This window comes from Loxodonta africana, chromosome 3, assembly GCF_030014295.1.
Source record: "Loxodonta africana isolate mLoxAfr1 chromosome 3, mLoxAfr1.hap2, whole genome shotgun sequence".
Taxonomy (NCBI): domain Eukaryota; kingdom Metazoa; phylum Chordata; class Mammalia; order Proboscidea; family Elephantidae; genus Loxodonta; species Loxodonta africana.
This window is the reverse complement of record NC_087344.1, coordinates 174,829,744-175,406,459: the sequence shown is the minus strand read 5'-3', so window position 1 is coordinate 175,406,459 and position 576,716 is coordinate 174,829,744. Positions and strand designations below refer to the sequence as shown.

Genomic DNA, 576,716 nt, shown 5'->3' with positions numbered 1-576,716 from the left:
CCAAGTGATTTGTCTTCAAGTTCCGAGATTCTAGCTTCTACTTGCTCAATTCTGCTCCTCTGACTTTATATTGAGTTGTGTACTTATGTAATTTTATTGTTAACCTTCTGGATTTCTGATTGCTGTCTGTCTACGGATTTTTCCAGCTTATTAAACTTTTCATTATGTTCCTGAATAATCTTCCTAATTTCTTCAATTGGTTTATCTGTGTGTTCCTTGGCTTGTTCTGCGTATTGCCTCATTTCCTTCCTGATGTCTCGAAGGGCTCTGTATATTAAACTTTTGTATTCTGCATCTGGTAATTCCAGGAATGCACTTTCATCTAGAAAATCCCTGAATTCTTTGTTTTGAGAGCCTGTTGAGGTGATCATTTCTTTATGTGACTGGATATTGACTGTTGTCTTCAAGCCATCTATAAGTTATTGTATTAGTTTATGCTTGCTTACTGTGTCATAGCTTCTTGCTTTTTTTTTGTTTTGGGACACTCCTATGGGTTTCTTGAGTGAGCTAGTTTGATTATTCTCGCCTTTGGAACTCTGATGTCCTGTCCCCAGATGGCTAGAGCTGTTATCAGGTATATCAGTCTAGAAGTCCATTCAGTTTTCTTGTATGAATTCAGCTCAGGTTTCCAGGTAGCTGATTATCAAGTGTGTGGTACAGCTTCTGTCCTACAGTCTTAGAGGGGCAGGGGTGATTGGCGTATATACCGGTATCTGATTGTAGCAGGCGGTCATCCTCTGAACAAGGCAGGGCACTGAGAATCAGCCCCCAAGTGTCTCTGAGGAAAGCGTGTCCCTGTTCCGGAGAGTGCCAGTTGGTAGGTTCTGCAGATGGATGACGGGCACCCAAAATTTTTGGTTTTAAGGACTGGGAGGTACCAGTTATCTTTGGATCCCTGTCACGGGTGGCTGGGTGACCTGAGTGGAGCTACCAGTCCTTAAGTCCCTGATGTTGGTAGGTGGGGGCCTTGTTTAATAGGCAAAGCAATGTGAAACATCAAACACCAATCTCTCCTCCACACAGCTGAAATATTTGAAGCCTGCCAACAAGGGTCTATTCTCCCGAAATAGGTCCATGCAGAAGGGAAAGGTGCTGAAAGTCCATGAATGGTTTATGCCTGGACAGGAGTTGCTTCTGTCCTGAGCTCCCTGGTTAGTGGAGCTAGCAAATTATCTTTTCCCCCAAATGCAAATTTTTTCCTTCCCAAGGCTGGGAGGATGGCTCTAGGCGTTCAACAGTGCCCAGCTCAGGCCCAGGGAATTCAGCCCCTGAAGCCAGCTTGGGGGTGGGTGGGCAAGGTAAAATATACTCAAGTACTTAGCTGTTGCCGAGAGCACCGTTCTCCTCAGGTTCCCGAGGTGTGAGTGGGCTGTGTGGCTGGCTGCTTCTCCCTGAGGAAACTGCGGCCAAAAGCTAGTACCAGCCTGCTGCCGCCGCCTCCACCACCGCTCGGGAAATGGTGCCTGAGGGATCCCCACAATTCAGGTCTGGTAACTCCTCTCCACTTCTGAACGGTCTCTTCCTCCCTCTGCTCCTCAGTTCATATTCTAAGCTTGCCTTTGAAGCTCAGGGCTCCCAGCTTGTCACAAACATACTCGTTTCACTTGCTTTTTTTTTGGTCTTTGTTGTAAGGAGGGCTTGCCGGAAGCATCTGTCTCTTCCACCTCCTGTTTCTGATCTTTTAGTACATGTGTTTTTAGTGTTTTCATTTAAAATAACTTTTTACTTAAAGATTTTTATTGTAATATTGCCCCCCCCAAAAAATCACTTCTTCAATTTCAATACTTGTCTTTTTTCAGAAATATTTTTGTTGCCTGCGGAGAGTCACATATTTATTGTTACTATTTTACCTTTTTCCATACATTTCTTTGAAAATAATATTGAGCATTATATCGGTCAAACTTAACTGATGGAAGTTTCCAGGAGATCAAAGAACCTGGACATTTTCACAGCTCTTTTGCATAACAGTTAGAATCGACTTTATTATTTACCAATATTAATTATACACTTAAACCCAACCAAACTTGTTGTCTTCAAGTCGACTCCAACTCAAAATAGCAACCAATGACTGGTAAATTTAAAATATTTAAAAACTGCCATTTAGTCATTGTCATGGATTAAACTGTGTACCCCAAAATATGTGTCAACTTGGTTAGGCCATGATCCCAGTATTGTGTGATTGTCCTACATTTTTTGTTTGTAATTGTATGTTAAAGAGGATTAGGGTGGGATTGTAACACCCTTACCCAGGTAACATCCCTGATCCAATGTAAAGGGAGTTTTCCTGGGTTGTGCCCTGAACCATCTTTTATCTCTCAAGAGATAAAAAGGAAAGGGAAGCAAGCAGAGTGGGAGGACCTCATACCACCAAGAAAGCAGTACTAGGAGCAGAACATGCCCTTTTGACACAGGATCCCTGCATGGAGAAGCTCTTAGTCTGGGGGGAAGATTGATGAGAAGGCTGGCAGAGAGAGAAAATCTTCCCCTGGAGCTGACACCTTGAATTTGGACTTTTAGCCTACTTTACTGTGAAGAAATAATTTTTTCTGTTAAAGCCATCCACTTGTGGTACTTCTGTTATAGCAGCACTAGATGGCTAAGACAGAATTTGGTACTGAGAGAGTGAGGTGCCCCTCTAACAGATACCTGAAATATGGAAGCGGTTTTGAAACTGTCAATGGATAGGTGAGCAGCAGTGACAGAGGACTGGAAGCATCAGAGAACTGGAAGCTGCAGAGGACTGGCAGCAGCGGAGAACCAGCAGCAGCAGAGCCAGGGCACCAGCACCAGACAGCACTAGAGCCAAACCACGAAGTGAGAGAGCAGAGTGCCTTCTGGCCAAAGTTTACTGGCAGAGCGGGGGTGGAGCTGCTTGGCAACACTTGCCCCAGCAGGGCAGATGCAGGCATGAGACCCAAAGAGCTGAGACGCCAAGAAACCAGGAAGCGGAAGGTGAAGAGACAAGAAACACAAGAAGCTGAGCTGCCTCAGTTTCAAAAGGTATGGACCTGGCCTCCGGGGTTTCAAAGGGTGGAGCCATGGCCTCTGGTGTTTCTAAGGGTGGAGTCATCACTGAGATGAACTAGGACAATGGTGTACCTAAAGCTGAGGGAGCAGAATTGCTGTCCCAGTGGGTCCAGAAGGCAGAGCTGAAGCCCAAGGCTGAGGGGGCTTCACTCAGTATCTGGAGAGGTTCCTAGTCTGGAGGAAGATTGATGAGAAGGCTGACAGAGAAAGAACACCTTTCCCCAGAGCTGATGCCCTGAATTTGGACTTTTAGCCTACTTTGTGGTGAAGAAATAAATTTCTCTCTGTTAAAGCCATTCACTTGTGGTATTTCTGTTACAACAGCACTAGATGACTAAGACAGTCATGTTAATAAAATTTTTGTGTCACTTTAATTGAGAAGCCAAGGCAAGAGTAGATATTAACAATTCAAAGTTCTTTTTCTGATACTTTACTTCATAAAAGAGTAGTCTACTTGTTTATTCATTTGTTTCCTTCTTCAAAGCATTTTCACCCAGTTTAAGGGTAAATGAGTTTCTTATTTTTTGCCCTACTATTAATATTCTTGGAGCCCTGGTGACACAGTGGTTAAGAGCTCTGCTGCTAACCAAAATGTTGGCAGCTCAAATCCACCAGCCACTCCTTGCACACCCTATGGGGCAGTTCTACTCTTTCCTGTAGGCTTGCTATGAGTTGGAATTTACTTAATGGCAATGGATTTTTATTATTATTATTACTATTCTTAGGTATTTATCACATTTACACTCTTCTTAGCTTCTGAATATTTTTCAAAAAATATAAATACATAAATGAATCAGTGGGATGTGTAGTGTACATGATATTTAGCCTACTCCACTAATTTAGATACATTTACTGCACTAGGGTGACACAGAAAGACACTGATAAATTAATTTATTGTACATTTTAAAAGTACTTTTATCACATCCTGTTTTCTTTGCCACTTTACATTTGAACTTTTGCATTCTGGTATTGGTTGGTTCATACTTGTTGTCATTCATAAATATGACCAGTAGGAAATCTATATATACAAATAATATTTCTTTTACATTTCCAAAGTATATTTAGCTTTAGTCTGAGCTTTGTTGTTTGAGGTGATACCACTCTCCACCAAACAAAACCTACCTAAACACGTTTAAGAACAAATCATGAAAAGCATATTAATAGCAATTTGTTCCTATTTCAGGATTTCGTGATTTTAATTTTATTTATTTTATTTCTGACTACTTAATCTTCATGAGATGATTGATGAAATTTAATAAAGTGTTAATACATTTCAAGGGAAAGCAAATGGATATAATTTTGAAGAACTTTAATTTTGGAACAACAAAATAGAGTTTTACTAAGATAATCTGCCACTCAGATCAATATTTAAAAAGGAAAATTTAGATTTACAATATTATTGTGAAAGAATCTATGTAGAAAATAGTTTGAGTTTCATCTTTTTCAAGTTTTTATTCACCTATTAATTTTTTATATTAATTAAACTTTTGTTGAAATATACACTGAGAAGAGTACACAAATCATAAGTGTACAGCTTGATAAATTTCCATAATGTGGTTCTATCTGTGTAACCAGTTCAAACATCAAGAAACAAAACTTTGCCAGCGTTCCAGAAGGTCCCCTCATGCACCCTTCCAGTCACTTTTCTATCCTTTAAAAACAACCAACCACTTTGCCATCAAGTCCCCTCTGACTCAGAGTGACACCACATGTTCCAGAGTAGAACTGCTCCATAGGGTTTTTTTTTTATTAACTTTTATTAAGCTTCAAGTGAACGTTTACAAATCCAATCAGTCTGTCACATGTAAGTTTACATACATCTCACTCCCTACTCCCACTTGCTCTCCCCTTCTTGAGTCAGCCCTTTCAGTCTCTCCTTTCGTGACAATTTTGCCGGCTTCTCTCTCTCTCTATCCTCCCATCCCCCCTCCAGACAAGAGTTGCCAACACAATCTCAAGTGTCCACCTGATATAATTAGCTCACTCTTCATCAGCATCTCTCTCCCACCCGCTGACTAGTCCCTTTCATGTCTGATGAGTTGTCTTCGGGGATGGTTCCTGTCCTGTGCCAACAGAAGGTCTGGGGAGCATGGCCACCGGGATTCCTCTAGTCTCAGTCAGACCATTAAGTTTGGTCTTTTTATGAGAATTTGGGGTCTGTATCCCACTGATCTCCTGCTCCCTCAGGGGTCCTCTGCTGTGCTTCCTGTCAGGGCAGTCATTGATTGTGGCCGGGCACCAACTAGTTCTTCTGGTCTCAGGATGATGTAGGTCTCTGGTTCACGTGGCCCTTTCTGTCTCTTGGGCTCTTAGTTGTCGTGTGGCCTTGGTGTTCTTCATTTTCCTTTGCTCCAGGTGGGTTTAGACCAATTGCTGCATCTTAGATGGCCGCTTGTTAGCATTTAAGACCCCAGACGCCACATTTCAAAGTGGGATGCAGAATGATTTCATAATAGAATTATTTTGCCAATTGACTTAGAAGTCCCCGCAAACCATGTTCCCCAGACCCCCACCCTTGCTCCGCTGACGGTAGCATTCATTTTATCCCGGAAACTTCTTTGCTTTTGGTCCAGTCCAATTGAGCTGACCTTCCATGTATTGAGTGTTGTCTTTCCCTTCACCTAAAGCAGTTCTTATCTACTGATTAATCAATAAAAAACCCTTTCCCACCCTCCCTCCCTCCCCCCTGATAACCACAAAAGTATGTGTTCTTCTCAGGTTTACTATTTCTCAAGATCTTATAATAGTGGTCTTATACAATATTTGTCCTTTTGCCTCTGACTCATTTCGCTCAGCATAATGCCTTCCAGGTTCCTCCATGTTATGAAATGTTTCACAGATTCGTCACTGTTCTTTATCGATACGTAGTATTCCATTGTGTGAATATACCACAATTTATTTACCCATTCATCCGTTGATGGACACCTTGGTTGCTTCCAACTTTTTGCTATTGTAAACAGAGCTGCAATAAACATGGGTGTGCATATATCTGTTTGTATGAAGGCTCTTGTATCTCTAGGGTATATTCCGAGGAGTGGAATTTCTGGGTTGTATGGTAGTTCTATTTCTAACTGTTTAAGATAACGCCAGATAGATTTCCAAAGTGGTTGTACCATTTTACGTTCCCACCAGCAGTGTATAAGAGTTCCAATCTCTCCGCAGCCTCTCCAACATTTATTATTTTGTGTTTTTTGGATTAATGCCAGCCTTGCTGGTGTGAGATGGAATCTCATCGTAGTTTTAATTTGCATTTCTCTAATGGTTAATGATCGTGAGCATTTTCTCATGTATCTGTTGGCTGCCTGAATATCTTCTTTAGTGAAATGTGTGTTCATATCCTTTGCCCACTTCTTGATTGGGTTGTTTGTCTTTTTGTGGTTGAGTTTTGACAGAACCATGTAGATTTTAGAGATCAGGCGCTGGTCGGAGATGTCATAGCTGAAAATTCTTTCCCAATCTGTAGGTGGTCTTTTTACTCTTTTGGTGAAGTCTTTAGATGAGCATAGGTGTTTGATTTTTAGGAGCTCCCAGTTATTGGGTTTCTCTTCATCATTTTTGGTAATGTTTTGTATTCTGTTTATGCCCTGTATTAGGGCTCCTAGGGTTGTCCCAATTTTTTCTTCCATGATCTTTATCGTTTTAGTCTTTATGTTTAGGTCTTTGATCCACTTGGAGTTAGTTTTTGTGCATGGTGTAAGGTATGGGTCCTGTTTCATTTTTTTGCAAATGAATATCCAGTTATGCCAGCACCATTTGTTAAAAAGGCTTTCTTTTCCCCAATTAATTGACACTGGGCCTTTGTCAAATATCAGCTGCTCATACGTGGATGGATCTATGTCTGGGTTCTCAATTCTGTTCCATTGGTCTATGTGCCTGTTGTTGTACCAGTACCAGGCTGTTTTGACTACTGTGGCTGTATAATAGGTTCTGAAGTCAGGTAAAGTGAGGCCTCCCACTTTCTTCTTCTTTTTCAGTAGTGCTTTGCTTATCCGGGGCTTCTTTCCCTTCCATATGAAATTGGTGATTTGTTTCTCTATCCCCTTAAAATATGACATTGGAATTTGGATCAGAAGTGCGTTAAATCTATAGATGGCTTTTGGTAGAATAGACATTTTTACTATGTTAAGTCTTCCTATCCATGAGCAAGGTATGTTTTTCCACTTAAGTATGTCCTTTTGAATTTCTTGTAGTAGAGCTTTGTAGTTTTCTTTGTATAGGTCTTTTACATCCTTGGTAAGATTTATTCCTAAGTATCTTATCTTCTTGGGGGCTACTGTGAATGGTATTGATTTGGTTATTTCCTCTTCGGTGTTCTTTTTGTTGATGTAGAGGAATCCAAGTGATTTTTGTATGTTTATTTTATAACCTGAGACTCTGCCAAACTCTTATATTAGTTTCAGTAGTTTTCTGGAGGATTCCTTAGGGTTTTCTGTGTATATAATCATGTCATCTGCAAATAGTGATGACTCTACTTCTTCCTTGCCAATCCGGATACCTTTTATTTCTTTGTCTAGTCTAATTGCCCTGGCTAGGACTTCCAGCACAATGTTGAATAAGAGCGGTGATAAAGGGCATCCTTGTCTGGTTCCCGTTCTCAAGGGAAATGCTTTCAGGTTCTCTCCATTTAGAGTGATATTGGCTGTTGGCTTTGCATAGATGCCCTTTATTATGTTGAGGAATTTTCCTTCAATTCCTATTTTGGTAAGAGTTTTTATCATAAATGGGTGTTGGACTTTGTCAAATGCCTTTTCTGCATCAATTGATAAGATCATGTGGTTTTTATCTTTTGTTTTATTTATGTGATGGATTACATTAATGGTTTTTCTGATATTAAACCAGCCTTGCATACCTGGTATAAATCCCACTTGATCAGGGTGAATTATTTTTTTCATGTGTTGTTGGATTCTATTGGCTAGAATTTTGTTGAGGATTTTTGCATCAATGTTCATGAGGGATATAGGTCTAAAATTTTCTTTTTTTGTAATGTCTTTACCTGGTTTTGGTATCAGGGAGATGGTGGCTTCATAGAATGAGTTGGGTAGTATTCTGTCATTTTCTATGCTTTGGAATACCTTCAGAAGTAGTGGTGTTAACTCTTCTCTGAAAGTTTGGTAGAACTCTGCAGTGAAGCCGTCCGGGCCAGGGCTTTTTTTTGTTGGGAGTTTTTTGATTACCCTTTCAATCTCTTTTTTTGTTATGGGTCTATTTAGTTGTTCTACTTCTGAATGTGTTAGTGTAGGTAGGTAGTGTTTTTCCAGGAATTCATCCATTTCTTCTAGGTTTTCAAATTTGTTAGAGTACAATTTTTCCTAATAATCTGAAATGATTCTTTTAATTTCATTTGGTTCTGTTGTGATGTGGTCCTTCTCGTTTCTTATTCGGGTTATTTGTTTCCTTTCCTGTATTTCTTTAGTCAGTCTAGCCAATGGTTTATCAATTTTGTTAATTTTTTCAAAGAACCAGCTTTTGGCTTTGTTAATTCTTTCAATTGTTTTTCTGTTCTCTAATTCATTTAGTTCAGCTCTAATTTTTATTATTTGTTTTCTTCTGGTGCCTGATGGATTCTTTTGTTGCTCACTTTCTATTTGTTCAAGTTGTAGGGACAGTTCTCTGATTTTGGCTCTTTCTTCTTTTTGTATGTGTGCATTTATCGATATAAATTGGCCTCGGAGCACTGCTTTTGCTGTGTCTCAGAGGTTTTGATAGGAAGTATTTTCATTCTCTTTGCTTTCTAAGAATTTCCTTATTCCCTCCTTGATGTCTTCTATAACCCAGTCTTTTTTCAGGAGGGTATTGTTCATTTTCCAAGTATTTGATTTCTTTTCCCTAGTTTTTCTATTATTGATCTCTAGTTTTATTGCCTTGTGGTCTGAGAAGATGCTTTGTAATATTTCGATGTTTTGGACTCTGCAAAGGTTTGTTTTATGACCTAATATGTGGTCTATTCTAGAGAATGTTCCATGTGCGCTAAAAAAAAAAGTATATTTTGCAGCCGTTGTGTGGAGAGTTCTGTATAAGTCAATGAGGTCAAGTTGGTTGATTGTTGTAATTAGATCTTCCATGTCTCTATTGAGCTTCTTACTGGATGTCCTGTCCTTCTCTGAAAGTGGTGTGTTGAAGTCTCCTACCATAATTGTGGAGGTATCTATCTCACTTTTCAATTCTGTTAAAATTTGATTTATGTATCTTGCAGCCCTGTCATTGGGTGCATATATATTTAATATGGTTATGTCTTCCTGATCAATTGTCCCTTTTATCATTATATAGTGTCCTTCTTTATCCTTTGTGGTGGATTTAAGTCTAAAGTCTATTTTGTCAGAAATTAATATTCCTACTCCTCTTCTTTTTTGTTTATTGTTTGCTTGATATATTTTTTTCCATCCTTTGAGTTTTAGTTTGTTTGTGTCTCTAAGTCTAAGGTGTGTCTCTTGTAGGCAGCATATAGATGGATCGTATTTCTTTATCCAGTCTGTGACTCTCTGTCTCTTTATTGGAGCATTTAGTCCATTTACATTCAGCGTAATTATAGATAAATAAGTTTTTAGTGCTATCATTTTGATGCCTTTTTATGTGTGTTGTTGACAATTTCATTTTTCCACATACTTTTTTGTGCTGAGACGTTTTTCTTAGTAAATTGTGAGATCCTCATTTTCATAGTGTTTGACTTTATGTTAGTTGAGTCATTACGTTTTTCTTGGCTTTTATCTTGACTTATACCTTTTTGTGGTTACCTTATTATTTACCCCTATTTTTCTAAGTAAAAACCTAACTTGTATTGTTCTATATCACCTTGTATCACTCTCCATATGGCAGTTCAATGCCTCCTGTATTTAGTCCCTCTTTTTGATTATTGTGATCTTTTACCTATTGACTTCCATGATTCCCTGTTATGTGTATTTTTTTTTTAATTAATCTTAATTTGTTTGTTTTTGTGCTTTCCCTATTTGAGTTGATATCAGGACGTTCTGTTTTGTGACCTTGGGTTGTGCTGATATCTGATATTATTGGTTCTCTGACCAAACAATATCCTTTAGTATTTCTTGTAGATTTGGTTTGGTTTTTGCAAATTCTCTAAACTTGTGTTTATCTGTAAATATCTTAATTTCGCCTTCATATTTCAGAGAGAGTTTTGCTGGATATATGATCCTTGCCTGGCAGTTTTTCTCCTTCAGTGTTCTGTATATGTCGTCCCATTCTCTTCTTGCCTGCATGGTTTCTGCTGAGTAGTCTGAACTTATTCTTATTGATTCTCCCTTGAAGGAAACCTTTCTTTTCTCCCTGGCTGCTTTTAAAATTTTCTGTTTATCTTTGGTTTTGGAGAGTTTGATGATAATATGTCTTGGTGTTTTTCTTTTTGGATCAGTCTTAAATGGCGTTCGATGAGCATCTTGGATAGATATCCTTTCATCTTTCATGATGTCAGGGAAGTTTTCTGTCAGGAGTTCTTCAACTATTTTCTCTGTGTTTTCTGTCCCCCCTCCCTGTTCTGGGACTCCAATCACTCGCAGGTTATCCTTCTTGATAGAGTCCCACATGATTCTTAGGGTTTCTTCATTTTTTTTAATTCTTTTATCTGATTTTTTTTCAGCTATGTTGGTGTTGATTCCCTGGTCCTCCAGATGTCCCAGTCTGCATTCTAATTGCTCGAGTCTGCTCCTCTGACTTCCTATTGCATTGTCTAGTTCTGTAATTTTATTGTTAATCTTTTGGATTTCTACATGCTGTCTCTCTATGGATTCTTGCAACTTATTAATTTTTCCACTATGTTCTTGAATAATCTTTTTGAGTTCTTCAACAGTTTTATCAGTGTGTTCCTTGGCTTTTTCTGCAGTTTGCCTTATTTCATTTGTGATGTCTTGAAGCATTCTGTAAATTAGTTTTTTATATTCTGTATCTGATAATTCCAGGATTGTATCTTCATTTGGGAAAGATTTTGATTCTTTTGTTTGGGGGGTTGGAGAAGCTGTCACGGTCTGCTTCTTTAAGTGGTTTGATATGGATTGTTGTCTCTGAGCCATCACTGGGAAACTAGTTTTTCCAGAAAATCCACTGCGTCCAGTCCAAATCCCGGCAGGATGGTTCCCCGGCTGGGACGCTGCTCTCCCCGTTGTAAGACCAGTCACTGCCTCCCGGGGACTTCTCCTACCGGCTGCGTCCCACGTCACCCGCGGAACCGGCTGGTCCCCCTCCTGGGGTTAGTTCAGGGGGGTGGAGCAGCTCTCTGTGCTTGTGCCGTACCTGACTGGTACGCTGGCTCCAGGATCTGAAAACAATCGCTGCTTCCCCGTATTAGTTCGTTCTCCGTCTCTAAATCTGTGTTTGTTGTTCAGGGTTCGTAGATTGTTATGTATGTGATCGATTCACTTGTTTTTCCGTGTCTTTATTGTTAGAGGGATCTGAGGTAGCGTCTGTCTAGTCTGCCATCTTGGCTCTGCCCTCCTCCATAGGGTTTTTATTGGCTATAATGGTATGGTGGTGCGAAAGGTTAAACACTTGACTGCTAGCTAAAAGTTTGGCAGTTAAAACCAACCCAGAGGCACCTCAGAAGACAGACCTGGGTATCTTCTTCTGAAAGGTCACAGCCTTGAAAACCCTATGGAGCACAGTTCTACTCTGACACGCATGGGGTGGCCATGAGTCAGAACAGACTTGATGGCAACTAACAATAACAACGATCTTACAGAAGTAGATTTCCAAGCCTTTCTTTCACATCACTGCTGGGTAGATTCGAACCACCAACTTTTCAGTTAGTAGTAGAGGGGAAAAAAAGTTAACATTGAGTTGATTCTGGCTCGAGGTGAATCCATGTATGTTAGAGTAGAACTGTGTTCCATAGGATTTTCAATGGCTGATTTTTGGAAGTGATTGCCAGGTATTTCTTCAATGGCCCCTCTAGGTGGACTCAAACCTCCAGTCTTTCAGACAGCAGCTGAGCCCATCAACCATTTGTGTCACTCAGGGACTCCTTAACCCCAAACCAAAAAAAGGCAGCAGATATTCTGACTTGTAACACCATTGATTAGTTTTGCCTATTTTTGAATTTTATGTAAATGGAATTATGCAATATGTACTCTTTTGTATTTGACTCTTTTCCACTCAGCATACTGTCTATAAGATTTTTCCATTTTATTGCATATATTTACAGTTTATCTTCTTGCTGTGTTATAATGCATTCTGCATTCATTTTTAAGAAATACATTTTGTTATTTTCTGAATATAAGGTAATATATGTCACAAAAATCTTAGGAATTTTATAAAAGTATGAATAAGAAAATGAAAAACAACTCTAATTTTATTACCTGTTGTTGTTAGGTACCATGGAGTCAGTTCCAGTTCATAGTGACCCTGTGTAAAACAGAATGAACCGCTGCCCAGTCCTGCGCCATCTCCACAATCATTGCTAATTTTGAGCCCATTGTTGCAGCCACTGTATCAATCCACCTCATTGAAGGTCCCTTTCACTGACTCTCCACTTTACCAAGCATGAAGTCCTTCTCCAGGGACTGGTTTCCTCCCGATGACATGTCCAAAGTTTGTGAGATGAAGTCTATCCATCCTTGCTTCCAATGAGCATTCTGGCTGTACTTCTTCCAAGACAGATTTTTTTGTTCTTCTGGAAATACCTGGTATATTCAATATTATTCACCAACACCATAATTCAAAGGCATCAGTTCTTCGATCTTTCTTTTTCATTGTCCAGCTTTCGCATGAATATGACGCAATTGAAAATACCATAGCTTGGATCGGGGGTACCTTAGTCCTCAAAAGGACACCTTCGCAAAACTGTCCACAATGAGTGAGCTTGGTAGTATTTGAAATACTGGTGATATAGCTTCCAGCATCACAGCAACACACAAGCCACCACAGTAAGAGAAACTGACAGACAAGTGGTGGAATCTCATCACCTAACACCTATTAATTTTGATGTAATTCATGGCCCTATAGTTTTTTTTCTTTCTATAGTTGGCCCTCTTATCGTATTACACTATATATTCTCTCTGAGAGATCTTCTTAATCCACTTCCATTAATTGCATATATGTAAAAGCTATATATCTCTAGTCCCAAACTACCAACATAGAAATAAGTGTATCCAATGTCTAGTGTTCATTTTTTAAGTTCTGCGCGACCTTCAGTTTCTTATTTCCAATCACTCATTCTGTCAGCTCTTTCTTCTGGTCTTCAAACCATGAAATTTCCATTCATATGTATCCCAAATTCAAACTTCTAGGTTTTACTTGAACTCCTTCCATGCTTTATTCCCATATTAAATGGTCTTCTGGTCTTTTCTATTCTACTTTAGAAATAACATCCCCTTCTTGCTAGTTCCACTCTAATGACTTTATTTCTCTTAATTATATCTTGAGAATTGTTGTAGTGATTAAAAATGTTTTTATCAATTTCTATCATCTTCCATCTGAAATCTGTTTGTCAAATTTCTATCAAAACATTCTGATCATGGCACTCTCCCATTTAAATAACTTTATTAAACCTGTTTGCCTATGGGCTAATATAAAAAATGTTAATTTGGGGTGAAGAACATTACAATCTTCCCAGTTTACTAATGCAGACTCATGCCCCCATCATTCCTCCAACACCCCATGCACTTTCAGACCTCCGTGCCTTAGCACATAAACAGAGCTAAAAATATCATTTCACCTTCTTGCTTTATGCAATGAGGACATGCTTATTCATCTTCAGAGAACACGTCTTCTCCAAATTAAATACCATAGTTGAAAGTTGTTGTTAGCTGCTGGAGAGTTGACTCTGACTCACTGTGACCTTAGGTGCAACAGTACAAAATGTTGCCCAGTCCTGTGTCATCCTTGTGACCACAAGCATGTTCTAATAATCATCTCACTAGCAACCTGTGATATGTAGATGACACTATCTTGCTTGTTGAAAGCAAAGAGAACTTGAAGCACTTACTGATGAAGATCAAAGACTACAGCCTTCAGTATGGATTCCATCTCAACATAAAGAAAACACAAATCCTTGCTACTGGACCAATAAGCAACATCATGATAAATGGGGGAAAGATTGAAGTTGTCAAGGATTTCATTTTACTTGGATCTACAGTCAATACCCATGGAAGTATAAGTCAAGAAATCAAACAACATATTGTATTGAGTGAATCTGCAGCAAAAGACGTCTTTAAAATACTGAAAAACAAAGACATCACTTTGAGGACGAAGGTGTGCCTCACCCACGCCATAGTATTTTTAACTACCTCATATACGAAAGCTGGACAATGATTAAGGAAAACTGAAGAACTGATGCCTTTGAATTTTCTTGTTGGTGAAGAATATTGAATATACCATGGACTGCTAGAAGAATGAACAAATCTGTCTTGGAAGAGCACAGCCAGAATCCTCCTTAGAAGCAAGGACAGAAAGCCTTCTTTTCACATACTTTGGACATATTATCAGAAGGGACAAGTCCCTGGAGAAGTACATCATGCTCCGTAAAGTAGAGGGTCAGCATAAGAGAAGAAGACCCTCAATAAGATGGACTGACACTGTGGCTGTGATGATGGGCTCAAGAATAGGAATGATTGTGAGGATGGTGCAGTACCAGGCAGTGTTTTGTTCTGTAGTACATAGGGTCACTATGAGTTGGAACTGACTCGATGGCACCTAATAACAACAAGCCACCATTGTGGCTATTGTACCAATCCGTCTCACGGAGAGTCTCTCATGCCTTAGTTGGCCCTCTGCTTCACCAAACTTGATACCCTTCTCTAGCAATTGATCCCTTCCGATGATGTTTTTTTTGATGATGTGTCCAAAGCAAGCGAGACATACAATGTTCTGTTATGATTCTTATGCTTTGTATTGGCTAATTTTCAGAAACAGATCACCAGCCCTTTCTTTCTAGTCTGAGTTAGTCTGGAAGCTCCACTGAAACCTGTATATCATGGGTGACCCTGCTGGTACTTGAAATATTATTGGCATGACTTCTAGCATCATAACAACAAGTGTAATCTGACCCTATAAATGCCAGTAAATTTCCATTAATCCTTAAAATAGCCTGAGCCAGATTTGGCCCACCCCACACATGCAGAAGGGCCAGCTGTGACTGTTAATTGACCTCAACAGAGGAGGCAGGAACAGGTGGGATGAATCAGAAGGAAGATCATCATCTGGACCTTATTGCAAAGTGAGAAGTCCAACAAAAGCCATGTCACCTCCTGTTTCCTGGCCACCTTTCAGAATCCCCCCTCCCACACAAACACGGCATGCCTGCATGGCCACCATCTTGCTGCCCAATTCATATATAAGCCCTGCTTTTTTTTTCCCCCCAATAGCACAGGGAGTTGGATCTGAGGAATACCCTCTCATTGCTTGCTCTGCGCTTTGAAAAAAAAAATTACTTTCTCTTTCTGAAAAACTGGTGTCCAGATCATTGGCATGTCTGAGCATGGCAGACGGAACTCACCTTCCCGGGTTCAATAACACAAGCAAGCCACCACAGTAAGACAAACTGACAGGCGGTGATGATAGATGAATGTATGGGTGGGAAACTAAATATTGTGATTAGATCGTGTGTACACACACATACACCTGCACACACACACACTGAATATAAAATCATCAGTTCAACTGGAATATATATTTTTCCAGCCTTAGGAGAAAATTGGGAGGCCTTATGCAATAATTTTAGAACTTGGGATAGTGATGGGCTGGTAGTCTTGTTCCTGTCCTGAGTTGGGTGCTCTAGCTTCTCTTCTTGATCAGTTACACCACCACTGAGCCACTACATCAGGTAGACATTCTCTGTCACATATCCTCAAATTTAGTACAATATCTGCACTTACTTATGATATGAGGTCAGCATTTAACTGGTCATTGGATATTTAAAAGAAATTTTACAATGATGAGTTCTAAAGTGAATATTATTAAATGTTTGAAAATATTTAGATATTCAGGTAAAAAAAATTCAGGTAAAGTCAGCTAAATCATGATATCACTAATATCTTGTCATAGATTTCATCTAGTAGGAATTTGTATTGAAGATTATCTTGTTATATCTTGACTGATATTATATTTATTAGTTTGGAAATTTTGTTTTTTCTTTTTTTTGTATCTGTTTTCTGCCAAAAGTAAGAGTATATCTTGAGGTGATCCTGAACAGCCTTGGGAATAGATGTGTCTTAGGTAATACCTTCAAATTAAAGAAGGTGAGAAGAACATTGTAGGTAAAAACGATGGGAATGTGAAATGCTATAAATGAAATTCTGAAAATATACACTTTTCCTTCACTCTTCTTTCCAATTATAAGTAAGCTTACAGTTGTCTAATTAAAACAAAAGTAAGTGGAAAGTGCAAGGTATTCTCTGAAAACAGTTGAACATATTTAAAATAGGCAAATGTCAAGTTGGGGAAAGATATTGTATTGTAATCAAAATTGTATTAAATTTTGATTTCAAAGGATAGTAAATCTAAAAATATATACACTGCTAAACATAAATTTATGTAAAATATATATAAAATTTATAATTTGATCTGGACAAACCTTTCCAACCTTATTTACTTTGGGGGCAAAATGCAAACAGAAAGGAGTACTTTTTTTGTCAACATTACTCATTTTTCAACAAAAGTCAATATGCATAGTAATAATGTGGACGAAAACAATAAGCCTATGAAGAATAAATATTATTTGGATGTGTTCTGAGTGAAAACAATGAAAAAATACCTGATGTTAATTGCTCTTCCCATTTATCTCTCTCAGATTACCAATATCAAGATTTAGTATGTATATTTTTAGTATTTTATTTAGTGTGTATGCATTATTTTATCATAGTTTAAAAATTAAAAATGCCATATTTTTCCACAATGAAATTTCCATAATAAAATTCCTCCAATAATGATAACCTGTTACTTTTTTGAAATTTTACAAAATAAAAGTTTTTTTTTTTTTTTTTAATTCAATCATATAACGTAGAAATCTCATGACTTCGTTTGAGGTAGACAGCTTTTTTCCAGAATTAAAAAAAATTACGTGTGAAAAGGTCTTGGGAAATGGAGGGAAAAATTAGTTCATAATTTCACCATTTTAAGAGTCACGGTTTCCATTACATCAAATTATCCAGGCTAAATATTTGAATACAAACACACCCATACACACACACAGAAATCTATATAATGTACACATATAAGATATATATTTATATTTTATAATATGTATTTATATATTTTTTGTAGTTGTAATTATTTCCATTGTAAACTTGTTGCCTGACATTTCATATAACATAAGTATTTTTTTTTTTTACCATATATTCTGTTGTCCTTTTAAAATTTACCTAATTTAAAAAATGATAATCATTTAGGTCAATTTTATTTTAATCAAAATTATGTCATTTTATTACATAGCCAGTAAACCATGGCGGGGCAGAAGAGACCCACTTTTATTAAAGTTTCTAACCCCCTTGCTTTTGATAGAATAATGTAAAGCAGTTCTATCAAAACTGCATATTTGATTGAAAAACAGTTTATGAAGTCTTTAGCAATATTTAAGCACTTGGCTGCTAACTGGAAGGTCAGCAGCTCAATCTCACAAGTGGATCCACAGAAGAAACATTTGGCAGACTGCTACCACAAAGATTGCAGCCTTAGAAACCCTATGAGACAGTTCTGTGCTTAGGGTCATTATGCATCAGAATCAACTCAACAGCAATGGATTTAGCTTTTTGGTTTTCAATAGATTAGGACCTAATGTTATATTTAGCTCCTCTGAGCTACTGACCAAAAACAATCTCACAATCTTGTGACAGTCATCAATTCTTAAATGTCTGGGGCATGGGACATGAGCAAGGGCTAGACTCCACCAATCACTTCAGGTGAGCGGTGCAACTTGCACCTGCCTTTGAAAATAGCCTTCTTTGATCTATAAGAAAACCTGACAGAGCCATCTGGTCAACCTTGCCAGCCTTCTTCCAGTCCTTTGGTCACACATACCTGAGAGGGATAGGCAGATTCATGGAGGAAGTTTTCTTTGTTAATGTTGAAGCCCATTTTAGTCCCCATTTCCATGTCGCAGGTGAGGGAAGGAATAAGTTTAGGTATTCACGATATAAAATGAGCAAGAAGAGGTAATGGCTTTAAGAACCTGAGATGCATTTGGCAGCAATTTTCAGCCTCCATATTGATCCAGGCATTGATTTCATACCCCTGTCAGATTGTCCCCAAGGATGTTGGCTGGTAGGCAGTTATCACTGAGTGTTCCCTGTAGACTTAGAATGGTGACTGCTTGGACCTCAAGATCCAGTGCCTGTACTTAGTACCAGGTGTTATCCAGGGGCAATCAAGACAACTGTTCCCCAGTTCCAAGGATTCCAGGAGTGACCAGCGGTATGTATAGCTACCACTTACTTTATGTACCTCTGAGGTTTATTGGGAAGCAGCTGTCCCACTGAGAGTATGTCCTACTGGCAGGCAGGGCCCATATATAAGAGTTTGAAACAGTAAAAACAGATGTGTGCCACAAATTGCTGTTTTAACATAAAATTGTATGAGGTGGTACTGAACCTTTGAATTTTTGGTAGGAAAAACATGAATTTTGAAAATTTTATTTGATACACATATGTACTTCTGGCTCTGGGGGTAGAATTTCTGTTCACAAGGGGTATCCATTTGTGGAATGAGACATAAAACTAAAATCATATTTAAAAACACCAAAAATGTAGACATACTTAATTATTCAGTATGCCCTCTATTAATGAAAACACAAAAACCCATTGCTATTGTGTCTATTCCAAATCATAGCACCAACAAAAAATTAAAAGGAAAAATAATCGAGTCATGAACAGGTTAAAAAGCTAAGGAGGCTGAACTGCAATGGAGTCATTCAGATTCAAGTGAACTGAATGAGACTGTCACGCCTGTGTCCCTCCAGGTAGGAAAACTAATCACAATGGGGTTTTGCCTTTGTCCTATTTGTCCTTTATCCCCAGAACCTAAAATATTATCTGGCATGCCATAGGTACTCAATAAATACGTGAGTAAATGAATGAATGAATGATCCTAGCCCTGAGTTTTCCCCAGCCAATTCCTCGGCTCTAGCCTGCTTAATTATTTCTTTGTTTATAATTATCATTTAAAATTGTTGTTTGCTTAGTATTTATGTTTCCTCTTATGTAAATATTTAATGCTCTTTGTTCAAGAACCCTCATCTTTTAGGCTAGAACAACTTACTTTAAATTCTTCATCCGATTATAATTTAATATCCACCCTATTTTATTTTATGCCTTTTCAAATAATTCTGATAAAGGGATGCTGCTCTTCATCTCTTTTTCATGTACCACACCTGGGCTTGCCGTTGTCTCATTTCGTAAATGCATGGCTGATTACTTAGGGAGAGATTGAGTCACCTTCTGAAAATGTGACCAGGTACATTAACCAAGGTTTGCTTTTTAACCTTCCTTTCCCCTCTTGTTTGTAACTGTATTTCATTACTTAAAATTCCAAGAGTGTTTTCTTCAAAGCTGCTTTTCTCTAACAAAAAAACCCAGTGCCGTTGAGTCAATTCTGGGCTTCCCGCTAAGGACACCTAAAATTGTCTAGATGGAATATTTTAAGATTCTATTTCTAAAATATAATTAAAATACAGAAAATTGATTAATACTTTAGGAATCCTTCAGCTATGTGAATTATGTTTAGTGTTATATCAGGAACCTTGGTGGTGCAGCATTTAAGCACTCGGCTGGTAAGCAAAATGTCGGCACTTCAAACCCACCAGCCACTTGGTGGGAGAAAGAAGTAACAGTCTGCTTCCATAAAGATTTACAGCCTTAGAAATCTTTTGGGGCAGTTCTACTCTATCCTATAGGGTTGTTATAGTCAGAATTGACTCCATGGCAATGGGTTTGGTTTTGGTTTGGAAATCTTACCTCAAAAGCTTTTATTGTAGTAAAATAAGGAGAAAATTATGGAGCTGGTGCTCAATTTTACTTACTAAGGCAGGACACAGTGATTGCAATAATGAACTCAAGCATAATGACGATTGTGAAGGTTGGACAGGACCAGGCCATGTTTTGTTCTGTTGTACATAGGGTCAAAATAAGTTGAAACCAACTCGAGGGCACAAAACAACAACAATAAAGGCAGATTTTACACAGAACTTTACCCCCAAAAGTTTTTAAATGCCTAAAAAAATAACTTTGAAACTAACTTGATTTGGAGGGCTTGGTGTAATATAGGACATTAAAGCAAGTGAAATATATACATTTTTAAATAAATATGAGTCTCATGGGGTCACCATGAGTCAGAATTGACTCAATGACAACTAGTTAATTATTTTGTTTATATTTTTCCTAGATATAGGTCAATATAATTTATGGAAGTGGAAGGTAGTTTTTCACAATTTCATTGCCCCAAATTACATTATCTTATAATTTTGAAATGGAGCCCTGGTGGCTTAGTGGTTAAAGACCTCAACTGCTAACCAAAAGGTTGGTGGGTTCGAACTCACCAGCCATTCACTCTACCAGAGAAAGATGTGGCAGTCTGCTTCTGTAAAGATTGACAGTCTCAGAAACCTTAAGGGGCAGTTCTACTTTGTCCTATAGGATCTCTATGACTTGGAATTGACTCAAGGGCTGTGAAGTTTTGGTTTCAGAATTTTTTTGAAATTTTGTTTTTTCTTACCAGACTGAGATGCCACCAGCCTTGTCTTGCATGTAGTATCTCTCACCCAGCCCCTGCTGATTTTATCATCCTATTCTACTTTGTTCCTATCACACTAACACCACCTAACATTTAACATAGTTTACTTATTTAATTTTTTATTATCTACTCTTTCTTCTTGTTAGGTTCCTTGAAAGCAGTGATGTGTGTGTGTGTGTGTGTGCGTATACATGTGATTACTAATGTATCAGAGTAATTAGAGAACTCTCTCACACATAGTAGAAATTCAGTAAATATTTGTTAAACAAGAGGTTTTTCAACAGTGGCAATGTAAAACTGATCATCGTTTTCAGGATGAAATTTTCAATGCAATATTAAGGATCAGGATAAACTTGCCACCTACTCAGCATGGTTTAAGTTATGTGTCAAAAAGCCTTAGATTTTTGTTTGTTTTTCTTCCCATTTCAGTGATGATCTCAATTTAAAACGTATCTAAGTTTCTAATGCAATTCCAACTATCGGGCAATATTCTGAAATCCATATTCCGTGCCTGGATAGCATAGAACAATGGTTGTAGAGTAATCTAAAAAAATCAATACCATAGATTTTTAGTATCAGAAATGATCGTTGAAATCACACAGTCCAATCCCTACTTACTTGCCTATGGAAAAACAGCTGACATAGCAAGCTTAAAACCAAACTCATCGTCAATAGAGTGGATTCCAACTCATGGAGATCTCATGTGTATCAGGATTGAACTGTTTTCAGCAGCTGTAATCTTACTGAAGTAGACCACTAGGCCTTTCTTATACAGCACTGCAGGGTGGATTCAAACCACCAAACTTTTGGTTAGCAACCAAGGGCAAACGACCTTCACTAAACAAGCAAGGGACAGGTAAATAAGAATAAAACCTAGATATATTTTCTCTATGTATTAAAAAAATGTCATTTGGAATGTATTGTTTCACTATAAATACAGATTCCTGGAATATGTGTGACTTATGCGTAGCTTGTATCACACAAAAGAATTATGTTCAAAAATTTCTCAAGGACATTCTGAACTCTAAAACTGAAATTTGTGATTTCTTATAGGTTTTTTTCAGACCCGGAAACTTATCAACCATTTTTTGAAATTGAAGATTCATCTTATTAATGATTCCATATCAGAAATTAATAGAGAGCAAATCATTTATTCCTAGGTTAGTACTCAAAAATGACATTATCCTTTGGGTAAGATAATTATGAAAATGTTTTGGCATCGGTTCCCCCATCGATGTAAATCTATAGAAGAACATTAACTATAGAGTGGGTGGTTAACTTTCTTGCTAACAAATAAATAAATAGAAATCAACTTGCCCTGAGCTTTTCCACTCTTTTTGATGAGAAAGTGGTATAAATGTCTTACTACTAAGCATTCATTTTTCTTACAGATCCATAAGGAGAATCACAATAAGGAGAGCATGTGAGTCCTTATTGGGTGTCCTGGAAGTATTTATTGTTTTCATGACGGAGAGAGAGGATATGTAATTGAGAGGCATGAGTCTGGACTTGTGGCTGTTCTTGAATCATTTCTGACTGGACTTTCATCAGAGTTAGTTGCAGGGACCAAGTCAATAAGAAAAGGAAGGGCTCTAGTTCTAGAAATGAAGAACAAGTCAAAGAGAGGCAGAAAAAGAAGCAGAGAGAGTGGCAGAAACAAGAAATAATTGCTTGTAGTAGGAAATGGAAAATATGTCACTCAGAAGTACCAATGACATTAACTTATCCATCCTAGTATTGAATCTCCTTGTGGCTGATATTGTTCAGGCTAGCTTGCAGTTGACATTACTAAGGATTATGCAAGAAATGACTACTAAGTAACCTACCAGTCCCATTAAACATTTGTATTATATAGAAATTTTGACTAATTTTTATTTAATTTTATGAGCAAAAACAAAAACTTTAGTCACTGTATTTCTCTTGACATGAATAGTTGCCATACCATTCATAACCTTCAACTGTTGAAGCTTTTTTGTAGCTTTTACAGCAAACTAATATTTTTGGATTTCTTCTAGCTAGCATCACTTCTAGCTGAATTGCCATGTATTATTTTACCTGTAAACTATCTGCTAGAAAGTGCAGCATATTACATTGCAAAGCCTTTTAAGATTTTCAGATTATTTCCTTTCCCACATACTATACCTGGCAAAATTTAATGGTCTGACACAATTCAAAAAGTGATGTTGAACACCTTGCTAGAGAGAAAATTGAAACATATGATTAAACTCTAACACACCTAAAATAATGCAATTTCTCAATCAAGCAGTAGAATGCTAGTTGTCACTCAATAGCCATTCATTTTTTACCTTGGGAAAGTAGTCCATTTTGGGGGGGAATACACCCACAAAAAAGGTGAAACTTCTCAGATAGTCTTGCAATCAGGGATGAGCACATTACTAAGTTCTTGACAAAGACATGTAAGAGAAAGTGTATTGCCCTTCAGGAAAGCCACTTCATGGGAACTGAAGCTCTTGCACCCATCTTGAACTGTGAGTTAATCCTGATAATGGAATGTAGGCACGTGGTCACTGATAGATGGAAGGAGTCTGTACCAATCATGGTTCTCCAGAGAAATAGAACCAATAAGATATATATACATACATATGCTAAGAGTTTTCTTCTGTAATGAGAATGGACTGTAACCTGTGAAGGAAAATATCCAAAATGAAAGTAATAAACTAGACATACAAAATATCAAGAATGTCTTAGAATCACAGAATTCAGAGCTTATGGGGTAATTATTTTGTCTAGCATCATCTCAAGATTACAATCATAATGCAGGTTACCTTGTACGACGATGTTTCTTAAAAATACTAAGATGTTTCTTAGTTCATGTTTATTACTGTGATTTCACTTACCCATGGGAGAGAATAAGTGTTTCTTAACTGAAAATAGATAGATGATAGGTAGATGATAGATAGATAGATATTTAGATAGATAGATAGATAGAGATAGATAGATAGATAGATAGATAGATAGATAGATAGATAGATAGATAGATAGATGATAGATAGATAGATAGGTAGGTAGATAGATAGATGATAGATAGATGATGGATAGATGACAGATGATAGATAGACAGGCAGACGACAGACGGAAGGAAGGACAGACAGACAGATAGATGATATATAAGATCCTGTTTCTCTATTCCTATCTCTGTATCTCTGCATTTATCTATCTATCTACAGAGAGACAGAGAGAGAGCTTTATTATGAAAACTGAGCTGGAGCTAACATGGCAGTCTGGAGTCTAAAATTCTTAGAGAAGGCCAGCAGACTAAAAACTGAGGCAGAATTTTTCCCTGGGAAACTTTAGTTTTTACTTTAAGGCCTTCTTCTGATTGGATGAGTCCTATCCACGCTACCAAGGGTAATCTCCTTTACTTAAAATGAATTGACTACAGATGTTAACCAAATCCACAAAATAGCTTCACAGGAACACCTAGATTAGTGTTTGATTAAAAAAAATGGGTACTATAGCCTACCTTTAACCCCATACATCTGTCAGTTTGTTGTACCGTGATGGCTTGCGTGTTGCTATGGTGCTGGAAGCTGTGCCACCAGTGTTTCAAATAACAACAGCATCACCCATAATGAAATATGCAAAGACCTGGAGTTAGAAAATCAAAAGGTAAGAACACGCTCAGCATTTCTCAAGCTGAAAGAACCAAAGAAAAAATTCAAGCCTTGAGTAACAATATTGAAGGATTCTATGGGAAAAATATTAAACACCTCAGGAGGCAACAAAAGAACATGGTAGGAATACAAAGAGCCACTGTACCAAAATGAATTGGTCAACATTCAACCATTTCAGGAGGCAGCATAAGATCAAGAACCGATGATACTGAAGGAAGAGTCCAAGCCGCACTGAAAACATTGGCAAAAAACAAGGCTCCAGGAATTGGCAGAATACCAGTTGAGATGTTTCAACAAAGAGATGCAGTGCTGGAAGTGCTAAGTCTTCTATGCCAAGAAATTTACAAGACAGGTACCTGGCCACCCGACTGGAAGAGATCCGTATTTGTACCCACTCCAAAGAGAAGTGATTCCACAGAATGTGGAAATTAATTAACAATACCATTAATATCACACAAGCAAATTTTTCAGAAGATTATTCAAAAGAGGTTGTAGCAGTACATCAACAAAGAACTGCCAGAAATTGAAGCCTGATTCAGAAGAGGACGTGGAACAAGGGATATCATTGCTGATGTCAGATGGATCCTGGCTGAAAGCAGAGAATACAAGAAAAATGTTTACCTGTGTTTTATTGGCTATGCAAAGGCATTCGACTGTGGATTATAATAAATTATGGATAACATCGCAAAGAATGGGAATTCCAGAACAGTTAATTGTGCTTATGAGGAACCTGCCAAGAGGCAGTCATTCGAATAGAACGAGGGGCTACGGCGTGGTTTAAAATCAGGAAAGGTGTGCACCAGAGTTGTATCATTTCACCATACTTATTCAAGCTGTATGCTGAACAAATAATCCAAGAAGTTGGATTGTATGAAGAAGAACACAGCATCGGGGATGGAGGAAAACTCATTAACAACCTACCATATGCAGATGATACACCTTTTCTTGCTGAAAGGGAAGAGGACTTGAAGAACTAACTGATGAAGATGAAAGGCTAGAGCCTTCAGTATAGATTACACTTCAACATAAAAAAAAAGACAAAAATCCTCACAACTGGACCAATAAGCAACATCATGATACCAAAAAACCAAACCCAGTGCTATCAAGTAAATTCTGACTCATAGCGACCCTATAGGACAGAGCATCATGATAAACAGAGGAAATATTGAAGTTATCAAGGATTTCATTTTACTTGGATCCATAATAAATGCTCATGGAAGTAGCAATCAAGAAAGCAAATGATACCAAAGACACAAGGGAAAGATTAGTCTAAAGGACTAATTGATCACAACTACCACAACCTCCATCAGATTGAGTCCAGTACAACTAGGTGGTGTTTGGATACCACCATCAACTGCTCTGACAGGGATCACAATAGAGGGTCCTGGACAGAGCTGGAGAAAAATGTAGAACAAAATTCTCACTCACAAAAAAAGACCATTTAATGGCTCTTAGAGAGATAGGAGGAACCCCAGAGTATGGCCCCTGGACACCCTTTCAACTCAGCAATTCCTGAGGCCCACCCTTCAGTCAAAGATTAGACGGGCCTATAAAACAAATAGTAGCACATACAGGTCAACCATGTATATGAGACTAAGTGGGCACACCAGCCCAGGGGCAAGGGCAAGAAGGCAGGAAGGGACAGAAGAGCTGGTTGAATGGAAATGGAGAACCCAAGGTCAAGAAAAGAGAGTGTTGACAAGGAGCAGGGCTGGCAACCAATGTTACAAAACAGTATGTGTATTAATTGTTTAATGAGAAATAATACGCTCTGTAAACTTTCACCTAAAGCACAATAAAAAAGGAAAAGAAATCAACTGACTCATTGAATTGGGCAAAAGTGCTAAGAAGCAAAGAGATCGCTTTAAGGACTAAGGTGCACCTGACTCAAGCCATGGTGTTTTCAATCACCTCATATGCATGCTTAAGCTGGACAATAAATAAGGAAGCCCAAAGAAGAATTGTTGCCTTTGAATTATGGTGTTGGTAAAGAACATTGAATATACCATGGCCTGCCAGAATGAACAAACCTGTCTTGGAAGAAGTACAGCCAGAAGGGTCCTTGCAAGCAAGAATGGCAAGGCTTCAACTCACATACTTTGGACATGTTGTCAGGAGGGACCAATCCCTGGAGAAGGACATCATTCTTGGTAAAGGAGGGGGTCAGTGAAAAAGAGGAAGACACTCAGCAAGAATGATTGACACAGTGGCTGCAGCAATGAACTCAAGCATAACAATTGTGAGGATGGCTCAGGACCAGACAGTGTTTCATTCTGTTGTGCAAAGGGTCACTACAAGTCGGAACCAACTCCAAGGTGCTGTACCACTGTACCAAAATGAATTGATCAACATTCAACCATTTCAGGAGGCAGCATAAGATCAAGAACCGATGATACTGAAGGAAGAGTCCAAGCCGCACTGAATACACAAAAAACCAGGTGCCAGGAATTGGCAGAACACCAGTTGAGATGTTTCAACAAAGAGATGCAGTGCTGGAAGTGCTCAGTCTTCTATGTCAAGAAATTTGCAAGACAGGTACAATAGCCTAGCTAAGGTGACACATAAGATTAACCATCAGAGAGCCCTAGGTATCTGATGACGTCTTTGAGCAGCTATATCAACCATACGATGTTTACATTCAGGATTCTTTCAGGTAAGGTTTTATTCGAACTTTATTTGTATACCTGTTGCCGTACAGTCAATTCTGACTCATAGTGACCCTATGGGACAGAACAGAACTTCCTCGTAGCATTTCCAAAGAGCAGCTGCTGGATTCAAATTGCTGACCTTTTGGTTAGCAGCTGTAGCTCTTAACCATTATACTACCAGAGTATAAGCAACCACAGTTAGTTCTCTAACTGTTTATACAGTTGAGATTGCCACTCAGGGCAACTGAATTGAGCCTACAGACATACCTTACACATGAGGTGTTTATTACATGAAAATCAAAGTTTTTCTAGAACTCCTAGCCACAGTGTATACCTTATTTTATGTTCTGTTTATATATGCAAGAAAATGTAGTCAATTTATGGGTATAAGGAAGTCAACTGAAAATTTTAAAAGCCATGAAATGTAACTTGTGTAACTTTTGATTCAAAGATTTTTCAACCAAAGATAATGTTTAAAAATAATGTTTAAAAAAATAAATCTATCTTTATTAGACAACACATGAAACAAGACTAAAGACCTAAGACTCCTCTTTTTTACATCCAGTGCAAAATTTACTGGGAAACACCAATCTTAAGAATAAACAGTTTATACAAAGCATATGTTATCTGGTTTGAACCTTGTAATAGCCCTATATGGCAGTGCAGTGGCTATTAATTTAACTTCCTTCTACGTAAGATTAGAGTTAGATTTTCAAATGGATGCAAATAGATCTCTTATGTTAAATTTAATTTCCTTCAACATTAAAAATGTTACGAATACATTGAAGCATTCATGGTTAAGTGGATAGTTTCTCTCATAGTTTGGTCCAGATTTATATCCCAGCAATTAATTTTAGAATGCAGCTGAAGTAAGTATAAGGAAGAAAAATGATGAATTTAGTTTTAGACATTCTGAATTTGAGGTGCCTGCAGGGTATTGAAGGTGTTAAGGAGGCAACTGATCAAACAGGTTTAATGCCAGGACAAAGACTGCCGGGAAGATTTGAGAGCCATTAGCATATAGATGAGAGTGGATGTGGCTGTAATGTTAAAAGAACAGTGGGCCAAGAATGGCACCATGGAGATAGGAAGATGAGGCAATTCCCATGAAGAAAAGTTAGAATGGTCAGGAGAGACCAAAGAGGGTGGATCACCTATGACGAGAGGGCAGAACTTTCTAAAAGGGAGTACTTGGCAGTGCTAAACATGCCAGAGAAGTCTAGGAATATAGAAAAACTATATATATATACATTCCAGAAAAATCTACGGAACCGGAGAATAAGGAAACTATAGAAAAAACATACTGTGTTTGATGAAAACAAAAGATTGGAGTAGGCTGGAAATTGAATGAAGATGAGGGAGTGGAGTTATATGCTTTATCATGTCACTTAGGAGTAATGTCAATTTTTCTTAATTATTTTCAATTCTTATAGCTCATTATGTTATTTTACTGACATTGCCTTCAGGAGAATGTAGGTAAAAGTGGTCATATACAAAAACCTTAACTTGTTTTTCACTTTGAAAGAAAAATTTCTAAATTTTCATCATTTAACTTGACTTTTTGTTGTAGTTGTTGATTTTTGTGGTTTCGGTGTGTGCTCTGTGATCCTCTGTTTATATCAGCCATTGAGAGTGCTGCTGACAGACAGTCTTCAGTTGACAAACTTCTATCGAGATTGTCTTGGCTAAGGAGAACCACCAGACCCAAAGCAATGACATTCTGGTATATCCTGTGCCAAGTGACCAATCACTATGAGGTATAGAAGCCATAATTGCTCACCCCTTCTCAGGACATCTTGGAAGGGTCATCTCAGTATCAGAACTCACCATACATTCAGTTCTCAGTGCCGTCAAGTCGATTCCAACTCATAGCGACCCTGTAGGACAGAGTAGAACTGCCCCATAGAGTTTCCAAGGAGAACTTGGTGGATTCGAACTGCTGACCCTTTGGTTAGCAGCCGTAGCACTTAACCACTATGCCACCAGGGTTTCCATACATTCAGTTACCAAAAAAAAAGGCTTCCTTTAAGATTGCATTGTAGCTCAACTTTAATATCTGTCCTATCTATACAGCATATTCATAAGGTTTTTGGTAACTTAAGAGTTGATTACAGGAGTTCTCCCTAATAAATCAATTATATGCTAATCTCTGTCTCAGAGTCTGCTGCTTAAAGGACCCCAGATCAACAATATTCTTTATCAGATTAATCTATTTCTCTTTCACTAACAATAGTGAATAATCAAAAGGTTGGTGGTTCGAACCCAAACCCACAAGCAGCTCCTCAGGAGAAAAGACTTGGAAATCTACTCCCATAAAGATTACAGCCTAAGAAACCCTATTGGGCAGTTCTACTCTGTCCTATTGATTCCCTATGAATCGGAATTGACTTGACTGCACACAACGACAACAAATACATTGCAGAGTCTCTGAGCAGTGGAGACGGTTAAGTGCTAGACTAGCATTTAAAAGGTTGTCAATTCAAACCCACCCAGAGGCACCTCAGGAGACAGGCTTGGTGATCTGCTTCCAAAAAGTCCTGACCTTGAAAACTCTGTGGGGCACAGTTCTATTCTGGCACACATGGGGTCGCCATGAGTCAGAATCAACTGGACAGCAACTGACGATGACAAATACATTTATTTTGATTTCTCCTCACATTTTATAAACTCCTTGATGATTCTGGGGCTACACTGGTAGTATAAATTCAGACTCAGCTTTCTGCTATAATGAAGTCCTGGGGTTACAAGTTCTTAAATGAAATTAACGGAAATTGATAAAAGGGACCCCGTATTCTCTGCTGGGCCTTCATGAGCTTAAGTCATACACATTTCTGACATTTAGGAATTTCTTTTTCTTTAATTAAAGCTATATATTAATTTATTTTTGGTTATATTTTATCTCATACTTATTAGGGCAGGAGATGTTTCTGCATTATTTCACTCCACCATGTTTCTCAAACCAGAAGTCCCAAATATTAGTGCATTCCCTTCCACTCTTTTTTCTATGCAAGAATACACACACACACCCACAATGCAGTATGTATATAAAAAAATTTCCTGTATGATTGCAAATGTTTTATTAACATTATTTTGAATATCTACAGAAAAAAGTCCTGTCTTAAACCAGATTCCCCAGAAGCAGACTCTGAGAAAAGATACGTTTGTAAGTGATGTATTAAATAAGCGTCCCAAAGAAATAGGTTAAAAAAAAAAAAGTGGGGAAAACAGAAAAAAAAAAAAGAAGAAGAAGAAAGAGACAACATAGTGTGCAATTTCAGGCAAAATCCCAACTCCGGTCTGATTGTATGGAGAACTCCGGAGCATAAATTACACAATATCATTTGACTTGCTCAAAGCAAAAGAACTGGGGCTTCAGATAAACTCACAAGTCAGTCATTGGTTAAGGGTCACCAAGAGGACTATCAACTCCCAGTGTGCCAGATGTTTCCTGCTTTAAGTAGTACTAGAGCAGCCCTCTGGAGGAAGCTATAGACGCAAGCCTGGAAGGAAAACACACCGAAGCTGGGGGAAGGCTTATGGAAGCAATTAAGGGATATGAGTGGATGTAGATATACCAAACTGTACTGGAGACTACGTTCCAGCTAAAGAGACTTTTAAAGCTCTTTAACTGATAAAAGTAAAAATTGGGTGCCCTTGTCTATGTAATGCAAATTGTAAGACCGCCAGTGGTAAAATCTAACAAAGTTAGCATTCTCTGTAAATATGATCAGTTGTCTCTCTTAAAAGACGAAGTGAGATGAAATACAGAATATTGTGAGGGAGAGATTATAGCAGCAATACATATAACTTCAGGATCTTGTAAGTAGCATTTAAGGAGGAAAGGATGAGCCTGGTGGTTGCTTCGAATTCCCCAGGTTTCTAGTAAAATGAAGGTGGAGATACCAAAGGCACAGTAGTAGATCAATAAGCCTATGACTTGGAGTGCAAGAGTATGGGTGAGTAGTTAATTTGGTTTCCCTGTCCAAGTAGTAAACAAGTTAACTACTCACCAATACTTTGTGGTTAAGAGCTCAGGCTGATAACCAAAAAGTTGGCAGTTCAGATTTAGCACCTGCTCCTGGGAAACCCCAGGGGGCAGTTGTACTCTGTCCTATGGGGTTGCTATGAGTCTGAATTGGCTCGATGGCACACAGCAACAACAACCCAAGTAGCTGAAGGTCTCTGTATTTCTCCAGGTAATTAAAGTTAGGGAACTAGCTCCTGGAATTCAACAAAGAAATCAGCAGCAACTGAGAGTACCTTTGCTTCATGTGTGTAACTGTATTTGTACACTTGCTGAGTAAAAAATACTAAAATGTTAGACAATGAATGTTGTTCTCTAATACCTCCTATTTAGATTTAAAATGATATTATTACACACACACACAAACACATACACTTGATAATTGAATAAAATGTAAAATTAACAAATTATATTGACTAAATTCCCCCGGGAAGCTGTGGTTTCTACTTGTTTTAGGAAAATATTTTAAAGAATATTTTCCCTTATTGATTTTACTACTGAGAATGAAAACTACTTGGGTCTTTCATTCAGCGTCTTCTAATGTATAATAATGAGGCAAAAGACATAGAAATCTCTCTATAAAATCAAACATAACAATGCCATTTAAGTTAATAGTCGGAAATATCAAATGTTTCAGAAGAAAACAATTAACTTTAAGTTTCCACTTTCTTGTAACAGAAAATACATTTAGTGGGCTAGAACAGTGAGTTCTAAGCTTATTTGCAAATCCCCCAATATCATGAGAATCAGCTCTGTAACTGATAAGAAGGAAAAAACCAAGATTTTCGTCTCTATTTCCAAATAAAAAAAAAAATTTTTTTTTTTTTTTTAAATATGGTTTTCGATTTAAAGACAGCTGTCTTTAAATCGAAAACCATATTTTTTAAATAGGACAGCTGAGAAAAGCCTGGCTTGGTTTTTAACAATGAATTCCTAACAAGACCTTTCTTTCAAGGTCACTCAAAATTTTATCACAGGAAGTTAAAAGTCATATTTAAGCTCTTAAGAAATCTTGGAGCGGATTCCTGTCAAAGTCTCTGAGGTAATTTAACAAAGCTGCAGTGCCCCCTGGTTGCTATTTCAACCACCCTTTATTTTTTTTAAGGACAGCCTCTGTAGAAAGTTTTGTGTCTCTGTCTGCCACGACTGCGTAAAATATTCTTAATTCTGCAGATCAAGGAGGCTTCCTTAAACACAAACATGTTGCATTTGAATGACTCCTTTGAATTATAGCTATTTTAAAATTTGGCCATAGTCTAATTATTACAACTTTATAACTGGTTCATTGCATTCCTTTTGTCACTCATTTTTTATTTGTCATATTGGAGCTAGTTGGCTTCAAGTTTTTGATTTTATCAAAAGGGTAGTAGCTTCCCACTATTTAAAATTTCCCCATTATGAACATGGATCATTACAAACTTTCAGCATGATGAAGGCACTGATAGATTTTAAAATAATTCATTTCCTTTTTCCCTTTAAACACCTTTATACATTCCTAGAACACAGAAACAATAAACATGAGAAATAATGACTGATATGAGATTCCCCACTTATAAAAGCACTAAATAGCTGTACTTCTGAACATGAGTAATAAAATAATGCTACCGATAAAACAAGAAAAAACAAACTATCAACATGAATGAAATGTTAATTGATAAAATTTTGAATTAATGTGGGTAAGCATAAAGGTTATCTGAAAACGTGTTAATGAATTAATCATATCTTTCATTACAAGAGCATAAGAAATTATAGAATGGAGATGTATTGTTGTGTTTACTTTGACATTAAACAAAATATAATTTCATTTATTAATATCTCAAATAATATAAAGTATAGCAGAAATATAATTTTTTATACTAGGGGGAAAAAAAAAGTGTAATGAACCCAGGCAATTCTAAATTAAAACTATCCTCTCTACCATCACCAAAACAGGGTAAGTTTGAAACACAAAAATCAGTTCATGATAGGCAAAAATGGACTGTTGATCACTGTCTCATGGACACCGACTTAAAATTTGAAATGTTCTTTTCTAGAAATATATACCTTGTAAAATCACATTTATCTCTTCTGTGTTTTTTGATAAAAATCGTAGCAATGACTACGACAGTGTAGTAAAAGGAAGCATTAAACCATTTTTTTATTCAACACCATTGTTTTAGGATCTTAATATTAATGTCTACACCAAAATAAACAAAAATATTCTTTTTTAAAAAATCACCATGTTTTTGGTCAAACAAGCAAATCAATATCCTAACCAATAGACCATGTTCTAAGTTTAATAATTTATAGTACTGAAGTGCATAAACCTTTCATTGAAATACCTGTAATTAAATAAAATTCACTCCAAACACATCAATTAGAAATGCTAATGACAGCAGCAAACATACAAAAAATTCTAAATTAATCACTTCTGGGTTAGCAACTAACAGTAAAAGATTCTGAAATGAAATAATTAAATACAAATGAATTAATTCACTACAAATCTAGAAGCCCTGACTTCTGTGTATAACTTGAAGAAATCTGAAATGAATCTTATAAACAAATTTCACTAAGTAAATTTAGCATATTGAGAAAGAAAATTTCACACTTGAAGCATCAATTAATTAATATTCAAACCCTATTCTTGAAAGCTGTATTTTCCTCCAGGGTTTCCTTAGGATGAAAAGGCAATTGTTATACAAAAATGCTAACAAAGTATTATGATAAACCCATCTGTGAGAATTCCTCAGTTGCTAGTACAAGAACAACTAGAAGAGCTCATGTGAGCAGCTCTGCATCATTTTTTTTTTGGCTTCAACAAGCAGCAGTGCACACAACATTTCAACAATATCCTCAGAGGGAGTCATTTCTGGAGCTACTGGGAAATATTCACCAAAGATGAAAGTCTGGCAAAAAAGTACTCCAACTCAGAAACTTGCTGCTTTGGACTTAAAGGCATGGAACGTTTTCAAAACTTATTTGATACTGTAGCACCAATAAATATTAAAAAGTGGGGTGGGGAGCAGTGAGTAATGCCTTCGTGCCAATATGCCAATTATAGTCTCCAATTAATTTACTTTTTGTATTTAACTTATAAATTATTCATTTTATAATTCATACGGAGGATAACAGAAGAATGAATTGCCAATAAGTTGCTTTTGCTTTTCCTAAAAATCAAACTCAAATTGTAAGAAGTTTTCAGAAGCATAATTGTGGTTAGGAACAATGCGTGATAAAAAAGTGAAGAAATAAATAGAGCACTTTTTACAAATGAAATACAGTTATAGGATGACGTGGTTGAGATAAATGAATGCTTTTTCTTATGCTGAGTTAATTATTTATGCTGATTTTTAAACTACCAGTACAGTTGTCCTTCACCCCTCCCATCATTTGTCTAGGCTCTGGAATTTGGAATTTATTAGCATCAGGAAAATAGTAGCCACAATCATTAAGGTGAAAATAACCTCATTTCACAGTGTGCAGTAATATATTTTACAGAGGACCAAGTATAGGGTTTTGTATTATATCACGAAGAGAAAGAATTATACACTCATAGAATTTTAGATTGAAGGTCAGTGCTAGCACTGATAAGTAACACAGGAGGTGCTAAAATGAGCTCCAAGGTGAGAATACATAGCATGCTTGTCAAATTTTCCTATCTCAGTTTTTAAAAAGTATCTGGTAATAAAGCCAATCTCTCCTATGTTGTTGTTGTTAGGATCCTTCTAGTCAGTTCAGACTCAAAGTGTCCCTGTGTGCAATAGAACAAAACACTTCCTGGCCCTGTGCCATCTTCATGATGTTTGAGGAAGTTTATGCCCATTGTTACAGCCACTATGTTAATGCATCTTGTTGAGAGTCTTCCTCTTTATCACTGACCCTCTACTTTAGCAAGCCTGATGTCCTTCTCCAGGGACTGGTCCCTCCTGATAACATGTTCAAAGTACATGAGATGAAGCCTCTCTGTCCTTGCTTCCAGCATGAACTCTGGCTGTACTTCTTCCAAGACAGATTGCTCATTCTTCCGACAGTCCATGGTAAAGTCAATATTCTTTGCCAATACAATATTTCAAAGGCATCTATTCTTCGGTCTTCCTTATTCATTGTCCACCTTAAGCATGCATATAAGGAGACTGAGAATATCTTGGCTTGGGTCAGGCGAACCTTAGTCCTCAGAGTAACATCTTTGCCTTTTCACACTTGAAAGAGGCCTTCTGCCGCAGATTTCCCCAGTGCAATATGTCATTTGATTTCTTGGCTGCAGTTTCCACTGGCATTGATTGTGGTTCCAAGTAAAATGAAATTCTTAACATTTTCAATATTTTCTCCATTTATCATGGTGTTGTTTATTGGTCCAGTTGTGAGGATTTTAGTTTTCTTTACGTTAGAGAGCAATACGTACTGAAGGCTATAGTCTTTAATCTTCATCAGTAAATGCTTCAAGTCCTCTTCATTTTCAGCAAGCGAGGTTGTGTCACCTGCATATCTCAGGTTGTTAGTGAGTCTCTCACTAACCCAGATGTCGTGTTCTTCCTCATGCAGCCCAGTTTCTCGGATTATTTGCTCAACATACAGATTGAGTAAGTATGGTGAAAGGATACAACCCTGACACACACTTTTCCTGATTTAAACCATGTAGTATCCTCTTGTTTTGTTCAAACGACTGCCACTTGGTCTATGTACAGGTTTCTCATGAGCACAATTTAGTGTTCTGGAATTCCCATTCTTCACGTTATCCATAATTTGTTATGACCCACACAGTTGAATGTATCTGCATAGTCACTAAAACACAGGTAAACATCTCTCTGGAATTTATCCTATAATATTTTATAAACATCGAGCTCAATAGAAAATATCAATTCATGTGAGCACAACTATTTGGGCCAAGATATTTCTCAAATCTCTTTATATTTAATAACACATACTCTTAATCAAGAGCCAGTATTATAGATGAAGAAACAGCAAATTAAAAAAAAAAAAAAAATGATGGATCTTTCCTAAGTGATTCTTACATGGCTGACTTTCTGAAATATTCTATATGGAATAGTACCACGTGGGACAAAGAAGGTGATCTGGCCTTTGTCTCTGGTTTCTGAAAACAGCCTTTGGAATAGTCCAAGCAATTAAGGTGCTTTTTGGGAGCTCTGGTGGCATAGTGGTTAAGAGCTATGGCTGCTAACCAAAGGGTCAGCAGTTCAAATCCACCAGTTGCTCCTTGGAAAGTCTATGAGGCAGTTCCACTCTGTCCTATATGGTCGCAATGAATTGGAATTGACTTGACAGCAACGGGTTTGGTTTAGGTTTTTGGTTTGTTTTCCATAGGAGATACCTAGGCCCCACACCTAGTGTACTGAATTCAAGAAAGGAGGGGAGAATGATGTAGTCATGCATGTTCATTAATTTGACAGATCATAACCATGCATTAAGGCTCTAGTCATGCTTATTCAGGGAGATCCCAATAACTAAGGGAAAACCTGGACCTTGTAGCTTCCTCTTTAGGGGTTTCTGGATTGGTGAGAAAATCTATGAAAGGGTGAGGGCGGTATGTCTTTGGAAACAATGGACACCCCATGCTGGGAACTCTCCCAGATCCTTCCTGATGTGTCCCTTTGCTTGTATTCTTTCTGGTTATAATAAATGGGTAACTGTACATATAGGTAATAGCCTCTGTGAATTTTGTCAGCTGTTATAGAGAATTAACAAACCCACAAGGGACAAAGGGATTTTGACTTAATTGGAGTGGCTAATTCAGAGGAAGGCTGCAGAGGCAGTAGTAAGGGCAAAGTCCTAATTCTTGAGGAAGCAACTTTGGGTGGCTGGTGGACAGAAGAGGGCTATGCAGGCAGTCAATTTGTGAAGACCCAGCTCTGGGTAACTGGGTGACAGAGAAAGGCTATACAGACAATGAGGACAGAATCCTTTTAGTTTGTGACCTAACTCCAGGTGACTAGAGAGAGAAGGGTGGGCTGGCTGGCCTGAAGTACAAGGAGTTGTCCAGACTCCTAAGCATATGGCTGGTACCTGATGACCTGGCCCTGGGTGGTCTCTGGGTGGTTACAGTGAGAAGAAATGTCTGGAAAGCGGCTGGTGGTGAGGATCTTTGGGATATGAGAAGGTGAAGCTTGGATCCATTTCCAGGTGGGAACTGTATTCATGCTGATCTTTGCTACATGGTTAGTGATAAAGATGGGGTTTGCCCTATCTGCTGCCCCTTTAGTAGTGCAGTTTGTGACAGAATAACAAGTACATTTATATTTTAACATGAAAGTTTATTTAGATCGACTTTTATCTTTTATTTGGATTTTTTTTATTTCCATAACGATTTCTTCTATCTTTATGTATTGTCTCTCCTTGGCCTCTGTACCTGTTTTCTCTGTTGAGTTTTGACATTGGATTAAGAGAGCCAACATTCTTGTTAACAGCAATAAGTGCTAAAGGGACTTGAGTGGAACTTTAAATGAAGATAGATCACCTGCGGGAAATGCGCTGTCTATGTACTCTGCAAAGCAAATGATTGTCCTAATGGTTCAAATTGAAACGAGGAAGCGTAGATTATTTCTCTGCACTCCAGGCTAGGTAGGACTGACTGACTCCTATTAGAGTTTGCTTAAGGTATCATATTATTATTCGTTCAGTAAGGATGACATTCTTAAAGGTTCATTGCATCCAATATCTCTACATGGCACTCATGTTTGTTAAACTTAATTTTACTTCTAGATGTTAACTTAGTTTATTTTCAGTAGCATATGTTCAGTAAAGGAAATTCGTGTATTACGTATTGACTTCATAGGTACTTTTGAATCAAATCAAATCTCTCAAAACTACCATGAATGTGTACCATCCAGATAGTGAATAGCTCACACAGTTATTTTCATTATCATCTAATATTTAGGCATCTTCCTTAAAGCAAAATGGAATTTTAGTGTTTTTTTTTTGTATAGTTATCAATCTTATTACTTAAAACAATAGGGATTCACTTGAATAAAGAGCACAAAAGCAAAAGAAAAAATATATGGCTTTGATTTATATTAGGTATTTTTTCAGAAGTTCATTCTGGAGTCCTACTGAAAAAAAGCAAGGGCTAGAGTAATGGCCATGTCAATCTGCAGGGTAGAAAGTTAATAACGGAACACATGGTTACTACTTAGCTGGCAATCAGAGGACAGGAGTAGGAAGATTTTTCTGTAGAGTTTACTATCTTAACAAAGACCTAAAATGCAACACAGCACTGAACAGAAAGAAACATTCTAGTAGTAAAAATATTGATTTATCGTTTTCTTTGGTAGTAACCATTTGTATAATTAAAACCGCCAACTCAAAAAGTGAAATAATTGAGTAATATAGATAAGTATTTAGGAAATATGCAATATTACCCATTATTATAGTGGTATATGGTAATAATTTTTTTTTTAAGTATGTTGCTGAAGAGATGTCACTGTATTCTGTGAAGACTTGGAGAATCAATTTTGCAGACTTTTTTCAAACTTTATTTTGAAAATGATTTTGTTGCAGATAGGTATTATTGTATATCTCATGTGTTGAATAGGATAGTTCTTCAAACCATGAAGGAACTGGTCAACAGGCTGTCACTGTTATTAGGTGCCGCAGAGTCGGTTCTGCCTCATAGCACGCCTGTGCACAACAGAACAAAACACTGCCCAGTCCTGTGCCATCCTCACAATCATTATTATGCTTGAGCTCATTGTTGCAGCCACTGTGTCAATCCATCTCATTGAGGGTCTTCTTCTTTTCTGCTGACCCTATACTTTGCCAAGTATGTTGTCCTTCTCCAGGGATGGATCTCTCCTGACAACATGTCCAAAGTATGTAAGATGCAGTCTCGCCATTCTTGCTTCTAAGTAGCATTCTGTTTGCACTTCTTCCAAGACAGATTTGTTCATTCTTTTGACAGTCCATGGTGTATTCAATATTCTTTGTCAACACCACAATTCAAAGGCATCAATTCTTCTTTGGTCTTCCTTATTCATTGTCCAGCTTTCACATGCATATGATGCCATTGAAAATACCGTGGCTTGGGTCAGGCGCACCTTAGTCTTCAAGGTGACATATTTGCTTTTTAACATTCTAAAGAAGTCATTTGCAGCAGATTTACCAAGGCAATATGTCTTTTGATTTCTTGTCTACTGCCTCCATGGCTGTTGATTGTGGATCCAATTGAAATGAAATCCTTGACAACTTCAATCTTTTCTCCATTTATTATGATGTTGCTTATTGATCCAGTTGTGAGGATTTTTGTTTTCTCTACGTTGAGGTGCAATCCATACTAAAGGTTGTGGTCTTTGATCTTCATTGGTAAGTGCTTCAAGTCCTCTTCACTTTCAGCAAGCCAAGTTGTGTCATCTGTACAACACAGGTTGTTAATGAGTCTTCCTCTAATCCTGATGCCCTGTTCTTCATACAATCCAGCTTCTCAGATTCTTTGCTCAGCATAGAGATAGAATAGGTATGGTGAAAGGATGCAACCCTGATGCACACATTTCATGACTATAAAACACTCAGTATCCCTTTGTTCTGTCTGAACAACTGCCTCTTGATCTATGCAAAGGTTCCTAATGAGCACAATTAAGTGTTCTGGAATCCCCATTCTTTGCAATGCTACCCATAATTTGTTATGATCCACACAGTTGAGTGCCTTTACACAGTCAGCAGTTTAGGAGATTAACCACATTGCTTAGATATAGAAAAACAAAGTTCAGTCACCTAAGGCACCAAGGTATGTGTTAAAAATTTTGATGGAAATTCAGAAGGTAGATGATCATTATTTAGAAATTCTTAGGTAAGAGAAACTTGTTGACTAGGACGTGTGGAACTAAACTTTACACAATCTCTGGAAATCATTCTAAATGTTAATTAACTAGATCTAAACTTCACTATGTACAGCTTTGCTGGAAATGAGCTAAACATTCTTAAATTACTTTATGTATATTCTACAATTAAGAAAAATAAACAAATATTCTGTGAATATTACCAGCCATGATTCTTGATGTCGAAGAGCAGAGTTACAAAGGTGGAAAGGACAAGGCTAGAATAAATCTGGCCAGTTGCATATGTATCAGTATGAATTTATAGCTTTCCTTTCCAACAAAAGGAACTAGGAGAAAAGGCTGATTCCAAGCCTGGGAGAAAAAAGCTATAAGATGACATTGGATCATCTTGTAGTGTCAGAAAGTAAGGAGTGCTCAAAATAAATAAATAAAAGGGGAACATGTCACTAGGACGCACAAGCCATCTTGAAGAAGATCCTATTGGTCAAATCTGAGGAATTTGAGCAACAAAAATAAATAATTATAGTGATGTAATTCACAGAATAAAATCAGTATGCGTGATATAAAAAATAAATGAGGATAAGGAAAGATTTTCATAGAAAGGATGATAAAACCACTAAGGCAATAATTGTTTCAGACAAAAGTCATCAATGGATGCTAAAAAATAGCAGGAAAAAATATGATGAGTAACAGGATATTTGCATAATTTCAATCCATCTCCTCACAAGATACTTATATATTTACTTATAAAGGGGAAAATGGAAATTTTGCAGTGGAGACAGATGGCAGACACCATCTTTACCAAGTGATCAAATTTTGCATTACCAGTAATGGGTCAAATTAAGAGAGTGTGCTTCTTGACATGATGAACTGGAAATGACACTGTATCACTTTTGTAGTATTCCTATCAAATACACATAACCTGCAGGTAACTGGAAACCCTGGTGGGGTAGTGGTTAAGTGCTATGGCTGCTAACCCAAAGGCCAGCTGTTCGAATCCACCAGGAGCTAAGGAAACATCAGACAAACCCAAGTTGAAGGGCATTCTACAAAATAATTAACCTGAATTCTTTAAGTGTATAAAGTCATGAAATGCAAAGAAATGTAGATGAATGGTTTCAGAGTTAAGACTAAAGACACAAAACAACTAATGCCATGTGTGACCCTGGATCGAGTCCTGAAATAATTGGTAACATCTGAATAAGACTCATAGATTAGATACTAGTAATGTATTACTGTTATTTGTTTGGTTTTAATAAATTTGTGTGTTATATCAGACAATGTCCTTTTTTAAAAACTTTGTTTAGGAAATCTACACAGAAGTATATAGAAGTAAACATGTTTGCAACTTACTCTGAAATGTTTCAGGAAAAAAAAGGCAACATCTACACTCAGAGATAGAGAATGAATGATATAGTAACTTCGGAGTCTTTGGCAAGTCTGGGTGAAGAGTCTCTGTGACTTCTTTGTGTTATTTGTATAAGCTGAAATTAGTTCAAACTTTAAAACATTTTATAAAATAAATTATAATCCTGGGAGAGTGGAACTGTTATACCATGGGCCATTTTCCCCTGGCAGAGTTAGGATGTGGTTGAAGGACGACAACTGGATTGACAGTCTACCTGATGCCATATGGAATGAGGGAGGAATAGTCCCTGATGGAACATATAGGGGCTACTATTAATGAAAGGAGCCAGCAGTAACCCTCAGGCCAAACAGCGGTCCTATCTCTCACTGAGAGCTTCTTTATTTCAGTTATTAGATAATTCTCAGAATAAACTTGTAAACAAGATAAAGAAATATACTTACGGACCACAAATATATCCACAGTGCTTTGAAAATACAGTAGCAAAGAGTGTTGATTCTTAGAGCCGTTTTTATCTAAATTTAGGGAAAGGTCTTTATAGTGTCACAGAGACCTCCAAGTTTGACACAAAGCATTTCAAACATTTTTACCACGATGTTGAGGTGTGACTGTAACAGTTGCTGCTGACAAAAGTTTAGTTCGGATATCTAATATCTTTGATAACATAACAAGTTTAAAAGGATCAGAAGAGATTGAAATACTGGACCAAAATATAAAGGGCTATGATAATGGAAATATAATTGTGTTCTCAAAATAAGAATTAAGTACAGAAATAAGGATACTCACAAGGCCCTGCTACAAAGATGACTTCAGGTTGGGGCAAGAGGTTTTCAAGAGATTAAATAACCACAAAGCTTACTTTATCGTACCTGTCTAAGTTATAATCCAGTCTGTTCTGACTCATGGCAATCACATGTGTGTCAGAGTATAACTGTGCCCCACAGTGTTTTCAATGGCTGGTATTTTAGAAATAAAGTGCCAGGCTTTTTTTTCCCTAGAACCTCCAGCCTTTCGATTAGCAGTCAAGCACTTTAACCATTTGCACTACCAAGGGACTTCCGAAAATAGGATACATTTTTCTTTATTTCTCCTACGCATTTCCATGGACTTCCTGAGTTCCTGAAATAGCTCAAAGGAATAAAAATCCAGTTTAGTTTGTAGATCTGAAAATAATTTTTTTAATCTTAGCATTTCTACTGACTTCACGGAAGCAAACTGTTTCATAATGGCTCTTTGTATGTTAGATCCTCCTCAGCTTTCATGAGATTGCTCATTTAAGGAGTCCTCCTATACAAGCCATAACTTCAATTTCCTGAGACCAGAAGAACTAGATGGTGCCCAGCTACAACCACTGACCAATCTGACAGGGGGCAAAATAGACGACCCTTGTTAAAATGGGAGAAAAATGCAGAAGAAGACTCAAATTCTGAACAAGGGCCAGAGTAACTGGACCACCTGAGACCAGAGGATGCCCTGAGACCATCATCCTGGGAAGCTCTTTAAACTTTGAATCAAAATTATTCCCTGAAACCACCTTCTAAAAGAAAAGCAAAATGACACGTAAAATAAAGTATATCACCTGTTAGATCAGTGCTCTACTGAAAAAACAGCAGTATGAGTCCAGAAACTCAGTATTTAATCCAAAGCAAAGATGAGAAGATAAGGGGGCAGGGAAACTAGAGCACTGGAAATGAAACAACTAGAACACAATGAATGAGAATGATGATATGTGAAAAATATAACTAATGTTGTTAATTTGTGTGGAAATCATCAAAGAGGAACCTAAATTGCTGTGTAAACTGTCAACAAAAACACAATAAAATACTATTTAAAAAAATAGTTCTGTCACTCTGGCTGTCAAAGCACAGGGCCATGTATTTGAATGCAACAAACAAAATAGGAAACAGGTTATATAATTTTTCCTCCTCCTGCCTCATTTCTTGGCCTTGGTCCAGTATCCCTAAGGCTCATCAATATTTCTGAAGCAACAAAAGTGGATGTGAGGTAAACGTCAGGTAAGTACCCACCAGATATTTGTTTGAAGGAATCATTGATCTGTAGACTCATCTTTTTCATCAGAACCACTAAGATGATCAGGAAAAATCCCATGAAATGGGGCTGGGTATCTGGTTTGGCATGGGGAGCTTTATGGTCTGGAGGCTTATTTCCTGATCTCAGAAGTTGAGAAGTGGGGGCACGATCCAAGATAAGCTAGGTTTGTAAATTCTCTCAACTTAAATGCCTTTGTTCGTCTTCAGATTTTTGTGAGAAATGCTGCACAATATATTTAACAAATTAAGGATACCCAGGCATTTAATATGGTTTTCCAGATTAAAATTTTCAAACATAGTGTTGCTCTCTAGGGCAGTTCAACACATTTGTACACTATGATCCATTACCATTATACTATATATTTCCAATGAGTGCTCATTTCTAAAATATTTGTTAATTTAAGTTAATAAAAGACACCAGTATAGATTCCAAATAATAGGAAAACAAAGAGTCTGAGTTGGGGAAGAAAAATAGTTTCATGATGATTTTTATATTTGTCTTAGGCTGGGTTCTCTAGATAAGCAAAACCAGTGAAACGTATAAATATATATAAAGAGAGATTTATATCAAGGAAATGGCTCATGTGGTTTTAGAGGCTGGAACGTCCCAAATCTGAGGGTCAGGATAGAGGCTTCTCCTATTCACGCAGCTGCAGGGGCTGGCGAACCCAAGCAGCAGGTCAAGAGCAGCACTCTTCCTTACAGGCTGCAAAGATCGGCGAATCCCAAGATCAGCAGACAAGACCGCAGGTAAGCAGCTAGCTCAAGTCACAAGAGTTGGAGGTCAGATGAGCTGGAGCCAGCTGTAGGATCCAGAGCGAGTGAAAGCCCATGAGCCTTTCCAGAATGTCCACTTATCTTTGATACAGGCCACGTGCCCAAGGAAATTCCCTTTCAAATGATTGAATACTCATAGTAGATCCCATCGTGGAGGTGACCACATTAGATCAAATCTCATCATGAAAGTGATCGCAACATCATACAACTGCCAAGCCACTGAGAATCATGGCCCAGGCAAGCTGACACCCAGCCTTAACCATCACAACACTGATTATAGGGAATATAATGTTGATACTGATTTGAAAATAATTTTTTTTTTTTACAGAAGCATTCCCCGTAATACCCAATACCCATTCAGTTCAGCCCCTTCTCTTACCACAAATCAAAATGAGCAGAAGGGATACTCTCAGGAGACTCAGAAAGAGTAAGCCTGCCAATGTAACCTTCAAATTCAACTCAGTAATAACGGTAGTTGGGAAACTCATCTGTAATCTTGCCATCCTCTATTGGTTCCAAGGCTCTACTCCTTACCACCAAAACAGTACCCGAGCAGATCTCCCTACATATCGTTTAGATGCATGGTGCCTGTCCTAATAACCATCAAATGCCCTAGCTGCTCAAAATTACATAATTCTAACACCAGTGACTGGATTACATATTTATCATCTAGGACACATAATAGCCTCTTGAAGGGAGAGTTCAAATTGGACATGCCTCCACACAGTACTGATAAGATAACTCAGAGGTCAGGCCTTTCCCTCAAAAAATATAACTTACTACAGTCACAGAAAGAGAATATACAAATTTCTTCAGATAAATGGAACTCAGCATTTTATTGGAAAATTATCACAAAGTTTCTAAAAAGAGAAGACGAGGTAAACATGGGAAGATGTCACTTGAAAATAGGCAATGGCTCTGGAACTTTTGACCTGAAGCTGGATATTAAATATGGTTCAATCTATCTGGGTCTAAATATTTCTCTAAGCCTTCATATATGCACCCAATCATGCATACACATACACACTGCATACCACACCACACACACACCTCACACACACATTACACACCGTCAGCATCACACACACACACACACTGGTAGCAGCTAAAACAACTTCAGAGAACTATGTAAAGGGACAATTTTGCTCTATCACCTGGAGACCAAACATCTCACCTGTCGTACCAAACCTCTTTAAAGGCAGAAAATCTGCTCAAGAGTATGGCTACTAGAAATAGCTCCAAGGCTCCCACAATTACCAGTTTTTAACAGCAAGTCTCTGTCAGCATAACTTAACCATTCCAGAAATAAATATGTTAGTAATATTATGTTAGTTATGACATCTTTTGTTGTTGGTAGGTGCTGTCCAGTAGGTTCCTACCCATAGCAACCTTATATACAACAAAACAAAACTCCACCTGGTCCAGTTCCATCTTCAAAATCATTGCTATGTGTGAGCCTCCCCCCCCCTTTTTTTTTTGGTTCTGTAATGCCAATTCTAGCATCCAAGCCTTATATTAAATATACATACATACACATATATATGTATGTATACATATATATATGCATACGTATGTATTCCCATCAGGCAATGGTATTTACCAACCTAGTATTTAGTTGACATTGAAATTAGATGGAGTGAAGAAAAATGTCTCCAATTCCCTTTGATCATACAGGGCCAGGTTACTTTTATTTTGTAGAAATGGAGATCTGCTAGAGCCTGTAGTGCTTAAATATTACTGGCAAATATTCACCAACACCAAGTCTGCAGACATCCTGTTCTATGTGTACCAACTGCCATTTTCATTTCCTCTCTGCCAAATCCTAGGTCATATTGTTTTGTATCTCTTAAAAATTGATGCTTTTCCTCTACTTATCTTAGTTCTTTTATTTCCACCTTCAGTCAGAACCACTGATTCTAACAACCTCTTTTTCACACTTTAGTTATTAAAGTATGAAAAGTGGAAAAGTATTACTCATTAAGAGTAAACATGTAAGACCTCGGTAAAGCAATGTTCTTTTTCGATGGTTTGTTGATTTCCCACCCCCGCAAAGGCATGCTTCACCTGTGTGAATCAGAGGTGTGAGAGCATTGTGGCACTCCTGTGAAAATCAGTAACAGTACAACACATTTAGAGACCTTCTACATGACTCCAACTCAACAGAGAAATTTGTCTGCTTGTGATAGTGGGAAAATGGGACAAAAGACAATTAATGCCACCGCGATCTTTCTACTTCTGAAAGCCTGTCAGATTCCAGAGATGTCACTAATTATCTGAATATCCCCAGAAAGGAAGACAGGTCGCTGATTCAATTTCAAGATAAAAGGTATTTGATACTTCGGATTGCCATCCAGTAAATGAAATGAAAAGCCTATCACCTGATCAGTTATAGACATTAACACTATGCGGAAATTGAAGAAATAAATGTCAGGTAAAGCTCTGAAAAAGGGCTTACCGTTGGAGACATAATTTATGGGAATGTACACATCTCAGGTTGTGAAACCTATTTTTGTACCTAACTAACTAACGAGTTGCTGTGGAGTCGGTTGCAACTCATAGTGATCTAATGTGTGTCAGAGTAGAGCCATGCTCCAAAGGGTTATTAATGGACGATATTGGGAAGTAGATCACCGTCTTTCTTCAGAGGAGACTCCAGTGAACCCAAAGTGTCTTTTACCCAAACCAAAACAAACAAACTCATTGCCGTGGAGCCAGTTCCAATTCGCAGCAACCCTGAAGGACAGCGTAGAACTAACTGCCCCATTGGGTTTCCAAGGAGCGGCTGGTGGATTTGAACTGCCAAACTTTTGGCTACCAGCCTGAGCTCGTAACCACTGTGCCACCAGGGCTCCTTTTGCCTAGGAGCTAATTAATGAAAATAAGAGGAATAAGTGCAAGAAAAAGTACACTATTTTAACATAAAAAATACAGGAAGCCGCTCAACTCCGTTAGAATTTTTTTTCCACCCAGAGAAAATACATCCAGACAATGACATAAGTAAAATAATTATGAGGAATAGTTATTTCTGGAATTATATAACAATATACTCTTATTTCGCTTGCAAATAGAAGGTAGCATTGCACAGTTGATGCTTGTTTAAGCTTTGCAAAGAAATATGCATGCTGCCAACTGGATTCAATTTATCCTGTCTTAATTTGAATTAACTTGACGGGTCTTTTGACACATGCTGAACAGACTAATTGCTCCTTATTTGGGTGCACGGAATCAGTGAACATGGCAATCAGAATCCAAGCAGATGTTCATAGTTTCTTTGATTGCCCAGAGGCTAAGGTTGGAAAAAGAAGAGGGAGAATCATTTTACTGATTTACTTTTGTTAGTATCTGTCAAGGCACCAGCTGCATTACAAATACAACCAGTAAAATAAGCAGATTCTTTGCTAAATAGTTGTGAAGAACAGGTATGGATACTAACTATAACTTTACCTTTTGACACATTTGAGCTTGTATAGTTCTCACAGTTAGGAAATACTGGTGGCGTAGTGGTTAAGTGTTATGGCTGCTAACCAAAAGGACTGAAGTTCGAATCCACCACATGCTCCTTGGAAACTCTTTGGAGCTGCTCTACTCTGTCCTATATGGTCACTATGGGTCGGAAGCCACTCAACAGCAACAAGTAGTAATAGTAAGTATAGTTCCTATAATCAGGATTTGACAATAACAACATTGCAGTAGCACATTTATCTTTTTTTTTCCAGTATTTTCATTTATTTTAATGTTTCTGTTAATTTATTATGATTGGTTTCAAGAATATAGAAACTGCAGTTTTTAGCTCCGGTTTTTCTTTTCGTAGAACTAATACATTTCCCATAACCAGTTAGTCATTTTATCTCTGAGTATTGTCTCTATCCCTTCTATTTTATCTTCCTCTCCAAAGACTTCTCCTAGACATCCATAAGATCTTTTCATTATTTTTCTCTATATCTATTCATTTCTATCTCACTTTTTCTCAACATTTTACTTCTGTGTTCTTTATTCTTTCTGTGTACTATTATTATACCTGCTTTCTGGTTCATCAGTTTTTTATTCAGCTCTTTCTATATAAATATATCTGCAATTTTATATACAATGATATAAAATTATATATTTAATTACAGTAACTATGTATAGGTGGAGCCCTGGCGGCACGGTGGTTAAGTGTTTGGCAGCTAACCAAAAGGTTCACAGTTCAAAACCACCAGCAGCTCCTTTGAAACCCTATGGGGCTGTTCTACTCTGTCCTATAGGGTTCCTATGAGTCAGAACAGACTCGATGACAGCAGATTTGATTTTATATATACTTATTAAAAGTTATATACCCATACATATATATATATCCTATATATTTATATTTCTAGAAGTTCCATTAAGTTTTTTTCAAATCTTCTTAAATATACCGTGTTCTTTCATTTTTTTTACTTTATAGATTATTATACTTTTAAAAATATTTTAATCAATCATCAATATTTTAACCAATCATCTTTAGTTCTTGAGTAGCTAACGTTAATGTTTAAAGTCTTCATTTATTAAGAACTTCATTTATTTCAGGAAGCATTTCTGCCTTTGGGCAGACATCACTTCCAGCAGGCTTTGCCTGTTGGAATCATGTTTTCTTTTCTTTTTTTTAATATACTCATTTTTACTTATTTTTTTATTGTGCTTTAAGTGAAAGTTAGTTTCTCGTACAAAAATTTATACACCCATTATTATGTGACCCTAGTTGTTCTCCTTATCACGTGACAGCACACTCCTCCTGTTTACCCCAGATTTCCCGTGTCCACTCAACCAGCTCCTGTCTTTTTTGCCTTCTCATCTCCCCTCTGGACAGGAGCTGCCCATTTAGTCTCATCTACTTAAGGTAAGAAGCACTCTTTTCACGAGTATCATTTTATGTCTTAGAATCCAGTCTACTCTTTATCTAAAGAGCTGGCTTCTGGAATGGTTTCAGTTCTGGGCTAACAGAGAATCCGAGGGCCATGTCTTCCACAGTCGCTCCAGACTCATTCAGACCATTAAGTCTGGTCTGTTTACTAGAATTTGAGTTCTGCACCCCACTTTTTCCCTGTTCCATCAGGTACTGTTCTGTTGTATTCCCTGTCAGGACAGTCATTTATGGTAGCCTGATACCGTCCAGTTCTTCCAGACTCAGGCTATTGGAGTGTCTGGTTTATGTGGCCCTTACTGTCTCTTGGGCTAATGTTTTCCTTGTATCTTTGATGGTCTGCATTCTCCTTTGCTCCAGGTGGATTGGGACCAATTGATCCATCTTAAATGGCCACTCACCAGCTTTTAAGACCCCACTCACCGAAGTGGGATGCAGAACATTTTCTTAGTAAACATTTTTATGCCAATTGATCTAGAAGTCCCCTGAAACCATGGTCCCCAGACCACCACCCTGCTACTTTCTCACTCTAAGTGTTTGGTTGTATTCAGGAAATTTCTTAGCTTTTGGTTTAGTCTCGCTGTGCTGATTTCCCTGTATTACGTGTTGTCCTTCCCTTCACCTAAGATAATTCTTGTCTACTACCTAGTTAGTGAATACCCCTCTCCCTCCCTCTCGACCCTCGTAGGCATCAAAGAATGTTTCTTCTGTGTTTAAACCTTTTCTTGAGGCTTTATAATAGTTGTTCTTATGCAATATTTGTCCTGTTGTGACTAATTATACTCAGCATAATGCCTTCCAGATTCATCCATGTTATGAGATGTTTGGTGGATTCATCTTTGTTCTTTATAGTTGCATAATATTTTATTGTGTGAATATACCATAATTTGTTTATCCATTCGTTCATTGATGGGTACCTAGGTTGTTTCCATCTTTTTGCAACTGTGAACAGTGATGCAATGAACATGGGTGTGCATTATCTATTCGTGTGACGGCTCTTATTTCTCTAAGATATATTCCAAGGAGTGGGATTGCTGGATCATATGGGAGTTCTATTTCTAGCTCTTTAAGGGAGAACCAAATCAATTTTCAAAGTGGTTGTACCATTTTACATTCCAACCAGCCGTGTGTAAGAGTTTCAGCCTCTCTACAACCTCTCCAACATTTATTATTTTGTGTTTTTTGGATTAATGCCAGCATTGTTGGGGTGATATGGTATCTCATTTAGTTTTGATTTGCATTTCTCTAATGGCTAATGATCGTGAGCATTTCTTCATGTATCTGTTCCAAAAAAACCCAAAACCAAACCCAGTGCTGTCAAGTCGATTCCAACTCATTGCTACCCTATAGGACAGAGTAGACCTGACCAATAGAGTTTCCAAGAAGTGCGTGGCGGATTCGAACTGCCAACCCTTTGGTTAGCAGCCGTAGCACTTAACCACTACGCCACCAGGGTTTCCATGTATCTGTTAGCCACCTCAATTTCTTCTTTGGTGAAGTGCCTGTTCATATACTTTGCCCATTTTTTAATTGGGTTGTTTGTCTTTTGGTTGTTGAAGCTTTGCAGTATCTTATAGATTTCAGAGATTAGGCCCTGATCAGATACGTCATAGCCCAAAATTTTTTTCCGATCTGTAGGTTGTCTTTTTATTCTTTTGATGAATCTTGGGATGAGCATAAGTGTTTGATATTTAGGATCCCCCAGTTGCCTAGTTTCTCTTCTGGTGTTTGTGCATTTTTAGTAATGTTTCATATTCTGTTTATGCCATTTATTAGGCTCCTAGTGCTGTCCCTATTTTTTCTTCCATGGTCTTTATCATTTTAGATTTTATATTTAGGTCTTTGATCCATTTTGAGTTAGTTTTTGTGCATGCTGTTCAGTATGGGTCTTGTTTCATTTTTTTTGCAGGTGGACATCCAGTTATGCCAGCACCATTTGTTAAAAAGACTGTCTTTTCCCCATTTAACTGACTTTGGGCCTTTGTCAAATATCAGCTGCTCACAGGTGAATGAGTTTACATCTTGATTCTCAATTTGGCTCCAATGGTCTATGTATCTGTTGCCGTACCAGTAACAGGCTGTTTTGACTACCAGGGTGGTATAATACGATCTCAAATCAGGTAGTGTGAGGCCTCCCACTTTGTTCTTCTTCTTCATTAATGCTTTACTTATCTGGGGCCTTTTCCCTTTTCATGTGAATTTGGTGATTTCTTTCTCCATCTGATTAAAAAAGTGTATTTGGAATTCATATCAGGATTATATTGTATCTGTAGACTGCTTTAGGTAGAATTGACATTCTTACAATTTTGAGTCTTCCTATCCATGAGCAAGGTATGTTTATGTGCTTATGTAAGTCTCTTTTGGTTTCTTGCAGTAGTGTCCTGTAGTTTTTTTTTTTTTTTGTATAGGTCTTTTACTTCTCTAGTTAGATTTATTCCTAAGCATTTTATCTTCTTGGGGGCTATCATAAATGGTATTGATTTGGTGATTTCCTCTTTGAAGTTCTCTTTGTTGGTATAGAGGAATCCAGCTGATTTTTGTACATTTATCTTGTGTCCTGATACTTTGTTGAACTCTCCTATTAGTTGCAGTAGTTTTCTTGTGGATTCTTTCGGGTTTTCTGTGTATAAGATCATATCATCTGCAAGTAGAGATACGTTTACTTCTTCCTTACCAATTTGGATACCCTTTATTTCTTTTTCTAGTCTAATTGCCTATGCAGGACCTCCAGCACAATCTTAAATGAGAATGCTGATAAATGGCATCCTTGTCTGGTTCCCGTTCTCAAGAGAAATGCTTTCAGACTCTCTCCATTTAGGATGATGTTCGGTGTTGGCTTTGTATAAATGTCCTTTATTATGTTGAGGAATTTCCTTTTTTTTTTTTTTTCCTATTTTGCTGAGAGTATTTATCATGAATGGGGTGTTTAACTTTGTTAGATGTTTTGTGCATCAGTTGATAAGATCATGTGATTCTTGTCTTTTATCTTTTATTTATGTGATGGATTGATTGATTGTTTTTCTAATGTTGAAGCATCCCTGCATATCTGGTATGAATCCTGCTTGGTCATGGTGAATTTTTTTTTCTTTTTTGATATGTTGTTGAATTCTACTGGCTAGAATTTTGTTGAGGATTTTTGCATCTAAGTTCATGAGGGATATTGGTCTGCAATTTTCGTTTTCTTTCTTTCTTTTTTTTTTGTGATGTCTTTACCTGGTTTTGGTATCAGGGTTTTGCTGGCTTCATAGAATGAGTTTGGAAGTATTCCATCCTTTTCTATGCTCTGAAATACCTTTAGTAGTAGTGATGTTAACTCTTCTCTGAAAGTTTGGTAGAATTCTCCAGTGAAGCCATCATGGCACGGGCTTTTTTTGTTGGGAGTTTTTTAAAAACCTTTTCAATCTCTCCTTTTGTTATAGGTTTATGTAGTTGTTCTACCTCTGTTTGCGTTAGTTTAGGTAAGTAGTGAGTTTCTAGAAATTTGTCCATTTCCTCTAGTTTTTCAAATTTGTTAGAGTACAATTTTTCATAGTGTTGCTTTATGTTTCTTTTAATCTCATTTGGGTCTGTTGTGATATCGCATATCTCAGTTCTTATTCTGGTTATATGCTTCCTCTCCTGCTTTTCTTTTGCCAGTTGGCCAATGGTTGATCTTTTCAAAGAGCCAGCTTTTGGTCTTGTTACTCTTTCAATTGTTTTTCTGTTCTCTATTTCATTTAATTCTGCTCTGATTTTTATTATCCGCTTTCTTCTGGTGCCCGAGGGCTCCTTTTGCTGCTCTCTTTCTACTCGTTTGAGTTGTAGGGTTAATGTTTTGATTTTGGTCCTTTCTTCTTTTGGGATGCATGCATTTATTGCTATATATTGATCTCTGAGCACTGCTTTTGCTATGTTCCAAAGGTTCTGGTAGGATATGTTTTCATTCTCCTTTGATTCTGTGAATTTCTTTATTTCATCCTTAATTTCTTCTATAACCCAGTAGTTTGCAAGAAAGGTGTTGTTCAGGTTTCATATGTTTGATTTTTTTTCCTTGGTTTTTCTGTTATTGATTTCTACTTTTATGGCTTTATCCTCAGAAAAGGTGCTTTCTAATATTTCGATGCTTTAGATTCTGTTAAAGTTTGTTTTGTGGGCTAATACGTGGTCTATTCTGGAGAATGTTCCATGTGCATTGGGAAAGAAAGTGTACTTGGCTGCCATTGGGTGAGGTTTTCTGTATATGTCTATGAGATCAAGTTGGTTGACGTTGTGGCATTTAGATCTTCTGTGTCTTTATTGCGCTTATTTCTGGATGTTCTGTCATTCACTGAAAGTGATGTGTTGAATTCTCCTACTGTTATTGTGGGCCTGTTGCCTCTCTTTTCAATGCCGTTAGAGTTTATGTATTTTGAAGCCCTGTCGTTCGGTGTGTAAATATTTGTTATGGGTGTGTCCTCCTGATTTATTGACCCTTTAAACATTACATAGTGTCCTTCCTTAGCCTTTGTGGTGGATTTTACTTTAAAGTTTATTTTGTCAGAACTTAATATTGTTATTCCTACTCTTTTTTGATTGATGTTTGCTTGATTTTTTTTTTTTTTTTAATACTTAGGTCATTTATTTTATTTTTTTTTAATAATTTTTATTGAGCTTTAAATGAACGTTTACAAATCAAGTCAGTCTGTCACATACAAGCTTATATACACCTTACTCCATACTCCCACTTACTCTCCCCCTAATGAGTCAGCCCTTCCAGTCTCTCCTTTCGTGACAATTTTGCCAGTTTCTAACCCTCTCTACCCTCCTATCTCCCCTCCAGACAGGAGATGCCAACAGAGTCTCAAGTGTCCACCTGATACAAGTAGCTCACTCCTCATCAGCATCTCTCTCCAACCCATTGTCCAGTCCCTTCCATGTCTGATGAGTTGTCTTCAGGAATGGTTCCTGTCCTGGGCCAACAGAAGGTTTGGGGAGCATGACCACCAGGATTCCTCTAGTCTCAGTCAGACCATTAAGTCTGGTCTTTTTATGAGAATTTGGGGTCTGCATCCCACTATTCTCCTGCTCCCTCAGGGGTTCTCTGTTGTGCTCCCTGTCAGGGCAGTCACTGGTTGTGGCCGGGCACCAACTAGTTCTTCTGGTCTCAGGATGATGTAAGACTCTGGTTCATGTGGCCCTTTCTGTCTCTTGGGCTCATAGTTGTCATGTGACCTTGGTGTTCTTGTTCTTCATTCTCCTTTGATCCAGGTGGGTTGAGACCCATTGATGCATCTAGATGGCTGCTTGTTAGCCTTTAAGACCCCAGACACCACATTTCAAAGTGAGATGCAGAATGTTTTCATAATAGTATTATTTTGCCAATTTACTTAGAAGTTCCCTTAAGCCATAGTCCCCAAACCCCCGCCCTTGCTCCGCTGACCTTTGAAGCATTCAGTTTATCCGGGAAACTTCTTTGCTTTTGGTCCAGTCCATTTGAGCTGACCTTCTGTGTATTGAGTATTGTCCTTCCCTTCACCTAAAATAGTTCTTATCTACTAACTAATCAGTAAATAACCCTCTCCCACCCTTCCCCCCCCCCCGTAACCACAAAAGTATGTGTTCTTCTCAGTTTATACTATTTCTCAAGATCTTATAATAGTGGTCTTATACAGTATTTGTTCTTTTGCCTCTGACTAATTTCACTCAGCATAATGCCTTCCAGGTTCCTCCATGTTATGAAATGTTTCACAGATTCGTCACTGTTCTTTATCGATGCATAGTATTCCATTGTGTGAATATACCACAATTTATTCAACCATTCATCCATTGATGGACACCTTGGTTGCTTCCAGCTTTTTGCTATTGTAAACAGAGCTGCAATAAGCATGGGTGTGCATATATCTGTGCGAAGACTCTTATTTCTCTAGGGTATATTCCAAGGAGTGGGATTTCTGGGTTGTATGGTAGTTCTATTTCTAACTTTTTAAGAAAATGCTAGATAGATTTCCAAAGTGGTTGTACCATTTTACATTCCCACCAGCAGTGTATAAGAGTTCCAATCTCTCCGCAGCCTCTCCAACATTTATTATTTTGTGTTTCTTGGATTAATGCCAGCCTTGTTGGAGTGAGATGGAATCTCATTGTAGTTTTAATTTGCATTTCTCTAATGGCTAATGATCGAGAGCATTTTCTCGTGTTTGATATATATTTTCCATTCTTTGAGTTTTAGTTTGTGTCTTTAAGTCTAAGGTGTGTTTCTCTTGCAGGCAGCATATAGATGGATCCTATTTTTTTATCCATTTTGCCCCTTTGTCTCTTTATTGGTACATTTAGTCCGTTTATATTCAGCATAATTATTGACAGTATCCGTTTAGTACTGTCATTTTGATGTATTGTGTGTGTGTGTGTGTATGTGTTGACATTTTCTTTCTTCCACTTAAGTTTCTTTGCTAAGTCATTTTTCTTTATGTATTTTCTTTTCCTCTTTTTCAGTGGTGCTGATTTTTTATTTGCTGAGTCTTTTATGTTTTTCTTTTTTTTTATTTTTCTATGTAGGGTAGTTAGTTTCTTTTGTCATTACCTTAATATTTACCCTTATTTTTCTACATTTAAACCAATCTTGTATTTCTTTATATCATCTTGACTTCCTCTCCATATGATCTATGACTACCTTTTTCAGTCCTCTTTTGTTTTAATGTTGTCATCTTTTATGTATCGACATCTCTGTTTCCCTATTTTCAGCATTTTAGCTTTGATTTATTTTTGTGGCTCTCCTATCTGAGTTTATACCTGGTTGCTCTGTTCTGTATTCTAGTCTTGGGTTATTATCTGATGTTATTGATTTTCTAACTGGAGTACTCTCTTTAGTATTTCTTGTATTTTTAGTTTGGCTTTTGCAAATTCCCTAAACTTCTGCTTATCTGGAAATGTCCCAATTTTGCCAACATATTTGAGAGACAATTTTGCTGGATATATAATTCTCGCCTGGCAATTTTTTTTTTCCTCCAAGGCTTTGTATATGTCATACCATTACCTTCTTTCCTGCAAGGTTTCTGCTGAGTAGTCTGAGCTTAGTCTTATTGACTGTCCTTTGTAGAAGGTGTTTTGATTATCCCTAGTTGCTCTTAAAATTCTCTATCTTTGGTTTTGGCAAGTTCGATTATAATATGTTTTGGTGACTTTCTTTTGGGATCTACCTTGTGTGGGGTTCGATGAGTATCTTGGAAAAATATCTTCTCATCTTTCACAATATTAGGGAAGTTTTCTGTCGACTAATCTGGTACTCCCCATTCTGGTACTCCCAAATCACTTGTAGATTATTCCTTTTGATACAGTCCTACATTATTCTTGGTGTTTCTTCATTTTTTTTTTTAATTCTTTTATCTGATTTTTCTCAAATAGGTGGTGTCAAGTGCTTTATGTTCAATCTCACTAATTCTGTCTTCCATTGACTCAGTTCAGTTCTTATGACTTACTATTGAGTTGTCTAATTTTGAAATTTTATTTTGAATCTTCTATTTTTTTTTTTATCACTCTATGGTTGCTGTCTCTCTATGGATTCTTGCAGCCTGTTAAATTTGTCTTTATGGCCTTTTATAATCTTACATTCTTCTATTGCTTTGTCTGTGTGTTTCTTGGCTTGTTCTGCTTTTTGCTCTATCTTCTTTCTGATATCTTGAAGAGTTCTGTGTATTAACCTTTTGTATACTACCTCTGGTAATTCCAGGAAGTTATCTTCTCTGGAAGATTCTTTGTTTTGGGAGCTTGCTGAAGCCATCATGTTCTGCCTCTTTATGTGATTTGATATTGACTGTTGTCTCTGAGCCATCAATAAGTTATTACATGTATTTATTTTATGTTCACTTACTATGTCCTAACTTCTCGTTTCGTTTTGATATGCCCAAAGATGATGATTGTGTGAGCTCGTTTGATTATTAGTGTTTCCAAGCTCTAATGTCCTGCCACCAGGTGGTTAATTTGTTACTAGGTATGTGAGCTCAGGAATTTGTCTACTTTTCTTCTATGGATTCAACTCAGGTGTCCAGGTAGTTGGTCACTAAGTGTGTGGTGCAGGCTTTCACCTACAGTCCTAGATGGGCAGGGGTGATTGGAGTAGGCACAGGTATCTGGCTTCAGTAGGGAGTCACACACTGAGCAATGCAGGGGGCTGATGTCTTCCCCTTAGTGTCTGGAAGGAAAGCGTGTCCCTGTTCCACAGAGTGGATAGGTGGGTGGGTTTTGCAGCTGTACTATGGACACCCAATTCTGTTGGCTGTAAGGACTGAGAGGTACCACTTATTCTTGGCCACCTGTTGCAGGTGGTTAGATGATTTGTGTGGAGCCACCAGTCCTCAGGCCCCTGATGTGGGTATGTGAGGACCCTGCTTAATGTGCAGAGTGGTGTTGAATGTCACGAACCTACCACTCCACCATATAGCTGATACAGTAAAGTTAGGATTCAGGTATATACCCTGTTGTACTGTGCTAATGAAGGGCTACACTGTTGAAATGGGCCCACACAGTTTTATGCAGGGTGAAAGGCATTCAAATTTCACGAACCCCTTTTGCTGTGCCTGTGCAATGGAGCTGTAATTGCCCCGATTTCCTGGCTTAGCGGGAGCTGAGCTGGCAGATTATTTTTTCCAGTTTGTTAATTTGTTCCATCTCCCAGGCCAGGAGAATGACTCAGGGTGTATGATGGTCCCTACTTCTGCCCCAGGGGAAGCAGCAGTCCATAATCACTGAAGCCAGCCCAGGACCTGGTGCACAGAGGGGAGGGAGTAGGCAGGGAGGTTTTTCCCATATGGGGTGTTTTTTGATCCACGGTAGGTTAGATGCATGTACTTATCTTTTGCCAATTGAGGGCCACTTGTCACTGGTTCTGGAGGGCTGAGCAGATTCTTCACTGCTTGGTCTCTCCCAGTGTGGAAAACGACTTCCAAATAACACTGTTTGCCTCACCAGACTTGTCAGCCTATCTGGCCTGTAGGTTGCCGGTTCCTGCTGGGTTGGGTCTAGCACGTTTCTGTAGCATGTCTCCCTCCCCTTGCCACTTGGTCTGATTCCTCAACCTTGCCTTTGATGTTCATGGCTCCTAGATTGTCATATATAATCAATTCACTTGTTTTTTTTTTGGGTCTTTGTTGTAGAGGAGACCACAGGAGGCATCTGACTACTCTAGCATCTTGGCCCTGCCTCCCTCAAATCATGTTTGTTTTGAGCTGAGAATGTGCCCTACCAGTCAACTATTGTATTTGTTTTTGCTTTTCCTTCTGCTAGGAAGGGTGAATCAATGGCCTGGAACAACTGGATATTTATTAAGTTGTACTAGGGAAGGCCCATGATTTAAAAGCTTCATGGAAGCATTTTTTTTTTTTTTGGTCCAGCAGAATCTCTAGCCAAGACAGACAAGCTTTTGTGTGGCTTGTTTTTGCCAGTGGGACTTTTTTTTAATAGTCTACTTTTCACAGAAAATGTAGCATTTCAAGGGCCCCTGATTTACGTGGGGGGGGTCCTCAATTCTAAATCCCCAGTTCACGTAGGCCTAAGACCTCATCTCCTGATCCTAAGTGCCCCCTAAGATAGTATTACTATTTTAAAAGAAAAATATATCAGACTTGTTACTGACACATAGAAACGCCATGAAAAGAATAATGTTGTTGTTTAATCTTAATCCAGCTTCTCTGGAAATAGGTAGCAGGATATAATTATGATGCCTTTTTATTTTAGTAATTGTTCATGGGAAGTTAAATTAAGAATTATGAAATAATAAGGACTAAATACTCTGAAATTGACACCCTTTTCTCCTCCAGCATACATCTTCACAACCTTCAAAGTACCATAACCATTTTCAAAACTAATATACTTTTTGTTGTAGACAATTGTGAAACATATTGTCAGCTTTCTTAATAATACTTATTAAAATAACAAGGTTTTATTGTAAAGATTTTTGAAAGTCTCATGGAAGCATTTTTTTTTTTTTTTTTTTTTTTTTGGTACTCTCGGATCTCTAGCCAAGACAGACAAGCTTTTGTCATTCATAGGTATTCCCCTTAATTAATTTTTACAATGTGAAAACACGCAAACCAGCAGCCAGTTTTTTTGAAAAAAGAGAACAATACTAGCATCCAGAAAGCTCCCATATGCTTATTCTCAGTCATTAACACCCACACTCCCACCACATAATCACTAATCACTATTCTTAGTTCTATTACAGTTTTGAAATTTATATTAATGGAATCAAATGGTGTAAATGCTTTTTTGGTTGGCATCTAAAGATGAGTGAGATCCATACATATTTTTGCATATCATAGCTGATTGTTTTTTAAATAGTCTGTTGATGGATGTACAAAATGTGTTTATCAATTCTACAATGTATGTTTATTCCCTCCTAGTTTAGGGACATTCTTGTACGTATGCTCTTTAGAAGTCAAGAGGCAAGACTTCAGCTTGCATATTTTGGACAAGTTATCAGGAAAGATCAATCACTAGAAAAGAACATCTTGGTTGGTAAAGTGCAGGGTCGGAGAAGAGGAAGGTCTTCGATGAGATGGAATGACACGGTGGCCAAAACAGTGGATGTAAACATACCAAAGACCATGAAGATGGGGCAGCAACTAGCAATGTTTTGTTGAATTGTACATAAAGTTGTCCTGAGTTAAAGCACACTGGACAGCAACTAATGATAACATCCTTTGGTTTAAATATGTATGCATCTCAGATTCGTATATACACCCAGGACTGGAATTGCTCAGTCTTAAAAAAACAAACAAATGAGTGGTTTTAAGAAACAGAAATTTATTCTATCAGAGTTTAGTAGATTTGAAGTCCAAACTCAGGGTATCAGCTCTAAGGGAAGTCTTTCTCTCTCTGTTGGCTCTGGGAAGGGTTCTTTTTCCTTGGTCCCTTGGTGATCTTCATGTGGCACAGCATCTATCTTCCCCCATTTCACTTGCTTCTCTATGCTTAATCTGCTCTATCTATATCTCAAAAATTATTGGCTTAAATTATAGCCTACACTGACATGACCTCTTAACATAACAAAGAAAACCTATTCCCAAGTGGGATTATAACCACAGGTATGTGGTTAGTATTTACAACACATATTGTGGGGAGACACAATTTAATCCTTAAGAAGGGTTATTTGTAGCCCCGCAAGTCAGAAATGAGGGCGTCAGGGGGATGCTCCAAGCTTGTGGCTGGTGTCTGAAGTCTTGGGAAGACTCGGCAGTCTATAGGACTGTAAACTTTAATGTGAGGTCTGACCTAGCTCTGGTGGGTAGAGTCAGATGGAGAAGTACTGCCTGTGCAGTTGGAAATTAAATTGAACAGATTTTAATTGGAATTGAACTCCTTCAATTTAGTTGGTATCAGAGAAGTGGAATAGATAAGATTGCATTGATTTCCTTACACCCCTCATCACCTTAAAGAACTTGTCTGCTATTGTTTTCTAAGATTTTTTTATCATTAATAAATTTTGAATATTTCAAATAATTGTTGCTATTTGTTATGATGCTAATATGATTTTCTCCTTAATTCTGTTACTGTGAGGAAATATATTCAATGATTTAAAAACATTAAAAAAAGCTTTGCAATATGGCTTTTATTTATATGCTATTGAACTCAATTTGCTAATATTAGTTTAGGATTTTTTTTTCTTCTATATTTATCACAGAGATTCACCAACAGTTTTAATTTTTTGAATGATTTTGCTAACAGGGCTATGCTGACATTGTGAATCTGTTGTGAAGTGTTTCCTCTTTGTTGTTTAACATGAATATTATCTCTACCTTAGAAGTTTGGAAGAATACACTTTTAAGATAATGAGGGCTGGAGTTGTCTTTGTGGGGAGATACTAAATGATGGCTTCTGTTTCTTGTAATGGCCAATTTCGAAGCCATGATAGTAACACGGTACAGTAACATAGGGCCTCATATTCAGAAGGGACCCTTATTGGAGTTTAATACTCTATGGTAGCCATGTTGAAAGTGTTAACAATTTTGACTTTGAATTTGTCCTTTACAAGTGATGTCTGATGGAACAATGGAGCATGTACCCAGGGCTTTGAACCTCAGCTCATGTGCAGTCCCAGCTCTTGTCCCTCTTCTTCCTGGGAAAGCTTCTCAGGGGTGCCTGCTGCCTGACCCCTGGAGTCCCAGCGGTTTCCACTCCCCGCTCCCACTTTGCAACTGCTGACACCTCCCGCCTGACTCATGCAGTGAAGGAAGGCCTGCATGTTGCTGTCTCCCTCTGCACTAGGAGTGTGAAGGAGAAATGTGTGCTTTATAGAGTCTGGTTCTGGGCACAGTGGGAGTGATCCTTGCCCCACACTGACAACACCATAGCATGTTCTACTGGTGGCGCTTCACGGACAAGGCTCTTGCAAATCCTCAATCCACGTACTGTGTACCTCCAGCTCCAAGTGTGCAATATGTTGGGCCTCACCTATCCTCTCTGAGTAGGGGTAATGAGACCATGTTGTTGTTGTTTAGGTGCCCTCCAGTCAGTTCTGACTCACAGCGACCCTATGTATAACAGAAAGAAACGCTGCCTGGTCTTGCACCATTCTCACAGTTCTTGCTTTGTCGCTATGCTTCGGCCCACTGTTGCAGCCACTGTGTCAATCCATGTTGTTGAGGGTCTTCTTCTTTTTTGATGGCCTTCTACTTTACCAAGCATGATGTCCGTGAACCAGGGCAAATTTGCTCCTTTTATAGGGAATGGCATACATATGCATGAACAGTGACAGGGGGATCTTCAGTCTTATGATTCCCTCTCAGTCCACATAATTTTAGTGAATGGGTTTTTGTGCAGGGCTCTAAAAATACTGTGCACCGCCCTAAAAAAATGGCGAGGGCTTGCTACTGCCACCCCAGGAAGGCCATAAGTAGGTAAATTAGGAGTCAGTGCACCTGTACCTTGGCCTCCTGCCAGGAGAAGAGAAGAAACTGGGGATTCAACCAATAATGGTGAGGTACTGTAAAAGTTGTTACAAAAATGTAGCAAGGGTAGACTTTTCTGAAAAACAACTATTATGGGATGGTTAACAACCCTTTCATGACTGCCTGCTTCACTTCTCCAGGGACTGATCCCTTCTGACAACATGTCCAAAGTATGTAAGGCGTAGTCTTGCCATCCTTGCTTCTAAGGACTATTGGAGAGATTTCCTTCTCCCCTGTAAAAAATGCATGCCCTTCCTAATAGCATCAGCTTTGCTCTTCCCCAAAGCATGCTGGGGATGAACTTGGGATAGACTCGGGATAAGGCACAAGGCCAGGAGTGGCATCACTGGGCCAGCAGCCAAGGTTGAGGAATGCCTTAGCAACAAGAAAGAAAACATCTGGGCCTAAACTTGAAGTCCCTGGGAACACTGACTGCCCAAGGATGTGGGAGAAAACAATGAGCCTTGGTCCCAGCTGGAATGGTATATAAGCTTGGGTCCCTTACTAGGTGGTTGCAGAAAATACTCCAGCTGGCCACCACTGGAGAGCAGCTGCTTGCCGGTGAAAGTAAGTTTCCCTGAACTCATGAATCTAGAAAGGGCTACGTGTCAGTTCTTCAGATTATCTGCCAAAATGCACAGTAAGGGTCTTTCCTTGCTTGGACTGTTCCCCTACGAGTGGCATAGTCTCAGGATTCTGCAGAGCACACCAGGCCTTTCCAGATGGGTGGCGAAAAGTCAGCTGGGGGAAATCCCAGGGTGGCCAGGGACTCATGCCCTGGGACCACTAGCCCAGGCTGTTGATGGCTGGGGACTTGTGTGTGAGTACAGGGATGCCCTGAAAACACCACAGGGATTGTTGTAGTTACTAGAGTCTTTGCATGCTGAGAAGGAAAAGAAGGATGTTCGTGTTTTGGTTGCGGGAGTTGCGTGGCCGCTGTTGTAGGCATGGCAATATTCATCGGAGGCCCCAAAGTGAAAGCCAGATTGCTGTGCTGAGGTGGCTTGTGTTGGGTGGCTTCTACCGGCAGCGTTGAGAGGGGTGTCCCATGCAGAGCCAGCCGCTAGAGCCTTAATTAAAAAAAAAAAAAAAAAAACCATTAATTAGGCAGCTAAAAACAGCTACAACTGGAAGGTTTGCGTACAACATATTCCTCTCCACTGAAACATCGGTCCCCCATTTACAGAAACAAGAGACATCTTCGGGGAAAATCCCGGGGTGGCCAGTGACCTCTATGTGGGGAGGTCTGGCCTGTATGCTTTTCTGTGGGAGAAATCCTGGGGTGGCCAGTGAAACCCAGCTAGCTCAATCAGCAGAGCATGAGACTGGAGCTAGTTAGAGGGGCTAAACAGGTGCCTAGCACTGAGAACACCCTGTAACAACCAGTACAAAGCAAGAGTTAAAACAGCAGGGAAAAAAAAAAATAAATAAAAAGCCCTTCAAAATGGCTTGTGTTGAGCAACCTTGAAGAGGCCTCAGAATTCTCTGATAGCTGCCCCATCCAAGATAACTGAACAGCAACCTAGCTGCAGCTGCAATGGTAAGGGGAAAACTAAAAGACGGAGGCCCACCTCCAGGTTACCAGGCAACTGGGCTGGAACCATGCTTGCACTCGGTTTGGTGGAGGCATGGCCCCACAAATAAGTGAGGGCTCTACCAACTTTTCCCAGATCTTCTTTCAGAAATAATTAAGACTGAGGATTAAGGCTAATTTCTCTGTCACCAGCAAGAAACAAAGGCCTTGTGTTACAATTAAAGTCCAATGAGGTATACTTTGGGTGTGAGGTCACTATCATTGAGACACTTGCCCCAGCGTAACTATAGATAAGTCCCTTGGGGCTCCTACAAATTCTTATTGTATGTACTGTTGATGTTGATGTGTTAACACACACCTTTGTAAACTTTTGCCTTCAAGTCCTGTTGGGAATTACTGCAGTTAGGGCCATTTTTAGAGGGACACAAGGAATCTGTGGTGTCGGCTATAGCTAACAGCCTGGCCATTCAGTCTGGCCACTGATAATCCTCAGACTGACATAACGCAAGACCTTATAAAAATGAGACATCTGGACAAAAAAATAACAAAATCAATTCTGTTTCTGAGAAGCTTTGGTTACTTATATGGATAGTCATCAGAAAAGCCCCTATGCTGAGAGTAGAAAACAGCCAACGAACAGACCAGTCTTACCAGCTGACTGCAGAGGCTGAAGCATTGTCTGCTCCAAAGCAAAGAAGTATACAATCGACCACCTTATGGATTTGAGAGAGGACCGTCCATGGAGATTCACACACCATCCTAGACTGGGCCTACGTGCATGGACTGCCACTGTCATCAGAAAATGCTGGATAGCACAGGAAAGCTGACCCACCTACCAGACCCTGGCCAAGGCTAAAACTTGTGCAGGAACAGATTCCCAAGCGAACAGGCCAGGGTGTTCTCGGCAGGTGAATCATAATGAGGCTTTTTATCTTATATGGAGGCTTCCACTGGATCTTGAATGAATTCTTTACACACTTATTGCTCCTAGACATAGGGGCAATTGAACATTTCAATAAAAAAAATAGACATGTTTAAATGGCTGATGGGAGGGGACAAGACAACCCCAGCCTGGACCATGCATCTCAGAAAAGCAGTCTGGGGTCTCAATACAGCAGTTTCCTGCAAGGGCATTTCTTATTTGTGCCGTATGTTTGATCAAACTGTCTATTCTATAAAATGTGTTTCTTTGGTGTAGAATTGTTCCTAACAAAAGATCTGGCTTCCACAAAAACACTGATCAGAGCCCACGAGAGGAGGCCAAGCCTAAGGCTCCCCCCAGCAAGGAGTGGGAGTCTCCCTCACCCCTTGACTAGAGATGTGGCCAAGGTGCACCGCAGGTGCAGGAAGCCCTCCCCTGGGTGACGGGACCAGAGGCAACACATTGAAACGATCATACTCTAGACCCCAACTAACAGCTATTGATGGGTACAGGGCTAGGGCTGTCAGGGGGCGCCAAATCAAACTAGTGCTGCAGGTTAGAAGGCTACACCCAAAGGCCTACCAAGTACATAGCCCCGATACCGGAATACATTCTGGACAGAGATATCTCGTTGGGACTAAAGCTGCAGACCTCTGGAGAGTTCCACCTGCAGGTGAGAGCTGTAAAAACTGTAGTACAACGTAAAACTAAATGGTCCCCCGTACAGTTAAATTCTCCAGCTCGGGTCGTGGCCCTTAAGCAGTACCGTCTCCCTGGCGGGCACCAAGAAATCACTGAGGCTGTACAAAAGCTACACCCAGGGAGGATTCTGAGACCAGCCAAGAGCCCCTTCGATAGTCCTGTCTGGCCAATGCTCGAGCCAGACGGCTCCTGGAGAATGACAGTAGACTACTGGGAATTGAATAAGGTGACTCCCCCCTTGTTTACAGCTGTACCTAACATTGTGCAGATGATGGGGCAAATGGTGGAGGCATTGGGCACTTACCACTTTGTGCTCGACTGGGCTAATGCTTTTTTTAGCATCCCTCTTCACTGAGACAGCCAAGACCAGTTTTCCTTCAGTTGAGAGGTGAGACAGTGGACTTTCACCGTGCTCCCACAAGGGTACCTATACAGCCCCACCATATGCTGTGGCATGGTTGCCGCTGTCCTCAAGCGGTGGATTCCTCCTGCTGAGGTGGCCATATTCCACTATGTTGATGATATCATGCTGACCTCTGACGCTTTTATGTCTTTGCAGACTGCAGCTGGTGAGGTAGTCACGCACCGCCACTCGCAGGGAAGGGCAGTGAACAAGAGAAACATGCAGGGGCCTGGTTTATTGGTCAAGAATTTGGATGTTATCTGGTTGGGTAAGATGCAAGTGATGCCTGAAGTGGTGATGGTTAAGGTCCAAGCCTACCCCCTCCCAGAAAGTATAAAACAAATACAGGCTTTAAAAGTGTTAATACAGGGTCAGCTACACAAACTAGACATAACCTGTTACCCTAAGGGGTATGAGTGGGTCCTGTGACAATGACAAAACAACAAGCGACTGCCACTGAGATTTTGGTCCCAGTTGTGGTAAGGAACAAAAGAGAGGTACAGCATATTAAAGAAACAGTCGCGTGCAGTGTATAATGCCCTACTGCAAGTGGAAGCAAGTCCTTATAGAAAGCCAAGTTCCCCTTCTCTGAGAGTGTCAGAATGGGACTAATAACCTCTCATTCCCTCAGGGTGATGAGTTAGACCCCTGACAACAGTGTGCTAGAACCCTGCCAGTTGTTGCCAGTAGTTGGTTAGGGAAGCAAAAACAAAGCCTATGGGGAGGGGCATACCCATTGCCCAAGGGGTGGCTTTGGACATGTGGCTTACATGGATTGCCATAACTGACCTGCAACTGGGTGAGGAGCTGCACCTCGGGGTGGCTGTACATAGCTGCTAACATTCAGACCACCCTCCCCAGTGTTCCCAATAACTGGCAAACTGTAACAGCCCAACACAGATACCAGCCCATATCATGGTGGTTTTGCCTCTTGTCCCTGTTCTTGCCCCAGGCCACCACTTAGAGTGGTGATGTAGAGTGACAGGTAGAGGTGGTAGCCAGACACACCACAGCTGCACTTAACAACACCAGGTGGGCTAACACCCTTCTGAATGCAGAGACTCAACAAATACAGAAGGTTGTCCTTCAGAGTAGGGTGGCCCTTGACCTCCTGACAGCCACCCAGGGTGGCACCTGTGCCATAATAAAAACTGAATGTTACATGTATAGCCCTGATGCCTCTAAAAATGTGCCTTTTGCTCTGCAGGACTTGAAATAACACATCACTGCTGGCAAACATGGACACTGCTGACCCTGTCTCCAGCTGGCTACAATCCCTCCCATCCGCCTGGTGGACAGGCTTCTGGGTGATATTAGGACTCTTATTACTGTCTTTCCCTGGGTTGCTGGTTATACTGAGTACGTGATCTGGTTTTGCAATGCTCCTCTGCATACAAAGTCCGAGGGCTATCGCGGAAGAGGGGATGGTAAGATTGTAAAGATGTAAGAAGGGTATGCAGGGGTGGACTCTACGGTAATGCTATTCAGCTGTATGCATTCCCTCCCTAGTGGAATCAGCTTTGCTCTTCCCCGAAGCATACTGGGGATGAATTTGGGATAGACTTATGCTAAGGCATAAGGCCGGGAGTGGCATGACTGGGCCAGCAGCCAAAGCTGAGGAATGCCTTAGCAATGAGAAAGAAAACATCTGGGCCCAGACTTGAAGTCCCTGGGAACACTGACTGCCCAAGGACGTGGGAGAAAACAATGAGCCTTGGTCTCAGCTGGCATGGTTAATAAGCTTGGCTCCCTTACTAGGTGGTTGCAGAAAATACTCCAGCCAGCCGCCACTGGAGAGCAGCTGCTTGCCCATGTAAGTTTCCCTGAACTCATGAATCTAGAAAGGGCTACGTGTCAGTTCTTCAGATTATCTGCCAAGACGCACAGTGAGGGCCTTTCCTTGCTGGGGCTGTCCCCGGACATTCTCTCTGGCTGAGGCACAACAGTTTGGGAATTGGTGTGCAGGAGGGGGAATCTGGCAGTCAGTGGGTCTTGTGTGCATGCTCGAAGTTGCAGATGGGCCTGTGTGGGTACCCTTGAGAGGCTCTGCTCACTATATGAGTCTCCCCATGCTCATGGGAGTACAGCATTATATAGTAAGTAAAGCTATCATGACAGGTGGAAGAAGCTGCATATTTTAGTACCCGTAACAGAACTTTTTCTTGCATTTTGAGCATGTACTCCTGCGTTCTCATTTTGTATTGGGCCCCACACACCATGTACCCTGCTTTGCTCTTAATAGAAACACTATTCAGATTTTCTAATTCTGTTTATGTCAGGCTTGTGGAATTAGATTTTGGCCATTCTAAGAGTTTATATCTATCGGCATATCATTCGCAATATTTTCTTGTTATACGTTTAATATATTTAACATCTATAGTGATGTTCCCGTTTTCAGTTTTTTTTTTTACTTGATCAGTCTTACTAGTTTTAAAAATTAATTTTATTTTTCATTTCAAAGTATATTATTTTCAAAGTACAACTGTGATTTCAAATTATTGAGAATTTTATCAATATTATAGTTGTTTATTTATTTGTTTATTATACCATGGTACTGGGTTACATTTATAAACACCAATCATTACATATGTTTCAAGGTGGGGGGGCTGAATTTAGTACCATTCTTTTATACGCTTAAACTATTCCTCCAGATTTTCATTAAATGATATTAATGATTTGATGGTGGTGTCGTTTTGAGTAGGACTTGACTGATCTTTGAGTTACAAGTTTGCATGTCTATCAACATCTTCTTTCCAATTTTTTTTGATGTTAGTGAACCCCAACAACCTACCACTCTGTATCTCTCTGCTTCTCTCATTCCAATCTCCTTATTCTTTTACACTGACATTGAAAATTCTGTGAGTAATGATCTTCCCAGCTTTGCGGAAAAAAAAAAAAAAAAAAGGCTAATCTGTACGTGCTCAGACTCCCTTTGCTTTAGTGCTTCTAGGCTGCCCGTAACCTTTGGATTGGCTGGCCTCGAGTCAAAGTCCATCTCTCATCCAATCAGTTGTGGCTGCAAGAGGATAGGGTCATGTATAATATATGAAATCAGCTGCCTGAAGAGATAAAGCATACTCTAGAAAATATATTACATGTAAATGACTCTATGGAGATTTGAGTGCTACGCAAATCTAACCAACTTGGAGAGGGGGTGCGTTCCTTTTTTTTGAACACTTTATTGTGGTTTGGGTGAAAGTTTACAGAGTAAATTAGTTTCGCATTCAACAATTTCTACACATTTTGTTTCATGACATTAGGTGCAGTCGCCTCAATGTGACAACAGTCTACCCACTTCTTCTCTGGGTTCCCCATTTCCATTTGCCCATTTTTTCTGCCCCTTCCTGTCTTCTGAACTTGGTTTTTGGGCAAAGGTTGCCCCTTTGGTCTCATATGGTTGATTGTTCTGAGAAGCACGTTCATCACGGGTGTTATTGTTCACTTTATAGGCCTGTCTATTTTTTGGTTGAAAGGAGATTTTCAGGAGTGGGTTCAGTTCCAGGTTTGAAGGGTGTCTAAGGACCATATCCTTGGTGTTCCACCAGTCTCTATCAGACCAGTAAGTCTAGTCGTTTTCATGAATTTGAATTTTTTTCTACGTTTTTCTCCCACCCTGTCTAGGACCTTCTATTGTGATCCCGATCAGAGGGGCCTATAGAGGGTTTATTCTTAATCATGGGTATAAGCAATGGCCACGTGTATAAGGACAGAATACACCAAGAGAAAGACTGTTTTATGCATAAACCTGTTGCCCTCAAGTTAATTCTGACTCATAGAGGCCCTATAGGAGAGAGTAGAACTGCCCCATAGGGTTTCCAAGGAGCAGCTGGTGGATTTGAACTTCTGACCTTTTGTTTAGCAGCTGAGCTCTTAACTGCTGCACCACCAGGGCTCCATGCTATGTGTAGACTCTAGGAAATTAATCAGTGTTTAACATCAATATTTAAAAAATAAAAATGATGCTACAACTGCAAGGCATGAGTATGGCTGTCAATAGCCCTTAGGTTTTACAGTGATTTTTTTTATTCCATAAGCAAGCCTATCCAATATTTTTTCTTTCCATTCTCAGGAATCAACATCTTGACTACAGTTCACTTCCCATCCATCTGATACTCAGAAGATACTATTCCGGATAGCAGTCACAAGTTATCTAGTCCTTGAAAATGTGTACTCACCAACCCAGCTACATTAATTTATTGTTGAGATACATCTTAAGCCCAGAAAACAAGAATATTGAGCCTTATAAAACTGATTACCTGGCTAACTACAATTCAAGACAAGAAATACATATTGCCAAAATCTCAGAAACCTCTAATCCTTCTTCTCCCTTAAAAGGAGCTACTTTCCTGATTTTTTTATTTTGCCTCTGTCATTTTTTTTTAAAAAATTGACTGTTTTTAGAGAAGTTTTAAGTTTACAGAAAAATAATGCAGAAAGTACAGAGAATTCCCATATATCCCCTGTGCAGTTTTTCCTATCATTAACATATGGCATTCTTCCTGTGGTAGGTTTGTTACAATTGATAAACCAATACTGATACATAATTATCAACTAAGGCCCATAGTTCATAGTTGTGTTTTTCTTAGGTGCTGTGGAGATGGTTCCGGCCCATAGCGACCCTATAGGACAGAGTAGAACTACCCCATAGAGTTTCCAAGGAGTGCCTGGTGACTTCAAACTGCTAACCTTTTGATTAGTATCTGAGTTCTTAAACACTGCACCGATTTATAATAAGACTCACTATTTGTGTTATACAGTCCTATGGGATTTGAAAAATACATGACGTGTGCACCATTCCCATGCAGATTAGTGTCACTGCCCTAATAATGCCGTGTGTTTCACCTAGTCATCGTTCTCCCGCCCTGGCAACTACTGATCTTTTAACTGTTTTTATACTTTGACCTTTTGGAGATGTGATATAGTTGGAATCTACAGTATGTAGGTTTTTCACATTGGTTTCTTTCACTTAGCAATATTCCTCTCCTGAATTTTGAATAGTCATTTACTTTTCTTTATAGTTTTACCACTCAGCTGTACCTTTAAATGGTATTATTTATATCTGTTTGTGACACACACACATTTATATTTAGTTCTTTATGTCTTGCTTGTTTGTATTAAAATATCATGTTTATAAAATGAGTCCAAGATGTTTTAGAAGGCAGTGTTTATTTTTTTATTTATATTGCTTCATGGCGTGAGTACACCACATCTTATTTATTTACTTTAATGTGATGGTCATTTGGGTTTTTTTGAGATTGAAGATAGTATGAAGAGTGTTAGTATAATTTTTCTACCAAGTGTATCCTAGTTTTGACAGGCTAGGGTTTCTTTACTCTTTGTGTATAGGACTGACATTGGTGGCTGTAGGCTATACATATGCTGGACTTTATTGTTGCTGTTGTTAGGTTCTGTAAAGTAGGTTCCAACTCATAACAACCCTAGTACAATAGAGCAAAACACTGCCTGGGCCTGCGCAGTCATCACAATCATTGCTATGTTTGACCTTATTGTTGCAGCCACTGTGTCGATCCGTCTCATTGAGGGTCTTCCTGCTTTCTGATGACCGTCTCCTTGATATACTTCTCTGGGACTGATACTTCCTGATAACATGTCCAAAGTACATGAGACAAAGTCTCCCAATCCTAGTTTCTAAGAAGCACTCTGTTTGTACTTCATCCAAGACAGATTTGTTTGTTCTTCTGGCAGTCTGTGGTGTATTCAAATTCTTCACCAACATCGAAATTGAAGACCATCAATTCTTCTTCTGTCTTCCTTATTTATTGTCCAGCTTGCACAGGAAACCCTGGCGGCATAGTGGTTAAGTGCTATGGCTGCTAACCAAAGGGTTGGCAGTTCGAATCCTCCAGGCAGTCCTTGGAAACTCTATGGGGCAGTTCTACTCTGTCCTATAGGGTTGCTAGGAGTTGGAATCGACTCGACAGCACTGGGTTTAGTTGCTTTTTTTTTTGCACTTGAATATGAGACAATTGAAAATACATTACTCTGGTCAGGTGCAATTTAATCCTCACAGTGACATCCTTCTACCACTTTAAAGAAGTATTTTGCAGTAGATTTGACCAATGCCATACATCCTTCGATTTCTTGATTGCTGCTTCCATGGACATTGATTGTGGATCCAAGTAAAATAAAATCCTTGCCAATGTCAATGTTTTATCTATTTATCATGATATTGCTTATTGGTTCAGTTGTAAGGATTTTTGTTTCCTTTATGTTGAAGTGTAATCTATAGTGAAAGCTGTGGTTTTGATCTTCCTCAGTAAGCATCCTCTCCACTTTCACCAAGCAAGGTTGTGACATCTGCATATTGCAGGTTGTTAATGAGTTTTCCCCCAGTCTTGATGCTGGTTCTTCATCACATAGTCCAGCTTCTGGATTATTTGCTCAGCATACAGTTTGAATTAGTATGGTGAAAGGATACAACCCTGACATACAACTTTTCTGATTTTAAACCACGCAGTATCCCCTTGTTCTGTTCAAATGACTGCTTCTTAGTCTATGTACAGGTTCTTCATGAGTACAATTAAACGTTCTGGCATTCAAATTTTTCCCTATGTTATCCATAATTTGTTACGATCCACACAGTTGAATGACTTTACATAGTCAAAAAAAAACACAGTTGAAAATCTTTCTGGTATTCTCTGCTGTCAGCCAAGATCCACCTAACATCAGCAATGATATCCCTGGTTCCATGTCCTCTTCTGAATCCAGCTTGAATTTCTGACAGTTCCTTGTCCATGTACTGTTGCAATGGCTTTTGAATGATCTTCAGCAAAACTTTACTTGTGTGTGATATTAATGATATTGTTCAATAATTTCTGCATCCTGTTGGACCATCTTTCTTTGGAATGGGCACAAACATGGATCTCTTCCAGTCAGTTGGTCAGGTAGCTGTCTTCTGTATTTCTTGGCATCGACAAGTGAGCATTTTCAGTGCTGCATCCATTTGCTGAAACACCTCATTGGTACTCTATCCATTCCTGGATCCTTGTTTTTCTCCAGTGCCTCCTGTGCAGGTTGGACTTCTTTGTCAGTACCATTGGTTCTTGATCATATGCTACCTCCTGAAATGGTTGAATGTCGACAACTCTTTTTTCTACAGTGACTGTATTTCTTCCATCTTTAATTTCTTGATTGCTGCTTCCATGCATCGTTTAATATTTTCTCCTCAGAATCCTTCAGTATTGCAACTCCAGGCTAGAATTTTCTCTTCAGTTCTTTCAGCTTGAGAAATGCTGAGCATGTTCTTCCCTTTTGGTTTTCTAACTCTAGGTCTTTGCACAATTCATAATAATATTTTACTGTGTCTTCTTGAGCTGCCTTTGAAATCTTCTGTTCAGCTTTTACTCCACAATTTCTTCCTTTCACTTTATCTACTTTACCTTCAAGAGCAACTTTCAGAGTCTCTTCTGACATTCATTTTGGTCTTTTTTTTCTTTCCTGTCTTTTTGATGACCTTTTACTTTCTTCATGTGTGATGTCCTCGATGTCATTCCACAACTTGTCTGGTCTTTGGTTGTTAGTGTGCAACGTGTCAAATCTATTCTTGAGATGGCCTCTAAATTCAGGTGGAATATACTCAAGCTCATGTTTTGGCTCTCGTGGACTTGTTCTAATTCTCTACAGCTTCAACTTGAACTTGCATATGAGCAATTGATGGTCTGTTCCACAGTCGGTCACTGGCCTTGTTCTGGCTGATGATATTGAGCTTTTCCATCGTGTGTTTCCACAGATGTAGTCAACTCAATTCTTGTGTATTCTACCTGGTGAGGTCCACATAATCACTGTTTATGTTGTTGAAAAAAGGTATTTGCAATGAAAAAGTCATTGGCCTTGCAAAATTCTATCATGTGGTCTCCAGTGCCATTTCTATCACCAAGGCCATGTTTTCCAACTACTAATACTTATTCTTTATTTACATCTTTAGAATTCCAATCTCTAGTAATTATCAATGCATCTTGACTGCATGTTTGATCAATTTCAGACTGCAGAAGTTGGTAAAAAAAACTTCAATTTATTCATCTTTGGCCATACTGGTTGGTGCATAAATTTGAATAATAGTCATATTAACTGGTCTTCCTTTTAGGTGTATGGAATTATTCTATCACTGACAGCCTTGTACGTCAGGATAGATCTTGAAATATGCTTTTTGACAGTGAATGCAACAAAATTCCTCTTCAAGTTGTCATTCCCATCATAGTATACCATATGATTGTCCAAATCAGAATGGACAATACCAGTCCATTTCAGATCACTAATGCCTAGGCTATCAATGTTTATGCATTCCATTTCATTTTTTATGATTCCTACTTTTTCTATATTCATACTTCTTACATTCCCCATTCCAATTTTTAATGGATGTTTGCAGCTGTTTCTTCTTACTTTGAGTCTGCCACCTCAGCAAATATAGGTGCCAAAGCTTGACTCCATCCATGTCACTAAGGTTGACTCTACTTTGAGGAGGCAGCACTTCCCCAGTCGTATTTTGAGTGCCTTCCAACCTGAGGGGCTCATCTGGCACTATATTAGAAAATGTTCTGCTGTTATTCATAATGTTTTCACTGGCTAATTATTTCAGAAGTAGACAGCCAGTTCCCTCTTCCTAGTCTGTCTTAGTCTGGAAGCTCAGCTAAACCTGTCCACCATGGGTCACCCTGCTGGTATTTGAAATACCATTGATATAGCTTCCAGCATCACAGCAACACAATAAGCAAGCTGGCATAGAATGACAAACTGACAGAGGCGTGGGGATTTTGCCCATAGAATCCTTCAGCATCGCAACTCAAGGCTTGAATTGTTTTCTTTGGTTCTTTCAACTTGAGAAATGTGGACCATGTTCTTCCCTTTTGGCTTTCTACCTCCAGATCTTTGCACATTTCCTTGTAATACTTTATTTTGTCTTATTGAGCTTCCCTTTGAAATCTTCTGTTCAGCTCTTTCACTTCATCACTTCTTCCTTTTGTTTTAACTACTCTGTGTTCAAATTAGATCAACTACATCTGTGGAAAGACACAATAGAAAACCTCATCAGTCAGAACAAGGCCAGAGGCTGACTGAGGAACACACCATTAGTTGTTCATATGCAAGTTCAAGTTGAAGCTGAAGAATATTAAAACAAGCCCACAAGAGCCAAAGTATGACCTTGAGTATATCCCACCAGAATTTAGAGACCATCTCAAGAATGGATTTGATGCATTAATCACTAATGATGAAAGACCAAACAAGTTGTAGGATGACATCAAGAACATCATACTTGAAGAAAGCAAAAGGTCATGAAAAAGACAGGAAATAAGAAAAACACCAAAATGGATGTCAGAATAGTCTCTGAAACTTGCTCTTGAATGTAGAGTATATAAAGCAAATGGATTTTATGAGGTATTCCAAATTAATTTTGAAAATAACTGTACCAATTCACACTACCACTGACAGAATGTAAGCATTCACATTCATGACAGTACTCAGTATTATCTGATAGTGAATTTTTTTAATTATTGAAAATCAAGTTAGTGTATATTCATATCATATTATAGCATTAACTTGAATTTTCTAATTATGAATTAATTGAGCACCTTTATACATGTTAATTGATACTGTGAGTTTCACATTTTTGGATAAATAAATTTGGCCAATTGCTCTTTTTTCATTTTATTTTTCTTTTTTTTTTTGGAGTTTTGAAAGTAATTTTTATATATTCTGGATCTCAATACTTTTGTGTGTGTGTGTATATATCTTCTCCCATTTTCTGGCATACATTATTTGTTTCCTCATGATGTCTTTTGACAAAGAAAATTCTTAATTTTGACTTGAGTTATGAAAAAATTACAAATATTTTTCTTTATGGTTGGTATTTCATGTCTTCTTTAAGAAATTCTTCTCTATCTTCAAGGTAGGAATACATTCCCCTGTTTTGACTTCTAAAAGATTAATATTTTGCCTTTTACTTATAGATCTTTAATCCATCTCATTTGGATGTTTGCATGTGCCTGATTAAATAGTTCATTAAGAGGATGTGGAGCCAAGATGGCAGAATAGACAGACCCTTCTGCCAAGCCCTCTTTACAACAAAGACCCCAAAAAAGAAGTGAAATGAGTGCATATATGACAAGCTAGGAGCCCTGAACATCAAAAGCAAGCTTAGAAAATGAACTGAAGGGCAGGGGGAGGAAGAGACCATTCAGAAATGAAGAGGACTTACTGGACCCGAATCGTAGGGAGCCCTCAGGCACCATTCCCAGAGCAGCATTGGCAGGCTGGTACTAGCATTCAGTCGCAGTTTCCTCAGGGTGAAGCAGCCAGCTACACAGCCTACTCACACCTCTGGAACCAGAGAAGAATGGTGCTCTCGGCAAAAGCTAAGTACTTGTGTATATTTTATCACACCACCCACCACTCCCAAGCTGGCTTCAGTGGCTGAATTCCCTTGGTCTGAGATAGGCCCTGTTCAGCACCTAGAGCCATCCTCCTGGCCTTGGAGAAGGAATAAGTTTGCAATTGGGGGAAAGATAATTTGCCAGCTCCACTAACCAGGGGAGCTCAGGACAGAAGCTCCTCCTGTCCAGACATAAACAGTCCATGGACTTTGAGTACATTTCCCCTCTGCATGGACTGGTGTGGGCCTATTTCAGGAGAATAGGCCCTTGTTGGCAGAGTCTTCCTTTTCCGCTGTGCGGCAGAGAGGTGGGTGTTTGATGTTTGACATTGTTTTGTCTATTAAACAGGGTCCTCGCGTACCCACATCAGGAGCCTAAGGACTGCTGGCTCCACTCAAGTCATCCAGCTACCCATGACAAGGGTCCAAGGATGACAGGCACCTGCCAGTCCTTACAAAAAAAAAAAACATTGGGTGCCCATGGTCCATCTGCAGAACCCACCTACCTGTACACTCTAGGGAACAGTGACACGCTTTCCTCAGAGACAGGTGGGGGACAATTCTCAGCCCCCTGCCTTGTTCAGAGTGTAACCCCCTGCGGCAACCAGACACCAGTACCTGCACTAATCACCCCTGCCCCTCTAAGACTGTAGGACAGAGCCAGTTCCGCACACTTGGTGATCAGCACCGGGACACCTGAGCTGAATTCATACTAGAAAAGTGAATGGACTCCTAGACTGATACACCTGATAACAGCTCTAGCCATCTGGGGACAGGACGTCAGGGTTCCAAAGGTGAAAATAATCAAGTTATCTCATTCAAATAACCCATTTGGGCATACCAAAGCAAAATAAAGCAAGAAGCTATGACACAGTAAGCAAACATAAAATAAACTAATACAATAACTTATAGATGGCTTGGAGACAACCGTCAATATCAAGTCACATAAAGTAACAGACCATGATCGCCTCAGCAAGCTCTCAAAACAAAGAATCAAGGGATCTTCCTGTAATTACTAAAGGCAGAATACAAAAGATTAATATACAGAACCCTTCAAGACATCAGGAAGAAAATCAGGGAATATGCAGAACAAGCCAAGGAACACACACACGGATAAAACAATTGAAGAAATTAAGAAGATTATTCAGGAACATAATGAAAAATTTAATAAGCTGGAAAAATCCATACACAGACAGCAATCAAAAATTCAGAAGATTATCAATAAAATTATAGAAGTAGACAACTCAACAGAAAGTCAGAGAAGCAGATTTGAGCAAGTGGAAGGCAAAATTTCTGAACTTGAAGATAAAGCATTGGCACTAATATATTTGAAGAAAAATCAGATAAAAGAATTAAAAAAAATGAAGAAACCTTAAGAATCATGTGAGACTCTATCAAGAGAAATAACCTATGAGTGATTGGAGTACCAGAGCAGAGAGGGATAACAGAAAATACAGAGAGAATTGTTGAAGATTTGTTGGCAGAAAACTTCCCTGATATCATGAAAGATGAAAAGATATCTATCCAAGATGCTTGTTGAAATCCACATAAGGTAGATGTTAAAAGAAAATCACCAAGGCATATTATAATCAAACTTGCCAAAACCAAAGATAAAGAGAATTTTTAGAGCAGCAAGAGATAAACGAAAAGTCACTGACAAAGGAGAGCCAATAAGAATAAGCTCAGACTACTCAGCAGAAACCATGCAGTCAAGAAAGCAATGGGATGACTTATATAAAAAATTAAAGAAAAAAAAAAAGCCAGCCAAGAATCATACATCTAGCAAAACAGTCTGTCAAATGTGAAGGTGAAATTGGGACACTTCTAGATAAACAGAGGTTTAGGGAATTTTTAAAAACCAAACCAAAACTACAAGAAATCCTAAAGGGAGTTGTTTGCTTAGAAAATCAATAATATCAGGTATCAACCCAAGAGTAGAACACCTGGCAGAGCGATTAGAAGTTAATTCAGACAGGGAAATCAAAAAAATAAATGAAGATTTAAAAAAAAAAAAAAAATGCTCAAAAGAAGATGACACTAGAATAATAAAGAGGGACTAAGAAATGTAGTCATAGATCTTTCATATGGAGAGGAAGATAAGGCGATACAAAGAAATAAAATTTAGGTTTACATTTAGAAAAATAGAGGTAAATAAGGTAGCCACAAAGTAGACAAACTATCCTACACATCAAAATAAAATACAAGGAAAAAATAGGGACTCAGCAGAAACAAAATTAACAACAACGAACATGAGGAAAGGACAACATATAATCTACTTAGCACATAAAATTAAATGGGAAAAAGAAACTGTCAATAACACACACAAAAAAAAGACATCCAAATAATAGCACTAAATTCATATCTATCCATAATTGTGCTGAATGTAAATAGACTAAATGCACCAATAAAGAGACAGAGACTGGCAGAATGGATTAAAAAATTCGATACATCTCTATGCCGTCTAAAAGAGACATACCTTAGACTTAGGGATACCAAAAAACTAAAACTGAAAGGATGGAGAAAAAAAATATCAAGCAAAAAACAATCAGAAAAGAGCAGGAGTGGCAATATTAACTTCTGATAAAATAGACTTTAAATCCATCATAAAGGATAAGGAAGGACACTGTATAATGACTTAAGGGACAATATACCAAGAAGATATAACCATATTAAATATTTATGCACCCAGTTGCAGGCTTGCGAGATATATAAAACAAACTCTATCAGCATTGAAAAGTGAGATAGACAGCTCCACAATAATAGTAGGAGACTTCAACACACCACTTTAGGTGAAGGACAGGATATCCAGAAAGAAGCTCAATAAAGACAGGGAAGATCTAAATGCCACAATAAATCAATTTGACCTTATAGACATATACAGAACACTCCACTCAAGAGCAGCCAAGTGTACTTTCTTTTCTAGTGGACATGGAACATTCTCTAGAATAGACCACATATTAGGTCATAAAGCAAGTTTTAGCAGAATCCAAAACAATGAAATATTACAAAGTATCTTCTCTGACCATAAGGCAATAAAAGTGGAAATCAATAACAGAAAAAGTAGAGAAAAGAAATTGAACACTCGAAAACTGAACAATATCCTGCTCAAAAAAGACTGAATTATAGAAGACAGTAAGGTAGGAACAAAGAAATTCATAGAATCCAATAAGAATGAAAAAACTTCCTGTCGGAACCTTTGGGACACAACAAAAGCAGTGCTCAGAGGTGAATTTATACCAATAAATGCACAAATCCAAATAGAAGAAAGGACCAAAATTAAAGAATTATCCCTACAACTTGAACAAATAGAAAGAGAGCAACAAAATAAACCCTCAGGCACCAGAAGAAAAGAAAAAATAAAAATTAGAGCAGAACTAAATGAAATGGAAAACAGAAAAACAATTGAAAGAGTTAAGACCAAAAGTCAGTTCTTCGAAAAAATCAACAAAATTGATAAACCATTAGCCAAACTGACAGAAGAAGAAAAACAGGAGAGGAAGCAAATAACCTGAATAGGAAATGAAACGGGCCATAATACAACAGACCAAATTGAAATTAAAAGAATCATATCAGATTACTATGAAAAATTGTACTCTAACAGATTTAAAAACCTAGAAGAAATGGATGAATTCCTAGAAACACACTACCTAGCTAAACTAACACAGAGGTAGAACAACTAAATAGACCCATAACAAAAAAGGGATTGAAAAGGTAATCAAAAAAAACTCCCTCCCCCCACCAAAAAAAAAAGCCCTGGTCCGGATGGCTTCACTACAGAGTTCTACCAAACTTTCAGAGAAGAGTTAACATCACTACTACTAAAGGTATTTCAGAACATAGAAAAGGGTGGAACACTCCCAAACTCATTCTATAAAACCAGCATATCCCTGATACTAAAACCAGGTAAAGACACCACAAAAAAAAGAAAATTACAGACCTATATCCCTCAGGAGCATAGATGCAAAAATCCTCAACAAAATTCTAGCCAGTAGAATTCAACAACATATCAAAAAAATAATGCACCATGACCAAGTGGGATTCATACCAGGTATGCAGGGATGGTTCAACATTAGAAAAACAATTAATGTAATCCATCATATAAACAAAAGTCAAGAATCACATGATTTTATCAATTGATGCAGAAAAGGCATTTGACAAAGTTCAACACCCATTCATGATAAAAACTCTCAGCAAAATAGGGATAGAAGGAAAATTCCTCAACATAATAAAGGGCATTTATACAAAGCCAATAGGCAACATCATCCTAAATGGAGAAAGCCTGAAAGCTTTTCCCTTGAGATGAGTAACCAGGCAAAGATGCCCTTTATTACCACTCTTATTCGACATTGTGCTGGAGAACCTAGCCATAGCTATTAGGCTAGTAAAGAAATAAAGGTCATCCAGATTTGCAAGGAAGAAGTAAAAATATCTCTCTTTGCAGATGTACATGATCTTTACACAGAAAACCCTAAAGAAACCTCAAAAAAACTACTGAAACTAATAAGAGTTCAGCAGAGAATCGGGATACAAGATAAACATACAAAAATCATTTGGATTCCTCTATACCAACAAAAAAAACATCGAAGTGGAAATCATCAAATCAATACCATTTTACAATAGCCCCCAAGAAGATAAAATACTTAGGACTAAATCTTACCAGAGATGTAAAAGACTTACACAAAGGAAACTACAAAACACTTCTGCAAGAAAACAAAGAGACCTACGTAAGTGGAAAAACATACCTTGCTCATGAATAGGAAGACTTAACATTATAAAAATGTCTATTCTACCAAAACTGATCTATAGATTTAATGCATTTCTGATCCAAATTCCAAAGACATTTTTTAATGAGATGGAGAAACAAATCACCAACTTCGTATGGAAGGGAAAGAGGCCCTGGATGAGTAAAGCATTACTGAAAAAGAAGAACAAAGTGCGAGGCCTTACTCTACCCGATTTTAGAACCTATTTTACAGCCACAGTAGTGAAAACAGCCTGGTACTGGTACAACAACAGACACATAGACCAATGGAACAGAATTGAGAATTCAGACACAAATCCATCCACATATGAGCAGCTGATATTTGACAAGGGCCCTAAAACAGTTAAGTGGGGAAAAGACAGTCTTTTTAACAAATGGTGCTGGCATAACTGGATATCCATCAGCAAAAAAATGAAACAAGACTCATACCTTACTCCATGTACAAATACAAGCTTAAAATGGAGCAAAGACCTAAATATAAAATTTAAAATTATAAAGATCGTGGAAGAAAAAATAGGTATAACATTAGAAGCCCTAATACATGGCATGAACAGTATACAAAACACCACTAACAATGCAGAAGAAAAACTAGATAACTGGGAGCTCCTAAAAATCAAACACCTATGCTCATCCAAAGACTTCACCAAAAGAGTAAAAAGATACCTACAGACTGGGAAAAAGTTTTTAGCTATGACATTTCCAATCAGTGACTGATCTCTAAAATCTACATGATACTGCAAAAACTCAACTACAAAAGGACAACCCAATTAAAAAATGGGCAAAGGATATGAACAGGCACTTCACTAAAGAAGACATTTGGGTAGCTAACAGATACACGAGGAAATGCTCACGATCATTAGCCACTAGAGAAATGCAAATCAAAACTACAACGAGATTTCATCTTACTCCAACAAGGCTGGCATTAGTCCAAAAAACACATAATAAATGCTGGAGAGGCTGTGGAGAGATTGGAACACTTCTACACTGCTGGTGGGAATGTCAAATGATACAACCACTTTGGAAATGGATTTGGTGCTTCCTTAAAAAGCTAGAAATAGAACTACCATACGATCCAGCAATCTCACTCTTTGGAATATATCCTAGAGAAAGAAGAGCCTTTACACGAACAAATATATGCACATCTATGTTCGTTGCAACACTTTACGATAGCAAAAAGATGGAAGCAACCAAGGAGTCCAACAAGGGATGAATGGATAAATAAATTATGGTATATTCACCCAACGGAATACTATGCATCGATAAAGAACAGTGAGGAATCTGTGATACATTTCATAACATAGAGGAATCTGGAAAGCATTATGGTGAGTGAAATGAGTCAGTTGCAAAAGGACAAATATTGTACAAGACCACTATTATAAGAACTCGAGAAATAGTTCAAACAGAGAAGAAAACGTTCTTTGATGGTTACGAGAGGGGGGCACGAGGGAGGGTGGGAGAGGGGTATTCACCAATTAAATAGTAGATAAGAACTACTTTAGGTGACAGGGAAGACAACACACAATACAGGCGAGGTCAGCACAACTGGACTAAACCAAAAGCAAAGAAGTCTCCTGAATAAACTGAATGCTTTGAAGGTCATCGTAGCAGGGGTCGGGGTTTGGGGACCATGGTTTCGGGGGACATCTAAGTCAATTGGCATAATAAAATCTATTAAGAAAACACTCTGCATCCCACTTCTGGAGAGTGGCATCTGTGGTCTTAAAGCTAGCAAGCAGCCATCTAAGATGCATCAATTGGTCTCAACTCACCTGGATCAAAGGAGAATGAAGAACACCAAGGACACAAGATAATTTCGAGCCCAAGAGACAGAAAGAACCCCATAAACCAGAGACTACATCATCCTGAGACCGGAAGAACTATGTGGTACCTGGCTACAACCGATGACTGCCCTGACAGAGAACACAACAGAGAACTCCTGAGGGAGGAGGAGAACAGTGGGATGCAGAAAAATTCTCGTAAAAAGAACAGACTTGATAGTCTGACTGAGACTAGAAGGACCCCAGTGGTCATGACGTTCAGACCTTCTCTTGGCCCAGGACAGGAACCATTCCCAAAGCCAACTCTTCAGACAAGGGATTGAACTGGACAATGGGTTGGAGAGGGATCCTGGTGAGGAGTGAGCTGCTTGGATCAGGTGGACACTTGAGACTATGTTGGCATCTCCTGCCTGGAGGGGAGATGAGAGGGTGAAGGGGTTAGAACCTGGCAAAATCAGCACGAAAAGAGAGAGTGGAGAGGGGGGAGCGAACTGCCTCATTAGGGGGAGGGCAATTAGGAGTATGTACTAAGGTGCATATAAGTTTTTGAGTGAGAGACTGACGATTTGTAAACTTTCGTGTAAAGCACAATAAAAATTTGTTTTAAAAAAGAAACAGTTTATTATAAGTTTTCTTCATATTGATACTTATTTTAATTATGCTAATTTTTTTTTTTTTTTTTACCAGTTATGAAATACCAAACAAAATTACATGATGGTTGAAACATAATACAAATACCTTAACTCACTTAACAGTATAAGGTGGATATCGCTGATCAGTAATTAGCTTTCTTCTAGAAATGACTCTGGGACTTGGTCGCCTTCCATTTTGGCTCTCCTATCCCTCAATGATTGGAAACCCTGGTGGTGCAGTGGTTAAGTACACAGCTGCTAACCAGAATGTCGGCAGTTAGAGTCCACCAAGTGCTCCTTGGAAACTCTATGGGGCAGTTGTGTTCTGCCCTATAGGGTCACGATGCATCGGAATCAATGGGACAGCGATGGGTTTGGTTTTTCAGTTAAGAAGAAGGCACGATCCAGCCTCTATTGTATTAACCTGTTTTAATGGTGGCATAGTGGAAACCTTGGTGGCGTAGTGGTTAAGTGCTATGGCTGCTAACCAAAGGGTCGGCAGTTTGAATCCGCCAGGCGCTCCTTGGAAACTATGCGGCGGTTCTACTCTGTCCTGTAGGGTCGCTATGAGTCAGAATCGACTCCATGGCAGTGGAAAAAAGAAAAAAAAATTGCCTCAATGTCTCAGCAAGATGTATATCTAATCACTTGAAAGAAATCAGCTTTAGTGGAGGAGGTAGAACTGTTTCCTAAAAACTTCGGCCAGGATGTGGCACACATCCCTGCTGTTTAGTTTTCACTGGTGAGATGTTGTCCCATCTCCTCACTTACCTTCCAGGAATGTTGGAAAGTAACACCTTACTTGTGTGTCAAAGGAAGAAGAAAAGGTGAGTTGTAGCTGACAGATAGGCCTCACTATAGACCAAACTATTCTTTAAAAAATATCTCTCCATGAGAAGGCCAAAAGGGACAGGAGCTGGTTGAATGGATACAGGAAATCTGGGATGGAAGGGAGGAGTGTGCTGTCACATTAAACGGAGAGCAACTAGGGTCACATAACAATGTGTGTATAAGTTTTTGTATGAGAAACTAACTTGAACCATAAACTTTTACTTAAAGCACAAAAAATAAATAAATCTCTCCACACACCCTTCTTTCCCTGTTTAAAACACAGAGAGAGAGAGAGTTTGTTTATTTTCTTGTTTCTTTGCCTGCTCTTTTTAAGTGGAAATGTAACAGCTCTAATTTGATTTTTACCACCTGACTGAGTTCTGTTGTTTAGCTAAAAGTCTTAATGCCCTTGGCTTTCATTATCTTTAAAATTCAATTTCCTACTATTTGAGATCTAGAAGCAACTTGTGTTTCCAATCCAACAAGGCACCAAATTTCAGAACTCTAGTTTATTTCATTGCTGCTAGCAAACCAGTCACTTCTTTCCTGTGATATTATCTTTTTTTTTTTTTTTTTTTAACTCCTTGTTATAAGCAGTGAGGTGTAATTAATTTATAGTTTGGGTCGCTATGGGTCAGTTTTTGGTTTATTATTTCAGCTTCTCCTGTTTCTCTGAGAGTTATGGGCTTAGGAGGCACTGGGCTGACTTTTGAAGTGATTTCAGTCCACATTTTATCAGATGAGTGGCCACGGTATAATACAGACCTCCAGCTTTCCTGTTAGATTGTGTGTCTCATCATGCACTACTCAACCATTTTGCCAAACATATTGTTAGTGTTTGTTGCTCAGTAATCCATTTTGTTAACAGTTTTGGAGCTATTTATGGCAGGGATCACTGCTGATACAGACCTTCAACAGCACAGTAAGTCAAACACAATAACAGTCTTTCCCGTATTATCATTCATAAGCAAGCTGGTAAGACTATTTTTTTTCCATTTGATGACCCAGAGATGGAGGCTCCTCTTGTGTTGTGGCTAAATTAACTGCTAGTGCCTGCAAAAGAAAAAAGAGAGAGAGAGAGAAAAGAAATTGTTGAGGAGGTATAATGCTTCTTAAATTGAAGTTCGTAATTGACACAAATCAATTTTGCTCATATTCTATCGGTAAGAATTAATCACAGAGCCACTTCTAAAAGCAGGGAAGACTGTAAAATACAATGTGTGCCCAAAAAGGAGAGGAAATGGATTGTGTGATGAGATAGACGTTTCTACCACAACTATCTCAAAAGAATTCATTGTAAATGGTCTTTCATTACTGGCTTGCAATGCCTTGCCTGACTTATATAAAATATTCGCACATGCGTAAGTCTGTTGCAGGGCTCTTCTGTTTATGTATTTCCCTAAACCTGAGCCCAAATCACATTATTCTATTTCTTCTTCTTTTTCTTATGTCTTGATATCTAGATGTGCAAATTCTTCTACCTTCTACTGTATTCAATTTTGGATATTTATAAATACTTGCTAGGCAAATTTTAAAACATTATTTTCAATTTCTATATGCAAAAAGTTGGAATTTTAATTGATGTTGAATTGAACTTACAGTTTGTAGAATATTGAGAGATTTTAAAACACTGAAACTTCCATCAATAAACATGTTATACCGTTCAGTTTTTTTAGGCTTAATTTAATATAACTCAAATTATTTCCTACAGATAATTATACCTCTGTTGTTACATTTGTGTCTAGGTATTTCTAAACAGAACAATTTTTATTTTATTTTTTAATTCTTGCTAATATGTAAAATAAAATGTTTTTGTGTATTATTTTCTCTTTAGTCATCTATTAAAATATTAATAGTTAATTCATTTAATTTTTCTAAGTACAAACCCATATCACCTATGTAATGAATTTTGTATTTACATCTTGTTTGTTCCTTCATTTTATTCAGTCGTTCGTTCATTTTTTCAGTTATTCACTTCAGTTGTATCTACTGCTATGCATAGGACCTCCAGTGCAAAACAAAATTTATTGTATACACCCTGTGGCAGGTTAAGTAACACCCATTCTATTCTTTGTAGACGTTTTGTGCCATCAATTTGATTTTGACTCATAGTGACCCAACAGGACAGAGCAGAACTGCACCATATGATTTCCTACTCTGTAATCTTTATAAGAGCAGATCACCATGTCTTTTCTCCAACAGAGCCATTGGTAGATTCAAAGCACCATCCATTCAGTTACCAGCTGAGCCCTTAACTACTGTATCACCAGGGCTCCTAAGTTATACTTAGTTTTCAATAAAAAAAATTATTATAAATGGATTTTGAATTTGCATTAAGCTATTTTTTCCTTATTTGTTGAGGAAACTTTTTTTTTAATTCCCTTTAATTTTTTATTGTAGTAAATACATAATGTAACAAAACATTCAACATTTCAACAATTGTCACATGTACAGTGACTTGTACAGTGACAGTAATTACATATTCTGTAGAAAAATTTGGATTTATTTTTTCTTTTTTTCATTGTACTTCGGAAGAAGTTTTACGGAACAAACTAGCTTCTCGTCAGACAGTTAGTACACTATTGTTTTATGACATTGTTTAACAACCCCACGACATGTCAACACTCTCCCTTCTCCACCTTGGTTTCCCAGTTACCAGCTTTCCTGCCCCCTCTGGGCCTTCTAGTCCTTGCCTCTGGGCTGTTGTGCCCCCTTAGTCTCATTTTGTTTTAAGGGCTTGTCTAATCTTTGGCTAAAGTGCGAACCTCAGGAGTGACTTCATTACTGAGCTAAGAGGGTTTCCTGGGGCCATACTCTCAGGATTTCTCCAGTCTCTCTCAGGCCATTAATCAGGTCTTTTTTTGTGAGTTAGAATTTTGTCCTACATTTTTCTCCAGCTCTGTCTGGGACTGTCTATTGTAATTCCTGTCAGAGCAGTCAGTGGGGGTAGCTGGGAACCATCTAGTTGCACTGGACTCAGTCTGGTGGAGGCCGTGGTAGTTTTGGTCCATTAGACTTTTGGACTAATCTTTCTCTTTTGTCTTTAGTTTTCTTCATCCTCCCTTGCTCCTGAAGGGGTGAAACCAGTGAAATATCTTAGATGGCTGTTCACAGGCTTTTAAGACCCCGGATGCTATGCACCGAAGTAAAATTTAGAACATTTTCTTTATAAACTGTGTTATGCCAGTTGAGCTAGATGTTTCCCACAGCTGTCAGCCCAGTTATGTGGCCCCTCAGGGAGTTTGGATGTGTCTATGGAGTTTCCATGACTTTGCCTCGTACAAGTTGTGCTGCATTCCCCAGTATAGTGTACCGTCTTACTCTTCACCAAAGTTACCACTTATCTATTGTCTATGTAGTGTTTTTCCATCCCCACCCCTCCCACCCCTCGTAACCATCAAAGACTATTTCTTTTTGTGTGTAAACCTTTTCAAACTCCTTTTATAGTAGTTATTTATTTCACTCAGCATAATGCCCTCCAAATTCATCCATGTTGTGAGATGCTTCACAGATTCATTGTTGCTCTTTTTTGTTATGTAGTACTCTGTTGTGTATGTACCATAGTTTATCTATTCATCTGTTGCTCTTTATTGCTGCGTAGTACTCCATTATGTGTGTATACCATAGTTTATCTATTCATCTGTTGATGGGCATCTAGATTATTTCCATCTTTTTGCTATTGTGAACAATGCTGCAATGCACATGAGTGTGCATATATCTATTCGTGTGATAACTCTTACTCCTCTAGGATATATTCCTAGGAGTGAGATTGTTGGATCTTATGGTATTTCTATTTCTAGCTTTCTAAGGAAGAGCCATATTGTTTTCCAAAATGTTTGTACCATTTCGCATTCCCACAAGCAGTACGTAAGAATTCCAAACTCCCCACAGCCTCTCCCACATTTGTTATTTTTGTGCCAGTAATACTGGGGTGAGATGGTATCTCATTGTGGTTTTGATTTGCATTTCTCTAGTGGCTAGTGATCTTGAGCATTTTCTCATGAGTGTGTTAGCCACTTGAATATCTTCTTTGGTGAAGTGTTTGTTCATTTCCTTTGCCCATTTTTTAATTGGGTTATTTGTCTTTTTGATGTAGAGATGTTGGATTTTCCTATAGATTTTAGACATAAGACCTTTATTGGATTTGTCATAGCCAAAATTTTTTTCTCAGTGTGTAGATTCTTTTTCTTTTTACTCTTTTGGTGAAGTTTTTTGATGAACATAAATGTTTAATTTTTAGAAGATTCCAGTTATCTAGCTTATCTTCTGAAGTTTGAGTGTTGTTAGTTATGATCTGTATCTTGTTAATGTCATGTATTAGAATCTCTAGCCTTGATCTTAATTTTTCTTCTATGATCTTTATAATTTTTGGTTTTATATTTAGGTCTTTGATCCAATTTGAATTAAATTTTGTGTATGGTGTGAGGTGTGGGTCCTGTTTCATTTTTTTGCAGATGGACATCCAGTTTTACCAGCACCATTTGTTAAAAAGACTGCCTTTTTCCCATTTGATGGACTGTGGGCCCTTGTTGAAGATCAGGTGACCGTAGGTATATGGATTTACAGCTGGGTTCTCAATTCTGTTCCATTCGTCAATGTATCTGTCATTGTGTCAGTACCAGGCTGTTCTGACTACCATATCTGTATAGTAGATTCTGAGGTCAGGTAGTGCAAGTCCTCCTACTTTATTCATCTTCTTCAATAGTGCTTTACTTATCTGAGCGCTTTCCTCTTTCCATATAAAGTTAATGATTGGTTTTTCTATCACTTTAAAGAATGTTGTTGGTATTTGGCTCGAGATTGCATTATGTTTGTATGTTGCTTTGGGTAAAATTATCATGTTCACAATGTTGAATCTACCTACTCATAAGCATGGCATATTTTCCCATTTATGTACATCTCTTCTGGTTTCTTGCAGTAGTGTTTTGTATTTTTCTCTATATAGGTCTTTTACATTCCTGGCTAGATTCACTCCTAAGTATTTTATTTTTTTATGGGCTTTGGGTTTTTATAAATGGCATTGTTTTCCTGATTTCCCTCTCTTCATTCTTTTAATTGGTGTGTAGGAATCCAACTGATTTTTGTATGTTTATCTTGTATCCTGCCATTCTGCTGAATCTTCCTATTAGTTCCAGTAGTTTTCTGGTAGTCTTTGGGTTTTCTATGTATAGTATCGTATCATCCATTCTTCATTACTATCATGGATTTAAATATGTCCCCAAAAAATGCATGTATCAATTTGGTTGGGCCATGATTCCCAGTATTCTGTGATTTTCCTATATGTTGTAAATCCTGCCTCTGTGATATTAATGGAGGGGGATGGATGGCATGCAGTTGTATTAGTGAGGCAAGACTCAATCTACAAGATTGGATTGTATCTTGAGGCAATTTCTTTTTGAAATATAAAAGAGAGAAGCTAGCAGAGAGACATAGCAGAGGGACCTCATACCGCCAAGAAAGCAGCACCGGCAGTAGAACGCGTCCTTTGGATCCAGGATCCCTGCCCAGTGAAGCTACTAGTCTGCGGGCAGATTGATGAGAAGGCTGACAGAAAGAAAAAGACTTCCCCTGGAGCTGACGCCCTGAATTTGGACTTTTAGCCTACTTTATTCTGAGGAAATAAACTTTTCTTTGTTAAAGCCATCCACCTGTGGTATTTCCGTTATAGCAACACTAAGAAAATTACCAATTTGGATGCCCTTTATTTCTTTTTCTTACCTTATTGCTCTAGCTAAGACTTCCAGCATAATGTTAAATAGGAGTGGTGATAAAGGGCATCCTTGTCTTGTTCCTGATCTCCAGGGAATGGTTTCAGCCTCTCTATGTTAAGAATGATGTTGGCTGTTAGTTTTGTATAAAAAAACCCAAAAACCAAACCCACTGCCATTGCGTCAATTCCGACTCATAGTGACCCTATAGGATAGATAAGAACTGCCCCATAGAGTTTCCAAGGAGCGCCTGGCAGATTTGAACTGCTGACCTCTTGGTTAGCAGCCGTAGCACTTAACCACTATGCCACCAGGGTATAGATGCCCTTTATTATGTTGAGGAATATTCCTTCTATATCTATTTTTGTCCTTCTTCAGGGACTGGTCCCTCCTGATAAAATGTCCAAAGTACATAAGCCAATTTGTCTGTCTTAGTCTGGTGAAACCTGTCCACCATGGGTGATCCTGCTGGTATGTGAAATATCAGTGGCATAACTTCCAGCATCACAGCAATATGCAAACCATCATAGTAAGACAAACTGACAGATGGGTGGTAACTTCCTCCCACGTTCCCTGGTATTTCCTTAGTCTAAGAATCTATTTTGTTCTACCTGAACTACTGTAGTAGCTCCCAATTGGTCTACTTAAATTCTCTTCAGTTAGTTTTCCACAGTGCATCTAGGGGAGACATTTCAAAACAGAAGTCTAAAAATTGCTCATAACAGTTCAAGTAATTCCTACCACTTATAGAATTGGAACCAAGCAAGGTCCTGACATGATGTGCCCTGCCCTAGTTCTCCGGTCTCATCCAGTCCCTCCTTTATCTTCATTACCTTTGCCCAGCCACACTGCTCCCAGGACTCCTTTTTCCTTTCCTTGAAAAGGTCATGCTTCCCCATACCACTACCATGATGTTTCATCTTCTGTCATGTCCCCTTTCACTTAGTTTACTTTTATTTGTCTTTCAAACATCAACTTAAAAATTATGGCTTTGGACTTTTGATTTCTTCTTGAAATATAGACAGCTAGAAAGAGAGCCAATCTCACCCTTACAAGAACAATAAAAGCCAGACAACTTGGAAGTTCTTGACTTTCTTGAACCAGAGAACTGAGGTTGTGGCAAAGTCAACTAAGGCCAAATCAAAGCAGAACCTGTAGGGAAAGGTAGGATGTGAGCACTTCCTTACCTGGGATGATACATCAGGACACTGGGAAGAAGAATGCAGCCGGAGCTGCTAACAAATTGGTATAGGACGACTGTGTTAGTGAGAGAGTTTGGGGACCTCAGGGGCTGCAGATATAGGAGGAATTCACTCTGACCTGCAGGCTTTTCTATATGGACCTCCCAAGATACAAAAAGTAGTGAAAGTCCTGAGAAAGTGTCCCTCATCGTGTAAGCCTGAAGGGGGTCAATATCACTAGCTGCAGGAGGGGCATGAGGCCCCAGTCAGGTACTTCTTTCTACCCCTCCAACAGAATTTACTTTGGGAGAAGGGTAAATAACATTTTCAAACTTAGGGCATTAGTAAAAACAGTTAAAGGAAACCCCTGCAGGATGGGTAGGAGTACATGCTGGGCAAGAACTACAGCTGATGTAAACACTAAGAAGGTTAAACTAATGAGACCCAAGAACACAGTGTCTGCCTATGACTTACCCATTGCCATCGAGCTGATTCCAACTCATAGCAACCCTACAGGACGGAGCAGTACTGTCCCATAGGATTTCCAAGGACTGGTTGGTGGGTTCAAACTGCTGACCTTTCAGTTAGCAGCCGAGCTCTTAACCACTGCACCACCAGGACTCTGCCTATGACTGAGTCTTAATAATGTCAACAGAAAAGGCCCCTCTACACTCTACCAACATACTAAAAATTAATGAGTATCTCTAAAGCACACTGCAAACATAAAATCTAAACTTGAGGGTGGAGCAGAAATAATAAAATCTTGTAGGAAAGAGACAGAAGCTGAGATAATTTATTGCCAGTAGAGTTGCACTACGAGTAGTTTAAAGGGAAGTTCTTTGGAAAGGAAAAAAAATATAACAGCAGATAGAAACTTGGATATACATCAAAGAAGAAAGAGTGCTGGGTATGGAATAAATAAAGGTAAACAAAAAATTTTGTATTTTCTCACTTTTAAATTCTCCAGTAGATATCTATCTGTCTAAAGTAAAAATACTAGTGGTGCACTATATGTTTTAAACATATGTTAAAGTAAAATGTGTGCAAACAATAACACAAAAGATGGGAGAGAAGAATCGATATATACATTCAGTTGCAAGCAGCTTACTCTATACATCAAGTGGTATAAACTTATTTGTAAATTGACACTGATGTATTAGAGATATATATTTTAAACCCTAGGCCAATCACTAAAAATGTTTAGAAAGTTATAAATATTAAGTCAAAGGCAGAGATAAATCATAATAAAAAGTGCTCAATTAACTCAGAAGGCATTAATTCTGTTATATTAGGCTAACTTTCCTTTATATCACTTCTCCCAGTTTATAGAAACATGTTTTTGGAGTGGTTTATTTGCTGACCATCTTTATAAATTGTAAGCTGTCTGTAAATTGCAAGGCCTCCCTTCTCCCTATCCTCATAGGGTTCCTCATGGGCTTGACAAAAATCTCACTGTAACTATAATAAACCAAACTGTTGCCGTGGAGTTGATTCCAACTCATAGCAACTCTACAAGACAGAGTAGAACAGTCCCATAGGGTTTCGAAGGAGCTTCTGGTGGATAATGGCTGCATCAATTTCATTCCCACTGCCAGAAAGGCCTGGACAAAGATGACTCAATAATGGACTACTAAATTTGTGCTCCTCTTTTTTTTCAGTCTGTTCTAATTATCTCAATAGTTGGGCCATAAATTTAGATAGGCCCTGCCTAAAGATTCTTTCATTCAGGCACCCAGCTCTGGCCTTTAAACAAAATCTTGAAGAATGATCCTGATTTGTGAGCTATTTCTTTTTTTCCTAGAGATATTTTCTGCACTTCTAATTAAGATATTTGGGAAACCCTGGTGGCGTAGTGGTTAAGTGCTATGGCTGCTAACCAAAGGGTCGGCAGTTTGAATCCGCCAGGCACTCCTTGGAAACTCCATGGGGCAGTTCTACTCTGTCTTATAGGGTCGCTATGAGTCGGAATCAACTCGACGGCACTGGGTGTTTGGGTTTTAATTAAAATATTTACCTTAAAATTTTTTCGAGCAATAGAGCAATATCTCACTCAAATGGTAGTGAGCTTATAGTAAGTCAAATGTATACAGAACTTTTGAAAGAGAGTGAGGGTAAGAGAGAGACAGGGAGAGACTGAGCAATAGCTACCAGGAGAAGAAGAGCTCTGGAATTACGGGAGTAAATTGGATTGCAAAATATATATGATAAATTTATGTGAAGTTTTACAATTCTAAAAGAAATATTACACGTTTGTGTGGGGCCAGTGGTGGAGGGGGAATGGCTGCAAAGAAGCCAAAATAATTTGGGGGGATATTAGGTATGTTTCATATTTTGACTGATGTGGTGGATACACCTTTCATATCTTGATTGTGGTGTTGGTCAAAGCTCATCAGACTTTACACTTACAATAAGTGTATCTTATTGTATGTATACCATTCCTCACCAAACTTTTTTAAACAAATAATATTATATACAGTTTTCAGATACTTCTATTTGTAAACAATGGTATTAGAAATGTTATTAAATTAGGGAGAGAAAGGGAGAAGAGGGCATGCATTTTCCTGTATCTGCAAATATTTATTTCTGTAATGTATGAAGTGCTATAAACCAAACCCACTGCCATCGAGTCAATTCTAACTCATAGCGACCTCATAGGACAGAGTAGAACTGCCCCATTGGGTTTCCAAGGAGCACCTGGTAGATCTGAACTGCTAATCTTTTGGTTAGGAGCCGTAGCACTTAACCACTATGACCACCAGGGTTTCCGCTATTAGTGTGTGTTAAAGCTGGGTGTTGGATACATAAATATCTTATTTTCTGTATTATTGTTTTTATGAAATATTTCAAAATTTACTTTTTAACTTTTTATTTGGAGGTAATTTTCACATGCAGTAGTGAGAAATAATACAGAGAGACCCTGTATACTGATTATCCAGTTTCCCCAAATTGGTAACATCTTTAAAAACTATAGTACAATGTCACAGCCAGGATACTGACATCAAAATAGTCCAGATAGCAAATGTTTCCATCACCCACAAGGATCTCTCATGTTCTTTTATAGCCGTATCCACTTCTCTCCTGCTCCAACCCCCTCCTTAAACCCTGGCAATCACTTATCTATTCTCTATTTGTATAATTTTGTTATTTCAAGAATGTTCTATAAATGGAATCATGTAGTATGTGACCTTTTGGTAAAGATTTTATTCACTCAACCTGATTCTCTGAAGATTCATCCAGGTTTTGTGTGTATCAATAATTTGTTTCTTTATATCATTGAACAGTACTGATTACATAATAGTACTGATTTTGGAAGTAGATTGCAGGCCTTTCTTCTGAGGTGTCCCTAGTCGGACTCGACCCTCCAACCTTTAGGTTAGCAGCCCAGTGCATTAACCATTTGACCACCCAGGGACTCCATGGATTACTACAGTTTGTTTAAACATTCACCCACCGAAGTTATCCAAGTTGTTTCCAGTTTTTGCCTACTATGAATAAAGTTGCTATAAAAGTTTGCATACAGGATTTTTTGTGAACACGTCTTCATTTCTCTGGGTTACATGCTTAAGAATGCGATTGAGGGGTTCTATGTTAGTTCCTCCCCCACCTCCCCCAGAAAATGGTAAACTGTATTTCAGAGAGCTGTAAAATTTTACATTCCCGCCAGGAATGTATAAGTCATCCAATTACTCCAAATCTTTGCCTGCATTTGGTTTCATCACTATTTTTTATTTTAGGCATTCTGATAAGTGCATAGTGATACCTCACTGTGGTTTCAATTTGCATTTCACCGATGGCTAATGACGTTAAATATATTTTCAAGGGTTTACTTGCTTCTATCATCTTCAGTGAAATCTCTCTTCATGTCTTTTGCCCATTTTCTAACTGAGATGTTTTTTAATTGAGTTTGAGAATACTTTATACATTACAGATAACAGTCCTTGGTTGGATATTTGGTTTGTAATTTTCTTCTCCTACTCTGTGATTTGTCCTTTCATCCTTTTTAATAGGGTCTTTCACAGATCAAATATATTAATTTTTATGAAGTCCAATTTTTCCATTTTTTCAGTTCTCATGGATCATGCTGCTATTGATGTCAAGCCTAAGAATTTATTGCTTAGCCCTGGATTTCCAGGATTTCCTCTTATGTTGTATTTTCTAAGAGCTTTGTAGTTTAACATATGTTTGTGATCCATTTTTAGTTAATTTTTATATAAAGGATGAGACTTAGGATGAAGTTATTGATTGATTGATTGATTGATTGCCTACTAATGTCCAGTTCCTTCAGCATCATTTATTGAAAAGGTTTCATTGAATTACTTTTGCACATTTGCCAAAAATCATTTGGGCATAGTTATGTCTGTTTCTGGGTTCTCTATTCTTTTCTATTAATCTATGTGTTATTCTTCTGACACGTACTCTTGATTACTGTACCTATATAGTAAGTCTTGAAATCTGGTGGACTGATTCTCCCACTTAATTTTCCTTTTTCAAAATTCTTTTAGCTATTCTAGTTGCTTGACTTTTCCGTATACACTTTGGAATAATCTTGTGTACATTGTGTAGTTTTCAGCTTACAAAGCTTGAACATGTTTTGTTAGATTTACAACTAAATATTTCACTTTGTAATGATTTATCAGGTATTGTATTTTTAATTTCAGGGCCCATGTGTTCATTGCTAGTATACAGCAATATAATTAATTTTCATACATTAATCTTGAATCATTCAACTTTGCTGAAGTCACATCCCTTACAGGAATTTTTTTTTTTTGTAGATTCCTATGGAATTTATACATAGACAACCATCTTATCTGCAAATAGGGACAGTTTTATTTTTTTCCTTTCCAATCCGTGTGCTTTTTTATTTTCTTCCTTTGTCTTATTGCACTGTCTAGAACTTTCAACACTAGATTGAATAAGTATGGTGAGAGCGGACATCCTTGCCTTGCGCCAAGACTTAGGGGAAAAAATAGATGTTTTCTAGATGCTGCTTATCAAGTTAGGAAATTTCTCTCTATTCCTATTTTTCAGAAAGTTTTTATCATGACTAAGTGTTGAATTTCATTACTTATAGCTGCATCAATTGACATGATCATGGGATTTTTTTTCTCCCTTAGACTGTAAACATGGTATTCTATCTTGATTGATTTTTTAATATTGAGCCAATCTTGCATCCTTAGAATACATTTCACTTAAACACAGTGTGTAATTCTTTTTATATAATATTGAATTCTATTTGAGAATTATTTTGTTAAGGGTTTTTGCTTCCACATTCATTTTTTGTAATGCCTTTGTCTGAGAATTATTGCATCCTTTTCCTATTTTCAGGAAGAGGTTGTGTAGAATTGGTGTTAATTTTTCTTCAAATACTGGTAAAATTGTCCAGTGAAACAATCAGGACTAAGAAATTTATTCTGGGGGAGTTTAAAATGAAAAATTAAGTGTTCTTAATAATTATAGATTTACTCAAATGATCCATTTTCAAACTAAGTGAGTTGTGGAGTTTATGTGTTTCGAGGAGTTGGTCCGTTTTGCCTAAGCTGTCAAATTTTTTGCTGTAGAGTTGTTGCTAGTATTTCATTCACAAGTGTCTGCTATGTCTTTAGAGATATTTCTGTTTCATTGTTGACATGATAATTTGTCTTTTCTTTTTCTTTTTAGTTTTGCTAAACTGTTATCAATGTCATTGCTCTTTTCAAAGAACCAGTTCTTTTATTTATTACTTGTATGGTTTTTGTTATTGTCATTGTCATTGGTTTCTGCTGTTGTATTCACTACTTCTTTTCCTCTCCTTGATTTGAGTTTATTTTGTCCTTCTTTTTCTAGATTCCTGTGGAGGAAGCTTAGATTATCGACTTGAGTTTTTTCCTCTTTTCTAATGTTTGCATGTTGTGCTATAAATTTCCTCTCAATACTGCTTTATCTGTGTCCCATAAACATCATTTTCATTCCATTTAATGCATTTTATAATTTTTCTTGGGACTTCTCTTTGATTTATGGATTATTTACAAGCGTTCTGTTCAGTTTCCAAGTGTTTGGAGATTTTTTTTTTCTTTCTGTTAAACCTATTGCCGTAGAGTTGATTCTGACTCATAGGGATCCTGCTATAGGACAGAGTAGAACTGCCCCATACAGTTTCCAATGAGTGGCTGATGGATTCAACTGTCAACCGTAGTTCTTAGCCACTGCACTGCCAGGCTCCTTTTTTCTGTTAGCTTTGTTTCATTGATTTCTACTTTGTTTCTGTTATGGTCAGAATACACACTCTATATGACTACTATTATTTTATACTTGTCGAGTTACGTTTTGTGGCCCAGGATGTGGTTTAGGTAGATATATGTTCCTTGGGTACTTGGAAAAAAAAACAAACATGTATTCTGCTTTATTGGTTATACATTCATGTGCAAACGTGATGTTTCATTATTAATTTATCTAAATACATTTATTTACACTGATTTTACTGGAGTATGAAGGGATAACAACCATTCAGCAGGACCAAAAGCCTTCTCAAGTGCTCAAGTTACATCTTTATATGTAGTCATATTTTTCCTTTCATGATGCTACTTTTTGTTGTAAATTCTTACCAAGTTCTTCCTCAGATATTCAATATGAAGCTAATTAAAACAAAGATGGTCTAACTTCAAATACTGATCATTTGTTCACTATGTTTTCGTTATAAGAAACCATTATGGCATCATTACCATATGGGTTCAAGCTAGGGAGGAAATTGTAGTTACAGTATAGCTATGATGGAGACTTTTCCATTGACAAGATTACTCTGCGTTCTTGCCTGCCTTCCTTATTGTGGTTAAAGAATGCAAACCATCTCACGATATAGCGGATTTCATTTTCTTGTTTTGTCTCTGAATTCTCATGAGATCTGACTACCTTTCCTCAATATCTGACTGAACTGCACAGTTTCTTCTGAATTTATTAATATAATTCTTATAGGCCTTTGCCTTTTTCTGGGTGATAAATTCCCTCTCCGATCAATATTTCCTAATCTTCCTCCTCATTTGCCTCTTTTTTGTCAGGATATCAGTCCTGTGTTTAGGCTCAAATGCCTAGATGTGTCAAACAACGTGAAGTAAAACAGACACAAGTAAAACAACAGGGGGTGCTGGAGGGCACAGCAAATTAGAGATCTGAAAGACGGAGAGGGTACTCATTTGTATTTGGTCAGATTCTCCAAATTTTCAAGAGAAGCCAGAAATTTGGATTTTTAAAAGGTTAGCAACTAATAAAAAAGAAAAAAAAAAAAGGATATTGTGTGAGCCAACAGTGTTCAGGCCAAACAACATAGGTCTGAGGGCCAGATTTGGCTTTTTGGTCTTCAATTTATAACTTCTACTATAATCTCTTTAATGATTTCTCCCTGGGGTGCTAAGGCTCATTATGCAAATAGTCCTCCTGGTGGTTCACATTAATATCCTTTAGGTGGTTATGGAGATCAGACTAATTTAAAGTCTACTTATGGTGGAATCATGTCTCAGGTCTTTTTTCAGCTCCATTTGGCAAACAGCTCCCCCTGGCTCATAGAGTCACTGCCCAGCTGATTGCTGGCAGTAAGACAGAGCTCCCCAAAAGCATACGACCTGGGACAACTGCCCAAATCACTCCGTCCTGGGGATGAGTCTGTCTGTACTGGAAAGTTTATTATACCACAAGCTGCTATAGCTTTGTTGCCACCCCTGCAGTGGCAGCTGAGTCCATCTGTCAGGCCGAGTCTGCAGACATCAATACTATTGTTGTCTTAGGTACTGTGATTTTATTTTCCTTTATTTACTTCATTGAACAATATTGAATTTTTTTCTGCCTGAGTTGGGTTGTGAGACTACATCATCAGCAGGTGCTTTAAATTGCTCTCCTGATGATTGCTTGTTTCTATTTCTGGTGCTGCTTTATCTCTGAAGTGCTGCTTTGGATTTTCAGTTTTGGTGGTCAGACCTGTTCCTCTTCACTGCAGAAGTATAAGCAAGTCTCTGAGGCATGTCTTACTGTTTTATTCTTTGTGTCTGCTGTGTCAGGCCAGGTTGGGCAGCAGCCTCGGGGAGCTTCAGTCATTTCAAAGAAAGTTTCAGAACTGCACCAGAGAACTTAGTGGTGTGGTAAGAGAAGGCTGAAGCAAAAGCCAAACAACAAAAGAAACAACAACAACAAAACAGACTTTTAGCCATACTACAAGAGAAAGGGAATTCTCTCAGATTTTTTTTTTCCCTTCCAAATTTTTTGTTTGTTTGTTTTTTGGAGGGGTGTTCCCAGATTCATAATATAAACATTATGTGTTTCCTTTATTTAGCACACTTTTCCTCACTCAGTGTCACTGAGCTGGAAAATCTCTACATATTCATTGAGTCTCAGATTAAAGGTCATTTACTCACAGATACTTTTCTGGGTCCTTGATCAAGGTGAGCGGCTCCATTGTAGATTACCTCATCTTTACCTACATTGTCTATTGTAACATTCATTACTTACCACTATTAATTTTTTATTTTGTAAAGTCTGGAAGGTGAAGGATTATGTCTATCTACCATTCAGCACTGTATTCCCAAAAGAAGAAATAATGTTATTTTCAGCTGAACCTACTATAGTTTCATAAATCCATATTCCTATTCAATTTTTAATTTTGTATTCCTTATTAACATTTATCCCTGTGGTTCCCAACCACTACTTTAAGGCTGTGAAGAGCAAAATAGCCCACTTTACTTTTCAAATACAGTATTTACTAGTAGCCTTTCCTCTTTCTTTTTGAATGTGTTTCTCCTCCTCATACCTAAAATATAAAGCAGTGACTTTAGTTAGTTTACTGGTCAGTAGCTTAATTTCAGACAGTAAACACTGGAAATAAATGTCCTTGTTTTATATATTGGGAAAGTGAGACCCTGAAATCTGAAATTCTTTGCAATTCAGTCAAACTCACTCTTGTCTAAGAACATAGGATTTTTGGTTAATACAATTCTTGTAACTATTTAGTTAATCAAACAATTTTAACACCTATCATATGATTAGAACTAATCTTCAGAGCCTAGAAAACACACATTATATACCCTTGCTGGGTAGACCTAACTAACACTCATGAAACGGAGGCATATAATTCAAATAAATATGCAATTAAGGGTTGGAATTGTGTAAAACTCATGTTTATATTGTAGCAGTTCAAAAACAAAAATAACAATGTGCACTGGAGTAATCAGAAACATCTGAAGCATGAACTGGACTTAAAAAAAATGTAGAATTTGGATAAGTGTAAAGGATGGATAAAAAGCATTTAGGGAGGGACTGGATGAGAACACAAAAAATATAAATGATTAAAAGTGAAAGGCATATGTATGTCAGAGTAGCTAGGTAACTGACTCAGATACAGGAAGTATGCTGAGGAAAATAAGAAAAAGCTAAGTTAAGCGAAAATTGAAGTTTAGATTAGGTGGAACCAAATTTTGGATTTGAAATCTTGGTAGCAGAGCTTAAACTTGACCACAACGTAACATAGGTATTCATTGAAAGTTTTTGAGCAGGAGATTGACAGCAATTGTGATAGAACGCAAGACTCAAAACAATTCCATTAGGAAGCAGAAACTTTTCCATACTTGATGAATCTGCTGGTCCTTGAGTTGTTCTGGCCAATAGACTGCGGCCTAATGAACAGTATAGCAGTTGAGATCTTTGACCTCAGCTGACTGTGTTCGCATTTTCTATCTCTCTTTCTCTCTGTCTGTCTGTCTCTCTCTCTTTCTCCCCTCTGTGATCACCAATTGGAAAATGCTGATCTAGACTGCTGAAGGAGAATGACAAACCATGTGGAGAAAATTCTTCTCAGGGAAGGCCATTCTAGACTTCTCGCCTCCAGCTGACCCTCCAATTGCCTGCAAACATAGGAGGGAGCCCAGGCAAGATCAACCTAGCTTGACTCAGACCAGATCGGCCTGCCACCTAACCATAGACTCGTGAACAATAATAAATGCTCATTATTTAAATTACTAAATTTTGTGAATTTTTTGTTTAGGCGGTATTATCATGGTGGAAGATAAAGTGTGACATTTAAGTAATTAAAGGAAGATAAACCAGCAGTAATAGTAGTATGGATTAGCATGTCTGCCTGTGCGTGTAGGAAGGGTGGGGGCGGGGGCAAATACAATAAGGAGGGATCCTTAGGACAATGATTTAAGAAGGAGCGCAGATTAGTATACTAGTAATTTTGTTATAAATTAAGGATGTCATGAAAAACATTTTGAAGAGAAGACTGGCAATCCTTGTGAATAAAAAAATTATGAGGAGGGATTAAGGGTTTATTTAATTTTTGCCAAATATAATAGATACTGCTGCCTTCCAATCACTAGTAAGTATCAGTGCAGCTTGAGTGCATGTTTGATCAATTTCAGGTTGCAGAAGTTGGTAAAAATCTTCAATTTTTTCATCTTTGGCATTCATTAGAAGTTAGTGCATAAATTTAAATAATAGTCATATTAACTGGCCTTCCTTGTAGGCATATGGATATTATCCTCTCACTGACAGCTTTGTACTTCAGGACAGATCTTGAATGTTCTTTTCTTTTTTTGTCATTCTTAGCATGGTAGACCATATGATTGTCCAATTCAAAACGGACAATAACAGTCCATTTCAGCTCACGACTGCCTAGGATGTCGATCTTCAAGATTCCATTTTATTTTTGACAACTTCCAATTTTCCTAGATCCATACTATGTACAGTCCATATTCCGGTTATTAATGGACGCTTGCAGCTTTTTCTTCTCATTTTGAATGATGCCTACATCAGCAGATGAAGGTCCTGAAAGTTTTACGCCATCCACATTGTTAAAGTCGACTCTACTTTAAGGAGATAGCTCTTTCCCAGTTGTATTTCGAGTGCCTTCCTACCTGAGGGGCTCATCTTTCGGCACTATAACAGTGTTCTACTGCTATTCATAAGGTTTTCACTGGCCAGTTTTTTTAGAAGTAGATCACGAAGAAAGGGAATTCCACAACACTTAATTGTACTCATGTGGAACCTGTACCTAGACCAAAAGGCAGTTGTTCAAACAGAACAAAGGGATACTGCATGGTTTAAAATCAAGAAAGGTGCGTGTCAAGGTTGTCTCGTTTCACCATACTTATTTAATCTGAATGTGGCATCAGGATTGGTGGAAGACTCATTAACAATCTGTGATATGCAGATGACACATCCTTGCTTACCAAAAGCAAAGAGGACTTGAAAAACTTACTGATGAAGATCAAAGACTATAGCCTTCAGTATGGATTACAGTTCAACATAAAGAAAACAAAAATCCTCTCAACTGTACCAATACGCAGTGTTTCATACTCTTGAACATAGGGTCACTAAGAGTCAGAACTGACTCGATGGCACCTAACAACATTATAGATAACCCTTTACCATTGTCTTTAAACATATTTCTAAAGTCACTTTTTATGACTCAAATGAGAACTTCCGTTAAGACATTTCTTTTATCAGTTATTCAAAATATACCTAGTCATTTGGGGGTTCAAATACTGGGGAAATTAAACACATTTCTATAAAAGATAGACACACTATCAACACATTTGACAGAAAGTTATTGACTTGGGATGACTGGTTTAAAATATAAAACACTGTCATGGGTTGAATTATGTCCCAGCATACTTTACTGTGAGGAAATAAATTCCTCTTTGTTAAAGCCATCCACTTGTGGTATTTCCATTATAGCAGCACTATATAACTAAGACAGAATTTGGTACTGGGAGTGAGGTGCTGCTCTAACAGATACCTAAAATGTGGAAGCAGTTTTGAAACTGTGAATGGATAGAGGAGCAACAGGGGAAGAGAACTGGCAGCAACAGAGAACCAGCAACAACAGAACCAGGAGACCAGTATCAGACAGTGCTGTAGCTGACCCACAGAGCAAGGGAGCTGTGTGCCTGTGTGCAGGAGGCTTCGTGGTGGAGTGGGGTGCCGCCGGGCACTTATCAGTGGAGCTACAGAGCTCTGGAACATTGCCCCAACAGGGCAGATGTGGGCATGAGGCCCAAGGGCCAAGAGGCCACAGGAAGCAGAGGCTGAAGAGATAAGGAACACAAGAAGCTGAGTTGCCTCAGTCTAAAAAGGTATGGCCAGGATCCCTGGGATTTCAAAGGGTGGATCCATGGCCTCTGGTGTTTCTAAGGGTGGAGTCATCCCTCAGATGTACTAGGAGAATGGCATCTAAAGCCAAGGGAGCAGAGTTGCTAGCCCAGTGGACCTGGAAGGTGAAGCTGAAGCCCAGGGCCAAGGAGCCTCCACTCAGAATCCGGAGAGTGCAGCCAATACCTAGAGTCTGGAGGGCAGGGCCATTATGTAAATTGTCTCAGAGAACAAAGGATTATTTTCAAAGCCTTGAGGGCTAATGCAATGTGTTCTGCTGACTTGCGCGGTGCCTATTATCCCTTCTTTTCCTCTCCTTTCATTTGTAAGGGAAAAGTCTAGCTTGTGCCTGTTCTGCCATGATACCTTTGGAGGCAGATAACTTTTAGATTTCACAAATGTAGAGGAATTTTTGGAGTTAAGACTTTTGCTATCATATGATGGGGTACATATGTTTTGCCTATTGCAAGGATGTGATTTTGGGGGGCCAAAGGATGGAATATCATGGATTGAATTATGTCCCCCCCAAAATGTGTGCATCAATTTGGCTGGGCGATGATTCCTGGTATTGTGTGATTTTCCTACAAGTTGTAAATTCTGCCACTATGATGTTAATGAGGAAGGATGGGCAGCAGTTTTGTCAGTGAGGTAGGACTCAATCTACAAGATTGGACTGTGTTTTGAGGCAATCTCTTGAGATATAAAAGAGGTAAGGGGTCCTCATACCACCAAGAAAGAAATACCAGGAACAGAGCATGTCATCTGGACCCAAGGTTCCTGCTCACAGAAGCTCCTAGTCCAGGGAAAGATTGACAAGAAAGACCTTCCTCCAGAGCCGACAGAGAGAAAGCCTTCCCTGGAGCTGATGCCTTGAATTTGGACTTTTAGCATACTTTATTGTGAGGAGATAAGTTTCTCTTTGTTAAAGCCATCCACTTGTGTATTTCTGTTATAGCAGCACGAGATAACTAAGACAAACACCAAAAGCACCCTGCTGCCAAAGAGAGCCCCTTAGCTTTTTGGTGTGGTGAGAGCTTGCCTAAGAAAACTTTGACCTTAGAGCTCAGCTACTACTAACAGTTTCAGTTAGTAAGATTTCAACACGCTCCAGTTTTATAGCATGTCAGGCATAAAGTCAGATTAAATATTTTGTTGCCCAGATTCTTGGCTTTCAGCTAAACTCATTATGTTTTTCTTTTGCCTGTTCTCTAATCTAAACTAAATCCTTCCTACAATTGTTCTAAAGTATTTGCCATCCTAGGAGGGAGAGATAAAACAAACATAAGAAGGACATCCACATGTATAACAATGATAGAATCAAGGATAAATACCACAAGGATATAGATATATTTTTTACTTTAATTATTATGGATAACAATAAACGAAGAGAAAATTTTGAGTATTTGATTAGTTTAATGATCATGGATATGTGTTTGCTATGAATAGGAGAATTACATTCTTAGGTCATTTAAAATCGCCTCTTATTCAATAATCAGGTAATTTAATTTTATTTAGGTCTATATGAATGTGTATTATCTAACTTTCATCAAATTTCCTTAGAAAATAATGTTTTATTCTTATAAAGAGCTTCTCTCAGACAAAGGTTTCTTTAAAGCAGAAGACATGAATTTTAGGTAGAAATTTGTGATTGAAGAGGAACATAAAAAGTAGAAATGGCATCTTTTTTCTCTCCTTTTGGTTGTTTCTTTCTGTGATTCTCCAAAGATCTGTACATCAGCTTTCCTTTTGTTTAACAGATGAGTTAAGACTTCAGGAATCCTAAAGCTTCAGATGACAAAGAATATGATTACGATACAGATTTGCATTACTGTGAAGAATTCTTGCTGAGAATCCTTTCAAAGTAACTGACATCAGTGTACAATACTACCCTACCATTGAGCTTGCCTGCAGCTGCTTTATTTGAATGAAGTCACTAGAGTTGGCTTGAAGATCTTCTGTTTTCATACATTTTTGATGTTTATCTTATGGTTCATCTCTTTCTTTTTGTTACAGATGAGACTTTTATACGGAAGTAGCTAATTGCAGGCCTTTTGCTGATGACAGGACTGGAATATTTCTATAGCCTGTTCAGAGATATGAGAAGATTAAATGTTGAAAAAAAAAAAGCTGAAGTGACATTTATATTCAATATATGTAAAATCACCTGAAAGTCTTTATGTTTTCTCGACCTTTGAACTTTTTTTCACTTACCAATACATTATGAACAGATTTCATGTCATTAAATCTTCTAAAATAGATTTTAACAGCTTTAACGTTCATTTTAAGGCTGTACCATACTTTTCATCATCATCATCATAGGGTCGCTATGAGTCGGAATCGAATCGACAGCAACGGGTTTGGTTTCGGTTTACCATACTTTTGTTTAATTCAATCCTACCTGTAAATATTTAAGTTAATATATATATGTGTGTGTGTGTGTATATATATATATACACTTTTTACTTATTGACGTGGTTAAGTTTCAAGATAAGGTCATTCTGCAAAAATCAACTTTATATGAAAATGGAGGATGATCACATAAGATCATAAAATGGAAGATGACTGCATTATTACACAACTGCCGAATTACATCATTACATAACTGGCAAAATACTGGAATCATAGCCCAACCAAGTTGACACATAATCTTAACCATCACAACTAGCATCACTCTCACCTTGCACTTCAGCATTTACCACCACTAGATATACGGCTTCAATGTACAAAATAGTCAGATACTAAGTTTTTTACTATAGTAGTAAATGCAAAGAGTAAATTATACGAGACAGTCAATAAGTGAGAAGTAGGTATATATATAACACATATGTATAAAAGAGTATTACAATGAACACGCTTTCAGGTAAAATCTTTGTACATGTAATAGGGCCATAAAATTGAAGTCATATTGCAATATCAAGTCACAGCGTACTTCAATATGTGAGGACAGAGTGAGTCAGCTATGGTGTATGAACAGCTTGGGGGTGGTGTCTGACCTCCTCTATCTTCACAAGGGGGAAGAAGAACCAAATAAACAGCGCAAGGCTGACTCCCACAAGGTGGAGTCCAGACAAGCCTCTTTTCTCTGCCATGTGTACTAATTTTGACAAAAACCGTCCCTCACACAGCACTCTCTACTCTCTGCTGGGTTCGATAATTCCCTGTAATGGCCACACAGAACTCATAGACCATACTCACGATTATGAGGTTTATTAGGGAAGTAACAGGTTATAATTTAGGCTCAGGAACACTCAAGATACAGTTCTTCCACCAGGACAGCCTCTTTCCAGCCGTGCTTACCAGCATACCTCTCCCTGGCCCTAGGCCTCTCCCCAAAGACACTTAGCTTTTTCGCTTTGTGGGGCCGGAATCCCACCCCACCTTCTCCTGCTGCTGGGTCTTTGCTGCTGGGTCTTTCTTGCCACCACTTCTCACCACCTTCAAGGTTACAGCCTTCTCTCTCTTTTTCTTGTCTCTCTCTCTCTCTCTCTCCTGCTTCTAGGAGCTTCTCAGTACAGGGATCCCAGGTCCAAAGGATGTGCTTTCCGCTCCTGGCTGTTCTTCCTTGGTGGTAGGGTTCTCTTCTCTGCTCTGGAATTGGCTTTCTTTTACAGCAGAACTGACCAATCCACTTGATAGGCCAAAATTACCCTATCACAGAGTCTCACCCAATCACCTGAATGGGAGTTACAAGACCATGGCTAGAAAGTCCACACACAAAATTGATTATAATCTCACCGCATATGGACAGAGCTCAGTTATCTTGATGTCTCTGTGCTTAGGTATGATAGAATTTTGCTCTTTACTATGAACGTAACCAAGAATGAGTATAGGAAAATAGGAAAGCATCTCAAAGGGCTTTGCTCAATATTTTAAGAAGTGGCCAGTCTTTTCAAGGTAAGTAATTTATCAGTCTCATGGATACAATTAATACTTTCTAAGATACAAAAATTTTTTTTTTTTTTTTTTAAGATACAATATCATACAATGGAACATAAAATATCAGGGTGCATCACAATCAATATCAGTTTGCAAAATATTACTTCAGTTTTCTGTGTGGTGTCTGTTGATGAGAGAGAAAGAGAAAGAGGTAGTGAAATGTATTCTTATGTGTGGTAATAACAAAAACTGAATGTCAGAAGACACTAAAAATTTTTTTGTATCATAGTAACCTGAGGGTGCCTACATTTCTTATAGAGAAGACTTTTCTTAGTATGGAAGTTAAATTTGGAAAGAAAGTACCAGGAGGTAAAAAAAATTACACAGGAATCTGTTAAAATTGTGTGGTGAAAAACTCATTACCACCCAAACTAGGGCAGCGGTAGTGAAGATGAAGGGGAAGGAACAGGTGAGAAAGATATATGAGAAGGAAAATTGACAGATACGGATTTGAAAGAAGAGTAAGAAATTGATAATGACTTCAAATATATTTGGTGTAGCTGACAGTTTGGCTAGTGGTGCCGTTAACTGAGATAAGGAGCACAAGAAGGAGACCAGGCTTTGACATAATGAGTTTTTTGTGTGACATGCTTAAGGAGACAACACAGTTACATGTTTAATTAATAGGGGCTTGTAGGACTCTCGGGCTCAGTGCACTGTTGCTTTCGATTGGGTATAAAACAGCATAAGTCATTTGCAGGTAAGTGGAGATTGTAATGATGCTGTGTGATTTGGCTAAGGACCACGTGTTAGCTGAGAAGAGAAAATCTTGAGAAACTAACCCCACGTAGATAGGGTGGTAAGGAAAAAGAACCAGCAAAAAGATATTTGAAGGTGTCCTCAGAGACATAAAAAGAGGAGCCGGACAGAATGAAAATAATAACTTAGAAGCAGGAAAATGCTTCAAGAAGGAAGGAGCAGTTAAATGCTAAAAGAAAAAAAAACTTAAGTGAACCAAGAAAATGCACTTTGGATTTGGTGAACATTCTGTTATTTGTGATATTGCAAAGTTTCAATATAGTGCAGAGGATGAGACCAATTGAACTGGAATGAACAGTAAATGATGGAAAATTGGAGGCAGTGTTTACAGTCCACTTTGAAAAAATTTGCCTTTGAAGGGCAAGCAGTAGAGGACATATAGATAAAAAAGTCATTTATTTGTTCATTTATATATTTAAATATTGACTGAGTGCTCACTATGACCTGGTCTTTTCCTAACCAGATAGTATTTTTCACATCAATTATACATAATTACTTCCAAAATGTCCCATCTATTTAATTATACCTTATGTGTCAATTTTTATTTATGAAAATTTCAATGTCAGCAACACTATATAATAATTCATTTTAGCTGTTATGGCTCTATAAATGTATGTCTTCTGTGGTTGGTAATATTCAAGAGCTTTTATTTGTGTAGGAGACAGGCGTTTTATCCATATGTAACACTGTGAGCAGTCATTCTTTGAGTACCCACAAGTTATTTTCATAAGTAATCTCTGCAGTAGAATATGAGAAGGTGCTAAGCCAATGGAGGTGACAGATTTTATTTCACTGGGACTTGGTGGCTCTTCCAATTTTAATGATGTTGAGATTTCTTTTCTCTTTTGTTATAACATATATATTCTTAATGGCTAGGCAACTCTAACATATCTGTATCCAGTGTGTGACTCTGAAATATTTTAAAATGGTACAATACAGTCATTTCTTCTTTCACATTGTTTTACACTTTTCTCTTCCTCTTAAGTGATCTAGTTTGTATTACCTTAGTCCAAATATGTATTATCTATCATGCAAGTTTCTGCAACAGCCCCTTGGCACTGGGCCTCTATTATCTGACTCATCTCATCGATTCATCCGGCACAGAGTGCCTAAATGTAGGTTCTGAAAAATCTGCCAAAATAGTCATTGTACACATCACTTTCATTGTGACTTTGCCTTACTCAAGAACCAACATTTATTCTTTATTATCTGTTGCATCTTATCCAGGCTGCTTTGCTTGATTTTCAAGCCATTATAACTCAGCCTAAGTATGGGCCTTGGCAGTACAGCCATTCTATGCTCTTCACTAAGGGTGTTTTATCAGGCTCCTTGTCCTCCTCACACACCACACTCACATATGCCTGTAGACTTTTCTCATGGCTTTGTAAAGTGGTCCTCCTTCTCTCCTCCACATGTATCTATTTGAATCTTAGAGATACCTGAGGACCTATCAAGTTTCATCTTCTCTATGACGCACACTTGTGAACAAGCTTTTATTGCTCTTTTGGATCTCTGAACCTCTAAATAGTGAGAATTATGATATAAATTTTTTAAAGATGAAATGGTTTTATCCTCTCTTTTTTATTATAGTGTAGGGAGCCCTAGTGGCACAGTGGTTAAAAGCTATGGTTGCTAATCAAAAGGTTGGCAGTTTAAATCTGCCAGCCACTCCTTGGAAACCCTATGTGGCAATTCTACCCTGTCCTGTAGGGTTGCCGTGAGTCGGAAACCATCGTTGGCAACGGGTTTACTATGGCAACGGGTTATTAAACTGTAGAGAAGGGTACAGTACACTGATACCATATAACATGATTATTTTGCAAAGTTGACACTCTTTTGGTAGAAATCTTTTCTCATCATGGTGCTAAATCATAACTTGATCATTGATTCATTGATGAGTAAATGACCATCATGTTTTTTGCCATTCATGTTCCGGGACTCAGTAATTCAAAACACCTGACTGAAATTTTAAATAGTTGAGATCAGACTCTCAACTATTTAACCAAAAAATTTTAAATAAATAATGTATGTAGTCATACCAATTTCCCAAATTTAGTTTTAAAATTAATAACTTAAGGGTGTTTTTGTTTTTATTATTATTTTTTTCCATTCTTACGTTTTATGTCTTTTAATAGTGGTGTAAAAATCTCTAAAATTATGTAGAGTTAACTAGGTAATAATATTATTTAACAAATGAACTTAGTTTCTTCCTACATAATTAAGAAAATTTAAGCTAAAAATTTAAGCAAAAAATATGCTTGTCTTTTTACATACATTTCACATTATAGAATGGTAGCTATAATAGAAATTTTTATTCAGTAATTTTATTTTCCTGAGGTAGATAAAATGCAAAAATCTTTGCTATTAGGTAATTGGTGATAGTGGCCTCTGTATTGTGTTGACCTGAGGAATTTGCAAATACATTATTGTTTATTTCTTCATTTTTTCCATAGTAGACTTCTTTGTTCCATTTAATTTAAATTCTGGTCATTCCAAACAGGATTTGACACAGAATTGAATATCATTTCAAGTGAATTTTCCTTTCTACCCACAAAATACTCATTTCTTTCTGTGAGACCAAAAAAAAAAAATGAGCAAATCATTTTATTTACCTAGTTGTTGTTAGGTGCCATCAAGTTGCTTACAACTCATAGCAACCCTATGTACAACAGAAGGAAAAACAGTACAGAGTCCTGTGTGATCCTCACAGTTGTTGCTATCTTTGAGCTCATTGTTGCAGCCACTGTGTCAGCCCATCTTGTTGAGGGTTTTCCTTTTTATCTTTGATCCTCGAACTTCCAAACAAAATGTCCTTCTCCAGAGACGAAGTCTAGCTATCCTCACTTCTAAGTGGCACTCTGGCTGTACTTCTACCAAGATAGACTTGTTTTTTCTTCTGGTAGCCTACGGTATATTCATTATTCTTCACCAATACCATAATTCAAAGGCATCAATTCTTCTTCCGTCTTCCTTATTCATTGTTCAGCTTTCACATGCATACGAGGCAACTGAAAATATCATGGCTTGCGTTAGGTACACCTTAATCCTCAAAATGACATCTCTGCTTTTCAGCACTTGAAAGAGGTCTTTTGCAGCAGATTTGTCCAATGCAACATGTCATTTGATCTCTCGACTGGTGCTTCCATGGGTATTGATTGTGGTTCCAAGTAAAAGGAAATCCTTGACAACTACAATATTTTCTGTTTATCATGATGTTGATTACTGGTCCAGTTGTGAGGATTTTTGCTTTTATATATTGAGGTATGAGGTGTGATGGATTGCTTTTGTGTGGCCTTTCTCACCATGGTCTTTTAACCCTCACCATGTAGTTGGTTGGGACTGCAAATAAGGTAATTGTGGCCCATCAAAGGAATTGGTCAGTTTTGCTATCCTGCTAGGCTTAAAATGAGCCATCCCAGAGGTGGGAAAGAGAATCTCACCACCAAGGAATAAAAGCCAAGAGTGGAGTGCATCCTTTGGACCCAGAATTCCTGCTCTGAGAAGTTCCTGGAATCAGGAGACAGACAGAGAAAGAGAGAGAGAGCTATAACACTGAAGAGGTCAAGAAGTGGTGGCAGAGAAACAGTGGCAGGGCAGGCCCATAGGAGGTGGTCTGTTGGGTTTCCCAGCCCGTAGAGCTAGAAAGCCGAGTGTCTTCAGGCAGGAGGCTTGCTGGTGGTGTAGGGTGCCTGTCTTGGTTATCTATTGCTGTTATAACAGAAACACCAAAAGAGGTTGGCTTCCACAAAAAGAAATTTATTCTTTTACACTCTAGGAGGCTAGAAGTCCAAATTCAGGGTGCCAACTCCAGGAGAAGTCTCTCTCTCTCCGTGGGCTCCAGAGAAAGGTCCTTGTCCTCAATCTTCCACTGATCTAAGAGCTTCTCAGGGCAGAGATCTAGGGTCTAAAGGATGCACTATGCTCCCAGTGCTTCTTTCTTTGTAGCATGAGGTCCCCCCATCTCTCTGATTGCTTCTTTCTTTTATAACCCAAAGGAGGTTGGCTAAAGACACAATTCAATCTTTTAGATAGCATAACTGCCTCTAATCCCATCTCATCAACATTATGGAGATAGGATTTACAACAAATGGGAAGATCACATCAGATGACAAAATGGTGGAAAATCACACTACTGGAAATCATAGCCTGGCCAAAATGATACACATATTTTCAGGAGACACAATTCAATCCATGACAGTGCCTCTGGGCACTTGGTGGTGCTAAGTTTGCTGACCCATAGAGCTACAACTGAGCGCATTTGGGCTGAGAATTACTGGGGGTAAGGTGCCTTGGGGCAATTATCAGCAGAACTAAAAGAGCTTTGTAACACTTGCCTAAGCAGGGCAGTGTCTGAGGGGCCAGAGAGAGATGTGCCTGTGGTTGTGGCTAAGAAGAGGCATCCTGATGAAAGAAGTATATCCTGAGTGTTCCTGAACCTAAACTGTTATCTGTTACTTCCCTAATAAGCCCCATAATCATGAGTATTGTCTGTGAGTTCTGTGTGGCCATTGGAATGAATTATCGAATCCAGCAGAGGAGGCATGTCTGACCCCTGCCTCATAGGAATCAGCCTTGTACTGTTGATCTTGATTTTCCTTCCCCCTTGTTAAGTTACAGGAGGTCAGACACTGCCCCAATGTCATTTTTACAGTTGGCAACAGGAGCAGGATTCGTTGCAATGGCTCAAAACTCATGGAAGCATGGGACTTTGTAAGAGAAAGAACTAAGCGTTTTGGGAAGTGAAACTTTTCTTACATGGTCACTTTGGTTGTTGTTGCCTGTAATGGCTGAAAGGAAAGCTATGCTGCAACTGAAGGGAGAAAAGCAGCATTTGCAGTAAGGCTGGGGCAAAAGCCAGGCCAGATAAACAAGATGATTGATAAGGGCCAGGGTCTTCTGATTTCACCTAGCCAGAGTCCCAAGGCCATATATGCATATGAATGGGAAGAGAGTTAAGGGGTGGAGAAGATAAAACTGGAATGTTTTAAACAGGATTATGTGTTGAGGATTATACCTTTATTTTAATGTACTATTAAAAAAAAAAAAAAACTATGGATACTGAATATTTCTCCTACCTAGAGTTGTAAAACAGATATAAATGTATGATAGAAATTAATATGGCATATTACTTATTTCTTTATTACAGAGTACAGAGAACATGTAACTCTGCCTTCAGCCAATATTTGATTGGATATGCTAAAAGGGGAACTAGAATTTGCCTGAGAGAAACACAGGTTGTTGCTTTGAATGTGGGAAATACAGGCTGTTTGTTTGAATGTGGTAGCCCTGTGTAGGGGGCTTAGGTGGAAAGCCTGTGATCAGCCTTAACCCTTCAGTGTCAGGAAATTTGTGTTTGAAAAGACATACAGAACAATCCAGAACCGCTGAGAGAACAGAAGATTTGCATTTTAAGTAAGGACCTGCAGGAAAAAAAAAGGTGACTTGTTTTGCTTTTTGGATTTCAATCAAGTTGTTATTTTGCCTTTGGGTACATTGAAGAAGGAAAAGTAGGTGCCCATTAGAAGGAACCCCCTTCCAGGACTAGAAGTTAAAGAGAGTCAGCTAATAGAAGGCCTCATCTGCTCACTTCTGGTGACCACCTGGGTCCATTCATGAGTGGAAATGGAGGAAGTGCAGAAAAGAAGAGATGGACTGAGTTTGGACATGTTTCATCAGCACCTCTTGACCTAGCCCATCGGGGCTAGGGATGAGAGAGAGCGAGAGAGAGGGTCTGGCTGATCTAAAGTGCCAGGAGGTATGTGTGAGCTCTCGAGCCTAGGGGTGGTACCCATTTTGACCTAGCGTGGATGACTAGGGATGGGCTGACCAGAACCTGACCAAATGAAGAAAAAGATGTTTGAAATTGTGAGCTGGTGTAGATTGCTGTATTTGATGGCTTTCTCTAGACAGGATTTTGCTTATGGATGCAGAGGCTCAAAGTTCCAACTGGAATGGAAGGTTCTTCAAGACCAAGAAGCTAGAGCTGAGCACCTTGGGCCGAGGCTTACTGGTGAAGTGAGGTGCCTTAGGACACTTATTGGCAGAGCTAAAACAGTTTTGTAACACTTACCACAGCAGGGAAGAGGCCGAGAAATCTGAGAGAGGCATGACTGTGGGCTCAGCTGAGAAGAGGCTGTCCTGATAGAAGAATTGTATTCTAAGCATTTTTAGGCCTGAATTGTAACCTGTTACTTCCCTAATAAACCCCATAATCATGAATATTTTCTGAATCCTGCGTGGCTAATGCAATGAATTATCATACCTAGTAGAGAGGTAGTGCCATGGGAGGGACAGTTGGTATCAAAAGTAGTAATGATGGTGGAGAGAGGAGGCTGATCTGACCTCTGCCTCATAGGAATCAGCTTTGGGCTATTGATCTCGATTCTCCTTCGCACTTGTGAAGTTAGAGGAGATCAGATGCTGCCACCACACCGTTCTTACAGGATGTAATCCATTCCAAAGGCTGTAGTCTTTGATCTTCATCAGTAAATGATTCAAGTCCTCTTCACTTTCAGCAAGCCAGGTTGTGTCATCTGCCTATAGCAGATTGTTAATGAGTCTTCCTCCACACTGATGACCCATTCTTCTTCATATAGTCCATCTTCTCAGATTATTTGCTCCACATACAGATTGAATAACTATGGTGAAAGAATACAACCCTGATACACACCATTCCTGATATCAAAATATGCAATATCCCTTTATTCTATTGCAATGACTACCTCTTGGCCTATGTACAGGTTCTGCCTGAGCATAAAAAAAAGAAAAATGTTCAGTAATTCTTAGTTTTTGCAATGTAATCCATAATTTCTTATCATCCACAAAGTGGAATGCATTTGCATAGTCAATAAAACACAGGTAAACATCCTTCTGGTATTCTCTGCTTTTAACCAAGATCCATCTGACATCAGCAATGATATCCCTTATTCCACGTCCTCTTCTGAATCCAGCTAGAATTTCTGGCAGTTGCCTGTTGATATACTATTGCAACCATTTTTGTATTATCTTCAGCAAAATTTTACTTGTATGTGATATTAATGACATTGTTTGATAATTTTTGCATTCTGTTGAATCACCTTTCTTTGGAATGGACACAAATATGGTTGGCTGGGTAGTTGTCTTCCAAATTTCTTGGCATAGACAAGAGAGCATTTCCAGTGCTGCGTCCCTTCATTGAAACATCCCAACTGGTATTCTGTCAATTCCTGGAGCCTTGTTTTTTGCCGGTGCCTTCCGTGCAGCTTAGATCTTCCTGCGATATCATCATTCCTTGATCATATGACACCTCCTGAAATGGCTGAATGTCAACCAAATATTTTTGGTATAGTGACTCTGTGTATTCCGTCCATTTTCTTTTGATGCTTTCTGCATCACGTTCAATATTTTGTCCATAGAATCCTTCAATATTGCAACTCGAGGTTTCAATTTTTTCTTCAGTTCTTTCTTTTTGAGAAATGCCAAGTGCATTTTCTCTTTTGGTTTCCTGACTCCAAGTATTTGCACATTTAATTATAATACTTTGTCTTCTTGACCTGCTCTTTGAAATCTTCTGCTCAGCTCTTTTACTTCATCATTTCTTCCACTTGCTTCCTCTCTACGTTCAAGAGCAAGTTTCAGAGTCTCTTCTGACATCAGTTTTGGTCTTTTCTTTCTTTCCTTTTTAATGACTTTTTGCTTTCTTCATGTATGATGTCCTTGGTGTCACCCCACAACTTGTTTGGCCTTTGGTCATTGATATTCAATGTGTCAAATCTATTGTTGAGATGGTCTCTAAATTCAGGTCAGATATACTCAAGATCATATTTTGGCTTCGGTGGACTTGTTAATTTTCTTCAACTTACACTTGCATATTACCATGCATCTATCAGTTTGTCATACTGTGGTGGCTTGTGTGTTGCTGTGATGCTAGAAGCTTTGCTACTGGTATTTTAAATACCAGCATGGTAACCAATGGTTATTTACCTGGAGACCCTAATATGATGGTGAGTTAGTCTAGAAGACTCTTTAGCTTATATTGTGTCCTAGTTGTCACTGAAATAAGACCTTCTGCTGGGACTTACGATTAGCTCTTGAGTTTTGGCAACCAGCAAGTCTTTCCATTCTTGAATGAGGCTAGTTTTTTATTTTCTTATAGAAAGTACAAATACAAATCAGCTTTTTTTTTTTTTTACTTTCATGTAACTATATTAGAGGCAGAAATGCCACTACAAGGTTGTTATAAGTGAGTCCCAGCTACCATACCACAAAAAATTATTTCAGTTAATACTTGTGGAAGGAGAGAGTTAACAGTGCATTTGTAACTCTTTTTTCTCTTTGTTTTGACCCTGAACAATCTCCTTATAAATACTGGCTGATAAATTTACTAGACAGAACGTAAATAAGGATCCTGCAGGGCTTGATATGTAGTTATTACTGAACTTAAAATGCTTTTAACGGGATATTTTTCTGGAAGAATTTATTATTTTAAATAATCCTGAAATCTATTAATTTATGGGGTGACTATGCACCGAAGAATGGAAGTTAGTTGTATAGGCATTACAGTTGTGAGACTAGCAAGCTATAAACAGAAAGATTCCAAATCCTAATAAACTCATACTTGTGAAAGTAAAAAACGCCCTGGTACAGGAAAGGGGATTGAGAAGCTGTATCTGATGAATTCTGGGTTTCAAGGATATTTATATGGCTTATGCCACGTCTATTTTTGTGCCTTTGCAAATCATTCATAAAGCTTGCGTTTCATTTGAGTCTGATGATTTGGTCCGTTTTGATCATGCAGTTTGTATAGTGCTTTACCTTTTTAAACTTATTTATAACAGTTCTGTGAGGTAGGTAGTGCATGTATAATTGTCTACATTTTATAAAGGAAGGAACTTATACTACACTGATGATAGCGGTAGGAATCTAGTGCTGTAGTAACTATTGATTTAGTGTGGTGCAAATGCTTAAGCATTTGGCTGCTAACTGAAAGGCTACTAACTGAAGAAACTTGGAAGAAAAGCCTGGTGATCGACTTTCAAAAAAATATAGAAAACCCTATAGAGCACAGTTCTTTGACACTTGTGGGGTTGCCATCTTGGCATCAACTCTAAGGCAACTGGTTTGGTTCTTTTTTTTTTTTGTATATGCCCGACAGTGCACTAGGCCCTTAATTAAATTTTGAAATTATTCTGCACATACAGGTCAATTTACTGTGAAAAAAATAAAGCTTAAGATTCAAGATTCTACTCTTGCATACATCCTAAGACCCTGAGTGGAATCCTAGGGATAAGTTCACATGGCCATATGATTTGCAAAATTTGCCCAAGTAAGACACTTTGAGCGTGATTAAAAACACTGATCAAGTTCCAATTTCCCCCTTTTGGAATCTTACTTTGTGCGGGATATGTTGAAAGACTATTCAGTTGGGGATACATTTATCTTGAGTTTGTGGACTATATGTTTACATGGCAGGTATAATTACACGACTTGCAGTCGCTTTTGTGTACAATTATCGCAAGCATTCCTAGTGTACGAATGGCTTTTGGAACATTCTTACCACCCACTATGTTATGGTGACAAAAAGATCAAAGTAAATATTTATTGTGCCCACACCTGAAATCTACTGGCAGAGGAGGAAAAACAAGGTTTGAAATGTACAGAATAGAAGCTAGTCTGTGGAAAATTCTCACAAATTTCCAGCACATGTATGAAAGAAATGTAGTAGAACTTTTCCTAAATTTTATAATACTTACCAGTAACAATATGTGAAACTGAAAGAAACACCTCTAATAATACTTTTTTCATCTACCATGGCAGATAAACTTATTCTTTATAGAAAAAGATGAAATAATAAAATTCTCAAATGGAGAGGCACTCAGAGAATATAGCCAAAAAATATAGGATAAAAGCATCACAGAAGAGTTTCAGAAAGTTTAATAGAATCATTGTTATTTTTCTGGAGATTGTGATATTTTATGTATTGGTCCATTTTTTAAAATAATTTGTTGTAATGTTTTTATTCTTATTAGTCATAACTCTACTTATTTTGTACTTTTAATTTTGTGTTATTTTAAATTTTGCAAGCTTCAGGCCCAGGATCCACCCCTGCCCATAAGTTCAATAGTACTCTCTGTATTTTAACACACGAATAGCTTGTATATGCTTGAGTCAGGATGACAAAGTCTCCTAGTGTGCTTTTTTCCATTCCACTGGGCTGTCTTCTGTCCAAATTAAATCAATTATAAGGGAGAGGAAAAATATCAGATGTTTTGCAGAAGACCATATCCACAACATTACATAAAAAGAATACAAAAGGACAGGCCAATTATTTGTTCATTCTTTCAATTGAGAATCCCATTTGACGTAATTTTGTTTAAATGCCCAAATAACGTGGCTTCCTTGATGCTGGACTAGAGCTTTACACAAAATATTTTCCTTTATTGTTATGCATTCATAAATTGTCCGGCTTATAGAATCTCTCTAGGTAAACAAATATTATGTATGATTCAGAGAATGTAATTCAAAAGAAAAGTTCTAGGAATACCTTTAACGCTGAAATTACGGAACATATGTTTGAGACATTGTAGAACTTTTTATCTCGAAAAATATCCCCTTGAACTTTTAAATATAATCTATATTTTGTAAAGGTAGTATTACCGTGGAGTATTTATTATTTTACACACATGGAGAATTTAAACAATTTATCTCTGAAGGCTAGCACGCTTATTCAAAAATGCAAAACTATTCTAAATCTGGACGGTCAAGAAACAGAACAGAAAGCCTTTTCTGAAACAGAAAATCTGGAACCTATTTAAGAAAGAGAATGACCAATCCAGGTAGACAAGGCTCGAGTTTATTGATAAGATTCATATCTCCCTTCTTGAAAGGACATTTACAAACTTGGTTTAAAAAATAAAAGAAATTCTGAATGACAAATGTTCACTTTTTAATGTCAATATTACAGGAATTGTCTTTCATGATAAATTATCAGTTGAAAATGTTCCAGTGGAATCTGGCATCAATTAATTTAACACTTTATATAAGAAATAATAAAACACATTTATTTTCAAGTCTTACATATATTACTTAAAACAGATACAAAGTTCAGTTTGTAATTTTTAAAAAGTTATACTCCTATTTCATGCTACCTGCAGAAAATACCTCAGTGGGAAAAAAAAAAAAAAGTGTTCTGATAGTCTTGAATAAGTATGACTTAAAATAAGCACTGTTAGTCCACCCACATGTTATTTAGCCATTAGGTGTGTCAAATGATGTATGAAATTATTTTGGAAGGAAAGAAATATTTGTTGGGCAGGTGAAATAATATTGAGACTGTTATTCTATGCAACTTAGAATAAAATTCAAGAAGTTGATTGCTTAAACATCTAACATTGCACAAATTTATAAATAATTGTTTCGTATCCATCTTTAATATTAATTTGCATCACAGAAGCACACCGAACACACTGAGCTGTGATAAGGTAGAGAAAAAATTGTACATCTGATTGTTTGCTGCGTGGACGCATCACTTTGTTAAAAGAGCTTCTCGTACACATTTTCCTGTCCAAAAGTAGAAACTTGTTTATTTTCCATATATACAATTATTCTGTGAAATCCTGGATTCTGAGGAACAAAAATGTTTGAGGTATAGCATTGAAGAAAGCATCAAAATGCATATTTTTGTCTGCAATTAGCAAAGGTTACTGTCAGCAGAGAAGAGTTGATCTCAGTGTGCTTCCGAAAGTCTTCCAGGTTTTTGCCCTCTGAGATTTTTGTTGGCGACTTCAAATAACTGAACTCTTCAACATCAATATATACAAAGGCATTTTATTATTAATCAAAGAAAGGGAATTAGAGTCACCAGAAACGACAGCTTTATTTTTTCATAATACATATATTTATTGCCATCATAGTTCTGCAATTGTCATAAAATTAGAGTCAGATGAAATTCTGAGACACGTGCAAGTTTTGGAAATGGACACATAGATAACAGTTTAGAACTGTACATAAAATAATTACAGTTTATTAAACACAGTTTTTTTTTAGCACATCCTTGATGGATGAGAATGAGCACCATATCTTTTATGAATATATATTTTTATCTTTTTTTTTTTGTTTTGTTTTCTACAGCACCAAAGGAATTCAAATAGGAAAAGGACAGACGAGAATTAGTGAATCAAGAAGGAGCCTTGTTTTCCATCTCAGCCACACTATCTTATACCTTATGAGTTTTCATAGTTTTGTCATGTGGTTCTGCCCTCACCAGGGCATTAATATTTCCTAAATGGTACATATATATGTAGCAAGTTGTTTTCTATATCATCCTTATTCAAAACTTGCATGTGGCATCAAATGGGCTGGTGACACCAAAGTAAATTTCTGTTGGTTTTATATGTTCTTTGTCTTAACATCAGCCAAGAAAACAAACAGGACCAACTTCAAATCCAAATTTCTGATTCTGATCACCAAAGTCATTGATCATTACATCAACGATAGGTACTTGATTAATTTTTGGTGTATTGATTTCAATGACAGTCTTTTCATAGCCTTTTCTGGACTGTAAAAATAAGCAGAAATAAAAAGTTACACACGCAGTCATTTCACATTTTTTAAGTACATGTGATTTTTTTTCTCAAACTTCTGAATGGAGATCCAGGGTGAGGCAGAAGAGAATAAAACAACAAATTTGCCATTATCTATCTAGTATTTAACACTTCTTGTTATCACTATGGTCACACATATTCTTAAATTTTGAATGTCAGCAATGACATTTGAAATTTAGCTGTAATTCTCTAGCTATTATACTTCGATGTTATGTTTATTTGAAAAGAATCCATTGAGTTGACAAATACAGTTTAGTAGGAAAAATAACTGGTTTTAGATTATACTCTTAAATATATAGCACATCGTTACCATTAGATTTACGATATAATGCAGACAAATTCTTTTATGCCAAAATTTGAACACAGTAGAGCGATTATAATGCAGTAGGTCAAAAGTCAAAACATTTTTCTATATATTAATTTTATGCATATTTATGAATACATTACTATTGGGAAATCTTCCCAAAACTCTTGCCCCTTTAATGCTTTTTTATTTTGTTTTTTCTACTTGTACTTCCTTCATTTTGATTAGAGCCGGGTCTGTTTATTTGTAATTGTGACTGTTCTTCAGCCATAAATAATTGGCTAAAACAGTGAGCTTCGTAGGGTACTCTATGGATCATTTTGTAATCCCTGGGGTGCAAAGAGTTAAGCGCTCACCTAATAGCTGAAAGGTTGGCACCTACCAAGAAGCACCCTGGGAGACAGGTCTGACAATCTCCTTCCAAAGGTCACAGCCTTGGAAACACTATGGAGCTGTCTACTCTGCACAAATAGGGTCACTATGAGTGAAAATCGACTCGACGACAACCGACAACAATAATAGATCATTTCATTACATGGAATTCCCTTATATGTGAAAAAATAGTTTCAGAGAATAAAAAATAACAAAAATGATAGTACCCCTAAAAATGGTACATAATGGTACTAATTAACAAGCTCCAAACATAGGAGGAGGATTATCTATGGCATAACAGTGATTCCTTTAGCTATGAATTTTGACTCATGGATCGAGAAGGAAAAGGGAGTAGAGTTTTATTTTTGTTGTTGTTGTTTGTTTTGCTTGATTTATTTGTTCATTTTTAATTTTTTTGTATTTCAAAAATTACTACCTGCAGTAACACTCAAATGTCAGGTATAATTCCATAAAAATAATACAGAATCCTAGATTACCTTCTGTTATGGCTTTAAATGTGCCTATTGTATGTTTCAGAGTTTGCTACTGTGTGTGTGAACATTGTTGGTTTCTAACATCCTGGATTTTAATATGACAGTGTTAAACAGCAAATCTTAATAACAAAGACTTTCATATCATGGAAGATATGTGGTTTCCTACTAAGCTGAGGGAGTTCCCCATTGCTTTGTTCCTGTGTGAAAAGAGAAGGCAAGCAGAGATTATACTCACTGCGCAGCCATCATGCAGTGCTTTGATGTAAGGGTTATTGTCATAGGACATCTCCTCATCATTTGATCCCAGGAACCGAAGTGCTCTGTCATAACTTCCAGATGACATGTCATACCAGGCTGCTGACTGATGACAGTGGTAGGTGAAATTTTGTCGAGCAGTGGCAGTCAGCAGTTTCAGGAATGTCATTTGCACCATATTAATGGAATTGCCTTCAATATCTAAATAGGAAAACTGAGGGTAAAAGAACAAAAAGACACGTAAAGACTGTTTTCCTCTTTTATCCTATAAAGTAAGAAAATCACTGATGACAGAAGCATGTAGATCAATCAACAGACCCATTTTTACTTTAACGAAAGAACAAGTGCATTGACAGTCCTTGGACTCAAGGACACGGTTTTAGGAAATCAGGATTGTATTCCCATCTGAGTTACTTAAGTATTATTTAACTTTGAAAATGTCACTTTGTCTCTGTGCCTTAGTTCCTTAATTAGTAAAAAATAAAATTTTGGGGGTGTGGGGAATAAAGCTTTTGTTTCTAAAGAACGATTCATTATATTTGAGCATTTTTTTAAAAATTCAGGGCTCCATGAAAACTGAAGAATCTCAGCACAATGCAAAGGCTGTTTGGTTGTTGCTGTTAGCTTTGTGTCTGCTCCTTCCCAAAATTGCAAACTTATCCACCTGACACAAATGTTTAAACACGTTCCTGCACTTTTCATTTTGGGGTTTAGTGGGTTGAATGGTGGTCCTCCAAAAGATATGTCTATACCCTAATCTCTGGGATCTGTGAATGTTACCCTATTTAGAAAAAGGACCTTTGCAGGTATAATTAAGTGTACAGATAAGAGGAAATCAGAGGGAAAATTGAAGAATAGATTTGATGCATTGAACACTAGTGACCGGAGACCAGACGAGTTGTGGAATGACATCAAGGACATCATCCATGAAGAAAGTAAGGGGTCATTGAAAACACAGGAAAGAAAGAAAAGACCAAGATGGATGTCAGAGGAGACTCTGAAACTTGCTCATGAACATCGAGCAGCTAAAGTAAAAGGAAGAATTGATGAAGTAAAATAACTGAACAGAAGATTTCAAAGGGGGGCTCGAGAAGACAAAGTAAAGTATTACAATGACATATACAAAGAGCTGGAGATGGAAAACCAAAAGGGAAGAACACGCTTGGCGTTTCTCAAGCTGAAAGAACTGAAGAAAAAATTCAAGCCTCGAGCTGTAAAAGTGAAGGATCCCATGGGGAAAATATTAAACGACGCAGGAAGCATCAAAAGAAGATGGAAGGAATACACAGAGTCATTATATCAAAAGGAGTTAGTCGATGTTCAACCATTTCAAGCGGTAGCATATGATCAGGAACCGATGGTACTGAAGAAAGAAGTCCAAGCTGCTCTGAAGGCACTGGAAGAAAAGAAGGCTCCAGGAACTGATGGAATATCAATTGAAATGTTTCAACAAACAGATGCAGCACTGGAGGTGCTCACTCATCTATGCCAAGAAATATGGAAGACAGCTTCCTGGCCAACTGACTGGAAGAGATCCATATTTATGCCTATTTCCAAGAAAGGTGATCCAACTGAATGTGAAAATTATAGAACAATATCATTAATATCACACGCAAGCAAAATTTTGCTGAAGATTATTCAAAAACAGCTGCAGCAGTATGTTGACAGGGAACTGCCAGAAATTCAGGTCAGTTTCAGAAGAGGATGTGGAACCAGGGATATCATTGCTGATGTCAGATGGATCCTAGCTGAAAGCAGAGAATACCAGAAGGATGTTTACCTGTGTTTCATTGACTATGCAAAGGCATTCGACTGTGTGGATCATAACAAATTATGGATAACATTGCAAAGAACGGGAATTCCAGAAACCTTAATTGTGCTCATGAGGAACCTTTACATAGATCAAGAGGCAGTTGTTCAGACAGAACAAGGGGATACTGATTGGTGTAAAGTCGGGAAAGGTGTGCATCAGGGTTGTATTCTTTCACCATACCTATTCAATCTGTAGGCTGAGCAAATAATACGAGACGCTGGACTATGTGAAGAAGAATGGGGCATCAGGATTGGAGGAAGACTCATTAACAACCTGCATTATGCAGATGACACAACCTTGCTTGCTGAAAGTGAAGAGGAGTTGAAGCACTTACTAATGAAGATCAGAGACCACAGCCTTCAGTATGGATTGCACCTCAACATACAAAAAAAAAAACAAAAATCCTCACAACTGGACCAATGAGCAACATCATGACAAATGGAGAAAAAATTGAAGTTGTTAAGGATTTCATTTTACTTGGATCCACAATCAACAACCATGGAAGCAGTAGTCAAGAAATCAAAAGATGCATTGCATTGGGTAAATCTGCTGAAAAGGACCTCTTTAAAGTGCTGAAGAGCAAAGATACCACCTTGAAGACTAAGGTGTGCCTGACCCAAGCCATGGTATTTTCAATCACATCATATGCATGTGAAAGCTGGAGAATGAATAAAGAATACCGAAGAAGAACTGATGCCTTTGAATTGTGGTGATGGCAAAGAATATTGAATTGCCAAAAGAACGAACAAATCTGTCTTGGAAGAAGTACAACCAGAATGCTCCTTAGAAGCTGGATGGCGACACTGCGTCTTACATACTTTGGACATGTTGTGAGGAGGGATCAGTCCCTGGAGAAGGACATCATGCTTGGCAGAGTACAGGGTCAGCGGAAAAAAGGAAGACCCTCAACGAGGTGGATTGACACAGTGGCTGCAACAATGAGCTCAAGTATAACAACGCTTGTAAAGATGGCTCAGGACCAGGCAATGTTTCATTCTGTTGTGCATAGAGTCGCTATGAGTCGGAACTGACTTGACAGCACCTAACAACAACAACAACATACCCTAATCTCTGGGATCTGTGAATGTTACCTTATTTAGAAAAAAGATCTTTGCAAATGTAATCAAGTGTCCAGATAAGAGAAAATGAGAGGGAAAATTGATACGGACAATAGAAAAAACATGTACACACAGAGGAAAAGGTGATGTGAAGATGGAGGTAAAGACTGGAGTGATGCAACTAAAAGCCAAGGAAAGCCAACAACCAACAGAAGTTGGAAGAGGCAAAGAACAGATTCTGCACTACAGTCTCCAGAGCAGTGTGTGCCGGCCAACACCTTGATTTTATTTGAGAGAAACTGATATTGGACTTCTGACCTCCAGAACTGTGAGAGAATAATTTCTGTTGTTTGAACCCACCAAGTTTGTGGTAATTTGTTACAGTGGCCACAGAAAACTATTTACAGGGGCCAAAAATCTCTAAGGCTTTTTTTGTTCTTCTAATTTTCTGCACAAGGAGCCCTGGTGGAGCAACGGTTAAGCTCTCAGCTGCTGCCCTAAATGTTGGTAGTTTGAACACACTAGTGGCTCCATGGGAGAATGACCTGGCAATCTGCTCCCATAAAGATTACAGCCTAGAAAATCCTATGGGGCAGTTCTGCTCTGTCACATGGGGTTGATATGAGTTGAAAATCAACTTGGCTGCAAACAACAAGAGTTTTTTAGAACAGACATTGTTTATCTGCCCTCCTCTTACACAATGTGTTTATTCGTCATTGTTTCTTTAGCACCAAGCATAATTTCTGAGACAATGCAGGTGAATATTTATCGACTCAATAAATAATTAATAATAAATAATAAGAAAATAGTCTTAATTGTAAATTATTAAATATTGTCTCATGCATCATCTTCATAAATTATTTTAATGGCTATGATTAAAACAGCTGGGGTCAGCTGAAATATATGAACCTAGAGCAAAGACAAAAAAGAAAAAAAAAAAAAAATCACCCAGCTTAGAGAATCAGTCAGTGTAAGGGCAGTTATCTGTGTCTTCTTCCTTATCCTTATTTCTTAGTGATTAACAGCTTAGATGAGGGGCCTTGTGAAGTTGGAGAAAAAAGAATCTATTTGGGAAAGGTACCCTAAGGAAAGCAAATGAAAGCAAAAAACACAAAATAAAACCATGTATGCAATTCTTTTGGGTATGTATTTTTACCTCATACACAGATAAGAGTGAAATATGGATGTGTAATATGTAACTTAAGGGTGAACTAAAGAATTATAAGGCAGGCGGACAACTTCACTAAAAGTTTTTAATTACTATGGGCAGAGTCCTATGGAAATAATAACTGCATAAATAGAGTTGTCAACTGAAATAAAAATGATTTTTTAAGTAACATTGAACATTAAATCAACTGGATAAATGGGAAACACTTCAATCAGAATACATTCTAACTAAAATATTTTAAACACATGGATCTTTTTAAGTAGCTTTTAAATATGAATTTAGTTTTGTCATTTGATCTTAAAATCTCTCTGTAAAATTAACGGTGAACAACTAAGTAAACTTGTGCTATATACAAATACAGGGCCAGACGAGTCACTAGATTTCCAAATGTAGCAATCAATAGAACCACAACACTTTCTAAACATCCTTACTGGAGAACAAAAATGAATTAAGTTTCAAACAGAGAGAAAATGAAATAGTTGGAGTCAGAGTTCTAAATTGTATTTTTTCTCTACAGCAGATATTTCTAACATAATTCTTTTTTTTAATGATGTCTATCTCAGGTACTCAATGAAATACTTAACTTGGTGATTCTTTTCAGGCATTCTTGTATATTTCTATTCACATGACAAAAATTTTAGACGACTCTAAAATACCACAGTGATTCAATAAAAATGGAACAAACTACAGAACAGGTGGAATCTTGATTAGTATAATTTAGACTTTCATGGTCAGAGACTAGAAATTTATAATTTGAGCTTCACTTACGAAGCTCAAGATAAACCATTTCATTTTGTGGTAACAACATACCAGTTTTCCTCTCTTGAATTCACTAAACCAGCTTCCTGGCTTCTCCTTTGGCCATGATGAAATTCTTACCTGTTGCAAAGGGACAGGAAAATTAGAAATCAGGTAAAAAAAAATTTGAATAATGTTGTATACATAGCAATATTATAGCAAAACTTGCTCTTGTAGTAAGTGTACTCCCCTCTGAATTATATCCTAAGAAGGCCTACTTTATATATTTAAATGCAGTCTGCTATTAATCCTATATATGTATTTTTTCAGTAAGAGCTTTTTGTAAGCTTTTAAATCGTTTTAAAATGACATCTACCCTGGGTTACACAAAATGATAAAGAGTAAATTTCGAGATAGATCCTGTGAATTCTACTTAATTAAGATTGAATCATTTCCTTCATGTTCTCTTAGCTGGTTTGAAAAGAGGAGAAGAATAAAACCAGCCTGGTAAAGGCATACTAAGGGTGGTGGAGGCACTGGTGGAACTCTTAGGTAGCCACTTGCAAAGGAAACCCTCAAAATGCCAGCCATCGCCAGGCAAGAAGGGTACCCTCAGTATTCCATGGCCAAGAGAGCCCTTCTGAAAGGACCTGGCCAGTAACTAGGGGCCAGTGACTATGCAAAAATCGTGGGCAGGATGCAAGCTTAATCATGCCTGCTGGGAAGACAATTAAGCAGCTTTTATAGATCTGCATTTATTGTATTGCCTTGCAAAGATCAGCAAAATGTAAGAGTATATAAGTCTTCATTTTAGGAAATTTTAGTAATTAGTGTAAGGGAAGTATTTTCTATCATCCCATATTCCTTTGGGGATTAGGGAAGCTTCACTATGCTTCACTACATGCCACATGGGGTTGGGAAATGAAAGTCACTTTACCTCCTGCCCCTATTACCCCCCTTTTTCTCACAAACTTAACTTTTCTCTTATGAAGTTCTAGCCATACATCTACTTGCTTTGCCTTAAGGCATTTCTGTGTCTGTGTGCCCACACCATTTACTAAGAATGAGATTTATTGTAAGAGCACAAATGAGGACAAAATCCCTAAAACATTGAGTGTTTGGAGAATATAATTATGCTAGTGAAAAATATTTCCTTATATCAATGACTTGCATTTAGCTTTAAAAGCATAAGTCAAGTATTTGACACTGCTAGGAGGAAATCAAGGAATCTGTGGTGCAGTGTTACGTGCTCAGTTGCTAACAGAAAGGTCAGTGTTTCCAATCCACCAGCCACTCCACAGGGGAAAGATGTGGCAGTCTGCTTCTGAAAAGATTAAAGCCTTGGAAATCCTATGGGGCAGATCTACACTGTCCTACAGCTCACTGTGAGTCAGAACTGACTCGATGGCAAGAGGTTTAAAACACCTTTTATTACCATTGGTATAAACAGTATGCCAGCCACTTTTTATACCTCTGGACCTCAGAAAACCCATTCCATTGAGTCGATTCTGACTCATAGTGACACCATAAGACAGAGCAGAACTGCCCCAGAGAGTTTCCAAGGTCTGCCTGGTGGATTCAAACTGCTGACTTTTTGGTTAGCAATGGCAGTGCTTATCTACCACGCCACTGCAGAGGTAAGGGGTTATTCTGTTTCTAATGAAATTAACTTCAAGGTGGGACCCTTTTGAAATTCCTGAAGCTCAGAAAACCAGAGTTAGAGCCTCACTGTTGTGTAGGTTGATCATTCTATTAGGTGATGCTTCCTGGATGAGTTAGTTTTGTAAACTTCTGCTTTTTTTCTCTTTATTTCTGTGAGATAAGGCTTGCAAGCATAACTATGGCTTTCCTGTGTGATACTTAGGGAGCCCTGATGGATTTGTTTTAGCTTTTCTTGTCATATTTGGAAACCCAGAGTTTCCCCATGTAACCAAATGGAAAAGTGCCAGCAATAAATTATCTACCCTAGCTCTCAGTGGCATACTGGCACGCCACAGATCGATGGTGTTAGAGTGCCACTCACTTCATTAGCAGATTGTATTGCCAGATCATATTTCTGAAAATCCACATTACCAACCAAAAACTTAAACCTACTCAATTAATAAGCATGCATTCCAATACTGAAAACACATGCAATCAAAAAAAAAAAAAAAATTAAGGTGAAAAAAGGTAGTAACGAAAGGGTTAAACATTAAAAAAAAAGAATGTGTGCATAATACTCATATAAAAGATTAATTCTTTATAAAATCATGTATTTTGAGTATAATATGCAGCTGTGAGTTCTATCATGTGGCAATTGGACTGAAAAATACTGTAGATGCACTAAAATTTGAGATTCAGCTTGTTGTGTCACGAAAAGCAATAGAATTTTAGACTGCAAGCAGGTGCATTAAGAATACGTCTGGGTAAAATATAAAGGAGAGGGGTATTTGTTAACGCTCTGCATCACTTCAGTGTCACATTCATATTTATGCAAATGAAATACTCTAATTACCCTGTAAGAAAAGCAGATAAATGAAAATATGACAGTATAATTTTCCTGTTTAGTTCAATATTGCAAAAACATGGCAGGAACTCTCAACAGTCGCCACCAAAACAGACTGGTACTTACTCCCTCAGATTTTTTGTCTGGATAAATACAAGTCTCCCCACCAGATGTGAAATTACAGTAAACTTTGAAGGAATCTCCTGAGCAACCTTGGTTCGGATCAACCCAATATTCACCTAGAAGGTAAGAAAACATACGTCATATACAAATTAGTTTATGTCAGAAGTCAAATGCAGTAGACGATAAATTTTATTAGAAAGAGAAAAGGAAAATGCAAATTCATGGATTTTTTTTTCCCACATGAATTCTATTAATGTCTTTGGGAATACTGGAGTATATGTTTCAACAGCTGAAGAGTGAGTCCTTGTCTTGTCTGCTCCAATCCTTTGCCCCTTACCCTCTGCCTAGGCACTCTTCTTATTCCTAACAGGATGATATATTTTAGGTTTCAATTTAAATGACACTTCCTCAAATAGTAACATTCTATTTATCTATTTGTAATAAGTTCCATGCACACTGGAAACAGATACACTTGATTTTTTTTTTTACTATTTAAGAAATCTGAGCATAATAGCCAATATATTTTATTCCTGATTTATTTATCTGTAACAATGGAAGTGATAGAGTACTGTTGCATTACTTCAGAGCAAAACTTGTTCTTGTAGTAAATCTACTCCCCTCTGAATTGGGTCCCAAGAAGAAGGTCTATTTTATATACTTAAATGCAGCCTACTGTTAATAGCATTATTGAAATTCTACAGATGAGGTCTACTTTGTGTATTTAAATGAAATCTGCTATTAATGTCACTATTGAAATATTGTAGAACAAACTTTATCATGTGAATAATCATGATCATTAATTTGGTATCAGATGCGCAAAGGTGGAAAGTAGTGGGAGTAACATAAACAAAGTTATTCTTTAAATGATTGACAGTATTGTTCATTAACAAGATTTATTGGGAGACATAATTGATGTACATATGAAGATTGCTTCTCTCCTATCATTTTTCATGCTGCCACTTCATTTCAAACATAAATGTGAATTCTGCCAATCCACTGGTTATGAACTTTTAACATTTTAGAACTCAAATTGGTTAGCTTAGTACTGGAACTCTCAAAAATCCAATGTCGATCAATGTGCTTTAGCTTCTATTACTACTGTATATAAAATAAAAAAGGACTCTAATAGTCAAGAAGGTCCTACCATTTTTCAGGTAACTTCAGATATATTATTTAACCCTAGTTTATGTTTTGTTTAACCAAAACATCTACAGTCTTTTTGTCATATCATTAATACATTCCAATCTGCTGCAAATTGGAATCCTCCGGGAAAAAAAAAAAAAAAAGTACCAGTAAATAAATATCATCCAAGATTTTCCCAAAGAGATAACCACTCTTAAGCTTTGAAGTTTTTTTTTTTTTTTTTAAGGAGCCCTGGTGGCACAGTGGCTAAGTGCTCATCTGCTAACCAAAAGGCCGGTGGTTCAAGCGCACCATCTGCTCTGCAGGAGAACGATGTGGCAGTCTGCTTCCAAAATGATTACAGCCTGGGAAACCCTATGGCGCAGTTCTACTCTGTCCTATAGGGTCACTATGAGTTGGAATCGACTTGACAGCAATAGGGTTTTTTATGGGTATGGCTTTTAGGAATACGTAGCTTTTAATCATACGTTATCATTTTTAACTTGCTTTGCTCAGTTATCACTACCATTAAATATTCTGTCAAATTCCATATTAATAGCTTAAGATATCATTGTTGGTGATTCAGCATCCTATGGATAGTATACTTAATGTATCTCTAAGTTATTCATTTCCCATTTCTACTTCCACATCCCTAATTCACTCTATCATCACCCACCTAGATCAGTCCAACAGCTTCTTGACCAGCTTTCCGATTCCATTTTGCTTCCTCCCAAATCACTTCAAGTTATTCTCTAGTTTGTTTGCTATTATTCAACTACAGTGATCTTTCAGTTCTTGAAAACTGCATGAGCTTGCCTTCTTCAAAGCTTTGAAAATGCCCTATAACCTCTGCCTACCATATGCTTTTGATTCTTAGCGTAGCTGGCCATCTCTCTAAGATTTCAGTGTAAATGTCAGCTCCTCAAATATTAACCCTCTATATTCTTATCCAAAGTAGAATTATTCCTTAACTTAAATCCATATTTTCTTCCATAGTATCTGTCATAATATGCCATTAGTAACATCTTTGGTTAATTCCATTTTTTCCTGTCTCCACCATTAGATCATAAGCAGCTTGAGGGCATCATTCCTTCCACTCATTTGTAATCGCGGCATGAAGAACAGTGCCTGGCACTATCCAGTAAATAATTATTAGCAATCATTAATGAATTAACTGACATATTAGAGAATTAACGAAACTAGTTACTGTATTAGAAGCCACTGAGAACTATAGGCCACAGTGAACTTACCATTACCAAAATTCATAATCTTTTTTTTTTTTTTTTTTACTCTTTGTATTCCAATTAAACATTTGCTGCTTTGTAACTCAGAAACCCTGGTGGCATAGTGGTTAAGTACTACGGCTGCTAACCAAAATGGTCAGCAGTTCAAATCTGCCAGGTGCTCCTTGGAAACTCTACAGGGCAGTTCTAGTCTGTCCTATAGGTTTGCTATGAGTCGGAATCGACTCGACGGCAGTGGGTTTGTTTTTTGGTTTTGGTTTTATAACTCAGCACATGCTGCCATCTTTTATGTTAGGCTTTCAATTCCTTTTTCATCTAGGTCAGATGTCTTGGACTCATATAATCATATTTTCTGTATTCTCTTCTGAATTCCACAAAAACTCAATAAGGATTTTCTGATTGATCCAGTATATTCAAGTTCGCTATTAAAAGCAGAAATTTTCTGGTACAGACACAAACTCAAGTCATCTAGCTCCTGTGCATGCATAACACCAATTAAAAGTAAGGTTCTCCTTATAAATCACTGAATTAATACAAAACTAAACATGTTTCCTTCAAATAAACATATGATAAATTTAAAGACCTGAATACTAATTTGTACAAGGGTCTTAATAATTCCATTACGATAAGAAGATTTTATGATATTCTTTCTTCACAGTGGCTGTTTCTAAAACGGATTAAACTTTTCTCTCCGCACTGACTTATTTATATCTCAACTATGACATTCATTACATGATTGATAGTGAAAGAGAATATTTTCTTGGGTGTCAAATGGGAGACAGTGTTTTGCCTCACAACGGGGAGATTTAAAATTAGATAAAGATCTGTCCTTTGATAGTTCACTAACTGAGTTCAGTCAACTCACATCACACCTGCAACTGTTTCGTCCTCTGAACAATAAGTATGTAAAAGGTGTCATCAAATAGTAACTATTCTAGTAAATCACTTTGATTATTACTAAGTACACTCTTCACAGTTGTACCAGTTATTTGTTGATCAATGAAAGATATATTTTTGCCCCAACTTATTCCGACTTTTAAATATTCTGTTCACCAAATTATTGCTAAACTGAGTGACCAAATAGGGTTTAGTTATGCTATTTAGCAAGTTTATTTTTAACAACTTAAAATAAGTTGTCATTGTTAGGTGCCATTGAGCCAGTTCCAACACATAGAGACCCTACGTACAACAGAATGAAACACTGCCTGGTCCTGCGCCATCCTTACAATCATTGCTGTGCTTAAGCCCATTGTTGCAGCTACTGTGTCAATCCATCTCGTTGAGGGTCTTCTTCATTTTCCCTGACACTCCACTAAGCATATCAGGAGGGACTGGTAGCAGACTTGTTTGTTCTTCTGGCAGCCCATGGTATGTTCAATATTCTTTGCTGACACCATGATCCAAAGGCATCAATTTCTTGGTCTTCCTTGTTCACTGTACAGCTTTTGCATGCACACGAGGCGACTGAAAATACCCTGGCTTAGGTCTGGCACACCTTAGTTCTCAAAGTGACATCTTTGCTTCTTAAAATAAGTTAGGATATAAATAATAGCTGTATAGTAATAATCACATATGTTCACATGAAATACCCATTCAACGATAGCTATTACAAGGGCAAAATACATCTGTGTTAGCTACAATCAACCAAAAATAATCTTGCATAATTTAATGAAATCTTATTTAACAGACAAGGATTTTACAAAGCAGATCTTGAACTGCACACAGCATAAATGACCTTTTTTAGTCTACGAGTCTGGAATTAATAATTTGTTATGGCTTTATTTAGAGACTCTATTAAACATTTAACTAGAATTAATGAGCTGACAATGCACCTTAGTAACTCAGTGCATTTGCTTTGTCATGTATTATTAACATACCATCTGGGAAGTCAGGATGGCTGAGTTGCAGATCTTTGCAAGTTCGGGCTGGGTTGGTTTGTGTACCCATTGGAAACTTCATATGCTCGATGTCTTGTTTCAGAGAATTGAGGGAACCAAATATTTCCTCCATTCCATCTGAATAATCAAGAATATTATCACCTGCATCTGCCTGCATGCCTTCAGTATGCCTTCTCGTTTTTTTGGGTGCCAAGATCGGTAAAGGCTGAATGACTTCACCAGGTGGCCCCTGTAAAAGAGATAATCTATGTGAACTTGTTTCATTAAGTAAAAACTTCTGCAGATATTAGTTGTTACGGGTTATGTCATTGTCATAAAAAGAAAACATAGTTGGTTTAGCTTTTCAGTATTTTCCTTAATAGCTACCAAATAAATGTGTAAGATTATATGAGTATGTATAAAAACCAAACCTGTTCCTCCTGAGTCGATTCTAACTTATAGTGACCTTATAGGACTGAGGAGAAGTGTCACATAGGGTTTCCAAGATTGGTGGCATAATGGTTAAGAGCTATGGCTACTAACCAAGAGGTCGGCAGTTCAAATCCACCAGGCATTCCTTGCAAACTCTATGGGGCAATTCTACTCTGTCCTATAGGGTTGCTATGAGTTGGAATTGCCTCGACGGTAACGGGTTTGGTTTTTATTTTTTTGTTTTAATCTTTACAGAAGCAGACTGCCACATCTTTTTTCTGTGGAGCAGTTGGTGGGTTTGAACCATCGACCTTTTGGATAGCGGCCAAGTGCATTAATCAGTGTGCCACAAGGACTCCTTCACGTATACACATTTATATACATGTGTGTATATACATATAATTTTTTTTTTCCTTTGTTAGTTCCTTACAAGGAACATATGGGGAGTTTTGAGGTAGCCACAGTAATCAGGCGATTTCTGGCCCTAGGGTCGCTATTAGTCGGAATCGACTCAACAGCCGTGGGTTTGGTTTTTTTGGTTTTATCTATATAAACTCTATTAGCTGGAACTGACTCAAGGGCAACAGGTTTTTTTTTTTTTTTTTTTTTAATCTATACAAATAGAGTACTCTGGGTAGTGTAAACGGTTAACATGCTCAGCTGCTAACCAAAGTCTAGAAGTTCAAGTCCACCCAAAAACCCTCAGAAGAAGGGCCTGGCAATCTACTTCCAAAAAATCAGTAATTGAAAACCATAGGGAGTATGGTTCTACTTTGACACACATGGGGTCACCGTGAGTTGGAATGGATTCAATGGCAACTGCTTACTGTCTATCTATACAAGTAATGTAGCACAGATTTGTGCAGACATATGTTATTTATTAATTAGCCCTCATTTACATGCCCTATCTCCAACTAGATTTTAAAGTCTCTGAGGAGTAGAAGAGCATTTAAGGACTCTTGTCTAATGAGTTATCTACTATGCCTGGTAATAATTCATATTATGAAACATAAAACTTTACAAATACATACACACTAGTTTGTTTCAAATATTTGTTACTTAAATCTTTACACTTTAACAAACTTAAACAAAACGGAAACTTCAATGTACAATTGTGCAAGATAGAACTCATCCAAATAGTTAACTCACAGAATTAGAAGTGTTTTAGCACAAGGAAGTAGACTAAAATTTCTTTGCACATGGGTTTATATTTTTATTCTATAATTCAGCAGTTTTTTAGTCAATGAAGCCTGGAAAATAATAAATAGTAGCTATTATTGCTTTTATTACTATCACTATATGCAATAGGATAAAGATGTCCAGCATCTGAACTTTTGCCTTTATTCGTAGTATCAGATGTAAGTGTATCTTTGTGCTCTACGATCCGTTGATTTCATTAAAGTATGACTTAAAAAAAGTAAATGATTCTCTTAAAAAATTAATAAATACTACATTATCATATAATTAAGACATCTTTGTATTTAAAGGAGTAAGATCAATTAAAAGACAAGCCTTGGCATGTAGACCTGATGACTTCATTGATGTAGTTGCCACTTCCTACAAAAATAGCACCCTTGACAGTGCTTCTCTGTTCCATCCTATAAACTCAGATAAATCATTGGCAGGCTCACAATATTAACATGCACTTACTGGAGGTCCCGGAGGCCCTGGAAGACCACTGTCGCCCTTCTGGCCAGCAGGTCCCTGTTAGAAACAGAAAGGGATGAGGCATAAATCATGAATAAGGTATTTGAATAAGTATTGGAAAATTAAAATGCCAAAGGCAAAAGTACTTACAGTAGAGCCTTTGTTACCCTTCGGACCTTGAGGACCCTAGAAAATGCATAGGCAAAAGTATGGATAAAATCTGAGGAATTTGTGTCTTTTTGGTATATTTATAAATTAATTCAACCTTACAAGATTTCGTTTTGTACTTACTGGTAAACCTGGAGGTCCAGGTGGGCCTAAGGGACCAGCAGGACCAGGAATTCCCTAAAGAGAAAATAATCCAATTTAAAAGTTTTCCTCATCTACCCTGTCTTCATGTATTGCATAGGCTAATAACACACACTGCAAAATTTACAGAATTAAAAAATACTTAAGAATAGCCTAAAGATATTTCATTGTGAATCTTAGAGATAAGATTTGCAAAATAATCTGAAATCTTTGTTTCCTTTGCTTCAAGGTCCATAAGCTTTTCGTTTTATAGACCTTTATATCTCTATAGCCCTCAGAATAATAATTTGTATGTGGTGAAGATTCAATACGTGCCTGCAGAATTAATTAAAAAATTACTGAACTAGAATTTTTTGATTTCTAACTTATCTCTTATTTTTAATTTATTTACTCAAGGTTAAAAATCTATTTTTGAAAACGTGTATAAGCAGATTAGAATCAATATGCTATAAATTGTTTTGTCCTGTTTAAAGGGATATGTGGTGTGCCTGTGTGTTGTGTGTGAGAGAGAGAGAGAGAGGAGAGAGACAGTGAGAGGTAAGGAAAGGAGTAGGAAAATCATTGATATTTTTACTCACTCCATCTCCTTTTACTCCTGGAGATCCTTGAGTTCCAGGGAGCCCTCTGTCACCCTTTTCACCTTGTTCTCCTGGAGGGCCAATCAGGCCAATTAAACCAGGATGTCCCTATGGAAGATAGGGAAAAGAAAGTTTAATGATGTATAAAATTACAGCTATGTAATTAAATTACAATCATAAGATATTTGTACATCAAATGCTTGAAGTATAAAAATAAAAAAATGTAGATTAAAGAAGTTTAAAATAACCCATTCTGAATGGAAGGCATGTTTAAGGACTTCCTCTCATGTAACGAGATCATTCACTACTTATATTAGGAGAGGACTTTATTAAGGTGGGAAGTATTATGGAAGGAAATGTTTTCTAAAAATATCATCTTCTATGTTTCGGTTACTTAAAGGGAATTTCCTCAGCTAATAGACCAATAAGGACCACATGTAATTTTGGCAAAATAAAAAACCAAAAATTCATTTCTTTAATTAAAAATCCCAGTATGGGCAAGCATCTCATTTTACATGAAATGATTTCTATTCTTCAGAGATTTTGCAATTGTTAAATGCTCTCTTACTTAAACATAATTAAAAAAAATTAATTCTGGTCTGGAAAAGGCTTATTTTCTTTAATTGTTTTGTGGATTTCAGCATACATTCTGGGAAACAACTATTCATCTTTCTTGCTAATTTTTTTTTCATGTTTAAAAACATAAAACAGTCATTTTGTTATGCCATCTGTTTATTTTCTGAAAAGTTATTTTAGTATAACCATGTGCTTTCTCCATATGGTTCTTATAAGGGAATATTGAGAAGATATAACATTGAATTCTGGTGCATTTTTCACTATTACTTTGCATATTTTCTCTTCTCTAAATACATCTGGGAACCTGAAGATGACAGATTTTTCCATGGATAAGATGTCAAAGATATTCTTTGAAATTTTCTTTTCAGTGACTTTAATATGCAAAAGTCCTTCCCTCTGCTACCAGAATACCAAAATTTTAATAATACATTGTTTTTTTGTTTTTCTCACCTTCTCACCCTTGGAGCCAGGGTCACCTTTGAGACCAGGTAAACCAGGAGGTCCCTAAATTATGAGGGAAGAATAAATATATAATAGAGTAGAGGTCTGAATTAGAGAATCACATTACTCTTCACAGAGATAATCTGTTTTTGGAAATATGATAGAGTTCAAAAACAGCTAATAAAGATCACTGTTACTTTATTTTTCAGGATTCTAAATAAATTTGTATGTTTAAAATATACGGTTTAATCTGTAACCATAACATTAATATATTTGATTAAATAAACATTAAGGTAAAAATAGGACGTTTTACATGGCTATTCAGTTAAGAAGAAAGGGTGAATTTTTAACTACACTAATTTTAGAAGAAAAAATTCCAAACTGTACTTGTCAATCAAATATTTCTGTGCTAAACTCAAATTAAAAGGCTAGAATCTGTTCAATAAAGACTAAAAAAGAAAAACCAAAAAACAAAAATCTTGATAAACTTTTGACACAACTGACCTTTGAAAATCACAGGAAATTTTTAGACAAAGATTTTAATAAACTATTTTTTCACATTTAAATAAGTGCTATATTTTATATGACTCTGGATTAGTGCTTAGTAACTGTGGAATGATAAGATACTTTCTGTATATACTAATTTAAAACCAGGATTCTGTAATTCTGTTTGGCTATGTCTATTTGAATTTTGACTTCAATTCTTATTTCTTTGCTTGCTTGAAAATTGACATCTTTCACTATGATCCTGGAAAGAGAGATGTACTAAACCCAAACACATAATAATCACATTAACATCTTACATGTATAGGGTGCCTCAGAGGTTGCAAAATTATTTTAATAATACATCTTCAATATTCACAACAATCCAGATGAAGTAGCTATTTGTTAACATTTTACTTGTGAGAAACTGAACTTCCGAGTGGTAAATCTGGGATTCAAAGTGAGGTCTCTGGCTTCAAGTCCAAAATTATTTTACCATACGATCACTAGACTCCTTAGAGTGATAGAAAAAATCAAGGAGAAGATAGTGCTACTTAGGTAACACAAAGGACACTCCAAAAGAGCAGTAAGGCAATTGGGCAAAGTACTGAAGAAAAAAAAAAAAAAAGTCTTGAATGAAATGGCTGATTTAGACTCTAAAATATTTAAGGAGGAAAGGATTCTACATAGTAAACAGTAAGTCGCACTTGCATGATGTGACATAGCTCAGGTCGGGGGGCGGATTTGGGAACAAAAGAAAATGCCAAAACTGCTTTAATCTTTAATTGAATGAAGATCCCTACTTAAAAGCCGGAAATGACTTTAGTAACTCATACTACAGGAGGCATTTGATTGCCATTACATATCTATTCTAAAATATATGTATTTATTGATTTTTTTCTTTCTCTTAATAATTTACTCCCATTAGAATACTTGAAAATCAAGGCTACCAGAAAGGTCGAGAGAATGTAATAATTAGGTATCTAGGTAACAGAGCCAAGAAAATCAGATGAGTTATTCCTGCTCTAGATTTTAATAGACTTTTAGGAATTGATGGGGTTTAAGAATGATCAAATGTGACACTAGTTCCTTCATTGTTAGTGGAACAGAAGTTCATAAACTTTCTGGAAAGTTCTGAAATTGGAACTTCCTGTTCTGAAATTGGAAGCTTAGTTTATGTTGACTTCCAAGTTGGAGTACACCAATTTGTAGATGAAAAGGTTTATTTAAAAGTCATTAATAGAATATTTTTATAGGTAGTGGGGCAGGACTAAGAATTAGTTGCTAAATTCTTTTAGAATAAAATATAATTTAAAGTGAAAGGATAAATGTCTTCGCATTAGACTATAAAGTAAGAATTAAACTATTGAAGTGGAGGCTGCTCACATGAAAAAGGCTAATTGTCTTATTATTAAATTTACAAATAATTTAGATAAGAAATCCAATTCAGGAGCTATAGACAAAAATAAGATTACTGTTCTGAAATTAGTGGAGCCCTGGTGGTATGGTGGTTAAGAGCTCGGCTGCTAACCAAAAGGTCGGCAGTTCGAATCCACCAGCCACTTTTTGGAAGGCCTATGGGACAATTCTACTATGTCCTATAGTGTAGCTATGAGTCAGAATTGACTCGATGGCAACAGGTTTTTTTTTTTTTTTTTCCTTTTTAGGTTCTGAAATTACTACAAATAAAGCTACACATCAACAGATGCTGTGGCAGGAAGAATAACTGACACTAATAGATGATTTGTAAGTATGTGGCTCATGAAATTAGGACAATGGTAATCCTACAAAATGTAGGTCACAACTGCCCACAGCAAGTAAAGCACTGAGCAACAAAGACAAAATATTCATTTGGTTTCTCTGTGAGTTTGAATAATTTTGATTGAGTTGAATTATTTGAATTAAACCTTCAACAATGATCTTTAACATGGAACTAAGAAAGCAATCTGTTTTAACTGGTATCTTCCATAAGGCTGTTGTTATCGTGTGCGTCCAGTTGGTTCTGACTTGTAGCAACCCTGTGTGACAGAGGAGAACTGCCCCCATAGGGTTTTCTTGGCTATAGTCTTTATAGTAGGAGATTGCCAGGTCTTTTTCCCACCAAGCCACTGGGTGAGTTCAAAATGCCAACCTTTTCATTAGATTCTACACCGTGATTTTTGTGAATCAAAAGTATTAAGAGCCATGTATCTGACCCAAGCAGTGTATTACAGTATGAAACATATGAGTTCAGAATAGTATAGACCTGGGATAGAGCCAGGCTCTTTCTCTGATTAGCATTGTAAATTAGCTAACCAGAGCTTCAGTTTTCTCATCTGCAAACTAAGGATTATAACACACCTATTTTACAAAGCTGTTGCGAGACTGAGTAGACAGGTCTTTTCCATTCCTGTGTTTTTTTAGGCTACTTCTCACACTAATATCCTGAATACAAGGTGAAAGTAAGAGCAGTATTAGTATAAATCAGTCTTTGTGTAACAATAGTATCTGTCTTGGACTGAATTGTGGCCCCCCAAAATATGGGTCAACTTGGCTTGGCCATGATTCCCAGCATTATATGGCTGTCCTCTATATTTTGTGATCTGATAATCCATCCTACATTTTGTGCTGTGTTGTATATCCCAGCCTCTATGGTTGTGGTTATGGTCTCATTTGGGAGTGAGCTGTCTGTTAGGTTAATGGTGCAGGATTAGGTCAAATTAAAGAGATTAGGTTATATTTGTTATGTTAATGAGACAGCATTAGGGTGGAATCCAAAAAAACCAAACCAAACCCAGTGCCATCAAGTCCATTCCAACTCAAAGCACGGCTATGGGTAGGGTGGGATACAACACTTTTACTCGGGTGGCTTTCATCAGCTTTCATCTTACAAGAGATAAAAGGAAAGAGAAGGGAGCAGAGAGGGACCTCACTGTCACCAAGAGGAAGAGACAAGAGTCCATCCTGTCCTTTGGACCTGGGATCCCTGCTTTGAGACTCTCCTAGATCCAGGAGACAGAGAGAGAAAGCCTTCCCCTGGAGCTGGCACCCTGAATTTAGACTTCTAGGCTCCTAAACGGTGAGAGAATAAATTTGTGTTTGTTAAAGCCATCCACTTGTGGTAATCTGTTATAGCAGCACTAGGTAATTTAAGACAGTATTTGAGCTATAATTAGATATATTTGTATTTCTTTAATTCATGAATCAATTTATTATCAACAAATTTGAAAGTCTGAAAGCAACTGATATAAAAGTGGGCAATTTCCATGCATCGCTTATCAGAAACAGATAAAAATTATTTTCATCGGAAGCACGTGCAATTTTAAATGTGAATGCGTGTAATGACTCTCTTCTAATAAGGTTTCTTATTAGAAGTCAATTCTTAGACTTAATTTATGTCCAGCTTAGATTTTCTTTTATATAAAAATAAATAACCATACCGCTTTGCTTAACTTAAGCAGGCAAAAAACACTAGAAGGGAATTACCAAGTTCATTTTCAAATATATGTGTAGGTAGTGGTTCTGAAAATGTGGTCCTCACATCAGCAGCATCAGCATCACCTGCAGACCTGTTAAAGCATCAGTTTCTCAGGCCTCATGCAGAACGATCCAATCAGAAATCCAGGGCTTTCTCCAGCAATCTGTTCACAGGTCTGATGCCCGTTAAGATTTGAGAACCACTGCTCTGTAGCATGTAGTCCAAATCTAGTTAAACCAGCAGGCAAATCAGAACAGCAGAAAGGATCTTATTTGTGTTAAAATTAAAATACTACCGATTTTGTCCTATTAGTTTAAAACTTTCATAAATAAAAGGATTTATTTTGTTTTTTTTTTTTTTTGTCTCATCAGAAATGCCTGGTGAATCATCAATTAGGCAAAAAATGTTGCCCACTAGCAGTGGCATCACTAGGGAGGTGTAGGGGTGCAGAGTGCACCCCCTGACACTGTCAGAGGAGGTGACTCCAAAATGACCCCAGGGTTCGCGGCAGCAGCGGAGGCAGAGACAGGGCACAGCCACTGCTGGGGGGGTGGGGGGGCGTGCCAAAGCAGTGGCATCACTAGAATTGATGTCACCAGTCACTTGGTGCGATAACCCATCACCACCCCCCACCTCCACTATACCCCCCATCGTGCAACAGTCAGGCTGCAGAAGGCTGGGTGCTCCGCCCAGCGCAGGGGTGGGGCGAGACCGGTGGCCGGGGTGGGCTCTGCCCCTGGGCCGGTGGGGGAGGGATTTACACCGTAAGTTATCACACTGGGTGACACTAACTCTAGAGGCGCCACTGCCCGGTGGCATCTATGTAATAAAGTAATGTAAATGTGTAATAGAAACAAATAATTTTTTAAGGTCATCTCACTAACAGAGTAGGTGCCAAAGACACTATATTAGAGCAGTGTGGTTAAAAAAAAAAAAAAAAAGGAAAAATAGTTTTAACAAAAATGTAATTGTACTGAAGGACCATATGCTTGTATGAATAGCACAGACCATTTAAGAATGCTGGATAAAATTGATGTATGTCTATTAAAAATAAATATATTCTATAGATTAAAAATATGAAACTATTTAAAGAAACCAGTCTGCTTTCTTTCTTTTATGTTCCACCTCTCTCAGGCAGGTGGTACGCTTTACAGGATTTTTGTTGTACGTGACAGAGCTGACAGGGATGTTGCTTAGAGAACATCAATATTTCAATCACTGTTTCACTCACAGGCTCAAGTCTACCACACGTTACTTAGGTGAAACTGGATCAATAAGTTATTATGTCTGAGCTTTAGCTATAAAAGTATTCTAATAATGTCATAGTATTGTGAGAAAGAAAGAAACCAGACAAAGCACTGTATAAACAGTGAAGCATAATACAAATGGTAATTAGGATTATCATCAGGTTTAGATATGCTACAGACAGATATCTATTAACTTTCTTATCCCAGTGTAATAGTCCAAGCTAAAACGGCAAAACAAATAAAAAGAGAAAGAAAGACTAGGAATTCTAATTGTTCAGTCTTAATGAAAAATAGCCTAGATACGACTTGTGTTTGTAACAAATTCTAAAATTGTCTCTACAAGTGTTATTCATGAAGGAGTTAGAGAAAATTCACATTAATTCCTCTCAGTTAATAATATCTTATGAAATTATGAGCTATATTTATGAAGGAATTTGCCTTGCTGACTCAGTTTCTTATCAATTTCATCAGCTGGAAAGATAAATTGGAAACGTTACGATATTGATGGCAGTTATAAATAACCCTTTGAGCCTGAAACAGATCAAAAGCATCAACTCTGCATATAAATATGTTATTCCAAGTATACATATTTTCTATTTCCTCTTTAGGATATTGTAAATTGAAAAACGCTGGGGAAATACATAATTCATAAGCAATAAAGTGAAAAGGAAAACAGGGATGATACAGTCTTAAGTGTCTAGAATACCCGATCGAACATTTTCCCCTGCACTCTTATGCTTTAGAGACTACTTGCTTTGACATGCAACTTGAAACTCTAGTGTATTCAAGTTTAAAGAAACTGCAGATCCTACACTTTATTTAGAATGTAAAATTGTGAAGTAATGTTTAATTTGGTGAAAGGCAAATGCTTTGTTGTTGAAACCTGTTTACTTATTATGGAATGCTAGGCATCTAAGTTCTGTTCACAGATAGTCTAAGCGTAGCATTAAAAAAAAAGTTAAACTTCAATTCGGTAATCTATCCTCCTCTTTATTCGGGCTTTTATGGTTTGAAAATAATGCTACCAGATATTTTATTAATCAACCTTTGTAAAGAAGTAAATTCCTCTAAAGACAAATATGGAATAATTTTTCAACTACATCGTAGCAAAAAGCTTTTTAAAATAAAAAAAATGTGGGGCAAAACAAAATAAAACCTTTAAAATAAAACATTAAATAAAATATGAAACAATATTTATTTTTAAAATTATTAAATCATGTTAGTTTTGACTTTGCATCAGAGGGCAGCATTTAGCCACAGTTACTCTTCTATAATACTTGAAAACATTCTCCTATCCCCATTTAATATTTGCTCACTATCTAGTCAAGAAAACACTATTGGAATTCTCTATACAGTCTGAATACTGTATTTAGCTTTCCTTTAGTTCCCACATGAACTATTTATCTATACTGACTTCCATATGGTGATTCCAAAACCAAAAAAAGCCAAAACCCTCTGCCATTGAGTCGATTCTGATTCCATATATATAAAAATATATACATTGAATGAATGCATATATAAGGTTATGCTAATTTTAATCATGAGAAATATTTAATTTTTAAAAATAAAAAAAAATACTGTATCATATCGAAACCCTAATAGAGCTCATAACACAGGGTAGACGGACAACAAGCAGAAATCATTTTATAAGTTAAAAAATCTTTCACTCTACCCCAAAGAATTCCCTCTTCATAGGTTCCTATCAAATTGTTAAACTGTTACCTATGTGAGTAATGGATGCTCTGTTAGAGCTCGATCGTTCTTTTTGTCCTGTTTCAATTCCTAGTTGCCAACCTGGAATGATGAGGGCAGGGTAGTCGTATTTACTGAACAGCTAAATCACACTTAAAAGTTGGAGAAAAGGGAAATGCCTCTGTGGCTTTGGCTGATGAGTGGAACTCTAGCAGAAAGTTATGGGTTATGGGCAGCTTCTAGAAGTGGTAAAGGGACTTGGCAGGTAGGAGCAAAATTCTAGGGATAAGCAAGCTGAGGCCTGTGCAGACTTGGATGTGAGTGTAAATACATTTATAATATAATGAGGGAAAATGCATTATGGAGAAAATATTATTCAGATAAGTTTCAGAGACTAATGAAAATTCTTACTAGTTTTCACACGTCTTTTAGTCTTGCCTCCCACTTTTTATCCTCACTTAAGCCCCTCTTTCACTTCTTCGATAATCTTAACAGTCTCTCCAGAGGAGTTGACCTTGAAATGGTCATTGTACGAGTGTACCTAGCTCCCTCTGCTTGACTCTATTAGACTATTTATCACGTTAATTGTGCTTGTCACTCTCTGCCATTAACATTACCTTGTAAACATGTTTGTTGATGGTACACATGCTGAATGAAGACTAATTTAGTTACCTTTCCCCAAGAACATGAAACAGTTTTTTTTTTTCAAAAATCTTTCTCATCATTTAACACATTCATTTAATAAGTCTTTATATGGTGCCTACAGTGTGTCAAGCAATGGTCTAAGTGTTTATGTTAATATCCCCATTTAGCATATTTAAACTTTATAAAGTTCTAAGTGATAGATGTTATTTATAGACCCATTTTATAGATGAAAAACTTGTAGTTAAAGAAATTGAGTCACTTTTCTAAAGTCATCCAGTAAATAAGTGGTGGGGCTTATTATTGAATCCAGGGAATTTGGCTCGAGAGTTGAAGACCTTAACAACCATGATATGCTGCTTCTCATTCTGGTAAAAATTACGTACTAAAATAAATGCTTCTTAGGTGACTTGAAAAGCTCATTAAATTGCCATAAAAGGCATTCTGGAGATGATTTCTCTGCTCATCCTCAGCTCATGAGGACTAAGTAGCATTTTCATTAAGATAGGTATCACGGTCAAGAATAATTGAAACTATGGAAAAGCTATATTGTATTCACATTATAAGTGATCCCCAATAAAACAATCTGCCCAGTGAATAGAATGGGATCCACGTTGCTCAATTCTGATTCTTTTTACTTTGCCTAAAAAGGTTTGAGTTGTTCAGCCTCCTTGCTACATAGCCACATTTACCCAAGAGTCAGAAATACTAACTTTTGCAAGCTGGCATCAGGCAATATGTCTGGTATCTTATTTTTTTTAAATTAGCTGAAGGAAATCTTTTGTATGGTACTTTTTATATCATCCAGAGAAAGCTCAGAATACTTCCTGGAAAATCTGAAATAACAAGAAGAAATCTCTGGAAAATTTCAGGGTGACACTAAGGAAAAGTTTTTTTTTTTTTTTTTTCCTGTTGGGCTCAGTGCAGCTAGGAGTTTACTGTATATAAGGAGATTATCCCTAAACTGAGTGTACTGGCCAGGCAGAGAGGTGATCCTGCTTTAACCAAACTCTTGTCCTGATGGGGTCATGTGTAGATTTGTTAATCTTCTGCCTGAAGTCATTCAAAATTTGATAATTTTTCCACTTATTAAAATAAATAAGGAATCCCTGGACAGCGCAATGGTTAAACACTGGGCTACTAAAAGAAAAGTTGGTGCTTCCATCCCACCCAGACGCACCTGAAAAGTAAGGCTTGGCAATCTGCGTCCAAAGGCATTCTCATACAAAACTTGTGGAGGGCAGTTCTACTCTGCCACACATGGGGTCAGCATGAGTTGGAATTGACTGGTTTTAAAATACATGATTCTTAACTTCTTCAGTGAAAGTTCCAAAATCATCTTTCACACTTATGAAATATTTAGTAGGTATATTACAGAAGGAAACCCTGGTGGCATAGTGGTTAAGTGCTATCGTTGCTAACCAAAGGATCGGCAGTTCAAATCCTCCAGGCGCTCCTTGGAAACTCTATGGGGCGGTTCTACTCTGTCCTATAGGGTCGCTATGAGTCGGAATCGACTCAATGGCACTGGGGCTGGTATTACAGAAAGTTATTGTGTCATTTTTAGTAAGAGGAATGGCTAAAATTCCTCCTGTATAATTAGGAATGTAAATCCCAGTTTTGATGGCTTTCTGAGTATGTATATATCTTTCAGGGAATTAGTGTATTAATGTTAAGAGCATTTTTGTAAAGTTTAAATTTCAGTATGGAGGGATTTGGTTTTTTTAAACCAACATGCACTATACTTGCATTGTGTCATATAAAGGTGTCCTTTGTTTGCTCTTTTAATTAATCCCTTTTCACCTACTATTTTTGAATAATGATGTTCAGATACCTTTACCATGAAAAGGGTTCTGTTTATAAAGCCAATAAGTCATCAGGTAAGTAATTGATTTTAAAGGGCAAAACTTTTGTTTTTACTTTCTGCCCCATTTTTGTAGTGAGGAGAGCCTTGTATTCTATAATAAGCTCCATATATAGACATTATGCTGGTCAAATAGAATGCTTTTACTGCATGTCTCAAACACGTTGTTTGAATATCGATTTATGATAGTGACTAAGGCCTTGGTGTTGTAATAATCATAATTTTCTTTGCTAATGGGGTTCAGTGTTTTATCTTTCAGTCTGCATGACGCACGAAGAGAACAATTCATTTGGTCAAAGAATCATCGTATGCCTGGGCCAACATTACTCTTTTAAATGAAGTGCCAGGAAACCAAGGATAATTGCATGCATTTTGGGGAACGTCCATACTAGCAAAAGAACTGGCTGGTCCATTAGCAGTTTTATTCAGAATGAAAATATTTTTCCATCCAAAGGACGTAAGAGACAACAGATCTTCTGATCAAGTGACATATTTTCCAAATAACCTATCAGGATTATATTCCTCTTATTAGGTCTGAGTAATATATTTCCTTGAACATAGTTCAAAGAATAAACCAATTTATAGGCTACACTTTTTAGAAATTTCTGCTTACAAACAGTTTCCTTTCAGGAATCCTCCCTTTTAAAACAATGGAAAAGATGATACTCACCATAGGCCCAGGTGGTCCATCTTGGCCTGCAGCTCCAGGGAGACCTTGCTCCCCCTACAGAAAATAAACATGATTGATTTTTTTTTAATTAACAAAAAAGTACATAGTTTCATTCTTTTTTTTTTTAATTTTGGAAATATAAAGAAAAAAAGTAAACATCACCTATGAATTGCACCAGCTGGGGAACAGCTATAAATACTGTAAACATTTTCGAGCCTTTTCACTATGTGAACACATGGACATATTTCTGCACAGATCTTTACACAAACATTATACATCTTTGAGTCTTATAGTTTTCTATTCTGCATTTATAACCTAGAATTTCACCATGGGAGTATTCAATAAATGACATGCTTAAATACTTTAGGATTATCTGACTTTATTATGTACTAACTGAATTCCATTAAAAAAAAAAAAAACTCCGAACTGTAATTTAGTAAATAATGCTGACATAAATATTTTCACTCATGATTTTTTAGAACCAAAATGTTATTTCAGAAATAGAACCTTTTAGCACACATACTCACCACAGGGCCAGGAATACCCCGAAGACCTTCTGGACCAGGCTTCCCAGAAGGTCCCTGAGGACCAACTGGGCCAGTTTTTCCAGGAGGACCTTCAGCACCTGCTTCTCCCTGTTAGAAAATAAGGTACATGAACACATTAATAACGAAAAAACACATTTTATTATTTTCTCAAAAATACTGAAATAGAGGTTGTTCAACTTATGTATGAGTTTTTAAAAACGCAATATCTAAAAATTTTACCTTAGCACCCTTTTCACCTTGTCTTCCCTCTGACCCTGTAGCTCCAGGAGGGCCCTATAAAAAAATTGTGTTTAAAATATGTGTTAGATATAAAAGTACAGTTGAAGACTTATTTACAAATGCTCCACATTAATTTTTTAATGGATTCTAATAAATGGTGGCATTCCATAGTTATTTGGTTTAAAACACGATGAGGAAATCAAAACCATTTTTAAGTACAGACTTCCAGTTAGAATATTAAAAATAAGTGAAGCAAAGTTTGAGTAGAAGACAAATAATCACATCACATCAATGTAAAGCATCATTAAAGAAACAAAGTAGATTTTGATAAAAGTTTTAAAGAAATGCTGATGACCTGAAATAGTCAATATTCTTAAAACATTAATATGTTGTTATTAGGTATTAATTGAATGTATCGGATTTCACCTTCTCCTTTAAATAGAGAATAGGACTGACTCCTTTCCTAACCTTAGAACACCCACATATTTATGTGTTCTTATAGGCTCATGAACAAACCAAAGAAGCACAAAATTTTAAATCTTGGCAGTCAATAGGTTTGTAGTCTTTTCATTTTCTGAAACTATGTAATTCACAAATAAGTGGCGTTAAGGACAGTATCACTTTTTGAAACAAAATATTAGTGTTAGGTAAAACATAGTATTAGATTTAAAAACAAGCAAAAGACTCTTCCCAATCCAACAGTCATCTAAAAGCATAAGAGGATATTCTGGTGTTTACACAACTTTTCTATAACTGCATGGTTTGATAAGGAATGCAAATTATTACATAAACTTAAAGATATTAATAATGCTGCTCCCTAAACATATCTAATCTCATATCTTTCTAAGTATATGTTGACCTAGTTCCTAACTTTTAGTTGTTTTGTTTACTAGTCGTATGGCTTTGAACAAATGATTTAATATTTCTGAACTCTAGCTTCTTTCATTCATAAAATATTATCGGTAAGAATTCTCTTGCTGTAGAATTATGTTAAAATGAGAAAATAGATGGAAAAATGTTTTTTGAACTTTCCAGTGTAGCAGTATCAGAAAGTGATATGGAATGTAGTACTTAAGAGCACAGAGCTCAGAATCAGTCGGCCTGGATTCAAATGCTGTTTCTTCCACTAACTAGCTGTGGGGTCTTGGGCAAATTACCCATGTGTAACTACCTCAGATTCCTTCTATGTAAAATGGGAATAATGCTGTCATGAGAATTCAATGAGTTGCAAATGTATTTGGAAAAGTGCCTGGGACATAGAAAACACTGTATAAGTATTAGCTATTGTTATTATCATTACTAAAATTATTAGCTATTACTCTTCTACATTAACATATTTTACCTGATTTCTCAAAATTTCAGAAACCTGTCCTCTTAAAAACAAAATAATCCTCCAAAGTCCATTAGTAGACATCATGTCAACAAATTACTTTTTCCATATATGCTGCTTATAATGCCTTAAAAATACAAATCCCATGTTTGAAACCACCTCTTATAACTGGAAAATTTTTAATTTGGCTAAAAAAATGCTATGATAGGATCTTGTCATCTATAATCGCATGTTGAAATTTGATGTTCCGATTTCATTTTACATCTAAAGAGCCATCTGTGAAATATAAAACTTGGCAACTCTAAACCTGAAATGTTGAAAAAAATGATCTGTATTACATATGACATTTGAAGTACCTTAAAGAAATCATCATAATTTTTCAGGCTAGAAATAAGATACTACAACCTAAATTATATCTAACTATTTTTTCCTTTAATTACATTGAGTCCTTGTTATTTCCACTTACGGCATTTCATAGAAACCTATCAAAGCAAAAAAGGCAGGCCTCTTGACTTGACAGCCTCTGACAATAAGCTGCTCTCAGCCTACAGAGCTACAACATATATATCCATGATCAATTTATTCTAGGATTTATAAAAATTTATAATTTTATCATAAAATATATATTTCCTTTTCCGTTAATTACTGACTTTTTATTATTAGTTAACAAGCATTAAGATTCAATCCGATAATAAGCTTTTTTGGCCCATGGTCAGATACAAGTAGAGAAAGATTAAAAAAAAACAAGTATTGATTTCTAAAAAATAGCCCCCCCATTTTTTTTTTTTCTTCTCAGACCCTCTGGCTTTCCATCTGTTTACTTCTATTTTCTCAATGAACTGTGCTCAAAGTCATCAACTGATTAGATTTTGGGAGGCGGGGAGGGTAGTTGAGGTGTTGTTGAAGGGTGAGAATAACGTAGGTGAGGCAGGATTTCTCTATTTCAGATACCTTATTACTATTCTGGTAGTGAATTTTCCTGGCCTTTCATGTGGTTTTATAAATCCACATGTAACAATTTATCAAATACTCATCAAATTCAGGGAGTTCTTTGAGCTCATTTAATTCTGAGAGAGTCAATGAAGACATCATTAATAATTATTTTCTCAATATTATCACTGTAACCTCATCTGTTATTAGACATTCACTGTCCATCAACCCAAAGATTAAAAAAATCTAAATGTATAAATTCTATAAGCAAGTCTCTTGATATGCTGATAATAATTATGCATTAAAACTTCAAAGTGCATCTTTTTAATTTCATACTATTTATGCAAGAGGATTTCTGTGTTAAAGTATAAACTTCAAATTTTCCTCCTTTTATAATGCTGAACATAAATTATTTTGGTGTGCTGCTTAAAATATTGATTTATGAAAATTAGATAGTCTATTTGAAGCAACTATAATGACTATTATTTTGGAGATATAAACTGTGAAAGCCAAGTGAATAACAGGCTTTCCTATCAAGGTGTTTTTCTTAAACTGGCAACATAAAAGTAGGAGGTGTTAATTTCAAAAGATTGAGTTTGTGTACAGGAACTTTACAGAAGATTTATAGATATTTGGCCTGAAAAACAAAACAAGTGGTCCACTGTCTAAAAACACAGCAAAAATACTACCTTTCCTACAAGGGAGATAAGAAAATATTAGTTTGAAGAGACTAGAGAATTTTACCATGACTAAACTATAATGCAGTCACAAAATTGAGAGTAAATAAAGTGTTTCTCTGCCTCAAAGGATTTCTTCTTTCTGTGTATAAATGCCTGATGTCTGTCATGGTGAAAATGCTTACTAAATGGCTTTGTTCTGTTTTTTCTCATTGTTCCCCTTATTTTGTTCTTTATTTTTTTCCCAGATGGCATGGTAATTTTTTAAAAAAATATAAACTAGGGTAAAAACAGAAAATACACTTTTTCTAAGAAACTTGGAAGTTTCCTTTTAACAAACCTCATAACACCTATGGTCAGATTCTAGGTTTAGTCATTTATTTCTCATACGTTTGAACAAACAGAGGGGCAAGGACTTAATCTAGTGAGCTACTCCTCATATTTAAATAAGGTCATGAGTGTTTTGATTGCGAAATGCCTCACTAAAACATCACAACACAACAAAGCAGGTCCCAATTAATTCTCCACCAGCTGACGCTTATATGATCCTCTCACCACTGTTCACATTGTTCAGAATGATTCTGTAATTTATCACTTCTTGCACTCATTTCACGAACACTTATTAAGTACCCGTTATGAGTTGGAATTGACTTGATGGCAAAGGGTTTGTGTTTTTGTTTTTATGCTCCAGAAATGTGCCACGCACAGTGTCATGGATTAAATTGTGTCCCCTAAAAATATGTGTCTCAATTTGGCTAGGCCATGATTCCCGGTATTGTGTGGTTGTTCTCCTTTTTGTGATTGATGTAATTTTCCTATGTGTTGTAAATCCTAATCTCTGCCTGTGGTTAATGAGGCAGGATTGGGTTCTGCTGAAGAGGATTAGGGTGGGATGTAACACCCTTTCTCAGATCACATCCCTGATCCAACGTAAAGGGAGTTTCCCTGGGGCGTGGCCTACATCACTTTTTATCTTATAAGAGATAAAAGGAGAGAGAAGCGAGCAGGGAGTTGGGGATCTCAAACCACGAAGAAAGCAATCCCAGAAACAGATTGCATCCTTTGGAACCAAGGTTCCTGTGCTGAGAAGCTCCTAGACCAGGGGAAGATCGAGGACTAGGACCTCCCGCCAGAGCCAACAGAGAGGCAAAGCCTTCCCCTGGATCTGATGCACTGAATTCGGACTTCTAGCCTAACTAGACTGTGAGAGAATAAATTTCTGCTTGTTGAAGCCGTCCACTTGTAGTATTTCTGTTATAGCAGAACAAGGTAACTAAGACACATGGAGAATACAAAGAGAAAATAATGTTGAAGCCCTAAGGAGTTCACATAATTAAGCTGCAAAGACAGACATAAAAATTAACATGTACAATACACTGTGAAATACACTAAGATGAGGCAGGTGTAGAAAATAGGGACATCAAACCAGTCTGGCAATAGTGAAACCAGTTTGGCAATAGTGAAGGCTTTCCGAACAACCTAAACTCTGATCTGAATCTTACAGTATGGCAGATGCAGGGGGCATGTTTCTTTTCAATAATTCACTTTCTGACTATTCACATGCATGCATAAAGGCATAAGGATGCAAAGAACAGGAATTCAATCTGGCTGTTGCTAAGAGCCTGTGAGTATGTACTCGGGCAGCATATTGAGGGACTTGATTACGTGGTGGGTGGAGAGCTGAGGAAGAAAAAAGAAAATTATGGTTGAAAAGATACAGAAAGGGCAGGGACTTTAATAGTAGCAAAATTAACTATGCTAAATTTAGTATGTAACTAAATATTTGGGCAAACATTTTCAAACATATTAAGTAAATAAATGTTCTAATTTTCTAAATTAAAAAAAAGAACAGTATTTTCCCCCAAGTATTAAAAGTAACTAATATTTAGAACAGTTTTTAAATAATGTTAAAACACATTTCTTTAATTTGAGGTTTTTCAGAAACCCTTAATAATATCCTTGAAACACGAATCTCCAAAATGTGTATATTATCTGCAGTGACTCTCAACTTAAAAGCAGGTCTTACTTTTCATAAGCTAACATGAGTTACAATTTGAAGACACTAGTATTTTATCAAACAGAAATTTTAAGTGGATTTATAATCTATTTTATCATTATAATGTATCTCTACCTATACATTTATGTAGGAGGATTTTTCAAGGGTCTTAAAGAAGCGATGTCTCACTTTGAAATTTGAATTAAATATACATATATACATGATATATGGAAATTATATGGTATTCAAAGTATCTATGGTACATACATGTATATAGAAAGTACTTAATAATATCACTTACTGTTTTATTTTTATTTGTTATGACCATTTCCTTGGCAATATGTATTGGACATGTTACAATTCTGCTTAAGTGTGTACATTTTCAGACTATAATGTTTAAATAATTCTAGTAAGTTCCAGATTTTTTTTTTTTTTTTTTTTCTATAAAAGGGCATGGAACTAGCTCTTGGCTTCAAACAGCTGTGACCATAACCTGAGTACTAAAATTTCTTGGCTTATTTGAAACAGGCTGTACAATCTTCTAAAGCCTTCAGGAAATGTACATTTATTCACAAGTATTGCAAATGCATGACAGTATATACATGGACTACTAATAACAACTTCATTTTCCTGCTTGTTCAATAACTGTTAGAATGCTCTTTTTCAGTTTCACTGCCACTCACAACATGCTGATCAATATTCTATTAGCAAAGTTTCATTATTATTCACTTGTAGAATTCACTCAAGAAAAAAAAAGGCAATATTACTTTTGAACACATTCTGGTCATTGCTACTTCTGCTATGAGATGTTATAGCAAAATTATTATTGGCCAACTTCTGTTGCCTCCAAAAGAGAAAAGACTAAGGATGGAGAAAATGTTAATTTCCACCAAACATTTACAAAGCTTAATACAGGTATTAAATCTACAAGTGATAGATGGACTAAAGGGAAACAGATGGTGAGGCGATTCTGTATTCCCATCAAATCATCAGCCCACAGATCAAACAAACATATTACAGTTATTGTGTGGGGGTATGTTCTTGCTGTTTTCACAAAGATAGCATCAAAGGTTTCTGCAGCAAAGGTCGTATTACCTCTGGCTGAACCCAGAGATTTGTGGAGAGAGAATCCTCCCTAGTTTCAACTCATGGAATTCACTCTGATGTTTTTGTTATTAATTGCCATCGAGTAGATTCCAACTCATAGTGATCCTATGTGTGTCAGAGTAGAACTGTGCCCCACAGGGTTTTCAAGGCTGTAAATTTTTAGAAGCAGATCACCAGACCTGCCTTCTGAGGTACCTCTAGGTGGGCTCGAATTAACAACATATTGGTTAGTAATTGACTGCTTGACTATTTGGGCCACCCAGCGACTCCACAAGCTCAGGTGTTTTGTGTGCAACCAGTGCGTAAACAGTCAGCTCACACGTGTACAGTACGTTTAGGTTCAAAGCATTTGTTTTCAAGTACCTCATTTTAATCACATTATTATTTCTCAGTTTGGTCCTAAATTCTGTTGTTTGGTAAATCCATTTTATTAAAAAATACATAGTTATAATGAATTTAGATGTATCTTTTTTTTTCATAGTTCTCATAAGAAACTCCTTTACAATATATGTTACATGAATTATACCAAGGAAAAAACAATACAAATGAGCATCAGTTTCAAGAGAGTCACACATATACTGCATGTTGAAGATGTAGTTATATACATATATAAATGTAGCTCCGTTCTGTCCTAGTTTGCGCTGATACTACGTTTATGGCGTGTGTTATTTTACAGGTTGCAAAAGACTAGAGAAATTAATTTTAGTTTCTTGTTTTCTCAGATAAACCAATTTGCTTAGGTTAAGGTATAGCTCTCGACTAAATGAAACTAGTTTGGTTGCAATTTAGAAGGGTGCAAGCATTAATTTCTACTGTTAAATCAGAGCAAATTATAGTTTTAGCAATAAGACTGTTGACATTAATCTTTCACACCATCATAAATATCTTTTATCCTGGTGAAGAAAACAGATTATTGTGTAAAGTAGTTAGAACAAATAAAGCATGCCAGTTTACCCAAACCTACCACAGGAAAAATTTAGCACATTGTGTTAAATATAGCTTTCGGGTTAGATTTAATGATGCCACATTTTAAAATAGGGAAAACTGAGTACAACTGCTCTGTTAGGCTGACCTAAGGTGATTTCTCTACCGGTGACCTCTCTAAAGGCTGTATCAAAACGCATGAGAATAGCTTCGTAAGTAATGCTTAGTCATCACAATTCTCCTCTCATTAATAAGTCATGGATACAAAGTCTTCTGTGTTTATGAAGTGACGAGAATGAATTAAAAATAATTCACCATATTTGTTTTATTTTAAATGAGATGATTATTTCTAAATAATTCATCAAAACTCAAAATGGAGGACTCTACAAAAATATTTTCTACTACTACTGAAAGGGAAATATGAGACAGGAAGTGACTTTGTTAAGTATTTTAATATCTTAGGCTCTCAATCTATAAACATATAAACATATTACATACACAGGTGCAAATACTAATAAGAGAACCATGCATTCACAGTGCACGTGAAGCAATTTGATTTATTAGTAACTCAGCAACTTCTTATGAGCTACTTCCCTGTTGCAACCCTTTCTCTCACAGATATAATTACTAGTCCGTTTTTTTTGCTCATCATTGCCTTACCATTCTTTATCAGTTTTACCACTTACGTATGACTGATAAACATGTTTTTAAAGTTTTCTTGTTTTTAAAAATTCTATAAATGAAACTCAACAATATATTTTCAGCTCAACATTATATATATCTTCCACTTAATATTAGGTTTTAAGATTCATCTATGTTGATGAAATCATCCATAATACATTCATTTACATTGCTATATGGTATTTTAGTTTATGAATAAAATTCAATGAATTTAACTATTCTACAGCTAGGGAAATTTGTTTATTATTATTATTATGAACTTGGAAGATGTGAAGGTTCTTTTTTTTTAATTTTTATTGTGCTTTAAGTGAAACTTTAAAAATCAAGACAGTCTCTCATATGAAACCTTATATTCACCTTGCTATATACTCCTAGTTGCTCTGCCCCTAATGAGACAGCACACTCCTGTCTACCCTGTATTTCCGTGTCCATTCAGCCAGCTCTGTCCCCCTTGGCCTTCACATCTTTCCTCCAGACAGGAGCTGCCCACATAATCTCATGTGTCTACTTGAGCCAAGAAACTCACTCCTCACCAGTATCATTTTCTGTCTTATAGTCCAGTCCAATCCCTGTCTGAAGAGTTGACTTTGGGAGTGGTTCCTGTCTTTGGCTAACAGAAGGTCTGGGGACCATGACCTCCAGGGTCCTTCTAGTCTCAGTCAGGCCATTAAGTCTGGTCTTTTTATCAGAATGAGGTCTGCATCCCACTGCTCTCCTGCTCCTTCAGGGATTCTCTGTTGTGTTCCCTGTCAGGGCAGTCATCGGTTGTAGCTGGGCACCATCTAGTTCTTCTGGTCTCAGGCTGATGCAGTCTTTGATTTATGTGGCCCATTCTGATTCTTGGGCTCATACTTAGCTTGTGTCTTTGGTGTTCTTCATTCTCCTTTGCTCCATGTGGGTTGAGACCAATTGATGCATCTCAGACAGCTGCTTGCTAGCATTTAAGACCCCAGACGCCACTCTCCAAAATGGGATGCGGAATGTCTTCTTAACAGATTTTATTATGCCAATTGACCTAAATGTCCCTTGAAACCATTGTCCCCAAACCCCCGTCCCTTCTACGCTGGCCTTCGAAGCATTCGGTTTTTTCAGGAGACTTCTTTGCTTTTGGTTTAGTCCAGTTGTGCTGACCTCTCCCGTACTGTGTGTTTTCCTCCTTTTCACTTAAATTTGCTCTTGTCTACTATCTAATTAGTGAATCCCCTTCTCCCTCCCTCCCTCCCAACCGCCCTCTCATAACCATCTAAGAATATTTTCTTCTCCGTTTAAACTACTTCTTGAGTTCTTATAATAGCGGTCTCATACAATATTTGTCCTTTTGCAACTGACTAATTTCATTCAGCATAATGCCTTCCAGGTTCCTCCATGTTATGAATTGTTTCACAGAGTCATCGTTGTTCTTTATCAATGCGTAGTATTCTAATGTGTGAATATACCATAATTTATTTATCTATTCATCTGTTGATTGGCACCTTGGCTGCTTCCATCTTTTTGCTATTGTAAACAGTGCTGCAATGAACATGGGTGTGCATATATCTGTGACGGCTCTTACTTCTCTAGGATATATTCCAAGAAGTAGGATTGCTGGATTGTATAGTAGTTCTATTTCTAGCTTTTTAAGGAAGCATCAAATTGATTTCTAAAGTGGTTGTCCCATTTTACATTCCCACCAGCAGTGTATAAGTGTCCCAGTCTCTCCACAATGTCCGCATTTATTATTTTGTGTTTTTTGGATTAATGCCAGCCTTGTTGGAGTGAGATGGAATCTCACTGTTGTTTTGATTTGCATTTCTCTAACGGTGAATGATCGTGAGCATTTCCTCATGTATCTGTTAGCTACCTGAATGTCTTCGTTAGTGAAGTGCCTGTTCATATCCTTTGCCTATTTTTTAATTGGGTTATGATGTGAACATTCTTATATGTCTCCTAGTGAACACATGTAACAGATCATTCAGGGTATGCACCTGCTAACGCAATTACCTAATGGTAGGAAAAGTTCATGCCAAGATCTGCCAGATAAGATAGAGCTATATTCTTATGTGGTTGTACCAATTAACACCCAAGATCTGTGTATAATAATCCCTGTTGTATCTTGAAAACATCCTTTTTAACATTTGGTTCTAGACTTTGAAATTTTCAACAATTAGTGATGGGTATAAATAATATGTCATTGTGTTGTTTGTGGTGGTGTTGTTTTTACATACATTTCCCTTATTTCTACACATATCTTTTGATAAATTTGTGGGATTATTTTTGTCAAATGTCTGTTCATGTCTTTTGCTGATTTCTCTATTGAGTTTTTGAGAGTTTTTTCTTTTCCCCCTTAATCTGTAAGAAGTGTTTAGATTATCTAAAAAACTATTCATTGTCATTTTTACCTTTGTTGGAAAAATTTCCTCCTAATTAATTCCTTACTGTTCAATGTGTTTTTCAGGATATTTGGACAATGGACATTCTTAACTTTAATATATTTGATATATCTATCTTTTCCTTTCTGGCCACACATACATAACCAGAATTCATGTCTAACCCAATATATCTAGAAGTTGTAAATTTATTCTTCAATATATTCTACTTAAATATTCAGAAGCTTTCATGTTTAAGATTGTAATCTGACTAAAACTTATTTTTGTAAATAGAGAAAGGTAAAGTCCAATTTAATTTTTTCCATATAATCAACTATTCCAGGATAATTTATTCAATAGTTCATCATTTATCCATTGATCTGAGACACTAACTTTGTTATAATGAAGTTTCCATATATTCTTAGGACTTTTCTGGGCTCTTTCTTCAATTAATTCATCTACATATCTAATTCTGTACAATTATAAACTTCTTAACAAGTTATCTTTATTTCTTTATTTCTTGCCCATCACATTGATGCATTTAAACCTATTTTTATCTTATTAAGATATTTAATTTTAGTTCTTTTCATCAGCAGAGATAATTATGTTGCCACTTAGAAATACTGGCAGAAAAGACAAACAAGATTATTCTATTCTCTTCTTTTATCTGCTATTTAAATTTAAGGAAAAAAAATATCAATTGCTTGCACCTTACCAATATTACTTAGTCTTAGATTTTAGATAGGACAAAAAAAATTGCTTATGCCTCAAATTCTTACAGCAACAAGTATCTAACATTTTCTGAGTGCTCATTATGTTTTTGTTAACATACCAAATATTTTCAATTATCTGTTCACTCTGAAAAAATACATCATTATTTTTGTTATAAAGAGACAGAAATTAAGAATCAGTGATTAATTAGTTTTCTTTAAATATAAGAAATTTAAGTAGCAGATGCAAAATTCAAACTCAGGTGGAATGAATAAGGCTTTCCACTACATGATACTGCCTTGCTGTAGAACAGGCATAAGCTAAATCTCTGCATATGTTCCACATTTTCTTCAACATTTTCTCAATGCTAAAATTTTATGGAGACCTTTCTAGAAACCTGTTTCAGTTCCCCATTTAAATTATAATTTTTAATAATCACCCATTCCAAAGTAATCAGTACAAATTTATTATTAAAGTCCTCTGTTATAATAAAGATGGAGCCCTGGTGGCTCAGTGGTTAAGAGCTTGGCTGATAGCCAAAAGGTCAGAAGTTTGAATCCACCAGCTGCTCCTTGAAACCCTATGGAGCAGTCTACTCTGTCCTATAGAGTTGCTATGAGTCGAAATTAACTCGATGGGAATGTGTTTGGTTTTTTTGGTTCTATAATAGACAAAAAAAAAAAAATGTTACATTATATTATCAAATTAGTAAATATGAATGAGAATGTTTTGAAAGTTTACAGTAGTGTCAATGTGCCAACATTAAATATTTGTCTGGATATACTGATTTTCATATAGTAGCACAATTGTTTTAAGGTATGATATTTTCTGTATAAAATAGTTATAAATATTTATGTAAATTTTGGGTCATATTGTCAATACAAAAGTTTCATGTCATATGCTTGTTTTCCCCTATGTGTTCTCTTTCTTTCCTTTGAACATTTCCATTGATACTCTGTAAAAAATTGTTTTTGTTCATTTAATTAAAAAAAAAAAAACACAATCATTTAGTGGTTTTCCAAATAATTCGTATGACAGACCACTGTATGGCTAAAAAAATTAATTCATTGCCTTTTCAAAACTCTGTCACTGCCTGAAGAAATTTCATCTCAAATACCAAATGGTAATTAGTAGAATTTATCAAAGATTGTAAATAAGCAATTTATTTAAAATATTATTTTAAACAAAACCAAACTAGGTTACACTTGCTGAGAGTGTATCTTGAGTAATGGAATGAGCTGAGAAACTGCAAATAAAGATATAGATAGTTAGATATAAATATTAAAATCTTTAGGGTTATTTTTGCAAGTAGATTTTGATATAGCCTATTCTTCTTTAGTAGCTACTAGATTTTGAAGGCAGGTTTTATTTCATCTGTATCAAAAGCATCATAAATTAAATCAATATGATGATTATCCTTGTGCTCATAAATATTTAATAACTACTTTAGGACTAACAGCTAATACATTACTATTTATTATAAGAAACATAATTATTTTTGTATTACATGAGTTTTCTTATGTTTAGCACTACCCTAGAAATTAAGCTCTCTCTGAGAAACAGAAAGGGTAAGTAACTTGCCCAAAGTAACACAGTTAACAAATGATAGGGCTGTGTTAAAAGCCAGTAGTTTGATTTCATTGCCCTGTTAACCAATACGTTATATAAAAACCTAAAAACTAAACCCACTGCCATCAAGTTGATTCCGACTCATAGCAGCCTCATAGGGCTTCGAAGGCTGTATATCTTTACAAAAAGCACAACTCCACATATTTCTCCTGTGGACGCCACTGGTGGTTTTGAACAGCCAGTCTTTTGGTTAGCACCACCAGGGCTCCTGAATACATTATATAAAACCAAAAACAACCAAACCCACTGCCGTCGAGTCGATTCCGACTCATAGCGACCCTATGGGACAGAGTAGAACTGCCCCCATAGAGTTTCCAAGGAGCTCCTGGGAGATTTGAACTGCTGACCTCTTGGTTAGCAGTCGTAGCACTTAACCACTACGCCACCAGGGTTTCCAATACATTATATAGCATCTCATTATTTAAGGTTTGGAAAAAGAAAGAAAAAAAATTATTTCATGTTTTCTTTGGAGGGATTTCAAACCATTCTCAAAGATACTTTATATGGCACTCTGTCTGTACCACCAAATAAGAGAATATAATCATTTTTGCAAAAGTTCTGAAATAATAAAACAGATATCAATTCATCCGGAAAGTTTTAAGGCACTCAGACTGCAGGCAAGAAAAGGCAACAGATCTAAAAAATAATATTACATTTTGTGATTACATTCTAAGAATAACTGTTCGTTGGTTATTTTGGGATAACTTGTTTTTCTAATAAGACCACACTTTGGGGCTGCAAACAAAAAGAAAACATTTAATAAGACCCCAAAACAAACCAAACCCAGTGCTGTCGATTACTAAGAGAAAAGGTAAAAAAGAATTTGGTCAATGAAAGAAAAATTGTATTCAAGGAAAATATATACTATAAATAAAATTTATTTCTGGTGGGAAGAAATATTTGTGTGTAAACAGTGACTCAAATTTAATATTGCTGAGAGACAAAATTAAATTCCATCGGTATCCTATGTTGAACATGAGGATATTCAGTGTAAAAAAAAAATCCCCCTAAAATAAAGCTACCAAATTGCTTTGTTCCTGTGGATTACTGAAGGAAGATCAGCCTAAGAAAACCATTGTGATGCTTACCACACATTTGGTTCGTGGATAGGTTGGAAAATAGGCTATAAAAAATACAGGTGAAAATTGTAAATTGATACAAGTGCTTGAAGAGGCAGGACAGCAGAGATTTTTTTTTTTTTTAATGAAAATAGGACAACAGTGCAATAGTGTAAGAATAAAGGAAATCTAAGGTCTATTGCAGTCTATATTTGGAACAAGACCTATCTATTCAGTTTGTTATAACTCTCACAACTGTGCCATTGTTTCTAAGTCAGAGAAGCTTGACAATGTGAATCAATCTAAAATTATGTACTTATTCCTGAGCTCATTCTATCAATACTACATTTAGTTTTTTTAAATGCTGTAATGTAGCATTGGACTTTTGACATCTCCAGTAAAAACCAAAAACAAACAAAAAAACAGTCGATGTCAAGTGGATTCTAACCATGGCAACCACATGTGTGTCAGAGCTGTACTCCATAGGGTACTCAATGGCTATGATCTTTGGGAAGTGGGTCACCAGGCCCTTCTTCAGAGTCATCACTGGGTAGATTCATACCACCAACCTTCTGGTTAGAAGCCAAGCACTTAACTGTTAGTACTACCCAAGGAGTACCCTGTGACACATCATGAGTTTACGTTTAGGGTACTATTGGATTCTACCAGCATTTACACAGAGAGGAGACCTAAGTACAAAGAAGTGGGAAAGTCCATAGATAGGAATTGTTTTTCTCATTTTCATTGTGATAGCGAAGTGGTATCTTGTTGCTTTTTATTCTCAGGGACTTATGATATTTTTCAGCAACTCCTATAACATATTGTCTACATCTTAGATATATTCTATAAATTTATACATATAATGGAAAATGAATTTCAAATAAAGAAAGGAAAAAACTTACTCTTTTTCCAGGAGGACCTGGTGGGCCAGCCTCACCAGATGGACCAGGAGGACCCTAAAAATATGAAATATACCTTTTCAGGAATTGAGTACTATTTTATGGCTCACAGAATTTTTCAAAATATGGAGAGTAGCCAAACTTCTTTCTTCATTGCTCAAAGTCTATCTTTCCTGGAAAATTGTCAGCTCAACTTTAGATACCTAAATTTCTTCTAGAAATCTATAGTGAGAGCTAGGTAAATTCATACGTAAAACATCTTCACAACTAGAAGAAAATGAAGGAAATTTGCTCTAGGTCATAAAACTGTGTTCCTTTTAAAAGTGCAATGCCCAAGAAATATACTAATCAATGGAATCATATGGCTAATAATTTTACACACATGACATAAATTTGTGAAACCATGTGACTACTATTTCTAAACTTTTTGTTGTGCAACCTTAACATTTTTATGCCAAGTGTACACAATATCTAACAGAATAAGTCTGTATCTATTTGACTATATCTATCCAGCAAAGGTGGCTCCAGAGACAAAGTTGTTATAGGTGAAGTTTGTATTTGGTTCCTACGTAAGTAGCTGGTGCTTTCCTCCATTCCTCCCTAAATAACCACATGTAGCCAAAGTGCTCTACTGTGCCATCTCCTTCCCCCCCGCCAAAAAAAGTTGTACATTATGTTGAACTTGTTTAGGTGAGTAATTGGAGTATTTCATACTAATATGCGATAGGCTAAAAACTTGGCCTACTCCCTTTCAGTTATATTTGTGTTATAAAAATAATTTTCATTTAACACAAATGGATAGATAACTGAGATTGATATAGCATGAGAAAATCATTAGTATACTAAGACTACATTTTTCTATTATGAAGGCTTTGTTTATACTTCTTAAATCACGTCAAGTAGGAAACACTCAATGGAAGACTGATTCTCAACTGGAAGTGAAATATTGCTGATAATTCTTTAAGAAAAATGAACACACACATAGCTGTGTTTTTGAAAGGCTGACTGTTTACAATTAATTCTTCAAGATGCCTTGAAGCTATATATACAATAAATAAAAATAATGAGCATGTTTACTTACCGGTTGACCAGGGTCTCCATCTTCACCCTTGTCACCACCAACACCATCTTGACCCTATAAAGGGAAAAAGAAAATGAACCCAGATTTTTTTCACTACTAAGTAACATTGGTGAGGATAAAAATGAAGATAATTTACCTTTGTGTTTCTTTAAATAAATTATTACCAGATAACCACATAAAAGTATTCAAAAAAATTTTTTTTCTACTTTTTTTTTTTTAGGATGGTGATACCTCTTATTCTCTCCATACAGTTTGCCAAATTACTACAGTAACATATTTTAAATTACATTATGCTCTTGATTTAAAAAAAAAAACAGAGTATGTAATGAGGATGGAAGGCCAGCGCAGCCTTCCACCATAGAGATGTTACAATTTGAAATAGGATTTGCCTTGTAGAAGAGACTGAGGGAACAACAAAGAGCTTGTAACTGTGAAATAACAGTGATCCTGCTAATCAGTTAATTTGTGTTTGTACAACCCCACAAAGTCTGGAAAATGAACAAAAACGAAGAAAATAATGACCCGATGTAGGTTTAATAGTCTCCTACTATACTGAATTTTGTTATTGTTGTGATTATTATTTTTTTCATTCTATTTTTGAGATTCTACTTACAGTAATTAAGGATTTTCTGAAATTATTAATGAAGGTAGTAGGAACATGTCCTCCAAAATAATGTCTTTATTTTTCCATCATACATACCGCAGGGCCAGGCTCCCCAGGAGGACCAGGATCTCCAGGAAAACCTACCGGACCCTAGAATGATTTTTTTTTTTAAGGAAAAGAAATAAAAAATGAATATTATACAGTTATTATATTCTGGAGTTTAAGAGGTAAAAGTCATGACAAAGCCATATGAGGATATTTCTCTTCCCATGCCAGAATATTTAAAAAATGAAATAAATTGAGAACGCTTATGAATATCAGCTTCACCAGCTTTGGGCCAGACTCCCATGATATCTAAACCTTCTATGAGAAGTTCCAAAATGAGTTCAGTATAGATGCCACCTTAAGGGGGACCAAGCTCACTTACCGGGTTGCCCTTAGGGCCATCATCACCTGGGGGCCCCTTGGCACCTGGCGGTCCAGCAGCACCAGGTGGACCAGCTTCTCCTTTCTCCCCCCTTTCTCCTTTGGGACCCTACACAATGCAAGAAAGAGAATGATTATCTTACAAACTTTAAATCAGAGTTTTCCAACCTTGGCACTATTGACATTTGGGCCAGATAGCTTTTTGCTATGGGGTGGCTACCCTGTGCATTATAAGATGCTTAGCAGCATCCCCGGCTTCTACCAACTAGATGCCAGCAGAGCCGCTCTCTCCACGCCCTTCCCCTCCAGTGTGAGAAACAAAATGTCTTCAGGCCAATGTTCTTTGGGGGTAAATAAAAAACCCTGGTTTAAACCCGCCAAGGTTAGAGTGATACAATTGTTTACTTGATGCAGCAGGGTTTTGTTGGTTGGTTTCCTTGTTTGTTTCTTTTATGGTCAGCCTACTAAAAAGAATGTATACAATAAACAGCTTGTAGTTTTAATGCTCTCACTTGTGTAAAGATGAGTTATTTTCAGCTTGTATGGGAATCAAAATATGTGGTGGGCATGCAAAGTTATTAAGCAATGCCATGTTTGTGATGATCCTTAACGGGTTAGAAAGGCAAAGGAAATAACTGAAATGCAGCTGGAGTTACATGCTTAAAAAGCTCTAAAAGAAATTCCAGAACCAATTGCATTTTATATTAACAACATGACTCACTCCAGAGCCTGCTTCACCAGGAGGCCCTGGGTTTCCTGCTTCTCCAGGTTCACCCTATAAAGAAAAGTTCAAATCAGTATCAGAACACAGAAATGATGTTTTACATTTATAAAATTGCCTTCAGTTATGACCATGACATTTTAGACTAGTCCTCAAGTTACTGTATTGTTTAAAGGGCACTAGAAACTTTAAGAACAGAGATGAACCTCGTGTATTACTGAGCTTGATACCTTAATTTCTCAGATGAGTGCACAGAACTGAAGAGACTGGCTAGTTAATAGCCAAGTGCATTAACCCAGGTTACTCTTAGGCTGGCCTTCTTTCAACAATCCATACAAAACAGACACATTTCCCAACAAATTACAAATTTGTACTGTACCAATACTCATATTACAATTATGTTTATTAACTAAATAATTTCAAATTGTTCTTTATTAAAATATAAATTCATTTTTCTTTACTATAAAAATAATAAACAAATAATTTGGTAGTACTATGATAATTGTATAGACTATGTTTAGTAGAGCTCTAAAGAACAAAGACTAAAACTATAAGATATGTAAAGTAACTTAGATACTAATTAAAATTGCTTTGAGGATGTACATGTTATAATTTTGATAGCCTCTGTCATCTCCCTGTTTAGTTATGAATGATTATTTTCTAGTTAAAAAACAAACAAACTCATGGCCATCGAGTTGATTCCGACTCATAGCCACCCTATAGGACACAGTAGAACTGCCCTATACAGTCTCCAAAGAGCGGCTGGTGGATTCAAACTGCAGTCTTGTGGTTAGCAGCTGTAGCTCACCGTGTAGCTCTTTACCACTGCACCACCAGGGCCGCAGTTTCTAGTTCAGTGAATCAATACTAGTAGTTTCTTGATATGAAAGTCTGTTGCTAGTCCTTCACACTTAGAAATGAATAAAAGTATAATGTCCTATCCAAGTCATCATTCCATCGAAATATGCAGTAATTCATGTAGCATAGTTCCACTGAAAATAAATGGTACTCAAAAAAACCCAAAAACCAAACTCGTTCACTTCGGATCAATTCTGACTCATAGCAACCCTACGGGACAGAGTAGAACTGCCCCATACAGTTTCCAAGGAACACCTGGTGGATTCAAAGTGCCGACCTTTTGGTTAGCAGCCATAGCACTTAACCACTACACCACCAGGGTTTCCAAATGGTACTATTAATTCTGAAATATGTGGTTCTACATATTTTGAAATGGAAATTGTACTTCTAGACTGAAAAAAAAAATGTGTGGCCTCAATTTCTTTTCATTTTTAACTCTGCTTTTTCCAAAAGATGGTGTATTCCTGGCACAAACCATCTTTCCCTCCTAAATTGGTCTGAGATGTATTATGCTAAATATAACCAAAATTCAGTGGCATATTTTGGGCACATAATTTCTTACTCTTTGAGAATACTGACATATCTTAACTTCCTGAATTACTTGAATAGTGGCTGAAGCCAACAAGCACTTTCTACAAATTTATTACTAGTTAGTATTATTATTTGTAAATTATTTTCTCTCTTAAGATGAATAGCAAACATTTCCAATTATTCTGGATAAACCTTTCAAGTAAAATATTATATTTACATTATTTACAAAGTGATAGATTGTTCAGAATCTGAGTATGAATGAAAGGATACATAAGTAATATTATTGTAAATTGTTATTTGTATCTTTAAATAAAACTTTAATCATTCAAATAAACTGTAAAATGTCCAATTTAAATGCTTAATATATAAAATGGAAACCCCGGTTGTGCAGTGGTTAAGAGCTACGGCTGCTAACCAAAAAGTCGGCAGTTCAAATCCACCAGGTGCTCCTTGGAAACCATATGGGGCAATTCTACTCTGTCCTATAGGGTCGCTATGAGTCGGAATCCACTCAACGGCAATGTTTTTTTTTTTTTTTAATCTATAAAATACATATAATAATTGCTTAAAGTTACAGGAAACCTATTAAGCAAGTGCAAGATATCGTCTTATAAACCTCTTCAACCCATGGCGATGTCTCAGAAAGTCAGAATTAAGACAGAAATAATTACTTTTTTTAATCAACCTCTATAATTTTTTTTTCTCCCCCATTCATCCCTATCACCTATACATTTAAACTTGAGATTCTGAAAAGATTATTTATATTTTTAATGAGGTATAAAATGAATAGGTTTAAGTAACTGTCAAAATTTAAACGCTTTTTACTACTAAGTCGCTTAATTTAAAGAACAATACACTAAAAAAAAAAAACTCGTCCAAAATACATATGGAAGTACTTTTTTAGAAGACATGTGCCAGGTGTGCCCAATGTAAACAGTAATTTTAAGATAAAATTAATATTATCAAAAATGTTTTATTTTAAATCTCTTGGAATGGAGCAAAATTAAAAAAGTGCAGTGAAACTGTATTATATAAATTAACTCCATATATCTAGTATATTAAGACTACCCTACATACATTCTCCATAGTAACAATTGATATAAAATATGTGATAGAGCACTGGCACATGAAGAAGGTGCTAGATTATAAAGTTACCATTATTTATCATGTTACCATTTTACCCCATTCTAGGTTAAAGCTCCTTTCCGAAGGGCTAAATTATTCTACATGCGCCAAAATACAAAAGTGATCTATAGCAAATATACGTTAGATGGGAAACAGGCTAAATATATTTAAGCCAAGTGGAACACATCTAAGGGATATCAGCTTTTTGTTTGTTTGTATTTACCGAATTAGTGACTAGAAAAAAGTTTTCTAAAATATAGAATGGGGATATCTAAAACCTTGACAGCAAATTATAATATCACCTCATGTTCTAAAGAAAAAGTTAATAAGAGTTAATGTTAATACTTTCTTTTTTATCTAGCTCTCTGTCACACAGTAAATGCCCAAACAAAATGAAGCAAATTAAAACTCCACTTGTTTTTCAGTGTATACATTTAGAATCAGGTGCATTTTAAATGTAAGAGAGTCACAAGTCATTAACCCTGCTTGACTAAACCATTCACAGAAGACTTAAACCTGGTAAAATGTGACTAAATAAGCTTTACACTAAATGAAAACTGTGTGGAAAGGGAATTTTCCCAAAATTCAAACATCTGGTATCTGTGTTTACTTCAAGAGGAACACAGAAGGCACAAGTTTAAATGAAGCAACTTAAGTGTTTAAAACGATTCCCTGTGCACCCAAAAAAGCTTTAGGAAACAAATAAGATGAACTCAAAAAGCCATTAAATGACTTCAGAATTTCCTATGTGGACAAAACAAAAATGAGAGAAAAATTCTCAGGACTCTCAAGTCAGCATTCGATTCAAACGGATATAAACGCAAGGGGAAGAGGACAATGTGAAGGCTGCTCGGAAGCCAAACCCACTGCCATCGAGTCCATTAGCACCTGTCAAGTACAGCGATCCCATCAGGGACAGAGGTCCCTTAGGCTAATCATTGTATGTCAGTTGAACTCAATGAAAAATGTTCTTTCCATCCCATTCCAACCCCTCTATACCATTTCAACATATAACTTCAAGTTTAAGAATATGAAAATATATATATATACAATAGAGGAAATAAAACTGTTTATGGAGTAAGAAATAGATAATAACTTTAAACCTTTTTCTAAATTAGCAAGGCATAAATATTTTGAATAGTTAATCATATACTATACATTATAATTAAAATACTGGAATGGGGTGCCAAACAGAAGTAAACATCAAAATAACATATTCTAGAAGATACTTCTTTTTCTGAGGGTCAAATCCTTTAATTACATAAGTATAAAAACCCAGTGTATAAGATTTAATATATCAAAAAGACTTAAGAGAAACCCATAGAATCATTTTCAAGGTTAGGGTAAACCTACCCTCTGATGACCACTACACAAAAGTTTGGCTGTTCAATCCCACCCAGAGGTGCCTTGGAAGAAAGGCCAGGTGATCTGCTTCTGAGAGGTCACAGCCTTGAAAACCCTATGGAGCACTTTTACTCTGCTGACATAGTGTCACCATGAATAGGAGCTGACTCGATGGCAAATTTGCAAAAACCATCTGATATAATTTAATAACCAGAAAATTTGGGATATTTTTACAAATTTTTCATTGCATTATATTTACGATATGAAATTTAATTCTTCCTTCAGAACTGCTAAATTATGCTTTTAAAGAGATCAAATATAAATGATGATTTCCTCGAAAATTCTATTAAGAAATGAGCATGAAGGCATAAATACCAGAGAACCACTATGACATTTTCATAAAAGGAACAGCTGATTTATGAAATGAAATCATGTTCATGAGAAAAGGAAGCTATCTTGAGACCAGATGTTACAGCACATGCCAACTACATTGAAATGTGCCACAGACAGGTCATATTATTCATACTGAAAATATAACTCGAAATATGACAAAACAAATGCTTAATTATTCTGTGGTTTGAGAGTCTTCTTTTTCCCTTTTAAATCAGTTACATCAACCAATCTCTTCTATTTTCAGGAATGAATATTTGTCGAGACACCACAGTCAAGTGGGATATACACGGATTGCAGTGAGTCCTGACTTAGTCACATGCTTGATGAGAAGACCCTGATGAAACTAACTGCAGATTCCCTGCTTAAAAACGTGCACAGTAATAATACCGTCATCACGAGTACTTGTGATGATCAAAAGAAATAATTCATATTTCATCATGATTTCATCATTCAGCGTTTACTTTACCTAGCAATCAAAAACATAATACCTCAAAGTCATTTTAACTTTTATTTAACTACTAGAGCAGACAAGCATATAACTGATGTTAACTGTGTATAAACACATAACTGTGAAAAATGTTTAGAAAGACCGTGGTATGAGAAGCACTTAAAATATTAACAAATATTATCAAACTATCACTAAGTTCCTCACCTTTTCTCCAACACCACCAACTGAACCAATGGATCCTGGGGGCCCTTGTGGTCCCTATGGTATAGAAAAAGGAATAATAGTTATACTTGTAACGAAATGACACTTCAAAAATATCTATGTTTTTCTCAAAGAGAGGGAAATATATGCAAAAACATCTTAAATAATTTGAAAGATGGGACAAGATGATGTTTTAAAATGAGTTGTCAAATTTACTGGATAGCAAATGATTTAATACATTCCACTGATTATAGAATTAAAAAAAATAAAATAAAACAGGAGACTTTCCAGCTCTGGATTTGCCAGTTGACACCCAGGACATAATTTCAACCTCTCCGTCCATGGAATTGTCAAGTGTGTTTTAGAGGATGATTTTGTAGATATTGTAGTACATCAAAAATATGACTCTGGCTAAGAATTATATAATCTGTGCAAAAAACAATATAAACCATATCTCAGTCTTTAAATTCCTGAAGGGGGGCTGAAACCTAGTAGTTCCTTTTAGTTCATCATTTACCCAGTTCTGGTCTGCTGGAGTCACTGGAAATCATAACAGAAAGCAACAAGCAAGAGCCAGAAGAATGAGGAGAGTTTAGGCTTCTTCAGGGTGAAAAGGTGAAGCCACACATAACCATTAAGGGCAACAGGAAGATAAATATGACATTGCATTTTTTATTTCCATAATGTTAGAACTGTAAGTCCATTTTTAAGCTTGAGAGAAATAACCTCCTCACAACTGAAAGAAAACATTCAGCATTGTAAGAGGTGTGCTTATCATACACATAATGTTCTAACATTTTATAGATTTAAATCATAGAAGGTGTAGCTTTATGGTGAAAGCCACTGGTGACAGATCTATTCATAAAGGATATTTGAAGTACGGGTCTAGGTTAATACAGTCAAAGTCAATTACAAACTCTTTTCTCATGCCCTTGTCAGAAATACAGGTTAAATTTGAAACAATTCAGTAACTATTTACCAAACAATTAGAGGCAAAGCCCAATTTAAGCATGCTGATCTGAACCACATGGTTCACTATAATGTAGCTTTACTTCTCACTCATCAGAAAACATATATTGAATATGAACTGTGTATATATTTTATATTTGTGTTAACTTGTTCCATATAAAGCCTGTTTCTTTCCTAGTAAGAAGTAGGGTCAACTGCCATGTTCTATGTGCTTAAAAAAGCATAACTACTTAGTAATCCTCCTAAAATCTATGAAATTTACTGATAATCTCCATTGGATTTCAGGCATTTCTTGACATTAAACAATACTGAGGCCTATATAACTTCCAAATAATAGAAATAATTTTCACAGTTCTTACATCAGCTCCATTGGGACCTTGGGGGCCTCTTGGGCCTGGAGGGCCAGGTGGACCCTGTAAAAGACAAATATTAAGGTTCCTAAAGGCCAAACTTCAATGCATTTGTAACATTTTCATTTTGTGATTAGGAATACTAAAAGAACTTTAAACTAGCAAAATCATAGTCAGTGTAGCATATCAGCATTATAAGTCATTCCTGTTTTAAAGGTCACCTATATTCAAGATGATGGGTGAGACTTGAATGGTGGCTGGGTGGAAGGTGGGGGTGTGTATCACGGAAGTGTCACAGCCATTGGGGCTACTTTGTTCATATTAATAAACCTTAAGAAAGATATAAATGACATGGGAATACACACTGTCCATCAAATATTAACATAACGACTTCATGTTAGCAAATGATCCTTTACACATAGCTACAGGGAACTGAGGGACTTTTGCTTTGAACAGAGGCCAAGACTGCCTGGAACAATGTACTCATAACACAGAGAAATATTTTATAGACTGTAAAGGGAACACGAAATTGGAACAAGGAATGGTACTTGAGTCAATTTAGAATTCATTATTTCAATCAAAGTGCTTTGTTTTTTCATTTGTTTTTTTTCTTTTTGGGTCTGTTGTGTTTTATGGAAACCCTGGTGGCGAGGTGGTTAAGTGCTACAGCTGCTAACCAAAAGGTTGGCAGTTCGAATCCACCAGGCACTCCTTGGAAACTCTATAGGGCAGTTCTACTCTGTCCTATAGGGTCACTAGGAGTAGGAATCGACTTGACGGCAACGGGTCGGGTCATGTTCTATGTGCTAGGTATTGAAATAAGAATAACTTTAGTAATCCTCCTAAAACAAAGGTTATCTCTCCTGATTGTGCATTAAAATTACTTGGGGGCATTTTTTTATAAAATACAGATGGCCAGAACTCCTACCTTGAGGTTTGATTACATCAGTGTTCAGGGACTACCAGAGTGTCACAGTTTATTCTAATTTTACGCCATCGTCGGAAAGCTTCTCTGCTACTAGCTATTATTGTTAAGTCCAGGAAGAGTGTATCAGTGATTCAGGGAACCATAGCGGTCATATATAGAAAGGAGCTTGGTATATATCTATTGATGTTTGGAAATATGAATCAATTATTTCAATCAGCAAGGTTTATTAAGATTTCCTTGTATTTAAGTATTACTGTGATTATAAGAATTATTTCAAAGAATTTAATAGACTTGGATGTGGTCCTTGAAGAGAATAAAATCTAAAAAGGAAGTGTAAAAAATACGTAAATATGTATTTTAAAGGGAGTAAAAATTGGGGACAATGATTATTAAAAAAAGACTAAATTAGGAAATTTATTCATACATTTCATTATAGATTTAAATTACCTTGGCTAATTATTTCCTTATCTAAAGTAGTGCTTAATAAATAAATATATGTATTTCAATTTTCAGCTGAGGTATTAGTCTTACCATTACAGCAGAAATCCAAATCAAAAAATAAAAATAATTATGAGTCATAGATGTCATAGCATTCTAATTAAGAGAGAATTCCTCATTAAATTAAGAATGTGTTTCAAAATACAATTAATTTTTAATAACATCTTACTACATTTGCTAATTATCCAAATACTAGGTGAATAATATCTATTTCTTTCCTGCTTCACATCGAACTCTGGAGCTAAAGACTATGAAATAACTAATGTGTGAGACGATTATAACATATACATATAGATATACATACATGTACACATAGAAATGAGCATGTAATAGCAGACAAACCAATGGATACTGTACACATGCTTAAGTCCAGAGTGAGAAAGAGAAAAGATGTTTTGTGTTATAATATAATGTCAGACAGATTGGGTTATGCTCAAATTTTACCTGGGTCTCTATGGGGAAATTATTTCATTTCCTATTTATTTGATCTCCCCAACTAATCGCCCTATACAGAATTGTTTATATTTCATCATTCATGTCACACAATACATATATTCAGGGTGACTGGAGAGGCTTCAACAGTTGCAGATGGTAGCTGGGTGGAAATCAGGAAAGTGTCAGAGCCATTTGGGCTACTTTGTTCATATTAATAAACCTTAAGAAAGATACGAGTAATCCGGAAATGCACACTATCCATCAAACTCTAGAAAATAAACACTTACCATGGGACCAACATCCCCATTTTCACCTTTTTCACCAGGTGGGCCTGGCAGACCCTAAGGAAATACAATAGAAAAAACAATAAAATCATTTACGTATTTAAAACATACATTTTTTTTTACTCAATTTTTAATATGATACAAAAAAATTAGATATAAGCTTAAATAAGAATGTGGGGTAAATATACAGAAAAAATTTAAAAATACTTATGATACACATTCTGCCTACAAATGATAAAATCTTATACATTAATTTACAAATAAAAGAAAGCTATGCTTTGCATAGTATTATATTGATTGATTTTGGCTGCAATAAATATATACATAATTTGATTTGGGAATTTATGAACAACTAATAATTTGCCACATATTCTATAAGCAGCATATCGGACAGTCATGGCAAAGATTTTCTGAAAAATCTTGTCTGGTTATTTTAAGCATCCTATCACAGTGAATTTTTTTTTTTTTTCATCCCAGTGAATTTTTTTTTTTTTTTAAATATGTATACAATTATGCGCCAGTTTGGAAAATCTCTTTTGAAAATAAATATCCTGATTAATTTCCAGAGTCATAAGTGTCTTCTAAATTTTTGACCTGGTAATTTCTCTTCTGAATCTTAAAAATTTGTAAGGTGGGAACTTGTCAATTATGCTTCCTTTATTCTTTCAAACCCATTTCCATTCTATCCTGCCGCACTCTAATAGCTTTCAGAGAGGTTCTGTCTTACAATATAAAGTCAGACAGCTAAGGTTATACTCAACTTTTACCTGTGTCTTTATGGGGAAATTGGAGCCCTGGAGACACAGTAGTTAAGAGCTACCTTTGGCTGCTAGCCAAAAGGTTGGCAGTTCAAATCCACCTATGGGGCAGTTCTACTCTGCCCTATAGGGTCACTATGAGTTGGAATCAACTTCATAGCAAAGGGTTTTGTTTTGTTTATTTATTTTTTAAAGGGGAAATTATCTTATGTTAACTATGTATTAGTTACTATTGATCCCATATCCTATTGATCATTTATTTGATCTCTCTATTCCCCCCCATGCAGAATTACTCATATTTCCTCCTTCATGCCACACACACAATACATTGCACCTATTTGACCTATATGCTTAATAAACACCACTGCGTCACTTGTTCGTATGTTTATAGTCATCAGCTACTTTGGGACAGTGGCCCTTTAGGTGTCAATTTTGTGTCTCTAGCAAAGGGCATATGGCAAAGCAAAAACCAGGAACTCAAGAAAACATTTGTTGCATGAATGATGAATGAATCAAGCCTAAGAATATAAATCAACAGGAAAAGCTACATGTGAAAAAATGAGGTTTATTGTAATAATAATTATAATAGTAAAAATTCTCATTTATCCCAAATATTTAATCATAGAAAACATAGTTAAATAAATTTTGGTTAAATAACTTAATGGCATATTAAGAAACTATTAATGTGATATTTACTAATACTCTAAATATGCATGGTGTTTATGGTAAGAAATAAAATCCAAATGCAAATAGATATGTGTGGAATAAATTTAACTGCAAATATGTATATAAAATATGTGTAATAATTGTTGGACAGAAATAGTAAAAGTAGAAATAGTTTTTAATATGGTAGGATTATTGGTTCTTTTATTTTTAATAGTTTTTAGTATTATAATCATTTGGATACATCTTATATACCCTATACGTATTTTATCTTTAATGTTTGTACAATAGTAATTCAGATGTAATCTACTTAGGAAAAAATACAAATAATACAAAAGCTCTAAACTTCTGTTGGTTCTTTACTAAAATTACTGATTTATTGGCACAGCATCTCAGTGGCTGCAAATTATTTGGTCATGATAAACAGTAATAAATACATTTTACTGATTACTCTCTAAGTATATACAGGTAAAGTAGCTGAAACATGAGCTTCACAAAGTAATATTCGCCCTTATTGCATAGATGATGCCTTTTGATATCTTCAATCTATTTTGCCTTATCTTAATTTACTTCATTTATTTAATATTGATAATAACACAGTAAATTATTTCATGACCAATTAATTAGACAAACTCTCAAGTTGAGAAAACAGTGCTGTACTGAGTGTATTTGTAAACTCTTTTTTTTTTTTTTGGATAGGACATATATTCACTTTTATGATGGATTCCTAATTACTGATTTATAATGGACAATATATTCCAAGAGTTCCTATTTTTAGCTCAAACACAATTTAGGTGTCTAGGAAAAGAGCCTTCTATGTAGGCACTTTCCAAACTGTTACCATCATCTGATGGTAGGTTCTGGAATCACAAGTGCAATTCCAGGGAAATAACAAGGCAACGTTTCTTAGATTTTAGTCTACCTAAAAATTACCAAGGGAAATTGTTAACATTTTATATTCCCAAGCCCCTCAACTTCAGAATCGAATTCACTGATGAAGCAAAGACTTTAAATTCTGAAGTATCCAAATAGATTTTAACACAGATGAAATAAAGATTTCACTTTAAGACCATTTCCCTAAGGAGTATGCATTGCAATTAAAACATAATTAACATTATAGATATCATATAAATTAACAGTCCCATTCCTTATCTTCTGTCCAGGTTTCCATGTCCTTTTAGTATAGAGTGCCTCTGATTTAGAATTCCCAAACTGAATGGAATATCAATATTAGATCCCAGTTTTCTTTTATTTCTATTAAAAGCCCAGTTCTGCATTGCTGTCTTTTCCTTTTTACGCATATGATTATTCTTAATAATAGTTCAGTAGGAGCATCCCAACAGAAAAAAAAAAATGAAACATTTATTTCTTTTTGATGAAGTTTGATTATATCTTGAGTTGATTAAGATAGAACGTTCTCATTATTAAAATTAATAGAGACATAATGAGTCAAATTCTCTTGTTGCAGTGAACTAAATGTGCTAAATGGCACTCTAGTGCTCATCAGTTTTCATACAGCCTAACTTTCTCCTAGGGAGTAATTTATGTGTGGAGAGATCTGTTTAAGGTCTGTCAACTTAAAATTATTTGCCACCTAAGTGATGCATCAGAAAAAAAAAAAAAGGAATTTAGGCCAAGCTCTCTCTTTACATTATCACTCTTCATATTCAAATAATAAATACTAAGTTAAAAAATCAAGTAATTTAATCTGAATATTAGATTATTATTATTATTTATATCTATTATAATTGCTAACATCTATTCTGCCATGAAGGCTCAATTAAAGGATGCAAATGCAATTGCGAACATGTTAATTACATTAGCATCTTTTCAGATTCCTGATTTAAAGAGGTAGCTGTGGGAAAATGTAATCAATTCTCTTTTTAATGAACTGATTTCTTGAGTTACCCTCATCAAAGAGCACATTTCTCACTTTGTGGAAATGAAGATAATTTCTTATTGAATATTTTATAAATATAAGCTATAAGGCACCTTCTTTAATCATAAGAACTAAGTTCCTAAATTACTACAAGCTTATAGAGTTCAGAGCAATCAATTAAACGAAAAAGCAGAAAAGGAATGGTAACATATCCACTGGCAATCTATTTTTTAATGCTTTATTGTTTTCAAATATGTGTACTTCCCACACATACTGATACGTAGTGTTCATGGTTGCTTATTTATGATTGTCTAACAGATATAGACTTAAGCATAACGAATATGAAAGTGAACCTTTTACACTTTCCAAGTTTATTTTGACATTAAAAGCAAAATTTTAGAACATCATGTTCACTGGTTGATATCCACTGGCTATTTTAACAATAATAATCATATAAACACAATGGAACATACTGTGTTTACAATATAATTTTTATAATTATGTTTATAATAAATTATTTCATACCAAAAATCAAAACTTTTTTATTTGTGCAAATAAGGACAACTGTTAAATGTATATAAATGTAGCTTAAATTTACTTTTTTACAACTTCACAACTTTTTAGGTAAGTGAACCAGATGATTTAAGCATTTCTTAAATTTCTAATGTGATATAAGTAATAAATCCATATGGTATTCAAATATCATTCAAAATTAAATTTTGCATTCTTTTAAAGGATCACCAGATAGGTAAAAAATTAGTAAGCAGAAGAAGAAAACCAGATATTTCCAAAGTATGTAGGAACCAATGAAAATCAAATGAAAAGGTGGAAAAAACTCTCAGAATAGGTGACCTCTGCAATGGAATGTTTCACTTTAGTTGCAAGATATATTTGAATAAAAATTTCTTAGCCTGCAGTCTTTTCCAGTGTGCTACTTCCTTTCACAAATGTTCATAATAAAATACAAACTGGTTATTAAATAGAAAGTAAATGATGTCAAATAAAAATAATTTTTATTTTTTAGGAAACACACTTTTCAGGAAATAGGTGACTTAATTTAGGTATAATCCACTATACATATATTTAACAAATAAAAAAGAACCAAGTATATTTTCAAAATTACTTTATCAAAAATAAGTCACCTTTATTTTTGGTATGTTTCAACTTTAAGTATTCCAACAAAAATATTTAAATCATTTTATTTAAGATTTTGCTAAAAATAAAAAGATGCTATGCCTGAAAATATCCATCCTAAGCAATTAACTTGTACTTTATAAAATTTTCATGCAGAATTATTTACTATTTCCCAAAATCATTTTTCATTTTTGTCATTTATACGTAATCACATATGTCTGACTGAACAAAACTGGCACACTAAATCAAATACTATTTGCAATTAATAAATTGACTGAATAATTTCTATAATAATGTTGAAATCAAGTTAAATTCTGAGTTCCTTTGTAATTAATCAGGAGAAAATAAGAAGTATTATCATTTTATTTGAATGAATAAGGAGTATAAAACACCATATTTTATAGTGTCAGTGTTAGTCTTGGGCTAAGTGATGAAATACAGTTTGGAGTGGGGATGGGCAAAGGAGGAAATTTGAATTTTTTAAAATCACATAACTTTAAAACAATAGGCTATTTAAAATTTTTCACTTACTATTAATTTTTATTTTATTAATTTATTGCTTATTTGACCTGTTACTGTTTGATATTTGCTGTTGGCATTTACAGTTGGCAGTTGCAGTTGACAGTTTGCTATTTCTTTATTTTAATTTATTTTATCCATCCAAAGTACTCATTTCCTGTTATTAGACCTATGAAAAAATGTATTCTATCTTCTTACTTTTAAGTTTCAAACTTAAGTACGGTTGTATTTCATTTATCAAAATGGGAAGGAACACAAAAGGAGGTAAAATACCTGAGTTGGGCTAGCTATACTACAGAAGTGGGAACCAGGTTTGATATGTATTCAGAAAAATAACAATTTCTAAATTCACTGCCATCGAGTCAATTCTAACACACAGTGACCCTATATGACAGACTAGAACTGCCCCACAGGGTTTCCAAGGAGCAGCTGGTGGATTTGAACTGCTGACCTTCTGGTTAGCAACCGAGCTCTTAACTGCTGCGCCACCAGGGCTCCATAATTGCTAAAAATCCATTGATGTTCAGGTTTACATTTAAATAAAAGTAGGCTGAAGTTCAATTTTATATTTAAGTAAAATAACCATCATGTTAAACATTATACCCAAATTCCTACATAGAAAAGAGAAAGATGCTTTGATTTACATCCACCAGAAAACCAGTTTAAGACGACAGAATAAACAATGAAGAGATCATCTTACCTGAAGACCTATGGGACCAGGAGGTCCAGGGAAACCTCTTGCACCTTCATCACCTTTTTGTCCAAACATCCCTTGCTGTCCTCTAGGACCTGGCTCACCATCACCTCCCTAAAGAAGAGCAATAAAAATTATCACAAACCAGAACAATCATTTATGATACAATCATTATAAAAATCTACCCATTTCTAATAGAATGAAAGCTGGACTCTTTGAGAAAAAGAAAGAAGTAAAGCAAATTCCATTATTTACTCCCTATGGACCATTGTTTGCTATGCTTTCACTCTTTACTTTTGAAGTAAGACTATTTTGATTTTTGCATATATACCAAGTGAAGTGAAAACTGTCTAACAAGGAAATAATGTTCAGAATTTATTACATATTAAGGTAGTTCTCAACTTGTTATTATCTATTTTCAAACAAAGTCACAATGTTTTTGTTTCTAAGGATCAGTTCGGTTATATTAGACAATTTAAATTTGATTCAATGTTAAGCATGCAAAGAAAGCAATTCAGTACACAAAAATCATCTGGTTATGCAACAGTTCATAAATTCAATCAAGGAGCTCTAAGGATTTAGATTAGCTGAACAAAGTAGAATACTTACAGCAATTCCAGGGGCACCAACAGGTCCTTGAAGACCTGGGGGACCAGGTGGGCCCTGTGGAGTGATAAAAATCATAATTTTAAAAGTGAAGCCAGAAGAGAATCAGCTATATTAGACAGAATATTTGTCTGATAAAGGCCTACTAAATGCCTCTACATGCTTTTGGAAGAAAAGAAGATTACTCAGTATTATTTTGCATTTAGAGTAGTTAACTATTATTTATTTTGCTCCTTGAGACTCATACTTGTAAATTTTCAATCAGTTTTAAATTGATATTTATTGAAAGCACTTTCATTGTAATGTTGTGGATATTTAAAAATGAATTTCTATGCTACCATAAGTCAAGCTGAAGGCTCACATTTGAAAAATTTTTAAATATCAGATTTCTTTAATGAGTGGGAAAGAGCACATGAAAAATTAGTTTAAACATTAGCTTCTACCTAAATGAACATAAGGACGCTGAAGACCCTATACTAATAGAATATGGTCAGGTACGAAAATGTAGAATTTTCTTCATATGTAAACACAAGTAAACTCAGTGTTGTATATTAAGTCCACCAGACCTTTATTTTAAGCAATAAATTTTCAAAAGGCATATGATCCTTACATGCATAATTTTTCCTTCTTAATTGTCTTAAGTTTTCACTTCAGTAGCTGATTAGGCACTATAGAAGATTGAGGCTCTAAGGAAAATTGAGTCAATGGACTGTATCATTCCTTATCATAACTACAACATGATACAAAGTGTTTGAAGCAAAGGTTCTGAAGTTGTGGTCCATGGGCCCTCAGGGGTACCTGAGACCTTTTCAAGGTTTCCTCTAGGCCAAAATTCCTTTTCATAACAATACTAAGTCATTTTTCTTTTCCCTACCATATGGGCATTGGCATTGATGATACAAAAGCAATGGTGGGTAAATCGCTGGCACCTTAGCACTGATCATGGCGGTAGCAACAGACTGTAATATTATTGATTGTATTCTTCACTATCATGTAATATTGATTTGTGTGAAAATGACTGTTTCACTTAGGAGCTTCCTTAATGAAACACGTCTTTTTATCCATGTGACAAAATGAGAAGTACATATAAAGTGCTTCAGGTGCATATCTAAGTATAATGGTTGTCTTCAAAAAAAAAAAAAAGCTCTTAGACAATAGTTTGTGTTGCGAGCTGAACTAGCCACTTTTTTATGGGACACCATTCTGACTTGAAAGAGCAACTGACAAGACAAAGTCTGATTATTTAGACTTGGCTATTTGGCGGGTGTTTTATTGAAAATAAATGAAGTAAGCCCAAGACTTCAAGAGAAGAACGGGCAGTATTTATTGCCAATTATAAAACTTAAACTTTCAAGCAAAAATAAGAATTTTGGAAAGCTTGCATTGCCATTATAAGTTTCACAGTTTCCCAAACTTACAGAACATTCTTACAATATTGATGTTGTATAAGTAAATGTGCCAATAATTTGAAGACCCTAGTCAGTGAGCCAATCATTTTCAAATGACCAACGCAAGATGCTACAAAATTAAATATGAGGAGGAGATATATTCAAAGCACAAGACAGACCAATGATATTTAAATAGCACAAAAAGTTCATTGATTTGATTCCAGACTCCATATTGCAATTTCCTTTTAAGAAAAAGTATCACTTATCAAATTTTGATCTAGAAAAGAAAATCTACAATTATCTGAAAAGGTTATCAAAATACTATTCCTTTTCCAACTACATGTCTGGATGAGCCTGGATTTTCTTCATTTCAACCAAAACAAGATGTCACAACAGACTGACTTGAGAAGTAGATATGGGAATCCAGCTTCTGTTGATTACATAAGGTATTCCAATTAGATCAATAACATGTACTTATCTTCAAAAAAATTGCGGAACTCAATCTGAGTAGTAAATGACTACAACAGAATTTACAGATTTATCCTCAATCCCAGCTGTACCAATAATTTTACAGCATGGATCTAGAGCATCAGTGTTGTCACTAGTTGCCAACTATCTGCTCTCCCGGATTCAGAAAAAAAGAAGGAAATCAGGAGCCTATCCCTGGTTAAATACTGCAATAATCGTCATGCAATCTGTTTTGATTCCTGATTTTTCTTTTTAATTACACATTTTAAGCTCACAGGACTTCAGTAACTATTCATATTGGTACTCAGTCAATTCTAATAAAACCTCTCTCCCAGGATATGCTAAGATCTGCAATAATTTTACTCCTAAAAGCCTCAGAAAGATAGCTGGATCCTAGGACAGAACTAACAGAACTAGAGTAATCTATTAGAATCAAATTGCCAGGGATGATGAATAAAGTTTTGTGCTAGGTGAAAAAAGAAAGACAGAGATGGAGGACATTTCTCTACACTTTCCAGTTTTTATTCCTATTGGAAAGCAAATATATACACGCTGAAAGAAAGGAACACTGAAAATGAAAACCCAAATGTCTGTAGATGTTGTACAAAGAGTATAAATGAGTAAAAAACTGCTGAGGTGAAGTCCTTGGGAGTATAGGTATCTAGGGTTTTGAATCTAAGAAGAAAAGTTGTTAAATATATATATGTGTGTATATATATATATATATATATATATATATATATAGCAAAGTATGTAAACTGGTAGAAAATGAAGAAAAAAGTCATACAGGGAAGAGTAAGCACGTCATTTGAATGAGAAACAAATTATTATAATGGTTTCATGATTCAATAAGATAATAAGATAAACATTTAAAGTAAGAATTTATAATGTGAGAGATTTATCAATTCATATAGAGTAGAATTTAGCAATGGGTTATATATATAGATATTCTTTCTCATATTCATATGGAAAAGGAGCCTATTTCTGTATATTACTCTTACATTTGTTGTTAAAAAAAAAAACCCAATGCCGGTGAGTCGATTACGACTCATAGCAAGCAAATAGGGCAGGGTAGAACTGCCCCATAAGGTTTCCAAGGCTGTAATCTTTACGAAAGCAGACTACCTCATCTTTCTCATGCAAAGTGGCTGGTGGATTTGAACCACTGACCTTTCAATTATTAGCTCAGGGTTTAACAACTGTCCATTTGTCACAAAAGGCTTAAAATAAAGGAGTTACAAATAATGACATACGAACATCATACTAGTCTCTTCAACTTTACTCAATCTCCCCCCCCCCCAAAAAGAACACACAGAACTATGTGGAATTATATAGCCACAGAAATTATATACTATTGATATTATAGTCTTTGGAAAGGTAAGTAAGTAGTACTATGGAAAAATACCCACGGAAAATAGTAAAAAAAACCTGTTGTGTCAAGTTGATTCAACTCATAGCTACACTATAGGACAGAGTAGAACTGCCCCATACGGTTTCCAAGGAGTGCCTGATGGATTTGAACTGCCAACCTGACATTTTGGTTAGCAGCCGTAGCTCTTAACCACTGCACCACCAGGGCTTCCATGGTAAGTAGAAAGAGGTATTAAATGAATAATGCTTCTTCAGAAAAAAGTAGGAAACTTACATTTTCTCCTTTGTCACCCTTGCTGCCTTTTTGCCCTGGTTCACCAATTTCACCCTATAATTGAAATATTTGAGTTAAGGTTTATCTCTAATATGTCACACTTGTCATTGCATTTTCATCATTATCATTAAGGTATTTAATTATACTTCTAATGTAATTATGTGTTAGTGTTTAATGTCACTGTTTAAAAATATCATTGTTTAAAAATGCAAGGTCGCTTTGCTTCCAGCTTTCAAGTATTGACAAATATACAGACAAACACAGGTAAATGTAACCTTGAAGAACACCGAAATTGGATTTTTAATAAAGAAAACCAATTTGGGCTTAAATATCACCACTATAAACTGATCATAATGAAAGTACATTGATTTATTCAGAAATTGAATTACATATTAATCAACAATTGTTTTAGTTTTCTTCCTAGTTTTTTTTTTTAAAACAGTGCACATTAGCAGAGTGACAGTCCACAAAATTGTGTACAGTATTTTACAGTAATATTCAGAAATATATTGAATTCAAACACTTAACAACAGAGCCATATATTCACAATAAAATCCCTGAAGTCATATGCTGGTAAAAGATAGAGAAGAACATGGTTATGACATATGTAGCTCACTCTTAAATCTTACTGTGCAATTTCCAAGATATAAAGACTAAATACATGTAAGTGATAGATCTCTTTCATTGTATTTCAGGAACAATATATTTAAAAAAATTAGTAATCAAACTGACATTTTCTTTTATTGTTCCTTTATTCCTTTTTCCTGTTTATGTATCACACACTACTTCATGGAATATGTACTAATTTTCTAACTTTAATACAAAACTGGTGAACAAATGGAAGGTGTATGAAATATTGAAAAAGGTATACTTCGATCTGCATCTAATAAAAAAAATGATCAAATTCAGAATTCTTGGAGAAAAAAAGAAAAGCTTTTTCTGAATGTACTAACATGAGTAAAAACACTAACCTTATCTCCATCCTCTCCAGGAGAGCCAGCAGGACCAGCCGGACCAGGCAGACCCACAGGACCTTGTACTCCATCTCTCCCTGCGGGGCCTTGGGGACCTTTTTCTCCCTGTATTGAAAACCCAGCAGATCATTAATTTCTTGTTAGAAACCCCAAAATTAGCCATATGTTATAACTTTTTAGTGCTGCAACAACATTTATATATTCATACACTGGCTTCCATATTCATCAAGGAAATTTTAGTGTTCCTAAGGAAAGAAAAAAAAAAATTTGACCATTCAAAAAATCTGTGTATACTTTATAGAATATAGTCAAGATTTCATAACTTTGTACAAGACAGTATTCCTGATTGCACCCAGTGGTTCTTTTATTCTCTCATGCAATCTGGGAACCTACAAATCATTAGGTCCTGCATTTCACCACCTCAACCCCTTTTCAGTGACTAAATTTTGTTTCATCTCTGAATTATCTCTCAAATATGTTCATTTAATTTTATCTCCATCACTAACCCCTTATTCCAAAATACTAGTATCCTTTGTCTGAACTGCTAAAATAATCACTTGCCTTTTCCACATCTATTCTTACCTCCTTCCAATTTATTCTCCCACACTGAAAACAGAGGGTTAATGAGATCATATTACCACCATTCTTAGGTCAATGTGCCTGTTTACCATTACTCCTAAAATAAAGATAAGTTGTTAATGTGGCCAATCATGATCCAGCTCCTATCACCTGCCCAGCGATATCTAGGCTCCCCTCACTTTGTTCTCTGTATTCCAAACCCTCTAGACTTTTTTTTTTTTCAGTCCCATAAACCGAATGCCATGCCCCTTCTGGTCACACGACCTGATAACTTGCTTATGCTGTCCCTTTAGAATGGAATGCTTCTATGAGGACCCTTCATCTAGTTAATTCCTCTAGTTATTCTTTATATCTCAGCATCAACCTCCTTTCCATGAATCTATTGTCAACCCCCATTCTTGCTCAGGTTCCTCTCTTATAAACTAACATGTAACACTACATTTTCTTCACAACACTAACCAGTGTTTGTATTTGTACATGTATTTTTTGATTCTTTGATTATTATCTAATTGCCTCACCAGGCAGTAAATTCTGTGAGGGCAGGAACTGTGTCTGTTTTTGTATTCTATGGCTTTCTAAAGGCCTTTGGCTCAGAGTAGCCACATAAGAAACACTTGTTGTGTTATTTAAATAATTAATGATAACAAAATATCTATAAAACAAAGTCAACTTGTTGACTCTGATTTATTACTTGTTGGTTTCCATATGCTCTTGTTTTTCACAAGTGTGCCATAATTATCATGTAAACACACCCCTGATGTCACTGTGGAGGTCTTCCAGATTCATTACATTAAACATCATGGTATTTCAAATCTATCCGTATTCATAAGATCTGCTGTGCTATTTATAGTGAACTGCACAGCTCTGAACACAAAAGGTGATTCAGCTATTTCTCTTTCAGTTAATAAATTTTCTTGCTAGTCTGAACTCCAGAGTTGACTCTTGTATAAGAGTATTTGTAAACAAGACAAATTAATCTCATCTGCCTTCATTATAGCACACATAATCTCGAGCCAGGAATCACTTGCTATTTATTTCTTTGCAATACATTCTGTGAGGAGGCAGGAAAAGTCTTTCCATTTCTTTGCATCAGTCTAAATTTAGATTCTTCATTTATAACTCTTCAAGATGACATAACTCTTCCTCCATTATGTATCTTCTGGCCCACAACATAATATGACTACTGGAAATACCCACCTCTCCATAAGCAGTCGGTCTTTATGTCACCACTTCTACCTACCCACTTATACACATAACTAAATCTTACCTTTGAAAAAGTTGATAGAATTGGCTACACATTCCCACTTGACTTGGCATGGTCTTGTATTTAGACCACACCTACATACTCAATTATTACTACAATTCAGAGAATCTATCTATCCCTCTACATTTGAAAGCTATTTATTTTCTGGTTATTAATTCATTCTTCTTTATGAAAGCTCTGGTTCATACCCTGATAATAATAATAACACCTATTATTCATTAAACACTTTATTAACACCATTCTGCAAACTGTTTTAGAAATATAACTTCATTTAAATCTCACAAAATACTGTGGCTATCTTTTTTTAAAGATGAGAACACAGATCCTCATCTGCTTTATTGAGATGTGAAATAACTTAGTCAAAATCATCAACTAAATAAATGATAGGAGTGAGCTCCTAATTCATTTAGACTGGCTTCAAGTCAGCAGCTCTGAATCTCTTAGCTTCCTATTATTTGTAATTTATTTGTAAAATAGGTCAATAAACACATAATACAATAATCAATAATAATTAATAAGAAGTAATGTAGTCTATCCTATTAGTGCTTTCACCTGCTGCCCCACACGTGTGTCTCCATGGCTAATATTTGAGGTGATCCTTATCTACCAACTCCACTCCCTTCTCATCTCTTTCTCTTTGAGCTCCACTGTAATTATTTGAAAGTCACAAATGCCCAGCTGACCAAGTAACAATCTCTTTTTTTTCACCTCTTAGTATCCTTTGTCTTTTGCCACCTTCAACGAAGGAGACTCTTTTCTCTCTTGGCCTATGTGACAATGTGCCCCTAGATATTTTTCTATCACTCGTGGCTCTCTCTCTCTCCCTCTCTCTCATTGGATCCTTTCAGACCTCCCACCCATTATTCTCTCTAAACATAGATCAAGACCTTGGTTGTCTTCCTTCACCATTACACCACAAAGGAATTTAATAACATGGTGTCAAACACCACTTTTATTTTAAATGAATCCAAGATTTAAAATCCCAGTACAGTTCATTCTGTCTGGATTATATACACACATGCTTGAAATTATAAAGTATTATTTGGAGTCTATGCTTTCTTATACCCCCACTCCAATTGCTGAATGCTATTTATGGTTGGAACCTGATTTTCTCTATGTATTGAATCTAATACTTTCTTTCCATTTCTGCAACTGCCTGTAACACAGATGCATTATTAACATAGCTTCCTATCTGTAATCCCTGCCTTAAGTACCTCAACACAGTTAATGGTTTTCTTTCAAAATCATTCTCCCCAACAAAATATTTCTGTTAATACGGTGAGTGGAGGAGCTCCCTTCTCTTTACCTGCTTTACAGCCCTCATTCCCCAAACAATCTGATCGATCTAAACATGGAGATGCTGATTGGGCCACCGTTATTGCCATAGATAGGTCATATGGATATTTATTGGACAGTGGTGGTTCAGTGGTAGAATTCTTGTTTTGTATAGGGGGGATTCAGGTTCAATTCCTAACCAATGCACCTCAAGGGCAGCCACCAACCATCTGTCAGTGGAGGCTTTCATACTGGTATAATGCTGAACAGATTTCAGCACAGCTTCCTAAGATGAACTAGGAATAAAGGTGTAGTGATCTACTCCCCAAAATCAGCCAAAGAAAATCCTGTGAATCACAACAATCCAATCCACAACTGACCATGGGGATGGTGCAGAACCAGGCACAGTTTAGTTCTGTTGTGCTTGGGGTCATCATGAGCTGGGTGCTGACACCAAGGCGACAACAACTTATGGTTCTTGTGTTTCGCTTTCTCTCTTTCAAGCAGCTAGTGAGTGGCTAAGAGGGCCAAGGACTTGCCTTCCACGGGCTCTATCTCTTGTTTCTCTTCCTTCATGCAAGCCTAAACTTGCTAATAATCGCATAGCATTTTTGTAACACACAGATGCTCATAGCTTTTAAGACCCAAACTTTAGATTGGGGTTCAGGGACAGGTAAAAGTCCACTTAACATTTAGCAGGTGTTTCAATTAGTTTTTTAGGCCTCTGAATAGAAGCTTATGGGTAATATGATGGTTAATTTCATGTGCCAGTAGTTAACCCAAACACTAGTCTAATCGTTGTTCCATGAGTTAACGTAATGTAATGTAATGACCACCCATAATGTAATCAAAGGTAATGTAATCAATCCATAAGTTAAAAGGGAGTTTCCTTAGGGTGTGTTTTGCCTCCAGACTATAAATAGATATTTTGGCAGAACTCTCTTTTTACTCTGTAGGTTGCCTGACCTATGGATCTTGGGATGCAGGCCTGCAGCAGTCACCAGGCTAACCTAAGGACTTTGGATTTGCCAAGCCCCAAATCGTGTGAGCTAATTCCTTCAAGTATGACAATTTCTCTCCTCTCTCCCTCTCTCTCTGTCTCTCTAACTTGTTCCGTTTCTCTAGAGAGCCCTAAGACACGCACATTCACTCAACACTTTTATTTCCATTTTATGATATTGTACCTGAGTAGACACTTCCCTAAAAAAAAAAAAAAACCTGCCTAATACAGTGTCAGCTTTATTTTCAATAACTATTTGTTGAATGAAATAACAATTGAATGAACATGCTTGGGGGAGGGAGTAATGAAGGAGAAGGAGTGAGCAGGGCATTTCCTTTTCCTTTCCATAGCCATAATGGATCACCAACAAAACCCAGGCCCAAATCCTAGCACTTATAAGATCTTCCATTAATAATTTCTCATGCAAATTCTTTTCTTATAATCATTTTAAATGCTTTTCCATACTCTCCATTTTCAGTATTTTACTTCTTCATAAAGTCAAGGTATTTATCCACTTTTTAAAACTCATCATTCAATATATTATCTTCACATAACTCTTAACTTCTGTAATTGTTATATTCTCAGTTTGTATAAAAAGCAATGTATATCCCTTCTTTCCATATTCACCTTTGATTGTGTGGTGCCAAGATACAGGCACCCTGGATTTTTTAATAAACTTGTTTGAAATGGCCCTACCTTTTTTTTTTTCCTAACCCTTCCTGGTGCCTAGTATACGACAAAGTTGTTTGGGTAAACCTTTAGTTTCTGAGTTTGGTTGGAAATTGTAAAAATTGCAAAAGGAAATAAAGATGAATCTTTTCCCAGTTGTTTATCATTAATGTCTCAGAAAATAATATCTAAAATGAAGTGCTATTAAATTTTCAACAAATTTACTTAGTAGGAAATAAATATTGCTTTAAAAATTCTCAGCATATTAAAGGTGCTTTTTATGACACCCAAAAATTCTATCCACTGTGAAATGGCCCCATTCAAACATTCTAACTGATTTCTGACAGGTAATGGATTATAGAAAATAATTTTTAAAAATTTGGAAACACTTGAGTAATAGCATAGACAAAATGATGAGAGAAAATACCTGGACAATGAGAGCAATCCACTTGCTGAAAGAGAAATCTTAGAGATAAAGAAGTATTTGAAAATCATAGGCTTAAACTGAATTCTATATGTCAAGACTTATGTGTATATAAAATTATTCAACTTAAACATTTTGGTGTATTATGGCCAGCAATTCTTACCTACACTTGCTAAATGATGTTGTGTTATAATCTTGGAGAAAGGAGAGATTTTTTTTTTCTTTTTTTAATTAATATGATTAAATTAAATGCTGGAGGAAAGATCCTGAGAATGAAACCTAAACCCAATGAATAGAATAGTCTGTAATCCCTTAAATATAAATTTTAAAAATTCAATAAAGATAAGATGAAATAATTGGTCAGATGTTTTCCATTCCACTCACTGTAAATCAAAGCCCAAATTACAGGAGATGGGCAGCCACTATCTACGGGTTTCATTTACAGTCTATGGAAATGAAGTTATACTGCAACAGGAATGAAGAGTTCACACTTTTCTAATATAAAGCAGCATGGTATAGTTTTAATCAAAACTCCAATTTTATATTTTAAAAGAAGCAAAATCAGAACCCTTTTTTACATTAATAATATCCAACTCCCTCACAGGTTTTAGGGTTTCATAAAGTGTGGAAAAATGTCATCTCCTTTAATTGAATTTGAAATTTTCTCTACTATAAATATAAAAAGAAGTATGTTTATATGCCGGGCACATCTGCAACAGGAATGCAGTGGGGTATGGAGACCTAATATTCTTGAATGAAAAGTAATAACTTTTACAGGGTAGCAGTATAATATATTTTCTCCTTGAAATTACTTACAGGAGCACCTTTCTCTCCAGCTGGGCCAGGAGGACCCTGGGGTCCTGGACGCCCTGGCAAACCAATTGGGCCAGCTGTACCTGCTGATCCACGTTCTCCTGGTGAACCCTGGTACATGAGAAAAGAAATACTTTACTATTAGTGATGGAAAGAGAGATACTGTTTAACAATCACTTAACAGTGGAAACTTCCAGTCTAGCAAATAATGCCAAAGTAACTTTTAGACAATTGTAAGCTCTCAAAGAGGAACAGCTGTATTAACTATTTGACAAATAAATTTTTAGCCTTAATATTAAGCAGAAATTAAGGTTAGGAAATATTGATGGGAGGAAAAAATATTTCAAATTTGTATAAATTTAACATTTTCAAAAGTTATCTTTTTTCATTTAACTGTTCACAATTTTTCACAATGCTTTATAAAACATATATTTAATAAATACCTCCTATACAATTTTGATATTTCTCTCATCAATCAATCCTAACCTCAGTAACTGCTTAGTATAGTGGCTAAAAATTTCATTAGTCAAACAGTGGGAAGAGCTGTTCCTCTTAGATTCTATACCCTGTGCTTTCTCCAAAAGCGAGGATGTCAATGACTCCCAGTGGCTCTCAACTTAGAATTTCTTTAAATTCACTACTTATGCAATTGTATTGAAATAGTCATTCAATAAAAAAGATTGCAAGTAAAATTCACTACTTAATTCCCTGACTCATTTTTTTCTGATTAAACCACAAGCTATATAGACTGACTACTTTTTTAGTTGGTCAGCTACCTGAACGTTGAAGCAACTAAAATAAATGGAGGAAATATAAAGTTGAGACTATAGAGGATAATATAAAAGTAATATAAGAAAAAGTGATTTGGTTTCTCATTTTCTTTTTTAGGACTAACTGAACCACTGTTTTAGTCTTTCCTTAATTATTGAATATCTGAAACTTGTGTGTTCTTGATTCGATTGGGACTCATAGCACTCTGTAGGACAGAGTAGAAGTGCCCCATAGGGTTTCCAAGATGCTGATGATGGATTCGGACTGCCAACCTTTTGGTTAGCAGCCTGAACTCTTAATCACTTCACCACCAGAGCTCCATCTTAAACTTAGGAGACAGAAATAAGTGGTTAAGAGCTATGGCTGCTAACCAAAAGGTCCGCAGTTCAAATCCATCAGCCGCTCCTTGGAAACCCTCTGGGACAGTTCAACTCCAACCTATAGGTTGTTATGAGCCGGAATTGACTCAAAGGCAATAGTTTTTTTTTGAGGGGGGGGGTTACCAAATTATGGGTAAAAGGAATTGTGAAATTTAAACTTCATATAGACAAAAAGTGGCATGTTGGGGCTATAAGCAGATGTTTAAAAAACAAACCCATGAAATGTTCTTCATATTGCATAATAATGATTTAAAGAAGGGATGGGTGAGTAGTAAACTTTTAAAAACCAACCAAATATTCCAAATTCTAAAGAGGAAGCTACTGTTACACAAGAAAACTGCAGTTCATGTCTTTTAGATAATAAATACCTACACTTCTGTCAACATATCTTCTTTATAATTTAATAATATTAAAATATTTATATGAAAAAGGGCCAACCACAAGCGGTATAGCTGTTAGTCCAGGTGGCAGATGTCTGTTGATAAGAGACCAGTACAAAAAAAAAGAAAAAAAAAAATAGAGTTGTCTAAATGTTTTATGCTTAAGAAGTACAGCGCTAAAAAACTGAAAAGAATATGACAATGCTCAACGAAAGTCAACATAAAATGTAACCAGAGTTATTCCGTTTCATTCAGGTTAACATTAATATCCCTAAATAGAAATCATCATTTGTTTGAGATGCAAATTTATCAAGGATTAATGGGCATCCAAGGTAAATATATTACATTTTTGTTTTAACATTTCACTTGCAAAACCTCAGAAGAGGATCACTGCTGATTAGTGCTACCGAATCAGAAATGTTTCTCTCTAGTGTCGAACTATTTTATTTGCAATTAGCTATACAAGAAGAGATGCAGCTTTGATCTCTCAGGCCATGATATCTTTCTAATTTCTCTTTTAAATCTAAACTCCCAACTGTTTGAACATGACCTGAAGAAGGTATCACAGTAGGCTATGTTGTGGTTAACAGCTATGAGACTGGAAGAAAAAGTGAAGAATCACAAGAAGGTGGTGGGGGAGGGAAGGGCTAATATTTAGAGAACTTACAATTTTGCAAGTAATGAGCCTACTACTTAATCATTACTGTGCTAAGTACTTTGGATATATTATGCACTTTAGTTCTTGTATGATTTGCATATTTTTTCAGGTAAAGACCTTAAAGCTCAGGGTCTAGCTGATGTGACCTGATACACTACATAATTGTTTTTTTTTTTTTTTTTCTACAGTACTGACTACTTCATAAATAGAATTTTTTTTTTTCTGTCAGATGGCTTCTACCCATATAATTCATACATATTGTGTGGTTAATAGATAGAAGAAATGTGGGCAATTAAGGCCACTTCTATCAGAACAAGCTTACCATTGGTTGAACACTCTCTAAAATGAGAAAGCTTAAAACACTTTACAGGGGCCTTTATCTCCTTTGTCCAAAGAGTCATTTTCCACCATTTATTTACTTCATACAAACTTTGCCATAAAAGTTATTACAATTTTTGTTGTGTCCTTTTGGTTTACAAATTTATTGTTTCTCAACAATAACAACACATAATTATTTTCAGTTTTGAAAACTAATCCATAGATCACACCACTGAGACACTAATGGATTTTCAACCTGTTATACCTCTGACGTGAAAGGTTTCCTTCTTATTTAGGCAGAATTCTGAAATAGTTTTGGTTCATGCATCTTTTTGAGAATATACTTTTGTTTGGTCTTCTCAGAAAAATAAGTGCATGCACATACTCACAGTTTTTGGCTTGCTTTACATTTTAGCGTTCTAATGTGAAAATTATTTTCTCATAAAATATATTTCTCACTCTTCCTCTAACAAAATGTGCCTAACCTGACTTTTCACCTTAACCTTAATGCAGTCTTTGCCTCTGAATATTTAATCACACTTATCTCCTCATTTTGAAAGTTTTTGGTCCTCTCATGTACTATTCAAATTCCAGCCATTCTTCAGGCTCAAGTTATCTACCATCCTACCAAAAAACTGTAATACTCTGAGAATTTGAAACATGATAACCCAGTGCCATCGAGTCACATCCTTCTAAATAGTCCTCACATAGTCTACTATAATGCTGTCGGTGTTCAATCAGTATGTTCTAGATAAATTAAAATAACATTTGCCATTCTGAATTTTGTCTCACAGATATATCCCTGATCTTATCATTAATATTTCCAAAAGCAGAAAATATTTACTGCATGCATTTAAATAAATATAATATAAATAATAGTAATAATATATTTAGGGACATAAAAAATTAGAATTCTGTATTTTTTAAAATAAATTATATGAGTATGATGAAAGTTAACAATTTAGGAGGAAAAAAGGTATGCATGTGCAGTCAACTAAGAAGTCTCTAAATTTGCTGGAGAGCATCAATTGAATGTGTACTTTCCTTACAAGCTATAGTATCAAAATTAAAAGAGACATATGTTACCTTAAGATGAAAAGAAAATGCATAAAGAAAAATGACTCAGCAAGAAAACTAAGTGGAACAAAGAAACTGTCAACAACATACACACAAAAAAATGCATCAAAATGGCAGCACTAAACTCTTAACTATCAGTAACTATGATGAGTGTAAATGGACTAAATGCACCAATAAAGAGACAGAGAGTGGCAGAAAGGATAAAAAAACACAACCCATCTATATGCTGCCTACAAGAGACACACCTTAGACTTAAAGACACAAACTAAAACTCAAAGGATGGAAAAAATATATACATCAGGCAAACGACAATAAGAGGAGGAGTGGCAATACTAATCTCTGACAAAATAGATTTTAAATTTAAATCTACTATAAAGGATATGGAAGGAAACTATATAATCATTAAAAGGCCAATAAAACAGGGGGACACAACCATAATAAATATTTACACACCCAATGACAGAGCTCCAAAATATATAAAACAAACTCTAACAGCACTGAAAAGAAAAATAGACAGCTCCAAAATAGTAGGAGGCTTCAACACACCACTTTCGGTGAAAGATAGAACATCCAGAAAGAAGCTCAATAAAGACATCGAAGGTCTAAATGCAACAATCAACCAACTTGACCTCATAGACATATGCAGAACACTCCACCCAACAGCAGTGAAGTACACTTTCTTTTCCAATGCACATGGAACATTCTCCAGAATAAACCATTTATTAGGCCATAAAGGAAGCCTTAACAGAACCCAAAGCATCAAAATATTACAAAGCATCTCTTCTGACCATAAAGCCATAAAAGAAGAAATCAATAACAGAAAAAGAAAGAAAAAAAATCAAACACATGGGAACTGAACAACGCCTTGCTCGCAAACTACTGGGTTGTAGAAAAAATTAAGGAGGGAATAAAAACATTCACAGACTCAAGTGAGAGTGAAAATACATCCCACCAGAGTGTTTGGGACACAGAGATCAACTTATAGCAATAAATGTACACATCCAAAAAGAAGAAAGGGCCAATATCAAAACGTTAACGCTACAACTCGAACAAATAGAAAGAGAAGAGCAAAAAGCCCTTGGCCACCAAAAGAAAGGAAATAATAAAAATAAGAACAGAATTAAATGAAATACAAGATAGGAAAACAATTGAAAAGGTTAACAAGACCAAAACTGGTTCTTTGAAAAGATCAACAAAATTGATAAACCACTGGCCAAAGTGACAAAAGAAAAGTAGGAGATGAAGCAAATAACCTGAATAAGAAATAAGATGGGCGATATTACAACACACCCAACTGAAATGAAAAAAGTCATAACAGAATACTATGAAAAATTGTGCTCTAACAAATTTGAAAACCTAGAGGAAATGGACAAATTTCTAGAAACACACCACCTACCTAAACTAACACAAACAGAGGTAAAAAACAAAAAAAAAACTAACACAAACAGAGGTAGAACAACTAAATAAACCTATAACAAAAGAAAAGATTGAAGAGGTAATTAAAAAACTCCCAATAGAAAAAAAGCCCTGGCCCTGATGGCTTCATGAAGAATTCTGCCAAACTTTCAGAGAAGAGTTAACACCACTACAACTAAAGGTATTTTGGAGCATGGAAAAACATGGAATATTTCCAAACTCATTCTTATGAAGCCAGCATAACCCTGATACTAAAACCAGGTAAACACACCACAAAAAAAGAAAATTACAAACCAGTATACATCATAAACATGGATGCAAAAATCCTCAACAAAACTCTAGCCAGTAGAATTCAACAACATATCAAAAAAATAATTCACCATGACCAAGTGGGATTCATACCAGGTATGCAGGGATGGTTCAACATTAGAAAAACAATCAATGTAATCTATCACATAAATAAAACAAAAGACAAAAACCACATGATCTTATCGATTGATGCAGAAAAGGCATTTGACAAAGTCCAACACATATTCATGATAAAAACTCTCTGCTAAATAGAAATAGAAGGGAAATTCCTCAATATAATAAAAGACATTCAAACAAAGCTAACAGCCAACATCATCCTAAATGGAGAGAGTCTGAAAGCATTTCCCTTCAGAACAAGAACGAGTCAAGGATGTCCTTTATCACCACTCTTATTCTACACTGTGTTGGAGGTCCTAGCCAGAGCAATTAGACTAGAAGAAGAAATAAAAGGCATCCAAATTGGTAAGGAAGAAGTAAAATTATCCCTATTTGCTGATAATATGATCTTATACACAGAAAACCCTAAAGAACCCACAAAAAAAACTACTGGAACTAATAGAAGATTTCAGCAGAGTATTGGGATACAAGCTAAACATACAAAAATCAGTTGGATTCCTCTACACCAAAAAAGAGAACCTCAAAGAGGAAATCACCAAATTAATAGCATTTACAGTAGCCCCCAAGAAGATAAAATACTTAGGAATAAATCTTACCAGAGACATAAAAGATCTATGCAAAGAAAAAACAAGACACTACTACAAGAAACCAAAAGAGACCTACGTAAGTGGAAAAACATACATTTCTCATGGATAGTAAGACTCAACATTGTGAAAACGTCTATTCTACCCAAAGCAATCTACAGATACTATGGAATCCCGATCCAATTTCCAATGGTATTTTTTAATGAGATAGAGAAACAAATCACCAACTTCATATGGAAAGGTCAGAGGCTCCGGAGAAATAAAGCATTAATGAAGAACAAAGTGGAGGCCTCACACTATCTGATTTTAGAACCTATTATACTGCCACAGTAGTCAAAACAGCCTGGTAGTAGTACAACAGATACATAGACCAATGGAACAGAATTGAGAATCCAGATGTAAATTCATTCACTATGAGCAGCTGTTATTTGACAAAGGCCAAAGTCCATTAATTGGGGAAAAGACACTCTCTTTAACAAATGGTGCTGGCATAACTGGATATCCATCTCCAAAAATATGAAACAAGACCCATAACTCACACCAGGCACAAAAATTACTCAAAATGGATCAAAGACCTAAACATAAAATCTAAAATGATAAAGATCATGGAAGAAAAAATAGGGACAACACTAGGAGCCCTAACACATGACATAGACAGAATACAAAACATTACTAACAATGCACACACACCAGAAGAGAAACTAGACAACTGGGAGCTCCTAAAAATTAAACACTTATGCTCATCAAAAGACTTCACCAAAAGAGTAAAAAGACAACCTACAGACTGAGAAATATTTTTGGCTACGACATATCCGATCAGGATCTAAGCTCTAAAATATATAAGATACAACAAAGCCTCAACAACAAAAGGACAGGTAACCCGATTTAAAAAATGAGCTATGGATATGAACAGGCACTTCACCAAAGACATTCAGACAGCTAACGGATAAATGAGGAATTGTTCACTATCATTAGCCATTAGAGACATGCAAATCAAAACTACAATGAGATAGCACCTCACCCCAACAAGACTAGCATTAATCCAAAAACACAAAATAATAAATGTTGGAGAGGTTGTGGAGAGATTGGAACACTTAAACACTGCTGGTGGGAATGTAAAATGGGACAACCACTTTGGAAATCAATTTGGTGTTTCCTTAAAAAGCTAGAAATAGAACTACCATACGATCCAGCAATCCCACTCCTTGGAATATATCCTAGAGAAATAAGAACCGTCACAAGAATAGATATATGTGTACCCATGTTCACTGCAGCACCATTCACAACAGTAAAATGATGGAAACAACCGAGGTGCCCATCAACAGATAAATGGATAAACAAATATTAGTATGTTCATACAATGGAATATTACGAAATGATAAAGAACAAGGATGAATCCGCAAAACATCACATAACACGGGTGAATCAGGAAGGCATTATGCTGAGTGAAATTAGTCAGTCATAAAAGGACAAACATTATATGAGACCACTATTATAAGAACTCAAGAAAATGCTTAAATACAGAAGAAAACATTCTTTGATGGTTACGAGGATGGGAAGGGAGGGAGAGGGGTATGCACTAACTTGGTAGGTGATAAGAATAAGCTTAGGTGAATGGAAGGACTACACACAATACGGGGGAAGTCAACACAACTGAACTAAACCAAAAGCTAAGTTTCCTGAATATAACTAAACACTTCAAGAAACTGAATAGCAGGGGTGGGGGTCTCGGGACCATGGTTTCTGGGGACATCTAGGCCAATTGGCATGACAAAGTTTATTAAGAAAATGTTCTGCATCCCACTTTGGTGACTGGTGTCTGGGGTCTTAAAAGCTAGCCTGCAGTTAGGTAAGATGCATCAATTGGTCCCAACTTAAACCAAAAAAAGAAAAGAAAACCAAGCCCACCTGGTGTAAATGAGAATGAAAAACACTAAAAACATAAGGAAAATATTATCCCAAGACACAGAAAGGGCCACATAAACCAGAGACTACATCAGCCTCAGACCAGAGGAACTAGATGGTGCCTGGCTACCACCAATGACCACCCTGACCTCAGAGTTCCTGAGAGAGCAGGAGAAAAGTGGGGTGCAAAACTCAAATTCTAGTAAAAAGACCAGACTTAATGGTCTGACTGAGACTGGAGGAACCCCGGAAGACATGGCCCCTGAACTCTCTGTTAGCCCAGAACTAAAACCATTCCTGAAGCCAACTCTTCAAAGATTAGACTGGATTATGAAACACAAAAAGTTACCTGCGAAGAGTGTGCTTCTTAGTTCAAATATATACATGAGACTAAATGGCCAGCTCCTATCCGGAGCCAAGATGAGAATGCAGAAAGGGGCAGGAGCTGTTTGAATGGACATGGGAAATTCAGGGTAGAAAGGAGGAGTGTGCTGTCACATTGTAGAGAGAGGAGCTGGGGTCACATAACAACGTGCATGTGAATTTTTGTATGAGAAATTGACTTGAGCTGTAAACTTTTGCTTAAAGCACAGTAAAAAAAAAAGACATGTATTACCTTAAAAGGGTGCACTATGACTGACATGTTACATGAAAATAACATGACTTTTACTGTGTTTCATATTTAAAATTAAGCAAGATAATTTAAGTAATTATTTTAATGTATCTCCAGTAGGGAAAGAGTGCTGATTTGAATCTATGACAATGTGTATAGTTTACAGATTTTATGTTTTTTACAAAAAATCTTAAATATTTTAATTTCCCTTGGAGCATTCATAAGATTCAGTTTCAGATTGCAATCTTACTTGTGGTGTCTGCATTAAAATTAATAATAAAATCCTATTCCTTCCCTGTAGTTAAAATACTGCTCGTGTCATCTTGTCACAGCTCATAAAGTTTGATACAATGGATGAAAACAAAGAAGAGACTTTTCAATGTATATTTGTGCCCTAAAGTACAGCTATAATTTCCTTTTCCATTAGTTATTTCAAACATTCTGTAAACCTCCATATTTTTAACAACAGCATGCTTTGCAGTAATTTTATTTTTTACATCTTGAAATAAAAAGAGAAAATCTCTGATACTATCAACTGATTAAGTAAATGATGGAGCAAACTTGCAAATATTATTTAAATGTTTCCAGGCCAACTTTTAACAGAATAAGCCAAATGAATCCTAATCCCACCTGAACCGCTGGAGATGTCCCAAAAAACAAACAAAGAAAGAGAAAATTTAACCTCTATTAAAAGAAGGATCCATTTAAACATTCAACAAAATTACAGTGAGAATCTATTATCTTGTGATGCTGGCAAGGAATACAAAATGTATATGGTGTTTACCAGCCCTGGAGAAACTCACATTTCAGATGCGTTTTTTCTTTTTTTTCATAAAGGGTCGGCATTCATAGTGATCGAAATTATGGCATTGCTGGGTAGTTTACTATAGTAAAGAACAAAGGGCTTTACAATTATCACATAAACGTAAAAATTATATCTAAAATGAATTGGTGGGTTTAAATACATGTTAAACAGATAATGAACACCTCCAGAAGGGCAGGGGGTTTTGCTTGTTGTTTTCTTTTTTTAAATGACCCCCAGAACTCCACGAAGTGAGCGGCACATGTTGTTGTTAGTTGCTGTCAAGTCAATCTCAACTCATTGCGACCCCAAGTATGCAGAGCAGAACTGCACTCCCATAGGGTTTTTAAGGCTGTAACCTTTCAGAATCAGGTCACCAGGCCTTATTCTGAGGCACCTCTGGGTGCGTTTGAATCACCAACCAAACAACATTTGTTTGAAAGTATGAATTCAATAAATGCCAGAGAACTGTACATGAGCAGTTATATATTTCATATATATATCAGTTTCAGATGGAAAGTTATACAGAAAACAAAGATCTAGGGGATTATTTGGCATACCTAAAATCACATAGGTTAAAAAAATATATAGGTTTTTTTTAATATAACATGTTAATCTTTGAAGCTGTCTGAGTCCACATCTCTCTTCAGAAATACTTACCCACCAAAAGTGCTTAACTGGAAAGAACTCACAGAAGAGGCTAAAATCTACAGAAATATCATTTTCTTAATTTGTGATTCAAGTATCAGTGAACATGTGGCAAGTTAAAAATTTTCCAAAGGCAATAAAAACCAAAAAAACCCACTGCCATTGAGTCGATTTCGACTCATAGCGACTCCATAGGGTTTCCATGGCTGTAAATCTCCACGGAAGCAGACTGTCACATCTTTCTCCTGTAGAGCCACTTGGTGGTTTCCGGCTGCTGGCCTTTCGGTTAGCAGTCAATCGCTTTAACCACTGTGCCCCCAGGGCTGCTTACATAAATTATAATGATGATATCCTAAGTATTCTTTTATTTCAATGCGAAACATTAATCACTACAGGAAAAATGTGAATTTTTCTCTTTTTTTAAACTGAAAAGTGGGCATTTACAATTTATATTTCTCCATTTAGTGAACTTTTTTTTTATGTTAACTTTATCCTCTTCTCCAGGTACTTCCTCTAAACCTTACAATGGTAAGGAAATGGGAAGCAATAACAACAGTTTATGTTTATGAGCGTTGTGAATATTTCTCTACCCCTGCATACTGAACACCAAAATAAATATTTTCTCAGTTTCTTTCACCATGACTTCTATATTCTGAAGAAATTTGTAAAGTGAATGGAAGTGGTGAACTGAGAAATCATCGCATCAACATTCAGTTAAAATGCAGCCGACTGGTGAGGAAAATAGAAGCATAAAAACAAAAAGTTCTTGTGTAACAGACCTATACAAGTAGAAAGTTAGAAAAAAGAAATACATATATATATATATATATATACATCCCTTTATTTTTTAAGGACAAGTTGATCTCTTTTGGCAAACCTAGCATGAAGTAATTCCCACTTTCCAGATGACATCAATTTTAAATCATACAAGCTAAAAACTGATAAAATATCAAGCATCACCCAAATGTAAAGCATAAACTGAATGACATCAAACTTCTACAATATCTCAGACATCAGCCATCATGTCCCACCACTATCTCTATACTTAACTCATCCCTGGTTGGAAATAATAATAGCCCACTGGAATTTATCTGGGTCTCAATAGAGAAAAAGTGCTTTATCTTAAAAAATATATATAGTATGTGATCCAGTAAATGAGTAAGCATCATCCTTCTGAAAACTTCTTTTTGCTTATTTGATGAATAAGTAGAAGCCAGTGAGAAATGGTGTCTCTGGACTAGAACGAAGGGAAAAAAAAAAATCACAGTTGCCATCAATCTGATTCCAACTCATGGAAACCTCACAAGCTTCAAAATAGAACTTTTTGCTCCATGGGGTTTTCAATGATCGGCGCTTCTTTTTTCCAAGGCATCTCTGGATGGATTCAAACTCCCAAATTTTACCTCTAGTAGACAAGCACGTAACCATTTGCACCACTCAGAAACTCTGATTACGGTGCCAAAGGACTTTGACTAAGCACACTATAATATTTGTTTCAATCTCCTTCTAATTCTGAGAAATAACTGCCACCAATAAGGTAGTTTCTTATCAGAAAAAAAAAAAAATGTGGAAGAGAGATTATTCAGGAAAAACATTTTTCTTAATTTTTTTCATGACAGTTTGGTGGTAGATGAAAGCTGAGAATCTGCTTGGACGGTATAGTTGTATATATGGTGTGTTTACATAAATATAAAATGTTTACCAAATGTATGTGCAACATGTGAGAAAGACGCTACACTGCCTTCCTCTCTTGCTGTTCAGCCCCTTATTGCTTTCAACCTTCTGTGCGTGTGCATCAAGACATCCACTTAGTGAGCAAATCCCCTGAGACCAGAAAACATGCTTGTGCTTTGAATGGCATCTATTACCAGTTCTTGGGTACAGCGTCATGCGTACAGTGAGCTCTTGGTTTTTGCGAGAGCTTTACCTCTTGGGATCATTTTGTTTATCTTAAGTAGGAACACTGCAAAATGTTCCTCAATATACATTCACTCCCCTAGTAACAAAATCTTTAGAGAATTATAACCTTGAAATACTACTACTTTACAAAAATGACTAAAATAGTAATGAACACTTAGAGACTTGTTAAATGCTAAATTAATAGTTCCAACCCACAGCAATACTGCCTGGTCCTGTGCCATCCTCACAATCATAGCTGTTTGAGCCTGTTGTTGGAGCCACTGTGTCAGTCCAAAAAGGCCTTCCTCTTTTTTGCTGACACTTTACCAAGCACAATGTTCTTGTCCAGGGACTGGTCCCTTCTGATAACATGTCCAAAGTATGTGAGAAGTCTCGAGATCCTAGCTTCTAAGGAACATGCTGGCTGTACTTCTTCCAAAACAGATTTGTTCATTCTTCTGGAGGCCATGGTATATTCAGTATTCTTCACCAACATCATAATACAAAGGCATCCATTTTTCTTCCGTCCTCCTAACTCATTGTCCAGCTTTCACGCGCATAGAAGGCAATAGAAAATACCATGGATTGGGTCAGGTGCACCTTAGTCCTCAAAGTAACATCTTTGCTTTTTAACATTTTAAAGAGATTTGTGCAATGCAATACTGCATTTGATTTCTTGACTCCTGCTTCCATGGGTGTTGATTGTGAACTGAAGTAATATAAAATCCTTGACAATTTCAATATTTTCTCCATTTATCATGATGTTAAATATTTTCTCCATCTATCATGATGCTGCGTATTAGCCCATTTGTTAGGATTTTTGTTTTTGTTTTCTTTATATTAAGGTGTAACTTCAAAACTAACTTAAGGGAAAAAATAGTGTACTATTTCAAAAATATACTAAAAATATCTATAGACTCTTAGGATCTTATCAATACAGTAATGTCTGCAGTTTTCATACATATAATTGATTTTTATAGTTTCACCACCAACATAATTCTTTTAGGCAAAAATCATTATTTTCACCATTGTGTTACTTGTTCTATCTCTTGATATATCACTTACTATAAACTACGTCATTTTATCTATTTCATATTTGTCTTAATCAGTAAGCCATAAACTCTTTACAGGAAAAGCCCCCTTTTTTTTTTTAATCTATATTATTTTAGCTTAGCAAAGTGTCTGGTTATTCATATATTTCTTTATTTATGGTCTTCGCACAAGGAAAGACTTATGGCAGTTTACACAGAATACATAAAAGATAAGAAAATATAAATGAGCAATACGTGGGCAAGAAAAATAAAGTCATAGCTTCATATTTGCAGAAAATGGAGCAAATATTAGTAATCTAAAAATTCATACTACAGACCAATGTTTTTGAACTCCAGGTTGATAACCCACTGATTGTGTTATGAAATCAATTAAATGGGTCTTATCCAGATATGCAGATGGCAACAACCCTGTCTGCTGAAAGTGAAGAGGACTGGAGGCACTTAGTGTTGAAGATCCAAAACTACAGCCTTCAGTATGGATTATACCTCAACATAAAGAAAACAAAAGATCTTCACAAATGGACCAATAAGCAACATCATGATACGTGGAAAAAATACTGAAGTTGTCAAAAATTTCATTTTATTTGGATCCACAATCAACACCCACGGAAGCAGCATTCAGAAAATCCAACAATGTATTGCATTGGGAAAATCTGCTGCAAAAGGCCTCTTTAGAAGTATTAAAAAGCAAAAATGTCGATTTGATGACTAAGGTACACCTGACCCAAGCCATGATATTTTTGATTGCCTTATATGCATGAGAAAGCTGGACAATGAATAAGGAAGACCAAAGAAGAGTTGATAACTTTGAATTACGGTGTTGGCGAAGATTATGGACTATACCATGGATTGCCAGAAGAAATAACAGGTCCGTCTTGGCAGCAATAGGGCCAGAGTTATCCTTGGAAGCCAGGATGTTGAGACTTCACCTCATATACTTTGGGCATGTTATCAAGAAGGACCAATCCATAGAGAAGAACATCATGCTTGGTAAAGGAGAGGGTTGGCAAAAAAGAGGAAGACCCTTGATGAGATGGATTTACACAGTGGCTACAACAATGGGCTCAAACATAACGATTGTGAGGATGGCACAGGACCAGGCAGTGCTTTATTCTGTTGTACATAGGGTTCCTATGAGTGGGAAACAACTTGACAGCACTTAACAACAAAAACAACATCCAGAATTTAAAAAAAATTAACCAGAATAACATATAATAGTTTTTATCAGAGTACATTACATGTAATAAATATATGTATCATTTATAGTGGTTATGGTCAAAAGTTAGAAAAAAAGAAGACATTCCCTATTGTGTCATAATTGTGACTCCATGCTTTCTGTCAGCCAAAACAAAAAAGGAAATCTAAGTTTCATAATTCATAATGATTAATAGTAAAAATAAACCAGTTAACTGATCAACAAAATTATAAATATTTCTAAAACTATGATGAGTAAAAGATTTCTCCTGAGGATATTCATAAAGAAGACCCTGCATAAAGCAATTTCTCATGTCTTCAAACAAATCTTTCTCTTTGATACAACTCTACATATAATAAGTTTTTTTTTTTTTTTTTTTAAACATAAGCCAATGACATCTCACCTAGATCTAGAAGAGTTTAGTAAACCCACTATTATAGGAGGTCAAAACAACAGGAAACAAATGGCCTGGACTATGTTTCTGACTGAATGAATGATGGATAAAAAGAATGGAAGCCAAATATACTTATAAATGGATACATGGATACAAGAATGGATGATGGGTGTTGAGTGTATTTTGCTTTGTATGTGTCAAAACATGAAGAAAGGAAATAGTGCCTAAGGTGCACAAGGCTGATATATATAAAGTTTAAATATGTTACTGTTAGCAAGAAATGTCAGCTGAATAAAAACCTGCTATGGCTTTTCCAAAAAAAAACAAACCTGTTACCGTTGAGTCGATGTGGACTCATAACGATCACCGTTTGATCAACACTGCAAAACAGAACTTATCTTTCTTGCAAAGCAGCCACCGCTACTGACTTCTCATTCTTTGTTATCAATAACAATCCCATAGCAAGTCTTAAATCTCAAAAAAAATAAGAACCAGAATGAGCTAATTGTCTGGATATGTTACAGTTTACATCTGTAAAGTCAACAGTTTTCTGCTTTAATCTTAGTCATTTGAATAAAAACCTCTTATAATCAAACTTCACACACATGAAATTGCTGTAAATGGAGTCAATCTTTAGCATTTATTATAGACTAGCAGTCATCATCATGAATGTCTTTACTGTATTTTACAGCAATTACATCAATAGATTTAGGAATGAATAAATGAAGATGGCGTTTTTGCTTTTAGTGGTTCCTACTCCAGCAACTTTTAAGAGTAATTTTATTGGTTGGTTGATGCCTTTAAATATGGATATGTGAATTTATGTAAGAAAAAAAAAAATGTAAGAGCAGGTGTTAAATTGAAATAAATAAACTCACAGTGAGCATCTGCGGATCATTTCTGTTAGCAAAGCAGAAAAGCCTTTTAAGATCTTTTGTAACTGATAATGATGTTGTGTTTTGTTATTTATTTATTTATTTATTTATTTATTTATGTTTGCTTGGTTGGTTAGTTGGTTTTTACTTTTGTTGTTGTTCCTGAGCAAGTAAAATTGTCCCAGGCATGGAAGGTATCATAAAACTGTCATTCCCACAAAGACACAAGTTTGAGCTCATCATTCAAGTTTCATTTCACACTGCCCATTTCCAATAGGTTAATAAACTCTACTCTCCTGCCTTCCCAGTGTTTGTTGCATGTGCCCTGTTCTTCAACTCCCCAATGCCTCCGACAATGACTTACTCTTGTATTTTGACATTGGTCACTGAAATTTTATGCGCATCTAGTCTCTTCCTTCTCTGTTATATATTATATGCTAATGATTACATATAACACATTAATATTTATTTTATTCACTTGCTAAAAAGACTTCAAATCTTCAATCTACTTCAGTTTGCCATTTGAGAGTTTCAGTAATCATGTCCCGTATTATATTTCCTGACTTAACTTTACGTTGTGTAAAAACATAGCCAACTGCCTAGCTCCTATCAAAAAGTCAACAAACCGTAGTCCTCCTCCCAAAGTTTGCTCCTTTTCAGTTGGACCAAATAGTCCCTAAATACCATCATTTCCTTTTCTCACATGATTTGCTTGTTCTGAGAAGATTTTTGTCATCCTGTGTACTCCATGAAGCCAAGTTCCAGGACCACATCCTGCATGACCCTTCCCCTGATTTTTCTTCTTTCCCTTCACAGAATTGACGTTTAGTGTTTAGATGTTATTAGACGTTTATTCACCTACTGTATTGCAGGGCTATTTTCTCTTTTATGTTTCTTTTCAAAATACTTAATCCTATTTTAAGTGTCTTAAAGGGATATCTTCCATGGTTCCTAATAGTCACGGGGAAATAAGTAGCAACTGTCAAATAAATGGTTGTTGAAACCAACCAAATAAATAACTTATTAGATTTTTAATATCATATTACTGTGCATAAAACACTATATAAAATGAAATACCATAAGCAAATATATAGAAACCAAAGTAATTTGGGGTTAGCAGGGGTAGGAGGGAGGTGGGGAGTGGGGACTGAATGCAGTGAATATACATTAATAGTGCAGCATAATTTGGAAAAAGACGGCAAGAATGGCTGCACATCTTGGAGAATATAATCAATGTCACTGAAGTAAACATGTAGAAATCAAATGTTGGATGTTTCATTGTCTGTATATCGCTACAATAAAAAAATTAATTATGTTATTCTAAATGGTGCTGGATAATTATAAGTCCCTGTTAAACCATATTTCTTGAAAATGTTATGTATCTTACACATACATTGGTTTGAGCTGTGCTAGAACTGCTTCATGGAGCCCTAAAAATAATCTGAAGGAATTCAATCTTTGCAGTCACAAGTGCAGTGACTGCTGATTTGTAAGAAAATAAACTATACATTATTCTAAAATAATATCCCTTTGGAAACAACATGAAGATTTGGTTAAATGAACTGCGTTGTACTTACTTTTGGAGATCCTATGCCCAAATAAGAACTTTTGTCTTATTCAACTATTGTTCCTGCCACCACTAACAAAAGAGAGCTTAAAAAAATTTTCTACATAACTTTATGAGTGCCATGGAAAGTCAAATACAGTTACTGAAACACTTTACCATTATTTTATAAAAAAAATCTTTACCAGATGTCCATAACTACCTTCAGAATTGTGATATGACATTTGAGTGATCTACAGATTAAGCATAACTGTAATCAATTTGGCAAATATTAAGCTTGTTGTTTTTATGTTACTAGCCACATATTCAAGTTGTCTCAGTATTAATTATACTATACAAAGTCTAACTTAATATCAGTTAATATTATTACGATAACATAGTAGTTAAAGTAATTTAAATTCAAATAGTAAGTACAGAATGATTACTGTGTGCCAGGCAATGTGTTGTGAATATAATCAAAATAATTACAAGGAACTGAAACTCTAATGACAGGGACGATGAATTATATTCCAATGTAATTTCTAAAACAAAGTCTTAACAAAGAACACTGAGGTGTGAGCAAATTCACTAATAAGTGAAATGGAGGCAAACTATCCAAAGATGATTTTATAGAGATTTGACACTTAACCTGGAACAACTGTATGGATAAGTAGGTTTTTTGTCAGAGAAAGGCAAAAGGGGTTTGCCAGAAGAAGCAGCAAAGTATAAGGTAAACTCTGTAAGTATAAAAGATCATGTTGGTATGAGAAGCAAGAAGTTCAATGAATTTGATTGGGTAGAATTAGAGGGAGATCATTATGGAAAATAAGATAGACAAAGATGATGAGATATATAAAAGCAGAGGAATGGCATAATTAAGGATGTGTTTGTTCTAAAAGCAGTTAAGTCTAGAGTCAGTGGACAAAGCTGACTCAGGAGGGTAAAAAGACAAAGTCAAACACATGAGTTAAGACAAATGTTAGTCAAGGAGAGAAAGGCAAGTGTCTGAACAAGGGTGGTAGTAGAAATGAAGAAAAGAGGTTAAATTAAAAAAAAAAAACACTTTGGAAGCAGAACTAATATGACTTAACCATGTTATAGAAGGAAGTTGAGAGGGAATTTAAGGAAACTTTTAGCTTTTAAAGGATAGCAAATAAGAAAAGGCAACTAAATATGGCAGTTTTGTTGTTATTGGTAACCTGTGAGCAAAAGTGAATTTGTGGGAAAAAATGAAGGCTGTAATAGATTGCTTTTTGAGGAATTGATATGTATTACAAGATTGGAAAAAATGAGGCAAAAACCTGATATTTACTCATTTGACTATTATTTCATAGGGTTAAATTGATTAAATAAAGTCATCTGGATAATCTATAAAATGGATATATGTCTGCCATGCTTATATCAGAAATTAGATATTATTTTATGATTAACTTTAAAATGAGAGGAAAGAAGTGAATGTAGTCAGCATTAAAATTACAGCCTCTCCAGGCCTCCCATGACCACGAGTTTCTATTACTCATAATTATGATTTATTTCCTTGGGTACTGTAAGAGGCAAGGAGCCCCTTTTACTTACAAACAGCAGTGTTGAAGCAAATATTTCCATTTGTCTGAACCCTTCTGTTTCTGTACTCATTAGTGCATGCAATTAGTAGAAACCAGGCATTGGCTGATTTGATTGACATGTGTTTATTTTCTCTTCCACACATTGTGGGAACACAGCATGTGAGTAATGAAAGAGGAGATGTAATTTGCTACTATGGATAGCATGGCTATTTATTATCATCATACTTACAACTGGACCGGGTGGGCCTTGGGGGCCTTCCCCTCCTTTCAGACCAGCTGCGCCCTGAGGAAAGTGAGGGGGAAAAAAAAAAAAACAGAATCCATATGAAATGAATATAAATGAGAGGAAGTGTATGATTGATAAAATGAAGCTGTCAGGAAGTATTCTTAAACACAAATACATATTGCTATATATATATTATGATAATCAGATGCATATGCACACACGTTTGTCTTTAATTACGAATTTTTATTTAGTTAAGATCTGAGAAAAATGCTTCTAATAAGCAATTTTATTCTCATATTTTATGTATACATTGACTGTACCTGAGCTCCAGGAAGACCTCTTTCACCTGGGAAACCCCGTAGTCCTGCTGGTCCATCTTTCCCTGAGACACCTTGAGGACCTGGATCACCCTAAAGAATATGCATCTGTCAACAGACAGTAATTTCTACACGTTTCTACAAATAAAATTGTGGTGAGCTCTAACCTACTTGAAGTAATGCCCAAGTATCAGTTAATGATGAGAATATTGTGAGGAATGTCACATGTATGAAAATGAACTAACTGCTATCTATCTTTACAGTTGCATACAAATATATGGTTTTATGGCCAATGGAGTTAACTGGTGTTATGTTATTGTTCAGTAATGCCTTGCAGTACAATAAAACTCACACCGAATGTTTTTCTTACATATCTTTCTTATACTTATTTAACTACCATTTCAAAACTGAAGAGAATCCATGGGCAAGTGGTGAGAAGCTACAGCGAAAAGTGAATGGATGTTTTCTGCCCAGGAAATTCCTTGAGCATGTTTACCTTTGCACCTTCTTTTCCTGCTGCACCAGGAAGGCCTTGCTCACCAGGAGGACCAGGAGGGCCAGGATGTCCACGTTCACCTATCGGACCAGTCTCACCAGTAGGACCCTAAATTAGTTAAAGGAAATCTTATTGCATTGCTTTTTTATCCTTAGCAAAGATAACACAAACTCAGAATAAGTATCGCTCCCTTTCACAAAAGTATATCATTCTCATTGATTCTTATAATGTCCTACAAAACACTACATAAACATTGAAAGTAGTATATCTGGTAGGAGTATGAAGAGATTATGTGAACACTGGGTAGTATTTGAGTGTACAGGAGAAATACCTGGAAAACGTCCAAAGGGTTTTTTTTTTTTTAATATCAGTGTCGATTAGTTACATCCCCATTCCGTATTTTTATATAAGGTATCAAATCAGCTTAGGAGTAAAAAGGTGTTTTTACTACACTGGTAGCTACTCAACAAATTTCTGCTTGATGAGAAGCCTAGGTCCCCAGAAGCCCAAATGACCAAAGTGGTTCTCCTTGGGATTTCCATGGACTGCGGACCTCCCTTCTGTTCATCTATATTCATTTGCCAAAGCCCAGGAAAGGTGCCAGAGGGACCCTGAAGGCAGTGTGTTCGCTGGCGGTTCCTTCAGGCTGAAGCCTATAACAAATAGCCAGCTGCCTTAAATTGCTGAAAATGCCAAAGTAAAAAATGGCAGGTCATTTATGTGTCCCCTGAGTGGTCCTGTTTTGTGGTGCTAGAGGTAATAAGCTTTCAAGTGTAAATAGAGAATAGTGAGCAGCTGCTCTCTATCTCCACTTAGAATAAAGCAAGATGAAAGATTTAAGTTAAAGATGTATAAAGGGAAACTTACCAGATGCTAAGCCTGTTAACAGTGGGATGTGTTACTGAAGTGGCTCCTCGAATATCATTCTCTGACATTCGTCTAACAACACAATGGATTCTTACCTCTTGGTGATGGATAAAGAACACATCTGCCCATATTCGGGTAGACATTTCTAGTTCTAAAGCCCATTTAATATGTAATTGCTGAAAATCCCCAGATTATCATTAACATGCACATATTTCACCCCAAAGGATTTTTTCTTAATGCCTGAACACCAGAGTTTCAACACTAAAGGATATAAAATTAACCCTAATTCAATGGTTATCACCATTGAGACAAAAAAAAAAAAACAGATTTACATGACTCTACAAAGAAAATGATGATGAATATCAAATATTGCCATCAAGTATTCTCATTAAACCACTTCCTTTGTCCTAACATGAAAGTATGGTGACATTTGAAGCAGGCAGTTGGATTCATTTAAAGAAACAATAAAGAATAATAATTCAATGGGAATGCATACTAAATAAAATGCCTGCTATAGGAGAAGAAAAGAGAACACAGGTCTTGGAAGTTTTAGATGCCTGCATTAGATGGAGATGAATTTTATAAGGGTGTGAGGTCTCAAAATATCCTGAGTTAGTCTCCACAATGTTTACATTCTAGCTGGATTCTTTTTCCATTTCTGTTTAGAGATTAAATGTAAAAGGAAATGTACTTTCTGTGAAATTTTTTCTTGGAAAATAATTGCAAAGTCGTTTGAAAATTTTTTTAGAACGGTACTTTTTGTAGGACAATTCTAATTATTGTGGGATTTTTTTTTTTTAATTAAGGCTTTTAAACAATAAACAGGATGCATTCAGCACAGAAATGTTTGCATACTGTGTTTCCTTTATAAAGGGGCAGAAAGTTAACATTTCCCCTGGTTCAGGATTCAATTCTGAAATAAAATGACGAACCAATCCCAGAGTCTTCATTTTTGCTTCTGTTACACATATTCCTAGAAAGAAGGCACAGTTTTTGATCCTCTGGGTGTGTATTTGGATGTGTGTGCTTGTGTGTGTGTGTGAGAGAGAGAGAATCATACAAGAGTTAAGAAGTAATTATGGCCTGAGAAAAGACTAAAACAATTACATAATTAAAACATTTACTCAACTACTCATGTGCTTTCGCTACAATGTGTTATTAGCGGGGATAAAATTCCAGCTGAGTAAACTAAATGGGTCCCTGCCCATTCAGTACGTTTTGCTAGAGAATAAAAATAATACTTTCATTTCCCTTGAAATATTCTTTATAATTGATTAACACTATAGTTCAGAGTACTGAACCAATTTTTGAAGCTCTTTCTGCCGCCTCGATTGAAAAATCTGTCTCTGCCATTATTTCACATATACTCAAAAAATACAAATATTTTATTCCTGCTGTAAATCATTTTTATGATGATAGAATTCTTTAGAAACATGTAATATATTACAAATATTAAAATTTTAGAATGTTGCGGTATTTTAAGCTTTATTTTATACTCTTTAATGTATTATACTTCCAAGTCTAATTTATAATTAGATAACTGAAGTCTTTTTATAATTTCAAATTCTGAGAAGAGATGATGGTCAATGTATTTAATATATATATTTTTTTTATTTTGTTTTAACAGATCTTGCCACAGTCAGGCTTTAGTGTTAGATTCATTGTGAAACTGATCTACTTTTATTATTCATTTTACTCTGTTTTTATTCACATAGAAAATTGAGAAATTGCTTTAGCTAAGTATAATTTGCTGAATTTCATTTGATGTAAACAAGATGCATATATAAATGCTATCTGAAATACAAAAAATAAATCATGTGACGTCATAATAAAGTAGAAAGGTGAAAAATAAAGATAAATCTTTTAGGGAAACAAAGTAAAGGAACATACCTGTGGCCCAACAACACCCCCTGGTCCAGGAGGGCCAGTCTTGCCTTGAAATCCCTAAGGAACCAAAACATAATTTGTAACAGCTATATATTATGCATGACTTAAAGCATTAATAAATATCCTATGAGATAATTAAATAAGTCATGCTAAAAGAAAATCACCATTCAGCTCACTTATTTGCTTTAAAAAAAAAAAATAATATGAGTAATTCTATTCCAGTTCTCTTTAAAATCCCAAATTTGCCATCTTTTCCATTTCACTTTGTATTTCAATGATTATATTCAAGAATTTTGAAAAAAAAAATAGGGTGAAGCTGGAGCAAATATGTGTTCTTAGCCCTGTTCCATTGGGCAAACAACATATAGAACGTTAACCTAGAAATGTTTATGAATGAAATAAATTATGATTTTGGCAGTCTCTGAGAGTCCAGTAATTCTGTATCCAGAGAAAACCGTATAGCTGGATATCAATGCATTCATCTTTGTTGCGTCCCAACAATCTCATAAAATAAAACAAGATGTAAAAAGAAATGTATAAGAAGAATGTTTCGCATGATGAGTAATCATCTCAGCATTTTATCAGAATGTTTTTCCTTAAAACCCAAAAGAATATATTTACAAATGCACCTTGCAAATAATGCAGTCATTAAAATAAAATCTAGTAGATGTGAGAGGTGAGTACATGCTACACAAAGCCTTTGGACATAGCTTCTGCTACCTGCATTACTCTAGGCTCTAGAGTTATTCATTCTGCATCATTGTATTATGATTGGTAAATTTCTTTCTCATGTGAGTTAAGTTGCATTTAACAGTTTAAGAAATAGGTACAAAATACTGAGGAGGGGAACTTCTAAAGAAATGAATTACAGAAAATAGCTTTTGTAAAAGCTTTCACTGTACCATCTAATCAGACTGAAGTAACAAGGTCAGAAAGTAAAGGGCAGAAGCTAGTAGCCCCACTTTTGTCTCTCATCCATCCAGATAACTATGACTGAACTGTTTTTCCACTAAAAAATTTTGTAGCCATTCCACAAAAAATAAAAAAATACAGATTTGTAATTATTGTAATTGATATTATGGGGAAATAAAACCAATTGCTTTTATCATTTAAACCCAGTAATTCTTAAGACCATCAGGGTTCTACTTGAGCTGTTATTACCTGTAGTAAACAACCAACTGATTATGAGTGAAATATCATAAAATGTATTTAGCATTTAAAAACAAAATCGTAGCATGACAGCTTAATTTTAACTTGTTAGTTTGGAAATTGATAAATTGTTTCTATCTACACATGCATATACACATAGGCACATATGCCTATGTGTATAGAGTAGATATATCTATCTATCCCTCTCTCTATATACACATATATAAAATATATATACTATATATTATATAATATATTTAATCTGAGGGCTAACAGTTCACAGAGTTTAGTTCCACACCCTACTCCCGGGATTATATTATCAATTCCTGTAACCACAATTGCCATGTGTATGCTGATGACCCCTCAACCATTTCTCAACCTCTGATCTGTGCTGAGCACTACAACTCTCAATAAGTGCCTACTGGAGATTTTCAATTGTGTATCATGCTCTTTTCTCAAACTTAACATTCTCAAAATTGAGCTTACTGAATGAAGCCATTCTTTTGATTTTCCTCCCTTAGTGCAGTACCTTCTGATTCCAGGGTTTTCCTCAGTCCTCAGACTCAAAATCAGCCATTTACTCATAAAATGGCACCTTAGAAACTCTCATAAATACATCTTTTTCTCTCTTATCCCACTGGACCTCTCTTAATTCACACTGTAACCATCTCTTTCCTAGACCACTGCAGTGTTTTTCTAAATCAGGTTCACTTGCTCATCCACATAGCCAAAATCACCATCTCACAAAAGAGAATCCAATCAAGTGATTGCTGTATCTGTAACAAAATTCTACACAATCTTCTCCAGTTTGTTTCTCCAATTTTATGTTTTCACTCAAAAATGTGTCCTAAAATTTACCCATGCTGATTTCACCTTTGTCCAAACAAGCACTGCTGTTACTCATACCACATATGCTCCTGTTCCCTCTGCCTTTCCCTCAGTTTTTGATAACCAAGTTCGATACAAAGATATAAATGCAATTCAGGACTTTTTTTTTTTTTAGTTATAAGTTTTTTTTTTTTTCTTTCTTAGTAACAGCAAGAATAAGCATACCATACACAGAAACTATTGTAATGAAAATTAGTGATTTAAAAATCAAATGCCTCATTGAGGGAAGTCTGTGGAAAATTTGCAACCCAGGGTTGCATTCATGCATCCTGAGGGGAAAGAAAGAAACTTGGCTGCTAGTACATCTCTGTCAGTGATGGATTTGGGAGGAGATGGAAGTCAACATTTCCCATATGTCTGCTCAGGCAAGACATTCAGAATCTTTGCAAGTATCTAATAAATTTGGCCCAAGAAATCTTGTAAATGAACTACGTAGAGAAAACCTTTTAAACTTCAGCATAGAGTATGTGTGTTCAACATTGCTATGTAATAAAAATAAATGCTATTTAACTGTACAATAAATTAGGTGAAATTATTTTTTTAAGTCCCTGAAAACAGAAATTAGTAGAACTGCCCCATAGGGTTTCTAAGGACCATCTGGTGGATTTGAACTGCCTACTTTTAGATTAGCAGCCAAGCTCTTAACCACTGTGCTACCAGGGCTCTTTTTTATATACTCACAGGTAATAAGAATGCAAATTCCAAAGCACTTAATTATGCTTTTGTGGAGCCCGTACATAGACCAAGAGGCAGTTGTCGAAAAGAACAAGAGGATACTGGGTATTTTAAGATAAAAAAGGTGTGCCCCAGGGTTGTATCCTTTCATCATACTTATTCAATCTGTATCCTGAGTAAATAATCTGAGAAGCTGGGCTATATGAAAAACTTGCCATCAGAATTGGCGGAAGACTCACTAACAACCTGAAATATGCAGGTGACACAACCTTGCTTGCCGAAAGTGAAACTGAAGAACACTAGACACACTAATTGATGACGTTCAAAGACTACAGTCTTTAGTATGGATTACGACTCATAAAAAAAAAAAAAAAAAAAATCCTCACAACTGGATCAGTAAGCAATATACTTATAAATGGAGAAAATATTGAAGATGCCAGTCCACAATCAACACCCATAGAAGCAAGTCAAGAAATCAAATGACGCATTACACAGGGCAAATCTGCTGCAAAAGACCTCTTTAAAATGTTAAAAAGCAAAAACGTCACTTTGATGACTAAGGTGTGCCTGACTCAAGCCGTGCTATTTTTAATCACCTCACATGCATGAAAAAGCTGGACAATGAAAAAGGAAGACCAAAGAATGGATGCATTTGACTTATGGTATGGGCGAAGAATACAGAATATACCACGGACTACCAGAAGAAATCCTTGACAATTTCAATCTTTACCCATTTACCATGATGTTGCTCACTGGTCCAGTTGTGAGGATTTTTGTTTTCTTTATGTTGAGGTGCAATCTATACTGAAGGTTGTGGTCTTTGATCTTCATAAGTAAGTGCTTTAAGTCGTTTTCACTTTCAGCAAGCAAGGTTGTGTCATCTGCATAACATAGGTTGTTAATGAATCTTCCTCCAATCCTGATGCTCCATTCTTCTTCATATAGTCCAGCTTCTCGTGTTATTTGCTCAGCATACAGATTGAATAGGTATGGGGAAAAAATACAACCCTGACGCACACGTTTCTTGACTTTAAACCAATCTGTACCCCTTGTTCTGTCCCAACAACTGCCTCTTGATCTATGTAAAGGTTCTTCATGAGCACAATTAAGTATTCTGGAATTTCCACTCTTCGCAATGTTATCCATAGTTTGTTATGATCCACAGAGTCGAATGCCTTTGGATAGTCAATAAAACACAGGTAAACATCCTTCTGGCATTCTCTGCTTTCAGCCAGGATCCATCTGACATCAGCAATGATATCACAGGTTCCACGTCCTCTTCTGAAACCAGCCTGAATTTCTGGCAGTTCCTTGTGGATATACTGCTGCAGCTGTTTTTGAATGATCTTCAGCAAAATTTTGATTGCGTGTGATATTAATGATATTGTTCTATAATGTCCACATTTGGTTGGATCACCTTTCTTGGGAATAGGCATAAATATGGATCTCTTCCAGTCAGTTGGCCAGGAAGCTATCTTCCATGTTTCTTGACATAGACGGGTGAGCACTTCCAGCGGTGCATCTATTTGTTGAAACATCTCAGTTGATATTCCATCAATTCCTGGAGCCTTGTTTTTCGCCAATGCCTTCAGAGCAGCTTGGACTTCTTCCTTCTGTACCATTGGTTCCTGATCATATGCTACCTCTTGAAATGGTTGAACATCAACTAATTCTTCTTGGTATAATGACTCTGTGTATTCCTTCCATCTTCTTTTGATGCTTCCTGTGTCATTTAATATTTTCCCCATGGGATCCTTCACTATTGCAACTCAAGGCTTGAATTTTTTCTTCAGTTCTTTCAGCTTGAGAAATGCCGAGCATGTTCTTCCCTTTTGGTTTTTTACTTTACTTGGATCTACGATCAACAGCCATGGAAGCAGCAGTCAAGAAATCAAAAGATGCGTTGCATTGGGTAAATCTGCTGCAAAGGACCTCTTCAAAGTGTTGAAGAGCAAAGATGTCACCCTAAAGACTGAGGTGCGCCTGACCCAAGCCATGGTATTTTCAATCGCATCATATGCATGTGAAAGCTGGACAATGAATAAGGAAGACCAAAGAAGAATTGATGCCTTTGAATTGTTATGTTGGCGAAGAATGTTGAATATACCATGGACTGCCAAAAGAATGAACAAATCTGTCTTAGAAGAAGTACAGACAGAATGCTCCTTAGAGGCAAGGATGGCGAGTCTGTGTCTTACATACTTTGGACATGTTGTCAGGAGGGCTCAGTCCCTGGCAAAGGACATCATGCTTGCCAGACTTCTGGGTCAGTGGAAAAGAGGAAGACACTCAGGGAGGTGGATTGACACAGTGACTGCAACAATAAGCTCAAGCATAACAATGACTGTAAGGATGGCTCAGGAACAGGCAGGGTATCGTTCTGTTGTGCATAGGGTCGCTATGAGTTGGAACCGACTCGACGGCACCTAACAACAACAACCAGAAGAAAAAAAAAAATCTGTCTTGGAAGATGTACCGTCAGAATACTGTTTAAAAGCAAGGATGGCAATATTTCACCTTGCTTAACTTTGGACATGTTATCAGGATGGGCCAATCTCTAGAGAACAGAATCATGCTTGGTAAAAGTAAAAGGCCAGTGGAAAAGAGGAAGACCCTCAACAGGATGGATCGACACACTGGCTACCCCCATTGGTTCAAATATACCTACTATTGTGAGGATGGCACAAGACCTGGCAACTTTTCTTTCTGTTATATGTATGGTTTCTATGAGCTGGAAGGAGTCTTGGTGGCACAGTGGTTAAAGAGGTAGGCTGCTAACCAAAGGGGTGGCAATTTGAATCCACCAGCCGGTTCTTGGAAACCCTATAGGCCAGTTCTACTCTGTCCTCTAGGGGTTGCTATGAGTCAGAATTGACTTTATGGCAATGGGTTTTTGGTATGAATCAGAACCGACTCAATGGCACCTAACAAGATCTGTTGTAGGACCCAAAAAAAGTGTAATTCCTATTCTGATAATCTCTAAGGGACTAAATTACTTTCAGCATCAATTCAAGGATTTCTGGATTGGCACAAACCTCAAATATAATAAAAGAATTTTTTCTTTGAAATAAGGTAACACACACATAGTAAAGCATAGTCCCTCTAGATTCTGACTCTTGTACACGGTAATCTTTTGAATGCCAGTCAGTACACAAATTGCAAAAGGAAGGTTCCTTGCTGTAGGGTTAGTCACCTTTGTTCTTAAGAATAGATGAGAAATCAAGAATACAACTTTCCAGAAATAATTCAGATCTTCCTCAATGAAAAAAAATACTAGATGGAAACATCCATTCTAGAATCATAGAATCATAGTTAATAGCATATTAACTAATATGTTATTTTTTGTTTAAATTTAAATGTTACATAAAATATGTTCATATATATATAAAATAAGCAGAAGCTTTTTTTTTTTTTTCTTAAATTGAAGACTCAAGGGATTTTCTAATAGCAAATCTCTAGGTACTCCTTCCTCAAAAAAAAAAAAAAAATTTTTTTTTTTTTTTTGGAAATATTGTATAATTATCCCTAAGAAGTAACACAAGGACTTAGTTAAAATGATTCACCACACGATTTGAATGAGAATGCATTTGCAGATTTCAGTGTGAATTCTTTCTACAAAATAATATTTTATTGAGATTATGGTGAAAGTTTACAAAGCAAATTAGGTTCCCATTTGACAATTTCCACACAAAGTTTTCAGTGGTATTTGTTTACATTTATCACAATGTGTCATCATTCTCTTTAATTGCGTTCTGTTTGTTCTGTTTCCAGTACTCTGGTTTCCCTGCCCCCTTATCTTCTCATCTTTGCTTCTGAGTAATTGGTGACCATATGGTCTCATACAGATGGTTTTTAAGTAGAGCACCAATCTAATAGGTAATATATTTTGTGTGCTGCTCTGTTATTTTGCTAAGAGGTGATCTCAGGGGGTAAGCTAGGTTCTAGGTTTAAACACTGTCTCAGGACAATAGTTTTAGGGAGTCCTCTGTTCTCTAATGCTCCAGTTTGTCTATTTTTTTTTTTTTTTTTAAGAATTTGAGTTCTGCTGCACATTTTCCTCCCATTTTATCTGGGACCATCTATTGCGGCCCTGGTGAGAATGATCAGTGGCAGTGGCTGGGCACCATCTAGTTCTGGTCTCAGGGTAGATGAGGTCATGGCTCATGTAGACTTGTTCCTTCTCTGAGCTTTTGGTTACCTTCTTACTGTTTTGCTACTGGCGAGTGCAGACCAGTATTCGTATCTTACACGGTCACTTGGAAGCTTTTAAGACCCCAGACACTATTTACTTCACTAGGATGTAGATCATGATTTTGGGGAACTGTGTTATATCAGTTGACTGAGTTGTCCCATGAGACTATGGTCCTAAGCTTTCAAATCCAGAAAACCAATATTGGAAGGTGTTTGGTTATGTTTGAGGAGTATCGGTATTTATGTCTTCAATGAACACATGTGCCTGCACTCACATATTTGTATTTAGGCATACCTATTTTTTTTTTTTTTTATAGAGAGTTCTATCTGTTCTCTTCTATATATACACCTATACCTACTCATATACCAATATGCCTATAACCATTCATATGTGCTCGAACACTCGGTTTTACTTTGGTTATGCTGTGTTCACTACATCCACATTTGGTGTTACTTTTCCCATCACCAAAACTAATGAGTCTGTATGATCTAAAGCATACTTTCCTCTCCCCTCTTCTCTTCCTGGTAACCACCAATGAACATTGGTCTCTCTATATGTATCTATTCTTTTCTCTTATAAAAGAGGGATCTTACAATATTTGTCCTTATACGCTTGACGTATTTCACTTAGCATTATGCCTTCCTCCATCCGTGTTATATGTTTTGAGGACTCATCACTGTTCTTTATGGTTGTGTAGTATTCCATTGTATGTATGTATTACAATTTGCTTATCCAGTCATCCATTGATGGGCACTTTGGTTATTTCCATTTATTTGTTATTGTGAATAAAGCAGCAATGAACATAGGTGTGCATATGTCTGTTCATGTCATTATTTTTAGGTCTCTTGGGTATATACCTAGACGCGGGATTGCTGGATCATAGGGTATTTCTATTTCCAGATTTTTGAGAACATGCCATGCCATTTTCCATAGTTGTTGTACCATTTTACAGTCCCACCAGCAGTGGATAAGGGTTCCAGTATCTCCACATCCTCACCAACATTTGTTGTTTTTTTTTTTTCTTATCAGTGCCATTTTAGCTGGGGTAAGATAGTATCTCATTGTAGCATTGATTTACATCTCTCTGTGAACATCTTTTCATATGTTAGCTGTTTGTATGCTCTTTGGTAAAGGTTCTGTCATGTCCTCTGCCCATTTTGTGCCGGGGCTCTTTGTCTCTTTGTTGTTGAGTTGTTGCCATTTTCTATAGATTTTAGAGATTAGACCCTTATTGGATAAGCTGTTTCTGAAGAATTTTTTTCCCAGTCTGTAGGTTGTCCATTTACTCTTTCAATAATCTTTTCATGAGCATAAGTTTTTAATTTTTATGAGGTCCCATTTATCTATTTTGTCTTTTTCTATTGTGCATTTATTGTAATGTTTGTTATCCTATTTTTACAAAAGATTAGTTCCCATAATTTTCTCCCTATGTTGTCTTTCAGAAAATTATGGATTTAGGTTTAACATTTAGTTTTTGATCCATTTTGAGTTAGTTTTTGTGTATGTTGTGAGGTATGGGTTCTGTTTCATTTTTCTGCAAGTAGATATCCATCTTTGCCAGCACAATTTATTAAAGAGATTGTTTCTGCCCCCAGTGAACGGTCTTTGACCCCTTGTCAAAAATCAGTTAGTTTTTCATAGATGCGTGGGTTTAATTTTGAGTTCTCAATTCCATTCCATTGGTCTATGTGCCTATCACTGAACCAATATCAGGCTGTTTTGATTACAGTGGCCGTATAGTATGTTTTTTATTGGGGAGTGTGAGGACTCCTATTTTGTTCTTTTTCTTCAATACTGCTTTGGCTATTCAGGGTTTCTTTTCCTTCCAAAAAAGTTGGTCATTAGTTTTTCCATTTCAGTAAAGAATGTAGTTGGGATTTGTATTGCTATTGCATTTGTATTTACAGATTGCTATATTATATTTTCACTATATTAAGTCTTCCTATCCATAAGCACAGGATGTCTTTCCATTTTTGTAGTTCTCTTTGAGTCTCTTGTAGTAGAGTGTTATTTTTCTTGTTGTCATGGTACTCTGGAAGTCCATAAATCTAATGTTAAGGTTTCTTAATTGAATTCCATCTTTCCATTTGGGTTTGTTCACTTATATTTGTTCTTTTCTCTTATTTCTCTTGAGACTTGGTAAATTCACTTATTTTGTCATCTAGCTCATTTATTCTATTCCTCTCTTTTTTACTCTGCTTTTGAGTGTTTCTCTTGCTTTTTCTAATTCAGTTGCTTTATTCTTCAGTTCCAGTAATTCTCTTTGGTTTTTTTGATGTCTTCAATTTCCTTGTTGAGTCTCTCATTTTGTTTTTCCATTTGTTTCCTGATCTCTGCTAGTTTGTTTTCTGTGTGATTTTTGATTTCTTTAAACACATTTAGCACCACAGTCTGAAATTTTTCAATTTGTTTCATTACTCTGGCCACCATAGGAGAAATTTCCTCTTCTTCATGTTCTGCTCTTGATTGGTCCTTCTAATTTTGCGATTTTGTGTGTTTTACTATTTTTTGTTGAAGTTGGGTTATTTTATTATCCTTTTTTGTCCTTTAAACTTTGTACACTGGTTTTTGTGGGAAATTTTTCTGATTGGGCTCCCTGGTGGTGCAGTGGCCAAGCACCTGGCTGCCAACCAAAAGGCTGGGGCTCACATCCACCAGCTGTTCCATGAGAGAAAGTAGCAGCAGCCCACCTCCATGAAGACTCACAGCCCTGGAAACCCCATGAGGAAGCTCCACTCTATGAGTTAGAATTGACCCAGTGGCAGTAGGCCTGGTATCTTCTCCTGAGAACCGCTAGAGGGCACTCTTATCCTTAGGTTTTTTTCAGTGCTGATTCAGGAATTCTGGATGCTTGATCTCTGGAATACAATACATGTGTGTGGAAAACGGGAGTTTCAGCTGGACACAGAAGCTTATGTAACCAGTGGAACTCAACTTTCTTGTGGCAAAGTCGGTGGCTCTCTGTATCTTTCCTGCATGGGTGCCCCTTCACAGGCTCTCCTATGGTGGCCCGCTGTGAGCAGCAAGCCAGCAATTTCCTTCTGTGTTGCTTGTTCATGCAAAGTATTCCATTTACCCTGATGCCCTTACAGTTCCTTTGGTCTTAGTGCCCATCCATCTTGGCCTTAGCTAGATTCAAAAGCACTCTCTCGCAGTACCATGGTCTCCCTTAGACCTTTTTCAATTGTGTGGCTGCGAACTCCCACAGCCAAACTGCACCACTTAAAAAAATCAGGCTACAGCTTCCTCTATTAGCTCCCTTTCCGTGTTCCCTATTTGGGGTGTTGCTCAACCTTGTCCTAAAATGGCTTCAAAGAGCAAGTGCTTCAGATGTTAGTGGGTAGTTCCTCCCAGCTTCTGTGTCATCCCTACTCCTCCTCTTCCCTGGTTCTGAACTCACCCCAACTCCCCAGCATCTCAGCTGCTGTCTGGAGTTCTGAGATCTCAGTCTGTGCTTGTTTTTATTCATTGTTCAGTGGATTAGTTGGTTGAGGAATAAATGGGAGCAGCCACTCAGTTTGTCACTTTGCCCACCTTCTGTATTCTTCTTTAGAGAGTTTACTTTATGCCCTTCCTGGAGATTCCACGCCCAGGAGGAAAGCTAAACCATTTAATTCTTAGTTCTCATTAAATCATTTTTGATTCTGCTTTTAAGGCTTCTAATCTGACTAAAACTAAGAAGTTGTTAAACTAAGAATTATTACTTGGTAACTTTTTTTTTTTAACCAAAACAGGAAATGGGTTGGTGCTAACAGATTTTTTCCCCCCACAGCAGAAAATTCATCATGTTTTTAGTTGTCACCATGTATTGCAATGCAACCCCAGATATGTCTTCATGCTGGCAGAATGCCCTAAAATGGTTTTAAACTACTTGGTCAATGGTTGTGTGGTGGTTTCCTAAGAAATTTGGATCAAATTAATCAATAGTGAAAACAGAGTTGATTCCAAGGAAACATGCCAACCTGTGATGATTCCTGATTAGACTAACAACCCCCTGAGAGAGACAGACACATGGTTTTGTCACAGTGGCAGAATAAATAAAGCAACAAACAAACCCACTACAATTCTTAAACAACATTTGTGCTGCCAGGTAGGAGAGTTTCTCACTCGCCCAAATTGTTGTTCACACATGATAAGTTGTTCAACCTATTTAATAACTTGACATTTGCTTAATATTTTAAAACTTCAAGGAATACTACTTTAAGATTCCTTGAGGTTTTAAAATAAAATTCGATTACATTTTTCCATTTCCATTTTCCTATTTGAGGTGAGAGGATCCATTTATATTACTCCAGACCAGTATAGCCTTATGGTTCCAATCTCAGCAAATATTCCACCCCTTAGTTCTGGATAGAAGTATTTTATATTATCTGCATGGCTTATTATAAGGTGTTTCCTTTGGAGAGTATAGGTGGGATGAAGTGGGTGGAATGTAACTGTAAACAAAAACCTCAATAAAGCAGTTTCAAAGGGGTCAAGATGACAACTTTGGGAAGGTTCCCAAAAAATAGGTCTTCTCCCTCAGCTCATCCCTAAAGTACTGCTAATGACTAAAAGAACATTTATATCATTTGACATCCGAATTCCTCAAGTATACTAATTTAAGAAAAAACAGGAGTCCTTTTGTGTCTTTATTTATTTACATATTTTAATAAAGTGTTTAATGGAATAAATTCCTCCATTGACCTTAACCATGAAACTGAGCTGTTAAAAATCAAGTAGTGTCTGTGAACTGTTGAAGTATTAAAGACAGAAAATTTCTATCAAGAAGAATGGGGTCACTTACAGTCTCCCCACGTTGTCCAGGGTGACCTGGCAGTCCATCCTTTCCAGGTGGTCCCTGAAATCACAAATATTAAACATCACACTTCACAAATATTTCCTGAATCATTTTATAGCATAAATGTAATATGTTGGACAATGGTGCCATTAAATATAGTGTTTTGATATTCAGTTGCTTTTATATATGGTAATATGCACGTGTCTCCTAAATCTCACTGTACACCTATAACTGAGACCAAGAGAAAATTGTAGAACTCCATGTAAACATCTGACATTTAAAATGATGTGTTTTGTTTGCATCTATCTCTTAGAAAAGTATATCTATAAAGCTTTGTATTTTCATTTTTGCAAAAAATATTACTTCTTTGGTGTTTGACAAATAAACATTCTCCCTTCTTTTTGTTCGTCTGTTTCTAATTAAATTGCCTAAGCACTCTGACTTGGATAACAGAGAAAGATAGTGTCCTCTAGTGGTAAACTGAGCATCTAACAGACAAGAATGTGAAAGAAATACAAACTTTTATAAACACAGTGGCACTTTACCCCTCAACTGCTCCAAGTAAAGGAAACAGTATGCTATGCTCAAAACTAGAATAATCAGGACCAATTTTTTCCCAGTAGGTTTTCTTAAATATACACTAGGAAGCATACACTTACTAATTACTAGAAAGCTAATCTATTATGCTATTGCTTTCTGTAAATTCTGCTGTATTTGTCATATCTGAAGCAATAAATAAAGCAATTAACTAAGTATTTTAAATAAACAACTCTGTGAAGTCCCTATGTTTTAAAAAGATTGTAGAAATAGTTTTTTTTTTTCAGACTGCCTTATGGATTATTCGTCCTTTTTCAGAAACTGTTAAGTATCAAGTTCAAATACAAAAATATGTTACTCACCCTATTGGACAAATGGGGACAGTTCATCATTTTTAATAACACATTTAGTACAACAGATATAAAAATATATATATATACCTCTCACTAATTACTTCATACATCTATATTGAAATAAAAATTATTTTTATATATAACTGTGAATTGACTGCAAACAAAACTGAGTTCACAGATAGATTTTTTCCACCTGAGTAAGTCTTTTTCTAGGTTGACTGGCATACTTCAAGCGAAAGGCTTCCTGACAGGGCCCAGCACTATCTGTCCTGTTGATCTCATCTGTACACATACACTAGTTGCCATGGGAAATACCAACTCTAGTTTAAAACTACTGTGATATTTCGCAAGATCAATGCTTGCTCAGACACTTGGCCATATATTCTAGGACCACCTCAGGGATCTGGTGCTATCTTCCCAAAAGACCAAAACTAGATTTTTTTAAACTAAGGGCACAAAAATTCTTGAGCATAGCTTAATAATAACACATATACATACACATGGGTTAGATATTAGGTTCCAGAAACATAAGGTGTAGCTCTGCGCTCACTTTTGCGGTGAAACACAGAAGTGCACAGTTAATTGCTAGTAGATTTCATCTGAAACGAGCACTGGTGGTGCAGCATTAAAGCGCTTGGCTGCTAACCAAAAGCTTGGTTTGAGTTTGCCAGTCACTCTGCAGGAGAAGGATGTGGCAGTTTGCTTCTGTAAAGATTAAAAAAAACAGCCTCGGAAACCTACAGGACAGTTCTACTGTGTCCTGTAGGGTCACTATGAGTCAGAATTAACTCAATGGCAGTGGGCTGGGTTTTTTGGGCAATGTTTAGACTTCATCTAGGTTCAATATTCCAAAAGAGTAAATAACCAATTTCTGTGCTTTAACACTATCTTGACACAGATAGGAATAAATGTGCTATCATTTGGGGGCAGCAATAAAAGGTTTACCTAAAAACATACAGGATGACAGTTAAAGGGTAATAAAAACGAATCTGGCTTTCTTTCCGCATACTAAAATTCCTCTCAGATGGTACGTTTTGCTATCAGCACATTATAGTTGCTGATGTTAGAAGTATAGGCTACATTTTGTTGTAAAATGTTATAATCCTTTAAAAGACTGGTCTCAGGCCTAAATGATGTCATCCTGGGATTAATACAACATGATTTTAATGGTTTTCCTAGACAGTCTGAGGGAGCAGTGTTAAAAGACTACAAAAATATTAATGCCATCATCATTTTTCTTGACTTAAGGATGTATTTTGAAAATTAAGCAATTGACTTCAAATCATTTTAATGGCTCTAAACTACTAACCAATAAAATAAAGCAGACTAATTACCAAAGGATTGTATGGCATTTACCTAAAAATAATTTTATTGCTCAATAGAGACTGTCCCTGTGACCTAATTGGTACAGAGCAGTAGAAACAAAATCATCTAAATGAGGGTATGTATATGGCGAGGCAACCTGTGCAAAGACATTTATGAATAAATGTTAGGGATGCTTTTTCACTTCCCATTGGCACTGAGTTTTGACTTTTCCTCTTCTATAAATAGAATGCATCCCACAATAGTCATGCTATAAATCTTAATCACCTTAAGCTAAAATTTTATCTTAAATGGCATGACTATATATCATATTTTTATGCAAATAACATGCACCTTCTATGTTTGCCAACTGTGCCCTCCTTCTGTGAAGTATTTTCATAAGCACCCCATGCTAAATTTTTTATGTTTTTTACAGCAACACGTAAAAAAAAATTGGCACAGCAGTGCTTAAGAAAATAAGTCAGGGTGGAGGGTGTGGTTGGCAAGCAAACTTAGAAGTAGTGTGTTATTTGCATAAAGACATGGTACTTCAAAAATATGCTAACATTGGCATGAGGATAACAGAATCAACACGGGAACATTTCAAGTACTTAATCCATATGCGTGTACCTTTTATGTATGCATATATATAAATATATATAACGGTTTCACTGGAGTTGATTCCGACTCCTGGTGACCTCATGTGTGTCAGAGTAGAACTGTGCTCCACAGGGTTTTCAATGGCTGATTTTTTGGAAGCAGGTCGCCAGGCCCTTCTTCTGAGGTGCTTCTGGGTGGGCTCGAACTGATAATCTCTCAATTGGCAGCCAAGCACATTAATCATTTGACCATCTAGGGACCCCATTATACACACACACACACACACATTTTTATTCCCCTTTTCCTGGTTACAATGAAGATGAACTAACTAGTTTGAAGGAAGAGCTTGGTTTATCCCTTCTCCCCCATTTCTTCTTTATCTATCAAAGAGTTGAAAGCATTTCTTTCATAAACGTTCAGAAAACTGCATGCCAGGGACATGACAGGTACTTTTAGTTTATGCTGTACTGTTTCACTTGTCAGAGAAGCAGAGTCTAAGAACCATTTTATTTAGCAGTGAAAGCAATAGTCCTTAACAGTGTCATGTCTACATACTTCTCAAGTGTAAGCATTTATCATACTGCTAATACCTCTTACAGATATAACACATTCATAATCAATGCTTCAAAACCTATTGAAAACTACAGGAAAGAATGGACTGAAAAAGTCTGTGAAAAAATGGGTCAAATTGCTTTCTTTGACAATAAAATTATACTGCATGATGGAAATTATACTGTGTGATAGAAATTATACTGCATGATAGAAGCAATTCTTGAAAATATTTAGAAATATAAATGGAATAATAATGTTAAGATGGTACAAATCATTGGGTTTTATGCTGCTACACAATGATAATATGCACATGGTACAAATAGTTTCAAAATACTTATGAAAACGCTTATGAAAAAATTCTCAGGTGTATAATGATTATTGGAGCTGTGTTTTCACTTCTCTGTCTGGAAAACTTTGCAGAGAGAGATTTAGTATGGCATTTAGAGTACAACTGAGCTAATGGGTGAGCAACATTATACACAGATAGTATCAATACTATATACTAGCTATTTGCATTGATCCTTTTAACACTGTAATATAAATAATGATATTTTCTTGATATTTTTACAATAATACAAAGTTGTTTAACATTAAAATAATACTCTGTGCACCTTGTCTAAGGAAATCACCACATCAATAAAGTCAGTATTTCAGCTACACAATGAAATCCAATTTATTCACAATAAATCATTTTTTAAAGATGTAAACTAAAGCTACATTTGAAACTTATCAGTGAAACAGGGGGCTATTCAAAATCAATAAAAACTAGCGAACATACTTACTCGTAAATTATTTTCAAGAGTTTTAAAAATATTATGTAACCAGAAATAACACTTAATAAAACTTTGACATATTGAGATTTTTCTGAACTGTTCCTTTGTGAAACAGTTTATTGGATCAGACTTGGTTAATTATAATTACTCAAAATTGGAAATTTAGGCTATAAAACTTTTGAAAGAGTGGCATATGTTAAAAGACTAAAATCGTATACTCATTCAAGGTATGTGTTGTGGTTTTGTCAAAAATTCAGTTCAAAATCAGTCGAAAAGATTCAGCTTCAAAATGTATTATCAATGTGCTTCTAAATAAAAATATACAGGATGTGAATAAAAATACTAATAATGATTTACTGGAATTTATTTTTATTCCTGTGATGGAAAAACATTACATTCATATAATCATTAACTGAATATCGTAACTACATTCCGATTCCTGAAGAATAGAACATTTTCAAATTATGTTGGTTTTATTTTCCGCCAAAATAATCTAGAACTTTGCTACTGAAAGAATGATCCATGGGCCAGCGGCATTGCATCACCTGGGTATCCGATAGTAACATCAAATCTCAGGAACTACTCAGGCTACTGAATCAAAATCTACATTTTTAACAAGATATCAGGGTGATTTATATGCACTTTAAGTATGGGTAGCATTGTCTAGTCTAGATTAGATCAGTGGTGCAGAATACCTGGAAGTTTATTAAAACATTGATAAGAATCTGATTACGTGTGTGTGTGTCGGGGGGATGTTAGGGGAGTAGTGCATTTCTAACACTATTCCAATTGCCGCTGATGCTGTTGGTCCAGGGACCACACCTTGAGAATCAATGTTCTAAATAGGATGATTCTAACTCTTGGAAAAGGAATAGGCTGCAAACAAATGAAAACAATTGTGCATACCCTAACTATGTCTCCTAAGTAAGTAAAAAAATAAAGATTTACAATTAACTTTGTAAAGATATTTGATGGCAATACCGGCAGTCTCCAGTTATGAACAAGATCTGTTCCTCACTGTGTCTTTAAGTTAAATTTGTAGGTAAGTCTAAACAGGTGCATATGGTTCCTAATTAGCCCTAACCCTGGTGGTGCAGTGGTTAAGAGCTACAGCTGCTAACCAAAAGGTGGGCAGTTCTAATCCACCAGGCTCCTTGGAATCCCTATGGGGCAGTTTTACTCTGTCCTTCTGGGTCGCTAGGATTCAGATTCCACTCCATGGCAATGAGTGACTGTGATGAAGAATTTGTTGTGAGTAGGGGTTGGTTCAATTGTTTCAGAGGGAGGGAAAATTTATATAACGTTAAAGGGCAAGTATGGTGTCCAAGGAAACCCTGGTGGCAGTGGTTAAGTGCTACCGCTTCTAATCAAAAGTCGGCAGTTTGAACCTACCAGGCCCTCCTTGTAAACTCTATGGGGAATTTCTACTCTCTCTTATAGGGTAGCTATGAGTCGGAATCTACTCAACGGCAACATGTTTTTTTTTTTTTTTTTTTCACGTTGTCCATAAATCAGATGTTTGTAACCCGGGGACTGCCTGTATTCAAAAGAGTATTACTTCAAATAAAATTTATAAAAAGGAGATGATTCCAAAAGGTTATAAGTACATGTTCAAAGAATAATGCAACACAGAAGCAAAAAAGAGTAAAAAGAAAAAAAAAAATTTAATGTGATATCAGAACAGCAGAGGGTTTTTAGTTTTGTTTTTATCAGTTTGTGTTGAGTCAATTCTGACTCATAGTAACCCCAAGTATGTCAGAGTAGAACTGTGCTCCACAGGGTTTTCAACGGCTGATTTTTCAGAAGCACATCGATCCCAGGTTTTTCTTCCAAGGTGCCTCTGGAGGGACTCAAACCTCCAACATTTTGGTTGACACCATGCTTATTAACTACACTACCCAGGGACTCCAGAGGGGGTTTAGTTAGGAAGCAGTACTTGGAGAAGGATACAATTGAGAATGGAAGATAGAGGGGAAATTCTGAGACACCACGGCTTTAAGGTTTAGTAACAAGTATTAATGCTGTAAATACTATTCATTATAATAGTGCAGTGACAGGGTTGTTCTAGTTTAACATACTTGGAATGAATACTTAATAAGACATGATTAAATTACATTTAGAGATAATTGATGAACTTCATAAACTGAAAATATCTATACTATTTGACATTAAGTTCAATTTTCTGTTTTTTTTAGTGATGATATCAGTATTTTTATCTAAACATTATTTAAAATGAAGGGTATGACTCAAAAATTTTAAAAGACTGAAAAATGAAGAAAGAAAAATAGAAACTATGCCACTTACAGGAGGGCCTTTTGGTCCAGGGAATCCAACTGGGCCCTGTGGTCCTTGAGGACCCTGGAAATAAAGAACAGTGGGAGAAGTTTAAGAATATGCCTTACCAGGTACACATCCATACACTGCAGTTTATTTCTATTGATAAAATACAATGCAGCATACATCTTCTGCACCATAGTGACAGAACCGTGGCAGCAGACGAGATTACTGGTGCTAATTCAAAGCAAAATGGATATTTTTCACACTGTTCATTAGTCAATACTCTTATTGAATAATGCCAATATTCTTAACTCAAGAACACTATAAATATTTAGAATGCTAAAAGTGAACAGAACATATCTTTATCAAGAAGTTCAGCAGTTTTCCTAACATTGGCTAGTAATATTTAAAGAATATTTCAACTCCAAAATTCCAAAAAAGAAAAAGTATTTTTTAATTAATTTTATAAACGTTCTGGCGTTAGTCATACAGAAATAAAGGGAAAGATATAAAAATATGAAACTACCTCAAAAAGACCATCATTTTTAACTCATCACTGTATTTTAAAATAAATTTATTTTTTGCGGATGTCAATATCTAATTTTTCTCACATACAAATTTCTTTTGTAGACAAGATGAAAAGAGTCTTATTGCACAGTTATCCTCATTAACATTCAGTCCAAATATATATTTATAATATTATTCTTGGCTTGATGCTTAATTAACTATATTATTCAACTTCCATATTTACATATCTTTAAAATGCATAATATGCCTTTTTTCAATATCAGTGTTGCTGACAGAACAAATGATTAGTGAAAGATTGTCCTTTATAAACCAAGAATATATTTTAAGAGGAAGAAATGCAAAGTAGAAGATAATATAAATAAAATCTCTTAATATGATTTGGTTAGTATTTATTTCATTTTGCTTTAAATGAAGGTTTACAGTGCAGATTAGTTTCTCATTAAACAAACGAGAGGTCTGAGAGGAGCTGAGAGAGCTGTCCTGCACTGAAGAAGGGAGACGTTGTCCACACACTTCCTGCTCCTGATACTAAGTTGTAGCCTAGTGGTCCTGATCCCAAGTTGTAACCTGTTACTTCCCTAATAAACTCCATAATTGTCAGTACGATCTTGAGTTCTGTGTGGCCATTGCAATGAATTATTGAACCCAGGAGAGAAGTAGAGAGTGCCATGGGAGGGACAGCTGGTGTCAAAATTGGTAAACAGGTTGGAGGGTGAAGGTATTGGAGGGTAGAGGTATGTTTGACCTCCAGCTCATAGGAATCGTCAGCCTTGGGTCGATGATTTTTATTCTTTCTCCTCCCCCTTGTGAAGTTAGAGGAGGTCATATGCCTCCACACCATTGTTTTATAGTAATGTTCATTAAATATGGGTCAAAGCCTTAAAACAACACTAATTAAATGTTTATTCCTGTGTCCTATCTCCCTACCTACCAACATTTGTGTCACAAATAGAAATAGACACAAGTTTTAGTCATTCCTCCTTACTCAAAAGAGAAAAAAAAAAAATTATATATATATATACACACATACACACTCTTCCTCAGATTTAAGTTCTACATCAGTGTTTTTCTCTTTTTCTAAAAGATCTAAGATAAAATTTGAAAAATAATAAACAAATATATCTTAACATAAAACTGCATATTACTGAAAAGTTATTATAAAATATTAAGAAGTGAGGCTAATTTGTTTCACATTAATAAAGATTTTAATATTTAAAACTCTGACAAGAGGATAGCTTTAAAAAAATCTGGCTGCAAAAAATGCTGTTTTGCTAAATAAGCCAAAAAAAGGGCATGCTTGCTCATCTGTATTTAGCTTTATTTTGTATCAATTGAAAATCAATTTACTAACTAGTTTTTCTTTTTACTGGAATAAATGTTTTATCTTGATTTGAATGTATATCGATTGTGATTTAATGGCTACTGATAGCTGGCATTTTACCAGCATAATGCTTCTCTGCCTTGGACAAAATTGATATCAATACAGAAAGCGAGAGGGATGGATGAGAGAGCAAGGGTGTTTTACGCATATTTTTAAAAGATGCTTTGACTTGAGTTTAACAGTTATATTTATACCAATTATATACACTGTTTCTCTCATTTCTAGAATAAAATTAATAATACACAACCAATTAAGCATTTTCTTCAGAGGAGTAAATTAAAGAATATGGAATTTTTTAAAATTTTGACAAGGACTTTGTGGATGACTGTATACATGTATTTGCAGAGAGATGTACTTTTTCCCATAAATGTAAACACTTGCAAAATATGAATTTTTGTTTTACATTGCATGGCTGTATAATACGTACTCTTTCACCTGGAGGGCCAGGGGGGCCATCACCGCCTGAGGTACCCTAGCAACAGCAAAGGAAAAAGAAAAATTAGATTTGATTCATTCTCACAGAAACCTTTATCTGGGAGAAGGAACTTACAGCAAAGCTCAGAATGGAATAAGTGACAACAATACCTTTGGACCAGGTTTACCAGTGGGGCCTCTTGCACCTCTTGAACCTCGAGGACCCTGTATATGAGGACAAAAGATGAAACTGATTTAGTGCCAAGCAACTCCAAGGCACAGAATCCATTTTTATATTTGAAAAAAATATATATCTTGAATTACTAAATCCAAAATAAAAAACGCTAACCATCATTTTAAATCAAGGCACCCACCGTTGGACCACGCTGACCCCGAGGCCCTGGTTTGCCGGCTACACCCTGCCAAAGAAGTTCAAACAGTTTCAGTATGCAGCCTGTTACGGTAAATTATGGGTCTAATCCTGAGAGATAAGCATTCATGCAAGAACATTTGTATTAGATAGTCCAGGACAATATACTTATATATCATACCCTTGCACCTTTCTCTCCATTAGCACCCGGGAACCCAGGAAATCCAGTGGAACCCTACAATAATGATAATAACAATAAATATAAGGTAATTAACAGTTTCAGTGGCAAGCTATAATTCTTTTGAAACAGTGATTCTGACACAATTGGTAACATTTAAATCAAAAATATAATTTTTCAGCTATCATGCAACCTTGATTCATGTATTTGAAAACATACTTACCATGATATCTGAAATCCTGAAAGCATTGAAAGTATGAATTGATAAAACATATTTTAGTTGTCAACTTTAAAAATAAAATAATTAATCAAGTACTATAATTATCATATTGGAAATTAGTAATTAAAGGGTATTTTGTGTAAAAATATACTTTTAACTTATAATTCTATCTATTTGCTTCAACTCTAAAGAAAATCCTATTTTTCACAAACATGAAAAATAAAACATTAAAATAGAAATTTTATGAAAAGCTTTTCTGGAATTAACAGTATTGTATTTTTATATTTATCTCCTTTTCAGAAGACATCTGGATATTCAAGTGTGATTAGTTATTATGAAATTTCATGTACTTATTAAAATATTTTACCTGTGTCTTTTCCAAAACCAACATGTATGATTATTTAAATTTTTATCATTCACAAAACATCACAATTTGAATTATAATAAAAATTAAGCAGAATTTTACCTACTTTATTAAAAAAACAACTTTTAGTTAAATATTTTTACACCTTTAAAACTGGATCAATTCATTTAGACGAACACCTTCCCCCACCTTCTCTGTTTGGTGTCTGAACATGGTTAGATTTAGCTAAGTGTCTAAGTCAGGCAGTCCAGCATTAAACTCCTGATTTTGTAATTCTAAAGACGTAAGTTCAATTTATGCTTGTGGTCTATCACATACGCAAGTTGAATGCGTTACTTATTCTCTTTGTAGTTTTTTTCTTCCACAAAATGAGGACAATAATATACATTTTATAGGTTCTTTGAATTTGTGGGTTTTGGAATAAAGGAATGCAGGATATAATAATGATAATGATAAAACCAAAAAACCAAACCCAGTGCCATCGAGTCGATTCTGACTCATAGCGACCCTATAGGACAGAGTAGGACTGCCCCATAGAGTTTCCAAGGAGGGACTGGAAGATTTGAACTGCCGACCCTTTGGTTAGCAGCCATAGCACTTAGCTACTACGCCACCAGGGTTTCGAATGATCATGATAGACAACAATACATAATGATTGTTTAGCAATGTGATAAGCACATCACAAGCATTATTTCATTTGGCCCACAAATGGTCACATTTTACACATGGAATATATTATAATCTCTAAGAACCAAATTTCCCCATTCCACCTTGTGCCTGATATTCATCTGCCCAGAGAGTCCTTTGATCATGACTGTAATTGGTTTGCTTTATCATTGTGTCATGAAATAGAGCAAATTAGGGTTCAAATCTTTGCTCTTCAACTTACTATGAGACCCTGGCAAAAAAAGTAAGTAAACTTCTTTTTCACTTTTTCAATTTATGTCACTATATGGACTAAATGAAATAATGTGCAAAATATCTAGTAAAGAGTAACAGACAATTCAACTTTTATACACTTCCCCATACATTAAGGGAGATGTAACAAAGTCTTCTTTGATTTGGTACATTCCTTGCTTTTTCATCCAGTCACCTGCATTGAACTGCCCCTGAAGTAATGCTTCTGCAAGTGATAAATGTCTCCTCTATGTCAGGATCATCTAGGGTGACGGCTGAAAATATGGATTGTCAGCTTCCACTCCAGTCCTACTGGAACAGACTCTCTGGTGGTGGAGTCCAGGCAGCTGCGTGTTTAACGACCTCCCCAGGTGACACACACTGTGAAGCTTGAGAAGCCCTAAAAATTGTATTCTTATGAATTTACAGTTAGAATAGACTGTTGAAGACTATTACGGACATGCAGAAGGTAACTATTTGGCCTCATTCCCAATTTGAGGGGAGTCAACATTACATATCTTGCAGCTGGCTGGATGCTACTAATTTATATTTCCTCCACCAGTGCTACTACAGCAGGTCAGAAAAAGTATGTGTAAAACCTTATGGAAGCACTACTAAGCTTCTTTTTTATGACCTATTTCCTAATATATTCTGATTAAGGGCTTTACAGCTCGCATATAATCCACATGGGAACAATTGTTAAGATACAAAATAGCCATGTACTGGGGAAAAAAAGACTCCAAAAATTATGTTTTTGTAGAACTTCAAAGTTTCTTCCCTTTCTCTATGGAGACTCAGACTTACATCTGATGGAGTGATTATCCTAAGAATTTGATAGGTGAGGATAATACAATATGGAAATCATTTACTTTTATTAGATTTTATTTGGGAACAAGTCTTCATCTCTGTCCTGAGAAATATAGATAACCAATCAAATTTATAGACTCCATTTAAACAAAAATTGATCTTATTCATCAATTTTATTTATAACAAACTTATTTTCTTACATAGTTTCTGCTCGAAGACATTGATGGGAAACAGACAAAAGTGCTTAATCCATTAATTAAAAACTTTCTAATATATAGGATATTATTTATCTTTTTCCACATAAACAATTGTCAACAAAATATACAATTCTCATGTAAAGTTATCAGCTGTTTTTATATTTAAAAAAAAAGTCCAAAAAGCAAAAGGTGGATGGTGAAATTGGCTTAGTCAATAAATATGAATTGTTCAAAATTATTTTTAATACTATCTTAAATATAAACAAATCTTACCTTAAAATAGATTTTACTTTTTGAAACATCTATTATTTTATACAATACATTGGTAGTGTTTCTTTTGAATACCCATTATGGCTTATATTTCCACTAAGACAGTAGTAAACAAAATATAGTATCTAATTATACTCCTTAAACTGCTTCAAAGAGATTAGCTGCCAGATTTCACTTTCAGTACAATAAATATTTAAATATATTCAAAATTCATTGGCATCCACATAGGAAAAAATGTAGCACTATCTTTGATCTTTGGTGTGTCCATCATTTTTTTGTTTTAGAACTGAGAAACCTAAAAGTTTCTTGATAATGAAAAAAAGTAAAATAATAAAGACAAAAATTTCAGACATTAAGGTTAAAGAGTAAAGAAAATGGTTGATTCCTCTAGGAGGGAACATTTCTCTTTAGTCATTCTGTTTCATTTTGTTAATAAAGATAACTCAAAGATTACGGATCAGAGCACTTAGGAAACATAGAAAAAGACCAGAATATAAAACAAACTCATAAATGAAAACCGTGCTCTTTCAAGTAATATTATGACAGTTTTCTATGTTTTTAAGTCAAACAAAACAACACTAAAATTGCAATTCAGATTAGTAAGTAGATCAAGAATTCATAAAATAATTTAAGGGTAGCGTAAGGTCTTGGGTCTAGCAGTGACTGGCTTCTTTTACTTAAAATATTTGTGAAAATGCTTGAGGTTTAAAAGGAAAGTAACTGGGAGAGAGTGCAGTATATTAGGGACAATATTTAATAGGTAAACTTGTCTAATTAGTGTTCTAAATGTGGCCAGAAAAAATTAAATAATGCCTACATTATTTTTAATGCATAAATGACATGAATCTTATTTTGTAAGTGCTCAAAACATATTTACCTTCTACTACACAAGGGACATTACCAGAAAATCAATTTAAAAATTATAAGACAAAATTAAATAAGACTGTTATAGTATCACCAAATAATGATGAGTAAATTTAAGAGCAGTGCATTTCACATTTGTCAGAAGGTAGGACATTTTTTATAGTGAAAAGTATTAATACGTATATGTTTGGTGATATATGAACTAAGAGTGGACTCCATCTACTATGCCTATCATGCCTGAATGTGTCAAACTGAGATAGATAGTTCCATAGATAATCTCATGCACATGTAATTAAAAGAATGGTATAAACTATCCTAATATGAATAACTGGCATTTATACGTTAATTCACTTACCTACGTTAAGGTAACTAGTCAATGCATAAGTGCAGTCTTCACACGTTTTATGATTAGCTTAAGGAAAATTCATGCACTGAGATAAACATGCTTGTTTAAAACCATCTCATTCTAATCAAATCAACAATAAATGTCCATGAAAGTGGCACTCAAGAAATCAAATGACGTATGGCACTGGGTAAATCTACTGCAAAAGACCTGTCTAAGGTTTTAAAAAGCAAAGATGTAACTACGATGTCTAAGCTGCACCTCATCCAAGTCATTGTCTTTTCAACTGCCTCATATCCATTTGAAAGCTGGACAGTGAAAACGGAAGTCAGGTAAAGAAATAATGCGTTTGAATTGTGGTGTTCGTAAAGAATTCTGAATATACTGTGGGCAGCCAAAAGAACAAACAAATCAGTCTTAGAAGAAATACAACCAGAATGCTCCTTAAAAGAGAGGATGGCAAGAATTTGACTCGCTTACTTTGGACTCATCACCTGGAAAAACCAATCAATAGGAAAAAAAAAACATCATGTTTAGTAAAGTAGAAAAAAAAAAAAAAAGTAGAAGGTAACTGGAAATGAAGGAAACCCTCAATGAGATGGACTCAATAGCCACATCAATGGACTCAAACATACACATGGTCATGAAGATTGCACAGGACCAAGCAATGTTTCATTCTGTTACAGCTGGGGGGATGGTCTGCCTATATGTTTTCCACCCAGGCTTCCTAAACAGAGGCCTTGAGCCCAGATCAGCTTCTGATAAGGAGGCTGGAAATAGGGTCTCTCTCTCTGTCCGGTCCCTTCTCCTTGTTAGAGAAGCCTTCCTCCCTTTTTTGGACACATGATGACTTTCTTGGTACTCTTGCTTATGTGAGGGTACCAAATGACATTTGGCGAACCCCTCTTCTTTATCTGTTCCCAGTGAGAAGTGAACAGGGTCTCTCCTTTGACATGGCATGAGAGGGGTATGTGTGGAATATCTGCCCTGCACTTGCCATGAGGGGGCACTCATTGACTATGGAAGACCAGTGCCCATATTTGAAGCTGATTTTGCTCTGTCTTCTTACATGAGTAAAGTGTTATCCCATGCACTAGAGTGTGTAGTCTGTGTGTTCTGTGATGATCTTGGACCTTGGCACACCAGTTATACATGGAGTTGCCATGAGTCAGAGCCATGAGTTGACAACAAATAACAACGAATACATCCTTATGCTTAAAATATATATATATTGAAAATAGTCATCAGAAATAGGATCTGGATGGGGTAGCGTGTTGAATTAAAAACAAAAAACAAAAAACCCATTGCCCTCTAGTGGATTCCAACTCATAGTGACCCTACAGGACAGAGTAGACGGCCCCATACGGTTTCCAAGGAGCACCCGGTGGATTTGAACTGCTGACTTTTTAGTTAGCAGCTGTAGCTTTTAACCACTATGCCACCACGCTTTCCAGTGGGTTGAACAGTGATGCCCAAAAAAGATATGCCCATGTCCAAATCCCTGGAATCGTGAATGTTATCTTATTCTCTAAAAGAGTCTTTTTGCAGGGGTAAAAAAAAAAAAAAAAAAATTTTTTTTTTTTTTTAAATTAAATTAAGGGTCTTGAGGTCATCCAGGATTATCTGAGTAGGTCCTAGACCCAGTGACAAGTGTCCTTATAAGAAATATATGAGGAAGAGACGCAGACCCACAAAGAGGAAGGTCACTTAAAGATAGAGACAGAGGTTGGAATTATGCAGCCACAGCCAAGGAATGCCTGAAGCTGAAGAAGCTATAAGAGATAAGGAAGGGTCCTCCCCTACAGCCTTCAGAGGGAGCGCAGCTCTGTCAACACCTTGATTTCAGACTTCGGGCCTCCAGAACTTTGATAAAATAAATTTCTAAACTGTTTCCAGCCATCACATTTTAGTAATTTGTTATGGCAGCCATAGGAAACTAATAACGGTAGGAAAAAGGGGCAATAAACAAGGTGGAAGATGTTTATAATTATTTTCTAAAAATTTATCAAGTGGTAATTCAAACCTTTGGGTACTTGAAATGAAATCAGGTATTATCTAATACCCGTCATCTACTTCAAACTTCTAGATAGACGTGGGTTCATCTATGAAATACTCCTTATTTCATCTGAGTATAGCAACTGACTTGATGCCCTCCTTTTATGACCCTGTCTCCTAAAATACTCCAATCCTTTACCACCTAGGCTCTCTGACTTTTTTCCACTTCAGGCAGCCATATTCCCAATGATTGTTTGTGAAATTATATTTTCAGGACTCATCATCTATAACTGTAAGGGAACCACTGGTGGTTAATTTTGAGAGTTCACCCAAAATGTTGATAAATAAGTTATAGAAATCAAGATAATTGTTTTACCTTTGGACCTTGTCTTCCTGGATATCCTGGTAGTCCTGGAACACCAAGTTTCCCCTAAAGTTAAAAAAATAATAATAGTAAAATAAGTACTCTAAGTTGAATTAAGTTTAAATAGAAATTATTTTAGTCATTTTTCTAGATGTTAGAACTATAGAGTCTCACATTCAAAAGGAAGATTTACAAGTTTTAACCATACTTTACTTTCATTGTATTTCTTCATTTAAATAGGAAAAGAATGGTGAATATGGACATATTTCTAATACTATAATGTTGGCTAACTTATCCTCTGTTGTATGTTATATTGCTTTCTTTGGGGATATAGAGCCCCCTTTGTGGACTCTAAAACAGGACTAAATAAAACACCTAAGCTTTTTCAAAGTTAAACTACAACTTACTTTATGTAGTTGAAACTACATTTAGATATTGTTATTCCAACTAAAGCAATTTTTTGATAAAGTCATGTTATTACTTACAACATAAATATATAGCAAGTGATCCTGAGTTACTTAACTTTTCTCATAGAATAAGTAAAGTTTAAATAACTATATTAAAAAATTCTGAATGAAATTTTGAGCAAAATTTCTTCTTTTATACAAATATCTGTATAAATGTAGGTTAATAAATATACTAAATGTTGAGAGCTATAGCTAAATAGCCATGGATTTGTGGTGTGTTAATTTCTGCAGATGACTATTGATTATGTGACTATTTTGTTCCAGTACAATAGTTACTCCTCATTCTGAAAGTACTAAAAACACATGGTAAATTATAATGGATTGCAGCAAGGTATACCAAATATCAAGAGGTTTAAAATTCTCTACTAACAAAATTAGTTCTCTGAAATTTCACAACAAAGCATGAATGCAAACATGCAGTAAAATAAATAAATGAATAAAATGTGTATGAAATTTTACTGTGCCTCATTCTCCTTAAGATGTTTATAAAACACATACCATACATAAAATGGTATTCACTAAAATCTTAAACATTAGCAGGCACATAGTATCTTATTCCCAAAAGATATTTAAATAAAATAGAATAAAACAAAAAAATCCAAGTTACTGTATACAGCCTTAAAAACTGAGCAGTATTTTATGAGCAAAAAGAATTATTTCACTGGATAAAGTAAAGCAAGAAATTAAGAACATACTTAATTTATGACCTTGTTTTTGTAGTTTGAACCAAAGAGTTATATGATTCAAGATCAACACTGCATAGGTAAGCAGTCTTCAGATGGAAAACATGCAAAAAAGCCCTAAGAAACATGTGCATAATGACGTCCCCTTGGATACATTATGTTATCATAGCTTGTTTTATGCCATTGATTTCAAGGTTAATGAAATCCCCTAATTATGATCACAATGTTATTTTTGTTCTATGTTAATTACTACATTAGAATGTATAGTTTTTTTTGTTGTTGTTGTTCCATTTTCAGAGTCATTTTAAAATAAATCCAGACAGAATTTGTTTGCATTTTCAACATGGTGGAATGCAACATCAATATTTCAATAAAAAAATACTCATGAAATGTAAAAGATGAAGAATCAAGGGTAGTTTTAAACTTCAGAAGGCTCAGAAAGTATGTGGGATCATTTATACAGAAGAGAGAGGAGATTAGAAGAAAGGAAGCCCTAGAGGAGCAGTAAACTGCTAGCAACTGAGTATTTTAAATGGAAATGTTTAACGGTCATGAAAGCCCCTGTTTTCCCCAGACCTTTTCTTTCCATCACCTAAACACCATGACATTCATCATTGTGGGTTAAAAGTTACTTTACCTCAAGCAGTTTGGCCTTTGTCCCTGGCCTCTGGGAAAAAAAAACCCTTAGTTGGGCTACACTGGCTTCACCTGAGGATATGTATTGATGAATAGGAACTGGTCTGGAGTCCACCAGGTGTGTGGACTGATTGATAAACACCAGAAACATATAAGCCTTTGAAGCAGCTTTCTGAGGGAAGGAGAGCTATCTGAGGACAGACATGTCCTTTGTTTCAGAGGCCTTTCCAAACCTCATTCAATTATCTCTTATTGTTGCTCCTAAGTTACTCCTGCATCGTATCCTGTTATTCCTGCCTGTTTGTGTCCTGCTCATAAGTTGTATCCTTTACCCTAGTAAACCACATAACTGTAAGTATAGTCTGTAAGTTCTGTGCGGCGATGCAGTGATACTGAGCTCAGGAGAGAAATCGAGCATCTTGGGGAAGGGAGCAGCTGGTGTCAGAGACAATGGAGAAGTGGAAAAGCTGAGATATATTTGACCGTAGCCTCTTGGAACCAGCTTTGTGCTGATTCTCTTTCATTTAGTCATCAATTCACAAACAGAAATTGGGAGTGTAAAACTACGGAAGAACTGCTACATCAGATGACTCACAATGACATGAGAAATTATTGATTTATTTTCGTCTAGTGAAAATCTATGTATTTTCCTTTTGGGACAGAATGGTCAGGAGACAGATGATTACAGTTTTCTTAAATAGTATGGTATTTCTTTCTTTTATAAAATAATGGCATGCTCATCATAGAAATTTTAGTTAAAAGAGATATATATGTACATATATATATGAAAGGAAAACATTAGAATTATACTACCAAGAGATATCTATTATTTATATTTTGCTACTTTATTGTACAGAATGGGATAGCACTTGTCACAGAAATTTCTAGGTTATTTATTTATTTATTTTTAATTGAGCCTTACAGTATACTGTAAAAAGTTTACCATGTCACTGAGAGTCCACTAAGGCATAATTTCAAGTTACCTATATTGCATTTAAATTTACTGTAATGGGTGCATAATATTTTTTGTCACTGTAATGCGATGGATCACTTTCATGTGGCCTTTCTAGCCATGGTCTTGTAACTCCCACCCAAGTGATTAGGCGGGACTGTGTGATAGGGTAACTGTGGCCCACCAAAGGGATCGGTCAGTTTTGCCATCCCATTGGGCTTGAAATGAGCCACCCCACAGGTGGAAAAGAGAAGATCCCACCACCACCAAGGAAGAACAGCCAGGAGCCAGCACGTCCTTTGGATCTGGGATCCCTGCTCTGAGAAACATCTGGAACCAGGAGACAGAGAGAAAGCTCAAAAAGTGGCAGCAGAGACCCGGCAGTACAGGCCCAGCAGCAGGAGATAGTGTGGTGGGCTTCCTGGCCCATGGCGAGAGAAAGCGGAGTGCCTTTGGGCAGAAGCCGAGGGCCAGGAAGAGGTCTACCTATAAGAACAGCTTGGAAGAGGCTATCCTGATGGAAGAACTGTATCCCGAGTGTTCCTGAACCTGAATTATAACCTGTTACTTCCCTAATAAACCCCATAATCATGAGTATGGTCTGTGAGTTCTGTGTGGCCACTGCAGTGAATTCTTGAACCAACAGAGAAGTAGAGAGTGCCTGGGGGAGGACGGATGGTGTCAGAACTGGTAAAGATGGCAGAGAGAGGAGGCATGTGTGACCTCTGCCTCACAGGAATCAGCCTTGGGCTATTGATCTTGATTCTCCTTCTCTTGGTGAAGTTACAGAAGGTCAGACACTGCCCTCATGCCTTTTTTTTTTTTTTTTTTTTTGTGCCTCATGCCATTTTTACAGACACAATGCATGTAACCCAGTGGCTCTCAATCTAACCAACATTAGAATTATTGGGAGATGTTTTTAAACTTACTGATGCCTGGTTCAACTCCAAACCAAAAAAAAAAAAAACTCCTGAAGCTAAACACCATTCTTTTTTTTAAAAAAAAAAAAAAAAAAATTTTTTTTTTTCTGTGGAAATACATGTTTATGTGGGAAAAGCAGAAAATGTACATGATGGTTTGAGGGGCAAAGTATGATTGTGTTGACTGTGTTTGTTACAAATGAATAAACAGACCATTTTTTATTGATTCTTTCATTTGTCTGTAATCACACTCAAATTCTCAACATCTAACATGGGAAAAGTCCATGGGTAGTGCAAACAGTTAAAACATTCAGCTGCTAATCGAAAGGCTGGAAGTTCAAGTCTACCCAGAGGTGCCTAGGAAGAAGGCCTGGAGATCTACTTCTAAAAAATTAGCAGTTGAAAATCCTAGAGTGCACGGTTCTGCTCTGACACACGTGGGATTGCCATGAGTCTGGATCAGCTAGGTGGGAACTGATCAGTGGTTTAATGTGGAAGAGCTTTAAGAGTGGCTGATCCTGTGTGGTCAAGGAGAGCAAAAGGGGCTAGAAACTAAGAAAACTACATGGAAATGCTTCAAATTTGACAGAATTCTCTAGATTTCTGACAAGGGTGATTAACATATTGTAAAATGACAACAAAGCATCATCTTCAAGAGGACCTGTAAATTTACAGTTGTTTACTAACCTTCTCTCCTGCTTGACCAGAAGGACCAGGGTCCCCAGTTGGACCTGCTCGACCTTTGGGGCCTTCAGGCCCATCTTCTCCCCTTGGGCCGACTTGACCAACTTCTCCCTGAAACACAGAGTAACAACATTCTGTAGTCTATAACGTATTTGGATACTGAATGGCAGAGATTCGAGTTTTTCAAAAAGTCGTATTCTTCAACTCCTATTTGTTTACTCATTTTTTTTTTTATGACAGGGACTTAAAAGTGTTTGATTTCTTCAATCATTTCATTTCTGACTAAACAAATGAATACAGTCTGACATTTTCAAAATCTACAGAAGCCAGATGCTGCTGTGTATCTAATTGTTTTTAATATGTCTGTGTTGCAGAGAGATAGATAAAAATAAGAATCAAAATTAGATAGCACCTTTGGAAATCAGTGTTTGGAAGACAAGAAAAAATCTCTATTTTAGACTTTAAGGTATTGTTGTCGTTATTGTTGTTAGGTGTCATTCCAACTCATAGCAACCTTATGTACAAAAGAACAAAACACTGCCCGGTCCTGCATCATCCTCACAATTGTTGCTATGTTTGAGCCCATTGTTGCAGCCACTGTGTCAATCCATCTCGTTGAGGGTCTTCCTCTTTTTTGCTGAACTTCTACAGAGACTGGTCCCTCCTGATAACATGTCCAAAATATGTGAGATGAAGTCTCACTATCCTCACTTCTAAGGAGCATTCTGGCTGTAATTCTTCCAAGACAGACTTGTCCATTCTTCTAGCAGTCTATGGTACATTCAGCATTCTTTGCCAACACCATAATTCAAACGCATCAATTCTTCTTCGGTCTTCCTTACTCATTGCCCAACTTTCGCATGCATATGAGGCAATTGAAAAATACCATGGCTTTGGTTAGGCATACCTTAGTCCTCAAAGTGACATCTTTGCTTTCTGACACTTTAATGAGCTTATTTGCAGCAGATTTGTCCAAAGCAATATGTTGTCTGATTTCTTGACTGCTGCTTCCGTGGCATTGTTTGTGGATATAAGTAAAATGAAATCCTCGAAAACATCAATATATAATGTCCTTATAGCTTATTGGTCCAGTTGCTCAGATACCAGAATATGTAAATTATTGTTCTGATCTTATACAGACTTAATGTGCATTTTAGGGAAACAAAGATATCCCAAAGAATTGTCCTTTTTTCTTAGACTTATTAGTACTAGTATGTTATTTATAAAATAATTATTCCTGATAAAATGTTTAATTTGTTTTAGGTGACTCATATTTTTCTTAGTTTTCTAGACGCCCTTCACCAGAAAAGAAGTATGCTATTATTACATTTAAAAATTCAAGACCACCATAAAATGAAAATCCATGACAGTTGCAGACATATGGCTTCCAGTCAGTATAGTTAATTATGTATAGCTCATTATACATGACAAAATTTAAAACACACTTATCAAATTACTTCTTTAATTGCATCATTTTCTACAATTGTGTCAGTAAACACTATACATCTGTATCTATCTATCTATCTACCTATCTATATATCTATCTAAAAGGGGCATTGGAAATGTAATATAAAATCTGAAAGACAGACAATATAAAATCTAAAAGACAACTGACAATATATAATCTCCACAAAAATAAATTCCTAATATTCATATAAAAACTCAGGTGAGCAAAGTGTCTGGCAGTATAAATATTTCACTTATCCTTTGCTATATTTAAAGAGAAGAGAATATATATATATATTTCCATCAATTAGTACAAATTTTCTTTTTACTTACTCTGTCACCTTTAAGACCCATGTCACCTTTGAATCCGGGAAAACCATCTTCGCCCTAAAAAATATAGTCATAGAGTAAATACACAGTTTAAATATGGCTCTATAAAATATGAGCAATGATAATGCGGGAAAATTGTTATGAGAAATGTGAATCTTAGTTGTGAAAACTCTTAACCCTTCCTCCAACCTTCCTTTCATACCCTCGTCACAGGATCCTCCTATTCTTTTCACAGTTATTGGCTATAAGTTATTCTAGGAAATTTTTCATAAATGGGGTCATGACATCTTCTCTATCTTATGGTAGAAATAGCCACGCTTTTATAACAACATGTATGTTCTTTATTTGAATAAAGAAAAAGTAAATACATACATAATTGTCATTGTAACTTTACACACACTTTGGGTTACCACTAATATTTTTACCCTTAATTTACTAATTTATATCTAAAAATTTTTGTATCATGGATTTTACATAAATGTTATTAGCTCAACTACTCTATATTGCAATCTCTTTTCATATGAATAATAAGCAAATCAAATATTACCCTTTACAAGTAAATAGACATTTTTCATCATGACATCATACATATAGAATAGAGATGTTGGAAACAAGGCACCATTTAGCAAGAACCTTACTCCTAGTTTCAAGAATCATTCATGTATAGAATAGCATTAACTGAGCAATTAGTCTGTTCTAAGTACTTTGAAGTGTTTTGAGATTTTTGTTTTAACAATTAGAACTGAAGGTAGAGCATTTGCAGTAATTAAGTGGAATGGGTGTTCAGAAAGAGATGATGATGATGATGATTTTGTCTGAAGCCTGTGAGGCAAGAAGTGAATGAGAAAAGGTGTGATGGGAGAGATGGTATTTCAGTTGGTAGTTGGTGAATGAATATATGACTTGTAAAGAGTTTGAGAAAAGACATGTCAGGCTGAGTATGAGAATAAACCTAGGAATGATGGGCCCATTACTTCCATACCCTGCTGCCAGGCAGGATGACCACTCTAAAATATGAAACTGATCACATATTAGCTTTTACTTTAAAGTATTTCAGTAGTTCCAAATTGCTAATGATGGATATAAGGATCCCCATGGTCTAGCCCTTGTTAACCTGAGCAGTCTTATCTTTTGTCATAAAGTTTGACTCTAACTTCCCATCTAAGACCTTGGGATTGAGTTCCAGCAAACTGAATTACTTGCACTTACATTGGTGTTTCTTGTGTTGTTTACTCCACCCACTCGCCCACAACCAGCAAACCCTTTCCATCTTTGTTCACCTGGTGAGACTTGACTCTTCTTTTATGATTAGGCTCATAATTCTGTTATAAAGTTTTCCCTGTCTTTAGACTTCTCCTCCTAAAATTAACTTCTCCATTCTATGTGGTCCCACTAAACTTTTATTATTGAAACAAGGTGCCCTCCTGCACTTAGTAGGTCATTAACCCATGGCCATTGAGTCAATTCCAACTCATAGCGACCCTATAGGTCAGAGTATAGTTCCCCCATAGGGTTTCCAAGGAGCGGCTGGTGGAGTCAAACTGTCAGCCTTTCAGTTAGCAGCGGAGCTCTTAACCACTGCACCACCAGGGATTGTAGTAGATCATAGTTCTTTTTTTCTACTAAATGTAGAAGGAAAGAATCATGCCTAATTAACTTCTGTATCTTCAAACCATTGCCATCAAGTTGATTCTGACTCATAGCAACCCTATAGGGCAGAGTATAACTGTCCCACAGGGTTTCTCCAAGGCTATAAATCTTTTATGGAAGCCGACTGCCACATCATTCTCCTGCGAGCAGCTGGTAGGTTGGAACTGCCAACCTTTCCGTTAGCAGCCGAGCACTTCAACCACTGCAGCACCAGGCCTCCCCTCTGTATCTCCAGTGTCTAGTACATTTTTGACCCTCAGTAACCATGTTATTCAATAAACTTTTACAAAACAAACATTTGGAAATAATTCCTCAGTGTGAGTTTGTTGTAAGTCCAGAAAATACCTGTAATTATGGAAATGTGAGGCCTGAACCTGAAAAAGGGATCCAAACTAATATCTTGTCTACCTTTAGTAAGTCTGACAAGCCTAGAAGTTTTCCTCAAGACAAAAAAGCATGATATTTCCAACAGTCTGTGGGTAACAAGGCCTTGAAGGTAGTAGAATTCTCTCTGTACTCGGTAACTGAGCAATGGCAAAGGCTTAACGGCTGAAAAAAACCACTTAACTTCCTATCGACTATTGTCTTCATTACCTTCTCCCTTGTGAGAATGGTAATTACACAGTTGCCAACTTTAGTTTAAAAAATACTACACTCTATATCTAAAAATCAGTAAAAGTTTTTAGAATTGTTTCAGGCAGAGATTTTCTTTTTTAGGAGACAGAACTCAGTGAACTGGATATTATTTCTGTCAAGCTATTGTTTTCAATACATTCACAATTAAAGAAAAAATTAGGCAACTCTTAAATTTATTAGGTATATCTTCTCAATAAATGGCATTATTTTTTTAACAAGCAACACTATCAAGTTACTGAGCTTTCAGTCCTATATTATCAGATTTCAATTTGTCCCTAAAAAAAAAAAAAGACAGCAGTTTTAGAAGATACATAACTAAAAGAAGAATTCACCTACACCATTGAGTTTATTGGGTGGTGTTGCCTCAAGTCTAAGGAACAAATCTGAGTCTTCAAAAACAGAAAATAGTAATCCCAGCCAATGTATGAACTTGCTATTTTACCTTTGGTTAACAATGTAACGTCATTATATATAAAGGAAAAAAAAAGTTTCAATTTCCTTCTGTACCTCTCATGAGATAAATATGGTCAATTATAATGCATACCCAGAAAAATAAAGTAAATAATGTGCACTAAAAATTCATTAGGGCTTAATGATGCTTCACAGAGTTTGAAAATCGGGAAAATATTTATCATTAAAAAAAAAGCTTCCATTAACATTTATATAGAATTTTTCTAAATCCGTATAAGTACTATACTATTTGATTGGTATACTGGGTGGAAAAAAGTTACTGATATTTTTGGACAATCTCCTTATTTTGCAGACTTAAAATGAGGCTCAGGGAAAGTGAACCATTCTCCTCAGCCTGCATGTCTGGTTAGTATGAGAACTAGAATCTAAAACTTTTGATTCCCATTTTTTTTCCCCCATATCTATTTATTTCTCCTGAGACTATACACAATTCAAAACAACAAATAAACTCAAGTTTTCCTATACATAAGCAATATATATATATATATATATATATATATTTTTTTTTTCCCCCTGTATGGGTTTCTCCTCACATATTTCTCCTTAACCACTGCCTGATGGGCCATGGAAAACATATGCCAGTGTTATATTTTCCATCCCTGGAGGTTTACTCGCAAGCATTTGAGCCACTTTAGTGTGTTCTGGTGTCATGGTGGATACTGGTGCAACTGCTTAAAAAACAAGGAAGTTGGTCTGTGCCACGTTTGAGTGTTGAGAGCTATCTGTATGAGGGGATGCTTCCAGGAGGAGTGTTTGTGTGCAACTTTTGTGTCTTTTGGCTTCTGTACAGCTAGACAAGGCTTACAAGTATGTTTACTATTTCCTTTGTGTTATTGGAAAGGTATGATCACTGGCATTCAAAAATATTCAAGTAAATGAGTTATTTTTGGGGTGAAAACAGTTTGCGATACTCTTCCTGGGCCCTGGGACCGGTGTGTCCCACCTGTGTGGTGTGCTTCATGGAACATGGTACCAATAGGGCCCACTCTAAATCAAACTGATAACAATTACGTGCGGCAAGTGCAATGTTTATTTAGTGTTTTGGGTGTATTTTTGGAAAGCTGAGTAAGTTATTTTATGGCTTAAGCATTACCAGGATGTGGGGTATGCCATGGGACTTATGCATCCCTGTGTAATGTGTATGAAGTGCTTTGTGGAATGGGTCTCATATGTCCTGCTGGCAATTAAAAAAAAGCACCCCATTTTTTCAAATAATAATAATAATAAAAAACAAAAACTACCAACAAATAATGATTCAGCATCCACTCCCTTAGGCAAAAAACAGTATCATCAAAAAGTCCAAAATGACGATAATAATAATGTGTCCATGAAAGAGTTAACTGTAATTTTATCTACTACTGTCACTTGGCAACTACCCCTCCTTCCAGCAGGTCACAACATGCCCACTCCAATTATACTCCTTTTTGAAAACTCATCCCCCTCAAAAAAAAAAAAAATCCTTGATGGGCTTTAATTCCAGAGCAAATAAATTTAATTGATACTTAAACATCTTAACAAGAAAAAATCCAAAAAAAAACAATACTTCTTTTAGCACAGGCAACCTACAAATGATTCCAAGTTCAATACATCTGAACCATCATTGAGGTCAGCTGTCAATTCAGCAAGCCACTATCTACCCTGAAGTTCATCTGTGATGATCAGAAAGAACTAGGATTATCACCAAAGTAGCTAAATTAATTCAAAATGCACCACTGATGTTTCATAAGGTAAAACTGAAAATATAGCTGCATACTTTTATGGTGTCACAGTAGTTTATATGTGTTTCTCCAGAAAAAAAAAAAAAATTCTAATGGATATAATAAATCCATCCCGTCTTGCTATTCATTCCTTATTTATACCAAATCCACTCAAGATACTTTTGATTACATTATGACTATAGAACCAAACAGTTATACTTGACATCAATAGTTAATATTCCATATATAGCTCACTGAATCTGCAAATATTTTATAACTCTTATGTGTTGTTTTTTATTTTTTAATAAAATTTCATGGTAAGAATTAATCTAATACTGAGTAATGCCAATCTCTTTGCATTTCAACATAATCTGTGAAGGATTTGGGGGCCTATGCTCACATTAAACATTTTTATGAAGACATCTGAATTTCACATTCTTCATTCAATGCCAATTAAACTATAAGCTGCCCTATAAAATATGCTATATTTATGCATAATATCAGATGCATTCTTTTATACCTCTGCCTGGTTTTAATCCTTATTTCCTTCTTATTAATTCTTTTCCTTTACATGCAATATCACATCAGAAGACTTCTTCATCCCCCAACTGATTTAGGGTTGTTCAAACTTTCATGCTTTGCACTGCATTTCAAGTTATGAATTTGGGGGATTTCAGTAGAGAAAAAAGAGAATAAATATTCCCCTGATAGGTATACATCTAAATATTGTTCAACCCCTCTATCAGATCATTCATGAGGCCAAAACTTTGACTTACAGAAACTAAACACATGTAAGGAAAAAATGGATGCGAGACTAAATCTGTTTAGGACATACTATCACTTTTGTTCTGTAACTCAGCCCTCACCACAGGATACAGGATATTATTTAAAAATAAATAAATAAATAAAAAGATGTTTCCAGGAGGTGCGACATTAAGTTAGACTGGCATTGCCTGGTATGTAGTAATCACTTAGTGTATGTTTGATAAATATCTGTTGAATAAATTTAAATTTTAGTTGTAATAGGTGCATAGAAAATTAAAATCACTTAAATGTTTATATTTACCTTTTCACCTTTTGAGCCTTTGAGACCTCTCACACCATCTGCTCCCTAAGGAATAAAATAGAAGGATTAAATGACTATAACATTTCACACTGACATTAAATAATATGGAAAAAATTAACATTTACCTTTACTCCTCGAGGACCAGGATAACCAATAGGACCCTGTGGACCAGGAGGACCCTGAAAAATACCCATTGCAGTTTAAATGTATAATACACTGAAAATGTTACTCATTCACATAGTATAAGTTTGCTAAATAACCTATAAAAATATGGTATATTTCAACTATCAATGTTGGGTAAAGATTTCTTAGGTAGTTTATCATTTATTTCTAGATATGGTAAACAAAATCTCTGACCAGTACTACCTGCTTGAAACTTATTATGTATCGTGTTAAAATACCTTAAATGGGCAATAAGGTGAATGTTACAACTATATAATACGATGTAAACCCTCAGATAACTAATACATAATCTTTTAAAACCAAAAACATACAATGTGTTCAATGTCTACGATACGTAATTATAGCTTAAACATCAGGTTCAATAATTTTTCATAAAAACTTGTATAAATTCGTAGCATTCACATCATTAAGAATATGGTCAAAATTATGTATTTTCTACACCTGGCTTCATTTCCCTAGTCTATTTAAAGATATAAATATACAGAATATAATTTCTCATTTCTATGGTAATGCTAAGAATGTTAGTGCTATTTTAATAAGTATGTAAAACTAGCAACTCTAAACGAAAATGATCTTACCCTGTTATTTCAGTTGAAAACAGTATTAATATTGAATAAGCATTTATTTTGATATTTTATTTAGATATATTGATAATCATGGCTCTTAAAGGTATGTTCCTCTTAGTTAAAGATTACCAGAAAGTAATTAATGAAGATAAAATTGGGGTAACATTCATAATTTAATTGACACTCAATAATTCTTGTTCTATTTTATTGTCATCATTTATGGTCACTCATTTCACACACAGTACATTTGAGGATGTGGATCTAGCCCTGACCATCAGAATATTTTTTAAAAAAACAGGGAAGGCAGTCAAATGTATAAAACTCCTAATACAAAATTAAAAGTTATCTATCTAAGATATAACTGTTTCTTATACACTAAACAAAAAACTATATGGACACTATATTTAAATGTTAGTTAGCAAAAATTCTTTAGAAAGTAAACAAATATTTACAAGTAAAGATGGACTATTTCCTGGTACTTATTTTCTAATACTCATGCCCCTATATAAACAGATAAGAATATACCAAAAACAAAAAAAAACCAAACGCATTGCCATTGAGTCGATTACAACTCATAGCGACCCTATAGGACAGAGTAGAACTGCCCCATAGAGTTTCCAAGGAGCTCCTGGTAGATTCAAACTGCCAACCTTTTGGTTAGCAGCCATAGTAGTTAACCACTATACCACCAGGGTTTCCAGAGAAAAATGTAGAGATGACCAAATGAAGGCATTTTCTCTTGGCAATAAAGTAGTAGGACATGTAAATAGATACGCTATAACATACCAGAGCACCCTTTTCTCCAGACTGGCCTTCCTTTCCAGGGTGGCCCTATGTTTAGAAAAAATATATACTGGTTAGGTGCAATATCAATGGTAGCATTTATAAAGCACGATGAAAAATTATTTTTTCAAATCTATTTAGATCTTACCCTTCATGTTTTAAAAAAGGTTGAACCTTTTTGCATCAATGTATATGGCTATAAATAGCACTGGAAGTTATGGCCCTTGGAAGGAAATATAATGATCTTATAGTTAATGAATGTAAATTCATTAAATCTGACAGAACTTGGGAAAAGCAAATAAATCGATATGCATTATTGTTCATTAAAAATGCAACCCCAGCCTCAAAGAGGGTCTTACATGAGTGTATTTAAATTGACTTCTATTTTGCATACTGATCTAATGATCATAAATGCCTCTTCAAAAGGCACCTGTGTGAATGAGACATCTGAAAATATAGCAAGATCATAAATACTAATAATGTTAATAATCAAGTTATTGGGATTCAGTAAGTAGAAATACACAGCTGCTGTATCAAAATTATACTTAATAAGAACGAGTAGAGGCAGAAAGAGAATTCCTGTGTTATGGACCTCAAAAATCTGATAAAGTGGTTTGAAGCAAAAAAGATAAAATAAAAATTTTAAAAACAACTGGGTATTTCATAATTATATTATTTATGACTACATGAAGAATACCTTAAATAATGAGTTCTATATTTCCAAAGAAGGAGGAAGTCCCTGAAGGCTGAGGAATCATCATGGAAGATGTCTGAGGAGATTTATAAATGGTGAGAAGCTTTACGTGGACTACTAAAAAATGTAGTTCAAAAAAGAGGAGAAAATGGTGAAACGCGTTCTCTGAAATAAAGGACATAGGAGAAGCATAGAGATGGAAAAGCTTAGGGCATGCCGAGAGAAAAGTAAGGAGATCTGTTTGCTGATGGTACATGAGGAAATAGGAAAATATGCGGTTCTGGGGAGGTCTGGCCTAGAGTGCCAAAATGAGTTTATCCAAAGGCCACTGCAAGCTCACTAAAGGTTTTACAATACTCAAGTGACATGATGAAATGGAGTTTTAAAGAGATCAATGTTTTATTACTGGCTAAATTTGCTTTTATTAATGACTGTGTATAATTATTGCTAAAACACATGTAAAGTCAATATTTGAAGATAATAGACTGACATTTTCATGACCAAGTAATTGTTACTTACAGGAGGCCCATCAGCACCAGCAAGTCCAGCAAGTCCAGGTTTTCCTTGTGGTCCCTAATCAAATATAAAAAGAGAATATTTTATTTAAAAAATGAAAATATGAAAAACTCTGACCTTGTATAAAAAGAAAGAGTCAAATAATAAAATTCTTAGTCACTGAATTTTACTACAAATAAAAAGCATTTAAAGAACTTTCCAACAGATTAACTGCAAAAAATAACATACAAACAAAACCAAATTTACCAGATGTCAAAACATGCTGGGTTTCATCCAACTGAACAGTCATAAATGTGTCTTTTTTTAAGTTAATAGATTAGTTTTTGAACGCCACAATAAGGTGGAACTTAGATGATAAAAAGAGAAACAATATAGGTTTTGAATAAATTGATTTGTATAATTAAAGAAGTAAATATTGGATATTTTCCTCAATAATATCAACAGGTGACAATTCAAGAACTTACTAAGTAACATGGATAAAATGCTAAAAAAATTATCAAAATATTTTAAGAAATATAAGTTATAATGTGGCATAGGAAATGAAAAATTAATCTAATATTTGGTTATAAAAAAAGCACAACCTAATATATGAAAGTGGACCCCTAGTGGTGCAGTGGTTAAGAGCTCAGCTGCTAACCAAAATGTTGGCAGTTCAAATCCACCAGCCACTCCTTGGAAAGAAACCCTATGGGGCAGTTCTACTCTGAACCTGGAATCAACTCGATGATAATGGTTTTGGTTTTGACTTTTTTTGTAACATGAAACTATCAAATAACGACAAAATACCTAGTCATTCCACATATTACTGTAATCCAGGCATAATCGTAGAAGGTCTAAAATCTTATTTAATTTATTACCATTGCTAAGTTTAGAACATGGTAAAAGTCACTATTGCAAGGAGTGGACCCTTTTGGGGGAAGAAAAAATCGTTCTCCTGAAAATAATTAATGTTGTATCTTCAGAGAATAAACCATTATTGTTTACTTGTCAAGTAATTACCTAGAATTTAGAAACAATTGAAAGAGCAAAGATACATTAGCAACCCTAGATGATGGACATGGTTTGTAGGGTTTTCTATTCCGAAACCCTGGTGGCATAGTGGTTAAGTGCTACTGCTGCTAACCAAAAGGTCAGCAGTTCAAATCCGCCAGGTGCTCCATGGAAACTCTATGGGGCAGTTCTACCCTGTCCTATAGGGTCACTATGAGTCAGAATCGGCTCAACGGCACTGGGTTTGGTTTTTTGGTTTTGGATTCTCAGAAAGTATTTACGATAAGCATTGTATTCTTATACAAATATGACAGATTTGTATAAGAAAACCTCATTTAAATCATGGTGCTTCTTTATATTGAACCATTTACACTTTATAACGGAGATTACTTGTATCTAATTTAAAGGATTTAAAAGTTTCAATCCCCTTCAGCACTCTGAAAAGATATTTAGTCAAGAAATTTAACATTATGTAATAACTATTATAAAACACTAAAAGTTTTCGTGGCAATATTTGTCACTTAAATTATCTCTTGCTCTCAAAACAGTGGTCTTATTTCTTCAAAACAAAATACATAGCATGAACACGGAGCTACTCTATTCATTATTATTATCAGCAGCTGTATTATTTTTATGGCAATGACTTTGTAGAGAATACTAGACTATTTTTGTTGCTATATATCTTAGGGTAAAAGAGAAATATTAAAGCCAAATGATTTTTCAAATCAGGTTATAATAAATCCTTCTCTTAGAATGAAAGATCCATGAGTCTGTCTGTTTCCTTAACTTCTAGGGGAGAAATAAATTTGAACGAATGAGCTTCATGTTTTTCAGATTATAGTAAACCAAAAACCAAACCAGCTGCAGTTAAGTCACTTGCAACTCAGGATGACCCCATGTGTGTCACAGTAGAACCGTGCTCCATAGGGTTTTCAAGGCTGTGACCTTTTGGGAGCCAATCGCCAGGCCTTTCTTCTCAGGCACCTCCGGGTGAGTTCAAACCACCAACCTTTTGTTAGTAGTCAAATGCTTAACTGTTTGCTCTCCAGGGACTTCTTCAGATTTTATTAAAGTAGTTAAAATGTATCGATTGTTCCTATGCTAGTGATTATATATGTTATCCACTTTAAGTTTCAATTCTTGAAATATCATCATCACAGTATTTGGGGAAATTATCCAACAGCAATTTGAACTCGGGTTCTTATCCATGTCTCCAAAGCCCCTCTCTTTAACTAGTGTTGAATTTGTGTCTTGCTATTTTACACTGAGCTCATAGAGGAACACAATACCATTTGTTTTCTTTAAAGTGACTTATACGTCCGTGACATAAATTCTAAGCTCATGAATAAATATTAGGAAATATTCTGTATATTGTCATCAAAATATCAGAGAAAATAATACAGTTAAACTTTATAAAGTATTTTTATAGCAAATATAACACAAACTTAGGCTATACAAACTTTAGACAAAAATATCAAAGTTTTTAGAAATTTATGGCATTAGTTAATTCATTAAGTGTTAGATAACAATATGACTTGACTGAAAATTCATTATTCACTAAGGTTTTTGTAGATAAGCCTAAAAAAAAAACTGAGCCCAAATAAACAGATCACAGTATCCCTAAAAAAGAAAAAAAGGTAATATTGATGGAATATCCAATATACAATACCGCTGATACAATAAAAGATATACAATACTAAGATGCAATATAAATAAAATGTCTTCCTCATGCCTTGAGTTCCTTCTAATTTTGGTTGAAAGAGATTGTCTTTGTACCTTTGACTGCATATGTAAAAAGTTCAGAGGCGAGGCAGAATCAGCATATACTTAAGACAACTCTGTGCTTAGCACAAGAAGTAAAGTGAACCAGATCCTGCGTTTTACCTTTGTCTCAACAAAGGGGACTCAGCTATGCCAGTTTCCTTTAAGAGCACATTCCTCCTCCTAGGACCTCAGTGCATAAATGATAAAATCATACCAGAAATTTTAGAGTGACATCCCTCCAGTTCAATTTATAGTAAATACAGTATGTTTGGAAACCCTGGTGGCACAGTGGTTAAGTGCTACAGCTGTTAACCAAAAGGTCAGTAGTTTGAATCCACCAGCCGCTCCTTGGAAACCATATGGGGCAGTTCTACTCTGTTCTATAGGGTAACTATGAGTCAGAATCGACTCGATGGCAACAGGTTTTTTTCTTTTTTTAACAGTATGCTTATGACAGGCTAAACCAAAATATGCTAAGAGTGGCCCAGATTAGAATCTCTGACCCAAAGTGAAGTTTGAAAATGACGTTTGGGGTCTAACAGCCCAAATACGTGGGCCATTTTCCAGTAGTACTCCCATATAGGCAACCATATAGAAGGTATACACGGAAAAATCTACTTTAAAGACCATTTAAATTTGATATGTTCAACTCTTAGTCCTCAATAGTAAAAAGATAAAAAACCCAATTAAAAAATAGTCAACAGATATGAGTAGATATTTGACCAAATAAGATACAGGACTGGCCAACAAGCACTTGAGAAGATGGTGAACATCATCAGTTATTAAGGACTTGAAAATTAAAATCACAATGAGTTGCCACTTCACACACATAAGAAAGACCATAATTAAAAAGACAGGCAATAACAAGTAGTGGTGAAGAGGTGGGGAAACTGAAACCTCATACATTGATGAAGGAAGAATGGAGCCACCACTTTTTTTTTTTATAATTTTTATTGTGCTTTAAGTGAACGTTTACAAATCAAGTCAGTCTGTCACATATAAGCTTATATACACCTTATTCCATACTCCCACTTGCTCTCTCCCTAATGAGTCAGCCTGCTCCCTCCTTCCAGTCTCTCCTTTCGCGACAATTTTGCCAGTTTCTAACCCTCTCTACCCTCCTATCTCCCCTCCAGGCAGGAGATGCCAACACAATCTCAAGTGTCCACCTGATACAAGTAGCTCACTCTTCATCAGCATCTCTCTCCAACCCATTGTCCAGTCCCTTCCATGTCTGATGAGTTGTCTTTGGGAATGGTTCCTGTCCTGGGTCAACAGAAGGTTTGGGGACCATGACCACCGGGATTCTTCCAGTCTCAGTCAGACCATTAAGTCTGGTCTTTTTATGAGAATTTGGGGTCCGCATCCCACTGTTCTCCTGCTCCCTCAGGGGTTCTCTGTTGTGCTCCCTGTCAGGGCAGTCATCGGTTGTGGCCAGGCACCATCTAGTTCTTCTGGTCCCAGGATGATGTAAGTCTCTGGTTCATGTGGCCCTTTCTGTCTCTTGGGCTCATACTTATCGTGTGACCTTGGTGTTCTTCATTCTCCTTTGATCCAGGTGGGTTGAGACCAATTGATGCATCTTAGATGGCCGCTTGTTAGCATTTAAGACCCCAGAAGCCACATTTCAAAGCGGGTTGCAGAATGTTTTCTTAATAGAATTATTTTGCCAGTTGACTTAGAAGTCCCCTTAAGCCATAGTCCCCAAACCCCCACCTAGCTCCGCTGACCTTTGAAGCATTCAGTTTATCCCGGAAACTTCTTTGCTTTTGGTCCAGTCCAGTTGAGCTGACCTTCCCAGTATTGAGTATTGTCCTTCCCTTCAGCTAAAGTTGTTCTTATCTACTAACTAATCAGTAAATAACCCTCTTCCACCCTCCCTCCCTCCCCACCTTGTAACCACAAAAGAATGTGTTCTTCTCAGTTTATACTAATTCTCAAGATCTTATAATAGTGGTTTTATACAATATTTGTCCTTTTGCCTCTGACTAATTTCACTCAGCATAATGCCTTCCAGGTTCCTCCATGTTATGAAATGTTTCACAGATTCGTCACTGTTCTTTATCCATGTGTAGTATTCCATTGTGTGAATATACCACAATTTACTTAACCATTCATCCGTTGATGGACACCTTGGTTGCTTCCAGCTTTTTGCTATTATAAACAGAGCTGCAGTAAACATGGGTGTGCATATATCTGTTCGTGTAAAGGCTCTTATTTCTCTAGGGTATATTCCGAGGAGTGGGATTTCTGGGTTGTATGGTAGTTCTATTTCTAACTTTTTAAGAAAACGCCAGATAGATTTCCAAAGTGGTTGTACCATTTTACATTCCCACCGGCAGTGTATAAGAGTTCCAATCTCTCCGCAGCCTCTCCAACATTTATTATTTTGTGTTTTTTGGATTAATGCCAGCCTTGTTGGAGTGAGATGGAATCTCATCGTAGTTTTAATTTGCATTTCTCTAATGGCTAATGATCGAGAGCATTTTCTCATGTATCTATTAGCTGCCTGAATATCTTCTTTAGTGAAGTGCATGTTCATATCATTTGTCCACTTCTTGATTGGGTTGTTTGTCTTTTTGTGGTTGAGTTTTAGCAGAATCATTAGATTTTAGAGATCAGGCGCTGGTCTGAGATGTCATAGCTGAAAACTCTTTCCCAATCTGTAGGTGGTCTTTTTACTCTTTTGGTGAAGACTTTAGAGGAGCATAGGTGTTTGATTTTTAGGAGCTCCCAGTTATCGGGTTTCTCTTCGTCATTTTTGGTAATGTTTTGTATTCTGTTTATGCTCTGTATTAGGGCTCCTAGGGTTGTCCCTATTTTTTCTTCCATGATCTTTATCGTTTTAGTCTTTATGTGTAGGTCTTTGATCCACTTGGAGTTAGTTTTTGTGCATCGTGTAAGGTATGGGTTCTCTTTCATTTTTTTTGCAAATGGATATCCAGTTATGCCAGCACCATTTGTTAAAAAGACTATCTTTTCCCCAATTGACTTACACTGGTCCTTTGTCAAATATCAGCTGCTCGTATGTGGATGGATTTATATCTGGGTTCTCAATTCTGTTCCACTGGTCCATGTGCCTGTTGTTGTACCAGTACCAGGCTGTTTTGACTACTGTGGAGCCACCTCTTTTGAAAACTATTTGGGAGCTTCTCAAAATGTTAAACATAAATTTATCATATAACCCAGAAATTCCACTTCTATATTTTTTGATATCTATCAAAAAATACGTCTATCCTAAGACTTGTATGCAAATATTCATGTCAGCACTATTCATAATAGGCAAAGTGTGAAAACAACACACATATCCTTCAACTGGAGAAAAGAAAAAAATGTAGTATATCTAATCAATGGAAAACTATTCAGCAATAAAAAGGAAGAAAGTACTAATACATGTTAGAACACAAATAAACCTAAAAACATTATGCAAAATGTAAGAAGCCAGACACAACAGCCGCATATTCTATGATTTCATTCTTATGAAATGTTCATAAAAGGCAAACCTATAACAAAGGAAAACGGATCTGTGGTTGTCTGGGTGTGGAGGTAGAAAATGGGAGTGACTGTAATCGGACGTGATGTTTCTTTCTGGGGTGCTGTAAATCTAAAATTAGATTACGGTGAAAGTTTTACGACATTATAAATGTACTAAAAATTATTGAGTTGTACACATCAAGTGAATTTTTATGAGAGGCAATTATACCTCACTGGTGCTATTAATTTTAAAATAATCATATGTTCATAAAAATTAGCAAGAATAAGAAATTAAAAAACATGTTAGAAAGAATCACCTAGCAATTGCACTGCAACTACAGGGACAGGAAACATTACTTGGGGAACCCGGCAGAGGAGATCAGGGAAAAAGACATCTCTTTATTAAAGACTTATTCTTGTTTTGATCCAGATACTGAGTTATTAACGAGAACATCACTTAAACGGTGGTAATGACAACTTCACAATTTTCCCTTCATCAGATCTTGCTAAAAACCCTGTCACAAGCAAACCCAATTATATTTTTTTAAATAAGGAGAATGAAAAGGAGAACTCAAATAAAGAGAAAACATTCACTCATACCAATATGTTTCTGAAATTAATATAGATGAGAATGTCACACTTGGAAGCTGTTCAAATAGAAGTTCTGCAACCTCTTATCATTCACAATTCAGGGACGAATGAATGAATTCTCCTCACATGGTACACTCATGGTTTAACGCCAGATTAATTCCGTACATGCTGAGCCATCTAGACATCTTATCAAAACAGAAGGCAGGCCTTACACTTGCCTACGGTTATGAACCCGAATTTGTTCACCAGACTTTACATGAACAACAGAGTAACTTACTTTTTCACCAGGAGGACCGATCGGACCTTGTGGACCAGGAAGACCCTGTTTTGAAAGAATTTATTTCACAGGTCAGGAATCACATCACAAGAATATGCTTTCAAATAGTAAAGTATTAGACTTCCGTTTCTCATTAAATGAATTATGAGGAGATATATATATCGATGGCACTGGGTTTTTTAATATATACATATATATATATGTATATATATATATATATACATATATACATGTTTTCCCCTACCCCCCAAAAGTTTTGGAACACCGTGACACCGTGAGAAGTTTTGCACAAGCTACTCTTTTGGCAATGGGACTGAAATGTGATCCTATTCAGAGCTCTCCTGCAGGTGTGGCTGCTCCTGCTGGCATTCCATGAACACTGACTGAATGACTCATTTTTCTCTTGGAAGAAAGGGGCCTCTGCAAGTTTGCTTAAATAAAAAAAGAAAAGAAAAACAATCTTCCTACAATCACAATTTAAAGATTTTTAGGCCTATATAGAAAATGCTGAGGCTGTCAATTTTCTGGTAAAAAGATACCATCTTACCCTGTTATCTCAAAGGAGCTGCAGTGGCTTAGACTTACTTGAGGTCCAGGATTTCCTTGCTGACCTGGCGGTCCAGGCTCGCCTTGGGGACCCTGTCATAGGAAAACATAAAGAGCCTTTAATGGGGCTGTTTTACATAAAAGTTTTTTTTTTTTTTTTACTTCTGAACTGAAAAATAGCCTTCAAATCAATTTTCCCTCTAGAGAATCTGGAAAAATCTTACCAATTATTAATGTTAGCAGAAACTACTCAGCAAAATATAAGAAATGCTTATTTTAGATTAGCAAGAAAAATGGTTTGTTAAAGCTCAGATTGCAGAGATGAGTTATTTTATGGATGTTTTCTACATACCATGTTCCCTTTTGGACCTGGGGGACCGTCTACACCTGCAATACCCTTCAAAAAGAAAAAAAAAGTATGGATAAGTTTAGATGCTACAGCAAAAAATGAAAAAAACCTAACCTAACAGCATGACAGGCACTAGTCTAGGATGACTTAAAATCATTTTAGGATTGAATGGGAGAGAGATAAAAGACAGGGCCTATGCTATCCTGATCCATTTTGGCAGCATTTTCCATTGAATGCTGGGAATTCGGCATGAAGAAAAATAAACCAAAAGAGAGGTAAAAAGAAAGAAGGGTGGGGTAAGGAAAGATCACGGAAACCAGTGGGCAGCATTGTGAACATTAGATCTTAGAATATAACAAGGCTGTAAACACCTGGCTGTCCACTGAAGTTTTCATGACCTCCAGGGCTTATATAGTCTGTTAACATATTTTCAATAGAAAATTCTCAATGTTTCCAGCAATACATACAGGGTGCCCTGTGGGTCCTGGAGTTCCCCTTGGTCCCAGCAAACCTCTTGGACCCTAGAAAGGGGGGGGGGGGAAGAAAAAGCATATCTCATTTAAAAAAAAAGGGTTCTGGGGCTTTGGGAAGCACAATGTGATCTTTTGAGTAAAAACACTTGTACATCTCTTAACATCCAGAAGATGGTGTTTAAATTATCATTTTTATCTAACATTAATTTCAAGTGTTTATGCCAATCCAAAAGCCAGAATGGATAACCATGAGTTTTTAGTACGAAACTGTGTATCTCTGATTCTATAAATTTACATACAAATCACTTGGGAATTTTTTTTTTTTTTGCAAGGATGTTCATCACAGTACTATTTATTATATTTTTATGTGTGTGTGTTTTTAAAATAATTTTTATTGTGCTTTAAGTGAAAGTTTACAAATCAAGTCAGTCTGTCACATATAAGCTTATATACACCTTACTCCATACTCCCCACTTACTCTCCCCCTAATCAGTCAGCCTGCTCCCTCCTTCCAGTCTCTCCTTTCGTGACAATTTTGCCAGTTTCTAACCCTTTCTACCCTCCCATCTCCCCTCCAGACAGGAGATGCCAATACAGTCTCAAGTGTCCACCTGATACAAGTAGCTCACTCTTCATCAGCATCTCTCTCCAACCCATTGTCCAGTCCCTTCCATGTCTGATGAGTTGTCTTCGGGCACGGTTCCTGTCCTGGGCCAACAGAAGGTTTGGGGACCATGACCGCCGGGATTCCTCTAGTCTCAGTCAGACCTTTAAGTATGGTCTTTTTATGAGAATTTGGGGTCTGTATCCCACTGTTCTCCTGCTCCCTCAGGGGTTCTCTGTTGTGCTGCCTGTCAGGGCGGGCAGTCATCGGTTGTGGCCGGGCACCATCTAGTTCTTCTGGTCTCAGAATGATGTAAGTCTCTGGTTCATGTGGCCCTTTCTGTCTCTTGGGCTCATAGTTATCGTGTGACCTTGGTGTTCTTCATTCTCCTTTGCTCCAGGTGGGTTGAGACCAGTTGATGCATCTTAGATGGCCGCTTGTTAGCATTTAAGACCCCAGACGCCACATTTCAAAGTGGGATGCAGAATGTTTTCATAATAGAATTATTTTGCCAATTGACTTAGAAGTCCCCTTAAGCCATAGTCCCCAAACCCCCGCCCTTGCTCCACTGACCTTCAAAGCATTCAGTTTATTCCAGAAACTTCTTTGCGTTTGGTCCAGTCCAGTTGAGCTGACCTTCCCTGTATTGAGCATTGTCCTTCCCTTCAGCTAAAGTAGTTCTTATCTACTAACTAATCAGTACATAACCCTCTCCCACCCTCCCTCCCTCCCCCTCTCATAACCACAAAAGTATGTGTTCTTCTCAGTTTATACTATTTCTCAAGATCTTATAATAGTGGTCTTATACAATATTTATCCTTTTTCATCTGACTAATTTCACTCAGCATAATGCCTTCCAGGTTCCTCCATGTTATGAAATGTTTCACAGATTCGTCACTGTTCTTTATTGATGCGAAGTATTCTGTTGTGTGAATATACCATAATTTATTTAACTATTCATCCGTCGATGGACACCTTGGTTGCTTCCAGCTTTTTGCTATTGTAAACAGAGCTGCAATAAACATGGGTGTGCATATATCTGTTCATATAAAGGCTCTTATTTCTCTAGGGTACATTCTGAGGAGTGGGATTTCTGGGTTGTATGGTAGTTCTATTTGGGAAATTTTTAAAATAGCAAATAGTTTAATACTTTTTATAAGTCACTTTTATATCTTTTTTTCTAATTTCAGTGGCAACACTGACCTTATTATTCAATCAGACTATACAAATATAAGAGCCCTGATTCTCATTTATTTTACACTTAGGTAAATTTCATTTTGAAAAAGCGTATTCACTGAAGCAAAGAAACAAACAGCTGAATAACTAAATACGTATCTTATGGAAATCATTTCTTTGAGGTAAGTTTTACTATTTTTATTTTTTTTTTTTTTAACTGAATCTATTTCTCTTTCTCCTCTTCTTCCCCTCCTCCATCTGCTACTCCTTTTTTCTTCTGCAGAAAAATCAGTACCACAATTTACTGTCTCTCCTTTTTGCTTGAACTATGACATTTGACTGGACAAGCTTTTTAATGGGGCAAAATAGGACTGAAATTAGGAGGGCCCCTTCTAGACTAGTTTGTTTTAAAACTAGCATTTATGAAATGTGGTGAAGAAAAATGGTATAATCTAATAGACTGTATACTTACATTTTTATATAGCAATTGTCTCATTCTTTTTTATTGTTATTATTCTGGCAATAAGATTCATTTATTCTAAACACAGAAATAGATTCTGGAGCTATTGATAAAAAAAAAAAAAAACACTAGGAAATTTTTGTAGCTGGCAAAATGCTATATTCTACATTTTGTTCTCTTAATTGTCTAAGATTTTCTTTTTTTTTTTTCTAGTTGTGCTGACTTCCCTGTATTGTGTGTTGTCCTTCCCTTCACTGAAGTTGACCCTTTAAGATTTTCTATATAACGACAGCAACAAAAACTCTAAATATTCTTTGCTTTTTTCACATGAAAATTACTTGGTTAGCGTAGATAAGACCATAATATTAACCTGAGTTTATTACTGACTTTATTTATACGTATAACACCAGGCACTATTGCTCAAAAACAGACCATTATAAAAAGAAAAATAAAGTTACTTACAGCTTCACCTGGGAGACCCCTTGGTCCTATTTCTCCATCTTCTCCCTGTCATCGACGCAATGAATGTGAGGGTAATATAGTTAGACAGTGGATTTCAACATGACTTGGTTCCCTTATGTTTTAATTTTATATATTTACTATACCCTCATTCCATCTTCTCCAGGAGCACCAGGAGGACCTTGAGGACCTCGTTCACCCTGTCAAAAAAATACAACTATGATTAGAATATGACATCAAACAGAATATTTACAAATCTGAGACAGCCATCCTAACCAGACATAACAGGGCATTTGCAGGGAAAATATATGCTTTATTTGCCTTCCTCAGATCACTTCCTAGAGTAATCGCAACTTGACAGTGTTAACTGGCTTTCCATGTAAGTAGGCTAGGAAAAAAAGTTCCCAAAATTTTAAGCACAGAAAGAGTTTAAGTAAAATACCTAAAATGATTTTTTGGAACCATTAAAAGCTAAACCATTTAAGAAATCATTAGGCTAAACATTTTTTTTAAACATGGATACACTGTGCTGATTTTAATGTAATTTCATTTTGTTCTGCTTCTAGAATAATCTATATTAATATAGCACAACTTTAGAGGACTAAAGCGATGTTGAGTTTTTTTAAATATAAAATTATATATTTAACTTTGTATATGCTAGGCACACACTAAATTTTGCTAGACATTCATAGGGTTCTCTTTTTTTTTTTTTTTTTTTTCCTACTTCAATTTACCCTAAGGTTATCCTATCTTCAGTCCTAAATGCAACCATTCAAAGCTGGTTATTTTTTGGAGAGAGTACCTCTTTGCTTAGTTTCCCACTAAACATATCTAGTGGATTGCTATTCAGCATGGTGGTTTACATAGTTTTGGAAAGTTATAAACTCTTGCATTGGATTGAAAGTTCATATTATCACAAGGTGATAGTTTGTGGCATCTATAGCTACCTGAGCCATCTAATTTAGTATAATAAAACATAGTGTCTAGAGTACTATCATATTAATGGCAGACTGCCTACAGATGTCTTCTTTGAGGATGTTTTGACACAGAAAATGTAAGAGGAAAATATAGGCAATTATTAAAAAAAAAAAAGAAAAAAATTAGAGACATTTAATGTCCAATATTTGTTCTTCTATTAATGTGAATTTTTTAAGATATGTATATGTAAAAGTTCCATTGCAATTTATGTTTGCATATAAGAAATACTTTAATGTCTAAAAACAATTAGAGAACTTACACTGATGTCACATGCAAAAATTTTACCTATCCTTCTTCAAAAATCTACTGGATGCAATAATTTATTAAATGGGTTCACAAATATTTCGTATTAGCTTTCTTCTTCTGATTTCCTAAAGTATATCAATTCTAAAATATTTCATAAAATTCCTATTATTCCTTTATAAAAAGTAACAGAATGATATATCTTACCCTGTGACCTTTGTCACCTGGCAGACCTGGAAGTCCATCAAATCCTCGATCTCCCTATAAAATCATCAATATCATCAGCACCGTCATCATGATTATCATCTGAATTTCCACACTAGATCTGTACTAAAATTTGAATGTGAGATACTCTTCCCTATCAAGAAATTATATTTTAAAAGAAAAATTCCAGGGGTAAACTGACATACAAGATCTGAATGCACAAATGCAGAAATGCCTGACCTTTGCCCCAGGTTCTCCTGGCATCCCTCTTGATCCATCAGCACCCGGACGACCCTGATAACGCCAAGAACAAGATTTAAGCAATAGAGATTCCTACTAGCACAGAGTAAGAGAAAACAAGAAACTGAACCATTAAGATGCTCTTAAAATCTACAATGAAAATCAGCCATACCCTTTTTCCAGGTTTTCCCGTTGGACCAGGGGGGCCTTGGACACCTCGAGGGCCCTATATCGAGGCATCATAATTAATTCACTGTATAAGATTCTTGATCAATGAGTTCAATCACATCGATAAAGATAGTTTCAGAAATTGAGATCCTCTTAGCTTTACCTTTGCTTTCAGGCACATATAACTCTCCATTTAAACACAGGGAAATTATGTTTTATGTAAAATTCAGACAAAGCAGAAGATAAGAAAATCAATTTTTCTAAATAGCTTCTTGCCAAAAAAAAAAAAAGTCATATTACTTTCTTAAATTTATATGTAGACACATGATTACATTTAAACAAAGGAAATAAAATGTGACTTTTTAAACTTAAAAAAAAATCCTCAATTACTCATTTTATTATTAAAACCACATGGTTTTACATTTCTTTTAGCTGAAAACTCTTGGTCATCCATTTTCTTCCTCTCCTCTTTCTAACACCTTTTCCTTCATCTTTTGGATGGCCTTTCCTAGCTACATCTTCTTTCCTTGCACTTACACATTGGCTGGAAAGTGCTTTTTCTCATGAATTCCCCATTAGATTGTTAACTGCTGAGGTCTTAGACTAACTCTGTCTACTTTACCATATATTCCTACAACTCAGCACAGTGCCTAGTATATGTTTCTTTGATCATCTACAGAGCACATTGACATATATATATATGTATATATACATATATTTAAGTTAGTCACATCACTAATTAGTCATGGACACTAAGGATTTTCCAATGAAAACAGGTGACATGAGCTTAAAGGTGATATAAGTAATTACTTAGCAAACAAATGGCAGGTATCTCAAATACTCTATTAAATAACAGAAAGTAAAAAAAAAGTGAATTAAACAAATTATTTTTCTTTACCTGAGGACCTGGGTCACCACTCTCACCTTTGGCCCCAGATAAACCAGGCCCCCCCTGCAGAGAAAAAGCAAGTATATAATTCTTTCTATTTAGCAATTCCTTACTCTTTCTTATCCTACCATTTCTTCTTGAAATAACTAAACATTATTCAAAATATATTTCACCCAAAAAGCATGATTTTATTAGATAATACAATAGAATATTCAAGTCTTTTGATTGATATACATCTATTTCTTAGCATATTGATTGAATTCCAGTGTGTGAACTATATTTAAATGTCTGTATTTGATACGACTATACAAAAGCAATGGAAGGATGGGAAAGAAAGAGAGGGAAGGAAGGAAGGAGGGAGGGAGAGAGGGGAGAAGAAAGGAAGGGAGGGAAGTAGGGAGAGAATAAGGGAGGGAGGGAGGGAGGGGAGGGAGGGAGGGAGGGAGAGGAGGAAGGAAGGAAGGAAGGAAGGAAGGAAGGAAGGAAGGAAGGAAGGAAGTTCAAAATTTTCTATTTGTTGTAGAAATATTTTTTAATGAAGCCAACCTCATAAAGTCACAGTGAAATTTTCCTTAATATGTGCACCATCAGAGCACTTGCAGTGTTATACAGGGCATTAAAGCACGACACAGTATTAGAGGCAACATGTGTTCTACTGAATCCAGTATACACTGAATCCACTTACACGGCAAGGACTTGGCAAAATGTTACTGCTTTTACCTAAGAAATTTCTAAGACACTGAATTCTAGAGCAATGAAATGCCGAGAACAGATGATACTACTATCATTATAAACATCCAAAAGTAATGTCCAAGTACATTTTTCCAGATTGATTTGTCTCTTTTCCTTGAGAACAAGCACTTATGACAAACACTTCTTATACATTTTTACATTATTCAAAAAGTACGACAAAAACCTAGTACATTAACGGGAAAAAACCAAAATAAAACAAAAACATAAGATCACTTTATACAGGTGAAATTAGTTTAAAAAAAATAAATACAAGGCCATTTATCCCCTGCAGAAAGCTTTAGAATATTAAATCGAACATGGTAATTATAGTTATTTCATATTGTAGTACATTTAGTGCATTTAAGAATTTTCTGCTTTATTTAAATCAATACATATTCAAATACATAATACATTGAATCAAAGATTAAGAATTGTGCTAAATCTGAAAATGTTAGATATCTAGAGCCTCCTGGTGGCTCCAAAGTAAAATAACTATTCATATGACTCCCAAGAACTATAGCAAGCCAAGTAACATGAATGTTTTAATGTTGAAAATGACAGGAATGACAATTTCCAATCTTCTAATCAAGAATTCTTGCAGGGAAATTTCTCCAGGAGAAAAACAGGTTCTGCATTATTCAGATTATTAATCACTAAATTGAATGCTGCTATAGAACAGCCTATTTATTTTTAATTTACTGTATTACATCCTCTGAATATAAGTCCTTACTACTCAAGAGATTATAATTACTTTGCCCAAACACTTATTCTAAAAATTGTCACACGATATTTGACAATAACAGAATAGGAAAATACATTTCTACGTTTCCTGCATATTATGTAATACAGACCTTCATTCATCTACAAGAATTTTTCATTGGAAGAATATATATATTTATGGCCTTAGAATGTTGATGTAGACTTTGTTACTTTTCTAAATCTTAATGTAAAGAAATGCCTTTTTTAACTTTAGAATTAATAGATACTCAGAAGTCTATAATCATTTGATGTTGTGGTGCAAGGGATAATAAAATGAAAATTATGAAAAGGGACAGTATCTTTTTTTCTCTTCTCAATGCCAATCTTTAATATTTAGGAGGCAAAAACTTTATATAACATAGAGGAAAGTAAATAAATGAATTAATCTTGGATATGCCACTGAGGACGCATACATGATTGCCAGTGGTTTCTCTTTGCCAACATGACCTGAAAGAATGATTGACCCTTAGTAACTGGTGAAACCAGGAATTCCTAATGTAACATGTTCTCATCGGTTCTGCTGCTCACTGTCGCCCTCACCTTGCACAGATCCACCAGGCTTGTGTTTCTCAAAATCATAAGCAGCAAAATTTCTTTGAATAACACCATTTCAATGATTCTACACTGATATTTAAACTTAAATAATCCTAGCAGTGTTTCCCAAACATGTTTGCCGTAAGAATCAGCCTTGTACACTCACTTAAAATACAGTTTGCAGGTCATCAGCCTGGACTTACATCTCCAGAGTTTCAAGTTCAGGGTTCCAGGAACTTTTAATTAAATAACTAGTAATTCTTCTGCCCCAAAGCTTCTGAAACACTAGCATAATGATCAATTTCCTCAGCAATGTAAACTTGATCTATCACTGACAATCCATTAAATACAAAGTCTACTTCCTCCTTTATAAACTGATCTAGCCTATGCTGTTGTGTGCATCTGAGTTGATTTTAACTCATTGTGAAGCCATGTGAAGTGGGTAGAACTGCCCAAAAGAGTTTTCTTGGCTGTAATCTTTGGGAAGCAAATCACCAGGTCTTTATCCTGTGTAGCCACTAAGTAGGTTTGAACTGCCAACCTTTTGGTTAGCAGCTAAGCACTTAACTGTTAGGCTACTAGGGTTCTTTCTTATTGTTTTGAAAGGCAGAAGAGCGAAATTACATGATAAACACTTGATAATGTGTTTGGAAACATGTATAATATCAATTCTGTGGAACTTATTACCAGAATATATGTTCACATGAGTGCATATGATTCAATGGACAGCCCTTCAAAATACATAAAGTTTTGGGAATTTCAAGTTTGAATAAGAGAAATATAACTTCGTGCAAAACTACATAATGAACTATTGAATAAAATTCGTGAAGAAAACAATCAGTAATCCAAATCTGATCAGTGTAACAGATTAAATAATTAGAATACTAATCATTTGATTTAAAATTAAATAAAAATTGTTTTGCTATAAGTGTCTACAAAGAACACCAAAGATAAGATTTTAACTTTCAGAGTAACATATTCTACATATAGCTTAATTTCAAGAAAGCATATCAAAAGCATATAAGAAAGTTTTATATATTGAAAAACAAATTTTTGAAATAGAAATTAAAATGTTTATTCTATTAATTCTGGAATAACTGAGAATTTTGGATTGAATCCTGCCATTTTCTGTTAAAAGAGAAAATTGAAACTGGGAAATTCATAATATTTTTCAAGTGCTACACTGCTTAACATTTGGTAAATTTCAAAAAATATACATAAACAAATTTTAGAAGAACAATTTGGATCACCTTAGCATGTATTTTACAAACACTGTTATTTTCCAAAAGTGTCTAAGAGAGAAAAGAATTTCTCTGACACCTGAAGCACCTCGTGGAATACTGCAGGCAATGTATAGTTTTTAAATCAAGTAACCTTCTTGGCAGTAAGATTGTTTAATAATTTTCACTGGACTGCAATACTTTTTTCTTTGTTTAATGTCAAATTCTGTTTAATATAAAATTAAATCTTATTAAGTCTGAATATTAAGCAAATCATTGGTCACATTTATAGCATGAAAAAATAGTAGTTGGGTATATGACTCTTAATTATATGGTTCATTTTACTTATTTGATTTAAAAATTTTTCACTGAAAACCTTTTCATGGAAATTTAGAGAAGAATGAATTGAAACAGACTTTTAAATGGACTCAAAATAAGACATAAGTAGGTATGTGTATCCTACTTTCACCAGCCAGAGATATGAACCATGGCTGGCAGATGTTGCCCAGGAAATTGGTACCGTGGGAATTTTAATATATGTTATCTTTTTGAGTAACCTACCACAGGACCTGGTCTTCCAGTTAGACCCATTGGGCCAGGTGGACCTCTCAGAGCAATCTAGAAAATAAAATACATCAAGTTCAGGGATGCACTCCTGGAAGAACACATTAAAACACAATATTCATTCACACAAACTACCCCACAGTAATGCATGATCGACACGGGTATAACAGCTACATGCTAGAAAGAGTGCCAGGTTGCCAAAAAATTGCAAGTTTCTAAAATGACAAAAGTCCTACATAAATATCAGAAATTTTTTAAGCAGTTGTAACTCATATACGATCTGTGCCATATATTATAATGACTTAGTTATAAAAATTAGGTTTCAAAATAAGACCCGTAATACATGATAATTTTACTGTTTTGAAGTGTACTTCAGAGTAACGCATATGCTTCTGGTCTTAAATACAGAGGTACAATTCTCACCGAAAATACTTTTAGTGGTGATCAATTTAACATGCTTTAAATAAAATCTTTCCGGCAACATTTTAGGAAAAACTATGATAATTAAAGCCATACAGCAAAAAGCAAAACTGATCAGGGGGTGTGATAATAATATATTTCTTTTAACAAACTCAAAGTTGGGAAATTTAATGTTCTATAGAAAAATACATTTATTTTGCATAATCATAGGTATAATGGAATGATTACATGCACTATGGTTACAATAAATATTAGAAATGTGAAATTAGCATACTTGAAAAGCTGGATCGCTTAGAGTACAAAGTAAAAATTTGATAGATGGTAAATTAGTATGGTGTGCTATTTTTGAATATTAGTATGTCTGGCAGATGAATATTTAGATTTATCATAACAGTCACCAAAACTAATGCTGCAATAGAAATAATATGCATAATTATATTAGAAAAGTGCACGAGATGAAAATAGTAGAATCCCCAAAGTTGCACTACTGACTCACCATGAGATTTTGACAATACACTTCTTAATTCTTGAGATTAAATATCTGAAAAATTGGAATTATAATGCTTGCTACCTATTTTTCAAGTAGAGTAGGACTAATAAACTGAGGAATTCAGTGCGCTCATAAAATATTTAAGCTCAAATAAATACTTAAATTGGTTAAAAGTAAAGTAGTAAGATAAACTGTAGAAATAATTAATTATTTAAAAAATAATTTAGATTTGTATTATCCTAGGTCTAATAAATATTTACATTTTTTACTATCTTTATACACGATGTAACCAAATAATGACATCTTTTCAGATTAAGAGACTTAAGAAATATGTAAACAAATACAGAGAATGGATTACAACTTTCAGGTTTCTAATATACATGTAAATTTGTGATTATTAATAAAATGTTATTACAGGCTAAATTATATCAGGAAGTGAGTACATATACATGTCAACCATAAGCCTTTATTTCCTTCTTCTTTAAAAGAAAATCAATTACTAGGAATAAACATATTGTATAATTTCCAACTCTTTTCCGATACATTCTTCCAATTTTCTTATATCTATCTTAAATGCAATGCGTCTAAATAAAAAAAATGTAGTTACATGTTTTATAAGCCTACAGATAATGGTAATTCTCATTTTACGAAGGATTATAAAATGAAGATGGGTTACTATTTAACAGCTTTTGTAAAAATAGCATAAATTATAAAATTACACCGTGAATACATTATTTCATGATTTATTTCTTTCATATACAAGGATGCCTAAGAAACTTAATTTTGTGGGTTATTTGAGCTACCCTAAATAACCCAGAAAATTAAGGGGGAAAAAGGTTATTTCAAACTTTACTTTCTGAATTCTATCCATGGATCACTGACTTACACTTTATAGGAAAAAAATAATTGGATGTAAATAACATGGGGTGCTAAGTGCTAATCCATCAATACTCTTTGAATAAATTTTTTTAAAAAAATGTGTTATAGTGGTAGGCAGCCAGAATTATTATAGATGGCAATATTGTAGGGGTCAGTTTATTAAATTGTGATGTGTAAATAAAGAAAATGTCACTACTAGAAAAAATAGAGTTTTGTTATTCTTTCTATCTAAACTCAATATATTATTCAGAAGTAAGTATTCTGTTGGCACATCCCATGAGCAGGCTCACACGCACACACGCGCACACATGCACACACACACACACAGCACAGGCTTGACATGGAATTAGGTTATGGGAATACACGTTTGTCCTTTCTTACCCGAGCCTGCTGAAGAATCGCCTGAGCTTGAGCTTCCTGAGCTGAGACAGTTGGTCCTTTGGAACCATCCCCACCGTAACGAAACTAAGAAGATGAGGCGACAAAGCTCAGAATTAGTCCCTGTCAAGTATGTTGGATTAAATGTCATGATCACTAGATGAAAGCCATTTACTTAAAATATTGGGATTTTGCAAAAGTCCAAGGAAACCATACTGAGTCATGAGATCTGGACTTTTTTTTTTTTTAAATTCTCCTTCTGCCCCTTTCCAGGCCACAATTCATCACTTGTAGAGGGTACGTATTAGAGACTCCTTTACAATTCTAAATTCTATAATCTTTGAAAACTCAGAAATAAACCATCAAGCATTTTTTTTTACAAGTATAAGAAAATACTCCTTCTATTCATTCATTTGTGGAAACTTCAAATGTACTAGGTTTCGTGGTGGTCATAGATGAGTCATTATTTGGTTGAGAAAAACTTCTAGACTCACCATGAATATAGAGAAAATTATCCTTGATATATATTCATTTTGTTTACCTGTTCTCAGGTAATTCTACAAGAAAAGTGATCGACTCCAACACTCTTCCAATAATTTCTAAAACTCTGTTTTAATTTCAACTCAAATCAAAGTATTCATTTCTTGAAACTTCGTTTATTATATTTAATTTGATAAATCAAATACTTTTTTTAGATCACTTGGTTAAATAACCTTAAAAAGGAATCTTTTGCAAAAGCAAATAACTGTTGAAAAATGGATAATGACATCTCTCTAGACAGTTTCAATTGTAGTGTATACGGTGATAAATATTATATTAATATTACTTTAAGTAACATTTGAAATGTATGTTAATGATAAGAATCAGGATAAACCACACAATTGGAAATAGTTTTTAAAAACCTCTAAGCTCTGTTACCAGAAGTCAAATCAAATAACGTAACCTTGGTTCTAATGCAAATATTGATGTTTATCAGAATTATATTGTTTAGGAAAAATTTCCCTTAATTTCCTAGTCAGATTGCTTTCCAGTATCTCTACCTCATAGAATGGCTTTTAGATGATTATTCTGTAATATGGTTCAACAATATTTTCAGGAACAAGGTGGCAAAATGTCAAATCATCTTCATAATAATAAAAGGACCTACCGGTAACATTAACATGGTACCAGGAGGACCAGGTAGACCATCAGCCCCTGGCAAACCAGGACGTCCTGGTAGGCCCTAGGAAAGTAAATGACATAATTGTATAAATAATAAAATTTTCAAAATTTAATACAAGTAGAATAACTTTTAGTAACATAATTCTACACATTTTAGTTTACATTTGCTCGCTCCTCCTTGGTTAATCTTCTTGAAGAAAATAGACCTAGAAAGGGTTGTATTTTATAACACTAGTGTTAGGTGATTTTAATAAGCCCTGATTATTAATGTATAACCCAATTAAGATAAGAATTTTGCTCTGAGTTTATTCAGAGCCTCAAACTGCATAAGACACAAAGTTCATATGTATTTTGGGGAGAATCAGTGTTAGAAAATCAAGTGAGTGACTCAAGTTTGGATCTTGTAGTCAGATAAGACAGAATCCAAAGCAAATGATAAAAGATTTATTTAAAGTTAAATTGATAGTTTTAATGTATATTTAAGTATTTTTTATAATATAATTATTAATTTATTTTGAATGCTTAATGACGAGATGTTACACATGTAGTTTATATACTACTACGGTGTCTGTTTAGAAATACAAAACATGACTATAATTACAGAGAATATGAAAAACATACACATCTGTACATGAGTAGGTACTCATGGTTACAAAATATATGTTCATAACCTTTCGATATACGTAGGCTTATTTTCTGACAGTCAAGTCCTACTTGGAGGTACCAAAACCAACCCAGTGCTGTCGAGTCGATTCTGACTCAGGGCAACTCTACTTAATAAATAGATGGAAAAGATACAACTCAAACCACGTACTCAGTATAAAAGCTCTGTAGCAACACTGTTCAAATGTTAATTCCTTATAAAAGTTAACACATCTTGACTATAGCATTGACTCTAGACTGACAAAGCTGTACGTCATTTATCATATAAATTCAATAGGTTCTCTATAAGCCTTAAAAACTTTCAAAGTAAGGTCAAACACCTACTTCTGTAAGAAAATCCTTATTTCAAGTTTTAACAAATCTAAGTTGATAAGTATAAATTCTCCTTGGTAACACATTTCCTAAATATTTTAGCTCATTTATATGCCCACACTTTTAAGGAACTGTGTAAAAGGATGGATTTTTAACCTGGAATAGGGTTTTAAAGTCAGTATAGGTTACAGACTCTCCAAAAATTTCCTAAGAAAATATTATGGAATTTACAAATGAGAAAATATTAATTAAAGTGACTGATTACAAATAAATGTCTGCATCAAACTGGGCATTCCAAATTAAGTAAGCAGATCATGCAAGCAGTCACATCTGCATAGTACATTCCTTGTGCCCTCTGACCTTAAACAGCTACCACCCAGGTCAGATATTCTGAAATACCGTAAAATCTTTCATTCATTGAGATTAAATTAAAAAGAAGGTTTGTCTTTTAAATTGCAAATGTATAAAAATATCAGTCGTTTACATGTCTGACCCTTTCTTAGCACTATTTTTAAAAAGGGAAAAAGCAAAAACAAACAAAAATTCACAAATTTATTGGCTGTTCAAGGATGGGGAAAAAGAGAGAAGACAAAAAGCAGGGCACAACAGAAACGGGAAAAGGCTTTAAGGCTTTCACAAGAAGAGACTGCAGAGACTTAACAAAAACTTGACCTATTTCACCACGTGACCTACAAACTGACCTTCAAATCAGAATTTTTGGCTTATTACTTCATTCTATCAGTATCCAATTAAACACCTGTGAGAGTTTCAGGAAAACATGTGAGATTCAAATTTGAAGGATTGAATCCAGTGTAATGGATCCTTATCAATACAAAAAATCAGTAGAATAAAAGTTTGCTTATTAATTATGTAATCAAAACCCACTGCCGTTGAGTCGATTCCAACTCATAGCGACCCTACAGGACAAAGTAGAAACTGCCCCATAGAGTTTCCAAGGATCGCCTGGTGAATTTGAACTGCCGACCTCTTGGTTAGCAGCTGTAGTGCTTAACGACTAGGCCACCAGGGTTTCCTTACTAATTATAGCATAGATATATGCACATTCTTTAATCTTTCTATTAAAATTACAGTTAGAAAAACAACTAAAAAGTTATACAACAGGGAATTAATAGACATTTCGCCCCGCCCAGAAGGATAACAATTGTTAAACTTCTAGGGTACTTTTTAATTCTTTAAATCTGTATTACATGTTTTTGTAATGAGGTATTCCTTCACTTACCCTGTCGCCAGGGTCACCAGGGGGTCCAGTGGGGCCTTGTAGACCTGGAGGACCCATAATACCCTGTGGAGAGATAAGCCATGATCTGAGTCAGTTCCTAATCTCATTAATATTCAGGAAAAGTTGCCCCATTAAAATCAAAGATGAGCTCATTTGTGCTTCATAAATACACACTTGTCTTCCAAACAATTACCCTATTTACCTTTCTATGAAAAGACAACATATAGGAACCACTTTATGGTTAGCTTCATTGTTTCTCTATGAAGCTGTTCTCAGGGAGGAAGCAGACATTCCGGGGAAAAATAGGAGAGGAAGGTGTGCCAATATAAAGTTCCCAAGGTAGAAGTTGGTTCCAAGTTCTTGCTGAAGAAATGGTTTACTCATAAAACTAGACTTCAAAAATGTGATAGCAAAGTCGGAAAAATGGAAATCATTTAGCTTGAAGGCATTTTTACGTTTTCTTTTATGGATAGCAAAGATTTAAAGGTATCAATATATATTATTTCAGACAACAAGAATTTAATTCCACAAAAGACAGAGGAATTTTTTAATAAGGTCAGATCAGTACAACTACTTTGAATAAAGATATATTGAGTGACATTAGCCTTACCAGGAAACAACGATGGAAAATAAATTAGTATAGATAATCATTAGTACAGATAACTCAGCTACAGCCAACCTGTTGTTGTTGTTGCTGTGTTCCTTCAAGTCGATTCTGACTCATAGTGACCCTACAGGACAGAGTAGAATTGCCCCATACAGTTTCCTAGGCTGTAGTGTTTACAGGACCAGTTCACGAGGTTTTTTCTCCCTCGAAGCCGCTAGTGGGTTCGAATCACTGAACTTTTGCTAGCAGCCAAATGCTTAACCATTTTGCCACCAAGGCTCCCTTATAATCAACCCAGAACTTTCAATTCCATTCTTACATAGAGATATTTCTATACCTCGTTTATAAAAATAAGGATGTCTTTTCTTTACTTTCATAATTTTCGGTAGAAAGTTAAAAGATATTAGAAGATGCAGAGATATTTAGGCCACAAAAAATATTTAAATTAAAATTTAACTCTGGATCACTCAAAAGAATACCAGCTTGACAGCCAAATACGAAAAAGGCAGATCAAGCCTACCAGCTTCCATGAAGAGATGCTTGCCTCTATGATCCACTATTCTAACTAGTCTAAAATATATAAATTCAATAATGTAATGGAGCTCTTATATAACTATAAAAAAAAAAGTTGAAGCTGAAAATAATTTTAAAACATTTACATACCGCAGGTCCTGCTGGCCCTGGTGGCCCTTCAACAAGCATACCCTATAATAAAAAATGACAGAGAGTCAGTATCAGGGAAATAAAGCCCCCAACTTCTTAACTAAAAAAGCACTACATCACTGTGAACTCTCCTAGGATATAAAAGGAAAGGAGGAAATTCAAAGTAATAGAAGTCTCTGCCCTCAAAGAATCTGCAAACCGGTTAGAGAGAAAATAAATAGAAATACAGTCATGTGTCACTTAACGTCCACGATACAATCTGTGAGAAAGGATCTTATGTGATTTGGACATTGTGTGAATACCATATTGTATACTTAGCAAAGCTATATGGGATACTGCTGCTATCAACTAGCACTGGTTTTGCTGCTTTTGGGAGCCATAATGCACTTTACAGTAATATTTCCAAAAGAAAATTAAACAAAGAGAAAATGCTACAACACTCAAGGGACACAAGGCGTATCAGATGGGATGCTGCTGCTTACGAGTCAAAGCGTACACTGTTATACAATAAACTTCTAATTTGTAAGTAGGGAAACAAACCAAAAACCAAGCCCACTGTCGTCGAGTACATATACAACTTACATGTACTGTGCCATTATATGTCTGGCAGCGCAATCGCTTTGTATACAAGAGACGTGAGATACATGTGTTACATGCGGGATGCTGTTGCGTTCCCTATGTCTGCTTATGTCTGCTATGCCCTGTTCTCCAATCTGAATTTCTGAACCCTGTTATCACCATATGGGACCACGGATGCATGTGTGATGGAACATTGCCCAAACAGACATCATGTAGCACATGACTGTATTAAGATAAATTACATCAGAAAAGAGAATATGCTAAGTGTTCCCATGAAAGGCACAGAAAACATACTTGGTGAAGATTTCCCTAGCACCCAGGATAATGCCTGGCACAAATCATGAACTTAATAAACATATGCTATGTGAATGAATGTATGGAAATAAGTTGCGCCACCCACCTTTGTTCAGGGAAGGGGGAGAAAAGTCCAGACAAAAATAATGGATGTAAATATGCAATAAGTTCTTAAATAAACAGAAGAATAGAGTAGCATTTTAGGATATGAACACATTTCTAAAAAGTTTATGATTCTATTGCTATTTTAGACTACTGAAAATTGCCATGTCATTTAAAAGGCTCGCTGCACATTTTAAAACAAAGTCAAATTAATTCTGAAAAAAAATACTTTTAAAGCATTTGGTGAGCATATGGCATGATTTGAGGATTTTAGAGTTATGGAGTAGATGACCAACAATGTCCTTAAAGCTGTATCTTGTTAAAGATATATATATATATATAAAATACATACAAACACACATATATATATTACTTTTAATATCATTGAAATTTCTGAAATAATTTTCATGATGCTGAGGCAAACAGTTAAACATATTACCTTCAGTTCTAATTGATTTTCCTAAAGTGCAGAGTCAAGGGAACAAGAGTAAAATTGCTTCCGAGTCAAAATTTGTTTCTCACCAATATCATAAGTGTTAGTAACATTAATATATATAGAAAATCACCTTTTATCCATGGAAGTAAAGGAAGTGAAATTTAAAAATATATTTTTATATTATTACCTGATAAAATCTGGATATGAAACAAAGTTATTTGTAAGAAATAATATATTTCTAATAATGTCAAATCATAGAAATCAGATGGAAAAAAAATCACTGGATTGAAAACTAGAAGAACTGAGGTCCTGCTATAGCTCAACCACCAAACATTTGAAACCTGCAGAAAGTTACTTAAACCCTTTAGAACTCATATTCTTTTGTTGTAAAATGAGAAAGGTAGACTAGACAAATCTCAGTTACCTTTCAATTCCACTTCATTTCCACAAACTGTCCCTACTAATATATTTATTCGTGTCAAATTAGAAATATTTTGGACAGCAAGATTTTTAATGATAATACATGAACATACATATTAATTTGATTAAAAAGATAAAAACACAACTGCCGCTGAGTAGATTCCGACTCATAGCAACCCTATAGGACAGAGTAGAACTGCGCCATAGGGTTTCCAAGGAGTGGATGGTGGATACGAACTACCAACCTTTTAGTTAGCAGATGAGGTCTTAATCACTATGCTACTAGGGCTCCAAAATGATGGTAGCCAATAATAAAAATTCAATAACTGTCCCTAACTTTAAAATGTGTTCATGTGAATACTTACAGGTTCAACTACTGCTGGTTCTCCTTTCTGCCCTTTTTCTCCATAGGCTCCATGGCCATTTATCTGTTGAATAACAATTCAAAACAGCCTAAATGTCTTTAGATACATAAGGCTATTTTAAAATTTAAAAAAAGGGGGATGGGGGAGATGGAATTTAACCATCAAAATATATTTAAGATGATCTATTAAAAAATACATGTTTTCTTAATAAGAATGCTATTAAAGGTTTAAAATGTTCAGAAGTAAAAAGGAATGCTTATTAAACAATACTGAATCTTGAAATGGGATTGATTGCTTCTTGAAAATAGCAAGATAAAAATTTTTATAGACCCCAATTCATTACTTCAAGGTATTAAGAAGTGTTATCAGACTAAATTTAATAAAATAGCATAAAGATTGGAAATTAGACATACTACTCAGAATAATGATTATGTTGCAATCTTATAAATGACAAGAAACAGGGGTTTCAACTCTATTCAAGATTTATGCTTTAAAATGAAGACTCCAGTGGTGAGGCTTAGAGATACAACCCCTGAAAATCCCCAAAAGAAAGCAAGGTGTTCTAGTAGTAATAACTATTCATAATTTATAATAAAACAGAACCTGTATTTTAAACCTGAAAAAATATCAAGATGAACATGAAAATACAATAAAAACAAGAGGTACAATGACATAGAGCCTAATACCGACTTACGCTTGTTTCTGTGATATCAGTTTCTGCTGGTACACCTGGACCAAATTCTTCAATAGTGGGGATTGTTGGTTTATCTTCATATTCTTTATATTCGTAAAAATCATATTCGCCTAAATCTCCATCTACCAGAAGATCAGAGTCCCTGCCGTCTATTCCTTTGTTTTCATATAGTGTATCCTCGGAATTTTTCCTCTGGGAATCATAATCCTCTCCAGTTAGATATTCTTCAGTAAATACATCTTCAACTGGATTTGGCTATTAATTTAAGTTGTAAGGAATTGGAGAACATGAAGTTTACTGTTAGTAAAGCAAGGTAAGCAATTGCAATGGCAGTTTGATGGTATATCAGTTTGATTAGAGTACTACGCAAGCAAGTCATATAGTGAACCCGAAGGCCTGGAAAGCTAGCCTTTCAGGAAAACTGAAAGGAATATATCTGTACATTGGTATGTACAAAGAAATATTGCTTTCAAGGTATTTTTCCCAATATACTGCAAATATTCACATGGAGTCAATACGTGCATTTGCTGGCTCCATTATTTAAAAAAAAAAAAAAAAGTATTAGTCAATTTGTTTTTTACTTTACAGTGGAAGATTTGAAGAACTAAAATACGCATATAGTTCAATCTTTGCTTACTTTTCAAATCTCACATAATACAATTGTTCCCTGGATAAACTATACAGGTTTAACTCATAACAATAAATAAAATGTTAATAACAATATAAATTGATATTTATTATTGCAGTGATTAAACAGATGATTTAGTATGTAGGGGTGGGTATTCTTTCAGTAGGGTACTTTAAAACAAATAAAACAAATTATACTGTGCAAATTTAAGGCAATGAAATCGAATACATCACTGTGCAAGCCTATCAAGAGTAGAGAATATTCATTTAAAAGTAAAGATTACATTAACATTTCCTCAGAAATATAGAAAAGTAAATCTCATATAATTTTCTTTTTCTCATAAGCAATTCCTTATTAATATCACAAATCTAAATCATACATAGTATCCTAATTATTTGGCCTTATGATTATGATAATATACAAATTAAAGGCTTTGTCCTGCTATTCTTTGAATTTAATTTTTAAATAACTTGTTTTCTATGATACAGTGAACCGAGATGACCCAGTTTTATTGAAGAATTATGTGGTATTACACAACAAACATGTGAATGAAAATATGTGTACAAACAGTTAATTTAGCAAATGTTCAATGACCATAATATTTGGACTTATAGATAAGGATAATATACCATCTACAGAAGGTCAGAATATTACTATATTCATAGCTTTGAAATAAAGCGTTGGATGAGTTTAGGTAAGTAAATAAATATTTTCAATCAAGATGTCCATTTTTGGAAAATTCTTAATTTGGATTAGATAAACATTAAAATTCATTCTCACCCTAAAATTCTAAATTACGCTTTTGCATGTAAAGCACCACTTAGTTTATTTGTCTCATTGGGACACATGTTACATGAATTTTCTAATAACTAAATGACTTAGAAGTACAGGGTCAGCAAAAAAAGAGGAAGACCCTCAATGAGATGGACTGACACAGTGGCTGCAACAATCGGCTCAAGAATAACAATGATTGCAGGCATAGAGCAGGACTGGGCAGTGTTTTGTTCTGAAGTACATAGGGCCACTATGAGTCTGAACTGACTCGATGGCACCAAGCAGCAACAACAAACAAATGACTCAGGTAATCCTCATATCCGTTTTCTGAAAAAATTATACAGGATTATATGTCAGATATATTAACAAATGTAAACTGAATTGTATACTCATTTTTTCAGGATTAGAATGTATGTTTAGTGTGTCATTCAGAAGAATATTCAGTTTGTACCTCTACGTACTAAAACATTTTCACAGGAAATAATGGAAAAAGTTAAGAGATATTATCTTAACCCTAAACAACATCACATCCTTAACATGTTTGGAAATGTAAAGAGCTATTAAAATAAGCTAAGAGAACTGAATTGAACAGAAGATTTCAAAGGGCATCTCGAGAAGACAAGGTAAAGTATGATAATGACATGTGCAAAGAGCTGGAGATGGAAAACCAAAAGGGAAGAACATGCTTGGCCTTTCTCAAGCTGAAAGAACTGAAGAAAAAATTCAAGCCTCGAGTTGCAATAGTGAAGGAATCCATGGGGAAAATATTAAACGACGCAGGAAGCATCAACACAAGATGGAAGGAATACACAGTCATTATACCAAAAAGAATTAGTTGATATTCAACCGTTTCAAGAGGTGGCATATGATCAGGAACCGATGGTACTGAAGAAAGAAGTCCAAGCTGCTCTGAAGGCATAGCCAAAAAACAAGGCTCCAGGAATTGATGGAATGTCACTTGAGATGTTTCAACAAACAGATGCAGCACTGGAGGTGCTCACTCGTCTATGCCAAGAAATATGGAACACAACTTCCTGGCCAACTGACTGGAAGATCCATATTTATGCCTATTCCCAAGAAAGGTGATCTAACCAAATGTGGAAAATTTTGCTGAAGATCATTTAAAAACGGCTGCAACAGTATATTGACAGGGAACTGCCAGAAATTCAGGCTGGTTTCAGAAGAGGATGTGGAACCAGGGATATCTTTTCTGATGTCAGATGGATCCTGGTTGAAAGCAGATAATACTAGAAAGGTGTTTACAAAGGCATTCAACTGTGTGGATCATAACAAACTATGGATAACACTGAGAAAAATTGGAATTCCAGAACACTTAATTGTGCTCATGAGGAACCTTTACATAGATCAAGAGGCAGTTGTTCAGACAGAACAAGGGGATACTAATTGGTTTAAATTCAGGAAAGGTGTGCATCAGGGTTGTATTCTTTCACCGTACCTATTTAACCTGTATTCTGAGCAAATAATACGAGAAGCTGGACTATATGAAGAAAAACGGGGCATCAGGATTGGAGGAAGACTCATTAACAACCTGCGTTATGCAGATGACACAACCTTCCTTGTTGAAAGTGAAGAGGACTTGAAGCACTTACTAATGAAGATCAAAGACCACAGCCTTCAGTATAGATTACACCTCCACATAAAGAAAACAAAAATCCTCACAACTGGACCAATGAGCAACATCATGATAAATGGAGGAAAGGCTGAAGTTGTCAAGGATTTCATTTTACTTGGATCCACAATCAACAGCCATGGAAGCAGCAGTCAAGAAATCCAAAGATGCATTGCACTGGGCAAATCTGCTGCAAAGGACCTCTTCAAAGTGTTGAAGAGCAAAGATGTCACCCTGAAGACTAAGGTGCACCTGACGCAAGCCATGGTATTTTCAATCACATCACATGCATGTGAAAGCTGGACAGTGAATAAGGAAGACCGAAGAAGAGTTGACGCCTTTGAGTTGTGGTGTTGGGGAAGAATATTGAATATACCATGCACTGCCAAAAGAATGAACAAATTTGTCTTGGAAGAAGTACAGTCAGAATGCTCCTTAGAGGCAAGGATGGCAAGACTGTGTCTTAGATACTTTGGACATGTTGTCAGGAGGGATCAGTCCCTGGAGAAGGACATCATGCTTGGCAGAATACAGGGTCAGTGAAAAAGAGGAAGGCCCTCAACGAGGTGGATTGACACAGTGGCTGCAACGATGAGCTCAAGCCTAACGATTTTAAGGATGGTGCAGAACTGGGCAGTGTTTCGTTTTGTTGTGCATGGGGTCGCTACAAGTCGGAACCAACTCGACAGCACCTAAGAACAACAAAAGACATTATTTTTTAAAACACTGGTTATCATAAAAATGCACAATTATTGGTCATATGGAATAAACTCTAATTGTATCATCTGATGATACAATTTTCACTCTAGAGGATTTTCTTCCTCAAACTCAGATCATGTTGTGAATATCCATTGTCACAACATGTTGAGAAGCTTGCTTACTCCCAGGAGCAAGCAAGAAAATGAAAGCAGCCAATTCAGTTCCATCAATTTGGCAATTGCATGAAGCAAAGTATCATGCAAAATCTGAACTGGAATTGTTTTGAAATGAACTGCTTTCAGTAATAGCAAACCAATGCTATTGTTTCTCTCACCTCAGTAAAAGAATGAAAATATTGAGCTGTTCAGAGATTATAGATTCATCCAGAGTGAGAAATATCAAAGTTTACTACCCATTTTGAAAAGTAGAATGGTGATTTAATCCTGTGTATGTGTATTACCTCATTTGTACCAGATACACGCCTAGGAGCTTCTGTCTGGTAACTTTCCATTGTTCCATAGTTGTATTCTTGAAAATCGTCAATGATATTTGCCTAATGATAGATTCAAAAGGAAAACAATTAGTAAACATGCAAAGCAACCCCAAATATATGGAAATCATGATTTAATTGTGTTATGGTATTAGCCAAATAAGTATTCATCTAGTTGGGTTAGGACTATGATGTATCATCAGAGATCTTCCAACTTATCTAGGATAGATCTTGATTGTTTTTTCTTTGCTACCTTCACCCCTAGTCTGGCTTTTGCTGTTGCTTGATAACTTTTCTTCTTCTTGGATGCAAATTTTTCAGATTTGGGGGGTGTAAACTTTTTGGACTTTTCCTTTGACTTAGTGGCCACTGTCCTCGTCTTCTTTTTGAAATTTGATTTCTTTTTCTGTAAAATGTGGTGAAAGATGGAATGGAAAACATAAATAAAATGAAAAGGGAAATAAAGAGCATGAATGAGAGGAAGGATAAGCAAAATGAACATCATTCCTTCAGGACGGCTGCTGGAAAAAAGAAATCAGTTATTGGTTTGTAGAAATAGGCTGAATGAAAAGCTGATGATAAGTCTGAGGAACAGAGGACATGAGGAACCACAGGACAACGAAGAGCAGACACCACATACATGGGAGCTACTTTGTTTTTACCTCCGTTTGTGCTATTGTCTCCTCAGTTACAGTGGGTCTCTCTGTTACACTTTCAGCCTCTTTATAGTCTGCTTCCCCATACTCATAGTCATATTCCATTATATCCTCAGGTGCATACTACATTGCAAAGGAAAAATATCAGGCAATTGTGTTAGTTGCAAGTAATATACTAACAAAGTAGGAATCATCTTAACTTTTACTTAGAGTAAATGTTAAGACACAAGGTAATACAGTCATTCTTTAAAAGGTGTCATGTATATTAGAAGTATTATACTTTCTTACACAGAGTATAATAACATAGGAATAAAAAAGCAAATTTCTTAAGAGCAGAATAGTGGTTAGGATCGTGAGGAAACTAAAGTTGTTGAATACTAATATTAGCAACATTGGACATAGTTGTTAACTATTTATGTTAAGTTTGATTCATAAAATTGCTATGCACTCTTCCTCCATACGAATTTCACTGGGATTTGAAAAAGTGCATATAATTTTTTTTTTCATTAAACTACACATCTAAAAATAAAAACATGGAGAGTAATTTTCCAGAGTATGGAAGAATTTTCAGGTCTATGGTGAGAAGGAAAAGGGGAACGGAGGGAAGAAGAACATACAAAACCTGAAATGAGTCTATAATCTAACAGGAATCAATGGAAAAAGAAATAAAAAATTTATTCAGACATCTCTAATTTCCTGTAGAGTCACTTGATATCAAAATAAGCACAGAATGCTTGTGAAATATTAAATGACTCAAAGTTAGATCTGCTTATAATTAATATATTATTTCAATCTGTAAAATTACTGCTCAATTCTTGGTAGAAACAAGAGCATACAACTTAGATATCTATTCAAACTGAATTCACATTGGAAACAGGTTTTATAGAGATTCTTCTAAATTAAAATAGTTTAATTGGAGAAGGACATTTTTCTAACAGGAACATGCAAGACACATATATATTGAATAATGAGGAAAATAATGTCTTCACCTCAAAGGCAAAATTTCTCTATGAAAAAAACTTAATTTTCAATCAAGAATATGGATACCTAGAAACATATATTAAGCACAGTTTTTAATAAAAATAGATTCAAATAGACTAAGGTCATATACATATAAAACCCATTGCCATTGAGTCGATTCTGACTTATAGTGACCCCTATAGGACAGAGCAGAACTGCCCCATAGGGTTTCCAAGGAGAGCCCAGTGGATTCGAACTGCCCATCTTTTCATTAGCAGCTGTAGCTCTTAACCACTATGCCACCAGTGTTTCCGAGGTCATATATATACTAAAAAAAAACTTTTTTTTTTTTTTTTAGATAGCATGGAAAATTCAGCACAAACACAACTAGAATTCTAATATACATATTTTTAATACTAAAGGCAACTTATTTTGAACTCTCTTCTTATTTTATTGGATAAAACTCCAATTATATCCCAAATGGACATCTCTTGGCATTTCAACTAAACACTGTTTAATTTAGTTAATTGCCAGCAAAGTAACTATTGACCACCAGCCTATTAGAGAATCCAGTGAACTCTATTAACAATAGCAATTTAAATGACAAAGTTCACAGAGACATATATTGTGGCATGTCTAAAACCCACCCCACAGCAACATTAATTACATCATTAAGGAAATAAAAATTAAATCCTAAATTTAATTACATATTAAATAGACACTAGTGGAGATTGAATATGATCTACCGAGTAATTTTTCTCAAGTTATGGTCAACCATTTTGAAATAAAAATATTGGATTTCTATAATTACTTGCTGCCATCTGGAAGTAAAACAAATGAGGTGTGCTGATTGATTTTAAACTTTACAATTTTAAAATTTAACAGGATTTGTAGAATTATGTGTATCTTTAATGGATTGTAAAGGCAAAAAGCAATATATAAAGGCAGAAAGGTCTGCTTTTAAAAATGGATAACCTAACAGCATCTTAAATAAGATCTGGAATTCAGGGCTTTATATAAACCTGTACCAAAGTAGCCAAAACACTTTCAATCACGTCTTTCTCTTGTAGGCAGAAGTCTCTTCTAACCCCCCATAATTATCTCTTTTTGAATTCTTTCCAAATGGAGACCAGCCAGATTAGTTGTGGAATAATGGTGGAAATACAATGCTCACCTCCTCAGGCACTAAACTATGTCTTTTTCTTAGAACTTATTCAGGAACCAATAAAAACCTATCTTTATATCTTTGAAGAGATGATTCTCCCTTCTCACTATGGAATTTTAAAGGTGCCTTGAAGACAGGTAAAGAAGAAAGAACTAGTTGGAATCATTCAGAGGACTGTACGCATAACAACATAGCAGTGATGGAATGATTTCAATTTTGACCTGTGACTAGGCTATACTGTTTGAGAAGAAAGGGTCTTCTGGAAATGCTATAAAGTCTGTTCTTACTTAGACTGTTAGAAGTTTAGTGGCATCGTAAAAACTTGTGCTAGAAATGTAGAATATATGATAACCATTAAGTGAAAAAACAGCCCTGGTAGGTCAGATGATTAAGCACTCAGCTGCTAACAGGAAGATTCTAGGTTTGAACCCACTCCGCTGCTTTGTAGGTGAAAGAAATGGTATCTACTGCCATAAAGATTACAGCCAAGAAAACCTTATATGGCAGTTCTACTCTGTGACTTGGGGTCTCTGTTCGAAAGCAACTGCAGGGAACTAACAAGTGAAACAAAGATTAAAGTAACAAGTATTGGGGAGTCAGTTTTTTTTTTTAATTCTTTTATAGAAGATTATCTTTCCTTTATTTAATTCTCCTTTTCATCCTTTGTAAAAAATAATTTTAATTGTTATTACAAAAGCCAGTTGCCATCGAGTCGATTCTAACTCATAGCGACCCTATAGGACAGAGTAGAACTGTCCCATAGAGTTTCCAAAGAGCACCTGGTGGATTCAAACCGCTGACCTTTTGGTTAGCAGCCGTAGCACTTAACCACTACACCACTAGGGTTTCCAAACTGTTACTACAGATAAAGCATTACATATGTCTAAACATCTAACTATTTACAAGTTAGGAAGATAATGTTACTTGATGAAAAATCAAACCCATCATAATTCTAATATTGGTTACTCTTTTATTTAAATTTTATTGCATAGCTTCAGATAGAATAAACTTTTGATGATGGTATTACTAAATTTTAATGTCTACGTTATACATCTCTCACTTCTTCAATATATGAAGGTAATGCAATGCTTAGCCAAGCATGTAACCAGCTGAATTTTTAAAATGTATTAGAATATGTTATTCAGAGAATACAAACTAGTAAAAGTTACAGGTTGGAAAAAATCACACTCAAATTTATAAAAGAATTGTCATATTCATTAGTCTAAATTAGAATAATAAATTTTCCAATATCATAAATTATTAATGGAAAATGAAGTAGCATAAAGTACCACACATACGTTTGATAGTCTACATTGTACTTTATGCTCTGTATTTACTGGCAAATAATACTGCATTCCTATCTCATAGAGACAGAACATTGATAGATCAATTATTGTAATCCATATTTGTAATAAAATGACATAACGTATACAGTTCAAAATTAATATGAGGGTTGCTTGCTAATTTAATTAACTAGTTATTTATATGTATATACATATATACGGCTAGTTAAGTTATACATATATATATATACGTACATATGTACATACATACACTGCCAGAGAATGGAATCTCACTATTGAAGTATTACTGTAATTCGAAGTTAGGGAAAAAATAGAGACCTGACAGTTATTAAAAAAAAAAAAAAAAAAAAATTTTCATTGTGAAATGTTCAATATAGAAACCTGTAAGAAATGATTTCTATTACTGAATTGTCCAAGCAGATTTCCATGGAGCATCGATTATAGAAGTGTGCTGTGTTTCCCAACAAAAGCTTCTAGAAAAAGCAAGTTTGGCTTCCAACAGCATATTAGATATATGCATCAACAACTAAAATAAAAAAGGTAAGTCCATTTCTAACTGTATTTAAGATTAGAAAATGGATTATTTGCTTTAAAATAACTCAGCTTGTTTCATGTGATAGCATTAAAACATGGGATTAAAACATCTCAGTATGATGTGTTAAGAATGCATACCTTCATTCTTCCAAAAATCAGACCCACATCTGTTATTCAAAAGAATAAGCCTTATCTTTTTTAAAATGGAAAAATATAAACCTCATCAATCATGCATAACCCGCCCCAAAAAAACCCAGTGCACATGTACACCGAAATGCTACACATTTTAATATTAAAATACTACATAACCTCTCAGATGTAAAAACACTGAACCTGTTAGTCATTTTAGCTATATTCTTGGAATTAAAAAAAAAAAATGATCATAAGGAAATAAAAAGAATGAAGCACTTGAGAACTGTGAAACATGCAAACACAAATATCCAGATAATTTCCCTTGCCTTTCTCTTATTTTCCTTCCTCTTGGCTTCATGATATTTTACCCTACTTTAAAAAGCAATAATATTACTTCATGGAAAAGATCAGTGCCAACAGAATTCACATCATATCTGAAAAAATTGATGTCAAAAATTTTATTTCAAGTATTTGGACTATGAAATCCAAATTGGATTCGTATGCATGAATAACAATAAATTATGACACAAGATCTTATCCTATTGTAGAAAGTAAAACTCAAAAGGTGGCACCTTATAGTATATTTAGAAGAGAACAAAAATGCTATTTGAGCTGCTTTCAAAACATAAGGATAGTTCTGACATTTCCAAACATTGATCCTTTTAAAATTTAATATTCTCCATCTTGAAAAAAATGAAATCTAGAAGTATAGTTTTGTTTCCAACCAAAGCCTAAATCTCTGCCAGTCTAGCTGCATTTTAATTTCCAGCAAATTCCACAACAAAGGCATTTACCTAGAATTCTGGACAAAGGCTACACTGCACTATATTTCTTATTTATTGAGATAATGAAGTCTGACATAGATATATGTATTTTTAGTCTGAGGGAGAATGCAGTATAATTTCATTACGGTGATTTTTCTTATTAAAAAAAAATACCCTAGAAGAATGGGTTCACACTTGAATTTCAAATAAAGTGCAAATAATGTCACTTTTTAACCTTCATGAATTGTCAAAAGCCTAGAGAAATGGCAAGTACACTGCAAGATACGTAGCCATTGTCTTGAAGCAGTTTTAATTATTTAAAGGCTGAGGGCAGAAATACAACTTCTAGAAATTTTTTTTTTTGCACCCCCTAAAAATGTTTAACTACTTTATTTGAAGTTACTAAAAACAGAGATAACTCAGTTATATATTGTGTATATAAGCATACGCCATTTTAAAAAAAAAAAAATTAAAAATGGCGTATGCTTATATACACAATATATAACTGAGTTATCTCTGTTTTTAGTAACTTCAAATAAAGTAGTTAAACATTAATAACTTCAAATAACAAACTATTTAAAAAAGAGGAAAAGAACAAAAATCTTCAAATCATTCTTATTAGAGCTATTAAATAAAAAGTACAGTTTAATTAAAACTGAATAAATAGGCATATATATTTTTAAAGGCAAGGCTAGTCCATAACTCTGGAATCAGAAAAGTTGCCCCACATCGCGCTTCTCACCTCATCTATCTGAGGCTCCTGAGCCTGCGCAGCCTTGGGCGCTGAAGAGTCGCAGTCTGGACTGTAATGCTCACAGTAGTCATACGCTGCTTTGGGGTCACCTGTGATCAACAACTGCTGGATGTCCCCCTGCCAAGAAACAAACATGGATGTGGTCAGCATATCCAAACACACGTGCGCCTAGAGCAAACTTTGGCAATGTGTAGTTTATGTTTAAACACCTAGAGGAAAAAAAAAAATTAATTATAGTTCAATGTTATGAACAGTCTTAGAAGATTAAGAGAGAAACTCACACATATTTAGAAAATTACCTGTTAATATTAAGCTGTTATTCTATGCTCTTTTGTGGTTTGAAAAGTCTACACTATAGACACACATTTGTTAAAACTCAGTTCTAGGAGGCGGGGCCAAGACGGCGGACTAGGTGGACGCTACCGTGGATCCCTCTTGCAACAAAGACTCGGAAAAACAAGTGAATCGATCACATACATAACAATCTACGAAATCTGAACAACAAACACAGACTTAGAGACGGAGAACGAACAAATACGGGCAGACAGAGACCGTTTTCAGAACTAGGAGCCAGCATACCAGGCAGGTGACCTTCGGAGCCTGATCTGGGGCAGAGCCCAGGGGGGCAGACGGCACAGACAAGGGGCCCAGCCCTACCCCCCCGAACCCATCCTGGGAGGGAGTCTAGCTGGTTGGCGCGGGCGGCGTAGCGGCGCAGCCGGTGGGAGAAGCACCTGGGAGGTAGTGACAGATCTTGGAGCGGGGAGAGCAGCGTCCCGGCCGGGGAGCCGTCCCGCCGGGAGTTTGGCGGGAAGCGGGCGTGGTGCGAACAGGGGGATCAACTATATTTCCCTAAAGCGACCCCGGGGCAGGGCCCACACGTTCGTGTGGGGGACGCCCATCCAGTGCGCAGGTGCAGCACGGCGCACCAGAGGGAGAAGTCCCCGGAAGTGACTGGTCTTAGAGTAGGGAGAGCAGCGTCCCAGCTGGGGAGCCGTCCCGCTGGGATTCTGGCACGCTCTGGCGGGGCGTGAGTGCGGGGTCCAGTTATATTCCTCTGAATAGACCCCGCGGGCAGGCCCACCTGGTCGTGCGGGTGACGCCCACCCAGTTCTCGCGAGCGATGCGGCTCACCGGAGGGAGAAGTCCCCGGGAGGAAGTGACAGGTCTCGGAGCGGGGAAAGCAGCGTCCCAGCCGGGGAGCCGTCCCGCTGGGATTCTGGCGGACGGGGGCGGAGCGTGAACGTGGGGATCAGCTCTATATTCTGTGGTACTACACTCCTAGCTCTCTGATGCCTCCCCCACCCTCCCCAGGCGGCTCCATTAACATCCGAATAGCCTGAGCCAGAGAGAGAATTCAGATAGGAATCTGCATTTTTTTATAGCTGATTACCTGGAAAATCTAGTTTCCCAGTGATGGCTCGGAGACAGCAGTCCATATCAAACCACATAAAGAAACAGACCATGACAGCTTCTCCAACCCCCCAAACAAAAGAATCAAAATCTTTCCCAAATGAAGATACAATCCTGGAATTATCAGATACAGAATATAAAAAACTAATTTACAGAATGCTTAAAGATATCACAAATGAAATTAGGATAACTGCAGAAAAAGCCAAGGAACACACTGATAAAACTGTTGAAGAACTCAAAAAGATTATTCAAGAACATAGTGGAAAAATTAATAAGTTGCAAGAATCCATAGAGAGACAGCATGTAGAAATCCAAAAGATTAACAATAAAATTACAGAATTAGACAATGCAATAGGAAGTCAGAGGAGCAGACTCGAGCAATTAGAATGCAGACTGGGACATCTGGAGGACCAGGGAATCAACACCAACCAAGCCGAAAAAAATCAGATAAAAGAATTTAAAAAAATGAAGAAACGCTAAGAATCATGTGGGACTCTATCAAGAAGGATAACTTGCGAGTGATTGGAGTCCCAGAACAGGGAGGGGGGACACAAAACACAGAGAAAATAGTTGAAGAACTCCTGACACAAAACTTCCCTGACATCATGAAAGACGAAAGGATATCTATCCAAGATACTCATCGAACCCCATTTAAGATTGATCCAAAAAGAAAAATACCAAGACATATTATCATCAAACTGGCCAAAACCAAAGACAAACAGAAAATTTTAAAAGCAGCCAGGGAGAAAAGAAAGGTTTCCTTCAAGGGAGAATCAATAAGTTCAGACTACTCAGCAGAAACCATGCAGGCGAGAAGGGAATGGGACGACGTATACAGAGCACTGAAGGAGAAAAACTGCCAACCAAGGATCATATATCCAGCAAAACTCTCTCTGAAATATGAAGGAGAAATTAAGATATTTACAGATAAACACAAGTTTAGAGAATTTGCAAAAACTAAATGAAGACTGCAAGAAATGCAAAAGGAGATTGTTTGGCCTGATGAGCAATAATATCAAGTACCAGCACAATACAAGGTCACAAAACAGAACGTCCTGATATCAACGCAACTCAAATAGGGAAAGCACAAAAACAAACAAATTAAGATTAATTCTAAAAAATAAATAAATAAACAAAATAATACACATAACAGGAAATCATGGAAATCAATAGATAAACGATCACAATAATCAAAAAGAGGGACTAAATATAGGAGGCATTGAACTGCCAGATGGAGAGTGATACAAGTCGATATAGAACGATACAAGTTAGGTTTTTACTTAGAAAAATAGGGGTAAATAATAAGGTAACCACAAAAAGGAATATCAATTCCATAACTCAACAAAAAAGCCAAGAAAAACGTAACGACTCAGCAAACATAAAGTTAAACATTATGAAAATGAGGATCTCACAAGCTACTAAGAAAAACATCGCAGCACAAAAAAGCATGTGGAAAAATGAAATGACCAACAACACACATGAAAAGGCATCAAAATGACAGCACTAAAAACTTATCTATAATTACGCTGAATGTAAATGGACTAAATGCACCAATAAAGAGACAGAGAGTCACGGACTGGATAAAGAAACACGAGCCATCTATATGCTGCCTACAAGAGACACACCTTAGACTTAGAGACACAAACAAACTAAAACTCAAAGGATGGAAAAAAAATATATCAAGCAAATAATAAGCAAAAAGGAAGAGGAGTAGCAATATTAATTTCTGACAAAATAGACTTTAGACTTAAATCCGCCACAAAGGCTAAAGAAGGACACTATATAATGATAAAAGGGACAATTGATCAGGAAGACATAACCATATTAAATATTTACGCACCCAATGACAGGGCTCCAAGATACATAAATCAAATTTTAACAGAATTGAAAAGTGAGATAGACACCTCCACATTTATAGTAGGAGACTTCAACACACCACTTTCAGAGAAGGACAGGACATCCAGTAAGAAGCTCAATAGAGACACGGAAGGCCTACTTACAACAATCAACCAACTTGACCTCATTGACTTATACAGAACTCTCCACCCAACTGCTGCAAAATATACTTTCTTTTCTAGTGCACATGGAACATTCTCTAGAATAGACCACATATTAGGTCATAAAACAAATCTTTGCAGAATCAAAACATCGAAATATTACAAAGCATCTTCTCAGACCACAAGGCAATGAAGCTAGAAATCAATAACAGAAAAACTAGGGAAAAGAAATCAAATACTTGGAAAATGAACAATACCCTCCTGAAAAAAGACTGGGTTATAGAAGACATCAAGGAGGGAATAAGGAAATTCTTAGAAAGCAACAAGAATGAAAATACTTCCTATCAAAACCTCTGGGACACAGCAAAAGCGGTTCTCAGAGGCCAATTTATATCGATAAATGCACACATACAAAAAGAAGAAAGAGCCAAAATCAGAGAACTGTCCCGACAACTTGAACAAATAGAAAGTGAGCAACAAAAGAACCCATCAGGCACCAGAAGAAAACAAATCATAAAAATTAGAGCTGAACTAAATGAATTAGAGAACAGAAAAACAATTGAAAGAACTAACAAAGCCAAAAGCTGGTTCTTTGAAAAAATTAACAAAATTGATAAACCATTGGCTAGACTGACTAAAGAAAAACAGGAAAGGAAACAAATAACCCGAATAAGAAACGAGAAGGACCACATCACAACAGAGCCAAATGAAATTAAAAGAATCATTTCAGATTACTACGTAAAATTGTACTCTAACAAATTTGAAAACCTAGAAGAAATGGATAAATTCTTGGAAAAATGCTACCTACCCAAACTAACACATTCAGAAGTAGATCAACTAAATAGATCCATTACAAAAAAAGAGATTGAAACGGTAATCAAAAAACTTCCAACAAAAAAAAGCCCTGGCCCAGACGGCTTCACTGCAGAGTTCTACCAAACCTTCAGAGAAGACTTAACACCATTACTACTGAAGGTATTTCAAAGCATAGAAAAAGATGGAATACTACCCAACTCATTCTATGAAGCTACCATCTCCCTGATACCAAAACCAGGTAAAGACATTACAAAAAAAGAAAATTTTAGACCTATATCCCTCATGAACATAGATGCAAAAATCCTCAACAAAATTCTAGCCAATAGAATCCAACGATATATCAAAAAAATAATTCACCCTGATCAAGTGGGATTTATACCAGGTATGCAAGGCTGGTTTAATATCAGAAAAACCATTAATGTAATCCATCACATAAATAAAACAAAAGACAAAAACCACATGATCTTATCAATTGATGCAGAAAAGGCATTTGACAAAGTTCAACACCCATTTATGATAAGAACTCTTACCAAAATAGGAATTGAAGGAAAATTCCTCAACATAATAAAGGGCATCTATGCAAAGCCAACAGCCAATATCACTCTAAATGGAGAGAACCTGAAAGCATTTCCCTTGAGAACGGGAACCAGACAAGGATGCCCTTTATCACCGCTCTTATTCAACATCGTACTTGAAGTTCTAGCCAGGGCAATTAGGCTAGACAAAGAAATAAAGGGTATCCAGATTGGCAAGGAGGAACTAAAGCTATCACTATTTGCAGATGACATGATCGTATACATGGAAAACCCTAAGGAGTCCTCCAGAAAACTACTGAAACTAATAGAAGAGTTTGGAAGAGTCTCAGGTTATAAAATAAACATACAAAAATCACTTGGATTCCTCTACATCAACAAAAAGAACACCGAAGAGGAAATAACCAAATCAATACCATTCACAGTAGCCCCCAAGAAGATAAAATACTTAGGAATAAATCTTACCAAGGATGTAAAAGACCTATACAAAGAAAACTATAAAACTCTGCTACAAGAAATTCAAAAGGACATACTTAAGTGGAAAAACATACCCTGCTCATGGATAGGAAGACTTAACATAGTAAAAATGTCTATTCTACCAAAAGCCATCTATACATATAACGCACTTCCAATCCAAATACCAATGTCATATTTTAAGGGCATAGAGAAACAAATCACTAATTTCATATGGAAGGGAAAGAACCCCCGGATAAGCAAAGCATTACTGAAAAAGAAGAAGAAAGTGGGAGGCCTCACTCTACCTGATTTCAGAACCTATTATACAGCTACAGTAGTCAAAACAGCCTGGTACTGGTACAACAACAGCCACATAGACCAATAGAACAGAATTGAGAACCCAGATATAAATCCATCCACGTATGAGCAGCTGATATTTGACAAAGGACCAGTGTCAGTCAATTGGGGAAATGATAGTCTTTTTAACAAATAGTGCTGGCATAACTGGATATCCATTTGCAAAAGAATGAAACAGGACCCATACCTCACACCATGCACAAAAACTAACTCCAAGTGGATCAAAGACCTAAACATAAAGACTAAAACGATAAAGATCATGGAAGAAAAAATTGGGACAACCCTAGGAGCCCTAATACAGGGCATAAACAGAACACAAAACATTACCAAAAATGTTGAAGAGAAACCAGATAACTGGGAGCTCCTAAAAATCAAACACCTATGCTTATCTAAAGACTTCACCAAAAGAGTAAAAAGACCACCTACAGATTGGGAAAAAATTTTCAGCTATGACATCTCAGACCAGCGCCTGATCTCTAAAATCTACATGATTCTGTCAAAACTCAACCACAAAAAGACAAACAACCCAATCAAGAAGTGGGCAAAGGATATGAACACACATTTATCTAAAGAAGATATTCAGGCAGCCAACAGATACATGAGAAAATGCTCCCGATCATTAGCCATTAGAGAAATGCAAATTAAAACTACGATGAGATTCCATCTCACACCAACTAGACTGGCATTAATCCAAAAAACACAAAATAATAAATGTTGGAGAGGCTGCGGAGAGATTGGAACTCTCATACACTGCTGGTGGGATTGTAAAATGGTACAACCACTTTGGAAATCTATCTGGCGTTATCTTAAACAGTTAGAAATAGAACTACCATACAACCCAGAAATCCCACTCCTCGGAATATACCCTAAAGATACAAAAGCCTTCACACAAACAGATATATGCACACCCATGTTTATTGCAGCTCTGTTTACAATAGCAAAAAGCTGGAAGCAACCAAGGTGTCCATCAGCGGATGAATGGGTAAATAAATTGTGGTATATTCACACAATGGAATACTACGCATCGATAAAGAACAGTGACGAATCTCTGAAACATTTCATAACATGGAGGAATCTGGAAGGCATTATGCTGAGGAAAATGAGTCAGAGGCAAAAGGACAAATATTGTATAAGACCACTATTATAGGATCTTGAGAAATAGAAAAAACGGAGAAGAACACATACTTTTGTGGTTACAAAGGGGGGAGGGAGGGAGGGAGGGAGAGGGCTTTTTATTGATCAATCAGTAGATAAGAACTGCTTTGGGTGAAGGGAAAGACAACACTCAATACAAGGAAGGTCAGCCTAATTGGACTGGATTAAAAGCAAAGAGGTTTCTGGGATAAAATGAAAGCTTCAAAGGTCAGCGGAGCAGGGGCTGGGGTTGGGGGAACTTGGTTTGAGGGGACTTCTATGTCAATGGGCAAAATAATTCTATTATGAAAACATTCTGCATCCCACTTTGAATTGTGGCGCCTGGGGTCCTAAATGCCAACAAGCGGCCATCTAAGATACATCAATTGGTCTCAACCCACCTGGAGCAAAGGCAAAGGAAGAACACCAAGGTCACACGACAACTAAGAACCCAAGAGACAGAAAGGGCCACATGAACCAGAGACCTACATTATCCTGAGACCAGAAGAACTAGTTGGTGCCTGGCCACAATCGATGTCTGCCCTGTCAGGGAGCACAACAGACAACTCCTGAGGGAGCAGGAGAGCAATGGGATACAGACCCCAAATTCTCATAAAAAGACCATACCTAATGGTATGACTGCGACTAGAGGAATCCCAGAGACAATGCTCCCCAGAACTTCTGATGCCACAGGACAGGAACCATCCCCGAAGACAACTCATCAGGCATGAAAAGGACTGGTCAGTGGTGGGGAGAGAGATGCTGATGAAGAGTGAGCTAATTAAATCAAGTGGACACTGGAGACTGTGTTGACAACTCTTGACCCGGAGTGGGGATGGGAAGATAGAGACAGAGGGAAGATGGCAAAATTGGCACGAAACGAGAGACTGAAAGGGCTGACTCAATAGGGGGAGAGCAAGTGGGAGAAGGGAGTAAGATGCATGTAAACCTACATGTGACAGACTGATTGGAATGGTAAATGTTCACTTGAAGCTTAATAAAAATTAATAAAAAAAAAAAAAACTCAGTTCTATGCATTCGCAGCTTGCTGGGGATAGTAGAGGACAAATAAAATTTAAGAAATTGGTTTAGAAAATAAGTAAATGAATTTTAAAAGTGTAAATATATAAAGACTGTCATGTTATTCCAATATTAGGTAACTAAAGAGGCACAATTAACTTAAATTGAATCATTATTATTAGGCAAATTCACGTGAAGATTTTTTTAGAAAAAATATAGATTCATTTATTATAGTCTGTTAGAGGAATCGGTATCCAAAGTGAAAACTCCTCCTTACAAAGATGAATGATAAATGCAGAGACCCAGAGAAAAGAAAATTATAAGTAAAAAAGTAAGGGTTTTGTGCATTTTTATTAAGAAAAAAATGGAGCATCTAACCATGTATCAAAACTCACTTATTTAGAAATCTGTATAATTTTAATACAAAGACAAAGATTAGAAGTATTTAATAATAGTATTTTCTTAAGAGTTTTACTTCCAACAGCTTCTGGAAACTGTGTAAACAAGGAGACAATTCTCATGTTCTGCTCTTGAGGCAATACGACTGTTTCCACATGGGAAACATATGTTCAACATGAAACTAGTTTGATAAAAGTCTGGTGGTGATCTTATTAATTGAGAATTACACCCAGGCCCTGAGAAATGGCTGCACTGACACTTGTTTGACTTAGAGATTCAGGTCCCCCTAAGTTTGAGCACATGTCTGATTCACAAAAGATCTGACTTCATTCTGAATAATTTCTAAGTTTTTCCAGCTTTCTATAAACCCTATCAACAGGAATTGTTCAGGGCCTACATGAAGATATAGGAATAAATTATAAAGTCTCTAATATTGAGTACTAAGAAAGGATCCATAAGACATTTCTACCACAGCATTTATTTATTCATCAACAAATTTTATTGAGAAATTATTATACACAAAGCATTGAACATAGTACCTGCAGAGGTAAAAACATAAATTTGATATAATCCCTGTCGTTTGGAGAGTGCAATTCAGTGGTTAAGAATATTTAAGCTTTAATAAAAGGCAAAATAAAATATGTAACTTGAAAAAGATACAAGCAAAGTGCTATGAGAAGTGGAGCAAAAGGGGTATAAATAATTTAATTCTAGCATCAATCCTTTATTATATACTTGTGAGCTGGGTGATTATTTTTATTTGCATATTCTTTCTTTTTTCTAAAAGTCACTTCTCATTCTCATTGTTAGAGTTAGCATTTATTCATATGGATCATAAACCACTATTTTCATTCCTATGTTTCATTTCTTAAAAAAATAAAATAAAGCAGCTTTATTGATTTACATATCATAAAATCTACTCCTCATGTTGGCTTTTGGTACATTCACAGAGTTGTTTAACTATCACCACTATCTAATTTCAGAAAATTTTCATCACCATAAAAAGAAACCCCATAACTATTGGCAGTCATTTTCCATTTTACTCTTTCCCAGCCTCTGCAGCCACCAATCTATGTTTGGTTTCTATGGATTTGCCTATTCTGGACATTTAAAATCAATAGTACCATATGGTACCATACAATGTGTAGCCTTTTTTGACTAGCTTCTTTCACTTGTTGTTAGTTGCCACTGAGTTGGTCTCCTACTCTTGGTGACCCCCACACATGATGGAAAGAAACGGGGTCCAGACCTGCACCATCTCCTTGTCTGATTGCAGATTGGACTGTTGTGAACTATAGGGTTTTCACTGGCTGATTTTCGGCAGTAGGTTATCAGGCCTTTCTTCCTAGTTCATCCTAGACTGAAAGCTCCACCCAAACCTGTCCAGCATCATAGCCATACACAATCTACCACTGAGAGACAGGTGGTGGCTGCATAGGAGGCACACTGGCTGGGAATCAAACCCAAGCCTCCACTTAGCAGAATGTTTTTATAGTCATCCATGTGGAAGCATGTATTAGTACTTCATTCCTTTTATTGCCAACAAATATTCCATTGTGTGGATATACCACATTTTGTTTATTTATCCATGCGTTGCTGGAGATTTGGGTTATTTCTACTTACTAGTTATTGTGCTGTTGGTTTTATATATGTCTTATATCTTTTTAATTACTATATTTCTCAAATACTGACTTCTTTTGTGCCAAACTGATATTTTTTTAGTGTACCATTTTTATCCTCTTGCAGTTTTTTTTACTGTATTTTTTAGAGTTATTTTCTTAGTAGTTGCCCAACATTTTTCAGATCAATACCAATTTTCAATGTTAGGCAGAATTTCAATATTATGTAAAACTTTGCTCCTGTATACTTCTGTACCTTCCCCTCTCCTTTGCTATTCCTGTTATACAAATTACGTAAGTTCATCAACACAGTTTAATAATTGTTGCTTTATGCAATTGTATTTTAAACCAGATGAGAGAAAAGTGCCACAAACAAAAAAAAATTCTATTGTCCTTATATTTACCTCTGTAATTGCATTTACTAGTCCCCTTTACATCTTTGTATGGGTTTTACTTACTGTTCAGTAGTAGCCTTTCATTTCAGTCTGAAGAACTTCTGTATTTCTTGTAGGGCAGATTTAATAGTGACAATTCTGTTTTCGTTTATCTGGGAATGCCTTAACTTCTCCATTTTTTGATGGATAGTTTTGCTTGATATAGAATTTTTGGTTGGCAATATTCCCCACCCCCCCCCACCACCCCCAGTACTTTGAATATGTCACCCCTCTGTGTTCTGGTCTCCATGGTATCTGATGAGAAATAAGCTTTTGATCTTAATTAGGACCACTTGTACGGGATGAGTCACTTATCTCTTGGTACTTTGATGATTCTCTCATTGTCTTTGTCTTTTGATTGGTTGATTCATCATTTGTCAAGGTGTGCATCTCTAAGTTTATCCTACTTGGAGTTTTTTTTTTTTTTTTTAATCTTCGGTCTGTAAATTAATACGCTTCATCAAATTTGAGAAGTTTCTGGCAATTATTTCTTTGAATATTCTTTCTGCCCCTTTATCTCCTCTCCTTCGAGTACCCTGATTATGTTTGATGGTGTACTTGATGGTATCCCACAGTTCTCTGAAGCTCTGTAAATTTTTCTCCATTGTCTTCTCTTTCTGTTATTCATACTGGATAATGTCAATTGAACCATCTCAAAGTTTACTGATTCCTTCTTCTCTCAGCTCAAATCTGCTATTAAGTTTCTTTAGCAAATTTTTCATTTCAGTTATTATACTTTTCAGTTCCATAATTTCTATTTGGTTCCTTGTTATAATTTTTCCTTTATTGATTTTCTGTGTTAGATGAGAAATCATTCTTGTACTTTCCTATAGTTTATCAGTCATGGAGTTTCCTTTAGTACTCTGAACATGTTCATAATTGCTGATTTAAAAGTCTTTGCCTAGTAAGTTCAACATGTAGGTTTCACAGGAACAGTTTCTAGAGATTTCTACCCCCTTCCTTTTCTTTTTTTGTACAGGTCATACTTTCCTGTTTCTTTGTCTGTCTGAAATTTTTGTTGACAGTTGAATATTTTCAATAAAATAATGTGATAACTCTGTGAATCAGATTTCCCACCCAATGTTTGTTGTTGTTTCTGTTTTTGTTGTTGTTGTGTTGCTGCTCTTTATTTGTTTAGGGACTTTCCTGAAGTAATTCTCTAAATTTCTATGCTTTATTGCCTTTGGCCACTGAGGTCTATGCTTAGTTAACTTTGTGATCAGCAAATGATTGGACAGAGATTCCTTAAATACTTTGAGCCAAGAGGCTTTGTGTGTGTGTTGGAGCATTACTTTGACACTCCAGCAGTTTACGACTCTGCCTTAGCCTTCATTTCTTGAGGTGCAGAGTCTCCAAGTCAGTCAGGCATAAGAGATTAGGACCTTCTCAGGTCTTTCCTGGACATGTACAGAGAGGCCTTTAGGGTCCCAGAAACATGTTGGAGCTTTTCAGAGCCCTCAATGGACATCTCATTTCCAAGCTTTTCCCTTTCTATATTTTTGTACACCTCTTGTTTGTCCCATATCCATACTTTTAAATGAATATTGTCAACCAAATGCTAAAGATGTTCATCTGCAATGTCTCAGTATCACCAGAAAAAATGATTAAAATTAGAATGTTAAAAATACACATCCACCAATAAAAATTTCACCAATGTGCAATATTGCAGTACTTAGTCATTGCTGTGATTGATATTGTTAAATTCAAATTTCTCCACTGATCTCTCAGATTCTGTTACATTTCTTCAAGTTATTTAGTTATTTCATTCATTCATTCATTGAAAAAGTGCTTAAAAAGCACAGCTCACATGGTAATACGTTCAGAAACACCAAAGGAAAAAAGGAAAGACCTACTCCATTTTCTGGTTAAACAAGAAATAAAGCAGAAGCAGCAAGATATCCATCCAGAGAATTATGTCCCTTATAATGGCCATACTATTTTTAGTATTATATATATATATGTTTATTTATTTTAACATGTCATGAGATAATATACACAGTTTATCATACAAATTAAAATTTTCTGAAGATCTTTTTCAGTAAATAAATAAACATCTCTACTCTTTGTCTTATGGCTACTGATTTTAAGCATGCTCAGAGAAAATTAATATAAGTTCTCAAAATTTGTTGGTGACCCTTCTCAAACACCAACTGATCAACTGAGAGCAGCAAGTAGCTGCAATTGAATTATTAGAAATGAATAATATCAAATAACAAAGAGAAGTTATAATGCTCAATTCTTCATTCTGTTGTTTCAAAATGAAAATCTTGAGATATCATTTAATATTTGGAAAGTGTTTACTTAATACCATGACTGAATTTTTCTAGTTTTTGCCATTAACTACTTGGAAACGTGCAAGTCGCTTCACCTAATTTATCATTGGTAAAATGAATGCATTGAGAGATCATCTCTAAGGTCCTTTCTAGGACTAAAAATTCTGGAATTCCATACTAAATTTTATAGAAAATATAATGAACCAACCGAAGGTGTTGCTGAAACACACAAAAAAGTTGCCTATCATATGCAAATAGTATTTTTTTAAACTAATTTTGAGAAAAATACGAAGACGTTTCCTAAGTACTTACTATTCTACTAAAGGACTTGGCCACATTAAGTAAAATCCTGCCAGGTTTTCCACTATAAATTCTTATTCCAAGTGTTTAATATTCAGCCATAAAATATAATACTGGCAAGAACCTGAAAAATTCAGTGAAAACCCCAATGTACTATTTTCTCAGAAGGCAATTTTATAGTCTTTTATGTTAATCATATGACATATGTAGTGAGACAGCCTGTAGATAAACAAAAGCATCCTGACAGGTTGAAGGAACTTTAAATATTTAGATTCAATAATGTCATAAAAATGCTCAAAGCTGGAAAAAGGTGAAGTTGCCAAGTGAAGTTGGCATTCGTAGCACACCAGGCATGAAAAAGGCATTTTCCTCCTCTAGAGATCTACAAAGCCAAGATTAAAGTGGACTTGATGCAATTACCTTGCCATAAAAGCCTTGTCAGCTGGCTCTATACTATAGCATTTGCCTACAGCACAATGAGCCTAGAGGAGGAAAGCAAAGTTAATGCAAGAAAAGAATATAGAAACTATACAGATTAGGTTCTTCTGAACGTCACATGCATTGCAAAAGAATCTTATCACATTTTCAAGTAGTAGCATACTCTCCCTTCTAAACTAAAAAATAATGCACATGTGGTAAAAAATTTTTTATTTTTTAGAATACACACACGCATGCATGCGTTTATTTACACATATGTACATGTATGTAGTTATATGCTTATACATGCATATATACATATTTATGTGTATATGTGCATATATATATACATATACCCATACCACACCCATTGCCATTGAGTCAATTCCAACTAATAGTGACCCTCCAGGACAGAGTAGAATTGCCTCATAGTTTCCAAGGAGCGGTGATTGGATCTGAACTGCTGACCTTTTGGTTAGCATCCAAGCTCTTAATTACTGTGCCACCAGGGCTTCATATATACATATATATTTAAACATATTTATATGTAAATATATGCATTTATATGTATAAATATATTATATATATTTAAAACTTCTGTAAGTCCTAGATATTTCTATTTTCTGTGCTGTGAATGTAATTACGTATGCTCTATGAAATATACAAGTTAAATTATCTTTTGGTGTGTGTATAAGGCATCACATTTATTGAAGATGTGGTACATGAAATTAGTCTAATATCTTAAAGCCACATGTCAATGGTAAGTGCCTGAATTTTCAGATACAACTCCTTCTCCTTTGTGAAGTCAAATCAGTATATGGTTGAAGTCAGTTCCCAGCCTGGGTTGGGCTGTACAGAACAGCAGCTGACTCTAAAGTTTGAGCAACAGAAACCAGGCTCCGATTAGCTGTCCTGTGCTGCTCCATCTGATCAAATCATTTGACCTGTTAACGGATACTGTGCTAGGGACGTAGAGCACAAGGCAGGCAGCAGACATTCAAATAAAACAAAACATACAATGCAGTTGTTGGACCAATTGCTCAACTGCAACTGAAAAACAAGGGTCTCTCTTGAATGTTGGTGAAGGAACAAGGAACAGTACAATTTCATAAAGTTTTCAATTCTGCTCTGAATATTGGGAGATCTAAACTTTGAATATTAAAACTTAGACATTTCTTATATTCGAAGAGAATAATTTACTTGTGTTAAGATCTGAACAGAAGACTCCAAATATCTACTGACTATCTCATTAACCCTGGTGGTGTAGTGGTTAAGAACTGTAGCTGCTAACCAGAAGGTCAGCAGTTCAAATCCACAGAAGGCAGTGGGTTTCTTTTGGTTTGGGATGTATCTCATCCAATCTCAAGACATTTCTAAAATTACAATTTTCGTCTCCTCTAATCTTGAACTAAATCACACAGTTACTGTTTTGTCCTATAAAATAATCTAGCCTACAAGGTTTCTCTAGAACACTCCTGTCTCCATTTATTTGCAAGATATGCATATAGTAATGGGAACATTATGAGAAAATAGGAGTTAGGTAGATGAAGAAAACGTAAAGGAAAATCATATTAAAAACAGAATAAGGATCTTAGACAAAACTTTTGAGCAGTGAAACAATATAGCAAATTCAGAGAAGTATACTTAGTGCTACATTGTTTGAAGGAAGGCTTTTATGATGATGGTAGGGAGTGAGGGTAAAGAGTGGAAAGAGATAAAGACAGGAAAAAAAAAAGCAAGGAATCAATTATCAAAGGTCTTGTGTTGAGCTGAATCCTAAAAGTTGCAGAGTACCATTCAAGGACTTAGAGCAACAGAGCAAGTTGATCAGTGTTGCATTTTAACAAAATCCTGCTGACACTATAGGTGGGCCAGATGACTTGGAAGCAGGCAGTCTGGGAGCAGAGGAAACTGTTAGGGTTCTACTGAAATGAAAGGCTGCGATACTAAATCAAGTCAGCAGTAGAAGAAAATAGAATAAAGGAGGCATAGAGTAGAAATGGAGGCCCTGCATGATCCAAATGATTAATGCACTCAGCTGCTAACCAAAAGGTTGGAAGCTCAAATCCACTCAGAGGTCCCTCAGACGGAAGGCATGGTGATCTACATCTGAAAAATCACCCATTGAAAACTCTGTGGAGCACAGTCCCACTCTGACACACGTGGGGTCCACAGGAGTTCGAATTGACCTGACAGCAACTGGTTGTTGAGTAGAGATATTCGGGGGAAAAAATGGCAAAATTTGGAAACTTGACTGGATGTTGGTTATAGAGTGGGATGGGTGGCAAGAAAAGGTAGAGGAAAGTGCCTCAGAGATGAAGCATAGAGGGATTCTGTAGCTCCTGGCATGAGCAATGGTAGGATGGCAAAACCATTTACTCAAATCAGAAAAACAGAAACAGATGATTTGGGGATCAACCTCTTAAGTTTAAAAAAGTGAATAATAATGCTAGTCTCTGGAGTAAGTTCTTTTATTATTATTAAGACAATAGGCTTCATTGACTTTTGAATTGTGTCCCTCTGCCTACCGTCAATTTGTGTCACTGACGTTAAGTTCAGTTACAAGAATCAAGAAGAAAGAGCAGAAAAATTTCTTTTTAATCTCACAGTCCATGCTTCTTTCACTGCAGCAACCTCACAACAGTTTATCATTGAAAACCAAGGACAAAGTAACCTTATATTTTATCTGGCCTGAGACGCCCTGGTGGGTCAGTGGTTAAGAGCTCAGGCCGCTAACCAAAAGGCCAGCAGTTCAAATCCACCAGCTGCTCAGTGGGGCAGTTCTATTCTGTCCTATTGGGTCGCTATGAGTCAGAACTGACTCGACAGCAATGGGTTTGGTCTTTGGTTTGTTTGCGTTAATGCTAGTCTCTTTTTATTTATACTTAATTGTTGCCTTTGTGACAGAATAGAAAACATTGATGAAAGAAGTATTTTTGTCTATAACAGAGAGAATAACTATATCTAGCTGCTAGAATTAAGTAGATACTGGCTGATTTAATTTGGAAATGTCTAAAACTCATAGTAATCAGAGGTTATAATACACCTAAAAGCATTCACCATATTTAAATTTCTCTCATTCAGTTTCAAAGGGACCAAATTTAAGTACCTTTACTGAAGGTTTAAAAAAGTTTATCAAGTTAAATTATGCTAGAGTTGATACTGAGTTTAGATAACATTTATATAACTTTTTAAAATGTATTTTCACTATGCTAGTAAAAAAGTTAAAACAATTCTTCGTTCTTCCATTAAGTCCATATGAAAAAAGTTATATTTTAATTCAAGGTAGAATATGTATTTTGATTAAATAATTGTGAATTTGTATCCTTTAGACATGCACACACATCACATTCCTATATATATATCATAATGATATTTTACATCCTTTGATTTTATCTGTTCATATTAATTTAAACCAAGAGTAAAACAACACACATAGTTCTTTAAAAAAATTCACATGTAAACATTTAAATTAAAAATGTGAAAAACTACGAAGAGATGATTCTGAAATTACAAAGGATTCTTCATTTGGCACAAGAATTACTCAGGTTTCTTTAAATAAGTAACATTTAAAATTATGTGCCACCACAATTTGATACCCCTCCAAAACTAAAATATATCTGCTACCTTTTACAAGCACCTATTGCCCAAAATAACGTTAACTGAAAAATCATGTTTGGAAAACTAAAAGTGTTTTTGCAAACAAAATGGGGATCATTTGGAGACCCTATTTTAAAAAAATAACTTAAAAAATATTATTTACATGAAACGAAATATCAGGTATCATCTGAAATTTTTAACTGGTGTTTTAACACCTAGACTGAGAGGACTTCTTTTAACTAATGTTACTGTAAAGGTCAAAATATGACCTTGGCATGTAGGTATGACTTCTACTGCCTGTCGCACAAAGTTAACAGCAGAGTTTGACATTTCCTTTATATTCTATGCCTTTTGCCTTGGCAGGAGATTTTGTACTTAATTTTTTAAAGTATAGCCTTTGGAATATTAAAAAAGAAACAATATATGATTTTCATCATTTCATAAAGAGTTTAACAATTACTCCATAACCCAAGTAAGTAAACTAGATATTTGGGGCTCATTTATACATATCAATGTAGAATCACCTGTTTTTGCTGCCTATTTTTAAGTCGTCAGAAAATGGAAATAAGCAATTGGTAGGGATATTGCTACACGTTCATTATTCTTGTTTTTGTTTTCAGTCAGTTCTGACTCATGGTGACCCCATGTGTTACAGAGTAGAGCTGCTCCGATAGAATTTTCTTGGCAGTGATCTTAATGGAAGCCAATTGCCAGCCCTTTTTCTCCATGGCACCACTTGGTGGGTTCAAGCTCTACTCAAAATGATACTGTCCCAGAAATAACAGAGTTTCTGTTGTTTTTCCAAATGTTTGAAAAACAAATATTCCAAAATATTCCCTTATTTTTATTCTACTACACTTCCTTACTATATAACAATGAAATATTTAATGAATTGTAGTTTTAGTAAATAAAAACTGGGCATTTTGTGAAATAAATAAAGCCTAAGAGGATTTTTTAAAATAGGCATATACACTATAAAGTACTCGATACAGCCTTTACTTTTTAGTTTTGAAGAATAAAATATTTTCGTAGTGTCAATATGAAAAAACTTTTCTCAGTTCAGGATACAGTCGGTTTGTGATGCATCTGTTGAACAGTGAAAGATGGAGGACATGTTCAAAGTTGAAAGATTAGAATTCCCTATTGAATTGGGAGCATTTGGAAGGAGCAGTATTTCTCTTGAAGGCAAAGCCAAACCTGATATACAACATTCCTCATTTCAGGAGGGATCTGTGCTCTACTGTTATAGAACAAGCTACGTTTTTCCGCAACATGTGTTTCCTTTTTTATATATTAGCACTAATGATATTTTTTGTTCATAGGCACAGGTACACTGTAAGTCAGAAAATAATAAATTTCTTCTAAAAATACAATTTTAGCAAAGCATTATGCTAACATTATGGATAGGGCGGACAGGAATAAAGTAAAGCAGACCTAAAACCTACCCTGAAATGGTTTATAGCCTGGTAAGGCAGGAAAATTAGTTATATATAACTGCATAATATATCCCACTGCCGTCGAGTCGATTCCGGCTCATAGCGACCATATGGGACAGAGTAAGTGCCTGGTGGATTTGAACCACCAGCCTCTTGGTTAGCAGCCATAGCACTTAACCACTATGCCACCAGGGCTTCCACATAATATATAAGAAACATATTCTTTTACTGCATGATAATTATGAAAAAGAAAGACCTTTGGAAGGGATAAGGAGACAACTTTCCTCTGGGAAAACCAGCGGAATTATCCAGAAGGAGCCTAGAATATATGAAATAATTATAAAAAAAAAAAAAGTGTCCAGCTTGTTTTAAAACAGGAATATTTGGTATTCTCTTTTGGCTCCCTGAAACCTATTATTCACACTTCCCTCTCCTACTCTGTGAACAAAATATTTGAACCCTATAGCCTGCATCACCAGACTGCCTTGCAGACCAGCGTCCAGGATAGACAATGGAAGTTACCCAGTAAGCAGGTACAATGGGACGGATTAACCAGTAAGCAAGGTTATGCACAGGCTTACAACAAACATGGGTTTACCACATCTTTGATGTGGTGAGAAACAGGTGAAATTGTACGCTACAGATTAATAAGTAAGCACAAGTAGGCCTGTGCATACCTTGCTTACTGGGTAATTGTAAGAAACTGGGTGATTGTGAGAAAACTGGAGAAAGACCATATATTTGAGGCCCCTGAAATAGCAATTGGCATGTCCCTTTTATACATACTAACTTTAAGCATTCTGATGATCAGTAAAGTGCAGTGTCTGGGATCCTTTATTTAACAAGTCAATCGATCGTATTTGATTAAATTCACTAGAACACAAACTTCACAAGGCAGGGAGTTGATCTGTTTTGTTCACTGACGTACCCACAGTTCCTAGAACAGGTCTACACATCTTGTTAGGTTCCAACAAGTCGATTTTGACATATAGCGAACCCTTGTGACAGAGCAGAATTGCTCCATTTAATCTTTATGGAAACAGATTGCCAAGTCTTTTCTCCCATGGAGTGTACATGTAGATTCCAACCACCGACTTTTGGTTAGCAGCCAGGCACTTAACCTTTGCGCCACCAAGGCTCCACATAGTAGGTACTCAGTAATTGTTCATTCAATGAATGAATCATGAAGGCAATTAATTTGTTCATGGCTCAAACCAAAAAAAACCAAACTCATTGCCATCGAGTTAAATCTGAATCATAGATCACTGCCCTGACAGGGAAAACAGCAGAGAATTCCTGATGGAGCAGGAGAATAGTGGGATGCAGATCCCAAATTCTCAGAAAAACACCAGCTTAATACTCTGAATGAGACTGGAGGGACCCTGGAGGTCATGGCCCCTGGACCTGTTATTAGCCCAAGATTAGAACCATTCCTGAAGTCAACTCTCCAGACACGGATTGGACTAGACTATAAGATAGGTAATGATACTAGTGAGGGGTGAACTTCTTGGGTGAAGTAGACACATGAGACTATGTGGGCAACTCCTGTCTGGAGGTAAGATGAGAAGGCAGAGGGAACAGAAGCTGGCTGAATAGACACGGGGAATACAGCGTGGACAGGAGGAATGTGCTGTCTCATTAGGGGGAGAGCAGCTGGGAGTACATAGATAGCACAGTGTGTATAACTTTTTGTATGAGAGGCTGACTTGATTTATAAACTGTCACTGAAAGCACAATAAATTAATTAATTAAAAAATTTTTTTGAATCATAGAAACCCTATAGGACATGACTGTAACCTTTTTGGAAGCAGGCTGCCACATCTTTCTCCCACAGAGAGGCTGATAGATTGGAACCCCTAACCTTTCGGTTAGCAGCCGAGCACTTAACCACCACACCACCAGGGCTCCTTGTTCACAGTTACAAGGCTCTATTTCAACATTTTCAAATTACCTGTCTTATGTTCTTCAAAGAGATACGCAAAAAAATAAATACAAATGTAAGCAGTTTTAAAATGGTAAAGCATACACAAATAAGGTATTCTATTATGTTACATATAATATTTGAGGATGATTAAAGGAGAACACAGCTTTGAATGGCAGACTTCTAGACAATGTGTATTTCAACACTGTAAAATATAAGACATGTTGCTGTGGAATTCATTTGTATGTTGTTCCAAAAATAAACTCCAAAAAAAGTTCAGTTTCAGGAGTCTGAAAGTCATTATTCTATAAGTCAGCTCCATCAGGAAATAACGTAATAGGAATAAAAAAAAAAAGACATGTAGCTAAGCAGTTTTTAGTATGTGCCCCTATAAAAGTAATAGCTTAGCAAAATTCTATACTATTTCCATAAACTATCCCCTGAGCACTAAAACTTCTGTTCACATTTGATATTAGAGCTTTATTGAAAAGCACGGTGGGTCTTGGTGGAGATTTTTAATTGCATATCCAGGACCACAGTTGACATTATACTGTAAACATGGCATAAATTTCTCAAGAAATAACTGCCATTATCAGAAGATTAATTCAAAACCTCTATTTCCTGTCTACTCAGGCTTCTGAATTTAACAAGCCATACACTCTCATCAGTTTTTTTTTTCTTTTCCTAACATTCCATACAGTCAATGACTCTTCTCAACTATTTTGTGTGGTAAAGGAAAGCTGCCAAAATGCTTAGAATTCTAGTTTAATTGAAAAATGCATCAGAGATTGGATCTGAACCACAATTTCAAGGAAAGAATGAGAGTAACCACATAATCACAGACAGGACTGCTGCTCACACTGCCCTTATATAGTGCGGCATCCCCCAAACCAGCTTAAGAAGCCAATTTTAAAAACATCAACAGTGGTCCCACATAACTTGCTTGTATTACGAATTCAGCAAATATTTACCAAGTGGCAGACAAAATGCCTGAGGCTGTATAAAACACTCCCCAAAAAGTACACATTTATCTTTTACCTTCTAAATTACCAATGTTAAACAAGGCTTCTTACTGAAGGTTAACTACATATAAGCTCTGTTCTTCAAAAATAATAATAATACAATAAAAGGATCGAAAAAGGCTAACAGACTTTGCTGCTTTTTCTTTTTTTTTGTTATCCAAAAACCCAAAACCAAACCCACTGTCATCCAGTTGATTCTGACTCATAGTGACCCTACAAGACAGAGAAGAACTGTCCCAGAAGGTTTCCGAGACTGTAAACCTTTAGGGAAGTTCACTGTCACCTCTTTCTCCCATGGGGCGGCTAGAAAGTATACTTATTCATTTATTAAAAAACTTTATGTGTCAGGCACTATTCTAGACACTGTAGATATAGTAGTGAACAAACACACAGCTCCTACCCTCTTGGAGCTTAAACCAAAAACCATTTGCCATTGAGTCAGCTCTTATTCATGGTGACCCCATTTGTGTCGGAGTAGAACAGTACTTCAGAGGGCTTTCAATGGCTGGTTTTTTTTGAAAGTAGGTCTCCAGAACTTTCTTCTGAGATGCCACTGGGTGAATTTGAACTGCCAGCCAACCTTGTGGTTAATAGCCGTTTGTGCCACCTAGGAACTCCTCCTAGAGTTCACATTACAGGAATAAGAAACATCTAATATGTCAGAAGGCTAAAAGTGATTTTAAAAAAATACAAAGCAAGATAATGGAGACGTGTCAGAAGGTGGAGTGCCATGTTATAAAGTGCGACGAGGGGAAGATTTCACTGAGAGGGACACTGAGATACCTGAGAGAAGTGACGGAGTAAGAAATAAAGGTATCTGGAGAGAGCCTTCCAGTCAATGAGGCCAGCAGATGCCCAATCCTCATGGTGTGTGCATGCTTGATATGTTCAAGGAAGAGCAGAGGGGCCCTGTGGCTGAGCAGAGAAAGCAAGGGCAAGAGAAGCCATTAATAAGGTCAGAGAAACAGGGCAGAGGGTGTTTGTAGATCACATACAACCCCGAAGACCTTTGAAAGAACTTTAAGCTTGTACTATAAATGAGTTGAAAAGCCACTGAAAGTTTAAAAGCAAAGAAGTGACAGTCTTCATTCACTCGGCCAGGTATTATTTGACAGGAATGCTTCTAGGCCTGCCAGTTAAAGAACAGGCTAACAGATGGGAAGGACAGAAGCATAGAGATCAATTAAAATGCTGTTGAAATTATCCAAGGAAGAGATAGTATATTAGTTAACACTTATGTGCCAGTGGCACAATGGTTAAACACTCAGCTGTTAAACAAAAGGTCAGAGGTTTGAACCTACCAGCCCCTCTGCAGGAGAAAGTCGTGAAAATCTGCATGCATAAAAATTACAACCTTGGAAACCCAATGGGGCAGCTCTACTCTGTCTTGTAGGTCGCTATGGGTCAGAATCGACTCGACCACACACAACATATACCTGCCACTCTACTCAGAACTTCATATATTCATATTGTAAATAGAAATGAAATACACCATGCCTTAAAAACATCTGGTTCCTAAAAAAATTTACTTCAACAGCAATTTAAATAACCAAACACATTCTTATAATATTCTTTCGGGCTAATAATAATTTCACATAAGCCGTGTGATCACTATGAAATTCAGGAAACATGGAAAAGATGGTGAAATAAAGTAATTTTATCCAGGATAATCCTATGACTTTTTAGCCAATCTAAAGTCTTGTTAAAAACATATAGTTCATAAATGATATTAAAAAAAAAATGTAGAACTAAACCTCTTTTAACTTAGCTAACATTTCAACAAGTTCCTGTTTGCAAGAAGTAAACACCACCTTTTTAAGTACATACATATCCGCATTAGGAGCCTGGAGTCATTAAGTTCCTCTTTCCTTTAACCCCACATATCCAATCAGTCCCCCAAACCAAACCAAACTCACTGCAGTCAAGTAGGTTCCAAATCATAGAGACCCTTGTAGGGCAGAGTCGAACTGCCCCAAAGGGTCTCCAAGGCAGTAAATCTTTATGGGAGCAGATTGTCACATCTTTCTCCCATGGAGCCGCTGGTGGGTTCAAACCACCAACTTTCAGTTAGCAGCTGAGTCCTTAACCACTACTCCAGAAGGGCTCCTAATCAGTGCCCAAGATCTGCCAATTCTAACCCACATTAGCATTCTGAAGCAAGACACTTTTCTCCATTTCTTCTCTCATGGCCTCATCACTACTCTAAGTGCTTTTTATTTGAACCAATGCTTCAACACTCTGTTTTCTTCTTTTCTACCAAGTGTTCCCAATTCTAAACTAACTCTTCACTGCCAAACATTAAAAAAAAAAAAAAATCACTGAATGTTTAATTCCTCTATAAGGAAACGTCTAATGGCCTACAGGTTAAAGTTCAATCCCCTCCAAACCGAAAATCAAACCCGTTGTTGTCTAGTCGATTCTTACTCATAGCACCCCTATAGGACAGGGTAGAACTGCCTCATAGAGTTTCCAAGGAGCTCCTGATGGATTCGAGTTGCAGACTTCTTGGTTAGCAGCCACAGCACTTACCCACTATGCCACCAGGGTTTCCCCAATCCCCTCAGGATGGTATAAAATGTTGTTCACAAACATACTCAGACAGGCCCAACACACCCAATCAAGTCATTCTCCCAAACCACATTACATTTCTCAGACCTCCGGTGCTCATTCCAAACTTACACCTTGCAATCGTCTTTATTTTTAAAGGTCCTCTTATATTTCCTTACGCTGCCCTTTCTCCTGTCTGACTTCTCTAACAAAGCCTTAACCACTTCCAGGTAAAGTATTCATACATTTGCTAATCATCGCTGACTACAAACACCGTGCCAAGCTTTGTGCTAGATGCTGCTGGAATACCTAAATTAACATAATATAAATCCTGCTGTCCAGGAATTCATAGTCTAGCAAGAAAGGTATACACATTAATAGGCAATTATAAAACATGATAATGGAGATAGGAAAACGAGAATGAAAATATGAAATAGTGATGTTTACTTTGTTGAAAAGTTAGTAAAATGCTACATATAATGAGTCACAAATGGAAAAAAAAATTAAGAGATCAAGTATCACTAGGAAGATCAACACAGAGACCATACTTATAAAATGGGCAAAATAAAATGTATGACACTTTACTGTGCACTGTTGGTTGCACATAGTTCAGTGATGCACAAATCAACAAAGAGGTAGAGAAATGAACTGAAAAGATCAGTGTTGCCTTTTAGAGGGCAAACAATATTCTGTATACAGTGGTACTTTGAGTCTTCTTTAGAGTTATGAGTCCTGTATCAACCTCAAATGCTACACTGAGTTTCCTGAAACAGTTCCAACCATAAATCCTACTAGATGTGAAATGATACTAAAAGATCATAGACAACAAAGTCCCCAAATAAAGCCTATTTATTGGCCTATCACAATACAATAGCCCAGAGCTGATTCCGCCTCATCTGAAGAGCAACAGGATACCACAGGGCTACTGAATAAAGTACGGAGACATCTAGGAAGGGTGGCTGAAGAAAGAAGCTATAGTGTCACTGAAGCTTGGTCATCAAAATGTGGCAAATGTTGTCACAGTTGTCAGACCAACTCAATGTGCAGTGATAAGAAATATAATTGTAATTCAAACAGCCAAAAACTGATGCTCCTTTGAGACATAGCTAAAGATAACCCTCAGAAAAGGATTAAGCCAACATTGTGGCTGAACCTACTCCTGTAGGCACTAAATCACTTCTCCACAATTTCGATATTAACAGTAAAAAAACAAAAAAACAAAACCCACTGCTATTGAGTCAATTCTGACTCATAGTGACCCTACAGAACAGACTAGAACTGCCCCATAGGGCTTCCAAGGCTATAAATCTTTAGGGAAGCAGCCTGCCACATTTTTCTCCCACTGAGCGGCTGGTGGGTTTAAACAGTTGAGCTTTTGGTTAGCAGCTGAGTGCTTTAACTGCTGCACCAACAGTGTTCCTCTTGATATAGTGAGTAGTAGAACTTAAATATCTAAAAACAGGAAAATCAAAAGGGAATTCCAGAAAGATATTTACCTGTGTTTTATTAACTATGCAAAGATGTTGGACTGTGTGGATCATAACGAATTATGGATAACATTGTGAGGAATGGGAATTCCAGAACATTTAATTGTACTCATAAAGAACCTGTACGTAGATCAAGAGGCAATCGTTCAAACAGAACAAGGGGATACTGTGTGATTTAAAGCCAGAAAAGTTTTTTGTCAGGGTTGTATCCTTTCACCATAGTTATTCAATCTGTATGCTGAGCCTTAATGGCTAGTGCTTAGGAGCTCAGCTGCTAACCAAAAGGTCGGCAGTTTCAATCTAGCAGCTACTCCTTTGGAAACCCTATGGGGCAGTTCTACTCTGTCCTGTAGGGTTACTATGAGTCAGAATTGACTCAATGGCAATGGGATGCTGAGCAAATAATCCGAAAAACTGGACTATATGAAGAAGAACGGGGCATCAGGATTGGAGGAAAACTCATTAACAACCTGTGTTATGCAAATGACACAACATTGCTTACTGAAAGTAAAGAAGACTTGAAGCACTTACTGATGAAGATCAAAGACTACAGCATTCACTATGGATTACATCTCAACATAAAGGAAGCAAAAATCCTCACAACTGGACCAATGAGCAACATCATGATAAACGGAGAAAAGACTGAAGTTGTCAAGGATTTCATTTTACTTGGAATCACAATCAACACCACAGAAGTGGCACTTGAGAAATGAAAAGATCCATTGCATTGGCAAATCTGTTACAAAAGACCTCTTTTAAGTGTTAAAAAGCAAAAATGTCACTCTAAGGACCAAGAGGAACCTGACCCAAGCCATGATGTTTTCAATTTCCTCATAAGCATGCAAAAGCTGGGCAATTAATAAGGAAGACCAAAGAAGAACTAATACCTTTGAATTATGGTATTGGTGAAGAATACTAAATATACCATGGACTGCCAAAAGAATGAACGAATCTGTCTTGGAAGAAGTACAGCCAGAATGTTCTTTGAAGCAAGGATGGCAGGACTTCGTCTCATGTACTTTGGACATGTTATAGGAGAGACCAGTCCCTGGAGAAGGACATCATGCTTGGTAAAACAGAGGGTCATCAAAAAAAAGGAAGGACCTCGACAAGATGGACTGACACAGTGGCTGCAACAATGGGCTCAAGCATGACAACGATATAAGGATGGTGCAGGACTGGGCAGTGTTTCGTTCTGTTGTAAATTGGAGTAGCTATGAGTCAGAACCAACTCGATGGCACCTAACAACAACAAAACAGAACTTAAATATATAAAAACAGAAAAATGTATATTTGGTACCACAATTTTGTAAATAATTGATTTTTAATTACCTGACTTAAATAAGGAGCCCTGGTGGTGAAGTGATTAAGCATTTGGCAGCTAATTAAAAGTTCAGCAGTTCAAATCCACCAGCCACTCTTTGGAAATCCTATGGGGGCTATTCTACTCCATCTTACAGGGTTGCTATTAACTCAACGGCTATGGTTTTGTTTGTTTGTTTGTTTTTTAACCTAAATAAAATCTGAAAATTACTAAGTTTGTTACAGTATGGTGAAAAAAAAAAGTATGGTTTATATGACCCATTGCTTTGGGACTGATTCCAACTCCTGGGGACCCCGTATGTGTCAGAGTAGAACTTTGCCCCATAGCCTTTTCAATGGCTGATTTTTGGAAGTATATTTCCAAATCTTTCTTGCAAGACACCTTTGGGTGGACTCAAACCGACAGTCTTTCAGCTAGCAGCTGAGAGTTCTGATCCTTTGCACCACCCAGGGACTCCATGGTTTAAATAACTACTACTGAAAAATACTATGTAGATAAACTTGACTATTTCTGCACAGAAAGCCATAAAATTCCCTTTTTAATATAACTGCACATATGTACTATTGTTCTATATTAGAACAATTCAACATGTTCATAAATCTAATGAGTGTTATTAAAAACCCATTCTGAACCTAATATTACATTGGTACGTTGTGTCTCCTGGGATTTTAACACTAAGTTGTATTGAACTAGTGTTTATTACACTCAATTTAGACTTGGGCTATATGTGACCATCAACTCTATCAAATTTTTACTTCATGTTTGTAGCCACAATTTGTTATTTCTCTTGAAATTGTACAGTTTCCTAATATTTAGAAATAAATAATCTTGGTGTCTGAATACATTACAGAAAATATGAACCACAAAACTGATTCCCGACATACACTTTCAACAATTAAAAAATAAAAAGCTACTGTCATATTTACAAATGTAGATGTTAAAAAATTTATAGAACAAAAAACAAAACACCCGTAAGCAAATGCAAAGTTTCCTTTGTTTTCTGTTTTGCCCACCCTCTACTACTTTGCCGGAGTAAATAATGAAGTCCCATTTCAGAATGACATTTTACTTTTGCTCCCAGGTATTGAAGGTTTCTTTAAAATAATAATCCATAAATTTAAGGATTTTTGTACAGAGCCAAATTTAATTGCTATGTTGGCCATATCTACTTTTATTTTTTTTAACCTAATTTCAGAAATAATCATGGAATAAACAGTTTATTTTTTAACACACATATCACTCAGTATTACAAGATAGAGATATGAATATTTTATAAATATTAATTCATTTAATCCTCATATGACTCTATGAGGTAAACAGTAGTTATCCCATTTTACAGATGGAGAAAAAGATAATGAATAATGGATAACTTATTCATGATCTCAAAGCTAGTAAGTCCCAAAGCCGGAAATCAAATCTAGGCTGTTTGACTCCAAAGTCAATACTGTTAACTACCATGCATGTGGTTAGAAAAGGCAAAAAATATAATTATGATCATAACCATAATATTTTTCATTCAACCATTTCTTCCCTTGTTAAGATTACGAATGATACTTTTACCCTCATTTTTCATTTGCCAAGTGAAACAGTGGAAATTACTCTGTGAATTTTAACCACCTGTTTCTACCTCTCTGTTTCTAAAGTTTACATTTTATTGACAATCTTCTAAATATAAAGTAAATATAAAATCTAAAAAACTATTACTGAATACATCTTTGTTTTAAAACATAGATTAAAAGCATATGATAAAAACTATCATTAAAAATATATATCATATAATGATATATTTTTTTAATAGTGTAGATTGTTTTATTCTTATTAAAAAAAAAAGTTCCACAGACAAGCCTGGGCAAGAAACTTTTGAAGTAAAAATCTGAAATAACATCATCCATATTTGGAAGATCACACTGATTAAGTAGCATGCTTAAGTCTCTACACTGGTATAAATTTTTCATGGTAAGGAATTAACATTTTTTAAATTTTTATACCTTGGAAGTTCCAGTTTTCCTATGCTAATGTAATCTCCCTACAATCCAACCCTTCAGCTGATCACATTAAACTGAACAAAATAAAATAAAAAACTACCTAAGACTCTAAAGAAAAAAAAAAGTGAACAAAAACAGACAAATTGTGCAGTGGAGTCAGCATTTGGAGAAGCAAAACGACATTTTGATAAGTTTCCTGGGGATTTCCCTCCTCCCCTCAAGACTTAGCTCCAAGGGTGGAACACAATAGCTGAACAATACAACAGTATGGTGGCTCGAACTTTGAGATAACCTTTTTTTTTTTTTTTTCCTAGACAGATGGACCAAATAATAATAATAATACAGGTCAGAGAATATGGAGGGAACCATAGGGAAGACAAAATTGAGGAAGGAGATACCCTAATTTTTTGTATGAACCACACAAATCTCAGACTATCTCAAGAATTAAGCATGTCTAACAAATCCAAACCAATTTAGCAAAAGCTTAGAGAATTGACATGAGATTAAAATTACACATACAAGTCTCAGAGTAACTCTCAGATTTTGTTTTTATTGAACTGAACAAAACCAGCAAAGACATGCTTAGAAAACTGAGCTGAGATATAAAACTACAGAAGGTAAGAGAGAACTTATGGCCTAAACCTACCTAGGATGAATGACTTTAAATCTAAAACATCAACAATTTCCAAGAATTATAAAAAGAACAAGACTCTGAACACTGTAATATTCAAAATGACCAGAATACAATAAAAATTACTTAAAGGAGAAAGATCCAAGAAAACATGACTAATTATCAAGTTAAAAGATAACAAACAGATGCTAATCTCTAAATGATCCAGACACTGAAACGCTCAGAGACTTTTTAAAAGCTAATATAACTATGTGCTACAAGACAGTAAAACACATACTTGAAAAGAATAAAAAGACAGAAACACTGAACACAGAAATGGAAACTACTAAAAATAAAGAAAATTCTAGTGTTGAAAACTGTATTTTAAATTAACAAAGCACACTGGATGAACTCAGGAACAGAACAGACATGACGGAAGAGTCAGTGGACTCGAAGATGAATCAATAGAAATTATCTGATTTGAAAACAAAACAAAAAATGAATGAAAGGGGGCAGGGCTAAGATGGTGGAGTAGTCAGACACTTCCTGTGGTTCTTCATACAACAAGAACCCCAAAAAACAAGTGAATCAATTATATATTACAATCTAGGAGTCTTGATCACCAAAGAAAAAGTTGAAGAATCAGACTGAGTAGCAGCAGAAGGGAGAGATGGTTCAGAAACAGCAAGGAGTTGCCAGAACTGACCTGGCCAGAACCAGCACCCTCCAGGCTGGATTGGCTAGTGTGTACCCAGTGAGGCAAACAGTGGCCATACTGCAAGAGACCAAGAGGCACAGAGTCTGCTCAAGCCTCCAGAACCAGCTAGAAGCAGCGCTTAATGGGCAAAAGATAAATACAAGTGTCAAATCTACCACACAGGCCAAAAACAACCCCCACTTTGGGAAGTACCTCTCTCCTATACCTGTCCCCTCCCTGCTGTGCTCCGGGTCCTGGTCTGGCTTCAGTGATTGATGCACTCCTTGGGTCGGGAGTAGGACCCATTGTATATCCTGAGCCATTCTCCCAGCTTTGGAGAGGGAACAAATTAAAAAACAGGAAAAAATCTGCCAGCACCCCTAAGCTGGGAACTCAGGACAGGCACAGCTCCTTTGCCTAGGTAGAGGCATAAGGGGTCCAAGGACTTTGAATGCCTTTCATCCCTGCATAGAACTGTGCAGGCCCATTTCAACAGTATAGACCCTCATTAACACAGTGCAACAGGCTATATACCTGATGCCTATTTTTAACTGCATCAGCTATATGAGGAAGTGGCAGATTCATGACATTTGACACCATCCTGTGCACTAAGCAGAGTCCTCACCTACCCCACATCAGCAGCCTGAGGACTTGTAGCACAACACCCTTAACCTAGCCACCCATGACAGTGGTCCAAGAATAAGTGATGCCTCCCAGTCCTTACAGTCAATAGCACTGGGTGTCCATAATCCAGCTGCAAAACCCATTTACCTACACACTGTAGGGAACAGGGACATGTCTTCCACCCAGAAACTCAGAGGCAGCAGTCAGCCCCTTGCCTTGCTCAGAACATGACCCCCACTGTGGCCAGATACATGTCCCTACTCCAATCGCCCCCATCAATCTAGGACTGTACGTGACAGCCTGAATAACACATTCAGTGACTTACAACCTAGACACCTATGCAAAATTCACACAAGAAAAGTAAAAGGACTACGGGGCTCACTCACATACTAGTAGTAACTCTAGCCACCTGGAGACAGGATATGAGAGCTTCAAAGATTCCAATAATCAAACTAGCTCACACAACAGACTATATAAGCATATGAAAGTAAAACAAAACAAGAAGCCAGGACACAGTAAGCAAACAAAAAATAAATAAATATAACAACTTATTGACAGCTTGGAAACAACAGTCAGTATCAAAACACACAAAGAAGCAGACCATGATGGCTTCTGCAAGCCACCAAAACAAAAGCTCAAGAAACATTCCAGAGGAAGACAACTTCTTGGAATTACCGGAGGTAGAATTCAAAAGATTAATACACAGAATTCTTCAAGAGATCAGGAAGGAGATAAGGCAAAATGCAGAACATGCCAAGGAACACACATACAAAGCAATAGAGAAACTTAAGAAGGTTATACAAGAGCATAATGATAAATTTAACAGGCTGCAAGAGTCCATAGAGAGGCAGCAAATAAAAATCCAAAAGATTAACAATAAAATTTCAGAATTAGACAACTCAGTAGAAAGTCTTAGGAGCAGAATTGAGGCAATGGAAGTCAGGATTAGTAACACTGAAAATAAAGCACTTGCCAACAACTTATTTGAGAAAAATCAGATAAAATAAATTAAAAAAAAATGAAGAAACCATAAGAATTATGTGGGACTCTATCAAGAGGAATAGCCTACAAGTGATTAGAGTACCAGAACAAGGAGAAAACAGAGAATACAGAGAGAATTGTTGAAGACTAGATGGCAGAAAAATTCCTTGATATCACAAAAGATAAGAAGATATCTATCCAAGAAGCTCATCAAACCCCACACAATGTAGATCCCAAAAGAAACTCACCAAGGCATAATCAAATTTGCCAAAACCAATGTTAAAGAGAGAATTTAAGAGCGGCTAGGGATAAACAAAAAGTCATCTACAAAGGAGAGTCAATAAGACTAAGCAGAAACCATGCAGGCAAGAAGAAGACAACGGAACGACATATATAAAGCCTTGAAGGAAAAAAATTGCCAGCCAAGAATTATATATCCAGCAAAACTGTCTCTCACATATGATGGTGAAATTAGGACATTTCCAAATAAACAAAATTTAGGGGATTTGTAAAAACCAGACCAAAATCACAAGAAATACTAAAAGGAGTCCTCTGGTTAGAAAATCAATAACATCAGACAAAAACTTAAGACTAGAACACAGGACAGAACAACCAGATATCAACCCAGATAGGGAAGTCACAAAAATTAATCAATGCTGAAAATAGGGAAACACAGACATAGATATGTGAAAGATGACAACACTAAAAGAAAAAAGAGTGACTATATTCAGTAGTCACAGATCTTTCATATAGACAGGAAGTCAGGGCAATATAAAGAACGAAAAGATTGGTGTAAATGTAGAAAAATAGAGGTAAGTATTAAAGTAACCACATAGAAAACTAACAATCCACATCAAAATAAAAAACAAACAAAAAAGACTCAGCAAATACAAAATCAACAACAATGAAAATACATAAAGAAAAATGACACAGCACAGAAAATTAAGAGGAACAAAGAAACTGTCAACAACAAAATATACCTCAAAATAACACTAAACTCATACCTGTCAATAATTACACTGAATGTAAATGAACTAAAATGCACCAACAAAAAGACAGAGAGTAGCATCCCACTTACTAAAAATAATGGATAAAAAAACATGATGTGCCTATATGCTGCCTACAAGAGACACAGCTTAGACTTAAAGACACAAACAAAAACTCAAAGAATGGAAAAAAAATAAATCAAGCAAACAAAAATCAAAAAAGAACAGAAGTAGCAATACAAATCTTTCACAAAACAGACTTTAATACAAAATCCACCACAAAGGATAAGGAAGGACACGTAACCATAAATGATTAAAGGGTCAATACACCAGAAAGACATAACCATATTATTTACGTACCCAACAACAGGGCTCCAAACTACTTAAAACAAACTCTAACAGCACTGAAAAGTGAGATAGACAGCTCCACAATAATATTAGAAGATTTCAACACACCAGTTTCAGCGAAGGACAGAACATCCAAAAAGAAGCTCAGTAAAAACATGGAAGATCTAAATGCCACAATCAACCAACTTGATCTCATAAACAAGTAGAGAACACTCCACCCAACAGTAGCCAGGTATACTTACTTTTCCAGCACACATGGAACATTCTCCAGAATAACCAAAAACCAAACCAAACCCAGTGCCGTCGAGTCAATTCCGACTCGTAGCGACCCTATAGAATAGATCACGTATTAGGCCACAAAGAAAGCCTTAACAGAATCCAAAAAATTGAAATATTGCAAAGCATCTTTTATGACCATAAAGTCACAAAAGTAGAAATCAATAACAAAAAAAGCAGAGAATAAAAATCAAATACATGGAAACTGAACAACACCTTCCTCAAAAACTACTAGAAGAAATTAAAAATGGAATAAAGATATTCACAGAATCAAACGAGAATGAGAACACATCCTGCCAGAACCTTTGGGACCTAGCAAAAGCAGTGCTCACAGGTCAATTGACAGCAATAAATGCACTCATCCAAAAAAGAAGGACCAAAATCAAAATATTAACCCTACAACTCAAACAAATAGAAAAAGACCAGAAAAAGAAGCCCTTGGGCACCGGAGGAAAGCAAATAATAAAAATTACAACAGAATTAAATGAAATAGAGAATAGAAAAAACAATCAAAAGAGTTAACAAGACCAAAACCTGGTTCTTTGAGAAAAGATCAAAAAATTGATAAACCACTAGCCAAAGTGACAAAAGAAAAGCAGGAGAGGAACCATATAACCTGAAAAAGAAATAAGATGGGCAATAATCACAACAGACCCAACTGAAATCAAAAGAATCATAATGGAATACTATGAAAAATTGTACTCCAACAAATTTGAAAACCTAGAGGAGATGGACAAATTTCTAGAAACACACTACCTACCTAAACTAACACAAAGAGAGGTAGAACAACTAAATAAATCTATAACAAAAGAAGAGATTGAAAAGGTAATTTAAAACCTTCCAAAAAAAAAACCCCCGGACCTGACGGCTTCACTGGAGAATTCTACCAAACTTTCACAGAAGGTTAACACCACTACTACTAAAGGTATTTCTGAGCATAGAAAAAGAGGGAATACTTCCAAACTCATTCTATGAAGCCAGCATAACCCTGGTACCAAAACCAGGTAAAGACACCACAAAAAAAATTACAGACCAATATCCCTCATGAACATAGACACAAAAATCTGCAACAAAATTCTAGCCAATAGAATTCAACAACATATCAAAAAAATAATTCACTGTGACCAAGCGAAATCCATAGCACGTATGCAAGAATGGTTCAACACTAGAAAAAAAAAAAAATCAATGTAATCCATCACATAAATAAAACAAAAGACAAGAACCACATGATTCTATCAATTGATGCAGAAAAGGCATTTGAAAAAGTCCAACACCATTTCATGAAAAGAACTCTCAGCAAAATAGGAATAGAAGGGAAATTCCTCAACATAATAAAGAGTATTTATACAAAGCCAACAGTCAGCATCATCCTAAGTGGAGAGAGTCTGACAGACAACAGGAACCAGACAAGGATGCCCTTTATCACCACTCTTATTCAACACTGTGCTGGAGGTCCTTGCCAGAGCAATTAGGGTAGAAAAAGAAATAAAGGGTATACAAATTGTAAGGAAGAAGTAAAAGTATTCCTGTATTTTTTATAATCTTATACACAGAAAACCACAAAGTATCCATGGGAAAACTACTAGAACTAATAGAAGATTTCAGCAAATTATCAGGATACAAGTTAAACATACAAAAAACAGCTGGATTCCTCTACGCCAACAGAGAGAACTTCAAAGAGGAAATTACCAAATCAATACCATTTACAATAGGCCCCAAGAAGATAAAATACTTAGGAATAAATCTAACCAGAGATGTAAAAGATATACACAAAGAAAACTACAAGACACTACTGGAAGAAACAAAAAGAGACCTATATAAGTGGAAAAACATACCTTGCTCATGTATAGGAAGACCCAACATTGTGAAAATGCCAATTATACCCAAAGTGACCAAGAGATACAATGCAATCCCAATCCAAATTCCAACAACATTTTTTAATGAGATGGAGAAAAAAATCACCAACATCATATGGAAAGGGAAGAGGCCCTGGACAAGTAAAGCATTACTGAAGAAAAGAACAAAGTGGGAAGCCACACATTACCTGATTTTAGAACCTATTATACCGCCATGGTAGTCAAAACAGCCTGGTACTGGCACAACAATAAATACATAGACCAATGGAAGAGAATTGAGAATCCAGACATAAATTCATCCACCTACAAGCAGCTGATATTTGTCAAAGGCTCAAAGTCTGTTAAATGGTGGAAAAGACTTTAACAAAGAGACTGTCATAACTGGCATAGCTGGATGCCCATCTGCAAAAACATGAAACAAGATCCATACAACACACCATGCACAAAAACTAACTCAAAATGGATCAAAGACCTAAATATAAAATTGAAAATGATAAAGATAATAAAAGAAAAAATAGGGAGAACTCCAAGAGCCCTAGTACACGGCATAAACAGAATACAAAACATTACTAACAAGGCACAAACACCAGAAAAGAAACTAAATAACTGGGAGCTCCTAAAAATCAAACACTTACACTCATCAAAAGACTTCACCAAAAGGGTAAAAAGACAACCTATAGACTGGGAAAAATTTTTGGCTATGACATGTTCCATCAGGGTCTAATCTCTAAAGTCTATAAGGTACTGCAAAACAACAACAAAAAGACAAATAGCCCAATTAAAAAATGGGCAAAGGATATGAACTTGCACTTCACCAAAGAAGACATTCAGGCAGCTAACAGATAAATGAGGAAATGCTCACAATCATTAGCCATTAAATCTAAAAAAAAAAGCAAACCCATTGCTATCTAGTCAATTCCAACTCATAGCGGCCCTATAAGATAGAGTAGAACTGCCCCACACGGTTTCCAAGAAGCCCCTGGTGGATTCAAACTGCCGACCTTTTGGTTAGCACCCAAACTCTTAACCACTAAGCCAGCAGGGTTTTCTTCATTAGCCATTAACCCAGTGCCGTTGAGTCGATTAGAGAAATGCAAATCAAAACTACAATGAGATACCATCTCACCCCAATAAGGCTAGCACTAACCCAAAAAACACAAAATAATAAATGTTGGAGAGGTTGTAGAGAGATTGGAACACACATACACTGCTGGTGAGACTGTAAAATGGTACAACCACTTTGGAAATCGATTTGGTGCTTCCTTAAAAAGCTAGAAAGAGAACTACCATATAAACCAGTAATTTCACTCCTTGGAATATATTCTAGAGAAATAACAGCCCTCACACGGATAGATATATGCACACCTATGTTCACTGGTGTGGGTTATGTTCACTGGGTTCACTGGTGTGGGTTATGTTCACTGCAGCACTGTTCATAGTAGCAAAAAGATGAAAACAATCTACGTGCCCATCGACCGACGAATGGATAAACAAATTATGGTATATTCACACAGTGGAATTCTACGCAACGATAAAGAACTACAATGAATCTCGAAACATCCCATAATATGGAGGAATCTGGAAGGCATCATGCTGCGTGAAATTAGTCAGTCACAAAAGGACAAATGTTGTATGAGACCACTAGTTTAAGAACTCAAGAAAAGGTTTAAACACAGAAGAAAACATTCTTCAATGGTTGCAAGGGTAGAAAGGGAGATAGAGGGGAATTCACTAACTAGATAGTAGACAAGAATTATCTTAAGTGAAGGGAAGGACAATACACAATACAGGAGATGTCAGGACAACCGGACTAAACCAAAAGCTAAGAAGTTTCCTGAACACAAACAAACACTTCGAGAGACAGTATAGCGGGGGGAGGGGGGGAGGGAGGAGGAGGTTTGGGGACTGTGGTTTCAGGGGACATCTTGGTTAATTGGTATAACAAAGTTTATTAAGAAAATGTTTTGCATCCCATTTTGGTGAGTGGCATCTAAGGTCTTAAAAGCTAGCGAGCAGCCATCTAAGATACATCAATTTGTCCCAACCCACCTGGAGCAAAGGAGAATGAAGAACACCAAAGACACAAGGAAAATATTAGCCCAAGAGACAAAAAGGGCCACAGAAACCAAAGACTCCATCAGCCTGAGACAAGAAGAACTGGACAGTGCCTGGCTACCGCCAATGACCACCCTGACAGGGAACACACCAGAGTCCCTGATGGAGCAAGAGAAAAGTGGGGTGCAGAGCTGAAATTCTAGTAAAAAGACCAGACTTGATGGTCTGACTGAGACCAGAGGAACCCCAGAAGACACAGCTCCTGGACTCTCTGTTAACCCATAACTAAACCCATTCCCAAAGCCAACTCTTCAGACAAAGATTGGACTGAACTGTAAGACATAAAATGATACTTGCAAAGTGTGTGCTTCTTAGTTCAAGTAGATACACAAGACTAAATGGGCAGCTCCTACTGGGAGGCAAGATGAGAAGGCAGAAAGGGACCAGAGCTGGCTGAACGGACACGGAAAATCTGGGGTAGAAAGGAGGAGTGTACTGACACATTATAGGGAGAGCAACTAGGGTCACATAACAATGTGTGTATTAATTTTTGTATGCGCCGTAAACTTTTACCCAAAGCACAATTAAAAAAACAAATGAATATAATGACATCTGAGAAAAAGTCCAAAGGATCTAGAATATGTGTAATTGGTGTTCCAGAAGGACACAAGGAAGAGATTAGGGCAGAAATGTATTTAAAAAAATAATGGCTGAACCATACACAATTTGTTGGAAAACATTTATTTAGAGATTTGGGAAGCTCCAAAATACCCCCAACAAAATAAATTCAAACAAAACATGCCTGAGTGCTTCAACCAAACTGTGGAAAACCAAACATAAAGAATAAAACTTGATAGCACCTAAAGAAAAATGGCATATTAACCATAAGGGAACAACAATTTGAACGTAGATTTAGTATCAGAAAGTATGGTGGTCAGGGCCAGTAGAACAATATTTTTAAATTGCTAAAGGGGAAAAAAAAAAAAAAAAAACTTCTCAATCCAGAATTCTAAATCTATTGAAAATATCCTTCTATAATGATGACAAAAGAATGACATTGTCAGATATGAGAAAACTAAGACAACCCCTCACTAGTAGATATGATTTACAAGAAATGCTAAACAATGTTTCTCAGGCTAAAGAGAAATTATACCACATGGAAATTGAGTTCTTCAGAAATAAAATATTAATAAGATAATAAATATTTGGTTAAATATAAAAAACAGATTTCTCTTCTTAGGAGCTTCAAAATACTTAAAACCATTTATATAAAAATTGTAACATTTTTGGTAGTATTTCAATGCATATAGATTCAATAAATACGATAACTCTATTATAAAGATTAGCGTGAGAAGGCAGTTGCAAGATTTTTACATTTCACAGGACATGGTATGTTAACACTTATCACGAAAGTCATGTACATATTTTGTATTTCCTAAATGTCATGGTTAATGCTATGTGTGAATTTGGCTAGGTGTTGTTTTGTTTATGATTCCCAGTGGTTTGGCAGACACAATGTAATCATCTCCCATTTTGTGATCTGATGTGAGCACTCAATCAGTTGATATCACCCACCTTGTGGGTGGCCCACCTGCAGTATATAAATGGATGTTCTGGCAAAGCTTACACTCTTTTCTCCATTGTGTACTCTTTTGGTCACCTGACCTCTGATTCTTGGGACATAAGCCTGCAGAAGTCTCTAGTCTGCCACCTGACCTGCAGATTTTGGATTCACCAACTTCCATAAACCTGTAGACCGGCAGAAGCCTCTAGCCCACTGCCTAACCTGCAGATTTTGAGTTATTCAGCCACTGCAATCACTTGAGCCAACAAAAGTCTTCAGCCTGCTGCCTAACCCACAGATTTGGTACTTGCCAGCCTCCACAACTGCATGAGTCGTTTCGTTGAAGTAAATTACCTATATGTAAATTATCTATACGTGTGTCACTCATTTTGCTTCTCTGGAGAACCCAGACTAAGAAACTAAAGTAATTCCTAAAATATAAATGAAAAGATATAGCAAGAAAGCCAATAGACAAATTAAAATGAAATAGTAAAAGTTACTCAATAATGCCACCCCTCCCCCCGCAAAAAAAAAAAAAAATAGGAAAAAAGGGTAGGGAAAGGAGAGCAAAGGATCAGAAAACAGAAGGTGCAATAAAAATATAAACAATAAAGTATCTGACTACACTGAACCATATAAAGAATTACACTAAATATTAGTAGTCTAAACAAACACCCAAATAAAAAGACTGAAGTTGGCAGAAGGGATAAAAGAGCAAAACACCCTCCGATTAGCTGTCTTTACATAAAAAGACAATGATAGGTCAAAAATAAATGAATGGAAAAATATATGTCATGTAAACAGTAAAGATAATGAGGTCATAATGGCTATTCTAGTATCACATAGTAGACAAAAAATATTATCTGAGATAAAGAGGGATGCTTCATAATGAAAAAATAACAATCAGAAAGCCATAACAATTATAAATGTACATTCACCTAGCAATATAATAAACAGAAATTGACAAAAATAAATAATACATAACTCCACAATCATGGTAGAGCATTTTAACACTTCTTTTCAGCAATTGGTAGAACAAGTAGACAAAGATCAACAACAACAAAAAATCAAAAAGGAAACAGAGGATCTAAATGACATTTATAAAGCATTACATCCAACAATTTTATAATGTACTTCCTCTTCAAGAACATATGCTATATTCACCACAATAAACCATACATTGGGCCAAAAACAAATCTCAATAAATTAAAATGAATTGAAATCATACCAAATATATTCTCCAACCACAATGGAATTATATTAGTCATCAATAAAAATAAGCTAAGCAAAATACAAGTATTTAGACATTAAGCAAAACATTTCTACATAATTCATTGGATAAGAATGAAATAAAAAAAGAAATTGGGAAATATTTTAACTGAGTGATAATTGAAAAGTTACAAGTCAAATAGTGACTAGAGAGAAATGCACAGCTTTAATTCTTATGGGGGGGGAGGGGAGTTAATGACCTAAGTTTCCCTTTGAGCAGCTAGAAAAGGAAGAGTGAATTAATTCAGATTAAGGATAAAAAGAACGTAATAACAAAATAGAAAAGAGTCAATAAAAAGATAATTAACAAAAGCTGATTTGTTGAAAATAACAAAATTTACCAACCCTTAAGTCGATTGATTGACCAAGGGGGAAAAAAAAAGAATGAGAGAGAAAGAGAATACAACTCATTAATATCACAAATGAAAAAGAGTTATCACCAGAAATCCTATAGACATTTAAACAAAAATAAGAAAATACAACTCTACGCCAACAAATTCAACTTTTCTAGTTGACCTAGAAAATTTTCTTGAAAAGTACAACTAGCCAAAAATCTAAAAAAAAAAAAGCCAAAAATCTAAGAGAAATAGAAACTCTGAATTGATTTCTATCTATTAAAGAAACTGAATTTGTTATTTAAAAAAAAAAAGTCTTTCTACAAAGAAAACTTAGACCCCTGATGTTTTCACTGCTGAATTCTAACCCACATCCAAGAAAGAAATAACATAATCTTTTCCCCAAGATGGTGACATGAGCAGAGATGCCCCAATTCCTCCATAACAACTATAGGAAAATAGCAGTAAACTAGTAGTGAGACAGAAATGTGAGTGTTCAACTCTGAAGCAAACCAAAACTTAAAGCAACTGTCCATGAACTGAAGTGAGAATGTGCACCCTGCAAGGTAAAAGCTATTTTCTTTTCTTCTCTCTGTTGCCCAGGAAACCTGCCCGCCTAAATCCCACCACAGTGGAGCCAATGCTGTCAGAATTGAAGGCAGCCTCAAGGGGTGGACAGATTAACTGCAAAATACAATTAGTGGCCTGAGCTTCCTAAGAGCAACAATACAGTTAGTTTTCACCGATGATCTGCTGGGTCGAAGACTTTGTATCAGTGGGAAGGCAGCCAACCACAACCCCCATTGAAGACAGGCCTGTGTCTTCTAAACAGGAGGCAGCCCCAAGAAGGGGTAAATGGGGAATGACAAGGTACAATTGCTGGGCTGCACTCCCTAGGAGCAGGAGTGCAGCAGTGGAGGTTGGCTTTCATTGACAACCCGCTGAATAGAAGACCTCATATAAGTGAGAAGAAAGAGAAATAGAGAAATCTTGGGACTAAAAAGGAAAAGCCACTTTCGCTTCACTCCCACTCTAGGCAAGTCAGAGAAAAAAAAGGGGGAGAGGGATAGCCCTCATTGATTCCAACCAACAATAAACAAAAGAGAGCCATTAAACTGAATAGCACACACCATCAATAAAGAAAATACTGACAGAACTGAAAGGAACAATAGACAACTCTACAATAATAGTAGGAGATTTCAACAGACGATTGTCAACAATGGACAGAAGTTCTAGAAAGAAGATCAGTAATGAAAGAGAAGGCATGAACAATACCATAAACAAATTAGATCTAATAAACACATATAATTCTCCACCCAAGATAAATATAATACATATTTTTCTCTAGCACATGTGGAACATTTTCCAGCATAGACCATATGCTGTCACAAACACAAAGCCTGAAATAGTACAAAATATCTTCTCTGACCACAAAGGAATAACTCTAGAAATTACGAGGAAAAATAAAACACACATAAATATGTGGAAACTAAATAACACATTATTTAAACAACCAATGGGTCAAGGAAGAAATCAAGAGTGGACTAAAATAATACTTGGAATTAAACAAAATGAAAACACAAGATACCAAAACCTACAGGATACAGTGAAGTCAGTCATCTGAGGGGAATTCATAGCAAATAAACACACCGAAAAATAAGAAAGATCTCATATCAACAAACTCTGCACGTTGAGGAACTAGAAAAAGAACACACTAAGCCCAGACCTATGAGAAGAAAGAAAATAACAAAGTTCAAAGAAAAAAATAAATGATGTAGAGAACAGAAAATCAACAAAACCAAAAGTTGGTTCTTTGAAAAGATCAATAAAATGGAGAAACCATTAGCTAGGCTGGTGAACAAACAAAATAGAGAGGATGCAAATTACCAAAATAAGGAATTAAACTGGAGATATTACAACAGATGCAACAGAAATAAAAAGGATTATAACAGAACACTACGAAAAGTTGTTCTCCAAAAAATTCAAAAACAGAAACAAATTAGACAAATTGCTAGAAACACACAACCTACTTAAACTAACACAAAGAGGTGGAGTGTTTCAACAGAGCCATAACAAAAGAAGAAACTGAATCAGTAATCAAAAACCTCCCTAAAACAAACAAATTAACAAACAAAAGGCCCTGGACCAGAGGCTCACTGGGGAATTTTACCAAACATTCAGGAAAAAAAAATGACATGAGCCTTGCACAATTTATTCCAAAATATAGAACAGGAAGGAAGAATGTTCCCTAACTCATTCTACGAAGCCAGAATTACCCTGATACCAAAGCCAAACAAAGACACCACAAGAAAATAAAACTACAGAACTATATCCCCCATGAATATAGATGCAAAAATTCTCAATAAAAGACTACCAAACAATTCAACAACATGATAAAATAATTATACACCATAACAAAGTGAGGTTTATTCCAGGAATACAAGGATGGTTATACATTAGAAAATCTATCAATGTAATACACCACATTAATAGATTAAAACAAACAAAAAACACCCAATCATTTCAATAGATGCAGAAAAGTCATTTGATAAACCCTGATAAAGGCTCTCAACAAGATACAAATAGGAGGGAAGTTCCTCAACATGATAAAGGGTAACTTATTTTTAAAAAATTAGTAGCCAACATTATAATCAAAGGAAAAGACTTTCCCGTCCCTTTGAGAATGGGAATGAGACAAGCCTGCCTGCTATCACCAATTCTACTCAAAATCTTAGTGAAAGTCCTAGCCAGAGCAATAAGTCAAGAAAAAGAAACAAAATATCTCTACTTGCAGATGACAGGATTATATATATATATAATCCCAAAGAATTCACAAAAAAATTTCTAAAACTAATAGAATTCAATAAAGTTGAGGGTACAAGATTAACACTCAAAATGTCAGTCTGATATCTAAATTCCAAAAATAAAAAGGAAATCAAGAAAAAATTCCGTTTACAACAGCACCTAAAATAATAAAATATCTAGAATAAACCTAACCAGGGATGTAAAAGACATATGATGAAACTATAAAACACTGCTTCAAGAGATTACAACAGACCTAAATAAGTAGAAATACATCCTGTGCTCATGGACTAAAAGATTTAATATAGTGAAAATCTCAATACTACTCAAGGCAATCTATAGATTCAACATACTCCTCATCAAAGTTACAAAAGCATTTCTTACAGAAATAGAAAAACTAATCCTCAACTTTATATGGAAGGGCAAAGCAATTTTGGAGAAGAATAGCAAAGTAGGAGACCTCATGGTTCCTAATTTCAAAACATACTACACTCACTCCACACTTGGTTAGGTTCAAATGACCAATTAGGTTCCAAAAACCAGGTCATTGTGTGAAAATTGGCATTATGTGAAAATGGAAGGTGACCACATCAGATCACAAAATGGAAGATAACTACATTATTACATAACTGCCAAATTACATCATTGCATAACTGCAAAACCACTGAGAATCATAGCCCAGCCAAGTTGACACATAACCTTAACCATCACAGCCAGCATTACTCTTGCCTCACATCTTGGTGTTCATTAATGCCAGACTTACATCATTAATGCACAAAATAGTAAGATAGTAGAGTTTTTACTGTTGTTGTAAATGTGAAATGTCAGATAACAGGATAGTCGATAAGTAAGGAGCTATAGTAAGCAAAACAGCCTGGTACTGGTTTAATAATAGACACTTAAACCAATGAAATAAAACTGAGAGCCCATAAATAAATCCATACATCTATGGTGAACTGATTTTCGATAAGGGTGGTGTGTGCACCCAAGAGGGAAGGAACAGTTTTTTCAACAAATGGTTCTGGGAAAACTAGAATTTCCATATGCAGGAAAACGAAGCAAGATCCATATCTCACACTATACACATAAACTAAAGCAAAATGAATCAAGGACCCAAATGTTAAACCTAAATCCATGAAGTTTTTGGAAGAAAATAAAGGAGCAAAAGAATAGGATATTATATATATATCTTTATATATACATATAATATATATTTTAATGATAGACTATCAAATACAACAACAAATATATGAGCAGATGAGAACAAAATATATAATTGAGACCTCATAAAAAATACTTAAGCTCATCAAAGGACTACATCAAAAGAGTAAAAATACAACCTACAGGCTGTGAAAAAATCTTCAGAAAATGTATCTCCTGTGAGGGTCTAATATCCAAAACAGACATAAAAATTCTACAACTTAACAACAAAGAGACAAAAAAAAATCAAAAATGGTTATTCAGGAAGTCAACGGCGCATGAAAAGTTGCTCATTGTCATGAGTCATTACATAATGAAAATAAAAACTACAATAAGATACCATTTGGCCCTTACCAGAATGGCAATGAATTAAAAAAACAGAAAATAACAAATATTGGTGGGGGTGTGGGGAGATCAGAACCCTTATGCATTGCTGGTGGGAATGTAAAGTGGTACAACTGTTGTGGCAAATAGTAAAGCAATTCCTCATATGTTCCATCAATTCCACTGCTAGGTATGTACCCTAGGGACTTAAAACTAGTGACACAAACAGACACATGCACACTTACGTTCACTGCAACACTATTCATAATAGCAAAAAGTTAGAAACAACTAAGTGCCCATCGACAGATGAATGGGTAAACAAAATGTGGTATATACATACAATGGAATTCTACTCTCCCTTAAAGAGAAATAAAGTCCTGATACATGCTACAACATGGATAGACCTCAAAGATGTTATGCTGAATGAGATAAACTAATCACAAAAGGACAAATACTGTATGACCTCACTTAAATGAGAAGACAAGAAAACTAAATACATAGAACCAATGGCTATTAGTGATTGCCTGAGACATGAGGTAGGAGGAAAAGAGGGAATCATTTTCTGGGAAGTAGAGGACTTATGAGTACAGTGAGGGAAAAATTGGCATTAATTATGGGTAGTGGTTGCACAACTTTACGTGCATAACTGATATCACTAAGTTGTACACCACAAAGAAGGGGAAATGGCAAATATTGTGTTATATATAAATTTACAACAACTGCAACCAAAAATAAATAAACAAAGTTACTGATAATACTTAGGTATATTCAAAAAACATCTCATGGGATTAGTTCTTTTAGTTCAAAGGTTCAGGGTCATGGCTTTGAAGGACTGTCTAGCCATTTGGCCTAACCTTGTTTTTAGAATTACTGTTCCACTACCTAGTTCAGTGAGTAGTGCCTGGAGTCTTAAAAGCTTGCAAGTGGCCATCCAAGACACAACAATTGATTTCTGTTCATTTGGAGCAGCAGAGGAAAAAGGAAACCCAAGAATCAGAGAAGGAACTGGACTGTAGGTCTAACTGCCTCCATGAACAACTGCCTCCTTTGTCATGAGACCAGAAGAACTGGATGGTGCCCGGCTACCATTATTGAATAGGTTGATCAAGGAATCCATAGATGAATTCTGACCAAAAGTGGTAAAACATGGATCGGAATTTTAAATTTTTACAGAATTCAGACTTACTGGACCTATTGAGACTGGAGGAACCCCCTGAAATCTATTGCTCTGAGAAAATGTTCAAACCAGGGACAAAAATTACCCCCCGAAGTCATCTTTAAACTAAACAAAAGTTTAGCTAAATTGGTAAAAGAATATTCACAATGAGCATCGCACTCTTTTAAAGACATACCTGTATGAGATCAAACTGGCAACAGTAATTCTAAAGCACAGATGAGAAGTTTAGGGGGTAGTGGGCCTAAGTCAATGGTGATGAAACGATATAGGTAGAGAGTGAGAATGGTGACACACATGAAGAATGTATCCAATGTTATTGATTTTTACATGTAGAAATTGTTGAATGGATGTATGTTTCGTGTGTATATTTTCACCAAAATTAAAACGACAAAAAGAAATAACATCAATCACACGGGGACATTTTCAGGAAAGAGAGGTGGGATCACTGTCCAGTTCACTTTATGAGGTCAAGACAGCCCTAATACCAAAATCTGACAGACATTGCAAAAATATTCTAGAGAATCACAGACTAATATCACTCATTAACATAGAGTCAAAATCCTGAAAAATTGTTAGCAAACTGAATCCAACAATATATACACAGAAATATACGTCATTTCCAAGTGGGGTCTAAATAATGAATGAAAGTAGAATGGGCCCATAGTTTCCAAGGAGAGGCTGGTAGATTCGAACTGCCGACCTTTAGGTTAGCAGCCAAATGCTTAACCACTGTACCATCAGGGCTCCATATTCACTAAAGATATCATTAAAGAGTCCTTTAAAAACTTTTTATCTCAATCATTTGTTTCTCCAAATCAACAGCTAGAGTTACTGTAGGATTTAAAAAAAGAATGTGATATGTAGTATTTGAAAGTTAGAATTCATTTTTTTTTTTTTTTTTATCTTTGACTCCAGAACCCCTGTCTTTTATAATTTACTGGAAGCCTTTGGCCAATAGTACTTTGGTTAGTACTAGTTGAAAACATGTGGAAATCTTTTGGAGAAATCATTTTGTATATTCTAAAGCTGATATTACCAGCCTACGAAATAAACACAGAGGCTTTTACTACATATCTTTCAATGTGTAGCATCAGGTTCAAACAACAGCTTGGAAAAGAACACAGTGTGACAGTCTGAACTACATTTCAAAAGCTCTCATCTGGACCCCCGTGTGCATGAGTGTGGCGTACTGGAGGCTGGAGGAAAGGAGAATAGTGTGTGCCTGTGTGTGTGTGTGTGTGTAGGGAGGAGAAGGCATCAAACGAAACTTCATACAGGAGTAAAAATAAAATAAATGGGATTACAAATTTTAAATTCAGATAAAAACAGAATAAACAAGGGTGTGAAACTATATGAAAGATAAATCCAACTGACATGTAATTCACGTATTCATATCAAATATTACCTTTTACCTATTGCGTCGAGTTGATCCCGACTCATAGTGACTCTATAGGACAGAGCAGAACTGCCCCATAGGGTTTCCAAGGAGCAGCTGGTGAATTCAAACTCCCAACCTTTTGGTTAGCAGCCATGGCTCTTATCAGACTTGAAATTAGTTAATTGGATTTAGATTATTTTTCTCTTTTTCCTCTTGACATATTCTAATTGTATATGAGGAACAAAATCTATTCTTCTGTTTTTAATCTTCCACAGACTTAGTAAATGTAAGTTACAATTGATAAAAGTAATGTATAAAATATAAAAACCTATTAGTAATATTATTCCATGTAACTCAGGAGTCCCTGGGTGTCAAACTCTGGTGGCGTAGTGATTAAGTACTAGGGCTGCTAACCAAAATGTTGGCAGTTCGAATCCATAAGGTGCTTCTTGGAAACTCTATGGGGCAGTTCTACTCTGTCCTATAGGGTCGCTATGAGTTGGAATCAACTCAACAGCAATGGGTTTGTTTGTTTGTTTTGGGGGGGGTGTCAAAAATGGTTAATCACGCGACAACTAGCCAAAAGGTTGGTGGTTAAAAACCACTCACAGGCATTTCAAGAGACAGCCTTAGAGATCTGCTTCCAAAAGGTACTGCCTTGAAAACCCAATAGGGCACAGCTCTACTCCGCACACATGGAGTTTCTATGAGTTTTAATTGGCTCAATGGCAAATAACAACTACAACATTACTGTATTTTTATACAAATAACACAAAAGTTATGTTTTGTTTGCCAACTGTACCTTCCCTCCCCCTGAGGTATTTTTACAAGCACACTATGCTAATGTTTTTACAGAAATATGTGAAAAAATTAGTATAGTGTGCTTATGAAAATACTCATGGGGGAGGGTGTGGTTGGCCAAAAAAGTACAACACATGCTTTATTTGCATAAAAATACAGTACTCATTTATGTTCCTGGTAAATATGATTGTGAGCATTACAAAACAAAACTTATCCTGTGAAACTGATATTTACAAATAGTTTTATGTTAAAATAGGACTTTGCAAAACTAGAGATTATATTAATGTGTTTACTTATATTCATTCCTCTAAAAATACATATGTTCATTTCTTTATTTATTTTTCTTTCATTTGTAGAGTGTCTTTTTGTGGGCAATCAATGCCAAACATTAGAAGATTTGAGAGCACATTATCATTATCTATTACCTGAATCAGTCTACCATTTCGTTTAATACAATAGATCGAAATATTTTATTTACAAAGATATATGTACACACTAGTGGAGGAATCAGAAACTAACAGTATCACAAACAGTCTAGCTGATGCTCTGAATTTACAGTGTTCTTTATATGAAAATATACACTAGCTCTCTGTGTGTATATGTATACATATGTACACTCATGTACCTGCATCTATGTGTGTACGTATATATATTTTCACCTACCAGCAAAATACAACAAATATTCCATGTGAAACACGTCAATTAATGTACAACAGATTGCACTTTGAAAAATAAACTATTCAGAAATTGTATAAGGACAATCACCATGGTAATGAATAGTGTGTCAGGATTGCATCCCTGGAGTCTGTTTGCTCTGTTAATAGTTAAATGAAAATTAAAGCTTGAGTGATCAGATCCAGTGATTACGAGAATTAAAGAAAGAATGTGATTATTATAATTGATGAAATATAATTGGAAAGAAGCTTTTACCAGGGAGCTATGGAACCTTCACTTTTTTTTTTTTTTTTAAAGTGATTTTAAAAACTTAAAGTTCATCTTCTGCAATATGATCTCAGCTTTAACCTGGAAACATTGACAATGAACAAAGAAAGGCAGAATATGACTTTTACATTTCTCTAAATTCATCTCCCAGAGAAGGAAGTGAAGAAAATGTTCTTTTCTCCAACGAAAATAATACAAAGTACTAAGAGTAAAGCTATTTGTCCTTCCCAGGAGAATAGCACTCCTGTGTTCAAATCAACCAATCTCTGTAAACGTTTCCCAGGCATCACAGTCGCATTGTCCAGTCATTCTCTACCAAACAATAGAAAATATCACCACTGCACCCACAGAGGAAGAAAGTAGGTCACGCTTTAGAGTTTTTTAACTTAACTTAATAACACATATTGATTGTCACTGGTATTAATGCAGTTCATCTCATTCAGTAACATTCTGCTTAAATTAAAGTTTGGTTTATTTTTACCTCAAAAACTTCTTCATCCAGTATCCTTGTCCCAAAAACCGTGATTCCATTGGTGTCAACAATAGCTCTCTCACTTCGATCAAGTGGTTTTGTGGTTTTCTTCTTACAATCAACAATCATTGTCACAGTTTTCTTCTCCACGCTGATTGCTACCCGATGCCACCTAAAAAAGCCAAGCAATTCTTTTGTAAGCTTCAAAGACATTGGCTGCCAAGCCATTATTCATATTGAAATACTGGGGTATTTTAAATTGTAAAAATGAGCTCAGATTGTATAAAAATATAGGCTCATTGATTAATCAATCGTTAACAGGTGATCACTTACTGTTACTCAGCACAGTGCTAGGTACTCAAAGAGACACAAGACGCATAGAAGGATTAACTGTCTATGTTGATAAGAAAGTGCCCATCCTCTGCTTCACTTTGTGTTGTAGCAACAAAGGCTTAATCTCACCATGTCCTGATGAGGGTATTTGACAGAGATTAGGGTGGGATATGGAGTAAGTAATAGTTTCCAGGTACGTAAATGCTGGGCCTAATGCTGCCGCCCCCAGTGGAATTCCACTTTAAAAAAATTCTGCTCTCGTGATCCCCTGAGATTGACTGTAAAAGGGTATGTCTACTAATTGAATGACTGCCCCATCTGCAGCAACGAAATGTTCTAATTGTAAAACACAATGTGCTTCTCTGTTTTTATCCACATTTATTTTGAGTGCTTTCATTTTGTTTTTCCACTTTAATTTCAAGACAGTCAGAGATCACTACTGTGGGCAGGATCCAAGACCCAGACACAATATCTCGCCTTCTTTCCAGGATTGGCAAGAAGTAGGAACACTGAAAGAAAGCATAGTCAATGCATGTGTGGGGTGACAGTCTCAATCCACTCTGCAGCTACTGCTCCAGTTAATCTAGGACAGGGCTTCAAACTGGTTTGCTCTGGTTTGAACACACGCTGAGAATTTGCATTTCTAACAAGTTTCCTGCTGAAAATCTGCATTTCCACCCAAGTCGATTCCGACTCATATGGACCCTGTAGGACAGAGCTGAACTGCCCTATACGGTTTCCAAAGAGTGCCTGGTGGATTAGAACTGCTGTCCTTTTGGCTAGCAGCTGTAGCTCTTAACCACCATGCTACCAGGGTTTCCATTTCCATCCCCAGATATACTGAATCAGAATCCCAGATATACTGAATCAGAATCTCCAATTTAACAATATCCCCAGGTGATTCTTCCTGAGAACTTGTTAGAAACAAACTGGGTTGGAAGCCCTGATTCAGCGCAGTGATGACAGGCATAGGAGGAGACAGGGCTAGCCCTTTTGAAAAATGTATATCCTAACCATATTGTAAAACACTGGGTTTTATTAACAGCACCTGGTGCTAACAAAAACCACTAAGTGAAGCTTTGGATTTTGCAAGCCAATCTGGCTACGTTTTATTTTTTTTTCCCCCAAATTAAAAGTGTTAAATTAATATTCCAGAAGTGTCTAGGACTAGATCCATAAAATAAAGTACCCAAAAATTGTGGGAACCTTCCTAAAATTTCTGTTTCACATGACTTGGCAAAACTACTGGTGAGGACTAAGTGTTTTTCCATACATGCTTCATCTGTGGTCTTTCCACTAGCACACAACTAGCATGGGCATCTGCTTGGTTTGAAATGAGCAAAGATTTACACAAAGAGCTACCTAATACAGTAAGAGTAAAATTTACACACATTTTTCTTAATGAGTCTATGCCTTAAACCATGCCCAGTATTTCAGGTATGTGGTCTTCTTCAGCAAAAAATAAAAATAATCCCAAATGTGAAAAGGTGATTAGTACTCTAAAATCTATATTTTTTGTAGAATTAATGCACACTTGGATATTAATGATAGGTCATGATTGTGGTATCATATAAAAAGTATTTATTCAGAATCATAACTTAACATTTAATTTCAGGGTCATTTTTATTTATTCTCTCTCGGACCACACGTTCACATCTTTAGAAAATCCCATCAGTTCTCATGTTCAAAGTATATACAGACTTCAGTGTCTCTCAACTTAATTCAAGTCTCCATCCTTCTCACCTACACTCCTAACTAGTCTCTTTACTTTCACTTTTATACCCTTAAAATCTACAAGTCTGTTCTCTCCAGAATAACCAGAGAGACTATTTTAAAATATGTTAGATCGAATCTCTAGCCTGACAAAAACCATGCAATACTCAAAGTGGAAGACAACATCCTTACCCTGCCTCAGAGGATGGTCTCCTGCCCTTCTTTAACCTCATGTCCAACTTCTAGGCCTTGTTGTTCCACGTACACATTATTCCCGCCGTCAGGAGTGTTCTTACTCCATATCTCATATGGCTCATTCCCTCACTTCTTGAGGTTGTATTCCTAATGTAACCTCATCAAAGAGGACCACCTTGTCTAATATAGAAGGTGCAACGGTTAAGTACTAACCTGTTAACCAGAAAGTTGGTGGTTCGAAGCCACTGTGGGAGAAAGACCTGGAGATCTACTCCCGTAAAGATTACAGCGTAGCAAATCCTATGGGGAAGTTCTACTCTGTCACTTGGGGTCACTATGAGTTCAAATCAACTTGAAGACACCTAAGAACAACAACACCATCCCTTACTCTGCTGTATTTTCATTCATAGAATTACCGGCACTTGGCATTAAATACTTATGTTTGTCTATCGTGTAACGCTTCTACTAGAACTTCAGTTCCAGAAGTGGAGAGACTTCCTCAGCACCCTGAAGACTACCACTGCCTGCGACATGCTGGGGAGTCGAGCAATATTAATGGAACGAATGAATTGATGATTGTTCTTAACAATTGAAAGTGTGCTTCAATAACAGTAAATTTTGTATTCAAAATGTTATGCCAGTTGATTTCTACAAATATGTCACATCTTAATAGCCCCCTGTGCATAGTATAGTGTCTGGCACATAGTGAGCATTTAATTAAGTTGTTATTGAAAGAATAAATAAATAACAAATCAATATTATTACCTATTAATTTTATTCAATATATTGTCAAAGTAATATCTTACCACTATGAGATATGTAAATATGGTGTGATCTCTAGTTCTGCTTGATAATCTATCAAAAATATTTATTGACCATTCACCTGGACTAAAATTTTAGCTTGGTATTTGCTAATTGTCAAAGAGAGAAATGCAATCAGCTATAACATTTTATTTATCCACAGGATAATAATGTGAATTATTCATAAAAGCTTGAAATTTTCTGGCACTGAGACTTGAAGATTTCTCATTAATCCTGAAAACGTTACACTCAGTGGGCATTTTTTCCCATCTGCACTGCTCTTTGCTTCTTACATCTATAACCAAAAGTCATATTTGTAATAAAACTGTCTATTTTTAGAGATTTAGATTTAGCAATAAAATATCAAGTAAATTTAACAAACCTTTATGTGTTTATTTTTTTGCTAAATTAAAGGCAATGTTCACAAAAAAATTTTTTTATAAGTTGACATTTTAATTCTGATTTCAGACATACTTCTTGTGTGTTTAAACATTTTACATTATTTTGTTTTTATTAACACATTAGATTACTGAGATAATCTTAAATCTAATACAATGTATATAATTCCTCCATTTTAAGAAAAAAGATTCATGGGCATATGTATCTATGAATTTTCTAAAATTAAATTTGACATTAAAAATGCAACTCCTTTAGGTATGTATTCAATTCATATATGATCACTAGCACCTTGGTTCAAGCCATCATCATCCCTCATCAAGATTATTGCAGGAGGATCCTAACGGTTCTCCCTTCTTTCGCTCTTGCCTTCCTGTGCTCTAGTCTCAACACAGAATTCTGAATGATTTTCAAAAGTATATAGTGGTTACTGGTGAGCCAGCCTACCTGACTTCAAATTCTCTTTGTTACTCTCTAAATAAATGACCTCAGGTAAGTTACTTAAATTTTCTGTGCCTCAGTTCCCTTACCTCAAAAATGGGTTTATTAGTATCACTTATTTCAAAAAGTTGTGAAAAATTAATAGAGTTAAATATGTATAAAGTGCTTAGAACAATACATTGCACATATCAAGTATTATATAAGTTTTCCTAAGATCCTCATCATTAATATTATTACTAAAAGATAAGTTAGATCAGATCACTCTTCTACCAAAAAACCACACCCATTGCCGTTGAGTCAATTCTGACTCATAGCAACCATTTAGGACAGAGAAGAACTGCCCCATTGGGTTTCCTACGCTGTAACCTTTACCAAAGCTGAGCGCCACATTTTTCTCCTTTGGAGCAACTGGTGTGTTAAACCACTGACCTTTTGGTTAGCAGCATAGTACTTAACCATTGAGCTACTAGTGCTTCTTTAACCATTGAGCTACTAGTGCTTCTTCATAAACCCTACAGTGACTTCCCATTTCTCTCAAAGTAGAACCCAACATGCTTATAACCACTTACCATGTGTTGCACCATCTGACCTTCCACTGCTTCTCCATCCTCATGGCCCCTCTCTGCTCCTGCCATGACTGCTTCCTTGATGTTGCTTAGAAAAATCAGCCACATCCTGGCCTCAGAGACTTTGTATTTCCTTCTCCCTCCTAGAATGCTATTCTTCCAAATATCAGCGTAGCATGGCTCCTACCTCCTTCAGGTTTTTCATCTCAGGTCATCTTCTTAGTGAGATTTTTCCTGGTTTCAGTACTTAAAATCTCACCTCTCATCCTGCTGTTGCCTGTCCTCTCCCCCACCCTATTTTTCTCTCTCACTTATCACAGCCTTATACACTATTTATCAGTACATTTTTTTTTTATTTTTCTTTGTTTGTCTGCCCAAACTACAAAGTAAACCATGTAGGAAAGAGGTATTATTGCTTTGTTCAGTGACAGATTGCTAGGTCCCTAGAAAAACTACATCACATTTAATAAATATTTATTGAATGACGGAATAAAATTATTGCTTTCAAAACAGTTAAATGACTTTATTATTGTGTCACTTACTTCCCATCTGCAATGTTAACAGTTCTGAAGAGAGGGTAGTCTTCTGGAGCAGGTTTTCCAGTGTGGTCTTCAAAGAGGAAAACAGGTGATCTCCCAACCTCAACACCAATTTGCTGAATACCGTGTTCATTATATATAGATAAAAGGAAGGACTGAATTCCCTTTTTGGGTTTTACTGTAAATAATATTGAAAAATCTTCTGGAAAAGGTCCACCTGAGAAGAGAAGGCCAAAGAGTCATAAATTCAGAAGTTCCAAACTGTTCCTAGACCACTTTAGCATCCTTGAACTTTCTGTGTAGCCTTGATAAGTCATTTAAGTTCAAAGAGTAATAATATTATAGATTAAAGACCAAATGAGGGGGGCTCTACGAAGCTTTCTCTGCAATACTGATCCAAAGCATATTCAAATACCAAAGTCACTAATTTAAAGCACAATAATTATGTGACACTGAATTCAAACTTAAGAAGGAAGATCATGGAACCAGTATAATATCAGATGGTAAGCACTCTTAACAGTTGTTTAAGTATTGTTTTTAGTGTAAAGTTTTTATTTTCTGCCTTTATCTAATTTATGGCCATACATCCTCTCTACAGCGCTGTGGTAGAAATTGAGAGTGTGTCACAAAGCAAGCAGTCAATTAATGTAAACTATCTCTAATCGCTTAAATATACGTTTCAAATATGTATACATCTCCAAACTACAATGTGACTACTTTAAAAGTCTCAATCTTTATTTGTAAATAATTTACCAATACAACATGGCTATATAACGAGCAGATCATCTGAGCTTTAATATCATGCCTTAAAATGATTGATATTTTTCTATTTGATCTGAATGTCACAGAGACATTCAATTTTATATTCATGAAATCAGTAAAAGATAATTATTGAAATATAATGAAAATATAGCAAAGTACGTCAATGAGCAAGATTTTTTTATCTGCTGATATTTTAAATATATATAAATCTTGGTATGTCAGCCTATTATTGATGAAGCTCCATAACAAACCTATATTTTTAAATGAGTAGCCCAGAATATTGAAAATCACAGAAATTCTTAGCACCCTAAACATACCTCAGTTTTTCAAAAATCTAATGTAAGACAATGACACTGAAGCATTATGAGATAGTTAAAAACAGCATTTTTTCATTTTTGAAAAAAATACTACGAAAAATGTCTACATAGAGATATTTGGGAAAGGAAGAATTTTAGGAAATAATATTTTCATATAAGAGTAAATAGCTTATAAAATTAATCATCTTCTTTATACTCCTTATGAGCACAGCATAACTTTTTAAAAATCTTCAACTTCCTAACTATACTAATAAGTCAAATTTTTAAATGATGGAAATATTTCTCAATTTAAAATTAATCAATAAACTTCTAATTATAATCTTTAAGCTATGACCACTAAAATAAATTTAGCTATCCTAAAATACATGACTTGGTGCTAAAATTTTTAGAGTCTAATGTAGGTCCCAAAACAAACAAACAAACATACAAAAAAACATTCCTGTCAACTCATAGCAACCCAATAGGACAGAGGAGAACCGCTGCACAGCGTTTCCAAGGCTGTAATCTCTACAGAAGCACACTGCCACATCTTTCTCCCGGAGCCACTGATGGGCTTAAATGACCAACCGTGAGGTTAGCAGCCGAGTGCTTAACCACTGCACCACCAGGGCTTCTTCTAACCTAGGTACCCCACTTTAATCTCTTCTCTCTAAGATGTTAATGAAAATTGCTCATAATTCATTAAATATCAGACAGAATTCAGAAATATGACCACTTAAACTTTGAAATTTTATCTGAAATAGCAATCATCTATACATATGGTACAGAGAATATGTGAAGTTTTTCAACCTAAATATTTCAAATACAAATGTACCTCCAGGATAAAGCATATTGTCTCTTAAATGACTGCTATTAATAAGAAAATGTTATAACTACCACATAATTAGCCTTAAAGTCATGTATGTGTGTATATAATAATCATATTTCACTCTGAGCATTTCAAACTGAATTAAAAATAAACCATTGTGGTTGAGTCGATTCTGACTAATAGTGACCCTGTAGGACAGAGTACAACTGCCCCATACAATTTCCAAGGAGCGGTGGGGTGGATTTGAACTGTCAACCTTTTGGTTAGCAGCCTGAGCTCTTAACCACTGTACCACCAGGCTTTAAGATTAATACATGTTAAATATATGCATAAATGTGATATGAAATGGTACAATAAATTTATTATTCGGTTGTAATTTTTTAAGCAGTGCTCAGTATCTTCCCATACAGCATATGTCTCTCTTTAATTAAAACCTTTTTTCTGAGGAGACTTAATGGTCAGTAGGATTTTTAACCTGGGGAGCGAAGGCTGTTTGCATAGTGGGAAGAATACAGCTTTAGCCAAAGAGACCAGGATTGTCAACCAGCTTCACACTAGTCACTCACTGTGTGATTATTTTCAAGTACTTCACCTGTCTAACTTCCAATACATAAACTGGGTTTAAACATCCCCCTTCCTAGATGGCTGTGAAGACAAAAATTAATAAATACATAAAGTCCTTTGCAGAGTGTCTGTCTCACAGAAGGTGCTCTAAAGAGGGCAACTACTATTAAGATAAATTTGTAAATTACAGCTTCTATTCTGCTCACAAGCACCAAGGTTTCAGACATTTAAATTAAAGGTCTCAAATTGGGACTTTGGAGGACACATAACTTAAATTCTACCAGAACATTACAATGACTGTATTTAACAAATGTCCACCCCTGCCTCAGTGATGCTTGTTGACATTTCCAATGCTCCTACTTACTTTCTTCATTAGAGGAGGTTACTTTTATGGCTCTCCATAATGGGGGAAAGAATGTTCCAAATATATTTTTTTAAGCTTTTTTCTAAGTTTATTTTAAAAAGAACATTCGTTATTTGGATTTTGTTTTAATGGGGGGCCTTTCATTAGTGGTTTTTATTAACTGTCATTTTGCATTATTTGACAGGACCTCTACATTCCAGGAAGGCAAGCTTATAATCATTTGCATGGGAAAAAAAAATGGGATATCTATATAGATTTCTCTTCCTATCTGAAAGAAATACTCACTAATATAATCATATGTCTTAAATACAGTGATATGAGAGAAAGAAAGAACGACAACTTTAATATAAATGAGTTCTAGTAACTGGAGTGGACGAGATCCTACAGGCCTAGATTGTCATCTTTCCTAGTGAATAAAGTCACAGAAATTATGAAGTCTATCAAATTAATTAACTACTACATTGAAAGGCACAATAAACTGATCAGGAGATGCAGACATGGCATGCCAAAATATAAGATATAACTTCTTATAAGTTGATAATTAATTGTAACTTCTTGCCTATTTCTAAAACTTTTCCACTAATCCTTTTTTCTGTTTTTCCCTCTTAAAACTTCCTATCCCCCTTTCTTACTTCTGCATTAAAAAAAAATCTGCATTAGGACACAACAAATAAAAAAGAAACCTAGTTGTTTACTATTTAAAAGATATTCTGGATTTAATAACTATTTTTAGTTTTTTTTTTTTTCTTCAAAATCATAAAAGTTGTGCATTGACATTCTTTCTACTTGCAGTCTGTTACTTTTGTCTACCATAAATTTTGGTGAAACAGAAACTGTATTGAAAGAATCAATAAACGATCAAAATATATTGGTTTCCAAATTATTTTTAAAAGTTCCTTCGAAGAACAAAAAATATACTGTCTTGTGTTGTAATTTTTAATTCCTTGTTTTATAGTATTGCTTTTATTAGAAAACATTTTTATGTGAAATTAGAAAATTCAAATTTCTTCAGGTAGGCAGGAGGTAGGATAATATGGAGAATTTGAATAAGTTGTGTCTGAGACTATCCCAAAGCAATGAAAAGGAATAATTAATATGTAGAAAATATTGGTCTTGGAGCAGATCAGACTCGGTTTAAATATCCCCTCCACATAACATGGACAAGTCAGAGAACCTCTGTGAACCTCAGTTTCCACTTCTATGATATAAGAATGAGGCATCTGACTTAAAGGAAAGTTACACAGACAAATAATTGACATGACAGGCAAGTATATGGAATGAGTTAGGTGTTCAGAAAATGTGATGCTCAGAAAATGTCAGTTCACCTCTCATTCCCCTTCTCCCATGTCATCATGATTTCTAGATAATTAATGTCATTAGGTCAATTAATATTTTCATGGAAGGAAAGAAAGTATTCACCAAACATTTTTAATACAATTATGAAAACGTGCCTGGTAAAGTCTTAGGAAATCTCTAGCCCCTGACCTGTCAGTTACTGTGAGATGTGACTTTTATTTATTTATGATAAAAGTTGAACCCAAACATAATATAATACATTTTATAATGTCTACCAAAGAAGTATGTCTTGCAACAGAAGACTTTTACATTAACTTTAGAAGACATTTATTACATATTTCTGAATCTATATGCCCATTTAAATTAACCTAGTAGTCATTAGTAGTCATTAGGAAACCCTGGTAGCGTAGTGGTTAAGTGCTATGGCTGCTAACCAAAGGGTCAGCAGTTCAAATCCGCCAGGCACTCCTTGGAAACTCTATGGGGCAGTTCTACTCTGTCCTTTAGGGTCGCTACAAGTTGGAATCTACTCGATGGCACTGGGTTTGGTTTTTTTTGGTTAAGTAGCACCGGGTGAGTCATTAAGAGTAAAGTTGCCACATTCTGCCATGAGTAAATTCCATGTGATTATATGCAAAACAGCATTGGCGATAACGCTGAGTTCTAGTTTTGCCATCCTGAAATAAATTTCAATTTTCAAATAAGCATATTTCCTGTGATTGTACTAAGACTGGTATTTTTTAAATTATTAGGTATTTTAATTATGCCATCTTGGTGACCCTGATTTACTTGGTGTCTGATACACGAAAGAATTATATTTCTACCTATAATTGTTCATTACATAGCATGATAAACAGAATTAATAACAATTACTAAAGACATAGTAATAAGAGTAATAATAAAATGAACTTACCTGGAAATAATTGCTTTGTTGGGGCACTGAGTTGTGCTTGCTTTGAAACTCTGTAAGCAATATCTGAACCTTCTGAATTCTTTCTATTTGTGCAAAATCCCGTTGTTTTTGATATTCCCTCTGGAGAATTGTGAAAATCTAGTGCTTTTAGTACATCAACTGGAGCAGCTGAAAAATAAGTAAAAAATAAGAACAAATTGAATAATCTAATAAAAATTAGTATTTTTAATAGAGGCAATAGTTTGTCATTTTGCTCCTCAAATCTGTTTATCACTTGCCCACTTTGCCACAATTCCCTGACATTCACATGGGAGGATAAGTGGAGGGTGTGAGAAGGTGGACGGTCATAATGTTCTCAAAAAAAAAATATCTCAAATCTGGAATAAAACTATGAAAAAGCAAACAGAAAGTTTGTTGATCTATATGGAATTTAGTTGTTGTTGTTGGGTGCAGCTGCGTTGACCCCATGTGACAGAGTAAATGACCCATAGGGTTTTCTAGGCTGTAAACTTTACAGAAGCAGATTGGCAGGTCTTTCTTCTGCAGAGAGTATGGGTGGGTTCAAACTGCCAATCCTTGTTTAGCAGCTGAGCACTTCACTGTTGCATCACCAGGATTCCCTAAATGGGATTTAATATAGCCTATTAGTTTTATTTTTTTATTTTTTATTAGAAGCCCTGGTGCCTCAGTGATTAAAGCACTCAGCTGCTAGCCAAAAGGTGGGCAGTTTGAACCCACTGTCCCTCCCCTCCTTGGGAGAAAGATGTGGCAGTAATATTTTACAGTATTTGTAACCCTATGGGGCAGTTCTATTCCTTCCTATAGGGTCACTAGGAGTCATAATTGAATCATGGGCAATGGGTTTGGTTTTTTTGGGCATATAAAAATGTATCAGTATTCTGACGCATCTCGATTACAATTTATAAAAAGTTTAATCATTCCAGGTAATGGCACACTTGGAACAAAAGTGAATCCCAGCACCTTTACATTTTCCATTTATTTCTAATAGGTCTACTATTCAACTATTCATAATCCAAACAAAGATGATTTTGAATTTTCAAATTTACAATAAATAGTATAAATATTGTAAAACTTTTAGTTACTAGGCCATATCATAAATACGAAGAGAAGTTGAATGATGTTAAAAAAGAATAGCTAACACAGTATAATTCCCTTGACTTGAGTGCTTTCCTTGTCAGAGTGCATTACTCAAGACTTTGTTTATAGTTGGATCTAGGCGAAAGCACGTTGTCATTGTTAGGTGCCATCGAATCAGTTCCAAGATAGCGACACTATGTACAACAGAATGAAACCCTGCCCAGTCCTGCACCATCCTCACAATCATTGTTATCCTTGACCCCATTGTTGCAGCCACTGTGTCAATCCATCTTGTTGAAGGTCCTCCTCTTTTTCACTCAACCTCTACTTTACCAAGCATGATGTCCTTCTCCGGGGACTGGTCCCACCTGATATGTCCAGAGTGTGGAAGACGAAGTCTCACCATCCTTGCTTCTAATGAACATTCTGGCTGTACTTCTTCCAAGCCAGATTTGTTCATTTTTCTGGCACTCCACGGTGTGTTCAATATTCTTCACCAACACCATAATTCAAAGGCATCAATTCTTCTTCGGTTTTCCTTATTCGCTGTCCAGTTTTCATATGCATATGAGGCAATTGAAAACACCATGGCTTGGGTCAGGCCCACTTTAGTCCTCAAAGTGACATCTTTGCATTTTGACACTTTAAAGAGATCTTTTGTAGCAGATTTGCCCAATGCAGATTGACAGATTGGCAAAAGCATAAATTTCCCAAATCCAACCCATACCAGTTACAGCCAGTTGTAATGATGTGTCCAATATAAGTTAGGAAGCTTAAACTTCCCCTTTGTGAACTGGACCCATTTGGATAACTTGCTTTTCTTAGATACTCAAATTCCCTGGGCTTCAAACTATATATCTAATTAAATCAGTGAGCAAATCAAAACGTGTACCATGTGGTGTAAGCATTGTTATACGCAGACTTTAGAATCTATGCTATTCAATATATTTATATGTTACTGGCTTTCTACTGGAAACCCTGGCGGAGTAGTGGTTAAGAGCTAAGGCTGCTAACCAAAATATCGGCAGTTCGAATTCACCAGGCACTCTATGGAAACCCTGAGGAGCAGTTCTACCCTGCCCTACCGGGTCACTATGAGTTGAAATCGACTAGATGGCAATGGGTTTTGTTTGGTTTGGGCTTTCTACCTGTATTCAAAAATAAACAAAACATCCAGAGCAGGCCATGTGCTGGTCAAAGTACCACTTAGCATGTATGAGATCTGGTTCTTACCTCATGTATTTAGATTCTAATTGGGGAGGCACTACATATGCCCAATAAGTATGAAGGAGGCAGTATCTACATTTCCGTAGAGGTACACAGTACTGTATGGTTCAGAGGTAAAAGAGACCACTTCTGGGTGAAAGTTACAACTAACATTACCAACTGGAAAAATTTCATTGGTTAACTAAAGAATAAAATCGAAATGTCATCAGATTTCAGAATAATTCAGCTGCCAACCAAAAGGTCAGGGGTTCGAACCCACCAGCCACTCCAGAGGGGAAAGATGTGGCAGTCTGCTTCCATAAAGATTACATACAGCCTTGAAACCCTATGGGGCAGTTCTACTCTGTCCTATAGGGTCTCTATGCATCAGAATCAACTTGACAGCAGTGGGCTTTGGGTTGTGTTTTGTGAATAAATTGATTCTGGGAGGACTCAATGACAATGAAAATGGGACTCATTCTAGAATCTGGGAATACCATCAGCATCATTTATCACACTTCACAAAGTAAAAGGTAACCTACAGCTGGGTTTTGTTCTTTGAAAATTATAATTTCAACCAATTTTTGCTTAACTAGTCTGTTATAGAATTATGAATAATTGAATAAATGCTTGTAAACAATGTGCATTTGATCACTTCCTTAGTTATTTAAATTTTACAATCATATAAAATCTATTATATATATAATGATGAATGTCCTTGCCTTTAATAATAAAGTCCCTGTCTACCTATTTCATCAAGCTTCTGAAAGAAAATCCATCTGGAGTATACACTGGGTCAAATTATTAAAAAGAAAAAAAAAATTTTCTTAGAGGAGGTCAAAGATTTTCAAGGGATTATTCACTATCAAAATGGTACTTTAGTTCAGCCTTGGAATATTTAAAAAAATCATAATGGCATTTAAGAAAATTGTTTGCACTAGCCGTGTATGCAATGGCCAATTTTTTAGGCTAATAAGATACCTAATTATTCTTTCTTCTTTTCTCTTATTATATAAAACTAAGAAAATACAAATTATAATAACTGCCATGCCCAGAGATCCTCAGGTGTGCCAGCCACTGAGTTAAGTTTTTCACATGCATTCGCTTTCATCAAATTCGCAGGGTATATGTTCTTATCCCCGCTGTACAGATGTGGGAATTGAGCACCAGAAAGCAAACTAAATAAACCCTGCAAAATAAAAACTTAAGAAATAAATACTGGCAGTCCCCAGATTACAAACAATTTTCATTCCTAAATCTGCCTTTAAGTCGAATTTGTACGTAAGTTGGGACAGTTAGGCACAGTTTATATCTAACTTTAAATGTTTGTCTTAGTATATAGCACATAGTATACCTTACTATGAATAAAAAAGAAACACTTCCAGGTACACTAAAACACCTTTAACATAAAAACACAGTAATAATATTTTGACGCACACCACAAGTAGCACATGTTCGTTATTACGAATCATTGTACGTACCACAAATTTTTAATCTAATGGACTTTACAGGGGTTGGTTCGTAACTATGGGTTGAATGTAAGTCGAATATTCATAACCCAGGGACTGCCCGTATACTAAAACCAAGAGGGATGCTGGTGAGGAGTGAGCTTCTTGGATCAGGTGGACACTTGAGATTACGTTGGAATCTCCTGCCTGGCGGGGAGATGAGAGGGTAGAGGGGGTTAGAAACTGGCGAAACGGGCACTAAAAGAGAGAGTGGAGGGAGTGGGCTGTCTCAATGGGGAGAGAGCAATTGGGAGTATGTAGCATGGTGTATATAAGTTTTTGTATGAGAGACTGACTTGATTTGTAAACTTTCCCTTAAAGCACAATAAAAATTTAAAAACAAACAAACAAACAAACACTTTGCCATTGAGTGGATTCCGTCTCATAGCGACCCTATGGGAGAGAACAGAAGTGCCGCCAGGGAGTTTCCAACTAGTGACTGATGGATTGAAACTGCTGACCTTTTAGTCAGCAGCTGAACTCTTAACCACTGCACAACCAGGGCTCCAATGTACTAAAATTATCTTGAGCCAGTTTGATTCCTTGTGTTTATATTTGTTTTAAATTAAATTCATCATGTTACAGAGTATAAATTATTCTGAAGCAGAATGTTTTTAAAAGCCAAGGAATCTTGTCTGTTAATTTTATCTTATCTTCTTACTCTGAAGTCATCCTCAAAAGAACAGCTGAAGAGTGTAAAGACTCCAGGGTAGATATGAACACAGCTATGGATGCTACAGGTCTAGTGAAGTAAAGAATACAGCCCCGTTGTCATGGTCACAAGAAGACATGCATAAATAGTACATGAAATGGATCACGATTTCCTTCTTTCCAAAGTGGACTTTCACATGATCAACTTGTCTAAGAGCACAGACTTTGCCATATTTGTTTCTTCCTACTTTGAAACTAATGTGATAAAAACACACTCTACAAGATTCAAAACAAGGGCTCTATTTTTAAAACATGCCAAAGTTCTTTGTAGAGACACATGGCATCTTGTAAGAGTATAATATTTTTTAAAAATCATAATTTATTTCCCAAAAGACAATAAAAATTAGAACATAAAATGAATACTTCAACTTTTTCTTAATATGCATATAGTGTTCAGAAGAAAAAAAAAGAAAACTCAGTTAATCAAGTCCTAAATTTTCTTCCAAGTGGACTAAATAATAAATCAAGTCACTTTGAAATTATGCTTTTTCTTTGATCAAATAATCATGTTGTTAAGTTGTCAGGTGCCATCGAGTCGGCTCCGACTCATAGCGACCCTATGCACAACAGAACGAAACTGCCCGGTCCTGCACCATCCTCACAACCGTTGCTATGCTTGAACGGATGTTCACAGCTGTTTCTTCTCATTTTGAGTCATGCCACATCAGCAAATGAAGGTCCCAAAAGCTTTACCATCCACGTCATTAAGGTCGACTCTACTGTGAGGAGGCAGCCCTTCCCCAGTCATCTTTTGAGTGCCTTCCAACCTGGGGGGCTCATCTTCCAGCACTACATCAGACAATGTTCCGCTGCTACTCACAAGGTTTTCACTGGCTAATGCTTTTCAGAAATAGACTGCCGGGTCCTTCTTCCTAGCCTGTCTCAGTCTGGAAGCTCAGCCGAAACTGTCTTCCATGGGTGACCCTGCTGGTATCTGCATACCGATGGCTTAGGTTCCAGCATCACAGCAACACGCGAGCACCCACAGTACAACAAACTGACAGACACGTGGGGGTCAGATAATCATAGTATTTAATAAATCCTCATAAAAGGGTTTCTATGTTTAGAATCTATGTGTGCACACACACACAAGCACACAAACTATTCTAAAATATTCTAAATACATAGTCAACTGAACCGCAACTTTTTGAGGATTAAAAGCTATCGTGCATTATGGCTTAACTCTACATAGCTAAAAAAGTGAAATTCTTACAAAGAAGCTCTTAAATGTCCTCAACATTTTAACTGCTTCTTTGTTGCCAATACCAGTGACAGGGACCATGATTCTGTGTTTAAAATGTATCTGATTCAACACATTTTGTTCACTAATATTTTCCTGGCTTTTACTGTTATGTAGTAACCAAATGAAAAAGCAAACCCACTGCCTTTAGGTTGATTCTGACTCATAGCAACTCTATAGGCTGATTAAATGGAAGAATAAGATATCAGAGCCCACTGCATTACTACAGTATCCATTTAATTGGTCTCCATGCCTTTTCAGATAAATCTTCACACCACAGCCTGAGTGAGCTTTCCAAAAATCCAAACACGAACATGTCATTCTGCTGCTTAAAATCTTTCAGAGAACTTCACTGACTTCCAGAAGATATTCACACACCTTTCATATAAAATCATCACGACCTGGATACATCTGCCTGTCCTCCCAGTCCCACCCTCACCACCACATCCCCATCCATCTCTCATTACCCCCTAACTCCTTCCTCCCTCAGTGCCCTAGCCATACTGAACTCACACTGCCTACAGCTCAAGTTCTTTCTTCTGCCTCTGGGTCTTTATAATCCTACCCCCACTGTCTGAAATATTATCTCCATATTATCTGAGGAATAAGTAGGATACAACTGATATGCTATCTCCTCCAGAAAGCATGCTCTTATCTCCCAAAGCTGGGTTAGACATGCTCACCTCTATAACACATTTTACACTGGGTTTTAATTATTTGCTTATACTTTTTCCAAAATTAGAAGAGGACAGAAACATACAACGCACATAAAATACACAAGATTATATAAACACACACAACCATATAAAATGTTGGCTGACTGAAAAAAATATTTATATATATAATATACACCTACACACATATGTATATATATAAAATGGAGCCCTTGTGGTACAGTGGTTAAGAATTTGGCTGTTAATCAAAAGGTGGGCAGTTCGAATCCACCAGCCTCTCCTTGGAAACTCTACAGGGCAGTTCTACTCTGTCCTGTAGGGTCACTACGAATCAGAATCGACTTGACAGCAACAGGTTTATTTTATATATATGTATATATATATACACACACACACGTACATATATGTATAAATGTATGTATATACACGTATATATATAATTTCAAAACAACTTCCTCTGGAGCCCATATGATTCTCTAATCTTAAAATAACAGTTTCTGAGAACCTAATAAGTCCTTTCTGTTGTACTCTATTGACCTCTTGAACACCTTCACTCATTCATTGATAAATCTGGCCCCTAGTCTTTGATCTTTTCTCCCTGTTGCCTTCAACATTCCCATGGATTACTAATCTACCATCTCACAGTGCTATGATCACTCTGTCACTAGTTAATTTCTCCTCTAACCTTCTTCAGCCACACACTCCCATGAGCAGTAGAGAAGAGCAGCACTATTATACTACTGAGACCCTAGACTCTGAAGCCAGACTGGCTCTGAGTCCCACCTCTGCCATTTAGCTTCAGTGTGATTTGGACAGATCACTTAACAACTCTGTGCCTCAGTTTCTGCATCTGTAAAATAAGAATAGCAAAAGTACTTAACTGAAAGAGTTTTTGTGAGAGCTGAGCTGGTATTTGTAATAATATCTTAGAATAAGAGCTTGGCAAGCTATACCTACAGGCTAAAATTGCTTTCCTTCATATTTTTGCATAACCTGCAAGATAAGAATTATTTTATGTCTTCAAAAGTTGAAAAAAACAAAGGAAAAATAATATTTTTGACATGAAAGTTATGTGAAATTTAAATTTCAGTGTTCCTAAATAAAGTTTTATTGGAACATAGCCACACCCACTCATTTACAACTGTCTATCACTACTTTTGCACTACAAGGACAGAGTTGAGTAACTGCACAGAAACCATATGACCCACAAGGGTTAAAATATTACTATTTGGAACATTTAAGCTGAGTTCTAAAGATGAATAGTAGTTCATTAGCAAAGCGGAGGAGGAAAGAAACAGCAAATATGACAGCAGAGATATAAGAGAGTGTGGGGTTCAAGACAATGAGAGCAGTCATGCTTGCCTGGTAAAACAGCAACACTGATTAAATTCAGCTGTCCAAATTCTCCCTGGGTTCACCCTGGCTGCTGTGAACAGCTGGAGAAAAATCATGAATTCACTGCCACAAACTCCAAGTGAACCTGAATACTCATTCCTATTCACTCTTCCAACGCCCAAATTTTACCCTTCAGCTAAAGTAAACTTTTTTCCGTTTCTGAAATGTACCAAACTTCCTTTATTGGAGATATTCTCTCCTTGCTTGCTCAACTGACTAAGGACAACTGACTGAATTTTCAGTCATGACTGATTTTCAGTCAAGTTATGAGAGTCACCTAGAAAGCTTTTAAGATAGATGATAGCTGAGTCCATTCAGAATTAATAAAGAACAATGACTAGGGTAGGGCACAGGTATCCATATGTATAAACGTTCCCCAGGTGAGTCTAATGTGCAGTCAGGGTTGAAAACCTAGTGAACTCAGATCTAGTCAACCTTTCTATCTCAACCCAAGCATCACTTCTCCAGGAAATCTTTATTCACTCTGCCCAGGCTGGGTTATATGACCCTCCCACTCGACACCAAGCATCCTATATTCCCTACTGATAGCCCCACACTCTTTAGCATTCGCTTGTTTAATTATCTTGTACTCATTCGAGGCTGTATGCCTTCAGACACAGTATGTATCTAACCTGTAGTCATGATTTCCCTTTTACATACTCACACCATGTAATATTTCTTTCTCACTCTTCTTTGTTTTATATATTCAAAGCTTGTAAAGTGTTATTTAACATCTGCCTCTCCTGATAGACCGTAAACTCTATGATAGTAATAAACATCAGCACTACTGATGTCCACTATTGTGTTCTCAAGGCCTAACATAGTAAATAAGGCTGGCACATAGTAAATAATCAGTAGAGATATATTGAATGAATGAATGAATGAGAAGCTGCATCCGACTTTGCACCTGAAGACTCTTTCCCATTAGCCTCAGAAAGCAAAGGACAAGGGTTGGAAGTGGCCTTTAACGCATCTGGAAGAGCTTATCTAGTTTGGTTACCATTGTTTGAGTCAAGTTGGCAAGGACGCAAGTGGCTTTCTAAAGTAGATTCTTTCCTCACTTCTAGAGAGTCACTTATCCTCACCTTGCACTTTATATCACAGACCATATATAAAACATACCATTATGGGATGAAATTAAATAAATAAATAAATAAAGCAGAGAAAGAGTAAAAAACCACCTTCGACACAGTTGTGAAATACTTTACTACTCCAGATGTCACTTTAAGGACTAAAGTGTGCCTGACCCAACCCAAAGTGTTTTCAGTTGTCTCATATGTCTGTGAAAGCTGGGCAATGAATAAGGAAGACTGAAGAAGAATTGACAGCTTTGAATTATGGTGTTGTGGAAAAATATTGAATATACCATGGACTGTCAGAAGAATGAACAAATCCGCCTTGGAAGAAGTACAGCCAGAATGCTCCTTAGAAGCAAGGATGGCAAAACTTTGGCTCACATACTTTGGACATGTTATCAGGAGGGATCAGTCCCTGGAGAAGGACATCATGCTTGGTAGAGGGTCAGCAAAAAAGAGGAAGACCCTCAAACAGATGGGTTGACACAGTGGCTACAACGATGGGCTCAAGCATAACGACAACCACGAGGATGGCGCAGGACCAGGCAATGTTTCGCTCTGTTTTACATAGGGTTGCTATGAGTCAGAATCAACTTGACAGTACCTAACAACAACAACCAGGTGAGTAACAAGAAGCCAGGAGAACTAATTTGTATGTATGGTAAGGGAGTGTTGTTGTTTTTGTTAGCTGCCATTGCATCAGGCCCCAATTCATGGTGACCCTATCTATAACAGGATTGAACCATTGTGATCCACAGGGTTTCACTAGCTGATTTCCAGAAATAGATCACCAGGCCTTTCTTCCTAGTCCATTTCAGTCTGGGAGCTCTGTTGAAATATGTTCAGCATCATAGCAACATGCAAACCTCCACTGACAGACGGTGACTGAGCATGAGTTGCAGTGGCCAGGAATCGAATTCAGGTCTCTCACTTGGAAGGCAAAAATTCTACCACAGAACCCCCACTGCCTCCACAGTGGAACATAGGACTGACAATAGAGAAATATGAACAAAAGTGATCAATTATCCTAATTTAACTACAACCAAGACTCCGGTATACTTCAAAATCTTAAGAGCTCTTAATAAATAGTCTGAAATTCAGGCAATGACAAGAGTATAGGCAATGATTAACAACTCAGCTTCCGCAGCTGGAACTGCCCAACTTCTAAAGCCAGACTGGTTCCGAGTCCCACCTCTGCCACTTAGCTTCAGTGTGATTTGGACAGATCACTTAACAACTCTGTGTCTCAGTTTCCGGATCTGTAAAATGAGAATAATGAAACTATTTAACTCAAAGAGTTTTTGTGAGAGCTGAGCTGCTATTTGTAACAATGCCTTAGAATAAGAGCGTGGCAAGCTATACCTACAGACTAAAATTGCCTCCCTTCATGTTTTTGCATAACCTGCAGGATACGACTTTTTTTTTTTTATGTCTTCAAAAGTTGAAACCAAAAGAAAAAATATTTTGTGACATATGAAAATTATGTGAAATCAATTATTATCTGTATGACTTTGGGTAAGCGCTCTAAGACTTAGTTTCTTCATTTTAGCCTCATTTTGAAAATTAAATGAGATAAAGCATTTTAATCTCTTAGGACAGTGCCTAACACATAAAAAAGTACTAAATAAAAATAATATCTAAAATTATTATTCCCCGGAAATTTCAACTATTCTGAGCCTCTCTGCCAGTTCCAGTGAGCACTGCCCATGTTCTCCAGGGGATTAATTCACTCGATTCCTGTTATTCATTTTCCCCTGACTACCTCAGGGAAACCTCTTTGCAGTAGATTAGAATACTGAATAGTTTTCTATTTCTTAAGTTCTTTTAGATGTCAACCATGAAAATTATGTACTGCTTATAAGTTTCTATAGCAGCATATGTTATCTCTGATACATCTAACTCCAGAAAGTTTCCTGGATCTTAGCTTAAGCAACCAAATAGGTCTCAAATTAATTATTTTCACATTCACTGTTCCATTAGCATTCTAACATTAATATACTTACATCACAGCATTTGCCCCTCTTCATTGTCTTTCTTTACATTGAATAGATATTGACATAACTATAGTTTAAGACACAGTAACCACGATGCAAATTATTTATTAAAAGTTTTAAAAATCTAATACTTTAGTATGTTTCCTCTGACACCATCCTTCATTTACTTCAAATGCACATGTGCCACAGACCAAACCTGTATTATAAACAACATGAAGTATTATGTAATTAAACATATTGACATAAATTCTCCAATTTTTAAAAAGGCACGGAAGATTGTATTTAAATGACTACCAGGTGCAAACAATGTCAACAGAGATCACATAAACTGCCTATGGTTTAACACAACCCTTTGTAGCTGAAACTACCACACTTCTAGTGTGTATTTTGCAATTTAATCTGTAGAGTGAGAAAAAGCACAAAATGGGAGAAATGAGCTGCCTAATCTTAAGATTCATAAATTGTAAGATTATATTTATAAGGTGCCCTTATAGTGTACAGTCTAAATATTCATGGACATGAGAATTGTTCCCTAATGCTATTTAGAGTCCATTTTTCCCTAATGTGTTCTACAATCAGTTAATACGCTCAGCCACTAATAAGAGAGTATTTACAAAATGTATTTTCCTATAGGAAAAAATGTATATGAATAAAATAAATCCAAACATCTCAAAGCCCAAAATTTGATAGGCATTTTGGAAAATGCAGATATTTGATATTCAGCATCACACTGAGAATGGCATGAACAGATAAAACAGTAATCTGTAGTTTTAGGAAACATGTAACTTCATCAAACTAAGCACTTAATAAGCCTGTTGGTATTGCCTTTTTAGAAAACAGAAATCTGATAATTAAATGTAAATATGCTTGCTTATAATTCCATGAAAATGCCAAATTTTTAATAATTCAAATGTACAATGATACTCATAATTAGAAAGATGGAAAAAATACATAGTGAAATATAAGTGGAAATAATAGAAAAGGTATGACTTCCATCAAAATCAATTGTATTCACATCCCACCAATTGACTATTATTCTCATTCTGACCTACACAGGAGTTGAGAGAAATCTGTAAGATTAAGGGTCCTGGATTCAGATTTCAGTGAGGAACACTAAATACATTTGTACATGTGTGTACATTTCCTGGACAAGGTCTGATCTGTAATTATTATTTCCTAGGTTTTCATTTGAATTGTAGTGTTGGTGAGTGATATTGAATATACCACAGACTGCCAGAAGAACAAACAAATCTGCCTTGGAAGAAGCAGACCCAGAACGCTCATTAGAAGCAAAGATGGAGAGACTTCATCACACATATTTTGGATATGTTATCAGGAAGGACCAGTTCCTGGAGAAGGACATCATGCTTGGTAAAGAAGAGGGTCAGTGAAAAAGAGGAAGACCCTCAATGAGACAGATTGACATAGTGGCCGCAACAATGGGCTCACGCATAACAACGATTGCTATTTTAATTACTGAGGCTTTAGATTGTGTTTTGAAATCAGCACACGTGCTCCTACTTTATTCTTCTTCAAGATTGCTTTAGCTATTTGGGGCTCCATAAGGTTTTCATCAAGAAAAATGTAGGGATGGCACAGGACTGGCCAGTGTTCCATTCTGTTATACATAGGGCCGCTATGAGTCAGAACAGACTCAATGGCACCTAACGACAACAACAGGTTTTCAGCTGGGACTATTTCCCATCTGCATTCTAACTACACATCCTATATCATTGCTCAGTTGTGCCAGAGAAATAAAGTAGAAACTCCTAATACCATTTCCACACAAGAGCTCAGTTGCTAACCGAAAGACTGGCGGTTTGAATCTACCAGCTGCTCTTTGGAAACCCTACAAGGCAGTTCTACCCTGTCCTATAGAGTTGCCATGAGTTGGAATCAACTCAGTGGTGAGTTTGATCTTTTTGTTGTTGTTTTGTAGCCTCTTAAAGTAGCTGGCTCAATGTTCACTGTGCAATGTTCATCAAATAAATAAAATGTTTTACTATGTGGGATTTGGCCAAGTCATACTATGTCTCATCATGTGAAATGAAACTATTTGGATAAATACAGTCCATGAGCTACTCAAATAATTTAAGACCAAATTTTTACTCTAAAATTATTTTACATTTTGTGTAAAGCATTACAACAAAATATCTATCTTTAATTTAAATAGCTCATTATTTTATGCACAACAAATATTTGATTAATACAAAGGAGAAAAATAAAAGAATACAGGAAGCGTTAATTATTAGGACCAGAAAGGCCTCAATGAGAAAATGATGTTTGAGCAAAGTCCTAAAGGTCATGAGATTGCTCTATCCTGATGGTTTTGTGGAACAGTACCCTAAGCAATGAGAACTGCAAGTGAACAGAACCTGAGACAAGAGTTGGCCCAGCATGTTCAGCAAATACAAGGAGACAAATGTCTCCGGCAAATGGAAAAAAAAAAAAAAAACAGGTATAATAGATGAGATCGAATCAGCTGGACAGCAACAGGTTTGGTTTGGGTTTTAACAGATGAGATCAGAGAGGCAAGTGTGAGGGGAAGAGGAAGTCAGATTGTATAGGTCCTGTGAGATCACGGAAGGAGTTTGGATTTTACTCCAAGTGAAATGAAGAGCCATTGGGAGTTTTGGAACAGAGGAGTAGCTTGAACCAACTTATTTTTTTTTTCCAATCACAGTGGCTGCTGTGTTAAGAACAGAGTATAGAGGCAATGGGGTGGGATCAGAGAGCAGTTAGGAGGCAACGGCAATGAGTGATGTCTTCTTGGACTGAGACATAAAGCACTGGGGTCAGTTGCTGTATATATTCTGAAAGTAGAGCAGACAGGAGTTGCTGATAGGTTGGATGTGGGTATTGGGGAAAACGAGTCAAAGCAGTCTCTAAATTTTTTAGCCCGAACATTATGACAGATTGTGTTGCCATTAACTGAGATGAGGATGACTGGTTAGAGGAACAGGTTTCAGGACGGGAGTTCTGCAACTCAGTTTTCGGCATGCTAAGTTTGACATGACTTAAGAAATCTCATTGCAAATGGTTGAAAAGACAGTTGAGCAAATGAGTGTAGAGTTGAGAGGAATGATCTGGCTGGAAATAAAATTCTGGGAGTTGACAGCCTATCAATATTATTTACAGCCATAAGTGACTTCATTAATGGCACGGTTCTTTTAAACCTCGATTTGATATGACTCCCCCTGAAAAAAATCTTTATGACTTAAAAATGTTGACAATCAACACTTTGTTCTCTCAAATAAATAAGACAGAGATCATGATCAAATACATTAATCCTCAGAAACAAAAGTTATTATTTATAATTTACATTATAAAAGTGTTATAATTTTAGCAATATCAAGGACAATCCCAGAAGATTTAGAAATTTTAGATGACTTCTTAATCTTACAACAGAATTTACAAATATATAAACACATTAGCTTAATGCATTCCCTTATAAAAGAAATATTATTCATTCATGTATTTTTCAAGTTTATCAAGTGTGATTTAAATGCACTGATTACTGTTGGCATTCCCAAGTGACTTGATAGTGTGTTAGCTATGATGGAGAAAGTAGGATGGTCCCAGCTCCCTGGTTATTCATGATAGGATCCTCTGGTTGCAATCAAGCGGAACTAAGTGTAGAGAGATATCAAAGTATGCACTGATCTTGCCAATTTAGCAGTCTCCCTGTACTTTGAACTTAGTCACATGGTTCCAAGCTACGTAGAAAAATACATCCGGATGGTCTTGCTTTATGTAGCTGATGCCCACTTCCCCAGCTCCATCTTAAATTATACGTTTCACTCCATGTATTCTTTTCCAGCTACACTCCCCTTCTTAATGTCCATTTTGGTGTCATTCTCCTTTTTGCCACAGACCTTGAGACATGGAATACCTTTTCTTCCTCACTTCAGTTTATTCTTCCATATTCAATTGTTACTTTCTCAAGGAAGCCTTCTAAGACCTCACTGAGCTTCTGTTCTGCATTTTCCTAGAATCTCGTACCTCTCCTTCCAAGTATCAAGCATAGTAGTAGTTTTCCATTTACTTGTGTGACTATTTGATTAATGATTATTTCCTCAAGTAGACCATAAGCTCCATAAGGCAAAAGTGTATATAACTTTGCCTAGTCTCTAACATGAACCCATTGAATATAAAATTCAACAAATGAATGAATGAATGAATGAGCCTAGCCCCTAGCATGAATCCATAATAGAAATTGAATACTTATCTGTTGAATGACTAAATGATTGAGTGTATTAACTTTTCACTGTAACTCTTCTAGTAACAAATATACTCTGTGAGAATAGAGATTGGCATACTCTCTTTGTAACCATATCACCTAACACAGCGGAGGTTTGTAGAAGACCAACCTATTGCCGTCCAGTTGATCCCAACTCATAGTGACCATAGAGGACAGGGTAGAACTACCCCATAGGGCCAGCCTGTAAATCTTTACAGAAGCAGACTGCCACATCTTTCTCCCATGGAGCAGCTGGCGGGTTCGAATCACTGACCTTTCAGTTGACAGCTGAGTGCTTAACCACCGTGCCACCAAGTCTCCTTTTGTAGAAGACAGTTATTTAATTTCTGTGGTTATTGAACAGTCTCAACCCTGAACTTTCTCAAATCATAAAAGTTTATATGAACTGAAAGTTGAAAGCAGAAATAATGTCATAATAGTACACATGCTATTATTATGTTAGGAATAATATTATATAAAATGTCATAACATAATAATGTTACAGCTCTGAGGATGGCAAAGGAAAGAACAAAACCCAGGTGACAAACGTGATATTTGAGAAGTACAGTATTTCTTGTTTACAAATGGCCAAGGCTATTAGAAAAGATCCCTATCAAACTAAAATTATATATTTAATATAACCATTTGATTTTAATATTGAAAAGAACTACCTTCATTGCTCTTTACTTTATGGAATGCTCTGAGAAGGAGGGTTAAAAGGAAGCATTATTTGTATGACAATCAACACATCTGCTCAAGCTGGTTCCTGCAGAGCCACTACACATAAGCAGATGCATACCCTTTCACTTGAGTTTCGGTGCCTTGTTATACATACTAGGCATACTCCCACTTTCAGATATATGTATTTCCTGTTACAGAGGTCTGTAAACTCCTGTCTGTGCATCAAAATTACCTGTGGCATTGTATAAAGCACATATACCCGGAATCCATACCAAATCAGCTCAATCAAAGGCCTCAAGGTTGGGAATGGAAATGACTGTGGCACTAAACTAAGGCTGATTATCTCTCTCCTGTTGACATTAGTGAAAATCTCTTGTGAGTTCATTCACTCATTCATTCGTTCAAGAAATATTTATTGGCTACCTATTATATATACCTATTATACTTCAGGTATAGCGCTAGATGCCCCATTCTCTTAAATAGGTGAAAAAGATGCAGTCCCTGTTTTCATTGTAGCATTAATTATATTCTATGATAAGCAATAGAGTTTGGGGTAAGTACAGTAAGTTTTGAGGATGTTATACAGTGTCAACTACCAAAGTCTTCATGGTTAAGGAGAGGTATTCCCAGAACAGATATCTAAATCCTGAGTAAAAAGCAATGGTCGGCCAAACCAGAAGAATGAGACAGTGCTCAAGGTGGAAGACATCACTTGTACAAAGACTTGGAGGTAAAACAGAGACGGAAATTTTCAGGGAGTCACGGAATTATCAGCAGAGGTTGCTTCACACTTCTGTAGACATTGGCAGTAATCAATGCGCATAACCATACATCTCAGGTCTTTAGTTAAGTTATTCAAAAGCAAGTCATTAGAGCTGAAACCAACACCTCATTTCAATTCAGTAAAGATTTACTGGCTATCTACTAAGTGACATTCTCGGGTCTAGGTGCTTAACCCAAAAACCCATTGCCGTCAAGTCGATTCTAACTCATAATGACCCTATAGGGCAGAATAGAGCTGCCCCATAGAGTTTCCATGGAGCGCCTGGTGGATTCGAACTGCTGACCTTTTGGTTAGCAGCTGTAGCACTTACCCAGTACGCCACCGGGGTTTGTCTAGGGGCTTGGGACACAGTCAATGCAACAGAAAGATAACTGTCCTGGATATGAAGAGGCTATAAAACATAACTTTTTTTTCTAAAATGATTCTACAACTACTGTCTATTTATCTTTCTAAGCACTTGAAACTTTATATACACTTTGATTCATAATGTAATAACTATGTGTATGATATATAAATTACTTTCTAACCTAAATGAAGAATTAGTTTACTAAAATAATCATAAAGCAATATACAGACATAGATAAATAGCCCATTATTTCTAATAATCATTCAAGCTGAGTCAGAACATTAATCTCCAATAACATGTAAAACTGAGATGAGAGGTTCAAAAATGAATATTTAGTTCTAATTCACAATTTTCCAGATTGATACCATTCTTGATTAAACTTTCTTTTCTTCCTCACCACTAGACAAGTGAAATGATGATTTATGCTGCTGTCAAAGCAAAAATACCACCTCATGTGGTATTTTTCTCTGTCAGATTACCATCTTAGAGCAAACCACAGTTTTAAAGGTACTATAATCAATCATTAGCTACAATTATTTAGTGGTACCTTTGGAAAGATGTACAAAACTCTTTTCCAGAAGAAGAAAACTAGAGAGAGTCCCAATTCTTTTACTTTCAGAAAGAATGTATAAAAAGGAGGAAGGAGAAGATAATCACTACTAACAAGATGACAAGAAGAGGTCCTCAAACTTTCACACGACTTCAAGTTTAAAACAAACAAACAAACCCATTGCAGTTGAGTCGATTCCGACTCATAGCGACCCTGTAGGACAGAGTAGAACTGCCCCATAGAGTTTCCAAGGAGCGCCTGGCGGATTAGATCTGCCGACCGTTTGGTTAGCAACCAGAGCACTTAACCACTATGCCACTAGGGTTTCCAGTTAGATAGATTTTAACCTTGTTTCTGTCTGCTGGCTGAAGTAAGAAGAAAATTAATAACTTAAATAGCGACTATGTCATATACTGTGCATTCTGGCCCCATGGTAGGCAGGGAACCGGAGTAATTTCATTGATGTTTATTGTCAGTGTAAAAGCATTCTAACGCTAATCAAAAACATGGATGAGTAATCAGAATCAAGGGCTCTGAAGCAAGATTTTCTAGGTTCAAATTCTGAATCTACCACTTACTAGCTGTGTGACCTAAGGCAAGATACTTAATTTCTCTGTTTTTTGCTTTCCTTATGGGTAAAACTGGAATTTCAATATTAACTTATCTTCAGGACAATTATCAGAATGAAATGAAATGCCACAGGAAAAGTAGTTAGAACTTAGTACTACAGATTTTGACAAACGTATAATGTCATGTAGCCACCATTACAGTATCATGCAGAGTAATTTCACTGCCCTTAAAATGCCCCTTGTTCTACCTACTCATCCTCCCCACCTCTCCCTGAATCCCTGGCAACCCTTTATCTTTTTACTGTCTCTATAATTTTGTTTTTTTCCAGAATGTCATATAGTTGGAGATGAGGAACAGTTTCATGGTGGTGTGACATTCGAGCTAAATCCTGAAGTATGCGAAGGTATTTACTAGAGGGAAATGAAGAGAAGAGCTATTCCAGGGAGAGGGAACAGTGTGTTCAAAGACAGGGGAAAATATAGGCAAAAGGTTTCATGTGGCTGTAGTGCAGGATGATTGGGAGTGGAGATCATGAGAGATGGGAAATGGCTGGAGATGAGAATGGACAGAGGGGCCACATCCGGAAGAGTACTTCATGCTCAGCGATTTGACAATAAAGTTATCCTCAAAGTCAGTAAGTATTTGGAAGACTCTACAGTGTTCAAAAGAAAGAGTGACGGCCAGTGGTAAACTATGCTCCCCTGTTAGACTGTAGTCTATGTAGAAAAGTCAAGGAAAGACACCGCTTTCATTTTTACAGCTCTTCTTCCTCTGCAGAGCTATTCTGAGAGCAAAAAGTATGAAAGTGCACTACAGCCTCTTAGCCTAGTCAAGAGAAAATCTGAGTGAAGAAGGGAAGCCAACTACCTCACACAGTTTGAGGTTCATTCCTTCAAACCCGGATGTCAGTTTACCAGCCAGACAGAGGAAGGAAGCTCCCACTGACACTCTATGCGCTCAAGCGCTATGAATAGAGACCTTCATTTGCCTGTAGAGAGCCATTCAAGAGCAATTAAATTTGGTTAAAATAAGAAAGAAATGCTTTCTTAGAAAAAAAAAAAAAGAAGGTTTGAGGGGATTGCAAAAGTTGATTGTGCTAAAGCACTTTTACACAGGTTTGTTTTAGTTCTCAATTGTCAAGTAGTATTTAAGCTGGTCTCTTACTCTGAAATATGATAACCTTTCTTTTCTCTGAGTTCTTTCTCCTAAATTAATAGCACTGTCTCTAATTCCATGCGCAGCAAGCAAAGAGTTTATTTTACCAGATAACAGTAGGTCTGGTGATCAGCCAATGTCTAAAGAACCACTAGCCAAGTCAGTAGTAAGCCAAAGACTGCAACTGATAAATAGATATTACTTGTTAAATCACTTAAAATTTGTCTTTCATCTTCTCTTCAGAGCTAGTATTACTCATGTTGAATCCTGACGTGAAAGTAGAAAATATTCCACTTACCTATGAAAATAAAATCATATTAGAGTTTTGAAAGAAGGAGAAACAAGTACGCCAGATGCATCCTAACGTAGAAGGCAATCAAGGAAAAAAATCCCAAAACTTTAGGTTTGAATTAAATTGCAAATGAAATCTGAAGGGAAAAGTAAATTTAGGCAGGTAGGTGAACACTGCACTCGCTAAAACTACAGGTGAAAAACTACACTGAAAATTGCCTTTACTTTTTACAACATCTGTGTATACCTCTCTCTCTTCTTTGCTCAAAAACAAAACTTCAATGGTCAAAAAAAAGAAACAGTTTGGTTTCCTCTCAGCACTCCCAGCTCAGGTCACATTTCCCCAGAATTAAAGGAGAGACACGCAGGAGTTAAGAGCAGAAATGCAGAGCAGCTCTCTGACCCCACTCTGCACTTGTCTTGAATTCCTAATGATTACACCAACTGCCCTTAATGACTTCTCCAATGGTAGGAAGGAAAGAAAAGTGTATCTAGGACTCAGTAAAATTCTAACTTTTGAATACCTAAATGTAATCATTATAAAATTGCCTAAAATGATGGGCATGGCTCAATATTTCTAAAACACCATGTTGATGTAAATTATTCAGAGTTAATCATGAATATAAATACTAGCGTCTAAGGCATTTTCTTAGGGAAGCTGAGGACATGCACAGCTTTTCCCTAAAGATGAGAAGACTCATCTCTGGTAAAAAAAAAAATACTAGGTCTTGAAGGTTGGGTTTCTAGAAATAAATACTGAGAAATAAAATTGAATTTTTCTTTTTTCATTTCTGAAAATTCCAAATGCGGTACTAAAACCTGTCATAGCTGTTGACAAAAAAAAAAAAAACTAGTGCCATCGAGTCGTTTCCGAAAAATCATGGAAGCCCATTAACACCAAGGACTTCCCTATAAATTAACTACTTGTTTATTCCGGAAGTAAAAGATATGCTTTGACAAAATAAAATAATAATAATTAGACTTTACACTATTAAGTTCTCTCCTACTTTTTCCACAAAGAGGGTTACTTATTTGGGAAACAAATGACAGTTAAACACACACTGCACATCAAGTAATAATTCATTATCTGGTTGATTGATAAAAAATATATCAATAAGTATAATCTATATATTTTTTTTTATATAATGCAATCCATCTAAATGTCTTTGCTTTTCTGTAAAAAGAAGAGAAGTTTGATAATACTTGCCCTATTCGAAATAAATGTCTAATTTCCTTAGCTTCTTGAAAAGTCAAAGTTACACCTAGACCTCCATTACTAGATTTAAAGAGGATAAAAAACTGTGTTCTCAATCCAGCACCAAATATATACAAAAATATATATTAAAAGCTACTACACTTTCTACCCTGATGGAAACAATATTATAGAATCACATAAATACATTAAGGGTACAAATAATAAAAATTTACCCTCTTTAAATTTAGAAATTTGAGAAATATTAAAATGCATTCTATATATTCTATCTGATTTTCTCTAAACCAGCCATTTTCACTCAATCCACCTTCTCAATGGATTCTCAAACTCCAGCACATATAAATTTAGGCAATATTTAACCATTCAGTAAATCTCAGACTTCTGTTATTTTAAGATATTTTCATCACTACTGCAGATCTTTGTCCTATCCCTCAGAAAAACTTTATATACGGATATTTATATATGAAAGAATACTTAGCTAACAATTTTCTGTGCCTCAGTTTCCTCATTAGTAAAGCGATAAGGTAGGATGGACTTGTAATTTCTATAATCATCCCCAGCTATAGCATTCTCTAAATAAATCTCATCTTAAAAAAAAGTGTTTTTTTCCCTGAAAATTTCAACTTTTTATTACACAGACACTGTCAGTCGAGCTTGATTTGAGTCCATTCATTATCACTCAATAGTCAGCACCTCAAAATATTAACCAGGGTAAAGAGGGTTTGTCTCTGAAAAGCAGCAAAGATTTTTAGAAAACGGCAACTATTTAGACTTTGTCATACAGAAATCTCAAATGGAGTCATGTTTACCCTGTTGTATTTTTAGGGATACCAACTTGAACACCAACGTCGTGGTTCTTCCATTTTAGTCACAAATTGAGGTAAACGCTAAACCTAGACAAATTCTATCAATAAATTATAAGTGTCCAGACACATTTCTTATTTTCACAATTTTCTTTAAAACTATGAAAATGTTATTACCTCAGAGACTACCTATTATAAGGTAATCCCTCAGTTAACTGGTAATTATTAAACAAATTGTTACTTTTAGATATTGACAAACTTAATTTGAAAACTAACAGGCACTTAGGTGAAAATGTCTATAATTAACTGACTATATATGTGTCACCTAAACTGAGATTATCTTTATAAAACTTGCATGAAGATGCTTCTCATAAATTACCTATTATTCTTTATTATTGAATTTTTAAAAAATGGTGACAATATTAATAAGCCCAGAAAAAGCTGCATTTGTTATCAGAAGCATATCTGATCTTTAACTGATTAACTAAGTAACCAAAAGGCAAACTTGATCTCTTTGCAAGGTTGGGTTAGCACATACTCTGGAAGCCAGTACCATTTCACCTGCTGATCCTGGGCACTCAAAACAACTCTTCATCAGGGCTCACGACCAAATACCAACAACTTTTTTAAAGTTCCTCCTAAAATTGACCAACATTTTGCAAGACACAGTATAGGTTTAACTGCCCAAAGCTGGCTGCCATTTTAATTAGTAAAAATTGGTCCAATTAGATATGATTTTTCCTAAGTACTCAATTATAGCTTAAATCTTACTTAAAACTCTTACATAAAGCCATCTATCTTAACACAATCACAGTGTAATCACTGTGAACCCCAGGTAAATCCTAGGTCATACATATTAAAAGTAATGGACTGACAAAATATTAATAAATTCTTGAGATAACTGATTTATTAACCACAGCAAAATAAATGAAATATAAAATTGAAGTTAATCTAAATGTATATATTAAAAAATACACCTAGTTTTTTTTTTCATACTAAATCATAGTAAAGATTAACAATTTTGAGTAAGTGTGGTAACTATTTCCAAGTTATAGAATTTGAATTTTCAAATTAAAATAATATGACATGTGTGAGATCACAAATTTTCTTTTAATCCATTCACTTCCAAGCAACTTTCTCCATAAGATGAGATGCCACAGGATCCTAAACTATGCTTTCCCTAGAGTCTAACTTTATTAGGAACACAGAACTTCTTAAGGCTTCATGTTTTGCCTCCAAGAAAAACAAATTTTATGTGAAAATAGGCTTTTTAAAATTGTCTTTGGTTCAGCAACAAAACCACACCACTGCCCCTCAGTGAAATCAGTAAGTCTTGGTATGATGGTAGCGTATATTGCCTTTTACAATCAATGTAAATCCTACTGATTGTTACTTCAACTGCAATTCTGAAATATTAAAACTGGAAACTGGGTTTATTTCCCTTGTATGGTAGGTTCAGGTTTTGAAGCTAGTGTTCCCTTTCTAAACATGAACACACTATTATTTCATTTTTTATGTTTATTAAATTACAGAAATTCCTATGAAGTAGGTTTAAGTAAACATGTGGCTTCCCACTAAGCAATAAGCACCAGCAACTTGACCGAAAACAAAAACTTACAGTATGTCTATTTAACTATCTTATTACTTTCAAGACATTTCATCAGAAATGACAGAAACTCCACAACATCTGGTCTTTAAACTTTGCTATTTCTCACGTTACTTGACTTTATAAAATAGGGATGGGCCTACCATTTATTTGTTGCAATACTGAAATGTTTGTTTAAAAGTGATTTGGGTGTGTGGCAGGAATGGAAAAAGGAAATTAGGTGTCAGAAGTGTAGATATTTGATTGTTTCTGCTACTTCAGTGCTTTACAAAAAGATTTAATGTAGAAGAGAAACAAATGCCTTCAGCGAAATAATACCTGAATTTATATAATGGTGTCTCTTGAGTTTATATTTCATCTACGCTCACAGATTACTGTCATGGTTTCTATATTTTTAAATAAATAGCTGAAATTACGATACCCTTGGCCACATGTGAATGTGACATGCTGATAAAGAAATAATGTCCCTTCCTTCAGTCCAGTGTCCTTTCAAACATTTCTGCAGTGAGAGGGATTTTTACTATGGCAGATCCCTGAATTCCAAATAATAAATAAAACCAGCAGAGGGCAGAACTGCTGACAGAATTGACAAATTCAACTGGTGACCAGGTAAAAAAGGTAAGATGCTAACTTTTAAAAAGGATTCCACTTTCAAGGGCTCTCTTACTTATCCTTGAAAATACCGAAGAGGATGAGTCAATTCTTTATCATTGATATAACTCATTTCAAAGCCAAATATAGTCCTAAAGAGGCTCAGAACACACTGCTACAGAGGAATGATCCACACTTCCTGCCACTCAGGAAGGTGAACCATGAGGGAAGAATACAGACCCTTCTCGCAGAGTCTAGTGAACCAGAAGGGAAGAATACGGACCGCTTTCGCAGAGTCTGGTCTTAAGGAGAGCTAACTTAACTTTACAAAGAACTCAGATGTTGACGTTTTAGACCCAAGACCAGAGCCTCGGGTTTCTGCCAAAACCTGCGCTATTTGGGGTTGACTGTATTTTTTTCTCCATCAGCCTGTCCTCATCATCCTCCTTTCTAAGCCGCAGCTCCTCTCTGCACTTCCTCTGACAGAACTTGCCTTTCCCCTCTAAGCTGCTTGGGCTTCCAGAACTCCAGAGGCGTTTGCCCGCCAGCCGTGTCTACAGCACCTAACGGACCGCTCCAGTCAGAGGCTTTTGCGAGAAAGGGAGGGGGAAAAGGAGGGAGGACGCCTAGGGGAGGAGTAACTTCACCATCCTTCCTTGGGTACTGACAGGGCTGCAGTCTTCAGAGCAGGTCTGGTCATTGAATATTTGGTGGTGCCACGTAGGAACGTTTTCTTACCGCTCCGCTCCCACCCCATCCCACGCCCCCTCCCCTCCCAACCCCTATTCCTCCATTCCCATCCCAATCGCTTGCTGAGTTTCATCATTCTCCAAGAGAACTGCACGTCCAACCTGCAAGAAGAAGGGGGGAGGGGGTCATAGAGGGGAGCAGAGGACTGAAATCCAGGGAAAAGTGTTCTCTCCCATATCTTGAACCCACTCTAACGTGCTTCCTTGCAGTCTGCCAATTTTTCCATTTAAGATCTCTTCAAAATGCCAAAAACAAAAAGTGTTCTTAATCTTCTAGATCCATCCTCCTGGTTTCCCCTATACCCCAAAGAGTAAAAACAGCCTTTTTTTTTTTTTTTCCTCACTTTGTTCAAGACAAAGAACTTTATCACGGTTCATTTTATACCCTCTCTCTATATTTTCTCCTCGACTCACCCTTAAAAAGATATTTCCATTTGTAAGAATCTGAACAAACCAGAAGATGTGTTCAAAGAGGCGTCTAAGGACTGCTCTTCAGACAAAAGCTTTGTACAACTGCCCTTGTGTTCAAGGTAATATTTTTTTTTTCTTTTCAAAGAGGCTTGAGTGATGAAGGGCATTTCAGCAGGCTCTGTGCCTGACAGATCTTTTTTTTTTTTTTTTTTTTTTTCCTGCTACCTCCTCTCCCATTACTATCTCGCCTACATCCATCTCTCTCTCCAGTCTCCACTTCCAACCTGGTGGCTGCTACAATCTGGATTTTATTTAAGGGAAGTGTTTTTGGAGGGTGGGAGGAGAAAGGAGGAGGGGTGAAAGGGGGAGGGGCGCAGAAGAAGAGGGACCGACGGCAGTCTCCCACCTCCCCAAATCCATTTTTTCTTACCTCCTCTGACCTCTCTAGCCTGGAAGAGGAAAGTCAACGCGAGGGTTGTTACGGTGAAATCCCAGAGCCACCGTTTCGTTTTCCACCTTGAGGACCACCGCTCCATCTCCAAGCCCCGTGCTCACGACTGTGAACCGGACCCACAAACTCGCGATTGCAGACCAACTTCGTCCCTTCCACGGTGTCGCCGGGGATGTTTGCTACACAGCCATGGGAGAGGGAGGGGGGGGAAGTCAAAGGGCTTTTTCTTTTAAATTGGATGTTTGCTTCCTTCCTGCCCCTCGCCCCTCTCCTCTCTTCGGACGGCCCCACTGATCGGGACCCTCCGATCCGTCCTCCGCCGGGCCCAGCCTTCAGACTGAAGGCAGATGAGGGGCTTCAACCAAAAGGCAGAGAGCACTGCGCGCCCCTAAAGGCTTCATGCCGTCAGTGGGCCGGACAAGAGACTCTGGGCAGCCCCCTCTCCCGCCCACTCCCCTGCGGGTGCCCCCCTCCTAATGCCCCCCCTACCCCGGGCGAAACTGACAAGCCGGCTGAGGGTCAGACCCAATCACACGCCTCTCGGGCGGCCGCGAGCCCGCCCCCCTCTCCCCCTGCCCCAGCATCGGGTCTCCGGGCTGGCCCAGCCCACCGGCCACCCCCCATCTCCCCACTCCTCTCCGCCCTCCTCTCCTGCCCAAATCCCCGAAAAGAAATGGGAGGGAGCTACAGGGGACGCGTGCTTGGCTCCAGCACTTTGGGAATGAAAGGAATTGCAGGAGAGCCCTGGAGCCCACAGAGTTTTCAAGGAGCTTCTGTATTCAACAAAAACAGCTACTTGTCTACTTGCACCGGTCTGTTAGCCTCGTCGGCGGGGGAGGGGAGGAGCCAGCGTCTGATCGGCCACACCGCTGGAGTCCGGGGCTGGCAGCAGTCATCTTAGCCTTGTGCAAAAATCTGCTTCTATGGCAGCCGTGGAACCAGCGGACTCGTTGCTCTGCCTACTCAGAAAAGTATTTCCATTCTCTCTCTTTTTTTTTTTTTTTCTAGACTTAAAATTAAAAGAAAGGGGTAAAGGTGGTATGCAGGGATTCTAGAGACCAAAACCTAGGAGTTTGTAGGGAAGCTCACCCTCGGGATCCGAAACTGAGAGCTTGCTTTCTTAAATGCTTAAATTCAGCACTAGGCTGATTCAGGGGCTTTTTTTATAGAGAGCTCAACTGTACTGAGGAGAAATAAGTTTATGGGAGTTGACATTAAGGGGTGAGTAATTTAATTTTCCGTCAGATTCTGTCCTCATCCTCAGCTGGGGCGGGGGAGGAGGGGTAGTGTATGAAAGGGGGTGAGAGACGAGGCAAGAAAAGCAACTACTAGAGATCTCCGAGAGTCTATCCCACACCTCCTCATAAAGGACCTGGCCATGGCCCTCAGCCTCAAGAGCTGAAAACATGGTCACTCTGCCATAAAAGTTAGGAAGATGAACAGGGTTCTAAATTTTCCCTCTATTTACCTCTCTTCCAAGTAATCCACTTTAACCTGGAATATATTCCCTAGCCTGTTTTTTTTTTTTTTTTTTTTATGTTCAATTTATTCCATCCTATTGGCTGTGTTCTGTTCGTTAATATTTCCTAAGGAATCTCTCTGAAAGATTTTCTGGACGGGTACCCCAACAAGGTGCCAGCATACAATAGCCCGGCAACAATGATGTGTTTAATGAATGAATACGTTATTTTGGCAAAGTTTGGAAGCCTTGGCCAGGACTGGTGTTGAGCATTCAAGATATTTAAATGCTTAAGGATTCTCAAATAATTTTACCCAGCACCTATGTTCAGTTTTGTAGCTGTCACTAATCTTTAGGAACCCAACTTTCTATGTCATCAAAATATCCTTCATGACCTGTCAGATCATATGTGACCTCTTCATGAAGTTTAAAAGTTGGAAGGAAAGTGATCAGAAATTATTGAACAATATAAACAGAGGTATATAAAATAAGGAACGTAACTAGAAAATACCTTCAACATAAATGCCACTGTGATAAAGAACTACTCTTTCTTACCAAGATACTTACCTCTTAGCTGTCAGGCAAAAACACTATATATTACAATGCTTCTGGTAAAAAGTTTGGGATGCCATATCAGCTGCAGAGAAAATACCCCAACTAGCTTTTCAAATTGCTTAAACATGCAGCTGTTGTCATAATTTAATAACATGTAAGATAAGGAAATCAATTCAAAGTTTAGAAATGCATATTTGTGGAGCTGCCAGAATCCTAACTCAGTTCATTAGCTAGTAAGAGTTACAGTACTTGCAGGAACTTGTAGAAATGGTGTTCCAAATTGTTTCTCAATAACTCTCCTGATTTATTGAGAGTTCTGTGGCTTAATACGGTTCTAGAAGGTGCGAAATGATGCAGTCAGTCTAGCAGGCCCCACCTTTGGTCCCATCTCAGGCCTTCTCACCACTGTGAAAGAGTCCTTTCAGACAAAGTATCTTGGGTGAATAGAGTTATTACTACCTTATGCTCTCTGTACTCTGTGGTCTGAATTCCTCTGGCCACTGCCCAGCTAGGCATAAACTGGGTCTGAATTAATGCTTCTGGAAAAAAACAGTAGATTCATGGTGAGGAATAACTATGTCTAACCCCTCTAGCCTGTAGCCAGCTGCCAGATCTAAAGCCTCCCAGTAACCTGCCTGTGAATTTACAGAAGATGGACTCAGTAAAAAGGAAGATAAAACTAAGCAGCAAAGGGAGCAGAGGGAAGCTGGAAGAGATCCACCTCGACTATGTTAAACTGCACACTGAGAGACTTGCAGTGGCAATGTTTCCTGGGCCACCTTTCAGCCAGTCCTTGCTAATTGTTTATGCATAGATTCAAAATGTAATAGAATATGACGGTTTGGCCTGACGCAGGTCTTTAGTTTGAAGCACAATTAGAGATTTGACATTTCCTATTTTGTCACATTAAAATGCAATGTTGAAAGATATTTGTTCAACTTTGTAGAATTAGTTCCCATTGCAAGGCATTCAAAACCAAAACGGAAAAAAGTTTAGAGGAAAAACATCACTACCTTGGTAGCAATATTTTAAATGCACAATTTCTCTGAGATGGTAATTTAATAATTGACGGGAGGTAACACTAGTGAACCATTAATGTCTTAAACAACCTTCGGGGTCCATGGAGATTTATTAAACATTGTATAAAGCTCATCCATCTCTCTCGGGATCACAAATCTCTAGGAATCGGGACCCAGATTTAGAACCAATGTCACAAGTGTTGAAACCTCAGTAATCAAACTAGGGCTGAAGACACCCTGTCCATTGCTGGATGTCCCTAATGCAAGCAGAATGTCAGAGGTACACAGAGCTTTATAAAAGCCTTACACTACTACAGGTAGAATTTGGGGAAAGAGAAGTTACACTAGATAGCAGAATTTTGAAAAGATGCATCGTTTTTTAAACCACTTGGCATTATCTTTTTTTCATACTGATATTTTATCCTTCCTAACTATAGTATTTTTGTTGTCCTTGTATTTTTTAGACATTGTCTCCGAACATTGTACTGTAATTAAAACTATTGCATCATATTAGACTTACTGAATATGAAGGTATTGAGGAAAAAAAAAAAGAAAATTAAAAGAATTTTTAAAAACTCTTGCACACACCAGATATTCTTAAAACTTTTAAAAGAAAATTGCTTTTGAATGTAACCCCTCTCTTACTGTGCCAAATGATCTGCCTTTATTGCTCTTTTCTGGTCAATTATTTTAAGAAGGCAATGACTAAGCAGTTTGACATTCATTTTACAGTTTTTCTAATGTATGAGTGGCTGAAGATTAGTCTCTGTTTAAAAGTTGAGTTGGTCCCTCCTACCACACAGATGGGCCTTTGTATTGTAGAAAGTGGGGGAGGGCACAGGGACAGAGAAGTTTATTTCCATAGTCTAGCCGAGCTCAAAAGAACCTCACAGTGATGATTGGGTATTTTTTGGCACTTTTGCTCTAAAATAACTTACAGAACTTCAGAGGTATCCATATTTAGCCCAATTTCCATGATACTACGGAATCCTCAGATGAAATGTTTGGTCTGTTGGAAGGTTGAAGAAGCCAAGTCAGAGACGGCAGATCAACCCTTAAGAAAGGGCCAAAAATAAGATAAAATCTAAAGAAACCCCAAGCAAGCAAGGAATATGGCCTTGTACATTTGTGTACATCCCTGTTAAAAATATCTTTTAGTTAGCTGTGTTCATAGGAGGTTATCACAGTTCCTTTCCATAATTGTCCAATCAAGGATAGAAGGGTAGAACAGATTTGAATGATTCAGGGCAAAAACTCAGATTTTTTTTTTTTTTTTTTTTTTGACATCAAGATACTTTTTCTTTTTGCATCTTTTTTCTTCTTATCTAAATGGGCATGGCATTTACTAAGCTCTTGGAGTGTCCTGAGAATATATGTGTCACCAAAAATATAACCTGACTTTTTAGGAAGTGACTTAGGACAGCATTCATACCCCTATCCCTAGACATAGAAGATAAGATCTTAAACGTTTTAGTGAACCACATGTCATAGATAAAGGAAGTACTATACCAATGTTCTAGGGTAAAAGCATCACAAAGTTTAGTAAACCAAAAAGAAAGGTTTATTTGGCATGTATTCAAAAAGGCAAATTTGGGAAATGGACAAGCATGCTGGCAGAGCTAATGTCTGCCAGTCCAAGGAATATTACAGAATAGACAAGAGTGGGAAAAAGGACAACCATGCTGCTAGAGTCTTGTCTGCCCAAATCTGAGGAACGTTACACAGCCATAAGTATATATTGACATTACAAATGGACAAAACCATTGAAAGCTTCACCTCACAGGTTGGCTAGAAACTGCCAAATCCCTGTGAGTCTACATTTTGAATTATCTTTCTTAATAATCATTGGTACAGGTTTCAGTAATGACAGTCAGGAGGGTCTTCATTTCTCCAACAAATCTTACTATTCACTAAATGCTGACAGAAAAAGGTAAGAGTGGAAAGTATGTGAGTCTTTCATGCTCTGTTTTATTAGTTTATGTGAAAAGTTCTCTAAAAGATGTTTCCCAAGATTGTCCTAGCTATAGACTTTACACCTCAAGGCCCAGTTGATGTGTTCTTGTGAATCCAGCCCCATTTGGGTCCCATTTTAGGACAGGGAATAATGGCTCCAATATTATCTCCTAAATCACAAATAGTATATTCCCAAGGATGTTTCCCTGTATACATAGAGACCCAATTATCACCTGAATTGTATTGTCTAGATTCACACTGGCTCTTCCTAATAAAATATGGCTTATATTGTTGAAGGTAGGGATTTTATCTTCTTAAAAGGGATTATTTATTCTTAACTTTTTTTTTTTTTCATTTCATAAAACCACCCAGTGCCGTCGAGTAGGTTCCGTAAATACTTCTAAAACAATTTGGTAGAAAAATGAGAATATCTAAATAATTTTTCTCTGGCACTTTATATTTCATAGCATAAATAATAAAAGACAACTGGATGACCAAATACATTATTGACCTTTCTAAAATAAGTGGGATCTGCTTTTCCACCTCAATGAAGTCTTGACAGAGTCATCCACCCTGATTGTATTTGTCAATATTCTTGATTTTAAATGCGAATCTTTTCCAGATAGCCGTATGTAATCTATTTTGTGCTGCCACCACTCATACCAATTCATTTAATGCTGAAACCAAATGCATGTGCTTCAGAAATCTGAAGACTCATATACACAAACCAGATTTCTGAATCATATGCAATATTCTTACATATTTTTACATGGCAGTTCTATATATTATCTCAATGCTACCACAAATATGAGATATAAGATTTAAAGCTGGATTAATATGGTTATTATTCATATAAAACTGATTTTAAAAACATCTGTGTTGAATAACTTCAACTTAATTTGTTTTGCAGATTCTTGGTGTTTAATAACCATCCAAATATTATATTTTCTGCCAGTACTGGTATGGTCAAATTATTGTACATTCCAATGCTGGACAAACAATAGATACTATTTCAAAAATTTTCAAAAACTAATCAGAAAAGACTAAAAAATTATATATGAATTTAAAAATAGTTACAAAACAAGCAATATTTTTATATTAATATAAAATAAGGGTATACTTTTAAAAGCAAAATACTTTTGTCATGATACTAATAAGAACTTTTTGAATTAGAATGTTTAATGAATTTTTTGTTAGCCTTTATAATGTCTCCACGAGGTAAGGATGTGGCAATTTTAATAGTTTCATTTTAAGGATGAGATCTGGGACAAAGTTCACATTGGGAATGCAGAAACAATATGTGAAAAGCTCATATTTTCTCACTTCTGCTCCCATGATTAATTCTATCCTTGTAAGTAATATATACTTTTTTCTTTGTATTTTATAGTTGTTGCTAATTGTGTGCCTTTGAGTTGATTGCGATTCACAGCGACCCTATAGGACAGAGTAGAACTGCCCCATGGGATTTCCAAAGCCTAATCTTTATACAAGCAGAGTGCTACATCTTTCTTTTACTATTTTATAGTAGGCATATTATATCCTTATAGATGAGCTATTAAAATGAATAAGATTCTCTGTACTACAAATCTTAGAACAAGGGAAGCAAGTCTCATGACCATATTAAAAGCCTTAAAAAGAAATTTGAATCTGTTAAAGACCTACACCTGTGGATATATTTCTAAAAGAAAAGAAATGTTTTTAAAGATAAATGAGTGCTTTTGATCCCAATACCAACTCTTGGGCCTCAGTCTCTTCTTAGATTTTGAAATTAATTTATAACTTTAAATATCTATACAGAAGGAAAATACTACTGAATTTAATCCAACTTTTTTTTAGAGTTACCAAGAAGGAAAAAAAAAAAAAAGGAATTCTGTGTACTAAAAAAGAAGAAATATTCATCCTAATTACATCAGCATTCTGTAAATAATATGAGCACCTTTAAAGTCATAAGTACCGTGCATGAAACTTTTTATTCAAGACATAAAAACTTATAGGTAGACGATATGTCAAGGCTTAGGTAAACATCTCTTCCTGGACTTTAACTTCTTGGAGGTTAGAAACCCTCACTCAACGCTGTTGCTTCAATATTTTGGTTTCCATTTCTCATTGTGTGCCATTAGCTTTTGCTCACTGTCATGGATTGAATTTTGTCCCCCCAAAATATGTGTGAACTCTGTTAGGCCATGATTCCCAGTATTGTGTAATTGTCCTCCCTTTGGTGATGAAAATTTTATGTTAAAAAGGATTAGGATGGAATTGTAACACCCTTATTAAGGTCACATCCCTGATCCCCTAACCCAATGTAAAGGGAGGTTCCCTGGGACATGGTCTGCAATACCTTTTTATCTTAGGTAAAAGGAAAGGGAAGCAAGCAGAGAGTGGGGGACCTCATACCACCAAGAAAGTAGTGCCAGGAGCAGATTTGTCCTTTGGACCAGGGGTTCCTGTGGAGTGAAGCTCCTAGTCCAGGCAGGAAGTTTGATGAGAAGGACTTTCCTCCAGAGCTGACAGAGAGAGAAAGCCTTCCCCTAGAGCTGATGCCCTGAACTTGGACTTGTAGCTTACTAGACTGTGAGAGAATGAATTTCTCTTTGTTAAAGCTATCCATTTGTACTGTTTCTGTTACAGCAGCGCTAGATAACTAAGACAGTCACACTTACCTTAATTGAACACATTAATTCTTCATTAAGACACAAAAAAAGAGCAAGTTTAAGTAATTTTGTCCACTATTTTAAAACACTGGAACTTTAAATATGAGTCAATTTGCTCCTGAAACCCAAGCTTGAGTTGGATCCCCAAGATGCTCCTGGTAAGACCGTGGGGATCCCACCAACCTGGGGAAGAAGATTGAACACATTAAGAAAAGTAAACCTTTTGGGATGTGGACAATCCAACAAAGTTTGATGTAACTCTTGAGGCACAATTTATTGGAGTATTTAAGTAAAGTTTCAAAACTTCAGAAAGATCAGCTGTGTTGTTACAGATGCCCTCAATTTCAGATATTCTCCCCTCATGATGATAAGAATTCTGCATGTGTCTATGTTCACAGGACCTCCGATAATGACAACCAACAAGTACTGATTCGTGTAGCCTCCACTTTCTTCCCTTGTTATTTCTACCTAACAGTTTTGAAGTAGGATATCTAGGTAAATTACAATAAATGGATAGAAATGGAAGGGGGAAAATATCAAGGAATTCATGTTAGGATTTAAAATATTTTGGTTATAAATAATAAACCACTTCATATTTAAACATGTATTCATTTTTATACCAACATCAAAAGTAATGCCGTGAGGGAATCCTCAAAAAAATATATTTATATGAATAAGGATTTGATGAATATTTGAATAGGACATTCGCCTAAATCCTAAAGGCTTACTCCTTCTTGAGTGAAATAAACAAATCTATTTGTGATGTCAGTTAATTACCTAGGAAATTAAGCGTCCTTCTTTGGAAGTAAATTGTGATTTCTTACAGAAAGTATTTTTTTACAACATCTGTATTTTTTAGTATCATCTTAAATTGGTCTTTATCGGATTACAACTTAAATAAAAGTTGCTCATGTGATGATAAGAAAGGTTTTAAGCACACACACCTTCATACTTTACCCTGCTAGCTCAGGTAAGTACCTTATAAACATTATTCACAGTTTTGATAATGGATAAAGTGCTCCGAACAAATATATTACATCCTATTTAACCTCTACAGAACAGAGATGACACTTGTCTTTATTATTTAAAAACCTGGCTCAGTTTTCACTCCACCTGTCTTTAAGGATATCCAGATGCTGCTAAGACTTGGGGATAAAATTCCTCTTGATCTGGAAACCTGTGAAATAAAAAGACATGTTATCTATGCCCAGCTTTCATTCAAAAAGTGGCTAAGTGGAAAGCACAGAATAGTCACTAGCTCATGTTGTTGTATGCCTTCACGTTGATTCTGACTCATAGCGACACTGTACGGCAAAGTAGAACTTCCCTGTTGGGTTTGGCAATGTAGAACTTCCCTGTTGGGTTTTCTTTCTGTACCCTTTACTGGAGCAGATCGTATGGTTTTTAGTCCCACTGGTGGGTTCAAACCGCCATCCTTTCAGTTGACAGCCAAGCACTTAACTGTTAGGCCACCAGGACTCCTTCTTTAGCCCAAACCAAAAAATACCAAACCCACTGCTGTTGAGTCGATTCCAACTCATAGCAACCCTATGGGACAGAGAAGAACTGCTGCATAGGGTTTCCAAGGAGTGCCTGAGGGACTCAAACTGCTGACCTATTGGTTTTAGCAGTCAAACTCTTAAACGCTGTGCTACCAGGGTTTCCTTCTGGAGGGTTCTGAAATAAAGCTAGGCACATATTTCCAGTTCCCCCAGGAAACAAGGACCATTCTTGGCTTATCGCTCAGTTATGCTATTTGATGCTATTTGATAATCCATTATTTCTATAGCTCTTGGTTCCGCCATTGGGGCTCTGTGTCCCCAGAGACATCCTTGTTTTTCTACAAGATTGGTCTATGTTTGCAGCTGAGTAACCCTCTAAGCTTGCTTCCTGCCCATAGAAAATTGGGAGCCAGTTTTCATTTTTGCCTATCTTTACACCTTTTAATCAACTGGTGGTACATTTGCTAATAAAATTTTTGTTAAAACTTTTTGTGGATTTCCTCTGAAACTTGTTGGGGTTCACTCCAGCCCTTAAAACCATAATTTTTTCTGAGGTAGACTTTTCTCTATTCTAGTTTGGGCATTTCAGTTTTCTGTGAGAAAATACCCATAAGATTCTTAGGAGACTTTTTGTTTAGCTAAGAAAGAGTATACAAATCACACTTTCAAATTTTCTGAGGCTCTCACAGACATCTTTGACTTGATCTTGACTCAGGTTGTTTTGCTGGCCGTGTCATGAATTTTATCTTTTTCCTCAGGCCATGTCTTACCTTGGAATCTTTTTCTGGCTGAAGAGACTCAAAAATAAATAAATAAACACAAACACACCCATTACAGACGAGTCCATTCTGGCTCAAAGTGACCCTACCGGGCAGAGTAGAACTGTCACTGAGAGTTTCCGAGGAGTGTTCGGTGGATTTGAACTTCTAAGCCTTCTATATTTGCTGTAAAATCTGATAGTTCCCTCTTTAGCTAATCTCTCTTGAAATGCCTTATCAAACAGCTGCAAAGAATCTAATGACATCATCGAAATTTCCATGAAAACCTCATTAGTCAATGAACTTTTTTATTTTCCTAGTTACTGCAGAGGAGTCGCTGGGTGGAGCAAATTGTTAAGCACTGGACTACTAACCAAAAGGTTGGTAGTTTAAACTCACCCAGAGGTATCTCATGATCTGCTTCCAAAAGGTCACAGCCTTGAAAACCCTATGGAGCAGTTCTACTCTTACACTTATAGGGTTGCCATGAGTTGGGATAGACTGGACAGCAACAGGGTACCAATAGTTACTGCAGATGATAGTCTCCCTAATTTTTGATCACTATAATCTACTCTATGGCAACGGGTTTGGGCTTTTTTTGGTATACAACATGGGTTGCCCTTTCTCCAGCTTCTCCTAGGCATTTCCTCACTGCTTTTCCATGCATAAATAGCCTGTTATTACCTTTGTGTCCCTCAGCTGACTAGTTCCAAAGTCAATGACACAAATTTTAGGTTTTTGTTAAATAATGTCCCACTTTCAAGTACCAGTGTTTCTAGACACACCTATGAAAATCAAAACTTACATAAAACCATTGCCAAATTACAGTTTTTTGAATTATGTGAAACACTTTCAGCCTCCTTTCTTTCCTCCATTTTTATCTTTAAATCCAGAGGGGTCCCATTCAACATCTATTGAGTGAGGCAAGAGATAGAATGAGAGAAACCGAAGCCAACCATAGCCTGAGAATTGCTCAGCCTGTTAGGCCTAAGCTGAATAAACCAAAACCAAATCAAACCTGTTGCCATTTGGAGTTTTAATATAACACGTAAAAAAAAAAAAAAGACATTGCAGTTGAGTCAATTCTGACTGCTAGTGACCCTATAGGACAGAGTAGAACTGCCCCATAGGCTTCCAAGGGACAGTTGGTGGATTCAAACTGTTGACCTTTTGTTTAACAGCCAAGCTCTTAACCACTACGAGACTAATATTACACCAATATTACATTAGACAGAGTTTATTAATAAGTTTTTTAAAAAGGATTTGTTTTAGCTAAGTAGAGACCAGATAAAGCTACGCATATTCTCCAAGGATGAAAACTATGAACTAAGAGTAGATTTTCCAAGGACGTGGATGGAAAACAACAAATTTGCTTTATAATTGCATCCAATCAAGCCTAGCTCACTCAATCAATAGGTTTACTCTTCACTGAATATGCAGAAATACCAAAAAGAAAAAAAAAATCTATTCTTATTCTAAAATTAAAAAAAAAAAAACTTTCTTGAACCTCTGTTAACTGTTTTCAAATTTCTTTACCTCATCATTATTGCAATCTTCTACTTTAAACCAAGCCAATTTTTTTTTTTGTTAGTACTTTTTATTACAGTTTAAATTTTTGGCTTACTCCACTGTACTAGAAGCTCTTTCAGACAGATGTGATATTAGTTCCTTTCTGCATTCTACCTCAAATATTTGTTTTAGAAAGATGGAGCTAGAGCCAATATTTGTCAAATGATGCAAGAAAAAATGAATTAAAGAGCACATGTAGATAAATCAATATTTATTTAACAAATACTAGAATTGCTAAACTATTATATATTTATTCCTCCACTTACAATTCACCTAGAATGACTGTAAAATACAGAGAAATTTTTACTACATTGACAAATTAGATGCAAACTGGTGTTTTACTCTCTAAAGCAGAATTTTAGCAATGACGCACAGCTGTATATCTACACATACCAATAAATGCCTTACTATCAAAAACAAAAAAATGAACGATAAGCCAAGTCTAGGAATGATAATACTTTTCATTTACAAATGTAAAAGGAAAAGAAGTGTATGTTCAAAAATTTTAAATAGGAGAGCAATAATCTGCTTTGATTATCAGTAAGGAACTGAAAAAACTTTGAAAGAAAAACGTCGTTCAATGAGTCAAGTCACCTATCAGATAGCAGAGCAAACTGGTCATCATTTGTTCTCATAGAAAACATTCCCAAGGATAGATAGCAAGCAAAGTGACTGAGATCTGGAGTTAGCACTTTTGAATGTTACCCCTAACTAATGATGAATTTAGGTTACTCCCATTATCAAGGCATGGCAAATGAAGCATCTACAATAGAAAGGAAAACCTCCAGCTTTGTCAAAGTGTTTAACATGATAATTCTGTGATTGCCAAAAGTTCAACCAACTTTTGACATTTCTTATTTCATAGTCAAAGACAAAAAGCTCATACCATTGTTTTGTTTTGCTGCTGTACAAATGGCCCATATTATAATACAAAAACACTACGGCAAAAAATAAAATGCATTTATTTTAAAGCACATACTTTCTGAAGAAACATAGAAACTATTGTCAAAGATTTGGAGAAAAAAGTGTTTTTTAAAAAACACATGGCACTAGAAGGAAAATACGGATGTTTCTAACATAACTCAGGTTATGATTTTGGTAGAGTCTTCCTCAATATAATAAAACACCAAAACCTATTTTTGGTGGTTAATAAAAGAAAGATGTACTGGAAAAAGATTTAAAAGAATCCTTAACAAAAATAATGTTTCTTGGAAAAAGGGTGTAAGCATATCCACATTGGTGTGCTTGCTTTGACAGCAATAAAGAAGAAAATGATTCTGAAGACATGCTCAGGGATATTACCATATGGGAAATTCATTCCCTTAATTATTTATGGACAAAACAGTTCAATAAATCTGTTATATGTAAAAAGGCATGAGAATATCAATATTGTCAATTTCATTAAAAAAAAAAAAAAACGCTTTTAACCTACAGTAGACTTTTAACCTATAGTAGACTTGTTTTTATACTCCATCATGAGAAGGGCAGTGACCATGAAAATATCTTGTGGCAAAGTATTTGAGAGCAGTGAACACAAATTAAAAAGTGCACATTTTTCTGTTACCTCCTCAAAAAAACTCTTCTAAATTTATTAAAATTTTCTTTGATGATAAGTGACTGTCAGTAGTGTTCAACAGTTTTTGCACATTAGAAAATCCCTTCAAGCTAAAAATGACATTCTCACAATGACTAAGAGAGCAATGGCTTTTCAATAGAAAATTATACCACGGAGAAGAGACTTTTGAAAATAGACATTTGAAAACGTGTGACAACAGATGATCTATGGGAAGACCCGTGGTACTCCTTTGCTCAGGTTTGGTTATAAATGGAGAGATGCATCACCCACGGCCTGAGAAGGACATGGTGATAAGAGGCTCAGAAGGCTCAGGGATGAGTGTCTGGGTTATACTACCAGGTAAGCCACCTAGTCCAGCAAAGTGGACAGTAAAGAAAGAAGACAATGAGTATTTGTTGCAGCCTTGAGACCACTGCAGCATATTAAGTAGTTTACCTCACTGAAAGCATACTGACTAGGATTTGGAAGAGCTCTTTCTAGGACTTATATGAAGAAATACATTCAAACTGCCCAAGGGGTGGATTGTAGCATAAGTCTCTCCTTGAAGATTAGAGCACTCATTCCACCAGTTGTTGGGAGTGTTCTTACCTGAGTTTTGGACTTGGGACTTGACCTTTGCTGAGCTATATATTAGTAAACATATATAAATATATCTACTTAATATATATACAGTATATATTTATCATATATATCTTACTATATATATTTTACATATATAAATCTTAATACTATATATTTTTCTATATTGAATGTATTAAAAATACAGAACATTAAAATGTATTTAGAAAAAAATAATTAAGCATAGAATTAGAGAAGTCTTATTTCATTATCTCTCAATGGTAAATTTCCTTCTTATTGTACTGATATTTGGACATATTGTATTGGGCAAATCTGCTACAAAAGACCCCTTCAAAGTGTTGAAAAGCAAAGATGTCACTTTGAAGACTAAGGTGCACCTGACCTATGCCATGATATTTTCAATCACCTTGTATACATGGAAAAACTGGACAATGAATAAGCAAGGCTGAAGAAGGATTGATGCCTTTGAATTATGACATTGGTGGAGAATATTGAATATACCACAGAGCACCAGAAGAATGAACAAGTCTGTTTCAGAAGAAGTACAGCCAGAATGCTCCTTGGAAGCGAGGGTGGGGAGGCTTCATCTCATGTACTTTAGACATGTTTTCAGGAAGGACCAATCCCAGGAAAAGGACATCATGCTTGGTAAGATAAAGAAAGGGTCAGTGATAAAAAGAAAGACTTTCGACCAGATGAATTGACATAGTAGCTATAACAATGGGCTCAAACATAGCAATGATTGTGAGCACAGCACCAGACCAGGCAGTGTTTCATTCTGTTGTACACAGGGTCACTATGAGTCAGAACCAACTTGACAGCACCTAACAATGACAACAAAATATAACATTTTAACAATATTGTCAGGGAAAGACATATGATTGAAGGTGATTTATTATTTTTGGAAATTTTGACTTAACATACAGTTTTACATCTAATTTATCTTGATTCTTATTTTCCATGGTTGTAATTAGAAAAAGTCTATCCTTGGTTGATAAATCATGATAGTCATGCTACAGTCTATTTATGACTTACATATTTCTTTTTGTTGAAATCACCATTGTTCTTGCAAATTTGAAAAGTGTTACATGTTTATGTGTTTTCTAAAATAACTTCACTGAAAATCTTTATTTGGAAGATTTAGAGAGTGGAAAATTTTGTTTCCATAATTGTAATAATGCAGATGTGAGAGTTTTGTAGGTAACAAACATAGTAGTTTCATATAGCTTATGTTACTTTGCGTCAGTATTAAAATTCACTCTTACTATGAACTACACAATCTTGAACAGTATGAATAATTACTTGACTTCCAAATCATCAAGATTATCACTGGAAATGACTACTCACTATTTTCTAAGAGACTATCAAGATAAATCCCAAAGGTGCTTCACTTCCATTTGTCCTCAGTCCCGACAAAAATAACATGGTAAATCATTACCGTCAGTACTTTCACTGTACCCTCCATGATCAATACCACTACTTGTGATCAGCAATTTCCCTAATTCCTTGACTTTTGGTGTTTACTGTACCATATTTTTATACAAATAATACGTATCTTCTATGTTTGTTTGCCAACCACCCCTTCCCCCAGTGAGGTATTTTCAGAAGCACTGCTATGCCGTTTTTTAACATGTTGCATTAAAAAAAAAAAAAAAAAAGCATAGTGCACTTAAAAAATACCTTGTGTGGAGAGGACATGGCTGGCAAACAAACATAGAAGGCACACATTATTTACATAAAAATACTGTATCTTGGCTGTTCACTAATTACTCTGCTTCCCCAATAGGACTCCTAACCAGTGGCTGTCCTCTTTTCCGTATGATGAATTTCTCCCAATTATGCAAAGTGTTTTCTGTACTATACCTTGCTCCTCCTTATTATTCCAAATGGTTTCTTTCTTCCTTTCTCCTTCAAAACCCACAGCCATGTGATTAAATTTCTATCCTATAATCTTGAAATATTACAACCATTCCTTTATGTTTACATCTAATTTCCTGGCTTCTGTCAGTTCCATCACCTCCTTATTTTCAATACATACATATTTTTTAATATTATCTCTACTGTCCACTCCTGTGTATTTTGCCATCACCATTAACAACCCATTCTCCTACTCCTCCTGCTCCCTTCTTCAGCTCATTTCAGGCTGGTTTCCATCAAAATATCCCTTTTTATTTACTCTTGTGCAGGTCATCAGTGACCTCCAAGTTCCTGAAACCAAAGGACAGTTTCCTTTCCCTTTGCTTCTCATCTTCTCAGTAGCATTCACCCAAACTAAACACTCCCTTGTTTATGACATAGCATCCTTTCGTAGATGAAATGACACCTGTTACCACCTCCAGGGGAAGGGTCCCATCACATGAAGGATAATAACCCATTCCATAGTTTGCAGGTGTTGAGGTTTTCAAGAAGGACATGACTCACACACAGGCGTTGGATGGAACAATGCTTAATCCACATAGAGAAGAGATAGAGCAAGATCAACTTCAATAGTGGGCATAGGGTCTCCATAGCCAGCAGATCTCTCTCCATAGTGGAGCTGGGAGATGATCTGCACACACACTTTTTGTGCTTCAGGAGGATCCTTTCCTTCCCTAGTGGGAACAGAAATGGAAGTGGGGTGGGCCAGGTACCATATATTGCACACACTTAGTTAAGCAGTTCCTGGCAATGTTGACATGTGCTCAGGGCAAGAAGAGGAACGTGCTGATAGGGTACCATCTGCTATGGAATATATTTTGAGTTAAGATACCCCAGAAAAGTAGTCATCCCACATTCGTATCTCATCCATGAAACTGGGCCAACAAATCTGGTCCTGAGCACAAGGTTCATTTGTGAACCACAGGGAAAAGTGACAGGCTGCTCTCAGACAGCCTTGTTCTACACCTCTCTTAACCTCATTCTCTTTATTTTCTTCCTGCTTTACAGGCAGTTTCTTTTTACACTTATTATCTATCTCATTAGTTTCTGTCCATCTACCCTGGACTAGGTTTTGGGTTCTTCACTTTTCTGTCTAACAATTTTCTTAGTTTCTCTAATTATATGTTGTCAAATACTATTTACAAATTGATGATAAAAAACATAATAAATTTGGCTTTTCTGTCTTCTAGATTTGTATATCCAGCTGTCTATTAGGCGTACTCACTTTTATGTCTGATAGACAATTCTAGAAAAATAAGAAAACAGAAAACCCTTCAACCATAATTCTACTACCCAGAATCTCTTTCTCTACCATTCTTCCCAATCTCAATTAATGGCAACGCTGACAAGCTGTTCAAGTGAAAAAACCCAGAAGTCATTACTAATTATTTCCTTTCCCTCATCTCCCATCTTTTCCTTATCCAAATTCTACAAGTTCTAGGAATCCCTGGGTGGCACAAATGGTTAAGTGTTCAACTACTAGCCAAAAGGTTAGTGAGTCAAACCCATCCAGTGGTGTCTCAGGAGATATGCCTGCTGATCTGCTTTCAAAAGTCACTACCTTGAAAGCCCAGTGGAGCACAGTTCCACTCTGCATGCATTGGGTCACCGTGAGATATAATCAACTGGACAGCAACTAACAAATTCTACAAGTTCTTCCTTCACTCTGCTTCTTGAATCCAACCATATTTCTTCATCTTTACACCTCTACCTGGTCAAAGACAACTTTGTCTACAGGGTGGAGTCCTGCAGAGACCTCCTAGTTGGTCTCCTTGCTTCCTTTCTAATACCTCTCGAACCCACTCTCCAAAATGATGTGTTTCTTCATTGTTAATTATTTCAAACATACAGAAATATACAGAGCATAGCATAGCAAACACCCATATCTCTACCACTGGAATTTATCAATGTAAAATTTTGTCATATTTATTTTATATCCTTTTTAAGAGGAAATAACTTGTTATAATATAATCAAAGCTATCCTGATCTCCCTTTCCTGCTCTCTATCCCCAGAGGTAAGCATAATCCTGATGATGGAGTAAAGAGTTTCTCTAGAATATGTACACTTACGTAAAACTGGTGAATATTTCAGTTTGCAAAATCATGGACTAAAGTTATTTGTGGATATTTATTTTTGTTGCCTAGAACCTATTCTCCACAAAATAACTAGAATTATCTTTTAAAACAGTAAATGTGATCTTTTCACTCCCATGCTTAAAATCTTTCAGTGGCTTCCCTTTACTCTTAAAATGAAGTTCAAACTCCTTTCCAAGTCCACCCTGTGAAATGTAGTCCCTTAGAACTTTCCTATCTTGATCTCAAACTTTGGTAACAGCTTTTCCCACACTGGTCTTTATTCTGTTCCTCAAACACACCATGACCTTAATGTCCTCATGGCCTGTGAACTTGAGAAATCTTCTCTCACCAGGATAGCTTGATTGATTGAACACTTACTGTGTTTCTAACACATAACCATTTTTTCTAACAGCTTTATGAGGTAAATGCTATAGTATCTCTATTTTCCAGATGAAGAATAAGATAGAGAGATTAAGGGATCTGACCGACGTCATTCAACTAGTACTGAGGGATGGCTGTTCCCTCAGCGGTATAAATGATTGGCTAAGTCTCGTCTTCAAATCTTTGCTCAAATGCCTGGAAACCACTTCATAGAAATTATCACAATCTATTTATAATTATATGGTTTATTTATTTGTTACATACCTATTTTATATCTTGTCACTTCGACTACAAGCTTCATAAAGGGATGAAACATGTCGTGTCTGCTCTATGTCATGACGGCCTATCACATAATAAGGGGCTCATTAAACATTTCATGAGTGACTGAACAAATATTTCACAGTAATGCACATGGGGTAGGCTCCCACCATTCTTCCTCAATTAAAACAAAAGTATATTATGCTTTCACTCCGTTATTCTTCTGGAAAAGCTTGAAATCATTTTGTTCAAGTTTAATTGAAACTGAATAAATCTATAAGTTAATTAAGAAATGACTTTTTTTTGTAAAATTCTATCTCTTGGAAACCTATTTAGCTTCACAGCTCTTTGAAGCTTTGTGTAATCAGTCTCCTGAATTAAACTGTCTCTGTTTTAAATGCTCAAAGTGGTTCCGTCTCACCAGTTAAATGTGAATGAGAAAGTGTTTAGTGGATCACCTTGGCTAGAATTTTTTAGACAATTAAAAAATTGATTTCAATGTCAATATCTAAATATGGGGTTGACTGCAATGTGATGATTTAAGAAAGAACTTCTATATGATGCTTATATTTTTTCTAATATTATCATGATTTTCTAAGTCCGAGGGGAATAATGTTACCATGCTTAGCTTAGGGAAAAAGTAAGTGAAATATACAAATATATAAGAATGCATTTAGTGCCTTAAATCCTTCTTCGGGATAGGGAAGATATAAATCAAAGCACTGTCTTTAAAAGGCTTTAAGTGGTGTCTGTCAAACTGCTCATAAATTGCATTAAATTTCATTTAAAATAAAATGGTTTCAATCATGACAAAGGTGGCTGAGAAATTATAAGATTTTAAAAATTAAAATTGGAGATTTCTATTCAAATTCCACATATTTGAGACTAAAATCATTCCATAAACTGTAAAGAGCTTTTTGATAAAATCCAGAGCCTATTGCTCATCTAGAAGACCTGAAAACCACCAGCAAGGTTAGACGAATAATGTATTTGTAATAAATGCAGGAAAGTTTGAGACACAATCAGGAAAGACCACATGAAACACATCTTAGAAAAAAAAAAAAATGAAAACAAATTTGTGCCTTTCTCATGCAAAAATCAGGCTAGGTTTTCAAAGGAAACCCAAATTTAGAAAACAAAAAAGCAAATGAAATGCCATTGCAATAACAAACTAAATAAAGATAAATGCAAATTGGCATAGGGAAATAATCCAGTCCCTCTCAGGACTTTACCAAATAAATATGCTATAATTGAAATGTCATTTTCTTGTAATTTCTCACATATTTGGCCATGTTTCTGATGTGCAGAATAATGTTTGCTCCCACGACTATTTTGCTAGAGCAGATATAACTTCAGTAATTGCGGAGTGATTTCTTGGGGTTGCATTTGTGAGATGCAATCAATGAAAACCTGATGAACATTTCACTCTATAGAGAAAACAGATTTTGGTACATATATCAATGAATGTATAACAGCCAATTTTTGTTTCCTAAGAAATACATAATGAGAGTTGAGATGAGAGAAATTAAAATAGGTAGAGAAAGCTCTTTTTGAAAATATATAACGAGATAATTCAAATAATATGCCAAGATAAACACTAAGGTTAGGGAGAATAATAATTTCATTTCAAGGTATAATATCAATGAAACTGGAAAATAGATTAACAAAGATAATAAAAATAAAAAAGAAGGGGTTTGAAAAAAAGTTGAATATCTTTATAAACAAAGTGGCATTTTGTTTATAATTTTATACTGATAAATTTTGTTTTTTCAGATTATTGTATTTCTTTATTTCATACCCGCTTTATCTATCTCCTTTTGAATTTTTTTAATTCAAAAAGAGAAAGGAATATTGAATTTTTTTAAATAACTACTATCAGAAAGAGGGGAAATATTTACCTTCCATTATCCAAGTAAAAATGACATTATTCAAAAAAAAAAACCTGTTGCCAATAAGTCTATTCCAACTCGTAGTGACCTGGAAGGACAGAGTAGAATTTCCTCATAATTTCCAAGGAGCCAGCCGCTGGTGGATTCCAACAGCTGACCTTTTGATTAGCAGCCTGAGCTCTTAACCACTGAGCCACCAGGGCTTCTTTTTTTTTTTTTTATGTTAAATCAGCTCCCTTCCTCTTTTTCTTTTACACACACACACACACACACACACACACACACACACAGAGCATGTAAATTTCTCACCCTGAAAAAAGATTAGATTAAAAAGACCAGGTATCTCACACAGATTAATACATGTATTTACTCTGACACACGTGGAATCATCATGAGCTTTTGCACTATATCAGAGTTGACTCCATGGCAACTGGTTTTATGTTATGTATATACACAAAATCAAACCCACTGCCATGGAGTCAATTCCAACTCATAGCAACCCTATAGGACAGACTAGAACTGCCCCATAGGGTTTTCAAGACTGTAAATCTTCACAGAAGCAGATGGAGGGCTCAAGCCATCGACCTTTCAGTTAGCAGCCAAATGCTTTAACCACTGCACCACCAGGGCTCCTATTTAGGTATATATAAATACATATGTATATACAACCAAACCAAAACACTTTGCCTTCGAATCAATTCTGATTCATAGTGACCCTATAGGGCAGAGTAGAACTGCCCCATACAGTTTCCAAGGATAGCCTGGTGGGTTCAAACTGCCAACCTTTTGGTTAACAGCTGAAGCTCTTAACCACTATGCCACCACGGTTTTATATATATATATATATATATACACACACCCATGTGTTTTTGTGTATATATGTGAATATATATGTATACCTCCACATGCCTGTGAGTTTATTGTACTGTGGGGGCTTGTGTGTTGCTGTGATCATGGAAGTTATGCCACTGGTGTTCAAATACCAGCAGAGTCACCCATGGTGAATAGGTTTCAGCTGAGCTTCCAGACTAAGACAGACTAAGAAGAAGGACCAAGCAGTCTACATCTGAAAAGAATTCGCCAGTGCAAACCTTATGAATAGCAGTGGAACATTGTCTCATAAAGTGCTGGAAGATGAGCCCCTCGGGTTAGAAGTCACTCAAAATGCAACTGAGGAACAGCTGCCTCCTCAAAGTAGAGTAGAGCTTAATGACATGAGTGGAGTCAAGCTTTCAGGACCTTTATTTGCTGATGTGGCATGACTCAAAGTGAGAAGAAACAGCTACAAACATCCATTAATAATCAGAACCTGGAAGTATAAAGTATGAATCTAGGAAGATTGGAAATCATCAAAAATGAAGTGGAACACATAAAGATCAGTATCCTAGGCATTAGTGAGCTGAAATGGGCTGGTATTGTTCATTTTGAATCAGACAATCATACGGTCTACTATGCCAGGAACAACTTGAAGAGGAATGGCTTTGCATTCATCAACAAAAAGAACATTTCAAGATCCATCCTGAAGTACAACGCTGTCAGTGATAAGCTAATATCCATATGCCTACAAGGAAGACCAGTTAATACCACTATTATTCAAATTTACATACCAACCACTAAGGCCAAAAAAGAAGAAACTGAAGATTTTTACCAACTTCTGCAGTCAGAATTTTACCCAGCATGGAATCAGGATCCATTGATAATTACTGGTAATTGGAATGCAAAGGTTGGAAACAAAGAAGAAGGATTGATATTTGGAAAATATGGCCTTGGTGATAGAAACGATGCCAGAGATCACATGATTGAATTCTGCAAGACCAACAAGTTCTTCATTGCAAATACCTTTTTTCACCAACGTAAACAGTGACTATACACTTGGACCTCACCAGATGGAATACACAGGAATCAGATTGACTACATCTGTGGAAAGAGATGATGGAAAAGCTCAATATCATCAGTCAGAACAAGGCCAGGGGCCGACTGCAGAACAGGCCATCAACTGCTCATATGCAAGTTCAAGTTGAAACTGAAGAAAATTAGAACAAGTCTACGAGAGCCAAAGTATGACCTTGAGTATATCCCACCTGAATTTAGAGACCATCTCAAGAATAGATTTGACACGTGCAACACTAATGACCAAAAACAAGTTGTGGAATGACATCAAGGACATCATACATGAAGAAAGCACGAGGTCGTCAAAAGACAGGAAAGAAAGAAAAGACCTAACTGAATGTCAGAAGAGACTCTGAAACTTGCTCTTGAATGTCAAGTAGCTAAAGCAAAAGGAAAAAATGATGAAGTAAAAGAGCTGAACAGAAGATTTCAAAGGGTGGCTGGAGAAGACAAAGTATTATGAAATGTGCAAAGACCTGGAGATAGGAAACCAAAAGGCAACAACACACTCAGCATTTCTCAAGCCAAAAGAACTGAAGAAAAAATGCAAGCCTCAAGTTGCAATACAAAAAGATTCTACAGGGAAAATATTAAATGACACAGGAAGCATCAAAAGAAGATGGAAGAAATACACAGTCAGTATACCAAAAAGAATTGCTCAATGTTCAACCATTTCAGGAGGTAATATATGATTAGGAACATATGGTATTGAAGGAAGAATTCCAAGCTGCACTAAAGGCACTGGCGAAAAACAAGGCTCCAGGAATTGATGGAATACCAACTGAGATGTTTCAGCAAACGGATTCAGTGCTGGCAGTGCTCACTTCTCTATGCCAAGAAATTTGGAAGAGAGCTACCTGGCCAACCGGCTGGAAGAGATCCATATTTATGCCATTGTCAAGAAAGGTGATCCAACCAAATGTGGAAATTATCAAACAATATCATTAATATCAAGTGCAAGCAAAATTTTGCTGAAGATCATTCAAAAGCAGCTGCAGCAGTATATCGACAGTTAACCACCAGAAATTCAAGTCTGATTTAGAAGAGGATGTGGAACCAGGGATAGGTATCATTGCTGATGTCAGATGGATCTTGGCTGAAAGCAGAGAACACCAGAAAGATGCTTACCTGTGTTTTATTGACTATGCTAAGGCATTCAACTGTGTGGATCATAACAAATTATGGTTAACGTTGCGAAAAATGGGAATTCTGGAACACTTAATTGTGCCCATGAGGAATCTGTACATGGAACAAGAGGTAGTCATTCGAACAGAACAAGGGGATACTGCATGGTTTAAAGTCACAAAAAGTGTGTGACAGGGTTGTTTCCTTTCACCATATCTATTCAACCTGTGTGCTGAGCAAATCAACTGAGAATTTGGACTATGTCAAGAGGAACATGGCATTAGGATTAGAGGAAGATTCATTAACAACCTATGTTATGCAGATGACACACCCTTCCTTGCTCAAAGTGAAGAGGACTTGAAGCATTTACTGATGAAGATCAAGAACCACAACCTTTGGTATGGATTACACCTCAACATAAAGAAAATAAAAGTTCTCACAACTGGACCAATAAGCAACATCATGATAAATGGGAAAAAGTTTGAGGTTGTCAAGGATTTCATTTTACTTGGATCCACAATCAACACCCATGGAAGCAGCAGTCAAGAAACTAAAAAATACACTGCATTGGGCAAATCTGCTGCAAAAGTCCTTTTTAAAGTCTTGAAAAGAAAAGGTGTCACCATGAAGACTAACATGAGCCCGACCCAAGTCACAGTATTTTCAGTCGCCGCATATGCACGGGAAAGCTGGACAATGAATAAGGAAGGCAAAGAAGAATTGTCACCTTTGAGGTGCTGGAGAAGAATATTGAATATACCATGGACTGCCAAAAGAACAAACAAATTTGTCCTGGGAGAAGTACAACGAGAATGCTCCTTAAAAGCAAGGATGGAGAAACTATGTCTCACATACTTTGAACATGTTATCAGGAGGGACCAGTTCCTGAACAAGGACAGCATGTTTGGTAAAATAGAGGGTGAGAGAAAAAGAGGAAGACCCCCAAGAAGATGGATTGACACAGTGGCTGGAACAATGGGCTCAAGCACAGCAACAACTGTGAGGGTGGTGCAGGACCAGGCAGTGTTTCATTTGTTGTGCATGGTGTCAGTATGAATCAGAGTCGACTGGACGGCACCTAGTAACAACAACGTATCTATATAACAAAAAACCTGTTGTCAAGTGGATTCTGACTCATAGCCACCCTATAGGACAAAGTAGAACTGCCCCATAGGGTTTCCAAGGAGCGACTGATGGATTCAAACTGCTGACATTTTGGTTGGCAGCCTAGCTCTTAACCACTCTGCCACCAGGGCTGTCTCTCTCTTTATATATGTATGTGTATATACATATGAAGAAATCCCTGGGTGGTTGGGCAAATGGTTACACACTTGACTACTAGCCTAAAAGTTTGGTGGTTGAAATCATCCATCCAGAGGTGTCTAAGGAGACAGGCTTGGCAACTGCTTCCAAAAGATCACAGCCTTGAAAACCCTAGAGCAGTCTATTCTGCACACATTGAGTCAAAATCTACTCAATGACAACTAACAACGTGTACATATATCATTTGTTGTCTCCCCAGTACCACGAATGCTCCTTAATTACAGTAACTACTTATTGCCCAGACAATACAAAATTACTGAGCTCCATGCACCCATAAAAGTGATTATTTATTTTCCGTAGATATGATAATAATTCTCTAGAATTATAAAGCAGACGCCTCTAAACTTATGATTTCAGATGACTGCTACATAATAAGTAACTGTGACAAGCTTGTTACCTTGAAAAGGGGTTGGGAGAAGCACCCTCTGGGTAACTCATCTCCCATCTTTCGAATGGGCTATTAAAGTATTCTAAAAAACCAAGAGCACCATTTAGTCAGGATGGTTTAGCCTTTTTAGCACACTTGAATTTAGCAAGGTGCTGAACTCCTTTCAACAGATAGGAATCTGAATAAAGGGCTTCATTTCATTCTAGCATTTACTCAAATAAATGCAAACATTTTCAGTGCAAATTTAAAATGGAAATGTTTCTCATCTCCATCTCTGGTAATGATATGAACATAAGAATTCTTTTTGACGTGTTCCAATAACCTGAAGTATCTTAAGGTCTTTTTCATTATCAACTACTAATGTTCAGTTTCTTAGGGAACAGATTATTTCTCCTTGTGACAAAAATCATACTTAACAAAGACACAGCTCATTTCCCTCCTGTGTAAAACATTTAAGGGCTCTTCTTACCCTATGGCTAAGGAAAATAATTTGACTACTAATGATCTTTTCCACTGTATCAGAAGCCCATCCACTTTTGATGGTATTATCAATCAGATGGTCCTGCACCCAGCCTCTTTTAACGTAACATTTTTACTGATTACAAAATAAAAACTTATTTATTAGAGAAAATACTGAAAAGCCCACACAATACAATAAAAATCGTCTATAACTCCACACTCCACACCACATTTTGGTGTATTTCCTTAGAATTCTGTTTCCATGCATGTTTATAGAACTTGTTTTTTAAATAAATTGAGAAAGATACTCCAAATACTACTTACAAACTGCTTTATGACTTAAGATAATTTCTGCATGTCATAGCACATTTCTTTAATAACTGCATATTATGCCATCATCTCCATGTGCCACAATTTAATGCATATATTATTGAGTATCCATTATTTCTTTTCACATTATAAAAATATCATCTAAAATACACTTCTAAAACTAAAATTCCTAGATCAAAGAGTCAGGTCGTTAAACAATTTTTTTTACATTATTACAAAATAGTCCTCCAGATATTGAAAAAAAAAGGTGGGTATGTGTGTTGGGGGGTAGCACTACCACCAATTATGTCAAAGAGAGCCCGGTTTATTGAATGGACAGCACAATTGCCTTTGGTCATGTTTCTCTGTGTAAAAAAAAAAATGATACTTCAATATTGTTCTAATTTTTGAGTCTTTTGTTAACAGCAAATTTAATAAACACTGGTGTTTACATGTTTATCATTTGTGTTTTGATTTTTGAAATTTTTCCTGTTTTCATCTATTGCCCGGTTTTCTCTTAGGAACTGGATTTTCTATTTATTTGCAAGTTTTTATAAAATTATTAACCCTTATTTCTTCATAAATATATTTTCCCAGTGTGTCATTTTTTATTAATTTTGTCCATGATGTGCTTCATGGACCAAAATTCTAAACTTTTTGTACACCCAAATCTATCAATTTTTTCACCTGGGGTGTTGCTCAAAAAAGCCTACATCAGCCCATGATCAAGATATTTTCAGTGGTTTATTTTTTTTACAAATACTTCTCTCTTTAATTTATTAGACTTTATAGTGGTAAATGACATGAGGTGTGCATCTAACTAGATTGCTTTCCAAATAAATACTCTTTTATTCAAATATATTTCATTACTTAGTTTGTCCTTGGTTTGAAATGTAAACTTTGTCATATATTCATAACTTGAATATATTTGGGTGTATTTTGGGGTTTTATATTGTGCTAAACACTTTCTATTTTTTGCTCCTCTACAACTCACTTTTCTTTGTGAAATTTCATTCATTTATTCTCTAAATACAAATTAAGTGCCTAGTGACTGACAGGCACTATCCTAGGAACTCAGGATACTTTAGTGGGCAAAAGAAACAAAATTCCTACTCCTCAGAGAATTTACACTCTAGCTTTGTAACATAATAGAATATCTGTAAGTGTTTAATTCTTAATAATGTTAATGGCCAATACTTCATCATTCCTAACTTTCCACCTATTTAAAAAAAAAAAAAAGACCAAAACCCATTGCTGTGGATTCCAACTGATAACAACCCTATACGATAGCGTAGAGCTGCCCCACTGGGTTTCTTAGGAGCCGCTGGTAGATTCAAACTGCCAGCCTTTTGGTTAGAAGCCAAGCTATTAACCACTCCACTACCAGGGCTCCTGATAAAAGCAGAGACTTCCATATATAACTGCTTCAATACACAATCCTATATACAACGGTTCGTAAGACAAGTGAATATTTGGTAAACAGAAAAGAATTAGATAAATTATTACTATTTGGGCTGTGTATGAAAAAAATGTAAAAAAAAAAGAATTTATTTTACTTAGGAAAATAAAATCTTCTGAAGAATAAAGTGACTTATGGAAGATTTTATCAATGTTCATGTTCAAATATTTTTACTTTTCAAAAATTACAAAACGAAATAGGAAATTTTAATTTAGAAGACCTTTTTCATCAAAGTTATGTAGTACACGAACACATAAAATATATGAAATATTTATTAGAGATCATAAGAGTTAGTTTAATAAATATATTGCTAAAATGATTTGGAAATACTATGGAAATAATGCAAATTTATGGACTACAGGATTTTTTTTCAGTGTAGCTAAATAATGATTTCAGTTACTTTCAATGTTTCCCTTTTTGTAATTTTTGTCATTGTCTCAGATTATTTGTTGTTAAGTATTACAAACTCCCCATAGCTTTCTACATATCATATTGATAACGTAACAAGAAATGTTATAGTTGATAAATTTATAATTTTGTTGAAAAGGTTAAGTTTCCTTTTTTAAGGAAAAAACAAGGAAGATCAGGTTTAGTTTTCAATGAGAAGGCGCCTGGATATAATTTAAATCAAAGGAGATTAGATAGAGAGTTAATTTGGTCTTTATAATAAAACCACAGAGATGTGAAAGGTCTTCTCCAGCTACCTATTAGGTAAAGAATTGGGGTTGAGGCTGACACCTGAAAGGAGAAGGAAGGGTGAAGGCCCGAACAATACACTGGCAGGCAGGGAATAATATCAGTCTACATGATATTCCTCTGTAGTGGAAGTGGTTCAGGAACTTGAAAAAGACAAGGATGTCCAACAGTAGACTTTGATTTGAAAAACCCAATATTCCATAAAAACTGATGACCACAGTAGGCAGTGGGAGGTAATATTTGGTGTGGGAGCTTAAGGAAGAGAAGAGGAGAAAGCTGAAATTCTGAGAGTGCTGATGAGAAGACAGGTAGCTTCAGAACAGAGGTTAAGAGTGGACTGACTAGATAAACGAGGTGCCCCACCCACCATCCACAAATCGCTACCCATTCCTAACATATTGGAGCAGGGTCTTATTTTTCCATTGTACATGCAAGGAAGATGGCAGCACTTGTTTTTGTTTTTGAATATTTGTACATAGAGTCACTACTGAAAGATTGAATTTTAATTATGCATATTAAAAAGTAGGTTTCAAATAAAATAAGACTGTCATGTACCTACAAAAGTCAACCTCCTAAAGAAAACTATTTCATAACATATTATCAACTACTTTGTGGAAGAATACACGAGTTGTGACTTAAATGAGGGGCTAACCATGTGAATGTATGTGAAAGAATTCTGACTTAGCCATGTAAACCAGTGATATCAAACATCCTTTAAAATCCTAACAGAATCTGAGAACATAGACAGTTGTATATGTAGGAAATAATAAATTTTAGCTGAAAAGATTAAACTTTTATCAGAAAATTAATTCTTGGAATGGTGAAATACCATCTAATCCTCCAGGGATGAAACCTCTATCTTTACAGGCATTCAAAGAGCTCATTCAATCAAAGATTCAGCTTAGGACAGGAGGTATAGTTTTGGAAAAATCTGTTCATATTTCTTCAGGAAAGTAGCACTACTCCTTTACATGAGTATTTTTAAAGGTTTGCTGGAAACTATGTTGTAATTTAGGACCATATTTTTTTTTTTTCTTTTTGGGAACCCTGGTGGCACAGTGGTTAAGAGCTATGGCTGTTAATCAGAAGGTTGGCAGTTTGAATCCACCAGCTGCTCCTTGGGAAAACTATGGGGCAGTTCTCCTTTGTCCTATTGGGTCTCAATGAGTCAAAATCAATTCAACAGCAATGAGTTTGGTTTTTCGGGATTTTTTGTTGTTGTTTTTCTTTTTGGTCAGAGTACATCTCCAGGTTAATTTTTCCAGGTCTGAACTTCCTAACTACGTTTAAGGAAAATCTAAAATTAACCTTCATACAATGATATTCTGGGTTTTTCCCATTCTTTTTGCCAATATATGATGGAAAAAAAAATCTTTCAGTCATGGTGGAGACAAGTACTGGGTGGTTGGGGGAGACAAGTATGAAGAATCCAGGATTGTGATCATGAGTGTACAATACTTTTATAGCTGGAGCTACTACCTTTAATTGTTGTAAAAGATCTATAGCTATAAAAGACCCATTAAACAAAAACAAAAACAACTTTGCTGTCGAGTTGATTCTAACTCATAGTGACCCTATAGGACAGAGTAGAACAGCCCCATAGGGTTTCCAAGGAGCAACTGGTGGATTCCAACTGCTGACCTTTTGGTTAGCCTGAGCTCTTAAGCACTGTGTCACCAAAGACCCATAACCCAAAAAAACCCAGTGCCAGTTATCTTTTAATGAGATTAAAGAATAAAAACAAAGTGTCCTTTCTCACACATTTGCTTTGGCAAGTTCATAGATGAGTCTTGGAATGAAAAGATTAGGAAACACTGATTTACAAGCATTGGGAAAACATGATTTCACTAAATGTTTGTTTTTTCTTACAAAGATGTGTATGTGTGTGTGTATGTGTGTGTCTGAGATAACTTCATATTTGCTTCGTTAGATTGTAAAGTATGAAAGACAAGGATTTTCCCATAGTGGAAGGTACACTCACATGGTTTTAAAGAGAGTCGAACTGCAATCCAAGTTCATTCATTTATGTCACTATGTAAGTGACTTGGGACAATAGTATTAACTAATCTAAACCTCAGTCCCTCCTTTATAAAGTAAGTTGCTTGAAATAAAAATCTTGAATATTGTTTTTAGCTCGTATATTCTGTGAAAAATTTTTAATTATTTTATAGTTTCAGTAGCAATCAGCATATTGATAGTCAAATGATAAATTCTCAAAAAATGCTTACTTAAAAAATTACAGAAAAATTTTTTAATTAATTCATTCAAGCATTAGGCAACCTTTCATTGCAGACTTACCGTATGGCACACATTGAGTTCAAGTATGACTAGGGTCAAATTTAAGAAATAAAAAGGTAAAGATTAGGAAAACAAAGTCTTTGCCATTAACAAAGTCAGTTTCTTGATATCCTACCAGGCAAATTAATTTTACCATATTCAGGAAATCCTTGTCACAATAAATCACAAAAGATGAGATTATAAAAGCATAAATTGCAATGGAAAAAGGGCTTAATATTAAAATTAAATGTAATCTTACGAGTGATTTAGATTTAAAGCTAACACAGTTAACTTTTACCAAAAGTTTTTACCAAAAACAGGAGAGTCTAAGCAGGTAAAGAGATATGGAAAATTCCACCCCGGATGAAATGAGGCTAGAAATCTAGTTCCACTGCTTCAAAGATTAGCTATTATGGGACAACCTAAATATGAGGGGTGGTGGAAGGAGTCTGATCATGAAGCTGAACTGACTCCTTTCTTTGTGGCTAACACTCTATTTCTGGAAAATATGCATTTCAAAGCACCATGAAGAGCTGAAATTATGAAAGAGGAATTCAAAGGTTTGAAAATTCAGCTGGTCTGAGGTGAGGAAAAGAACACAGGGTTTCAAACACCAGAGTAAATTACTCTAGGCATGAACTTTGGGAAACCAAAGGCCATACCCTGGAATGACCCTTCTCAGGTCCTAAATATGTTATGAACATTCAGAATTTACAGAACATTGCTTATTTATTATTCTTAAACTTAAATTTTATACCCTTTATTGTTTAATCAATTTTTTCTTCTTTACAGAGTTCAAATTAAAGGAAAATATTTAATTTGAAATGGCTTCATTCTTTTTCAAAAAGTGAATTCGGTATAATTTACTATTAACTAAACTCTTGGTTATGTTTAGTATTAGCATAAGCATACTTCAAAGCATACATTTTAAGATTAAAAACAATAATGTACAAAGAAGAGCATTTTAAAATATTAGTCTTTGAACACTAAAATTTAGAACTCCATTGGTAAGTTAAGATTTTACTCAAATTAAAAACTATATATATTTAGTTTGTCACTTACTTTCTACCAAATTATTCATAATATAGTTGATATATAACCATAAACAGAGATTATTATGAATACCTAGCCTTGACTCAGACAAATATTTTCAATTAGTGCTTTGGGTATTCAAACCTCCTGTCTAATTTAAATTAGTGTGATTAAAGCTATCATCTCTGTCAGGAAAGAGAAAAATTGAAGTTAACACATGTACAAGGCAATGCAACTCTCCAAGTCCCACTGTCTGCAGGCAGTCTGCCCAAAAAAACAAAAAGTAAGTAAATAAAATAATTAATGTCACTTTTGGCTATCTGTGCCGAAGCGCAGTATTACACTGCTTGAATGGCGCTCGCGCAAGGAGTTCAAAAACAGGAAATGGACGGGAAAAAGAGCCTCTTTCATGATTTACTGAATCTCTAGACACCAAACTGCCTTTACTTCTGAATTCTCTGCTTGTAAAAATGTTTATTTATCTTTACTCTGGAAAAATAAAAGAAACATGTTTCAAATAAAAAAGATGTTTGTTATAATATAAACTAAAATGTAAAAATCAGTTTTATATGTTTAATAATCTTTTCCCGTCAAAGTTAGACCAAGAGAATCCTGAGAAAATGAAGTCCCTCTTAATGAGCTGAAAAAAATAATCTAATTTTAATAAAGATTCTAGTACAGAGAAAAAGTCTACACTCATTTTTTTTTTAAGAGCTTCAGTACCTGGTCCCCCATCCCCCCCAAAATAGAACAAGTAGTAGAAAACTATATTTTTGGTTCCTAATTTCCATGAAATTTCTTAAATTATTCTTTTTTAAAATTCAAGGTCCTTAAATGGAAGGGAAAATGCTTTTTTAGTGCAAGGACTGCTTTTAATTTTTTCCACACTATTTCAGTTGACTACAAGCATGAAAAGAAACCAAAAAACTATTTCACACTAAATGTACTGTAGGAGGGAGTGGTGTTAGTGGTTAGAGAGTGGGACTTGTAGCTCAATTTCTTGAGTTCTATTTCTGGCTTAATCCCTGCCAAACCCTGTGGTGTTGTGATTATTGCTTGTATGGTCATATATGGGTTTGCCTATCCAAGAACTGGGGTGCTCTGAATGTTCTGCACTTTTGACAGCTAGTGCTGAATACTCTTGCTTTAAATGATCTCCACAATTCAAACCAAACTTGTGTTTTAAACTTCTCACCTGAACTCACTTCCTGCAATGTAATCCTACAAAAATGTTTTATTTCCAGGTTTCTCCTCCCAATATCTCATGTACTCACCATGTCTAACATCTATCTAATATTAAAATTGTGCTTATCTTTCCATCCATGTGGTATGGCATATCCTAATTACTAAGGTCCATTTGGTTGTAAGAAATACAAATCGTTTCTAGTTAGTTTAAGCCACAATGAGAATTATCTGAAAGTGTTGACCAAAATCTCTCAGAGTCCAAGGAAAAATTGATCAACATGGGAATAGGGCTGATTCCATTCTTTAGCAGAAAGAATCTGTGAATTGTTTCACTGGGATATTGTCAGTAATATGATTCTATTTCCATGATTCCAAGTGTTCTCTTTGGTCAGTTCCATATTCCACATTTCCAGGGAAAGATGGTGATAGGTGCCGTGATGTGAACAGCCCCATCTCTGGATTAATCCTTTGTGATTTGGGATTGTGATTTCTTTATTTAGCAGAACACCTGTCACAGTTGCCACATATGTATGAGAATAAAGGCAATTCTCAGAAGGGAGTCCTGGGCAGACAAAACTATTACTCACCATTCATTCATCCGTTCAGTATGTTTATTGACTTACTTCATCTGCCAGATTTTGTGATAAGTACTTAGAAAACACATGTGAACGTGGCATTCTTGTCTTCAAAGAATGCCTGGTCTATTTGAGGAGAAAGATCAATAATGATACACTGTACAACTACTACAAGACAGGTAAGAAACAAAATTACATGTACTAAAAAAGTGTAAAGAAGGGAACAATTAATTCTCCCTGAAAATAGCACAAAGGTTATATCAAATAAGATTACCTCAGGTTGCAAGTAACAAGAACTCAACTATCGGCACTTAAGCAAAAGACAGTTGTCCGCCATCCACCACACACACACAGACATAATAATTCTAAAAGAATGTGACATTAGGTCGGTATCTCAATGAATGATACCAAGGCCTTTCCCTCATAGCCACAAGATGTCTGCTGGAACTCAGCCTGGGAGTCAGCCATGTCTATTTTTTTTAAGAAAGCAAAAGCTTTTCCAAAACACCTCAAGCTGACACATGTTTATTTTCCATGGCCACAAGATCAACCCTAGATATAAAAAAGGCTGAAAAAACAAGTATTTGGCTGTCCTGAGACCTTAGGGATCATTTCACCAATACTCTATCCACCAGGGGACCAATGAGACTGTTTCTTCAAAAATCTTGGAGGCAGTTTGACTCTCTGTGCCCCTTATCACTGTATCCCTAGCTCATTTTCCAAGTTGCATTCTCCTTAGTAATCTCCTGACATTATACACTTCTTTGCATGGTCTCCAACATCCTCTCGGTTACACTATGCTCTTATGAACCCTAAATTCCTGATAAATGAACACTCCTTCACTCTCAACCTCTTCATAGAATGTTCCCTCCAGAGGATCTTCTTTGGCTGGCTGAAATTGGGCCTCAGATCTTGAAGAAACAGTTGTTGTTGTTACGTGCCATTCAGTCAGTTCCAACTCATAGCGACCCTATGCACAACAGAACGAAACACTGCCCGGTCCTGTGCCATCCTTACAATCATTGTCATGCTTGACCCATCACTGTAGCCACTGTGTGAATCCGCCTCGTTGAGGGTCTTCCTCTTTTCCGCTGACCCTGTACTCTGCCAAGCATGATGTTCTTCTCCAGGGACTGATCCCTTCTGACAACATGTCCAGAGTATGTGAGAAGCAGTCTTGCCATCCTTGCTTCTAAGGAGCATTCTGGTTGTACTTCTTCCAAGACAGATTTGTTCGTTCTTCTGGCAGTCCATGGTATATTCAATATTCTTCGCCATCACCACAATTCAAAGCCATCAATTCTTCTTAGGTCTTCCTTATTCACTGTCCAGCTTTCACATGCATATGATGTGATTGAAAATACCATGGCTTGGGTCATGCACACCTTAGTCTTCAGGGTGACATCTTTGCTCTTTGACACTTTGAAGAGGTCCTTTGCAGCAGATTTACCCAATGCAAATGCATCTTTTGATTTCCGGACTGCTGCTTCCATGGCTGTTGATTGTGGATCCAAGGAAAATGAAATCCTTGACAACTTCAATCTTTTCTCTGTTTATCATGATGTTGCTCATTGGTCCATTTGCGAGGATTTTTGTTTTCTTTATATTGAGGTGCAATCCATACTAAAGGCTGTGGTCTTTGATCTTCATTAGTAAGTGCTTCAAGTCCTCTTCACTTTCAGCAAGCAAGGTTGTGTCATCTGCATAACTCAGGTTGTTAATGAGTCTTCCTCCAATCCTGATGCCCCGTTCTTCTTCATATAGCCCACCTTCTCATATTATTTGCTCAGCATACAGATTGAATAGGTATGGTGAAAGAATACAATCTTGACGCACACCTTTCCTGACTTTAAACCAATCAGTATCCCCTTGTTCTATTAACAACCGCCTCTTGATCTATGTAAAGGTTCCTCATGAGTACAATTAAGTGTTCTGGATGTCTCATTCTTTGCCATGTTATCCATAGTTTGTTATGATCCACAGAGTCAAATGCCTTTGCACAGCCAATAAAACACTGGTAAACATCCATCTGGTATTCTCTGCTTTCAGCCAGGATCCATCTGACATCAGCAATGATATCCCTGGTTCCACATCCTCTTCTGAAACCGGCCTGAATTTCTGGCAGTTCCCTGTGATATACTGCTGCAGCTGTTTTTGAATGATCTTCAGCAAAATTCTGCTTGCGTGTGATATTAATGATATTGTTCTATAATTTCCACATTTGGTTAGATCTCCTTTCTCGGGAATAGGCATAAATATGGACCTCTTCCAGTCAGTTGGCCAGGAAGCTGTCTTCCAGATTTCTTGGCATAGACAAGTGAGCACCTCTAGCACTGCATCCATTTGTTGAAACATCTCAATTGATATTCCATTAATTCCTGGAGCCTTTTTTTTTGCTAATGCCCTCAGAGCAGCTTGGACTTCTTCCTTCAGTACCATCGGTTCCTGATCAAATGCTACTTCTTGAGATGGTCGAACATCGACTAATTCTTTTTGGTATAATGACTCGCTGTATTCCTCCCATCTTCTTTTGATGCTTCCTGCATCATTTAATATTTTCCCCCATAGAATCCTTCACTATTGCAACTCGAGGCTTGAATTTTTTTCTTCAGTTCTTTCAGCTTGAGAAACTCTGAGTGTGTTCTTCCATTTTGGCTTTCCATTTCCAGCTCTTTGTACATGTCATTATAATACTTTGTCTTCTCGAGCTGCCCTTTGAAATCTTCTGTTCAGTTCTTTTACTTCATCAATTTTTCCTTTTGCTTTAGCTGCTCGACATTCGAGAGCAAGTTTCAGAATCTCCTCTGACACCCATCTTGGTCTTTTCTTTCTTTCCTGTCTTTTCAATGACCTCTTGCTTTCTTCATGTATGATGCCCTTGATGTCATCCCACAACTCGTCTGGTCTTCAGTCACCAGTTTTCAATGCATCAAATCTATTCTTCAGATGGTCTCTGAATTTAGGTGGGGTATACTCAAAAAAAAAAAATTTTTTTTATACTCAAGGTCATATTTTGGCTCTCATGGACTTGCTCTCATTTTCTTCAGTTTCAGCTTGAACTTGCATATGAGCAATTGATGGTCTGTTCCACAGTCAGCCCCTGGCCTTGTTCTGACTGATAATATTGAGCTTTTCCATCATCTCTTTCCGCAGATGTAGTCGATTTGATTTCTGTGTGCTCCATTTGGTGAGGTCCATGTGTATAGTCGCTGTTTATGTTGGTGAAAGAAGGTACTTGCAATGAAGAAGTCGTTGGTCTTGCAAATTTCTATCATTCGATCTCTGTCATTGTTTCTATCACCAAGGCCATATTTTCCAGCTACTGATCCTTCTTCTTCTTCATTTCCAACTTTCATATTAAAATCACCAGTGATTATCAATGCATCTTGATTACATGTTCGATCAATTTCAAACTGCAGCAGCTCATAAAAAATCTTCTATTTCTTTATCTTTGGCCCTAGTGGTTGGTGCATATATTTGAATAATAGCCATATTAACTGGTCTTCCTTGTAGGCATGTGGATATTATCCTATCACTGACAGCGCTGTACTTCAGGGTAGATCTTGAAATGTTCTTTTTGACGACGAATGCAAAACCACTCCTCTTCCAGTTGTCATTCCCAGCATAGTAGACTATATGATTGTCTGGTTCAAAATGGCCCATATAGTCCATTTCAGTTCACTAATGCCTAGATGTTTATGCGTTCCATTTCATTTTTGACAGTTTCTAATTTTCCTAGATTCATACTTCATATATTCCAGGTTCTGATTATTAATGGATGTTTGCAGCTGTTTCTTCTCATTTTGAGTCGTGCCAGTAAGTGAAATTAATTTCCTCTTTGTTTCCTAGACATTGCATAGAGATCATTAATTTTCATCCTTGCTTAAAAACTCATTCACATTTGAAGTTTTTGACATTTTTACTATTTGGTTCTGTACCTTTTCTCATTATTTTGGTGCCACACCCATTGATTACTGAATATTTACAGTAAATTTAGAATTTCCCTCTCCACATTAACCTCTGACATCATCCTGGAAGGATTATAATGTCCCCATGGATAGCCAGTCTAACATGTTGCTCTCAATATCCTGTTTTTCTCTTCTGTATTAAGATAATTACTGTAATTATAATTACTGTATTTATAGTATTATATAGTATATTTTTTTATTATATAGTATATATTATATAGTTTATATTACAGTGATGCATTGCTTAACATTCAGAACACGTTCTGTGAAATAGTGCATTATATGATTTAGACATCGTGTGAACACCATATTATATAGAGGCAGTCCCTGGATTATAGTCAAGGTTAAGGAAAGCTGTATGTCAGGGCTGTATCCTTTCGCTATACTTATTCAACCTGTATGCTGAGCAAATAATTTGAGAGCCTGGACTATATGAAGAAGGGGGCATCAGGATTGGAGGAAGTCCTATTAACAACCTGCGTTATACAGATGACACAACCTTATTGGCTGAAAGTGAAGAGGACTTGAAACACTTACTGATGAAGATTAAAGGCTACAGCCTTCAGTATGGATTACAGCTCATAAACCAAAAAAAAAAAAACAAACCTGTTGCCATCGAGTGGACTCCGACTCATAGCGACCCTGTAGGACAGAGTAGAACTGCCCTATATAGTTTCCAAGGAGCGCCTGGTGGATTTGAACTGCTGATCTTTTGGTTAGCAGCTTTAGCTCTTTAACCACATGCCACCAGGGTTTCCACACCTCATAAAGAAAAAAAAAATCCTCACAACTGGGCCAATAAGCAACATCATGATAAACAGAGAAAAGACTTAAGTTGTCAAGGATTTTATTTTACTTGGAGCCACAATCCACACCCATGGAAGCGGCAAGCCAGAAGGCAAATGACACATTGCATTGGGCAAATCTGGTGCAAAAGACCTCTTTAAAGTGTTAAAAAGCAAAGATGTCACCTTGAAGATCAAAGCACACCTGACCAAGCCATGGTGTTTTCAGTTATCTCTTATCCATTTGAAAGCTGAATGATGGATAAAAAAGACTGAAGGAGAATTGACACCTTTGAATTATGGTGTTGTCGAAGAATATTGACTATTCTTCTTGGATTGCTAAAGGAATGAAAAACCTGTCTTAGAGGCAAGGTTGCCAAGTCTATATCTCACATACTTTGGACATGTTATCGGGAAGGACCAGTTCCTGGAGAAGGACATCATGCTTGGAAAGTAGAGGGTCAGCAAAAAAGAGGAAGATCCTCAACGAGATGGGTTGATACAATGGCTGCAACAATGGGCTCAAGCATAGTGACGATTGAGAGTCTAGCACAGGAGTGGGCAGTGTTTCCATCAGTTATACACAAGGTGGCTATAAGTCGGAACTGACTTGATGGCACCTAACAACGACGGCAACCTGGATTACCAATGAGTCCCATTCCTACCTGTCTTTAAGTCAAATTTGTATGTAAGTTGGAACATTAGGTACAGTTTGTATCTAACATCAGTTAGTCAAATATTTGTTTTTTTAAAAAAAAAACCTGTTGCCGTTGAGTCAATTCCGACTCATAGCGACCCTGTAGGACAGAGTAGAAATTCCCCATAGAGTTTCCAAGGAGCACCTGGTGGATTCCAACTGCTGACCTTTTGGTTAGTAGCCGAACCACTTAACCACTACGCCACCAGGGTTTCCAATATTTGTCTTAGTATATGGCATATAGTGTACCTTTCCACACATTATAAATAAATAAATAAATAAACACTTCCAGATACACTAAAACATTTTTAACATAATAATACAGTAATAATAATAATAATGTTTTGGCATATTAAATCTATTCCTGGTATGCTCCTCCCCCCCATTTCTGTTGATGTGTCTCCATTAACATCAATATACAACTTATCTTTGATGAGTTTACTCTGTACTTATTTTTTAAAAACCTGGTGTTGCATTATTTGCAGGATTTAATTATTCATTTTATTCCCTGAAAATATCATACTTGGTCCTTACGATTATCTGTGTTTTTGAGTTTTTTGGAGATCTCTCTCACTCTCTTATTTTTTGTTTATCTTTTTCTGTGTATACATTTGAGTATTCATGCCTTTCCATTTGGAGTACTTCCTTGAGTAATACTTGCAGAATGGTCTGGTGGTGGCAAATTCCCAGAGCTTCTTATTGTTTGGGTATGTCTTAATTTCCCCATCATTTTTGAATGAACACTTTGTGGGGTAAAGCATTATTGGTTGGCAATTGTTTTCTTACAGTATTTTATATATGTTGTTCCATTTTTTTCTGGCTTCTAGAGTTTCTGGGAGAAACCCACACTGATTCTTAGGAAAGGCCCTTGGTGTAGTATGTTGTATATGTTGGTGCTTTCAGGATTCTCTTTTTATCTTTGGTTTGCAAGAATTTTATTAGGAGGTTGTTATGAGTCAGAATCGACTCCACGGCACTGGGTTTGCTTTTGGTTTTGGCGCGGAGTGGAGTTGATCTTTTTGGGGTTCATGTAACTTCCTATATTTGCAGGATCAGTTCTCTGTTCAGATCTGGGAAATTCTCTCTGATTATCTCTTGCAAAATTGTTTCTATGCCTTACTGTTGTCATGGTGTTCTGGGATCCAATAATTTTAATGTTATATTTCTTTATTGAATCCCATATTTCCTTTTGGGTTTGCTCTCTGGATATTTTCTCTGGATATCAATAACTTGATAAGGTCAGTTATTTTATCTTCTAGTTCATTTATTCTATCTTCTGTCAGTTTGGCTCTATCATTGTTTCTCTTATTTTTTTTCTAATTCGGTTGTCTTATTTTTCTATTCTAGTAATTCTCTTGTTTTTATGTTTTTGATTTCCATATTGAGCCTCTCATTTTGTTCCTCCATTTGTTTCCTGATGGCCACTAGTTTGTTTTCTGTGTGCTTTTTGCTTTCTTTAAACATATTTAGCATCATAGTCTGTAAATTATCAATTTGTTCTTTTAGTCTGGTCTCCATAGAAGAAATTTTCTTTTTCATGTTTTGCTTTTGGTTGGTTCTTCTTGTCTTGTGATTTTGTGTTTTTTACTATTTTTTGTTGAACTTGGGACATTTTGTTATCTTTGTTTTATTACTTTAAATTTTGTATTCTGGTTTTTGTGGGGAAATTTTCTGATTGGACACTCTGGTGGCTCAAGGGCCAAGTACCCAGCTGCCAACAAAAGGTGCTCTGAGGGGTAAAGATGTAGCAGCCTGCCTCTGCAGACTCACAGACCTGGGAACCCCACAGGGCAGCTCCATTCAGTCCCACAGGGTCAGTATGAGTCAGAATCAACCCAGAGGCAGTAAGCTTGGCAGCTTCTCCTTAGAGGGTACTCTTATTTATTTATTTATTTATTCCAGTGGTAATTCAGGAGTTCTAGGTGCTAGAAAACTGAAATTCAATATGAATGTGTGATAGGTGGGGGTGTTTAGTTGGTTGCAGACACTGAGGTAAGTGGTGAGGCTTGGCTTTCCTGTGCAAAGATGGGGGTCTCCCTATGTCTCTCCCTCACAGGCTTCCTGCACAGTCCCACTGTGAGCCATTTCCCTCTGAGTCACTCCATTAGTCTGAAGTATTCTGCCTTAAAAAAAAAATCCAGCTACAGCTTCCACAGATTACCTCCTTCTTTGTGTTCCCCATTTCAGGTGTTACCCAGTCCCTTCCCAAAATGGCTGCAACAAGTGAGCACTCCCAACATTAGTGGGTAGGCCCTCTCAGCTTCTGCGCCATCCTCACTCTTCCTCTCCCCCACTTCTGGACTCTCTCTGAGTCTTGGTCACCTCAGTTGCCGTCCAGAGTTCTGTGACCTCTGTCTGTGATTATTTCCATTTGTTGTTTAGTGGGTTATTTACTGGAGGAGTAAATGGGAGCCTCCACTCCACCTTGCTGAATAATTTCTTATTCTAATTGTTGTGGTGTCTTCTTCTTATTGTTCCCTTTATAATTTGTGCTTGTTGACATATTTAGTTCAAAATACAGCTTTTTCTTTACTTCTACAAATTGTGAATTACAAATTTTACCTGCTATTTGTTCCAGCTCTTCCAATTAAAAGACAGTCTTATTATCATTAATCATAGTTATGTCCTAAGAAGACTTGCAGTACAATTTTATCCCAGGGGTTTAAATGTACACAGAATTTCTCTTCTGTCTTGCATTTGCTCATTAAACATACACACACATTATAAGTAGACTTACATATATACATAAGTTTTTTTTTATGTATGTTTATGTATATGTGTGTGTGTGTGTGTGTTTGTGTGTGTGTGTGTGTGTATAGCATGAGTGTATATATGGAGTCTCTGGGTGGTGCACATGGTTAATGGCACAATTGCTAACCAGAAACGTGGAGGTTCGATTCTACCCAGAAGTGCCTCAGAAACAAAAAAAAAACTTGATGATCCACTTCCAAAAAATTAGTCATTGAAAACCATAGGGAGTACAGTTCCTCTCTTACACACATGGGGTTGTAATGAGTCAGAATTGACTCAGTGGCAACTGGTTTGTTGGTTGATTCTCTATCAGATAGCGAACTTCCTGTGTGTTGTGTTCTATGCTAGATATTGATCCAGTGAAGATGGTCACTTATACCAATTGACAAACTAAGGGAAACAACGTCCTTACCTTTTCCACTCTGGCTTCCTTTCAAAAAGAGTCCCATATGAGATATTTTTTTTCTTTTGTTAGTGAAAGATAGATATGGGTAAACACCTCTGGGCTTTCTTTTTCTGGTATGAATTAAAGCCAATCACCCCAAGAGCTCCTCAAGAAGACCAAACAGTGCTTAGCCCAGCAATAAAAGGGTGCATTTGCTTTTTGGGAACCACGTTCTGTAAATCAGTTTGGTAGGCATCCTGTAGTAGAAAGAACCTGCCTAAATGACAGAATTTTCTTAAGCAAGGTTGTCATCATTCCTGGCAGAATTTATTTGGAATGTGCATTTTGGATGAGCCCACACATCTCACGAACCCTATAAAATATAATGACCTTTTAAAGCAAGACAGTTTAAAAAGAATTATGGTGTTTTTATAGGAAATAAAATCCTTAAGAAGAAATAATGGCTTCTAACGTGTTTGGATTCAGAGTCAGCAGTGGAATACTTTACAAAGAGGTGGCTGGAATTGTTCTAAGCCAACCTCAAGATGATTTTAGCACTACTCTTCAGAGCCATCTACAAAATGATCCTGCCTTGGCATGGAAAGAAAAGAGCTGATGGCAATAATTCTTCTCAATCCTCACCAACTGAAAAGCAACTTTGTTCATATTGATGCCACTAACATACCATATGTACAATGTGGAAGGAGGGAGTAATAAAAGAGTTAGTATCAGGTTCAATCTCAAGATATACACCTCCTGAAAAAGGACAAAGACACTGAACAAAGATAGTTCTAACTCAAGTAATAAAAAATGCTGCTTTAATATACATGAAATTTGAATTAGAATTAAAAAAAAAAAAAAAAAAAAACCTTGCTCTTTAGTACTAAATTGTTTCCAACATTTATCTTAGAGTATCCTCATAGGGTATAACCAAAAACCAAAACCAAACCTGTTGCCATAGAGTTGATTCTGACTTATAGCGACTCTAGAGGTCAGAGTAGAATGACCTTATAGGGTTTCTAAGGAGCAGCTGGTGGATCTGAATTGCCAACCTTTTGGTTAGCAGCCAAGCTCTTAACTACTGCTACACCAGGGCTTCAATGGTATATAACAGGACCCTAAATTTATTTCTTTTCAGTTGGTCTGAAGCTGAGTTCTCTAAAGAAGCAAAGTCAGTGAAGCATGTATATACATATATATATAGAGAGAGAGAGAGAGAGAGAGATTTATCTCAAGGAAATGGCTCAGTGGAGGCTCAAGTGGAGGACCCAATTCTGTGGATCAGGCATCAGGCTGGTGGCTTCTCCTGACTCACATGGCTGCAGGGGCTGATGAACCCGAATCAGCAAGTCAGATGTTGACAAGCTGGATCCAGGATCCAGAGTGAGAGAAAGCTTGTCAAAGCATTCATATATATTGAATGTGAGCCACACCCTCAAGGAAACTCCTCTTACATCAAATACTTAAGTAAGGCTGTGACTTGAGTAAGACTGTGACTTGAAGAAGGGTGTGACTTAAGTCACAGTCTCTACTAAGGGTGTGACTTAAGATATACCCAACACTAATCCTACCTCATTAACATATAGAGGTTTAGATTTACAGCACACAAAATGGAAGATAATTAAATAATACCACAAATTAGCAGGTAATTACATCAGATCACAAAATGGAGGATAATTATATAATACTGGGAATCATGACCTAGCCAAGTTGATACATGACATTAACCATCACACAGCTGTTTTCTTTTATAAAATGGGTCGATAACTTATAAGTTCACATCCAGTTCTAAATTTCTACAAACACAAAAACATCCTATCAAAAAGATAACTTTGATAGAAAGCTGTATATATATATATCCAAATATATAGTTCTGATGGTAAGGTAGTATTTTAATTTCTTAATGAGAACACCCCTAATATTTTTCCAGGTACAACTTGAATATATAAGCTTGGTGGATATGCAGAAGATTCCTGGGTGGCACAAACAGTTTCCGCTTAGCTACTATTGAAAGATTGGTGGTTCAAACCCAACCAAGGGTGCTGTGAAAGAAGGCCCAGCGATCTGCTCCTGTGCAGATTATAGCCAAGAAAACCCTATGGAGATCATCAGTTCTACTCTGTAGCAGATGAGTTTGCCATGAGTTGGAATTGACAGCAATGGGTTTTTTTGTTTTTGTATATTTTTGGGTAGATATACAGTTTTTTTTTTTTTTTACAGATTAAGGGAAAACCCTGGTGGCATAGCGGTTAAAAGCTACAGCTGCTAAGCAAAAGGTCTGCATTTCAAATCCACCAGGTGCTCCTTGGAAACCGTATGAGGCAGTTCTACTATATCCTATAGGGCCACTATCAGTAGGAATTGACTCAACAGCAACAGGTTTTTTTTTAATATAGATTAAATGGCTGTAACTTTACTTATGGTGTGTAAATCTAATATTTAGTTAGATACTTCAGATATAATCATAAATATTATAAAATAATAATTTAGAATCTTTGCTTCTTCTCCAGATTTAAATTTTGTGAAATAATTTTATTCAAGTTATATACATATATATATACATAAACTGTTGCTGTCAGGTTGATTCCAACTCACAGCAAGGATGTATGGACATGTTTTTATGGACATGTTTTTATATCTCATGGGTAAATATCTTGGGGTAGAATGCCTGGGTCATATGGTAGACATACATATATTTTTTTAATTTGATTGTGTTTTAGGTGAAAGTTTACATCTCAAATTAGTTTTTCATTCAAAAATTTATACACAAAATATTTTGTGACATTGATTACAATCCCTGCAATGTGTTAAAACTCTCCCCCTTTCCATTTCCACCCTGGGTTCTCCATGTCCATTAGCCCAGTTTTCTTGTCCCTTCCTGCCTTCTCATCTTTGCTTTTGGGCAGATGGTGCCCATTTGATCTCGTATACTTGATTGAACTAAGAAGCACATCCTCATATGGGTTATTGTTTGTTTTATAGGCCTGACTAATCTTTAGCTGAAAGGTGGACTTTGGGAGTGGCTTCAGTTCTGAGTTAGCAGGGTGTCCGACAGCCCTAGTCTCAGGGGTTCCTCCAGTATTTGTCAGACTAGTAAATCTGATCTTCTTTGTGAATTAGAATTTCATTCTACATTTTTCCCTGTTCTCTCTGGGACTCTCTACCGTGATTCCTGTTGGAGAGTTCTGTGGTGGTAGCCGGGCACCATCTAGTTGTTCTGGGCTCAGGCTGGGGAGGCTGTGGTTCATGTGGTTCATTAGTTCTTTGGGCTGATATTGTCCTTGTGTCTTTGGTGTTCTTCATTCTCCTTTGCTTCAAACTTGATGGGACCAATAGATGTATTTATTTACTTTTATAATTTTTTTTAATTGCACTTTAGGTGAGCATTAATTAATTTCTTATTAAATAATTTATACACAAATTGTTTTGTGACATTTGTTGCAATCCCTGCAATGTGTCAACACTCTCCCCTTCTCCACCCTGGGTTCCCCATTTCCATCCATCCGTATTTCTTGCCCCTTCCTTCTCATCATTGCTTTTGGGCAGGTGTTACCCATTGGTCTTGTATACGTGATTGAAAAAACCACATTCCTCACATGTGTTATTATTTGTTTTATAGAGTTGTCTAATCTTTGGCTGAAGGGTGAACTTTGGGAGTGGCTTCAGTTCTGAGTTAAAAGGGTGTCTGGGGACCATGGTCTCATGGATTTCTCCAGTCTCTGTCAGACCAGTAAGTCCAGTCTTTTGTGTGTATGTGTGAATTTGGCTTTCCCTTGTGTCTCTGGTTTTCTTCGTTCTCCTTTTCTCTGGATGGAATGGGACCAGTAGATGTATCTTAGGTGGTCACTTGCAAACTTTTAAGACCCCAGATGCTACTCACCAAAGTTGGATGTAGAACATTTTCTTTAGGAATTATGTTATGCCAATTGACCTAGATGTCGCCTGTGACCATGGTCTCTGGCCTTCGCCCCAGCAACTCAGTTCCTCAATGTGTTAGGATGTGTCTAGGAAGCTTCTATAATTTTGTCTTGGTCAAGTTGTGCTGCTTTCTTTTATACTGTGTGCCTTTCCCTTCACCAAAGTTAATTTTTCTATTATCTAGTTAGTGATTTTCCTTTATATGCATAATTTTTAAGAAACTGGCCAACTGTTTTCCAAAGTGGTCAAACCATTTTACATTGCCACTAGCAGTGAATGAAAGTTCCAGTTGTTCTGCATCTTTGTCAGCACGAGGTGTAGTCAGTGCTTTAGTCATTCACCTACGTATCTAGTAGATTTCATTGTAGTTCTAATTTTCATTTCTCTAATAATTAATGATGTTGAGTATTTTTTCGTGTGATATCTTATTTGATGAAATGTCTGTTCAAATATATTGCCCATTATTTTGTTGGTTGTTTGTCTTATTGAGTTTTTAAAGTTCTTTATAAGCCTTTATCAATGTAAGATTTGTAAATATGTCTGCCCTGGCCCGTGACTTGCCTTTTTCATTCACTGAAGAGTGTCTTTCAAAGATGTTTTTCATTTTGACAAAATCCAATGTATCAGTATTCTACGAATCTTGCTTTCGATGTTATATATACAAAATCTTTGCTTAACCCAAGGTCACAAAAGCATTCTTTTTTTAGAAGGTTTATTTTGCTAGGTTTTATTAGATAGGCTATATAATCCAATTTGAGTTAACTTTTATAGATGTGATATATGATTCGACAGCACAGGGTATATGATTCAAAGTTTTGTTTTGTTTTTTTTATGTGAATATACAAATTGTTTCAGCACTAATTGTTGAAAAGACCAAGTTGCTTTTGTATCTCTGTCAAAAATCAACCGTCCTTGTATCTTTAGGTTTATTACTGGATTCTATTGTTTTCCGAAGATGTATTTGTCTCTCTTTATGCCAGAACAACACTGTGATTATTGTATCTTTATGATAAGTCTTGAAATCAGGTATTGATTATGTTAAATTATATAACAAAGGTGGTGGGATGTCACTCTTGTAATTATCTTACACTATACACCCATTCCTCACTTATCAACATAGTTATGCTCCACAGACCAGGTCTTTATGCAAAAATTGGCATTATGTGAAAATAAAGGATGATCACATCAGATCACAAATGGAGGATGACTACATCATTACATAAGTGCCAAATTACATCATTTCATAACTGCCAAACCACTGAGAAGTGTGGCCCAAACAAGTTGCCACGTAACCTTAACAATCACAGCCAGTGTTACTCTCATCTTGCGCCTTGGCATTTGTTACTGACAAACATACATTGTTTATGTGCAAAATAGTTGGACAGTAGATTTTTAACTACTGTCATAAATGCAAAATGTTGGATGATGAGATAGTCAATAAGTGAAGCGTTTAAGTGTGTGAGACTCTGTCTTGCTAGCAGATTTGCTCTCGCTTTCCTGCTGCCCTTAAAGAAGTTGCCATGTTGTGAACTGTCTATGAAGACAGCTACACGGGAGGAAACTTCAGGCATCCTCCAGGAGCAGAGGGCAGCCTACAACTGACAGCCAGCAAAAAACTGGATGGTCTCAGGCCTATAAATGCAAAGAAATAAACTCTGCCAAAAAATGAAACATAGTCTTCTCTACTTGATATCCAGTTGAGAATGCAGCCCAGCTTATAACTTGATTATACTCGGGCAAGAACCCAAAACATAAAACCAGCTAACTTTTGAATGGGCTTCTGACATACAGAAACTGCAAGATAACAAATGCCTGTTGTGTTAAGCTGTTAAGTCTGTGTCTAATTGAAATGTTTCTATGTGTACTGTTTCCATTGGCTGGCTTTTATAAGCTGTTCAAACTAGCACTGGATGATGCCATCCAGTCAAAGCCAGGCCTAGGGTTAGCCGAGTGAGGTCTGAGGCATCTAGAGCACAAAATGTGGGAGGCACACACTCCCAAGATCATGCAAGTGCCAACCGTGAAATTGCACAACCCTGAGTGTAAGAGCCCTTTTAAGAGTGGGTCTGGGAGAAATTTATTCTCCTGCTGCTTTTTATTTTGAAAAATATAAAGAAAGTACATAAGTATTGGAAGTTCTGAAAGTTGTAACCACATTTAGATTCCATATGTGTGCAAACTGATTTTTTTTTTTAATCATAACTGACAGAAGTGGAAAATATGCCTTATTTACCTTCCACAAGACTGGATTAAGATTTTCCTGTGTCTGAAGATTTCTTTATTTTTGTCTTCTTGTTGTTACTGGTATGTGTTATTTATTCAAGCATCTGGTCAGAGCGTTGGGGTGGAGTGGGGGTAGAGAACAGGCTTTAATAGGTAAACTGGGCAGCTTCATATTCTACTTTATTCAAACTGCAGAAATAACTGAACATAATTGGATTAGGTTTTGTGTAATATAACTTGAACTGAACTCTAAGTATTTCAGACCCTGATTATATTGCTATTGTTGTTGTTGTGTGCCATCAAATCAGTTTTAACTCCTAGAGACACCATACGACAGAGTATGTTAGGTGGGGGAATTTGTATTGTTAGACTACTCTCCAGCTCAATAAATAACTCTGAGAGTTTGTGCAAGGTCTCTAAAAGCAACTACTTTTGTGAGCAGTTCTGGATGTTGTTTTCCTATTTTCCCAAAGGCTCCATAAATACCTTGTTAAATGTCAAAACTCAGTGTCAATTGTATTGTATGGCAGCAGAGAGGACCTTTCAAGTGCTTTGAAGCAACAGCCAAAGGATGAGAAGTGTCAATTCCATAAAATTGGAGTCAGTGTACCAACAAAGAATACTAATAGCTGTCAGAAAGCTAACAGTTGTACTAAGCAGAAAAAGATTGTTGCCATCATTGTCATGTGGTTGTAGCCACTACCAAGTCAGCCCCCTACTTGTGGCTGCTAAGTAGAACTGCTCCACAGAGTTTTTATGGCTGTAATCTTTATAGGGAATCCCTGGCTGTCATGCATTGAATTATGTACCCCCCAAAAATGTGTGTATCAGTTTGGCTGGGCCATGGTTCCCGGTATTGTGTGATTTTCCTATAAATTGTAAATCCTGCCTCTATGGTGTTAACGAGGGGGGGAATGTGTGGCAGTTAGTAAGGCAGGACTCAGTCTACAAGATTGGATTTTGTCTTGAGGCAATCTCTTGAGATATAAAAGAGAGAAGCAAGCAGAGAAACAGGGGGACCTCATACCACCAAGAAAGCAGTGCTGGGAGCAGAGTCCATCCTTTGGACCCGGGGTCCCTGCTCTGAGAAGCTCCTAGTCTGGGCAAAGATTGATGAGAAGGCTGACAGAGAGAGAAAGCCTTCCCCTGCAGCTGATACCCTGAATTTGGACTTTTAGCCTACTTTATTTTGAGAAATAAACTTCTCTTCATTAAAGCCATCTACATGTGGTATTTCTGTTACAGCAGCACTAGATGACTAAAACATTGATGGTGAGGTGATTAAGTACTGAGGCTGCTAACCAAGAAGTCAACAGTTCAAATCCACCAGGTGCTCCTTAGAAACTCTATGGGGCAGTTCTACTCTGTCCTGTACGGTCGCTATGAGTCAGAATTGACTCCACAGCAATGGGTTTGGTTGTTTTTTTTTTTTTAAATCCTTGCAGCAGAAGCAGTTTGCCTGGCCTTTCTCCCATAGAGCTGCTGGGTGGGTCTAAACTTCCAACCTTTAGATTAGCAGCTCATTATAAATCGCTTGTGCCACCCAGGCTCCTGTGGCCATCATAAAGAGAATTGTTAAGATTAGGGCAAGATGGGAAAGCCTGGGCTAAAGGATCTATGAGAAATATTCTGGAGCTTGTGTAAGGCAGCTAGTGGAAACTCTCAGAAGTTGTTAAAGGACGTTCTGAGGATTAATTTCTGGGAAAAGTAATCCTGCTACAATAATTCATGGATAACACCATGTAAAAATAATATAAAATAACAATTTAGATACAAAGAATAGGTATTCATTAATTCAACAAATATTTATTGGATCCCTGGGGGCGTAGTGGTTGGAACTTGGTTGTTAACCGAAAGGTCAGCAGTTTGAATCCACCAGCCGCTCCTTAGAAACCCTGTGAAGCAGTTCAACTTTGTCCTGTAGGGCTGCTATGATTAGAAATCGACTCGACAGCAATGGGTACTCTGTGCTAGACACTCTGCCAGATATTTAGTGTCCTGCAATGTGCAAAACAGACACTGCTGCTGCCCTCTTGGAGCTTATAGTTTGGTAGATACAAGATATCATCATAAAACAATCATATGGTAAGTGTGAAGTCATTAGTATAGCAAGTGCCATACAAGAGTGATCGTTAGAATGAGAACTGAAAAGATTTGAACTGGCCAGGTAGGCTTCTCTAGGAAGTGTTACTTGAACTGAAATCTAAAGTATGAGTAGGAGTTATCTTGGCAAAAAAAGAAGGAAGAGATTCCCAGGAAGGGAGAACATTAAATGGATGGAGGGAGTTAAGACTGTACAAAAGACTGGAAGAAGAATCCTATATCTAGAGTGGAAAGAGACAGAGAATGGAAAGAGAGACAAAGGCTCTAGTGATACCTTGGGGCCAGATTATGTAAAGCCTTTTGGTCAAGTTATTCTAAGAGCAATGGGAATCCAATAAGAGATTTTAACAGAGAATAAAAGTTATCATATTTGCATTTCAAAACCTTTGTCCTTGATGTGGCATGAACAGATTGGAAGGCTGCCAGAGTGGATGTTGGGAGGCTATTTAGGCAGCAATTGCAGTATCCATGTCAGAGATAATATGAGCTTGAATGAAAGTGGTAGTAAAAAAAAGGGGGGGGGGAATGAATAGATCCAAGAGATATTTTGAAGGCAAAATTGACAGTATATTAACTTATTTTGTATTCATAAGCTCGTGAGACTTTGACAGAGAGTTACAAATATAATTTAAACTCTATGAAATGAAGTTCTGTGGGAATATGTATTTTCCAGAATATCTTGCTTCCTATAATTTATGGCAAAATGGAGTGATGTAGATATGAAATCTGGGACTACTATTAAGTCAATCCCAGATCAAATGCAAATGTAATTTGGAAGAGAGGTTAAAAAAAAAAATACATGGAAAGAGGTTGAAGGGAAGGTAAGAGAAGGAAATTGTATGGTGTAGTCAAAAACAAAACAAAAACTTAAAAAGGCAGGGGATTTGAATGCAAAGGACTTAGAATCAAGTTCTTTCCACTACCACCTGCTGGCTCTAAAGTCTTGGGCAGGTCATTTAACACCCTGGCCCTTAGCTCAGGGTATGGACTCCAAAGTCAGTTAAGTCTGAGTTCCCTTCTCCATTAACACTTAGCTGGTGGAATGGTAAAAATGAGCCCAGGAAAAGGTTTTCTTTTAAGTTATTTATTGAGAAAAGGGTGAGGATATTATATTGGTCTCAGAAAATAGTGGGGGAAAAAGTTATCTATGAATGGATCTTGTTTAAACTTATTTCACAGTCTACCTAATCTATGTAATTCTAAGACTGGTGAACAAATGGCTGAAAAATTCATGATTTAAAAAAAAAAATACCAATTTAAATAAGCAAAGACATATCTTTAAAGCATAGTGTTTACTAGTAGAGAATCAGAACCTACCATATTTTTATGAAAATAATGTGTGCCTTCTGTTTTGTTTGCCAACCACACCTTTCCCTTCTACCCCCTCCCCCAGGTATTTTTGTAAGCGTGCCATGCTAATTTTTTTTCTACAACAACATGTTTAAAAAAATGGTATAGCAGACCTAATGAAAATACCTGGGAGAGGGGAGGCGTACGTGGGATTGGCAAACAAATGTAGAGGGCACATATTATTTGCATAAAAATATGGTAGACTGATTGGGTTTAAATTCTTTATGTACTACTTCCTGGCTATGTGACCTTGGAGGAGATACTTAAATTCTCTTGGCCTTAGCTGTGTCCTCTGCAAAATGAAGAAAGTAATACTACCTGATATTGTTGTCATAAGAATTAAATCAGTTCATAGATACAAATCACTTAAAAGACTGTTAATGTATATATCAAAAAAAAAAAAGAAAAGAAAACTCATTGCTGTCCAGCTGATTCCAACTCATAGAGACTTTATCGGACAGAGTAGAACTGCCCTACACGGTTTCCAAGGCTGCAAATCTTTACGGAAATAGTCTGCCACATCTTTCTCCCACAGAGAGGCTGGTGGGTTCCAAGCACCAACCTTTGGGTTAGCAGGCAAATGCTTTAACCACTGCACCATCACGTTCCTTATATTTAGATAGGACTCAACAAATATTAATTATTAGCTATTATTTTTCTTGGTTTCTTCACCTGTGAAAGTGATATAATACACAGATCTGCAGATGTAGTGAGGCTTAACTGATGTCATATGTATAAAATGACCAAAGGACTAGTACTCCTTTGGTCAGGATGTAACTGAGGCTCATAGAAGTATACCAGCCAACAAGATGGAAGCTATTGGGCCTTTCATGAGGTAGCCTCAGTGGTCGCATCCCATCACTTCCACCATACTCTGCTGGTTGAAACAGTCACAAGTTTGCCCAGATTTCAGGAAAGGAAGCACAAACCCTTCCTCTTATTGGGAAAAGCACCAGAACACTTGTGGCCATGTTTTAAAATTGCCACAGCCAAGAACAGCAACATTGAGAAGCCATCTTTACCATTTTTGAGGTATAATGTGGTTCTGAGAAGGTCCCTTGGTTTGTCCCTGGGCAAAAAGAGTTTGCCTTTGGATACTAACTGAAAGGTTGGCAGTTCCAATCCAGCCAGCAGCACCACAGAAGAAATGACTGGTCATCTTCTTCCATAAGATCACAGCCACTGAAAAACCTATAGAGCACAGTTCTACTCAGAAACATGGGGGATCATCACAAGCCAGAACTGAATCTATGGCAATGAGTAGTTGCAACACAGATAAGCTATTGTGAGAAATCACAGACCACGTTTAAAATTTAGGTTCAGATTTACTCAATGATTCTGTTCCACCCATTCTAATTTCCAGATTCATGTCATTTTGAGCTGCCATTACTTTCAACCCCCTCAATTTCCCTCTTCTTAATTCCTTTGTAGGCTTAAAGGTACATTCAAGCATATATTTTAATCTAAAATAATAATTCAAAGTACATACATATTAAATAACAGTTTCTATTCTCTTCAATTATCTGTTATGCATAATACTTTACTCAAAGGACAAAATATATATTGAAAAGATCTCTAGGTAGGCAGAGATTTCTGGATCTATCTGGTGCACAGGCTTTTTCATTTAATGCAGATTGCTATACCCAAGTTAGTGAAATAGTGTTTGATCTGCTATACACCTTTTTCACATGTTTTGGAACATGAAAGGATTCCCTTTTGGAGAACTGGACATTACAATGGTATTCATCAAAGTGGAATTCCACATACACGTCAAAAACTAACAAAATACTGGAGTGCAACATGTTAATGGGATCAATGAGAAGAGACAGCAGTGTAATTGGAACTGGTAAAGTTCTTTTATAGGTTCTATAACTAGGATGTGTAGACCCCTGGTTAAGCCATGACTAAGAGCTTGGCTGCTACCCAAAAGTTTGGCAGTTTGAATCCACCAGCTGCTTCTTGGAAATCCTATGGGGCAGTTCTACTCTGTCCTATAGGGTAGTTATGAGTCAGAATCACCTTGACGGCAATGAATTTGGTTTTTTGGTATACCTAGGATGGAACTTCATATTTTAAGAATAACAGGAATCAGAGATTATGCAAAGCAATCAATCAAATTGAGGATTCAGAGAAAAATATCACCACTTCAAAAATGTTTATATTATGTAGAATATATCCTTCTTAATAATTCCTTATATTTATATAGGGCTTGTGCTCTGTTCAGATCATTTTAATATCTATAATGTTTTATTGGATTCTCATAAAAGCTCTGAAACTTAGGAAAGACATTACTGTCTCCACTAACATATGAAGGAAGTGAAACCAAGTAAACAATGCAGTCAGTTTGTGGAAGAGTTAGGACAAGAATCTTACACTAGATTTTATGACTTTAACTTCACCCTGAAGAATAACTAAATAATTGTAATCCTTTAAGAAGGAGCCCCAGTGGTCAATGATGAAAGCATTCGGCTGCTAACCAAAAGGGTGGTGGTTTAAACCCACCCAGTGGCTCTGAGGAGAAAGAGCTGGCGATCTGCTCCCATAAAGGTTACAGTCTAAAAAGCACTATGGGGCAGCTCTGCTCTGGCATATGGGGTTGCCATGAGTCAAAAATCAACTTAATGGCATGCAACAACAATCCTTTCAGAGATTCAGAAGAGTTGAGCTTCTGTTTTTTACTGCTAAGGGAGAAAAGTTAAGGTAAAATAATTAAATGCCATAGAACCATTTATGTTAGGTAGTGTTTACAAGAGTATAAAAAAACACTTGTGAAATCTTGGAAGATAGACTTTTAAACGCATACATGCAGGAAACATAAACACACAGGAGTTTTTGATTAAGCTCTGCTTCCTTCTTAAAAATTATTAAAATGAGAATGAAGGAGCAAAATAAGTATAAACCTACAAACAAAGGGAGAAGATACAAGAACAACCACTGATGTAAATAAAATTTAGAACTGTGGAAACATGAAATCTGGATTTTGGGAAGAAGACAAAAAGTAAAACTTTCATGCCACAGAATCCATTGGATCTTAGGACATAAACACTAGTGCCTCTGGAGATGGGTGCTGATCAGTTTGAAAGTCTATATAAGAAATATTTAGATTATTTGAACCTTTTTCCTTTTGGAAGAAACAGGCAGGTTTCCCATAAAATCTTGGCCCCCAAAATATATATATACATGGAAAGGTTGAAGAAGACAACGTCTGTATTCAGGGACAAAAGAAAAAACTGAGAGTGAGCATAAAAACAAAACAACAACAATAACAGCAAGAACACCTCTGGGTTCTCAAAAACCCTCACTGTATTGCCCAGTGGAAACTGAAGCTCGGGTAACTGGCACAAGAAAATGATGATCTCTTCTGGTTGCTGCTATTGCTGTGAGTAATAAACTGCCCTTCTCTGACAGAGGAGTCTTATATCATCTGCAAGCATCCATGAAACAAACAAAGAAAAGTTAACTAGTTTGCTTGCAGTTTGGGTAAAATACCAGCCACTTCACTGTTCTCAACAACCGCAAATTACAGATCAGAAAATGAGCCTCAGAAATGTTGGGTGATACGCTCAAGGGCACACAGCTAACAGAGAGTAAAGCATGGATATGAACCTGTTATGTGACTCCACGTGGCATCAGGTGTGGAGGAAGACTCATTAACAACCTGCGATATGCCGATGACACAACCTTGTTTGCTGAAAGCAAAGAGGACTTCCAGCACTTACGGATGAATATTGAAGACTACAGCCTTCGGTGTAGATCACACCTCAACATAAAGAAAAAAAGGAAAAAAAAAATCCTCACAACAGGAGTAGTAAGCAAGATCATGATAAATGGAGAAAACAGTGAAATTGTCAAGGATTTCATTTTACTTGTATCTATAATCAACGCCCATGGAAGCCCAGTCAAGAAATCAAAAGGCACATTGCATAGGGCAAATCTGCTGCAAAAGACCTCTTTCAAGTGTTAAAAAGTAAAGATGTCACTTTGAGGACTGTCTTGGTTATCAAGTGCTGTTATAACAGAAGTACCACAAGTGGAAGGCTTTAACAAAATGAAATTTATTCTCTCACACTCTAGTAGGCTAGAAGTCCAAATTCAGGGTGTCATCTCCAGGGGAAGGTTTTCTCTGTGTCTGCTCTGGAGGAAAGTACTTGTCATCAATCTTCCTCTGGTCAAGGAGGTTCTCTGCACAGGAACTCCGGGTTAAAGGACACACTCTGCTACCAGCTCTGCTTTCTTGGTGGTATGAGGTCCCCAACATGCTTGCTTCCCTTTCCTTTTATCTCTTAAGATAAAAGGTGGTGTGAGCCACACCTCAGGAAAACTCCCTTTACATTTGATCAGGGATGTGACCTGAGTGAGGGTGTTGCATCCCACCCTAATCTTCTTTAACATAATCTAACCTTGCCTCATTAACCACAGGCAGAGATTAAGGTTTACAATACATAAGAAAATTACCTCAATCACAAAATGGAGGACAACCACACAGTACTGGGAATCAAGGCCTAAGCAAGTTGACACATATTTTTGGGGGACATAGTTCAATCCATAACAAGGACTAACGTGCAACTGACCCAAGCCATGTGTTTTCAATCGTCTCATATGCATGCAAAAGCTGGACAATGAATAAGGAAGACTGAAGAATTGATGTCTTTGAATTACAGTCTTGGTGATAAATATTGAGTATACCATGGACTGCCAGAAGAATGAAGTACAGCCAGGATGCTCCTTAGAAGCAAGGATAGTGAGGTTTCGTCTTATGTACGTTGGACATGTAATCAGTAGGGATCAGTCCCTGGAAAAGGTCAAGTTTGTTAAGTTAGAGGGTCATCGAAAAAGAGGAAGATCCTCAATGAGATGGATTGACACAGTGGTTGCAACAATGGGCTCAAACATAACAATGATTGTGAGGTTAGTGCAGTACCAGGCAGTGTTTTGTTCTGTTGTACACAGGGTTGCTATGAGTCAGAACTGACTCGACGGCACCTAAAAACAAAACAGATGTGACTTCAATTTCAAGAATATACTATTTGAGTTAATGCTTTTGAGATAGGGAGTGTCTTGGTAAAAAGAATTTGGGGACAGGGGATTATCTGTGAATAACTATCACATAGGCTATAGCAGGTTTTCATTGCCATGACTATTAAGCATTGCCTGTAAATTCTTCAGAAGGGTAAGCTTTACCTTCTCTAAAATAAGCAAAACTCTCAGAATGGTTTTCCCTAAAATCAGCAATGGACTAAAAAGCTATAAAATTTTCTTAAGTACCATTACAATATGTTTCTTCTTTTGAAAGGTTGTTAAATGACAATAATTACTACAATGGGGTTATAAAGCAATACAAGGCTAAGGGACATTTGTCTTTATTATTCTTAGCTTTAAATAAGAGCAACAAGTGTTTAGACCAACCAGAAAGTAAAAATCAAACTGAAAAAAACCGCAACATGATTTCAAACATGTGAAGCTGCTGCTGCTGCCGACTAATGGGTAGCCTTGACCAACATCTGTCTTTTCCACTCCTTCTGATTGCTTTCCAACTATGGGAACCACAGGAATTGACTCCAGGCAAATAAAACCTTGGACGCGTGATGGTGATCTTTGCCACAAAGTAAATGAGCTGGTCTGGAAAACTTCACCTTCCAGAAAGACTTTCACTTTTTGTTAACACATTGTAATCTTCCCTTCTAACCAAACCCACTGCAACAAGCAGATTTCTACTAATAGTGACCCTATAGGACAGAGTAGAACTGCCCCACAGGGTTTCCAAGGCAGTAGTCTTTACGGGGAAAACCTGATGGTGTAACGGTTAAGTGCTACAGCTGCTAACCAAAGGGTCAGCAGTTCGAATCTGCCAGGTGCTCCTTGGAAACTCTATGGAGCAGTTCTACTCTGTCCTATAGGGTCGCTGTGAGTCGGAATTGACTCAACAGCACTGGGAATCTTTATGGAAGCAGACTGCCACATCTTTCTCCCTGGAGTTGCTACTGGTTTCAAACAGCTTACCTTTCAGTTGGAGCTGAGTGCTTTAACCACTGTACCACCAGGGCTCCTTTTCTTCTAAGATACCTACTAAATAGGACCCAGTGAGCTTGTGTAATGTGTGGAGTAGAAGAGATGTATAATATGTCCCATGAAATCTAGGAAAGTACTTTATTCAGAATATTTCTGCTCTCTTGTCTTTCAACTCTTTTAGCATGGTACTAAAGGAAGAGGTTTAACTATTTAAAAAAAAAATCATTAAACATTCAAATTCATCTTGAAACCTCAAATTCTCTTGATATCTTATATCCTCTCAGAGCACTGGATTCCCACGGCCCCAGGGGAATGGGAGGAGCAGAGCAGCATTCTCTCAAGCTGCTCTCTCCTCAGCTGCAGTCTCAGCTCCCACCACTGTTTTATAGATATGGAAACTGAGGCACTAGACATTTGCTATTGTTGTTAGGTGCCACCAATTCAGTTTTGACTCATAGTGGCACTATGTAAAACAGAAAGAAGCACTGTCCGATCCTGCGCCACCTTCACTGTCTTGAGCCCATTGTTGTTGCCACTGTGTCAATCCATCTCCTTGAGGTTCTTCCCCTTTTTCGCTTACCCTGTACTCTACCAAGCATGATGTCCCTCCTGATAATAAGTCCTGGGCCTGGTCCCTCCTGATAACACGTCCAAAGTAGGTGAGATGAAGTCTCACCATCCTTGCTTCTAAGGAACATTCTTGCTGTACTTTATCCAGGAAATGTTTATTCACTCTTTTGGCAATCCATGGTATATTCAACATTCTTTGCCAACACCATAGTTCAAATGTGCCAATTTTTCTTTGGTCTTCCTTGTTCTTTGTCCAGCTTTCACGTGCATATGAGGTAATTGAAAACACCATGAATTGGGCCAGGGGCAATTTAGTCTTCAAGGCGACATCTTCACTTTGTAACAGTTGAAAGAGTTCTCTTGCAGATTTGCCTAATGCAATCTGTCCTCTGATATCTTGATTGCTGTTTCCATGGGTGTGGATTGTGGATCCAAGTAAAATGAAATTCTTGACAACTTCAATCTTTTCCCCTTTATCATGATGTTGGTTATTGGTCCAGTTGTGAGGATTTTGTTTTCTTTATGTTGGCATGCGTCTTAATCATCTAGCACTGCAAAAGTAGAAATACCACAAGTGGATGGCTTTAACAAAGAAAAAATTATTTTCCTACAATCTAGTAGGCTAAAGCCCAAATTCAGGGTGTCAGCTCCAGGCGAAGTCTTTCTCTCTGTGTCGGCTCTTGTGGAAGGTCCTTGTCCTCAGTCCACCCCTGGGCTAGGGGTTTCTCTGTGCAGAAACCCCGGGTCCAAAGGATGTCCTCTTTTCCAGCCCTACTTTCTTCGTGGTATGAGGTCCCCAACTCTCTGCTTGCTTCCCTTTTCTTTTACCTCTTGTAAGACAAAATGTGGTGCAGAATAAGGTAACCACAAAGGAGACAAAGTATCCTAATCATCAAAATAAAATACAAGAGAAAAATAGACTCTGCAAAAACAAAATCAACAACAACAAATATAAGGAAAGGACAATATACGAAGATAATCTACTCAGCACATAAAATTAAGTGGGAAAAAGAAACTGTCAACAACACACAAAAAAGGCATCAAAATGATAGCACTAAATTCATAACCATCCATAATTACGCTGAATGTAAATGGAATAAATGCAACAATAAAGAGACAGAGAGTGGCAGAATGGAATAAAAAAAAAGATCTGTCTATATGCTACCTACAAGAGACACGCCTTAGACTTAGAGACACAAACAAAAATTCAAAGGATGGAAAAAATACTTCAAGCAAACAACAATCAAAAAAGAGCAGGAGTGGCAATATTGATTTCTGACAAAATAGACTTCAAAGTTAAATCCATCAGAAAGGATAAGGAAGGACACTATATAACGATTAAAGGGGTAATACACCAAGAAGATATAACCATATTAAATATTTATGCACCAAACGACAGGGCTGCAAGATACATAAAACAAACTCTATCAGCATTGAAAAGTGAGATAGCTCCACGATAATAGTAGGAGACTTCAACACACCACTTTCGGTGAAGGACAGGACATCCAGAAAGAAGCTCGATAAAGACACAGAAAATCTAAATGCCACGATCAACCAATTTGACCTCATAGAAATATACAGAACACTCCACCCAACAGCAGCCCAGTGTACTTTCTTTCCTAGTGCACATGGAACATTCTCTAGAATACATCACATATTAGGTCATAAAGCAAGCCTCAGCAGAATCCAAAACATTGAAATATTACAAAGCATCTTTTCTGACCATAAGGCCATAAAAGTGGAAATCAATAACAGGAAAAGCAGGGAAAAGAAATCAAACACTTGGAAACTGAACAATACCCTGCTCAAAAAAGACTGGATTATAGAAGATATTAAGGATGGAATAAAGAAATTCATAGAATACGATGAGAATGAAAACACTTCCTATCATAACCTTCAAAACACAGCAAAAGCAGTGCTCAGAGGCCAATTTATACCAATAAACACACACATACAAAAAGAAGGGCCAAAATCAAAGAATTATCCCTACAACTTGAACAAATAGAAAGAGATCAACAAAAGAAACCCACAGACACAAGAAGAAAACAAATAATAAAAATTACAGCTGAACTAAATGAAATAGAAAACAGAAAAACAATTGAAAGAATTAAGACCAAAAGCTGGTTCTCTGAAAAAATTAACAAAATTAATAAACCATTGGCCAAATTGACTAAGGAAATACTGGAAAGGAAACAAAAAACCCAACTAAGAAATGCGATGGGCCATATCACAACAGACCTAACTGAAATTAAAAGAATCATATCAGATTACTACAAAAAATTATACTCTAACAAATTTGAAAACCTAGAAGAAATAGATGAATTCCTAGAAACACACCACCTACCTAAATTAACACAAACAGAGGTAGAACAACTAAATAGACATGTAACAAAAGAAGAGATTAAAGGTAATCAAAAAATTCCCAACAAAAATAAAGCCCTGGTCCAGACAGCTTCACTGCAGAGTTCTACCAAACATTCAGAGAAGAGTTAACACCACTACTACTAAAGGTATTTCAGAGCATAGAGAAGGATGGAATACTACCAAACTCATTCTGTGAAGCCACCATTTCCCTGATACCAAAACCAGGTAAAGACACCACAAAAAAAAAAGCAAATTACAGACCTATATCCCTCATGAACATAGATGCAAAAATCCTCAACAAAATTCTAGCAAAAAGAATTCAACAACAGATCAAAAAAATAATTCCCCATGACCAAGTGGGATTCATAACAGGCATGCAGAGATGGTTCAACATTAGAAAAACAATTAATGTAATCCACCACATAAATAAAACAAAAGACAAGAATCACATGATTTTATCAATTGATGCAGAAAAGGCATTTGACAAAGTTCAACACCCATTCATGATAAAAACTCTCAGCAAAATAGGAATAGAACGAAAATTCCTCAACATAATAAAGGGCATTTATACAAAGCCAACAGCCAACATCACCCTAAAAGGAGAGAGCCTGAAAGCTTTCCCCTTGAGATGGGGAACCACACAAGGATGCCCTTTATCACTACTCTTATTCAGCATTGTGTTAGAGGTCCTAGCCACAGCAATTAGGCCAGATAAAGAAATAAAGGGCACCCAGATTGGCAAGGAACAAGTAAAATTACCTCTATTTGCAGATGACATAATCTTATGCACAGAAAACTCTAAGGAATCCTCCAAAAAAACACTGAAACTAATAAAAGAGTTTAGCAGAGTATTGGGATACAAGATAAACATACAAAAATCAGTTGGATTCTTCTATGCCAACAAAAAGAACATCGAAGAGGAAATCACCAAATCAATGCCATTTACAATAGCCCCCCAAAAGATAAAATACTTAGGAATAAATCTTAGCAGAGATGTAAAAATCTTATACAAAGAAAACTATAATACACTTCTCCAAGAAACCAAAAGGAACTTACATAAGTGGAAAAACATACCTTGCTCATGGATAGGAAGACTTAACATTATAAAAACATCTATTCTATCAAAAGCAATCTATACATTTAGTGTAATTTCGATCCAAAGCCCAGTGACATTCTTTAATGAGATGGAGAAACAAATCGCCAACTTCATATGGAAGGGGAAGAGGCCCCGGAAAAGTAAGACATTACTGAAAAAGAAGAACAAAGTGGGAGGCCTTACTTTACCTGATTTTAGAACCTATTATACCACCACAGTAGTCAAAACAGCCTGGTACTGGTACAACAGCAGGTACATGGACCAATGGAACAGAACTGAGAATCCGGACATAAATCCATCCACATACGAGCAGCTGATATTTGACAAAGGCCCCAAAACAGTTAAATGAAGAAAAGACAGTCTTTTTAACAAATGGTGCTGGCATAACTGGATATTCATCTGCAAAAAAATGAAACAGGACCCATACCTCACTCCATGCACAAAAACAAGCTCAAAATAGATCAAAGACCTAAATATAAAATCTAAAATGATAAAGATCATGGAAGAAAAAACAGGGACAGTGTTAGGAGCCCTAATACATGGCATAAAGAGTATACAAAATGTTATTAAGAATGCAGAAGAAAAACTAGATAACTGGGAGATCCTAAAAATCAAACACCTATGCTCATCCAAAGCCTTCACCAAAAGAGTAAAAGATTACCTACAGACTGGGAAAAAGCTTTTAGCTATGACATTTCTGATCAGTGCTTTATCTCTAAAATCTGCATGATACTGCAAAAACTCAACTACAAAAGGACAAATAACCCAATTAAAAAATGAGCAAAAGATATGAATAGACACTTCACTAAAGAAGACATTCAGGGCAAGGAAGAAGTAAAATTATCTCCATTTGCAGATGGCATGATCTTATACACAGAAAACCCTAAGGAATCCTCCAGAAAACTACTGAAACTAATAGAAGAGTTTGTCAGAGTCTCAGGTTACAAGATAAACATACAAAAATCACTTGGATAACTCTAAAGCAACAAAAAGAACATCGAAGAGGAAATCACCAAATCAATACCATTCACAGTAGCCCCCAAGAAGATAAAATACTTAGGAATAAATCTTACCAAAGATGTAAAAGACCTATACAAAGAAAACTACAAAGTACTAGTGCAAGAAACTAAAAGGGACCTACATAAGTGGAAAAACATACCTTGCTCATGGATAGGAAGACTTAACATAGTAAAAATGTCTATTCTACCAAAAGCCATCCATACATACAATGAACTTCCGATCCAAATTCCAATGACATTTTTTAATGTGATGGAAAAACAAATCACCAACTTCATATGGAAGGGAAAGAAGCCCCGGATAAGTAAAGCATTACTGAAAAAGAAGAAGAAAGTAGGAGGCCTCACTCTACCTGATTTTAGAACCTATTATACAGCCACAGTAGTCAAAACAGCCTGGTATTTGTACAACAACAGGCACATAGACCAATGGAACAGAATTGAGAACCCAGATATAAATCCATCCACATATGATCAGCTGATATCTGACAAAGGCCCAGTGTCAGTTAATTGGGGAAAAGACAGTCTTTTTAACAAATGGTGCTGGCATAACTGGATATCCATTTGCAAAAAAATGAAACAGGACCCATACCTTACACCATGCACAAAAACTAACTCCAAGTGGATCAATGACCTAAACATAAAGACTAAAACGATAAAGATCATGGAAGAAAAAATAGGGACAATGTTAGGAGCGCTAACACAAGGCATAAACAGAATACAAAACATTACTAAAAATGACGAAGAGAAACCAGATAACTGGGAGCTCCTAAAAATCAAACACCTATGCTCATCCAAAGACTTCACCAAAAGTAAAAAGACCACCTACAGATTGGGAAAAAAATTTCAGCTATGACATCTCCAACCAGCGCCTGATCTCTAAAATCTATATGATTGTGTTAAAACTCAACCACAAAAAGACAAACAACCCAATCAAAAAGTGAGCAAAGGATATGAACACACACTTCACTAAAGAAGATATTCAGGCAGCTAACACACACATGAGAAAATGCTTTTGACCATTAGCCATTAGAAAAACGCAAATTAAAACTATGATGAGATTCCACCTCACTCCAACAAGGCTGGCATTAATCCAAAAAACACAAAATAATAAATGTTGGAGAGGCTGCGGAGAGATTGGAACTCTTATACACTGCTGGTGGAAATGTAAAATGTTACAACCACTTTGGAAATCTATCTGGCGTTTTCTTAAAAAGTTAGGAATAGAACTACCATACAACCCAGAAATCCCACTCCTCAGAATATACCCTAGAGAAATAAGAGCCTTTACGCGAACAGATATATGCACACCCATGTTTATTGCAGCACTGTTTACAATAGCAAAAAGCCGGAAGCAACCAAGGTGTCCATCAACAGATGAATGGTTAAATAAATTGTGGTATATTCACACAATGGAATACTACGCATCGATAAAGAACAGTGATGAATTTGTGAAACATTTTATAACATGGAAGAACCTGGAAGGCATTATGCTAAGTGAAATTAGTCAGATGCAAAAGGACAAATACTGTATAAGACCACTATTATAAGTTCTTGAGAAATAGTATAAACTGAGAAGAACACATTCTTTTGTGGTTACGAGAGGGGGAAGGGAGGGAGGGTGAGAGACGGTTATTTACTGATTAGTTAGTAGATAAGAACTAGTTTAGGTGAAGGGAAGGACAATACTCAATACACGGAAGGTCAGCTCAACTGGACTGGACCAAAAGCAAAGAAGTTTCTGGGATAAACTGAATGCTTCAAAGGTCAGCGGAGCAAGGTCAGGGGTTTGGGAACTATGGCTTAAGGGGACTTCTAAGTCAATTGGCATAATAAATTCTATTATGAAAACATTCTGCATCCCACTTTGAACTGTGGCGTCTGGGATCTTAAATGTTAACAAGCGGCCATCTAAGATGCATCGATTGGTCTCAACCCACCTGGATCAAAGGAGAACGAAGAACAGCAAGGTCACACGATAACTATGAGCCCGAGACGGAAAGGGCCATGTGAACCAGAGACTTACATCATCCTGAGACCAGAAGAACTAGATGGTGCCTGGCCACAAGCGATGACTGCCCGCCCTGACTGGGAGCACAACAGAGAACCCCTGAGGGAGCAGGAGAACAGTGGGTTGCAGACCCCAAATTCTCATAAAAAGACCAGACTTAATGGTCTGACTGAGACTAGAAGAATCCCAGGGGTCTTCATCCCCAAACCTTCTGTTGGCCCAGGACAGGAACCATTCCCGAAGACAACTCATCAGACATGGAAGGGACTGGACAATGGGTTGGAGAGAGATGCTAATGAAGAGTGAGCTACTTGTATCAGGTGGACACTTGAGATTGTATTGGCATCTCCTGTCTGGAGGGGAGATGGGAGGGTAGAGAGGGTTAGAAACTAGCAAAACAGTCATGAAAGGAGAGACTGGAAGGAGGGAGCAGGCTGACTCATTAGGCAGAGAGTAAATGGGAGTATGTAGTAAGGTGTATATAAGCTTACATGTGACAGACTGACGTGATTTGTAAACTTTCACTTAAAGCACAATAAAAATTATTTTTTTAAAAAAAGAAGACATTCAGGTAGCTAACAGATACTTGAGGAAATGCTCACGATCATTAGACATTAGAGAAATGCAAATCAAAACGACAATGAGATTACATCTCATTCCAACAAGGCTTGTATTAACCCAAAAAACACAAAATAATAAATGTTGGAGAGGCTGTGGAGAGATTGGAACACTTATACACTACTGGTGGGAATGTCAAATGGTACAACCACTTTGGAAATCGATTTGGTGCTTCCTTAAAAAGCTAGAACTAGAACTACCATACGACCCAGCAATCCCACTACTCAGAATATATCCTAGAGAAATAAGAGTCTTTACACAAACAGATATATACACACTGGTGTTTATTGCAGCACTGTTTACAATAGCAAAAAGATGGAAGCAACCAAGGTGCCCATCAACGGATGAATGGATAAATAAATTATGGTATATTCACACAATGGAATACTACGCATCGATAAAGAACAGTGAGGAATCTGTGAAACATTTCATAACATGGAGGAACCCGGAAGGCTTTATGCTGAGTGAAATTAGTCAGTTGCAAAAGGACAGATATTGTATAAGACCACTATTGTAAGAACTTGAGAAACAGTTTAAACTGAGAAGAAAGCACTCTTTTGTGGTTATGAGAGGGGAGGTGGGGGTTGGGAGAGTGGCATTCACTAATTAGATAGTAGATAAGAACTACTTTAGGTGAAGGGAAAGACAACACACAATACAGGGGAGGTCAGGACAACGGGACTAAACCAAAAGCAAAGAAGTTTCCTGAATAAACTGAATGCTTCGAAGGTCAGTGTAGCAGGGGCAGGGGTTTGGGGACCATGGGTTCAGGGGACATCTAAGTCAATTTGCATAATAAAATCTATTAAGAAAATATTCTGCATCCCACTTTGAAGAGTGGTATCTGGGGTCTTAAACCCTAGCAAGTGGCCATCTAAGATGCATCAATGAGTCTCAACCCACCTGGATCAAAGGAGAGTGAAGAACACCAAGGACACAAGGTAATTATGAGCCCAAGAGACAGAAAGGGCTACATGAACCAGAGACTACATCATCCTGAAACCAGAAGAATTAGATGGTGCCCAGCTACAACCGATGACACCCTGACAGAGAACACAACAGAAAACCCCTGAGGGAGCAGGAGAGCAGTGGGATGCAGACCTCAAATTCTCATAAAAAGACCAGACTTAATGGTCTGATTGAGACTAGAAGGACCCCGGTGGCCATGGCCCCCAGACCTTCTGTTGGCCCAGGACAGGAACCATTCCCGAAGCCAACTCTTCTGACAAGGATTGGATTGGACGGTGGGTTGGAGAGGGATGCTGGTGAGAAGTGAGCTTCTTGGATCAGGTGGACACTTGAGACTATGTTGATATCTCCTGCCTGGAAAGGAGATGAGAGGGTAGAGAGGGTTAGAAGCTGGTGAAATGGATTAAAAAAACAGAGTGGAGGGAGGTAGCGGGCTGTATCATTAGGGGGAGAGTAATTGGGAGTATATAGCAAGGTGTATATAAGTTTTTGTGTGAGAGAGTGACTTAATTTGTAAACTCACTTAAACCACAATAAAAATTATTAAAAAAAATAAAAAATTAAAAAAATGTGGTGCAGGCCACATCCCAGGGAATCTCCCTTTACATTGGATCGGGGTGTGACTTAAGCACGGGTGTTACATCCCACCCTAATACTCTTTAACCACAGGCAGAGATTATTTTTTATAACATATAGGAAAATCACAAAATGGAGGACAGCCACACAATACTGGGAATCATGGCCTAACCAAATTGACACATATTTTGGGGGAACATGATTCAATCCATGACAAGGTGTAATCCATACTGAAGTCTGTATTCTTTCATCATCATCAGTAAGTTCTTCATGTCCTCTTCACTTTCAGGAAGCAAGGTTGCGTCATCTGCCTAACACAGGTTATTAATTAGTCTTCCTCCAATCCTGATGCCCCGTTCTTTTTCATATAGTCCAGATTCTCCAATTATTCACTCAGTATGCGCATTGAGTAAGGAGGATGAAAGTATACAACGCTGACGCACACCCTTCCTGACTTTAAACCACGTAGCATCCCTTCGTTCTGTTTGAACAACTGCCTCTTGTACAGATTCCTCATGAGTACAATTAAGTGTTCTGGAATTCCCATTCTTTGTAATGTTATCAATAATTTGTTACGATCCACACAGTTGAATGCCTTTGCAAAGCGAATAAAACACAGGTAAACATCTTTCTGGTATTTTCTGCTTTCAGCCAGGATCCATCTGACATCAGCAATGATACCCCTCATTCCACATCCTCTACTGAATCCAGACTGAATTCCTGGCAGTTCCCTGTAGATGTACTGCTACAGATGCTTTTGAATGATCTTCAGCAAAATTCTACTTGTGTGTGATATTAATGATATTGTTCAATAATTTCCCCATTCTATTGGACCGCCTTTCTTTGGAATAGGCATAAGCATAGATCTCTTCCAGTCAGTTGGCCAGCTAGCTGTCTTCCAAATTTCTTGGCATAGTGAGCACTTCCAGTGATGAAGCCCTTTGCTGATACATCTCAACTGGTATTTAATCAATTCCTGGAGGCTCGATTTTTTGCCAACTGCCTTCAGTGAGGCTTGGGACCTTTTCAATACCATCAGTTCCTGACCATATGCTATATCTCCTGAAATGGTTGAAAATCGAACAACTCTTTTTGGTATAGCGACTCCATGTATTCCTTCCATCTTCTTTTGATGCTTCCTGCATCATTTAACATTTTCCATGTAGAACCCTTCAATATTGCAACTGGAGGCTTGAATTTTTTTTCAATTCTTTCAGCTTGAGAAATGCTGAGTGTTCTTCCCTTTTGGTTTTCTAACTCCAGGTATATGCACATTTCATTATAATATTTACTTAGTCTTTTCTAGCTACCCTTTGAATTCCTCTGTTCTGCTCTTTTACTTCACCATTTCTTCCTTTTGCTTTAGCTGCTCGATATGTTCAAGAGCAAGTTTCAGAGTCTCCTCTGACATCCATTTTGGTCTTGTCTTTCTTCTCGGCCTTTTTAATGACTCTTGCTTTCTTCATGGATGATGTACTTGATGTCATTCCACAACTTGTATGGTCTTTGGTCATTAGTGTTCAAAGTGTCAAATCTATTTTTGAGATGGTCTCTAAATTCAGGTAGGATATACTCAAAGTTGCGCTTTGGCTCTCGCGGACTTGTTTTACTTTTCTTCAGCTTCAACTTGAACTTACATATGAGCAATTGATGGTCTGGCCCCTGGCCTTGTTCTGACTGAAGATGCTGAGCTTTTTCATGGTCTCTTTTCACAGATATAGTCGCTTTGATTCCTGTGTAGTCAATCTGGCAAGGTCCACATATACGGTAGCCTTTTATGTTGGTGATAAACAGTATTTGAAATGAAGAAGTTGTTGGTCTTGCAAAATCCTATCATGCAGTCTCTGGCATCATTTCTTTCACCAAGGCCATATTTTCCAACTACCAATCTTTCTTCTTTGTTTCCAGCTTTCGAATTCCAATCACCAGTAATTATCACTGCATCCTGATTTCACGTTCAATCAATTTCAGACTGTAGAAGTTGGTAAAAATTTTCAATTTCTACATTTTTGGCCTTTGTGGTTCGTGGGTAAACTTGAATAATAGTGGTATTAACTGAACTTCCTGTAGACATGTGAATATTATCACTGACAGCATTGTACTTCAGGATAGATTTTGAAATGTTCTTTTTGACGATGAATGCAATGCCATTCCTCTTCAGTTTGTCATTGTCTGCAGAGTAGACCACATGATATTCAATTAAAAATGGACAATACCAGTCCATTCTAGCTCACTAATCCATCTTCAAGGGTTTCATTTCATTTCTGTCAATTTCCAACTTTTCTAGATTCATACTTCCTGCATTCCACGTTCTGGTTCTTAATGAACGTTTGTAGCTGTTTCTTCTCTGTTGAGTTGTGCCGCATCAGCAAATGAAGGTCCCAAAAGCTTGATTACATCCATGTCATTAAGGCCAGCTCTACTTTGATGAGGCAGCTCTTCCCTAGTTGTCTTTTTTAGTGCCTACCAACCTGAGAGGATCACCTTCTGACACTGTATCAGTCAATATTCTGCTGTTATTCGTAAGGTTTTCACTGTTCGATTTTTTTCAGAAGTAGATTGCCAGGTTCTTCTTCTTGGGCTGTCATAGTCTGTAAGCTTCAATGAAACCTGTCCACCATGGATGACCCTCCTCATTTTGAATACCAGTGGCATAGCTTCCAGCATCACAGAAACACACAAGCCCCCACAGTATGACAAACTGACAGACATGACTACACATTTAGATATCAAAATATTCAACTATTAGATTGCAGACTCGAATTTCAGAGCTGATAGTTCCTAAAGCCAAACATAGAGTATTTCTATTCTCTTATGCTGCTTTCCCAGGGGAAAGCACCACATTGGGTGATGAAGACAAAGACCACTAAAATGGTAATAAATAGCACAAAACCCAAATTTTGCTTACTTTAGAGTTTTCTGTGATCATCTCCATTTTGTCCTAAAGACTCAAAACACATAACAAAAGGTAGGCAGAAATCATGAATTATAAGTGTAAATTAAGGCCAAAGCAAAAATTTCAATATGACATTTTTTAGCTGAGGTCATTTTCAGTTACGTTTTTTACACAGGAAAAGCATTTTTTAAGTGTTTGTAGGAATTCAGCCCATCTATGCGAGGGCAGTGGGCAGTGAGTTATGTCCATTAGAATATAAGCATCATATGCTCTAGACATTTATGTTATTTACTGTTATATCCTCAGCACCTCTAAGAGTGCTGGTCATGTAGGAAATTATCAATAAATATTAGTTAAATATGTTAATAAATGAATGAGTGCTTAAATCGATCATTGTTTTGTGACTTCCTGTTCAATTCAGTTAATCTTAACCACAGACTCATTCCCACCCAAGATACTGGGATAATCCGGATCGTGCCTGGAGTATATTAGAAGCTCCATCCTCACTGGTTGCCAGCGGCTGGAAGTAAATTTGTTGCCCTTATCTAGGTGCTCCATGAGCCCGTGGTTTGCTTTTAGGTTCCCATAGCCACCTGAGCAGCACGTTTCTACTTTAACTTCCACTGCGTGGGTTAGGCCTTTTTGAGTAGAGATCTTGAATAATACTTCTGGTGGTTGAGTGCTACTGCTGCTAACCAAAAGGTTGGCAGTTCAAATCCACCAGGTGCTCCTTGGAAATTATATATGGCAGTTCTACTCTGTCCTATAGTGTCACTATAAGTCAGAATCAATTTGATGGCAATAGGTATGTATCTAATACTGTACTATGGCTGTAATATTAAAAAAAAAAATGGCTGTAATATATACTCAGCAAATGCTTGTTCCTGGAAAAAACATTGTTTGTTCTAGAAATTTCTGATATGAGATACAATAGAAATAAAAATTTGATTTTTGACTTCAATAACTCAGAATAACCATGATAAATTTGAAATTAATATTTTTTAAAATTTCAACCTATGTTTTAGAAGAAACAATATTATAATTTTATTTAACCTAGTACCCACTCATAATATCATATCCTTAGCTTTCACATTAAATGTATATATTTCATTACTGTTCAGCAGATTTCAGTTTACAGAAGTAGTCTAAATAAAATTCTGAATAAAGCAATCCATATGACCCATTCTTTGTTATTACTCACAAAATGTGCTCAGAAAAATATATAAAGAATACAATTTTTAAAAAAACTTCTCCGAATGTATAACATTTAAACAGCTATTATTCTAAAGACAATTCAACAAATACATTTAAACAACTTTGAAGTGCCTGGCCCAGTCAGTGTTATATTCTGTGAGGTAGGTAAATTGGTTAAAAGAAATGATTTCTGCTGCAAGTTGCTTAGGATCCATTTGGGAAAAATATATGTAAATAATTTTACTTATTTCCTATATAAAATTGCAATAAAATTCTTACTATATATATCAACAATTACATATATATACGCAAAAACCAAACCTACTACCGTAGAGTCAACTCCGACGCATAGTGACCCTGTAGGACAGGGTAGAACTGCCCCATAGGGTTTCCAAGGCTGTAAATCTTCATGGAGGAAGACTGCCACATCTTTCTGCCATGAAGTGAGTAATGTGTTCAAACCCCCGAACTTTCAGTTAGCGGCCTAGCATTTTACCATTACATCACCAGGGCTCCAAATGTATATATAAAACCAAAAACCAAGTAGCTAAAGCAAAAAGAAGAAATGATGAAGAAAAAGAACTAAACAGAAGATTCCAAAGGGCAGCTGGAAAAGACAAAGTATTATAATGACATGTGCAAAGAGCAGGAGATAGAAAACCAAAAAGGAAAAATACACTCAGCATTTCTCAAGCTGAAAGAGCTAAAGAAAAAATTCAAGCCTCCAGTTGCAATACTGAAGGATTCTACAGGAAAAATATTAAACGATGCAGGAAGCATCAAAAGAAGACAGAAGGAATACACAGAGTCATTACACCAAAAAGAATTGTTCAACATTCAACCATTTCAGGAAGTAGCATACGATCAGGAACTGATGATAAGGAAGGTCGAAGAAGAACTGATGCCTTTGAATTCTGGCGTTGGCGAAGAATATTGAATATACGATGGACTGTTAAAAGAATGAACAAATCTGTCTTAGAAGTACAACCAGAATACTCCTTAGAAGCAAGGACCGCAAGACTATATCTCACATACTTTGGACATGTTATCAGGAGGTACCCATGCCTGGAAAAGGATATCATGCTTGGTAAAGTAGAGGGTCAGCAAAAAATAAGACCCTCAAGGAGATGGATTGACACAGTGGCTGCAACAATGGGCTAAGCATAGCAATGATTGTGAGGATGGAGGAGGGTCAGGCAGTACTCTGTTCTCTTGGACATAAGGTTACTATGAGTTGGAGCTGACTCAATGGCACCTAACAGCAACAGCAACAATTGGAAGCCAGGGGTCCCTGTATGGTGCAAACTGTTAAGCTCTTGACTACCAGGCAAAATTTTGGCTGTCGGAACACTTCCAGAGGTGCCTTGGGATACAAGACTGGCAATCTGCTTCTAAAGTTCACAGCCTTCAAAACCTTATGGAGCAGTTTTAGTCTGCACATGTGAGGTTGCCATGAATCAGAATCTAGTTGAGGGCAACTAACTGCAGCAACAACATTTAGAAACCAGAGGGTAAGGGGGCTGAGGGATATAGTTCATTGGCATTAGTCAGTGAAGGCACAGAGTATTACACAGAAGGCCAGAGAGTGGTCTGAGGGCAGAAAAGTTTCAAATGTACCATTTGTTTGGATGTATTTACTTTCAAAATGCTCAGCCAATTTGATGATGATTTGATGAAAATAAAATGACAAACTAAAAAAAAAAATTTTACAAAATAATGCAAAGGTTACTATGAGTTGGAGCTGACTCACTGGCACCTAACAGCAACAACAACAATTGGAAGCCAGGGGTCCATTTTGTAATTTAACACGCCAATTTTAAAGAAGAATTAATTTAAAGAGTTGATTCATCTTCAAAATTCCAAAAACCTTAATCTTCTATTCAGGGCAAAGTAAGAGGGAAACACTACAAAATGAACTTGCTTTCTTAAGTAAATGGGTCAAAACCTCATGGAATATTTTAAATTTTGAAAAATATATTTACTTTTCCTTCAAATAGCATTCTTAGTTAAATATGAATGGGGAAAAAACATACAAGAAGATAAAGTCAGGCTTCCAAGTAAATGAAAGTGGTTTATAGCAATACCAGGAGAGGTCCTTTGTTCCGTAGCTTTGACCAACACAGTCCCAGAATCCTTTCCTAGTCAATTACTTAAATCAAATGTATATGATAGTCTTTGTTAAGAGGTTTATTTTTTCTAGGTCTTGTCCAAGTGAAATCAAAACAAAATGTACTATCATCATTTATCTATACTTTTTACAACAGACGTTTGGAAAACATCTGAATGCATCATTGATTGAGTGTTTTCATTTAGCTATAGATATTTAGAATCTACAGTTTTGGTGTCATTAGAGTGTCATCAGAATCAGCGTTTTAACTGGCATATTCAGAAGTAATAGCATACTTTTCAACACTGCACTTTAAAAGTTAGGCCAGAAAGTCAATACTACTCCACTGAAAGGTGGTTGTTGCAAAATACACCTTTTGCAACAAGAGAACTGCTGTGTGGCTAAAAAAGGAGTTCCACTTGTCTAAGCCAATCAACTTTATAATATGTATATATAGTCCAGACTGCTTGACAGCCAGTAATTCTTTCATATATATTTAATTTTCAGAAGGTTGACAGTGTTCGACCGCATGTTCACCTTGGCTGCTGTGATAACTGAATCAGGTGATGCAGAGCCCAGCAATTCAATCATTACAGCCTTGAAATGATTTACTTTGCACTCTCAAAACAAACCTTTCTCAGCTCTTCAATTGTGGTTTGCTATGTGTGAATACAGCACTCATGAATGACTGGTGACTACACAATTTCGGTGCAAAAGAATAACCATTATGGTATTTGAATCCTTATCATTATGTTGCATTTCCTGTGCTTATTTTGCAACAGCTGGGAGACCGGCCCTTATGACAGCCCATCAAAATAAAACCTTGAAAGGTATCAATCACAAAACCTACATGTTTGGTTGAGTGTGTGGAGATTTTAGAAGTTCATTAGAAATCCTTAACTTTTTGTAAGTAGTATATAATGCTCTGAGTACAGGGCCAGCCTCATGTAGGGTCAATCGTTAATTAGACAACATTTATCTTCAATGTCTTAATACTTCCCTGGCAGCTCATTTCCCTCCCATCCTTACATTCCAGATGAAACATTTTTGCTTACTTTCTGTCTTGGTCACCTAGTGCTGCCGTAACAGAAATACCACAAGCGGATGGCTTTAACAAAGAGAAGTTTATTATCTCACAGTCCAGTAGGCTAGAAGTCCGAATTCAGGGCGCTGGTTCCAGGGCAAGGCTTGCTCTCTTTGTTGGCTCTGTAACGTCCTTGTTGTTAGCCCTCCCTTGGTCTGGGAGCATCTCGACACAGGAACCTCAGATCCAAAAGACTTGCTCTGCTCCCAGCACTGCTTTCTTGGTTGTATGAGGTCCCCCTATCTCTCTGCTCGCTTCTCTGTTTTATATCTCAAAGAGATTGGCTTAAGACACAATCTAATCTTGTGCATCTCATCAATATAACTGCCACTAATCCATCTCATTTTATCATAGTGATAGGATTTACAACACACAGGGAAATCACATAAAATGGTGGACAATCACAGAATACTGGGACTCACGACCCAGCTAAGTTGACAGAAATTTTGGGGGAACACAATTCAATCCATGACGCCTATCATCTAAAAGAAATTTGAAAAACTATTTACCTTCTTGTTCATTTTAAATCTGATATAAAAATATCATTTAAACCCTGTAGGACAGAGTAGAACTGCCCCATAGAGTTTCCAAGTAGCACCTGGCGGATTTGAACTGCCGACCCTTTGGTTAGCAGCCGTAGCACTTAACCACTATGCCACCAGGGTTTCCATTTAAACAATAGTGAAGGACATATTTTCCTGTATATTATTTATTGTTATCAGGAAAATAAAATAATCTTTCCCAGTAAAATTCCTCTTATACCTTGTTGTGTTACCTGGCCATCCCTAGTGGCAAAGGAACTGGAAGTTAACACATTCAGTGCATACCATATCTATGGCATAACAGCTCATAGAAGAGAAGATTGAAATGGGCATTTGATGATACCTAAATTAAAAATTGATCATTTGATAAAACCTAATATTTTTTTTTTAATATCATAATGGGCCTAGGTGCCTTGACTTGTCACTATTAGGCATGAGAGAAGAGCTACTAATGAAACGACAAAAATGAATAGATATAGTTTTTATGTTCGATAATACTATAAGTCAATAAGTAAAATTATACAAGATTATATTTCAGCCATCAATCTACGAAACTCTCCAAAGTGAATAAAAGTATTTATCAGTGGGGTTTTGAGTATAAATAACAGTGCTAATTATAACTAGTCTTTCTACTCAACTTAATGTCCTTTAACAGAAAGTCAGAAGTTCTATAGCCTTTTATTGCTATCTTTGGTGTTCATATTGTTAGAAAATTAGTAGCACCTAAAATTTTAGTTAGCTGATGAGTTCACTATCATGAGTATTATTCTGGTTAGAAATAAACAAGGAAAGTAAAGAAGATGAGGAAAAAGAAAGTAAGTTTGCCTTTTCATTTTTTTAATGTTTATTATGAATTATTTCATACATAAGACAGAATATAATGTTATATATATATTTTCCACCCTAGGTAAAGAATTAAAATATTTCATTATTAATAGCTCTAAAGTTCTTAAATCCTATTCCCTTGCACAGTTGAAATCACTGTCCTGAATTTTTTTTTTCTCCTTTCCTTCTTTCTTTTTATACTTTTAGCACATGGCAAAGAGGATTGAATATACCATGGGCTGCCAGAAGAATGAACAGATCTGTCTTGGAGGAAGTACAGCCAGAATGCTCATTAGAAGCAAAGATGGCGAGACTTCCTCTTCCATACTTTGGATATGTTATCAGGAGGGACCAGTCCCTGAAGAAATAAATCATGCTTGGCAAAGTAGAGGGACAGCAAAAAAGAAGACCCTCAAGGAGATGGATTGACACAGTGGCTGGAACAATGGGCTCAAGCATGACAACAATTATGAGGATGATGGAGGACCAGACTGTGTTTTGTTCTGTTGTATATGGGGTTGCTATGAGTCAGAATCACCTTGCCAGTACCTAACAACTAACAACAGCACATACAGCAAAACTTGTGAAAGTAGGAAACTGTGTAAGGCAGAAACCTGTCAGAGAAGGAAAATTAAAATATTTTCCACTAATAGAGAACAATAGAAAAGTAGTAAGGCTGCACCCTGTCAAAGGCTGAAAGCTTCCAAGACCCAGAAAAACAAGGCAGTCCTGTCAAGTTCCAGTTCTTATGGACTTCACAGCCAATATGTGTTGTACAACACTAGATAGCTTAGTGTCCTTGTTTTTTAAAACGTATTTCATATCAGAAAGTATATATTCTGCTGCAACTTTTTTTACTCTCAAGTTTTGATTATAAGACACGGTTCTGTTGATATAAGCAGCTGATACTCATTTATTTTCTCCGTTGTTTTGTACCTCAATATGTCATACTACCACATTGTATTTATCCATTCTGAAGTTGACAGATATTTTGGTATATTTTCAATGTTTTGGTATTATAAACAATATTACAAATTTTCTTTTACATGTCTCCTGGTAATTATATTGCGAGAGGATTCCTACGGTATACATTTAGAAGTGGGATTGTTTAAAGGTAGGATATGTACATGTTGAACTTTTACAAAATCATGCCAAATTGTTTTTCAAAGTAGGGTATTGTTTACACTTCACCAACAGTAAACATGAATCATATTATTCAGATTCTTGTCAATACCTAGTACCAGTTGACCTTTCACTTTTTTTCCCATACTAGTAAGAAAAAAAGGGCATCCATTGTGGTTTAATATGAAATTTCGTGATTATGTTTATTGGACATTTGTGTTTTTTTCTTTTTTTTATTGTGCTTTAAGTGAAAGTTTACAAATAAAGTCAGTCTCTCATACAAAAATTTATATACACCTTGCTGTGTACTCCTAGTTGCTCTCCCCCTAATGAGACAGCACACTTCTCTCCACTCTGTTTCCCTTGTCCATTCAGACAGCTTCTGTCCCCCTCTGCCTTCTCATTTCCCCTCCAGACATGAGCTGCCCACATAGTCTCATGTATCTACTTAAGCCAAGAAGTTCACTCCTCGCCAGTATCATTTTCTAATTTATAGTCCACTCCAACCCCTGTCTGAAGAGTTGGCTTTGGGAATGATTCCTGTCTTGGGCTAATAGAGGGTCTGGAGACCATGACCTCTGGGGTCCTTCTAGTCTCAGTCAGACCTTTAAGTCTGGTCTTTTTATGAGAATTTGAGGTCTGCATCCCACTGCTCTCCTGCTCCCTCAGGGGTTCTCCATTGTGTTCCCTGTCAAGGCAGTCCTCAGTTGTAGCTGGGCACCATCTAGTTCTTATGGTCTCAGACTGAGCTAGTCTCTGATTTATGTGGCCCTTTCTGTCTCTTGGGCTCATAATTACGTTGTGTCTTTGGTGTTCTTCATTCTCCTTTGATCCAGGTGGGTTGAGACTCATTGATGCATCTTAGACGGCCACTTGCTACCGTTTAAGACCCCAGATGCCACTCTTCAAAGTGGGACGCAGAATATTTTCTTGATAGATTTTATTATGCCAATTGACCTAGATGTCTCCTGGAACCATGGTCCCCAGACCCCAGCCCCTGCTACTCTGGCCTTTGAAGCATTCGATTTATTCAGGAAGCTTCTTTGCTTTTGGTTTAGTCTAGTTGTGCTGACCTCTCCTGTATTGTGTGTTGTCTTTCCCTTCACCTAAAATAGTTCTCATCTACTATTTAATTAGTGAGTACTTTCCCTCTCTCCCTCCCTCCCTGCCCTCAAAACCATCAAAGAATATTTTCTTCTCTGTTTAAATTATAATAGTGGTCTCATACAATATTTGTCCTTTTGCAACTGACGAATTTCAGTCAGCGTAATGCCTTCCAGTTTCCTCCATGTTATGAAATGTTTCATGGATTCATCATTGTTCTTTATCAATGTGTAGTATTCCATTGTGTGAATATACCATAACTTATTTATCCGTTCTTCCATTGTTGGGCACTATGGTTGCTTCCATCTTTTTGCTATTGTAAACAGTGCTGCAATAAACATGAGTGTGCATGTATCTATTCATGTAAAGGCTCTTATTTCTCTAGGATATATTCCAAGGAGTGGGATTTCTGGATCAAATGGTAGTTCTATTTCTAGCTTTTTAAGGAAGCTCCAAATTGATTTCTAAAGTAGTTGTACCATTTTACATTCCCACTAGAAGTGTATAAGTGTTCCAGTCTCTCCACAACCTCTCCAACATTTATTATTTTGTGTTTTTGGATTATGCCAGCCTTGTTGGAGTGAGACGAAATCTCATTGTAGCTTTGATTTGCATTTTTCTAATGGCTAATGACCATGAGCATTTCCTCATGTATCTGTTAACTGCTTGAATGTCTTCTTTAGTGAAGTGTCTGTTCATATCTTTTGCCCATTTTTTAATTGGGTAATTTGTCTTGTTGTAGTTGAGTTTTTGCAGTATCATGTAGATTTTAGAGGTCAGACGCTGATCAGAAATGTCATACCTAAAAACTTTTTCCCAGTCTGTTGTTAATCTTTGATATTACTCTTTTGATAAAGTCTTTGGATGAGCATAGGGGTTTGATTTTTAGGAGCTCCCAGTTATTTCGTTTCTCTTCTGGTGTCTGTGAATTGTTGGTAATGTTTTATATACTGTTTATGTCATGTATTAGGGCTCCTAGCATTGTCCTTATTTTTTTCTTCCATGATCTTTATCGTTTTAGATTTTATATTTAGTCTTTGATCCATTTTGAGTTAGTTTTTGTGCATGGTGTGAGGTATGGGTCTTGTTTCATTTTTTGCAAATGGATATCCAGTTGTGCCAGCACCATTTGTTAAAGAGACTGTGTTTTTCTTTTGTATGTAAATACTATTTCCTTTTTCTCATGTTGGGGATTCTTTGTCTATCATTATGTTGATTTATAGGCATCCTTTTATGTCCTGGAAGTTAATCCTTTGTTGGTTAAATATTTTGCAGATACCTTCTCCTAGGTTATGTCTTGTCTTTTTCTTCTAATATTTAAAAACTTAAATAAAATGTAGCATGATAATTACAGTCCTTCACAGTTCTCCAGAGATATTTATTTGTGATACTTACAATGATCCTGAAGAGGAAGTATTATTATGACAATTTTAAGGATGGAGAAAACTTCTTAGAATTTAAAAGGCCCTCCCAAAGTCACTCGGAGTGATTTTTGAAATCTAAATTCTCTTCTAGGCCATGCTTTTTGATCATGGTTTAGAACACACCATTTTTAGAACACATACCTTTAGAATAAAGGTATTTTCTTGTACAAAGACTGGATCCAACTGGTACTTTTTTACTCTTCAAATATTAGCATACTGAGTCTCCTGACTCTAAATTTTGAGATTATGGTATCCTTAGAAACTTTCTATTGGCACCTGAGCAAGTAAAATCAAAACATTTGTTTGCAGCAAAAACACATTATAGATCAGTGAAACCTATAGTTAAAGCTATAATACCAAGCTAAAATGTAACAGTGCTAATGACCATTTAAACTGATTATGTCAGAGCTATAGACAAAAAATTCAATTAAAATTTTTTTTGTGTGTGTGTGAAATACCATGAAGATTGGATCATCATTTATTCCTAGTAACATCCAATAATCCATTAGTTCAGTATTTCAGAGCAAAATGCATAAAAAACTATGTATGAACTAAGTTTGGTGATGAAACATAAGGACTATCTACTTTTACCCTAAACATCTGGATTTTAATTAGAAATAGATGGAAAGAGCAAATAACTATTTTTCCATTAACGAAAATATTTATTTTTTAAAAGAAAAGAGGTGGAATCGTACATTTAAACTAAGCTTTTTCATGCCAAAGTTGATTACATATTCTAAATCAAACTAAATAAGTTTAAGAATTTTCCCAAGTGGTAGAAGAGTCTCAGAGCTCACATATTTTAATAAAACCCTCTATTGTGTGTTTGCAATTGTTTATGTGGTTCCTTCATATGGTCAGCAGCTGGGAGTTATGCAACTTCAAGACCATGAAATGTTGTTCTACATAATTTCCAATGCCCTCCTTATGCCAAATCCTAACAGTAGCAGGGTTATGAATTTAAGCCTTAGGTAAGTAATACATTTTAATGCATTCTGAAAGAAATGACCTTAGTGTTCTACAGCAATAACGAAACACCTGAATTAGTCTCAAGGGTTCTAAAACTAACCGACAGGAAGTTCAAGGGTGGGTGCCAAGGGATATAGGATGCCAATTGACAGTGTCAGCTATAAGGAAAAGCATGCATTTTTGGAAACAGACAGACTTGAGTTTGTGTCTCAACTCTCCCTTTCACTAGCTCTGTAGTTTAATTTGTCAAATGGACTGTTAATACTTGTCTAGGTTAGGCAGTGGTGTCCCTGGGTACTATAAACAGCGTGTTTGGCTGCTAACTGAAACGTTGGAGGTTTAAATCCACCCAGAGGCACCTTGGAAAATAGGTCTGGTTATTTACTTCTGAAAAATCAGCCATTGAAAATATTGTGGAGCACAGTTCTACTCTGACATAGATGGGATCGCCATGAGTCGGAACTGACTCAATAGCAACACCCAAACCTTACTGATTTATAAAAGAAGTCAGGCGACATGGGTGTCATGGATCACCTGGAGCTCTCCACCGTATATTCTCACTTTGTGACACAGCCTGGTAGAGGAATCACTATCTCAAAAGCTGTGATTAGCTGAAGCAAATGGAAAGCCCTCCCCAAAACAAATGTTCCAGTCCAGAAGTGACATGTATCACTTTGACTCATAATGAATGGCCCGGAACTCATCATAAGGCCAGTGTTCCTACTGTGTGCCCCAAAAGCAAAGATCCAGAAATATTAGGTGTGGTGCCAAACACCACTACAGGGTTGCTGAGAATTGAGCTGTGATCAGCAACATGTCTCTAGCATGTTGTCGCTTTTAGGTGACATTGAGTCAGTGTTTATAAAATAGAATGGTAAATATTTAGGGACGTTATTTATTTATTAAGGGTTGTTACTGAACATACAACAATGGTCTTAGAAAGAAAAGATGTCATTTATTAGCAGAGTTTTTTAAACTTACTTTAGGGCCGATCTTATGTTAAGATTGGTTAGCATTTTTTTTTTAAGACTCATGCTCTTAAAAAGGATGTCTTTTTTCATTTTTTTAAATTTAAAATGGCATTCACATGGTTTGTCACAATTTTCCAACTAATATAAAATCTAGCAATTTGGTCAGAAAAATCAAAGGACTTTTGAGTCTCCAGATACTTTTGGGGTCTTTGCCAGACTTATTAAATCTGGCAGTGAAAAACTTTCATATGGCAAAGTTTTAATTAATTCTTCAAGTGAAGATTTGATGGTTTAACCCTTAAGATATTTGTGAGATAACTAGATCTATAAAATTAATTTCTTTTGCCCAAATGCATGCAATTAATTGCTGGGGTTGGGGGCGGGTGGTCTCATCCATATCTTCTCTTTTGTTGGTATAAGAGTTAGAACGACCATAAACCTTTTCTGACTCCAAAAGTTCCTGTGCTTTCTGTACTTTTCCACACAGAATAGTATGTTGTCTTTATAATGAACAAATGGAATTTACCGCTAGATTTTCAAGTGTTTTACAGGATTATGCCCCAAACCAAACCAAACCTGTTGCCATCAAGCAGATTACAACTCATAGTGGCTATATAGAACAGAACAGAACTGCCCCATAGGGTTTCCAAGGCTTGTAATCTTTATGGAAGCAGACTACCACATTTTTCTCCCATGAAGCAGCTCCTGTGGGTCTGAAACACCAAGCTTTTGGTTAGGAGCCAAGCGCTTAACCACTATATTACCAGGGCCCCTTACAGGACTATGAACAATATTATTTAATCCTACTCATTTTCGTTGAATATATACCATGAGTAGAAAATGTATGTTATAATAGAAAATCAGAGCCTGAGGAAAGTTTGGACTGATTATGTGTTTCAATGTTTACCTCCAGGCACATGAGTATTTTCTAGTCCACAAAATAACATTTTATTTTGAAGATATTGAGACTACAACATATATATAAATCAACAAGTACATCTCAATTCCAAGTTTACAATCTTCCTCAAGAATATAATTGATTGTTGTTTCTGTTGTTGTTAGGTGCTGTCGAGTCAGTTCTGACTAATACTGCCACTATGTACAACAGAACAACGTACCACCCGGTTCTATGTCAACCTCGAAACCCTTGCTATGTTTGAGCCCATTGTTGCAGCCACTGTGTCAATCCACCTCCTTGAAGGTCTTCCTCTTTTTGCTGACCCTCTACTTTACCAAGCATAATGTCCTTCTCCAGGGACTGGTCCCTCCTGACAACATGTCCAAATACATACGTACATGAGAGGATGTCTTGCCATCCCTGCTTCTAAGGAGCATTCTGGTCATACTTCTTCCAAGACAGATTTGTTCATTCTTCTGGCAGTCCACGGTACATTCAACATTCTTCACCAACACCATAATTCAAAGGCATCAATTCTTCTTGTATCTTCCTTATTCATAGTGCAGTTTTCAAATGCATATGAGATAATTGAAAATATCATGATTCGGGTTAGGTGCACCTTAGTCCTCAAAATGACATCTTTGTTTTTTAATACTTTAAAGAGGTCTTTTGCAGCACATTTGCCCAGTGCAATACATTGTTTAATTTCTTGTCTGCTGCTTCCATATGCATTGATTGTAGATCCAAGTAAGGTGAAACCCTTGACAACTTGAATATTTTTTCCATTTATCGTGATGTTGCTTATTGGTCCAGCTGTGAGGATTTTTGTGTTCCTTATGTTGAGGTGGAAACACTGGTGGTGTAGTAGTTAAGTGTTACTGCTACTAACCAAAAGGTCAGCAGTTCAAATCCACCAGGAACTCCTTGGAAACTCTATGGGGCAGTTCTACTCTGTCCTATAGGGTCACCGTAGGGTCGCTATGGGTCGGAATCAACTCGATGGCAATGAGTTTTTTTTTTTTTTGGTTTATATTGAGGTGTAATCCATACTGAAGGCTGAGGTCTTTGCTCTTCATCAGTGATAAAAGACTAGACTCTTAAAATTACACTCTTAAATTACATATGTACTTATTTTTATTATCATAAATCAACTATTACATCCCAATTCCAAGTTTGCAATATTTCTAAAGAATATAACTGGTTGTTGTTGTTGTTGTTGTTGGGTGCTGTCAAGTCAGTTCCGACTCATAGTGACCCTACATACAACATAATGAAACATTGATGTATCTCAAGACATTTTATTTACAGCCACAGAATAACATTAGCATTGAGCTTCTTGCTGAGGAAAAGAGATTTTACAACCTAACTATACCTAATACTTACCTAAACGAAAAGGACTGAAGTTGGTTAACCACTTACCTAATCATATATACCTCTGTAAAATTAAGGTGAACATCTATAAATAAAACAACATTACTTTAAGAAAGAGTATTTGTTCTTTAATAAACCTATAAATCCAATGAATTTTAAGGAATTGGAAACAATAGGGATTATTTTTATATTTTGTACTTGGGAGATCTCCTTGGGGCATACCTGTTTCCATTCATTCTAGCAGGGGAAATCTGGGATAAAGTTTCTTCCTTAGAAGAAGGGTTATATTTTCCATTCTCCCACTTTTCAGGTTTGTATAACTGTCCCAAGTTATGCACTTGTCATACAGTGTTACTCTGGCAAGGTCAACAGTCACATGCTTTGCCAGGATCAGTGAATGATTCTTAATCCACGTTGAGAGATAAAGCCGGGTGCTGTGTGTTGTGAGATGAATACAGACATATTCACTCCGTGGTCAATGCTCTTGATCACTCTACTGCATTTCATCTAGAAATGGGGAAGAACCAAGTACCAGAAAGCAAATGCAACTGTAAATTTGTCAGAATACAGGTGAGTGTTTACTATCTTAACATCTGAAACTTAGGGATAAGAATTATTAACCTTTGTTTGTTATAAAAGATGTAAGTCTGCTTACAGTAATGTAATAATCAATAATTCAAAAATAAGCAAAAATAAATAAATAAATAAAATCCCAAGCCCTCCAACTAAAACATATTTAATGATGAAAGAGTAAATACATTTCCATTAAAATCAGGAACGGGCCAAGGATGTCCGCTCTCACCGCTTTTGTTTAATGTAGCTCCTGAGGTCTTTGCCAGTTAATGAGGCAAGAAAAGGAAACAAAAGGCATGCAAAGAAAAAATAAAGAAATAAAATTTTCCCTATTTGGAGATGACATGATAGTTTGCATAGAAAATCTCATGAGAATTTACAACAAATTCCTAGAACTAATAATAAGTTCAGTAAGGTCACAGAATACATGATCAACATGTATTATATTTCTATATACTAGCAATAAACATGCATAAACCAAAATTATAAACACAATACTATTAACAATTGCAAAAAATAAAAAATGCATAGGTATAAATTTAACAAACTATGTACTGAACTGGTATGCTGAAAATACAAAATGCTAATGAAAGAAACCAAAGAAGATCTAAATAAATGGAGAGATATACCATTGTCATTATTTAGAAAACTCAACATAATAAAGATATCAATTTTGGCTAAATTAATCTATAGGTTTAATGCCATTTCTATAAAAATTCCAGCAATATATTTTGTAAATGCAAACAAGCTTTTCTAAAATTTATTAAGAAAGGCAAAGGAACTAAAATAGCTAACATCATTTTGAAAAAGACAAATACAGTAGGATGAAACACTATATGTGATTTTGAAAACTTAGTCTACAGCTACAGTCATCAGACAGTTTGGTACTGGTAGAGTAATAGATATATAGATCAATAAAACTGAATAGAGAAGACATAAATAGACCCAGACAAATATAGGCAACTAATTTTTTAACAAGCCACAAAAGCAATTCAATGAGGGAAGGGTAGTCTTTTTTTTTTTTTTTTAATAATTTTTATTGTGCTTTAAGTGAAAGTTTACAAATCAAGACAGTCTCTAGCATAAAAACTTATATACACCTTACTACATACTCCCAATTACTCTCCCCACGGTGATACAGCCTGCTCCCCCCTTCCACTCTCTCTTTTAGCATCCATTTTGCCAACTTCTAAGCCCCTCTACCTTCCCATTTCCCCTCCAGGCAGGAGATGCCAACATAGTCTCAAGTGTCCACCTGATCCAAATAGCTCACTCCTCATCAGCATCCCTCTCCAACCCATTGTCCAGCCCAATCCATGTCTTACGAGTTGCCTTTGAGAATGGTTCCTATTCTGGGCCAACAGAAAGTTTGGGGGCCATGACCACCGGGGTCCTTCTAGTCTCAGTCAGACCCTTAAGTCTGGTTTTTTTATGACAATTTGGGGTCTGCATCCTACTGCTCTCCTGCTCCCTCAGGGATTCTCTCTTGTGTTCCCTGTCAGGGCAGTCATCGGTTGTGGCCAGGCACCATCTAATTCTTCTGGTCTCTGGATGATGTAGTCTCTGGTTCATGTAGCCCTTTCTGTCTCTTGGGCTCGTAATTACATTGTGTCCTTGGTGTTCTTCATTCTCCTTTGATCCAGGCGGGTTGAGGCTAATTAATGTATCTTAGATGGCTGCTTGCTAGCATTTAAGACCCCAGAAACCACTTTTCAAAGTGGGTTGCAGAATGTTTTCTTAATAGATTTTATTATGCCAATTGCCTTAGATGTCCCCCGAAACCATGGTCTCCAGACCCCTGCCCCTGTTTCGCTGACATTAGAAACATTCAGTTTATTCAGGAAACTTCTTTGTTTTTGGTTTAGTCCAGTTGTGCTGACCTCCCCAGTGTTGAGTGTTGTCCTTCCCTTCACCTAAAGTAGTTCCTATCTGCTATTTAATTAGTAAATACCCCTCTCCCACCCTCCCTCCCTCCCCCCTCTTGTAACCACAAAAGAATGTGTTCTCAGTTTAAACTATTTCTCAAGATCTTAAAACAGTGGTCTTATACAGTATTTCTCCTTTTGCAACTAATTTCACTCAGTATAATGCCTTCCAGTTTCCTCCATGTTATGAAATATTTCACAGATTCTTCACTGCCCTTTATCGATGCGTAGTATTCCATTGTGTGAATATACCATAATTTATTTATCCATTCATCCACTGATGGGCACCTTGGTTGCTTCCATCTTTTTCTGTTGTAAACAGTGCTACAATAAACATGGGTGTGCATATACCTGTCCGTGTAAAGGCTCTTATTTCTCTAGGATATATTCCGAGGAGAGGGATTGCTGGGTTTTTTTTTTTTATGGTAGTTCTATTTCTAGCTTTTTAAGGAAGCGCCAAATCAATTTCCAAAGTGGTTGTACCATTTTACATTCCCACCAGTAGTGTATAAGCGTTCCAATCTCTCCGCAGCCTCTCCAACATTTATTATTTTGTGTTTTTTGGATTAATGCCAGCCTTGTTGGAGTGAGATGGAATCTCATCGTAGTTTTAATTTGCATTTCTCTAATGGCTAATGATCGAAAGCATTTCCTCATGTATCTGTTAGCTGCCTGAATGTCTTCTTCAGTGAAGTGCCTGTTCATATTCTTTGCCCATTTTTTAATTGTGTTGTTTGTATTTTTGTGGTTGAGTTTTAGCAGAATTATGAAGATTTTAGAGATCAGGTGCTGGTTGGAGATGTCGTAGCTTTGAAAATTTTTTCACAGTCTGTAGGTGGTCTTTTTACTCATTTGGTGAAGTCTTAAAAAAAAAAAAGGTTTTTTTTTTAGATGAGCATTTTTTTCTTTTTTTTTAGATGAGCATAAGTGTTTGATTTTTAGGAGCTCCCAGTTATCTGGTTTCTCTTCAGCCTTTTTAGTAATATTCTGTATTCTGTTTATGCCTTGTATTAGGGCTCCTGGAAACCCTGGTGGCATAGTGGTTAACTGCTATGGCTGCTAACCAAGGGCTTGGCAGCTCGAATCTGCCAGGCGCTCCTTGGAAACTCTATGGGGCAGTTCTACTCTGTCCTATAGGATCGCTATGAGTTGGAATCAACTGGACGGCACCAAGTTTCATTTTTGGTTTTGTTAGGCCTCCCAATATTGTCCCTATTTTTTCTTCCGTGATCTTTATCATTTTAGACTCTATGTTTAGGTCTTTGATCCATTTGGAATTAGTTTTTGTGCATGGTGGTGAGGTATGGGTCCTGTTTCATTTTTTTGCAGATGGATATCCAGTTATACCAGCACCATTTGTTAAAAAGACTATATTTCCACAATTAACTGACACTGGGCCTTTGTCAAATATCAGCTGCTCATATGTTGATAGATTTATGTCTGGATTCCCAATTCTGTTCCATTGGTCTATGTGTTTGTTGTTGTACCAGTACCAGGCTGTTTCTACTACTGTGGTGGTATAACAGGTTCTAAAATCTGGTAGAGTGAGGCCTCCTACTTTGTTCTTCTTTTTCAATAATACCTTACCTATCCAGGGCTTCTTTTCCTTCCACATGAAGTTGGTGATTTGTTTCTCCATCACATTAAAAAATGTTGTTGGAATTTGGATTGGAATTGCATTGTATATATAGATAGCTTTTGGTAGAATAGACATTTTTACAATATTAAGTCTTCCTATCGATGATCAATGTATGTTTTTCCACTTATGTAAGTCCCTTTTGGTTTCTTGCAGTAGTACCTTGGTATAGGTCTTTTACATTTTTGGTAAGATTTATTCCTAAGTATTTTATCTTCTTGAGTGCTACAGTGAATGGTATTTATTTTGTTATTTTCTCTTTGATGTTCTTTTTGTTGATGTAGAGGAATCCAACTGATTTTTGTGTGTTTGCTTGTAACCTGATACTCTGCTGAACTCTTCTATTAGTTTCAGTACTTTTCTGGAGGATTCTTCAGGGTTTTCTGTGTATAAGATCATGTCATCTGGAAACAGAGGTAATTTTAGTTCTTCCTTGCCAGTCTGGATGCTCTTTATTTCTTTGTCTAGCCTACCTGCTCTGGCTGGGGCCTCCAGCACAATGTTGAACAAGAGCGGTGAAAAAGGGCATCCTTGTCTGGTTCCCGTTCTCAAGGGAAATGCTTTCAGGCTCTCTCCATTTAGGATGATGTTGGCCGTTTAGGATGATGTTGGCCGTTGGCTTTGTATAAATGCCCTTTATTATGTTGAGGAATTTTCCTTCCTTTCCTATTTTGCTGAGAGTTTTTATCATGAATGGGTGTTGGACTTTGTCAAATGCCTTTTTTGCATCAATTCATAAGATCATGTGGTTTTTGTCTTTTATTTATATGGTGGATTACATTAATTGTTTTTCTAATATTGAAGCATAAAATACCCGGTATAAATCTCACTTAGTCATGGTGAATTATTTTTTTGATATGTTGTTGAATTCTATTGGCTAGAATTTTGTTGAGGATTTTTGCATCTATGTTCATGAGGGATTTAGGTCTGTAATTTTCTTTTTTTGTGCTGTCTTTAGCTGGTTTTGGTATCAGGGATATGCTGGCTTCACAGAATGAGTTAGGGAGTATTCCATCATTTTCTATGCTTTGAAATACCTTTAGTAGTAGTGGTGTTAACTCTTCTCTGAAAGTTTGGTAGAACTCTGCAGTGAAGCCGTCCAACCCAGGGCTTTTTTTTCATTGGGAGTTTTTTTTATTACCTTTTCAATCTCTTTTTTTGCTATGAGTCTATTCAGTTCTACTTCTACTTGTGTTAGTTTAGGTAGGTAGTGTGTTTCTAGGAATTCATCCATTTCTTCTAGATTTGCAAATTTGTTATAGTGCAATTTTTCATAGTAATCTGATACAATTATTTTAATTTCAGTTGGGTCTGTTCTGATATGGGCCATCTCATTTCTTATTCAGGTTGTTTCCTGTATTTCTTTAGTCAGTCTGGCCAATGGCTTAGCAATTTTGTTAATTTTTTCGAAGAACCAGCTTTTGGCCTTGTTAATTCTTTCCACTGTTTTTCTGTTCTCTAATTCATTTAATTCTGCTCTTTTTTTTTTTTTCTTATTTTTATAATTTGTTTTCTTCTGATGCCTGAGAGTTCCTTTTGTTGCTCTCTTTCTATTTGTTCAAGTTGTAGGAACAGTCCTCTGATTTTGGCTCTTTCTTCTTTATGTATGTGTGCATTTATTGATATAAATTGACCTCTGAGCACTGCTTTCTCTGTGTCCCAAAGGTTTTGATAGGAAGTGTTTTCAGTCTCGTTGCATTCTATGAATTTCTTTGTTTCCTCCTTGATGTCTTCTGTAACCCAGGCTTTTTTGAGCAGGGTTTTGTTCAGTTTCCAAGTATATGATTTCTTTCTCCTGGGTTTTCTGTTATTGATTTCTACTTTTATGGCCTTATAGTCAGAGAAGATGCTTTGTAATATTTCAATGTTTTGGATTCTGCAAAGGCTTGTTTTATGACCTAATATGTGATCTATTCTAGAGAATGTTTCATGTGCACTAGAAAAAAAAGTATACTTTGCATCTGTTGGCTGGAGTGTTCTGTATAAGTCTATGAGGTCAAGTTGGTTTATTGTAGCAATTAGATCTTCTGTGTCTCTATTAAGCTTCTTACTGGATGTCCTATCCTTCACCAAAAGAGGTGTGTGGAAGTCTCCTACTATAATTTTGGAGGTGTCTATCACACTTTTCAATTCTGCTAATGTTTGTTTTATGTATCTTGCAGCCCTGTCATTTGGTACATAAATATTTAATATGGTTATATCTTCCTGGTCAATTGTCCCTTTAATCATTATGTGGTGTCCTTCTTTATCTTTTGTGGTGGATTTAACTTTAAAGTCTATTTTGTCAGAAATTAATATTGCCACTCCTGCTCTTTTTTGATTGTTGTTTGCTTGAAAATTTTTTTTTCCATCCTTTGAGTTTTAGTTTATTTGTGTCTCTAAGGCTAAGGTGTGTCTCTTGTAGGCAGCATATACTCAGATCATGTTTCTTTGTCTAGTCTGCAACTCTCTTTCCTTTTATTGGTGCATTTAGTCCATTTACATTCAGCATTAATTATAGATAAGTGTGAGTTTAGTGCTGTCATTTTGATGCTTTTTTTGTGTGTTGCTGACAATTTCATTTTTCCACTTACATTTTGCGCTGAGAAGTTTTTCTTTGAAAATTGTGTGTTCTGCATTCTCATAGTAGTTGAATTTATTTTTGCTGAGTCTTTACGTGTATCTTGGTTTTTATTCTGAAGTGTGGAATTGGTAGACCTCTTTGTGATTACCTTGATATTTACCCCTGCTTTTCTGAATAAAAATCTAGCTTGCATAGCCTTATATCTCCTGGGTTTCCTCTCCATATGGAAGATGTATGCCTCCTGTATTTAGTCCCTCTTTTTTGATTATTGTAATCTTTTACATAATGACATCAACAATTCCTTGTTTTGAGCATTTTTTAAAAAATTAATCTTATTTTGTTTTTGTGATTTCCCTATCTGAGTTGATATAAGGATGTTCTGTTCTGTGACCTTGTGTTGTGTTGGTATCTGATATTACTGATTTTCTGACTAAAGAATTTCATTTAGTATTTCTTGTAGCTTTGGTTTGGTTTTTGCAAACTCTCTAAGCTTGTGTTTATCTGTAAATATCTTAATTTCATCTTCATATTTGAGAGGGAGTTTTGCTGGATATATGATTCTTGACAGGCAGTTTTTCTCCTTCAGTGCTCTATATATGTCATCCCATTGCCTTCTTGCCTGTGTTGTTTCTGCCAAGTAATCCGAACTTATTCTTATTGACTCTCCTTTGTAGGTGACTTTTTGTTTATCCCTGGGTGCTTTTAAAATTTTCTCTTTATCTTTGGTTTTGGCAAGTTTGATGATATGTCTTCGTGATTTTCTTTTGTGATCTATCTTGTGTGGGGTTCGATGAGCATCTTGGATAGATATCCATTCAACTTTCACGATGCCAGGGAAGTTTTCTGCCAACAGATCTTCATCTATTCTCTCTGTATTTTCTCTTATCCCTCCCTGTTCTGAAACTCCAATCACACGCAAGTTATTCTTCTTGATATAGTCCCACGTGATTCTTAGGGTTTCTTCATTTTTTTTTAACTCTTTTACCTGATTTTTCTTCAACTATATTGGTGTCAATTGCCTTATCCTCCATCTCCCCGACTCTGTGTTCCAATGCCTCGATTCTGCTCCTTTGACTTCCTATTGAATTGTCTAATTCTGTAATTTTATTGTTAATCTTTTGGATTTCTGAATGTTGTGTCTTTATGGATTCTTGCGGCTTATTAAATTTTTCACTATGTTCTTGAATAATCTTTTTGATTTCTTCAACTGCTTTATCAGTGTGTTCCTTGGCTTGGCTTTTTCTGTAGATTGCCTTATTTCATTTCTGAGGTCATCCCTGATGTCTTGAAGCATTCTGTATGTTAGGTTTTTATATTCTACATCTGGCAATTCCAGGAATGTATCTTCATCTGGGAAAGATTTTGATTCTTTAATTTGGGGGTTTGTAGAAGCAACCATGGTCTCCTTCTTTATGTGATTTCATATCAACTGCTGACTCCGAGCCATCTATAAGATATTGTAATGATTTCTTTTATATTTGCTTAGAGTCTTACCTTCTTGTTTTGTTTTGTCTCAGTACACCCAAATGGGCTACTAGATTGCACTATGTTGATTGTTGTAAACTTTGAATCACTTATGTCCTTTTATCAGCTGGTTTGAGCTGTTACCAGGTATATGAGCCTATGAATCCATTCACTATTCTTGAATAGAACCAGCTTTGGTGTCCTGATAATGTGTCACCTAATGTGTGGTGTAGGCTGTCACCTATTAACTCGAAGGAGTAGTGGTGATGGTTGTATGCACCAGTTTCTAGTAGCAGCAGGGGTTTACACTCCGAGGAGGGCAGGATGCTGACAGCCTTCCCCCACGTGCCAGTGAGGTAGGAGTGTCTCTATTCTCTAGAGCACTCCAGTGGGTGGGCTCTGCAGCTGTACCTCAGGTGCCTAAGAACTTGTCTGCTTACCAAAAGGTCGACAGTTCAAATTAACCAGCTGCTCCTTAGAAACCCAGTGGGGCAGTTCTGTCCTGATAGGGTTGCTATGAGTTGAAATCAACTCAATGGCAATGGCATTTTGATGGGTAGCACTAGATAAGGAGTTTTAAACATGACAGTAGGAGCACAATCTGCATAAGAAAAAAAAGATGAACTGGACTTAATCAAATTAAAGGACCTTGTCAAGAGGATACAAAGACAAGATAGAATGGGTGAATGAATTTGCAAATCATATATTTGAAAAAAGAACTCATATCTAAAATATAAAAAGAACTCTTAAAACTCAAGGATAAAGAAAAAAAAAAATTAGAAAATGGATAAAAGACATTGAACAGACATTTCACCAAGGAGTATATACGGATAACAAACAAGCACATGAAAAGATGCTCAACGTCATTAGCCATTAGGGAAATGCAAAATAAAACCACGGTGGGATACTACTACACACCTATTAGGAGAGTTAAAAAAAAAAAGTGGCAATACCAAAGCTTACAAAGATGTGGAGAAACTAGATCACTCACATGTTGCTGGTGGGAGTGTAAAATGATACAACCACTCTGGGAAATAGTTTTGCAGTTTCATAAACATGCATTTCCCATATAACCCAACAATCCCACTCCTGGTCATTTATCCCAATAGCCCCATAATGAAATAACCCAAATGTTTTTCAAGCAAGCTGTGGTGCTTCCATATTATGGAGTACCATTCAGTAATAAAATTAAAAGAACTATTCTTGAATGTATTTGTATTTCATACAATCACACAACAAGTTGGATGGATCTCAAAGAGCTTGTGTTGAGTGAAAAAAGCCAGTCTCAAAAGGTTACATACTTTATGATTCCATTTAGAAAATTCAAAATATTCTTGAAATGGTAAAACTATAGAAATGAAAAACATATTAGTGGTTGTCAAGAGTGAGGGGCGGGGAAAGTTGAGGGCAGAAAGAAGGCTGTGACTATGTAGCAGAAGTTTAAGGGAGGTTTTTGTGGTGATGGAACAGTCCTGTATCTTGATTGTGGAAATTGTTACACAAAATTATATATGTGATAAACTTGCAGAGAAGTGTACACATGCCAAGAAACGAGTGTGTGTAAAACTAGTGGAATGTGAAAGTGTTCTGTGGACTGTACCAATGTCAGCTTCCTGATTTCGATATTGTACTACAGTTATGTTAGATGTTACCATTGGAGAAAACGGAATTCAGATACCTGGGTGGAACATCTCAGTACTATTTTTTTCACCTTCCTGTGAATTTATAATTACTTTTTAATGGAAATTTTTTAAAAACTAAGAAGAAAAACAATAAAGTTCAGAGAGAATTAATACATGAAAATCCCACATCTGGCAGCATAGAATGGCTAGAGGTATATAGGAAGTGTGGCTCTTGAACCCTATGATAACAGTGCAAAGAGCATGCCATGAATAGATATCATGTTCACAGCACCAAAGCATAAAAGAAACTGTTTAAACAAACTAACATTTCTGAGGCTAGACAGAGATTCACTCCCCAGTGAGAAATGCCATAGTCATATCAGATCTGCACTTTACGTTTGGGAACCTATTAATATCAACTCAGTTGGGTTTGGCTTGGGTTTTATATCCTCCTTTAGATGTTTTCATAGTTCACAAGAGATATATGAATAAACTATATCTTGTTATCGAAAGGTTGATGGTTCAAATCCACATGCTCCATGGGAGAAAGATATGGCAGTTTGCTTCCATAAAGATTTACAACCTTGGAAACCCTATGGGGCAGTTCTACTGTGTCCTACAGGGTCATTAGGGGTCAGGATCACTTAATAACAGTGGAGTTTTTGGTTAATATATGCCTTGCAGAGTAAATTGTGCAGTTCATACACATTATAAGTGGAATAAATTGTAATCCAGATTTTCTAGCTTCAATTTTTGTAGTCTCCCTATTACTACATAACTGTGCCTCCTAGATTTGCAGATTATAATTTACAATGAATATTTTCATTGTCAGTGAAGAAATGAAATTATTTATAATCAATATTTATGATGATTTGAAATTATTTACAATGAGTATTTCAATTTTTACACATTCTTTGGGTCTGATCTGTAATGTTTAATTTTCAATAATACTAAGTGCCCAGAGAAAGCATAATCTTCAATGAAACCTGTGCTGAATTACTTTGTACCAAAGAATGCTCACATCTGAGAACCTCCAAAGCCTTGTACATCTGCATTTTAGCTTCCAATTCCCAATAGTTTCAGAGTGTAGCATAACATTTTATTTTATACATTAAGTAAAAAAAAATCACATAAAATATAAAAGTGGAGCAGCTTATATTATTTTACTTAAGCACAAGTGTCATGAGGATCAACAGGTGCAATGATAGCCAGTCTCCCCAAGGCAGAGGAAAAATAAATAAGTGTAATGCTCGGAAAGATTTTTCAATCCCAGAATTATCTTTTCACATGTCCAACTTAATATGTACAACAAAATAAATTATGTAAAAACATTGCTTCACTAAATATATTTTTATATAGAACACAGAAATATTATCTATCTATCCATCTACCTGGATATGCCAAGAAAATATTCTTCTTCAAATGGTTACTTCCTCTTGGTTTCCTCATTTTATTTCCCACATGACCTTTGACATTTTTTATCTTGACACATTACTATCTTAAGCCTATCACATTTGAAAGAGTTTGGCAGAGTCAAAAGTCCTTGCTACAAAAATAAGTGGATACATATAGGCAAGCCACCATCAACCTAGAAATTCAAATTGAGAGCTTCTTCAAAGAGTCCTATTTCTATGGCATGGGAGGAAATCATTTGTGCTATTTGATGAAGTAAAGAAATTATTTTTCTGTCTTAAAAAGGATTATAAATTGCACACTGTAGATTTATTTGGGATGTAAAAATCCCGTGACTCCTAAAATTTCAAAATTCATTAAGCTCAGAGAATTGTAAATTCATCACTGGATGAATTTTTTTGTTTGTTTTGTTTATTATTAGTTGTTGTTAGTTGTCTTTAAGTTGATTTTGGTTCCTGGCAACCCCATGTGTGCAGAGTAGAATTGCTCCACAGGTTTTTCAAGGCTATGACCTTTTGGAAACAGAACATCAGGCCTGTCTTCCTAGAAGCCTTTGAGTGGATTCAAACAAAGGGCTTTTTGTCTAGTAGACAAGTACTTAACCATCCGTGCCACCCAGGGACTCCTTTCGTTTCTTAGTAATACCTGTTTTTTCTCCCAGTGCATTCTACTGCTCTCCAAATGACTAGTTAATGGAAGACACAAGAAGAAAGTGCGTTTATAATTTATCTACATAATAACAAATAACTTGCTAATAAACAACAGAACTAAAATCTAAAAAAAAAAGATGATTCTAACATTTAAAGTAAGTAATAAAGGAGTTGGCAATCAGAGCTAATACATCAAGATTACAAGCTAAGGGTCAGGTCACAGAGTGTTACTCTTTTATATTCTTCAATTTAGGGAAAGCAATTACTGACTTTGTAGAAGAAACAAACAAATCTGTGTTTGAGTTATAACTTTGCCATTTATTTGCCACAAACATGGAGAATTCATCTTATATTTTCAAGTTTCAGTTACCTCAACTGTAAAAAAGCGTAATAGACAAAACCAATCTCATAGACATATAGTCAGATTTAAGTTAGTTAGCCTACACACAGTGCTTTGTAAAATACCTAGCACAAAATAATTAACTGCTCAGTAAATCTGAGCCATTTTCAATCCTGAATATTCCCCAGGAAGATGAAAAAATATGATTCCCTAAAGACAAGGAAGGAGTCCCTGGGTGGTGCATATGGTTAAGGCACTTGGCTGCTAATTACGGGTTAGAGCCTCCAGTCCATTCAGAGGCACCTCGGAAGAGAAGCCTGGCAATCCGCTTCTGAAAACTCATTCATCGAAAACCCTGTGAAGCATAGTTTTACTCTGACATACATGAGTTGGAGTCAACTGGTAGCATTTTTTTTTTTTAAGATAATGAATGATCTCTGGTTAATTCATTCTTATTGACTGACAACTAATCTAATGGCTTTTGGGAAAAATAATTGAGAAGAACAAAACACCAACAATTTTATTAACAAATTAACCAATTAATATGCAAATACGAATTCATTCTTTAATTTTTTAAAATGGTTATATAGCTATGATATAAATGATTTTTCTGCAAGCAAGTTCATGGTCAATGGGTAGAACTGAATAAGAGGTTGATGTTGATTTCGCTAGACTATCAAATTATTATGGGCCTAATCATGTTATGAAAATTAGTGCCTGCTCATTGTAGAAAACTTGAAGCACATAAGGAAGAAAAATTAGATTCATTTAGTATAGTACAGTATAAATGCTTTTTTTTTTAACTTGACATTTTCTTCATGAGCAATTTTCCGTGTCATTAAATTGTCAACAAAATCCTGATTTTTAAGGGTTGCATAATGAATCTAATGAATTCTGAAAACTACTTACAAGTTGCTTAGCCCCTCTGAACCTTAGCTTCCTTGTCTGCAGCATGGTGATGATAATAATAGCTACTCCAAAGACTCATTGTGAGGACTAAATGAAGCAATGCTTGTGAAATGCACTTGGTAAGCTGGAATGTGCTACACAAATGTTAGTTATTATTAGCTCTGGTAGACCAATAAGAAATATTAAGAAAAAAATGTGATGGGCTGAATATTGGCAAAAAAACAAAAAATAAAAAAAGCATAACTGTTATTTTATAGTGCTTTCCCACTTCTAGAGGAAAACTGGATTTAATATACATTTATTTTAGCTTCTAGTTAATATTGTTTCCATATGATTAGCATAAACCTTCCAAAAAAGATAGAAGAAAAGCCAAAGCCTATAAGTTGACAAAGAATAGAAATTGGGGAGATTTATATTGTCCCTTTTTACTAAAAGATTAAAATGTTACATTTTATTTATCTAAAAAATTTAAAATATTCATACTTACAATTTAATTTCTTAATTATTGTTAGGATTATTTTTATTTAGCAGGCATCAAAAAGCAGTAACCTTCCATCATTCTAAACTTAACTTCTGCATTTCTTATTTCTTTTGTTAAATTCAGCTTTTAAAAATATTCATATTTATTTTCTTTGAAATATTTTAACTTAATGCACATTTGCTTTAAAAAAGATTTTTTTTGTCCTCAAAGCCTCTCAATAGCTTACCTGGCATAATAAAATATAGTAAAAATATTATGATAGTTCAGGCCTATTACTTCTTTAATACTAATGACCAAAAACCAGAAGAGTTATGGGAAGACATCAAGGACATCATACATGAAAAAAGTGAAAGGTCATTAAAAAGACAGGAAAGAAAAAAAAATTGATGTTGGAAGAGACTTCTGAAAATTGCTCATAAGTGCAGAATAGCAAAAAAGAAAAGAAGAAATGAAGTAAAAGAGCTAAACAGAATGTTTCAAAGGGTAGCTCAAGAAGACAAGGTAAAATATTATGATGAAATGTGCAAAGACCTGAAGTGAAAAAGCAAAGGAGAGGCTCAAAGTAGCTTTACTCAAGAAGAGTTCTCTGATCTTTCTTATGATGATGTCTGCATTTAGGCATTTATCTAGTCATATTGTATTATTTTAACACAGTTATTTCCTCACTCTAGTTTCTGAGCAACTTGAGGAAAAGGAACGTTAGTCATCGATATATATCAAAGTGAGGATGAACAAACATGTATTTTACACGATGAACGCATAAGAAAGAATAAATTCATGAGTGACTCTGTGAATGAATGGAAAGATATTGTCAGACCCTCTATAATCATTATGAAATAGCGCAATTTTAATGAGAATAACCATAGTAATCAAATTCTAATTTTGTTCTTTATAACAATCTAATTACACATGATCTTCTTAGAAAAGCCTATTCCCAAACTGATGAACTACCACCACTCACCTGTCAAATCTCCCTTCTAACGTTTTTCCTGAACTGCCATTATTGCTGGAAAACCTCAGAAGAATCAATACTTTTTCACATCGTCATCTTGAGTATTTGCCACATTCCTCTTGGGCTTATAGCTTATAACTATACTTTTAGGTTTTGTACCAGAGAAAAAACCTGTAAAATATTTGTTTAGGAAGATGTCTTATATAAGATAAAGAAAAGCTGAGTTAAATACAAGATTTTTATAATAGACTCCTGAAAGAAAGGCCTGGCAATCTCTTTCCAAAAAATCAGCCAAGAAAAACCCTCTGGATCACAATGGTCAGATCCCCCAAATAATCATGGGAATGGTACAGGACCAGGCAAAAAAAAAAAAGAGCGAACAATGGCATTAATTGGAATGTTGTGAAGATTCTTAGAAAAAAGACAATTGCAATGTGTATTGAAATCAAATGTTTATTCTTTTTTTTAAATGTTTATTCTTAAAAAGAATGTAAGTAGAATTTTCTCTTTACTAGTCTGTAATCATGCATTTTAATAACTTCTTGTTAACTTCTCATTTAAAAGATATTTTCACAGTAGAAAGCAGTGTGATCAGTGAATATACTCAACTGTGATGGTGTTCTTAAAAATCATTCTAAATTTGGATACTTTTTTCCCAAAAAATTGTAAGGTTATATTTTTGGAGATTGATAATTAACTCCACTGCTTGGATTTATAAAAATCTCATCCCATCCTTTCAGGCAACGTGTGCATGTATTGTAACCAACAGCACATGTGTTAATAACTTTATCAAGTGTATTACTGTTTTTTTTTTTCTCTAAATTATGAGATTAACAAAGGCAATTCTATCTATCTTTGTAACAGATAGAATTTATATGATGGAGCCTTACATGTCAAAGACAATAAACCTCTGTAAAGTTAGTTATCTGTCAATCTTATTTAACTACTCACTAAACCAATTGTGGCTGAGTAGACTTCAACTCATGATGACCTCACGTGCGTCGGAGTAGAACTGTACTCTCTAGGGTTTTCAATGGCTGATTTTTCGGAATAGATAGTCAGGCCTTTCTTCCAACATGCTTCTGAGTAGACTTAAACCTCCATCCTTTCAGTTAGCAGGTCAGGGACTCCAAGTACTCACTGTTACCTATATGAAACATATGGCTTAACAAAAGAACTATCCTGAATAGGACAAAGAAAATAAGTGGTGAGATTAAAGATGTAAAAGGTTAAGAAAAAAAAGTAAAGAAACAAAATGTAGAAAGTCCTGTATAAACAACAGAGACCACTGGATTATTTCCAAATAGTCAAAAAGATTCTTCTGATAAGAAATTTACTGCATTGGTTCAGACAAAAATGTGACCTATCTGTATATCTTCAACAGTATTACGTTTGTGATATCCAACTTAAGAGCAATGGTAGCCACACATACACACAAAAGCCACAAATGAAGAAAGGGAAAAACCACATTCCATTACACACATGCGTGTCACCTTGGCTTGGTTCCTAGAGCAATATGGGCACATACCGACAGAGACTTCTAGAGGTTTGCCAGCCCTGTTTTACTGGTGAAAGGAACCATGCTGCAAATAGTTGCAAGGTTATAGGAAAGGGAGAAGTCACTGATGGTATTTCTATCAGGGTACTTTAGGTCTCTCCCTCTCTGATGTCAACACTCATTCCCCTGTTACCTGGGACAGGTGTGGCTGGTTTCCTCTGGTTTTAATTCATCAGTTCTTATTCATGGAAAACTCCTTACTGTTGTCAACTGAAAAGATGGCAATTCAATTCCATTTTAGCCCTTTGTTTTTTGTTAAATCTACTGGCATGCTATCTGTGTCACAGGGAATTATATTATTGGGTTCCTGAACTTCCTATTTCCTTTTCTTCAGATTATTTTACTTTAACCTTATACTCTGTGGAATAAAATAGTTAGCCTTTTATATAAATACCTGTAATATACTTATCTAAATATATATTAGTTGCTCTTTTAGGCATATCATATATTGGCTCTTCAGAAACCATAAGAACATTTGCTTGATATTTATAATTTAAAAATATTTCTCATAAATTAATTCATTGCTTTGAGTTAAAAAAAATTCCAGGAGATCTAAAAATTTCCCCAAACATTGTATTAATGGTAGCTGGAAGTTTAAAGTCTTTTCCTTTCTATTGATTCTGGTTTGTATTTCTAAATCTTTATACTCTGCTTCTGTGCTTTTCCTATGGCCTTTGTTAATACTCGAAGTGCGTCACCTAATTTGAAACAGATTTGCTGCTATTTTCAACTATATTCAGTTTGTGGGTTAACTATTTGAGATAGAAATAACTTTACACAATGTGAATTTCTAAGGCTAGACATTCCAACTAGGCCTTTGCAGACAGGAATGTGAGTTAGTCTGGGCAGGAATTATAAACCTGGGTTATTTTAAAGTAATAGTCAATGGGTGTGAATTCTGAATTCAGAAGTTTATCTATTTAATTTGTATGAAAAGTTGTGTTTGGGAAAAAGAATGGATTTGGAGGCTTTTGGATTAAATGGACCTGAGCACTAATATGCTCAGTGTGTGACGTAAGACCTGACAAACCAAAAGTTAAGAGATGCCGGAGGAGATGTGGCTCAACTTCCTCTGTCCTTGTCCAGCTGTCAGTCTCCTGGGTCAGCCACTTTATTTTAGTTGGGAAGGAAATAGGAAATTAGAGTGAGTGAACTCACACGTTTGTTCAAATAAGAAGCCTCTGAAACAGGATGTACATGCTGTGGTTAATAACAGCAACGCACCCCTAGGTTTACAATCCTGCCCCGACTAACTCACATTCCTATCTGAACAGCCTAGTTGGAATGTCTCCTACCACTAACCCTCAAGGCAGATGGTGGACATTGACGGAACAATGGTTTCCACAGGATTCCAATATGGCGGAGGTTTTAGGTGACAGGCTGATTCAATTGCCCGCCCTCCTGACTTGGGTGGAACACGGCAATAAATATACTCTTTACACATCTAGGTCAGTCTTTTAGGGAAAAGAGGTCAAGTAACAAAACTGAAATAGTGTGGTAACAATAAATCAATGAAATACATTCAGCTGCAAGTGTGAAAAATTCCAAACAGTAGTGAAGGCAAGAATAAATGATTGAAACAAACTAATGAGCTACAGTGTGAACAAGACTCTAAAGCTACTACTCCATCGTTGCAAAGAACAACTAGCTCTTGTTGTTGCTGTTAGGTGTCATCAGATCAATTCCGACTCATAGAGACCTTGTGTGAGAGAGTAGAACTGCTGCATAAGGTTTTCTAGGTGTAATCTTCATTGGAGCATATCACCATATCTTTCCCCTGCAGAGCTGCTGGGTGGGTTTGAACTGCCAACCTTTCATCTCACAGCCAAGTGCTTAACTGTTGTGCCACCAGGGCTCCTTAACTAGCTTTTAAGATGTATAAAAATATATGGCATTTCTGTAGTATCACATTTTCTAAAAAAAAAAAAAAAAGAATTGCCATAGAGTTAACTCTGACTCATAGGGACTCTACAGGACAGAGTAGAACTGCCCCATAGAGTTTCCAAGGAGCAACTAATGGATTCAAACTGCTGACCTTGTAGTTAGCAGTGAAGCTCTTAAGCACTACGCCACCAGGGCCCCAACATAGCCAACATGGGAGCCTGTCCCCAACAGGGTTCTCTAACACAAGGACAAACAAATGCCTGAATGATGTTTCCCAAATCAAACATACACTAGAATACTCAAGACAGGACTATATGGTGATCTGCATTAAATCTGAGTCACTAAATCTTATGATATTCCATTTCAGGGAGACAAGATAGTTTTATATACAATGTTAATCTAATGAATCAATCTGCATTTCAAACTATGTGCTCCCTTATTTCCCCAATCTCAGTGGTTAGCCTGACTAAATTTAGGTTCCTGAGGAAAAGAAGGATAGACTGGCTAATCCTATCTCAGCTCATCTCTGATTCTGAGGTTTAGAGAGACTAAGCAACGTGCCCAAGATCACACCATTAAAAAAAAAAACCTGAGGATCTAGCATCAGAATTCAGGATTCTTAATTCAAACTCCATGTTCTTTCTCCCACTTCACTTATTTCAAAAGTTATGACTCTATCCTAATTCAGTCACTGACTATAATAAAGTAAATTAAGTCAGTGTTAGAGCCCCCCACTTATCCCTCAGCTCTCAATAGACCAAAGATGGGCCAGATTATTTATGTTAGTTATAACTAGTCTTCAAAACTGGCAATCTGAAGTCAAGTGTTAAGTTCCATGAATCTCCTTATTCTTTCAATTGTTGCATCATTGTTGTGTGCCATCTAGTTGATTCCAACTCATAGTGACCCTATAGGACAGAGTAGAACTGCCCCATAGGGTTTTCTAGGCTGTAATCCTTACCAGAGCAAATCACCAGGTCTTTTCTGGAGTTAGAACCACTGACCTTCGTGTTAGCAGCCTAGTGTTCCATGGGTAGAGTAAATGATAAAGTGCCTGACTACAAGCTGAAAGATTGGCAGTTCAAACCCACCCAACGGCACCTGGGAAGACATGCTCGGAAATCTGCTTCTATATGGAGCAGTTATACCCTTGTATATATGGGGTCACCATGAGTCAGAGTTGACTGGATGACAAACAACAATTCTTTGAATTAAAATCTATTAAAATCTACTATGGACCATTAAATTGAACAAGTCATTGTTATCTTTCCTCAAAGAGTTCACAGTCTAGTGTCAAGGTAGAAGATAAAACTAACAATTATAATTAATTACATTAACTTATAAACTGATTTTTTTTTAAAGAAAGATGGACAAAACTTGAAAGAAAGTTAATATTTCATGTTTGGCAGAAAAAGAGTAACCAGTGACGATCACTGCAGAGTAGCAGCTAAAAAAGAAGTGGGAGGGCAGTGGAGAGAAAGGAAAGAGGTAAAAGGTAGGATCAGCCACCACCTTGCTGTGTCTCTCTTTTTCCATCACTGCATAGGTCACATCAGTGTGTTAATATATCTAGTTCCTTAGAAAGTGATCCATACTATGTATTTTTTAATTGCATTATTCTTGTTCTATGAAATACTTGGTCCAAATGTTTTTTATAATTGAGAACTGTATTTGGAAAAATTCTTAGACACATGCCTCACTTTGGGTGGCCTATATATTAGTGTTACGGATTGAACTGTGTCCCCCCAAAATCTGTGTTGTAAATCCTGAACCCTACACCTGCGGTTATAATTCCATTTGTGAGTAGGTTTGTTTGTTATGTTAATGAGGCAGTATTACTGTAGGGTGTGTCTTGAGTCAATCTCTTTTGAGATATAAAAGGAGCAGATTAAGCAAGGAGAAATGGGGAAAATAGATGCCAAGCCACATGAAGATCACCAAGGAGCAGTAGCAGCTCAGTTAAGACAAAATGTTCCTCCTGAGCCCACAGGAAGAGAAAGTCTTCCCATAGAGCTGGCACCCTGAATTTGGACTTCTAGCCTCTTGACTGTGAGAAAATAAATTTGTTTGTTAAAGTCACCTACTTATGGTATTTCTGTTGTAGCGACACTAGATACCTAAGACCGTTAGCAAAGGAAATAACCAACCTATCATCTATCTATCTATCTATCTATCTATCTATCTATCTATCTATCTATCTATCTATCTATCTATCTATCTATCTATCTATCTATCATCTATCTATCTATCTAGCTATCTATCTATCATCTATCTATCTATCTATCTATCTATCATCTCTCTCTGTCCGTCTATCATCTATCTATCATCTATCTATCTATCATCTATGATTATCTATTTAAAAATCAAGACTATTTCTCAATAACTGTCTATATTTATTCTTAAATAATACCTTGTTAATGGATCCTGTAAGTAAATTCTCAAGGGTTTTTGTTCTGTAATTCTGAGTTCACGCTATTTTTTTTTTTTAGCATAGCACTGGAATGTGTGTTCTGTCTTCTAGGAGACTCTATCATAGTCCCTGACATTCTTTTCACTTGTCTTTCCACTATTTCTAGTATTACACATTTGGGAATATATTTCAGTTTAAGAACGTGGGTCTATGCCTCTCTGTAATGAAAAAGGGAGAAAGTGGAGATTTGAGCCCTATTCTCACCTCCGTCAATAACTTGTCTATAATCCTGGATAATCCTTGATTCAGAGCCAATAAATAATTGCTTGGATCAATTCGGAAACCCTGTGGCATGGTGGTTAAGAGTTGGTTGCTAACCAGAAGGTCAGCAGTTTGAATCCGCCAGGCGCTCCTTGGAAATCCTATGGGGCAGTTCTACTCTGTCCTATAGGGTCACTAGGAGGGGGAATGACTCGAAGGCAGTGGGTTTGTTTTTTTGGTTTTAGGGTCAATGAGGAGCCCTGGTGGTGCAGCGGTTAAGCATTCAGCTGCTAACAAAAAGGTCAGCAGTTCGAAGCTACCAGCTATTCCTTGGAAACTCCATGGGCAGTTCTACTCTGTTCTATAGGGTTGCTATGAGTTGGAATCAACTTGATGGCAAAGATTTTTGGCTAGGGGTAGTATCAATGCTCTATGCTGGGCTCTTTAAGATGCAGGGAGCTGATGAGCTGTATTATTTGTCATTTAAAAAGCATGCAGTTTAGCAGGGGAGATAAGATTAGCATAGCAATAACAAACCTAGATATTAAGTGTAATAAGAGCTGAACAAAAAAAAAATAGTATGACAGCTTTTAGGAAAAAAAGACTCCCAGCATGGGTTACCAGAAAAGGCATATTAAGAGTGTAAAATATGGACACTTCTCTTCGTTACCTAACCACACATTTTTTAAACTTTTTTTAATGATAGACTTTTAGGTAGTGCTACAGAAAGTAGAATCCAGCTATTTTTAAACTTCAATGTTGTTGTTTTTAGGTTCCATGGAGTCAGTTCCAACTCATAGGGACCCTAAGTACAACAGAACAAAACACTGCCCAGTCCTGCGTCATCCTCACAGTTGTTGCTATGTTAAAGCCCATTGTTGCAGCCACTATGTCAATTCATCTCATTGAGGGTCTTCCTTTTTTTCATTGACCCTCTACTTTATCAAGCATCATGTCTTTCTCCAGGGATTGGTCCCTGCTGATAATACGTCCAAATTACCAGAGACGAAGTCTCGCCATTTTTGCTGCTAAGGAGCATTCTGGCTGTACTTCTTCTAAGTCAGATTTGTTCATTCTTCTTGGTATAGTCAACATTCTTTGGCAACAATCTTTTTCAGTCTTCTTTATTCATCGTCCAGCTTTCATATGTATATGAGAAGATTAAAAATACCATGGTTTGAGTCATATGCACCTTAGTCTTCAAAGGGACATCTTTGCTTTTAATCCTTTAAAGAGGTCTTTTGCAGCAGATTTGCCCAATGTAATATGTTGTTTGATTTCTTGACTGCTGCTTCCATGGGTGTTGATTATGGATCCAAGTAAAATGAAATCCTTGACAACTTCAATCTTTTCTCTGTTTATCATGATGCTGCTTATGGGTCCAGTGGTAATGATTTTTGTTTTATTTATGTTGAGATGTAATCTGTACAATAACTCTGAAATTGTGGGATTGCTGTAAAATGTATTTTTGTTTTTTATGCTTTTAGGAAGCACTGAACAATGGCTACCAGAAATCATTAGGTCATGCGGATTTCATAAGCATTCAGGTATGTAGTCTTCTATATACTTTAGTATTTCACATTAACCAGACTGTAATTTTTGACCAAAGTATATGCATTTTCAAATTACAGCTTGTAAAATACCCTTCACTTATTTAAGACAAAGTTATGATACTCTAACTTGCTATATACAAACTAAATTTTTTTGGTCATTTTTGCCACTTGAAAATAAAGCAATTACATTTTCAGTGCTGAAAGAATACTTTCTTTTAAAGCCCTAAAGCTTCAGTATTAATAGAATCCCAAACATTCCATAGTGGTGGCTCGACATGCTAAAATGTGAGTTCAGAAAGCCCGATTTGATCCAAAGTGTTTACTCTGATTTCTAGCAGGGGGCACTGAACAAGAGCCCACAGTTCGTTCTTGAATCTGTGGTGTAGGTAGTGAACCGCAGTGAGGTTAACCAGCAACTTTCAGAATGCCAGGGAGACAGGGCAAAGGGTTGTTCCTGACATTTTTCAAATGACTTCCTAAACAGAACTCTTCTATTGCAGTTTTGAAAGGGGGTTTCAGTAATTACTGGACTACCGGGATTGGAGAGCAGGATTCAGAGGAGGAGTTGCTATGAACATGGTGGAGAAACGTATTTGATGGGAGGGTTGAAGAATGAGAAGGAAAGAGAGAAAAAGGAAAGTTCAAGAAAAGAAAGCTATAGACTAGTGAAAAAAATGTCAAATTATCTTTTCATCAAAGTGTCTCATTTGATAACTTATACAAAAACTCAGCAAACATCCAAAGGCACCACATTAATATAATAGTTTTCTAAGATAGAAAAGGAACAAAAAAATACATGTCATTAACCCAAATATTGAATTTTACCTATGAAAGTAGCAATATCATATTTCAAACCATGACAGGGCAGCCACATCTAACAAAACATTTGGACAGCATAACACGAGTCCCTGGGAAAGCTACTTTATTAATTACCCTTCAATAATATTTTCTTTTCATTAATTAGAAAATAGCCTCGAGTTGCAAATTTTTTTACAATATAATTGTGTTTTCACGGGAGACTGGGATTGAAATGACTTTTTTAAAATAATTACTGATTCTTACAAGTGGCAACAGGCACCCATGCAGAAAAAAATTATTCCTCCCTTATAGAAATTATTTGTGTATTTATCTCACACACTCTTTTAGAGCAGACCCTGTAGTTTACGCATGTTAGATACCCTGCTGTTATCATAATACATAGCATATGGTAAGAGCTTATGAAATTGAATGAATGGAATCGAAATGTCCATACCGGAGCAGAAACTACTTCCATGGCACAGCCACAAGTCAGAGACATGAGAGTCACCATCTTGTCTGAAATACAAAATAGTTGCAACTTAAATATAGCCCTTTTTGACTTCTTTTTGAACAATACTTTCACAGTTATAAGTTAAGAAGTTGAGCTTGAAAAAATCACAATGAAACATGTTCCCTGCTAATTCAACCATAGAAACCAAGGATGGCAACTGAGTTTTGGAAAGCAGAAGATATTTCATCCACATGACCAACAGCATTATCAGTTGACAGACTCATTACCACATAGTTATCAACTTACTCAAGCAAATGAAAATTTCATGAATTCCTACCAGTGGTGACAGATGTTAACAGTTTGGCAGAGAGATTTAAAATGCATTACCTATAAATTTCTCATTTCTTATTACAAAATGTTTTCACTTTACTGATATGAACTTTAGAAATTGTTAAAGTTTTCTCCCTTTGTTGTTTAGATCAGTATTCACTGCAAAATAGCTCATTGCTTTCAGTCCTTGCCGATTATGATAAAGCACAAATAGTTACTCGGCGTAGGTGTAGTGAAGCAGAATGGGTATTTTTATACTATTTCTTTCAGAAATAGAATTGCTGAAAAAAAGCCCAAAATAATTTAAAATAATATCATAAAGGTGTTCTCTGCTGAATTTTTAATAGATAACCTATGTCTTAGAATCTCTCTAGAATAAGGACAAAGTAGATATTATTTTTATGATTTTGAAGTAAGCATAAAGATGTATGGTTAGTCAAGTCTAAGACAAAAAACATGCAGTTTTCTACATTATTTTATTTCTCTTGTTTTCTTATGCACTTACACCATCTTTGTTTGACATGCAAGGTTGAAGGGTTGAGGAGGGAGCATAGAAACCAGGATTTGAACACATTTTAACAATCATGAAGTAAATAATTCTGAACACCTAATGTGGGACAGAGTGTTGGATAAAAATACACTTTCTCTTACAGCTTAAAATCCATAAGAAAAACTTCTTTTAAGTTTCTTACCTTCGGATTTTATATGATCCCTCATAGACCAGTGAAATTAAGGTTAAGGAGATAATTAAGGTCAAGAGATATGGATATAACAGATCTCTACAATTTGATAGCTTTTAGTGACTAGCAATACTTATACCATAAAAGGGTTCCACAGACTCCAACTAAGGTTGTTGTATTGTGTTTTTACATCTAATATTACTTCTCTATCAAGAAACAAACAAACAAAAAAATCACTGTCTTCATTTTAAAAAGGGAGTTGGGGTAAATTTCTAGAAGTATATATTTTCAACTATTGAATGGAAACCAAACAAAACTAATGAAGTGCATTCAGTACTAGTCAATTTCGACTCATTGTGATGCCATGCATGTCAGAGTAGAACTGTGCTCCCTAAGGTTTTCTATGGTTGAGTTTTTTAAAGTAGATCATCAGGTCTTTCTTACCAGAAGCTTTTCTTCCTTAGGGACTCCAAACACCAACCTTTAGGCTAAGAGCCAAGTATTAACCATTTGAACCCCCAGGGATGCCACTGTTTTTAAAAGAATTAGCAATCAAGTATTTCTGAATACAGCCAAGCTACAATTGGTATTTATGGCATTTTTACACATTCACTTCTAGTTTTATAAATATTTGTTATGTAATTGTTGCTGTTGTTGCTCAGTGTCTTGGGATTGGTTCCAACTCATAGTGACCCTATATACAACAGAACCTAATGCTGCCTGGTCCTTTGCCATCCTCATAATCATTGTTATGCTTGAGCCCATGGTTGCAGCCACTGTGTCAATCCATCTCATTGGGGGTCTTCTTCTTTATCACTGACCCTTTATTTTACCAAGCATGATATCCTTCTCCAGGAACTGATGATACCTCCTGATAACATGTCCAAACCATGTGAGATGAAATCTCACCATCTTTGCTTCTAAGGAGCGTTCTGGCTGTACTTCTTCCAAGACAGATTTGTTGGTTCTTTGGCAGTTCATGGTATAGTCAATATTCTTTGCCTGCACCATAATTCAAAGGCATCAATTCCTCATTATGTCATTACGTGCAAAAAATCATGAGAGTTTCTATAGTTCCTAAATTAATAAACTATTGTTTTCCCCTACTGTGGTAGACAGACTCTAAGGTAGTCTCCACCTCCGTGATCTTAGCCTCCTGGTGTTCACACCTGTGTGTGATCTCTTCCACTTGAGTGTGGGCAGGGCCCATGACTTTCTTCTAAACAACAGAGTGTAGCAAAAGTGATGGAAAGTCTCTCCTGTGATTGTGTTATTCTACACAAGACTTTGTCTTGATAGAAGACATTCAGAGACTCTCTTTGCAGCCTTGATGAAGTAAATAACCATGTTCATGTTCAGGATGTGTCTAGGAACTTCAAGCGGCCTTTAGTTGCTGAGAGGTTCTCCATCTAGTAGCCAGCAAGAACCCAGAACCTTCAGTACTCCAATTGCAGCAAATAAATTCTGCAAACAACCTGAGTGAGCTTAGAAGCACATTCCTCCTAGGCTAAGCCTTCAAAAGAGACTCAAGATTGCAGTCTTGTGAGATTCCAAGTAGAGGACCCACAGAAACTGCGAGATAATAAATGTGGCAGGGGAGAGGGAGGAAACCCTAATTTGTAGCATTTGTCTATTCCTGTGATTTAAATACTGCCAGATTGCTGATTGTAAGATACTAACATTAAGACATTAAAAACAGGAAGTTGGTAAGAAATGAGCATAATCGACTTTCAAAACCTGGTACAATCAGGTCACAGTATACCACCGGGCTCTGTACACAGATGAAGCAGCAGTAGTTTGAATGGAACAAGGGGATACTGTGTGGTTTAAAGTCAGGAAAGGTGTGTGTCAGGGTTGTATCCTTTCACCATACTTATTTAGCCTGTCTGCTGAGCAAATAATCTGAGAAGTGGGACTATATGAAGAAGAATGGGGCATCAGGATTGGAGGAAGACTCATGAACAACCTTGGCTATACAGATGACACAACCTTGCCTCCTGACAGTGAAGAAGACTTGAAGCATTTACTGGTGATCAAAGACCACAACCTTCTGTATGGATTCCATCTCAACATAAAAAACATAAAGACAGCCAAAATCCTCACAACAGGACCAATAAGCAACATCATGATAAACGGAGAAGAGATTGAAGTTGTCAAGAATTTCATTTTACTTGAATCCACAATCAATACCTGTAGAGGTAGAGTCAAGAAATCAAACATATTACATTGGGCAAATCTGCTTTATAAGATCTCTTTAATGTGTTAAAAAGCAAAAATGTCACCTTAAGGACTGTGGTGCGCCTGACCCAAGCCATGGTGTTTTCAATCATCTCATATGCATGTGAAAGCTGGACAATGAATAAGGAAGATCTAAGAAGAATTGATGCCTTTGAATTATGGCGTTGGCCAAAAATATTGAATATACAAGGACTGCCTAAAGAACGAACAAACCTATCTAGAAAAAAGTACAACCAGAATGCTCCTTAAAAGCAAGGGTGGCGAGAATTTGCCTCACATACTTTGGACATGTTTTTAGGAGGTATCAGTCCCTGGAGAAGGACACCACGCTTGCTAAAGTTGAGGGTCGGCGAAAAAGAGGAAGACTGTCAATGAGATGGATCAACCCAATGGCTGCAACAAAGGGATCAACCATAACAAAGGTCATGAGGATGGTGCAGAACTAGGCAGTGTTTTGCTCTGTTGTACCTAGGGTCACTGTGAATCAGAAGCAACTCTAGGACACATAACAACAACAAATAAGGAGCAGTTAAGCCGAGTGACTCAGGGTGAGTGTGACTTCGGTTAACATCAGTAAGCATAAAATTGTTCTAGAAGAGTAGCCAGTATATCAAAGGTTCTGAACTTAGAAGAGTTTTCTTATTTGAAGAGCTGAAAGGAGACTGTACGTGGAGCTTAAAGGCTAAGGGGACAGAAATTCAAACAGGCAACACTGGAAAATTAAGAAGGGACCAGACTATTCAGACTTTCGGACATTATTCTCTGATCTGGGCATATAAGAGTAAAACCAGAGCCACAAAATCTGTATCCTTACGAAGCTCAAAGAATCTTGTATGCAACAGTAAGAAATTTAGAGTCTGTCCTAACAGCAAAACAAAACCATTGAATTATTATTGACAAGGAAATACCAATTTGTGTTCTTAAAAGATACCTTCTCTTTGGATAAATTCATTTAAAAAGCATGTGAATGTTTTGGGGATGCCAATTAAGAGACTATTTCTCATTCATGTATCAATTCCTTCATCTGTAAAATAATAATAATAGTATTTTTATGGTGGTTGTTTTGAGATTAATTTGATACATACCAATTGCCTAAAAAGGTAGTTTGCACACAGTAAGATCTCCAGAAATATTAAGAACTTTATCTCTTCCTTTTCTTTCTTCTTTTTCTTATTGTTACATAAAGTACAGGTAAGGGGTCTGTGATGGAGATACAAATTTGGAAGTGGTCAGCATATGTTCAGTGTTTGAAGTAAGAAGAGAAGGCAATATTGCTAGAGACGCAATGGTGAATGAGAAGGGAGGGAAAGCCCAGGTCAAAGCTGTTTGAAGCTCCAAAATTTAAAGGTTGACTAGATGAAGGAACTTTCTTCTCCCTTTGGCAGAAGACTTATAAAGTATGGAAATGACAGATTCTGTCTACAGAACTATGTTGAGCTCACACCTGGATTATGGAACTCATTTTTAGGGTCATCATTAAAAATATGTAGAAAAACTGGAGATAGTTCAGAGAGAGGTAATGAGAATGATTAAAGACTTGAGGTTGATAGATTTATGAGGAAAGACTAAAAACCAGAACTTGCCTCAACAAAAACTAAGGGGGGATGGGTATCATTAATATCCTGAAGTTTTAAAAGAGTAGAACACTTAGAGAGGGAAAAAAGAATTATTTTCCTCAGGTTGAAAAGAATAAAAGCAACAAAAATATTAGTCTAATAACCCAAATGTTAGAAGAGGAAATTGTACCTTTGACAGCAGTTATTTTGTTCTAAAAATGCCCAAGGAAAATGATGAGAATTTATATTTTGAGGTATTAAAAATCAAAGTTGGAAAATAAAATTTTAATTTACTTCTATGGAATATTTCTGTGGGAATAGAGATATCATAACAAAATAAATCTCTGCTGTATTTAATTTCAGATAAAATAGAATCTCCATATGGCAGAGATTTGTGTCTTTTTCACTGATATGTTATCAATATCTGGAGCACTGCTTGACATAGAAAAGGTGCTCAGTGAGCACATGTAAATTTTTTTAAAAGAAACAAAGAGGAAGAAATATTCATAAGTGTTCAAGATTGCTTAATAGATTTGGGGATTAATCCATGCCTAGTCTCCTTCCAGTCTTTGGATGGTAAATACACCCAAATGGAGGCAGAATCCAGCTGGGAAATCATAATACTCCCAACCTGAATTTTTTTTTTTTTTAATGGGAATGCTATAGAGAATAAATCTGATTGCATTTTAAGCTATTGTGAACTCACATCTTAATAGTAATGTATCAATTTTATCAAATATTAATTCACTAAATTTTAATAAAATGTCATCAAAATATCTCACTGAAATTTAGAATCATAGTACACAGAAAAATACAATAAAATATTATAAAGCTATTTTTTTCCTTAAAATAGTAGCCATATAAAATAGTCTGATTTTAGGGTTTTTTTTTTTTTTTTGTATGAATTGAATTGTGCCCCGCAAAAATATTTGCTGTAAATCCTAACCTCATGAGTCGGAATTGACTTGACCGCACCAAGTATGGTTTGGTTTTTATGCCTGTGGTTATAATTCTGTCTTAGTTATCTAGTACTGCTGTAACAGAAATACCACAAGTAGATGGCTTTAACAAGGAGAAATTGACACATATTTTGGGGGGACACAATTCAATCCATGACAAATCCCATTTGGAGATGGGTTCTCTTTGTTACTTTAATGAAACAATGCAAAGTGAAATTTATAGAACTAAGATCTTAAGAAAAAAGAAAGAAATGCAGATGGGCTAAAAAGTAGATCGGAGTGTACAGGAAAGAGGTTAGCAGTACACTTGCAAACAATTATTCAATCTAAATAGCACAGACAAAATTAAATATTGAAAAAAGAAAAGATCCTCAGTGACCTCTGGGGTAATATCAAGTGGTCTAATATGCATGTAATTAGAGTCTCAGAAGAAAAGAGAGAACAGGGTAAGGAAAACTATTTGAAGAAATAACATCCAAATATTCCAATTTTTTCTCAAAACATCATCTTACATGTCCAAACTTCCCTAAAGAACTGCAAGCTTTATAAAAAAGAGAATCCTGTATTGTCATATTTCATAATCTGCTGAGTGAGAGAGAAGAATCTATAAAGGCAGATTAAAAAATTAGGTATTTCATAAAGGGAATCAACAATATAAACGGAGGTTGACTTCTCATTGTAAACAGTAGGGGAAAGAAGACAATGAATGAGGTAAATCATGACACTTGTGAAAAAGTAAAGTTGTCTATTCCCTATTTCTAGGGATATAGCTTTCATATATTAGGGTGAAATTATTTTCTTGTAAATGAAAGCTTAGGGAATTTGTCTTCAGCACATTTTCATATAAGAAAAGCTAAATAAATTCTTCAGAGTGAAGGGAGATGACACACTTCTGGAAATTTTGATCTACACACAAAAAAATTAAAAGCACTGAAAATGGTAAATATATAGGTCAATATAATAGACACACATTTTTTATTTTTTCCCCAAATTTCCTTTAATGATAACCAGTAATTTATTTAGTGTGCTTTAAGTGAAAGTTTACAAATCAAGTCAGTCTCTCATACAAAAATTTATATACACCTTGCTATGTACTTGTAGTTGCTCTCCCCCTATTGAGACAACATACTCCTTGTCTCCACCCTGCATTCCTCATGTCCATTAAGCCAGCTGCTGTCCCCATCTGCCTTCTCATCTCCCCTCCAGACAGGAGCTGCCCACATAGTCTCATGTGTCTACTTAAGCCAAGAAACTTACTCCTCACCGGTATCTTTTTCTAGTCCAGTCCAAATCCTGTCTGAAGAGTTGGCTTTGGGAATGGTTCCAGTCTTGGGCTAACAGAAGGTCTGGGGACCATGACCTTCAGGGTCATTCTAGTCTCAGTCAGACCATTAAGTCTGGTCTTTTTACGAGAATTTGCGGTCTGCATCCCACTGCTATCCTGCTCCCTCAGGGGTTCTCTGTTGTGTTCCCTGTCAGGACAGTCATCGGTTGTAGCTGGGCACCATCTAGGTCTTCTGGTCTCAGACTAATGTAGTCTCTGCCTTATGTGGCCCTTTCTGCCTCTTGGGCTCATAATTACCTTCTGTCTTTGATATTCTTAATTCTCCTTTGCTCCAGGTGGGTTGAAACCAATTGATGCATCTTAGATGGCCACTTGCTAGCGTTTAAGACCCCAGACGCTACTCTCCAAAGTGGAGTGCAGATCAATCTCTTCTTTAGTTGTGGGTTTATTTAGCTGCTCTACCTCTGTTTGTGTTAGTTTAGGTAGGTAGTGTGTTCCTAGAAATTTGTCCATTTCTTCCGGGTTTTCACATTTGAATAATGTGTTTTAAAGCAAAATATCAGAAATAAAAAGTGAAATCAATTCAATCATTAAAATTGTGAAAAAATGTATGCCAATATTTTTGTTTAAAATAGAGGAATTTCAATTTCCTTGAAAAACACAACTTATAAAACTGGTACAAGAATAAATAAGAAATCTGAAAAATCTTTAAATAGATTAAAGAAATACAATTTACAATTGAAAGTCTTCCATAAAGGAAATACCAAGGTCACATAATTTTTCTGGTAAATTCTAACAAATCCTTAAGGGAGAAATTAAACCACTGTTACACAAACTTTTTAGAAAATTTAAGAGGTGGGAATGCTTTCCAAATCATTTCATGATACTGGGAGCACCCTGAAAACAAAACCTGAAACAAACATAACAAGAAAATAAAATTAAAAATAAATGTTAATTATGTACAGAAACAAACAAAAAATCCTTTACAAATTACTGATAAATTTGATTCAATAATACATTAAAAAATTACATTTTGATCTAGTAAACCTAATTCAAGGAATGTGAAATTGGTCTAATTTTTCAACTGAATTCATCACAGTAATAGCCTAAAGAAAAACAAAACCATATGTGTACCTCAGTAGTTGCTGTAAATGCATTTGATAAAATTCAACATTGATTTCTAATTTAAAAAAATCAAAATGAGAAGTAGAAAAGAATTTCATCATTCTGAAAATGTTCACCTGTAAAAAATATACAGAAACATCAACCTTAATTGTGAAATATTGAAGTCTTTTCCTTTAAAATGGGAGAAAAGGCAAGGACTTTTGCACTTGGTGTTTCTAGTCCATTTTAATGGAGGGCTTAACCAATGCAATAAGGCAAGATAGGGCAGAAGTAGGGAAGCATAAAGACTGAAAAGGAAGAGATAAATCTCTCTTTAGTCTTCATTTTAATGGAGGGTTTAATCAATGCCATAAGGCAAGATAAGGCAGAAGTAGGGAAGCACAAAGACTGAAAAGGAAGAGATAAATCTCTCTTTATTCACAGATCATATTATTTACATAGAAAGTAGAAGTTATCTACAAAAATGCAGTAGAATTAATAAGTTATCCCTTCAATGTGAAATGGCAAAAGAATAATGTCAAATTAACTTTATTTCTATATACTTGCAGCAAGCAATTAAAAAAATACAATTTTTAAATATCCATTTACCTTAGAGCGAAAAGTACTTAGGAACAAAAGCAACCACAGAAAATCTACAAACCTTATGATAATAATTAAAAATCATTGCTGAGAGAAAGGAAGTGCGGTACTTAATATTGCCTTACGTACTATGGTCTTGTAACTCCCACCCAAGTGATTGGGTGGGACTGTGCAAATAAGGTAATTGGACCCACCAAGGAGATTGGTCAGTTTTGCCTTAAAAGAGAGCCAATTCCAGAGCAGAGAGAAGATCCCACCACCACCAAGGAAGGAGAGACCCACAAGAGATGGCCAAGTGGCTTCCCGGCCCACAAAAAGTGAGAAAGCTGAGTGCCTTTGGGCAGAGACGGAGGGCCAGGGAGAAGCCTATGCCTGACCCAGGAATTTGAAACCTGTGAGCCTCCACAACTGCACGAGCCATTTCATTTATACAGTTTGTAAGTAAGATCTAAAAAAAAAATTTTTTTTTTTTTTTGTGAGACATTGCAGCAAATTAGGGAGCCCAAAGAAGGGAGGGAGAGTACTGAGGGGAGAGGAAGTAATTGCTCTTAGAGATGACGGAGTGGTACAGCAGTTTGGAAAAGGTGGACATTTGGGACATCTTTAACTTCCACCTCATAGGAACAAGGTTTGTGCTGATTCTCATAAAAAGAAATTACTCATTTAGTAAGGAACTAAATAAATGGAGAGATACGCCATGCTCATGGATTGGAAGATACAAAATTATTAAAATGTCAGTTGTCCCAAAACGATTTACAGATTTAACAAAATCCCAGTTAAAATAAAAAAAAAGAAACTTTCATTATGAAAATTGGCAAGTTAATCCTAGGTTTATTTTTAAAATGCAAAGAAAATGGAAGTGAAAAAAAAATCTTGAAAAAAAGTACAAAGTTAGAACTTGTACTACGTAATCCCAAAACTTAATAAAAAGTTACTGTATTAAAGACAGAATTGGCATCAGAATATACAAATAGATCCACGGGACAGAATTAAGAGTTTAGAGATAGACACACGTGTACAGAGCCAAATGATTTTCAACAAGAACACTGAGGTAATTTAATGGAGAAAGAAAGGTCTTTTCAATGTATGATGCTGGAACAACTGGATAAACAAAGATTAAAAAAAATAAAAGAAAGAAAGTCAATGCCTACCTGACATTAACCCATTAAAAACCCATTGCTGTCGAGTCGTGAGAGGTTGGCAGTTCAAATCCGCCAGGCGCTCCTTGGAAACTCTACCTGACATTATACAGGATAAAACAATTGAAATAAGTCAAACTTAAAAGCATAAAATATAAAGCTTTTTTGAATAAAATATAAGCAAATATCTTAGTGACTTTGGGCTCGTGAAAGGATTCACAATCCCATCTACAGAAGAAAAAAGATGATATATTGGACTACATCAATATTAAAATTTTAACCCTTCAAAATACATGATAAATGAAAAATTTAGCAATAAATGGGAAAAAATACTTGCAATTCATATAGATGAGAAAGGATTTATATACAGAATATATTTTTTAAAATCTCCTACATATCAGTACTAAAAGGACAAACAACTCTCTCTCAAAAAAAGATAGCCAAAAGACTTGAACAGAAAAGAAGATTAAGATTTATTGTTAGGTGGTGCCCTCAAGTAAGTTACCAGCGAAACAGCAGAGAAAAATACTGCCTTATCCTTCACCGTCCTAACAATTATTACTATGCTTGAACCCATTGTTGCAGCCACTGTGTCAATGCATATTGTTGAGGGTCTTCCTCTTTTTTGCTGACCCTCTACTTTACCAAGCATGATGCCATTCTCCAGAGACTGGTCCCTCCTGTTAATGTGTTCAAAGTACCTGAGACAAAGTCTCATCATCCTTGCTTCTAGGGAACATTCTGGTTATAGTTCTTCTAACATAGATTTATTCATTCTTTTGGCAGTCCATAGTACAGTCAAAATTCTTCTCCAACATTATAATTCAAAGGCATCAATCTTCTTTGGTCTTCCTTATTCATTGTCTAGATTTCACATGTATATGAGGCTATTGTAAATACCATGGTTTGGGTCAGGTCTACCTTAGTCCTTAAGGTGACATCTTTGCTTTTTAAAGCTTTAAAGAGATTTTTGGAAGCAGATTTGTGCAATGTAATATGTCATCTGATTTCTTGACTGCTGCTTCTGTGGGTGTTGATTGTGGATGTAAGTAAAATGAAATCCTTGACAACTTCAGTCTTGCCTCCATTTATCTTGATGTTGCTTATTGGTCCAGTTGTAAGGATTTTTGTTTTCTTTATGTTGAGGTAGAATCCACACTGAATGTATGATCTTCATCATTAAAGTTTGATCTTCACCATTAAGTGCTTCACATCCTCTTTACTGTTAGCAAGCAAGGCTGAGTCATCTGCATATCGCAGGTTGTTAATGAGCTTCCTTCAATCCTGATGCTGCGATTTTCTTCATATAGTCCTGCTTCTCAGGTTATTTGCTCAGCATACAGATTGAATAAATGTGGTGAAAGGATGCTACCTGACGCTCAATTTTCCTGAGTTTAAACCACTCATTATCCCTTTGTTCTGTTTAAATGACTGTCTCTTGGTCTACGTGCAGGTTACTTATGAGCACAATTAGGTGTTCTGGAATTCCCATTCTTTGCAACGTTATCCATAATTTGTTACAATCCGCACAGTCGAATGCCTTTGGATAGTCAGTGAAACACAGGTAAATATCTTTCCAGTATTTTCTGCTTTCAGCTAGGATCCATCCAACATCTGCAGTTATATACCTCTTTCCACACCCTCTTCTGAATCCAGCTTCAATATCTGGCAGTTTCCTGTCAATGTAGTGCTGCAACTGTTTTTGAATTATTTTCAATAAAATTTTACTTGTATGTGATATTAATAATATTGTTGGATAATTTCCACAACCATTTGGATCACCTTTCTTTGGAATTGGCATCGGTTGGCCAGGTAGCTGTCTTCCCAATTTCTTGACATAGACAAGTGAGCACTTCTAGCATTGCATCTGTTTGTTGAAACATCTCAAATGGTATTCCGTCAATTTCTGGAGGCTTGTTTTTCGCTAATACCTTCAGTGCAGCTTGGACTTCTTCCTTTTCAATACCTTCAGTTCTTGATCATATGCTGCCTCCTGATATGGTTGAACGTCAACCAATTCTTTTTGCTCCATCTACTTTTGATGCTTCCTGCATTGTGTAATATTTTCCCCATAAAATCCTTCAGTAATGCAACTCAAGGCTTGAATTTCTTCTTTAGTTCTTTCAGCTTAAGAAATCCCAAGCATACTTTTCCCTTTTGCCTTTCTAACTCCAGGTCTTTGCACATTTCATTATAACACTTTATTTTGTTTTCTTGACCCCTGCTTTGAAATCTTCTGTTCAGCTCTTTTACTTCGCCATTTCTTCTATTCATTTTAGCTACTCTACACTCTTGAGCAAGTTTCAGAATCTCTTTTGACATTCAGCATCTCTTTTGGCATTCTCTTTTTAATGACCTCTTACTTTCTTTATGTTTCATGTCCTTGATGTCATCCCACAGCTCGTCTGGTCTTTAGTCAATATAGTGTTCAATTCATCAAATCTATTCTTGAGATGGTCTCTAGACTCAAGTGGGATCTATTCAAGGTTGTATTTTGGCTCTTGTGGACTTTTTTAAATTTTCTTCAGCTTAAGCTTTAACTTGCTTATGAGCAACTGGTGGTCTTTTCTGCTATTGGCCCCTGGCCTTATTCTAATGACGATATTGACCTCTTCCACAGGTGTAGTTGATTTGATTCTTGTGTATTCCGTCTGGTGTGATCCGCGTGTATAACTGCCATTTATGTTGTTAAATAAAAGTATTTACAATGAATACGTCCTTGGTTTTACAAAATTCTATCATTTGATCTCCGACGTAGTTTCTATCCAATTAACATATGAAAATGTGCTTAATGTGGTTGGCCATCTGAGAAACACAATTAAAACCATGAGGTACTGACATACCCACCAATATGGTTAAAACTGAAAAACAAAACTGAGTTGATGAAATGTTGATGAGGATATAAAGTAACTGGATTTCTAATACACTGCTACAGAAATATAAATTTTACTCTTTGGAAACAGACAGCTTCTAATAAACTTAACCACACATAGATATTCCATGGCCCAGCAATTTTAGGCATATTTACCTAAGAATAATGGAAACATATTTCCACAAAAAGATTTGTATAAGAATGGTGCCAGTGTAGTTCATAATTGCAAAAAACTCTGAAACAACTCACATGTCCATCAAGAGTAAAATGTATAAACTAATCATTACATGTTTATACAATGGACTACTACTCAGCAATAAAATAAAGTGACTTAATAACACACAGAACAAAAGGAATGTGTCTTGAAAACATTATATTGAGTGAAAGAAACTAAGCACAAAAGAGTATATACTGTTTGATTCCATTTATAAAAGCAGACAAAACTAACTTTTAATTACAGAAATCAGAATAGTGGTTTTTTATAGGGGGTAAGAATCGACTGAAAGGAGGTACGAGGTAACTTTCTGTGGTGATGTAAATATTTTGAAATCTTGTCTGGAGAAGTGATAAAGGAGTAACAGTGGTATGCTGGAGTTTTCTTTTTTGGCTTGTGAGAGCTGGTCATTAAATGTTTAGAAATTTTGTGAGCCTCTATTTAAACCATTGCTAGCTTTAAATCAGACATGAAGGGAGTATTTGCGCCATTAAAACTGGTTGTTGTTCTAAGGTGCTGTAGAGTCAGTTCTGATACATGGTGACCCTATGTAAAACAGATGAAAAACTGCTCAGTCATGCACCATCCTCACAACCATTGCTGTGTTTGAGCCTTTTGTCATAGCCACTGTGTCAATCCATCCCCCTTAAAATCTTCCTCTGTTTCAATGACCCTCTCCTTTACCAAGCGTGTTGTCCTTTTCTAGGGACTCAACTCGACAGCAATGGGTTTCGTTTGGTTTTAGTCCCTCCTGATTGTATGTCCAAAGTACAGGCATACCTCTTTTTATTGTGGTTTATCATGCTTTGCAGATACTGTATTTTTTTGCAAATCAAAAGTTTGTGGCAACTGTGCATTGAGCAAGTCTATCAGAACCATTTTCCAACAGCATGTGCTCACTTCATGTCTCTGTGTCATGTTTTGGTAATTCTCACAATATTTCAAGCTTTTTTTATTATTATTATAGCCATTAAGGTGATTTGTGGTCAGTGATCTTTGATGTTGCTACTGTAATTGTTTTGGGGCGCCACAAATCACACCCGTATAAGACAGCAAACAATCCATAAACGCTGTGTGTGTTCTGACTGCTCCACCTACTAGCTGTTCCCCTGTCTCTCTCCTTCTCCTCGGTCCTCTCTATTCCTGAAACATGACAATATTGTAATTAAGCTAACAATTAATAACCCTATAATGGCCTCTAAGTTTTCAAGTGAAAGGAACAGTTGCACATTTCTCACTTTAAATCAAACTTGGAAATGATTAAACTTAGTAAGAAAAGCACATCGAAAGCCAAGATAGGCTGAAAGCTAGGTCTCTTGCTCCAAACAGTCAAGTTTGCAAATGTAAATGAAAAGTTCTTGAAGGAAATAAAAATGCTACCCCAGTCAACACACAAATGATAAGAAAGCAGAACAGCCTTATTGCTAATATGGAGAAAGTTTTAGTGGTCTGCATAAAAGATCAAACCAGCCACATCATTCCCTTAAGCCAAAGCCTAATCCAGAGCAAGGTCATTTCTCTCTTCAATTCCGTGAAGGCTGAGAGAGATGAGGAAGCTGCAGAGGAAAAGTTGGAAGCTAGCAGAGTTTGGTTCATGAGGTTTAAGGAAAGAAGCTATTTCCCTAACATAAAAGTGCGAGGTGAAACAGCAAGTGCTAACGTAGAAGCTGCAACACTATTCAGAAGATCTAGCTAAGACAATTGACAGAGGTGGCTACACTAAACAGATTTGCCGTGTAGACAAAACCACCTTATCTTGGAAGAAGGTGCCATCTAAGATTTTCATAGCTAGAGAGAAGAAGTTAATGCCTGGTTCAAATCTTCAAAGGATAGGCTGACTCTCTTGTTGGGGACTAAAGCAGCTGGTGACTTTAAGTTGAAGCCAATTCTCATTTACCATTCTGAAAATCCTAAGGCCCTTAAGAATTATGCTAAGTTTACTCTATCTGTGCTCTATAAATGGAACAACAAAGCCTGAGTGACAGCACATCTGTTCACAACATGGTTTACTGAATATTTTAAGGTCACTGTTGAGACCTACCGCTGAGAAAAAAAGATTCCTTTCAAAATATTACTACTCATTGACATTGTACATGGTCACCCAAGAGCTCTGATGGAGATATACCGGGAGATTAAAGCTGTGTTAGTGCCTGCTAACACAACATCCATTCTGCAGCCCATGAGTCAAGGAGTAATTTTGACTTTCAAGACTTACTACTTAAGAAATACATTTCGTAAGGTTATCGCTGCCATAGATAGTGATTCCTCTGATGCATCTGGGCAAAGTAAATTGAAAACCTTCTGGAAAGGATTCACCATTCTAGATGCCATTAAGAACATTCGTGAGTCATGGGAAGAGGTCAAAATACCAACATTAACAGGAATTTGGAAGAAGTTGATTCTAGCACTCATGGATGACTTTGAGGGGTTTAAGACTTCAGTGAAGGAAGTAAATGCAGATGTGGTGGAAGTAGCAAGAGAACTAGAATTAGAAGTTGAGTCTGAAAATGTGACTAAATTGCTGCAATTTCATGATAAAACTTTTAACAGATGAGGAATTGCTTCTTATGGATTAGCAAAGAAAGTGGTTTCTTGAGATGGAATCTACTCCTGGTGAAGATGTTGTTGAAACATTATTGAAATGACAACAAAGGATTTAGAATATTATATAAACTTAGTTGATAAAGCAGCAGCAGGGTTTGAAAGGATTGGCTACAATCATGAAAGAAGTTCTACTGTGGGTAAAATGCTACAGAGAAATCTTTTGTGAAAGGGAGAGTCAATCAATGCAGCAAATGTCATTATTATATTATTTTTAAAAATTGCCACAGCCACCCTAACCTTCAATGACCACCACCCTATGAGTCAGCAGCCATCAACATCGAGGCAAGGCTCTCCACCAACAAAAAGATTATGATTCACTGAAGGCTCAGATGATGGTTACCTTTTTTTGGCAATAAAGTATTTTTTTAGTTAAGGTATGTACATTTTCTTTTAGACATAATGCTATTGCATACTTAATAGACTGCAGTAGAGTATAAACATAACTTTTATACGCACTGGAAAACCAAAAAGTTTGTGTGACTCACTTTATTGTGGTGGTCTGGATCTGAACTCACAATATATGCAAGGTATGCCTGTATGTAAGACAAAGTGTTGCCTTCCTACCTTCTAAGGAGCATTCTGGCTGTACTTCTTCTGAGACAGATTTGTTCATTCTTCATGCAATCCATGATATATTTAATATTCTTCACCAACAGCATAGTTCTAATCCATCAATTCTTTGGTATTCCTTAATGATTGTTCTGCTTTCGCATGTATATGAGGCAATTCAAAACACCATGGCTTGGGTCAAGTGCACCTTAGCCCTCAAAGTGACATCTTTGCTTTTTACCCCTTTAAAGAGGTCTTTTGCAACAGATTTGCCCAATGCAACATGTCATTTGATTTCTTGACTACCACTTCCATGGGTGTTGATTGTGGATCCAAGTAAAATGAAATCCTTGACCACGTCAATAAAACTGGCAAACAGTACAAGTCAAAGTACTGTTCATTTTGTTTAACTAGCACACTACTACATGAGGGTATAAGATTATTAAAATTCACGGTGCACTTAAGATCTGTGAGTTTCCCCTCTGTAGATTTTACCGTTGAGAGTTTGATGTGCACCCTTTCAGAACTCTTTACTTTCATATGGAAAAAGTATATACGCATAAATATTTTGTTTCAGTTTATTTTCTGTTAGAATATGTTTATATGCTTAAATACTTTGGTTCAATTTATGCTTTGTGCGTGTGTGTTGTTTTTGTGCTGTTGTAACAAAAATGGATTCTAGTGTACTGTTGTATTTAAAAATATGTTCTCTGAAGTCATACTATCTGGGTTTGAACCTCAACACTTTCCCTTACTAGTCTTATATTTAGGTAAGTCACTTTACCTCTCTAGGTTTTAGTTTTCTCATCAGAAACATATAGCTAAAAATACTTATTTCATAAAATTGCTATGGAAACTAAATAGCATTATATATGTACATTGTTTAAATCAGGATCTACATGTTTATCACCCCTGAAACCGTTGTTTGGTGTTACATGAATCATCTGAGAACTTGCTTTTTTAATTATTAATATATCGTGGGCATTAATCATGTTTTTACACAAATCGTGAGTGCTTACAACAAAGCCTAAAAATAGAAGTTCATTAGATATTTATGAAATGAATTAATGAATTATTAGTAATAATAATGGCTGCTTACAATTCTTCAGCAAGCCTGTGTTAATTATACAAAATCTTTTCCTTATTGACACATACTTAAGTTTTTTCTGGAAACCCTGGTGGCATAGTGGTTAAGTGCTATGGCGGTTAACCAAAAGGTCGGCAGTTCATATCTGCCAGGCGCTCCTAGGGAACTCTACGGGGCAGTTCTACTCTGTCCTATAGGGTCGCTATGAGTTGGAATCAACTGGATGGCAATGGGTTTCATTTTTTTGTTTTTTTCTAAATGAACAAACAAAAGCTCAAACCCACTGTTATTGACTGAGTCAGTTCCAACTCATAGCAACCTTACAGGACAGAGTAGAACTGCCCCATAGGGGTTCCAAGGCTGTAATCTTCATGGAAGCAAACTGCCACATCCTTCTTCTGCCTATTGGCTGGCGGGTTCAAACTGCAGACCTTTTGGTTAGTAGCGGAGGGCTTAGCCACTGCACTACCAGAGCTCCTATAAGTTTTCTCCAGTGTTTCACTGTTATAATTAAATGTGCTGGGATACTGCTGGAAAAACAATAAATAAATAAAAGTTTTCTGTGTGTGTGTGTGTGTGTGTGTGTGTGAGTTTCTTTTGGAAAAAATACCACAATGATAATATCCACATACATGTGGGCACAATGCAGTTAAGTAGCCAAGCATCAAGTGATATAGAATAATTTCTCTTTTAGTAACGGAGAAAGATTTTTTTTCAGGTAGTACTAAACCAGACAAATTTTTTTTCTTTCCAAAAATCAAAGTGTTTTATAAAATTTCTATCACTCATACTAAAAATGGTACATCTGTAACTAACCAATTTTGCAGAACCAGAATTAAAAAGGAAGGCCATACCACAACTGTTTTCTTACCTACAGATTACTTTTTCACCTACAGATATGTATTATAACAGCACAAAGAGATATGGCTGGAGTTTGGAAACACAATTGATGAAAACAGAATCTTAATGAATTGGTCTGTTAATTATTTTTGATTTACTCCTTAAGATCCACACTCCACTTTTTTCCACCTTTCTCTTTGCCTTGCAAGACCGGTTATGGACTACCTGGATGGGTTTCCTTGCCTCCAGGCTTCCGGTTGGGTTAGACAAGTGGGATGAAGTAACAAAAACTTAGAGGGTGTAGGGAAAGTGCTAGGTCCTTGCCATTGGGTCCTGTACATGCATTAAAGGTTACATCCCTTTCTTAAAGCTACAGCTGCTGCCTCCCCTTACCCTATAATTCCTAGAGATAAGCAACAACTCCCCACTGTCGCTACTCCAGGGTGCTTTAGCATACTTGTTGATATCTGTTAAAACTATTTCACATTTGAAAATAGGTCCTAAATTCAGCTATATTTAGTTATTACTTCTGAGAATGCTATTTCTTTTCCGTGTGAACCCTGGCTAATAAAATTATAGGCAGAGAAACTTAGAATTTGTTGCTGCTTATTTATCATCCTTGTTACAAGTAGACAGCGAGACTCAGAGAGAAACATGTATAGGCACTTATATTAGAAGCCAATCTAATAACAGAGAAATAAAAAGATGATAGTAAAAACAGTACATACATTAGAATCAGCACAGAAAATTCCCCATAGCCAATCTTAAGATTTTACCTACGTCTTAGTAAGAAAGCTTTGGTAAATAATAATATGCTCATACTGTAATTATATCAAAATGTTATTATGAAGAATGTTAGATCATATTTGTACTTGTAATATCTACATAGTAGGTAAACAATATAGAGCACAACGGTCATGCCATAATACATGTTCAGTTTTCTTTATTATTTCTGTTAGTTTCTCTAAACTTCACAACCTATTCTCAATATAGCAGCTATAAAACACACACACACACACACACAAAATCCATTGCCGCCGAGTCGATTCCAACTCAGTGACCCACTATAGTGTACCTTGTATATAAGTAAGCCAGATCATATCACTTTTGTACTCTAAATCCTCCACAAATGATCCCACATATAATTAAGAGCAAAAATCTGAGTCCATATAGTGGCTGATTCTGACCCATAGCGACCCTATAGCGACTATACCAAACTCATTGCCATAGAGTTGATTCTGACTCAAAGGCCCTTCTAGGACAGAGTAGAACTGTCCCATAGAGTTTCCAAAGACCGCCTGGTGGATTCGAGCTGTTGACCTTTTGGTTAGCAGCCATAGCACTTAACCACTAAGCCAGCAGGATTTCCATAGTGACTATATTGTCTTAAGTTATTGGATTCTACTTTGTTCCCCTACTTGATCTCCTACTGTCACCGTCCCTCATTCTGCTTCAGCCACAATTCACCAACACAACACGTTGGCCAACACACCTGACATGCTCCAGCCACAGGGTCTATGCTTTTATTTCCTACAAGGAATACTTTTCCTTCAGATATGTGTACGACTTGCACTCTAATCTTCTTCAGGTCTTAGGTCAAATATTACCTTCTGGTTGAGGCTTTTCCTAGTTAAACCCAAACCAAACCCGTTGCTGTCAATTCCGACTCATAGCGACTTGGTGGCACAGTGCTTAAGAGCTCGAAGTTGGAATCCACCAGCTGCTCCTTAGAAACCCTACGAGGCAGTTCTACCCTGTCCTGTAGGGTTGCTATGAGTTGGAATGGACTCCAAGGCAACTTGTTTCCCTAATTACCAAAAAACCAAACCCATTGCCACTGCGGGAAACCTTGGTGGTATAGTGGTTAAGAGCTTACGTCTGCTAACCAAGAGGTCGGCAGTTCGAATCCAGCAGGGTATCCTTGGAAAGTCCACGGGGCAGTTCTACTACCCTATAGAGTCGCTATAAGTCGGAATCTGGCAGCAGGTCGGAGTTATTGCCATCGGATTCAGACTCACAGTTTCCCTAATTACTCTATGTAAATATTGTAAAACTTCTCACCCTGGTCATCTCTAAGCCCCTCACCTGACTTTTCTCCATAGCCCTTATTACGGCTTAACACACGAAGTATTTTAAGTATAAATTTGTTTTTTGTTGTTCTTCCTCTTCAGAACATAGGTACTATGGGGGCAGATATATTTCTTTCTTTTGTTTACAGGTGTGCCTTCAGCACCTAATATAGTGTCTGCCACATTGTAGACAATTAATATTTACCTGTTGAATGAATAAATGATTCTATTTGATTGACTGAAATTTAAAGTCTAAAATTGTGGTATTACTTATTGGTTTCTAAATAGGGTCTTTTCTTACTTGAAGGTGTACTAATTACAAAAGCACCTAGTTCTTTTTAATGATTTTATCTTTCATTATTATTCATTAGACAAAAAATCAAAGTCTTTATAATAAAACTAATATATACTTGTTGTACACAATTTGTAAAATATCAGAAATTATGAAGACAAAAAAATCTATAATTATATTACACATAAAAGGCATCTTTAATATTTTGTTGTATTTTATCCTAACATGGTAAACTACTTCACAAAGTCATGTATCCTCCTTTTTACAGTTATCTGTGTTATAGGCAATTTCTACATATTTAATAGTTTCAATAGGTATTTGAAGATTGTAAATATTTTTAATTGCTTCAAAGTATCCCACCTAATAAAGGTTCATAATTTTATTCATTTCCTAAAAGTCCATCTGTTTTGACTTTTTTATTATTATAATAAATAATGCCATGCATTTAAATTAAGATTATGTTAAGAAATTCTATAATTACAATGTCATAAAATAAGAGCATGAAATAATTCTATGATACCTCAGAATAATACATTAAAATAAACTGACATGGAGCACCACAGAAAAACAGCCCTTTGTTGTGCCAAAGCACATTGTGTGGTCCCTGTATTTTTATAACCATGAAACATTCCAGAAAAGATTCAATCAGATCACCCCAATAGTAGTTTAGCAAAATGGAGACCACATTTAAGAGGAATTCAATTTGAAATGGGGTGCTAGATTCCTAGAACGTTAAAATATGAAACACAAACAAAGCCTGAGTATATGTGAGAGAAGATAATCCGGAAGTAAATGGTATTAGGTATTCTATAACAGGCTGTATAGTCTATTGTAAGAGATTAACAAGTTAGTTAGAAAAAAAGATGGTACACAAACAAGAGCATTTCAGTAAAATATACTGCCTTTTCCCATTACAAATTATTTTTTTCAGAGCAGTACAATATTTGTTCATTGTTATAGCCCCCAGCACACAAAACAGTCCTGGCATATTGTGGGTGATCAATAAATAGCTTTGTACTGATGATCGTACGCATATAATAAATATATGAATACAGATCTATAAGTGATTTGTATGAATGATATGCTCATCTCTCAAATAAAACGTCTGCAAGCCTTGTCAGATAGAGAAATTCGAGATTTTGGGGAAAAAAAAATAAAAATAATTTATTTTCTCACTATTAAATTCTACAAATATGACAATAAATACACATAAAAGCAGGCAGGAACTATCACAAATCAGACAGTTGATCTATGCAGTTTGGATTAGAAATGCACTCCACTTTCTTAGACTATTGAGATATAGAAAGTTAATGGCAGAAATTTAGATTGACTTAAAAATGAAGTCAGGAATTTCTCCAAATCTGCTTTTGAATATGGCTTATGCTTTACTATCAATTTATTGTCAATATATTATTATTGAGACTTGCATAGAAATTGAATGCCATTTATGTAGTCCTAATTTTTTTAATTTGTAATGGTTTGAAATGTATCATGTTGAAATTCCTTAAAGCTTATGAGATAGTTTCAAGTTCACTATCATTCATTTTTTGATTCAACAAATTTTGTTTTGTTTTTCCTTATTGGACTGCTATAGTCAAATTTTTTTCTCATACATTTTATGTATTTTTACAAAATGCAATAAATATTTTTGGAGCAAGTTTAAAAAATCGGTATTCATCTAATAAATTTTGCTTAGCACTGGCTCAGTGCAAGACACAAGATTTGTTTTAGAAATTTCCATGAAATCTGTAAAATAAAAGCTATTGAATAAGTACTTACTTTATCAAACTACATGTAATAACTCTAAGCCACTGGGTTAATTATAAAATGGATACACACACATTGTCATTTCTCTGACACTAATTAACTCTGATTATCATTTCTTTAATTCAACCTCAATGATTTGCAGAGTGTGAGCACCTTGTAATCAAGATACTCATATTAAAAATACTAAAAGATAATTTTTTAAAAGAGATCAAGAAAGGCCAAAATTTATATTAATATAAATTTACTGTAAATGAAAAATAAATGTAAGTTTTATCTTTCAGAGATTATAGGAAAAGTGTAAAAGAGAAAGGTGTGTTAGACCAAAGAGAGGAAAATGTGACTGGATTTGATTTGGGGGAGGGAAGTAAGATTAAAGAAAAATAATAAATTAGTATTTAGATAGAATTTTAAAAATTATTTTTAACCCACAATATCTTACTCACTATTCATGCCAATGTTACGGGATGAATCGTGTTCCTCCCAAAACTATGTTGAAGTCCTAACCTCTGCACCTGCGAATATAAACTTGTTTTGGGGAAATAGGATCTTCCTTTGAAGATATAATCAGCTAAATTATACTGGAGTAGGGCGGGTCCTAATTATAATCCCTTCCGAGTGATGTTTTATAAAACGGGAGAACAAACATGGAAACGGAGTCACATATATGGGGCAAGACAGATGACAGAGGCGGGTGATCTATATGCAGCAAAGAATGCCAAGGATTACCAACAACCACCAGAAACTAGGAGAGAGGCACAGAACAGTTCTTCACTCAGAGTCCTCAGAAGTAATCAACATGGCCAATACTCTGCTTTGGTCTTCCAGCTTCCAAAGCTGTGAAATAATAAATTTTGTTCTTTAAAGTCACCCATTTGTCATATTTTGTTATGGTAGCCCCAGGAAGCTAAGACACCAATGTACATATCACTATTACTGTTTTGTATGAGGGCACTGAGGCTCAGACATTTTAATGATAACAGCTATCACCCAATTGTAAGTAGTAGGTTTGAGATGGAAAAATAGATTTATTTTTAAACTTCAAGTCCAATTTGCTTTACTCTACCAACTACGTAAAATGAAGTCTTGCCATCCTCACTTCCAGAGAGCACTGTGGAAGACTTCATCTCACATACTTTGGACATGTTACCTGGAGAGATCAGTCCCTGGAGAAGGACATCATGAATTGTGTACCCCCAAAATATGTGTTGGATCCTAACCCCTCTTCCTGTGGATGTAATCCTATTTGTGAATAGGGTTTTCTTTGTTATGTTAATGTAGGATGTATCCTAAACCTAATCACTTTTGAGTTATAAAAAGAGTAGATTAGATACATACAGGGGAAGACAGCTGCCTTGTGAAGAGCACCAAGAACTAGGGAACCTCTGAGGCTAGGGACACATAAGGGATTGACAGGGCCAAGATCCTGGTTTGGACTTACAGCCTCCAGAATTGTGAGAAAATAAATTTCTGTCCATTAAAGCCACTTATTTGTGGTGTTTGTGTTACAGCAGCAACAGGAAACTAAGACACTGTTTCAAATGTTGTTTAAAACAGACATAACTTATTTACTCTGTGGTATTTCTTTCCTGAGACTTATTTTCATAACCACCATCCTACCTGGATGTAGAACATACATGATAAGGAAGAAACCAAAAATGACTCTTGTTTTCTTGGAACAATTAGATTTAGACTCATGTAGGGATCACCCCAGTTAGGGGGACCAAAGCACTAATTAGCTGGGTAAAATCTTTCAGGCTGCTCCTTGTAGAGCCGCCAGAAGAGATGGTCACAGTGTTGCCCAACCTTGAAACACTCCAATGTCTAGCAAGACTGAATTGTTCTAGAAGGAGCCTCTCATGCCTAAAATTGTGCCTTTAAGGTGGTTGGGTGTATTCTCCATTGCTTATTATAAAAGGAAGCTGTTGTACCAGTTTCACAGAAAAAGGAGGACAGAAAAGTCATTCGGGACTGCTAGACAATCCTGTCTACTAAGGACTTTATATTGATATCCCTCAAAGGTTATCTTGTGGGTGGAGGGACTCGGTAAGTGGTTTTCTGTATGAGCGGGTGAGTAAAGAAAAGTGCAATATGTGGTTCCTTTCTCTAAAAAAAAAAAATAAATAAGCAAATCCAAACAAAAGAAACAAACAAACAGATCTCTTAGAGCTAAATCTGTAGCTTGGAATCCTTACAGTTCCCTGCCTTCTCCTCTGAGAAGACAGAGCAGCACTGAGGTTTTCTTCTTACTAATGCTTTCATCAAGGTCTAAAGGAAAACGCTGGGTACCTGTGTCGCAAGGGCGTATACTTTTAATGTTGTTTTGGTTAAGTGCCACCGAGTGGGTTCCAACTCACAGCAACCCTATGTACAACAAAACGAAACACGGCCCGGTCCTGTACCATCCTCACAGTCCTTGCTATGTTTGAGCCCATTGTTGCAGCCACTCTCTCAGTTAGCATTAGTTGATGCTAAAGCCTCATCACAGCTGGTTTTATTAAAGGAAAGTTATTTAAAAATAATTCCTTCAGGAAGAAAAAGCTGATTCCATTGCAAGTAGCATAATTGAGAGTGGACCCGACTCCTATTACTAGCTGGGAGTTTTTTAGGCCCAGCTGCAGCTTGGAAGCTGGCAGATCGCAAATAGGGAAGTCAGAAAGCAGGGGAGCCAGTTGGGATGAAAACACAGTATTGAACTGAAACACATTTTTGCTTATCTTGGCTGAGAGCAAGGTAAGCACTGTATGAAAACCCAAAAGAAAGCTTTCTGCTCTGATGCGTCTTTGTCAGTACCTATACCATGGGACTTGGCAGGATGCTTCTGGGACCACAGAAGTTAACTGTTAGGCTTAAGGAAAAAAAAAAAAAATCACAAGTAAAAACCAAAACAAAGTTACACTGACTGCTCTTAACAGGGCCTTTGTATTGAACTTAAAATACTCGCTTTAAATTTCCACCCAAAAAAGCTATTTGGCATCATACGGAATTTTGTGATAATTTAAATAAATAATGAAATAATAAAAGACAACACTCTCGAAAGCATTCTCTCGAAATGTGCTTTTAATTTTGAGTATCTGCTCAGACATTTTTTTCATGATTACCCAATACCAAGCTCACACCTGGGTTTCCTTAGAAAGTCTGGCCCATGCAAGGAAACTAAAACTATGATTTTCCAAGACCCTTATAGAAATCATCATATTCTCCTATTCTGAGTTAGAAGATACGGTGGCAAAAATATTAGAGAAAATGTGAATTTTCTGTAGATTTAATATACACCTACTCTTCACTTATGGACTCCCTGGTTATCCCACATTTTGCATTTACAACAATTCTAAGAACTATCCAACTATTTTACATATTAACAAGCCCGCCTCTCCGCACACCTTCTTGGAGAGAAGCTCGTCCAGGGAGCGCAAAGGGAAGAGCGGAGCTAACCCCAGGGTATATAAACCCAGGGTGGAACCCTCTGGGTGCTTGACACTCAGGCTTCTCCAGGCTGGTGCCTCCCCTCCCTCCTCTAGACTCATCTTCCGGGACACCCCATCCTCCACCCTGTGCTTGCCTTGCATGCAGACACTGTGTACACCTCAGAGCCTGAGCTGGGATGCCAGGTGGCTGAGGACATCCAGGCAGCAGCTCCCTGCATGGATTCATATTCCCGCAAGCAGAGGAAGGGCTTGCCCTTGCTGGGAGGGCTAGGGCCGGGTAGAAGGGGAGGCTGGGGCAGGAAATCATTATGCCCATTTTTGCTTACTGACCTGATTTTCGGAACCTAACCATGTTGATAAGTGGGGAGTGGATGTAATTACAATATAATAATAATAAGTTATCTCTTACTATTTACATGAAAAATTAATTAATTTTAATTATTCTTGATAATTTATTTAAATATAACTTTACAGGCTATAATATGTGGATTTTAAAATGATGTTTATCAAAATTTAGTTAATTTTCAATGGCTGCTTTTTACATTAATAGCTATTGCCACTCAATTGATTAAATAGAGGTGATTTATAAGATTATTTGAAAAGTGAATTTGTCTATAGTTGCTGATGCTTAATTTGCATAATATTGGATTACTTTAAAAATGGTGTTTTAAAAACATAATAGATTATTTTCCTCAATGATTTAAATAAACATGCTATATTTGTCTATCAAAAATTACAAAGACCAATTAAATTTTCAATTTGCCTGATATTTTCCTCTGTTTTTTTATATTTCATAAAAATGCCATTTTAAAGTATAAAATTTAGTGTTTTTCATATATTTACAGTGTTGTTGCATCCATCACCACTAATTCCATAACATTCTATCAAAAGGAAACCCCATACCCATTAGCTGTCACTCCACATTTCCCTTCTGCCTGGCTGCTGGCAACCACTAATCCACTTTCTGTCCACACTGGACATTTCATATAAATGAAATCATACAATATGAGACATTTTGTGTCTTTTTTTTCAGCCAGCATGATGTATCAGTACTTCATTCCTTTTCCCATTGAATGATATTTCATCATTTAGGTATACCACACTTGTTTATCCGTTCATCTGATAATGGACTTTTGGGTTGTTAGCCCTTTTTAACTATTATGAGTAATGCTGCTATTAGTGAACACATTTTTGTGTGAACATATATTTTCAGTTCTGTTGGATATATACCTAGGAGTGGACTTGCTGGGTCATATGGTAACTCTACATTTAAGGAATTGCCAAATTGTTTTTCAAAAGGGCTACATCATTTTACATTACCTCCAGGAATGTATAAGGGTTCCATTTTTTTTTCACAGCCTTGCCTTTCTTATTATTATTACATCCATCTAATTAATTTTCAACCTTCAGTCACAAAGAAGAATTGATAAAACTTGGATTTGGGAACAAGGGAGAGGAAGTCAAAGAACTCTGAGGTTGTAACTGACTAGGAGAATGGTGGTGACATTACTGTAAGTAGAGCAGTAAGGAGAGATGATTTGCAGAGAAAAAGAATAATTACAAACTGTGGAAGACTCTCAGATATCTGCAATACGATGAGTGGTTCTCAAATTTGGTTAAATTAAAAGCATTGGCTCTGGAGCCACAAGGCCTAGGTTCACATCCAGGCTTTAACATTTACTATTCTGTGTTCTCTAGCATGTGACTTCCCTGTTCTGAAACACTCGATATTCAGCTTCTCTGTTTATAAAATGAGTATTACAATAATTGTATGTGTCTCAAAAAGTTGTGATAATTAGATGAGTTAATATATTACATGAATAGTTGTCTCTCACGTAATACACGTGTGATGATTACTTCCATGTGTCAACTTGGCCAAGCTATGGTGCCCAGCTGTTTGGGCAAACACTAAGTCTAGATGTCATTATGAAGTATTTACCTGTGATTAGCATTTAAATCAGTAGGCCTTTAATGAAGAAGGTCATCCTACATAATGTGCATGGGTCTCATCCAATCAGTAGAAGGCCTTATGAGCAAAACCACAGATTTCTTAAGGGGGGATTCTGCCTCCAGACTATAAATAGACATCATACCAGAATTCTTTTCTCTGTTATTTTGAACTTATTTCTGAACTTATAGTTCAAAATAAGCAGGGAGCAGGAAATTAAAAGTTTGGATGCTTCATTTTAACTCTTACTTTCCTGCTCAATTATAGGACAAACAAAATGTTGGTCAATTCTCTGCAATGCTGGGCCATCTCTAGATAGTGCAAAGCAGAAGGGACGGAGCCTGGGAACTGATCCAGAACAGATGGGAAGAATAGCGATGCAGTGTGCAGTCTGGGGTCACAATAGGAAGGCAATTCATATAGAAAAGACACGCGTAGATGTTGTCAGTTATGACAGCAAAATTAAAAACAAAACAATGTCCAACATTTGTTGTTAGGTGCCATCGAGTTGATTCAGACTCATAGTGACCCTGGGCACAACAGAGGGAAACACTGGCTGGTCCTGCACCATTCTAACAATCGCTGTTACGCCTGAGCCCATTGTTCAACATTAGGTGATGTTCAACATCAACAAAAAGCAAACCAAACCCATTGCCATCGAGTCGATTCCGACTCATAGCGACCCTATAGGACAGAGTAGAACTGCCCCACAGCGTTTCCAAGGAGCGCCTGAGGATTCAAACTGCCAACGTTTTAGTTAGTAGCTGTAGCACCTAACCACTACCCTACCAGGGTTTCCAGACATTAGTTAAGAGTAGAACATACATGAAGGGCCATATTATAAGTACATAGGTTGGGGGCCATGCTCAGATGTTGATCCAGGAATCAATGCTCAAGTTGAAGAAGCGTCAGTTCAGGTTAAGCAAGTCTGGGAATTGGTAAAAAAAAAAAAGGTGCCTGGAATATAGAAAGCATTCAAAATATGTTAATTATTAAGCTATTATTATTGGCTGTAATTTTCCCTTGATACAAATATAATACAGGTAGTCACCAACTTATAGCGGGGTTACATTCCGATGACTATTCCATTGTAAATAGGTTCTGAAGTAAGTCAAATACCTAAGCTTTTTTTTTTTTTTTTTAGTTTTAATTATTATTGCCTTTTATTATCAGTATCTTTCTAAGCACAGTCTTTATTTATCTTTGGGGGTTGTAAATACCTGAGAATGACAACATCAGCAAATCACCTGCTGCAACATTGTACGTAGTACATGTTACTAACAAAAAGATGTACAAAAAAATGGATGATTGCAAGTGCAGTTCATTTTAGCTCGAATACATCATAAATCGGGGACTACCTGTAATCCTGTTATCATTAACAAAATATTACCCACAACATCCGTAATCTCCATTGATGATAGGGAAGCAGGTAGAGAACTAAGTTTACATTGGGCTGTTGAAGGCAGTATGTCAAGTTTCAAATTAGAAAGTGAAAACTACATTATTTTTAATGAATCTTCCAGTCATATACAGAGAAGCAAAGCTGGGAGGTTTGTAGTATGAGGAGCAATAATTTTTGGAGCATAGTTTCTACAGAAAGGATGAGCCTAGATCAATCATCAAGTGGTCAGAATGGCTTTAGAAATCAAGAGACCATCTTAGAGAACCCATACTCCCCTGGTTGGTGTGTAAAATTTCACTCACATTTCTATTTTATCCACAGTGCTGGTGAGGACCTAGAAATGAACTCTCTCGACAACTTAGGGTGCTGAAGCTTGCTATCAATATAAACAAGCCCTCTGCATCCCACCTCAAGTCTTACAGTGTTGGAGAATTGTATAGTTCTGGCAAAGTTCATTGTGGTAATTTTAAAGAAGGCCGTATGAGTCAAAATGATGATGTCATAGTTGGGCCTATTTTATTTCAGGCTCTTTTAGAAGGAAAATAGTGAACACAGAACACAGAAAATGGATGATTTATAACTAAAATGTTTCTTTTTGGAAGTATTACAGTAAAATTTTCTTTCTTTTTTGTATTATGGTTGTATTAGTTATAGTAATGAGAAGGGTTCTATCATATTTTTTGTTTTGTTTTAAAGTCTATAAATCTCTGGCATACAGTAGTCTCTCAGCTAATAATTGACATATGTTCTTGAAATGCTTGCCCCAAACATGAGCTGTAGACTAAACAGAAAAATCAGGCTGGAATCACTGGCTTTGCTTAGCTGAGCTGAAGATTCAGGTTTTGGAAAATCATTCTCAAGAATAAAGAAATGGTATAATATCTATTAGCATGCACTTCTGTTTCCTAATTTTAATCTGAGTTGAGGAGAACATCAGATTGGAAGTTCAGGACTTTTTGGAAACAAAGAATATGAATCACTAGAAAACATATAGCAGACTTGTACTAGCGACGGATTTGGCCATTAAAGATCTTCAGGGTTGACCTCCCAAAAAATAGTGAATTGAAAGTTTTGTCTTTCATGACCCTCAGCCTTCCCTTTTCACCTCCTTTACATGAGTTCTTTTCTTCCTGTATCTCTCAGCTCAAGGGGAAATTTTTATCTAATCAGACGTTGGCTGCATTTGCCTCATCTCCTTCTCCTTCTATAGATTATATTTAATTCACAAAGAACAAGAAACTAAAGAAAATCATCCCTAACCAGTTGTATCCAGAATAATTTGCCATTCTGGGAGTTCTGAATAAGTATTATTAAACTATTAATTTTTTTATTCACTATCTTATTTCACTATATGTACAATTAACATTTGCTTCCCAGATACAACACTTACTGAATTCAAAGACTAAACCCTTGAGAGGGCATGTGTTGTTTTTCAATTCCTTAAATGCAAAATTTATAGAAGCATATTTTGCTAAGTCGGTCCTCGTGACATATTCAAAAGCACCCAGAACTTTTTAAAGATGTTAAGCATCATGTTAAACACAAAACCGAAGACCCATGTTTAACATTTCTCATAGTAAGAGTTCTAGTATTTTTTTAACAGGCAAAGATTAATGTATGTTCAGAAATGCAGATGGCTTTCACATAATTACTGCTTGTTGACATAGTTCATCGACCAGAGTTATCATGCCCCATTGACAAAACCTTGGGTAAAAATGTTGAAATATTTCATATGGAGAAAAAATGGAAGATGGTCCTCTGAGGTTTCCGAGAAATGTTATCAACCATTCATTCTCTCCACCATCTTAATGAGGAAGGTGGCACTGAGAGGTCTCCTGAGTTTGAAGATATGAGAGGGAGCCTAGGATGGTCTGTGTACCCTGACAAGTGAGTATACCTCAAGTGTTCCTGCCCTTTGAGTTTATCAGGCATGTAGGCCTAGGTGAAATCTTGCTCCTCACAAATATTTATGTACTATAGAAAATTCTACATTGGTTGTATAGTAGCTGTCTTTATTGAAAGACTGAGAATTGTTACAATTAATGCACCATACTTGATACTAGGCGTAACCAGTGTGAATCAGTGAAGACTATGGATGTGCACTCTCGTTAAAAGCCGAACTGTTCACATAACTACACAATGATCCACAAAAACAAAACCAATAATAAAAAACAGGGCAGGTACTGGAACCAGTATAGAGAAATCTCTCTTAGTGGGTCGAACTAAATTACGGTTCACCAGGTTCTTAGTAAGTAAAGTCATAGGTGTTTTTTAGAAGCTGAACTTGCTGAACATTTTTCTCAGATGTTTTTCCTCAAGTACATTCCACCTAGCACGTAGCAATGCAGTGCTGTTATTCGCCCTTCCCCCATTACCCTAACACAGGGCAGTCTACATCAATGCATTCTGACCTTCTCTGTCTTCTAAATTCTTCCTCCTCAGAACCTTTCATTCCTTCTTAAAGATTTTAATCTGAGCCTACATTCCTTCTGTAATCTAGCATCTGCTAAATTTGACTTTGAAATTGAGCTTTTCTTATGTGGACTTTGGCACTTTCAGGGAATATTTGGCCACATTGAACCATTTATTTGTTTTCAATACAGTGATGCTTTATACAGTTATAATAAAATAATTTTAGAAGATTTTTTTTAAGTTAATCTCATTTGTTACAGGGAGTGAAGATATCTAGAGATTTTATATTTTAATGGCATTATGCCCATACATCTTTAGGCAGAGGAGTGTGAGCAGAAGTTAACAATGATTACATGGTGCAATATATTACCTAATACATCTGTAAAATGTGTAGCCCACACAGACAGGAATAATCCTTAATAAAGCAGCATTTGGCATTGTTTATTCTACCCACAGTGAATCCCACAACTTTAAGTGACTTCTAACTCTCCTGTCTATGAGAACATCTAAAAAGATTTTTCAGTTTGGATTGCTCTAAAAATAAAAGGCAAAAATTGTAAATGATTAAAAATGCATTATGAAATAAATTAGATAAGTTTAATATAATCAAAAAAGTTAAATATAATTCTCATTTTCCTGGACTGCAATTGCATGGTATTTAAACTAAAGCCTTAATCAGATTTATTTATATATTCTGTAATCTGTGAGTTTGTAACTTTTACAGACATGTAGGAAATATAAAAACCAGAAGGGATTTTCTTTCCTCTGATTTGCATTCTCTACGAAAGGCTGACTTTATCACTTCCTGTTCCTCCTAAAAACGCCTGCTTTTTACATGCCCCAGTATCTGTCTGTGTATTTCTCTCCACCAGGTTAATTTGCATTCAAAACTCTCCCTGTTTGTATAGAAATCATTCACTGTAATGTGTGTGTATATGTATGTGTACGTTTCAAAAATATTAAACATAGCAGATGATGTAAATTAAAAAAAAAAAAAACTTTTCACCCTGTTTAATCCATTCTAATATGTTAAAGCTACTTAGAATTCTTTCTTCCATGAGATCGTTATGAACAGTTTTGGTTCATCAAATAACTACTGCAACTGAGAACACTAGCTTTGCCTTTTCTTTACACTTTCCTCAGGAATTATTTACTAACTTTATTTATTGGGAGTGAGATTTCTAAAACAAAAATGTTGAGTGGCCCCTAACAGATTTCTAACCTTTGCTCCAGAAACTTAATGTTTATTGTTCCACCCACCATTCATGGAGAGACAAATTGAATAAGACACGGTCCAGTCTCAAAGCGTGTATTATATTGTTGGAACATGTGGAGGAAAGCAAAAGGAGAAAGAATTTTTAAATACATATTTGAGAGATGACATTTGAGATGAATTTCAAAAATCGCTGGATTTCCAAGTGCAGATATTGTGGAAAGTATTTTTTAAATTATGTCCATAACATGATTATCTATAAAAGTACAAACTGGAAAAAATCTAAATGGTAAAATATAGAGCAATAGCTATGTAAATTATGGTATGTTCTCTTATAACTAGACAGAACAGTGTTAGTGACACAGAAATTTCTCAGATATAGTATGTTTATTAAAAATGATAGGATATATATGCTTTAATTTGGAAACCCTTGTGGTGTAGTGGTTGTGCTACAGCTACTAACCAAAGGGTCAGCAGTTCAAATCTACCAGGTGCTCCTTGGAAACTCTATGGGGCAATTCTACTCTGTCTCATAGGGTCGCTATGAGTCAGAATCGATTCGACGGCACTGGGTTTGGTTTTTGGTTTATGCATTAATTTAAAAAGACTTAATGAAAATACTTCCTAGGATTACAGTGATATTAATTTTTTTTTTTATACAGGCACACATTTTTCAAGCTGTACTTTTTTTTTTAAAAAAAATAAAAAAAAACTTAAGTCTATAAAGAGATTTTGTGGACGGGATGGCCTTTACTTCTGACACTTTACTAAGAGTCTGCAGCTGGCATGAATCAGCACTGGGTAGGAAAAATGAAAACCAAAGGAGAGACCATTGCATTTATTCAAATGGGACAAAATGAAGGTAATAAACTCAGGAGTGAAAACAAAGGAACAAATACAAGGAACAATAGAAGAGCAAATATGGGGAGGGGGAAAGTAACAAAACACTTGAGTGGAACTGAGAATGAACAATAAAGAATCGAAGATGTTTCTGTGGTTTTGAGTCAGAACTACAGGAAATATAGAGATGCTGGTCAACCGAAAAGTTGGGCACTAGAAAGAGAAACAAATTAGTGAGCTCAGTTGATGCATTTTGTTATTTGAGGTTAAGATGTTAGTAGCATACTCACACAAAAAAGTCTAACAGAATGCTGAAAATGTGAACCTGGGTTTAGGGAAGAGTAGAGTTCTGGAAGTGCTTCAAGTCCTTACTAATGAAGATCAGAGACCACAGCCTTCAGTATGGATTGTACCTCGACATAAAGAAAACAAAATCCCTCACAACTGGACCAATAAGCAACATCATGATAAACGGAGAAAAGATTGAAGTCGAGGATTTCATTTTACTTGGATCCACAATCAACAGCCATGGAAGCAGCAGTCAAGAAATCACAAGACGCATTGCATTGGGTAAATCTGCTGCAAAGGACCTCTTTCAAGTGTTGAAAAGCAAAGATGTCACCTTGAAGACTAAGGTGCACCTGCCCCAAGCCATGGTATTTTTAATCACCTTATATGCATGTGAAAGCTGGACAATGAATAAGGAAGACTAAAGAAGAGCTGAGGCATTTGAATTATGGTGTTGGTAAAGAATACTGAATATACCATGGACTGGCAAAAGAGTGAACAAACCTGTCTTGGAAGAAGGACAACCAGAATGCTCCTTAGAAGCAAGGATGGCGAGGCTGCGTCTTACTAACTTTGGACATATCATCAGGAGGGATCAGTCCCTGGAGAAGGACATCATGCTGGGCAAAGTACAGGGTCAGTGGAAAAGAGGAAGACCTTCAGTGAGGTGGATTGACACAGTGACTGCAACAATGGGCTCAAACATAACAATAATTGTAAGGATGGCACAGGACCTGGCAGCGTTTTGTTCTGTTGTGCAGAACTATGAGTTGGAACCAACTCGATAGCACCTAACAACAACAACAGAGTTCTGGATAAGTATTCAAGTATCAAAAGTATAGATCCAGATGCACTGGGTAGGAAAGACAGAAAAAGAATATGTAAACACTGAAGAGAGGGTTAGGGCAGAGACTTTCAAGTTTTTTTTTTTTTTTGGCTCTTCTAGTGAAGCCTGTGGATTCTTCTCAGAATAATGGTTTTAAATGCATGAAATGAAATCCATGGAATTAAAATGGAGGTTATTTATTATCAAAATAATAAAAAATATTATACAGTAATCTAAGTGTTTGTTTATTAATTCATGGAATGAGATTTAGTGGTGGGTCTAATAACTGCAATAATTTTAATATAATGATGAATATAAACAATGTTTCGAGCAATCTACAAGAACTGTAATGTGCTATGAACTACCCATGTTTTTCAGTGGTGACGAAGTCATGGATTCTGCTAATAAATACTTCTATGTTTTGTAGCTTATATAATTAATTTAAGGAAATGCTAAATTTCAGTTAGATGTCCTTTTTATCATTCAATTTCACGAACTGCCTGAATTCTATCAAATGACTTCTTGGTGGTCCATGGACTCTAGGTTAAGAACACCTTCAGGGCAGGTTTATATACAAAGTATATGGAAAAGCAAAGATTCCTGGAGCTGGTTTTGAACATCATAGAAAACTTTTTCAGCAAAAACACATGTGCGTTAATGTGCACCAATGTCAATGGCAGCATACTTTATAAGATCATAGACTACAGGCCAGAATACCTGAGTCAAATCATTATCTGTGAGACCTTGGCAAGTCACCTAAAATTTCTGTGCTTCAGTCTTCTCATTTTTTAATCATCATAGGGTTATTGTGAGTCTTAGATGTACTAATGTTTGAAAGTAGTGTGGAGGGTGGGGCCAAGATGGCTAACTAGTCAGAAGCTTCTACTGAACTCTCTTGCAACAAAGACCCAAAAAAACAAGTGAATCGATTACATTTGTGACAATCGATGAATGCTGAGTATCAAACACAAAACTAAGGAATTGACCTGAGTGACAGGGGAGCAAGAGACCATGCAGAAGCAGCGACAAGTTGCCGAGCCCACACAGCACCTCAGCTCTGATTCCTTGGTGCTGTTCTTTGGCATGAATGTGGTAGGGCTGATGGTAGTTTCTTGAGACATGGCAAGCACAGGACACAGCCCTAACCCCCTGGGGCAATCTCTGTGAGAACCCAGCCAGCACATACAAGCTACACACGCCTCTGGAATCTGAGATAAAATAGCACTCTCGACACAAGATAAGTGATTTTGTCTAATTTTCCACGTGGTTCTAATAGCTCCTTCTGAAAGTACTCTCTAATACCTATCTGATCCCTCCCCTCCCTGCCCCAGCTGGCTTCATTAACAGTTGAATTCCCTGGGCCTGAGAAAGAACATGCCCTGCTTTTTCTGTCCCATTCTCCTGGCCTGGGAGGAGCAAATTAACAAACTGGGGAAAAATACCTTCCCAACTCCGCTAACTGGAAGCTCAGAGTAGAAACAGCTCCAGTCCAGGCATAAGCAACCCACACACTTTGGCTTTCACCCCTACATGGAACCAGGTGGCTATTATAATGCAAAAGCAAATCTGTTTGAGGTCTGACTGTAATTGTTTCAGCTGTGCAGTGGACAGGCAGGTTTTGGAGGTCTGATGCTGTTTTATCTATTAAACAGAGCCTCACCTTCCCACAGCAGGGACCTGAGGGCTGAGGCTCTATCTACATGACCTAGCCACCCACAAAAGAGGTCCGAGGATAGTGGTGCCTACCAATTTTACACGTATAAGCATTGGGTGCCTAAGGTACAGGTGCAGAGCCCATCCACTAAAGCATTCTAGAGAACAGAGATGCTCCTTCCTCTCTGGCACTTGGGGGAAGGCTGTCAGCACCCTGCCCTCCTCAGAGTATGATCCCCTGCTGCTACCAGAAACCAGTGCATACAACCATCACCACTACTCCTCTAAGATAGTAGGTGAGAGGCTACACCACACACTAGCTGACTGACTATCAGGACACCTGAGCTGAACCTAATCAAGAATAGTGAATGGACTCATAGGCTCATATACCTGGTAACAGCTCTAGCCATCTGGTAACAGGACATTAGTGCTTCGAAGGCTCCAATGACCAAGTTAGCTCACTCTAGTAGCCAAACCAGGTATACTGAAACAAAACAAAGTAAGAAGATAGGACGCAGTGAGCAAACATAAAATAAATTATTACAATAACTTATAGATGGCTCAGAGAGAGCAGTCAATCTCAAATCGCATAAGGAAACAGACCATGATTGCTTCTACAAACTCCCAAAACAGAGAATTTAGGTCTCTCCTGGATGAAGATGTATTCCTGGAATTGCCAGATGTAGAATACAAAAGATTAATACACAGAACGCTTCAAGACATCAGGGAAGACATCAGGAACAACATCAGAAATGAAATCAGGCAATGTACAGAAAAGCCAAGGAACACAGATAAAGCAGTTAAAGAAATTAAAAAGATTGTTCAAACACATGATGAAAAATTTAATAAGCTGCAAGAATCCACAGAGACACAATATTCAGAAATAGAAAAGATTAACCATAAAATTACAGAATTAGACAACTCAGTAGGAAGTCAAAGGAGCAGAATTGAGGAAATGGAGTGCAGAATTGGGGAGATGGAGGATAAGGCACATGGCACCAATATCTTTGAAGAAAAATCAGATAAAAGAATTTTAAAAAATGAAGAAATCCTAAGAATCATGTGGGACTCTAACAAGAAGAATAATTTGCATGTGATTAGAATTCCAGAACAGGGAGGGGTAACAGAAAATACAGAGAGAATTGTTGAAGATTTGTTGGCAGGAAACTTCCCTGACACTGTGAAAGATGAAAGGATATTAATCCAAGATCCTTATCAAATCCCATACAATGTAGATCCCAAAAGAAAGTCACCAAGACATATTACCATCAAACTTGCCAAAAATAAAAAAATAAAGAGAAAATTTTAAGAGCAACCAGGGATACTCGAAAAGCCAACTACAAAGAAGAATCAGTAAGAATAAATTTGGACAACTCAGCAGAAACCATGTAGGCAAGAAGGCAATGGGTTAACATACATAATGCATTGAAGGAGAAAAACTGCCAGTCAAAAATCATATATCCAGCAAAACTCTCTCTCAAACATGAAGGCAAAATTAAGATATTTCTAGATAAACAGAAGCTTAGGGAATTTGCAAAAACCAAACCAAAACTACAAGAAATACTAAAGGGAATTCTCTGGTTAGAAAACAAATATCAGATATGAACCCAACACTAGAACACAGGACAGAGCAACTAGATATCAGTGCAGATAAGGAAATCAGAAAAAGTAAATCAACATTAAAAAAAAGCTCAAAACAGGGAATCAGTGATGTCATTACATAAAAGATGACAACATTAAGTCAATAAAGAGGAACTAAATAAATTAGGCATAGATCTGCCATATGGAGAGGAAATCAAGGCTACATAGGGAGGAACAAGTTACGTTTTTACTTAGAAAAACAGAGGTAAATATTAAGGTAGCCACAACGAAGACAAACAACCCCATACTTCAAAATAAAAACCAAGATAAACATAAAGACTCAGCAAAAACAAATTTAACTACAGAGGAAAAGAGGAACACACGGTTTACAAAAACTTCTCTGCACAAAAAGGTAAGTGGAAAAATGAAACTGTCAACAACACACAAAAAAAGGCATCAAAATGACAGCACTAAACTCATACCTATCTTAAATTACGTGGAATGTAAATGGATTAAATGCACCAATAAAGAGACAGAGAGTTGCAGATGGGATAAAAAAACATAATCCAGCTATATGCTGCCTACAAGAGACACACCTTAGACTTACGGATACAAACAAACTAAAACTCAAAGGATGGAAAAAAATATATCAAGCAAACAACAATCAAAATCGAGCAGGAGTGGCAAAATTGATTTCTGACAAAATAGACTAGAAAGTTAAATCCACCATAAAGGATAAGGAAGGACACTATATGATGATTAAAGGGACAATTTAGCAGGAAAATGTAACCATACTAAATATTTATGCACCCAATGTCAGGGCTGCAAGATACATAAACTCTATCAGCAATACAAAGTGAGATAGCTGGCTCTACAATTATAGCAGGGGACTTCAACACACTGTTTTGGTGAGGGACAGGACATCCAGTAAGAAGCTCAATAAAGACATGGAAGATCTAAATGCCACAATCAAACAAATTGACCTCATAGATATATACAGAACACTCCACCCAACAGCAATCAACTATACTTTCTTTTCTAGTGCACATGGAACATTCTCTAGAATAGACCACATATTAGGTCATAAAGCAAGCCTTAGCAGAATCCAAAACATCAAAATATTACAAAGTATCTTCTCTGACCATAAGGTCATAAATGTTGAAATCAATAATAGAAAAAACAGGGAAAAGACATCAAACACTTGGAAACTGGACAATACACTGCTCAAAAAAGGCTGGGTTAGAGAAGACATTAAGGAAGGAATAAAGAAATGCATAGAATCCAATGAGAATGAAAACGCTTCCTATCAGAAACTTTGGGACACAGCAAAAGCAGTGCTCCAAGGTCAATTTATATCAATAAATGCATGCATCCAAAAAGAAGGGACAAAATCAAAGAATCGTCCCTACAACTTGAACAAATAGAGAGCAAAAAAAGAAGCCTTCTGTCACCTCAGAAGAAAACAAATAATATAAATTAGAGCAGAATTAAATGAATTAGAGAACAGAAAAACAATTGAGTTAACAAGACCAAAAGCTGTTTCTTTGAAAAAATTAACATCATTGATAAACCATTGGCCATCCTGACAAAAGAAAAACAGGAAACGAACAACCTGAATAAGAAATGAGATGGGTGATATCACAACAGACCCAACTGAAATTAAAAACATCATATCGGATTACCATGAAAAATTGTACTCTAACAAATTTGAAAACCTAGAAGAAATGGATAAATTCCTAGAAACACACTACCTACCTAAAAAAACACAAACAGAGGTAGAACAACTAAATAGACCCATAACAAAAGAAGAGATTGAAAAGGTAATCAAAACACTCTCAACAACAACAAAAAAAAGCTCTGACCCTGACAGCTTCACTGCAGAGTTCTACCAAACTTTCAGAGAAGAGTTAACACCACTATTACTAAAGGTATTTCAGAGCATAAAAAAGGGCAGAGTACTCCCAAACTCATCCTATGAAGCCAGCATATCCTTGATACCCAAACCAGGTAAAGACACCACAAGAAAAGAAAATTATAGACCTATATCCCTCATGAATGTAGATGCAAAAATCCTCAACAAAATTCTAGCAAAAAGAATTCAATAATATCAAAAAAATAATTCACCATGACCAAGTAGGACTTGTACCAGGTATGCAGGGATGGTTTAACATTAGAAAAACAATGTAATTGACCATATAAATAAAAGACAAGAACCACGTGATTTTATCAATTGATGCAGAAAAGGCATTTGACAAAGTCCAACACCCATTCATGATAAAAACTCTCAGCAAAAAGGGAATAGAAGGAAAATTCCTCAACATAATAAAGGGCATTTATACAAAGCCAACAGCCAACATCATCCTAAATGGAGAGAGTCTGAAAGCATTCCCATTGAGATTGGGAAACAGACAAGGATGCCCCTTATCACCACTCTAATTCAACATTGTGCTGGAGGTCCTAGCCAGAGCAATTAGGCTAGATAAAGAAATAAACAGCATACAGATTGGTAAGGAAGAAGTAAAAATATCTCTATTTGCAGATGATACGATCTTATCCACAGAAAACCCTAAAGAATCCCCCAAAAAACTACTGAAACTAATAGGAGAGTTTGACAGAGTATCAGAATACAAGATAAACACACAAAAATCAATTGGATTCCTCTACACCAACAAAAAGAACATCAAAGACCAATCATGAAAATCAATACCATTTACAGTAGCCCCCAAGAAAATAAAATATTTAGGAATAAATCTTACCAGACATGTAAAAGACCTATACAAAGAAAACTATAAGACACTACTGCAAGAAACAAAAAGAGACCTCTATCAGTGGAAAAACATACCTTGCTCATGAATAAGAAGACTTAACATTGTAAAAAAAAATGTCTATTCTACCAAAAGCCATCTATAGATACAATGCAATTCCGATCTAAATTTCGAACAACATTTTTTCATGGGATAGAGAAACAAATCACCAACATCATATAGAAGGGCAAGAGACCCCAGATAAGTAAAACATTACTGAAAAAGAAGAACAAAGCAGAAAGCCTCACTCTACCTGATTTTAGAACCTACTATACCACCACAGTAGTCAAAACAGCCTGGTACTGGTACAACAACAGATACATAGACCAATGGAACAGAATTGAGAATCCAGACATAAATCCATCCACATGTGAGCATGTGATATTTGACAAAGGCCCAAAGTCAGTTAATTGGGGAAAAGACATCTTTTTTAACAAATGATGCTGACATAACTGGATATCCATCTGCAAAAAATTAAACAAGACCCATACCTCACACCATGCACAAAAACTCAAAATGGATCAAAGACCTACACATAAAATCTAAAATGATAAATATCATGGAAGAAAAAATAGGGACAATGTTAGGACCCCCAATACATGGCATAAACAGTATATAAAACATAACTAAAAATACAGAAGAGAAAACAGATAACTGGAAACTCCTAAAAATCAAACACCTATGCTCATACAAGGACTTCATCAAAAGAGCAAAAAGATTATCTACAGAGTGGGAAAAAGTTTTTAGCTATGGCATTTCTGATCAGTGTCTGATCTCTAAAATCTACACGATTCTGCTAAAACTCAACAACAAAAAAGACAAATAACCCAATTTAAAAAATGGGCAAAGGATATGAACAGGCACTTCACTAAAGAAAACTTTCAGGCTGCTAACAGATACATGAGGAAATTCTCACACTCATTAGAGAAATGCAAATCAAAACTACAATGAGATTCCATCTCACTCCAACAAGGCTGGAAGTAATTAAAAAAAAAAAACACAAAATAATGAATGTTGGAGGGGTTTTGGAGAGACTGGAACACTGATACACTGCTGGTGGGAATGTAAAACGGTACAACCACTTTGGAAATCTATTTGGCACTTCCTTAAAAAGCTAGAAATAGAACTACCATACATCCAGCAATCCCACTCCTCGGAATATATCATAGAGAATAAGAGCCTTTACACCAACAGATACATGCACACCCATGTTTATTGGCACACTGTTTACAATAGCGTAAAGATGGAAGCAACCAAGGTGCCCATCAATGGATGAATGGATAAATTATGGTATATTCACACAATGGAATACTATGCATAGATAAAGAACAATAATGAATCCGTGAAATATTTCGTAACATGGAGAAAGCTGGAAGACATGCTGAGTGAAATTAGGCAGTTGCAAAAGGACAAAATATTGTATAAGACCACTATTATAAAAACTGGAGAATTAGTTTAAACAGAGGAGGAAATATTCTTTGATGGTTACGAGAGTGGGGAAGGAGGGAGAGAAAGGGGTTTTCACTAGTTAGATAGTAGAGAAGTTTTATTTTAGGTGAAGGGAAAGACAACACACAATACAGGAGAGGTCAACACAACTGGACTAAACCAAAAGCATAGAAGTTTCCTGAATAAACTGAACGCTTCAAAGGCCTGTGTAGCAGGGGCGGGGGTTTGGGGACCATGGTTTCAGGGGACATCTAAGTCAATTGGCATAATAAAATCTATTAAGAAAACATTCTGCAAAATAATAATAAAAATGTGGAACCTGACCTGGTGCATATTAAGCACTATATAAAGATATTTATCACATAAATAAATATATCATACTCACCCCTTTGCGGGCTGAGCCATATAGTTTGTTCCAATTTGTCTGTACCTTAAAAGTCCTCTGAGCCAGTGAAAGACAAAAATACAGAGAAGACAGATAAGAGAAAACCTATAAGAACAGCATAAATCAAGATGAAATGAGCTTCAAAAGGTTCAGAGGATCAGATGGTAATTGGAGGTCAAGGACTGAGAGTACATACCTGGACTGGGGTTGGTAATGTACAGATTGTTGGCCTACTGGAGAGTGAAACTGATGGATGGAGAGAAGCAGATGCCAGACACCAAGCCATGTACTGAATTAGCTGATAGTGAACACACAAAGGCAGTGAATATGTGTTACATTCCTCAGTAGTTGGCTCATGAAAACAAGGAGATTGAACATTTATCAAATTTTACAGAATTGTCTTAATCATAGTTGATCATACAGGGGAAGGTGTCAATAAAGAAAGACTGGATACTTAAGAGAAAGAATAGATAATTGCTAGAATCGAGTCCTGACTAATGTAGGAAAGAATGAAGAGGGTGTGGGTGGAAAGAGAGAGAGAGAGGGGGAGAGCAGAGAGCGAGGGATAGAGAGAAACTTAATAACAAAGTTATACCTTGGATTAGGAAAAAGGAAGTCACACCCTTCTGAATCTGAGGATAGAAAGGAGAAGCCAATGAAGATAGAAAGTGTTGTGATCAAAGAAAAAAGAAGACTTAGAGGGTCCACACTAGAAAATCTCCATCTACCAGAACCGTGGAAGGAGAGATCTTAACAAAGAATAGGGGCTGGGGTGAAGGATGGAAGCTTTAGGGTGAATGAGAAGCATTTCGATTAATTGCTATTGAGAATGGAAGAAGTATCTATTTAGAGATTAATATAAATATTGCTAAGTATCTTTGGGGACCTAGCTGATGTTGGGCTAAAGAGGATAGTTAGATTTCAACTTAAATGGTACTTTCTTAGGGAAATCCATACTGATCGAGCTCCCCAAAATATATTTAATTACCCCTGCTATATGCTCTCATTGTGCCCTGAAATTGTGTAATTTTTTTTTTCCTGGATATTTGAATTCCTTGCTAGAACTTAAGCTTTTTGGTTATTTATACACACACGTTCAAGATCACAGAAAATGACACATAGAGGATACTCAACAATTTTTTTGTTTTAATAAATGCTTTTTACTTATTGGAACTAGTATGTAGTTTGAGAACCCTCAATGAGATGGATTGACACAATAGCCTGAACAATTGGCTCCAACATATTAAATATCAGGGAGGTGAAGCAGGACCGGACAACGTTTCATTCTGTTAATAAGGTTGCCATGAGCTGGGGCCGACTTGACGGCAACTAACAGCAACAACACATGCAGTTTGAGAACGGTCTATCCTAATCTTGTGGCTTTAATTCAATTTGAAGCATCCATTCCAACTCAGGCAAGGCTCATTTTGCTCATGACCAAATTACCGAGCCCTTTTCCTTCATTCTGTCTTACCTTAACATGTCCATGCATTGTCTGTACTGCTCTTTATATCAATCTCTTTTTCTTATTCCTTGTTTATAATTTTCCCTCTGATCTGACCATTGCAGTACTTCTTTTTCACTGATCCTTGGCAATTCTGCTTGGACTCAATTCTCTTACTGATAAGCACCCCATTCTGCTTCCTTTCCTGACCCATGGGAATCGATCTTTCTACAGTAGCTCGGCTAAGGAAGGGCCGCCTGATTGGTTAGCCCTTGGACTGTATGAAGACCTGAGCTGGCAACAAAGATAAAAAATTAGTGGAGAAGAAAAGAATAAATCATGTGGATTAGTTAAGGTCAGGAATTACCTAGTTTGGAGAAGGAGAAACTCTACGAGGTGAAGGAATCAAAGAAGTATTAAGGTTGCACAGGAAGTCAAGAGATGTCAGTAGATAACTGATGTTCTGTAAGTACAAAGACAAGTGGGGAATCTACTTGTCACTTCCTTGGAACGTTTGTTGAGCAACCACTATAATCCATAGCTGCTGTGTAGAGAAAAAAGACTAGGTTCAATAAGCGAAGTTAAATTTTAAATCAATGCACAATCTTCTGGACTTGATACAGACTTTTTTAACCTAACTACAAAATCAGTTTAACATACATTTATTGAATGTAAATTCAAATTATTATTGCCACCTTTTGCATGATTGAGAACCTACTTTGTGTCACATACTCAGATACTGTGCTTGTGTCTTTTTTTTCCCCCCTGAAGAAAATTGATAAGTGCAAACTTGCATACAGACTATCGCTTCAGTAATCACAGTGGTTGATTTTATTTAACATGCTGCTGTCAAGTCATTCTGACTCACAGCAACCTTATAGGACAGGGTGACCCTATAGAACAGGGTAGACTGCCCCGTAGAGTTTCCAAGGAGCACCTGGTGGATTCGAATTGTCGAAGTTTGGGTTGGCAGCCTGAACCACTAGGCCACCAGGGTTGACCGGTTTTTTTTTTTTTTTTAAATATAGAACTTACTATGTGTAGGCATTTCCTTGTAATTCTAAATGCCTTACCAATGTTCATTCATTAATCTTATAATTTAGTAAATTTATTTGGCCCTGGAAGCACAATGAATAAGCATTTTGTTGCTAACTAAAGCTCGTCAGTTTGAATCCACCAGCTGCTCCTTGGAAACCCTATGGGGCAGTTCTACTCTGTCCTATAGGGTCTCTATGAGTCAGAATTAACTCGACTGTAACAGGTTTTTCTTTTTGTTTTTTTGGATAACTTATATAAGGCTACTAAGCAGTAACTCTCTTGGGAAGTTTATGTTAGTAATTTGATTTAAAACAAACCTACTGAGAATAAACATGCTTAAGCAGTAATAACATGTTTCCTTGGTGGACATACTGATTTGCAACCCTCTGAGCACTCTTTTTGTTCCCTGAATACACAGAGGACACACATGAATAGATCCACCTATTTGTTTATTCATGCACACTTATCTTCATTCATTCAACAGCAATTTTTTACTGAATGTTTATGATGCAAAAGCATTGTGTTCAGTGATAAGTAAGGTATGAATATGATTTAGCCTCCATATTCAAGAAGCTTTTGAGTTGGGGAGGGTTGTGGGGAAAACAATGCAGATAGAGAGGAAAGCAAATAATGACATGTAGGACATGGAAACTTGGGGAAAAAAAAATGCTGCAATAAATATAAAACAAGGCCCAGGATGGATTGTCCAAGACTACAGAAAAGGGATTATTTAAAGTGTATATGTACCATCTTGGTGATGGAAGGCCTTACTATCATTCAGGCCAAGAGGGTGTACAAATGTGGAAAGACTTCAGCTGGATCAAGTTTTACCCGGGCTAAAATGATGTGTTAACAATCGTTACGGAAAAATTGTTTGCTATACTACTGAGAAAATGTAGCCTCTTCAATAAAAAGAAATTTCACCTACTAATTTCCAGCAGCAAATAGTCTACCAGTTCTATATTCTTTTGCTTGTTTTATTGTTCCTGAACTTTGATTGCTGTAAGAACTAGAAATATCTTTCACCTCCAGCTGGCAGTAAAGCTATACTCCATCTTCCAAGTTGGATTGCTCTAATCCTCCTTAATGAGTCTACCATAGCTAACTCCCCAGAGCCTCCAAGTGGATCAGAAATAATCCTTAGCCAAAGGAACAGTAGAACACCATGGTCTCTTCACCCTGATGCAATTCATTTTTAATAGTTGTTACTTGGTTTGTCCTCCAAGTAGGAAGGGTTTTGAAAGATTAAATAAAAGATGAGTCTTGAAAACCCATGAATCTTGTTTTCTTCTCTCTGGCAAAAAAAAAAAAAATACACTCACTGTTCCCAGAGGGAAAAAAATGAGTGAAAGGCACAATATTGGCCTAGTATAATCAAGAAGTAGCAATCATTTTTACAGATGACATCATATAATGTCTTCTCAGATTAAAGCAATAATCGTTGTCCTAAAATATTGAAGATGCTAATAAATAAATTATTGAATGAGGAGGTAGTAGGTAATTGATTAACTGGGGTAGGAGCTGTGAAGTTTTGTAAAATCTGCTACTGTTGTAACAGGAACTTAGGAGTGCATAGTTTCTTCTGAGCTTTTAAGAATGTTGTTCAGCATGCATTCCATACCAGCAAGTCTGGTATTAACAACATTCCAAAATAGACTAAAAATGTAATCTGAATAAATATCTCATGGAAAGCTAGTTAAAACAGATACCCACAATCTCAATTTAAGAAGAACATAAGGCAGCTTTTGGGATTGCTGTGCCTGCCATGGTCGAGTGAATATTTTCCATGCAGTTAACGACAGTACAAGAAATGAATGTACACATTCATTGTGTATGATTGTACTTATTTTTTCCTATCCAGACACTTAACTTAAAAGACTGTTGTCAAATTATAGCACTTATAGGACCTGTAGCAGGAAAATGGCTGCAGAGAGAGGTGGTCATCCATGAGGAGATGGAATTTCATCTTGGATCAGTACATTGTGCGGCTTCTGATTTTTCAAGGACTTTCTATGTGTTTTTCTTCCTTATTAAGAATGAAATTATGTGAAAACTGGGTATTAGTGATGCTTTGAAACAAATTAGCAAGTTATAGGGTGTGTTTTTTACATTATTTAAAACATGGAGATTGTTTTAAATAATGATTTAAAATATTCAAGTTGTGTCTATTTAGCTAATATGCCCTATATGTATAAGTTTGAAATTTCAAAAGCTATGAATAGTACAAACTAAAACTGCCTTGTAGAAGGCCAAATGTAGAAGACAAATGTTTTAAGGCTCACCTCAACAATATTAAAGACAGATTTGTGCCATTTAACTCTTTAAGCTGAACTTGTTAAGCTTATTTACTGAAAGAAAGAGAGGGAGGGAGGGAGGGAGGGAGGGAGGGAGGGAGGGAAGGAAGGAAGGAAGGAAGGAAGGAAGGAAGGAAGGAAGGAAGGAAGGAAGGAAGGAAGGAAGGAAGGAAGGAAGGAAGGAAGGAAGGAAGGAAGGAAGGAAGGAAGGGAGAGAAAAGAAAAAATGCTCCAAATTAGCTTGGCTTTCACAAAAAATTTAAGGGCCCTTATGCCATTAACTGAAATTTAAAGTGGTTAATGAATGGCTGGAAACCCTGGTGGCATAGTGATTAAGTGCTATGGCTGCCAACCAAAGGGTCAGCAGTTCGAATCTGCCATGTGCTCCTTGGAAACTACGGGGCAGTTCTACTCTGTCCTATAGGGTTGCTATGAGTCGGAATTGACTCGACGGCACTGGGTTTGGTTTTGGTTTTTTAATGAATGGCTCCATGGGAAAGGAGAGCTTCAAGGGACACGTAATTGCAGTTTTAGTTTGTACTATTCATAGCTTTTGAAATTTCAAACTTATACATATAGGGCATATTAGCTAAATAGACACAACTTGAATATTTTAAATCATTATTTAAAACAATCTCCAATTTTAGTTACAAGGAGTATCAATAAAAAAAAGTTCTCCTGGTCAGTTTTATTTTATGTCTTCAATTTGGTCAGCTCATTTTATTTAGATTCATTATCACCAATTACATAGAAAGCAATCAAATACAGAAAATTCATGCCAAATGTCTTTTTCAGGTCTATATAGCTACTAAGCCCTCATCTACTGGGTAAACTGTGGATCAGGAAAGTATTAAAAAAGAAAAACAGAAGCCTGCCAGAGTATTCCATAATCTTCATGGGAAAGTGGATCAAAGTACGTGGCAAAGTGATAAACCAGGGGTATAATTAAAATTCAGGAGCGGCATCACATTTTTTATCAGACATTTGCTGTATTTTTGTAGCTGTCAACTGAGCTCTCTTTTTATGTTTGGGAGTTCCTTATGTTATGGAAGTCCCTGGAAGGTGCAATAGTTAACACATTTGGCTGCTAACCCGAAAGCTGTCGGTTCAAGTCCACTCAGAGGTGCCTGAGAAGAAAGGCCTGGTGATCTATATCTGAAATATCAGCCACTGAAAACCCTACAGAGCACAGTTCTACTCTAACACACATGGGGTTGCCACTGGTGGCATAAATGGTCTGCACTCAGTTACTAACCTAAAAGTTGGCAGTTTGAACCCACCTAAGGGCACCATGGAAGAAAGGCATTTTGTTTCTGCAAAGATTACAGCCAAAAAAAAAAAAAAATCAAAAACCCTATGGAGCGCAGTTCTATTTGCTAACACACGAGTGGGAATGGACTCAATGGCAACGGGTTTGGTTTTTTAGGTTGGTTTATTTTATAAGTCTTAAAAAAAACCAAAGCCATCGCATCAACTTTATTCCGACTCATAGTGGCCCTATAAGACAGAGCAGAACTACCCATAGGGTTTCCAAGGAGCAGATGGTGGATTCAAATTGCTGACTTTTTTTGGTTAATAGCCGTAGCACTTAACCACTGTGACACCAGGGAAGTCTTAGCGTGAGTCAAAGAATACTTCCTTCTGGAGAAGCTGAAAATTCTGATTTTCCCAGCCTCCCTTGCAGCTAGGTGAGAGCCATGTGACCCAGGCCCTGCAAATCAAAAGCATTCGGAGTCATGGAGCTCTCCTCTGTCTTTTTGTTGGCTGTAGTGGTAATTTCTGTAAGGACAAGTTCCCTGTGAAGAAGGTTTCATGATTTATTTTTTAGTTTGGAGCTCACATTCCTTGGATCTTTGTGGGAATTCTTTGAGGTCTGGGTAAAGGATGTGTTTCTCTGAGATGTTACAACACAGACTGTTTCCAGAGGCCCAACCTTGGTCATAAGAATGTGGGAACTGCCATGAAATCATTTTGACTAATCTGTTGAGTAGCAGCTTAAATAGAACTGTATTAAAGAGATATTAGCATGTTTTCTTGTTATTTGTCTATATATTTTCCATGCATAGAAATACAATTAATTTTTTTTTACATAGAGTTCTGAAATCCAGTGATTTTGCTAGATTCAATAGTAATTCAAGTAGTTTTCTGTAGATGTTTTTGAATTTTCTAAACACATAATCAGGTAACCCACTTTGAAAAATAGTGTTTTTTTTTTTTCTTTCCTATCCTTATACTTTTTATCTTTTTCTTGACCTCCTATGCAAGGTTAAGCAAAAGTTGTGTGAATGGCATCCCAATCTAGTGTCTGATCTCAGGAAAATGATTCAATATTTAAACATTAAATATGATCTTTGTTAGCATTTTTGTAGATGCTCTTTTTCAGAATAAGTTTCTTTCTATTCCTAAACTGCTACGAGTTTTTATTACGAAAAAGTGTTGAATTATATCAAAATTTTTCCTGCTTCTATTAAGATAATATTTTTGCTTATTCATTAATGGTAACCTGATTAATTTTTACAATGCTAAATCAACATTGCATCATTTCAATAAACTGCACACTTTTGTAATGTATTATCTTTGTATAGTTTTCGATCTTATTTGCTAACATTTTGCTTAGGATTTTTATATCTATGTTGATTAAAGAGATGAAATATCCATTATCACAATATTCATGTCAGATTTTGATATGTAATGTTGGCTTCATAAAATGAGTTTGAAAGTGTCTTTTTCTTTCTATTTCCTGGAAAATTTTGAGTATATTTTGCTACATATTATTTCAATGTTTGAAAGATTTCACCAGAGAAGCCGTCCTGGGGTAAAGTATTTTGTTGTTGTTGTTAGGGAGGTTTTTAATTAAGAATTCTACTGCTATAGGGTCGCTATGAGTCGGAATCGACTTGACGGCAGTGGCTTTATTGCTTTAATGGATTTAGTTACCCATATTTTCTATTTTTTCCTTGTATAAGTTATGGTAAGTCTTATATTTCTCAGCTTCATATGAATATTCCAATTAATTGGCTTAAAGACATTTATAATATCTTATTATCTCTAAAATGATAGGATCTGCAAGATGCCATGTTTTCTTTCATAATATTGATTATTTATGTTTTTGCCTATGGAATCCCTGGGTGGCATAAATCGTTAAGTGCTGAACTACTAGTGGAATGGTTGGCAGTTTGAGCCCAGCCAGAGGCACCTTGGAAGACAGGGCTGGTGATCTGCTTCAGAAAAGTCACAGCCTCAAAAACCCTATGGAGCAATTCCACTACGCACATGTGGGATCGACATGAATTGGAATCAAATGCACAGCAACTAACAACAACAACAACAAACAATAATATGCTTTTGTCTTCTCAGGTGCTTCTAAAACGTAATGATCTTAGCTGAATTGCTAAGAATATTATGAAAGAATATTCTCTGTGTGATTTAAATTCTTTGATATTTTTGCTACTTGTTTTATGGTTTAACATATTGTCAAAATTAACATATATGCCATGTATACTTAAAAAGAATATGTACTCTTCAATGTATGGATGTGATGTTTTATATAAATACATATATTCATATGTATGTATATGTATAAAACTTTGACTATACATATATAGTCAAATTTGTTGTTTAAATACTATTTAAATATTCAATATACTTATTAAATTATGCATCCTTGACCTATAAGCCATAGAAAGATATTTTAAAATTGCTAATTGTAGATTTGTAATTTTCTCCTTTTAGTTCTACTTTTTTTTGTCTTTTACATATGTTGAAGCTATATTAGGTACACACATATTTAGGATTGTTATGTAAACATGGCTAATTGATCCTTTATACATTACTGCTAATAACGCATATTGAGTTTTCTATAGAACTAGAGCAACTTTCTTTTCACATGAGTGAAGTATCTTTTGCTATCTTTTTACTTTCAATATTTTTAAATTATTTGGCATCGATTTTGTTAGCCTAGTTTTGGGAATATTAGGGACCCAGGGACCACTCTCATTTCCCACTTTCTCAAGATGAATTGCCTACCATGCAATAAAATCTATCCCTAAAAATAATTTTGAATAATTACAAACACTGAAATCTTCAATTAGAAATGATGCCTTTAATAGAAGGAAGCAATCACATTCTTGCAGATAATCATGACAAGACATATGGAACACATAGAAGAGAATCTGCAGCAAAATTCAAGTAAGACAATAGAAGCAGTTGTATTGCAACATTTGGCTAAGGATTTTGAACAATGTCTTAGGAAGAGAAATAGGAAATCAGTAATAGAATCTTATTATATAGAGAACATTTATAATTTTGCAATTCTTTCTTACATGTTGTTGTTGCTGTTGCCATTGAGTCTCCTCTGACCCCTTGCACTCTTATGTATAACAGAATGAAATGTTGCTAACCAATGTCATAAAACAATATGCGTACTGTTTAATGAGAAGTTAGTTTGTTCTGTAAACCTTCATCTAAAGTACAATTAAAAAAAAAAAAAAAAAGAATGAAATGTTACCCAGCCGGCCATCTTCATGATCATTGATATGTTTGAGTACACTGTTGTGGCTAGTGTGTCAATCCATCTCACTGAGAGTTTCCCTCATTTTCACTGACCCTCTACTTTACCAAACGTGATGTCTTTTTTTTAGCAGTTGTTCTTTCCTGATGATATGTTCAAAGTAAGTGAGCCAAAGTTGCTATCCTTGCTTATCTAAGGAGCATTCTGGTTGTATTTCTTCGAAGACTGATTTGATCATTCTTCTGGTAGCGCATGGTGTATTCAAAATTCTTCACCAACACTAGAAATCAAATGTGTCCATTCTTCTTGGGTCTTCTTTTTGTTGTTTTATATGCATATGAGGTGATTAAGAAGACCATGGCTTGGGTCAGGCACACCTTAGTGATCAAGGTGACATCTTTACTTTCTAAAACTTTAAATAGGTCTTTTGCTACAGATTTTCTCAATGCAATATGTCACTTGATTTTTTGACTGCAGCTTCTGTGGATGTTGACTGTTGATCCAAGTAGATTAAAATTTTTGACGACTTTTATTTTTTTTCTCAATTTATCATGATGTTGTTTATTGGTCCAGTTGTAAAGATTTTCATTTTCAACATGCTCTGGCATAATCCATACTTAAGGCAGTAGTTTTTGACCTTTATCAGTAAGTGCTTCAAGTTGTCTTCATTTTCAGCAACTAAGGTTATGTCTTCTGCATATTGTATGTTGTTAATAAGTCTTGCTCCAATTTTGATGCCACATTCTTCTTCACATAGATACTATTCCATAGTGTTGATACAGTTAATCACAAATAATCATTTCATTATTGCAATACACAAGGGGCACAGTAGGTAAATCCCAACTTCTTTGCTAACTACGTGGTAAGGATCAACATGAATTCAATTCCCACCTGGAAATGAAGCCAGTCCTCACTTTCCAACTAGGTAGGAGGGATGCTAGCCACATGTTTGACAGTCCACACTACTCCCTCCACTTCAGACCAAGCGACCCCTTCTCTGATCTTAGCCACACCAAGCTATGTCAGAGTACAAAAGTTAAAAGGGCAAAGTCTTTCAGACTGCCATGTACATAGACATCAATTCCTGTTGGTTTTCACTACCCCTGTGGGGTCATTCATTCCCTGGAATGACTCATCAAATTCATGGAGACTATCTATACTTTTTTTTTTTTTTTACTTACAGACACAAATTTATTATAACCAGAAAGAATACAGAAAGAAAGGAGACACATATGGTGAGGTCTGGGAGGGGGCCTAGCGCAGGCTTCCATGTCCCCAGGGGCTCTCTTTCTCTAGCCAGGAAGCCCAAGCTACTTCCATGTTCAGAAACTTTTATTGGCTTCATTGAATAGACATGATTGATTAAATTATTGAATATTCATGACTGACTAAATTATACCCCTCCCATCCTGAGTCCGTGGAAGCAGCAGTCAAGACATCGAATGATGTATTGCATTGGAAAAATTTTCTGCAAAAGACTCCTTTAAAGTGTTAAAAAGCAAAGATGTCACTTTGAGGGCTAAGATGTGCCTGACCCAAGCCATGGTATTTTCAATTGCCTCATAAGCATATGAAAGCTGGACAATGAATTAGGAGGACCAGGGAACAATTGATGCTTTTGAATTATGGTGTTGGCAAAGAATATTGAATATACCATGAACTTCCAGAAGAATGAACAAATCTGTCTTGGAAGAAGTATAGACGGAATGCTCCTTAGAAGGGAGGATGGAGAGACTTCATCTCAAGTACTTTGGACATGTTATCAGGAGAGACCAGTCCCTGGAGAAGGACATCATGGTGGTAGAGTGTCAGAGATAAAGAGGAAGACCCTTAATGAGATGGACTCACACAGTGGCTACAAGAATAGGCTCAAACATAGCAACAATTGTGAAGATGGCCCAGGACCGGGCAGTGTTTCGTTCTGTTGTACATAGGATCACTATGAGTCTGAACTGACTTGACGGCACCTAACAACCACAACTCTTCCTGAGGTTACCTTAATTGGTGTGGTCTGTGTAGCCCCCATTCATTTGCACAAATTGCTGCCCAAGTATTTTAGATACTAAATATACCTCAAATGCTGGATAAATACCAAGGGTTATCTTTTAGGCACCAAAGACAAAGGCCAAATAGAGTTCTTTGTCTCACGGCTATCTTTGTGTGTTAAAAATCAGTGAACCAAACCACATTGTAGGGTGTAGGGGATAAAAGAACTAATGTAAATAGGTTGTTAAAAAATCAATACTTTGGGTAATCTAAAACGTAATACACACATGTATTTAAAGAACATAAAATGTACCCACCATGTTTTGCACAGATGGAAAAACCACAGCTTAGTTTTGGGGGTTTAGTAACAAATTATTACTCTTGGCAAGTAAAAAGTTTGTTTTGGAAAGCTCACATTAGAAATTAAGCGTAAAAAAGTAAAAGAATCTACTGGATTTGGCATAGACACTGATGACATTGACAGGAGCAGTTTCAATGGAAGAGAGGGAGTTCTCTTTATGTGATGAAGAGTGAATGAGGCTTGAGGAAGTGGAAAAAGTTAAAAGAGTCAAGAAGCTCAAGAAATTTGACTATGAGATGAAGGGGAAAGGTACGATAGTTACTAAATGGTAACACGATGTCAAGGGAACGCTGTGTTATCTTTCCTTTTTAATTTCTTTTAGGGAAGTTCACCCATGTACCTATGTATTTATATATCTATACTTATCTATCTATCTATCTATAGTCTTATTCAGCCATGTATCTATATATCTGTACTATATCTATATATATACCTGTATATCTTTATATATCTATATCTACATACTCACACATATACTGGGGAAATATAAATCAATAGAGTGGTTAAAGAGACAAAAATTGATGAAGCCAAATCACTACACATTGAGAATATCAAGAACAAAACAAAAAACCTGTTGCCACTGATTCAATTCCAACTAATAGTGACTCTATAAGCCAGAGTAGAACTGCCCCACAGGGTTTCCAAGGCTGTAATCTTTACAGAAGCAGACTGCCACATCTTTCTCCCATGGTGTGGCTGGTTGGTTCAAACCCCTGACCTTTCAGTTAGCAGCTGAACACCTTAGCCACTGCGCCACCAGGGTTCTTTATCGAGAAGACAGAAGGAGATAAGAACGTGTCATTAGATAGAAGACGGAAGGTGAGTAAAGGAGGAAGGATATGGGTACAGTTTTCAAATGGTGGGGAGAGTTAAGAGGGAGCACAAGAGTTACTAAAGCTCCCATCTGATTGTTTCTATTTTACTGCAGAGAAGGTTTATTAAGGGAAGGGGTTACCTGCTGCAAGTAAAAGAGAATTGAAAGGAAGAAAGTCTGAGGATGGTAACAAAGATTTGAAATTCTGTTGGGAGAATGAAATATTAAGCTGAATAATGATGAAGGCAAGACTGCCAGGCAATATTAGAGGTCCAAGTGAAGTTGAAATCTCAACATTTAAAGAAAAAAAAAATTATATGGTATCCCTGCTGTCATAGGGGATGAAGGAGCCCTGTGGTGCACCGGTTAAGAACTCAGCTGCTAACCAAAAGGTTGGCAGTTTTAATCCACGAGCTGCTGCTTGGAAACCTTATGGAGCAGTTCCACTCTCTCTTACAGGGTAGCTATGAGTCGAAATTGACTTGATGGCAATGACTTCAGTTTTTGGATAGGGGATGAAAGAGTAGAAAAGTTTAAAGCTAAATAAAAAGAATATGAAGGAGAAAGAACTATAGTATATACGTGGAAACATTCATTGAGCTATACACTTAGAATTTGTTCACTTAACTGTAGGTAACACCTCAATAAAAGCAGAAAAAAAAAAAGTAAATGAACCACTTGAGGTGTATGCTCTTGATTATTGCAATCAAGATTCTTACACCCAAAGAAGCTATTGGATTCTTTTCCTCAGTGCTTCTCAAACGTGAGCATATGGCTCACCTGGAGATGTTAAAATGCAGATTCTAGCTCAGCGCATCTGAGCTTGGGCCCAATCTGCATTTTTAAAAAGCTCCCAGATGATGCTGCAGGTTCCTTAGCCATACTGCTTAGAGTGCTATGTGATACACAAAGATGTCTAGGTGAAAAATAATACTTTTTGGTTAATAAGTGTTTTTCCTACCTACCTAAATAGTGTAATTGACTTTTTCCAACTCAAATTTCTTCCAATTATTAATGATGTGTGCTATTTTCCTGCAGATATTTGGTGTATTGAATTATATCCTCTCCTCAATTATGGTTAGGTTCCAAAGACCAGGTTGTTATATGAAATTTGTGTTATGTTAAAATGGAGGATGACCACACCAAATCACAAAATGGAGGATGACTACATCATTGCATAACTGTCAAATGACTGAAAATCATGGCTCAGCCAAGTTGACACATAACCTTAACCATCAAAGCCAGTGCATTACTCTTGCCTTGCACCTCGGTGTTCATTACTGCCAAATGTAAGTCATTAATGAGCAAGATAGATTTTTTACTATTGTCGTAAATGTAGAATGTCGGATAATGAGATAATCGATAAGTGAGGAGAAGATACGTATGGCTACACATTAAAAACAGCATTGATATTCATACACATGTGACCCACATGTTGTCTATAAACTTTGGTAGATGGAGTACATTTTTAGTACCCATCAACCCCCAGAATTGATGGTTTCATAAATTCTTCATTTCTTCTCTCCATCTGTCTCCTACCCCCACACAGGATGCTAAATGGAATTAAGTTGAAATAATTGTTCATAACTGAACCAATGTAAACCACATCATATATTTATTCTGGCTTAAAAAAAGATCGGTGCTTTAAAAAATTTATTTCTACAGCACTTTTTTTTAAATAAGCTTGTGAATTGACAAGACAAGGCTTATGTAAGCTTCCTCAACAAATAAGCTCTGCATCTCTTTCTCTCCCCACTATAATACTAACGTCATAGCTGAAAGACACTGAGGTCCTTTTATGTTGAACCTCCTGCATCAACTGGAAAACTTCAGACTGAACTCATGGATGTATTTTAAATATATGCAACACTATGAAAGATTTAACATTTCAGTGGTTTGACAGTGGAAAAAGCTGCAACTTGCTTTTTATTCTTACTTTGGTTCAGAAATTATATTCGTGTTAATGAGATTGTGAACCTTCAGATTTTATCTGAAATGTCCAAGAATACATAGCAGGTAGTAGGATATGGATTAAGTTTTTTCTGTCGTTCTAGATGGCAACGGCCTTAGTGAAAAATTTGTTACAAAATAAGTACCAATTTCAGCTGGTGTCCATGTGCTTAACACACATTTTTGTATTATAAAATATAGGGAAATTTAAATGGAGAATTGTTTCATTTATTCATTAATCCATTCACTTATTTTACAATACAAAAGGAGATATTTAAGATACAGAAAGATAGTTTAAAGAATCATTAAACTATAGGGCTTGCTTTTGATCTCCATAAAAATGGCTTATTTTAATAATAATGTCTGGCATTAATTGCGTGTCAAGAACATGTAAGACACCTTACATATATTATAAATTTAATTATCTCAATAAAATTAGATAGATACTAAGATTCTTACCTTGTTAGGTGCCATCGAGTCAGTTACAACTCATAGCAACTCTATGTACAACAGAATGAAACACTGCCCAGTCCTGTGCCATCCTCATAGTCCTTGCTATGTTTGAGCCCATTGTTGCAGCCACTGTGCCAATACATGTCGTTGAGGGTCTTTCTCTTTTTCTCTGACACTCTACTTTACCAGCGTTATGTTCTTCTCCAAGGACTGGTCCCTCCTGATAACGTGTCCAAAGTATGTGAGACAAAATCTCACCATCCTTGATATTAAGGAGCATTCTGGCTGTACTTTTTCTAAGACAAATTTGTTGGTTCTTCCGGCAGTCCATGCCATATTCAATATTCTTCAGAAACAGCATAATTCAAAGGTGTCAGTTATTCTTCAGTCTTCCTTATTCATTGTCCAGTTTTCACATGCATATAAGGCAATTGAAACTACCATGGTTTGGGTCAGGTGCATCTTAGTCCTCAAAGTGATATCTTTGCTTTTTAGCACTTTAAAGAGGTGTTTTGCAGCAGATTTGCCCAGTACAATACATTGTTTGATTTCTTGACTGATGCTTCCATGGGCATTGGTTGTGGATCCAAGTAAAATGAAATCCTTGACAACTTCAGTATTTTCTCCATTTATCATGATGTTGCTTATTGGCCCAGTTGTGAGGATTTATGTTGAGGTGTAATCCATACCAAAAGCTGTAGTCTTTGATGTTTATCAATAAGTGCTTCAAGTTCTCTTCACTTTCAGCAAGGAAGGTTGTGTCATCTGCATATCGCAAGTTAATAAGTCTTCCTCCAATCCTGATGCCGAGTTCTTCTTCACATAGTCGGGGTTCTTGGATTATTTGCTCAGCATACAGATTGAATAAGCATGGTGAAAGGATATAACCTTGATACACACCTTAGCTGAGTTTAAACCATACGGTACCCCCTTGTTCTGTTCAAACAACTGCCTCTTGGTTTATGTACAGGTTCCTCATGGGCACAATTAAATGTTCTGAAATTTCCATTCTTCACAATGTTACCCATAATCTGTTATGATCCATGCAGTAGAATGCTTTTGCATAGTCAATTAAACACAAGTAAATATCTTTCTGGTACTCTCTGCTTTCAGCTAAAATCCATCTGACATCAGCAATGATATTCCTCATTTCATGTCCTCTTCTGAATCCTGTTTCAATTTCTGGCAGTGCCCTGTTGATGTACTGCTGGGGCTGTTTTTGAATTATCTTCAGCAAAATTTTATCTGTGTGTGATATTGATATTGATAATTTCTGCATTTTTTTGGATCACCTTTCTTTGTAATGAGGAAAAATATGGACCTCTTCCAGTCAGTTGGCCAGGTAGCTGTCTTCCAAATTTCTTGGTATAGATAAGTGAGTGTTTCCGTCATTTCCATCTGTTTGTTGAAACATCTTCCTTGGTATTCTGTCAGTTCCTGGAGCCTTGTTTTTCACCAATGCCTTCAGTGAACCTTGGACTGTTTCCTTCAGTCCCATTGGTTCTTGATCCTATGCTACCTCCTGAAATGTTTGAACATCAACCAATTCTTTTTGGTACAGTGACTCTGTATTCTTTCTTTCTTTACTGTGAGATTCTGATCTTACAGTCAAGAAATTAAGCCAATGTGTAGTGGTGTGAGAATTCAAACCCAGTGCATTTATTTCTTAGGGCTGCCATAACAAATTACCATAAACAGGGTAGTTTATAACAATAGAAATTTATTCCTTCACAGTTCTGCAGATAAGAAGTCTGAATCAAGTTGTCCCAGAATCATGTTCTTTCTGAAACCTCTAAGGGAGAATCCTTTCCCTACCTTTCTCTTAACTTCCGGTATAAGAGAAGGCAGTCCTTTGGATGTCTCAAATGACTATTACTCCCTGCTCCTTTGCCTCTGCTACCATCTTTGGGCTTTGGAACAAACTATTGCACCTCCCCCTCTGAAGCCTCATGGTTTTTCTAAATAAGCAGCAGGGCTAAAGAGATACAATTCTGGGCTCACAATTCCAGGCTGATTTCCCCATGTTTGACTATCCTCCTTTTTGGGCAATCAGGAGAGAAAAGTTGCATTGCAGTCTGTGCAGTGAAATGTACAACCCCTGGAATATAAAACCTGGTAGAGGAAGATCTACAGGGTCCTTCATTCACTGTGCAAAGAGAAGGGGCACCAGTGGAAGTTTTCTGTCCTCACAGACAGTTTTTGAGCCATGGAGGACAACTGGTGGGGGAAATTTTCCTGTTGTACACTGTTTCAGTGAGTAATTAATAAGGCTTTCACTGTTGCCAAAACTGCATACATGTTTCCATGTTTGTCTGTACAACTTGATCAGGATAAATGGAGATAACACCCATGGAATTGTTGGTACCACTGGGTAGAATTCTCATCCCAGTACTCTGGTGGGTACATGGGATAAAGTAACAATCTTTAAGGCAACCTATGTGTGCAATACATTGTGTTACCAGAAATCCTTGGTGTTCTGGGATTGTAGATGCATCACTCCAATCTCTGCCTCTGTCACCCTATGGCCTTACATCAGCAAAGACCTTATTTCTAAATAAGGTCACATTCACGGATACTGGGAGCTAGAACTTGAACTTGTCTTTTTAGGGGGCACAGTTCAACCCATAACACCCAGGTTTCTCTTAGTCTAAAACTCATAAATGTTTCACTTCATCACATTCCCATGCAATGAAGATCAGCATCTCGACTCAGAAATGTATATTCTGATGTTTAAAAAGGTCCTTAAAGGATCAGCTACTGAACGTATTTATTCTCTATATTGTTAAACTAGTATTCCCCTGTTAATTCTTTGTCATTGCCTGAACTTGGTGATTTTTTCTGCAATATAATATTCAACCCACACAAGAATATTTAAACAGGAAGGGACATGTTTTAAATTTTCAATCACTGTGATCATTGTGATGTAGTTAACCAAAAACATGAGATATAGTCATTGATGGCTCTGTACTTTGATGACAGTGCAAACTCTGCCACAAAACTGCAACTAGGGCAATAGAACACAGGATATAGCGCATATACACAAAAAGTGCTGTCAACCAGACTTTAAAAATCTGCATGAAAACTACTAGTAGGAATGTCTTTATAAATTTCTGTTGTTATCAAGTTATCCATTGAAATTGTACTCTATAGAGAGTGCCACTAAAAGAAAATTCGTGTTTAAAAAGAAAAAAAAAATCTATTTTTGGAAACATTGCTTTTATTATAGTTTATACATGTTAGAAAATGTGTTTGCCTTTTAGGAGATTATATAACCTTGTGTAAAATAATGAAATATAGTATATTCTAAGAAATACAATACTTAGAGATACATTAAATGATCCCATTAAAAAGTAACAATCAACCAGAATTAATTGGAATAAACTGGCCTTAAATAAAAATTCATGTTTATTATACAATGCCTGGAATAATTTTTATCATACAATAATCAATTAAACCAAAACCAAACCCACTGCCGTCAAGCCAATTCCGACTCATAGTGACCCTACAGGACAGAGCAGAACTACCCCCATAGAGTTTCCAAGGAGCACCTGGCAGATTTGAACTGCCGACCTCTTGGTTAGCAGCTGTAGCTCTTAACCACTACGCCACCAGGGTTTCCTAATAATCAATTAGGTTCTACATATTTTAGTTTTTTTCTCTAAATAATCTTATGCCTTTTTCATTTACACATAATTTTAATAACATCCATTTACTGAAAAAAAAATAATATTATAGTTTAAAAAAACTTTAAGTAGTCATATTTCAAAAATATATTCAATGGTACATAACCTCCACCTTCTTTTTCAATAGTAATATCCACCATGCAGCTAGTTAGTTATTTTAACAGATTTAAACCCCAATTTTTCCATGGTGTTCCATAAAGCTAGTTGCATACTTACTTTTCGTTTTCTGAACCTATTTTCAAGTTTTTTTTAATTTTTATTTTTTATTATCTATACCCTAATTGCTGAACAACCTCAGATCTTGATTATTGACAAAGAATAATAATTGATCAATTATATGCCTGAGTCAACTTTGGACATGCATGCTAAATGTGCAAAGAGATAACAGAAATTGGCAAGGAATCCTCTTTACTGGAATTATGACACCTTCTACAACAGAACCAGTACAAAGATCTAACCCTGAGCCAAATAGGAGTCTGATTTGGAAATACCAGGTAGCATAGTCTATAAAAGTAAACATAGGAAGATGAGGGGTTGGGGAGGTGAGGGGCAGAAAGAGAATGAAGAAAAACAACAACAATCTACACAAAGAACACCTGAATCCAACTAAAGTAACCAAAACTAACAAGGAAATGCAAATCTTCAATAATAAGAATGGGATTCTTTAATGAATGGATTTATTAAGAGGTTTTCTATAGACCTGAAGTCTCTTAAGACAGGGTCCACCTCATCAGACCTACCTTATTGACAAATCACTGGCAGAAAGTCTTTATGCTGGAGCCAGAGGGTTAACCCTCAGACAGAGACAAATGCATTTATTATTCCAGAAGTAGATAGAATTTCAAACAAGAAATAGATATGCACAGCTTGCTCTTCTTCAGATTTAGTATAAGCCTCTAAGACACAAATTCAGTTAAGCTTCCTAGACCAGAGGCTGTGTACAACCTCATAGACCAGCTAGTACAGAATTGTTTCTGATGCCTTAGGACCCTACCTTCTTTCAGCAGCTAGCACATCCTCTACCTTGGTTGCCAGTAACAGCCATAGTCAACAGGAAACCAATAGCCTTAATGCAACAAGGCTGTGCAGAAAGATTTCTCTTGCAGAGCCAACCACAGAGAACAGATTAGTAAATAAATAACAATCCTAAACGACTTCAGGTTTGAAGCTATCTGCTTTTCCATTCTTAATATGATATTTAAGTGAAATATTTGTTGATTGTGTAACTTGATCTATACTTTGGGGAGTGTATAATTTGTGCTATGCACAATTCTAGGTATGAGAATTCACCAGTGAACAAAAAGAGACACAAATAACTGCCTTCATGGAGCTTACATTCTATTGAGCTTCTCCTGCTTTAGGCCTGTTTTAAACCAGGTTGAAGCTATTTGTTTTTTTTTTTTTTCTTTTTGTAACATCTCTATTGAGTTGTATTTCACGTTTAAAGTCCACTTAAAGTGGACAATTTTAGAATATTTATGGGTTGCACAAGGACCACCAAAATCTAATTTTGAAACATTTTCATCACTAAAAAAAAACCTTTTATCCATTGTAGACATTCCCCACCGCACTCCTCCAAATTTTCCTTGCCCTAGGCAATCACTAATGCACAGGGAGTCCCCAAATTACAAACGAGCTCCGTTCCTAAGTCTGTCTTTAAGTCAAATTTGTTTGTAATCAAAACAGTTAGGTACTGTTTGTATCTAAAGTCACTTTGTCAAATGTTTGTCTTGTCGCAGTTATTTTTAGGCACCAGGAAGTCATTTCTGATTCATTGTAACCATATGTACAACAGAATGAAACACTGTCCAGTCCTATACCATCCCAACAATCACTGTTATGTTTGAGCCCGTTGTTGCAGCAATGTGTCAGTCTATCTCCCTGAGGGTCTTCCTCTTTTCGTCAATCCTCTGCCTTACTAAGCATGATGTCCTTCTCCAGGGAGTTGTCCCTTCTGATAACAAGTCTAAAGTATGTGAGACAAAGCCTCGCCATCTTCCTCTCTAAGGAGCACTCTGGCTGCACTTCTTCCAAGACAGATTTGTTCATTCTTCTGGCAGTCCATGGTATATTCGATATTCTTCTCCAACGCCATAATTCAAATGCATCAGTTCTTCAGATTTCCTTATTCATTGCCCAGCTTTTGCACATTTTTTTTTCATACATATGAAGTGACTGAAAATACCGTGGCTTGGATCAGGCACGCGTTAGTCCTCAAAGTGACATCTTTGCTTTTTAACTCTTTAAAGAGGTCTTTTGCAGCTGATTTACCAAATGCAATACTTCGCTTAATTTCCTGGCAGCTGCTTCCATGGGTGTTGATTTTGTAGCCAAGTAAAATGAAATCCTTGGCAACTTCAATGTTTTCTCCATTTATCAGTTGTGAGGATTTTTGTTTATGTTGAGGTGTAATCCATACAGAAAGCTGTAGTGTTTGATCTTCATCAGTAAGTGCTTCAAGTCCTCTTTACTTTCAGCACGCAAGGTTGTGTCATCTGCATAACGTAGGTTGTTAGTACATCTTCCTCCAATCCGGATGCCCAGTTCTTCATATAGTCCAGTTTCTCAGATTAATTGCTCAGCATACAGATTGAATAAGTATGGTGAAAGGGTACTACCCTGATGCACAGCTTTCCTGATTTTAAACCACACGGTATCCCCTTGTTCTGTTAGAACTACTGCCTCTTGGTCTAGGTACAGGTTCCTCATAACCGCAATTAAGTGTACTGTTCTATGCATTAAAAACATAAATGAAACACTTCCAGATACACTAAAACATCTTTAACATAATACAGTAATAATAATAATGTTTTGATGTGCAACACAAATCAGCACCTATTTGTTATTAGGAATCATTACACGTACCTCAAATTTTTAATCTAATAGTCTTTACAGGATTGGTTTATAAGTACTGGTTGTATGTAAGTGGGGCATTCATAAACCAGGGACTACTGTACTTGCTATCTATAGAGATGTGCCTATTCTTGATATTTCATATAAATGGAATCATATGTGTTTCTTTATGACTGACTTCTTTGACTTCGCAAAATGTTTTCGAGGTTCATGTATGTTGCAGCAAATACCCATATTTCATTCATTTTTGCTAATCGTGTATAGAGATCGTACAAATTGGCAAAGAATCCTCTTTCTTGGAATTGTGCTGCCTTCTAAGACAGAAACAGCCTAAGGATCTAACCCTGAACCAAACAGGAGTCTGTGTCGGCAATGCTAGGTAGGGTAGTCTACAAAAGTAAACATAAGAGTGGGAGAACAAAGAGAACTTCAGTTTGCTTTTTGGGTTATTGATTTAAAATAGAGTTGTCCTAGTTCATGCCCGTTAAGAGTTTTCAACACTCCATAGAAAATTTTGGTTCTAACTGAACACAGAGATGTAAGTGGAATGATTTAATTTTAGAACTAGAAAACATCTGGAGAGCATATAGCACAATTTATAGGTGAGCAGATGGAGAACTACAGAGAGAACTGCTTTCCTGAAGACCTCACAGTAAAGACATAACTGGAACCTACCTCCTCCAATTCCTGTCCCAACATACAGCTGGCTTGGTTTTGATTTTGGTAGTGTTTTGTTTATCTATAGGACTCTGCAAACTCTTTAGATCGAAGAAAACGATTTTAATTTCTTTCAGCTTACAGACTATTGAATTTTCCTATAAGGTTGTATTTTCATCTATTTCACATTTGCAATAGAAAGAAACTATACAAATTAAGCAAATAAGATATTCCCTGATCACTGCATAATGCCCCATTTTATATACCTATACCTTTTATACCTATACCTATACCTATACCTATGCTAGTCTTATAAAAAGGATTTCAATACATTACTCACCTAAGGAAATTTCACAGCTTATATTTTCACTAGCATCCATAAATTAAATTGGCCACCCATAGTGTAAATTTAAAAAGACACAGCATGTAGAATAATTATCTATCTACCTATCATCTCTCTACCTACCTACCTATCTATCGACCATCTGTCATCATCTACCTGCCTATCCACCTTCTATTCCTTTATCTATTACCTATTCATCTATTTTTCTAAACTGGCTGAAATCATTCAGTACAGATCTTTGAAAAAATCATAATAAATACTGCTTGAGATTGTAATGCTGAAAACAACATAAAATTTTCTAAATCTTTTCAGAATCCACATTAAGCCCTTTAGCTTCAAGGTGAAAGAAATATAGCAGAGTATATATAATCTAACTAGCACCTACTACAGGTTTTTTAAAGTATTCAGCCTCCACTTAAGCCCACATACCGAAAGTGAAATCTGTTTGAACAACTATATATCAAATTACTCAGAATTTCTAAAGAAATGCCCTTAAGTTTTCAAGAATTTTATTTAGACTTATGCTGAAGTTCTCTTATGGTCTTTATATTCATTTTCTGTCTTCTTTCCTCTGTGGGTAAACTGCATTCTGGTACGGCAGTATTTTATTTTCATTTAATTTCTTCCAGCTGAAAAACCTCTTCTCCCTTCCTAAACAATAACCATTATGATCCTTAGTACATTCTGTATTACGTTTATGTTTTCCTATCTCTGATTTTTGTAATATAGTGCAGGTACCATGCCCAGAGTTTATATTTCAAAATTATACCTACCTCTCCAGAGTGCTGGTAGATATCTGCCTAAACGTGTACTCAGGTTTATTTATGCAGTGACTGACTTTGTGTTTCATTCCTGAAGGTAAAACTTGAGAAGTTATATGCATTCCATTTAATCATTTGGCCCTATTTTACATATGTAAATAGTACAGGAACCTCTTACCTATATACACAATCAACTGTTGCTATTATTCAAATTGGTTATTTTTCTATATTCAATATGCTATTAAATTCTAGTATATCTTAAGATCTATTTTTCATCAGTCCTTAAGGTATATATTAAAAAAAAAAAAAGGGCAAGAAAATTCAATATGGTTGAGAGAGGCAAACAATTTTAAAAAATGTGTGATAAATATCACAGAGACTTGAATGCATAGATCAGAAGAGCTAAATGCCTCTTAATTGCAGCAAGGATTCCCCATCTCCATGACCACGTCTCCACTCCTTCTCTAGCTTTCCTATCAAGGCTTTAAGCTCTTGCACAACTTCTCAGCCCTAAGGCATAAATGGGGAAAGAATAGAGGTGCGTAGGCCAACTGAACTGAAAACTTGAACAGGCTCTGATTCATAGAAAATGTTTATTTTATGACACAAAACTCTTCACGTTGAGTACAGCAAAAAGCAACACATATCAATATAAGCTATTTTTGTTTGCAAGCTGGGAACACATGGGGGATTGTTTGCTTGGATTCTAATGTTGTCTTTTCTTTTTCCTGTAGGGTCACCTCCTTGTTATCTCCAGGTGTGCAATGTGAGCACTTGGAACCCTGACTTTGGTTCTCAATTTAGCAGCTTTCTAAATGCTCACTGTCCATTGTTCACAAATCTTAGTCCTTCCTCAGCCTCTTCAGAAGTTCTCACTGCAAAGACTTATAGGCTCTGTAACCTCAGATCTAGAGGTTATAATTTTATAAGTAAATATGTCAAATTTCCATGGTTCTTTTCTCTTTCTTTTCAACCCAAGCGCAACAATAATATTATTTTATCTAGGTCTCTTTAAGAAACTTTGTATTAATATTTTAGGGACCTTATTTTTTTTTTCTAATTTTATATGTGTTTAAGGGAGGAATAAGAAATGTGGAACTAAGAGGGACAATCCTGAAGGTACTCCAGATGCTAAACAGAACAAGTGATGAATAAGGTGACCGTAAGTCCTGGTTTTGCACATTTTCTTGAGGTAGTTATTAATAATCGCATAACCTTTGATACTCGAGTGTCCTGGTTTGGGCAGTTAATTATATAGGTAACCATATGCATTTATGCCTTTATTTCCCTCCATTCCCCCTTTATATTTTGATTATACAGTGGTACTTTCAAATGTTCTTCAAGTGGATTTCCTTTCAGGCCAGTAATAAAAATGTGTTTATTGCTTTCTTAGAATCAATTACTACTTCCTTTTCCTAACAATATTCTACTCTGTTTCTTTGGACTGAAGAATTCAATCTTTCCTCACTCTCAGTCAAGTGGTTTCGGGTCTAAAAGTGCCATTATTTGTGTAAGCAAATAAGAATGGTCTTAGAGATGGATGAGTAACCAACCAGAGCCAATGAGATGTGATAAGCTCTGTATGAGAATTGTGAAACGGAAAACTCTTCTATCTTTGGATTGTTTACCATGATAATGTAAGCCTACAGCATCTGGGAATCTGAGAAGAGAGCCAAGGCAAGGAAGAAGGCCAATGAGATGCATCCAAGGGACAGCATTTGAGCCCCGTATCAAGCTAATATTTTAAATAAAGTTGTGTGCTATCAAGTCAATTCCAACTCTTAATAACCTTAGGCAGACTAGAACTGCCCCATAGGGATTCCTAGGCTGTAATCTTTATGAGAGGAGATCGCCAGGTCTTTTTTCCCATGGAGCCATTGGTGGACTCAAAGCACCAACTTTTTGGTTAGTAGCCAAGAGCTTAACTATAGCACCACCAGGGCTCCTTTTTTAAACATTAAAACCAAAACCAAACCCAGTGCCGTCGAGTTGATTCCGACTCATAGCAACCCTATAGGACAGGATAAAACTGCCCCATAGAATTTCTAAGGAGTGCCTGGCTGATGTGAACTGCCAACCCTTTGGTTACCAGCCATACCACTTAACCACTATGCCACCAGGGTTTCCTTTTTAAACATGATGATGTAATAAATAACTTTTTATTTAACCCAGTGTTCCCTCAGAGAACATTTGCAATGTCTGTAGATAGTTTCGGTTGTCACAATAGGAAAGAACATAAAATGGATAGAGGCCAGGGATGCTGGCAAAATTTCTACAATGCACAAAACTGCACTACAACAAAATTACCTGCCCCAAATGTAAATAGTCCTGAGGTTTAGCTAGATTATCTGTCATTTGCAAAATGAGGCTCTTAACTGATAAAAGGCCCCCCGTGAAAAGTTTCACATGAAAATCATTAATCCAACTAACTTACTAGATTTTAAAGTATGTTAGGCCATGTGAATCTTCTACTAAAAACTCGCAGTGGCTTTCTATACCCTAAGCATAAAAATTGAAAATTCTTACTATTGCCCATAAAGTTCTGTATCAGGAGATGGCAACCTTTTCTCTGTAGAGGGTCAGCTAATGTTTGCTGTAGCAACCACCCAACTCTGTCATTGTAGAGCAAAAACAGTCCTAAGTAATGCAAAAACAAAAGCATATGTCTGTGTTAAAAAAAAAAAAAAGCTTTATTATTAAACACTGATATTTAAATTTCATACAACTTTCATATGTCACACAATATTTTTTTTCTTTTGATATCTTCCCTCAAACATTAAAACATGTAAAAATGATTCTTAGTCTGCAAACTTTAGAGAGACAGCTGGTGGTTCAAACCTAGCCTACAGGCTATAATTTGGCAACCCCAGTACGATCGTTAAAGATGTGTGTTAACTTATCTGGGCCGAGATTCTCAGTGGTTGGGCAGTTAAGATGTAGTCTGGCAGCCTTATGATGACATAATCACCTCCATGATGAGATCTGATATAATGGAATCTGCTGTGAGTAGCCAAGCAGTTGAAAAGGAGTTTTCTTGAGGTGTGGCCTGCATCTAATATAAGTGGACTTTCTGGCAAGGCTTGAGGGGCTTTTGATTGCTCTGGATCCTGCAGCTGACTCCTGTTCATCTGCTCTCTGGTTCTTGGGACTTGCTGGTTGGAGTCTGGCAGGCACCTATTGGTGAATCACAGTGCAGACCCTTAGAATTCTGGAGCAAAGTATGGCTATCCTTGGCTGATAAATACTCTCCTTTTGAGAAACAGCTTTTGGCTTGTTATTGGGCCTTAGTAGAAACTGAACATTAACCATGGGACACCAAGCACCATGTGGCCTGAGCTGCCCATCGTGAACTGGGTGTTCTCTGACCCAGAGAGCCATAAAGTTGTATATGCACAGCAGTACTCCATCACTAAATGGAAGTGGTATATATGAGATTAGGCCCAAGCAGGACCTGTGGGCACAAGTAAGGTGCATGAGGAAGTGGCCCAAATACTCATGGTCTGCACTTCTGTCACATTACCTTCCATCTCCCAGTCTGCACCTATGGTCTCATTGGGAGTTCCTATGATCAGTTGGCTGAGAAAGAGTAAACTCGTGCCTGGTTTACAGATGATTCTGCGTGATATGCAGGCATCGAAAGAGGACAGAGGCAGCACTACAGCCCTTTTCTGGAAACTTCCTGAAGGACAGTGGTGAAGGGAAATCCTCCCAATGGGCAGAACCTCCAAACAGTGAACATAGTTGTTCACTTTGCTTGGAAAGAGAAACGGCCAGATGTGCGATTGCATGGGCTGTGGCCAATGGTTTGGCTGAATGGTCAGAGACTTGGAAGGAACATGATTGGAAAATTGGAGACAAGGATTTATGGGGAAGAGTTATATGGATAGACCTTTGTGAATGGGCCAAATAAGTGAAGATATTTGTGTCTCATGTGAATGCTCACCAAAAGGTGACCTCAGCAGAGGAGGAATTTAACAATCACATGGATAGGATGATGCATTCTGTGGAAACCAGTTGTCCTCTTTCCCAGCCACTCCTGTCATTTCCCAATGGACTCATGAACAGAGTGTTCGTGGAGGTAGATATGTAGGGTATGCATGCGGTCAGAAACATGCACTTCCACTCACCAAGGCCGACGTGACTATGGACACTGCTGAGTGTTCAATCTGCCAGCAGCAGAGACCAACTCTGAGTCCCTCATATGGCACCATTCCTTGAGGTGATCAACCAGCAACCTGGTGCAGGTTGATTACATTGGACTGCTTTCATCATGGAAAGGACAATATTTTGATCTTACTGGAACAGACATTTACTCTGGATGTGGATTTGCTTTCCCTGCACACAATGGTTCTGCCAAAATTACCATCTGTGGACTTACAGAATTCCTTATCCACCATAATGATATCCCACACAGCATTGCCTCAAACCAAGGAGACTCACTTCACAGCAAATGAAGTACAGCAATGGGCCTATGCTCATGAAATTCATAGGTCTTACAATGTTCCCCATCATCCTAAAGCAACCGGCTTGATAAAGCAATGGAATGGCCTTCTAAAGACAAAATTATGGCACCAGTTACGTGGTAATACCTTGCAGGGTTGGGACAATGTTTTCAACAGGTGGCTGTATATGCTCTAAACCAGTGTTCAATATATGGCGCTGTTTCTCCCATAGCCAGAAATCATGAGTCCAGGAATCAAAGGGTAGAAATGGGTCACTCTACCAGGCAAGGAACCATGACCAGCTGAGGTGCTTGCTGAGGATGAAGGGACTATGGAATGGGTGATAGAAGAAGGAAGTTCTAAATACCAGTTATGGCCACTTGACCAGTTATAGAAATGAGGAATGTAATTGTTACGAGTATTTCTGCCTTATACGTGTGCATCAAATATTTTTGTTTTCTTCACTTAAAAAATATAAGATGTAAACAGGGCTAGTGTGTTTTGGGTTGTACACATATTAGTTGTATCATATTAGGTGCAAGTATGACTTTATAATTGTCTTTTTTCAGAGATTATGTACGGTCTAAGGAGATGTGTACAGGTGTCAAGTTGACAAACGGTGGGCTGTGATAGTTATGGTTGTATGTCAGCTTGGCTGGACCATGATTCTTTTTTTTTTTAAATAATTTTTATTGTGCTTTAAACGAAAGTTTACAAATCAAGTCAGTCTCTCACACAAAAACCCATATACACCTTGCTACACACTCCCAGTTACTCTCCCCACAATGAGACAGCCTGCTCTCTCCCTCCACTTTCTCTTTTCGTGTCCTTTTCGCCAGCTTCTACCCCCTCCACCCTCTCATCTCCCCTCCGGGCAGGAGATGCCAACATAGTCTTAAGTGTCCACCTGATCCATGAAGCTCACTCCTCATCAGCCTCCTTCTCCAACCCATTGTCCAGTCCAATCCATGTATGAAGAGTTGGCTTCGGGAATGGTTCCTGTCCTGGGCCAACAGAAGATCTGGGGGCCATGACCGCCAGGGTTGTTCTAGTCTCATTCAGACCAATAAGTCTGGTCTTAGGAGAATTTGGGGTATGCATCTCACTGCTCTCCTGCTCCCTCAGGGGTTTTCTGTTGTGTTCCCTGTCAGGGCAGTCATCGGTTGTAGCCAGGCACCATCTAGTTCTTCTGGTCTCAGGATGATGTAGTCGCTGGTTCATGTGGGCCTTTCTGTCTCTTGGGCTCGTAATCACCTTGCGTCTTTGGTGTTCTTCAGTCTCCTTTGATCCAGGTGGGTTGAAACCAACTGATGCATCTTAGATGGCTGCTTGCTAGCGTTTAAGACCCCAGACTGGGCCATGATTCTTGGTAGTTTTGCAGTTATGCAGTTTGGCAGTCATATAACGATGTAATCACCGCCAGGATGAGATCTTATATAATGTGATCACCTCCATGATGGGATCTGCAGTAAGCAGCAAGTCAGTTGAAAGGGAGTTTCCTTGAGAGTGTGGCCTGCATCCAATATAGGCAGACTTCCTGGCAAGACTCAGGGATTTTTGCTTGCTCTGGATCCTGCAGCTGGCTCCTGTTCATCTGACCTTTGGTTCTTGGGACTTGAGCTAGCAGCTTACCTGCTGATCTTAGTTTTGCCAACCCCTGCAGCCACATGAGTTGGAAGACACCTCTAGTCTGATCCATAGATAGGACTTTCCAGCCTCTACCACCATGCAAGCCACTTCTTTGATATAAATCTCTCTCTCCCTCTCTCTCTCTATATATACATAGACTCTTCACTGGTTTTGCTTCTCTAGCAAACCCAGCCTAAGACACCCTGCTCAATATGCTCTGCTCTTTCCTCCCTGATCATTTACTTTACCACATTCCCTTTGTTCATACACCTCCAGTCACTCTGGCCTCCATGCTGTTCCTTGCACACAACAATAACTTTCCATGTCTTTGCACAAACTGTGTCTTTTGCCTAGAACACATCCTTTCCTTTGCTATTATTCTCTGTCCTCATGCTTCATTTTTCCACCAGTACTTTTGACCAACTAAACAATATTAATGCTCAATTGTTTTCTGTCCATTCCCTCAAGACTCTGAGATTCATGAGAAAGGATTTCTGTTTCCTTCACTGCTACATCCAGACAGTGCTTAGCACAAAGTATGTGCTCCACAAAGGAGAATGAAAAATACCAAAGACACAAGGAAAATATGAGCCCAAGAGACAGAAAGGGCCATATAAGCCAGAGACTACATCAGCCCGAGACCAGAAGAACTAGAAGGTGTCCAGCTACCATCAATGACCACCCTGATAGGGAACACACCAGAGCCCCTGACAGAGTAGGAGAAAAGTGGGGTGCAGAATTCAAACTCTAGTAAAAAGATCAGACTTAATGGTCTGACTGAGACTGGAGGGACCCTAGAAGACATGGCCCCCGGAATCTCTGTTAGCCCAAAACTTAAACCATTCCCGAAGCCAATTCTTCAAAGATTAGACTGGGCTATATAAGACATAAAATGATACTCATGAACAGAGTGCTTCTTAGCTCAAGTAGATACATGAGACTAAATGGGCAGCTCCTGTCCAGAGGCGAGATGAGAAGGAAGAAAGGGACAGGAGCTGGTTGAATGGACATGGGAATCCATTGTGGAAAGGAGGAGTGTGCTATCACATTATAGGGAGACCAACCAGGGTCACATAACAATGTGTGTATAAATTTTTGTATGAGAAACTAACTTGAACTGTAAACTTTGAATTAAAGCACAATTAAAAAAAAAAGTATTGTGCTTCATGAACAATTTTTTTCATGAATGGATTATTGCCATTTATAATTTCATGCTTCCCATTTCTTTTGGCCTTCATCTCAACTATCATTTTGAGGTTCTGCATGATTTTGAGTTGGTTCCAATTTGTTAACTCTGATCATTCGAGGGTTTGTTTACCCTCTAGTATTATTTACATTGTTCTGCAAAGTGATTATGCCACAAATATCCTTTTTGCTAATTGTGAAAATCTTCAATATGTCTGACCTATATTCAGTATCATTCTAATCATTAACACACTGCCATAACTCTGAAGCTAGCTACTCCTTATCTAATCTTTCTATTTTTCAGGGCCTGTAGAGGAGACTGTGATGTACTAGCCAGCTCTTCTTGACTGAGTCTGTGGTGTCAGCTGCTAGAAGCTTGCAGCTGCCTTATTTTCCAGAGAATTGCCCTTGGCTGATGGGAACCACCTAACCCAGTGCCATCAAGTCGATTCTGACTCATAGCGACCCTATAGGACAGAGTAGAACTGTCCCACAGATTTTCCAAGGAATTTACATCCAAGGAAGTGGTCCATAGCCAATAACCAATGACAAGTAGAGAATACTTTCACCATTTCTCAAGCTGAAAGAACTGAAGAAAAAATTAAAGCCTAGAGTTGCAATATTAAAGTATTCTAACCCTGGTGGCATAGTGGTTAAGTGCTACGGATGCTAGCCAAAAGGTCTGCAGTTCGAATCCACGAGGCGCTCCTTAGAAACTTTATGGGGCAGTTCTGCTCTGTCCTATAGGGTTGCTATGAGTCAGGATCGACTCGATGGCAATAGTTTGGTTTTTTGATTATGGACATAATATTGGACGATGCAGGAAGCATTGAAAGAAGATGGAGAGAAGACACAGAGTCAGTGTACCAAAAAGAATTGGTAGATGTTCAACTACTTCAGGAGGTAGCATATAATCAAGAACTAATGGTATTGAAGGAAGAAGTCCAAGCTGCACTGAGGGCATTGGCAAAACAGGTCTCAAGGAATTGACTGAAATACCAATGGAGATGGTTTAACAAATGAATGCAGCACTGCAGGTGCTCACTCCTCTATGCCAAGAAATTTGGAAGATAGCTACCTGGCCAACTGACAGGAAGAGATCAATATTTGTGCCCAATCCAAAGAAAGGTAAGCCAACAGGATGTGGAATTATTGAACAATATCATTAATATCACATGCAAATAAGATTTTGTTGAAGATAATTAAAAAATGGTTGCATCAGTACATTGACAGGGAACTGCCAGAAATTCAAGCCAGATTCAGAAGAGGTTGTGAATAAGGGATATCATTGTTGATGTCAGATGGATCTTACATGAAAGCACAGAAATACTAGAAAGTTGCTTACCTGTGTTTTATTGACTATGCAAAGGCATTTGTCTGTGGGGATCATAACAAATTACGGGTAACTTTGTGAAGAATGGGAATTCCAGAACATTAAATTATGCTCATGCACACAGACCAAGAGGCAGAATAAGGAATACTATGTGGTTTAAAGTCAGGAAAGGTGTGCATCACAGTTGTATTCCTTCACCATACTTCTTCAATCTGTATGCTGAGCAAATAACCTGAGCAGCTGGATTATATGAAGAAGAACAAGGCATCAGGATTAGAGGAAGACTCATTAAGTCATCTTGGACATGGAGATGAGACAAACTTGCTTGCTGAAATGCAAAGAGGACTTGAAACACTGATGAAGATCAAACACAATAGCTTTCTGTATGGATTACACCTCAACACAAAGAAAAAAAAAATCCTCACAATTGGACCAATAAGCAACATCATGATAAGCAGAGAATATACTGAAGTTGCCAAGGATTTCATTTTACTTGGATACACAATCAACACCCATGAAATCAGCAGTCAAGAAATCAAAGGACGTATTGCATTGGGCAAATCTGCTGCAAAAGACCTCTTCAAAGCTTTAAAAACCAAAGATGGCACTTTGAGGACTAAATTGTACCTGACCCAAGCCACGATATTTTCAATCATGTGAAATCATATACATGTGAAGCTGGACAATGAATAAGGAAGAATGAAGAACTGATGCAATTGAATTATGGTGTTGAAGATTATTGAATACAGCATGCACTGCCAGAAGAACAAACAAATCTGTCTTGAAAGAGGTATAGCCATAGTACTTCTTAGAAGGGAGGATGGCAAGACTTTGTGTCACGTACTTTGGGCATGTTATCAGGAGGGACCAGATCCCTGGAGAAGGACATCGTGCTTGGTAAGGTAGATGGTCAGTGAAAAAGAGCAATGTCCTCAATGGGATGGATTGACACAGTGGCTGCAACAATGGGCTCAAACATAGCAATGATTGTGAGGATGGCACAGGACTGGGCAGTATTTCATTCTGGTGTACACAGGGTTGCTATGAGTTGAAACCGACTCATTGACACCTAACAACCACAATAGAGAATAAGTTAATAAAGGCCAGGTCTTTTTTTCTCAAGGGGAGGAAAGAGGCGCTTGCTGTTTATGCTCCAGGGTCCTCCCCTGTGGTTGAGGGCAGGGTAAGGGTTTTCCTGAGAATACATCCTTGCTCATCCTTTCCTGTTCTGCTTCACTTCTTCCCTTTAGGTGTTTCTTTTGTGCATGCCTTCAGTAAATCATGTGCACCTTTATCTTTTTCTCAAGTTGATTCCCACTCATAGTGACCCTGTTAAAACTAAACCAAATCTATTGCCGTTGAGTCAATTTTGACTCATAGTGACCCTACAAGACAGAGTAGCACTGCACCATATAGTTTCCAAGGAATGACTGGTGGATTCAAACTGCCAACCTTTTGGACAGCAGCCAAATGCTTAACCACTGTGCTCCAGCAACCCTACAGGACAGAGTTAAACTGCCCCATAGGGTTTCCAAGGAGTGGCTAGTGGATTCAAACAGCTGACCTTTTGGCTAGGAGTGGAACACTTAACCACTGTGCCACCAGGGCTCCAATGTGGGTATATATGTCCATATACAGAATTATTTATAATTATGTATACATACATGGGTTTGTATACACACATATATTTTCTGGCTCTGTTTTTTTTTTAGTTAAGATAGCTGACAGAGCACAGAAGCAACACCACCCCAGTAGCAATATGTACACTTAGTTCCCAGAATTTAGTTTCTAATACCATTCTTTAACAAAAGGAACAAGGGCTTATTGGAGAAATGCCTGATTCTAGGACTGAGGCAGGAAATACACAATATGATCCTGGAGCATCTAGTAGTGCCAAAAATAAGAAAACAAAAAACCAACAACACATCAATGATTGAGATATGCTAAAACTGTACAGGAACCAAATGAAAGAGTGTCCAATGGCCAAAGTTGGAACAATTTGAGCGTTGAAACAAATAAAATAGTATTGTATTATAAACTCAGATTATAAAATAAATACTCACTAAAAACCCATTGCCACTGAGTCGATTTTGACTCGTAGTGACCCTATAAGACAGAGCAGAACTGCCCCATAGGGTTTCCAATGAATAGTTGGTGGATTCGAACTACTGACCTTTGGTTGGCAGCTGAGCTCTTAACCACTGTACCACCAGTGTGCCAACCATCCATTAATTCATACTAATATAAATAAATGATTGAATAAATAAATAAATTGGAGAGAGTAGACAAATCCTCTGTGCAGAAGAATTCCCAAATATTTCACGCAGGTGAAACTCGGGTGCTAACCAAGAAGTCAGCAGTTCAAATCCAGCAGCTGCTCCTTGGAAACCCTATGGGGCAGTTCTACTCTGTCCTATAGGTTCACTATGAGTTGGAATCGACTCGATGGCATCTAACAACAACTCCATCCACAAGGAGGTAGAACATAACTCTCTGCTTCTTAAGTATGGCTGAGCACAGTTATTTCCTTCGAAAGAGTATATTATGGGAACCCAAAACCAAACGAAACCCATGGCTCAATTCTGACCCATAGTGACCCTATAGGGCAGAGTAGAACTGGCCTACAGGGTTTTCAAGGAGCTGTTGGTAGATTCCAACCGCCGACTTTTTGGTTAGCTGCTGAGCTCTTAACCACTGCACCAGTGGTACAGTGAGGGAAGTGAGTATTGGAAGGGAGGGAAAAATAGCGAGTTTATAGTGGAAAAGCCTGGCAACACCAGGTGATCAGCCAGGTGATCAGGATTAACATCAGCAGTGATAAGTCATATTGATAGTACATACCTTTTATCAAGTGTGATAAGAATGGCACTTTACCACTTCTTCCACAAAATCCATAAACCCAGTGCAATAAGAAAATCATCAGACAAATTCAAATTAAGAGACATTGTCATGGATTGAATTACATCTCCCCAAAAATGTGTGTAACAAATTGGTTGGGCGTTTTTGTGATTGTAATTTTGTGTTGAGAGGATTAGGATGGGATCGTAACACCACCCTTACTCAGGTCACCTCCCTGAGCCAACTTAAAGGGAGTTTCCCTGAGGTGTGGCCTGCACCACCTTTTATCTTGAGAGATAAAAAGATAGAGAAGGAAGCAGAGAGCTGGGGACGTCATACCACCAAGAAAGCAGCACCAGGAGCAGAGCATGTCCTTTGGACCTGGGGTCCCTGTGCCTAAAAAGCACCTTGACCAAGGGAAGATTGAGGACAAGGACCTTCTGCCAGAGCCAACAAAGAAAGAAAGCCTTCCCCTGGAGCTGACGCCTTGAATTTATTTGGTCTTTTAGCCTACTTTACTGTGAGGAAATAAATTTCTCTTTGTTAAAGCGATCCAATTTGTGGTATTTCTGTTATGGCAGTACTCTATGACTAAGACAGACATATTAAAAGATATCTGACTCCTCAAAACTGTCAAGGTCATAGAAAAAAAAAAGGAAAATCTGATAAACTGTCACAAACAAGAAAAGTCTAAGAAAACATGATGACAAAATCTATCCTGGATGAGATCTGGAAATGGAAAAAGGACATCAGGTAAATATTAAGAAAATATGAAAACAGTGTCAACTTTAGTTAAAATAATGTATCAATATTTATTCATTAATTGTGACATATGGTCCATATTAATGTAAGATGATAATTATAGGGAAACTGGGTACAGGGTACATGGGAACTGTCTGTACTGTCATGTTGTTGTTGTTGTTACGTGCCATTGAATCAACTCTGACTCATAGCCACCCTATAGGACAGATTAGAACAGCCTCAGTGTTTCCTAGGCTGTAATCTTTATGGGAACAGATCACTAGGTCTTTTCTCCCTTTGTTGCTGCTGGTGGATTAGAACCATCTACCTTTTGGTTACCATCGAGTGCTTAACCACTGACCCACCAGGCCCCCTTTGTACTCTCATAGCAACTTCTAAATAAATCTAACATTTTTTTTAATAAAATTTATTTGAAAAGTGAAAATAAAAAAGAATTTAGAATTGCAAGTTTATAATTCTACTGTTCAAGGTTTTTGAAATAAAAAAAAGGAAATCTTAATTCACTATAGAATGGCTTGAATACCATTCTGAGACCAGGCCCTGATCATTACAGAGGAAAACATATTGAAGCTTCTAATAGAATCTTAAGGCCTTTAAAGTTAAAATATTGTTGGCTTGAACAGTAGTCAAAGAATTTTTCATCAAAGTGAAATTATTAATGACGTGAACAATGTGTTGGCATTCTCTTTCACATTATTTCCAATGTTAAGGCAACAAAATATTTATTTTGATGTCAAATTCATAACATTTTATGAACATAGACTTTTTCCTAGATTTTTAACTTCTCTTACTTAAATATTTTATTGCGTTTCATAGGGAATAGAATTTGGTGGGATGAAAACTAATATTTATTGAGCATTTATGTTTCATGCATTAACTACTCGAGGGACTCACATCTGGTATCCAGTTCCCTCTTCACCACACCCTAAGAAAAGCATAGTTGAGCATATTTTAGAGAGGGAGAGAGACCCATTGAATACAAGGCAGGCCCACTGAAACATAAACTACTGATTAAAGGTAGATTATTTTATCTCACAACTCTATCCCCAGCACCTAGAACAGTGGCAGGAAAATAGAAGACCCTCATTAGATATGTATTGAATGAATGGATGAGAATAAATGACCCTGTCAGAAACACAATTGCTTTATGATAGAATCAGGATGAAATGCACAGTTCTCACTGTTGCCTGCAAGGCCTTATCATGAGCCCATCTCATGGTAGGATGGCTCTAGGCTGCCCTGAAGGAGATGCCCTAAAGGAAAAATGCGTGGCTAAGAGTCTGTGGCTGCCCAGTGCAGCACCTTAAACATAAAAATAATTTTTTTAAAAAATTGCCGTGGAGTTGATTCCAACAAATCATGACCCAGTAGGACCAAGTAGAACTGTCCCATAAGGTCTCGGAGGCTGTGAATCTTTACGGTTGCCACATCATTCTCCCTCAGAGCATCAGGTGGGTTGAACCACTGACATTTTCATTGGCAGCCAAATGCTTTAACCACTGCACCACGGGGGCTCCTTGCTTTAAATATTCTTGTTGTTAAATGTCTTTGAATTATTTCCAGCTCATAGCGACCCTACCTACAACAGAAGGAAACACTGCCTGGTCCTGCATCATCCTCAGAACTGTTGCATGTATGTCTGAGCCCACTGTTGCTGCCACTGTGTCAATCCATTTTGTTGAAGTTCTTCCCCTTTTTCACTGACCTTCTACTTTACAAAACATGATGTCCCTCTCTAGGGACTGGACCCTCCTGATAACATGGTCAAAGTACATGAGATAAAGTCTCACCATCCTCCCTTCTAAGGAGATTCTGGCTATATTGAATATTCTTCGCCAACACCATAATTCAAAGGCATAAATTCTTCTTCTGTCTTCCTTATTCGTTGCTCAGCTTTTGCATGCATAAGAGGCAATTGAAAATACCATGGCTTGGGTCAGGCACACTTAGTCCTCATGGTGACATCTTTGCTTTTTTTTTTTTTTTTGGCAGCAGCAGGTTTGCCCAAAGCAATACATCATTTGATTTCTTGACTGCTGCTTGCATGGGCATTGATTGTGAATCCAAGTAAAATGAAATTCTTGACAACTTCAATATTTTCCCTGTTTATCACAATGATGTTGCTTACCGGCCCAGTTGTGAGGATTTTTGTTTTCTTTGTAATGACCTGTAATCAGTACTGATGTCTGTAGTTTTTTTGTTTGTTTTTTTAAATCTTAGCTATAGTCTTAAACATCCAAAAACCAAATCAAACCTACTGCTGTCAAGTCGATTCTGACTCCTGGTGACCCTCTAGGGTTCCCAAGGCTATAAGTCTCTGTGGAAGCAGATGGCCACATCTTTCTCCTGTGGAGCCACTGGTGGTTTTGAACCACCAGTGTTTTGGTTAGCAGTCCAGCACTTTAACCACTGTGCCACCAGGGATCCTTAGCCTTAAACATAAAGTGTGCTAAATCATTGACTCTCCAATGAACTCATTAATGGGCTACAAATAAAAGATAAACTTAAGTCAATTTGAAAAGGTACCTAAGATTTTCTTAGAATATACTCATTAACAAATTACTATGCTAATAGGAATTATGTAAACGAAACTCTAATTTTATAATGTATGCAAACTCCTATTTTTTCAGGAACTGATTGGATCGATTTACTGCGTGCTTTTATTAGTTACCAGATTGTAAAGTTTTTATGTTAACTAAAGCAAGTGACTTCATTTACAAATAGCTTTAAGAAAAACATGAAATGAAATGCAAATATATCTTGAAGCAATGCTATATAATTACCAATGAATGCAAAGAGAAAATTTCACTGCTACACATCCAGCAGTGTAAAAAACTAAGTTCTGTCTGGAAAACCCATTTTACTATGCACTATATGGGAAGAGGGGTGGATTGTAAATGCAGAGCCAAGATACAAGTGCCACAATAAATGGAATTTTCATTGCTATGAAATCACTGCTATAGCACTTGCCTACTTTAAAAAACCATAGGAAAAATGCTTTTATACATTTAAAGTTAGTAAATTTTTAATTCCAAAACTTTCCCTTTAAGTTTAAGACCATGTATTAAAGTCATTTTAAGTAGACATTTGTATAAAAGTCATTACTTTGAAATGATAATTTTCAATGACAGCAGTGTTCTTATTTTATTTTTAGAATCAAGAACATTTATAAATTATTCAGAAAATAATTTATTCTACTAAAACACATTAGAGCTGAATATGTGGGATAGGAGTCAAATTGGGAAGGATTGAACTAGGCCAAAATGAATATTATAATGCTCAAATCTGTCTTTTTTTTTTTTTTTAATACCTTTCTTTCCAATTATTTGTATCTTCCAAAGGGATATTTCTTACCTGACTTTTCTGGATTAAAAGCCAACACGGTCAGTTTCCACTCTCTGTTTATTAAAGATGACCAGATGCTTTGAATTAATCAAGATTGTTCTACATGCTGAACTCCTGTTCAGTTAAAATTTCCATCGGTGGCAACAGACAAGCACAGAATGCATGAAGCAAACCCTTCATACCCATCATACTTATGGAAATGAAAGAGACCTTTGTTTCCTTACCCTCATGTCTATTAGTTTTGAACCCATCAGCTCACAAGCAGATTCTGGTGACACTAAAAGGAAAATATTTTTGTCTATTATAGGCTAAAGGCAGATAGAGAAGGAATGTTTGTTAGTTTTTTAAAATAATTTTTATTGTGCTTTAAGTGAAAGTTTACAAATCAAGTCAATCTGTCACATATAAACTTATATACACCTTACTACATACTCCCATTTACTCTCCCCCTAATGACTCAGCCCGCTCCCTCCTTCCAGTCTCTCCTTTCATGACCGTTTTGCCAGTTTCTAACCCTCTTACCCTCCCATCTCCCCTCCAGACAGGAGATGCCAACGCAGTCTCAAGTATCCACCTGATACAAGTAGCTCACTCCTCATCAGCATCTCTCTCCAACCCATTGTCCAGTCCCTTCCATGTCTGATGAGTTGTCTTCTGGAGTGGTTCCTATCCTGGGCCAACAGAAGGTTTGGCCCAGGATAGGAACCATTTGGACCATGACTGCCGGGATTCTTCTAGTCTCAGTCAGACCATTAAGTCTGGTCTTTTTATGAGAATTCAGGGTCTGCATCCCACTGTTCTCCTGCTCCCTCAGGGGTTCTCTGTTGTGCTCCCTGTCAGGGCACTCATCGTTGTGGCTGGGCACCATCTAGTTCTTCCGGTCTCAGGATGATTTAAGTCTCTAGTTCATGTGGCCCTTTCTGTCTCTTGGGCTCATAGTTATCATGTGACCTTGGTGTTCTTCATTCTCCTTTGATCCAGGTGGGTTGAGACCAAATGATGCATCTTAGATGGCCACTTATTAGCATTTAAGATCCCAGACACCACACTTCAAAGTGGGATGCAGAATGCCTTCTTAATAGAATTTATTTTGCCAATTGACTTAGATGTCCCCTGAAGCCATAGTCCCCAAACCCCTGACCTTGCTCTGCTGACCTTTGAAGCATTCATTTTATTCAGGAAACTTCTTTGTTTTGGTCCAGCCCAGTTGAGCTGACCTTCCCTGTATTAGTGTTGTCCTTCCCTTCACCTAAAGTAGTTCTTATCTACTATTGAGAAGGAATGTTTTGGAAAAAAATATACATAGCTCACAATGTTGAAAATGATAGTCAATACACTAGTTGACTGAATTTGAATCCAACAATCTCGAAAAAGTAGAGATGCATAAATTCAGCAAAAGGACATTGCACAGAGGTACAAATGCATTATAGATAGAGAATAGGAGGGATACGCTTAGCAGTCATTCATTTCATGTACTTATTGAGCAACTACTCTGTACCAGACCTAATTGTGTATTAGGGGCTGGAGTTTCCTAAGGTTCCATGCTTTCACAGACTTTATGTTCTGGTGTGAAAATACAAAAGACTGACAAGATGGAATACACAGAGTCACTGTACCAAAAAGAATTGGTCTGATGTTCAACAATTTCAGGAGGTACCATATGAGCAGGAACCAGCGGTGCCAAGGAAGAAGTCCAAGCTGCACTGAAGGCACTGGCAAAAAGCAAGGCTCCAGGAACTGATGGATACCAACTGAGATGTTTCAACAAACAGATGCAACACAGGAAGTACTCACTGTTCCATGCCAAGAAATTTGGAAGAAAGCTACCTGGCCAACCAACTGGAAGATATCTATATTTATGCCTATTCCCAAGTAAGGTGATCCCACCAAATGTGGGAATTATTGAACAATATCATTAGTATCATATGCAAGTAAAATTTTGCTGAAGATCTTTCAAAAATGGCTGCAGCAGGATATCAGCAGGGAACGGCCAGAAATTTCAACCAGATTCAGAAGAGGACATGGAATCGGGGATATCATTGCTGATGCCAGATGGATCTTGGCTGAAAGCACAGAATACCAGAAATATGTTTACCTGTGTTTTATTGACTACGCAAAGGCATTCAACTCTGTGGATCATGACAAATTATGGATAACATTGCAAAGAATGGGAATTCCAGAACACTCAATTGTGCTCATGAGGAACCTGTACGTAGATCAAGAGGCAGTCATTTGGACAGAACATGGGAATACTGCATGGTTTAAAGTCAGAAAAGTTGTGTGTCAGGGTTACATCCTTTTGCCATACCTATTCTATCTGTATAAAAAAAAAAAAATGCTGAGCAAATAATCTGAGAAGCTGGACTATATGAAGATGAACGAGGCATCAGCGTTGGAGGAAGACTCATTAACAACCTGCACTATACAGATGACACAACCTTACTTGCTGAAAATGAAGAGAACTTGAAGCACTTATTAATGAAGATCAAAGATCACAGCCTTCAGCATGGAGTGCACCTCAACATAAAGAAAACAAAAATCCTCACAACTGGATCAATAAGCAACATCATGACAAATGGGAAAACGTTTGAAGTTGTCAAAGATTTCATTTTACTTGGATCCACAATCAACACCCGTGGAAGCAGCGATCAAGAAATCAAAAGACACATTGCATTGGGCAAATCTGCTGCAAAAGGCCTCATTAAAGTGTTGAAAAGCAAAAATGTCATCTTGAAGACTAAGGTGCGCCTGACCCAAGCCATGGTGTTTTCATTGCCTCCTATGCATGTGAAAGCTGGATGACGAATAAAGAAGACCAAAGGAAAATTTATGCCTTTGAATTGTGGTGTTGGAGGAGAATATTGAATATACCATGGACTGCCAAAAGAACAAACAAATCTGTCTTGGAGGAAGTACACCCAGAATGCTCCTTAGAAACAAGGATGGTGAGACGACATCTCACATACTTTGAACATGTTGTCAGGATGGATATGTCCTTGGAAAAGGACATCATGCTAGGTAAAACAGAGGGTCAGTGAAAAAGAGGAAGATCCTCAATGAGATGGATTGACACATTGGCTGTGACAATGAGCTTAAGCGTAACAGTCATTATGAGGCTGGTGCAGGACTGGGCAGTATTTTGTTCTTTCATGCATAGGGTTGCTATGAGTCAGAGCCAACTGGATGGCACCTAAAAACAACAAGAGCTAGTCAACAGTAATTGACAGTAACAATAAGTTAACGACAGCAATCTCAGCTATAATAATAACTGCCATTTTTAGTGACTCCCCTCTGTCAGACACTGTGACATACTTTTCATCTTATTTGATTTCACATCAAACATTGGAAACAAAATATTTACAAACGAAAAAACTGAGGTGAATAAAGATCAATTAAATGTACCAGACTGGAAAAGTAGTAAGTGGTAGAGCCAAGATTTGAATCTTGGTCTGTCTTAGTCTAAAAGCCAGGCCTTTTAACTTTCTTACCCTGTCTTCAAAAATAGCCAACAGTTTCAGTTGGAAAACAAACTCCTTCATAAAAAAACAAAAAAAACATTATGTTGCATTTCTAGAAATATGATATCTAGAAGGGAAATGTTGTTGTGTGCCATCAAGTCGACTTCAACTCATAATGACCCTATGGGGCAGATTAGAAGCGCCACATACGGTTTCCTAGACTGTAATTGTTAGGAGAGCAGGTCGCCAGGTCTTTTCTCCTGTGGAGCAACTGGTGGATTTGAACTGCCGACCTTTCTGTTAGGAGTCCAGAGATTACCCATTGCCAGCAGGGTTCCTTAGCTATTCATTAAATGTCTGGATAGCCCTGGGTTTATAGAAAAAATTCTGGAGCTGGACATTCTGAGTGAAATCCTAATTCTGAGGCGAACTAGCCTATGGCAGCTGGGCCAATTACTTAATCATTATCTGCTTCAATTTTCTCCGGTATAAAGCACCTATATCTTAGATTGTTATAGCACCTATATCTTAGATTTCTTTTGGACATAAAGTTAAAACAGTGCCTAACTGATAAAAAAAAAAAAAAAGCCTCCTGCCATCGAGTCGATTCCGACTCACAGCGGCCCTACAGGGCAGAGTAGAACTGCCCCATAGAGTTTCCAAGGAGCACTTGGTGGATTCGAACTGTTGACCTTTTGGTTAGCAGATGCAGCACTTAACCACTACACCACCACGGTTTCCCCTAACTGTATAGAAAGCAGTCAGTAAATATTAGCTATTTTGTATAGGGTCCCTATTGAGTTGGAATCGACTTGATGGCAACAGGTTTTGGTTTATCGTTATAGTTATTAATCTGTACTCTGGCCTGATCAGAACAAACCTGTAGTAGGCACTTTGCTTTTAAAGAAATCTGTTAACAATCCTTCTACTTCTCCCTGCCAATTTCAGTTTTCTATAGTCCTACTTTTCTTCTACATCTTATAAATATTTGTCATTTGTCTCTTTCTCATTCATTTCAATGGCTGCTATATACCCTTTGTTTAATTTTCCATCCTTATCCCTCTGCTATAACTTTCTTCAACCTCTGTATCTTTACTTTTCTCCATTTAAAAGATTTTTTTTTTTTTACATTATGATTTTTATATAGCTTATTTCCTTACATTGACCATACACTACAACTCCTGCTGCTCAATCAGTATTTTATATTGCTCTGTAAACTGGTACTTTCTTTCCTGGAGGTTTCAGTGCAGCACATAACACAATGTTGTGCGGATAGGCAAGTGTACCAGTCAATGTTCTACCAGAAAAACAGAATCGGTAGAATATATACATATATATGTATGTATGTATGCATGTACTTATAAAAGATTTTTTCAAGGAATTGGCTTATGCGATTGTCAGCAGGCTAGAAACTCTTGGGCAGGATTTGAAGCTACAGTCCACAGGTGAAAGTTCTTCCTCTTTAGGGAAATCTCAGTTTTGCTCTTAATGCCTTTCAATTGATTGGATGAAGACACCTAGACTATTGAGGATAAGCTCTCTTAACTTAAAGTCAACTCATTTTAGATGTTAATCACATCCTCCAAATACCTCGCAGCAACACCTAGATTAATGTTTAATTGAATAGCTGGGTGCAGTCCTCTAGTCAAATTGACACATAAAAATAACTCATCACAGCAAGCCACACACATTTGTTGATTAGGTGGGTGAGCTGGAGTATTATAATTTACCTACCACCCTTTTGGAACTTTCCATTCTCTATTCTGAACAGTGAGTAGGAAGATAAGGAACAGTAAATTTTCCTCTATTTACAACTTTTGTTTCCTTTATTTTATCTTCTGAATTGATCCTTTTCTTGCAAATACCTTATCAGATTTCATATCATCTATATCATTTTTTTCTCATTCTAGGAAATATTCTCTTTGATTTGTATGAACTCTTCCCATCTTCATATCTCTCTTTCACTGTTCTTTGAACACATTACGAATACACATGGACGTTTTCAGAGCTGTGATATATGCCAAGGTAGGGTGGGTTCTACTGACCACTACATTGTTATAAACAAAACTCACACCGTAATTTTCCCTCAAATGACATCACAGGATTTTGTATCCAAGGCATGAATAGCTTTGAATAAGGGAGGCAACCAGAGTGAAAATAGATGTAGGAAAATTATATATTACACTTGTGAGGTTTGTATTCAGCATATTTTGAGCCAGCATCTGCTTCTTAGAGGTAGTCATACAATCTCTAGGGATCCTTAATGGTTGGATGTCTAAGCACAAAATACTTTGAAACAATTGATTTATAATCACTGTCCTTTGAAATTCCATAGAAATGAACCATTTTTACTTCAGATTTGATAAAAGATTATAATTTTATTTTCAAAATGAAATGAAAAGTAATTCAATATACCATCTAGATGACTTACACTAAACTTGAAATTATCTCCCTCCAAAGTCAACACTGAAATATTTCCTGTAACTGAAAAAAAAAGGCCACTTGTAATTATTAGTGCCAGCTGTGGGCACTATTTCAGTAGAAAAGATGTTATCTGATGAGTATTAGCCATCACCTCAATACTATCCCAGGAAAATCATCAGGGAAACAAACAAACAACCATTACTGTCAAGTCGATTCTGACTGATAGTGACCCTATAGGACAGAGTAGAACCGCCCCATAGGGTTTCCAAGGCTATAAATCTTTGTGGGAGCAAACTGCCACATCTTTCTCCTGTGGAGTGGCTGGTGGGTTTGAACCTCCGGCCTTTTGGTTAGTAGCCTTGCTCTTAACCACTGCACCATCGGGGCTTCTTAAACAAACAGCCAAAAGAAAAAAAAAAAAAAAAACAAATCCACTGCTGTCGAGTTGATTCCAATTCACAGCAACCCTATAGGACAGAATAGAACTGCCCCATAGGGTTTTCAAGGGAGAACCTGGTGGATTTGAACTGCCAACCTTTTGATTAGCAGCCGAACACTTAACCATTATGCCACCAGGGCTCAGTGCCTCCCTAATAAGCTACTCACTGTGTCCTTGTTATTTAGTGTGGTCCTGAGACCTGAAGCATCTCCCTGGGACCAGCATTTCTCAAACTTCAATGTGCCTATGAATCACTTTGATTCAGGAGGTCTAGGGTGGAACTGAGAGTCTGTATTTATAAAAAGCTCTCAGGTGATGCCCAACGTGCTGGCCCATGTGCCACATTTGGAGTAGCACTGTTCTAGAAAATTAAGTAAAACTGTTATGGATCTTGTACTTGAACCGCCTATCCATAATGATATTATTTTATGATGGTACATGTCTTAGACTGGGTTCTCTAGAGAAGCACAACCAGTAAAGTGTATAAATATATATAGAGAGAGATTTATATCAAGGAAATGACTCACGCAATTGTAGAGGCTGGAATGTCCCAAGTCCCTGGGTCACGATAAAGGCTTCTCCTGATTTAAATAGCTGTAGTGGCTGACAAACCAGGTCAGAGAGGAAGGCTCTTGCTCACAGGCTGCGAAGATCAATGAATCCCAAGATCGCCAGGCAAGGCCACAGATAAGTTGCTAGCTCAAGTCCCCTAAACCAGAGGTCATACAAACAGGAGCCAGTTGCAGGATACAGAGCAAGCAAAAGCCCACAAGCCCTGCCAGAATGTCCACTTATATTCAATGCAGGCCACAAGGAAACTCCCTGTCGATTGATTGGCTACTCACAGCAGATCCCATCATGGAGGTGATCACGTTATATCAAATCTCATTATGAAAGTGATCCCATCATACAACTGCCAAGCCACTGAGAAACATGGCCCACCCAAGTTGACATACAACCTTAACAATCACAATACTCAAAACCAAACCAGTTGCCATGGAGTAGATTCTGACTTATAGCGACCCTATAGGACAGAGTAGTATGGCCCCATTGGGTTTCCAAGGAGTGGCTGGTGAATTTGTACTGCCAACCTTTGGTTAGCAGCTGAGTTCTTAACCACTGCACCACCAGGACCCCTTAATATGTATATCTGGAAGTATTTTAGAAATAGCAAAATCCTTAATGTGTATACGTTTATCAGATAAAATTTAGAAACAAAATATCTTTAAATAGGAAAGAATTAAGTAATTGATAAAGTTTTCAGAAGCATGAAAATCATTACGGGAAAAAGTCATAAGAATTTTATCAGAAAGAGAAAAGTATTTGCTGGGAAATGGCACCTACCTTTTTGAGGCCATGATTTAATTCAAACTTTTATTTGATGGCCACATCCTGCTGATGAATACAATATTTTTTATGTATTTTTGGAGGACACTGAAATAAGTACTCTTTCCTAATTGTATATGGACAGCCTAATGTTTTTGCTAAGAAAAAAAAAAGTGATAAAATCAGGATGCTTGGTAGTTATGAAGTTGTCAAAAATGTTGAAACCTCTATCTTAATACATTAAGAATGAATAATTATTTTGACAATCCCCTATTCTGAGCCAAATAGTCATTTCTACTACTTGATTGATTTAATACTGGTGGATTTGGTGTATCCCGTTAGGGTAGTGTGTTATGAAACGAGATATGGCTGTGTAAATAAAATATTTGTATTAAATACATGTGCAAGAAATTTTAGAGCTCTTAGAGCTGGAAGAGTCCTTGGACATCTGGTTCAAGTCCATTATTTCACCAGCACAAAATCAAAGGCCCAATGAAGCTAGGTGATTTACCTAAGGTCGCACCCTGCTAGTTAGTGGCAGAGTCAGGACTAGAGCCCAAATCTCTTAACGTCTAAGAGTTGCACTTTGCTTTTTGTTTTTGTTTTTTCATAATAGTTTTAAAGGCTCACTCTGTTTATCTGAGTTCAACTTTTCTAAAGCTCAGAGAAATCAAATAAATAAATATATATATGTGCAACATCAGAAGGGTCCACAATAAAAGTATTTATTTGCTCATTTTTTATTGTTTCTGTATAAATGGGGTTAGAAAGAGTTACTAAAATATACATTGACTGTGAAAAGCGACAATTCTAAGCTATCAAATAAAGAATGATGTATTCATTGAAAGGACTTTATCTTCAAAAATTAAAGGGCAGGGGCTTAATTTTTTTCTTTTTTTTTTAAATCAGGAATCCAGTATGTATACTTGAAATATATATGTTACTTTTCTTGCTTTGAGTACAAAATAAAGTCACTGTTAAAACAATATTTGTATTGTAACAACTCTATACCAACATCTGCCCCTTGGGGGAAGGAAATCCAGCCTTCCTGCAAGTATACAAAGAATTCATAAGGACCCAAGCTTGCTTGCCCTGCCTGGCTTGTTGAATTTGAACTCTTTCTTGTTGGTCTATATGGACAGAGAGTTAAAACTCAGGTGTACCTTATTCAGTCAATTTATGCAATGGTTGGCCTTCTCAGAGCCTTGCTTTGTGCTTAAATATTTCCCAATACCAAACTGCTTCCCTGACTAAAGTTCAGAGCAGTGCAGATGTCTGGTGCAAGGCCGTAAGCAACAGGAATTGCCAGGAAGCTGAAGCTCTGTGTTAGGCAGAAGCCCAGCAGTCTGTTGTAAGGTAAGGCCTTTTTCAAGGCAGCTACTCATTCTTTGGAGAAGGACCCCTTCTGGTGTTAGGTCCATCGAGAAATCTCAACAGCAAAAAAAAAAAAAAAAAAAACTGCCCTGAGCCTTAACTATAACTGCTTTTAAAGACCAGATTCTTCAACTTGCTTGTCTTCCATTTTTCTAAATATGCTCACAATCATAGACCTGAGTAGATTCCAAAATAAACCAGACACTGTACTCAAATTTAGCCTTCTTTAAGACAATGTCAAGTGTAAATCATCGGTGCAGAATCTAGACTTTCATACTGAGAGTGTCCTCTGCACATAGGGATTGCCTGCTGACCTTCCCTGCCAGCAAACCTCACCGGGCATCACCCTGGTCTTTAAGATACTTTAATAACTCCTAATCTCAAGGCAAAAGAGCAGTTCCATATTCCTTACAGCTGGAAGTCTTCTTGGCCCTTAGGTAAAATTTTGGCTGCAAATAGAACCCAGGCTCTTGCCTTGCCCAAGTATACTAATATACTCTTTTCAGAAAAGCATAGATGGATATTTTCCCCACATCTGTCTACATAACTAAAAAAACAAACAAAAATCAAATCCATTGCCATTGAGTTGATTCTGACTCATAGCAACCCTATAGGACGGAGTAGAACTGCTCCACAAAGTTTTCCAAGGAGTACCTGGTGGATTCAAACTGCTGACCTTTTAGTTAACAGCCATAGCTCTTAACCACTACACCACCAGGGTTTCCACCCACTAAAAGGAGTGGGTAAATCTGTTTCAAAGGTGAAAAGACATACCCCTGGGGGAAAAAAAAATCACTATTGGCCAACTTTTAAATAACAGCTCCAAATCTGGAAAAAAGTAATAAAGTGCTCCACACCCACTGGAGATAGACAGAGACAAGAATGTAGCTTTGGGCAGTGCTATAGAACACTGATAATAACTAAATTTGAACAATTGATACCAAAGTAAACCCAATATAGGGAAAAACTTAATATATGACTATAATCAAGTAGATCATTTCTTTTTGATTTTTTAATTGAAGATTGGTTATTGTGTATATTTGAAAAAGATTTGTTGAGCACCTGCTCTATAACAAGATATTTTTTCTTTGTTTCAGCTTCTCTATGTGTATACTTTTAATTAGCTCTTTAAGTTGTTCTAGACATTTTAAATTCTCGCTATTATTTTTATGCAATTCAGAAAGCCATCATTTTTTTACATTGTGTAATAAACCAGAGAATGTAATACTAACTTTGAATCAAAAAAGAAAAAAAAATCTGTTAAAAATCTCAAAATATTTCCATATTCCTAGACAGCTATTTATGTGCAAGAAATAAATTCAGCACCTAGCTAGTAACCCTTTTCACCAGAGACTTCAGACCTTGGACAACTGGATAGTTATTCATGGTTTCATTCATTCAATAAGTACTCAGTAAGTATCCACCATTGCTGCACACTGATTGGACATTTGGTGAATAAAACATACGCAGGTATTTATGCTGAGATTCAGAGAGGACTAACCACTCCTTGTTGGTCTGTTAATCTTGGTGTCCTAAAGAACTTACAGTCTGTGCCATGGAATTGAAATAATCATAAATGTTCAGCAATTTTGTACTGATTTTCTTAGTTTGTTTTCTCCAACGATATCATTCTTGTTGTATCTGGCAGGAACAAAATAATTAAGAAGGCAAATAATGAGAGATAATTTAAAAGATATTTGAGAACCTAAATATCAATCTAATAAGCACAGAGTTTATCCTCTAGCAAACGAGGAAAATTATTCCTTTGGTTGAGTTACGCAAATGGTCTTAATATATCCATAATGAATAAGAATAGGGTCCAACAGAGTCAGAAAGAATTGTTAGAGTTTATAATACACAAGATGTTTGATATTTAGGGCCTAAACCTGAGTTGATAATGGAGAAGATAAATAGGAAGTGATGGATGTGAAAGATCTACTTGCCTCTACCTTGATATCTTTTAGCTACACTTTTAACCCTGTATGGCTCCTAGCTGTCTAAAAGAAGGCTAAATTTATTAACTCTTTCTCTTTTCACCTTCACTCGTGTCTCTAACAACAGCTGTGTGCCTTCTGTGTCTCCAGCCTCCACTGGATAAGCCTGCCATGATGCCAGCTTCTGCCTGGGACAGTCAGTCCCAAGCTGCAGTAACTCTGACTTCGTCTTTTGTCCCTGCAGAAATTCATTGCCATTGAATTGATTCTGACTCATAGCACCCCATTGGACAGAGTAGAGTTGCCCCATAGGGTTTCTAAGGCTGTAATCTTTACAAAAGCAGACTGTCACATCTTTCTCCCACAGAGTGGTTGGTGGGTTCAAACTGTGCACCTTTTAGTTAGCAGCTGAGCGGCGCTTTAACCATTGCTCTACCAGGGCTCTTTGTCCCTTCAGACTAGGAGTGAAATCACATTCTTACTGCTCCTGGTCTTTGGGTTACCTCACCCTTCCCTGGTTGGCTTCTCTGCCTCTCCCGTTAGCAATATGACCAATTCCCTGCATTAAATTTTCTCCAATTTTACAACTCTCAATGATTTTTTTTCTCCCTGAATGGACCCCTGATACATACACACACACATATAGTGTGTTTAGTGTTTCTGGATTAATACACTCATGTACTAATGTGGTGTCCACGGAGCAAAGGTCTGAGTTTCCTTATGTCGAAAGCAGCTGCAAGTAGATTTTTCTAGTTTGTGCCTCAAATTCCTCTTGATTACAACTCTTTTAACCAAGCAACAAAAACTCATTCCTTTCGCTTTTACTCCACAGATTTTGTGGTTAGGAGGATGGGATGACTTAATAGAAAAACCCAAAGACAAAACATAAAGCTAACAACTTGAGACTGTAATATAATTAGGAACCGAGGTTACAATTCTTTTGCAATAAATCCCAGTCACTGAAGGCAATCCGGGAGGATCTTTTCCATGTAACTATAATTTAACAAATACGCTTGAAAAGAAATGCACTTAGTCCATCAGCTGGTAGACATTTATTGAACATTCAAATAGGGTAAACGTACTAGGTATAGAAAATACATTTTGGATATTAAACATGGTCCCTACATTTAAAAAAAAGAATTTGAAATAATAATATTTTCAGAGAACAAAGAAAAGTTCTCATTTAAGTTTACCTTATCTACTGTGAAACATGGAGTTAAAAATGTTAAATGGAATTTAAAGTTCCTGATTAAGCAAGTAGCTAATTCATTAAATCAAATTGTCTATAACTACATCGGGTAGCTATGGGTTGAAATCGACATGACAGCACCTAACAACATCATTCTGAATATGCAGAAAACAATAAAATTCTCTTAACATTTTTTTTCTCAAGCCTGTACTCTGTTGCCACTTGAAAATAATACTGATTTATTTTCAAAGTTGCTTTTCATTTTTGGAAATTGTTTAGATAACACTACAAAATATCAGTTTGTGAGCCTCTTAACCCCTGAACAATAATTTTTGTTGATGTTATTTTAAAAAGAACGAAGATGATATTTTAAAATACTTTTTTAGTTTAGAAGCAAATTTTCATCAGTTAATAATTTTGAAGTTACTTAAGTTGTTAACAGTGTGTTGTTTCTATTTTTTTTCCTGTTCAAATTTTCCTTTTCAGGTAAGAATACTAATTTATAAATAATTACAAACATTCATGACATCATCTGTCCTTTCTTACAGGATGAGACCTAGAAAATACAATAGTAAAATTGTATTAGTGTGTCCTCAACCTCTGTTATTTCATTTACCACTTTTTATAAGTAAGTGTTTCCAATATTTAGTTTGAAAGGTCACTGAAAAAAATATTATGTATCTCCACAAGGGAAAGTTAACTGTTTGAACACTTGTGCTGTGAGTCGGAATCAACTCGATGGAACTGGGTGGTGTTGGGTACTTCAGGAAACCTAAGGGTTACCATTAAATTGCATGGATTTCTTATAATCACCTTTTCAAGAATTTCATGCTGGCAAATAGA

The 576,716-nt window shown here is 36.5% G+C and overlaps 1 protein-coding gene across 2 annotated transcripts; it reads right to left on the bottom strand.

Annotated features, from left to right (window-relative positions):
- Positions 1 to 118,184: 118,184 nt before the first annotated feature.
- On the bottom strand, positions 118,185 to 376,808 carry COL11A1 (collagen type XI alpha 1 chain). 2 transcript variants are annotated; one of them, XM_064282480.1, is made up of 67 exons: positions 376,398 to 376,808; positions 351,076 to 351,243; positions 346,055 to 346,268; positions 341,077 to 341,239; positions 291,869 to 291,997; positions 285,865 to 286,017; positions 285,582 to 285,674; positions 281,391 to 281,645; positions 280,697 to 280,759; positions 278,501 to 278,542; positions 277,231 to 277,293; positions 275,002 to 275,076; positions 273,858 to 273,941; positions 271,685 to 271,741; positions 267,888 to 267,941; positions 266,994 to 267,047; positions 266,822 to 266,875; positions 266,585 to 266,638; positions 265,303 to 265,356; positions 265,160 to 265,204; positions 262,452 to 262,505; positions 261,988 to 262,032; positions 261,675 to 261,728; positions 261,090 to 261,134; positions 253,997 to 254,050; positions 252,787 to 252,831; positions 251,377 to 251,430; positions 251,252 to 251,296; positions 245,735 to 245,788; positions 243,959 to 244,066; positions 239,626 to 239,679; positions 233,296 to 233,349; positions 233,119 to 233,163; positions 232,916 to 232,969; positions 232,758 to 232,802; positions 230,449 to 230,502; positions 224,034 to 224,087; positions 212,347 to 212,400; positions 209,590 to 209,697; positions 209,097 to 209,186; positions 208,780 to 208,833; positions 190,053 to 190,160; positions 184,023 to 184,130; positions 183,052 to 183,105; positions 179,554 to 179,607; positions 178,951 to 179,058; positions 173,301 to 173,354; positions 171,162 to 171,215; positions 169,837 to 169,890; positions 164,934 to 164,987; positions 164,214 to 164,321; positions 163,883 to 163,936; positions 163,183 to 163,236; positions 162,105 to 162,158; positions 147,815 to 147,868; positions 147,575 to 147,682; positions 147,048 to 147,101; positions 137,002 to 137,055; positions 135,976 to 136,083; positions 135,380 to 135,433; positions 135,239 to 135,274; positions 135,092 to 135,145; positions 133,010 to 133,259; positions 128,770 to 128,882; positions 126,231 to 126,299; positions 121,362 to 121,595; positions 118,185 to 119,910 (listed from the first exon to the last, which is right to left on the bottom strand). In XM_064282480.1, exons 1-67 carry the CDS (start codon positions 376,501 to 376,503, stop codon positions 119,764 to 119,766), a joined length of 5,457 nt encoding a protein of 1,818 aa, XP_064138550.1. In that variant the 5' UTR covers positions 376,504 to 376,808; the 3' UTR covers positions 118,185 to 119,763. The 2 variants fall into 2 exon arrangements, with proteins under 2 accessions (XP_064138550.1, XP_064138549.1); XM_064282479.1 differs by lacking the exon at positions 285,865 to 286,017 and adding an exon at positions 286,274 to 286,390 and having other exon boundaries at positions 376,398 to 376,804.
- Between the last annotated feature and the right edge of the window lie 199,908 nt (positions 376,809 to 576,716).

Bases quoted from the DNA above. Each gene is read 5' to 3' on its own strand.
- COL11A1 (XM_064282480.1), bottom strand. From the start codon at position 376,503: ATGGAGCGGTGGTCCTCAAGGTGGAAAACGAAACGGTGGCTCTGGGAT. The intron at 171,216-173,300 runs GTAAGTGTTTAT...TGTCTTTTACAG, and splicing joins ATGGGGATGTTGGTCCCATG to GGTCCACCTGGCCCTCCAGG. The intron at 121,596-126,230 runs GTATGTTGTTAC...TTTTACCCTCAG, and splicing joins AATTCAAGAGAGGAAAACTG to TTTTCCTATTTAGATATTGA.